The following is a 576,716-nucleotide window of genomic DNA, read 5'->3' as shown; positions in this document are numbered from 1 at the left end:
GAAGTTTCCCAAAGGGGAGCACTGGTTCGATGGTGCATAAAATTTTAATAAAAAATAGATGTCATCTTCAGTGGCATCACCACCTCAGAATGATGATATTGTCCATTGAATTTAAATTTGAAAGATTAGTTTTGATTAGCCTTCTAGGTAATTTGCCCTTTTTTACTTTGAATTAAAGATCTTTCTTGTAGTTTTAAGAGAATTTTTTTCACTTGATTGAACATATTTAAAGGAAATACTTGGTCATTATCTTTCCTCATATTGGGTTTAATGATTTGAACACAAAAGGTCTTACCTCAGTCGACTCACTGATAATTTCCTGCCAAGAAAAGATGCCAATGTGAAATATAGTGAGGATAATATATTTTAAATTTTATAAATTCTGAGCAGCATTTAATCTCTCAGTAGAAGTTTATAAACCATTAAACAATACATTTATATTTTTCTATAAAGTACCTTTGATAAAGCGGTCCTTCACCCCTGGGAATAAGCACAATCAACTGGAACAACATTGTGTCTATTTATATACTTTTCCATTCATTTACTCTATCACCTGCTTCATCACAGCTACACACCAGTTGTCTTAGAATACTCTGCACAATTCACTAGCCATATTGAATACGTGACTGAGAAATTCAGGGCAAGAATAAGTACCCTAAAATTAATTTTTTTCCAAATAAAAACATGCTTTTCTACTACAAGAATATGTACTTTTATAATATCAATTTAAGAAAAACTTTAGTACCTTGATTTTCTCACTCTGTTTTCTCTGAAGCTCTTTCTGCTAAAATTAAGAAAGTGCAACTTGTAAACTATGTTTTTAGAAGAAAGAACTTTTAGAATACTTTAAATTTCATTGATGTTTCTTATCTTATTCAGTTGATTGATGTGTTGTTTAGGGATAGAAAAAATAAACATTAGTTTAGAAGGACACACGTGAATGAAAAACTAAAACAATGTGTACTTCAAGTTGTACTTCTGTATTTTTATGAATGCTTAATATTTCTTGCTGTATTATTTCTAAGCTTTGTTGTTTGTAATGCTTTTCTGCAGAGGTCTTAGTGTATAAATGTACACATAAACTTTTTAAAAATTTGTTTAACTCAGGTTTGATTTCTCTGCTTTTCAGTTTGATTTATGCACAGTTCTGAGTTCTTTTTTTATCTTAACACTTGTTCCTTTGTTTTAATTCTAGAGTAAATCTTGTGAAGTCATTCTTACCTTTCTAACTTCTACTGATGTAGGCTACACACACCAAAAAAAATGATTATGTTAAAATTCATTCAGATAAATTAATATGTATTAAATCTTTTAAAGAATGGCCTTAAAAGTAAATTGATATTCTTTTACTCAACAATTAAGTCACAAAATCATAGTCATATGTAACATGTATGTTATTATTTATAGATAAGTAATGTTCCAGTGTAATAAATACAGAAATTACAAAATTCTAACTTGGGCACACAGAGGAAAGTTGACATATTTTGAAAATAGGGGAATATTTAAGTACAAATTAAAGTTTAAAGCAGCTCTTTAATTAAAGAAAGGCATGGGCAATTCAAGGAAAATTATTTGTATTTAAAATCAACTTCTTTTTTCTAGATAAATGTTTGTGTGTGTGTGTGGGTTTTTTTTGAGTTTGTGTTTTAAGAGTAAATGCTTAGTACTTACTTGATCAAATTTGAAAATATTTTCTTCTTTAAGCCTTTCCTGTTGAAATCAAATTGTGAGTTACAAAAATGATAAAAACCACACAATATATGCACATACCAAAGCATTTCATGTTATCTCATTAAAATGTGAAAAAAAGGCAAACACACTAAACCAGAACAAGTCTTTTACATTTCAACAAGTGTTTCGCTTCTTTTGATAAACGAGTAGAACTCTCAAATGAAAGGAAAAACATAGTGGTTCAAATTATACAAATTTTAAAATCTAAAGAAGACAATTTAGTTCTTTCTTCACCCAATTTAGAGTCTAGTCTACCATTAGCAAGGTGTCTGAAGACATTAAATAAGGATTTCATAAATAGAGAACTGACAGTAATTCAATAGAATGAAAAAGCGTTGGATATTCTCGGTGACTGGGGGCGGGGCAGCGGGGAAGGGGCTGCAGGTGTGCGAGCAGGTGCGCCAGCAGGTGCGCCAGCAGATGCTCACCTCGCTGCTGCTGCTGCTGCTGCTGCCGCCGCGCTGAGTCTGCAGAATGAAAAGCATGTTATCAGCGCGGTCACTGGGCAGAATGGGTTACTAATGCCTTTGTAGCAGGATAGGAAAAAGCTGATTCAAGACTCAATATAAAAGTGACAAAACTATAAATCACACATTCGAGAGCATGTAAAACAGAAGGAAAGAAGCAGAGACACCTTAAACTGTCAGTATGTTCTGCTTCATTAACCATTTCCCCTTTTTATCAGTATAACGAGGTGTACCGGAACCTACGTAAACTCCCCTAGTGAGAAAAGTTTAGTGTTCTAGTGAGTCAGCGACCGTCTGCAGCGTGGAGAGCAGGAAAGGAGTCAGCAGGGCGCAGAGGTAGCTTGGCAAAGGGCACTGCCAGTCCGCGGAGAAGAGAGCTGCACACTGGAGGCTCTGCGGTCACAGTCAGAACCACAGGGGACGTCTGGAGGGCAGGGCACAGTACTCACCTGAAACAGCTCCGTGTGCCTGAAGGGAAATTTCTGTGAAAATAATCCAAGAATTACACAACAGGAAGAACCAGAAAGCAAGCCCGTGGCAGTAACAATACAACACTGCACACAGAATGCAATTAATTCTAGCACTGCATTAAAAAAATGTATAATATAATATTTGCCAGAGACTAATTTTCCCTGGGACCAAAAGAACAACTAACCCTAATTAGTTTATTGACAAATACAGAAGTAAAACTGTTTAATTACTTTCTTTAAAGTATGTCAGATAATTATAAAAAGTGTATAAAAAGCCTGGAGTTACTTTAATTAACTCAGAAAGAAAAAATTTATTTAGATTTTTGAGCTATTTTCTGTTACATGATAATCCCTAAAATGATTTTAAATCATTATAAAAATTTGAGGGTAACATGTACTTTCTTAATTAAATCTTTGTCTGGACTTTATTTTTATTATCAACTGAGTTACATAAAAAGTAATCACAATTTGCATTTTGACTGTGAAACTCTGCCTTAAGGATAAGCCAGGCATAGTGGTGCATAAAAGTAATCCCAACGCTCTAGGAAGCTGAGGCAAGAGGATTGCAAATTCTGGATTCAGTCTAGGCAGCTTAGCAATTTAATGAGACCCTGTTTCAAAATAATAAATAAAATATGAAAGACAGAGTAAGCTAAAACTATAAAGCTTGCTGGGAAGGTGCTGTGTTCAGTGTCTAGTACCAAAAGAAAAAGAGCCAAGAAAGGTAGAGAAAATGAAAAGAAAACAAAAAGATGAGAAACAGAGGTAAGGACAGTTAAGCAGGGTGGCATAAACAAATGTATTATTTTCGTCAGGAGAAAGTTTGGGCAGGGTGAAGTTTGACTTTGGTTCCTGAAGCAGAATTCAGTGCAGCCTGTGGCTTTATGTTATATTGGTAGGTAGAGAAATACCAGATACCTATAAAGGTTTTAGAAATATGCTAATTCCACAGTGGACCTAAGAAACAAACCTAACTGTACTATGTGGTGTTATTTGTCATGTTATGCAATATCTTGTTTCCTTTCCTACTTTTAACTATTTACTGTGGGGCATTCATATTTAATTCAGACGTTTTATTTGGTGCCTACACCTTTGGAGGACTCTACAGTGATTACTGTCATCACAGTTCTAGTGTCAGGACTTGGACAGCTGAGGAGAGATCAGCTAATGCATCAAGTCATCATTCTCTGTGTCTCACGTCAAGGCCACGTTAAATGGCCTGTAGATTTTTGGGGTCCTCTCCTGTACTTACCGGCATGGCCACAGCAGCAGCCACCAGGCAGGTGAGGATGAGAAGCTTCATGGTTGCTGAGTTCTACGTGAGAGAATGAAGAGAAAAAAGTTGGCCTCATAAAATTGCTTTCATAAAGAAATTCCTGGCCAGGTGTGGTGGTGTACACGTGTAATCCCAGCACTCAAGACGCTGAGGCAGGAGGATTGCTGCAAGTTTGAGGAAAGCCTGAACTGCATGGTGAAATTCTGTTTCAAAAAGACCAATAATAATAATAATAATAATAATAATAATAATAAAAATAAATTTAAAAATTAAAAAAATCCTAATTTTTCAAGAAAGGAGCAAATCATAAAATTGGCTCACTTGAAAAGTAGTTTTAAATTTTGCTATTCAAAGTAAACATTTAATATTTTTATCTTTTTCTAGTTTTTATATTACTTTGAAATACAAATTTGTTAGTAATATTTTTATTTATTAATACTCTAAAATAAGACATTTGATAAATTTGGTAAAATAGCTTCCTTATGGGAATATAAAAACATCAATATTTAAATACAATTAAGAAACAAAAATTTTCCTTGAAATCACTGGATTTGTTAAAGTGGGCAAAAAAGTAAAATTTGTAAGAGTTGACATTTTCCTTTATCTGAAAATTTTTGAAAAAGTGTTTTGTTTATAAATATACTTTAAGTAGTTCATTCTTTGTAAAAAAAAAAAAAAAAAGAAAAGTACCTTCAGTTCATTGTGCAGATGCTAATAACTGCCGTCAGTTAGTCTTTGAAAGGATCTAGTTTTCACTTCATGGTGTGCTGCTTTGGAATACCCATAACATGACTACATGTGGATGGTTGAATTGGTTCAGATTCAGGTGCCTCACATTTGACTGTTATAGTTCCATCAAATTTTAAGAATTCAAAAATACTGATATTTGCAAGTCTTGAAAAAATAAGTTTCAAGCTATGCAAGCGTTTGGTTGACCGATTAGCCAACAAATGAATACTTGCACATCTATGTCTACAAAGTACAGCATCTAAATACATTAGGAAAGAAGGTGTATTTTAAAACTTCCAATTAATTCACTAGATTTTCCTTTCTTAGCCTTCCATACATCTAATCACCTTTACAAAAGTAGCCATTATCTAACTTCTTTTCATTAATCTACACACATTACAGAATTGGTTAATTATGTAAATAATATAGAATAAAAATGGCTTTGGATATTCTGCCAAAACTAGCTCAAATTTCTTTAACTCAAGACTATTGAAATTATTTGTCTGCTTTTTTTCAAATATGGTTTTTTGTTTCAAAATTATAGAAAAAATACTTGGACTTTACAAACCTCTATTTTCACCCAATGCTTTTAGTTGATATCAAAATTTGCAAGTGTGTATTTAAGCTACCAGTGCATCATAAGAATGCATCAATATTTTCTAAACATATAGAAAGAGTATAAAGACATCTTGCAAAGAGTTGGAAATTAGGTGCACGAAGTCACAGCGACTTTACCACCTATGAAAACCATACCTTGAACCCGAGCCTCGGAAGCAGCGAGCTGTGATGGTGGTGAAGGTGATACCCAATGCCCTGTTTCACTGCTATTTAAACCCAGTGATTAGTCATATGCTAATTTTGTGGTTTTGTTTCAACCAAGAGGCTTAGTTAAATTCTAAGAATTATGTCAAATAGGAAATTAATTTTCTGCCTAATTCCTTTCCAAGGAAACTGTGAGGAAAGCTTTCAACAAAAGACAGATTCATGCCATAATGACAGGTTATATATGAAGTAGAGTGACATTACAAAAAAAAGAAAAAATTTACAAATTTATAGCAGTATTAAAAACTTGATTTTATGTTTAATTAACCACTAGAAAAATTTGTATAAAGGAAATTCTTGGGACATAATACAATCTTAAAGACTTCAAATTTTAACAATACACCATAAACTACCAAAGGAATGTGTCATTTGTTTTACCTCTTAAGGTATTATTTTTGATTTATTAATTTATTTATTTTGATTCTTCACATTGTATGTGATCCATTCTTTGTAAAAAGAAAATGGAATTACTCTATGAATTTTGGCAGTATTTCGGCTATCCTAAAACTTCTGTTTGCTTTGTTTTAGGTCTTCTGGTTTTGTCAGTATTCATATTTTTAGCAATTATACTGCTTAATTAAAATTAATGGTTATTCACAAGTTACAATTTAAAAAGTTTTAGTAAAAACAGACGTACTTCTAATTTTTTATCTTTTAAACTTGATCTTAGTCAAAAGGTTGAGAAGAGATTAGTTTTCTATCTTTTAAAGTAAAGATTAGGAGAAAAACAAAAGCTCCTCTTGCTAACCCCAAATTCTGCTCTTAGAATTAAATAACTTCATATCTTAGAAAAAAAGTTTTATGTTGAAAAAATAATCTTATATATACACAACATTAAAATAAATATTACTGAGATTGTGATTTTGCTGTTTTACAAAAGACAATCATATATTTTAACATAAAACCTAATAATATGTATGTCATACTCATATGTGACTGGAATTTTTCTAAATTAAAAATTTTGAAGTGATTTGGGGTGTCTACCCTGAGGCTTGCAAGAGATGATGATTTTCTACAGTAATGTTCTCTGTGGACATCATACCGATGACTGGTTCACATCAATTTAGACAACTTACTGAACTATATTCGGGGGCTTTCGGCTGAGCAATGTCTGCTGAACTGTAATACTATGATTCATCTCATCTCAGATGGTTGATTTTACCTTACTGCTCACTGAGAGTCATACTACATGAAAATCTACTTTAACTTCAAGTGCGCATTTATTATTTATTCATTTATTTATTCAGAGAGGTGGAAAACTGGAGAAGGTTCTATGACAAAAAAGTCAGACATAGTAGATCGGCAACTAACACATGAAAAATAAGTTTTTCTGAGTCACAGTCGTCTGAGAACAGAGATCTGAACAGGGTCTCTGGAGCATTATGGACAGCTGAGACAGAGGCTTGCTCAAACAGGAGAAGCTCACATGGTTAGAAGTGAGACAGTAACAGAAACAATCAGACTGATGGGGAGGATAAGCCACCTCTGGTGCATTCATCTCTCTGTGTGGGGAATTCTTATGTACTCCAAATGCAGTCTTCCCTGTCTATAATCTGTATCTATGTACTCTATCTGTAATTCCTTAGTGGTAGAGATCATTCTAATGGACATACATTGGATTTGCTTGATTTTGTCATTGCATAATATAACTATGCACTATAATCTATGAACAAAACATGGTTTTGTATATCCATTGTAAGTCTACAAGATTTTCATCTTAACTATTTTTTAATCAATTAAAGTTTGCTAATTCCAAACAGTAGCAAAGCTCAATTATTAGGTATATATGTAGGATATTCATATTCTAGGAGTAAAGAAGTAAAGGAGTAAAGAAAATATGAAATTATCACCCAAATGTCAATATCAACTACCTAGTATATGCTGAACGTACAATTGGTCACCCAGTAGTGAATGCTTCTGATAAGAACGGGTCTTCTCTAACCATTAGGGCAGAACAGCAGACCTAAACCAGGACTTCTCCAACATACAAGGGCGTGGTTATCTGTGATCGCATCACATGGCTGCTTTTAGAAAACCAACAGAATCCCCAAACAAGAGTGGAAATAGATTTGATAACAAATATCTAAATAGAAAGCTTCTTTATTTTCCCACTATGAGAGAATTGAAAAATATGTCATTTTCTAGATTTATACTCATTAGAAAATTCATTTGTGCAAAAATGAAAGGAAATTCCTTGAACAGTATGTGAGGTAAATTTTACTATCCAAAAATTATGCATTTACTATTTTATTTTTCACTCTGTGCTTAAGCCTGCTTTGAAGGACTTATTTGGTGTGAAGAAGAACAAAAACTTTCAGAGATAATTCTTCAGGGTTCCCCAGGGACATTAGCTTAAAGACTGAGAGTAGTCTCCCAGAAAAATATTCTTTCATTGTACAATAAGTAATGGAAATTTTTCAACTAATGCTGAAAAAGGTGAATTTGAAATATATTTTTGTTTTTTTTGTAGATATTCATACATTCCTTGGAACTTTTGAGTGGGTTTATAATGGATGCCTAGTAACTCATCTTGAGGATCGTGTGAATAGAAGTTTGGTATTCAGAAATGCATAGAAGCTACAATAGAGCTATTTGCAGGAAGTTTTTGCCTAGTATGAATTTATAATAACACTGACATATAGAATTTGTAATTCATTTCATGTTGCACTGGAATTTTGCTAATAGGTGTCTGGAGAGCTGAAATAAAACACAAAGTCTAAACAATGCAGTCTACAGGAGTGGTGGTAATGTGAGGCCCTGCAGTATGGTTGTCAGTTTAAATTGAGTGCAAGAGGTTTGGGATGGGACATAAGAGGTTATTGGAAAGGAGAGGTTTGAAGAAATCCTGTAGTATTTTATATTTTCACTTAATAGCGACTAAAATATTCCGTAGTAAAATTTCATGTATTTATGGTTGAAATTCAGGTTCAGATTTCACTGTGGTACATCCTAAGATTCTGCATTTGAACAAATTTCCAGTGAGAAGAGCTGGTGGGCTATGAGACTTTGAAGTAGCAGGAGAGCTGGGAGCAGGAGAAAGTGTAATGCGTAGTCTTACCCAAGAGTAAGAGTTCTTATATAAAATACCATTAAAACACTTAAATATTCATGGTAACTATAGAAACATCAATCATGTATAGAAAACATAGAGAAGTGAAAGATTCTGAATCACATCCCCACTAGCTCATTTACCTTCACAATAATGTCTAAAAGAAAACATTTCTACCCAATGTTGAAATGTCTCTGTAGATGCAATATTCCTACAAATATTGTCTCAACAACACTTATAACACCACTCGGTTGTTCTACCATCCAGTCTTGCCACTTAGGCCAACCCCAGACATCCCTGAAAAGTGATAGGATTTAACTGACAGTCTACGGCCATACCACCCTGAACGCGCCCGATCTCGTCTGATTTAACTGACAACTAAATTCTACCCATTTTATCACATTGAATTCTTTATGAAAGTCTATGTTTTCATGGATAAAGACATTTGTATCAATCAGAATATAATAACTGATTTCTTTTCCTAGACCTAATAACTATGTGTCCTTATTTAACAATCATATGATAGGGTAATGGCTCATTCAGCAAACACTACTATTGGAAACATACCAATCATTCATCAGCAGAAGGGAACATACTCATCTATTAATTAATATAGTTCTTTACAATGTTTACAATTTTAAAATTATTCTGTGTGGTACATGCAAGAATCATAGAATATAGAGAAAACAAGAATTAATTCGTCTTTCATACATAAGGAAAAAAACCTCTCATTATGTAAGTAAATTAATGTCTCTAATGGCCATGTATCAGCTAACAAGTAAACACAGACTTGAGTCTCCCAATATCAGAATTTATTCCATTTAAAATATACCATGTTATATTACTGCTCCATTCAATGAGAGCCTATGCTTTATGCAAAGTATTGAACTATTGAATAGTTTCTACAAAAAGTGGATATTACAGAATGTAAGTAAATGACAGGGAAAGTAAATTTTAGAAACCTAAAAGGCGTAAGGTAAACTTATGTAAGATACCAAGGGAAGAGATGAGAGAAAGAAAAATCTAGTAGAATAAAAAATACCAAAATATTTTTAGATTTAATAACTTCAATGCTATTGGACTGCAATTTTTAATTCATTCTTCTTTCTAGCTACTACCATAGCAATGATAAGAAACTTTCACTTCTTACAGAAACTTTAACAGTGTTAAGATATCTGGAAATCATAAGAAAATACAGCTGTACCTACAAGTAAGTATTTGAGCAGAAAGGGGATTTTAGGTTTGAGTAATTTCAAAGGTAAGGTGGCCCATGATGATGACAATAAGAGGCATCCAGTGACCTGAGGTTGTTTTGCAATGAAGGTTAGAGGTTTGAAGGATCTTTGTGTGGACTTTGATGTAGCCTAGGTTCCTGACAGGTCTGAAGATAGGATGGAGAAGAAACTTTGACCAGGACAGCACTGGAGACTCTGAAGAACAACAGACAGGAGTAGCAAAACTGAGAAAGACAATTATGGAGGCACTTGGGTAAAGCTGATGCTAAGGACTGTCAGGATGTGCATGTGGAAGACTGTTCTGTCCCCTCCGTTAGCTTCCGAATAGAAGTACCAATGAGAAGGATACTTTCCCCAAGCAGAGATAGTTATAACATGAGGTGGATTTGCCAGGGATAGTTAGGTCCAAATTTTGGTCTTTCTTGGACGTAAAACAGATGCAAAAAGTTTCTAGTAATACAACTAAACTTTATGGAGACCGTGAAAGAGCTATAATGAGGCTGTGGAGACAGAATTCCAAAGAGAAGCTCACAGAACATGGATGGTGGTTAAGTGTTACACAAATGAATACATAATTACAGGAGAGAGGATTCCACAGAGGCATTAAAACCTTTATGTGCATTTAACAAGTAACCAGCATGGTGACACTTGCCTGTAATTCTAGCCCTCAGGAGACTGAGTCAGGAGCATCATCATGATCATTCATGAACTCAGAAGTATTCTAAACTGTATAGCAAGACCCATCTCAAAACAAGGACACAACTAAATTTGAAGTAGAGATTACTCTAGAATGTAACTTTTAAATGGCTGATGCAAGTGACATGTAGAAGTCCAGTATTCAGACAGAACAGGATTCACTGAAGTGGCCAGGAGTTTGAAATGACCCAAAACTGGATAAAATGTGGAAATACTGATAATGAGACAAGAAAGTAAGTCATGAAATGAAAACTGTACAATAATTTTGGGAAAGCAAAGCAACAAGCTAATCAATTTTATATTTTGGAAGTTAGTATGGTTTTGAGAAACAAGAGCATTTGGAAGGTCTAGAAACATGAAGTGCTGCCGTCACCATGAGAAGACGGCAGAGGAGCCCGGCCTGGGAAGCAGGAGGGTGGGATGGAGAAGTGCAAGGAGGCAGGAGGTCGCACAGAGCACCTGAGCGTGACTGGAGTGACTGTCATAGCTGTAGTAAGGGAGTGACGAGCAAGGTGGCAGGAAAGGAAGAAACAATGCAGAACACGGAAGACCACCAAGTACAGAAAGAAATCTGGGCTTGACTGAGAACTGGAAGCCCTCCGTCCCCATGCAGAAGGCTGAAAGGTTGGCACCTTCTCTCTGTGGGGTGTGGTGCAGCTCTGCAGGGCCTGTTTCTCTGCCTCACTTCTGACCTCATTTCTCCAGGACGTCCTAACTTCCTCTTGCACTGGACCAAAATGTGCTTCATCGTGCCAGTACTTTCTGGTTTTCCTCTTCCTCTGTCCGGGTGATCTCCAAGCAGGATGTTGGAGTTAAATCTTTCCGTGCTTCAACAATCCATTTGCCATCATTCCGACCCCGTTTTTCCTGTTTCCAAGCACTCAGCTGAGCAGAGGAGGAAGAAGTTTCTCAGTAATGTTCTGCTGACTACAAGGCCAGCACTGTAATACAACTAGATTTTTCCAACAATGGTTAGCACTGGCACTGAAAATGAATCAGACTATCAGGTGTGGAACTAGTCCTTTACGCCTTTTCTGATTATACAGATATTCTCAAAGAACTAAATGTTATTGTAATTTGAGTTTTAGAGATGAAGAAACAGATTTAGAATAGTTAAAAATATCCTCTCTAGATCACTGCATAGATAGTTAAACTGTAACTTGTATCAGACTTTTATCCTAAAGTCACTAGTTTAAAGATTGTAGTTTATTTTTTAACTTATACCTCAAAAGGCTTTCTGGATCCTTGACAAAAGACTTTTTGCAATATTTTTGTATTGTATTATAATTTAAAGTTAAATTTAATAATCAAATGGATGTCATTGAAGTCAGTTTTAGAGGTCATTAACATGTAAAATATAAGATGTGATATTTGTGTTTTATGCTTTTATTTATTGCAGAACAATTACAGATTTGAATTTAGTTATTAAATACATTTTTAAAAAGAAAGAAGGTAAAAATGTAAAAAAATTTTAAAAAAGCATTAACTCACCACGCCCCCCCCCAAAAAAAACTAATCGTTGATAGAATATAGAGTATATGAACTGGATGTGGTGGCACAGGGCAGTACTTGGGAGAATGAGGCAGGAGGATGGCTGCAAGTTCGAAGCCAGCCTAGATAAACAGTGAATTCAAGGCTAGCCTGAACTACATAGCAAGACTTTATCTCAAAAAAGAAAAGAATATAGGATATATTTTCTGTTTTCTAGCTTATGCATGTGATACTTTATGTATCATACATTACATGTAATTAAAAAAACTGCCCTTCCCCACTTTTTGTTATAATAATTTCTGTAGTTATTTTTTAGATTAGTGATTTTCAAAAAATTTTACCAGGAATTGGTTTGTCATTCAAAGTTGAAAATATAAAAAGTGATAAATGTGGACCTCTGCCCAATGAAATATTGATCTTTTCATTCTCTAGGTACAGAAGAAAAGCAGTGGACCACAAATAGAGAATATAGTTCATATAATCTTATGAATCATTTCACAACAATTTTTCTTAATAATATATCTGTGTATATCCACCATAAAATGGCATTTGTATTTTTCAAAGTTTCTTTTTTGATTGCTTATTTTCTAGTGGTATGCATAATGAGGTCATATACCCATATGTACACTCATTTTACTGTGTACCCCATGATATATCTTGTGAGTACATTACAGAAAAGACATTGGGAATTACTGCTAGATGTAAACCTCCCTAAGATTTAAGATTTCTAAATAACCATCAGAAACATTATTTTCTACTTATAAACACTGGATTACAGTTTGGCCAATGATTATTTTCATCTAGTTTAAGATGCTACTTGTTTTCTTTATATTTAATAATCAGTTAGAAACCAGAACTAGTAATAGATTATATTTTTCTTATTGTTGAAAGCAATATTGAACATTTTTTCAAATATCTTGTCAAAGCCTACTTTTTTCAATTATTTCCTATTATCTGTGTTGTACATTAAGAAATGCTTTTGCATTTTTGTTTAATGGTAAATATACAAGTATAGTACTTGTTTTTTTCAGTCACTAAACTTGTAAGCACAATTTCACAAATGACATTTTTCTTTTAATATGATAGATTTAATATTTAGAAATTTTCAGTGATTACATGAAAATAGTTATGTTTTTCTGTATTTATTTTCTTTGAAATTTAACAAATTACTTATTTACTATGATATTTTATTTGCTGAGCATATATAATACATGGAGATTATAATGAGGTAAAAATTCATTTCTCTTCAATAAAATTATTTTTTCATACTTAAGAAATAAAATCATCAGACATCTAAACCTTCAGGAAGACTGTCTTTTGATTTCACAATTATGATCCTAGCCTTTTAAAACTTTTTCTACTGTAGAGTCTCTTTTTTCTTCCTAGTTTTAATCTTTACATTTAATTCTTAGTTACTAATTTTGAGATAAAACAGAGAATCAATCTGGTAACTTTACCTGTGGTTAAGGAAGCATTTAAAATGGAAGTTGAAGACACTTTTTTTTAATCTTAAAAATTTTACATTACCTTGGCTATAATGGGTCCCTCAGGACACATGGTGTCATTTGCTATCCCTGTTATATGACATGGCCTGCAAGCCATGAATTGTTTATCCCAGTCATGACTGTGACATAACTTACCAAAGTCTTTCAAATCAGTGTCGTCGCTAAAAACCATTTAAACTGATGATTTCTGCTTAAAAGGTAAAATGTAAAATTAGATTTTGAGTTTTTAACTCAGAGAAGTAACTAAACATTGTGTTACATTTTAGTATTTAAATTTGATAAAAATATCAGTTAACTTTGGAGTCTTTTAACAAAGCATTCATATATAACCTAAGTTTTAAAACTGTGGCTGAATTTATCATTTTAATCCATCTATCATTAACCACTTTTATGCAATAGCTGCTGAGAAAGGTTTATGTTAGCAACATGCTCACCTTTGTGGAAGAACATAATTTCAGTTATAATTCTTAATTTGTATTAAATAAAAACAATACATTTTTCATGTTTGCATATTCTCTTTCACAAAGCAAACACAAACCACATACTACTCCTTCGTACTGTCTTCTTTTAGCCTTCTTCAAAATATGCAAAGTTTCAAAATATGCAAAGGTGTGTTATGCAGCTAACAACTGCTACCAAATAATCTCTCACTTATGAGTATTAAAATTTAGACTTCACTTTGGCAGAGATTACATAAAGTTAAAATAAACAACTAATATTTTAAAAGGAAGGAAAATCAGAAATGTTTTCTTTAGAGCTGGTCTTCACAGAAGTGTTTGAACTCTCTAGCATTGCACCGAGTACTGGGAGACAGTGTTCCACGAATTCCTCACACCGTTTGCCCCGCAAGCTGGGGACCTGACTGCATGAGTCCTACATTGTATCTTCAAATGTGTTATTACAACACACATCCTGGGGAGGACAGACATAGCATATCCCTTCAGAACACAGGACAAGTTTAGGTCTCCCCAGAGCAAAAAGCTCAGGAGACTCATGCTTGTCATGAACAATTACAGTCTCCTACATTTGGAGTTTCTGCCTTGGTGCCCACCCACTGCAGGTGTGTCTGCCTTCTACTCTGCTGTTAGGACCCAGAGAACCAGTATCAGTGCTGATAACTCTGTCCATGACAGTTGCCACAAATAACAAAATCTGTTGCTCGTGCTCAGGAGCCTTGGATGTTCCTGCCAGTTCTTTGTGATTGAGGCTGTTTCTCTCATGAATCTGCAAATCAGTCACTTAATACTTTCCAATTTGAGGTCCTGGGACAAGGAAGGTATTTCAGAATCCATTCAGTAAGTGTTATATTTTAGGCAAACTGTTTGCTGGTTTGCTTTTATTTCTTGATTTTGGGATAAAAGGAAATATAAAAAGAGATGAATGCTGAAGAAACTACAGAAGTGAAGTCCAATTTCACTGATGAAAGAAAGAAGAAAAATGAGAAGAGGAAAATAATAGGAGAAAAAGCAGAACACAAGACTGAAGGCGTCATCCAAAAGAATCCAAAAGGAGAGAAAGATTCGAGATTAACGGAGATTTTAAGATTAAGTAATAAAGGTAGTACTTTCTAGTACTTTCAGTGGCCTGTGGTGCTTCCTGCCAAATCTACGTACTCACTGTTCTGAAAACAATGAGGGATCTCAGATGGGGCACAGGAATCAACTAAGGGTTAAAACACGGATGTTCTCTGGTCATGATATAACACAAATATGAGAGAAAACCCCAAGCAAGACATTTTAGAACCTTTTATGTTTCCAGCATCTGATATGCACTCTAGGCTGTGTTATCTCAGAGCAACAAGAATTTTAGTTCTGATGATAATAAAGTTAAATCAATAATTGTTCTGTAGATATGATTGTCAAGCAGATAGATTTGTTGAAAACATTATCATTGGATGAATAAACAAACAGGTGGATAAAAGACCAGTAAAAAATATTGAGATGAGTCCTTATAAATAAAAGATTATGAAAAATATTTATAATAAACTTGAGTGCTTATGCAGATTGTGTTCCAGTACTTACACTAGATTATATGAGTTGACTGGGCAGAAAAATATTCTAAATCTATTATAACAATAATAGAAATTTGTATGATCCCATTGCAATAGAATTTTATCATGGTCATTTAAAATAATGAGCTCATACTATGAAAAAATACATTAATGACTATCACTGTACTTTAGTATTCTGATTCAAATATTAAAAGCATTTTTTGACAAATATTCCAGAAATGGTTCTGGCTCTCTTTAGAGGAATAGTATTTACAAATGGACACAATAGCAAACATTGTGTGTTAGTCATATGCTACCTACCAGATCATCCAGGCAGTGGATTCAAGATTTCAAGATTACTGAATTAGGAAATTCTGACTCTCTTCAATTAAAATACTTATTTTCTTAGTTAAAGATGTGTAACTTGGTTAATAAAATTCACCATTACTTTAAACACACACAATATTCACTGTCACTTTACATGCACACACACACACACACACACACACACACACACACACACACACGTGTACACACCCAAAACCACACCTTAGATGTTGAAAACCAGTGGGGGAAAGACATGGTTGGTAGATTCTGCCAGGCTGAGGCTCAGCTATCTCTAACATGACATCTGCCCAACTTGATGCTGGGCCCAGGGAAGCAACTTCTGTGTTGTTCTAGTTCTGAAAATAAACCTCCCACTCCCTTTGTGTGTGTCTACAGAGTCCTCTCCAATCCCAAGATCCCACAACGCATCCACCCTCAACCTCCAGTAAATCTTTCTGTTTCCTGTTTTGAGCACACAGATGTTCCTTCAGATCAGATGTTGATATGTCATTGTGCCCACTTCCCAAACACCTCCCCCAGCCAGGCCTGATAAAAGGATTTCCATTTCTTTGCTCTCACCCAAGGGTGCCTGTGTCTCTTCTGCAGCCCTCCTGTACCAGCCAAAAGGCCTCTTTCTCCTCTCTTTGTCTCTCTGTAACATCAAAATCTTATCAATGGTCATGGATAATATTAACTAAGCATTTAAACACGGTGATTTAATATAACTTTCCTGAAATTAAAGCATGTTTTTTATTATTTATCTAAGTTTTTTATTGAGGTAACTGTGGCATTTAGTCTTGGGAAGCAAGAGGAAGTCTAAATCCTTCTTTGGAAAAGACAAATAGGTTTTATGTTCAAAAGGAGAACATTATAGTATTTCCTGACACTGTATAAATATTATTTTCAAAAGTTAAAACTAATGTAAAGGAGTGCATACAACTTATTTATTGGATGCTATGAATGCTAAAAAATGTTCTAAGTTGGTGATTTGGATACCTAGACGCAATTTCAAACTCCAAAATAGGCACTGGAAATTCTGTGTTTTTAAAAATTAATTAAGCTTACTGTCTTAATTAATTTTGGATACATTTTAGGTAGACACAATGATTACATTTATCATTGGGAATTTGCACCTATAGATGGTATATCTTGGTTCTTTTTTCCCGTTCCCTAACCCTTCCTCAAACCATCTTCTCCTCGTTATCTACAAAAGCTTCTTCCCATTTTCCCTTCCTTCCTTGTTTTGTTTTCTTTTCTCTTCTTCCTTTTCCCTTTCCACTCTCCCTAATTCCACTTCCCATTTTAACATTTTCTTCCTATTTCACAGTGTCTTTTATACATACTGGCCTTCATTTACACTTTCAGTTTTTCACATCAGAGATATTCACACATTTCCAATTTATTTCATGAAACAGCATGGTCTCCTTTGCATGTATTTAAACATGTTCTGTTCATAAGAAAGAACAGTTTGTGCTTTCATTGTTTGATCATTTTTTCATACCTATATCTTGTAATCTGAACAACTGCTTTGAAAATAACAATATGCAATATATTAACTAGTGTTACTCTCCTATTATTTGTTTTAAATCCTGTATTTTTGTTTTTATTTCTTTTTAAATAAAATTCTTAAAAAGACTATACTATCAAGGTACATCCACTGCCTAAAATGTCTTGTTTATTCTTTTTTATAGCTGAGTAGTACTCCATTGTATTTTTAATCTCTCATCTTTATTTATTTATCAGTTGTTGGGCATTTGTGCTTTTTCCAAGTTTAGGGATAACAAACTGTGCTTCTATAAATATGGATGTGCATATACCACTGTGGTATTATGTTTTTAATTGTTTTGTGAAGATACCAAGAAGTAGAATAGCTGGGTCAAATAGAACTTTAGTTTTAGTTTTTTGAGGAATTTCCACACTGATTTCCAAAGTGGTTGCAAAGGCTACACTCCTATCAATGGTAGAGATAGTTCCTTTTTCTCCACAGCTCCACCAGCATTTGTTTTGGTTGATTTATTGATATTAGTCATCCTTTATGAAGTCAAATGAAATCTCAGTGCTGTTTTAATTCACATCTCCTGAATGACTAATGATGTGGAACATTTTTTCTTTATTTGCTATTTATATGTTTTCATCTGACAAGTTTTCACTCATTTAGGATACCAAATTCTGGACAGGGTCTTTAAATGTGAGGGGCCTGATTCTTTTAGTTCTTTATATGTTTTAGTTATTAGTCCTTTATGTGAAGAAGAGTTAGCAAAATTTTTATCCCTACTCTGTAGGTTGTCTCTACTCTGTTCATCCCTTTTGTAGCACAAAAAGTTTTTATCAAAATGATATCCCAGTTGTCAACGCTTTGCAATATTGTCAGTGCAATCAGTTTTATTTGTAAAGTCTTGGTCTATACTGTGTCTTCAATTTGCTTTCTTCCATCAGATTTAGTGTTTTTGTTTTAGTATTTAGATTTTTTGATCCATTTTTATTTTAATTTAGTGGTGAGAGACATGGATATAGTTTTATTCTTCAGCATATATAGAGACAGTTTTTCTAACACTATTTATTAAGGAGCCCATATTTCTTTCACTGGAGGTGTTTGGCCCCTTTGTTGAAGATAGGGCGGCTGAGTGTGTTTGCAATCATTTTTGCATGTCCTAATCTTTTCCACTGATCCTCCAATCTGTGTTTTTTTTTTTTTTAAAAACACCATGCTGTTTTTATCACAGTAGTTTTGTAGTACATTTTAAGTCAGGGATTGTGATGTATTCTGCTTTGCTTTTGTTTCCCAGAATTTTTTTTTGCTCTTCTACATATCTTATAGTTACAAATAAATTTTAAGATTGTTTTCTTTGATTTTGTGAGGTATTTGACTGGTATTTTGATTGAGAGTGTATTAAATCTGAATAACAATATTAAGAGTATGGCTATTTTCACTAAGTTGGTTCTTCCTACCCAAGAGCAAGGGAAATCTTTCCATTTTTGAATATACTCTTTGGTCTTTTTTTATAGTACTGTAATTTTCATTGTAAAGGTCTTTCACTTCCTCTAGATTGATTTGTATATATTTCATTATTTTTTGGCTACTGTGAAAGGTATAGTTTCCCTAATTTCTCTGAGTGAGTTTATCGCTAGTGTGCAGTAATACTATTGATTTTTGAGAGCTGTCTTTGTCTCTAACTGTATTATTGAATTTAGTTATTAAATCTAGAAATCTTCTGATAGACTTCTTAGGATCTTCTATCTAGAGCATCATGCCATCTGCAAATAATGATAATTTACATTTTTCCTTTTCTGTCTTTATTTTTTTTGTTTCTTTCTCTTGTTTAATTGCTATGGCTAGTATTTCCAGAAGAATATTGAATAGGAATGTTGATAGTAAACATCCTTGTCTTGTTTCTGATTTTAGAATGAACACTTTCAATTTTTGACCATTTAGTATGATGCTGACTGTTGGTTAGCCATAGATGGATTTTATCAGATTGAGATAAAGATCACATATTCCAATATTTTATAGAGTTTTTAAATCATGAAAGGATGTCAGAATTTGTCAAATACATTTTCTACATCTATTGAGATGTTCATGTGATTTTTTTTCCCTTGGCTCTGTGGACATGGCATATAACATTTATTTATTTGCATATGTTGAACCATTTCTGTATCCCCGGGATGAATTCTGCTTGTCGTGATGTATAATCTTGATTTGTTGCATTCTGTTCATCGCATCTTGTGGAGGACTTTTACATTTGTGTTCATTATGGAGACTGGCCATAGTGGCTCTCTTTTTTGATTTGATCCTTTTCTGGCTTTGTTATCTGGGTAATACTTGCTTCCAGAATAACTTGGGAGCATTGTTTCCTCTTCAATTTCATTAGCGAGTTAGAGAAGTAGTGGCATTAGATCATCTCTGAATTTCTTGTAGAATTCCACTGTGAATCCATTAGAATCTGGATTTTTCTTTGTTGGTAGGTTAATTACACCTTCAATTTTATTAACATATTGGGTTGTATAGAGTCTTTATTTCTACTTGATTCAGCTTTGGTAATTCATATGTACTCAAACCAGGAACCCATTCATTTCTTCTGTGTTTTTCATCTTATTACAATACAGATTCTCAAGTAGGTATTAATCTTTTACATTTCTTCAGGATTCGTTATAATTTCACCCTTTTCATTCCTAAATTCATGAGCTTGTCTTTTCTTTCTTTTTTTATATAAGGATGGCTAAGGGTTTATCAATTTTATTTGATCTTTCTGAGAGCCAACTCTCCTATTTTTTAATTCTTTGATTATTTTATTAGTCTCCACTGCATTAATTTCTGCGCTGATCTTAATGATTTCTTTCCTTGTATGAGATTTGGATTTGACTTGCTTTTCTTTTTCTAGAAGTTTGAGGTTCAATGTTAGGTTGTTTATTTGAGTTGGCTCTGTTTTCCTAATTTGAGTGTTCACTGCTATAAATTTTTCTGTATGACTGCTTTCATTGTGTCCCATAATTTCTGGTATGTTGGTATGTATCAGCATTATCATTTAATTGTAGAAACTGTCTCATTTTTTCTTTAATTTCATCTGTGTCCCACTGGCTTTTCAGGAGGATGTTACTTAATCCATGTGCTTACATGTTTTGTGTGTTTATATATGTTTTTTGCCATTGATTTCCAGTTTCATTGCACTATGATCTGATAATATGCTTAGGGATAATTTTAATTCTTTTGCTTTTATTTAAACATGTTCTTATGAGCCAGTATGTGTTCTACTTTGGAGAACATCTTATGTGCGGCCAAGAAGAATGTGTATTCTGATGTTGTGGGGTGAAACACTTCATAGACATCTGCTAAGTCCATTTGTTCATGGGTTTGGTCTAGTTTTATTTCTTTGTGAATTTTTGTCTACTTGACCTATCTATTTGTGATAGTGGGATATTGAAATCCCCATTACAATGTGTTAGTGCTTATTTTATTTTACTGTTCATTAATATTTGTTTTTACATTGTTGAGTATGCAAATATTTGTGTGTCAATATACATACATTACTGTTATATCTTCCTCTTGAACTGTTTCATTAACAAGTATCTATTGACCCCCTTCCCTCCTTGATCACTTTGATCAGTCTTGGCTTGAAGTTCACTTTATCTGTAAATAAAATAGTGATCACTGGTTTTTCCAGGGTTCTTTTCACATGCAGTATTGTTTTCTCTCTTTTGACATTCAGTATATGAGTTTCTTTTTGAATTGAATGTGTTTCTTGCATCCAGCAATACGGATCTTGCTTCTTGATCCATCCTGCCTGTTTAGATTTTTGTCTCATGAACTGAGACCATCCACAGTGATCACTATAACTGGTATGTATTGATCTATCTTGTTAAATAAGCACTGTTGTTGATTCTGTCTTTCCACTCTGCTTAATTGCTTGCCTGGCCTGGTAGAATCTTTCTCTCAGAATTCTTGGTATTGTAGACTTCATTATCTCTTTCTAAAATATCCTTCAGAACATTTTTGGTAGCTAGTATTTTTTGTCTTGAATTTCTTCAGCTATTATTTCTCATGAAAGTATCTTATTTTCCATAAATTTTGAAAGATAATTTCACAAAGTGCAATCAATCTAGGTTGAAGTTCGGAATTTTCAGGACTTGAAATTCTTCATTCCAAGCTCTCTTTGATTTAGGAGTTAGTGTACTGAGAAGTTTGCTGTGATTCTGATGCACTTTCCTTAATGGGTGATTTGTTTCTTTTCTCTAACAGGTTTTAATATGATACTCTTGTGCTGAATTTCTGGAATCTTTACTATTAAATCCCTTGCTGTAAGTTTTTTCCATGGTAAATTGCTCTGTTTTATGCCTCATTTATCTGTGTGTCAAATTCTTTTTCCATACTTGAAAAGTTTTCTGTCATTATTTCTGTGAACAGGTTTTTTATGTTGCTTGCATCGTCTCAGGCTTTTTCTTGACTGCAATCATAGGTCAATTTTATGTTTTTCTTTGTATCAACTTCAAGTTTTTTGTATTGATTTCTCAAGGTCTGCTGCTATTTTTAAGAAACCCTTATTTTTGGATTGGCTAGCCAAAATCCTGTCTTCTAGATCATCTATGTTCTATATCTTCTATGTCTCTAGGAGGATATTCTTCCCTGCCCTTGATTCTATCAGCTGTGATTACTTTCAGTGGAATTTTTAATCTTCTGGATATCTGTTGGAAACTGTTTCATGGATTCAATTTCTTTCCTGTGTTGAGAATTTTCCTAAGCTCCTCTACTTTTTAAAATCTGTGTCTACTCCCGGTTCACTGAGAAAATCCTTTATTTTGATCTTCATCCCTTTCTTTTTTAACTTGAGAGATTATTTTCAATCTGACTTCTTCTACAGCTTCGTTCATCTGCTTTTTCCCCTACTACTGTTATCATTTTGGAAAATTCAGATGAGTGGCTTATGATTTCCTCTATCTCGTTGTCCCCTGGACTTGTCCTGGTTGGGCTAGAAATCTGGAATTACATTTTCCTTCTACATCTTGTCATTTTTTTTCTTTTTTAAAAATTAATTTTGTCCACAGCAGCTGCAGCTATAGCTGTAGCAGTAGTACTGGAGCTCAAGATAAAGTACAGGCCAGAGGAAAAAAATCTAAAGACCTAAGCCCTTCCCCTTCAAGTGTGGCAGAAAAACAACACTGAAAATAAGTCTGCCCTGACCTGTAGCCAGGACTGGAAACTGGTCCTATCTGCAACCAAGAGGGTCACTGGAAGTGTAACTGCCTTGCCCGCCAGAGAGGGGGATAACACACTGCCAACTCAGACTCATCACTGGGTGTTTTGCTCAGCAACACCACTAAAGAGGATCAACATGACTTAGGGCCTACAGACCCACCAACATATCTCTCTCAGAACCCCAACTGTCACTGGACATCTCAGGCAGCCTTAGGCCTCCATGTGACACTGCCTTTCAAGGGAAAAAAGTGGGGAGAAATGAAACCTCTGCATCTCTAGTCGCTCCAGAAGCACACCCTCTCAGATATGTAAAACCGAACAGATATGCTTAGTTTTATGAGCTACTCTTATCCCAAAATTGGCCAAACTGTGGCCACATCCACTATGAACTAGGGAATAGCTACATTGGCTTCCAATCGTTCTTATGGGGAAGGAGGAAGCCCACCTTCTAGGAGATACCAGGCTTCCATTCCTACCACAGGAGACCTTCAGGAAAGTGAGTTACACTTCTCATGTGAAGTCTTCTGAGTGAATTCACAAGAAATGACAGGGGCAGATAACAGCAGGTTTCAGAGACTCCCTGAGATAGTCAATTTGAATTCCAAAATAGTATAGCATGAGAAGTCCTGAACAGAGGGAGATGGATCGTCTCAACCCAGGAAGAAATTAAGGTGAGAAGAACCAATCAACATACAATCCTAGTGCTACTATTAGAACAGCTAAAGATTTCGTGCTCCCGCTGCAGTGCCCAAACTCACGTGGCCACGACTTACTGAGCTGCCAGAACTCCTGCCATCACAACTCACTGGAAACAGTCACACTGAGTTCAGGGATTGGAGAGCTGAGCTGTCAGAGAACCCGCATTGACCTATGGTGAGTTCTGGGAATAAAACCAATCCACAGAAAAAAAGGGCACCAATGAATGACATTCTGGGGCCAGGCAGACTGGCAAGAACAAGGAGCTGTGGTGACTTCAATCAGCTGCACCATGCCCAGATAAGATTGGTGGGGTGTGCTTGGCGTGGGCCACACCCCTAGCTGATACCCAATAAGCTATCCCAAACCAATTCCCTATGCCCAGTGGTGCACAATAACACAGTGAAGGCCTCAGCAAGTTGACCAACCTGGAGGAGAGGGACCAGCATGCACCGACCCTGTTTACATATCAATAGCACACTACAATTGGCAGGATCACCTAGACAGTGTGCTTCAAAAGAACTGTAACCAACAAAGAAAGAAACTGGGGCCTAGTCTATATGCCTGTATCAGAGAAACAAAAAATATGAGACAAGGAAGCAACAAGAAAAAGTCCCCAGCCCCCAACCCTGGTTGATCCAGGAAAGGTAAATACAAGGTGATTGAGGACAGAAAACATGCAATATCAGACACAGCACCAGTGGACATAAAGAGATATCTTTAGGACCTCATAGATGAGATCAAAAGTGAAATATTTAACCAAGTAAAGCAAGATATAAATAGATTAATTAAAGAAATGCTAAGCACCTCTCAAGAAGAAACAGATGGAGAAGCCCGTTCCTTTGTCTGAAGGACTGAATACTTCTGCAAGCAGAGAGGCATCGCAGCTTCCTGAGGCACCTCAGCCTGTGGTGAGTGCCCAGCACAGTCTGCCCAAATCTCAGACTGTTCCGGACCCCCCAGGCTTCTGGGTGCAGAGAAGTGGAACAGTGGGTTAGAGGCCACTACAGCTGCCTCCCCATCCCCCCCCCCCCCCGCTACACTTGGAAGTCTGCTGAGCTCCTGACGGATGGGCGGGCCTACACTAACCCCCGAGCCCAGCCGCGCCTAGCCATCTGCCTGCAGAGGAGGAGCTGGGCGGATCTGGAGTGCCTGCAGAAGTCCCTTCCTTTGCCTAGAGGACTGTGGATATCTCTGCAAGCAGGGAGGGATCACAGGCTCCTGAGGCACTGTGGCCTGTGGAGAGCACCCTAACCCGGCTGCAATTGAAGAGCTGTGGATCTTCCAAGGGGCAGGTGGGCGCACAGTGTCCCTGAGGCCCAGCTTGTCTGGAACTGCGGAGTTCTGAGCAGGCAGAGGAGGGACACTGGTTCTGCAGGCCCAATGGCTTGGGGTAGTGCGGTGTCAGAGGCTCAGTAGCTCCAAGCATAGAAGGGGATTTTCAACAGATCCTGAGGAAGCTTTCAAATAACACTTGAAACACAGAAATATACAAAATGACAAAACGAAAGACCAAATTACAACCTCAAACCTCCAGCCCATCTCAGGAAACCCTAGGAGCAATGTATATAGAAGAAAATATATCCCATCCACCTCATATATCGGACATAATAGCTACTGAAGTTGACAAACAACTCCAGGAAGCTTTAAAGAAATTCAAACTCGAAATAATCTCCCAGATAAAAGAAGAAATGATAAAAGAAATGAAAGAGATTCTAAATATATCTAAAGAAAACACAGATAAAAAATTGGAGGAACTAAACAAAAAGATAGAATCCCTAGACGAGCAATATAAGAAACAAACAGAATACATAATGCAGATGCACAGAGATATACAGGAAATAAAAAACTCCACTGAAAGTTGTAAAAACCGCCTTAATGAAAGTGAAGATAGAATTTCAGACCTTGAAGACATGATTGCAGCTAGTGAACAGGAAAGGAAAGATCTTTTGAAAATAACAAGGAATCAGGAAACAACAATTCAACAACTGCAAGACGATGCAAAGAAGAATAACATAAGAATGATAGGGATTAAAGAAAGAGAGGGAGACAACATAAAGGATGTCAAGCAGATATTTAGAGAAGTAATAGCTGAAAATTTCCCAAGCATGATATCAGAAACTGACATCAAGATCAGTGAAGCATATAGAACTCCAAACACTCATAACCAAAATAAAACTACACCCAGACATATAATAATCACCATCCCAGAAATCCAACACAAGAATAGATTACTAAAAGCTGTCAGAGAGAAAAGACAGATCACTTATAAAGGAAAACCTATCAGAATCACAGCAGACTTCTCAGCACAAACGATAAAGTCAAGAAGAGCATGGAGTGAAATATTCCAGATCCTAAAGTAAAATGATTTCCAACCAAGACTGATATATCCTGCAAAACTATCATTCAAAATAGATGGTGCAATATGATACTTCCATGACAAAGAACAGCTGAAGAACTTCATGAACACCAAACCGACCCTGCAAAAAATATTGAAAGACAGTTTAGATACACAAAGGAAAAAACCACTAAGCAAAGCAAATAATTAAACAGAACAGAAAGATAAAGATGCAACAGCAGAGAGATAACATTCCTACAATTAACCAGCATTTAACAGTAATAACCATTAATGTAAATGGTCTCAATGCACCAATCAAAAGAAACAGACTAGCAGAATGGATCAAGAAACAAAATCCAACCATATGCTGTTTACAGGAAACCCATCTAACCCAGAAGGATACTCACAGACTGAAAGTCAAAGGATGGAAAACAATTCTTCATGCAGCAGGAATCCAGAAAAAGGCAGGAGTAGCCATTCTGTTTGCAGACAACGTGAACTTTAAACCAACAATGACCATAAAGGACAAAGAAAGTCACTACATACTTGTAAGGGGAAAACTCCAAGAGGAAGAGATAACTATCTTAAATATATACGCACCAAACTCCAGAGCACCAAGTTATATAAAACAATTATTAACAGAAATGAAAACTCAAATTATCAGTAACACAATTGTAACAGGAGACCTTAATACGCCATTGACACCAAGGGACAGATCAACCAGACAGAAAATGAGCAAAGAAATAACAGAACTGAATCATACCTGTGAACAAATGGGTTTGATAGACATATACAGGATGTTCCACCCAACAACATCAGAATACACATTCTTCTCAGCAGTACATGGATCATTTTCTAAAATAGACCATATATTAGCTCACAGAACATATTTAAACAAGTGCAAAAGAGCTGAAATCATCCCTTGCATGTTATCGGATCATAGCGCTCTGAAATTAGAAATTAATGATAAAAGATACTGCAAAAATCCCACAAACACATGGAAACTGAATAACACACTCTTGAGTAATCAGTGGGTCACAGAGGAAATTAAAGAAGAAATCAAACAATACCTAAAAGAAAATGAAAATACAGATACAACTTACCGGAACCTGTGGGATGCAATGAAAGCCGTCCTGAGAGGAAAATTTATTGCACTGAGTTCCCACATCAGGAAAACAGAACGAATACAAATAAATAACTTGATGCTACACCTCAAACAGCTAGAAAAAGAAGAGCAAGTCAAGCCCAAAGCCAAAAGAAGAGAGGAAATTATAAAAATCAGAGCAGAAATCAATGCAATAGAGACTAAGAAAACAATCCAAAGAATCAACAAATCAAAGAGTTGGTTCTTTGAAAGAATAAATAAAATCGATAAGCCCCTAGCCAACCTTATTAAAAAAAGGGAAGAAAAAGCTCAAATTCATGCAATAAGAAATGAAAAAGGAGAAATCACTACAGACCCAATAGAAATACAGAAGATCATCAACACCTACTTCGAAAACCTCTACTCTCAAAAGTTTGATAACACAGAAGAAATAGACAGATTCTTAGAAGCATATGAAGTGCCAAAGCTAGATCAAGAGGATGTAAAACTGTTGAATAACCCAATCTCTGTTACTGAAATTGAAAATGTAATTAAGTCCTTACCCACCAAGAAGAGCCCAGGCCCAGATGGATTCACTGCAGAATTCTACAAGAAATACAAAGAAGACCTAATGCCGACACTCTTCAAACTGTTCAATGAAATTGAAAGGGAAGCAATCCTTCCTAAGTCGTTCCTGGAAGCAAATATTACTCTAGTACCAAAACCTGAGAAAGACCCAACTAAAAAAGAGAACTATAGACCGATCTCCCTAATGAACACAGATGCAAAAATCCTCAATAAAATATTGGCAAATAGGATCCAGCAAATCATCAAGAAGATTATACACCATGACCAAGTGGGATTCATCCCAGGAATGCAAGGATGGTTCAACATACGCAAATCAATAAATGTAATCCACCATATCAATAAAGCCAAAAATAAGAATCACATGATCATTTCTATAGATGCAGAAAAAGCCTTCGATAAGGTCCAACATTTATTCATGATAAAAACTCTACAGAAAATTGGAATAGATGGTCTTTACCTCAATATAATAAAGGCCATTTATGACAAACCAACAGCCAGCATCATTCTAAATGGCCAAAAATTGAAAGCCTTTACTTTAAAATCAGGCACAAGACAAGGATGTCCTTTATCACCACTCCTATTTAATATAGTACTGGAAGTACTAGCCAGAGCAATTAGGCAAGAAAGAGAAATAAAAGGGGTAAAGATAGGAAAAGAAGAAGTTAAGTTATCATTGTTTGCAGATGACATGATACTCTACATAGAAGACCCCCTAAACTCCATTGAAATACTCTTAGATACAATAAATAAATTCAGTAATGTGGCTGGATACAAAATCAATACTCAGAAATCAATAGCATTCCTATACACGAACAACAAAATTACAGAGAGGGAAATAAGAGAAACTGGACTATTCACATTAGCAAGCAAAAAAATGAAATATTTAGGAATTACTCTTACGAAAGAAGTGAAAGACTTATACAGTGAAAACTATAATACACTGAAAAAGGAAATTGAAGATGATCTCAGAAAATGGAAAGACATCCCTTGCTCATGGATAGGAAGAACAAACATTGTGAAGATGGCCATTCTCCCAAAACTCTTATACAGATTCAATGCAATCCCAATAGAAATACCATCAACATACCTTATAGATCTAGAGAAATCACTCCTAAATTTCATCTGGAACCAGAAGAGACCTAGAATCGCAAAGGCAATTCTAAGCAGCAAAGGCAAAGCAGGAGGCATCACAATCCCTGACTTGAAATTATACTACAAAGCAACAGTAGTAAAATCAACATGGTATTGGAATCAAAATAGAGGCGAAGATCAATGGAATAGATTAGAAGATACAACCACAACTACAAACACACTCAACCACCTTATCTTTGATAAAGGAGCCAAGCAGGTTCACTGGAAGAACGATAGTCTCTTTAATAAATGGTGCTGGAAAAACTGGCTCTCCATTTGCCGAAAACTAAAGCTAGACCCATGTCTATCACCATGTACTAAATTAAAATCTAAATGGGTCAAAGATCTGAATATTAAAACAGAAACACTAAATCTATTGGAAGACAAAGTGGGTAGAAACCTTGGAGACATAGGAGTAGGTAGAGAATTCATGAACATGACTCAAACCGCACGGGAAACACTTCCCAGAATCAATAACTGGGACCACATCTTATTAAAAAGTTTCTGCATGTCAAAAGAAATCTCCAGCATAGTGAAAAGAAAACCCACAAACTGGGAAAAGATTTTAGTGAACTCTCTCTCAGACAAGGGACTCTTGTCTAAAACATATAAAGAATTAAAAAAACTCAGACCTCCAAAATTCAAAGATCCAATCCAAAAATGGGCATCTGAGATGAATACGCAATTCTCAGATGAAGAAATGCAAATGGCAAATAAATATATGAAAACATGCTCATCATCATTGGTCATCAGAGAAATGCAAATTAAAATCACACTGAGATTCCATCTCACTCCTGAAAGAATGGCCAGGATCAAGAAAACCAACAACAACAAATGCTGGAGAGGATGTGGGGAAAAAGGAACTCTCCTGCACTGTTGGTGGGAGTGTAGACTGGTACAGCCTTTGTGGAGGTCTGTCTGGAGGTTTCTCAAAAAGTTGGGATTGGAAATCCCATTTATTCCAGCTATTCCACTTCTAGGCATATTCCCAGAAGAACTGAAAGCATCATACCACAGTGATTTATGTGCACCTATGTTTATAGCAGCACAATTTGTAATCGCCAGATCTTGGAAACAACCCAAGTGTCCATCAACTGAGGAATGGATAAAAAAGTTGTGGTATTTCTATACAATGGAATATTATTCAGCTATAAAGAAGGATCACATTGAGATATTTATCAATAAATGGGCGCAGCTTGAGACCATACTCATAAGTGAAATAAATCAATCTCGCATGTATGAATACCGAATAGTTTCCCTAATGTAAGTAATGATTCAAATATATGAAAATATGTGGCAATCATGATTCCCCATTATGTGGCCTTGAAGCCTTATAAAATTTTCACTTATTAATTAGAAAGGCTTTATTCCGGGCTTCTTGATATGGAAATATTTGAAGCTATAGTATATGAAGTTTTATCCAAATATCTCAAGGAAAAAGACAGACACTATGGTAACTATTATTCTTTAAAAAAATTATTTAGTTATTTCTTATGTTTATTTTAATTAAGGGAAAAATTTAAAAAATTAGGATATATAATAGTAACTCTTTTCGATTTCCTATTAACTTGTTTTGAAGTCCTGTAATGCTCCCACGATCTTGTTTTGACTGATTAGACTCTGTTCCATTCTGTGGGATAGTATCAGGTCCGAGGGTATAGGCAACTACTTTGAAGGCAGTAAGATTCACTAAGATGCCCATTCTGGTTTGACTATTGTCTCCTTTGGAAGTCCTGTAATGTTTACAATGTCTAAGTTTTATTGGTCTTGTTCTCTACTGTTTTGTCCAACTTTATAATATCTAATGAGATAGACAAATCTTTTTAAGGAAACAAGAGACAACGTTGATAACTATTGTTAATAACCGTATACTCTGTTCTACATCATGTGCTAAGTCTATCCTTGGTTTTCACTGACAGCTTTGTTCTGCCATATTTGACTTTATTCTCCCCCCCCAAAAAGTAATAAGAACTAAGGAGTAATAAAATCTAAAATGTGTAAATTTTGTTGTAAAAAGAGAGGAAGGGGAAAAAAGAGCTCTAACGGATATAACAGCAAGTGTGTATAGGGATGTTGAATAGCTGACTATATTAATGTTTTTGGATCATTGAACACAGCTGTTTGTAGTCTCTCTGTTTGAATGTCTACTTTGTATTCTTTGATACTGTGATTTGAGCAACTATTTCCAAGATGATAATATGTAATCTATTAACAGGTGATTTCTTACTGTTATGCTTTTTTTTGTAGTTCTGTATTATATGTAACCTTACACTGCTTTGTTTTGTTTTGTGTTTTTCTCTTTTTCCTCTTAAATTAAAAAAAAAAAAAGAAAAAAAAAAGAAGAAACAGATGGAAGCATGGAGGAACTCATTTGATGAAGAATATAAAGAAAACATAAAATACATGAAGCAGATTCAAAGAGACTACCAGGAAATTAAAAATTCCATTGAAAGCTGGCAAAACTGCTTGAAAGAAACTAAGGACAGATTATCCAAACTGGAGGACAGGTTTGCAATGTGGACACATGAAAGAAAAATTTCTTAAAATATCAAAGAAACAAGCAGAAACAATACAAAGGTTAGAAAATGACAAGAGGATCTATAACTTGAGAATAAAGAATGTGAATGAAGAAGCAGGGGTATAAACAAAGGAACTACAAAGGCTATTCACAGAAATAATTAAGGAAAACTTCCCAAACACAGGAAAAGGAAATGATATTCAGATGTATGAGGCATAAAAGAACTCCAGCCACCTACAACCAAAACAGAGCTACACCCACGCATACAATAATCAAGATCCCAGAAATTCAATATAAGAACAGAATATTAAAAGCTGTCAGAGACAAGAAATAGATTACTTATAAGGGAAAGTCCATCAGAATTATGGCAGATTTCTTGTCACAAACCATCAGATCAAGAAGAGCTTGGAGCGATGTATTTCAAGCCCTGAAAGAAAATAACCTCCAGCCCAGATTGACGTACCCTGAAAAACTTGGAAACAAGATGGTTCCAAGACAAAGAGGAACTAGGGGAATTTGTGACCAGTAATCCAACTCTGCAGAGAATACTGCAAGACATCCTAAAGAGAGAGAAAAGTACCAGTATTCCAGGAACAGTGGCAGAGAGGCCTCAACATAAAGTCTCTAGGGGCAGTATTTTATTTTAGCCATAGCTGCACTTATAATTGTGGAAAAAGAATAAACTACTTCTAATATATAGGTTAACTATATTTTAATCTATAAGTAGACCATAATTTCTTCACATGTTCTGTCTAAATTTCAAATATGAGAACATTGCAAAGTTTGGGATAATTATATATTTAAATTATATTGTCTAATCATGTGTTATTATATTTCTAACCTGATAGTATTAATATACTAGAGACACATTGGTAAAATACAATTTGGCAAATTTATCAATAATATTTGTCTTAGTATTTGAGCATGAATTAAGTTCACAAAAATTTTAACATTTGATGTTTTGATTTAAAAAAAGAGAAACCAAAAAATGATGAAATGATAATTAATAATTCTATTATCACAATGTATAAGTGTGGAAATGAATCAGTTATTTCAGATAATGGAAAAAGAGACACTTCCATTTTGAAAAAGTAGCCATAATTCATCAAGTTAATAACTTTGTTAAATATGGTTGAAATTTCCAAGCAGGACCTTTAGATTATAAACAAGCAATGATGTCTCTTCAGGATCAGTGTACCCTCTTGATGGCCCGGGAAATCTCTACAGGAGCTGTTTATACCAAATTGTTGCTTTTGGACTTGGTGCTTCTATTTTGCCCTGCATTTTTTTTTGGTATCTCACCTCGTGGGCCATGGGATTCAGATCTATCCCTTCCCTCTATGAATGAGGCAATATTATGTATTGTGTACCAAGTTAGCCACTGAAAAAACAATCTTCCTTCATCCTTGAGCAGAAGAGCATAGAGAAGTTTTGAAGACAAAGGGACTGAGGGGTTGGGGGAAAAGACTCACTAAGGGGGAAAGAGAACAGAGAGCAGGGATCAATCTCTCTGCTCGGCACTTTGGATGGTACCAGATGTCCATGTGGTACTTCAAAATCTGAATATTTTATTATGGAAGAATCGTGTGCTTGCTTCATTAAATATTTCACATATAACTTGAAAGTTCTCTCTTTTATAAACCTAATGAGGAAAACTGTAGAAATCTGTCCATAGCAGTGTTGTTACTATCTGCTCTAGACAGAGTCTGTGCTTTGCATGCTACACAGTTCCACACCTTGCTAAATTATATCGAGGCTGCTTCATTGGTCTAATTTTTTCTGTTGCTGTCAATGGATTTGTCCTATAGGAGTGAGAAGCTACAGAAAATGCTAGCATTAATGTGTGCTTTATTCGTCTACTGAATAGTAATGTAAGGTATACAGAATGCTCTATTAGCTGATGCAGATTATGTAGAGATACTTTAAATTATGGGCCTTGTCTTTAAAGAGCTCTAATAATAGAAAGGAGAATAAGTGACACAAAAATAATGATAATCAAGGTAGCAAAGGATTAGTATCCCAAGAAAATATCAATATATAGAGGAGTATATTTCCAATTAGAATATCAGTAAAAACTGGATGTGGACAGAATCATAGTAAGCACTTGGTGTAATGTTTAAGGGTACATAGATATGTATTTTTAAAGTTGTGCACAGGAGTTAAAAGTCATTACATCCAAAAAATTATTCGTATTAAGCACTAGAATAAACATACTTAGTTATATATTATATATGTATGCACATATGTATATGTGTGTTATATTTATATGAGGTACTTATGTTGTCTATACACAGAAAATATATTACTATCAATCACTTGCTCCTTTGTATGTTTACACAACATTGCTAATACCTGGTCCTTTTTCATATATAGAAATTTCATTGGAAAAATTTTAAAGAAATTTTGAAGGTTTTAATTAGCTTGAACCATTTCCATACACTTAAAATCATACTAGTTTTTAAATATAGCATTAATTAGTGTTTAAAAAATATATCAAATTACGCTATGTTCTCCATACATAGTTTTTTAATCTCTATAAGCATCCTATGAGTTATCACCAACTTACTGATGTGAACTCTGGATCTGAGAGATGTTAAACAGCTTATCCACAGTAAAAGAGTAAGTGGTGAGGCCAGGCTGTGAGTCCAGTCACACAGCCTCAGACATAACACTACTGTGATGCATAACGATTGAGTCTGCAATAAGGACTTGTTTTTTAAGAAGGAAAACACATTCAAACACAACCCCAACACAAGTGGAATAGTGAAAAACAAATACTTTGCTCACAAGTTTTGTTAATTTCTCTTGAGCTTCCTCCTTAGAGATGAGAAGCAGCTCTCCAAACACTCAGAACAAGTTTGCTAGAAGATATACAGCAGTGCTGGAAATGTACAGAAGCCTACTGGGTGTAGCATTAGATTATTACTTAAATAGCAAGAACTTTCATCTTAATACCAAATAATAGTTATGCTAAATGAAGGGTCAATCTAGGAAGATAATAACGTGGACCATTAATCCATTAGATTAGCCAAACCAAATCCTTTGTGACATACTTCTTACAATGAAGATCACGTAGAGTGGTGAACAGTGCTGTGGACACACGTGCAGAGGCCCGTGACCTGGAGAGAACAGGACAGGCTTCTTCTGGGGGCAGTGGAACTGCAGCTGATGTTGACAGATGACAGAGAACTGAAATATTTCTTGCAAAACTATCACATCATGCACATGGGCTTGGTGAAGGAGGATTGAGATGTTACAGCAATGCTGTAGTCAGGGTATACAAATGAAAAGGATTTAACACAGGACATAAGGTTTACAGGATTTTATAATATTCACCTGAAGAGTGTGGGAGATCTGTTCATACAATAAGGGCCCAAAGAATCCAGCTAATGGCCTGACTCCCACGGCATTGTCCTGCATGAATTCAGGTGAAGACTTAGAGCCTATGGCAATGTCCCCCATGAGTGGAACTGGAGGCTTAGAGCCCATGACAAAGACTTACGCAAGTCTGTTTTATGGATCTCCACTGGAAAGGCCCAAAGGTCAGTGGTGGAAGTTAGAAAGTCTGCACCAGTGGAATGAAGGATCTGTGCCAGAAGCCTGAGGATCTGCAATGGAACCAGGAAGCGACACTCACCAGTGCTCCCCGAAGAGAACTGCAGCCATCCTCGGAGACAAAGAGTTCTGAGCTCCTCTGATGATGAGAACAACCAAGTATAGGAAAGCCAGCAGGACACTCTTCTCTGGGAGAACCAACTGCTCTCCTCTTTTTCTCCAGTTCTCTTTTCTATGCTGTTGACAACCTTCAAGTGGGCCCTCTGCACCCAGCACCACGCTGATTCAGTTCAGATGGGTGTCACAAGTTGACCACCAGTTTCCATACAGCACAAGCAGTATGAGAGAACCCAGTGTTTCTGGAGTGAGGAGAATGAGGAGGGAAAGCAGCCTCTGAATGGGGAAGGTAAGACCTCGGGCATCTAGGGATTTCTAGATCAACAGAATGGTTTAGGTTTAATCCAGAGTCAGGGGAGCTATTGCATTTTGTTATGTAAGAATATGATGGGAGACAATAATACTAGATATATACTGAAAATAGTACTTGGGATCAAGAGTGATTGATCCAGATTGGGGCAGAGAAAAAGTGAACTTGGTTCACCAGCTCTCAAGGCATCCATATAAAAGCCGTTAGCATTTAGAGTACTGGTAGGAATGGGAAGACCTGGAAGGATTACCAAACTGTCAGAAAGGAATGGTATGGAATTTTGGATACAGAAGGTAAGGGAAATAAGACATGTGGATATCACTTGTGTTATTAAGAATCTTGTAAAATAAGTAAAATAAGAACCTTGATGGGAAGATGATGGAGGTCTCAGATTCTTAAATTCTCTTTGCCTAAAATGGGGTTTTTCACTTTCCGTTTTGTCTTCCTCCATCTTTGGTTGTTCAGATCAGGCACCTGCTCACCATTCTTGACTTCTCTCAGTCCTCAATAGATCTGCTAGCATTAAATCATTTGGGGTCCATCTGGAAAAACGTCCTATATCCAATGAAATCATGTCTTACTGAGTCCTTCACAGGCCTCACCATCCCTGACACTATTAACTCAGGCTGCACAATTCTGTTCGAGCTGTTTCTCAAACATGGAAAACTCCTTACTCCCTTTCTTTCTTGGTGGCTCCTGACTGCTTATAGGATAGTAGTCAAGGCCCCAAGCCCACCTGCAGATCCTGCAGGATACGAGCCTTGCTTCCTTCTGTCTTCACTTGTTATTCTCTGCAGCATTTGTTTATTAAAGACACAACCTCAGATAACTTCTTTTGCCTTCAAGAATGCATGAGACCCTCACTTTTCCGTTCTGTTCACAGAAGGCTCACTTCCTGTGCAGTGTTCTCACCTTGTATTTCTCCATCCAGTCCTCACTTCTGCCTCACTGGTACCTGCTTCATCACAACTTCCTTTCTGGGGTTTGTGAATTTTGCCTGTGTGTAAGATACTATTCAACTTTTGCAAGTATAAGAATTATATTCTTGCCAATACATTAATTTAACTATTCAAATTATTGTCTTTCTCTAGAGTAAATTGAGGGCATGATGAGGTGTAACTGTATCCATATTGAGAATGACTTGTAATATTTGAAATATACTTGTCCACAAATTGATAATTTATAATTGAATTGAAACTGATTGAATGCTCATAGCTGATCCGTTAGCCTTAACATAAACTCAAGCTTAATGCATGCTGGTGTGGAGACAGAGGTCTGTAGATGAGAAAATAAAACAGGGACCTGCTTAGGTCTTTTAGGTAATCCTGACTAAAAGGAGTTGAAAATAAACTTTATTAAACAGATTCCCCTAAAAAACAAGTCAAAGACAGCAGTGAAAAAAAAAAAAGAAAGAAAAAGAAAAAGAGCCGATAAGGAAAAGCGTTAAGTGGCCTTGGGACTAGCACTGAGACCAAAAAAACAGCTGACAGACATGACACAGAGAGAAAGACAGTGCATGGATGATAAGCAGCCCCCACCTCTAGTAGAATATAGGGGTAGCAAAGAGAGGGGCTGACTAACTTGAGGACAGTGTGTACGTACTCACACCTGTACATGGCTGTGTACACTTATATTCATGTGCGTTCTCTCTAGAGGCACCATGTTATGCACTGTAGGGTATCGTAGAGTACAATACATAGCCAGGCCCCATTTACTAACTCTGCGCTAACCATGAATGAGGCACCCTCTTGGAAACCAACCTCCACCCCAAAGGCCAAAGATAAGGCCATGAAATGTCCATCAAGGACAAGAAAGCAGGCAAAAATAAAACAAAACAAAAAATGCTGGAAAAAATGACAATAGACAGAGGTGCCTGGAGCCAATCCGGTTATGACAAGATCTGGGTTGGGGGAGAAACCTTTCATCACCCATGAAAACAGCTGACCAAGCGCCTGGTCCCCCACTTTCCTGGAGCCCCTACCCCGATGACTTCTCATCAGGGGACCTGTCCATCTCCTCCTTTTGTTCTTTAGAAGTAAAGTGTCTTCCTTCCATTAAACTTTGTCCCTCTAATTTATTATTGGGTTGTTTGGACAACAGAGCAGTGGCTTTCCTTCCCCAGAGCCAACATCAGTAACATATTTCTTTGTGCACTGCAATGGCTAGTACCTGATGAGTTTAACATTAAGGACCTGGTTAATTGACAACAAAATTATCTAGACAAGTGTAATTATTAATGCTTACTTTATATATTTTTTTCATTTTTATGTTCTGTTAGTATATGTTTGCATGCATAATGACTACATTCCTTTCAGGGAGTTGGTACCTGCAAGAACATTTTAATTCTCTTTTCAACCCCTCACCTTTCCCTCTCCCATACCTTCCCTCCCTATTTTGCACTACCTATCTATTTTTATTGCTTTTTATAGTTTAGGTTTGTCATATAAGAGAAACAATGTGCTATTTCAGCTTGTGTGTCTGATGTAATTCATTTATGATCTTGGTATGCATCTGTTTTCCTACAAATGACTGAAATGTATCCTTTAAATCAGAGTAGTATTCCACCATGTATAAATACCACACTTTTTATGCATTCATCTGTTGATCTACAAATTGGCTGCTGCCAGATTTGGCTGTTATGAATTATGCTGCTATGGACCCACAAGTCTCACAGTAGCGTGATGTCTTTAACACTTTTGGGAAGACACTTAGCAGGGGGATAGCTGGGGTCTGTAGAATTTCTACTATTAGTTTTTTGAGAAATCTCAACTTTGCTTTTCTTGATAGCTGTACTGGTTTACATTCTCACCAACAATGAAGAAAGATTCCTTTTAACCAGTGTCTTCAGCATTTGGTGTTATTTGATTTCCTTATGATTGCCATTTTTTTCTGGCGTGAGGTAGAATCACAGTGTTGTTTTAGTTTTCATTTTTCCTAATTCTAGTGAAAAATGATGTTGAACATTTTTCATGCAAGTAGTGCTTTTTTCAAAAAGTTATAATAATTCATATAATGAATTTGTTATGATTTTTAATTATAGATTATGTGGGTCAGAAATTTCAAAATAATATTTAATATGATTTAGTCCAGATACAGAGTCATGACGTTTCTAAAGCAAGCTGAGTACTGAGAGAGCTACTTTGCTTTCTGTTTTGCTGTTACTTCCCACTTACTCATCGAGACATACAGAGTTATGGTTTGATGTCATCTCATGATCAAAGGTTATACCTTCTTCATTAGAAAAGGGCGAGGGAAGGGTGAGATGCGTAGTTCTATTGCCCACAAAAACATCTCAGAACCATGGAGTATGGAAGGGATTATTAATTCCTCCACACTGCATGTGTTTGGGGAGAGGGGATGGGAAAGGAGAGGGAGAGAGGAGGAAAGATGCAGTGTGCTGAGTTTTTCTCATTCTATTAATTTACATTTTTTTGGCCACTAAACCCCCTAACTGCAATTTCAAGTGCTAAGTCCTTGAGTTACAAACACTGAAGATGTAACTTTTCAAAATGTGCTGCAAAAGACCCACTTTGTCAGAGTTCGGTCCAGATTTGCTTAATAACGTTTTTAGAAGAGGTTCCTACATCAGGGACTTACTGCATTTGTACTTCCATTAAAAATGCTCAGAAAGCAGCCACACTCAAAAGTCAAGCTCTGGGTTCTTAGAGTCTTGGAGTAAATCTAACAAGTGTTTGAAATTATTCCAAGTCTGGGTTTCAGTTTTGTGGTCAGCTTTTTTTAAAAATTCTTTAGGTTTTACCTCCTCCTACTGGAATGAAAGAGAATAGCTCTTTCAATTCAATCAAAAATTTTGAAAAACTTTCAGAAATCTTTTTTTCAATATTCAATAACCATTTTCTGCCAAAATATTTTGATAAAATGTTTGTTAGCTACTAAGCTACTTATTAAATTTTGTTTGTTTGTTTTGAGACAAGGTCTCACTGTGTAGTTCAGGCTGGCCTCGAACTCACAGTGATCCTCCTGTGTCAGCCTCAGTGCTGGCAAATGCCACCACGCCCAGCTACTTATTAAATTTTTGAAGGCCATACCATAAATTTCTTACTTATACAACACTACTCAATAATTAGACATATAATCAAAATGTTGCATGATGTATTTCAACGTTTTCTTATTTTTGTAGTACAGAATTGTCTATTATCCTTTTATTTAGACAGACATCTTAGTATTTACACACAAATCATGAAATGTAGGGAACAGTCTTCAAAGTCTTGTAGATTTCTTTTGGTTATGACAGTTTTCCTTTGATGATTTTTTTGTTTTGTTTTGTTTTAATCGGTACCAGGGATTGAACTCACGACTGCCTGCTTGCATGGCAGGCGCTTATGCTGCTGAGCTAAATCTCCAGCCCCCACCTTTGATGATTTTTATAATTTGTGTACCTGCCTGGCAATATGTAGACCGTGTCTCATCTGGAAGGTGTCTGATGTTTTTCTCATCATTGAGCTGGAGTTATGAATTTTTGAAAGGAAGATGTCGTTTTAATCTTGGCGCCCTAAAACCACATAATAGTAACTGTTATGAACCTCCACCAGCTGGCTGGGAGCATGCTTCTCAGTTTTCTCCATTGTGCATTATTCTCTCCTACTCTATTTCCTGCAAGGAAGTCACTATATTCTCCCATGCTTCATGGAGGAGAAATATGCTTTATCTTCTTAAAAGCAAAAACATGTGCACAAACTATTGAGAACTCTAAATTGGAGATTCATCTATTCTTCATTTATTTATCTGATGTTCTGTTGACATCGGTATGGACTGGTTTACATTTTTGAAGCACTTATACATCTTTTTACTTTTATATGAATATATGTAATATGCCCAATTTTATATTTATAATCTTATATTTTCTATTGATGTCTTTATTTCATTAGATGTAATGTTTCTGGAGCTTTGTACCCTTTTAATTTAGCATCATTTTATCATTTAAAAGTTATCTTGAGCTTCATTTTATTTGAAAGATTTTATCTCACTGATAAAGACTAATAAAGAATGACTTTAAAATTAATAAGTGATAAAGTGAATGAGTAAAACAGCTGAAATGTGGGAAATAAGATGGAATTTTTACAAGCTCAAATTTTTTATGCAATCATTGATAGCTTGTGAATAGTACCACATCTATATACTCCTAGCTGCTTCTAAGGCAAGAGTATAGCTACACAATATTATGTAAGATTTCTTTAAAAAGCCCAAAGTTAATTATAAAATTTACGAAGAAAACTACACAAGAAAAGATAAATGTTAATTGAATGGCTATAAAATAGTATCATATTTGGTAAGTTAATTACCTTTAAAGCAAATATGTTGTTTAAAAATATCTAATTGGATTTAAAAATTAGTTTTGTTGGGTGCGAGACATACGGCTATAAAACTTAATGCTTCTGCTGCTGGGTTTTGGTATCACTTTATTTCATCCCTTTATTTAAATACAATTATTTCTTCCTTTTGGAATGAAAATGTTTATGCCATTCCTGGCCCAAAATTGCATGCTAGAAATATGTAATTTTTAAATTTTAATTTATAGAGGCTTACAGCTAAGTGCTGCAACACATAAGTCACAAGGAGACTTTGAGATTTGACTTATAAGCAATACTGAGAATATCACAGTTTTGGTGACTCTTGGAGATGCACCGGATGCATTTTAGATTGTGAAGTAAACATAAATATGTAGGGGCCAGGAGCCCAGTGTCATCACTTAGGTGTGTTAAAGGCTTTTGGCTGATTGTACTATCAGGAGCTGATGAAACATTTAAGAATTGAAGAATGATTTTCTTGCCATTTCTCAATATATTTTGGCCCTTAACTACACTTCCAGCTTCTCACAGCAGAGAAAGGATGTGGCATTTGAACACGTGTGTCAGATTTATTTCACTTAAGAATATGGCCTTTAGGTGCATCCAGTTAGATAGAAATGTCTCAGGCATATCTTTCTTTATGGCAGAGTAGTACTCCACTTTATAAAAAACTCATATCTTCTTCATCCGTTCATTGATTTGTGGGCATTTTGAGAAGGGGAATAAGGGAGAATGGAAGGAGAAAGGAATGAAGGGATAAGAAATAATAGGAGGAAAAATGGATATAAAGCTTTTGAAAAAATGGGGAGGAAGAGAATAGTTTAAAGCAAAGTGAGTGGAATGGGAGAAAAAGAACAAACTCCCTATGATGAATATAATGATTCTGGATATTTATATCAATAAAATAAAAAGTTTTTAACAAAAAATTGGGGAACAGTAGAAGAAAGTGGTTTCACTATGAAGGTGTCAGTGAAGGATAATTTTTGTCCTTGTCATTCTCCTTCCTGATCAATATTGTACTCCCCCAATTTATACTGGGGATTCACAATCAGTACTGGAGATGGTGGTGTTGATCTCTGATGACTCAAGTCACATAAAGAAAGAAGACCCAAAGGGAAGGCTGATTACCATTCTGTTTGTTAAAGGGGCTTGCTGTCTTAAAAACCTAATGAAGACAAAGGTGTTCTTTACTAAATGAGAACAAAAGGAACTCTATGATCCTATCTCCACCAGGCATGCTTTCCGTGCACCCTCCGCCGCACACAGACCACTGACCTCAGACTGCCTGCCCTTGGGGAACCACCCTCCTCCTGGACCTAGTACTGCTATTGATCTTTGGCTCGCACTCCTCCTTCCATAACTTTGGACTGCAGTGGATTAACTGTGCTGGGTTGATGGGAGACTCAGTAACCCATCACCCAAACAGAAGACCTCAGCATGCTCGTGTGGTGAGTTTTCCTTAAAATAGAGGTCTTCAGTGGGTAAATAAGAGCAGTAGTGAGGCTTGCTCAAACTGTAAAACCTTAGTGAGCTTGGCAAGAGAGTGAGTGATTCCCTCCTCAACACAGAGAACATCAGGCAGGTTGAGGAATATGCCAATAAGGGCTCCCCCAACTTGGAGAAAATTATAAGGGCTTATGAGACATCCAAGGACACAGTAGTGCCTCAGCCAACACAAACTTATAGACAGGGAGATCTGGTGACCTATAACAACCTGAAAACATAGTAATAGTGGGAACTAAGGGTTGACCTTCATCAATACTCCTGGGTTAGTCAGCCTAGGAAGAATATAGGATTCACGCAACAGACCCTGCAGGAGAAATACAGGTGACTGACCCTCCTCTGTATTGTGGTACCCAGCAATCAGACAAACATCAACCACACAGTAGGACCCTAAGACACACACTACCAACAGTTGAGACTAGTGGGATTGAAAGACCAAATATTAGTTCAAAAGGTGAAAATGACAAAACAAAAAAGCAAAATGCAATTTCAAACATCTAGTCCACCAGGATCAAGTACAGGTGACATTGAAATAAAGGACTTTAAAAGTCATACACCAGAAATCTCTGAAAAGATAGCAAATAAATAAAGAAACAAATCCATGAGGCCACAGAGGAAATCAAATTAGAAATAGTTTCCCATATAAAGACAGAACAACAACTTTAGTAAAGAAGCTGCTCATCATAGCCAGAGAAGAAATAGATTTAAAAAATGGGAACATGGGAAATTGATTTAAACCTTGAATGACAATATAGAAGGCAAGTAGAATCCACAAAACAAATTCAAAGAGATATCCAAGAAAAAAAATTCTATTGAAAGCTGCCAAAACCATTTAAATGAAGCTGAGGATAGAATTTCAGACCTTGAGGGCATGATCACAGTTAGCAATTATGAAAGGGTAGCACTCTTAAAAGTAACAAAGCAGCATGAAACGGCAATCTGGCAGCTTCAAGATGATCCCAAGAGAAATAATATAAGACTAATAGGCATCAATGAAGATGTGGTAGTCACTGTGGATGACATAAATAAACTATTCACAGAAGTAATAGCAGAAAATTTCCCAAACATGGGGAAAAATCTGATATACAAATAAATGAGGCATATAGAATGCCAAACAGTCCCAATCAACATAAATCTATACCCATACATATAATAATTAGGATCCCAGACATACAACATAAAAACCAAATACTAAAAGCTGTTAGAGAAAAGACACAGCTCAAGTATCAAGAAAAACCCATCAGAATCATGGCAGACTTTTCAGCACAAGCCCTCAGGTTAAGACAACTTTGGAGTGAAGTATTTCAAGCCCTAGAGAAAACAACTTTCAACCCAGATTGATGTACCCAGAAAAATTGTCCTTCAAATTTAATGGAGAAACAAGACGCTTCCATGATGCCAGCCATGGTGGCTCATGCCTGTAATCCCAGCACTCAGGAAGCTGAGGCAGGATGATCATTGTGAGTTCAAGGCCAATCTAGGTTACAAAGTGAGCTCAAGGCCTGCCTGAACTGCACAGCAAGACCCTGTCTCAAAAAGACAGAAAAAAAAAAAAAAAAGGAAAGGAAAGAAAAGAAAAGAAAAGATACTTCCATGATGAAGAACAACTGAAGAAATTCATGTCCACGAAACCAACTCCAGAAAGAGTAATGAAAAATATACTAGATAGAGATAAAAATAACCATAATTTACAGAACAACAGCAGAAAGAAATCACCATGCAGGGCAAGCAATTACACAAGGGGAAGAAAAGAAAACAAACAACTGGAACATAACATGGCAAAGCTGAGCCAGTATATATCAGTTATATCCATAAATATAAATGGCCTCAATTCACTATCAAAAGAAATATGTTAACAGAATGGATCAAGAATCATGATCCCACAATATTCTGTCTATAAGATACACGTATGACTCAAAAGGAACTCATCGATTAAAAGTCAAAGGATGGAAAACAATATTCCATGCAACAGGAACCCACATAAAAGCAGGGCTAATCATTCTGTTTGCAGACAATGTGAACTTCAAATCCAAAATGATTAAAAGAGATAAAGAAGATCATTACATACTTGTTAGTGGAAAACTTCAAGAACAACTAACAATTATGAACATATATGCACCGAATACAGGAGCACTCAACTATATAAGACAAATACTAATGGACATGAAAAAGCAAATACACAGGAACCCAATTGTAATAGAGGACCTTAATATCTCACTGTCACAGAGAGATAGATCAACTAGACAAAAAATCAACAAAGAAATAATAGAACTGAATCATACCTATGAGCAAATGTAATTAGTGGATGTTTGCAGAATGTTTCACCCAACCACATCAGAATACACATTCTTCTCAGCTGCACATGGGACATTCTCCAAACTAGACCATATACTAACCCATAATACACTCTTAAGTAAATGCAAAGGGACTGAAATGATCCCATTCATAATATCTGACCACAGTGCACTGAAATTGGAAATGAATGACAAAAGGAATTGCAAAACCTGCTTACATACATGGAAATTAAATAACAATCTTCTCAACAACCAGTGGGTTACAGATGAAATTAAAGAAGAAATAAATAATACTTCCAATTCAATGAACATGCAGATACAACATACTGTAACCTGTGGAGTGCAGTGTAAGTGGTCCTAAGAGTGAAATATATAGCAATAAATAGTCACATGAAGAAGACAGAATGAGTACAAATGAACAACCTAATGCTACATCTCAAGCCTCTAGGAAAGGAAGAGCAAATCAAACCCAAAGCCCATAGAAGAATGGAAATTATAAAGATCAGAAGAGTAAAAAATGCAATTGAAACTAAAAAACTGCAAAAATTAATGAATTAAAGACTAGTTTTTTGAGAGAATAAACAAAATTGATCAACTTCTAGCCAACCTTATCAAGCAAAAGCAAGAAAAAAATCTCAAATTCTCAAAATAAGGATTGAAAAGAGAGAAATTACCACAGATCCCTTGGAAATTCAAAAGATCATGAATATCTACTTTGAAAATCTCTACTCACGACTTCTGGGAGAACATGGCGGACAGATAGCAGCAGCTACGGAGGCTCTCTGAGAGACCCAGTTTAGAATCCAGGAATGGTGTGGAAAGAGGAATCTTAAGCAAGAGGAGATACATGCCGCTGACCCAAGAACGAACTGGGCTGAGAGAAACCAACTGGGAATGCAGTCCTGGTGCTATAATAGGAACAGATAAAGCCTCAGCGTGGAAGCTGGAGCCTGCACCGTTGGAAGCTGCGATTTGGGCTTCCTGCTGCCACTGCTGCATCTGAATCGGCTCGGCAGGGAGTGAGACGCATGAAAGCTCTGAGAACGGGAATCGGTGAACGGAGTTGAGAGCAGGATGGGCAGGGAGCCGTGCATCGACCTGCGGTGAGTGAGGGAAACTGGGACTCTTCCACAGTCTAGGAGATTCCAATAGAGGACATTCTGGGACCGGGCAGACTTGCCGGAACAGGGCAATGTAGTGACTTCAGTCACTTTGACTGACTTCAGTCACTTCAGTCACATATCCCCCTCTCAAGTGGGATTGGTGAGCAGTGCCTAGCCTATGTGACGCTGCTGGCTGAGTCCCTGTAGGCTAGCACAACCCAGGTCCCAGCGCCTGGAGGTACACCCTAACGGTGAAGCCTTTGGTAGGTTGACATGGAGGGGTGGGCCCCGCATAGGCTGCCTGGTCAGTAACTCCCTGGGATGCTGCAGTGGGTGGGAACACCTAGTGGGCGGGAACACCTAGTGGGTGCAATTCAATCAGACTGTGCCCAAAAGGGAAGGAAGCTGGGCCTCCTATATAGGCTTGCATATATAAGGAACAAAGAATATGGGAAGAGGGAGCAACAAGAAAGGCTCCTCAGCCCCCAATCCTGAGAAAGAGGCAATAGTAGACACGGCACCAATAGACATAAAGCGCTATCTCCAGAGCCTCATAGACAAGTTCAGGAATGAAGTTTAATGACCTGAAGCTAGACATAAGCAGAATAGTTAGAGAAATGCTAAGCACCACCCAAGAAAAAACAGATGGTGGAATGGAAGAACAGAAAAAGAGGGGAGAATTGTTTGATGGAAAAACTAGAGAAAGCATAGAATACGTGAAGCAGGTTCAAAGAGATTACCAGGAAACTAAAAACTCTATCGAAAACTGGCATAACAGCTTGAAAGAAACTAAGGACAGATTATCTGAACTGGAGGGCAGATTTGTAATATGGGAGCATAAAATGAAAAACTTCTTAAGAATAACAAAGAAACAAACAGCAATAATATGAAGACTAGAAGATGATAAGAGATCTATAACTTAAGAATTAAGAACATAAAAGAAGAGGTAGGGACACAAACAAATGAACTACAAAAGCTACTCACAGAAATAATCCAGGAGAATTTTCCTAATTTAGCAAAAGGTAAAGATACTCAGATGTATGAAGAATACAGGACCCTAGCCACCTACAACCCAAACAGAACTATACCCAGGCATATAATAATCAACATACCAGAAATCCAATATAAGAACAGAATATTAAAAACCATCAGAGACAAGAAACAGATCACTTACATGGGAACACCCATCAGAATTACAGCAGATTTCTTGGCACAAACCATCAAATCACGAAGAGCATGGGGGGAAATAATTCAAGCTTTGAAAGATAATAACCTTCAGCCAAGATTGATATATCCTGCACAACTATCTCTGGAAATTGATGGAAAAACAGGGTGCTTCCTGAGGATCAATGGAATATATTAGAAGATGGAAACACTACTACAAAGACACTCAGTCACCTTATATTTGACCAAGGGGCTTAACATGTTCACTGGAAGAAGGATAGCCTGTTTAATAAATGGTGTTGAAAAAATTGGCTTTCCACATGCCAAAGATTGAAACTAAACCCATGCCTATCACCATGCACTAAACTAAAATCAAAATGGATTAAAGATCTAAATATTAAAACATAAACACTAAATCTACTGGAAGTCAATGCAAGTAGAAATCTTGGAGACACAGGGGTAGGCAGAGAATTCATGCACAAAATGCAAACTACATGGGAAATACTTCAAAGAATCAACAACTGGGATCACATCTTATTAAAAAGTTTTTGCACTTCAAAAGAAATCACTAACAATGTGAAAAGAAAACCCACAGAATGGGAAAGAATTTTAGCCAGCAACCCCTCAGACAAAGAACTTGTATCCAGAATATATAAAGAATTGAAAAACATCAAGCCCCCCAAATTCAAAGACCCTTTTCAAAATTGGGCAACTGAGATGAACACATGTTTCATAGATAAAGATATACAAATGGAAAATAAATACATGAAGAAATGTTCACCATCACTGGTTCATTTGAGAAATGCAAATTAAAAGCATTGAGATTTTTATTTCACCTGAAAAAGGTCATCAAGAAATCAACTGATAACGAACGTCTGTGAGGCTTTGTGGAAAAAGGAACACTTCTCCACTGCTGATGGGAGCATAGATGTGTGCAGCCAGTATGAAATTAGATTTCTCAACAAAGTAGGATTAGAAGTTCCACTCAACCCAGCTATTCTCCTCCTGGGTATTTTCCCAGAAAACCTGAAAATGTCATGTCACAGTAATATATGTGTACCCAAGTTTATAGTAGCACAATTTGTAATAGCTAAATCCTGGAAACAACCAAATTGCCTATCAACTACTAATTGGATGAAAAAGATGTGATATTTTTGTACAATGGAATATTACTGAGCTATTAAAAAGGATGATCCAGAGGCCTGCACAAGTAAATGGAGGCAACTTGAGACCATCCTCATAAGTGAAAAAAATAAGACTCACATTTGTAAATATTCTACTATCTCTCTAGTGAAAAAATCATAAAAACTGAAAGAGTAATAAGATCCAAAATGTGTAATAGATATTGTAAAAATGAAAGGGAAGGAAAGCGCTCTAAAGGATATAACTGTATGTAAGTTTAAATGTGTAAGATAGATGATCATATTAGTAAGTTATCATTGGATCACTGAACAGAATGCTTTGCAATGTGTGTTTGAATGCCCATCCAGTTTTTATGCTTTGATTTTATAACTTGAACAACTATTTCTAAGAGCACAATATGTAATTTATCAACTAGGGAGTTGTTAGTGTTAATATTTTTTTAAATTCTATATTATTTCTTTTTTCTGTTTTGTCTTGTCTTTTTTCTTAAAAAAATTTTTAGCAGGCATTCTATGAAAAAGGGGCTCAGAAGTCAGTTCAAGGAAAACACGTGTCCCATTTGCATCAATAGCATTGAGAACATCCAAGCTGGTGGTACTGGAGACAGCGTGGGAAAGAGCACAGCACATGTCTCCTGCATCCTGAAGCTGTGAAGCCATGGCCTCCTCCTGGCCATGCTGTGCTCCCTCCCCAGAATCTTCCAGCCAACCCTTCAGGACTGACTGCATCACAGCTCTGGAAGGAGAGTGCTTCAGATGCACAGCTCTGAAGCAAGCAACTTTCTTCTGTTATGCTCTTTGCTGGTATGAACTGTTCCACTCTGAACCCCAAAACCTCATATCATAGAACCATGGACTGAAACCATGAGCCAAATAACTACATCTTCTTGTAAAGCATACATCTCAGGATCTTTGTCACAGTGACAGCAAGCTAACACACTGATGCTATTCAATGTAGATCCACTCTGAACCCCCAAACCTCATATCATAGAACCATGGACTGAAACCGTGAGCCAAATAACTACATCTTCCTGTAAAGCGTATGTCTCAGGATCTTTGTCACAGTGACAGCAAGCTAACACACTGATGCTATTCAATGTAGATCCACTCTGAACCCCCAAACCTCATATCATAGAACCATGGACTGAAACCGTGAGCCAAATAACTACATCTTCCTGTAAAGCGTACATCTCAGGATCTTTGTCACAGTGACAGCAAGCTAACATACTGATGCTATTCAATGTAGAATTAATTGAAAAAAATGTTAAAAGTCTCTAATACCTCTTAGTTCCAAGAGTACAAACTGACAGCTTAATCGTACTTTATACTATTTTGTAGAAATTGTTTCATTAGCATATTATACTCCAGGAAATTTTACAGTGCATCCAGTCCCATGATTTATTTTTAAATTCTATTTTACAGTTTGTTCTGTGTACTTGAATTAGAATCTTATCCCTATGCAGTATGCATGTTGCTATATCAACAATTTGCCGTAGAACAATGCTTTTAGAATATTTCTTGACTTTTACCTTCTATGAATAAATAAATAAATAAATAAATAAATAAATGATAAATCTGTTGTTCTTTGTTTTATAGTCTATTTGTTTATACAACAAAGTTAAAAATCTTAATTTTACACAATGACTGAAATTTCCTAAGAAAGAAGGAAAAGGTAGAATTCATGCACAGGTCACAAGACTGAATTTTGATAAGAGAAGACTTTCTTTCTCCTTTATCAGAAAGAAATGATCAAATATCCAGGTGTGTTGATGCACATAAGTAATTCCAGCACTCAGGAGGCTGAGGCAGGAGGAATGCTGCAAGTTCAAGATCAGCCCAGGCTACAAAATGAGCTGAAGTTCAGCCTGAACTGCATAGCAAGACCCTGTGTGAACAAAACAAAACAAAACAAAAAAAAAAGAAAAAAGAAAGAAAGAGAGGAATAGTCAGATTCATACAAGTACAAGGAATTTTGTAGGCATGTTAGAAGCTAGGAAATGAAGGAGAGCTGACACTGATCTCTTTTGTCCTACCAAATATTTTTCTAAATTTTTCTTTTATTGTTGTAAACGAGGTTTTGAATTTTAAAGAAAATAATGAAGGTAGAATGGAAAAAGATGGTATCTTATCAAGTAAACCTATGTTTTTAATAAATTTATAAATATTTCAAGACTGCTAAATACAAATGTTAGTAATCTGTATTCAGAAAAAGACATAAATCACACTATCACTGGAGTTCTGCAATTTATACTGTATACACTTCCAGAATTATCTTGTTACCTGTAGAAGTATGACCACCAGACAAATATGTTTTGTTTTTCTTCCCAACTAAACACATACAGAATGGTTAAACATGGATTATAATCTCAATTGCAATCTATAAAACCAAAGATCTAATAACTAATTCACTAAGGCTCAGCTTCTTCACCCTGAACATGCAATTAATAATAGTACCTATCTCTAAGTCATAGCAATTACCATGTGTTTTAACATATTATGCAAATGTACTAAAGGAATTTAGTGTGACATTTCAACACACATACATATACTGTGTTGTTCATACTCTTATGCCCTCTTCTAACCTGGCTTCCTTGCCCCCTTCCAAATTTTTTTTAATGTAATAAGTATGCAATTCTCAAGTTGATCTGTTTTTGTTTTTGCTTATTTTTTCCCAAGTATTAGAAAGAATATACCATACTTCTCTCTGTGTCTGGACTGTTACACTTAAAATATCATGCTCCTTTTTCATCCATTATGCAACAATTGACAAGTCTTAATTTTCAGGCCACACCCACCCAGTGACTCCAGCACATGGACAGCTGCCTGCATTCAGTCTCCAGCGTGAGATGATTTCCATGCATAGGGAAGCTTTGGAATATTGCTCTAAGCCAGTACGACCCTGCCTCACCTCCCAAATCACTAGAGGCCACACTGAAAGTCCCTGTGGGCCTAACTGGGCCACACAGAGTGATCCCCCGGTGGTGGACAGCTGCCTGCATTCAGTCTCCTGTGAGAGGTAATTTCCAGCACACAGGGAAGCTTTGGGACCTTGCTCCTTGCCAGTAAGACCCTGCCCTACCTCCCAAATCACTAGAGGTCACACTGGAAGTCCCTGTGTGCCTAACTGGGCCATGCCCAGCAACCTCTGGACTGTGGACAGCTGCCTGCATCCTGCCTCATTAGCTGAAAGTGCAGGAGGTGATTTCTAGTGCATGGGGAAGTCTTGAAACATCACTCAGAGCCTGGAAACACAGGAAAATGACAAAGTGAAAGAACAAAATGCAATCTCAAACCTCCAGCCCATCCCAAGCAAGCCTTCAAGACATGAACATAGAAGAAAATGTAAGCCATATACCTGAAATACCTGAAATGATAGCAACTGAAGTAAAGAAACAACTCTGGGAAGGTATAAAAGAACTTAGATCAGAAATAATCTCCCAGGTAAAAGAAGAAATGATAAATGCAATGAAAGAAATGTTGAACACATCTAAAGAAAATATAGTTAAAAAATTAGAGGAACAATGCAAAAAGATAGAAACCTTGAATGAACAATGTGAGAAACAAACAGAATGCATGAAGCAGATTCAAAGATATATACAGGAAATCAATAATTCCATTGAAAGTTGGCAAACCCAGCTCAATGAAAGTGAAGATAGAATGTCAGACCACAAAGACAAGATTTCAGCTAGTGAACAGGAGAGGAATGATCTTTTAAAAGTAACAAGGAATCAGGAAATAACAACTCAACAGCTGCAAGGTGATGCAAAGAAGAATAACATAAGATGGATAGTTATAAATGAAAAAGGAGGTGACAACACAAATGATATCAAGAGGCTATTTACAGAAGTAATAGCTGGAAATTTCTTAAACATGAGAATTGAAACTGACATACAGATCAGTGAAGCATATAGAACTTCAAATAGCCATAACCAAAATACAACTACACCCAGACACATAATAATCAGTGTCCCCAAAATCCAACATAAAAAATTATTAAAAACTGTTAGTGAGAAGAGACAGATCACCTGTAAAGGAAAGCCTATCAGAATCACAATAGACTTCTCAACACAAACAATGACATCAAGAAGAGCATGAAGTGAATGAAGTATTTCAGACCCTAAAGGAAAATGACTTCCAACCCAGACTGATGTAACCTGTCCTTCAACATGGATGGATAAATAAGATACTTCCATGACAAAGAACAGCTGAAGAATCTCATGACCACCAAACAAACCCTGCAAAGAATACTGAAAGACATTCTAGATAGAAATAGGAAAAAAAAAACAGTAAGCAAGGCAAACAATTAAACAGACTGGAAAGGTAAAGAATCAACAACAGAAAGATAACATGTCAAAAATAAACCAATATATATGTTATAACCATTAATGTAAATGGCTTCAATTCAACAATTAAAAGAAACAGACTGGCAGAATGGATCAAGAAACAACATCCAACCATATGCTGTCTACAAGAAACCCATCTAACCCAAAAGGAAACCCATAGACTGAAAGTCAAAGGATGGAAAATAATACTTCAAGCAACAAGAACCAAAAAAAGGCAGAGGTATCTATTCTGTTTGCAGACAATGTGAACTTCAAACCAAGAATGTTTGAAAGAGATAAAGAAGGGCACTACATACTAGTTAGAGGAAAACACCAAGACGAAGAGATAACAAGGTTAAATATATATGCACCAAATTCGAGAGTACCCAGCTAGACAAAACAAATATTAACAGAAATGAAACATCAAAGAAGCAATAACATAATTATAACAGAGACTTTAATGTGTCATTGACACAAAGGGACAGATCAACTAGACAGAAAATCAGCAAAGAAATACAGAACTGAATCACACTTGTGAACAAATGGACTTGGTGAATGTATACAGAGTGTTCCACCCAGCAGCATCAGAATGCACATTTTCTCAGCAGCACATAGCACATTCTCTAAAGCAGACTATATTCTAGCCCACAGAACGTGCTTAAGTAAATACAAAAGAATTGAAATTATCCTATGCATGTTATCAGATCATAGCTCCATGAAACTAGTAATTAATGACAAAAGAAACTGAAAAACCCCCACAAACACATGGAAATTGGATAATACACTCCTGAGCAATCAGTAGGTCACACAGGAAATTAAAGAAGAAATTAAACAATCCCTGCAAGCAAATGAAAATACAAATACAACTTATTGGAACCTGTGGGATGCAATGAAAGCAGTCCTCAGATGAAAATTTATTGTGGTGAATTCCTACATCAGGAAAACAGAATGAACACAAATAAACAACCTGATGCAGACTGGTGCAACCACTGTGTGGAGGTCAGTCTGAAGTTCTTCAAAAAGCTGGGATTGGAAGTCCCATTTGGCTCAGCTATTCTATTTCTGGGCATAATTCCTGAAGAACTGAAAACATATCATAGTGATATATGTGCATCCATGTTTATAGCAGCACAATTTGTAATAGTCAGATCTTGGAAACAACCTAAATGCCCATCAACTGAGGAATGAATAAAAAATATGTGGTGTTTTTATACAATGGAGTACTACTCTGCTATAAAGAATGATCACATTGAGATATTTATAAATAGATACAACTTGAGACCATACTCACAAGTGAAACAAATCAAACTCACATGTGTAAATAGTCTCCCTCTCACATGTGTAAATAGTCTCCCTAGTGTAAGAAATAGTAAGAGTGGCTGTGGCTCCTCCAGGGGGAGAACCATCAGTGTCTCCTGAGATCTGCACCATGTTAGAACTTAGGGTGCTGGGAAACCAAGCAAGCAGCTCACCTCCCTGGTAAATGGCTGTGGTGTGGCAGGCTGTGGCCACCCTGGGGAAGAACCATCAGTGTCTCCTGAGATCTGCACCATGTTAGAACTTAGGGTGCTGGGAAACGAAGCAAGCAGCTCACCTCCCTAGTAAGTAGCTGTGGTATGGCAGGCTGCGGCCCCTCCAGGGGAAGAACTACCAGCATCTCCTGAGATCCATGTGATATTGGAACTTAGGACCCTGGGAAACCAAGCAAGCAGCTCACCTACCTGGTAAATTGCTGTGGTGTGGCAGGCTGTGGCCACCCCTGAGGAAGAACCACCACTGTCTCCTGAGATCTGCCCCATGTTGGATCTTAGGACACTGGGAAACCAAGCAACTATTCTGCCTCCCTGCAAAGCAATAGTGAGCCTACTGGTGCACAGGCTGAGAGTCAAACATCCCACTTCCTCTGCCCCCCATTGGCAAATGGGAACCAGAGATCTGAGCATCCCTTAGGAGGTTGACCACAGAAAATAAGGGAGATTTCCTTCTACCATCTCTTTGAAGGCAAATATTTTTATTAGTGTTTTGTTTTATTCTGATTAATGGTACTGTTCTATTCAATATTCTGTTTGGGTATGTTCTATAATGTTCTATATTTCATTTTATTTTGATATACGTAATTGAAACAACAACTATTATGAAGATAACGAGATATACTGTGATGCCTATTACTGTTATCCTGGTAACCTGCTGTGAAATTCTGTACCAATTTCACGACACTGTCTCAATTGGCTTTATTCTGTCTTGTTCTGTTGTATTTTACTACCTTCAAGGTAAAAGTTAAAAAAGAAATAGTAAGAATACATTAAGATACAAAATATTTAATGCACACAGTGAAAGGATAAGAATCTGCTCAAAAGGAAAATAGTAATATCTCAGGGAAAATGAGGAAAAAAAAGGATGGGAAGAGAAAAAATATCTAAAATTGTATAATCCCACTTAGTATAGATAATTGTGCAACAAATTCTATAAGTGCTTGGAACAAAACAGGTAACATTCAAAGGACTGGAACAATTTTGTATGTAGTATCTGGTGATCTGAGGAACCCTTGAAGAATGTTATGTAAAATAACAACCCTAGCTGTGCTCCTGCTACCTTGTTTTGAAGGTCTATATCATCATTGTTTACTACTGTTATTTATTTGTGTTTTTTGTTTCGTATTTTTCTAGTAATTTGTTTTGTTTTTCCCTCTAGTACAGAAAGGATAGGTGTACATGTAGAGGCTTATATATGCCTAGAACTTCCCCTAAACAGTTTATGAGAATTGATTATATTATGTGTGATGAAATAAACAGCTACTTTGAAGAAAAAGAGACAATATGGTATCCATTGCTGATACTGTATTGTCATGCTGTGAAATCCAGTAATGCTATTTTTCTTTGTTCAGAGTGGTTTTAGTCTGTTTTGCAATGTTTAATTTCAACATATATGAAGATATGGACAGCTAATTTGAACAAGAACGAGAGACATTATGGCAGCCACTGTTAATTTTCCTATTGTCTGGTTTTGAAGGCCTATAATGCTTTCATCACTCTGTTCTGATCAGTTTAATACTATTTTGTTTTGTGTGAACTCATTGTGTGTGAAGATATGGACAATTATTTGGAAGGAAAAAAGACATTATGGTAGCCATGGTAGATATCCTGTTATCTTGCTTTGGAATCTGTGTCACATTGTTTCTTCTGATCTACTTTGTTCTGCTTGTTATATTTAATTTTACCCTCTTTAAATTAAAAAGATTTAAGTTTCATTTATAGCTAATATTCCTTTGTGTGTGTGTGCATATATGTATATATATGTAGATATATATAATTTTTTATCCATTCATCTATTTGGAGGAATCTACGCTGATATCATATTTTAACTTTGGAAAATATTGTTGCAATGCACATGGACATATAGTTGTCTCTTTTGTATGCTGACTTCATTTCCTTTGGATATATACTCCACAAATCAAAAGGCTGGATTATATACTATTTTTATATTTAATTTTTTAAGGAAATTGTTATGGTTCGTGCTTAAATGTCCCCTCAAAGCCTCATGCATCATGGGTGGCAGGCCTTTTTTGAGTCCAGTGTTTGTGATGGTTTGTTGTTGGGCACTAGGATTGCTGTGTTAGTTCTGCATCCACCCAGAGGCAGGTGGCAGGCATTCAATATGAACGAGAGAAGGAGGCATGCATTTCCCTTTTGCCCTTTCTGCCACTGTGGCTTGTGGCAGTCTTGATGGCTGCCTCTTAGCTATGCCACCCTGCCTTGGAGCCACGGAGTATGGACTGAAACTTTCAAAGCTTTTGGGATAAATAAATCTTTTGTCTCAATAATGAGAGAAAAGTAATCAAGACAAAATTGTTACACTACTTTCCATAGTGACTACACAAATTTATAATACCACCAAAAGTGTATAAGAGATTCTCTCCCTCCAAATACTCATCAGCAATATTTTGTATAACTGCTACTTTTACTGAGGTAAGATATATTTATTGTAATTTTGATTTGCATTTCCCAAATGACTGAAGTTTTGAGTGTTTTCTTATTGTCTATTCATAATTCTTTGGGAAGTCTATTCAATTCATTTGCTCATTTTAAATTGCATTCCTTCTTGTTTTTATGTTGTAGTTTTGTTCTTTTATATATTCTGAATATTAACCCTCTGTCAGATGAATAGGTGGGAATTTTTTTTTTGCATTTCAAAGGTTGTCACTTGACTCTTGATTACTTTTTGGTGTGCAGATGCTTTTTAATGTTATATTATCCCATTTGTCATTTTCACATGTTTTGAAATCCTATCCAGGAAACCACTTCCTGCAATAATAGCTAGAAGTATTTCCCTTATTTTTTTCTACTCTTTCAATACTTTTGGTCTTACATTAAGAATTATGATGCAGTTCAAATTTTTAAACATGGTAAAAGATAAGATACAGCTTTCATTTTCTGCTAGTGAGTATCCCACTTTTCAAGCACCGGCTGTTTAAGACACAGCCATTTCCTCAATGTGTGTTTTTGCACCTTTCTCAACAATCAGTTGACTGTAGATACATGGTTGTATCCATGGATTGTTTTAATCTTGTTCCAACAGTCTGTCTACAGTCTTGCTGTCTTGCCACATAGTGCCTTGCCAGTTTTGCTCATTTTCCTCAAAATTGGCTATTCAAGGTCTTTTATGCTTTTTTAATAATTTCAAGATTGTTGCTTATAGTTCTGTGAAGCATATTATTGGTATTTTAATGAAGATTACAGATAATTTGAGGATGGGTTTGGCTACCATGAACGCTTAAAAATATGAATTATTCTAATTAAAAATACCATCATTGATAAAATCTAAGAACAGAAAAAAAGTAAACACACAGTGAAGTCAAGCTACATTATAATTAAATGAGATTAACAGAGATTTAGAGAATCTTTATACGGCATTTTTATCCATTTCAGTTTGACTAGAGTCATGATCTTTTGGAAGTGCCACATTACTTTGTCTTTTCATATTTGTTTTCTCTTACATTGGGATGCATACATCTGTAGCTCTAAAATAGCTCTACTATTTTAATGAGATGTTCTTCTTAGTAAACAACTAACCCAGAAGTTCCATCTTAAAGTATCAGTTTGTTAAGCAGTGTTGACATTATTTCTAGCAAGACACTGTAGTTTCTCTGTAGCTTATTTGGATATTGGTAGTGAGTTTAAGCACTGTGTGTAGCATGTCAGGTTTGGAGAGGCATACTATATGGATGATGCAAGTGTTGGAACCTTTAACAGATTTGGTGAGTGTGCTATAGATGGTACAGTATGGAGGGTGCACAGTGTATGAATGTGGCTCCTACAGGTGATGGGAGATTCCCCCTGCACTGTTAATATTGGCTGTGTTACTTATGATTATCTCTGGCTGATGGCACCAATATAGTGATGGGTGTGAAGTACTTGTCTTTGACCAGGCAGTGAGTGAAGACCTATTGGTTCATCACAGAGTTGGTGGTAGGAGCCACAATGATTCATTCTTGCTCATACTAATGATCCAGCAGTACATAACCAGACAAATATCAAGGAAGTCAGCTTGAGGACTGTGTAGGTGTGGTGGTCACAAGGAGTCATGTTCTTGCTTGTTACTAGTATGGAAGTTGTCACTCGGGGGTAGGACATCAGACCACCTATCTCTGCACACCTTGTAAGGTAATTTCTGACCTCCCTACCTTTATTCTTTCAGCTATAGTGGCTGCCAGGGATGGAGTGGGAATGGTTCATGGCTGTGTGGGCAAAATTCTTCTCAGTTGAAGTCCTGTGGTACTGAGAAAGTACCAAGTGTGACTCATGCTGCTCATGGATTCTCTTCAGACTTTCATGGGACATGTATCCTGATAAAGGGCAATGGCTGGACCCCAGGGCATACTCACAGTCATCCCACCACAAACTTGTAGGCTAGCAAGCAGCAAAACATGGAATTCTTTCCCTGTCTTGTTAGAGACAAATACAAGTGAAGTTCTGGAATGAAGCGGAGGCAAAGTTGACTTCAGTCTTGGCATCAGCATGACTGTATACTCCAAAGATCTCACTCTGGTCTCATAGAGATTTCCCATATTGTCCTCCCAGGTCTTGACCCTGTCTTCTACTCCATGTTATGCACTTGTATACTACACTGCAGAACACTTAGTGGGTTTGAGTCAGTCACTCCATTGAACCCAGTTTGGCTTGTGAGGCAGCTACTTGCTCAGCCATTACAGTGAAAGATCTGTGGAATCTCTCTGATAGAAATCCAGGTCTTTCTGATGCCCGAATTCAGACATTTTCCTCCTCAAGTTGGCTTTTGGCCACCACAACTGAGGGCTCAAAGCAAATCTTTGTAGACTTCAGGGCTACTTTTCCTGTTAGGCTTTAAGCCTGTAAGGGCTACAAAACTTTCCAAATAACTGGCATTACCAATATCTGCACTGATACAGTTTTTCAGGACGTTCTTTTTCATGTTTACTATTGGAGATGGAAGATGTACCTCCCCTGGATGTGGAACAAGAGAAGGTATTGGAATATTTTGTTTCTCTTACTATGCTTTTTTCCAAGTGTCTGAAGTTATGAGCTGTCCAGGTTTTTTTTTTTTTTTGATGACTTCCACTGTGCCCCCATAATTGATCATCTCACAGTGTAGCTACATATCTGTTGCTTTGGTTCTTCTCTGTGAAGAAGCAGCTGAGAAATGTGTGTCTTTATTTTTCTATCTTGAAAGTTCAATATATTTTGAGCAAAGCGCTATGTGGTTCATAATAAGAGCTCAATAAAAATGAAGGAGGAGAAGAAATAAAACAAAAAAGAAGAAGAGGAAGAAGAGAAAGAAGAGAAGAAGAAGAAGAAGAAGAAGAAGAAGAAGAAGAAGAAGAAGAAGAAGAAAAAGAAGAAGAAGAAGAAGAAAAAGAAGAAGAAGAAGAAGAAGAAGAAGAAGAAGAAGAAGAAGAAGAAGAAGAAGAAAGAAGAAGAAGAAGAAGAAGAAGAAGAAGAAGAAGAAGAAGAAGAAGAAGAAGAAGAAGAAGAAAAGTTGGAGTGAGAGTCCCAGTGACATCTGACTCCAACATAACTGAAACCATAGCATAAAAATATCAGAGTAGCCAGATTTGTATACATTTCTTTTGTTTGAACTCTTTTCATACATATGCTTATCTTTTTGTTCTGTAAAGATACAATACAGTATTTAGATGTATTTTATTCTCTAAGTGTTACCCTGAATTTGAATATTCTTATTTGAAGGAATTTTATCAATGAACATTTTCAGTGAGTAGTGTGGTGTCTAGATACATAAGAGGTTGTGGCTCTTTCCTTGAAACTTTCCAGTTTGGTGCGGGTTACAGTGTTTTATGTGAGCTCTGCATGCAAGTCTTGGTGCTCTAAGGAGCACATACTGACAGAGATAGTGCTTCTTGGTAATTGCCTTCAGTCTGGAATCCACAATATTTTTCTTGCCTCTCTCTCTGTCATGCTAAGGCAAGGCTGAATTTGGAGTTTCCCTCTCCAAAACAGGAATAGTGATCACTTCTTTGATGAAAACAATACATAGCCAATTTTTTAAGGACTACTAAATGATTATCATCCAGATTAACAGTTGGAAACTTGGTTAGTTGCAAGAAAAATACATGAAACACTGAATTTGCACATAGAATTCACTAGCATTATTCTTACTCGGTTCTGAATTTGAATCTCAGGTCTAGTTGAAGACATTTGCAGTTCCCATTAGTTGGAAGCAAAGAAATTTAATTAGCATTCAAAAGTCATGAATACTTGTTATAGTCTAGCTTCTACGGTAGGCATTGAAAGTAGTGTGCCCTTTGGGGTTGCCTTGCTGGGATTAGTGAATCTGGGAGTGGCAATTGGATCAGGAGATACTATCTTCATCAGTGGATGAATTCATCAAGGTTCACAGCTGAATGTGCTGTTGGGAGATAGTGTCCCTTGGAGCAAGGCAGTGAGGTGTGCCTTTGGAGAGTCTCTTTCTTACTGGAGGTCTTCTCCTGTTCTCTGTTTTCTATCAAGTGAGCAACTTTACTCCACCAGACCCTTCTGCAATGATGTTCTTGTTTGAGGCCAACCAACAATGAGCTAGATGCTCTGAAATCATGATCTAGATTAAACCATTCCTTTAATTTGCAAGTGCTCTGTACCAGTGATGGGAATGCTGACCAGTACAAATACTGTCTCATAAAATGCCTATAAGCATGTAAAGAAAAAGTATATACATGACAATCAATGGATCCCACCTTCTTAAGAGCAGCGATAGCCAAAAGCAGTGCCTGTCTTCTTCCATTTATAAAATGAATTAATTTTATTATTTCATTTGACCTTACAATATCATCTCCAGTTATTGCACAAACAGTGACAGGTAGGAACTTTCATGATGCTGTGTACACAGTAAAGTTTCACATGGATAACTTATTTCTAAATATATTTATAGAGTTTATTACTTAGAAATATGTAGGTAAATATGGAATATTTGTTTTCCCCATTTAAAACTTGTTACTGTAGTAAAATTTTCAAAAAGAAACATATATTATTATTCATTTACTATTTTATTTGTATTGCTCTTTCTCTTACCTAAATTCCTGGTGCACTTACAAAATGAGTTTTGTAATAACTAGATACATTCTGAGTTTAGAATTTTTATTATACTTTGTAGCTTCTTTTTTTATTTAAAGAGAAAGAAAAAAAGAGAAAGGAAATAAAATAAAAAACAAAGCAGTAAAAGGGTACAAATAATACAGAATTTCAAGGAAAAATACAGTAAGATACCACTAGTTAATAGGTTACATATTGTCATCTTTGAAATACTTGTCCAAATTACAAAATTAAAGCATGTAAAGTGAACATTCATACAATGAGATTGCAGACAGTGCCAATCAATGATCCAACAAAAGTTCAGTAATATGGATTTCCATCCTACACACTCAAACATACATGCAGTTATATCCCTTAGACCACCTTCCTTTCCTCTCTTTTTAATAACAATTACACTTTTGGGGTATTTTTTCTCCCACAATTCTTATTATTTTTTTCGAGAGAATAAAACCTAACGTGGCTAAACAAAACAGAGTCGGTTAGAACAAAAGGATGGGCATAGTACATGATGTAAAAATAGAATATCAGGTGATCTAAAATGGTTACCATTGTGCCTCCTGCTATTTTTTTAAAAAGTTGCGTATATCATCAGGTATAATAGAATTGATCAAAACAGTGCAGAACAAGACCAATAAAACCTACACTAGAGATCTTACATGACTTCAAAAGAAGATAATAGTCAAACCGTAATAGGCACCTTAGTGAATCTTACTGTCTTCAAAGTGGTTGCCTATACCCTCAAACTTGATTCTATCAAACAAAATAGAATATAGTAAATTCTGACAGAACAAGATGGGGAGAGCAATACTGGCGATCATAATCAGGTTAGTAGGAAAACAAAAAAAGTTACTATAATATATCCCACTATTTTTAAATTTAGTTTTCCCTTAATTGAAAAAAAATGTAAGAAAAAATAGATTAATTTTTTAAAAAGTTGGGATTGAGGTAAAAGAGGACATTGTATTAGAACAACACAGGTCAGAACTGAACAATTTAAGCATCATTGTATTTCACCCCCAGATAATCTAACATAATAGTAGTCACCATAGTGTCTCCTTCCTTGAATTATTTGAGTATAACTTCCTATACTATGGCATCAAGCATATCAAGTCAGTCTGAAGCTATTCAAGAGAATGAAGAAATTACACGGTATTTAGAACCAGTTAACAGAAAAAAAAACAAAGGTTTCTATATTATCTCTTTGCCTATAAAATATTTTGTTTATACTATCGCATATAGTAAAATATAGTAAGATACCACATGTTAAAACCAGTGGAAACAGGTGTACAACCGTTTGAAGGGACTTCAAAACAAGATGATATTGAATCAGCACTAGCTTTTATGATGTGTTGTTTTCTTCAGAATAGCTATTCGTACAATCACCAATACTAAAATCGAACAACCCAGGTTAAAACCATTGCAATTAACAAGTGATAACATTATATAGATTCAAACCAATATGATTGGGAATCATGATTACCACATAATTTTATGTATTCTTAACATTTCTTACACTAGGGAAACTATTCGGTATTCATACTTGTGAGTATGATTTATTTCACTGAGTATGGTCTCAAGCTGCATCCATTTATTTATAAATATCTCAATGTGATCATTCTTTATAGCTGATTAGTACTCCATTGTATAAAAATACCACAACTTTTTTTTATCCATTCCTTAGTTGATGGACACTTAGGTTGTTTCTAAGATCTGGCGATTACAAATTGTGCTGCTATAAACATAGGTGCACATATATCACTGTGGTATGATGCTTTCAGTTCTTCTGCGAATATGCCTAGAAGTGGAATAGCTGGGTCAAATGGGGCTTCCAGTCCCAGATTTTTGAGAAATCTCCAGGCTGACCTCCACAATTGTTGTACTAGTCTACACTCCCACCAACAGTGTAGGAGAGTTCCTTTTTCCCTACAACCTCTCCAGCATTTGTTGGTGGTGGTTTTCTTATCTTGGCCATTCTCTCAGGAGTGAGATGAAATCTCAGTGTGGTTTTAATTTGCATTTCTCTAATGACCAGTGATGGTGAACATTTTTTCATGTATTTATTTGCCATTTGAATTTCGTTATCTGAAAATTGTTGATTCATCTCAGATGCCCACTTTTAGTTTGGGTCTTTGAATTTTGGGGTCTGATTTTTATTAAATTCTTTATATGTTTTAGACAGAAGTCCTTTGTCTGAGGGGCAGTTCACTAAGATTTTTTCCCAGTTTATGGGTTTTCTTTTCACTGTGCTGGATATTTCTTTTGACGTGTAGAAACTTTTTAATAAGCGGTGATCCCAGTTATTGACTCTGGGAAGTATTTCCCGTGTGGTTTGAGTCCTGTTCATGAATTCTCTACCTACTCCTATTTCTGCAAGGTTTTTACCCAATTTGTCTTCCAATAGATTTACTGTTTCTGTTTTAATATTAAGATCCATTTATATTAATATATAAATATATTATATAATAAATAATATATAATATATATATAATATATAATAAATATATATTAATATTAAGATCCATTTAGATTTTATTTTAGTACATGATAATAGGCATGGGTCTACTTTTAGTTTTCGGCATATGGAGAGCCAGTTTTTCCAACACCATTTATTGAAGAGATTGTCATTCTTCCAGTGAACATGTTTGGCCCCTTTATCAAAGATAAGGTGGTTGAGTGTGTTTGTAGTTGTGGTTGTATCTTCTAATCTATTCCACTGATCTTCAGCTTTGTTTTGGTGCCAGTACCATGTTGATTTTACTACAGTTACCTTGTAGTATAACTTCAAGTCAGGGATTGTTATGCCTCCTGCCTTGCCTTTGCTACTTAGAACTGTCCTTGCTATTCTAGGTCTCTTCTCATTCCAGATGAATTTTAGGAGTGATTTCTTGAGTTCTATGAGTTATGTTGATGGTATTTTTATCGGGATTGCATTGAATCTGTATAAAAGTTTTGGGAGAATGGCCATTTTCACAATGTTTATTCTTCCTGTCCATGAGCAAGGGATCTCTTTCCATTTTCTGAGATCATCTTCAATTTCATTTTTCAGTGTATTATAATTTTCCCTGTATAGGTCTTTCATTTCTTTCATGAGAGTAATTCCTATATATTTCATTTGTTTGGTTGCTAGTGTGAAAGGTGTTGCCTTTCTTATTTCTCTCTCTGTGACTTTGTTGTTAGTGTATAGGAATGCTATTGATTTTTGAGCATTGATTCTATATCCAGCTACATTACTGAATTTATTTATTATATCTAGGAGTCTTTCAATGGAGTTTTAGGGATCTTCTATATAGAGTATCATGTCATCTGCAAATAGTGATAATTTAACTTCCTCTTTTCCTATCTTTACAACTTTTATTTCTCTCTCTTACCTAATTGCTCTGGCTAGTACTTCCAGTACTATATTAAATAGGAGTGGTGATAAGGGACATCCTTCTCTTGTGCCTGATTTTAAAGTAAAGGCCTTCAATTTTTGGCCATTAAGTATGATATTGGCTGTTGGTTTGTCATAGATGGCCTTTATTATATTGAGGTAAAGGTCATCTATTTCAATTTTCTTTAAGGTTCTTATCATGAATGAATGTTGGACCTTATCAAAGGCTTTTTCTGCATCTATAGAAATGATCATGTGATTCTTACTTTTGGCTTTATTGATATGGTGCATTACATTTATTGATTTACATATGTTGAACCATCTCTGGGATGGTTCCCACTTGGTCGGGGTGTATAATCTTCTGGATGATTTGCTTCATCCTATTTGCCAAAATTTTATTGAGGATTTTTGCATCTGTGTTCATTAGGGAAATTGGTCTGTAGTTCTCTTTTTTCAGTTGGGTCCTTCTCTGGTTTTGGCACTAAAGTAATATTTGCTTCTAGGAATAATTTGGGAAGAATTGCTTCCCTTTCAATTTCATTGAAGAGTTTGAGGAGTGTTGGCATTAGGTCATCTTTGTACATTTTGTAGAATTCTACAGTGAATCTGTCTGGGCCTGGACTCTTCTTTGTAGGTAAAGATTTAATTACGTTTTCAATTACATTAACAGAAATTGGGTTATACAGTAGTTTTACATCTTCATGACCTAGCTTTGGTACTTCGTATCCTTCTAAAAATCTATTTCCTCTGTGTTACCGAACCTTTGACAGTAGAGGTTTTTGAAATAGGTGTTGATGATCTTCTGTATTTCTATAGGGTCTGTAGTAATTTTGCCTCTTTCACTCCCTATTGCATGAATTTGAGCTTTCTCTTCCCTTTTTAAAAATAAGGTTGGCTAGGGACTTGTCAATTTTATTTACTTATTCAAAGAACCAGCTCTTTGAATCATTGATTTTTTTTTTTTGGTCTCTATTGCATTGATTTCTGCTCTGATTTTTATAATATCTTCTCTTCTTTTGGCTTTGGGCTTGACTTGCTCTTCTTTTTCTATATGTTTGAGTTGTAACATCAGGTTATTTATTTGTATTCATTCTGTTTTCCTAATGTGGGAACTCGGTGCAATAAATTTTCCTCTAAGGACAGCTTTCATTGCATCCCACAGGTTCCGATAAATTGTATTTGTGTTTTCATTTGTTTGTAGGTATTGTTTAATTTCTTAAACCTCTGTGACCCTCTGATTATTCAAGAGTGCGTTATTCAGTTTCCATGTGTTTGTGGGATTTTTGCAGTATCTTTTATCATTAATTTCTAATTTCATAGCACTATGGTCCGATAGCATGCAAGGGATAATTTTGACCCTTTTGCATTTATTTAAATATGTTCTGTGAATTAACATATGGTCTATTTTAGAGAATGACCCATGTACTACTGAGAAGAATGTTGTTCTGTTGTTGTTGGGTGATATACTCTGTATATGTATGTTAAGTCCATTTGTTCACAGGTGCGATTCAGTTCTCTTATTTCTTTGTTGATTTTCTCTCTGGTTGATCTGTCCATTGGTGTCAATGGTGTGTTAAGATCTCCTGTTAGAATTGTGTTACTGCTAATTTGGTTTTTCATTTTGTTAGTACTTGTTTTATATAACAGGGTGCTCTGGAGTTTGGTGAATATATATTTAAGGTAGTTATCTCTTCCTCTTGAAGTTTTCCCCTAACCAGTATGGAGTGTCCTTCTTTATCCCTTCTGGTCAATTTTGGTTTGAACTTCAGATTATCTGCAAACAGAATAGCTACCCCAGCTTTTTTTGGGGTTCCTGTTTCTTGAAGTATTGTTTCCCATCCTTTGACTTTTAGTCTGTGAGTATCCTTTTGGGTTAGATGGATTTCTTGTAGACAGCATATGGTTGGATTCTGTTTCTTGATCCATTCTGCCAGTCTGTTTCTTTTAATTGGTGCATTGAGACCATTTACATTAATGGTTAGAACTGTTATATATTGGTTTGTTGTTGACATGTTGTCTTTTTGCTGTTGCATCTTTATCTTTCCACTCTGTTTAATTGTCTGCTTTGTTTAGTTGTTTTTTCCTAAATGTATCTAGGCTGTCTTTCAGTATTCTTTGCAGGGTTGGCTTGGTGATCATGAAGTTTTTCAGCTGTTCTTTGTCATGGAAGTATCTTATTTCTCCATCGATTTTGAAGGACAGTTTTGCAGGGTACATCAGCCTAGGTTGGAAATCATTTTCCTTTAGGATCTGAAATACTTCACTCTATGCTCTTCTTGACTTTATTGTTTGTGCTGAGAAGTCTGCTGTGATTCTGATAGATTTTCCTTTATAGGTGATCTGTCTTTTCTCTCTAACAGCTTTTAATATTCTATTCTTTTGTTTGATTTCTGGGATGTTCATTATTATATGTCTGGGTGTAGATTTATTTTGGTTATGACTATTTGGAGTTCTATATGTTTCATTGATTTTTTTTGTCTTTTTCTATTTCTTTCTTTTTTTTTTTTTTTTTTTTTTTTTTTTGTTTTCATTTTTATCGGTACCGGAGATTGAACTCATGACTGCCTGCTTGCAAGGCAGGCGCTTATGCCGTTGAGCTAAATCCCCAGCCCCCTGTTTCATTGATCTTGATATCAGTTTCTAATCTCGTATTTGGGAAATTTTCAGCTATTACTTCTCTAAATATCCTCTTGACATCCTTTATGTTGTCCCCTTCTTTTTCATTTATCCCTATCAACCTTATGTTGTTCCACTTTGCATCATCTTGCAGGTATTGAGTTGTTATTTCCTGATTTCTTGTTATTTTCAAAAGATCTTTCCTTTCCTGTTCGCTAGCTGCAATCTTGTCTTTGAGGTCTGAGATTCTATCTTCACATTCATTGAGGTAGTTTTTACAACTTTCAATGGAGTTTTTGATTTCCTGTATATCTCTTTGCATCTGCTTTATGTATTCTGTTTGTTTCTTATATTGTTCATCCAGGGATTCTATCTTTTTGTTTAGGTCCTCCAATTTTTTAACTGTGTCTTCTTTAGATATGTTCAGAATCTCCTTCATTTCTTTTATCATTTCTTCTTTTACCTGAAAGATGATTTCTAGTTTGAATTCCTTTAAGGTTTCCCAGAGTTGCTTCTTTATTTGAGTTACTATTATTTCAGGTATTTCAGGTATGTGGAATGTGTTTTCTTCTATGTACCTGGTTCCTAGGCTTTCTTGGGGTGGGCTGATATGTTTGATGTTGCATTTTGGTCTTTTGTTTTGTCATTTTCCTACATTTTCGAGCTTCAAGTGTTGTTCCAAGTGAGGGAGAGAGTTCCCCCTGACCGTGTCTAGGCCTGACTGGCTGGGCCCCCTGGGAACTGTGGCCTGGCCCCTCAGGTGAGGAAGATTGTTCCCGAGACTGGGACAGGATTCCTTGCCTAGGCCCCACTTGCTGGTCCTGGCAGGAAACCACACACTGGTCCCCAGGCGACAAAGGGAGTTCCCCTAGACTGGGGCTTGATTCTGTGCCTACCCAACTCGCTGGTCCTGGCAGGAAACCGTGTGCTCACTTTATAGCTTCTTGACCTTTGAGCTGAACTAAGAAAACTGTGCTGTATCTGTATCTCATCTCTTAATTGGATCTTTTGTTATTTGATTAGTCTATAGAATATATTTTATTTCATTATTCACATAATTTCTAAAAATAGTGATATTTTTCATCTGAAAGTACACTCTTTTAAAATACATGTACATCGAAGTGAAAACACATAGGGATACACTTACCCACATTTTTGTATTTATTTTCCATATAACTATTTTTCAGATTAAAATGCATCTTAGAATTTTGATTAATTTCACTGAATATTTCTGGCACTGTTAGTCCCTAACATACTTTTAACAGTATTATTGCAACATACTGCAGACTATGGGTGGAGTATTGACATGAATTGGGTGTGCTGTCGAGAGTGAGCCTTCTCCTATTGGGCAGCCACCCCATTTCCCTTACTGCCATCCTCACTTACCCAGATTGAACTATTCTAGCTATATTCATGATAGAAGTCACTGTTGTAAAACTTTCAGTTTTAGATGGCGTCATTCTTGGATTTTGCCTAAGGGAAACCTCCAGAGTTAGAAGCAGAGCTTATCATACCCATGTATTATTCTAGAATTTACTAATTAAATATGTAACTGCACCCAAAGATGTTTCTGCTACCTGTAACCTGGAGACTACTCTGTATTTCTGCTGAGATAACAGCTCAAAAAAGTCTTTGAAAACACACTTTTGTTTTTATAAGGTTGTAATCCTATAAACAATCTAATCTCATCTGTTTTACTTATTTATTTTTTAAGAGCTGGTAATATTTATTGAGAGATAAAAAGCTCCTGCCCGAGACACAGGTGGAGACAAGTAGAAAGCGGATTGACCAGGACCCCAGGTTTTAGAGAAAGTTTTACAGAGCACAATCACTCAGGTACAATGTGGGTTATAGCTATGATCAACCAATAAAATTATAAATATAGCTGCTTAGGTAATATCGGTCCATTTGGAAAGGAAGTCACTAGCAAGTGGATATGGAAAGAACAAAGAACTTTTCATGTTGGTGATGGATCTAGGGGGTTTTGGTTGCCCCCTAAGGTGACTGATGGTCATACAGACTTTATTAGAGCAGGTGTGATTGCTTATCTCATCCTTTGGAGATATGTAGGCCAGGTCCTTTTATTGTTACCTGTCGGTGTCGCTCCCGGCCGGCAGGAAAGACACACGACAAAGTCTGGCGGTGTGCAACCTTGTCTTTATTTGTCTCCGCATGGGCCCCGCGAGGCCTCCGCTCTGCCACCAGCCCTTTCTCGCCGGTGGACTTTCTCTATCTCTCTCTGTGCTTCTCTCTCGTGGCGGGAGAGGCATTCACTTTTATAGGGTAACAGTGGCCAATCAGTTCAAAGCGCATGATGCGGGCTGACTGGCTAACATCAGTTGTTGCTAGGCAGACTATCTTACAGAGCGGGTTGTTTAAGTCACCAGGGCAATCAGGGGGCAGGAAGCAGGCACCAACTTGGCTCACTCGATGGGAGGGGTAACTTAGCTCAGGCTTTGCTCTTTTCTACAGGCCTCACGTCCGCCAAGTAAAGCGACCGGTGTCGGCCGCGGCTCCCAACATCTCCCCCTATTTTATTTACTTTGAATGAATGTATGCATCGCAGCCCGCCCTGGATCGAGTGCAGAGGCTTATGCCCTGTGTTGAGGCCCACCGTAGGCCCTTGGCTTGGACCCTGGTCGGCCGTCCCCGGGTCCACCAAGGCCTTGAGACCCTCGTCCTTTTTCCAGGGCCAGGAGTGAACTGGACGGAACCTGGATGCACATAGGCATGCACTCATGCCCCTCCGTGTGATCCCCTCGGAGAGACATCTAGATCTGGGCAGATTCTAGTAATCCAGCGGCTTTCGTGCAGTATGGGGTAGGGCCTGGCTTAGGTCGAGTCGTGCTGGGGAGGCACGCTCTTACCCGTCATTGACTCACCTACTCTGCTGTGTGGTGTCAATAGGGAAGGAGTGCGGAAGACCCGCCACATCTAGACCCGGTCGTAGGCCAGTCGAGCGAGCCATGCGTAAGCCTGGGGGTCATTGTGCCCATCACGGGCTGCTGCCAGGGCCGCATGGGCAACCAGGCGTACTTGACGCCGGGCCGCCGCAAGGCGCCCATTAATAAATGATGTGACCCATCGGAGCAAGCATGGTCCTATAAGTAAGAGCAGAAGCAAGGAGCACAGGGGACCTAACAATGGTAAAACATAGGGGAGCAAACCATTCCAGGCCCCCAAAAAGGGATTGTTTTGCAGTTCTTTTAGGGCTCATCTTGTTGTTGGGTCTGCGGTTGGCCTCTGGTGGAACAGGCCTGATCTTCAGTCGAGGGACTTGTCGCATGTCAACCTCTCTGGGACCCACAGTGGTTCTCGTCCCGGTTCCTGCGGAAAAACACAAACCGCGCCTCGGTTCCAGCTAACCACCGGATCCGGGCCCATCCATTGTCATGCCATAGATAACCACGCCTTTGGAGGCAGGCCTTGGCTTACTCCCCCTTTTTGTTTTTTATTTTTTATTTTTTATTTTTTTTTTATTATTTTTTTTTTTATCGGTACCAGGGATCGAACTCGCGATTGCCTGCTTACAAGGCAGGCGCTTATGCCGCTAAGCTAAATCCCCAGCCCCTGTTTCCTCGACCGGCATTTCTCTTAGCCTGTTCGGCAGAGAACTCTGCGTACCATGCTCGCCAGTCTAAGTAGCTGCCTGAGGGTAGACATGCTTTTGCCAACTGGGTCCAGTCCGCTGGGGTGAGCGGCCCAGAAGACAAGTTTTTAGCATAGCTATGGTATAGGGTGCTGTGGGCCCGAAGGTCGTGACAGCGCTTTTTAATTCTCTAATCTGTTTTATTTCAAACGGTTCCCAAACATTGCGCCCTTTGCCTGGGGCCATTTGCACAGGGTATACTCCATAAGGACCGTAATCTAGTCCTTGCATCGGTGGATCCCCTCCGAACCATCGTTCACCCTTCCATAACCGCCCATGAAAATACCGTCCGCCCCGCGGCACGACGTCATAGGACGGCGGTCGCGACAGAGTGGAACGGGGCGTCACTTCCTGTGCCGGCTGAGAGAAGGGAGGGTTCCCTGTAGCGGCCTCTCGGCGGGGAGCCGCTTTTGGAAAAGAGCTCCAGGGCGGAGCGGATGGCTCTCTATCTCCTCCCCGCCAGAGAGCGCTCGGGGGTCCTTCCTCCTCTCTCTGCTTTTCTCGGGCGGCGCACGCACACAATTCGCGGCGCAACTCGGCATAGGGGTTTTTGGCCTCTCGGCTTTCTGCCCCACCTTTTGGTTCCTCCTCGCTATCTAAGTCCGAGGACTCCAGAGCTTGGGTGTCCTCTATCTTTCCCTGGATTTTTTCCCCCTGGACAGATCCCTCCCGAGAGCATTCCGACTTTGCCTGCTCAAAAGCCTTGCGTGCGTCTATGATTTCCGCGTCTCTAACTGCCGATGGGAACCCCTTCCCCTCCCCTTCAAGGCACGCATGTATCATTTCCCACAGGGGGCGAATAGCCGGCGAAATATCACCTTCCAATTCCGCCGAGGCGAGGTCCCCGCCTAACTTCTCCCATGACGGCAGGTTTAAATGCCCTGTGGGTAAAAACCAGGGAGCCACCCTATCTACCTCCGCTATGAATAGTTCCAGTGTTTTTTAACCTACCCTGAGGTCCCTAGATTTTAAAAGCTTCCTAAGGGCCTTTACCAAGGGCCGTGCCTCCGTGCTCGGTAAATTACCCATCTTTAACCTCTAAGGGCTGTAACTCACCGCGTGTGACTTAGAGAACCCGTCACCTACGCGTGAGCCTGAGGGGAGTCTAAAAGCCCTGTAGGTGCGCGCCACCCAGAGCCCAGGCTTATCCCCCACTCACCTGTCCGGCAGCACCACGCTGGAGCGTTGCACACCACCGCCGCGTCTCGGGGTTGATCAGTCCCCGTACGGGCCACCAGATGTCGGTGTCGCTCCCAGCCGGCAGGAAAGACACACGACAAAGTCTGGCGGTGTGCAAACTTGTCTTTATTTGTCTCCGCGTGGGCCCCGCGAGGCCTCCGCTCTGCCACCAGCCCTTTCTCGCCGGTGGACTTTCTCTATCTCTCTCTGTGCTTCTCTCTCGTGGCGGGAGAGGCATTCACTTTTATAGGGTAACAGTGGCCAATCAGTTCAAAGCGCGCGATGCGGGCTGACTGGCTAACATCAGTTGTTGCTAGGCAGACTATCTTACAGAGCGGGTTGTTTAAGTCGCCAGCGCAATCAGGGGGCAGGAAGCAGGCGCCAACTTGGCTCACTCGATGGGAGGGGTAACTTAGCTCAGGCTTTGCTCTTTTCTACAGGTCTCACGTCCGCCAAGTAAAGCGACCGGTGTCGGCCGCGGCTCCCAACAGTTACCTTGAGTTCTGGCCTCCAATTGATGTGTCTCTAGCCGTGATCATGGTGTGTTTTCACCTTTGTCTTGATTTTCTGAAGACTTCAGCCCTACCTGACTGGCTATGGTATTTCTCCCTGTCTATAATACAAAGGCACTGAAGTTTTACCAGGTTTTGGATCGGTCTCATTCCCACACAGAGGCAAACAATCCCCAAGTGCTAGGTCAAATGTCAGTTTGATTTTGAATTTTTCTCAGAGTTTGTGAGTTTGCGTGTGTGTATGTGCACATGTGAGCATGTTCATACATGTACACTGAGCTGGAGATTGAGTTTAGGGTATCACATATACTAAGCACGTGCTCTGCTATTGAACTACATCTACAGCCCAGTTAAAGTTATTTGTAAAAAGTCACAAAATTTACCTTAGAAGACATATTGTAGTGTGAAAAAAGTCAGAAGAAAAAAGGCAAAGAAAAGAAAACTAAAACAGAAAATGGAAAATGGGAAGAGATGAGAAGAACAAGTTTTCAGCCAAAATGGCTCTTAGTATTGCAAACTAACTAAAACCAACTCAGAATATCCGAGAGGTCATGTGTGAAGTGATCATTCCTACACTGCCAGTGGGGTAAACCCCTTCTCTCTCTCTCTCTTACCCTGGCACCCAGCCATGGCATGAGGCCTTCCTTCACATGAACCTGAGCATAGTGAGCCCATAGTGAGACCTCATGTGAGGTCTGGGGCATTTACTGAATAAATTGTGATTCCCATGGGAACCATGTCATAAGGCACATGAATGTCACCATTTGAGTACCCATTTTGGAGAGTGGTCAACTGACTTCAGAATTCAAAACAGCTTTGCCCTCCATCTAGTAGCCCCCAGTGACAGGGTCAGGCTACCCAGTTCATGTAAGCAGGAGGTCAGGACCCAAGGTCAAGCTCTCAGGAGACACATGGACTGTGACAGGCTTAAAAATCTAACCTCACAACCAGAGAGCAGCCTGATATTCAGCAGAACTAAGCTTCAGGCTTGCTGGGGTTGTCCACTACTCTACTATGAAGCTACAGCTGGCTTGCTGGGATTAATAAACTAGGATCTGGACTCCACTGTCCCATGCTGTCTAGCAGTGACATCAGAGACATGCCACCTTCTTGTTCTTCTTGTTGTTGTTCTTCTTCTTCTTTTTCTCCTCCTTCTCCTTCTCTTCTTCTCTCTATTCCCTTTCTACTCCTTCTCCTCCTCCTTTTTGTCTCTTGTTGTTTTTTGTTTGTTTCTTTGCTTTGATTTTTTTGAGACTGCACATCTAGATGGATCATGCTCTGTAGGCCGTCAGCTAGTGCCATGTGGTGCACTGAAGCTTCCCAGCTGCTTGGGATGGTTGGGGGAGGGCTATAAGGTTCAGAGTGATGTACAAAGTCTCTATGGCTAGGTGAAATTTGCTGAGCAGGACTTTCTCATCTATTTTATGTATTACTGATAGGCATCATTGTTTTGGTCATTTAATTTCTGTCAGAGTTTTTTGGGGGTGGATGTTTATGGTTTCCCCATTTCAAAATTTGGGGGAGAGAGTGAATAGGTAAAAATATATTTTCAGTAAGTCTTCTTGAACCAACAAACGTTTATCATGTTACTATTTAACATCTTAATCACAATATATATAAAGTTATGGGACTAAATTTTCATTCTATGTAATTGTTAGTCAAAGGCTTTAATTCATGTCTGTCTCTTACCAACCAATTCCTATAAAAGTTTGGGCTGTAATGATAATTACTCACTATTCATGTTAAAGGGCCGTGCCTTCCAGGGAATCTATGGGGAATGTAATTTAAAAGTTAGTTCTGTGGTGACTCTGTTATGGAAACCAGGTCCAAAGGCAGCTTAGCTTGTCCACTTGGGTAGCAGTGTTCTGAGAGCACCCTAAAACATTTGATTATAATAAAAACCACATTGCCGTTAATCTTCTCAAAATACTTCCCTTTACTTTGAAGACACTTTCTTATAATTCCTCTGACTTTTGAAGCAGTTCTGGGAGTCCTCTCTCCTGAGTGTCTTCAAGGGGCATGATCAAAAAAATACAGTGGACAGTGCTGACAGGTGCCCCCCAGTGGAAAGGTGGCCATCAGGTGTTATGCATCCTCAGCCACCATGTCTGCCATGTCTAGAACCACATGACTTGGGCTCTTCTTCAAAGTCAAAGTGACTGTGGCAGGTAAAAGCTTTAAATAGCTCAGGACATCTAGGACAGCCCAACTAAAGACATAAATGGCTTCCAGAACTACTTCAGAAAGTGGAAAGAATGTTTGGCATAGGAGTGTTCTAAGTAAAGGTGAGTACTTTCAGAAAATGTAGTAGCATTGTGTATTTTACTATAATACAATTGTAAAAAATTAAATATTGACTGAAATTTTTTATCATACCTCTTACTTCATGTTCACTGAGGCCCTGGTTTATAACAATAAATTTAACAGTGAAAATATTTGTATCAGTGCAGTGTACTGGACAGTAGGAGGTTGTTCTTTTTCATAAATGTCGTATATTCTGCATCCAGTGGTTTGCACTGAGCAATTCTGTCTTGGCCTATGCACTCAAGGCACAGTGAACTGTTCCTGTTAAAAATGGAGTTACTTGGCCAGGTGCAGTGTGAATATCAACTGCTACATACGAATGGAGCCACTCACAATAGGAGAAAATCTATTCTACACATCACGCAAGAATGTCTTAAAAATTATTGTTAACAGGCATAATAAAATTATTTTGACTGTTAGTAGAAGTCTTCATCCTCTTTTCTCCTTTTTTCTTCCTTCTTTCTCCTTTTAATAACCCTATGATTTTTCTTATGTCTTTTGTTAGTTATTCGTTGCCATCAAGGCTAAGAAGGTTTTGGTCCTAGTGGTCTGGGAGGCTGGGGACAAAGGTGGACTGAAGACAAAATGAAACAGCTGTGGATTCTCTGTGGGATCTGTCCCTGGACGACTGCTTGTGATTCAGAAAGACAAAGTCCAGGGACGAACTGGAGAGTGACTGCAGGTGGCTTTTACATCCATTGGAGGAGAAGATTCTAAGTGGGAGTCTCGACAGTGGTGATATTGAGGCAAGCAGTGGGCAGAAGAGGGAGAATTCTGCACTGTGCTTTTAGATTGCTTCCTCTTCTGAAATGGGATCTCCTTGGTTGCCACAGTGACCATGGAAAGTATCAGAACCTAAAGGAGATAGAACTGGGGTAAACATCACATTGTCTACCAGTTAGTCCGAAAGGCAGCATGGAATTCCAGCCCAAAACAGAGATAATGTTCATAAACTGCATATAAATTAGTAATGGCATCTTGTTTTGTGTATACAATAGTGTTAAGTAAGCCACTTTTGAGGTTATTGGGAAGGACTACAGCACAGTTTATATGGAGACTTTTCAGAAAACAAATCTTGAAATGGTAAGACTAATTTCAAACTCTTCTCCACAGTAGGCACTCTCCAGTTTATTGCAAGCGCTTGAGGGACCCAGTTATATCACTGGAGAGGAAAACCTTGACCTGAAATTCATCAGGATGGAAAAAGAGTGAAGACATTACTCTCTGTTGCAGAATTTAATTTGTATGGTGACATTATGTGTAATGTGACAAACAGTGCTTTGAATATCAAGTCTGCTGTCTGATGAACTGTTTGTGTTTAGGAACTAATGCTTGGCAGTGAACTGCTGCCATGAAAAGCTTTCTTGATTTAATTTTTAAACAATCTGAAATAGTAAATATTCACTTGAGTAGAATAAAAGAAACTTGGAATCGCTCACTCACATGAGGTGTAAATAAAGACCTTAAGTTAATGGAATTAAGACTATCTCTAAGATTGCTCATTATAACTGAATTCTGTTGTGTTCCAAGTCAGCAATCTTAACCTGGTCAACCTAGCTGCAGCATTGATATGTACCACTAGAGGGCAGAGTCTTCCTTTGCTGCCTGTACTTAAAAAAAAATCTAAAATCTCAAAAATCTCAAAAAAAATCTAAAAATCTCAAAAAAAATCTGGGATTTTTTAGGTGACTGGATCATCTGAAATTATCTCACTTGTTTTGGTAAAAATGTGTTACACTGATACTAAAAGAACTTAAATAATATACATACAATTTTCCTTAGGATCCGACTTGTTTTTTCAACATGTAAATGCAATTTATATTTAGAGAAGATAGGAAGAAAAGAAGAGTAAAGAAAAGAGCAAGAAGAGACACGTGCTGCTGCAGAAATGGCAGCAGTGGCAGCTTGGGGAAGGAAATGCCACTGCTTCTCCTCCTCTTCCAGATCCAGCCTGTCACCTGATGTTTTATAGTTAGTGTTTTGCTTTTTCAGCAATGTAGGATCTTTGTCCAAATCTTTCTCAAAAAGTAAGACTTTTTACAAAAGCCTAAATGTTCAATGGTTGAAATGTTTTATGTTGAGTTATTCCTGTGTCCTCTTTTTACACAATGCACCTGAAGCTATTTTTATATGAATCTTTCTTTCTTTCTTTCTTTCTTTCTTTCTTTCTTTCTTTCTTTCTTTCTTTCTTTCTCTTTCTTTTTGAGACAGGGTCTCACTATGCAGTTCAGACTGACTTTGAGCTCACTTTGTAGCCCAGGCTGGTCTCACACTCACAATGATCCTCCTGCCTCAGTCTCCTGAATGCTGAGATTATAGGCATAAGCCAGTATGCCTGGCTGTGAAGCTAGTTTTTAAAATACACGGGCTTGAAAGAATTAAAAATTAAATGTGTAATATTCCAGGAAGTAATGGATGTATACTTTTAATTGTATACATTAGACTAGTATTTTTTGGTAGCATATACGTGCATTCTTTGTATATTAAAATGTGAACATGGAGGAAATATTGTAAACATTTTGGTGTGGCTCTGAAGGCTTTCACTGAGATTGTGCAAATCTGAGGCAGGGAAGAAATTAGGAGGAACAGGAAGATGGAATTGTTGTGAGTTCTTGGTAGCATTTATTCTCAGTGGAGAGACCCACCTTGAAATGCAACTTCCAGAACAATCAATGGCATTCAATCAATGATCAAACTGTTCTGTTAGAACAGATGATGGAGAGAAACAACTATCTATGCAAGACTACAAAAATAATAACAAAAATCAAACATCTTCCCCCGCTTGGCTGAACTTACAAGCAAAACATTAGGAACCTTAAGTAAGGATGAAACCTAAGATTCGAGCAATTGAATGATTACAGTTTTTCATAGGAAGATGTAAATTCAAAGAGATAATTCTTCCTAAGACAGTTGATAAAGCAATAAACTATAAGTTCTGATTTATATTTTGGTTAGGTACCCTTACTCTGAGGTCTGACTGCTAGTCAAGAAGCAGAGCCATGCTTTTTAATTCTCATGGGTGTTAGCACTACAATTCTTCTTCCCCTCTGAATAACACTTCAATGTTTTCCTATGAGCCCAATTCTTGGGCACCTCTGTTTTTCATCTCGTCTCTTAATCGTGCTTTAACTTCTAAATAATAACTTCATTAAATGATTTTGAAGCCAACTCTGTTGAGGAGAATAATAGTCTTTCTTAGCTATCACTCATTTATTTTTGCTATTGGTAAACTTTCAGTGATATTGGAAAAATGTAACTCCCATCCTGATGAGATGCCAAATATGGCAAGATTGTTGGCCCCACATCAAAGAATGAGGCTGAAAACCAAAGGAAGAAGGTAAGAGAGTTTTATTGGAAATAAAGACAAAAGAATAGCTGCTGCGGATAGCTCAGGGATAACTTATACAGCAGAATCACTAATGGCTACTGTCATGGTTTATGTCAGTGGCCCTCAAGCCTCATGCAATTATGCATTTGTGCTTGGTTCACTGTCTAATGCTTGGATTGGTGATGTGCGTGCTACACCCACATAGGTGTGGAGCCAGGATATGATATAAAGGCAAGAAGGATGTGTGTGTCTCTCTTTCTTGTCAGTTGCTTGCAGCCACTATGCCACCTTGCCTTAGAGCCAACTGAGTATGGACTGAAACCTCCAAGAACTGTAAGAAATAAAGCTTTCCTTCCCCAACTTTTTTAAGTGATTGTTAAGATTTTGGTTTGATCCTGATTGACTGCTGATTTTGTTCCTTTGGCTCTAGCTTGGGCTGTCCCTCACTCCTTGGATGCCCAATATTGTGGTATTTGCCCATGGATCTTCTTATATTTTTTATTTATATTCTTAAAAGCCAATTGTAGCATGATAATTGTAGAATTTTGTCTGTGGCTGCCTCTTGTGTTCTTAGAATTTTAAATACATGTTATCATGCCCATACAGGTGGGTCACTGGCCACCAGTGCTGTTGCCATTTAATGATGAAAGAGTGGTAGCCTGTACACACATACAACAGTGGATGCTGGGGCACCCAGTGCAGTTAGAGGCACAGCTGGGTGGAAAAGGATTCTGATCAATTCTCATTAGTCAAGGCTACTCTCAAGAAAAGGGGGCTGAGCTATTTGACCTCTGAGTTCCTGCTAGATGATAGTATGAAGAAGTGGGCCAGACAGCCTAAACAATAGGCTTCTCTGTCTGTGCACCAAGACTGCAAAACACTGGCCATGGGGGCTAAATTCACAACAAATGAGAAATTTCCTCCTGAGACATTTTCAGCTTTGCTTTAGATTCATTTAATACTGTTACTCCTAGTGCTTCTGTTTCAGAATGGAAATAGGAAAAAAAAGCCAGCCACCATATGCTACTCAGAGCCTGAGCCACATGAGTCTTTTGATATTCCTGCGCCAGCTCACCTCTGCCCTGGACCTGTGCCATGAGAAATATGACAACAATGGGGCCAACTGGAGTGAGACTTGTGCCAGCAAACATAGCTTCTCCCTCTTAGGTTCCTTTGGCACAGTAGGACATGATGGTGCATGCCCATGTCCCAGCTATGAGAAAGACTGATTTTAAAAAAAAAGCATTCAGTTTTACAATGCTCACTAGTGATAACAAACTAAATATAGCCCAATAAAAAGCACTGTTCTAGTATGAGTTAATCTAAGGCTCCTAGATAATAAAAAAATTACAAGCATTAAAATCATTGATATCAAAAGTACAATATTAGGTTTACCAACTTCAGTCCCCTAAATGCTTACAAAACACATATTTTAGGGGGATGAAATACCTATTTTAATTTCAACAGATGTATGTGGGCCACCATCCACCATCTCCTAAAACGGTATGATTTTTTTTTTTTTTGTCTTTTTCCTTTCTATCGGTACCAGGGATTGAATTCACGACTGCCTACTTGCAAGGCAGGTGCTTACGCCACCGAGCTAAATCCCCAGCCCAAAGATATGATTATTAATTGGGAAATTCCATCTAGTGCCTGAAAATTAACACAATTAGAACACTTCCATTTTCTCACACTCTCTTCCAAAAGATTAAAAATAACCATTCAAATTCTTTGGTTATTGGTTTCATTTTCTGTGTGTCAGTACAGCTGGAGTCAATCATAAGTGTCCCTTCTCCACTGCCCTGCTCCTGAAAAATAACACAGCTTGCAACAGTTTTTGGTCCTAAGCAACTCTCTTCTCCACAGTCACTAAATTTCAGGACCAAGTTTCCGGAATGGCAAGTTTCCACCTCCTGGGACATTTCCAGAGTAAAATTCATCTTCACTCATCTCTGAATTATATTCAAAACTTACTGTAGATTTAATCTTGTATCACTAATAATGAATATATAGGTTTTAGTCCAAGTTTATCTGCCTTTTAGTCCTTAGGCAAAACTAAAGATTAACACCCCTCTCCCCTTAAAATGATGCTGACTGGCTTTTTATATCACAGGACAATCTGACTGATCTTTTTATAACACACATATGTACACTGATTTTAAAATCTGCTAAAAAATCTTTTAAGTTTAATAACAATTTTAACTAAAACAGTTAGTAAAAAACAAACTCAGTTCCCATTCTAGTTCCCAGAGGACCACCACTTCATGATGTTTCTCTGGAACATTTTGCAGGCTGGCCAGTATTCTCAGGGATAATCTTTTCTACACTGAAGCCTGGCCTGCTTAACCCTCCCCCCAGATAATAAAAGCTACCTTCAGCAGACTGTCCAATCAAAAAACCAGTAACATATGGCTATCAAAACAACAACTTGGATATTCTAGTTAGATAAACTGTCTTTCACAAAAGTAAGGGGTTTTTTAAAATTTCAAATTCTTCTTGTGAGAGATCTCTAATAATTGATCTACAAATAATTCTGGCTAGTCTATTTATAATTACAAACCTCTAAAATTGTAAAAGAGCTATTAAAATTCAATTTGGCCAAAATATATTTGAATACACTCTGATTTTTTAAGTAAACTTGTCTTATATTTTTTGTTTGTGCCTAATCTGTAAATAGCTGTTTTATTTGAGCTCAACAGTTTTCTTCTTTTTATATTTTTAGATCTTTAAACTATTTGTAATTTTATTTAGCTTGTGAATAAATGTCATCTAAATTAAAGATATGCTTGCACTTGTAAGCTTGTCAAAATCATGTTAAAATTGGTTTTACAAATGTAATACACATTGCTATTTATATATTATGAATTGAGAGTCTCCCATTGTTCAAAAATATTGTGTTTGTTCTTATGATCTGGCTTTCATAAGTCATAAAAATTTGTTAAATTTGTTAAATTAAATAAAAATTATTTAGTGTTGGAAAGGACTCAAATTGAGAATCAAAGATTTTTATATGGCTATGACAATTCTCTGTGAATACTTTCACAATGTATTAAATGTATTTATGTCTTCGGATGTACAGGTTTTCTAAAATTGGTATTGTTTATAGTGATAAACATTTTCTTTCAGATTCAGACATCTGCCTTTCTCTTGTGCTCCAGCTACTTGTAATAAGAGGTTCACGCTAAGCCAAACTAAGACCACTGATCAATAATAATATTTTCATCAAAGGCTTATGTAACATATGAATATGCTATGTATGTGCCACAATTCTTAGAGCTGCCTAAATGTAAATAGTCCAGACAAGGTCACACACTTCAGGGATAACAAATTAGGTGAGAGCATCTTATGTAATAAATAGAGATGATTGATTAAAAAGGCTATTCTGTCAAAATAGAGATTTAAGTGTGTTACAAAAACATCATCATGATTGTCATGCTAAAATATTATGTATAGCTTTTAATCTCAATTTTCTCTGTAAAACTATATAACTATTGTCCGTTAACATTCTATACATGTTCAACTAGTAGAAATTGTGTGGTTGATAGGTGATAGAATTTTCAGCACAGCTAAAAAAGATAAGAAGTATGAAATAAAAGTGACCTTTAAGAATGTGGAAAGAGACTCCATGACCTCCAGGGTCTGGCATTCTCTCTGCCTGACACATAGTATGGGGGCATACATACAGCTTAGGTTTGGAGTGGAGCCTAAGGGGCATTACTGGTGCACAGGTAATCCATTGGAATTCATTTTGTGCCACAGGTAAATTGCTTAGGGGCGGGAAAGGTGACCTCAAGATAGAGTCTCTTGGTTCCGTGTCCCAGTCTCCCACCGGCTACAGTGTCCCATCTGGGGCAAAATCCTTTCATTCCCATCTTTTGATTATTAGGAAAAAGAGTGAAGTTTTTCTTTCTTTTACTGATTCCTGCTGAAAGGGGGCACTGTACTGGGGTTTAGGAGTGTGGACAGGATGGTGGTTGATACTCATGTAGAAGCTGGTGCCAGATGTTTTAACCAGGACAACTTTATCACTGGTGAATGCACGCACATTAGACTGGAAAAACAAAGAGACAAGGTGCTATGAGGAGGCATGGCACTATCATATTTAAGGACCCAGGTGAGGTAGAAGGAAAGGTGCCTTTAATTTAGATACGTCATTTTATCAGGACCATGTTGAGGTAGAATCATTGCCACAGTAAAGTAAAATTCTGAAAAATAAATGTGGGGTTATGAGAGGTGATTATTCCCCCATCTGAAAGGCTAAAAGCTAAGAGGGTAGGTAGGTAAGACTTGTGGCTGGTATGCATGATGTGGGAGTCTTTAGGAAATACTGTTGAGAGCCCTGCTATAAAAAGGATAAGAAATTAGGAACCAAATTGGATAACAAAACATGGGCAGCCCAGTGCTGTCCGTGAGTACCTCCCCCAACACTGTCTGGGTGCACTTCCCCCATCCCAGTGGGAAAGGCATGTTGGTGAGGGGCACAGGAAGGGATTGAGAAATGGGTGAAGTGGGGAGGAAAGGAGGATACTGAGAAAGCTTTGAAAGGCTGTAAAGAAAGAAGTTATCTCCTAAGTGTGGGGAGGGAGAGGGATCTTGGAGGAGCAGAGGGAGAGAAGGACACATTCCTAAAATAAAGGCCCAAAGATGGAGAGTTTTTGAAAACTTATCATCAGTATGATCTTGGCAATAAAAGATTAATTAGTTTTTATGGTTATTTTTAATCCAAGAGTGCTCAGATTACAAACCAAGCACCCCAAAGGTGTGTTTTATTGGGAAGGGGAAAAGATATTTCCCATGATCAAATCACAGTCAGGTGAGTCAGTGGACCGTGATCTAACCAGGTCAGGTCATCATCTTAACCTCTTAACCCAAATGGTAATCAGTAATTGGTTCCAAAGCTCCTATTTTTGCTTGTCACCAAAGACACGAGTGGATTTCCCATGGATTACAGTAATAGCTCTGCCTGTGAGAGCTTATAGTAAAGGCTTTGCCTCAGGGCTCTAAGGGACGTGAGAGTTTACAGTAAAGGTTCTGCTTCAGGGCTCTAAGGGACGTGAGAGCTTACAGTAAAGGTTCTGCCTCAGGGCCCTAAAGGACATGAGAGCTTAAAGGCTCTGCTGCAGGGCTGTCTAAGGACGTAAGAGCACCACTGGAGGGAATGGGAAGAAAATCCGTGTGAGGCCCGGCCCAGTGCCAAGTAATCTCTGCAGTTTGCTCACCTGTGGTAAATGAATTAGATCAATGTTGTTTGCAAAACAGCGGGGACAAGTTTAGCAGCTCCTGAGTGTTGAGAAGTGAGGAATTAATCCAGTATACAGTCCAGTCTGTAAATGGCAGAGGACTCAGATTGGGAGGTCTCAGTCTTGTAATCCACAAATGAGCCCCCAAATTCAAGTTTAAAAAATGGGGCAAAAACATATTTTAAAAAGGCAGTGCTGATTTATTTTATCCTGGGCCCAGTGACACAGTGCAGTTGGAGTTTACAAAAGCTGTGTGTCTTCCTCTAAGCTTGCAGCCTTTATGTACATATCACAGTTTACAAAGTAAGGGGTTATGGGTGTGGATCAGCAAATCTGCTAATGAGGAAGACCTTTTTTCCCTTAGCAGAAAACAGAGAAATTTAGCAGTAATTAACAATTTTTGGTCAGCTTATTTTAGCACCACATCTGTTATTTGTAGAGGGCAACAATGGTTAACATAATCAATTAGGTTAGGTTTTTAGGGATTTATAATTCTTTGTAGAGGGGAACATTGGTTAACATATCAATTAGGTCACGGGGGGGGGGGATGCATACAGAACAGTACGGCAGCCTTTACAGGTACTTTGGTCATACAAACATAACGAAACTCTTTGCTAGTGTACAGAATTTCCCACTGATTTTAATCCAGTGAACCAAATCATTGGCTCAGGGGAGTTTCAGACATAGTTATCTGTTCATAACATTGTGTCTTTAAAATCATAAGCTTTATAGTTTGAACCAGATCTTTGACATAGTTTATCAATTTGTGTATAATACAAGGCCCAATAGGACGATTAACAAAGGTCTTACAGCTGTGGTTATTAAAGCTGTTAACCAAAAGGAGAAAGACAACCAATATTTAAATTTACTCTGTTCTGTCATACAAGTAACAATTTTGTTTTAAAAGCCAGACAGAGGCCTCTTTGGGGTCTCCATAAGGGAGAACACAAGATTATCAGTTACATTTGACAATCTAAAGCTTTAAAGAGTCTTTGGAGGAAACAACAGTCCACTTATCTGTGGTTGATCACCTTTGGAAGCTGGGACATGCTGGAAGTGGGAATGATGAATCCAGGCAGGCTTTTGGCTTACTCTGATAGCGGTTAGAATGCTGAGGACTACAATGTAGGGACCATTTTAATTGTGGCTCAAGAGATTCACGGTGATGCTGTTTGATAAGGACCAGTGTCCCAGGCTCCACAGCAGGGCGTTTGTCCTCACAATGGACAGCAGTTGGAGGATATGGTTGTGGAAATAACTGGTGGATGGAAGTCAGAACTGGCTGAAAAGTCTGGGGGACTTAATAAGATCTTGATTAGCTAAATTAGCTAATTTTTAAAAAAGAAATCTTAGGGATAAGAGGAGGAGTCTCCCATAAAAAGCCTCAAAAAGGGAAATACCTGCAACACAAGGGGTACATCGCGCATGCAAAAGAGCAAAAGGAAAGAGACTCACCCAGTTCTCATCAGTTTTTAAGGGCATTAGTAATTATCGTCTTTAAAGTCTGGTTTATCTTTTTTATTTGTCTTGAACTTTGAGGCTGGTAAGCACAACAGGGTTTCCAATTGATCTGCAAAGCTTAGGTTAGTTTTTAAGTTATCTGGGCTATAAAAGCTGGGCCACTGTAAGACCCCATGGATAAAGGGAAGCCAAATTGGGGAAGCTGCTATCAGGGCTGACTCAGAGTTAGTAGGCAAAGCTTTAACCCATCTAGTGAAAAATATCTAGCATTATTAATAAGTACTTATTTCCTTGAAGTCCAGGCTTCCCCATTTTTGTAAAGTCTATTTTTTAATGTTCTCTAGGCATAGTCCCACATAGCAAGTGGTTGCTTTGGGTTCATCAATTGGCACTGAGGGCATCTGAAGCTCACAGACTGGGCAAGCTTTGATATTAGCCCCTAGATGTAAGTCTTTTCAAATGCAAATAGGCTCTGACAAAGTAGGTGGGATCACCAGTAATGTCAGGGCTATCTCAATCTCCACTGATTCTGTGGCTGCCTTTTGAGTGGTGGCGTTTGCCAAATTATTTTCTTGTATCACAAGGTCATCTGCCCAGTGGGTTCTACAGTGTATAACAGCCACTCTCCTTGGCATCCAGATGCTAGCCAACAAGTCCAAAATTTGGGGAGCAGTTTTAATCTTTTGATCCCAGAAGTCAATAAGCACCATTTTTGACCAATAGCCCCATGAACATGGGCAGTAACAAATGCATACTTTGACAACTTGAGGCCTCTGTGAGGGCAATGAGTTCATCCCGTTGGGCCAATGTTTTAATCTCTAAGGTTGGTTTTCATAGAATCTGAGAGTCTGTGGTAACGGCAGCTCCCTGTCAAGTCTGGTACCCAATAGAGTCATGGAGGGGCAAGGAGGGGCATCATCAGACAACAGAGTAGCAGGGTTTGAAGCTGCTGTCCCCTTGAAATTGATGGTAGTCAGATCTTGAAGTAATGTCTTGAAACTGATGGTAGTCAGATCTAGAAATAATGCCTGATAATGCATGACTTGGGAGTTGAGCAGCCATTGGTCTGGCGGAGCCTTGATGAGAGTCTTCAGCAAATAGGAGGGAATAATTAAGAGTTTCTATCCAAAAGTCAATTTTTAAGCCTCCTTTATCAGGAGGGCCACCAAGGAAATCATCTGCAGAGAAGGTGGCTGTCCAGCTGCCACATAATCAAGTCTCTTGGAAAGATAGGCAATAGGCCTCTGCCAGGGTCCCAAACTCTGGGTCAGTCCTATGGCTCATAGAAATTCCTGCATTTTCTTTTTAGCCACAGGGACTGGAATCTATTGGATGGCTTGCATCTACTGGGAGGAAAGAGTCTTATTTTTTTTATGGAGAGTCTAACAACCAATGTAGTTTTTCTGCCCAGCAGAAACCTCTTAAGCCTAGTCTTTAGGGTCCTCTAGGTTGTCAAATCTCTTTTAAGCAACCTCTAATAACTGACTAAAGGGCATTTTCTCGAATCTCTCAAACTTTTGCAATTTTTGCCTAATTTCTGGGCCAACTGAGTTACAAAGGCAATATTAATGGATTTTGAGGTGCTACCAGTGTATAAATGTCATAGGCCTTTTGCAATCTTTTTAGAAAACCCCAAGGGAGACTTATTAGTTCTCTCACCTCTGCTACCTTGGGCAAATTGGTGGTTTTTTGGGGTGCCCTAATGGCTACCGAAAACAACTGGCAATATTGATTGGGAACTCCTTACCTCTGGTTGTCCAATTGGGGTGGGATAAACAAAAAACATGGTTCTGGCATTCTGGATCAGAGGGCAGGCTTCTTCTGGATGGCACACGACTTTTTTTGTCCCAGGGTGCTGGGCAGGCCATTGTTTTACTAAAATTATATGCTTAACAAAAAGGCTTTTTTATAGGTAATAAAAGTAATTGTGCTGCATAATCTCTCAGATGTCCATGGCACAGGCAAGAACTTGTATTTTATCTCTATAATCACCAATCATATTAGGCACAATAGTTATTTCTTTTAAATTTAAATCATCTTTTTCCAGTGCAAGACGAATTTTTTTTTTCCTCTCTGTTTTTTTTTAGCAATCAAAATCTCAATTCTGTCTTTATAGTCTATAGCATTCCTGGAAATTCCCCTCCCCCAAACTCACAGTATTGTAAATTATCCTGTTGGGCTTTTTGCCTTTGTTAGCTATGCCACAGAAAGCATTTTCTCTTTTACATTTTTACTTTAAGACAAAATCAATTTTTTTTTACTTATTACCAGTCAATTACTTTTTTTTTATTTTTAGACATTAAAACCCTTAACAAAATCTTTGAAGTGACCTTTTTTAGTAGTCTAAAACATATTTAATCATTTTATGTCTTTTTACCACATTAAAATGCTACATTTTAAAAAACTAACTTTTTTTAACTGGCTCAATTATAGTGTGACCTACTTTTTACTTGGTAAAGTTAATATGATTTTTAAAACCCATAAATATACATATATATGTGCACATATATTTACCTTTTAACCAGAAATAAAAATACTTTTTAAAAGGCATGCTGAGATTGTAAGTAATCAATTGAGGACTAAAACATTAAACAAGGTGCCACAAAAGACAAAACCAACATTAAAGACACAATGAAGGTTTTTTTGTCCCCAATTTGGAAAGCTAAAGGAACACAAATGGGCCCAACGCTCCATAAGGGCCTAGGTCCCCCACACGGGCCTAGGCCACACACATGGGCCTAAGCCCTACACAGAGGCCTAGGCCACATACATAGCCTAAGCACTACATACAGGCCTAAGCCCTCACAGGGGCCTAGGCCACACACACAGGCCTAAGCCCTATACACGGGCCTAGGTCCCCCACATTACAAACAGGCAAAAACCCCTGGAGTCCAGTGCAGAAGGAGTGCTAGCTCGTCTGCAGTCACTGCATGCATTCAATTATAAACGGGCAAAAACCCCAACACAGGCCAAAGTCCAAAGTTACGAATGGGCCCCAAAAGCCCTAAAATATAAAAGGGGAAAAAGGCCCCCAGAAGTTGTCTCATTTTATCTGCAGTTACAAATGTGTGCACTCAGATTACAAATAGGCAAAAAAAAAAAAAAAAAAAAAAAACCAAAAAACCAAATACTTACAGATGTTTAGCCAATAGATTGGTGAAAAAATAATTTTGGGGGTGGTCCTCCAGTAATCCAGAGTAAGCACCCAAATCTTTTAATCCACAAATGAGCTTCCAAACTCAAATTTAAAAAATGGGGCAAAAACATTTTAAAAAGGCAGTGCTGATTTATTTTATCCTGGGCCTAGTGATACAGTGCAGTTGGAGTTTGCAAAAGCTGTGTGTCTTCCTCTAAGCTTGTAGCCTTTATGCACATATCACAGTTTACAAAGTAAGGGGTTATGGTCATGGATCAGGAAATCTGCTAATGAGGAAGAACTTTGTTTCCCTTGGCAGAGAACAGAGAAATCTAGCAGTAATTAGCAATCTTTTGTCAGCTTATTTTAGTACCACATCTGTTGTTTGTAGAGGGCAACAATGGTTAACATATCAATTAGGTTAGGTTTTTAGGGGTTTATAATTCTTTATAGAGGGGAGCATTGATTAACATATCAATTAGGTCACCCAGAGGGAGAAAAAAATCACATACAGAACAGTACGGAAGCCTTACAGGTTCTTTGGTCATATAAACATAACGAAGCTCTTTTTTGCTAGTGTACAGAACTCAGCAGTCTTTCGTCTGCTGTTCCCAGTCAGGGAACCATCTAATAGAATTTTCAGTGCAGCTAAAAAGATAAGAAGTATGAAATAAAAGTGGTTTTTATTCTGAGAATGCGGAGAGAGACCCCCTACCACCACCACTGAAGTCTGGCTTTTTCTCTGCCCCACACCTGGTGTGGGGGCATACATGTAGCTTAGGTTTGGGGTGGAGCCTAACGGGCATTACTGATGCACAGGTAGCCCTTTGGGATTCATTTCACACCATAGGTAAATTGCTTAGGGGCAGGAAATGTGACCTCAAGATAGAGCCTCTTGGTTCTACCACACAGGCTCCCACTGGCTACAGTGTCCCATCTGGGGCAAAATCCTTTCAATAAGAAATAGCAGTTCTCTAGCTATACTTCATATTTCAAGGTGCTGGATATTTAGATAAAATTTTAATAATTAAAATCATTGCCCCCATTACAATATAATGTTATTAACTTTCCCATCTGGATATTCAACTAAAGTTTAGAGGCCAAAACTAAAAGGGTATATGGGCTAAGACAACAGCTAATATTTTGGCTCCAGCCCTCTGAGGTCAGTGAGGACATAATATATGAGGGAATATTTCAGTGACAGGAGAGGTCAAGAGTGAATAGTACAACTAAGGACAGTGATCAGGAGAAAAAGTCTCCCAAGCTTTCATATAAAGCAACCTGGTTAATCAATGACCAGGACTCATCCAGATGGCTAACAATGAAAGAAAAACAGAGGTGCTATGCGCAGTTCCAAAGTAAATTCTGGAAAGGCTTAACAGACTTTGATTGATAGATAATAAGAGGTTAATGTTTACTAGTACAGGTTTCAATTTAACTTGAACACCCAGCAGGAAAGTATTACCTAGAGATATTCAAAGCAAGCCCATAGTAATAAGCTACATAAAATAAAACAATGGGTTGTAATCACTACTCCATACCCCCTATAAAAGGAGTTTCTGAACTCTTCCTCAAACCTGTTTTTCCCTTTCTAGTGTTCATGATTTGATTATACATGCTTTAATTTCTCAAAATTTGCTTATTCTTGCCTAGAGGCTGTCAAACTCTAAGTGACCATACAGATAAAACCAAAAGCAAACATGACAGATTCCTTCTCCTGGGATCCACTAAATCAATCTTGGAAAAAGTTCGTACCCAGGAAACTGCAGCACTTTTCACTGAAGCCCACTAGACTGGCTCTCTAGGCGATTCCTGATTGTGGTCACCCTCTGCATCTGCTCTTCTCACCCTTGGTGTTTCTTTTTGCCTTAGCAAAAGAGGGTAAATTCGCTCCCTTCAAACAACTCTCCATAAATATGGAGTATGGTAACTAGATTTTTCCTCAAGTCATTTCCTACATGGGGAAGATGGGGAGAGAAGCACAAGGCAGAGGAAGCTGTGCATTTTAACTACAGGGCACAGTAAGAGCCAGGAGTCACCCTGTCTCCTCAGCCTTTGGCAGTCTTAGCTAATATGCTTTTTACGTCCAAAAACAGCGTGTGGTTCTTAGAAGTTTACAGAGCAGACTTAAAACTAACTTACTATTTGGTCTACTCCAATTAATGAGAGGATCTAAGTGCTATCTCTTAAGTCAACAAATAATAAAGAATTACCCTGTGTTGCTCATCTCATGGTGTTGCAGGTAGGCTGTCAACTGAGTATGCTCTCCTTTACACCCTTGTGCCATTCAGCATGCTTTAAAACTGGCAACCTAGTTCAAGGGGAAGAGTTGAAAAATATTTGCTCCCTCCCCTTGGTTTATAATTTTGTACATTAGTGACAGTGTTGAATTCTGCCTGATTTGAATGCTCCTAAAAAGCAGCAAACATTTAAAAAATTTCTGCACATGAGCAAAGCAAACTATGTGATCAAGTGTGAGAAGGCTGAAGTAGGGAATTATTCTCCACTTGTGTGTAGTAAGGCCAATGTAGAAGTGATCTAGGGCCACCTGAACGAAGCACCACACATCGAAAGCCTTAAAGTGACAGAAATTTATTCGTACACTTCTGGAGCCTACAAGCCCCAGTTCAGTTGTCAGCTAACCTAGAATCTCTCTGTGGCTCTTCCTTGTGGCTGACAGGGCCCATCAGTTCTCAGCACTGTTTGGTTTGCGATGCTGTAGCCTCTTTATTCCCTCAGTCTTGGCCTCCATATTTTTATTATGTTTTTATGATTCTTCACTCATCATCGATGATGCTATTTCTAAATAAGTTCATATTCAAGGTACAGTACTAGGGTTAAAACTTCAATGGACTTTTGAAAGGGAATACAGTTCAACCTACAAAAGCAGAGAGAGAGAGAGAGAGAGAGAGAAAGAGAGAGAGAGAGAGAGAGAGAAAGAGACAGAGAGAGAGAGAGAGAGCGCGAGAGAGCGCATTCTTATCAACATATCATAAATCTACCATTTTTCTTGCTAGGTCCTTAATTTTCTAAGACTCTAGACTTTAAAATTTATCTCTGAAATAGGGAAATACATTAAAACTCAAGACAATTATTTTCTAGCAGATGGCTAAAAATAATAGAAAATTAGGTGACCAGAGCAGACTGGGATGCATATGTGAGCTCTTTCCACTCCCCTGTATGTCAACTCCTAGACCCAGTCGGTGCTGAGAAGATTCCTATGAACAATCAGAGTGTGAGAACTGTATCTGAGTCTCAATGTAGGGACACTAAAGGCTTGAGTAGATTAGAGTCTTTCTGCTGACTTGTCTATCTTCCTTCAGAACTGTCAGAAGATTAGCTGTGTGATCTTACTAGAGACAGAAGTGTGAGGAGGCAGTAAGGCCAAGAAGAATGTTTCCTCTCTGCCAATATCAATTATGTGGTGCAATAAGCTAGACAAACTGAAAAGTAAGACCAAACATGTATTACTAAAATATTAGATTATAGTGATTTATACTTAAGCACTTCTGCATACATTTATGTGAGCACCACAGCAAAACGAAATCAGATAGAAAGCACTTTACAGGGTTACTTCTCAAGTAGGGTAACTGAGTTCTAGACTAATTCAGGAACTTGTCCAAGCACTACAATACTGTAAAGTAGGATGAGAGCTACTATGCAGGTGTCTAACATGATTTTCTGATTCTCAGTGAAGTCCTTTTCTTAACTGCTTATCAGAGCAACCTCCTCAAAGTAGAGGTACGGCCCACTACTCCGTGTATTCCCCTAGTCGCAGCCTCACTGTCTGATGGGTTTCTTCATAATGCAATACAGAAAAATATTCTCAATATCCAGTCTCGCGATAACTGAATAATTCACTTCTGTATCCCACTGATGTTACTCTCTAAAAATCATAAAAGCATTGTGTTATATGTTTTATACATCGATCCTTTGAGTACTTTGAAATGATTACAACTTTTAACCTTAACTTACTTCTGAGGCATAAAGGAGACTACACAATGCACAGCAACAAATTTAATAAATATTAGTGCTAAAATTAAAATCGTGAATATTTTCCAACTAATTCCATGCTCTTAACAATTATATTCAGCTGAAATACACATCTGAGAGACTTCATAAGTTTGTATATTCTAGTCAGTATTTTTTCTTTCCTAAAATTCTGCTTGCCTCAATTTCTGAGTCATTTGTAATATGTACTATAATTTCTGCAATGTTGATGGTTCATTATCTTTGTGCCAGTTTTCACTTTTACTATTCTGACATGAGAATGACAAAGTTAGAATTCTGTGGGAATGTAACTGGAGACTACACTATATCCCAACAATACTAAGATTTTGAGACAACCTAAAAGTGGTTCCTTTGGGTGTCATAAGTAGATAAAATCCTTTTTCTGTATGTGATTATTCATGTGAAGAAAATGAACTTGTATATTGGTATTATGTTTGCAGAGTAGATTCTCTGAGAAATGTATTAGTCTGGTTCTTCAGAGAAAGAACAATGGCACATGTGCATTATAACACACACACGTGTGTGCATGTGCACACACAGATGCACACTCATTGCTATTATATATAACTTGAATTGACTCCTGAGATTATGGAAGCCAAGAAGTCTCATCATCTTCTGTATTGACAGTGAGAGAATAAAGAAAGTGGTAATGCAATTCAGTTTGATTCTGGAAGTTTAAGAACTGGAAAGTTAATTGTGACTCCAAAGTCAAGCCCATGTGACGTGGAGGAAATGGTCTGTGGTCTGCTCATCCATATCCTGGACCCTGAACACCTGAAAAGCAAAAACTAATGTTTAAGGCAGAAGGTGATGAATGTCTTGAGTTATAAAGAGAGGGAGAAGGAAAGAGAGTTCACCTTTTTTTCCATCTTTTGTTTCTATTTATGCCCTAAACACATTGGATAACGCTTGCCCACTCTGATGATTGATAAGGGAATATCTTTTTTCCTTACTCTACTAAGCTAATTGCTAATCTCTTCAAAAAATGTCCTCATAGATATGCCTCACAAATTACTTTGCTAACTATTTGGATATCCTTTATTTAGCCTACTCAAATTAGCATTTAAAATTAACCATCATAAACCATATTCACATGTATCTTCTAAAGTTATACATAATTTCCAAATGAATTGCACACACACAGAAATGCACTGTCTTCTACAATCTGGAAACAGGTCCAGTATGACAGTAGATAAAGAAAGAAAAACCAGATTTTAAAAAGAAGCATCAGATGACCTTGGGACTTGCACCAAGAGACCACAAAGGGAAAGAGCTGGAGAGAAGCTGGAGTACATAACCAATGAGCCCCTACCTTCAATAGAATACAGCGGGGTAGAAGGGAGGCATGTGCTAATTTTGGGAAGTCTATTATTCAGTTTTCACAAGTGTATGCTCACACCCAGACACTAATGCATACGTAAAGCATTTTCCCTCTAGAGTCACTGCATGACATTCACTCCAGGGTCATTTTAAATTTCAATAGATTTCCTCATGTTCCCTTCCTAACTCTAAGATAACCATGAATGAGGTGTTCCCTGGCCAACCTACCATCCACTCAAAAACAGAAGGCCTTGAAAAGTAGGTCAAGGACTAATCAACACACAGAAAGAGACTATACACAGAAACAAAAGATAATGTTAAGCAGAGATACCCAGAAACCAATCCAGTTATGGCAAGTTCCAGGTTTAGGGGCCTCTCTGATGCCCCTCCCCATAAAAGCATCCAGGAACAAAGGCCCAGGGCTCCTCCATCTCCCAGAGCACCTACTGTGTTTCTTATCAGGGTAGCTATCTTTTCCTCCCCCCTCCTTTTTCACTTTACAAATAAAGTGTGTTCCTTTCAGAAACTTTGCTCCTCTAATTTTTTATTGGTGCTGAGTTTATAATCACAATGGGCTGCTTGGAGCAGCAGTTCTTACCTGCTAGATAAGACAGAACACATCATGAGGCCATGTGCGCAGGCCAAAGAGACAAAGAGGGCAGCGGATTGAGAGTGAGGACCGTGGGCACTTGGCCCACTGCTGCCTGCGAAGATGCTCATATCTCCTCACACATATGCAAGTTCTACTTGATGATGGAGTGTCATTGTGCAAGCTTAAAACATAGCTTGCTGTGGCAGCTCGCACTCAGTCCATGATGGAAGCTTAGACTGTGTGCTGACTGGATGGAAAGGCCCAGCAGAAGGCTATGATCTTTCTCTCAAAAGGAGAATATTTATTAAAAAACAACAAAAACAACTCAAACCTTAAAAAAAAAGGATTATTCATATGAAGATAAAGGTGAAACTTCTATCCAAAATCTTAAATTCCTGCTCTGATTCACAGGGGCGATTCCTTGGAAAGTTCCAAGTAGCCTCCTCATCTCTATGCAGGTGCAATTCTAGCATCACAAATATATGTCTCAGGAGGTAAAGTAGCTCTCACAGCAGCCTGGACATGCTGCAGAACCTTCTCTTCTACTATTCTCACTTATGACCAGCATCTTTCTGAGTTTATGATTTTGTTCACTTGGCTTGGGATTTTTTTTTTTTGTAAAATAAGAATTTAGGAGAATTCCTAACCCATTTCACTTCTAGGAACACCATGGAAAGGTTCTTCAAGGATGTTGGGCTACATTTTTATAATTTCTGGGAACCAAACTCATGGCCTTACATAAGCTAGGTAAGTGGTCTGTCACTGAGCTACATCCCCAGCTCACGAGTTCAGATGACTGTCATGCTGCAATTTTATTATTTCCCTGCTTGACATAAATTGTCACAACTGGCCTGAGAGTGACCTGAGAGAGACTTGCTCTGCCCTCTACAAACAATTGACTCTCCATTACTGGCAATATCTTACCCCTGTTAAACAAGACTTAGCCAAGGCAATAAAAAGTTTAATGTGGGGCTAAGGTCACCTTACAGACACCTGATGCTATCTCTGTGTGCTGTCCATACAGCCTTAAACTCAGACATTTTACCCAGATTCTTTAAAAGCCTTTAAAATTTCTCCCCCCACCCTTAAAATCTATGTATCCTCAGTCCCTCCTTTAGATATTTGCTGATATTCACTCAGATTTCAGCCTGCCTGTAAGTAGAGGAACAAAATCGAATCTTGCCCATAGCTTTAGTCTCCAGGTGGTTCTTGTGTCATTATTACAGTAATTTCTCCAATTTTTCCAGTTTATAGAGTTTTATTTCTGAAGATACCAGTGAAAGATATGAATCTGGGCCTTCTCAGGGTGGCAAAGTACACTTTAACCATCAAATCCACAGTATCACTCTATGCTCTCTAAACCTAAGAATCCCTTTCTCTGCCTTAACCTAGAGGAGAGTGGACATTTCTTATTCAGGTCAATAAGGTCACCTTTTGATTCATATCTGCAAACAAAGTAAACTTCTCAAGTTGCAAGATTAAGTAAAAAATCTCTGCTTAGTGAACTGTACTGTTACAGGCAGTTGACTTAGATATTATAGGCAGTCAGACAGGGTTGGGCCCTTTAAGGAGCCAGTGCAGAAGACCAGATACCTTTGGGTTAAGGACATACACCTGCTGTGGGCCAGATCTCAAGATAAAAGATCAAACAAATATACCCCCACCCAAAGAATAAACACCAGGGATTGGTATCCTAAAAAGATCTGTATCACCCAGAGGAAACCAAGAGTCACGATTCCAACCCCTTACAAGAATAGTCTGTAAGCACAGCCACTTGCTATGTGATTTGCTTTTCCATTTTTCTCCTATTTAATCAATTTTATCTGAGCAATTAATCTTATTGGTTGGCCATAGTTGTGTCCCACCTCATGCCCACCTTGCAAGTTCCCGTGTTTTCTCACTTTAGACCTACCTCACTTTAGTTTTACCCTATAAAATCCCTAGAAAAGACAGAACCTTTGGCAACCCCCTTCAGACCTCTTCTGTCTCTTTCTCAGACAAAAGCTTTCTTTTTCTCATTATATATATTCTGCTCTTAACCTCCATTGTTCTTAAAATTCATTCTTTGATTTTAGAGAACATGAACTCGTAACAGACATGTAGTAGGTTGGGAGCTTCATTTCCCTATAATTTAGCTTTTGGAATTTGGTCTTCAACCACACCAAGTTTTCATTCTTTGAAGATGAACTAAATTTTATATTACCATTTATCTCAGTTTCCCACTTGACTTTTCAGCCTCCTTAAACTTGTGACTAAATCCTACAAATCTTCTCTTCCTTTCTCTTTCTTGTCAATGAGTGATTTCATTTCTCTGATGAACCTTGACTAAAATAATATTTGGTAGTGGGAATTATTCTAGAGGATAATTTTAAGATAATTTTAAGAAAACAGTTTCTGACTTTGTTTTGAGTGTTTCTGGAGTTGTGTCTCATATGCAATTAGATTAAAATATAGTAAGAATTCTATTTGGGGATGGAGGACTGACAGTGCATCCATGGTCTGTATATAGTGCTATTCAAAATAGCTACACTGGATATTCCTTATCAAACACTTAGAGGAAACAAGATGCTAAGAGGCTCTTTGTGATACTTTCGAACATTTGTGGAATATTAAGGATTATAATGACATTGACTGCTTGTTCCTAATGTTCTGCATGAGTTGGAAAACAAGATGAGCTCAGGGATTGAATTTCCAAGAAGAACTTTATGTGCCCTTGAGCAAATCCTTATCTCCTGTGGTTCCAGGCTGTAAATGCTGAATTCATTTACAGAATTCATTTTACAGAATTCATTTTACAGATGCGTCACCAGGTTGTCACAGTGAGAAACCAGCTGAATTCCTTTCTTTAAGGAAAAGGAAGAATCACTTTGAAACAAACCCTTAACAAAAGCTTACAAAGGAAAGATACTATACTACAAGTCTGTCTGACTTGGGGGAAAGAAGTTGCTGAAGTGCTGGTCTCCTAAGCCTTCTTGTGTCATATTAGAGGGTAACAAAGCTGCCTTGGGCTGAGAAGTGACTTGAAAATTGATAGCCCGAGAATACTAGGAAGAATACATGAAAAGAAGACTCACTCAAGGATTCTAGAACTTCCCTCAAACCTAGTATCTTGTTAATAAATTAAAAAGACTCTCATATATGATAGCACTTATAGCACAGCTAAAATAATTATAAGGATTCTACTTAAGAATTTATAAAAAACATCAAAAATAACAGAAAACAAACAAGAACACTAAAGAAACTTGAATCTGGTAGCATTACTTCAGCTATGACAAACAGTAAACATAAACTGACACATCAAATAATACACAAAAATCAGATAAAAGAAAGTGCTAGAGCTACAGGTCATCCAACCACAGAAGCTCTACGGGAGGTTAGAACTGAAAATCCTACAACTACTTTGGAAAATGGTTTAGCAGTTTCTTACAAACTTAAATAATTAATTGTTTAAGGTACTATCCAATAAATGCATACTTGTGTTTACCCAAATATAATAAATGGATATTCATAAGAGCCTGCAGGTGAATGTTTATAAATGTTTTTTATTCTACTTCCCAAAGAAGTATTTTAATAGTTGAATGGAAAAAAAACTATGGCACATCCATGCAATTCAATATTACTCAGCAATAAATGGGAATGTGTTGTCAAGTTGATATGGAGAAATGTTAGATGTGCTGAGTTTGTGTTCCCCAAAGTTGAAGAATGAATTTTAAGGAATAAAGGAGGATGAGTAGGAAAATTTATTGGGAAAATGAAGGGGCAATAGGAATAACTCCTGAGAGACAGAAAGAGTCTTAAATGACTCACCAATGAGCCCAATTATCAAATGACATTTTTATAGGGCAAAATCATGAGGCAGGTACAACATGGGTTAATAATTATGATCAACCAATAGGATTGCAAGCATAGCCACTTAGGAAATATTGACCCATTGGTAGCAAGGCCATATAGGTGACATTAACCTTGGTAAATCCTCTATAGTCTTATTCTTAGTGGTTTTAGTTTTAGTCTTAGTGGCTGGGAGAGGATGGCCCACCCCTAATGAGATAATGAGAACTCTCAGAAGGGTGATACTAACAATCCCAAGATTCTCTTACCATTGTGTCCTTAATCTTTAGATATGCCTGCAGTCCGATGTGCTTGCTCTCATCTTCTACACTGACTCCTTCACGAACCCCACCCTGTCCGATTGCCTATAGTATTACTGTATCAGTATTGACTCCTCAGTTGTAGCAAACGTATTAAACTAACATAAGGTACAATGATAGGAGAAACTACGCAAGGGAAAAGCGATACATGAGACAACTTTACATTATCTGATCCATTTTTGTTAAATACTGCTCAAAAAGTCAAATTTGTTAGCAATTTTAAAAACTAAGTTACAATTCCATTTATTTATACACTGTCAATAGCCTCAATATTAAACCCTTGTGAAACAGACTCTAGAAGACTTAAAATTGGCCCACAGGAAGTACATTTATGATAAACATAAGGAAAAGAAGCAACTCAATAACCACAAATAAGGAATGTCCACTGTTTGGGGAACATTTTGTCACACAGATACACCAGTGCTGCATTCCGTAAAGTGCGCCACAGTGTGTTGTATGACACCCTCTCTCCACCCTGTACTAGGGATTGAATTCAGGGTTTTCAGACTGCATCATATTCCAGGTCCGTCTTAAGGCTTTAATTTTTTACTTTGATACAGATTCTTGCTACATCCCTGTGCTTCCTAGGCTAGAACTGATCATGAGTTCCTTCTCCGCCTTCCAGAATGCTAGGATTACAGGCATAGGTCATGTTGTTCAACTGATCTCAGTCTGAATACTAAGAATCAAGGCAAATATTTACTAAACAAATCAGGCAAAGTCCTCTCAAAGGAAGTGCAGCCTAATCATAGATAAGAGACAAATGGGATCTAACAGAGCTACAACTAAGTGGCTGGGGGTATTGACGGGAGTAAAAGGATGGAGACAAAGAGCATATTCTTCAGCAGCCAGAGTGTGTGCACAGCTATGAAAAGAAGAAAGGTGAAGGACTACAGATTCCACAGATTCTTGGTTATTCATTTTCTCATTTTATTGTCTAAATTGCAACAGCATAATCCATACATTTATCTGGAAATGTCACACTATACAATTATGTGATTGGAAACAAGAGTAGTTGGTTTCTAAAACAGTAGACCAATCCTGACTGATGTGTATATTCTTTTCTTAGTAGTCAACTTTTATTTTCATACCTGTTTAAGAGTTAGATGCAAACATTTTAAGAATGTGCTTCCTGTTGGCTTGTTAGGACACAGTCAAACCATATGCAGCCACTGTTCTTAGCGGGTTTCCTGATCCGGGAGCATCCCCATTCTTTCCTGTTATTTTCTTGTCTCAGTCTTCCAAGTTTTTTTTTACTCCTAAACATGAATCTCACAGAAGTTACTGTTCATCAGCACATATGGGCTCGTCCATCCCGCTCACTCTGGAGTTCTGCTTAAGACTTTTTCTTACTCATCTTCCCTTTTTTCCTGTCATTTCCTCTACAACCCCTGCAAACTTTGGAAAATTTCTGAATTTGGAAAAGAGGCAAAGAAATTTTTAAACATATATACAGTAGCAGTGTATATATGTTTCTGCTTCTATTATGTGTGAAAGGATCCAACCATTTTCAGGTATGTTTCTAGAGCTATGTTAGTACATTGCATGACAAAGCCACACCCCCAAACTAATCTCCACCTCCTCTCTGGCATTTAGGATAAAAACTCACCAGAAACATTCCAAATGTACAAATAGTTCTCATCTCTTCTTTGCAGCTTAAGATCTGCGTTGATATTTGAAGAGAACTAAGCTTGATCATTCCATTTATTTCCAGGATCATCTGGACAGGTATTTTTTATTATTATTGATGCTTATATTTTAGATAAACTATGAAATACATACCATATTTTACAAAGTTATTAAAAATATAGAAAAAGTAAAGCCTTTATCGATACTAAAGTTACTGCTGTGAAATATTTAAGGAATTTTAAAATCAGTAATTTCTCATTAAAAATAATCTCTGAGATTGCTACTTGAAGTGCTGTAACATAAAATTGCAGTACTGTGACTATCTTGGAGGTGCTGCATACTGGGTATGTTTCCTATTTTATTAATGAAAAAAAGAGCTAACAAGGTACTAACAGCATGGAAACAGATTTTTAGCTCACTTTTATTCACGTGAAAAGTGTCACATATAGTCTACTATTGTCAGAGGCCTTGAAAATGCTGTTATTATTTCTGAGTGACAAACTTTCAGTAAATACAGTTAAGTCCAGGTCCTAGCAAATGACAGCTGTGTTGTTAACAGGCTATTACCTATAATCTAAAAATTTCTTGGTATGGACAGAGACAGAGAGACTTTAATAATTAAATGTAATGAATAATTCTGAACACCTATCTTTAATCACAGTTCTTAGGTCTGCACAGAAAGATCTATAATAGGATAGCTTCTGTTTTCACTTTCCCCCTGTGCAGGTAAATCTAAAAGGATGAGGACTGTAAGAATTCATTTGAATGTCTCAGCATTTACCATGGTCCCTAGAAAATAACAGAGAGGACATGCACATATAAAATACTTATTGGACACAAGACAGATTGAGAGATCAAAAAGAAAAACATGAAGAAGAAAAAAAAAGATTGGAAAAAAAAGAAGAAAGAGAAAAGATACAGAAAATCTTTCTAAAATTAATTAATTTTATGAGTCACATATTTAGCATTGCTTTCTTGGTGTTCCAGAATAATCATGACTTATATGCTCATTTATTTAAAGAAATTGGCAACTGCTAGGTAAAGTATGTACTTTAAGAAAAAAAAGCAGTTAGAAAACAAATGCATACATTGTATGGTGAGTCAGTTTATCAAAAGAAATGACAGAAGGTAAGAGATCTTACTGCATGTCACAAGGTTTTATCTCTGAGACCAAAATTGTGCATAAGGGGACAGCCAGAAGTCAGCCCACCACTTAGTGTTAGATGAAGCACTCTCAGATGAGTACAAGACAATTCTTACAAACTGGGTTGAAACTTCAAAAAGTAATTCATATTAACAAAGAAATTAATAGACAAGGTAGGGGATGGCTTTCATATTCATTTTTTCCTGCCAAAAATAATTTTCTGAAAGCAAGAAGGTTTAAGAAATAAGATGATTTACTGACAAAACTAATTTCTATTTTAAGAAGACATAATTTTTGTGAGATTACACTGATATGCTTAACGGAGGTTTTTAAAAGAATTGATATTGCTCCTACGGACTGGAATTCCTTTCTTTTTGGGAAGATTACCTATGACTAATCCTGCTTTGGTGATTTCCAAAGCATGTGTTAAACCATTCTTTAAATAAAAACAAATGAAGGGAAACATCTCACACAGTGTCTCTCTTGTGTTGTGCAATTTGGAGATGAATTGAAATGATGGTCATGCGGAGCTGTCTCAGGGTCATACTCAGTATCTACAAGGTGAAAACAGATAATGACCATTAGTTTTTCCAAAAAATTATATTCATGAGATCCTTGGAAATTGGTGAAATCACATGTCTCCTCTACTGGAATACAGATACCATCTTTTATTATGTGCTGTTAATATCTGAGTAAGTTCAGCTGATAGATTTCTGATATGGTCTTGCTGACTGGATGTGTGAGTTTGTATTAACTATTGATAATTTTTAGTAACTGTGACAAATAAGTGTTACAATTATTATTATCTTCAATTTATAGTTGAGAAAATAGAACATACTTATGAGTCCTGATGTAGGTCCCCAATCTCCCAAATGAGTGTACAGCAAAGGCTTAAGTAAAATGAGACAAGTGATGTGATTTTAGGGCTCCAGGAGGGTCCAAATCCTTTAGCTGAGCTCAAGACTCTGAGGGAGAAGACAAAGACTTCTCTGCCCATATTTATTAGGTCCAAAACAAAGGGTAGGGAAACTGAGTTAAGTGTGAGAAATTAGCAAGATCTTGAGAGTCGCTTCAAAGACTTTTCCAAATAGTAAATTATGTCAGTTTTGGAGAACCAGCGTGAGATTTATGGTAGAGTGTGACTTCAGGAGTGAGATTCCTTCAGCTGCAGTCTCTATTTACTTAATTAGTGATGGAGCCAAGGTATCTTCAGCTGTGGCCTTATCTTGCCCTTTAAGGTATCTCTGGCTCACAGGCCACTGCAGACGTCAGGAAGGACCAGTGATTCATAGAGATTCACTTACTATGAATCAGCTCCTGTCACCAGACGAGGGGCTGAGACCTAGGACAGATTCATAGATAAACACAGAAAGCCAATTAGTTTATTTTAAATCCTGTTCAGAACTGCTTCATAGTGGTCTCCAACACATACTAAAACTAAAATATTTTGTAAATGTCATAAAATTTCAAATAGAAGGATCAGGATTTAAATCAAGATGTTCTATTTTAGAACCCAAGCTCTCCAATTATATTCTGTATTGTTTGTACATTAATCTTGTGAATACAAATATATATATACATTTTAACATGTTTATTTTATGTGTCCAGTTAAATATTTAGGCTGGATATGGTGGTACACACCTGTAATCCCAGTACTTGGAAGGCTGAGGAAGAAGAACTGCTGTGATTTTGAGGGACCCTGGCTACATAATGTGTTCAAGACCAGCCTCAATTGTATAATGAGATCCAGCTCAAAAAACAAAACAAAACAAAACAAAAAAACACCAACTCACCAAAAAAACTCAAACACCCAAACAAACAAATATTAAGAAAATCTCCTATACATCACCAGTAAAAAGGCAAGAGGAATTTGTGATACAAGATAGAAAAAATTTTCTTAACATAGAGAACAATAATCAATTATTATTACTTGACAATCAATTACTATAAATTATTGAAAGGCAACATTGAAGATAGATAAAATATATCAACATGATTAAAACCTCTAATAAACTTAAGGATTATGAAAACAAAAATTACGAGGAATTTATGAAAGACAAATTTCAAAAAAAGTAAATTAAAAGTTTATTTTCTAATTGTAAAAATTACAATATATAATTTTCAGTATTAATAAGATGTGATAAAAAAAGCCTGTGCAAAGAAAGACAGTCTCCTAGTAATGCATTAAATGTTTTTCAGTATTTTACTTGTGTAGTTTTAATTCCAACAGTTTCACAGGCAAATGTGCAAATACATATGCTCAAAAATATGCATGATTTTCCAACAATGAACAACTATGAAATTATGGTAACATCATATTGTAACCTATGTTTCACTTACAACAACAAAAAGATCATCTTCATGTAGCAATGCTAAAATAACTTCACATTAATATTTCAGTGACAAAATAGATTATAAAATTAATGTAAAACATAATTCCAATTAAGTTAAATATGTTTATACTTAAACTTCTAGATACTTTTATGTACTTAATATCTAGAAGTTTAAACACAATTTTATGAGTGATTAGCTCTTACAGGAAGAATAAAAAGAATAACTTTATTTTGTTTATATCATTTAACTTTTCCAATGTTACCATATTAAACATAAATGTATCTATATGACATGCGTTTATCACAAATGCATAAATGTGTACATATTTACCCTTTTTTAGTAAGATAGATATGGTTATGAAATTCAATGAACACAATAGAAGACAGACTTTGCTTGATTAATAAGTGTATCTGCACTCTCATAGAGTTTTGTGACATACAAAATGAAACTTTCAAAATTGAGCAGTACTCTATTAGTAACATGCATTTTCTTTCTTCTGATGGTTACAGAAAGAGGATTGGTAGACTGTCTTTAAAACTAGTTGGGAGGCTATTTTCATATCCAAACAACGTATTAAAGATTTTGAACCAGAGCATGGAGTATAGCGGTAGTGAGGAGAGGGCAGAAGTGTGTGGGATCCAGTCCAAGTGTGGCTGAGGACCATGCAGGGTCTGCAGTGCAGAGCTGAGATGTAGTGAGAAAATGCTCCTGGGAGAAACCTTCAGTGTAAGTCCCTAGTTTAATTATTTAGCTTGATATGTAGAATATTTATTTATATAAAAGTGTTAAGTAGGATATTTCTTTTTCTATGTATTACAGCATGTACTACTTTCACTGTTTCTTAAAAAAGGCATGTGTCGAGGATTGAAATTCTCCTTACTAAAGAAAATATATTTGGTAGCTGAAAGAATTGGCTGAAGGAGACTTTTGTCATGTAAACTCACTAAAAAGAAGAGCAGAAGCCACGGCAGTCATGAATTTACAAATGGGAACCAGCTTACTGAGCATTTTAGGAATGAGAGGAGGATCCGGAAAAGTCAGGCAGGGAGGCGCTAAGTCTGCTGAGATGCGCTACCATAAACTTACAATGGAATAGATTTGAAAAAACGAGCACCAAAGGAAGTTGAAAACTAGTGAAGGAGAATCCTGAATACGAAATGGATCCTTAGGGAATGAGAGGTGAATTAGAACCGCCTTGTTCAACCTTATACAGTAATTTAGGACAAGGCAGTAATTGGGAGCATCTACTATTTATTGATCAAGTGAGAGAGAAAAGTAATATCAGAGATCACAAAAAATCTTCTATATTACAAGATCTCCTCTCCTAGATGCAACCATTGTAGTGTCATTGATTTTAATTTTTTTGTTGTTGTACTGGAAATGGAACCCAGGGCTTTACACTAAGCTGCATCCCATCTTTTTGTAAGTATTTTTATTTTAAATCTGGGTCTCATTAAGTCACAGTGTTCTCCAAGCTGAGTTCAAACTTCTGATCCTCCTTTCTCACCTTCTCAGAGTCCCAGGACTGCTATTGTGTATCGATGATAGGTACTCAGCCACTAAAGAAGAGTTAAAAGTCCACGTATAACTACCAAATGCGATCACTGATCTTATTTATTTAATATTCACATAGGTAAACTCCACTAAATTTAATATTCACATAGGTAAATTTAATATTCACATAGGTAAACTCCACTAAATTATTGTTGAATTTCAAAACTCTTTAGGTTTTTCATAAGATCCTTTAATTTTGACAAGAATTGAAGGCCTCGTTAGTTTTATGTATTATAACCTGTTTTATGCATACCCCACAATTTTACTTAGTTCTAAGAATTAAATTTTGTAGTGTCTTGTGTTTTCTTACTAGACATTCATTAATAACAGGATTAGAAAATTATATTCCAAATACCGATTTTGTACATTAGACCTATATTTATACAATATGACAAACTCTTCAGCGTGAAGACTGTGTTATGCTCATCTTTAGTTTGTGTTCACTGTACCTGTATGAGAAGCCTTACATACTGGAGAAGGCCTCGACACATTGTTATCGCTAATATTTGAAACATTATAAAGTACATACAAAGTATAAAACACTTTATTTTTTCAGTATACCACTTTATGATGGATTCTTCTGAACATGACTATTATGAATACTTTGATGAATTCCGTGGAATTCTGTTGTATAAACAGTTCATCAAATACTGGGATAATGTGGAAGCATTCCAAGCCAGACCAGATGATCTTGTCATTGCTGCCTACCCTAAATCTGGTAGGTCTTCTTGATAAGAATTATAAACTCACTTGAATGGTGAATATTGAGCTGATCACTTCCTGAATATTAATTTTCTTTATCAAATGAGGGATCTGTAGTACTTTTGATACAGATGATTAAATTAGCATCTTTAACTGTATTCTATGATGTCAGTCCATAATTTGAAAAGCACATTGATAAATAGCTATTGTTGATCATATTTGAAGATTATGTAATATATGTTACATGAACTTTTACAAAGCGTTCAGACTTTACCACAGGCATTTTGTGCCTGCTGTCTGTGTGATTCTGTAGTCTTGCCCCACGTATCTCTTCAGGTAAGTTATTTGATGTAGGCTCTGTAGTGTCTTTACAGTTCTTTTCTTGTGTAGTCTTAAGTATCCCCTCATTATTTAAGGAAAAGGAGAAAATGCTTGTCTGGTAGGACCTTCCCTTACACACATAAGCTGTAAATTTATGCGAATGTTTTTCAGGCCTGAGCTTAATCATAAAGGCATTTCTTGTCAAAATGTTTTAGAGCATCAGCAACACATTCTATACTACTCCTTCACAATCCTCTCTGTATCATAGCATCATAAGAAAAGTGAAACCTTGCTATCATTGAACACTTACCCTGGCTGTTCTGAAGGCCTTGACCTGACAAAGAACAGGTATATATTTTTCTGCATTCTCTGAAATAAGATCAAACCTAATGGACTAAAGCTGTCAATGACCCTGTGCTTCAAAGTGTGTGTGTGTGCACGCAGCACCAGTCAGTCAAATCTCCTCACTCTTTAGCTGTAAAGATGAAAATCCAAAATGGTGTCAGCTTTCACAGTCACACTTCATATGGGCAAATGTGAAAAGTGTTTTACTATACTATTTATCCTTAATGTTAAGACTATTTTGTGGTCCTATAAAATTAACTGTTGGAGAAAAGATTTCTTTGAGTTCTGTGTCTAACTACTCTTCAAATAATATCACATTGATATCTGTGGATTTTATCCATCTATAAATCCAGCAGACAGTAACCAGTCCGGCTTAGTCAATGAAACTAACACTTAATTTTTACAGGCACAACCTGGATTAGTGAAGTCGTGTGTATGATCTATGCAGAGGGAGATGTGAAAAAATGCAGACAAGATGCAATTTTTAACCGAGTACCTTTCCTGGAATGCAGAAATGATAAGATGATGAATGGTAATGTTCAACTTGATCTTAAAAGCTCTGTGCAAATGATTTAAGATGTGAATAAAGATAATGCAAGCCAAGATTGTAAAGAAGAGTGGTAATAAGTATTATATCTGCTATATAAGAGACCTTATAAATTTAAATATAAATGTTGAGACCATTCGTAATAGCATGTATCTAGAATAGATTGAAAAATTAGATTTTAGGGGCTGGGGATTTAGTTCAGCGGCATAAGTGTCTGCCTTGCAAGCAGGCAGTTGTGAGTTCGATCCCTGGTACCGATAAAAATGAAAAACAAAAAAAAGAAAAATTAGATTTTATTAGCATTCAGTCGTGTCTAGTAACATGTGGACTTTTTTTCTGAACTATATTTTAAATACTGGTAAATATTCATACATCTTCAGGGAGATATTGAAAAGTTTACTCATCACAGTTTCTTTTGATAGTGTGGAAAATTATAAACAACCTAACTCTAATCAATAAAAGAATAGACAAGAGTACCACTATGAATTCATTAAAAATCCACTGAGGTTTCTTGACACTGACTGCAGTTTGAGTATAGTATATTGAGAATAAAAAAGCAATGAGAAGATATAAAAATCCCCTTTTTATAATTTGGAACAGCTGTGAATCAAGGCATGTTGATATATTTGTGCAAGCAATCTTACTGTAATGTTAATAATTTACTTCAGGCCATGAAACTTTGATTTTATTTTCTCTATAATTTTCTGTGTATTGTTCACAGTATGTTTGTGGTTAACACCATATAAAGTTACCACTGTTTTTAAAAAGCATATATAAGTATTTAAAGTTTTTAATATCATCTAACTTTTAATGTTTAAAATTCAGGTGTAAAACAATTAGAGGAAATGAATTCTCCAAGAATCATAAAGACTCACCTGCCACCTCGACTTCTTCCAGCCTCATTTTGGGAAAAGAGATGTAAGGTAATCAGTGCCAAATATTCTCAGAAGCTTGTCAAACTCAAAGGCATTTAGAAAGATCAAGTTAGATGGCCCCTAAGTATGCTTATGCACACTTGTTTGTCTGCCATAGAATCTATAGGTTTATAACAAATATGAGTTACAGCCAATGTACTCAAAGAATCTATGCTGTCATTTTAACGCTGTCATTTGCCCGAGGTAAATATGTAAAGACCTAGTTAAATTTCCTAAGTCTCAGTTTGTCAGAAGAAATAGAGGAAAAGCATCTTCCATATGGGTATGATTTACATTTGGCCAGCCTTCCAGCCTCTTCTTTTTGAAGTAGTGACTTGAGGAGGGTGACTGGATCATGGGTAGTCTGCAGCTAGGGTGGTCTTGGCTGCAAGATGCTGCTCCTCAAGGGCGACCTGTAGGGTGCATCTCCCTTCCAGGTTCCTCCTTTCTCTCTCTGCTTCCTGGCTGCCATGAAGCCACCAGATTTTCTCACACTGTTCCTTTCTACCTTACCTTCCTGCCTTGGGAGTAGCCAACAACTATGGGAAAAAAAAGTGAGCCAAAATAAACTTCTCCTTCCTTTAAGTTGTAGACATCAAGTATTGTTCATTTGAGAAATGCAAATTAAAACAATGCTGAAATTTCGTCTTTCTCCAGAAGCAATAGCTAGTATCAAGAAAGCAATTAATAATGCTGTTGGAGTTGTGAGGAAAAAGGAACACTTGTCCACTGATGGTAGGAGTGTAGCTTTGTGGAAATCAGTGTGGAGATTCCTTAAAAAACTAGGGTTAGAGGTTCCATTTGACAGCTTTTCCCCTTGTGGGTATCTTCCTGGCAGAGTCGAGGCAGCATCATGTATCATCTGGCAAGAGACAGAGGGCATGCGTGCTTGTGTTCTGTTTCCTTCCCTCTTCTTGCACAGTTGTGAGTATTTTGTCTTCGAGGGTAACATACTAGTCAGCTTATTTAATTAAAAGTAGCCCCCAAAGATTCTTCCTGTGAACTAGTCAGCTTAAAATTTCATTTTAATACCTCAAAACAAATTTGTATTATATTTGTAGCTGAAAGCACGAGTCTTTAAGTCTTGGTAAGAGGATGGCTGAAGAATTATTAAGTGATGTCATATACGATTCCATTCTTTTTAGATGATATGCATTTGCCGGAATGCCAAGGATGTGGCTGTTTCTTATTATTATTTCTTTTTAATGGTTGCGAATCATCCAGATCCTGGGTCCTTTCCAGAATTTGTGGAGAAATTCATGCAAGGTCAAGGTAGGATCAGTTTCTTTTCTCTGAACTTTTCCAGGTAAGGGATATAGCACAAATAATATCTCCAAACAAATTTTTGTTTTGTCTGTTCTTGTGTATTAACTTTCCCCTTGATCAAAACAGACATTCTGAAAGCCTTGCTGGCTAGTTCGGGTATAAGTTTTGGTGTATGGAAAGTTGCAGAATCTTGATATTCCAGTTCCACACCTAAAAATAGATGCCTTCAAGTATGCCTGAGGGCTTTTAAGTTTTCTTCTCTAGAATTCAGACAATGTCAAATCTCTGTCTTGTCTCTTTTTTTATCAGAATGTTGCTTCACAGCTTGTGATTGGCTGGGGGAGGAAACAGTGGGGGAATACCTATTTGCTTCCAAGGAGAGTGTCAAACGTTACAGGGCCATGAGTGCTTGACCAATTTTATCTACAAATTCCTTGCTCGTTCTACCCAGAATTCACTGAATAACTTAACCAGATATTCCAGAAAAGGAAGGAGTTACTTGACCATACACCATGAGAAGTTGCAACTCATTTAAACACTTAGAATCAAGCAACTAAATGTTTAGATTGGAAGATGAAGGGGAACAGGATACTCTAGGATTAAAGAAAGAGATTCTGATTATGTAATAATACTCCAAAGGCAAAATAATAATGACATTTTAACATTCATAATAGATAATATTGATTCAATGTAAGGTATACTTGGTTCACTGAAAAAATTATGCTGAGTATCATGAGTAAAATACAGATCTCAAGATTGTCTGGGTTCTGATTGCAAGACAGAAAAAAATTGCACCTCTACTAAAAGAATGAATAAGGTCACCACTCAGCTATAAAGGATAATCTTGAGACTTTTATAGGTAAATGGAGGTAACTTGAGACCATATTCATAACTGAAATAAATCAAACTCACATGTGTAAATATCATATTGCCTCCCTAGTGTTAAGGAAAAAAACCTGAAAGAGTAATAAGATCCAAAATGTACAACAGATATTGTGATAACAAAAGGGAAAGAAAGTGCTTAGAAGGAAAGAACAACTTGAGTAAATTAAGGAGAGAAGGAAGAAGGGAAAAGATTATGTACATATAAGCATACACACATGTATAGGTATGTAGATATATACATGTACATATGTACATATGTATGTATGCATGTATGTATATACACATGAGAGCTATACTACTAATCTGTGTTAATTCATCCAAAAGAACAGTTTGTCATTCATTGTCTGTTTGATCATCGTTTGTGCCTAAATCTTGTAAGCTGAACAATTACTTCTAAGATAACAATATGCAATATATTAATTAGCGTTCAGTTCCTAATTTTTTGAAATTCTGTATCATTTCTATCCTTTTTTTCTGTTTTGCTTTTTTAAAATAAAAAATAAATATCGTAGAGCATTTTATATAAGGAGAAAATTCCCTCATGAGTGAAAACATAGAGAAGCTATCCAGTGGGCGGAAGCCCGGCTCATACAGTGACACTGCTTTGTGAGTTTGCAACTGGTGAAACACTCCTGCGTAGGTGAGAGGAGGAAAGCGAGGAAACGGAAAGGGGCCGCGCTCTCTCCGTCTCCCCGCTTTCCGGCGCCAGGGGGCGCTCTGCACGCTCGCGGGCGCGCCGCTCGCCGTCTGCAGCTCCTGTCAGCCTGGGGGCGCCAGGCCGGGTCCCGGCGCGGCTCTGCCGGCGGAGCGGGGTGGCCGCCTCTCTGCAGCGGTGTCCGCCTGCGCCTGTCACTCAGCCCCGCGGCTCCCTTTGGAGCAGCGCTGCCCCGCCCGCTCGGGCCCAGCCGGGAGCTGGACGTGCAGCTGCCCACTCCGGCCTGCAGCCCTTCCTGCGGCTCGCGGAGCTGCAAACTGCTGTGCGGAGTAGTTAGTGCTCGCCAGCGCCCGAGGCTGAAACCGCTTTGTAAGACAGTAAATGTCACCCTGGGACTGGACTCGGTGGACTTGGGCACCGAAGAGCCTTCTTACTCAGCTCGCTTCCTTAACAGCCTGATGAGGTAGACACAGCCAGGCGCACAACCCGCCTTCAGAATGCCCTCCTAACTTTGAGCCAGCGAGCAGAGCGCAGCGCCCTGGCTGGCGCTGTTTCATAAGGGGCCTGGAGGCCACCACGCTGGCCCTGTGCTCTGGGTCTTAACCACTCCACGCGTTTTGCTGGTCTCCCCACAGTGCACGTTGCGTGGCGTGTGTGATTCATCTAGCTCTTCTCTGTGCTCTTGGACTTCTAGTTTTTGTTGTTGTGGCTGTTATTTGTCAAGTTGCACAGTAATGGCAGTATGCCTTTTTTTGGTCTCTAATTGTAGTTCCTTATGGCTCCTGGTATGATCATGTGAAGTCATGGTGGGAAAAGAGTACGGATCCACGCATCTTATTTATTTTCTATGAAGATATGAAAGAGGTGAGACTGAAAACACATAAGTTGTTTAAGGTGCCAGCATGTGACAACACTGTGGATACAATAACTCAACTCTGAATAAGTGATAGTGACCATTTCCAAAATTTTGAGAATTCCACAATAATCCAGAATTGTTAGGCGAGAACTGAAATTTGTAGACACGAGTATTCTGTGAATGAATATATTTTAAGACTGTATCTCAAAACATTTCCTAAAGATAAAAATGGAAAAGTTGAGTCCTTAAAACCACATACATTCACACACATGAAAAACAACAGGCAAGAAGTTAATAAATCTTCCAAAGCTATAAATGTTAGAATTATCAAACACAGACTATAAAATAACTATATTTGAAAACCATGAAGCTGAAAATGTACTCCCCATTTGTACATACCCAGTCCCTTTTGATCAATAATTACCACGTTCAGTTTTTTTTCTCATATTTGAATCAAAAGACACCTAAGAATGAATGAGCTAATTTGTTTTTGTTTTTATAGTGTATCACGTGGAAAGAGACAGGTATGTTAAGATTGTGTTCATAAACATGGCCTTGGGAAAGTCCTCATGTGAGACGATAGATCTGAGAATTTATAGGAACAAAAATTGGGTCATGTAACTAACACTCAGATGTTGAGTATATCATTTTAAGAAAGTGTCAGAAATGTTCACATTTGAAAGGTAACATTCGATGTAACCAGGCACCAAATTTGGAGGCAGCAGTCCTCACAGGGAGAATTGTACATTAAAAGAAAAGAGGCAGCCGCCAAGGTAAACAGTGGCATCGCATGACTAAGTGGGGGAGGAACAGAGCAGATTGCAGGCGTGGCCTGGATACATGAGGGCCCATGTCTGGGGCCTGGGCATCTGATTCATCTGAAGATTTCTGGTTGATTTTTTCTCACAAATTATCCCAATGAATCAGAAAAATGAAAGGTTTCAGCAAGTTCTCACCTGCCAACCTTAAGTTTCCACAGAGCATTGTAATCATTGAGAATATATGTATTCACATTCTTTGATAAGCATAAGTATACATCAAAGACAAAGAAACACTACACAAACATCATCTTATTTAATTCTTCTATTTTGTCATATCTTTTATGCCAGTTTTATCCATGAGAATAATTTTGAGAGTAGTTTTTTAGAAAGCAATTTCCCAGGAATTGCTTTTTCATGTGAATTTTAATTTCAATATACTTCAGAAAAAGAGAAACTTTCTGTCAGTTTAGTCAGAGATGGATTTATTCATTTCAGCAATATAGTACTCAAAGCATTTTTTTTTTCTTTCTACAGGACATCAGAAAGGAGGTGTTGAAACTGATACACTTCCTTGGAAGAAAACCATCGGAAGAGCTTGTGGACAAGATTATAAAACACACATCATTCCAGGAGATGAAGAACAATCCATCTACCAATTACACGATGTTGCCAGAAGAAATAATGAACCAGAAGGTGTCACCCTTCATGAGAAAAGGTAAAAAAGAATCATTCCATTAGCCTCTATTGCTATAAGAAACATTATAAATCATCATAGCTGTTGGAAAAAACATAAAAAACCTTCTGAGAATCTAATCCATCCTGTCTACCTACAACGTTTTCTTTAGGACTTTTTCATTTTTGAATACTCTATTGAGTTATTAGTTCAGCAGAGGCACACTATGAAACTGCAATTACTGGCTAATTATTTAGTTTTGTAACATGTAATATTAAGAATAACTGGAAGACACTTGAACTTCAGCACCAGGAATCATCCCATGCTGTACTAGCTATCTTTAACCAGACCTATGTGTTTCCAGACTGCATCACATACTTTATGTACATTGTCTACTTGTGCTCTAACTGAAAACTCTGAGAAAAATGGTTTGATTCCTCTTATTCTGAGATGAAGAAATCATTTTAGAACAGTTAGAGTTTTCATAAACAAGTGACAGAAAATTTCAAGACTAGAGTGATCCCTTTCCCATTCTCAAGTTAATATTTGTAGTCCCAAGGAAAAGTTATTTGAATTCTAGTGAGTGAATCCCAATTTACCACTTCAAGTGCAACTCACAGCAAGAATAAAGACACTAAAGAGTATTTATAATTATGGGGCAGGCAGGCAAGGGGTCCTAAATTCTGCCAAGATGAAGGTTTATCCAAACAAAGGCTTTGACCCAAGGCCTAACCCGGATTTTATTAATTCAAAAGAAGGGTGTGACTTGAGGATGAGTGATGGTGAGAATGATGGGTGATCCATGAGTACACTGAGCTGGGTTAGGTAGAAGACCTGAAAGCACTTCTGCAATCTGCAGAGAGAAGAATATGCAGGAAGACCAAACCGCATAACACAACTGAGATAGCATTTAACTTTTAGGTAGTAAAGTTACAGCTCTGACGTGCAAACTTTTTCTGCCCTGGGAAGTTACAGCCTCTTATCTAATGCTCAGACCTAGTTGACAGCCCTGAAGCAGTGGGTGGCTCGGCATCCTTCCTGGCTCAAGCATGTCTAGGGAGCCACAGAGCATGGAAACAGCAACTGTCACTGTCATCAGCTTAAAGATTACGCATGAGCACTCTGCCAGCCCTGCTTATATTGCTTAGAGCCAATTGAAGGGAAAAGGAAATAGCTTAACTGACACTGTACATAATTGCTCTTTACTCAAGGAGAGTCTTCCAGGTGGTTTCCCACCCAAGACAAAAAATAAATAAATAACCAAGAACTAATATCATAAACCTTTTCATCATCTTTTTGGGAAAAGTAGGAATTTTAATATAGCCCTATAATGAGATAAAATTCTGTTTAGAAGAAGTCACAGTTCGGTGATGCATACATAGTTTATAAGTTCAAAGGTAAGTAAGATATACAGAGTACCGAGACATTTTCATACAGATATGAGAGGAACCAATAGAAAATGTCTTGCTTCTGAAATGAAATTGTCAGTGAGATGAATTAAAAAAACCCCGTAATGATGAATGTGTTATTGAGCAAAAACAGTCACTTTTAGATTATATTTCATCTACTCCTTGAATTTGCTGTCTTTTCTTTCAAAATGTCTACATGTGTATTAGACAAGAAGGGAAAATAATTAAAATAAGAAACGAAGGAAAAGAAAACAAAGCTTTTGTAAATAAGGAGGAGAAGAGGGATTAAGGAAGGATAAAAGAATGGAAAAAGAAAAAAGGGAATGAACAAGTCATGTTCAGATACAAAGTCCCTGTGTTGAATGCGATCATTATGCATATTTTAAAAGTACCAATAAAGGTAATTAAAACAAGAAGAGTAGAAGAATAAAATTTGACCTCCATTTTAAAATCAATCAACATAAATTCATCTTGTAAACTCAAGTAATATAATATTTATGGTATACATTTTATTGCTAAAATAGAAGATTATAAGAAAAATTTGACTAATCATTAAAGAAAGTGATTAACATTAGGAAATGTCACAGTTTTGGCTAGGAAATGTAATGCTATTTTTTCTCTTTCGTTATAGGAATTTCAGGAGACTGGAAGAATCACTTTACAGTAGCCCTGAATGAAAGCTTTGACAAGCACTACCAGCAGCAAATGAAGGGCTCCACACTGCAGCTGCGGACGGAGATCTAACCCTGGTCCCCATTCTTACTGTAGCTGAGGTTAAACATTTCTCATCATTAGTTTCTTATTTCAGATTGATGAGAACAAGAACAAGTCTTCTGAAGAATCAGGCTCACATTTAGGGAACTCCTTGTGTAAAGAAGAAATAAAGATTGTTATTCTTTGCATTTCTTTCCTTTATTCTGCTTAGAATAGTCATGGGAATGATGCAGAAATATACAGCTCATTTTGTTAGTTTGATGAAAAATACTCCGAGCTATTTTGTGTTTTCTTTGATTTAGAATGACATTTAGCATATACTGTAATATCTCATTTCATGAACCCTTCTGTTGGCGAACAGTTTAGCTTTCAAAAAGAAGTACTCAGAAACGTTTACTTCTATTTGTGAGCTCCACATCAGGTGACCGGCATGACTTGGCTATCTTCCTGCACGACCTGGCTCATGGCCATCTTCCCCAGCATCGCAGAACAAATTAAGATTTTGAACCCTAGGACCCCTGAACTTACATTTGTACAAATAAATCACTGTACTTGTGAAGTGGAGTAATAAATGAATAAAATACTGGATTATAACCCACAGCATAAAATAAATATACATGATTTTACACTGATAAAAATACCTAAGTTGTAAATGACCCGCTGAACACTGATAATTATGCAGTCCAGATTTCCAACTAAGGATGTGTAGTTCCACATTCCATTCATTAGGTGTGTGGTTCACCTCCTGCTTCCCTTGTGAAGAGTATGTTTATGCTGTATAGCCCACAGAGGGAAGGCTGACTCAGAGTGCAATGGCCTGGAGACTCCTCCCTCAGGCAGGTGACGGCTTGACTTGAAGAGAAGTGAGATGCACAGATAACAGGTTATACTTAATATATAATAAAAATGGCACTGTGCTCTGTGGTTTTCTCCTTTTTAAACCCATAGCCATTGTGTAACCAAGAGGAAAAGATCACACATACACAAAATAGAAAGGTACTCTACAAAATACTATTATACTCACTTTATTCTTGATCTAGCCAGTGGGAATCCCTTTATACTAGTTGTGTCTTTTTGACATCTTTGTCATATTTGGGGCGGGGAGTGGTTTGAGACAGGATCTTTCTATGCAGTTCACAGTATCCATGAGCTCACTCTGTAGCCCAAGCTGACCTCGAATGCGTGGTAACCCTCCTGCCTCAGCCTCCCAAGTACTGGAGTTACAGGCAAGTGATATAACCCTTGGCACTGGGAGTTTAGTTTCTAGTTGTCATGTGTTTTCATGTCCTAGTTGTAGAACTTGATGTTTTTCTAGGGAATTAGAGCTCCTTTTAGTAGAAGATCAAGACGTGTGTACATATCCATTACTAAGCTGTCATTACATGTAGATCATCTTTTGGATCTCATAGCTACTCTTTTCTCTCTGTGTGTCTCTATGCACACACATATAATTTCTGATTCTTTCTGTACACACTTTAAAAATAGAGGCATATTTCAGTACATATAATAATTCTACTCCGATTCAAAACTTCAATGGTTTTATTTTGCCTTCTCATTTTTATAATTTGCATGTTTGGTTCTTATTGTTTGTAAGATATTTGCTGGTTTAATACCTGCCTTGCATGAACTACTTTCCTGACCATGCTGCTCTGTTTTGCTGCCTGTCTGATTTCTGGACTCACAGCCACTCTCAGGTCTGCCAGGAGCATGTGGACTGCTTCCCCAGAGATCAGCCCTTTGGCAGACTTTCATCTCTCCGGGAAAGATCAGGAAAGGCAGAGAAAGCACGTAAGGAAGAAAGGAAGGAAGACAATGAGTTTGCACTTAGACTTCTGAGGTCTGATATAATTAAGATGAAGTAAAACACAAAGATTACTGGAGAGACCCTCACACTTCAACTTTATCCTGTGCCGTCATCTAGAGATGTCTTACTTTCCTTATTGCTGAGACAAAATACCTGACACTGACAAGTTAAATGAGGGAAGATCGAATTTGGCTGATAGTTTGCAAAATTTCAGTACATTACCAGCTTACTCCCAGGCAGGGCAGCAAGGCAGAGGGATACTGCAGAGCAGGCAGGAGACAGCACAGCAGTGGCAGCAGCAAGCCTGCCTTTTCCGTGTCCCTCTGCATGCTTCTCCAGGTTACAAGCCTTTTGATTGGTTCCATTCGCACCTAGGCTGGGCCTTGGCATTATGCATGCCCAGAACTATGCTAATTTAAATCAGTGGACTAATTCAGTACCATGCACCCTTAATCCCAGTATCTCCTGCCCATCCTAGATCCACACAGCTCCAAAAAGTTCCATCTATGATGTAGTGAGGCTTTGGGGAACATAAACGTACAAACCATAACAGGATCCCTACTTACCTTTTTAAACTGAAGTTTTTATAGGTTCGTATTTGCAGTACACAATGATTACATTTTTCATGAGGAGTTGGTACCTATAAATAATGTGTCTTAATTCATTTTTTTGTCCCATAACCCTTTCGTGCCTCCCTGCTCCCCCAATTCTATCTCTTCACCATTTGAAAAATATCTTTCTTTCTTATTATCTGTATTTCATTTTGTTCTTTATATTTTGGGTTGGTCATGTGAGAGAAAACGTACAACATTTAAATGTGTATGTCAGCTTTATTTCAGTTCTTCAAAATCTCAAAATACAAACTACATTTGACCCAGATATTCTTTTTTTTTTTAATTGGTACCAGGGATTGAACTCGTGACTGCGCGCTTGCAAGGCAGGCGCTTATGCCGCTGCTACGTTCCCAAACGCGGTAAAGTCATCAGATTATAGAGATGTGCGCATACTCACTCATGTTTATAGCAGCACAATGTGTAGTAGTTAAAGCTTGGAAATGGTGTAAATGCCCACCAGTGGATGAAGGGGCAAAGAAAACATGGTGTTTATAAACAATGGGATACTACTCTACTATGGAAACCAAAACTTTTATCCTTCTAAAACTACACAATTTTTAAAAGCCTGCTTTATACCTCAGACAACTTTTAAGAAATAAATGTCCTGTAAATTTCTGTTTCTTCTATATTTTGACCCATTTAAAAAATTTTCCCATTAGTCACCAATGTGAAATGAAAGTCAAATAAGCATAAGGAAAGCTGCAACATACGTAAAAAATAGGACCAAATAAAATGATACAGAAATACAAGAGAAAAAACAACCAAAAGCACACTCTCAAAAATCTTAGTTAACACATAAAGAATTTATATAAATAAAAAGATAAAAAAGAAAGAACATAAATCATAAAAGTTAGAAAGGAAATCGAGGAATGTCACATAGACTCTGAACACAATGAAAAGAAAATGAGGAAAACCACAATTTCATGCTCAAAAATTAGAAGACAAGTTAGAAAAAAAAATTGACCAGTTTTTCCAAACTCACATACTGTCAGACTCACACAGGTTATGGAGGCCTTGGCCGAGTGTAACCACTGTCCTGCTCAGGGGTACTAGGACAGGATAATACACAGACAAGAAGCACCAGGTGGTCAAAGCTAGGACTGTAATGACTGACTAGGACGATGAGGCACAGTGTTCTTGGCCTTTAGTCAGTGCACAGTATGATACAGGTACAGCACAGTGTGTGCTGCTGGGATGTAAGAAGCAGTGGAGATGACCTGCTGAGGATCAAGGTTCAAGGATTGAGAGGCAATGCATTTTTGGAAAGGAGCAAATAATAGTTAAGTAGCAGTCTAATTATGCGCTAACTACCCTGTTGAGCCAACAGGATTCTGGATGATTCAAAGTCTTTGGATGTCTGATTACATCCTAGAGGGCAGGGCCAGCTGGAAGACAATGATTTTGTAATCAGGACTCCTACATTGCATTCTAAAGAGCAGGCCATCCCCCAAAACCTGGGTAACAGCCCAGCACACAGACACTCGCACACTTCTGGAGGGCAAGACCAGTAATGTGGTAGCATCCGAAGCAGCAGCAAGGAGATAGCAGTTGCACTCTGGAGAACTCCATGAACAGACCAGTACAGGCCCCCACAGCCAGAGGCAAAAATGGGCTCCATACCCAGCACATCTCTGGGATGTAACATGGACATTAGCACAGAAATTTAAACACCAGAAAAAGGTAAATTCTCCAGATAGCTATAAAGAACCAACTACATCTGGAGGATACCTCTGAGGAAAGAACATCTCCTTTCTCCTTGAAAGAAGTCTTAATGCTAGTGATAGAGAGCTGTATATCATGGGAGGTTGGTGGGCATTAAAAAAGAAGACAAAATAAAATAAAAAACGGTAGGTAGAGAATGACACGACAGAGGTGGTGTGCAGCCCCAGACTCGCAAGCTACTCATGACAGGCCTGGAACTTAATGAGGCAGATGAAGTTGGAAGTCAAATCCTGAAACTTTATGAAATGATAACAACAGAATTGACAAAAAAATTAAAAAGGCTATAGAGGGAAAATGATCTCTCAGGTACAAAAAGAAATGATGCTTCAATCAAAGATATTAGAGAAGACACAAATAAAAGAATAGATAAGCTTAGGTAAAAGATGGAAGCAAAAAAATGTACAACAGAGGAGAACAGTGGAATCCATGAAACAAATTGAAACAGGGACCCAGGAGATTAAAGCCTCTATTAAAATTACACACAATTACTGAATGAACAAGAGGACAGAACATGAGATCTTAAAGAGAGTTTCAGCTAGTGATCATGAAAGGAAAGATATCTTAAAAATAGCAAGATACTATGAGAAATCACTCTACTACAAAATGAAGCAAAGAAGAACACAAAGTTGATTGGGGTCAATGAGAAAGCTGGAGACAGCACAAATGTCATAACAATCATAAATATATATGCACCTAATACAGGTGCATCCAACTATTTAAGCCATTTAGTAGTAGACATGGAAAATCAAATAAGCAATAATACAATAGTAATGGGAGCCCTCAATATTCCATGTCATAGAGATACAGATCAACTAGACAGAAAATCAGCAAAGAAGTAGTAGAGGTCAGCCAAACCTGTGAACAAATGAACTTGATAGGGAGAAGCCACACCCTAAGGCAATGCGTCAGTGGCCAAGAAAGACCCAGTGAGCCCTGCACAGGCTCAGAGAAGAAGCCATGTCCCGAGGCCCTGCCACCATCCGGGAAGCCTCTGTGAACCACCACCCTGTGCCTCTCCACCACTCTAGTAATTCTGAATCAGAGGAACCCAGGTTGCTAATTGAATCCCTTGCACCAAGGGACTGGCAGCAAATGCAGGAAGCATCAGGGATGCAGCAGTGGGCTGATTCAGAGAAACAGGAAAATAGATGAAGGAGCTAAATATAATCTCAGGCCTCCAACCCACACAGAACAAGTTCAGAAGACACAAATATAGTGGAAATTAGAAGTCACACCTGAAATTTCTGAAAAGATAACAGCAACAGTAAAGAAGTAGCATAGTTCTTGTACTGACTGGTTAATTTTACATGCCTGTGTCTGATGGTCTGGACAGCTATTTTGAAGATAAACAAGAGGCATTATGATAGCCATTGTTAATTTCCTATTATCTTGTTTGAAGTGCTATGTTGCTTTTCACTGTTTTGTTTTCTTTGATTTTATTCAGTTTTGTTTGATTTTGTTATGTGTGATGACATGAGTAGCCATTTTGAAGACAAGAAGATATATTGTGGTGGCCATTGATGCTTTCCTATTATCTTATTTTGAAGTCCTGTATCACTTTTATTGTTTTGTTTTTATTGGTTTTATTCTGCTTTGTTTTGGTTGATTTTATTATGTGTAATGGGATGGACAGCTATTTTGAAGATAATAATAAGCATTATGGTACCCATTGTTGATTTCCTATTATTTTGTTTTGAAGTTCTGTATCACTTTCATTGTTTTGTTTTAATTGACTTTGTTCTGTTTTTATTTTGTTTGGTTTAATTCTCTTTAAAATAAAAAAAAATTAAAAACAAAAGTCTTTGACTGCTTTATCTTGCTTTGAGGTGTCAGAACTTCACAGATTATTTTCTATGCCAGCTCTGGCCATTGGCTTAAAGATTAACCTAATGTAAGCCAGCTGAAGGTATCACCACAAGCCATGTAGGTCTACCACAGTTGCTTGACTTATCATTGTTCCAATTTATTAATATAAGTTATTGTCTGCTTTACACTGCTGTATCAAGCTGGTCCTCAGCATAACACAAAATAGTAACTCTAGTACTCTTATATTCATTAAATAAATTTATTCAGTAATGAAAATATTCTTCAAAAATCTCTAGGACTAGATGAATTTATTGAATAATTTCAGGAAATATTTAAGAAAAATGAAAACTAGCTTTAGAATTTCGAACAGAAAAGATTTGTCTAATTTATATTATACGTTGAGTATCTTGCAATTGCTTTGTTGCTAAAGCAGACAAAAATAGAGATGTGAAGAATGAAATCCACAGATAACTGTATCATTAATATAGACACAAAAATCCTCAAAAATAGCGAAGTGAACTTAATACTATATAAAAAGAATTATACATTCTAATCAGTTAAAATTTACTTCAAAAATGTGAAGTTGAGCATTAGAAAACTGATCATAGAAATCTACCCTACCAATAGGCAAACGGTAATCTAAAACAGTTTTAGTTGACTTAGAAAACAGACTTCCTAAAACCCAGTGGCCACTGATACCAACACCTTGAAACAAGAGCTACATCATCCTAATACCAAGTATCTAAAAACTTATGACTCTCATCATACTTAGTTATGAAAGACTGAATCCTTTTTCATTAAAATCGGGAACAAGGCAAGAATATCTGCTTTCCTCACTCTTATTCAACCCAATTCTAGAAATTATAATTACCGAAATAGAAGAAAAAGAAATAAAAGGTGCATATCTTCAAGAATTTAGTTGCTGTGTTGTACAGACACTCAGCACCTGTGGGGAGAGGCACCTGCAGGCAGGAGACAGAATCATCTTGCACATAATCATGTCACTCTCCAGCCCTGGTCAAGTCTTCTGGTAACTGGAGCACTGTGAGCACTTTGACTGCAATTTCATGAAAGTCTTGATTCAGAATTGTTGTAGTCACACATTTCAAGACTCTCAATCCTCAGAAACTGTGTGATATCATGTCTGTTGCTTTAAGTGACGATTTTAGGATGTCACTAAACTTCAACATGTAGTGAATCCAGTGTAGAATAGTATATTTGACAGATTTAAGTGTAGATCACTAGGAAATATTGGTCAACTGGAAATGGTGGATGGTGACATTAAGGTGTAAAAGTTTATCAGATCATGAGTCAAACAGGAACAAATGAATGATAATATGTTTATTTTCTGCTGCGTAAGCCTGTGAAGGCAAAGAATTTATTCTTATTCATTAACATAAACTAAGTACAGAAAATAGCAACGGACATGCTACAGTAGATTTTCATGAATGTTTGATGAGAACGTGAATGGATCAATGATTTAAGTGCTGATATGCGTATGTATATCTCTATTACTGGCAATTATTAGAAACTCCTGCCTCGGGTATCCAAGAAAATGTTATTTTTTTAAACATTTACTTTAACTCTTAAGCAAACAGAACTTTAACTGACTCAGTACTTTTTTTCATATTGCTGAATCTGAAGCCCAAAATTTTCTGAAAAGAGGAAGATTTATTGCACAAATTTTAGAACAGTACTTATAAATGAAGCATTAAACTTCAGCTTGGCAATTGGTTTAAGAAAGCCCTGGGAAAAGTGATTTTATCAACTTTTCCAGAGATAGAAAACAATCTCAGACATCTCAGTAACTTGAAAAAGCAAAGGGTTATTACTTGTGCCAATCATTTGTGGCTGCTGTGTGTCCCAGCTTTAGATAGGCTATGGCTCTGAGATGTGCTTTCCACTGTGGCATCCAGGGAGAAGGAGCAGCTCCCGTGTGAGTTACACTAAGGCTCAAGGCAGAGTAAAGAACAAGAACCCTGCACTCTCCCAGAACATCACTGCATGTTCTTGCACTGTTCAGTTGTTGGCTGAAGATATGTCCAAATCTAAAGTTACTAGGGTCAGAATGAATACTCCTCTTATGGGCCAAGCAAAAGGAAATGTTTTTTATTGTTAATATAATCAACTTTCTGGGTGTTTTCCTACAGGCTTAAATCTGATAATCAGAGCTAGTTGTCCCTAGTCAATATTTATTTTACAAATATTTCACTCTGCAAAACAAATATGTTTTCAACAACCCAACTGGCACTGTTTTTAGGATCACCATAATAATTAGTGTTCAGGAGAGTAGAGAAATCTTCTGAAAAATCCTTTATGTCTTCTGGATATAACATAGTTTACCTCCTCCAAGCTGCACTTCCTTTCACCTTGTTCTCTACTTTGAGTGGCTGAGTTGTACTGAGTACATTATCAGAATCATGGGCCTCTCATTTCTGTTTGGCAGGAGATCTAAGGAAGAGAGGAGAGGGAAGTCAAGGTGACTGTGGCCTTGTCTCCTTCCTATCAGATCAAATCAAGAGGGCTGCTTCTCTGAGTCAAACTAACTGGAAGGGTCTTCTTTCTTAAGTCCCTGGCTTTCATAATCTCACATCTGCTTCAGCCATGTCTAGCCCCTGCATAGCTGAGTCCCTCCTTGCAATTTTTCTAGAACATAAATCTCCAGTCTCTTTCAAGAGATTATATGTGGGGGCCATCTGGAGATCATTTTCTGACTATAAGGCATATGGGAGGCAATGTAGGAATCTTATTCCTTGTTTATTCAACTAATCTTTTAAAATACTTTGTTACCTCAAGCTTCTTTGTCTTCTTACAGTTCAACAGCAGCATGGAATTCAGGTTGTTTGTTTACCTCTTCTCTGAAGCAGATAAGGAAATATCTAAATCAAGATCTTCCCACTGGAGTACAATGAAAATGTTTGCTTGGGATAGTCACAGCCGATAATAAAAATAATTATTATGGGTATATTTTACTAAATTGGAAACTTCAACCTCAAATTTCATTATTTTATAGATAGATAAACATTGAAATATATAAACTTGCCTCTTGTCCATAATAAACTTTGAAATCTAGAGACAAAAATGAATCACAATGAATTATATGCAGTATATTTCATATATAATATTTTCTATATATAGAAAACTAAAGGATTCTCAAATCAATTCTTTTTGTCCCAATAGCTTCTATTACCATGACAGGTGGCTAAGAAGACAGACAAATCTACCATGTCGTGGGTGATCCAGGCATCACTTATGGAGTATGAAGTGCTCGAGCTCTTCTTGGATGCCCCTCCTTTACCCTTCATAAGGAACATGGACTTGCCTGTTGAAGTGGTCCATGCACTTCTGCAGGTACAAATAAATCACTTTAATTAGAGATTTCTACTTGGATCATTGAAACTATGAAATAACATCTGTTTCCAGTTTACTTTTACAGTTGAAATCAAAAGCAAATAAAGTATAATAAAGGGTCTTCATTCCCTAAACAAAATTGTATGATAGCAATAACTGTACATGCTGAATTTAATATATTCTATGGATACTTGGTCTCATCCTATTTAGTACTAACCAATAACAATCAGAAAGCCTTCCTTTAAGTCTTGTAAACTTAAAACTTCACAGGATCTCGTAAACTCAGTTTTAACCAGCTCAACAGACAGCTTCTTTTGCCTTCCACATTATGTAAGAAGGTTTTACCACAGTTAACTGAAGCAACATTGATGCTCTAGAAACATAATCAGGTTGTTCAATTCCTCAAGGAAGGTATTTAGCAATTTAAAAGACATGCCTATATTTTAAATAATACTAAATTTAACAATGAAAATATTAGAGAATTTAAAAATGAAAACTTCTAGAATGCATATTTTAATATAAGAAATGTTTTGGAATTTTTAACTCCAGATTTTCTATTATAAAGACATGAAATTACTTTTCATACTGGTGTGCTTTTCACATATTCTAGTCTGTTCCATTGTCCTCGCTTCTGTTCCGTTTTCCAGCAGCATCTTTTTTCTTTTCATGGTAGCTTTGTGGGGGGTTGTGATACTCCTTGCCTTGCGTTTTGTGTTGCCTAGAATTTCTTTTGCTATTCTAGGTCTGTTCTGGTTTCAAATAAGTTTTAGAATTGTTTTCTCCATTCTGTGAAGTATACTCTTGGTATTTTGATCAGAATTGCATTAAACATGTAAAAGAAAGTTGGAAATATTATGTAATGTTTTACTTGTTCTTCCTACCCAAGAACAAAAGATGCCTTCCCGTCTTTTGATCTCCTCTTCAGTTTTCTTTTTCAGAGTATTGTAGCCTTCAATGTAAAGATCTTTTACTCCCTTCACTATGTTTATTTCTAAATAGTTAATTTATTTTTTGGTTGCATTGTGAACTATGTTGTTCTCCTAATTTCTCTCAGTGAAATTGTCATTTTTGTACTGGAATGCTACTGATTTTTTTGAATGCTGGCTTTTTATCCAGCTATACTACTGAATTTGGTAATTAAATCTGGAAGATTTTTGGTGGAGTTTTTGGTGTAGTCTCTGAAGAGTGTCTTCTGAAAATGATAATTTAAATTCTTTTGATTGTTTTTATTTCTTTCTGTTGTCTAATTACTCTGGATAATGTTTCCAGAACTATATTGAACAGGAGTATGATAGTTGACATCCTTATCATGTTCCTGATTTTTAAAACAAAGCTTTCTGTTTTGATTATTTAGTAGATCTTTTTTGGGGGTAATTTTTATTTTAAAGTTAAAAAAAGCCAAGTGATATAAAACAGAACAAAGCCAATCAAAATAAAACAGTGTAATTGATACAGGATTTCAAAACAAGACAACAGAAAGTCCACAATGGTTACCATGATGACTTGTTAAAAATAGCTGCCCATACCTTTGGATATAGTACAAATCAAACAGAATGGAATAGAACTAATAAAAACAAAACAATGAATGCAGTATAGAACTTTGAAACAAGGTAATAGTAAATCCAAAATGGCTAACATAATGTACCTTGTTATCTTTGAAATGGCTGCCCATCCCATCAGATATAATAAAATCAAATAAGACAAAACAGAATAAAACCCAACCAAAAAAACCAGAATGATACAGGATTTCAAAACAAGATAGTAGGGAATTAACAATGGCTACCACCTTCAGAAGGAGGTCTTCCATAGATGTTACATTGTATATTGTTATCCTCTAAATAGACCATCATACTACTGGCTTTAGGTCTGGAAAGTCAGTGAAATACTTAAACTGTATTTTACCTCAATAGTTATCATTGCAGCCTATGTTTTTCCAGATCAGCCAGCCACTTATGGAGGTGAGGTGGAGGGGACGTTGGCTCTTCTTGTCTCCCAGCCCGCATGCTGGAAGGGGCTGGCATCTGGTTCTCCCCACAGCGGCCTGTGCAGGGCACCAACTTGCTAGGGGCAGGCTTGGGTTTTTGTTTCCTTCCTTAGAGTCCACAAGTGATACTGACCCACAGGAAAGCACCAGTGTCTGGTTCTCCCCGCAGTGGCCCATGATCATAGTGAAGGCTTGGAATCTCGTTGGTTTCTTGTTCTTCTCTCCCACAATTCACGAATGGCACTGACCCATGGGTAAGGGCTGGGTCTGCTTCTTCCCCAAACAGCTCGTGCATGGTGTTAACTCATAGGGCAGCTGTTGGTTTCTTGTTCTCCTGCCCTAGAATGTGCAAATGGCACCAATGCACAGGAAAGGGCTGGCATCCAGTTCTCCTCCCGTGGCTCACACATGTCACTGACTCACGGGGAGGGCTTGGCTTCTCGTTGGCTTCTTATTCTTCTCCCCCACAGTCCACGAATGGCACTGACTATGGAAAAGGGCTGGTGTCTGGTTCTCCCCCTCCGTGGCCAGCATATAGTGCTGACTCACAGTGAGGGCTTGGCTTCTTGATACTGGAAAATCATTAAGAAGATTGCATACTATGACTAAGTAGAATTCATCTTAGTGATACACAGATAGTTCACCATATGTAAATTGATAACTGTAATACACCATATTAACAGAGCCAAGTACAAAAAACATGATTGTCTCAATAGTTGCTGAAAAAGCATTTAAGGAAGTCTAACATCCATTATTGATAAAAACAAAATGTTACAGAAAATTGGAATAGAAGTTCTTTATTTTTTCAACTTCCTACTTAGAATTTTCGGATAGTGTACTAACATGATAGTATCACGTTGCCACCACTCATGTGGCTCTTCTGGTTTTTTGGGTGAGGTACTGTGAACCGTAAGAAAATAACAGATGAAAGCTGGGGTTAAACGGAGCCTTACTCTCCTGGTGGGGGGAAGGAACACCCTCCTCACTGCAGGGGCATTTATTTGTACATTTTAGCAACTTAATGTCCTATGACACCCTGTTGTCCTAACAACCCACTGTTTGGATTGTCTTGGGGCTAAGTGTTCTCTGGGCTGGAGAAGCTTTTTCATGTGACTTCTCCTGGGCACTCTTTGTTCTTGGGAAGGCCATGCTCCAGCCTTGCACATCTGGTCAATTTCTAGCTTCAATGGCTCCCATGATGATGGGAAACTCATATTTTTAAAGAAACAAAAGGCTAAATAAAATGCATATGTATACCCACATGCACAAACATACATATGTACCATACATGTTTAGTGAGGATACTTTTATCTTATTTGCAACTCATATTTCTTTTTTTTTTTTTTTTTTTTGTCTTTTTCCTTTTTATCGGTACCGGGGATCGAGCAACCCATATTTCAATAAAACTTAAAGAACATGCAAGAGTTAACATAACACATTTGTTTATGCTTTTGGAAACTGATGTAACTAAGGATCTAAACAAGCTCTTCCATTGCTATGACACTGAGAGTGCCGTTCTCCAGGCACTAAAATCCTCCAGAGATTCTAATTGGAAAGATATAATTAACTCTTTACAATCGACATCTGCTTTAGAAGAATATAGCCTGGTATTAAGTGACACCCACTTTCTGCACTTTGTACAATTAATTGCCTGAAGGAATATCCAAGAACAAATTATGCTTAAACTTCACAAACCTTTATGAAATGTGAATTGTGTTTACAATTCACAAGTTAAAGTTCTCAAATACTTTGCTCGTGATTAATTAGAAGGAAGGGATTCAATATAAAAGTTAAACTGTCTTTTGTTTTGTTTTGCTGCAGGTCTTGAACTCACTACATAGCGCGGATTGGCTTCAAATTTGTGATGATCTTCCTGCCTCAGGCTTCTGAGCGCCAAGATTACAGATATGCAACACCACACCCTTTTTTTGCAATGAACTGACTTAAATGCAGGTAATATTTCACTGGGTGGTAGACAACGCATTTTCTTCTTTTTAAATTTTAATTTGTGACTGTTTTCAAGTGATAGCCAAAAAAGCACGAATTTAAGATTAAAATGTTATGTATGATGAAAAGACAATAACTTTAGAAATACTTAAGCTATTTATGTTGGGCAAATTTGATGCATCAGGATACTGCATCTTTAAGACATAAAATTATTTTATTAGTGAAGTTATAATATGATACAGTGGCAATGACTTTATGAAGAAGTAGCCCAAATGAAGAAATCTTTCTTCAGTCACAAATATCATTAGCCTAAAGCTACATACCTGGTAACTGTGAGAAGTGTGCCAATAGTCATGTCAACCCAAAGCACTCTACAAAAGCAGCATCCAAATAAGCTGATGGGTTCCACCCAAGAGCAGATAGCCTGATTGCCACAGCTATAGTAACACATGAGCAAGATGGACGTGATCTCAGAAATCACTCCAGAGGAAGCACAACTGAGCTGCACATCAGATGCTGTCTCCAACAAACACCTGAGCTTTGCTCACAAGCCACATACTTGCCACATACTAGCCTCAAGGGACATATATTCTGCAGGTCCTCCACTGAAACAATGTACTTTCTCAACTTGCCCCAACATGGACCTAATCTCTGCTCAGTGAGTGTTGTGGACTCATGATTTGGTCTCATATCCATGTGACTGACTGGGACTAAACCTTACACTGGTTTGTGTGTGCCTTATAGAGTAAGGGTTTGGTGTGTGAATGGATGTGTAATAAACTACACACTCAAAAGCCAGTATCAGCCAGGAATTTAGCTCAGGAGGCATAAGCGCCTGCCTGGCAAGTGCAAGTATCCGATCCCTGGTACAAACCAAAAAAAAAAAAAAAAAAAAAAAAAAAAAAAAAAAAAAGTAGCCAGTATCAGTTGTTGCCTGATCTCTTCCCATCTATTACTCTATTGTTAGTGTTCACAATAGAAACTCTGAAAATTTCTAATGATAATATGTATTCCAAAGCTATTATCATTCAGCATAAATGCAAATAATATATGAAAATAATACCTGTAATTTTCCAAATACTGATCACCTCCTTTTTTTTTTTGGTACCAGGGATCAAACTCATGACCTCATGTTTGCCAAGCAGGCACGTAAGCCGCTGAGCTAACCTCCTGGCCCGATCATCTCCCTTTTTAAAAATTCCACATTAGACACCATTTATGTTTGTTAATATATCTTTGTCTGCCTTATATTTCCAGCCATAGCCTTTTTATATCCTTTCATTTTAGAGTAAGCTTGTGTCTTTCTGTTATGAGTAAATATGATCCCTATATTTCTTTGTTTGTTCTTTTTTTAATTAATTAAATTTATTGGTACATTTTAGGTTTACCTAATGATCACATTTATTACAGGGAATCTGCATCAGTGCACTATTAAGTTAATTCTATTTTTCCGCTTCCCTATTCTCCCTTCAGTCCCTCTTCTCCTTACTTACAAAAGCTTTGTTTTCATTTCCCGTCTTTTCTCATGTTTTTTTGTCTTCTCTTCCTTCCTTTCCCCAACCCTTCTCTCTAGTTCTCCTTCTCCTTTGAAAATTTTCTCCCTATTTCCACAATATCTATTGTGTATTTTGGTTCTTGTTTACACTTTTGGTTTCTAACACTAGAGAAATTATATGATATTTATACATGTGTCCTGTTTATTTCACTTAAGAGTATGGTCTCAATGCCTATGCATTTAGCTAAAAATGTCTCAATCTTATTATTCTTTATGGATGAGTAATACTGTGCTGTATTAAATACACACACACACACACACACACACACACACACACACACACACCCCTTTTATCTTCATCAGTTGATAGGCATTTGGGCTGTTTCCAAGATTTAAATATTACAAACTGCTGCTATTAACATGGGTCTGAATATATTACTGTGGCATGATGTTTTTAATTCTTTTAGGAAGATACGAAGAAAAGAAATGGCTCGGTTAAATGAAATTTCCAGATTTAGTTTTTGAGGAAATAGAACACTGATTTCCACAGTGGTTATACCTTTCTACACTGTGACCACAAATGATAAAGAGTTTCTTTTTAACCACATCCCTGCCAGAATTTGTTATTGGTTGATTTCTTGATAATAGCTATGCTTTCTGGGGTGAGATGGAAACGTAGTGTTGTTTTAATTTGAAATTTCCTGTATAATCAGTGGTGTAGAACATTTTTTCATATATTTATTTTCCATTTCCACTTCATCTGAGAAGTGTCTATTCATTTCAAATTCCATTTTTTGCACTGTATCTTTAAACCTGAGGTTGTAATTGATTTGAGTTCTTCATGTACTCTAGATATTCATCATTTATGTGAAGAGTAGCTGGAAAAATTTTTATTTATTCAGTAGGTTGTCTCTTTGCTCTATGCAGGTTTTCTGTTACTGTGAAAAAGCTTTTTAAAATGTGAGATCCCTATTGTTGATTTTTTGTGATAGTTCCTGTGCAATTGGAATTATGTTCATAAAGTCTTTGCCTAAATCTATGTCTTTGAGGTAGAAGACCTACTCTATCTTTCATAGGAAGTAGTATTTCTGCTTTAATATTTAGATGTTTGATCCATTTCAATTTTAGTTTAGTGCATCATGAATGATATGGATTTAATTTAAATCTTCAGCATATGGAAAGCTAGTTTTTCCAGCATCATCATTAAAGAGCTATCTTTCTTCCAGTGAAGATGTTTGACACTTTTGTCAGAAACAAGGTGGCTGAGTATATCTGTAATTGTTTCTGTAATGACTAATTTGTTCCATTAATCCTTGGGTCTTTTTTTCCCTCCAGTACCATGCTGTTTTATTACACTAGCTTTGAAGTATAATTTAAAGTCAGGAATTATAATGTCCCCTGTTTTGTCTTTGTTATACATGATTACCTTTACTATCCAAAGTGTTGTCTGGTTCCAAGTGAGTTTTAGGATTGTTTTCTCTAATTCTGTGAGATATGCTGTTGGAGTTTTGATGGGAGTTATATTAAATCTGTATTGTAATTTTGGAGATATGACCATTTTCATGATATTTAATCTTTGTAGCCAAAAGCAAAGAATTTCTTTCTATTTTATGATATCCTCAAAAATCTCATTATTTTGTTACTTTTCTTTCATTTCTAAGACAAAATACCTGACACCCAAAGATAAGGAAGGAAAGGTTTATTTAGCTTGTAGTTTCGGTTTGTAATCTGCTGGCTCCCAGGCAGAGTGGCACATGGCAGAGGGCAAAAGTTCATGCTGATGGAAAACAGCACAAACAACAAAGCATAAGGGGAAGAGTATAGAGAGGAGACTCTGTCCCTACGCTGTATGTAGGCCATGCCCATTTGAGTGTAGCACTCACTCCGGTAGTCCCATCACTGGACCATGAGTCATTCACAAACTATATGACCCATGACTGTGTGAGTCTTGGGAGGGACATCTAGACATAAACCATAATACTTGTTTTTCAGAGTAATGTAGTTTTCAATGTAGAGGTCATTTACTTCTTAGATTGATTCCTAGGTATTTTACTTTTCTAGGTGCTATTGTGAAATGTGTTGTTTCTCTAATTTGTCTCTCAGTGAGTTTGTCATTAATGTACAGGAATCATATTTATTTTTGAGTATTGACTTTTTGTCCAGTTGTATGATTGAATTTGGTTATTAAATCAAGAAGTCTTTTTGTGGAGTTATTGTGGTCCTCTAAATAGAGTACCATATAGTCTGCAAATAATGATAATTCAACTTCCTCATTTACTATCTTTATTGCCGTTAATTCTTACTCTTGTCTAATTGTTCTGGCTAATATTTCCAGAACTATATTGAATAGGGGTGGTGATAGTGGACATCCTTGTCTTGTTTTTTATTTTAGAAGGAAAGCTTTAAGTTTTTGTCTACTTAGTATAATGTTGACTTTTGATTTGTCGTAGATGGCTTTTATCAAATTGAGATAAAGATATTCTGTGGTGTATTAAATAATTGTCAGCTTGTAACACAGCTGAACTGAATCAGTGTGGCGCTGGGTGTGGATCACCTGCCCGACAATTGGAATGGAGAACTGGAAGGAAAGATGGTGTGCTGTTGATTCTCCTGAGAAGAATATCATGCTGGTTTTCCTAATATGAATTTGGTCGTTCTCATCATCCAGGGAGATCAGGTCCTCACTGCCACTGAGGGTGGCTGTGGTTCTTTTTAGGGGAGCTCTGGTCCTTATTCAAGCATCACCTTTTGGATCCAGCGCCGATCTCTCAGCCTCTTGGCACAGATCCGTCACCCTGCTGGGGCAGACTTTCAATTTCTGGAATCTTAACTATTATATAAGTTACTATAAATTTAATTTTGATCATGGCTAGTTGGAGTTCTGTATGCTTGTTATGGATTAAAAACAGGCGGTCAATTTAACGCCAGCTGAATTAAATCAGTATGGTGCTGAGCGTAGATATTCCACCTGAGAAAAAATTGCCAGCATAAATAGAGCCATGGAGAAGATGAGTGAGGCATTGTGGGTTCTCCTGCATGTTGCTATTTAAGCTGTTGGTTCTCCTGGAGGAGCTTGTCATGACTGGCTTCTCCAGTGTGAGTTCAACCATTGTCAGAGGAGCTGGGGACCTTTTTGGTGAGTGTGGCTGTGGTGCTCTGGGGGAGCTCTGGCCCTTACATTGAGCATTGCTTCCTGGCTCCAGAGGGGAAGACATGTGCCATTTAATCTCCAGGACAAAATCATCCTGTTGGCTTTCTGGCATGTACTTGACTGTTCTTATAGTCAGAAGAGTTTGGGGTCCTCCATGTGGCTGAGGATGGCTGTGGTGCTTTTCAGAAAAACCCTGGTCTTTGTTTTGAGTGTGACTTCTCAGTTTCAGTGTAGAACGCTCAACCTATCAGCACAGCTCCTTCACCGTGCTGGCATAGAATTCCTAGCTTCCATTACTGACCTTTGGACCTTCCCAGCACAGACTAGTGTGAGTCCTTCTTGGGGGCTCTAGACCTCCAGTTGGACTGGGAGGCATTATCATGGGCTCTAGGTCCTCATCCGGACTCATGCAGGACATTGTGGTGGGATTCAGGCCATTGGCTGAATATTCTGTGTCTTTAGTGTTGTGGACAGATTTCCTGCAGATTCTTGTGTTAATTCTGAGTGACCATCATAAAATAATCTTACAAATTCTGTGCTTTGATTCTAATTCTTCTCCTCATAACCTGTGATTACAACAATGCATCACTTATTTGTATATCAAATTCTTTTTCCATGCTAAGGAATTTTTCTTCCATGATGTCTGCAAACAGTTTTCTAAAATGTCATTTGTGCTACATTGTACTTTCTCTTGGACTCTGATTAATCTTATGTTATTCTTCTCTGAATCATTTGGCAGCAACTGGATTGTTTTCTTGTCATCCCTTCCTATATCTAAGAAGTCTTTCATTTCATGCTCACTACCACAATCCTGTCTTCTATATCCAAGGTTCTATCCTCACATTGACTCATTCTGCTGCTTTCCATGGAATTTTTCATCTCCTGGGTTTCTGTTTGAATAAGTTTTATGCATTTCATTTTTTCTTATGTTGGGCATTCATGGTTTGCATCATTTTCCTAAACTCTTCTATTTTTTAAAAATCTCTGTCTGCTCTTGAGTCACTAAGCATGCCTTTCATTATGGTCTGCATCTCTGTAGTTATCCAAGAAATTATTTCTGATTTGACTTTTCCTAAATTTTATTCTTTTGTTTTGTTACTTCCAGTGTTACTACTTCAGGGAGTTCATGTAGGTGACTCTTGGATTGTTTCATTTCATTGGATTCTGAGTTTGTCTTTAATGAGCTCAACATCTGGAGTTGCATTTGTTTAAGTATCTTCTAATTTTGTATTTTTAAAAGTTTAATTCCTAGATACTTATAAATTGCCTGTAGTGAGTAGTTTTAATGTTAGTATTTAGAATCTTTAGGAATTGACTATTTCTCAGAAGTGTCTTCACCAAACATCTGGCATTTAGGTTTTGAGTCTATTGCAAGATACTGCCTCTTCAAGTTATTGGGGATGAGAAATTACTGCCTACTTGGCCCAGCCCCTGGTTCTTTGGTACTGGCCTATAGAATTTTATATGACCCTTATACAATCTCAGTCATGTCATATAAGGAAGATCAACTGTTTAGAACAATTATGTCACTTTTTTTCAATTATGTCACTTTGGGTAAGGTAGTAAAATCAGCAATAAAAATAGCATCAAATATAGTCTAGAAAATGACAAACAGACGTAACTGTCAATTTTTCCACCTTCAACCATTTGAACTGTATTTGTGGTTGTATAACAAAATCTAAAATAAGCCAGAAAACTGTACGCAAGAATAAGCCCACAAATATGACAATCTTATCATCAAGAGAGAAAATTTAAAAGGGGTGAGAAAAAAATAAAGAAATAGAAGAAAAATAAGAGATTGGAAGGAAGCCTGAAGGACAAAGAAAATACATGCAAATTTTGAACAAGTGGTACGTAAGTCAGAAGAAAAAGAGGGAAGGGAGAAATGAAAACAAGAGCAGAACAGAACAACCACAACAATAGCAAAAAAAGAAAACTAGAAGCCATATTCACACTCATATGAAAACAAAAACAAATAGCGACAAAATAAACAAACAACCCCAAACAAACAAAAATTAAAAATAATAGTGAAAGAAAATAAAGAAAAGATTAACAATAGGAAAAGAAAAAAAAATGAAATGTCCACCTCAGGGTGTGTCTCTGCTGCCAGTGGTAGACAACATGGGCAGAAAGAGTCTAGGTTCATGGTGATCAATCCCAGCAAGACAGCCATTCCACAGCAGGTTAGAGGATGATCCCAGGAGCCTGTGCCCATATACCCACTGAAGCTCAGGTTGGCTTCTGTCTTTGAAGGTGGAACCAGACCCACCCAGCCCAGGGTAGTTCATGGTTTCCTTGTAGACTTGAACTCAGCTGGGAGCCGCTAGGTGACTCCTGGCTGACTGTCCTCTCTTAGATCAAATGCAACAATTGAGCCACTGCAGTTCGTTGCATCCGCTGCTGTGTGCTACTGGTGCACTTCCCTATGGAGGCCTCTTGGGTCACCAGCAGTCCCTGTGTGTCTGCAGTTTCAAGCTGTCCTCCCACACAGAGTCTGGGCTCAGGTATAGAGTGCCATTGGTTGATATTCATTGACACTCTCTCTGCTCTCCCAGGGGGCTTCAATGCTCACTTCAGTTCCTTCTTGGGTCTCAGACACCCATTTCCTTCCATCTCTTCCTCCCGTTGCTAAATTCAAGTATTTGAACAGGAAACCTCAGGGATTCTCTTTCTCTGCTGCTCACTTTTCCTTCACCTTCCTGAAAGCTTTTCTTCCTTTGTTTTTAACACTTTAATGGGTTTTCAAATTGATTTTCCTGCTCCAAATGCAATGGTACTCAAGTCTCAAGTGCTGCGCATTTAAAAGTAATAAAACAAGCAACAATTCCACTTTTTAAAAACAATTTTACAAATTGTGAAATACTTCATAAATTAAACAGGCAACTCTCACAGTAAATATAATTAGGTATAGATTATTTTGGAAACATCCAGTGATATACACCAAATCATGGAAGTCTTAGACTAAGCAACAATCTAAGTAACAATTAGAAGTTAATTAGGCAGTGCAAGTAAGATGTGCGAGTTTAGAGTGAGTAATTCAGAATATGTGAGGCAGGAAATAAGAGGTTAATGACCTAAATGCCTAATGATAAGGAACCCTGAGAACATTAATATGGACTATGGATTATTTTATGTTAGATTTAGTAACAATGACACCATTCTGTGATTTTCTAAATAGCAGATTCAATGAATCATTGTATCATAGACAGATAAATTACATAAAAGTATTATAGGCACTCAGACAGGCTTTCAAGAAAGTCAGTACAAAGGATGAAGACACATTACAACTATAGCTGGAAGCATATCTGTTGGAAGTCAGACTTCAATATAAAAATGGATTGACCAGGTCTGTATGTCTCTCCAAGGGATAAGTTTAATACCTGGTATAGTAAAGTCTAGACAGGCATCAGTCATCTTGGTAAGTGCCCAAGTGGCACAGTCCATCCCTTCCTGAAAAGTCCTTTGTTATTTCTGTGCACACTTGTGACAATACCTGCTTCCCCACTGGATCTGTATTACTTAAGTGGCTACAATTCAACCTGATTGTTTGATTATAGTTTAGTCCTCCTTTGTACCCACCTCAGTATTTTATACCTTAGGATTTTGCTCTGTGGTAATAGTTATTATACAAAAGAGAGGAAAAGAAAGTGCTCTAAACTATATAACTGCATGTATATTTAAGTGTATAAGATAGGAAATGATATCACAGAGTTTTATTGGATCATTGAACAGAACTGTTTGCAGTATCATTGTTGGAATGTCCACTCTACAAGCTTTAATTTTGTGACTTGAACAATTATTTCTAAGATGGCAATATGTAATCCATTAACTAGTGATTTCCTACTGTTCATTTTTTTTCTGTAAATCTGTATAACTTGTACCCTTTCACTGTTTTTTTCTTTTCTCCTTAAATAAAATTAAAAAAAAAAAAAAGCAAATGACAAACCCAGAAAAAAAAAAGAAACTTCCTCTAAGAAGCGTGCTTGTTGGCACCCACTTGGAGCCCCTCCCATACTTCACAGGAGCTGGCTCTCGCTCTCTCTCTCTCTCTCTCTCTCTCTCTCTCAATGCAATTTTCTACTTTTAACTTCTGTTGTTCCTCAGATTTCACTCTGTAATTTTGGGGTGCAAGAGCTCAGCATATCAGAGATCTAGCAGGTTTAGATCACTTGAAAGTCCTGTATCATTTGGAGGTCCAATGAAGGTCCGGTATGAACTGAGTATGTATAGAGGGACAGTCCATGTTGTCAAGGACTAAGGAGCATAGTAGAAATGAGAAAATAGAAATAAAGATTTTTTTCTTGTTACTAAAAGATATTAAGGTAAAGAATGATGAGAATTTTATGTTGTACTAGATCAGATTTATACTAGGAGCTAACAGCATGTTTACCTTTCTTTTTCTTCTAAACTTTTCATTCCTCTTGATGTTACCATTCCGACCACAACTCCACTAATCTCTCTTCAAATGAATTATCTCACAGGTACTTATAAACTGATTAGTGATTCACCATGATCTTTCTGTCTTAAGACTGGACCACTGAAATAAACAGCAAGTATGAGAATTGTGAAAATGTAGAGAGGATTTCAATAGGTAAAGTGGACAGAGTCTAACCACTGAGGGAGTTGAAGAAAGTGAGAGAAATTAAGATTCCAATTCATGAGGTAACTGGCTATTAAAAAATAGTAAAATATAAGACCCCTGCCCTCTTTAAAAGCAGGGTATAGAAAAAATAATGACTTCAATTCTGAGCATGTCAGATTTGAAAAGTTATGTGATATCCAGGGAGGATTACCTGTAAGCAGTTTAGCTTAAACTTTAACTTCCTGGCTCAGGAGGTTAGCCCCTTCTTAAATAGCGATTTGGATGTAGGAGATTTTCTAGGACAAAACTTGCAAATCATCAAAAAGAAGGTCTGGAGTTCGGAAGAGTGAAATTCAGATGCATGCTGACATTTAGGGGAGAGGCATGTAAAAAAAGACAGTCACCAATACCGCTTCCCAAGCACCAGCATTAAAGAGTTTCAAGATATAAATGAAGAAAACCAGAAGAAAATAGGGTAACTGAAGCTAAGCTACAAAGTAGTTTTAGAACGAAAGAGTGTTCAAATGGTCTAGTGCACTAAAGAAGGCAAATTTTTAAAATAAGAAAGAAAGAAAAAAAAGCACTGTCCTTCAAATTAAACAACAATGTGATAACCCTTTGATGGAATCTGAGGGTGGCTTAAAGGTAGAAAGATCTGTAAATCCTCCATCATGACTGTAAGGAGCACTAACTGGCACGTGGCAGGAGCATACTGAGAAAGTGAATGAAGTTTCCACGTTTCCATGGGTTCCAGGGACGGAAGAGGAAGTGCAGTGCGTACAGTCTTAGACTCCTAAGACTCCTGTACGGTGGAGACAGCTAGTACTTTTGTAAGATTAACATAGAATGAGACCAGTAAACCAAGAAGAAAATCTTTGTCCTACTTACACTTTTAATATGTTTCGATTTCCTTCACTGTTACTTTTGCTTTGCTAAAAAGTATCTCAATTTACCTCTTGTCAGTATGTAATTATATGATAAACTTCTCAGAATTTCAGATTAAATCTTTTTTTTAGTTTTTGGGGGCAATAAGTTCCTTAGCATTTTAGGCATTTCTATGATTTCTACCTGAATTATCCATGAATATGTCTGTTATGGGGAAATGATACAGTATTCTAATCATACATCTTTTCTACCTACTCTGTTTTGATAATGGTGACCTTGTCTAGGCCAGGAAACAATTTTTATAGTAAACGGTTGAGATTATATGGTGAAGCAACAGGTAGATAACAGCATATTTCACAGTTTTAGAAAAGGAGACCAACTATCATGAATAGGGAATTACAAATTTTAGAATTATAATTTATAAATAAACACCTTTAGCACGAAACCCACTATTCCATTTCCTCACATTAATGTTGTAATTCTATAAGGAATTGCAGGTTGTTAATTAGTATTGTCTCCAGTGAAACTTTGTTTTCAAAATGTCAAGTAAACTTTTTCCTCTCTTTGAATGAGCTGTCTTTTCACTGCTTCCTTTGTTTTGCAATGTATATTCTTCGGACTAACTCCTAGGTACTGCAGATCTTTGTAGTAAAATTTGATTGTGAGTAAAAGTGAACCAGAAATTGATTTTATTCTCAAATAAGTTGGAGACAAAAAATGACAAATCATGCAATTAAATAACTATAAAACAAGGTAAAGATACATAAACATAGATATCGTAATACAGTAGCTCAAAGCCTACAGTAAGAGCTAAAGCACATTTTTACTCCTTTATTGTTCTTGCAAACCAGGCAAATAAATTAACTGCTTCAATCTTCAGTATCTTATTTGTGGAAAATCTTGTGGTGAATTTCATAGAATCAGTTACCACAATATTTTTCTACCTATCAACAGCAAAGTAGTCAAAGAAATTAATTTTATGGCAGTAATTAGGAAAACATAATGATAAGAGTTTAATGAAAAGTATTATATAGCTGTTTCTTCTTTTCCATTGTTATGGACAGATTAACATAGATCTACAGAAGAGACTAGTTAGTTTGTCATTTCTAGATGATTTAATGTGGGTAGTTCACAATAGCAAGTTTAAGGTGAGTTAAAAATGGCAAAACTATGAAGTTAAAATCTTTCTTTCTTTCCTATAGAAAATAACAGTTTTGTGAGATGTAGGGTGGAAATTAATAACAGTCTTATTTCTAAGTATACAGAGAACAAGCGTCATAACTCACATAATTGTGTCATTTTATTACAGTGATGAACTGTAAAGGTTTTAAAACACAAGACAACCTTTGTATTGCTGTGTTTTTAAGATTGTCCTTTAAAAACATGGACTATAAATCTTTATAAAATGCAGTTGCATTTTAATTGCCACCCTGATGGAATTTTGTAGCAATAGAGTGTTCTGTTCAAGTTTAAGCAATTGTGACTTATTAAAGCATACATTTGTTAACTGAAGAATATTACTTTTACTTAGAATTGTGTAAGATTAGAAATAAAACAAATTAGAGTGATCATTTTGTATATTTTCTTGCTTTGTTTTAGATAAGTAAAGTATGGTTCAAAAATATGAATTAATTACCCAACGGTCATCCTGGTGAATTATGGAAGAGCTGGACTCAAAACCATCTTTAATCTCCCAGTGTTACACTCAAAAGAGCCCCACAGATACTGCATCTCTGTTATGAAAGTATGTTAGCTTTTATATGTAAAGTAAAGGCTTAAAAGCATCCAATATTAGAAATCAATTGAAGACAATACTGTGCTGATTACCAGTTTAATATTCAGTGTTTTATTTTTAAGGAATATAACATTCTTAGTTACAAAATTTGTTTATGTTAACTTGATAATGGTTACAAAAACCATTAATTCTATTGAAATTAACCTGGGCTAGTTACTTGACTATTCTCAACATGTAGAATATTAAATTGTTTCCAGTGTCTTACATTCATCCTCCAGAGGAAGTTATACCTCAAGGGACATTTTTGGAGACACAAACAGAGAAGAGACCTAAGGGAATCAGTCATCTTTGTTCAACATTTCCTGAGCAATCAACAATTGGATTTCTTCCACATATTAACGTATACATTACTCAAGAGCACCAAACTTCAATGCCTTTTTGGCTCTGGATTCTTCACTTGAGGATATTCACTTAAAATTCTCAGTAGTTTGAAGGTAAGTTACACTTGATTGCATTTGTTCCATGGACATGTTGGTTGTGGGTTTCAAGAAAAAATAACCCAAATATAGTTGGATGCATGCAAAATTTAAATCTGATTCATAAAAATTTTAAAGACACTGATATGTTTTCACCTTGAGTGTAAAATCAGTGATTAGATATTGATGAAAGCATATACAGTCTAGAAGGTACTGAGGTCTGTATATAAATCAAATTTAAAATACTTCATTAAATCTTTTCCCCACATGATAAAAGGCTTAAAAATAAGCAATTTCTCTCTCAGAGCTAAATCTAGATAAACTTTTCAGTATTACATAATCTTGTAAAATATGTGAGTTTTAGAAAGACAAATATTGCTAAAACAAATAATTTGTGTTATTAGGTTTTTCTAAAAGTCCCTTTGTGTGATCTTTAGTAAATTACATCCCCATGTAATTATAAAGTGTTTTAACACAAGTTTCTGAGTCTAGCATAGTAAAGTTTTTCTAATTTTTAAATTTTATACTTCTCTTATGTTACTTTGTATTATGATTTTATCTTTTCAGTGCTTACGTATCTTTTCAGTGCTTACAATATTTATATAGTGTTCAGATCTCCCACAGTCAAACTATCCTGGTTCTAAAAATCATGCCATTTATTGTCAGCATGGCTTGGGGAAACTTACGTGATTTTTTTCTGGTCCTTTCCTCCTTGGAAAAAAATAGGACAGCAGGGTTTGTTTGGGACAGTAGATTTTGTTTTTTGAGAATGAAATAATGCAGGAATAAATAAAAGCAGTTTCTGTTGGGTGTATAGATTTTGAATAATCATTTAGAATAGAAACTTCTTTGTGAATAGGGTCATGAACTACTTTCCCTCCCAATCTGGCCTTCAGTCTTTCTCAGATCAATGGTACAGAAAACCAGCACAGTAACAATGTCAGCGGGGAGTGAGGCTGACAAATTAAACTTGTCATGAATGTGGTATGCTTGGGGCGAAATATCTGGGAAAAATGTGCAAAAATAGTTGGCTACTTAGTTCTGGAGTGTAGAATATAAAATTAATGTCCATAAAATTAATATACTAGAGTTATCAAGTCACAGATGGTTGTAAAAAACATGGACAATGGTTTAAAATAAGACCTGAAAGCTCAGAATGAGAATCCAAAGATAAAGAATGTGTTGGATGCTTTTGGGATAGGAATGTATTTTGGAAAACTGAGAATTAACAGGCAGAAGATCTCTGAGGTGGCAACATGGTAATAAAGACAGGAGCATTTCAAGAACATATAGTCAAAAGCACTAAATATCATATATAAATTAAGCTAAATTAGGATCTAATCATTTATAGTATGTTTGGATATTGCAAAGGTACTTTTGAGAATTCAAATGTATATCTTTCCTCAGATTTTTCATATAAGTTCAATGTCATTCCTGTGTTCAAAATCTTAATGGTCTTTCATTTTCTCATTACTTGAGCACAAACTTTGTTGTCCAGTATTTGCAGCATTTCACACCACTTGTTATATCTTTTATAAATCTCTACAAAGTAAATTTTATGTAGGCAAAGGCATTTGTCTGTTATTTAGGGTCAAATATTGATACACACTAGTCAATGGATATTACTAAACAAATCAGTAAATAAGTGTGCTAACTCCCTAACATGTCAGCAAGAGCTGCTTTCTTTCTTCTGAATGTATTTCACACTTTTCTTCTTCATCTTTCCTCATGAATTGCACAACCTAATGAATAATCCTGTCTGTCCTGGTTAAAATTCTACTGTTGATGTCAAAATCTATTATGCTGGTCACATTTGGCTGCCCATCAAATTGGATTAACAAACCTGTGGGGAGGGGATTGGACTGGGATAGACTGTTGATGAGTTCATAACAGCATGGCCTATTCAGAGGAGGGGCCTTTAGGAGTGAGTGGGACATGGCTCATGACTTTGGAGACTGTATCTGTTCCCTGGCATCTTCCCCTCTGGCTGTTCCCTCTGTGGATGCTTGCTACACACTATGATTTGAGCAGTGCTTCTTTACCATGCCCCTGTGCCATTGACATCTGACACCACGAACAGAAACATCTGAAACTGAGCCAATAAATTCCTCAACGTGTTTAGGATTGGCTGTTTTAATAGAGCAACAGGAAACTTAATACAGAAAATTGGTGCTAGAGAAACAGCCTCACTGCTGAGACTTGTGAGGTTCAGAATGCTGTTGAAGTGGTTTGTGGGAGAAGTTTGGAAAGTCTAGAGATACAGGCTAGAGAAACCCTTAATGATGCAAACAGAGCTTGATGGGTGATTCTAATGAGAGCTCAGAAGACTGGGATGATGATAGAAGTGTGGAGACTAAATGCCAGTCTTGCAAGATTTCAGATTAAAATGAGGAATCTACTTGGGAATTTAAGTAGAAACTATGCCTGTTTTATTTTGGCGTATTACTTTACATTTTGCCCATGCTTTAAAAATTTGTGTTAGACTGAATTTAAAGGAAGTGGACTAATTGACGTGCTAGAGGAAATTTCATGGCAATCTCATGTTCCAGCTGTTGCATGGGCACTGGTGGTTATTGCATCCACGGTATGAGAAGGCCTGCAACAGGCCTCCATGTTACCCACATGATGCTGGTTATTCAAGAAGTCAGTATACAAGGGTTATGGTGTCACAAAAGCTTTCACCCAGACTTTAGGATGGTATTGGAGGCCACACAAGTGTTATAAACAGTGTTGTAAGTTCCCTGCTGGGAGCCCCTGAGAATGTAATGTGTGACTGCATTGAGGCTGAAGCTTAGCAGAAACTCTAGATAGCTGAAGATGCCAGGCGGGTGGATTATCCAGCAAAGAGAGCCACAGACAGCAAGAAGAGCCAACCCAAGACAGAGCCCATGTGGAGTGCAGTGAGTAATGCCACAGGTATGAAGCTGTACAAGCACTTGGAATTCACAGCTTATTACCATGTGCTCAGTGGCTGGGCATAGAGGTTCAGGAGTTAGTGTTTCCCCTACTGACTTCTGTTCATGCTTTTGTCTGGTATTTTCTTTTTCCCTATTCTTTGCTATACTCTTACTCCATTTCCCTATTCTTTTATCCATACTGCTGTATCTTGGGAACATGTAATTTGCTTTTGGAATTTTATAGGGGTTTTCAGCTAAAAGTTTGTCTTCAGTATCAAAGGAGGCTTTGGACTTGGATTTTTGAACAGTAATAGAACTGTTGAAACTTTAGGGGAAACCAGATGTGCAGGTAAGTAATTCTAGCACCCAAGAGGAATGCTGCAAGTTCAAGGCCAGTCTTGGCTACATAGCGAATTCAAAGCCAGATTGAACTGTAAAGAGATCCTGTCACAAACAAACAAATAAACAAACAAATAAAACTAACTAATTAACTGCAGGTGAGAAATCAAAGCACTTTTCAGTTGTCAAAAGGATAGTTGTACCATTTTACATTGAAACATGCCCTTTTTTTTCAGAGATTAAGTAAAATAGAAATGTGACTGAATGTTAATGAATTTGTGCTAGTTAATCTAAATTATCACCCTGCCTATATTGGCAAACTCCTGAAGAGTTTATTGAATCGTGAAAGGATTAACTTTACCAATGGGTTAATTCACTGATGAGATAATTGATTGATAAGTTTCTCACAGAAAGCAGGTCCTAGTTAGAGCAGATGGGTCATCAGGGTGAACTTGAGGAAAATTTGACACCTGGCCTCTTCTCTCTGGTGTTTCCCTAGGTCTCTCTCTCCCAGATATCACAATTTGAGCAGCTCCTTTCTGCCAAACCCTTGCATCCTGATGACTGGCACGTCTGAATCTGTGTACCAGTGATAAACCTCTGTTCCTTTAAGTTGTAGTGTCCAGAAACAAGGAAACTGTCCCCTCTGGTTGCCATCATTCTCTAGTGTCTTTGCATCTTTATTAGCATATTGTACATTTGAATTGCACATTTGTTGAGAGAAGAATTTATACAAATTAACATGGTGTTACTGTCTTAGGTGGTACTAAACCTTGCCTTTGGCTCACACATACATTTTCTTTTCACTCTTATGGTTTATGGTACGTAATTTACACAGCATAATTTACCAGTCAGCTCTGTCATTCAGAAGAAGGACTTCTTTTAGTCTATGTCTCATTTTCAATGTCAGATTTCCACCGCAATGAATTAGCAGCACTGTGGTCAGGACATTTTCCACGTGATCCCCAAGGTCCAGTAACCTTATCACAAATCCCGGAAATCTTTGTTCTAGGAAATGAAATTAATACACAAATGAAATCTACTGTTATGTGATGTTTGAATAACAAATTATGAACATAATTGCACAGGGACTTCTGAGTTTCTAGCCTTTCTCTTTCTATCGATTCAGACACACAGTACTGGAATCTGATGCTGCTGAATCGAGAGTAACGATCATGGTATCAAAATGGTATGATATCTTAAATTTGAAAAATGCATCATTGTGTTTAAAATTTAGAGTCTGGATAATGGATAACAAGCCCGATGTGTTCAGGAGAGAGTTAGTGGACGTTCAGGGTATCCCCCTCTTCTGGAGTATCGCTGAACACTGGGCTCAGGTGGCGTCATTTGAGGCCCAGCCAGACGACCTTCTAATCTCCACATACCCCAAGTCCGGTAAGCCCTTTCCACAGTTATCCTAACTGATTAGACAATGATCTACATGTGGGAACCAACTGCTGTGCACATTACTAGGAACGTCTTAGCTCAGCTGATCAGTTTTCAAAAGGAACACAGTGTGTAGTTTGCTGAATATTTTTTTCTTGTATTAGGCAAATTCACTTCCTATTCTGAAATGCCAGCCATTGAATGAAGAATGTACTGGAGAGAAAATTAATCTTGTTTCATTTTTCTTTTAAATTCCAACAAAACCTATTAACATTGTGTATAATTTTGGTATATAGTCTAAAATATATTCTAATATATAGGCTATATTAGAGTATACACATTGCTTTACTCTAAGTTAACACATAATAAAATATTTACATATAACTTTTAGTGTTTAAATGTTTTATTTATAAAATAACCTGCTGACCTAGTTTATGTCAATAAGAATTTAAAATGAGTTACATAGAGTAAGCAATGATTTATTTCTTTAGATTTACTCATAAGAATCTTCTGATTCAGCCAGTGATGTATGTACATGAAAATAACAGAAAGATAAGACTCTCTTCCAGGTAATTATCCAATTAATTTTAGTCCTTATCCAATTGTTCTAATTAATAAACATTCTATAATGAACTTCTCTTAAATTCCCAATTTATTCTTTAGAAGAAGAAATCTTTAATAATTATATCAGTTATTAGTCCTTTAAAATCACAGATATCAAAATTATTTCAAAGTATTAAACAATTCTGGGAGGTAACACTGAATTTTGAATATTCTATGCTAACCTTATAAGTTCACAGTCTCCAAGGTGACTCTTTATTTGAAATAAATTTTCTGTCTTTTTTTCAAATATCATGGTAAACAAACTTTACATTACAAAGTATAAAACACAGTCAAATTAGTATTTCTTTGAAACATATTTTGTGGGCCACAATTTGCTAGTAAATGCAATAGCATTTACTAATGGGATGTGAAATGTGCCATATTTAGGTCTCTTTGGAGTATCTATCTATCTAATCTCTTAAAGAAATTTCTTATGTCTAAAATAAAGCAAGAAACAAAACCTTTAAGGAAGTATTACTTACTTCTTCTTATGATTAATAGGATAGAAACTACTAAATTTTAGATCCTTTTTTTTCACCTCTTCACAAAATGTTGAATATTTTCACCTGAAGTTCTCTTGAATGCTAAGACTCAATAATATTTTTTAATAATAAGAAGAAATATATGAGTTAATAATACCTTTGAAATTGGCTGCTTCCCTTTCCCCTTAGGAGAGTACATAGTTAGTCATGATCGATCATCTCTCTAGTTCTGCTTTTAAAATCTTACTTATGTGTATAATTTAATCAAATTTTACAAACACATGTGCACACATGGTACATACATCTTTGTTCAAGATAGATAAAGATATCTTCTAGAAAAGAGGAAGGGGAAAATGAAAATAAAAGACATATTTTTGTTTATATATTATACAATTTCTTTGCCTCTAGACCCTCTCAAGTTTTACAGGAAAGTTTAGAATTTCTATTTTTTCCCTCAGGGACAACCTGGATCAGTGAAATACTGGATTTGATCTATAACAATGGGGATGCAGAAAAATGTCAAAGGGATGCAATATACAAACGCGTGCCTTTCATGGAACTTATCATCCCTGGATTTTCAAACGGTATTTTCTCCTAATGTCCCTTTCCCTGCAGTAGTAAATGTACTTATCCTTGTGTGATAGGCAGAACGGTCAAATAGGAAAATGACACAAGTGTGTATAAACGTCTTTCATAGAAGAATTGGAATTTTGCTATGTTGGTAACTTACTACCATCCATAATTATTCTTTCTCTATCCAGGTAAAGTATGCTTAAAAGATTTTGATGAAGCATAGTTTACCTAATTCTGGAAGTCTTAAAGTTTTAAATAGTGTGTCATCATTATATGTTGCAATTCAGTATTTGAGCCAACATACATGGTATGTATTGCTAATTAGCTGAAAGAGATTATGTGAATACATGGCCTATTTCTGTCCCATCAGTGTTACATATGAAATTTACATAGACATTTATGAAAGTAATTATCCCTTTGTACTCACAGGCAAAAAAAAAAAGCTTCCCAGTGAACCAAGATTTTAAAATATTTTATTTCATTAGAGATTTCATAAATTATGAAGTCAAAGAGCTATATATTAACCCACTAAACAGGATTAATGCTTATAGTTTGTTGATTTTTATATTTGTAGGTGTTGAACAGTTGAAAAACATGCCGTCTCCTCGATTAATGAAAACACACCTACCTGTTCAACTCCTCCCTTCTTCGTTTTGGAAGTACAATTGTAAGGTAGAAAATTACAAAAAAAAAAAAAAATAAATTCTTACTTGGGTGGGTTGTACTTTATTCTCATCATTTAAGGAAAATAAAAGATGAAGAATTGCAGCCCTTGGGTAAATCATTGCAAAGGAGAAAATATTAATTTAACCCATAAATCCCTGGAATCAGAACAGGGCCCCATAACAGTGGGCCTTGGAAGACAGACAGGGATTAGATCCCACTCCAAGATCCTGAGATCACCATTCTAATGCCTTTCTATCGCCATCTTCATTGCCACCAAGATGGAGGCATAGAGGGTGGCCCTTCCTGTTGTCATCTTCACCATGGGTAAACCAAGCCAGAAGTCCCAGAGAATGGTGTCTCCCCTCGCTGCTGCCGTAAGTGAGGTGAATCACTTGGGGAGGTGCAGGGACCAGAGGGAATGCCAGTGACACAATACGGCCCCAACCGGGTTGCCCAGGATGGAAGGATGGGACCAGTGGCATAAATAGTCTGAAGCAGCAATATCAGTAGAGTCAACAGGTGGTGAGTTAGGTGACCCACCACTGTGCCTGGGGACAAAGATGCATGGGATAGAAGCAGATGGACAGGGAATCCGTTGTCTCTTTCTCTCTGTCCCTGTCTTTCTTTCTCTCCTTTTGTTTTGTTCTGTTTTGGTTTTTTCTTTTCTTTCGTTTCCTTTTCTCTCTTTTCTTTCATCTTTTTCCTCTTTTCTAAATTGCTGGCGAGAACTCTAATCACCGACAACTAACCCTATCATCTAATCCCAGAGTCAAGTTCAGACAGTTCCTTGCTTGCTTCCTCCCTGGTTCCTTCTCTTCTGCCTTTCCCTCAGTCTCTCAGAGTTTGCACCGTCATCCGCTGTCCTCCAGCCTTGCTGCTGCTTTCTTTTCAGTTACCTTTGTTTTATCCACCTTCTGAACTCCTGCCACCACACAGTAACGCTGCTCTACCAATGGGAAACATTTTGAACACAAGCTCCCAATTTAGAATCAGTTCTTACATAATTCTAGATTCTGCTCCTATGGTTCAAGGTCCAAAACTAATACCTGGCACAGTTTGTCATCTTCTAAACTGTGCTTGATGCTATCATTATTGCTAATTATACTACTTTAGCTAAGATTCACATCTTCTTTAATCAGTTATTTTCCCTTCTATAACAATACTGGGAAACACTGTGTTAATAACCTTACCATGGCCTACACCAAAGAACTGGGGACTGAACTAAAGAGTTACCGACATCTAACTATTAATTAACTGGGAAGGTAAGATCTTCAAATAGACAAAAGCCAAGAATCTCCTACACACACAAAGTATCTCTGAGGAACAGACTTTTCCTAGAGAGGACTTGGTACTAGTGACATAACTATGCACAAACTTACAAGGATTTACCCAGAAAAGAAAAGAAAAAAATTGAAATAGAAAATAAAAAGATATGGAAGCAAGATGCAATCTCAGATCTCCAGCCCACACAGAACAAGTCTAAGAGACAATGAGATAGAGAAAAATGGAAGAGACATGTACCAGAAATTTCTAAAGTCATAGGAACCAAAGCAAAGAAACAAATCCACAAGTCTATAGAGGAAATCAGATCAGAAATAATCTCTCATGTAAAGAAAAAGAAATGTCAGCCTTTTTAAAGGAATTGTTCAGCAAATCTAGAATAAAAATACATAAAAAATGGATGATGATATAAAGAGGATAAAAACCATGATTGGTCAACAGAGGAAAGAATAAAATGCATGAAATGAATTCAGATAGATATCCAGAAAATTAAAAATTCCATTGAACGTTGGGAAACTTGGTTGTACCTAAAATGTACGAATAAACTTAAAAATATATACATTTGTGAATATATGTCAGAATATTAAATGTACATGTCAAGATCAGGAAATACAGAAGAGCAAACTGATTCTGATAATGTTAGGCAGAAATTTAACAACTACTCATGAATTTTTAAAATGTTAGTTTTTCTTATTTCCCTACAGATGATCTACATGGCACGGAACGCCAAAGATGTGGCTGTGTCTTACTATTATTTCCACCAGATGGCAAAAATGCACCCAGAGCCCGGCACTTGGGAGGAGTTTCTAGATAAATTTGTGGCTGGGAAGGGTAGGTCCAACTTTTCCTTTAACCATGGCACTCGAGACTGAGACATCTTTTTTTAAAAAGAGATACCAAGTTTAAAGATAAATCTTGTGCTCATTATAACTGAATTTACCCAGCACTGTACTAGTGTACTAGGACAGTGAAGCAAGTGGAATGTATGCAGTGTCTCTGCCCCCAAGGATCTTTGGAGAATTTGTGACACACATTTCTTAGTTTCTAGTTCCATTGTTCCACTAATGGCTAGAAATTACTGTGAATGAATACAAATGCTTTTATCTCTTGCTGCCTGCACTATTATACCACTTTAACTTTATAAACATATTCCTTGGACATTTTTTCTTTAGCATTCCTTCATTTTTAATCATACACACTATGAATACTCCTAAGTAAAAAAAACTGTCCTTACCATTCTGTTTTTCTACGGATGTATTCTCTTTTTTTCGGAGATTCAATCATTGTCATGACTGTAACTCAACTAATAATGTCTTAGTTACTTCTCTATTGTTGCTGAGACAAAAATTTGGCACTCAAAGTTAAAGAGAGGAGGTTTATTTAACTCACAGTTAGTATAGATTTCAGACCATAATTGCCTGGCTCCAAGGCAGGGTGGCTTAAAGAGGGGGCATCACAGAGGAGAAACAGTTCATGGTGCCCACAGGTAGCAAAATCAACAAAGAACCTTAACAGTGTCTTTCTTTCCCTTTTATACTCTATCTAGGTGACTGAGATTAGAGTGGTGCAAAACCAATCAGTGGACTAGTATAGTAACCATATATCCTTAATCACACCACAGAATCACACAGTCTAGATCAAGCCATCTCTGCTACAGTTCCATCTATGACCACATGAGGTTTCGGAAGGGCATCCAGATACAACCATAACAACTAACAATTCTCCTAACAATCTTTCTCTATATGAATTCTGTATTTGTGGCAAAGACAACTCAGTGCTATCTTGCATAGACTCATTTCTGCCATTGCCTGGCCTATGCCTTACGAATAGCTTGTGACTATCATTATTAAACTCGGGTTCTTCTTAGATCCAAATATCACTTCCTCCATAGGCTTTTCCTACCTGCTCCATTCAGATGACTCTCTCTTCCTTTCCTCTCTGTAAATTTCCACATCTCTTGTGACCTGTATTACTAAATATCTGCCCCCCCCTCATAGTTTCAGGTTCATTTATTAGAAATTACATTAATTTGCTGGCATTGCCATAGCAAAGAGTATAGGTGAGTGGGTTCAACACCAAGTATTTATATTTTCATACTTTTGGTTGTTGTAAGCCGAAGCACAAAGTATCATCTGGGCTGTTCCTTCTAAAGGATGTTGCTTGGCTTGTGCCTACCTCAGGACCTAATTTTAAACTCTTTACTTCAAAGATCACATCCCAGGACAGACACAGTCTGAGATACTAGGGGTAAATTCAGAGAGAGCTACCTCATGTATTTCTTTTATTCTTATCACTACTTTTCCTTGAGTTAATAAGTAATCAATATATATATACAATGATAATTACGAGTTTAAATGACACTTAAAATTTTTTTTCTTCATATAAATAGTAATTTTGCAAATATTCTGTCTTTACTCTCAGTAAGTTTTGGGTCCTGGTATGACCACGTGAAGGGCTGGTGGGAGAAAAGGAAAGATTATCGCATCCTTTACCTATTTTATGAAGACATGAAAGAGGTGAGACATAGCTGCAGCTTCTTTAGCATCATCTTTTTGGATATTACTTTCCTTCCCTCTGGGTCGAAATATATGAAAATCTTCTTTCCTGTCAATTCTGTCTTAAAGTCATATTTTACTCAACTGTTCTTTCTCTTACTGCATCATCTCTGTCTAGGCATCTGATTTGATTTGTGTTCCACTTTGCTGGTATCACCCACTGTTGGAGAAAGACTTTTTAGGAACAGGAAATCAGAGTGTTTCCATCTCCTTTTACAAGTGTCTCAGTGTATAATACATCTCTACATGGAATTTAAATTAGTGTTATAGGTTAGAGAGATTGGCATTTTTAATGTTTTAATGTTTAGCTCTCCATCATCCTATGCCACCTTTCCCTTTTCCATGAGTCAACATAAATGTGATGGTGACCTTTTGCATCAGTAAAGTAATTGCCATCTGAATTCAGTGAGCCACCATGGGACCAAAAAGAGAAAAAAGCCTGTAGCAAGTCAAGTGGTAACTCTGGCTAATTTGTGTCCATTTTCTCAGGGTCCAGAAGCCCAAAGAGTCTCATCTTGCTGCTGTAAATCTCTATTAATTCCTTTACAATGTCTAAGACTCAGTTCGTAAATTTGGGAAACCAGTTCCATATCTGCAAGGAAACCTTTGGGATTCTTTGACTAAGCTTGCAGCTTCTTGTATGTTTTATTAAAACCACTTTGCAGTGGTCATTGAATGATACAGAGGCAGTGAACAATTTATTGCCCTGTAAGAACCAAAGAGAAGCTGAATGAGGGTCTTTAAGAAGATTTTCATTCCTGTGTCCTACAAGAAAATTTTAGTACATTAAGTCATAAGGTCTTCAAATAAGGGAAGATTACGTTCCTTAGGTGTGGGAAGCAAATCTACCTCTGCTGAAAAAGGAACCTACAAGTTACTTGAGGATGCAAAGATACAATTAGATGCCGCTCAAATATTTTCATTCTAAGTTTGGGTATTCTGCTCTTTCCCATCTTTCTACCTTTTTCCATCCTTTCTAACTTGCAAATTGACTTGGCACAACTGTGAGTCAACTCTTGTAAGTTTCCCCACCTGCATAATTAGAGGCTAATTTTCAATATATCGTTATCAGCTCCTTTGGAACAAGAAACAGATTATGTTAGGGTCCTCATGAAAATGCTCTGCTCTGTTTCCATGAACTGAGGCAGCTTATTCAGGAAAGCTAAATCTCAGATTGTCCTTTTGACTGATATCACCATGTCACAAAGATTATGACTTTCTAATACAGTTTGGTTTGGACCACTAAGAAGAACAATTCCCTAGCGAGTACAGGGCACAAACTCTTCGGGCTCACTGCTGCCATTTCTGCGTAGCTGATGTATCTCCTTATGCCCATTTTGGAATTGAAAGAAGGGAATCATAAGAATACACTAAACGGACTTCTCTTCTCCACTGCTGCCTCCTTTTCCCACCATTCCTTAGGTTGGGAAATCAAAAGGATTTTAATTTTCTTTTCTTCCTCAAATATCCATACTACTAAAAAATATTTATAGGTGCTAGAAATGGAATATTTTCCACTATAAATATTTTGAGATAGATAAACCATCAGTAATTCTAGATATGTTTAAAGATCAAGAGAATTTGCAAATCATGCCTACTTATAGCAGTAGCTTGCTTTTTTATAATATTAATCCTCACATTAATCTCGTGTTTGAATGTAACACAGTGACTACTCCCCTAATCATCTTCCTTTCACTTTTTGAAAAACAGTTTTAATCTTCCACTTTGCGGTTGGTTGCCTGACATAACCAAGGAAAGGACATGTAATTGAAAAGTTAAATGAAAAATGTTATGAAAGTCCAAAAGTATCACCTCTATTATTATGACATATGTGGAAAATTTTACATGCTTTCCTTTACTTGTAATCAAATCTTTCTGAAATGATTCTTTCTACCTTTTTATTTTAGGATCCAAAGAGTGAAATTCAAAAGTTATTGCAGTTTCTAGAAAAAGACCTGTCAGAAGAAGCTGTGAATAAAATCCTCTATCACAGCTCTTTTAATGTAATGAAACAAAATCCACATGCAAATTATACCACTTTGACGAAAGAAGAGATGGACCACTCAGTATCTCCCTTCATGAGAAAAGGTGAGATTATTATCCACTTGTTTCTGTAGTTTGCTGATTACATGATGAAGAATATAGATAATCATATATACTTGATGATGTAGGAAATTGGAAGAAATTGAGTATGCGGAAGAGGGAAAAATTGAGAAGAAAAGAAAGCAAAAAACTTTAGGGGAGATAGTCTGTGGCAAAATTGTATCTTTGTTGCAAATCTAACATGTTGGGTAATCCTTCCAAAAATAAATGTTTATTACATAACCTGTATAGTAATAAGCATGAGTTTTGGCACTTTATCAGAAGTAGAAATTTCATTAATCTAAATTATCCAGGTATATTAATATTTCTTAAGCACATTGGCAGATTCTTGTTGCTTATGACTGCTACAGTTATATGTGGCTTTCCAAGGGTTAGATCCTAGTGGAGTATCTTTTGGAAACTCCAGTGGAGAGAAGTCCCTGTATGTGTGATATGATGGTTGAGAGCACTGGTTGAAGCTTGAACATCTTTTAAAGTTTCTGTCAGAGGTAATTCATAGAACACACGTTCAAATGTTGCTTGCCAAAAACAAATAAAAATCTAAGCCAATAAAGCAAACATATCATATAGTACATGACAAGCAAAAATATAAAGTATACCAAGTATACCAAGAACAATTATTACCTACAATTAAAGATAACAGTTTGGAGAGAGAGATGCTTTGGTAAGAGATAATCAACAAGGTGAAGAGATAGTCCATCAAATAGGAATAAATCTTCATTAGCTACTCTTCTAACAAGGAATTATTCTGCATAGCTAATATAAAATAAGGAAATTTAAAATCTAATAGGCTAGTTTGATTAATAATTGAATATCAATTATTTTGTAGGTATGGGAAATTTTTCGTAATTTAAGAAATATTCCATGGATAACTCTTGCTGGGAATATTTGTATCTCAATGAAACGAATATCTGGAGATTTTTCTTATTGTTATAACTAAGAGAAAACTACTGACATCTAATGCTTTGAGGCTAACAAAATTGCTAAGTGTCCCACAGTATACAATACGTGCCTCCTTTTCTTCAAGGAATTGTCTGACTAAATGTCAATAATGGATCTATATATAAATAAAATAGGAAAACTGGAAAAATCTAGCCCAGACTGACAATGAATCAGCTCTTAGTATCAGTACGGGACTGACCCCAGGACCCTTGCTGGGTACAGAAATTCACAATGCTCATACTCTTCCTGTGGAATGGCATTGCACAGAGCTTATACACACCCTGCTGTGCCCTTTAAATCACTGCTGCTTGACTTAGAGTAGCTAATACAATATAAGTGATATGTAAATAGCTTGTATATGATATTGTTTAGATAGCTATAGTAATAAAAGGTTCTATACATTTTTAGCACTTTTTACAAATTTTTGAACTGTGGCTTGTTGAACACATAGATATGGAACCTGGGAGCAGAAAGAGCTGATCGTAGCTAGTTTGCTGTGCTTTCTTCTGAGTTTCTAAGTGATGCCCTGTTTGTTATCCTTGGGATATTCCATGCCATAATTGTTTCTCAGGGACATCTCTTCAAACAAGTAAGGAGATCATAGTTTTAGACAGGATATTCAGAAAGCCTATGTGATTTTCAGGAGAATAGGTGGGCAGAAGAGTGAGGGTGATGTGTAAGAGGAAGTAAATTTCATGGTTCCTGCACAAAATCAAATGTTAAAAGCTTAAAAATATAAGTGCAGTTAATTTTATACTTTCTTTTCAGGTATTTCAGGAGACTGGAAAAACCAGTTCACTGTGGCTCAGTATGAGAGATTTGAAAAAGATTATGAAGAGAAGATGAAAAACTCCACACTGAAGTTTAGATCAGAGATTTAAAGAGTACCTGCTTTCTTTAGCTAATACCAAAATTAGAAGGGAAAAAAAGAATCTCTTCAAAGTTTAGTGAAAAAAGAATCTGTATATGATGTTTCTTTATTTACTTAGAATAGCTGTTCATCATAGAATAGTTCTAGAATTTTAGTGTGAGGTAAGTGGAACCAATACGGTTTCTATCATTTTAATCATTTTTTAGAAGATTTTTTCTAAAAGAAAGTTGTGAGACAAAGTGGGTTTTTGTTGTTGCTGTTTTCTTTTTTCAGTTTGTTTGTTTGGTTTTTTAATTTAGACAGGGTCTTACTGTGTGGTTCAGAATGGCCTTGAACTCACGGTGATCCTCTTCCCTCAGCCTGCCCAGTGGCAGGATGAGGTGTGAGCCACCACGACCTGGCCAATGAAGTTTTAAATCTATAATTACTTTATTTTAAATTTAAATGTGGATCATTGATTTTGTGAAAAAGCTATTTAGGAATGTTTTCAAGATACCTGAATATGGATTAAAACTAAAAAATTTTTTTCTAATAAAACCTTTGATTTTTGTTTGTTAAATGCTTAGAATAATACCAATAAAGATCAAAGGTGTTGTTTTGTAAGGAAGTCACTAAAATTTATTGATTTAAACTGAGTTTCCATAGGTAAAATCCTGAATAATTTATTTAACATAGTAGTTTATTATTGTTTATAAAAATGGTATAAAATAACAGAATAATTATAAAAAGCTTTTCTGGACCTCTTTGTGGTTCAGAAAAGTCCACACTTGTAATTGCATGGAAAAGTTATTGGAATTCTAATAAATTAATTCCAATCTACCAGTTCTGGTGTAATGCTTGGTAAGAATAACAACGCTAAGGCATTTTTGTAATTGTGGGGAGCCAAAGGGATCCTAAGTCCAGTTAGAATGATGGTTAGCTGGAACAAAGGCCTCTACCCAGGGCAGACTCCAAGTTTTATTAATTTGTGAAGAGGCGAGTGGCTCAGGGATGAGTGACTGAGAGTGGCAGGAGGCATGTAAGTGGTGTGAGCTACTGCTAGACTGGACGCCTGAAATCATCACTGCAATATGCAGAGAAAGTAATATCCATAACACTCATTGGGGCACTATCTAGTGTTTGGGGGCTGGTGCTTCAGTTTTGATGTGTAATCCATGCCCTGAGAAGTCACAGCCTCTTTTCTTGAGGCTTACTCTCAGCTAACAGCGTGCCTTCACTCAGCCCAGCTCACATGTTACTTGGGAGTTACAGGCGGGTATCACCTGTTGTACAGCTTCAGGCTGATGCCTACACATCAGCCCCTGGGCTACACCTATTTGAATTATTGAAAGCCACTTGAGGGGATAAGGAAATGTACCAGCCAACTCTGAACACATCCATACATGGAGGTAAGGCCAAATGCCCTTCTCTCAAGGAGAGCTGTCCAAGTAAGGCTCCGCAAACAATCAATAAATTCATGTTTCTGCAACATTGATTTTATTGTGATGTATTAGCTACTGTTGAAGAGAAAAATCAGCAGTTTTTAGTCATGCATTGAAACTAATCTAAGTGTAATACTTCCTGTAAACAATTTTTTCTTAGGGAAACAAAATGAAACATGGCTCCTAAATCCTAGAAACTTCAGGAAAGGTTAATGTATAAACTCAGTTTTCCTGTCCCTGGGATAAATGCCTAACAGGTACCACATAAAGGAGGAAATGGTTCATTTGGCTCATGATTTAGAGGTTTCAGTCCCTGAATGGCTGGCTTCACTGCAGCAGTGTCTGGCAGAAGAGTTGGGGCCATGCTGCTTACTGCAAGGCTGCTGGGACACAGACACAAGGAAGAGGGTCAGAGTGGAGAGTCTGGAGCAGACGCGGGGCCTGTGTCACCTCTTCATGATCTTCCCCGCACACCCAGGAGTGGGCACTACTCCTCCCACTGTCCGTGCAGTCACAGAAGCTGGCAGAGCTGGAAAGAATAGAAAATTCAGGGAACCTATAACATCTGTTCACTTTTGCTGTAAACCAAACTGTACTGCAAAAAATAAAGTCTCTTAAAGAGCCTTTTTAAAAATTAAGTATACTGGTAGATTTTATATATACATAATGATCACATTCATCTTGGGGAACTTGTACCTTAACATGTTTTATCTTAGTTCAAGATATATCCATTTAGTCATAAAAGTTTATACTTGTTTGAGTAGTACTCCATCATATAAAAATATCTTTTTATTCATTTATTAGTTGAAGGACTTTTGGGTTCTGTTCAAGATTTACTTTAATAGAGAAATAATTGTAACAGGAACATTAAGAAACATTCACAATAATAGTAGCTGACACTGAAGTTTACGTGCACCATGAACTTGCTATACATCTTACGTGACTATACCTTAACTGACTATGGGATTTCTTATGATGTCTGTCCTACTTTGCCCCAAATTGCTTTTACTTTAGGACTTACTTGCTGTGGTTATAAAGGTGAACAGTTACTAAGATGTGTAAGAAATGTAAATTATTTTGTGCTTATTAAATCATATTCTCAGTTTTCAACATTACCATAGAAGAAAAGCTTTTTGCTATAATTTAGTATAAATTTTTATATTTACTTTATCCTTATGAAATGTAATATATATTATTCATATTAATTTTTATGTTTCTTACAAAGAGATTTGAAATCTACATAAACTTTATATAAATTAAAAATTGTTTTCCAATTTTTAAGAAATGATCCATGTACTTTAGCCAACCAAATCTGACAAACAAAACTATTTCTGAAATGTTCAAAATGCTTTCTTTCCATTTTACTTTCTCCTGTGTTTCAGAAACCTCTGAGGTGCTCACTGATTGTTAAAATCAAATTTCTCTGAAATCATGCAATGAACAGGTATTTTTTTTCAAAGAGAATCAGTAGTTTGAAAGGATATCTACAAAGAAAAATAATAACAGTTTTTAAAAAATTTTACAACTCTTCTAAATACTTTTCCATGAAATAATGAGGAAACTTCTGTGTTTAGAGATATAATTAATCTTTATCTCCTTAAAAAAGTAAAATGTCTTCACATACTAGGGCCTCATCTTTGTAAAGTTAGTTAGAGCTACAGCAGTGTATTATCTGAAGAGCGTAATATTTTGAAAGACATTGCAAATAAAGCCAGTGAGATGGCCACTGTCAGCTTTCCTGCCTTCCTAGACCTGACCTCCCCAGACCCGTGGGCACGGATCTTCTGTGGACAGGCCCAAGACACCCGGAGTGAGGAGAAGGGAGAGGAAAAGAGGAAGAAACAGGCCAGTAGAAAATACCCGCGGGGAATGTCAATGTTGTATGTCATAAACGTGAACTAAAAATAAAACTAATGGTAATAATGCACACCGGGAAGGGGGTTAGAGAGGAGACAAGGCAGAAGGCCCTGAGCAGACGGGGAGTGCAGGAACCTGGATGTGTCACGTCCGTGCGGCTGCTCTCCAAGAAGAATGTCAACCTCATGAACTTCTAAACAGGGACTTACAAAGTGAAATACATAAAAAGGCACTTGAGAACCTTTGTATAATTTCTTGCAGTTTAATGTGACATGCCTTAAAGGTTTTTTTTTTTTTTTTTTTCTTTTTGACCTTGTGCTTGGCAGGCAGGCACTTGTGCCACTGAGCTAAATCTCCAGCCCCAAATTTCTTAATATTTACACATGCCTTAACTTTCTCAGGTTTAATTATTGTAGAATTTCTCAAATTTAATTCACAAAAGAATAATTTTCAGAGAATAATAGCAATTTCAGTCTGAAAATTCCTGTCAGTGAAACTCAGTGGTCGGGGATCTGACAGATGCTGAGTTCCATGAAGCACCAGAAGGAAGGCCCTGGAGTCACGGGGTAGCTGCTGAGCTGTGCTGCAGGCTCCTGTCACTTGACTCCGAGCCCTAGCGATATAGAAAGGCCTGGGCTCACTTGTGAAAATACTGATAATCCTTCGATATCTACAGAGAAGTCTGAAAGACAAACAGGAATTTGTTCCATTTCCAGGGGATGTTGGCAGAACACGTGGTGTGGCCGAGGGCAACAGTGCAGTGATTTGAAATTACTCACAGGTGGGTAACATTTACTTTACAATAGCAGAAAGAGGACACTTGCTTAATAGCAAGGACAGTGACACTGATGCATGCCAGGGAAAGACATTACAGAAACAAGGACGTGAACAAAAGAAATACATGAGCTTGGAATGTGGCTGGACATCAGTGTGGCATTAAAGGAAGTATGGAGTATCATGGCAGAGGGTACTGAGCCAACTCGGTAAAGTGCCCCAAACAGTGAACATAGATGTAGGGAAGATTCAGGACCACTGATCATTTTTTAGAAAAATAAGTACAAATGTGACATACGGTGAGAACACTTTAAAATCTGTCTTTTAGTCATTCTGAAATATGCAATTCCTTACTGTTAATGATGGTCACCTTATCATAAAATCCGACACTATAATTCATGCTTCCCGTCTGATTCTAACTTTTTCTTTTGTACAAGTTTGTAGTGCATAATGATTGTATTTATTGTGTGGAGTTTTCACATGCACATAATACATCGTGTACTGTTGATCAGTGTGCTCTGCCCCTCCCCTCCACATACATAGAATTCTTAAGGAATCACAAGAGACACTTGTTGAGGTCATGTTTTCTTGTACTTGGTTATCATTTGTTTTTCTTCAGCCAGTTAATGGAGATGTGCTTCCATGTTTGTCTCACTCTAATAGTAAATGTTAAAAAAAATCTGCAAAATGTAGATCACACAACTTTTGGGTTTTACAAGTGAAAAGCTGGAGGAAAAATGGAGCTACTTATTAAGTATTTGATGATCTTATGTAGATATTACATACGTAAGGAATTCAGACATGTTATTTAGCTCAGCTGGAGGAGACCAAGCACATACTATCTATCTGCCCACATCACATTGTGGTTTAAAGGAGAAAGAGAGGGGAGTTCTTAAAAGTTTATAAATTATAGCTCTCTAAGCATAATCTCTTTGCTCTTTGATGAATACCAAAAGACAGGGGCAGAGAAGGTGGGATAAGAATTATTAAAACAAAGGCAACAATTAGGTAAAGAACAGAATTTACATAGTAAATGTTAAATTCAAAAGGAGAAATATTTTTATAATAATTTCCAACAGTTGTTTAGAGAGAGACGCAAAGATGCAGGGCTATTTCACTTGTACATGCTTCTTTTCACCAAGGGCTACTGCATCTTTATCTTTCTTTGCTCTCATGTTTAAAAATCTTCCGTAGTGAGATGGAATTTGTCAAAGTAGAAATCCACATTTAACAAGTATAGAGTTCTTTGGTTTTGTCTCATTTTGTTTTTTTGAGACAGGGTCTCACCGTGTAGTTGAGATCACTGTGTCATGTAGGCTGGCCTGAAATTCACAGCAATCCTTCTGCGTCATCCTCTTGGATGCTGGGATTACAGGCATGGGCAATTATGCCTTGTGAAAGTATATTTTATGTGTGATTTCTTAAGCAATCTGAACCAAAAATATACTAACTTTATGTTATGGATTAGTATGATCTATGCCTCTATTTTTTGAAGTGGAAGAAAAACACTTAAGATAGCATGCTGATGAATACAAAAGTCATTTTACATTTTAAAATTTCAAACAAAGACTAACAAATACTCTATTGATGTAAATTTAACTTCTGAGATCAGACGAGATCAGGCACGTTCAGGGTGGTATGGCCATAGACTTGATGTAAATTTAAGATTTTAAAATTTCAACCAAAAGTTGAACACTTGAGACCACCAGTTCTGCTTCTGTTTCACTGTCCAAATAGAAACTTCATATTTATTGTAAGTGTGGTATGTCTGTTGGATACTCGTGTTTCTTGCAGATAAAAACTGCACACAACAAAATTGCTTCCCATTCTGGTCTCAGTTATTAGAAAACATTCTCATAAAAAGTAGAGAAGGAACATATTTTCTCCTTTCCCTCTGCATTTCTGTCAAACACTAGGAAATTGTGGGAGAACTTCAGATTTTTGCCACCTTAGCCCATTCTGATTTCTGGTCACCACCTTCAGTATTTCCTGGCCACCTCTGCTGTTGAGCTAGTGCAGTTCTTATACACAAGCGTGAAAAAGAGAGGAGAGAGAGAGAGAGAGAGAGAGAGAGAGAGAGAGAGAGACAGAGACAGAGACAGAGAGACAGAGAGAAAGACAGAGAGAGAGAGAGAGAGAGACAGTAGCTCAGACTCTACATCTTGACTTCCTAGGAAGTCTGAGTGTTATGCTCAGCTGTCCCGGAACTCAGGGTTTTCTGGAGACAGGAAAAGTGACCCTTCCCTCCTGGCATAACCAGCAGCTCCCAGCTTTTCAGCAGCAGCTCCACTTACACCGTGTCTTAAAATTTGCATTTAAATCTCTTTTCTTGAAGTTGTTCAATAACCATGGAGCAATATACTCTTTAGAACAATTTTTATTTGAGATAATTTTTTTATTTCTATTGATATAAAAGATTTATTTTAATATGATGTGATGGACATGCTTCTGGACATTCGCTCATGAACAAAACAAGTTGCCTCCCTGTTCTGGTGGCAAGCTCTTTCCAGTGTGTATACTTGGGGGTGCCATGCAGTAGTCTTGGAAACAGAGAATAAAGAAATAAGCAGCTCTACTACTAAGCACTATCAGTACTGCAACATTAGGGGAGAAGGTTATAACAGAATTCTTAGCATTTATAACATTGAGTTTGCTTGTTTAGAACAAGTAAATCAGATAAGTAATTTGTGCAGTAAACCTCCCTATGCAGAAGGTGGCAAGATTATGTAGGATTAACAGGTAATTCAATGATTGAATATAATTAATGGTGTGAAAAATGAATGTAAAAACACATATATGACTTTAAGACGTATTTGATCAGAGACCCGAAGGAGTCCAAATTAATAAACAAGGATTATTAGCTTTCATTTTGGATACTGGAAAAGCACAAAGATTCTGAGATATTTGAAAAGTAGCGATCATGAGTAAATTATGATCAGGATTTGAACCAAGTAAGGTTACCTTAAAACATATACCCTTACCTGTTGTATGACACTGTCTCCTGGAATCCAGAGAAATGGCTGTGTTTGGTTCAAAGTTTAGGTTCATTATCTATATACAGCTCAGATGTGTTTGCAAAATTGGTTGGGAAGAGGAGGAAATGCTGGTTGTAATATTTCGTTATACCACATTAAATTTCCCAGCTTTGGAACAGTTAGGGAGCAGCCCTCACCTCGGCTTGTGGAGACACATCTACTAACTAATCTTCTTCCTAAGTCTTTCTGGGAGAACAAGTGCAGGGTGCACTCTCGACAGCAAGCTAAATTTCCATGTGGCTCTGTGCTTTACCCGTTCATACAGTAAAGAATGGTCAAATGTTTCACTGATCTGTGAGCATGAGAACTAGCTTCAATTTGCACAAGAAAGTGCTCCAACTAAAAAAAAAAAAAGTTTTAACCTAAATTTCCATACTTACTTTTCTAAGCATGAGTACCTATCAGATCCTCCTGTCAGCACAGTACTTGCAATCTTATTTCTCCACTGTCTAGGAATTGTGGCTTCTACAGAAGCTCAGCATAAGGGTGGTAGCTCTTTGTTGAATGACTGATGAAATTCGTAGATGAAACATTTGCATCTGCATGTTTTCCTTTGGGCACATTTGAGCTTCAGCATTAATTTTTTCAATACCTATATGGGAAAAAATTTTTAAAATAATTATACTGATACTCAGATTATTTTATTTGATGATTTATTTTTTTGTTGATTTATTCTACGTAATTTTCCAGTTGGTGAATCTATATATGAACTGTGCATTTTATGCCCTTCTTGTTCTTGTAATGAAATTGCATTTCTTAAGATATTCCTTGTTTTAACCAGGGATTTAGTTCACTGGTTTAAGTGTCTGCCTGGCAAGCATGAAGTCATGAGTTGAATCCCTGGTATTTAAAAAAAAAAAAAAAAAAAAAAAAAAAGATATTCCTTGTTTTTCTTGATCTTGGGTATTTGCATGTTTTTGGTTGATCTTTGTAGTATTTTAACATTCTTTTTAAGAGCCTGGCTATGGTTTCTGTTTTGTTTTTTTTTTTTTTTTTGTCTTGATTTCATAGATTTTTGTTCTTGTGTTTAGTATTGTTTGTTGGTACTTGATTTTTGGTTTTATTTTTCTCTTTTTAATTTGTTTAGGTAAATACTTAGATTGTGAAGTTGACTACTCCTGTCTAATATAAATATGATATGCTTTAAATTACTTTGTTACAACTGCTTTGAGTGCCACAAAATTTAAGATACTGTGCTTTCAATCTGATTTTGTGTGTTACTCTTTTTACTATGGGATTTTTTTTGTCTTTTTGAGACTGGGTCTCACCATGCAGTTGAGGCTGGCTTGAGCTCACTTTATGGCCCAGGCTGATTTTGAACTGGCAAGGATCCTCCTGCCTCAGCTTCCCGAGTGGTGGCATTACAGGTGTGTGCTACCATGCCTGGCCTACATAGGACTATTTTAAAGACTGCTGCTATTCCAGATACAGTACTTGAGAAGGATGAATAATTTTGTAGGTTGCAGTGTTCTATAATTGCCATTACACTCTTTGTCTGGATTTAAATTACTCTGTATTGTTTCACAATTTCTAATAGTTCAATCAATTGCTGATGGTAGAGTCTGAATATCCTCAACTATAATGTTTGATTTCTCTTTTGCTATTTTAAGTTTTACCAGTTTTGGTGTCATATGTTTTGAAACTATATTGTATTGTGTTTGAGATGTAGGATTGTACTTAGTGGATTAATTCTTTATCATAAGTTATCTATATTTCAGTCTATCACTGTTATTTTGTTTGAAGTGAGTATCTTATAAATAAGGGAAATTCTGACTCTTTTTCCATGTCGGCAATTTTTCTTTAAATGCATGTTTTTATATGTACATTTCAAGCGACTATTGACATTTCATAACTTTTATCCACCTTTTTTTGGTGTTTCTGTCCTTTGTTTCTCAGTTCTTTGTTTTTTGTTTTTTCCACTTGTTTTGTATACTTAAGTTTTCTGAGGTTCCTTTTGACTTAGTTATATGTTTTGGGGTACTTTTGTGTAGTTTTTATACAACTTATCACAGATTATTGGTGCCAGCATTTTACTTCAAATTTAGTATAGAAATCGTACTTCAGTTTAGATCTCTTAACTGTTCCCATACTTTATCACAAACCTAAATTCCTTTTCATGAATGACTCTAAATAAAAAATTCATTTTCCTTTAAATTGATCCTAAATATATAACATGTTGTATCTCTCTGGTTGATTGTCATTTGTCTTGGTTTTGAGAGGTTAATTTAAAATGTCTTGCTGTGACTTTGTTTCGATTTTTTTTTCCTGTTGGCGTTCCCTTGTGTTCTTGGATGTATAATTTTTGATGTATATCAGAAGCTCTTAGCCATTAATTGTACAAATGCTTTTCCCCCCTGTTATTCTGGGACACTAAGTGAAAGCTTGTCACAGGTAGTGTGGAAGATGAGTAGATTGCTTAGAGACAAAACTTACTTCAATCTGCAGAGAGGACCAGCGGGGCTGATTCTCCACTGAGAGCACCCAGCCCCTGGGGAAACTCTGGGCGAGGAAAAAAGCCATTATTTAGCCCATCAGCATGAGAGGAGAAACAACAAGACGGTCTCAAGGCCGGGCAGCTTTTCTTGGCAGAGGGGAAGGGCGGACCCAGACACAACACACTTCACTATCTAAACTTGTTTGACCATTTGAATCTCACATAGCTATGTACTTTTGCCCGTGATTTAATTATTTACTCCCCCAAAGCCTGCATGTCTTCTGCCTTGCAGTTTAATTATTTGTGTGCAGTCACTTCTCATGAAGCCTATGCATTTTTGTCCTCAGTTTGGTCATTCAGTTTAATAATTTAATCCTGGCAACCCCCCACCACAACTAGATTCCCCCCCCCCCTTCCTTCCCTCCTTTTTTTCTGGCCCATATGGCCTTAACCCTGTTGATTCTTCCTTCCTCAGTCTATTTTCCCTCTGGTGCTTTTATTAAGTACAGGGAGATCTGTTTTCCAGGTTCACGAATTTGGACTTCTATTACTGACAACTGTATTTTGACTCAATATTACATTGTAGAACTAGAATTCATTCACATGCACACAACTTTCCAAAGGTATTTATGTTTTCACATTTGTTTCAAGAGAATTTTTGAATGGCTACTGAAACTTCTTTGTAACAGTTGCTTTAGTATTCCTGTCCGAGAATGCAGTGTTTAATTCCTGTCGGTGCTGGTGTCTGTTGATTGGTTTTTCACATGCCAATTACGGTTTTTCTGGGTTTTACTGGGACAGATATTTTGGTTGCAAACCTTGGGACTCTCAGTCTGTATACATTGCTGCCTTAGCCACCCTTTTGGCACTGGAAGCCCACGCCTGCCACTTGAGGAGGAGGAAGCTTTGCCTCAGAGCCTCAGTAGGTTCATTTTGCAGCAGGCTGGCGACAAGGCAGGAGGGCGATCTGGAAGAAAGACACCTACCTCAGGGCAACCAGCAAGCAGAGCGGTAGGGGAGGAGCGGGGCTAGAACTCGCTTCTCCAGGTCACAGCCTCCGGAATCCACCGCCACGGGGCCCTCGGCCTAGCAGGATGACGCGCCCCTGAGCGCAGGGCGAGGCTGCTGGGAACATCTTCTCACAGAAGTAGGCCCCCCACCCATCATCACGGCTTTGTACTTTTCCATTTGTTTGGTATTCTCTATAGTCTATCATCTTCTTAATAATATACTGATTCTTCTTCATAATATATTGTGTTCTTCTTAATATTACGTTGCATTCTAGTTCTTTCTGAAGTTGTGCATTTTCCCCCTCAAACCTTTGTTGCTACTATCACAAAGCCACTAAATGTCTAAGTCTCTGTGAGACATTCGTAATCCACAATTTTTAAATGAAAATGTACTCTATTACGTTATTTATCTCTATGTCTCTATGAATTTGCTTTTCTGTGATGAAACTGTTTGTACTGATTTTCTTTCTCTTCTCTCCTTCAGATGATTTATATGGCTCGAAATGCCAAGGATGTTGCTATTTCCTTTTACCACTTTGACTTAATTTACATTAAGTCAAATTGACTTAATTTGACAAATTGACTAATTTACATCCTGATCCTGGCACCTGGGAAGAATGTTTGGAGAAATTGCAATGGGAAATGGTAGGTAGTCTTCACTGTAAAATTAATTAGTCAAATTTTATATTTAATAATGTTACTAACCATTACTAACATGACTCAACACACTTGTCTTTAAAGTCAGTACATTCAAGAATGGTACAAGTCAATTCAAATGTCATTTTTTAAAAAAAAAAATCGAGTAAATACATACAACATTTTACCAAACTTCAGTTTACAAGCCTGATACTAACTTTTGGCATAATGCATGCATACTGGAATCCTTTCTCTGTTATTAGAATTTCATTTTCAGTTTCTGTCTCCTCACATTGCTTAACTTGCCCAAACTATTAGTTAGCTGTATTACAAACACACTCTGTTGGTAGTACTTAAATATGTAATTGATACGCTTACTTTGTCAGAGAATACTTTTCTGTGTGAGGCTGTGTAGGACTTATGGGTAGTCAGTGCATTTTTATCTAAAATGCTATGATTAGTTTTACATTTAAAAAATTCATCTTGTAGTCTGTGTTACCATTATTACCCAGTCCTACATAAGGTTTTTTACAGTTTGACTTATTGTTTAGAAATAAATCTTTAATTTGCAAACTTCTTATGGCAATAACTTTTTTTCTCTAGTTGTGGTGCTTTGTGGTTCGTGGTTTAATCATGTCAAAAGCTGGTGGAAGAACAGCCAAACGATGGACATTTACCCTACATACTGCCCTTACTATGTCCTTGGATAAAAGGATTAACATTTTTCTCTCAGTCATCTGCAGAACCTAGAATGACATAACTGTTCCCTTATCTCCTCTGGCTGCTTACCTACATTAGATAAGATCATTCTAATTGTGAAATGTTTGATGATTTTTTGTTCCTCTTATCCTTGTTCACAGTGTTACATCTCTTATTCACATGTTCTTTAAATCATCTCCTGATTAGTCAGGATTTTGTACTTGTATGTTCTGTTGGGTATCTGTTGACCCACTCATATTTTGAATGACTAGGTATATTTGGGCTATCACGTCCATGTCCACTGTTTACACAAATATTTATATAACAATGATTATCTTTATTTTTACCCCTACCCAGAATTTCGGATCTACTCATACATACCTTTTAAGTTCATTCAGCTTATTCAAACCAAAAACTTTATTTCTCCCTTTTCAAAATGTAATTCTTTTCTCCTTCCATTCTCTTGTTTTGGGGAATTATTTTATTATTCTTTTCAATTTTTAAAGTTTGAAAGTAGGATGGTCTTCTTTGCTTTCTTTCCTGTTCCTGGACTTCCTGACCTGCATATTCTGCTTCCAAAATGGGGTCCATTCTTTACTTCTCCGTAGCTCTGTCCTGGTTTAGGGACTAATAATCATCCATCTTGTCTTTTGTAGGAAATAGTGTTAGTTCAGTGCTGCTGAAAAGTTCCAGCACCCAGCAGTGTTGTGGGACTGTACTATTTATAGTCTTGGAAAATATGCACAAACTATTTCTTTTAGGTGTAAAAAACATGTGCATACAAATATACTTTTTATATGTACAAACTATTTCTTTCAGTTATAAAAAACATGTGCATACAAATACACTTTTTATACTTTCAGATTCACATAAGGAAGTATCAATTTTCTTCTTTGTAATTGTGTAGCTAGTACCCTATATATATATATGCTTACCATAAAGAGAACAGTCATCACTCAATGCATGAATCATTTATTGCTTGGATGAATGAGTTGTAATAATCAAAATTTCAATAGCACCAATCCCACTTTTCATAACACAGAAATTGCATTCCACATGTAAAACTTCTTGCTCTAAGCATGTCTGAAACTCCCTATATCTTATCATAGAGAATTCTTGAGTTTTCATTGCTCTACGAGGTACAGTTTGTAGCTAAGGGCAGTCTGACAGCTGGACCTCATGACTGCCTCTCTACTCGGAACTTGAGGTAATCAGTATCAATTTGCTGGTTCTTCACATCTGCAAGATGTAACATGGTTTTATAGAATCACTCTCCTTGAGTGTTTGGTCAGTCAGATTTAAGTTGTTCCTAATGTACAGAATTGTCCCTCTTCTCTGTCAACTGTCTCTCTTTTGAATGCCAGAACAGCATTTATAAACCTTATAAAAGAAGAACACATTAAGTTTATGACTATGCATTATTCCTTTTCCCTATGAGGGATAAACATTTCCCAGGCTGGCCTCCAGTCCACATTGTGTCAGGCATCACGATAAGCCCTACATATCCTTCTGCTGTGTAGGCCACACCTGATAGTCATTGTTTATTTCTCCTGTCATACAGATATTTTTAGACACTGCTGTATAAAAAGATCAAATACAATAACAGAAAACTTATAGTATACATCAAGAGTATAATTCAGAAAATATCTAATAATTTAAAATACACATAAATTCTCAATAAATGAGGTAAAAAGGAAAAACAGAAGAAACTTCAATGAGAACCAGCCCTCTATGATTTAACTTCTGTTTGTGTCTATGTTAACATTATAATCCTAACAGTGGCCAGATTATTGTCCATGCTTTGCACTAGTAACACTTTTTTCTGTTTGTCTATGCATGTGTTTTCCTAGTATCACTATTAATTTTTCTTTGGAGTTTTCTCTTTACTCATTCTAACCACCAGCACCATGTCACACCATCTTATTCTGTATCCCACAGGGCTGATGAGAAACTCTCCTTGGAGAGAATCCCTCCCAAGCACACATATGTGCGTACATACACACCTGCACATATGCTCATTTTTGCATGTCCTATTCCTTTAGTCCCCAAAAGATATTCTCAGTTTTCATCTTTCTATTTTTAAATTGTGTTTTGAACAATCCACCATTAACTTCAAATATTTTTTGAATGCACTATGACATCTTACATGTCCAAAAATTTATTTGAACTATTTTCTGTACTGAAAATTTATTCTTGAACATCTCAGGAAACATTGTATTTTGTCAAATCCTAAATTATGTTTTCTCACATCAGTTTAGCTGTCCCTTCTTTAAAATCTTTATAGATATTTCTGTGGAAAATTAGTTGCTTCTGCAGAATTTAGAGATATTGAATCTATATTACAAATGGAATAATAATTTTTTGTATTTGATTAATTTTATTTTCAGTTGTTAATGACTAGTTCAGGCCTTCATATATTATATGTTTGCATCTTATATAGAATTTTTCTTTCCTGGGGGATACTAAGGTTTGAACACAAAACCTTGTACATACTAAGCCAATACTCTTATTGAGTTGTACCCCTAATCCTAATTTGTCAACAGTTTGTGTCTAAGTGAATGCTAATTAGTCTCCAAGCATACTTGAAGCTTTCTATGAGATTATTATTTTACTTTTGAAAATTTTTATCAAAACAAGAAATTTTTAAGTTAAGGATAAAAAATAAATCAAGGAAAAATGAAAATATCTTAGGTCCATAAAATATTTTCAGATATGATTCCAAATTAACCTTAAAATGGCTGTGATAATTTTGTTTCTCCAAACATTGTTAGTATTTAGCCCAGGGTTCATTCTTATATTTTGAATGAGAACTAAAAATGTAAGAATTAGAATAAATATTTCTATTTTAATTTTTAAAGTAGTATTATTGGTTTTAAAAGTTCTATGATTAAAATTACTTTTAAAATTACAGAAAATGGGCCTGGACAAATATGAACTTTTTCTATGTTCAAAATCATCCATAAGAAAACAGATTATAAATGCTGTGTAACTTTTTGCCCAATGTAAGTGATTTATATGTTTACCATATTCTTGGATGTATCTTATAATCCATTAATAGAATCCAAAGGAAGAGATCAGGAAGATTGCTAGATTTTTAGACAAGAATTTGAATGAAAATATGATTAATAACATGGTTTATTAACACCTCTTTTAAAACGAAGGACAACCCTTTGGTGAATTACACAATTACCAAGTGTAATTTTGGATCATGGCAAATCTCCTTTCATGTGCAAAGGTAAATATTAGCTGTAAATTGATTCCACATTATGGTTTTGTGAAATATTACCTCTGTGAGCCCTACTGTATTACTTAGCTTTTATAGAGTTCAAGTTTTCATGAGTAAAAAGTAAATGCTAAAAGATAAACTACTACAAAAACTTATGAGTCAGATTTGACATTATTGAATGAAATTATGCTTATGACATTATAATATCTTAAATATTTGATAAACATTTCTTTTGTTTATCAAATATTTTAACAATTATGATGTAGTTCCAAGTTCATCATTATTACTCCCTTAAAATTGTGTGGGTTGATATAGAACACATTTCCCCCATCAGAAATACATTAACATTACTCAGTGTAGTACTCAATTATTTCTAGTCCCACGTCATTGAGAAAATAGAGATCATTTTACAAAGACAATTCTCCAAAAGAAAGAACTTTATCTTTATTATCCTAAAACGAGGTTGCTCCCTTCAGATACTGTTTGAATTCCAGGAAACAGAGCCAGTCCAAATTTAATTTAGAATATGGAAATCACTAGTGAATACAATTTTACCCCCAGGTAAGAAAATCTTGTATATTATGGCTTATTATATATGATACATGTCATATTGTTACTCATAAAGAGAGTACATTTGACAAATTATTAATTGAAACAAATTTGAGGATATACCTATTGTAAATCATATGTCACCCTCTATTTTCAATACTCTTTTTAAAATTTAACTCAAAATAATTTCAGTTATTATACTGGAAAAATGAGCATAACCATAAGGATGTGCTATGCACCTGAACATGTGGATCAAAATCATTAATTTTTAAGAGTTTTATGAGGGAATTTTTTCAAAAAGATATTTTAAAAGTAACATTAAAATAAAAATGTTTTCATATTTTAATTTTATTGAAAACATCTACAGTTAACTTTTAAAAAATGACTTTTATTTGAGAGTAGGTAAATTTTTATTTTAAATATTACATCATAAATAGGAGCAAAGTTTCTTCAACTTATACGCACATATAATGTGTGGGCAGATAAATTTATATACAAACATATATACATGTTTTTGGTGCAATATTTTTAAAAATTTTTATTCAACAAGGGAATATTTTCATTGTGCTAGATAACTGACTATAATTTCCAGGAGTTTCTTTTTCTAACCTCTAATGATATGAAAATTGACTCAATCCCATGATACTTCATTGAGGTAGATCCATAAAGGAGATTAGCTCAGAATTTGGATTAATGGCTTCTGCAGAATTAGCAGGAAAGGATACAGTCTAGTTTGGTATTGGGGGCTATCTCCCACCCTCACTGGAAGGGTAGATGAGCATGCCTTTGTGGGTAGGTTGAGGTTTATTAAAGTTATTCCAGTGTCCAAAGTGATGACATTTAATACATTAACTTCTTAAAGCTATGCATTTCCCTGACAAAATGAAAAAGATAGTATCAATTATAGGTCAAGTATTTTGACAGGGGGAATTATAGTAAATGATGTATAACATTTAGAATGCTTTTTGGCCACAATATGTACTGGATTAATGCATTTTATTCCACATACATACATAGTTCAAGATTTATCAGTTTACTCATTCATATGTTCATATTTTTGATAAATATTTAAAGAATGCACATTCAGCCAGCTATAGTGGCTTATGCCTATATTTCCAGCACTCAGGAAATTGAATCAGGAGGACACCTCTGAGTTCAAGGCCAGCCTGGGCTATCGAGTGACTTCAATGCTCGCCTGAGCTGCATAGTGAGACCCTATCTCAAAAAGAGAAAAAAAAAATATAAATATATAAAGAGTGCACATTAATTCAATAATTCACATATAGAAAAAGCTGTGTATGAATACTTACTGTAGAGAAAGATTGTAGACAGGACAAAGAATAAAACTGGGTCTCATTAAACTTTTTAAAAAAGAATTTAATAGAGATCACCAGAAGATGGCAGCTTGCTAGGTAGCTGGATATAGAGCCTCTCTGGGAAAAACAACCCAGACGCTGGAATCTGACAACATGGAGAGGGCCAGTCAAGTGGAGAGGGATTCTCACGACCCCAGGAGGAAACTGTGAGAAAAAGAAAAATAGAAAGAGGAAGGAAAAACGCGAGTGGAGGGCCAGAGTCGGACACATTCACTGAGCCCCGTCCCATGCTGTGCTGGGAGTGCCGCTGAGTCCCACAACCCATGGTGATGCTGAAGCTGCGGCTGCCAATAATGGGAGTTTATGAGTCTTGGGCCCTTGGTGGGAGGATGCAGCACAGTGTGAAGTGGAACCAAGGTGGAGAACTGCATTAATTCTCAGTGAGTGCTGGAAATTGGGTTCCATAATGGGTGTGGCTGGCTGGAAGACAACTTGGAGTAGGGCAGAACCCTGCACTGCGGTGGTGTCAGTCAGCTGCCCCTGGCCCAGAGAGGACTGGTGGGATCTGCTTGGGTTGAGCCACACCCCTGGTCAGGACCCAATAGACAGGGGCAAAACTGTCTCAACCCTTGACATCTGCCACAGCACAGCCTAAGTTGCTGAAGGCACTTGCTGGTTGACTGGCTCAGAGAAGAGCAGTTAGCCCACAGTCCCTACATGTACCTCACATAACAGCAAACAGGAGAAGGTAACAAGCCCCAGCCAGCATGCTTCAGAAAAACCATAGGCAATACGGAAAGGGCCTGAGACCTGCACCAAACACCTGACTGAAAGAAACCAGAAACATGACAAGAGAAAAAAATAAGAGAAAACCTCCAGCCACTGACCCTGGGAAAATAAGCCCAAGAGAGGTAAATACAGAGGAGATCCAGTGCAGCAATCATGCAATATTGGCCACAACATCAGTGGACAAAAAAAAAAATACCTTTGTGGCCTCATAGATGAATTTAAAACTGAAATTCTAACCCAAGTGAAGCAAGATATAAAAAGACTAATTAAAGAAATGCTAAGCCCCTCTCAAGGAAACACAGATGGAAGAATGGAGGAACCCAGAAAAAGAAGAGGAACCTTTGGTAAAGAATATAAACAAAATCTACAATACATGAAATAGATCCAAAAAGATTACCAGGAAATTAAAAACTCCATTAAAAGCTGGCAAAATGTCTTGTCAGAAACTAAAGCTAGCCTTTCAAAACTTGAAGAGAGATTTACAAAGTGTGATCGTGAAAGAAAAGACCCATTAAAAATAACAAGGAACCAGGAAGTAATGATTCAAAGGCTAGAAGATGAAGACGACAAGAGGAGCTATAACTCAAGAATAAAAAATGTGAGCGAAGAAGCAGGAGTAACCACAAATGAATTACAAAGACTATTCACAGAAATAATTAAGGAAAAATTCCCAAGCATAGGAAAAAGAAATGATATCCAGATAAACGAGGCATACAGAACTCCAGCCACCTACAACTAAAACAGATCTACACCCAGACATATAATAATCAAGATCCCAGAAATCCACCACAAGAACAGAATATTAAAAGTGGTCAGAGAGGTGCTGAGGATTTGGCTCAGTGGCATAAAAGCCTGCGTTGCAAGCAGGCAGTCATGAGTTCGATCCCTGGTACCAATAAAAGGAAAAAGTAAAAAAAAAAAAAAAAAAAAAAGTGGTCAGAGAAAAGAAGTAGATCACCTACAAAGGAAAAATCATCAAAATAATGACAGACTTATCAACACGAACTCTCAAATCAAGAAGAGCCTGGGGGGAAATAGTTTGAGCCCTGAAAGAAAATAACCTCCAACCCAAATTGATGCACCCTGAAAAACTCTCTCAAAATTAATTGAGAAATAAGATGTTTCCCAGAAAAGGAGGAATGATGGGGGTTCATGGCCACCAATCCAACCCTACAAAAAATACTGATGAGAGAGAGAAAAAAATACCAAGATTCCAACAACAATGCCAGAGAGGCCTCAATGAATGGGGCAGACAGTGGAATGAAGGAGAAAAGTGGACAAATAATAACAGAAAAATAGAATAGCAGAGATGAAACAGAGAAGTATCAAGTCTAAGAGCAGAGGCAACTACTCTGAAGATCACAAGAAGTAATAAGATACCCATTTTGGTTCGATTATTAACTGCTTTTGAAGTCCTACAGTGTCTCTAAAGTTGTGTTTTTATTAAAATAGCTATGTAATGCTATGTTCAATTATAGTATATCTGATGATGTAGAGAATTCTATTGAAAATAACAAGAGAAAGCATAGTAACTACTCTAGGTCACCTAATATTGTGGTTTTATATGTCTTTTTCATTTCATGTTTTTCTAGGAATTTGTTTTGTTGTCTTATGATCTGTTTTTCTCTATAATACAGAAAGGATAGATATACAGGTAGAGATTCACACATGGGAGAATTTCTAAACAGTTTATGGGAACAGATTATATAATGCACAATGTAATGAACAGACACTCTGAGGAAAATGAGACACTAAGAAACCCAGTGCTAATTCTGTAGCACTATAATATAAAATCTAGCAATACTATTATTCACTGTTCAGAGTGATATTATCTAAACTCTTACGTTCAATTTCAACATACGTAAAGATAAGGACAGCTACTACGAAGAGAATGAGAGACATTATGGCAGTCATTATTGACTTCCCCAATGTCAGGTCTTGAATACCTAAAAAGCTTTCATCATCCTGTTATGATTAGATTAGTTCTATAATGTTCAGTATGTATTCAATGTGTGTGAAGATGGGACAACCATTTGGAAGAAAACTAGAGACAATAAGACAGACAGTGAAGATACCTAGTGGACTTGCTTTGAAATCTGTGTTTCTTAAAATTGTTTCCTTATGATCTGTTTTGTTAAGTTTAATCTTACCCTCTTTATAGTAAAAAAATAAGTGTATAGGATTGGTAACCGTTTTACTAAGTTTTTACACCAATTTTTTTTTTTTTTGTCTTTTTCCTTTTTATCGGTAGCGGGGGTCGAACTCACGACTGCCTGCTTTAAGGCAGGCACTTATGCCGCTGAGCTAAATCCCCAGCCCCAGTTTTACTAAGTTTTTGTTGAACAGAACTGGTTGAATTCTCACTGTCTGAAACCCCACTTTATATGCTGCACCTTTGTATCTTGAATAACTATTTGTAAGAGGACGATATGTATAATCAGCTAGTGATTTCTTACTGTTTATTCTTTCTTTGAAAGTATGTATTATTTTCTGTTTTGTTTAGTCTTTCTTTAAATAAATTTTTTTAAAAAAAAGAGCAAAGGAAGGGATTGAAACTACTGTCAATTTCTTACTGTCTTATCTTGAACTCTTATATTGTTTTCACAATTTTATTAGGTTTGGCTTGTTCTGTCTTTTGTTAGATTTTATGCTTTCAGTGGTAAGGGCAGCTATTTTGAATATAATGGGAAATATTATGGCAATCATGGTTTCCTATTACATTGTTTTGAAATCTTATAATGCTTTCATTCATCGGTCTGATTTTATTTTATTTTGTTTGATTTTATTATGTGAGAAGGTGTGAACACTATTTTGAAGAAAACAAGACATTATGGTAGTTACTGCTGATTTACTACCATCTTGTTTTGAAGTCCTACCATGCTTTTGTTCTTCTGACTTGATTGATTCTATCCTGTGTTTTATTTGATTTCATTATGTGTGATGTTATGGACAAATTTTTTGAGGAAAATGAGGTATTATAGCAGCCATTGTTCATTTCCCTGTTATTTGGTTTTGAAGTCCTGTGATGCTTTCATTCTTCTGAATGTTTTTTACTATATTGTTATGTTTGATATTACTGTGTGTGAAGGTACGCTCAACTATGTCAAAGAAAAGAGACATTATGCTAGCTACTGTTGATGTCCAGGTGTTTTGTAGTTAAGTGCTGTGTTGCTTTGCATTTTCCTGTTCTGACTTGCTTTGTTTCATTCTGTTTTCTTTTGTTCTCTATAAATAAAAAATTAAAAAAAATTAATAGGAATTTTTACTAAAGGCAACTTTTTCTCTGAAATTAGACTCGAGCAAATAGGCACATGTAAGGAAAGAGAAACCAGACCCTGGAAGGCACTGGGCAGCACAATTAGCATGAGAATTTAGCAGGAAGAGTTGACAGGTGAAACAGCAATGTAGCCAAGAGCCTGAAAGGCCAAGACAATTAGCCCCCTTCATCTGACAAAATGCGAAGGAGACAAGAAACAACCACTATTAACACTTATTTAATATGTAAAACATGCACCTAACTTTTATAAATATAGAAATATGGTTAATGTACTACTGCACCAGGTGCACACTTTACTTGTTTTCTATGAGGACACTCCCACACACACACACACACACACACTTATCCATAACAAAAGGGCAAGAAGGAATCAAAGAACCAAAAAGAAGGTAGGCAAATGTTCCCAGGCTGGGGTCCAAGATACCCAGAGAGCCAAGCAGGCTGTTACAAGTTCCAGGTGCCCAATGTGCAGCAACAGGTATTGTTTAGGGTGAAGACAGGACATATACTCTTGAGAATACAATATAGTGTGGCACACATATATGCAAGTCAATGCTGAAAAGCACTGAATGTAAATAACAAAGTTGCCACTCACCTAAAAGACTGAAAGATGCCATGCTGATTAAATCAGTGTCATCACTTCTTGTGGCACTGAGCTGGTCTGAGTGTCTCAGGAACCCATGCTACCTTTGCAGAATAAATTTGCAGGTTCACTGACTTTCATCATGACAAATGAATTTTTAGGATGGGTCGGTAAGAAGCAGAACAAATGTTTATTAGACAGATTTCAGCATTCATTCAATAGTGAAGTTTGAGCACTCAGGTGTGAGACACCTTCTGAGCTAAAGCAGGTTGTATTTAAGGGGTATCCTCAAGATGGGTGATTGGGATATGTATTCCTACTGTCTGTCGGGTTACCTATCCGAGTGGTCATGTCTAAATACAAGCTAGTTAGAGGTGTCTAAAATTGAGATATGCTGCCCACCAAAGAAGTACAATTTATAGATAAAAAGACAGGTCCAGAGCCTAATTTACAGGATTTTGTGTCTTGAAGACTTCTGGAATTTTTGTTTTTCGTGAACTCTCTGAAAGAGAAAAGGCTTGAGTAATTTTTGAGTCTGGAAGCTGCATGAAGTAAGGTACACTTTTAAAACCTCAATTTCCTTGTCTTCTTTTTATCTAGCTTTTACTTTTTCTATACTGCCTCAGTCCCACAAAAGTAATCAAAAAGAGAAAGAATAAATGATGGCCAATGTTTAAACAGTACCTCTGTTTCTAATTGCTACAAAACTGAAAAATCTAGACTAATTTGCATTCATTTTATAAAAAAAATCTCTTGTGAAGCAAATGTGCTTGTAAATACTGTATAATTTATTCACAGATAGGAAGGTGATTAGAATGTTGTTACATAAGTTTTTCTTGTTTAAATGTGTGTTCTTTTGTTTTAAGTACTATTCTTACAGATACAGTACTACAAATATATTTTTGCTGATTTTCACATAAATTCAAAAGAATTATTTTTATTTGGTAAATATGGAACCAATTATAATAAACAAACAGACATGCCTGCATATGAAAATGCTTTTTACTCAAAGGATTTAGGAACTTTATCAAACCATCATAACTTTGTATAGTTCATAATATAAGATGTATTCATATTTTGTATAGTAATAAGTTGACGTATCTTCCAAGATCATTGACAGTTTTTATTTTTAAGATAAATTTTAAAACAACTCAAGTGCAAGACGTTAATATATTCAAATTTTGATTTTAAAAGCTGACTTGGGAATGTTTAATGTTTTGTTTTAATGTTACCTTTCTTACCTGGGCTGCAAATAAAGCACAAATTTCATGAGTCCAAGTAATATAGGGGAATAAAACTCCCAACCTACTATTCCCGGTACCAGTTCGTGTTCTTTAAGATCGAAGAATGAATTTTAGGAGGTTAAGAACAGGATATACTTATTGAGAGAAAGAAAGCTTCTGTCTGAGAGAGATAGAGGGGTCCTGAGTGGGTTACCAGGGACTCTGTCTTTTCCAGGGACTTTTCTAGAGTAAAATCATGGAGTGAGACAGGTTTAAGGTGGGGAAAACTGGGAACTCACAAGGCAGACGGGCGTAAGGTGGGACAGAACTCTGGCTAGCCAATGAGATTAATAGTTCAGGTAAAACTGACTGAATTGGGGACAAATATGGAAGCGAGTCACACGGAAAGCAGGCATTTTTAGAGAGCAGTGACTCTTCCTTAGGGAGTTGGAATGGTGACTCCTGGCTTCCTCAGGGTGATAGGGAACTTTTTAGAATATCAGTCCTTAGGATGTAGATGCATTTGTTTGATCTTTTGTCTTAACACTTGGCCCACAGCAGGAGCTGTCTGTCTCCCCTGTAGTTGCAAGGTATCTGGGATTCTGCACAGGACCTAACCCTGTCTCACTGCATATAGGCACATAGGCTGCCTATAACACAAGGTAAACAAATATCCTCCTAGCCTTGTGGAACTGATCTATAGATTTTGGTGACCACAGTGGTTCTTAGCTCCTCTGGATGGGGATCAGTTCTCCAGTTTCTGATGGAGCTCAGGAAGCAAAAGGCATCCTGATATTTCTTGAGTTTCAGTGATGTACCAGCTACTTAGTTCTCTCAGGAACTGTTTTGATCTCTATGATACCAGGCTAGAAATTTAGCTCTTCTCAGAGTACCTCTTTACAAGTTAGACTGTGTTTAGCTTAAGCTGCATTACAGATACAACCACTGTGGATGTTCCTCAAAAAACTAGGATTGGAGGTTCCATTTAATCCAGCTATTCCTTGATTGTGTATTTTCCCAGAATAATTAAAAAATCATTCCACAGTGAAATATGTGTACTCACATTTGTAGCAGTACATTTTGTAATAGATACATCTTGGAAACAACCCACATGCCCCTCAACCATTAAATGCATAGAAAGGAAGTGGCATTTTTATACAATGGAGTAGTACTCAGTTATGAAGAAGGATATGCTTGAGGCTTTTATATGTAAATGGGTGCAACTTGCGACCATACTTCTAAGTGAAATGAATTAGACTCTCATGTGTAAATGTTGTAGTGTCTCCTTAGTGAAAGAGTAAGTAAGATTCAAAATGTACAATAGATACTGTGAAAAGGAAAGGGAAAGAAAGTGCTCAGGAGGAAAAAAAAAACTGGGATAGGGGAAAGGAAAAAAGAAAGAAGGAAAAAGATTATATGTGTGTATATGTATAATTATACTACTAATATCTTGCAGCTCATTGTTTGATTGATCAGTCTTTTCGTGCTTACGTCTTATAATCTTAGCAGTGACTTTGAAGATAACAATATGCAATATATTAACCAGTGTTAATCTCTGATTATTTTGTTTTGAAATTTTGTAAAATCACTTTAAAATAAAACAAAGAAAAGAAAAAATTAAAAAGTAATAATAAAATAAAACTGAAGCTTTAATGTACTCAGATACAAACAGTCTTTCCTTAGATCTCCTTATCTTTCAATTGCTACATTTTTTCATAATGCTTATGTTTTATTCTTTCATATATTTTCTTATTTTTTAAAGGGATTATTGGTGACTGGAAAAATTACTTCACAGTGGCCCTAAATGAGCAATTTGATGCATTTATAAAAAGGAAATGTCTGAAACCACACTTCAATTCTGCACAGAGATTTAAAGTTGAAGAATAGATAACTGCATTTTATTGAAACACAATAGTTATGAGCTGACTGAGAAATAGTTGAGTAGATTTACAAAGCAGAAAAATGCACTTGAAAATTTTGATTTTGCAGTGTCATTATTAAGGTCTGAGTTTTTTCCTTCTTGATCTGAAAATCCAAATTCCTAAAGACTAAGGCTCACTTTTGCTCTTTCTTAGTCTACTTTTCCCTCTACTAGAGTAGGGCTGCCAGAGGAACTGCAGCTCTTTGGTCTGTAATTTGAAGCTGTGGTCCTTCCTGTTAACAACAGTGAGAAGTGCTGTTTCCACACTGTCACCATTTGCCAACTCTGCTCAGCTTTCCTGAGCTGAATACTTGACCCAGAACACTGAGATCCTCGCTGTCTGCTGGGTTTCAGGCTGTTCCCTGAGTTACAGCTCATCTTTCCCCTGAAGCTTGTGTTTGGACAGCACAGTTTAAGTCCCGGATCTTGTGGCTGAGATTTTGGAATGCTATTCTATTCCTACCTAACATCTAATTTTTCAGGCCACCCAGACCTGTGTTATCATGTGTAGAGTTCTGGGGAGGGGAGCTCATCTCTGAGCACCTGAAGATCATTTGCTTCTGGGCTCTCATCACTTTCTTCTTATTTCTGAAGGATCAGATCTCTTTCTGGCATCTCCACTGCAAAGTAAGATTGCAATACTGATAAAAATGTAAAGGAATCCTGCCGTGAGCAGGCGGCCATCAGACAATAAACCTTGTGATACAAGGCCATTCATGTGTTTCAGTTTCAACCTATCTTCTCTGAGAGTTATCTTTAGCCCTATAACCTTCTAACTGAAGCTGAAAGCCTTCTGTGGCCAAAGAGTAATACTGTTGGAATTGCAACTTTGTGACCTTAAACGTGTAAGCTGAAACACAATACGGGTGCTTCATGACTATCTACTCAGTGCTAACTGTTGCAGGAAAAAGACGTTCTTTATATGGCCACCTTGGCAGTACAGGCCCTTTTCCACATCCTCACCTCTCATAAAAGCCCCGTCTCTCACCACGACTGTTGGATTCCTCCAATTTCTCTCTTAGGCACTCCCTTTGGCAGCATATCCTGTTCTAAATAAATTTTTATCTTCTCTACATTCCTTGTTTATTGGTAAATTTCTTTTTACTGCCTGTGTCACCAGCCTTTCATAAGCTGGCTCATTTGGTGAAATTTTTTATTGTAAGATAAATATGCCAGCAGCCTGACTTGCTCACTCCTCAGCATCCTCTTCACATCATGCAGAGTCCTACTGTCATTGTACTGGGTTCCAGGAGGATCCCCAAAGAGATGGGGACCATAACTCATTCCACTCTCAGAATAAGTTGTAAATTTATGAATACAGAAAAGTAAGTTTTAAAACTATCAGTGAAAGGTGTGTAGAGTTTCATTAGGTGGAATTTTAAAACTACAGACTCACGGTGTACATCATCAAAGGCAAAACACATGACGCTGTGGGGTTGAGGTTTTATGTGGTCCTGTTCGCAGTCACCTCGATTCACATGTACAGATTCATTTGTTTGCCTCTGACCAGTCAAAGGAGGTCATAAATTTGGACAAGAGGAAATTATTTATTTGAAGCTGTCTCGAGGTAGAGGGAGACATTTGCCTCAAATCTCCTATGTAGTGGTGGCAAAGTTCTTCTAAGTATGGGACACAGACAAGAGGAGCATGGGGAAGCCGTGCAGATCCCTGTATTTGCTTTTTTCTCTTCCATAAGTCTTTACTTCCTTTTCTTGTGGAAAAGAAACTGGGCTCCAGCCTCTGTAAGGGGCTAAAGAAAGGAGGGAGTGTAGGTTATATGCTCAGCAGGAGGAAGTTTGGATAAGTTGCTTTTTTTCTAAAAGAAAAAAAAAATCTAACTTTAAGACCAGAGGTTTAGCTCAGCAGGCACAAGGGCCTGCCCAGCAAGTGTGAGGTTATGAATTTGATCCCGGTAACCCTCCCATTCCACCCCATAAAAAACTGCCTAATGTTTAAAGTTCCATATTTCAGTGCTGATTTCAGCACCAAGGGCATCCTTGGGAAACAGTGCAAGATGCTTGAAGTAAGATGTGCATTTTTATCATCTCTCAGGTTAAAATTTAAAATAATCTCATCGTAATTTTTTTCTTACTGAAATACCATTATTGTAGAACAAAGTGTATTTAATTAGCTTATCATGAGACTGGCTTGAGCTAGATGTGGGTAATCAGATGATGCTAATGGACATTTATGCATATAAAAGGAGCTAAATCACTAGAGGGCTGGAGGACAGAGCAACCAGCCAGCACTGGGAAGGTCAGGGAGGAGTACAGACTTGAAAAGGGAGTCCTTCAGAATTTGGTCTCTACCACTGCTTTACCAAGTATTTTAACCTTGGGAAAGTAAGGACTTTTCTCTGCCACATTTTATTTTTATCTGTAAAGTGAAGGTATCACAATGTTTTTTCAGGGATGGAATGATATATAATACACTACATAAAATAATTGGAATGTTTTCTAGCATGCATCTGTAATGGCTGCCATGAAGGAAATCTCTGTTAAAAAGGGAGCTATTTCTCACTGTGCACTGTTGCTGTGGTGCTTAGGTGCTTCATGGAGACGGGCTGTGTGCATGCCATGAAGCTGGTCTGAACTGCACGGCAGAGCTTTATAGAATGGACCCACATGTGGGTGAGGAGGGAGCCTGTTCCTTTCAAGTGTGTGAGGCTCACCAACTGCATCCTCAAATTCCCACACAGTGCCTGTCAGAGGTGTGTCCCACAACCCTGCATAAGGTAGATACTAATACAAAATGAGCAACCACAAGATGGTCCAAGAGGACAAACAGATGTTGTTCATTACATTACTGAAAGGGGTTTGGCCCAGACAGGACACTGTAGCCAGTAAAGCCAGGGAGCTCCTATTTCCTCCACCTTTAGGAATATACCTATGGCGCCAAACAAAGACCAATGGGCTACCTGTGCATCCTTAATGCCCCCTTAGGTTCCACCCCAAACTAAAGCTACTTATGTGCCTCACTCCATGTGTTCCACGGAGAGATAGCCAACCCCAGGGTGGAGATGTCGCACCCTGGAGGATCGGGGGTGTCTCTCCCTGCATTCTCAAAATTAAAGTCATTTATATTTCATACTTCTTATCTTTTCAGCCACCACTGGTCCCCCACAGTTCTATCATATGGTTCCCAGACCGGGAACGGCAGATGAGAGACTCCTGGGGCTGGTTCCCAGTTTGAGTCCCCTGCCATTCAGGACCAGGACTGGACTGCATCCTGCATTAATTCCTCACTTCTACACTCAGGAGCTGTAAGCTTGTCACTGCCGGTTTGCAAATAACACCAACCCAATTTACCACAGGTGAGCAACCCCCGGAGATTGCCACTGGGCCAGGCTCCAGGTGGTTTTCTCCCCCTCTCCGTGGGTTCACGTAAAGCTCTCATGTCCTCACCCCAAGGCAGGGTCTTTCTGGGCAACCTGTGTCCACCCTGGACCAGCCCACACTGAGAGACCCTCATGTCTTTTAGAGCTTTTTAAGTTCTCATGGGCAGACCTGTTACTAGACCCACATGGAAGTCCACTCATAATATTGGTGACAGCCAATTATCAGGAGTTTTGTAGCCATATAACCAATTGGTCTGAAGTGCAAAGTGCCAACTTTGAACTTGGCAGACCACAGTTCGTTGCCTCATCTGGCTGTAACCTCGTGTGCTAGACCCCACACCAGATTTTATCTTGGGGACCACTTCCTGTGTCCCCCCAAAACCATACCTATCTATGGCTTATCACACTGCCTACAAGTTTACAAAACTCTCTATCTTTAAGCCTTTGTTTTGAGAATGTGTCCTTTCCCGCCAGCGTCCCTCGCCAAGCCACTTCCCCTCTCCCCTGCTGTGTGCACCAAACCACTCCTCGCTGAGATGGGAAATGAGACCAAAGAAGTGTTGAGAGATACGTGCGGGACTACTGTAAGCTGCTTCAGGCTTTTGGCAGTTTGGGGCTCTCGCGCTGCCCCCAACTCTGCGCAATGTCTCGGCTCTCTTACCATGCTCGAGGTCCACATGTGGGTTTGGCACATTTTGTCTTCTTACTTTATTTATACTTTTTCAGGATACATAAAAGCCTTTCCCACAACCAGGGAGACTGCTGATAAAGTTACTAAAGTCCTGTTACAGCAAATCATTCCAAGGAAGTGGCTAGACTGCCATACTGGTTTCACATCACTCAGGCCCTAGATCTGACCATCGTTTTCCTACTCATCTCTGCCTTACCAAGGCCTCACGGCCACGACTCTCAGGCTAAGTCATGTTTTGTTACCCACTTTGGTTCCTAATTTGTTACGTTCTATTAATGATCATTTTTACAGCAGGCCTCTTCACAGTATTTCCTACAGACTCCACCATCATGCATACAGAGACAAGCCTTACCTACCTACCCTTTTACCTTTTACTCTTTCAGATGGGGGAGTAATCACCTCTCATAACTCCACTCCTCCTAACCCCACATTTAATTTTCAGAATTCTACCTCACAGTGACAATGATCCTACCTCAATGTTCTGATATAATGACATGTCTAAATCAAAAAGCACCTTTTCTTCTACCTCACCTGGGTAGAGGGAGAGAGAGAGAGAGAGAGAGAGAGAGAGAGAGAGAGAGAGAGAGAGAGAGAAGGAACAGCCAAGGACAAGCATTAACCTTTCTAGATCATACCCTCAGTGGCCTACTTTCAACCAGGCCTGACCTCATATTACGTGTTCAGATGCACATATCAACAGATTAATTCTCGGATGAGTGTAACATCCCATGTGATCTAATTACCTTTGCAAAGGGCTGCCTCTGAACATACGAGACTTTTGGAGACTCTATAAGATCTAAACCATAGCACTATGTGAGGTGTTTCTGTACAGTACTAAATATTTTCAGTGGAAAGCATTGATCATTATTCAAATAAAAACACAGGAGATTTGTATAGATTCTTATAATTATGCAAAGTAGCAAACAAGAAATAAAAAACTTAACTTTGAAAAACTATAAAGAAAATTTAGGGATAGCCATGGTTGTTCCAAATAGGTACACTGAAATTTCTCAATGTGAATTTGATTATGTAATGAGGTTCATATTTTTAAATCTAACATTAAAGTATTATGTATTTCTATTTTTAGTCTAATAATAGTACTTTGTAATAATATCTTGGCTTTACTTGTGAAATACTGTATCTGCATTTTTCAGAAAATTCCAGTGAATACAAAGAAAAGCACTTTTAAAAGAAAATGAAAATATTATATAATAATTTCTGGGCCATAAGGTAATCATGAGTTTATTGGTCAGAATTTGGAAAATGATTAATCCACAAATGGACATGATCTTTTATTTTATCATCTTTGTTAAGAGATATGGTTATACTTAACCACTGCCTTTTAGGACACAAGAAATATGATTTTTGTAATAATAGAACAGGTTAATAAAACCAATACGTGTTCATTGTGTCATTTAAAATTAAACAATATGTCATTGAAATAACACACAATTATATTTGTCATTTTATTAATAATTTATTAGATACTGGAAAAATCTTGGAGCTAATAGCACTACCCATTTGAACTGAGCAGAGATTTGGAAGTGGAATTCAAACCTAAGTTTGTTTAAATTGTTACTTTTCACTATTATATGATAGTATATAAAGTTACATATAAATGATCTTAGGTAGCAGGTTATCTACCCAAACATTGTCATTGCAACAAATAACTAATGTTGCCCAAAGATTGTAAGAGACCCTCACTAGTCTGTGCTGCAGCAGACAGTGCCTTATGACCTGTGATCAGATTTATGAATGCTTTCTCCTCCATCACTACAAATCTGTCATAATTGGTCCATGTTTGTAGATTTCCACTGTATATTACTTATCGATGCATATATATTTTACAAAATATTTGGTTACACTGTGGCATTTTTACACATGTAACATAGCTTGATTGCATGCATTCTCTAATTATCATTCCTCACATTTCCATTCACTTTCTCCTGGATCACCTTCCTTTTATCTAATAATCTCTACTTTCCTGTCTTTTTTTCCCCCTAGATTCTGTATATGAGAGAAAACATGTTATGTTTGTCTTTTTGACTATGGAATATGTTCTTATATATGATCTCCAGATCCATCCATTTTATTGTAAGATTTCATCTTCCTTATAGCTGTATAATGTTTTCCATTGGATACAAAAACCATATTTGATAGTTTTAAATAAGAATGCTATCATCTTTTAAACTCATGTAGGTTAATTTGAATTTCCAGGGTTGATAGTTTACTAATTAGAAAATGTGTCTCATAAAATGCACACTGTCTTAGCAAATGATTAATAATATAATTGTTATAATGCAACTTATTTATAATGTGGGCACTGACAGTACACTGTCTTGTTTCCTCCCTGCTCAGGAAGACAGAGATCAAGCTGTCATATACTTCAGGGAAAACTTCCCATTCAAGTTATGGTAGGGGAGAAAAAGAAGAAATAGAATCAAGTATTTGCTCACACCTTGTTTTCTTGGTATTCCCTCCTCTTTAGTCCTATTAGGAGGAGATAAAAATGCAGATGAGAAGCATTTGTAAATGAAGTAAGAATCCATGACTCAGATTAAAAAATTCTCTAATGAGGTTTGAGATTACACATTTTATATAAGCATAACAATGACTCAGTGATTGTATTAGTTATTGCTATTTCCAAGTGATACATACAAATTACTGTTGTTTGAGTAACTTGCAAAAGAAGTGGATAGATAAATGAGAGATGGTCAGACAGGCAGATGACAGATTGATATATTTATATAGATGGGTAGGTAGATAAAAATAACTAAGAAAATATTTTTTTTACTGATTGGATTTCTATATATAAATACAAAAAAGGAAAATAAAATGAGCCAATAATTAAAATGAATGGCTTAATATAATTTGAAAAAAGAGAAGGCTCAGTGAATGATACAGAGCAACACTGGGCTTTTAGCCAAATGTGGCTGTTTCAAAATAAAAGAAATGGACCTGTTCCCAGTAATGTTTGTTCAGTGCGTGAACTCTTTGTTAGTTTTAAACAATTAGTAGAGACTAGTTTTCATGAAGAATATTTTTTGTTTATTTCACGGGATATTGTTCCTTTCACTCTGTACCACCTTAGATATTCAGTAAATTAATGCCTATGAAACTGCCCCCTCTGATTGTTTTCCCTGAATTGTTATTTCTGTCCTATTTTAGGATCTCAGACTTGAAGCATTCTGGATCTTCTACAATAAAACCAGGATACAAGAAAAGTAAAACAGTAGAAGGCATAAGTATAGAATAAAATAAATAGATATAAAATGAAATCTATTCAAACTAGCTCACTGGTCAGTACATATGGAGAAGTATAAAATCCTACTCCAATCCCTAAATTTTCCATGATCAGTACAATTTTAGATTTCTCTGGATATACAATGTGCACCTAAAAATAATGCATAAATATCAAGTATCCTAAGGTAGAATAAAAGAAATTAAAGATGACTAAAATTTTTTATTTAAAGATGTAAAGCTTCTAAGTCTCAGTTGAAGCCCCCCAAGAGGATCCATATCAGCACTCCCTTGGTTAAATGTATGCTTCTTTCTTGCCAAGATGTATGATACCCAAACTTACCTGGAATGCTGTAAGTCCTTAAGCTGGCTCAGCTGAGAAAGCAGAAACCTTATAATAGTGAGATTTAAGAACAGGTTGAGAGAATTCAAAAAATATTTAAATTATCCATTAAAAAAGAAAGAAAGAACCCACGGCCTACACCTGTAATGTGGCCCGCACTCTTCGGAGGAGCGGACTCCTTTTTCTTAGGCTTTGGACCTATCAAAGGGAAGAAATTTTAGGAAAAATATTTCCATGTCAATGACTCACAATCTATTTCTTTGAGTTGTATGTGTTTTAATTTCTACCCAGTGAAAACCTTGTATCTCTTACTAAGTAATCCTGAAAATTCTTTGTCTGCAACAGGGGACAGCAAATCTCCAAACGGATTTTATAAAATCTTTTTAGGCTTCTTACTTGAGTTTAGTGCTTCCTTGGACACTGTCCAAATGACATTTCCTCTTGGTGAGACAAGGGGGGGGGGGAAGAGGCATCTGGATCCCAAATAATATAAATGCAGCCAAGACTTTTGCTTTTCTTCCCCTAACTCCTTGCCCTCTACAATATATCTTACTTTTTTATTTTTCTCCCCTTTTCTCTGGGCATCTCCATAAACTTTTGCAGCCTTAAATTTTTACTTTTCTAGCAGTTAAAGGCATCCAAGTTCCTAGAGAATGGGTGCATATTTTAAATATAAAAAGCATCAAAGGCAGTAAGTACTGGCTCCCCTAACAAGAAATAGGAAGAGATATTAGATGGTGCTCTATGTATAGTGGTCACCCTAGATACTCCCTCAGGCCAATAGACACTGTTTCTGGGTCAGGTGGGACTAACATTTGCTCACCAGTAAGATGCAGATGAGGACAGATCCACACAGGGTCTTGAACAATGTTTCTCATGCAACTGGCATGGAAAACTTAGTCCTGAGACACTGTAAAGAGGCCTTTCTTTGGGGTGACATTCAAGGAAGTGGTCTCCTTAAAACCTACACATCTTTGACTCATAAAAAAATATTTTATACAAAAGGTGATGCTCTAAACTGCTCTTATAATTTTCTCTTTCTCAAAACTGAAATGCACATATTCAATGCTCCACTTTTCTGAGAGACTTGGAACATTTCCCACATTATATAGATTCCAGCAGTCATTCTGGTGATAACTGATGTTAACTTCAGGGCCTGGTCAGGTCTGAACTGAAGGTCAAACTGAAAAAGAGGCCACTGGTTTCCTTTACGTTCTCTTTCTGCCTGCCTGCCTTCCTTTCCTCCCTCCCAGTCTTTTTTTTTTTCTCTTCTCTCCCTTAAAATTATTTCTCTTGCTGACCCTTCTCTTTCCCACTCTGAGGCTTTTCACCTGTCAGAAGACTCAAAGCTGGATCTGCTAATGTTTTCTGACTTTAGTTACTGGAACTGCAGGGAGCTGGAGCATGGGCAAGGGGAAGGTGGGCCTGGTGGAGCTCAGGAAGTCTTCTCCTGGTTCTGGGGATAAATATATCACCAACCAAGAGACTTTCTGACCCTACCTACCCACCATGTGAGATGGAGAGGGGCAGTGCACAACCTTTGTGCTTTCTCACCACCAAAATGCATTCACAGATCCTCAGGAAGGCGGCATTTCTGCCAGCCTGTTGTCTGTATGACCTTCTTGGGTCCTTGAGTGGCCTGTCCAGCCTTGCCTTACAGACATTTTTCCCCCTTGGGGCCTTGTGAGACCACTTCTCTAATAATAGCTTGCTTCTTCCCATCAGATTAAGGGGTTCTGGTATTCCTATGATAATTTTGGGCTGATGTCTGTGTCTATCTAAAATGGTGTGTGATTTGTACCCACAATGTGACATTTCCAGACTTTTTAAACCCTCCAAGAGTTCCTTGTATATGTTACATATCCCTAGATATAAAGATCTTTGGGATGAATTTTGCAGCAAAGTTCAGCTATGGTTTTCAACTCCTTTTGTGGCTTTCTTAATTTATTCATGAAGACTTTAGTAATTGTAGTTACATAGTCATGCACTTACATAGAGCAAGATTATTTGTTATGGGCATGAGCAACAAGCTTCTGCAAGCCTAGCAGGGTCCCATGGCCTAAGCATCACTGAAGGTAAGGCAGAGTGGCAGTGCAGGAGGCTGCCCTCCTGAGGTACCCGCATAGCCTTCTCCCTGGGCAGGCTGACGCTGTGGTAATGGGGAGGGCTTCCATTAGGGAAATCTTTTTTTCTCTCTGTGCTCTTTCAAGAGCAAATAATGAAGATCTTAAAGGCGTGCAGTGTATCTTAAGTGATTATGGGTAACAATATCTGTCCCTAAAATGTCAATGTTAGGATATATTTTATGAACTTGGGAATAATTTAAGATGGAGGGTTTTGGGGCTGGGGATTCAGCTCAGCAGGGTAAGTGCCTGCCTTACCTGAGTTCCATCCCTGGTACCCAAAAAAAAAAAAAAAAAAGATGTAGGATTTTATAAGGTGATTTTTCTCCAAATGTAAGGAGAAAAGAAAGGGACAAGGCCTCAAAGTTATTTTATATAAGCAGGGGTGCTGACCTAATGTTCCATCTAGCAATCTACAGCCTTTCTCTCCTTCTCTCTTCGGACCTTTGATGGTTATAACTCGAAATTGTGAAGTAGAGAAAAATACTCAGAGTAGCTTAGAGTATCAAATAAAATACTGTTATGACTTACAGAAAGAAAACATAACACCTAGGGAAATTCTAACTAGCCTATTTGTAGCTATAAACCTAAAACTGTGAAAAAATATTACTATACTGAAATAGCCAACACATCTAAAACGGCACCTTGATTTAGTGTAATTGTTTTATTTGTTCTGTGTTTGCTTATCTGTTTCTCTGCCTGTTGTAATAACTGATTTAAGTAACTGCAATTGCTTCATTACATTTTTTTGAGCTCATATCAATTTCACTTTGAATTTTTGTTTTTTGACCTTGTAGACTTCTGACTCTGTCAAGGATTTCAATTAAAAAAAATGGTTATACAAATATGTAAGGCCAATCAAACTCAAAGCACTGGAGGGGAGAAACTGCTAGTCAAACTTACAAATAAGGACCTTAAATTTTAATAACACAAAGAATGTGTGATTTAGGTTAATATATATGCTTATGTGTCTTAAATTTTATGTAAAACTTATCATCTAAAAGCTCTGTTTAAATTCATTTAGAGAAACGGACACTCATGACGTTAACTCAAATGCTTTCTTTTCACATGGTTAAATAGCAAGTTAATTTAATCTGGTGTTTAAGAATAAAGATTATGCCAAAGCATATGATGTGTTTTCATCTAGACTGTTAGCAAAATGATGATATTTATCTTAAAAATTTGATTTTGTAAGTGCAACATCCCTTGTTTTTTGTGTACAACAAATTTTTTCTTTAAAAACAGAATAAAAACTGATATAAAACTTCAAAAAAAAGAAGACTAATATTGGTAATTGTGTATTGCTATCGTCAAAGTAATTGCTCAGGTTACAAGGAATAGGCATGAAAAACTGATCAAACAGTGAAAGTACAAATTGTTCTTTTGATGAACTAACAGGAATTAGTAATATAGTTATCTACCACATATAAAAATACATATATATTATGTATATATAATCTTTTCCCTTCTTTCCATTCTTCTTTCCCTTATCCCAGTTGTTCTTTCCTTCTGAGCAGTTTCTTTTCTTTTCCCTTAAACAATCTTTATTGTACATTTTGGATCTTATTTATTCTTTCAGTTCCTTATATTTGGGAAACAGTACAGTATTTACACATGAGAGTCTGATTTATTTTTTTATGAGTATGGTCTCAAATTGCATCCATTTATATATAAATGCCTTGAGTTTATCCTTCTTTATAACTGAGTAGTACTCCACTGTATAAAAATACCACATCTTTTTTATCCATTCAATGATTGATGAGCATTTGGGCAGTCTCCAAGATTTAGGTATTACAAATTGTGCTGCTCTAAACACGGATGCACATATAGTGGTACGGTATGATGTTTTCAATTCTTCTGGGAAAATACACAGGGGGAATACTGGATCAAATGGGTTCTCCAATCCTACCCTTTTAAGGAAACTCCATACTGATTTCCACAGTGATTATATAAGTGTACACTTCCACAAACAGTGGAGAAGGATTCCTTTTTCCCCACAGCCCTACCAGAATTTTTTTTATTTAAGGAGAAAAAGGAAAAAAAAGTAGAAAAAGGGTACAAGTTATACAGAATTTCAGAAAAAAAATAAACAGTAGGAAATCACTAGTTAATGGATTACATATTGTCATCTTAGAAATATTTGTTCAAGTTACAAGATTAAAGCATATAAAGTGGACATTCAAACAGAGAGACTGCAAACAGTTCTGTTCAGTGATTCAACAAAACTCAGTAATATCATTGTCTATCTTATACACTTAAATTTACATGCATTTATACCATTCAGAGCACTTACTTTGCATCTCTTTTGTACAATGACTATTACACATTTTGGGTTTTATTGCTCCCACAGTTCTTATTGCTTTTTTTGGAAGAGAGTAAAACCAAATGTGACTTAACAGAACAGAATCAGTTAAATAAAAAGGGTGGACATAATAGATAATGTAAAAACATAATACAAGGTGATCAACAATGGTTACCATAATGCCTCCCGCTATCTCAAATAGAATTGCCCATATCATCAGTTATAATAAAATTGAACAAAACAGTAAAGAACAAAACCAACAAAACCAAAACATTGGAGACATTACAGGTCTTCAAAAGTAGATAATAGTCAACCAGTATGGGCGTCATAATGAATCCCCCTATCTTCACAGCTGTTGCTTAAACTTTTGAACCTCCTACCAGAATTTGTTATTGGTTAATTTCTTGAGGACAGCCATTCTTTCTGGAGTGAGATGGAGTCTCTGTGTAGCTATAATTTACATTTCTTGAATGAGCAGTGATGTTGAGTGGTTTTTCATATATCTATTTGCTATCTGTATTTCTTTATTTGAGAAGCATGTGTTCATCTCAGCCGCACATTTTTGGATTGAGTCTTTGAATTTGGGGGACCTGACCTTTTCAGTTCTTTATGTGTTACAGATAGAAGTCCTTTGTCCTTGTCAGTTGGCTCAGCTTTTTTTCCCATCATGTGAGTTTTCTTTTCACTCTGTTGGTGATTTCTTTTGATGTGCAAAAATTTTTTAATGAGATCCCTGTTATTGAATCTTTGCAGTACTTCCCATGCAGTTTGTATTTTGTTAATGAATTCTCTGCCTATCCCTATGTTTTCAAGATTTCTACCTAACTTGTCTTCCAGTGTTTTTTTATACTTCTGTTTTAGTATTTAGATCTTTGACCCATTTTGACTTTAATTTAGTGCATGGAGACAGACATGAGTCTAGTTTTAGTCTTCAGCATGTGGAAAGCCAGTCTTTTCAACACTAATTAATAAAGAGGTTATCTGGGGATTTAGCTTAGTGGCATAAGCGCCTCCCTGGAAAGTGCAAGTTCCTGACTTGGATTCCCTGTACCAAAAAACAAAACAAAACAAAAACCAAACAACAACAATAACAACAAAACCCAGGAGTTAGGCCCCTTTGTCAAAGGTAAGGGGGCTGAGTTTTCTTGTAGTTCTGTTTCTTCTAATTTGTTTCACTCAACTTCAGGTCTGTTTTTTGATAATTATCATGCTGATTTTATTAAAGTAGTTGTATAATATAATTTCAAATCTTGGATTGTGATGCTTCCTGCCTTACTTTTATTGCCCGGCATTGCCTTGCTATTACAAGTCTCTTCTGTTTCCAAATGAATTTTAAGAATGTTTTCTCTAGATCTGAGAAATAAGCTAATTATATTTTGATCAGAATTGCATTAAATCTGTGTAACTGTTTAGGGAATATGGCCATTTTGCCAGTGTTGGTTCTTCCTACCCATGAGCAAGGGACAACTTTCCATTTTCTGGAATCCTATTCAATCTCTTTTTTCAGAGTACTGTAATGTCAATACATAGCTCTTTTACATCTTTTGCTGATTTGTAAATATTTCATTTCTTTGGATGTTATTATGAAAGTTGTTGTTTCCCTAATTTTTCTCTCGGTGAATATGTTGTTTTACGTATACGAATGCTATTGATTTTTGAGTGTTGATTTTGTTTCCACCTATGCTGATGAATCTGCTTATTAACTCTAGTTTCATTGTAGCTCCAAAGTTGTCATTTAATTCTTGCCAGTGTGTTTACACCATGTAAACCTGCCACAGAAATCTAAACTTTACCTCAATAGTAAAAGCTAAGAGAATATACGTAAGGATTTCTATATTGTTCTATGCTAAATATTGATAACCTTACAGTATATTGAATACATTTGTATTTCCTTAGTATACAGGCTTTCTATGATGTTGAAATTAGGAAAACACCTTACCATATTGATGGCTTTGAAACTAAAGTTGTTTACAATGAAGGACTTTTTCAGGTTAATAATTATGCAGTTGTTATGTGAATGTATAATGGTAGTTGTGCTGAAATAACATATTCCATGTAACATTCCAAAAATTAAATATTGGATAGTAGTTACCTATGAAATACATCTGCAAAGAGTATGTTATACTTAGCCACATTATTAACAAGAGGTAGCAAATACAGGTGATAATTTACATCGTATTTTATAATTAAATAAAGTAACCTACTGATAGAATATTTTATATTACAAGCAGAATTTAAATGTGCTTTAGAACTTGAAAAGCTAATAATTCTAGTATAATAATAATTGTTATGATATTATGTTATTTGTCCTTGGCTTTAAATTTGTACAATTTTATAATTGTTACTTGATATTATACAATAGAAAGATGACTTCAAAAAACAACTTATTTATATGTTAAGGTACCTGTAGACCATTATGGATAATACTGACTTAATATGATGCTGATTTCTAATACTAATGATAAACACAATTAGTAGAAGAGACAGCAAATTTAGATAAGAATTTGTGTCATATTTTATAATTGGAATGTATAAGCTTAGTCATGTTTTGTATTTTAAAAGTACCCTATACTCAAAAAATGAATGTGTTAATTAGGATTAAACCTATTCTTCCCACCTTCAAGACGGCTGTAACTGACTTTCTGTGTGTTCAACAACTGAGGCTTAGAAACCAAGGGTGGGAAAGGTAACCAGGCTAAAGAGGCAGCCAGTATTTTAGCTTTTGCCCTTGAAGGTCAGCTAAGACTTGGGACATGACAGAATGCTAAAAGGTCCTCATAACTACAGGAAACAGAACCTCCCAGGCAGGGAGGGTGTTTGATCCCAGAAGACAGAAATCAACCAGTATACACTGTTCTAAAAGGAGGGACACTAAAAACAAGAATGCTCCCATGCTTTCAAGGGAGCCCTGTGGTCAAGCCAGGATAGTGACCTGCCAAATATATATATATATATATTTCAAACACTACACCAGCCCCTACTACCAGTCTCCAGTTGTATCTATAGCTTGTAGTCATAAGATTCTTTTTTCTTTTTATAAGATTTTTAAAATTTCTGGTTCCACTAGTCCTTCCAAACTGTGTCATTCAGCTTTTCTTTGTAAATTTCTATTATGTTGTTTAAGGGCACACTCAAGTGCCCTCCAGGTAAACGTTTAGCTTCTTACATAGGTATATCTACAGAATAAAAATAGCAATATAAATATCCTAGCTAGTAAGATTTGTTACCTTTGTGGTATAAGTTAACTTCCTATTGTCTACTTCAGATTTTATGCCTATATATATGGAACCAGTAATTATAAAAGTCTTCATGGCTAATGTATATATATATATATATATATATATATATATATATATATTATATTAGGCTATTCATCATTGTTATAATTAAAATAATAAAAATACAGATTTCTTATTGACAAAATGAAAAATCTATATGCTCTTAAATTCCACCAATTACATTTAGGCCAATTCCTAAAAATAAATCAATGTTAATATTAATTTTAAAAGGCTTATGGCAAGTATGAATTCTACCAGTTCTGAAGTCAATATTCATCTATATTCTATTAATTTCTTCCCTTGCTGTGTTTTACAAGGTTAGGTAATGAAGCCTGAACATCAGTGACTTACTATTGTCTCTGTTCTCTTTTCCAGACTAACAAAATAACAGGAATCATCTTCCTTTGTTTTCTTTAGATCAATCAGGGTGAGACTTTTGATCTTAGTATGGGCAGGATTAACACCTTTCATCCACTTAAAGCTGTTACAAAAAGATAGAACATTAGGCATTCTAATGAGATCATATCTCAGGGAGTAAATGAGACAGCACCAGACAAATAAAATGTAGAAAGGAGACAAGGATGTAATAACCAAAAAATTACACTTCTAAATCGATTCCAATTTCTGGGTCTTAAAGTTAGGCAAGATGGCCCACATCAGCTTAGTTAAATTTAGGTTTCTCTCAGATCTATCAGACCTAGAATCCATGGGAATACTAAACGTCATAAAGTCACTACATGGAAAAAGTAAAATGCAGAAACCTAACCATAAGATAAAGGGACTGGTTGAAAGAGTTCATGAATGCTTAACTCTATCTTGAAAAGAAAAATGTGGGCTCATATCTGTAATAGAGGTCAGTACCTCTAGGTATGTGGACCATCTTTCTGCAGTATTTCCAGCCCTTCAAGAAAAGCATAAATGTTCCTTATTCCATGAAAGAATGCATCTCTCTCTTTCATCTGCATTCTGTTTCTTTGTGTGCATATATTCTAATTTCTGCCTAAGGAGGCCTTCTGTGGCTTTCAGTGATTAACACTGAAAATTCTCTTCTACAACAGTAGAAAATGATTCAAAAAATTATTCTCTGAAAAGATCAGTTATGTTTTTATCTCAACTAGAAGAACCTCCTTGAAAATTTTCCATAACTATATTAAAATTTTTTCTTAATAAATACCTCTGGGTTACCAGATACATATTTAAGAAATTGACTTTTACCAAAATAAGAGCTTCTTTGTTTTTATTCTCCTGGCTAATATTCTGCATAATGTAAACTACATTGTTGGTTTCTGACACCTTCAGAAAACATATTAATGGAATGATATAGATAGAATATTGGCTTTCTGGATTTATTCACTCAACATCTATTTGGGAGATACATCCATAGTATTGCAGTTATTTCATTTTCATGATTACATAGTATTTGTTTAATTATTAATTCATTTAAATAGGACTGCAATGAAGATTTTTGTGAGTACTTTTGCTGTGTTTTTCTTGCACTTAACCTAGTGGTTTAATTACTAGTGACATGATCTACATACATTTTTGGTATACAATCAAAGAATTTTCCAAAATGGTTATACTGACTTACAATTGCATTAGCAGTACATGAAGCATCAGCCTCAGATTTTCCTCATCACTGATTTATTTTTGTATTTTTTACAGTTAAGTCATTAATTTTTTCTTTTGGTAACTGTGCATTATATCCTAGTTTAAACTTGTACTTTATTGCTGTGTAGTAACGTTTGAGCAGCTTTCCATGTCCTGAGTCATTTTTGTATTCTCTTCTGGGAAATGCTTATATTTAAGTCTTTTGTATACTCCTCCATTTGCTTCCATTTGCTTTCCTTACATACATTTCAAATTTTTCCTAATTCCATGATTTGAGTTTTTAGTTACATAGCCCTGTTTTTGATATTTTAAATATTGTTCAGTTGCACTTTTTTACCTTTATGGTAAGCATTTTTTTTTATTTAAGGAGAAAAAGGAAAAAAACAGAAAAAGGGTACAAGTAATACAAAATTTAAAAAATAAACAGTAAGAAATCACTAGTTAATAGATTACGTATTCTCATCTTAGAAAGAGTTGTTCAAGTTACAAAATTAAAGCATATAAAATGGACTTTCAAACAGTGAGAGTGCAAACAGTTTTGTTCAATGATCCAAAAAACACTCAGTAATATGGTTATCGATCTTATACACTTAAACATATATGCAGTTATAACCTTTAGAGCACTTTCTTTTCTTTTCTTTTGTACAATGACAACTACCCATTTGGGGTTTTATTACTCCCACAGTTCTTATTACTTTTTTTGAAGAGAGTAAAACCAAATATGACATATCAGAACAGAGTCAGTCAAATCAAAAGGATGGATATAATAGATAATGTAAAAACAAAATACAAGGTGATCAACAATGGTTACCATACTGCCTCTTGCTATTTTAAGAAGAATTGCCAGTTATAACAAAATTGAACTAAACAATAAAGAATAAAACCAAAGCATTAGAGACATTACAGGACTTTAAAAGAAAATAATAGTCAACCTGAGTGGGCGTCATAATAATTCTTATTGTCTTCACAGTTATGCCTATACTTTCGAATTTGGTACTATCAAGCAAAGCAGAATAGAGGAAAATCAGTCAAAACAAGATGGTGAGGGCAATACAGGATTTCAAATCAAGTTAATAGGAAATCAAAGTAGGTTACTATAATGTATCCTGCTATTTTTAATTTATTTTTCCCTTAATTAAAAAGATAAAGAGAAAAAAGTAAATAATTTTTTAAAAAGGGGGATTGAGATAAAAGAGGGCATAACAACAGAACAGCGCAGGTCAAAACATAGCCATTTAAGCAAAATAGTGTTTCACCACAAGATATACTGACACAAAAATAGTTACCATAGTGTCTCTTTCCTTGAAATCTTTGAGTATAACTTCGTATACTGTAGCAGCAAACATATCAAGACACTATAAAACCATTCAAGAGAATGACATTATGACAGGGTATTTAGAATGGTAAGCATTTTTGAACATTGTATAAGAAGTATTTTCTTGCTGCAAAGGCTATGAGCCCCAAAAATGTGAAATCTGATTAGTAAATTTTGGAGAAAGACTGATATTTTCTGCTAATCACTACTCACTCTTTTCTTCAGGGAGAGAGCCTGAGTTTTTATGAAGAATAAAGTTCTGCCTAGTCAGAGACCAAATATCTTTGGCTAAGACTGAAGTAATATTTTTCAATTTGGTCTCTGTTGGTAATAACAGTGATATTTTGCCTTCATCTTTAATTATGTGTTTTATTTCTCAAGACTGCATAGGCACTGGAACAAGAAGATTATTCTCAGGAGTTCCTGATGTGACTACTAATCATTCTATGTCAACTTGACTGGATTAAGAAAAACACCCGCGGAATTTGTAAAGCAACACTCTTGGGTGTGCCTGGGTGAGTCATGAATGCGTGATCTGAGGTACTATGCTTGGCCCCTGAGGCCTTCTCTTTTGGCGCTGTGCCTCTGTGTTATTCATAATGTCACCCAAGGAGTCAAATATAAAGAAAGTACAGAAAATCTGCCAACACACTAAAGACCTAGAGAATCTTGTTGAGGTCCTGGATCCCACAACAATGTCCTACATGCGTCTAGCTGAAGACCTAGAGTGTATGACAATGCCCCCAGTGAGTCTAACTAGAGCCCATGACAGTGACTCATGCAAGTCTTTCATGAATGTGCACTGAGAAGGCCCAAAGGTCAGTGGTGGAATCTAAAAAGTCTCTGCCTGAAGGCTAAAGGATCCATGCCAGCAGGCTGAGGGATCTACACTGGAACAATGAAATGATGCTCAAAGTAAAGACCAGAGCTGCCCCCCAAAGTACCATATCCATCTGCAGTGACAGGTACTAAGCTCCTCTGATGATGATAACAGCTGAGTTCATATCAGAAATTCAGCATAATTTTCTCCTGGAGATTATGCAGCACACCATCTTTCCCTCTGGAGCCAGGAAGCGATGTTCAACATAAGGAACGCAGCTTCCCCAAAGTGAGTCACAGCCATTCTTAGCAACAACAAGGTCCTGAGCCCTTTGATGATAAGAACAGCCAAGTTCATACAAGGAAAGAAGCTTAACAAGCTCTCCTCCAGGAGAATCCATTGCACAGGAGAACCAACAGCACCAAATCATAGCACTAAACTCTTCCTCTCCAATTCTCCTTTTTATCTTGACAGCAGTCCTCAGGTAGGTCATTATGGTTCAGCACCATGCTGATTAAGTTCAGCAGATATCACAAGTTGACCACTGGTTACCAGTCTATCACACTTAGTGACTTAGTGGATCCCTTACACCCCCAAAATACAAAAGGACTGAGAATGTAGTTCAGTGTGGTGGCCCTGTGTTTAATCCCTGGTACCTGAAAAAAAATGTGACAGATACAGAGCAGATATTCATATTATAAGGGGAAAAATGTAGACAAAAATGAAATGACCAATAGTCTGAATTAATTCCAAAACCCAACAGGGAAATATCAATTCATACTGGCTTAAGAATAATCATCTTTGATTTCTGGTTTTACTTTTTGGACACAGGGGTGGAGATTGGATTCCTAAAGCTCATTGGGCTTGCAGCCCAAAACCAGAAGTATGATGGGTCAGAGTTTCAAGTGCACAGCTTTCTAAGTATGAAGTCACAATTTATACAATCATCGCACAACTAAATATTTCCCTAGGACGGACTTTCTGAAGTGTTTCTGGATTCATGGCCCCACTGCACACTGAGGTAAAGGGTTTTCTGTGCTGTGGGTCTATACCTATGGCAGATTAATCCACAGCCTGTGTACTCCCTAGATAAACCTTCAATATATAGATTCAATAGTCAACAAACAGCTTATGAGTTCTCAATAGCTGGAGAATACAAATACTTCCTGCCTGCCTTGTCAGGCTGACTGGAAGGATGGGCACTCTGAATTGCACTGGTGTAGTCTGAGCCGTGGGTAGTGTGCACTGGAATTTTGTGGAAGCAGAGTCTTGCAATGATCCTGTGCATTTAATTCACAAGTTCCGTGTGTGACCTGAGATTCTCATTTGAAATCATTTTGCCCTGAAGGCCCTGTTGATCTGGGATGGTAATGGAAGGAGTATCCTCAAAGATCTCCAAGGTTGCATCTTTATTATTCTTCCATTATCTTGACAAGGAGCATCCAGCTTTCTTCTATTTATACTAATCTTTTATCAAATGTTAGCCTGGCTATGTTCTGAAATCCTCTCTGAAGCACATATTCTTATTCTTTGTGGTGCAAATAGAATAAACATTTCCCACATTTTTACATTCTGCTTCCCTTTTCATTAATTCAGATCTTTAGTTAATTCTTGTCTTCTCACATTTTACTACTAACAGTATCAAGAAGACATGCAGTTCCTTCAAAAGATTGCTTAGAGATTTGCTCCACAAAATTCTAGCTCATTGCTCATAAATTTGCCTCCCAAAGTTACAGAGATTTGAACAAATTGATCTAAGTTCTTTGCTCTTTCTAACAAGGATGGTTATTCTTCAAATTTTCATTGCGATATCCTTTGCAATCTCATATCTGGGCTAAATATCTTTTACTGTTCATATTTCTGTTGCCATGTAATGAACATGTATAGTCCAGTTCTTTTGCATGGCAAGCAAAGAATACTCAAGTGTATACATGGTGTTATTACAGACAGCTAAGCTATGTAGAACTACTTTAAGCAGTCAGACAGGGGTAGGCTCTCCAAAGAGTCATATAAAAGATAAAAACACAATACACCTATGGCCAGAGGTACATTTGTTGGACACCAAGCCTTAAGATAAAGATGGAGTGACCATGCCCACATGTCTTCCCAGGGCATAAGTGGCAACACCTGGTCCACTAAAGTCTAGATAGACCTCTGTCACCTATGTTGGTGGCCAAGACCCTTATACTGATCCTTTCCTGAAAAATTCTTTGTTCTTTCCACATACACTTGCTGTATGACTTGTTTTCCCATTGGATCAACGTTATCTAAATGGCTGTACCTGTAACCTTATTGGTTGATGATTTTGTTACATGTTGTACCCACTTCATGATTTTTCTCTGTAACACTTTCTCTGCAAAGTAGGGTCTTCAGTAACTGAGTCAAGTCCTCTGCTGCCTCTCAGGAGTTGCCTTTCTCAATAAAATTTCATACCCTTAGCCTCTGTAGTTCTTTAGAATTCATTATTCAGGTTTGGGGAATGTGATCTTGGCTTATGTAGCATCTAAATTGGGAGTTAATATTTTCCATACATAATCTAAAAGTTCTGTATAATTTGTAGCCCCACTAAGATAACTGGAAAGATATGAGTTTGCTTTTGCTTCATGGGTTGTGGATTGTGACTTATTTAGGAAAACAAAAATTGTTATCCTTGTTTGTCAATTGCTTATGCCTTGAGTTTTATGCCTTGTCTTATTATGGATTTTTAAAAAATGATGATAAATTTAAATTGAAACATGGGAAGTTTATGATACTTCTTTGATGGGACATTTTGCTTTTACCTGTAAAGTCTTGCATTCCTGTTTTGTATATGCTGCATTTGAACTCACTAGTTGTTGGATTTACTGGTGTTCTTTATTGGACCTGTTTGTTGTTTGTTACCTTCGCAACACTAGGAAAAGGTAGTGTGAGAACTTCCCCTATAAAAATGTGAATTTATGAAATGCTTTAAAATGACTCTTTTTTTTTGATACTAGTTTGCATTTAGGAAATATGTATGCCTATTAATAAATCATAGGATTTCTTTTGCCAGTTAAAAGACAGTGTACGAACAACCATTCTTGAAACTTGGAGGACAGGTTTCACTAGGACAGTCTCGCCTGAATGCCCTTTCCTTTCTAGTCCAATATTTCACTGGTGAAGAGGCATCTTAGCTCTTGAGATTCCCCACTTTTGCCTTTTTGGGCTGATAATTATGACTCAATAACTCACTGTGAAAATAAAAAGAAATGACTTCCTTTTACTGATGTCATTTCTGATCTTTTCCTGTTTTTTGGACTTTCCTTTTTTAGAGGAATTTAGAGAGGAAGGAAATATAGGGAACCATTAAAGCTGGAAAATGATCATACCTGCAGGAGTTGGCCAGCTAGGTTTCAGAACAAAGAGCGCCTGGGGCAAGCCATGTGAAAAAACTGCTTCAGCCCAGAGAATACTTAGCCCCAAGACAATGTGAACAGTGGGCTGCCAGGATAAGGGGGCTTGTGACCTTAATTTGCTAAATGTATAAATAATCACTCCTACAGTGAGGGAACAATTCCTTTCCTCCTATCTGGAGAGTAAGGACTCTCCATCTGACCCCTGATTTTTGTCTTTATTTTTCTCATTTTCTCATGGTCCTTCATCCCAGGAACCACAAGATTATGTACGTCATGGCAGGGAACCCTAAACTATCTTTCCTTTCCCTTCCATTGAAAAATTAAAAAGTTTTAAAATGAGCCCATACAAAATTAACATTTCTTAAAGTTGAATTCAGAGAAGCAATTTTAGGCAAGGAATACACACTGCCTCTGGGTCAGACGACACATTGGAATTTTGCCTTTCCAGGAGAACACACATAAAAGCATGTCTTGGCTTAGTGCTCCAGACAGAGTTCCCCACATGTGGGAAACTGAACCTCAGCCCCCCAAAGAAAGAACTGAGTTCTGGATGAGACAAGAAGGAACTATTTCCCTGCACATAATACTTAAGGGATCAAAACATATATAAGGGAGAATTCCAAAGTCTTGGCTCGCTCTCTCTCCTAGGTTGGCATTATCATCATTATATTTGTGGGGAAGGGAAACCGTTTTGTTAACAAATTGAGGTTTTTGGATGATGGGTAAAAGTTTAACCTGTGAGATTAGAATAAGTGTGTTGCAGATATAGAGACAGAAATTTTAGAGTGGATTCTGAGTAAAGTTCAGCCTTGTCTTGCTGTTAAGGAAGATTGCTCAGGTGATTAGGTAGACAGCTCAAATGTCTTGGAGACTTCTTTGCTCTAGGTCCAGAGCAAAATTTTTCCAAACCATTACTTGACTCTATTTATCCCTGTAGGTTGTCACTTTATCAGGATGGTAAGTGTTCCAACCATTTCTGATTTTGTTTGATCTTTTTACCCCGCTCCCTTCCAAAAAAATGGAAAGCAGTTGATCACGTCTTTTGATTATTAGTTTAATTTTGCAAGCAATGGGGCTGGGGATTTAGCTCAGCGGCATAAGCACCTGCCTTGCAAGCAGGTGATCATGAGTTTGATCCCTGGTACCGATAAAAAGTTAAAAAAAAAAAGAATTTTGCTAGCAATCTTCCTTCTTTAAACATGACTACCATAACTGGAATCAGTTGTAGTTTATGCTTTTGGAAACACGTGCTGGAGTTAGGAATGTGAGTTCCCAGGGAAGTTAGGAGTAGGATGGGAAAATGTGGCTAGTCCAATCCAAGATATCTTGTCATCACTCTACAGGTACCAGTCACCTGCTCTAGAGAAGTTCACCTTGAGGGGTACCTTGGGAGGATATAGAAATCAAGTAGAGTTTAAAAGGGATGCCTATTTTCCTCTTGTATTTCAGGTGTGGAACTCAATGCCAAATCCTCTTACTCTTTTTGAATATATTCTTAAGCACTGGAAATTGTTCAAGCCTCATATATTGAGAAAGAGTGGCTTACCACTTAGAGGTAAAAGGGAGTGCAAAGGGAAGTACCGATTAAGATAACTATTTCACAACTAGAACTGTGCTGTAAGAGAAAGGGAACATTGCCAGAATAACTTGCTTTGCGTTAAGAGATAAACCTTGCTTGTATTCAAAATGTAAATTTAAGTCCTAGGGAAACCAAATGCCTCTGGCCCTTAAGGCACACACAGATATATCCACTATCCCTGAGCCTCAGGCTCCCATCCCTTGCTCTTTGGACACTGAGGGTGGGACTTCTAAAGCAACCTTAATCAAAGCCTCATATGCTATTACCAAATTAGAGGGTGAGATTCCCAAGGCAAGACTGATGAAAGTGCATCCAGTACTACTGAGCCTGAGGGTTTTTCCAATTGCCCTTTGGATATGGAGGTTTTCCCTGCCTGTCCCTTACCTTTTGAACCCTAAGAGTGAGGCTTCTAAGTCAGCCATAATTAAGGCTCTACTTGGCTATGTCTATCTTTGGCTGATTTTGTTCAAGCACAGTGTGATGTTCAGAGAGTAAAGGGTAAATTCAGACCTACCTGTCTTCATGTAACCTTTTTCTCTCAGTGAGCTACAATAGATCAAAGAAGATCTAAGAACATTTTTAGATGACCCTTACCAATACATTGAAGTCTTTAGAGGACTTATACCCATGAACTAGACTGGAAAGGTATAATATTGATCTTAAATCAAACACTGACTTCTAATGACAGACAATATTACAAGCTGCTATTATATTTGGAGGTGGATATCATATTAATTTTAGAAAGCCAGAAGACAGGTAGCCAGGGGAAGAGTCAATTATTACTGGAGTCCAAGTAGTCCCTATACAAGATCCCTAAGAACCCACCAACCAGATAGGAGATTGAAATAGGAGACATTTTCAGAATTATAGACTTGAAAGTCTAAGAAGTATGAGAACTAAGCTCTTCAATTATTTTAAATTGTGAACTATTCACCATGAGAAGGATTAGAACCTCTCTGCCTTCTTAGATCATTTAGAAGGGGCATTGATGAAGCACACATCCTTGCCTCCTGATTTGATAGAAGGACATATTACTAAAGACAAGCTTATTACCCAGTCAGCCTCACATATTAAGAAAAAGCTGCTAAAAATGATCTAGATAGCTCACTTCATACTTTAGTGAGAATTTCATCCTCAGTATTTTATAATTGAGATCAAGAGGAAGCCAAGGGGAGAAAACAAAGAGACCAAAAGACAGTGGTTGACTTCATTGTTGTGGCCTTACAAGGAATGGAGTCTAAATCTGATTCCAAGGTCTCAAAAAAAGGCTCAGTGACTAAACTCATGACTAAACTCACCTGAAACTGCTGCAGAAAGACAAATCACATTAGGACGGACTGTTATAAGAATTATCATAAAAAGAGGCCTCCTGAACAATGCTCTAGTTTCAAAGGTGACTCCCCTTTGACATATAGACCCCAGGAATCAAACTTATATTACCAATTTGTCCAGAAGCACTGAAGGGTCCTGGGCTAAGCACTGCCTTTTTCTCTGGTCAGACTGTCATCTTCATAAATGACATGACTACATTGGAAAAGAACCTTGGCTATTACTGGATGCTAGCATGTGTCTCTGGATTCTTCTCTTCAACACTGGCTTTTCTTCCAACTACCAAATTTCAATGAAAAGAGTCATTAGAGAGAAGGCAATATGCCATTTTTCACAACTATTAGGCTATAACTATTATGGCTTTCTTGTTACTCAGTATTTTAAAATCACGCCTGAAAGTCCAATTCACATTCTGGGGAGAGATGTGTGTGTGTGTGTGTGTGTGTGTGTGTGTGTGTGTGTGTGTGGTGCTGGGTATTGAATACATGGGCTTATGCATGAAAGGTCAGAGCCCTACTGCTGAGTCAGAAGCACAACTCTTGGGGATCTCTTGGGGATAGATATCTTATCTTGCTTGAATACTGTAATATACATGCACTCAAATCAAGCATGTTGACTCCCCACTGTGGATTCAGAAATAAACCTTGAAATATAGGCAACTGTTATGGTTTATATCTAGATAGCCTGACAAATCCTCAGGCACTTTTAGATGGGAGTTTCTCAGAGGCAGCTAAATCTAGAGTTTGTGGTTGAGTTACGGTTCAGTGTTAGTATTGAGGGTTCTGGGATTAAGGATAATTGATGGATCAGTTTACTGATTGAATTGGCACCTCCCTAATTCCAAAAGTCTGAATAAAATCAAAAGGGGCAGAAAGAGGCTTCCTTCTCCATCTCTCTCTCTCATTATTTCACTGTCTCCTGCTGCCATGAACTGTTGCCTTCTGAGATGTGTCACTCTTCCTTGGAGCAGCTGATTAGGGCTGAAACCTCTACAAACTGTTAGCTAAATAAACTTTTCTTGTCTTGGCAACTAGCGGAATCTAAGACAGCAACTGAAGGTAGAAGAGGTGGAGCAATAAGAGCTGCCCCAGTGCAAAAATATTTAAAAGATCCTACTCTTTTCCCTAGAGACACTATCTTCCAAAACCTGAAATTAAAAGCTGAATTTTCTTTTTTTTTTTTTTTTTTGTCTTTTTCATTTTTTTATCGGTTCTAGGAATCGAACTCACGACTGCCTGCTTCCAAGGCAGGTGCTTATGCCGCTGAGCTAAATCCCCAGCCCCTTAAAAGCTGAATTTTCAAGCATACAGAGGTAACAATATTTTCAGGTCTAAGTCACAACTCTGTAGGATTCAGGTAAAATATTTGAATCTATTATATAAAAGGGAACCCGGAGCCTGGGAGTAAACAGAATTAATCTGATACTTTTATTCTTATAGTTCCAAATCCTAAAATAACTAAAGAGATTACTGAGAATTACAAGATTTTGCCATTTTTAATACTTGGACATGGTGAGATTGCATGAGTCCATTACCAGTGCATAAAAGAAATTCAAAAATCAGATACTCATATTTTAACCTGGAAACCTGATTCCCAAACTGTATTACAGAACTTTAAATAGCACTTCTTAAAGCCTCAGCACTGAGCCTACTGATAATACACCATTTAAATCTGTATGCTGATAAAATGTGAGGCTTGGCTATGGGTTTTCTTCACATGCTAAAGAGTAAGGGACTTCATACTTACTGGTCTGAGTAGAAACTGTCACAAACTGGGTTGAGGCCTTTCCTAGTAGAACAGGAAAAGCACAAGAGGTAATCAAAGTCCGAGTCTCATAAATCTTCACCAAATTTGGACTTCCTAAGAGCTTGCAGAGGAAATGAGCCTTCCTTCCAAGCCACAGTCACATGGGGGTGTTTCTCAGGCACTGAACATTCTCTATCACCTTCATTGTGAATGAGAGCCACAATCATTGAGAAAGGTGGGAAAAATGGATGAGACCCCACCTATCACCTACAGTGGTCTCACTTATTACCTTTAGCTCTTAGGAGAGTATAAATATTCCTTGAATTCTAGATCTTAGTCCTTTTGAAATGCTATTTGAATGCTCTTTTCTTACTATTGATTTTCTGTCCAATAAGAAAACCAATGCCTTACTGAAAATGTTACCTTGCTGGCTAAATTCCAATGGGGTCTTTCACAAATAAGGGAAGCTCATCCTACAGAAAAGGGAAATGCTATATTCCAACCCAAATAATTAGTACTGATAATGTTTCTTCCCTCATTATCCCCTTCCCTAGGACCACCTTGGGAGGGACAATGCACTGTGATCCTGCTAACTCTATCAACTGTTAATGTTGCAAGCTTGGCCTCCTGGATACACCACTCAGTGCAAGCCCTGGAACAGGGAAACTGCCACTAAATCTGAGCAGCTATTTGATTACTTCTGTGAACCCACAAAGAATTTAAAATTTTTGCTCTAAAAGAAAGTAAACTCTCCAGATAAGTAATCCGTGAAAGTGCTCTTAGCCTTTTTATTAGTCATATTACTATTTAAAGGAGACTGCCACTCCTTTCTAGTATGGGCCCAGAAACATACAGAATTGTTGCAACAAACCGTTTGCTGTACATGTGTCCTGCCTTCTAGTCAAGCACATAAGCATTTCCTTGATAGGTATCCCCACTTCCAGGAGATGATTGGGTTAAGTTACAAGACTACAATGATGAAGCAAAAAAGTTCAATAGTTCATAGTTTACCCCACTATTACAAAGTAACAAAGTGGCCTAGAAACTCCAACCTTAGTGATCCTAGACATAATCAAAGCTTTTCTAAGAATGCCACTGATGTCTTCTTATAGGTACTAGTAGAACTACCATTAAGTAAGAGTAAGTGTCCTTTCATGACAGCCAAAACTTATAGATAAAACATTGCTACTTTCAGATAAGGGACAAGTACATGTGGTTAACTCCTAGTATAGAACAATTTAGTAGAAAGCTCCTTTATGTTGGGAACGAAAAATCACTCTCATTCTCATTGGCTTAACTCTATTAAATACTTGGGTTCACACACACCATAACTTTAAAGGTCAAAGGCAGGCTTGGAACAAATTGTTTTAATCACCCTGGAATTGTATGAACACCCCCAATGACATTCACTGATCCTGTGTAAATAATCTGCAGTCTGGGCTACCCCTTAATGGATAAGGAGATGCATGCTGGGATTTGTGTCCAAGGCAGGAGTACCAGGAAAAACCAAGAGCTGAAAACTTATCTCATTATGACATAAGTGATCTAAAAATGTGTTTCACTTGTTTGATCATTTGACTTCTGTCATTGTCTCTTGCCTAGGATTAGACGTCATAGAACTTATCAGTGCCTTGGCTAATTCTAACGAATTGGCCTTAAATGATAGCTCAGTGGGTCTCTCTCACTTGAACAAAGAAGTCAAATTAATGCAGCAAACTGTCCTCCAAAATTGTATGGCATTAGACATCTTGTCTGTAGAACAAGGGGATACTTGTGCAAATATAAAAGCTGAATGTTGTATATATTCCTGACCTTTCTACTAATACTTCAGTGGATATTCAAGATATTAAATGATAAGTACATGTTAGATTCTGAAATTCCCTGAACCTTCTCCTTGCTCTTTTTGTGGGAAGCTATTACTTGTTCATCCTGGTGGAAACATTCATTGCTTGCATTCATAATAGTCTTGTTAATCTTATTATTTGGCTCATACATACTTAACTATTTCTTTGGCCTTGTCTCTTCTAGACTTAATGCTGTAGATCTACTTAAGATGAAAACACCTGAAATCTATTGAGGTCTTCAGATAACCTCTCTGTGGGGTATCTCTGACTGCCAGTCGCAACTGCAATCCTCTTGAACCAGAAATAGTCAGAAGTGTCTTTTCCCCTACCTTCTCAGCAGGTAGGATTATCTATTCAGAAGGGGGAATATTATAGACAGCTAAATTAGGTAGAATTATTATAGGTGGTCAGACAGAGCTAGGTCTTGAGAGAGTCAATATAAAAGATGAAAACACATTGCAATTGTGACTAAAGCCAAATTTCTTTTTTTTTTTTTTTTTTTTTTTGGCTTTTTCCTTTTTTATCAGTACCAGGGATCGAACTCACGACTGCCTGCTTGCAAGGCAGGCGCTTATGCCGCTGAGCTAAATCCCCAGCCCCCTAAAGCCAGATTTCAAGAGACAGACAGAATGAGCAGGCCAATGTGCCTCCTCAAGAGATGAGACAAATGTTAATACCCGGTCCAATAAAGTCCATATAGGCATTAGTCATCTTAGTGAGTGATGAAGACCCCAGGGCTCATTCATTCCTAAGAAATTTTTTTTCTTTCCATATACACTTGCTACATGACCTGTTTCCTCATTGAATCAACATTACCTAAGTGGCTGTACTTACAACCTTATTGGCTGATCATCGTTTTGTCTTGCACTATACCCACTTCGTGACTTTGTACTCACTTTATAATTTTGCTTTATAAAACTTCCTTTAGAATTGGGGTTCATAATAACTCATTCAAGGGCCATCCATTTCTCTTAGGAGCTGTCTCTTTCAACAAAATTTCCTACTCTTAACCTCAGTTATTCTGCAGGATTCATTCTTCAGTTTAGGGAACATGAACTCAATGTATCTGATATCGAGCAGATTGGGAATTATAATATTTGCCTTACATAATTTGAAGATCCTATATCAGTATCAAGTGCTAAGTTACATTTATTGAAGAAAATGGGAAAATGTGCTTAAGGCAAATCCATGGCAACTTAAGATATGGCATAGAAAGCAAAATGGTGCCAGGGTGATAGAAAAACAAAAGCCTTGCACACAGGACGTAGCACACTGAGGCTGCAACAGCAGCTGTTGATAAATCAGGTTTTTTAAACTTGGTGAATGTGCACTTCAGCCCAGCTGTCTCCTCCTGATCTCTAGCTGAGACTGACAGGAGAGTCTGACATGTTATCTCGTGGACTCTCCAACCCATTTGATTGTCCCAGAATGCACTCTGATCTTCATTATATGCATGATATGTGGTGCACATTTGTGAACCCTTAATGAAGCAGGGGTGGGATAAAGATGACTAAAAGTTAGGCTAAGAAATCTAACATCCATGTGCTCTGGTCTTGAGAATCAAAGATGTCCTGGGTTTTTAAAATTTTATTTTCTGCCTCTGTTAGGACATTGGAAGTAGGAATGGGGTGCTATTTAGAAATAAATGGTAGAAGGAAGTGACTTCCTCAGTGCCATTGTCTTGAACTATTCTTTTTTTTTAAATAAATATTCTAATCACAAACTTTCAGATGCTCTCTAAGAAGTCCAAGTCCCCCCATGCAGATTTTCTCTGAGGGCTCAATATAGTCAACTTTAATTCTTTAATGGAAATTTAGATGTTTTTAGTCTATACCTCAAAACTTTTCTCATCTGTACCAATTATTCAGTTGCAAAATCACACATTTTCAGGGAATTATTATAGTGACAATTTCTCAGCCAAATTTTCTATTTTTGTTAGTGTTGCTAAAAGGAGACACTTAAAACTATGTAATTTATTCTTAATGTAAAATTTGTGCTCAATATAAAATTTTTCCTAATAGTTCTAGTGACTAGAAATTCCATGATCAATGTCACAATTGCTGTGCCTGGCAAGGGTTGTATATCTCTATTTCCATGAAGGTAGTTTATATGCACTGCACAAAAAAATGTGAGTAAAAAGTTTAATCCCATTATCAACATCAGAGTCTTCATGACCCAACCATATTTTTAGAGCTGTGTGTCTTAGTGCTGTCACACCAGCAATTAAATTTCATCAATTTTGAGGAAAAAAATCAAGCTGTAGAATCCTATAATTATAGCTCCTGGATGATTTTGCCTCAGTTGAGTGATTTTGAGCAACATCCTATGCAGATATGTCTGTTAAAATGACCTTGGTAAATTTTGTTTTTAAAATTGGGAATCGAACTTAATACCTCACACGTCTTGGTAGAAGTCATGAGATGACTCAAGACAAAAAGTCTACCAGATGAGCAACTATAGAGAATGCAAGTGTCTACAACAGAGAGCTTGCAGATTTCAAAAGATCTTCAGTGTTATATTTGCAGACTTGATTCTATTGCAGGTACTGACACAATGATAGCATCAAACATATGTCAGCAGCCCTGGGTACTTTAGCACGAGCTCTACTTAACCTTAAATGGAAGGAAGAGGTGAACATTCTACACTGGAAAATACCCAGAAGGGCATTAAAAACACAAGGGTTGGTGAAACAATTTCGACTAGTTATAAACTGCAAAGAACTTGATTTTTCAGTGTCTTACAGAAATTAGTTCATTGGAATATTTAAAGAGTAGTAGATAGAACTACTGCCCTAAATTTTATTCTGAGCTCAGGACCTTTGAAAGAGTTGCCAAAAGACTAACTTAATCAATAAGGTTCTACATACGAACTCCCAAGAAATTTTCTTCTCCCTGATGTTACACTGGTTATTCATTTGCTTAATTAGGGAAAGCTCAGGTGGATTCCTCTATACACAATTTGAATCAAAAGCTAAAATCCCGTTGAGAGGTTGTGCACAATTGAAGTTTACAAGTCATGATTGTTTAATTTTGTCAGTTTTGTTAGGCTATGGGCCAATTATTTATCAAACAATAGTTAAATGCTATTGTGAAGCTATTTTGTAGTTGTCACTAACATTTGAAATCAATTTAGAGTAGATCAAACACCAAAATACAATCAGTTGAAGGTCTTGTTAATTAAGACAAACAAACAACAATCCCTGAAAATGCCTAATTTTTTCCCCAAGAAAATTGGTCCTGAAGACCATGGAATTAATTCTTTCTGTGTTTCCAGCCTGGTACCCTGGATCCAAGATCACAGCATTAATGCTTGCCGACATGTCTAATCTGCAAAACAGCTCTATGGATTTCAGACTCACCAGCTTCTGTAAACATAGGAACAAATTTCTTCAAATAAATGCCTTTATACACATACCATGTATACATATACATATAGTGAATGTGCGTATGCATCTATATAATATATACATTTTGGTATGTATTACAAAAACACACATACATACATACTTGCATGCAGTTGCATACACATGTATCTTATTGGTTCCACTTCTATGTAAAATGCTAACAGGCTATCTTGTCCAGTCAATAAAAACTAGTTGACATCCAAGTAAATCTAAAACTGGAAATAATTTTTGGTTCTCACAGATAACATCGAGTGTCTGTAGCATTCTTAAGGAGCACCAATTACTGAGTGCTAGAAGTCCAAGTACTCTTCTAATGGTGACTTTAGAAGATAGTTTTGTTTTCTAAGTTTCATATGGGTGGTAAAATGGTTGTGCCTCTTATAATATGCCTTACTAGCTGTGGTGATTAAAGGGTTAAAGTTTTCAGTACCCAAATTTCTCTGCTGACACAATTCTGCTGAGCAGTCATGAGGCACTGCAAACATAAGATACCCATAAATGTAACAATTGTTCATTCCTCCCACTGAGTTAATGACTCATCTTTTCTAAGAAAAAGCATGCAGATGTTGTTATCTATGTCTGAAGAGATGTTTGGGAGGCCTCAGTAGAAGGCCTGGACAGTATGCACTTTGGTGTGCAACTTTTGTTACAATATGGGTGCTGATGGATAGTTAACAAGAGATAGGAAATCTTGCAAAATGCATTTCTAAGATATTTATATTTGCGCTGTAAATATTTCCTTATAAAACCTCCAATTTCATTTTTTAAAACATTTTATTTAAAGAAAGACTAAACAAAACAGAAAATGGGTAGAAATAATACATATGTTCAGAGAAAAAATAAACAGTAAGAAATCACTAGTTAATGTTTACCTACTGTCCTTTTCCAAATAGTTGTTTAAGATACAAAAGTGGAGCATAAAAAGTGGAAATTCAAACAATGAGAATGCAAACAGTTCTGTTCAACTAGCCAACAAAAACTTAGTAATATGGTTGTCAACACTATACACTTAAGCATACATGCAGTTATCCATATCTTCATTTATGTTGAGATTAAACAAACTAAAGCAAGCTAAAGTCACTCTGAACAAAGAATAATAGTATTGCTGGATTTCATATCATGACACTCTGGGATCAGCACTGGGTACTGTAGTATCTTTTTAAAAAATTTTATTGAAAGAAAGATTAAACAAAACAGGAAATGGTAGTAATAATACATACTTTCAAAGAAAAAAATAAACAGTAATAAATCACTAGTTGATTACAGATTGTCCTCTTACAAATAGTTATTCAAGATACTAAAGCGGAGCATATAAAGTGGGGATTCAAACAGTGAGACTGCAACCAGTTCTGTTCAATTATCCAACAAAAACTTATAAATATGGTCATCAATCCTATACACTTAAACATACATGCAGTTATCCATATCTTAAATTATATTGAGATTGAACAAACCCAAGCAGGCTAATATCACTCTGAAAAAACAATAATACTATTGCTGGGTTTCACATTATGACACTCCAGGACCAGCAATTGGTACTTTAGTGTCTCTTTTTTTTCAAAGTATCTGTTCATTTCATCATGTGTCATAAGATCAGTTCTCATAAACTGTTTATAGATTCTACACATGCATGAATCTTAACATGTATTTCTATCCTTTCTATATAAGAGGGAGAAACAACACAAAGCAAGACAAAACAAAACATATTCCTAAAAACACATGAAATGACAAAGCATATAAGACCATTGTGCAAGGAGTTCTACCATAGTTCCTGTGTTGTCTCTTGTTATCTTCAATAGAATTGGCTATATCATCAGACATAATATAATTGAATATATCAGTACATAACAGTATTAATAAAAACAAACTTTGTGTATAGTATAAAACTTCAAAAACCATCAGTTATCAAACCAGAATTTATTATAGTGTATTGTCATCTTCAGTGTAGTTGCCTGTACTCTCAGACTTGATACTATCAATCATATAAGTTTTGAATAAAATCTGTTGATACCAAACAGCAATCAAACAAACCACATTTAACTAAGATCAGTCACGATAAAACAGTGTAAGTCATACAGGGCTCCAGATTAAGTTAATAGGAAATTAAAAGATGATTACTATGCTATATCCTGATGTTTTTGGGATAGCTATCTGTTCCCTCAAATCTAATGCAAGTAGACAAACTGGGACAGAATAAAATCTATCAAAAAAAAGAATAAAATCTATCTAAGCAGAGTAGTGAGAGTAATGTGGATTTTAAATCTTGATACACTATTAACAATATCTTCTGACATCTTTTTAAAAACTCTCCCTCCTCTTTCACATCCCCAGGGTACACTGTGCATTTCTGGGTCTGACCAAGACCCTTGGTTTTCAATTTGTGTGTGTGTGGGCAACCTGCTATTTGCCTAAGTGACTCTGAACCTTCTCCCTCCAGGACTTGATCTCTAATTGTATTCCTTTACCTATTAAATCCTGTCTTTCCAACCTACCCACAAATACTGGCTTAGTTGCCTCTATTACTCTCTGGTTCTCTGGCACACAGAGCATTATTTTCTCGCATTTGATTTTCAGTTCATGTACCCTTTTTCATGCTAATTATATTTCCTATAAATAACATCTTGTTGGATCCTGGCTCTTGATCTACTCCACATGTGGTTCTTTTTTAAAATTTAGTTTATCAAGGCCATCTATATTAGGGATTATAACCAGTCTTCTCTGTCTCATTTCTGTTATGCTCTTTTTTTGCCATCAGTTGTCTGTATTATCTTCTTCATTCTTTTTTCTGCTCCATTCATTGAGGCCTCTCTGCCACTGTTCCTGGAATCCTAGTACTTTTTTCTGTCTCTTGAATGCTCTGCAGTATTCTCTGTAGAGCTGGATTGGTGGTTGTGAATTTCCCAAGTTATTCTTTGTCTTGGAAGCATCTTGTTTCTCCATTAATTTCTAGAGACAGTTTAGCAGGGTATAGGAATCTAAATTGGAGGTTATTTTCTTTCAGGGCTTGGAATATTTCACTCCAGGCTCTTCTTGACTTGATGGTTTGTGTCGAGAAGTCTGCCATTATTGTGATGGGCCTTCCTTTATAGGTTATCTGTTTCTTATCTCTAACAGCTTTTAATACTCTGTTTTAATATTGAATTTCTGGGATCTTGATTATTATATGCCTGGGTGTAGCTCTGTTTTGGTTGTAGGTGGCTGGAGTTCTGTATGCCTCATACATCAGAATATCATTTCCTTTTCCTATGTTTGGGAGGTTTCCTTAATTATTTCTGTGAATAGCCTTTGCAGTTCCTTTGTTTGTACCCCTGCTTCTTTATTCTCAAGTTATAGATCCTCTTGTCATCTTCTAGCCTTTGTATTGTTACTACTTGTTTCCTCGTCATTTTTATAAAGTTTTTCCTTTCGTAATCCTACAGTGCAAACCTGTCCTCCAGTTTGGATAATCTATCCTTAATTTCTTTCAAGCAGTTTTACCATCTTTCCACAGAGTTTTAAATTTCCTGGTAATCTCTTTGAATCTGCTTCATATATTCTATATTTTCTTTATATTCTTCATCAAGTGGTTCTCTCCTTTGTTTGACTTCCTCCCTTTTTCTGTCTGTGTCTGCTTGAGGGGTGCTTAGCATCTCTTTTATGAATCTTCTTATATCTTGCTTTACTTGGCTAAATATTTCACTTTTGAACTTGTCTATGAGATGCCGAAGATATCTCTTTATGTCCACTGGTGCTGTGTCTGATATTGCATGTTTGCTGTTCTCATTCTCCTTTGTATTTACCTGTCCTAGGTCAATTTTCTCAGCATTGAGACCTGGAGACTATTTGTTGTTGCTTCCTCTTCCCATCTTTTTTGTTTCTTCCAGGAGTCCCCAGTTTCTTTCTTTGTTGGTAACAATTCTTCTCAAGCATGCTGGCTAGGTGATCCTTCCCACTGCGGTGTGGTAGTGAGTTGTAAACAAGGGCAGTGTATGCTGGCCCCTCTGTTCTGGATCAGTCAAGTGTTGAGACCTGCACTATATTACTGTGCACTGCCTTCCCTCTGGGGTCAGCCACACTTCTGAGGCTTCACTGTGTTAGTGTGCACTGCTGTAGGGAATTGATTTCAGATAATGTATTGGGTCTCAGCCAGGTCATGTGAACCAGGCCTACTTCACTCCACCAATACCTTTCAGGAAGGGAACAACTGACTGAAGTCACTGCTGCCCCTTGTGCTTGCCAGTCCTTCCCGGTCCTAGAATGTCGTCCACCAGAGTCCCCCTTTCTGTGGAATGGCTCCACTCCCGTCACTCACCACAGGGCGATGCAGGCTTCCCACCAGCTCAGCTCTCCATTTGGCTGGCCGACCCCCAGCCTCAGTGTGACTGCACTACCAGTGAGTCAAAGCAGCAGGACCTCTGACAGCTCGGCAATTCACCTGCTGTGGTGGGAGTACTGAACTTTTAGCTGTTCCAATAGTAGCACTGGGACTGTATATTCAATTGGTTCTCCTCACCTTAGTTTCTTCTTGGGATGAGAGAATTCATCTCCCTCTGTTTGGAGCTCCCCTTAATGTTATTATGTTGAATTCTAAGTTGATTATCTCAGGGAGCCTCTGTAGCCAGCTGTTATCTACTCACCATCTTTTAAATCTCCAATTTCTCACTATCTCTTGATGGTATACTCTGACATGAATAAATCTATTTTTCTTATATTCTTGACTGTTTTCATATTATTTCACTGCCTGTATCATTGGCTCTCCATACACTGTCTGGCGTGGTGCCAGTTCTTTGATGCTTTTAACGTGTGGCATGTCACAAACTTTGTTTACATCTCCTGAGACCTTGAAGGAATTGGATTAACTCAAGTGATTATTTCAGTTTCTTTATAGTTGCTAACACAGAAAAGTCACAAATTATATATTCAGTAAATGGTACATTTGTTGGTACATTCATGAAAGATGGTAAAACTATATGAAAATAAAAATTGGTGACATGATTGTCTTAGTCATGTTCCCCATTACTGAGACACAATACCTGACCTCTGTAACTTAAATAAGGAGAGATTTATTTTTTGGTTGTGTTTCAGTCCACGGTTAGCTTGTTCTAGAGAAGCAACAGCATGTCACTGGGTTTGGGAGAGGAAAAACTGCTTACCTCATGGCAGCCAAGCTGTAGTTAGGGAAAGGAGAAACCAGGAAGAAAGGTAACACTTCTGACCAAATCCTGCCTTCTGTCATCAAGTAGCTATAAATTCCCCAGAATTCAGCCAACTTCGAAACACATGAATCTTGGGGCACCATTGTAAATATAATCCATAATAATGAATCTTAATGAATCACTATGACTCTTATTCTTATAACAGTGATTTGAAATGTGAAACAAATTTTATATTTCTTTTGTAAATTTAGTCTTACAATTATAAACAATAGCAGCACTGGAGATAATACCTCTGTGAGCTGGAGCAGTTAACAGGAAACAGAAATCTAGCATGAAAGCCTAGAATGAGATACACCTGAAACTTCTAATCTTTCCCAAAAAGTTCTGAAAGAGTTTGGAGGTAAATGAAACTCTTGCTTGGTCGGTTAAATGAAAATGTTAAAAATAATGTTTTTATAATGTGTGTCTGCTTTTGTCTTTACTGCTTCGTTACTGTGGCTTAAAATGGGTTTAATGCATTTAAATGGACTTCACTGCATTTATTTTCTTTTGATAATTGATTCATTAATGTATGGAGTTCTACTAAACAAATTGATGCTCCTCTATCTACTCTGAGGTCTTTATATGCTAGACATATCTGTAAAGACTTTGAATTAATAACATAGTGATTGAATATGAAGCGTTATCTAAAATGAAGTAGCAAATTAATATTAACTACCGGGAATTTGATTTTTGAAGTATTTTGCCTCAGCCGCAGAGATTTTAGTGCTGTTATTGGTGCTTTAATTTTCAGCTATTTTGTCAATAATTTTTTAAGTAAAGAACTTTTTAAAAAGAATATCTTTAGCTGGGGACATATGGTCTCTGTTTTAACATAAGTCCCACTACTCTCATTTGTTGCTTTATGTTATTTCCCTAGATGCATAACAGTATGTTAGTTTTTTATTTGCTCAGTAAATGCCTACTTAGCTTTTTCTTTAAGATATATATTCTCCATCAAAGTAATGTGTTCTAGTCACATACTTTGGTATTAAATTCATTCATTTATTTGAAGTCAAGGTCTATTATTTGCTAAACCACTTGAAGTTTTCCCTGCTATCAATCACATACATGCAAAAACAATTTGAAAAAATAGTAAAGTACAAAAATATAATGAATTTAAGCTTTCAGTACAAGAAAGCAAGTTTGTGAACTGGAACTTTCCAATTACTAGCTGTGTGACTTTGGCCACATGGTTAGCATGTTTGATTCTATTCCCACATTGATGAAAAGTATTATGCAACATTGAAAGAGAATAAAGTAAATATATTAACAATATATAAAAGCACAAGTACTGAGCATAAAAATACATAAAAATATCATTGTCACTAATAGCAGTATTTTGACATTATGTTGAAAGTAGCATAAAAAGTCATTATTGTTGTGGGCTTTTGATTTACAGTGACTGTGTTCAAATAACAGCCTCGTTAGCTCTGGTGGGGTAATGCTGGTCAGGTAACTTAACCTGTCTTTTTCAGTTTCTTTTCTAAAAATGAGTGTGACTATGATACCTGTTTATCAGATTGTAATGAGAATGAAATTAGTAAATTTGTGTTAACCTCTTATAACTGTGATTTATAAACGGTAGTTTCCAAAAAATGTTAAACATTTTTTACATTCACGAATATCACTTCAGAGAATGACTGTGCTTTCTGTGGATTTAAACTAGCCAAAAACAGATTTTAACATTGAAAACAACACAGTCCCTTCTAAAAGCAAGCAGGAGATATTTGTGTGAAAACAAGCATGGCACAGTGTAAAACACACATATCTACACAGCAACTGAATTTTGAATAAAAGTGATAGACTTTGAGCATCAGTCTGCAGCTGTGTAAGAGTCAGTGCAGAAAGAAACACGTTTAAAGATAATCTGTTATCAGTGTCTTACTGTAGTGCCTGTATCAGAAACGTCCCACTGGGTTTTGACGGGCAATGTCTTAGTTACGTGTGGCAGAAGATACCAAAAGCATCAAGAGTGAAGGGAGTGAGAACCCCACCGTGGGGCAGATGTAGCACTCAGACCTTTAATTTCAGGACCCTTGATTTCAACATTGCACTATGAATCCATCACACACTCTGGATTCAACCACCCCTGAAAAAGCCTCATCTAAAAGCACAGGAGGCCCTGAGAGGTGGAGGGGGGTGAACCTAGAAACAAATCACAACAGATATAAATATATCTTTCATTTTAATATGCAATAGAAAATTCCAAAGTCATTACCAAGAAAATATGTCCAGATATTCCATTTTGAAAAAAATTGGGGGAAAAAAGAATCTAAAGATAAATACATGTGGAGAATAGTACACAAGGTAAACACATATAGACTCATACTTGTTTGTACAAATACACCTATGATGTGATAGGATTTATCAACTTCAAAGTTACTTTAAAAATTCAATGGCAAGACAGAGAGTGGAGGTGGTGGGAGAAAGAGAGTGAGAGACAGACAGACAGACAGACAGACGGACAGACAGACACAGAGACAGACTCTGGCCTCTCTGGAGTTGAGAGGTGATTACAAAGTTCGCCTGCCTTAGGTGGCACCTTGCTGAGCTGCCCGTTCCACCAGCTGAGGTGGTCCCAGTTTCCAGCTTTGTACACTGACTTTTCTCAGAGAGTGAGAATGTTCTGACATGAGTGATCTTGAAATGCTTTGATTCCCGAAACACAATTCTACATAAGACAGGTTGAAGACTGTCATGCACACCGTGCAAAGAGTAGGAGAAACCCATGGAAGGAAACATAAGTCTAATTTTATGGGATATTAAACACAAAAGGACTCCTTGATCCCGAAGGCCAAGAAGATAATTTGATTCTTCTTTTCCTGAAGTGAAAATCATGTTAATACAATGCCACTAAAGAGGTGTAAATAATTTTGACACTGACTGCAAGTGTGTTTTCTCATTCTATCCTGATCTCCTAAGAACACATAAAGTTATTTATACTGAATATGAATCAAAATGTTTTATCTTATACATTCCACAATGAAAACAGTTTCCTCTCTCCCTCCCAGTTTTTTTTTTTTTTTTTATGTTCTTCTTCTTTCTGTCTCACTAAGGGTACATTTTTGAAGTTCCAAAAGTTTTATCATATTTTTTTTAATTTGAGATGACATTGAAAGCTTTATCATATTTTCCCAGTAAGTTTAAATGTAAGTTCATTATGTAAAAATATAAAAAAATTATTTATTTTGGTTTTTTGAGACAGTCTTGTTATGCAGTTCAGGCTGGCCTGCAGCTCACTTTGTAGCCCAGACTGGTCTTGAACTCACCATGATCCTTCTTCTTCAGCCTCCCCAGTGCTGGGATTACAGCACTGAGCCACCATGCCTGGCTCTAAGAAAAAGTTTTTAAATCACTTTTTTTCCTGAGAGAAATAAGTGCCTCCTTCAATTTTTAGAGGCATTTTTCATGAGTTAACTTTGGAAAAACCTGCATGAAAACATTGAGATAAAATACAAAAAAAAGTCTTTATTGGTTGGCATTAAAAGTGTACTGACATATAGTCAGGTAAGAAAATCTAACAGATTAAGATAAACAGCATGAATTGAACAGAAATGTTTAGAAGGGGAGTTGCTTTCTAATGTTGCTGAAATATCTGTGTGAACATTTGAAATTCCTTTCCTTGTTCTGTTTAGCTTTTTTTTTTTCCACAGTGCAGATAATATTTAGTCTGAGTCTGATTCTGTACAGTCACCAAGTCACTCCACCACAAGGAAGAATATGAACAATTGCCTATGCAATTCTTGCAAATGTCAGGGTCCCTTCTGGGAGAAAGTGATTTTGTTGAGGTAGGAGATCGTAGAGTCTAGCAGCTGGTTTGGTTGGTTTTCTTGACTTAATCAGACCTCGTGCAGGATTTGTACAAAAAACAATCTAACTAAAACCAAGAGAAAAGTGAGCAGTGTTGGCATAGTGTGTTTGCTTCACATGAGCTATTGTCTACCAAGAAAATTTATTGTCAGTGATAGTAAGAAATGGGAAGTGAAAGAAAACAATGAGAATAAAAAGTAAAGGAAAAATATTGAGGAGCACCCCGAGGTGGAAAGATGTAAATCAGATGCTGTAAAGTTGAAGATTTAAAATCTTGAAATGTCTTTTAATGATGGGGGCTAGTTCAGCAATTTCTGTGCAAGATAATAGTTGTTTTAAATTTGATTAGAACTTTGAAAGGAACATTTGTTGTAAAGATGCTCTATTCCAGTTTTTCAAACTACCTGTGTTTGAAGAGTTTGTTCTTTTTTTTTACCAAATGTCTGAAAATAAGATGGCCATTCTTGTTGCTTTCCTGCTGTGAAATACATTGGGATGCATTTACCAAATATATATATTATATGACATAGTAATGCTATTAAAAGTGCCACAAGATAGTTTTTAATTATTTTTTCAAAGTGTAACAAAATCTACACAGGAGAAATAAATAATAATTTTAACATATCTTCACTACTGAATATCTGATGATAGATCTTGAGAGTCAAAAAGTCAGAAAAAGTCTCTGAGTGAGTTTTACTGATAAATTCCAGCAAAATTGTCAGTATTTCAATTAAGATTATGTTACAAGTAACTTTCAGATATTGTAAAATTTCAATATTTTTCATCTGAATATATTCATCTAGGTACAGAACAAACTATAAAAATATAATTGTTAAATAGAGTTCTAGGTTGTCTGATTGTAATAAACTATTTGAAAATACAGTGGTATAAGTCAAAATCATATGATTATCCATCAAGATGTTTTGGATCTAGAATCCAGATAAGATAAAAAATGATATATTTCTACTTTATGATGATGCAAGACTTAAGTGAATAATCTCAAAAAACTGGGTGTTGAAATATTCTGGAGGCTTTTCCATGGATTCAGAGGCTTGACTCTGATGACTTGAAGGTTATATTCTTCAGTGGAAACCAGGAGGCTTTATGTGTTGCTATGGTGTGAGGTTCCTAACAGTATGGTGACTGCTGGTAAAAAGTTTGAAGCTTTAAGTAATACAAGTGTCCTGGCAAACAAGGCAATACTTGCAGAGCATTTTGTGACCTACCCTTGAAAAGAAGTCACCTGATGGATTTTTGAGTCACAAGACTACACATACTCAAGAGGAAGTGTCAAGGACTTGTCCTATTGAGATCTTAAAACTTTCATGAGCACTTTTGAAAGTCATTGCAAAATATTAATGGTAGCTATTAAAATATTATTTCCTTATTAAACTCAAAATATTTATTACCCTTTACTCTCTGGAATAACAATATCATTAAGTTTTTATTATAATGATTTTTCCTGTTGTTTTAATTCTAAATAATATAAAACAGTGGGGTCCATAGGAAGGGATATAGATTATTTCTATTTTTAAAAATCTAGTATTGAAATAAAAAATAAGACACAAGTTTTAACCTACTATACAATGGAGCTTAAAGTCAGCTTATTTTTTTCTTGTAGGTAAAAGAAAAGTAAACATTTTTGAAAGCATTATGCCCCAGGATAAAAATCGGACCAAGAGTCTATAGTTATACCACTTTGAATGTCTCTGATCTAATCTGACCTTGAAAAAATAGGAGAAGATGAAATAAACTGTGGAATCCATATAGGAAAAAAAAGAAAGAACAGAGGATAGCACAAGTTAAAACAAACTTTCACTAGTTCACTCTCCTCATTTCAAATGAGACTGGAAAGTTTTGGTGATACCACTAATATTTCTCATGTTTTCAGTTCCAATAGTATATGTCTAGAATTCATACTCATTGTCTGTACAGTAATTGGTATTATATACTGGTATTATATATATATACCTATCTGTTATTGTTGATACATCGTGTCACCTTGAGAAGTTTAAACTTGTCCATTCAGACTTATAAGCTCCCCTTTTACAACTGCTTTCATTGTGTCCCAGACTTGATGTGTTATGCTTTCATTATTATTTGATATAGGAAATTTTTTTCTATTACTTTTTCTGTGATTCATTGGTTATTGAACAATGTATTCTTTAATCTCCTTGTGTCTATAATTTCTGGAATTAGTTTTGCTGGATTTCTAGCTTCGTATTGCTATGATCTGATAGTGTGCAAGGGATAACTTTAATTCTTTTGTATTTATTTAAGTATCCTTTATGACCTAAGATACGTTCTACTTTAGAAAAGATTGTATGTACTCTTGAGCAAAATAAATTTTCTGTTGTTACAAAATTCTGTAAGTCTATTTTTGAACTGTGTAGTTTAATGGTTCTTTGTTGGTGATTTCATCTGTTCCACCTAATGGTGAGTTTCCCATTGGTGAAACAGTGCGCTCCAGGGCCCTGGGAGGAGTGTATTAAAAGGCACAGTCCAAGCACTCCTGCAGATTTTTACTAAGATAGCACAGAGCAGAAAGACACCTGCATACGTTTCTAAAAGCTGCAGCAACCACAGAGACCAACGGTGTTCCTGTGATGCACAGCTCCACCCTTAGATGTACCCTGATGCCTTCCTGAGCGGCTGTTCTGGCCCAAGCACCCTTCCCTCCTGCCCTCAGGGCGGTTTGCAGGCATAGAGGCCCCTGACTCCCTCCCCTTGGGGTCACCCTCCATCTCCTCCAAAAAACTTCTTCATGGCAGAGTTTCTCCATCATCCTTGCGCAGGGTATGGTCTCTCTAACCTTTCACTGATGCTAAAGCCCAGGAGGGACGCCAGGGCTTCCAGCCGGTCCCTGCCCTCTGGGGCTGAGGCCTTCCAGGTCTGTGGATCACCAACCCCGCGCGGACCACGAGGGCTTCCAGATCCCTTCCCGTTGCTGGCTGCATCACACTAAAAGATGCATAATCACTGAGTATTTTCACTTATATCTCAATTTCAAACTTATTATTAGAGGCACGATAAGTACAATAATATTCGAAGGGAGTAATGTAAGACTAATTAGTCGCCCATATGTTCCTATCTGCCCCGCCAATATCCGCAGTGTCTGGAAGGCCCCTCCACGACTTTCCTTTGCCCTCTCCCTTTGGGGGACTTCCTACACTAACTCACCTGCAAATTTTTCTAGGGAACTTACTCTAATTTTTCTTCGGATGACCTCACTTTCTGTTCCTTCATCTTTTCTTCTTCTTCTTTCTCCTGACAGCAGTCAACAACCTCCTGCGTCTGGCAGGCTGGTTCTGGTCGTGACCTTTAGGGTCACGCTGGTCTGGAAGTCGTGCCAACACACCGACTCGGACTTAGGTCATATGTTCCTTGGGGCTCCTGGAGTGTCCTCCCCACCCTGGACTACTGTGGGCCCAGACCAGGTCGGGAGGCACAGGCTTCATATCCCTGTTGTTGACTGCACCAGGTGACTCTTCTTCAAATAACTCCCTCTCTGCTTCTAACCGTGTTCCCGCTGGCCTACATCATACACCGCCTCTCCTTTTCACTGGTCTGGGACACCTCGCTTTCCCCCAGGGGCTTGACAGTTCCTGTCCCCGGTACTCCCCTTGCCCAGACTTGCAGCTAGTCTCTCCCAGCCCTCTCTCTCCTGTTGTGTCTCTTCTCCTTCATTTCTCTGCCTCCTGTCATTAGTAACACCCAGTGCTCCCAACAACTTGAGGGGGGGTCTCAGTCCTACACTGCCTTAAGGCTGTCCTCTAACAGCCTCTTGGACTTACTGAACTAAATTCCAAATGCTTGACCTTCCTCTGCCAAACCACATGGCTCCAGTTCTGCCTAAATAATGGCTCTATTTGGCCACCAGGGCACACACTAGATTTTAATACTTTAAGAGATTTAGGAAAATTGCTGACAAAATGGGAAATGGTCTGAAGTTCTCTATATTCAAGCTTTCTTTGCTCTACACAACCAATTGCAACTTTGCTTTATTAACCTGTCAACATCAAACATCAGAAAACAATCTAAGCATCTGAAACAGTGCCCAAATAATCCCCAGAGTGATCCTACTACCCTGGCCCATAAAGTTTTCAGTGAGAGAGACAAACAGGAGCAAAGGGATAAACTTGCCCATGCTAAACAAAAATATCAAATTCTAACAGCTTCCCTGAGGCCTCCTGCTCCCCCCGTCCCAATAAGACCACCCACAAGACCTGTTGGGGCCCTGCTTTAAATGTGGAAATATGAGACATTGGACCCCAAGCTGCCCTAACCCCCATCTGCCACCAGGCCCATGCCCCAATTGCAATAAAAAGGGCCACTGGGGGGTGGAATGCTCCTCCTCAAAGAGGGATAAGCTTTCCACCCCCAAAACTCACTCACCACAAGCTGTTCTAGCCCATCACCTCGCCCATCTCCACCTGCTGGTCAGAAAAGCTCTTCAACATCAGCCTCTAAACCCCAATCGCTCTATTCCCTCTCCTACATGATCTGCCATCATTTTTGGTCTTAGCAATTTCTCCTTGAGGTTACCAGAGCCAAAGTGATTGTCCAGGTCCATGCTCCTTTCTCTGTTATAGATCTCTCTCAAATCAATTGTCACTTGGTTCCTTCCTTTCAGACTCTTGCACTCATAATCTAAAAGTTCCAACACCCAGCCCAGACCTATGACCTCACTTTAGATGATATTACTGTCATCCTCACCTTCACTCTCTCTCGTAGGGAGTAAAAACAGAGCTCAAAAAATTAAAATGGGCCGTCAAAACCCACAACAGGAATTAATTTCTCAGGCCTCTAAGGTGTACAACAATTGAGATGAGACTGCCCACCTATAATATATCTCTGATTTATAGTTACTTGCCTCCCCCATTAAGAATGCAAATAGATCCAAAAGAACAAAAAGGAGAACTGTCCCCCCAGGACTCTGCTTCAGGTATCAACATTCAGGCCACTGGGCCGAGTGCCCTAACCCCTGACGACCCTCAAAGCCATATCTCACATGTAGGGGTCCTCACTGAAGGCAGACTGTCCCTTGGCAGCCAGGTTTGCCACAGGAGTCCTTTCCCAGGGTGCCCCACCAGACATTCCTGTCCCCTCCAATATGACTGACATCCCCTGACAGCCTTGAATGCCCCTTGGATCATCACAGCTGCCAGACTTTGGGTAAGTCTCCTGGTGGAAGGTAAGACTGCTTTATTTCTAATTGACATGTAGGCACCCAATTCCATTCTCCCCTCTTTCTCAGGACAGTTGTTTTTTAGTGAACATCTCTGTTGTGGGAATTGACAGTACCACATCCAGGTTCCAAAAGACACCTCCCCCTCCTTTCTCTTTTAAGAAGTCTCCTGCAAGTCCACACAGACCATTACTGCCCCACCAACGACTCCCCAGTCTCCCTGCAGATCCAACCAGGAGACCAAATGTGGGTCCAAGACCTCACCCCATTGTCATTAAAGCCCAAATAGACCAAGCCACACACTGGTGTTGAGCACCCCTACAGCACAAGCTTTTAGAAAAATCTCCCCAGATACATCTCTCCGGCCTAAAAAGGCCCCTCCCAGGAATAAGTAACCTCCAGATAGGTCTCTCTGCCCCTCCACCTGGCTGTCCCCAATCCAGCTTCACCTCACCCACATCCCTGAGGAATAAATTCCCTGCTTTACCTGTCACTTCACCAGTGCACTAAGACAGGCCAAGGGCTACCTCCCTCAATCTCATCCTCTAAGACCGCACCCAAACAAAAAAAATCCTTTTCCCTAACCCCTTAGTAGAGAGCCCTAAACCTATATTCCCCTGAGTAAAAGTCTTGTTACCCAGAAACTCTCCCTCTTTCAGCCCTTAGGCCAAGTCCACCTCTTAATTCTAGTCCTTTGTCTGGCGAAGCCTCTGGCCTCTCGCCTATCTCCTGGCCCTTAGTCTTCAGTCCCTCTCTCTCCTCCAACCCCTGCCAAATCCAGTATCTTAGATAGTTCCCTGTATCACCACCTCCCCTCTTCCTTGCCTATATACCCCTGACCCTTCTGTTAACAGCTGCGCTAATAGAGTCACCCCGACTGACTGAGCCTTATGAAAAGGAGCCTTTTGGTCATCATCTTTACTCTTTGTGATAGCAATCTGCATTCCTCTGTGTGCTCACAGACATTTCAGATTCTGAGATGGCTCCTGGCTATATCAACCTCCTATTTCTTGTCTCTGGCCTCATCCTACCTAAATTTCCCTCTCTGATAGCCTCATCTGAGGCGCCCTCCTCACTCACACAAGAGATTCCTAAATACCTTTTTAGGACCCTACAACTGGCCCATTCTCTGCTAAATCAATCCAGTCCTTACCTGGCAAAGGCTGTTGGCTTTGTGTCTCCATGTCCACTTCTGCCTATGAGGCCATCCCCTCCCACTCACAACTTGAACTCTTGCCAAGTTCTTCTGGCACCCTACCTATGATAAAAAACAGTCCGGAAGACAAAAGCTACAAACAAAAACCACAGGCACACTGACATAGCTTCTGCCTACAGTTTCTCCACGCCATTCTATTCTAAGACCATAATCTCTAATTTCAACTTTTCTTTAAAGCCATACTATACATCTTCCATGGAGGCCTCCAGGAGTCCCCCTGTGACCCCCCCAACTGTAACTTCCCCGTTACCCTCATTTGCCTCAGGACCAAGGTACTGTTAACACTCTACTTCTTCTCTCCAATGGAGATGGCTCCTACCTCCCCCTTGGGTTTCAAGCCCTCCCCTAATGGAACAAGACTCCCTACCATAGACACCTTCCAGCACCTTGATAAACAGTCACATCTCTATAATTAAATAGTTCAAGACTAGCTTGGCTCTACAGAGCCTCTGCCTATCTCGGTCTCCCTGCCAGCTGGACTGAGACCTGTAAGCTGATATTCTTAACTCCCAAAATAGATATAGTCAACAAGAGGAGACTCCCAGCCATAATCCACACCAGACAGCTCCCTCAGGCCCCAATCCTCATTCCCTTGTGATTAGGTTTAGGAGTTTCTACAAGTGTGGAAGCCAGAGTTACAAGGGTAGCCCTGTCTGCCACAGCCCATCAACAGCTCTCAAAAGAGATACCAGGAAAAATCAACAAAAGCTCAGACTCTGCCACAGATCTACAAAGATCAGGCTTCATTCACCAGGCAGTCCAAAGTCTTCAAGACCAGATTACCAGGCTCAAAAGAAAAATAACAAACAAACAAGCAAAAAAGCAGGCAGGGAGTGGTGGTTCCCTGGGGAGGGGAGGTAGTCATGGCTTCTCCCCATCCTTTGCCCTTTGGCCCCTGTCCTGCTTCTGCTGCTGATCAGCTTCTGCTTCATAGGATGCCTAACAGATTTCATCCAAGGACAGGTTCCCTCCACCTCAAACAGACAATGCCTCTTGCTAACCCAGTGCACCTCAGCTGCACAGGAACAACCTGATGATACAATATGCAATGGCTAGAACCATCAACATTGAGCCACCAACATTGTTGCTGGTCCTAGCCAAATTTCTACAACCCAGTTTGATTACCTTAGGTTTCCCACACAGCTCTCACTGTCATGCTCAAAAAAGGCTTTAAAAACAATGACCTGTTCCCCTTTCTCCCTTATATAGGCCTCCAACCCCTTCCCCCTCATCTGAGGTATCCAGGTGCCTACTCTGCCTGCCGATAATGACTAGTCTCTCTTTCCATCCTTTATAACAAAAGGCTAAAATGATGAAACAGTGAGCTCCAGGGTTCAAGGAGGAGAAAGTTAAGGGGTACAGTCCAACTATCCCTGAAGATTTTTACTAAAATGGCACTGGCCACAAAGACACCTGTGTACTTTCCTAAAAACTGTAGCCACCACGGAGACCCATGGTGTTCCTATGATTAACAGCTCCTCCCTAAATGTACCCTTCTGCCTTCCCAAGTTGCTGTTCTGGCTCCTGCACCAAATAAACTTCTTTCTGGCAGTGTCTGCATCCTCCTTACATGGGTTAAAGTCTTTCTAACCTTTCACCCACTATGATTGTCCTGTTACCTATCTGTCCCTTTAAATTGAATAATTTTTGTTTCATGAAGTACATAGATGTTTATAGCTGTTATGTCTTGCTGTTGAATTGCTTCCTTAATCAATCTAGCCATCTTTTTCTTCTGGTAAATTTTGAGTTGATGTCTTAAAATAAGATAGCTACTGTTGTTTTTCTGTTGTGATTGTAGGGGGTAAAAGTTTCCATCCTTTCATTTTCAGTCTATGTACTTCCTTTTTGGATGCATGAGGTGATTTCTGCAGGAAATACACGGGAACATTTTTAAATCCAATTTGCCAGTAAAGTTCTTTCAGTTGTGGAATTGATACCATAAACGTGAAGAGTACTTATGGAAAGGTGTTACTGAATCTTTTCAGTGCATTATTTTCCCAGTTCTGATTCTTTTGTTTTCCCTTGTGTCAAAACCTTCCAAACTGCTCAAAGGGAAATTATATTGCTCTGTCAATCTTGCATGCCTGTATCTGGAAGCCTGAACAATTACTTTGAGGTTAACCATATGCAATATAACAACCATTGTTAAATTTCTATCATCTGAATTTTTATATCATGTATTTCTGTTTGATTTCTTTTCATACATTGCAATGCTATGGTGATGTGGTCATTCATTAATAGCTTATCTTACTTAATTCAATTAGTAACTTGTTTCTTTTTAAGCTCTTCATTTATTGGCAAAATTCTTTATATGTTTAATTAAATTCTCTTTATTCTCATTAAATATCTTGAGATCAGATTTGGGGAGCTAAGGATTTTTGGAGATTTCTTGTCTTGTTTTCTGATGTTTTTTATTGTTTTTGTACTGTGAGTTAAGGATCAATTAGGATATATTTTGTAATTATTGTAAAGATCCTTTTATTTATGTTCAGTCTCCCTGGGATGTGTTGTTGGATTTTGATATGTTTTTATGCTGTATCCCATTTTAATCTATTCAGCATAATATTTGGGGATCTTCTTAGTGTCTAAACTTCTGGGCTTGATCCCAAGCTTGTGCTACAGTTATTTACCTCTTTCTTTTCCATATATTCATCTTTCTAAAATCCTATACCTCTGAAAAACTGGAAAACTGTATCCCTGGGGAGCCAGAAGCTTCAGAGAGTCATATTCTGGCCTTTCTCTTATTTACTGCTCACATTGAGACAGGAATGTTGCCCTGGGAGTCAGTTTTCAGGTGTCCTAAACTCTCGCATCCATTCCCCACAAAGCCCAGCTCATTATCTGACTATGAAACTTTCTCCCCTGATCCTTCCTCCCAAGGAGTAACCCTGGGTTTAGGTTCACATCTTCCTAAGCTTAAAGGACAAGCAAACAGTGACTTTGGGAAGGAAGGTATGTAGAAGGGCTTCAACTTTTAGCTTGATTTTTTCAAGTATGTTTATTTGAGATACTTTGGTTGATGAATCAAGTTTGCTGATACAGAAGGTCATGATTTCTATTTATATATGTTCTTGATAATAATCGTGTTAGTCTATTTCTCATTGGGTAAAAATAAAAAATAATAAATTATAAAATTATTATTGTCTCCTCTTATCCCAAATATTATACACAGTTAAGTTAGTTAGAAATATTATAGGCAATCAGACAGTGCTGGACCCTCAAGAGTCAATATAAAAGATGAAAACATATTACAACTGTGGTAAGAGTCACAGCTGTTAGACTTTAAACCTAAGCTAAAGACAGAACGACCAGGTCTTCATGCCTCACTAAGAGATAAAATAAGTAGTAGCACCTGGTGCAATAAAGTCTAGCTAGACATCAGTCACCTCATTGGGTGACCAAGATCCTAGGATCTGACTTTTCCTGAAAAGGTTTTTATTCTTTCCACGTACACTTGCTACATGACCTGCTTCCCCAATGGATCATTACCTAAGTGATTATACTTGTAACCTTATTGATTGATCATAATTCTGTGCCACCTTGTAATTTTGCACTACTTCATCATTTTATGCTACAAAACCTCCTTTGAGAAGTACACTCCTTGTCAACCCAATCAGGCCCCTTGCTGTCTCTCAGGAGCTGTCTCTTCTTCAATAAAACCTACTCTTAACCTCTGTTGTGCCATAGAATTTATTCTTTGATTTTTAGGCAATAAGAACTTAGAATATCTAATATCTAGCAATTTGGAAGTTATAACATTTCTCCTATGTTATTTTGAGGTCCTATAACACAAGAAAATATGAATTTATTTTCTTGACATAGGAGTCAGTAGAGATGAAAAAGTTAACTTTGTTGGTTTTTGCATGAAAATGTTTTTGAATAAAAAGTACAAAGTGTACAGTCACCAGTAGGAGCCACTTACCATTCTTGGAACACCAGATTGGAACTCTGAGCACACATTCCAGAGCGATATTGTTGCATGTTGACTATGGTGAGAGAATAATTCAAGTAAGACACTACGGAGTTAATAATTTGTAGGGAAAAATGCTTTTTATTTTTGGAGACTGTTGACTGGAGCAAGATAAAATCAGAAAATATATAGCAAAATTTGTGAAATACAAGTGAAGTTCTTGATTATTATGAATTAATTGGTCAATTACCCTCAAATAGAAAGTTAAGCAAGTTTACCATTGATAACTATCTTGATTACAATTATATTTTTAATTTGAATTTATCTATATACAGATACTTTTCAAGAGAACAAAAATGAAGGCAGAAACAGTGAGATTTGCCTTAACCCACTGAATTTAGGTTGACTTAAAAGACAGTTTTAATGACTGAATAATCAGTGCTTCCAAAATTTTTACTGTCTCCACTTAAATCTTGAAAAATCATTTAAAGTCTTATCTTTATATATAAAACATACTTCAAGAAACATACTAAACATAAATTTGAACACATTTATATTTAAAAGGAAAAATAAAAGTTTACTAGCAAAATACCATTCTTCTTTGATAAGAGGTGAATAAAGGAAGAGAGTATAAATATGCCTGAAATGTTGCACATTTGTTGATTTAGTTAATTTTCAGGACAATGTTAAGTTGAAAATGAAAGCCTTCCTCCTGTTCTTTACTGAAAATGATGGAGAGAAATTCAGACAGACACCATGATTATAGACCACCGTAGGAAACAGGAAATCATCCTTTATTTTGCTTCAGAGGCTATGCTAGTGGTGTTTTTCTTTCACATTGGGGGTTTATTCTATTAGGGCATATTAGTTATGCAGAATGAAGCATTTTGTTCCTGCATATTTGTATGTGCATATGACACACCTAGATTGTTTAAACATTTTACTACCTTTCCTCTTCTCTACCTCTCAATCTAATTTTCTTCTCTAATGTCCCTATAGTGAGAGTATTTTTTGAAGAGAATAAAATCAAATGAGACAAAACAAAATAGATTCAATCAAAAGGATGAACATGATACATGAGTTAAAATTAAAAAACAAGGAAATCAATAATGGCTACCATAATGCCTCTTGTTATCTTCAAAAGAATTGCCCATATCATCAGGCATAATAAAATCAAACAAAACAGTACAGAACAAAGCCAGTAAAAACAGAACAGTGGAGACATTATAGGACTTCAAAAGAAGATAATATTCAAATCAAAATGTGTATCATAGAGCATCTTATTGTCTTCAAAGTAGTTGTTTATGCCATCAGACTTGATACTATCAAACAAAACAAATAAAATTAGTCCAAAAACCCCAACGAAAGCAATACAAGACTTTAAATCAAGCTAATAATAGGAAATAAAAAATGGTTACCATATAAATCCTGTTATCTTTGGAATAGCTGTCCATGCCATGAAATCTAATACAAATAGACAAACTAAAACAGAATAAAACCAAACTAAATAGAACAATGAAGACAATATGGGTTTTAAAACATGATACTTAGTTAACAATGGCCACTGTCTTCCTTTTTTAGACAATTCCTCCCCTTTCACTTTCACAGGATGTATTGCACATTTTGGATCCCACTAGCTCCTTTAGTTTTTATATTAGGGAGGGAATCTACTATTCATCTAAGTGATTCTGAACATTTTTTACCCCTGAGATGATCTCAAGTTGTATCCATTTACCTACAAGAGCCTCAAGGTTATCTTTCTTTATAGCTGAGTAGTTTTCAGTTATATAAAAGTGTCATGGCTTTCTAGCCAATCTGTAACTGATGGGCAAGCTACCCCCAGTTTTTTCTGGTTCCCTGTCACATAGAGCATTGTTTTCTCATCTTTGAATTTCAGTCTATAAATTACCTTTTGGGTTAAAATATATTTCTTATATAAGGTATATTGATGGACCTTATCTCCTGATCCACTCTGCCTATGCTTCTTTTATTGGTCACTTGAGGCCATCTATATTAATAATTGTGGCCAACCTTCTCTGCCTTTTCTATGCCATGCTATTTTTCTGTCTTTGGTTGTCTACTTTTCTCCATCATTCCACTGTCTACCCTGTTCAGTGAGGCCCATCTGCCACTGTTCCTGCAACATGGTCTTTTTCTCTCTCTCTAGAATGTCCTTCAGTATTTTTATAAGGTTGGTTTGGCGGTCATGAATTCCTTCAGTTGTTTTTGGCATGGAAGTATCTTGTTTCTCCATTAATTTTGAAAGATGGATTTTCAGGGTACATCAATTTGGATTTGAGGTTATTTTCTTTCAGAACTTGGACTATTTCACTCCAAATTCATCTTGATTTGATGAGTTTGTGTCAAGAAATCTGTTGTGATTCTGATGGGTTTTACTTTATAGGTGATCTGTTTCTTTTCTCTGACAGCTTTAAATATTCTGTTGTTGTGATGAATTTCTGGGATCTTGATTATTATATGTCTGGGTATAGATTTATTTTGGCTATATCTGGCTGGAGTTCTGTATGTCTCAATTATCTGAATATCATTTCCTTTTCCTATGTTTGAGAAGTTTTCTTTAATTATTTCTGTGAATAGCCTTTGTATTTCATTTGTGTTTAGTCCTGTTTTTTTCACTCACATTTTTATTCTTAAATTATAGATCCTCTTGTCATCTTCTAGCCTTTGTATTGTTACTTCCTGATTCCTTGTTATTTTTAAGAGATCTTTCCTTTTGTGATCACAAATCGCAAACCTGTCTTCAAGGTTTGATAGTCTATCTTTAGTTTCTTTCAAGCAGTGTTGCCAGCTTTCAATGAAATTTTTAATTTCCTGGTAATGTCTTTGAATATATTTCATGTAATCTAAGTCTTTTTTTATATTCTTCATTGAAGGCTTTCCTCATTTTTCTCTGCTTCTCTATTCTTCCATCTGTGTCTTCTCTAGGATTGCTTAGCAATTCTTTTATTATCTTTCTCATTTCTTCTATCGGAGATAGTATTTCTGTTCTAAGTTCTTTTATAGCAATTTGAAGTTGTTTCTTTATTTTAGTTACTTTTGCTTCAGAAACTGCAGGTGTGCAACTCCTGATCTCTTCTATGTTTACATCTCCTGGACAGGTACTGCTTGGGTTGGAGGCCAGAGACTGTCTTTTGCTTCTTTCCCTTGTCATGTTCCTGTTTTTTTCCAGACAAATGGGTAGTGGGGTCCCCAGCACTTCCTGTGTTGGCTATAATTTCTCTGAAGTGAGACGGTTTGCTTTTTCTAGCCCACGCTGGCTAGGAATATCTGATGGTGACCATTGGGTGCACTGGTGTAGGGCTACTGGTGGCTGCTGGAGTGCAAGCAGGGGCAGGGCAGGCTGCTGCCTCCCTTCTGGACTGGTTAACAACAGGGAGCCCTCACCATGTGTAGTATGTGCAGGGTTCAGAGTTGGTTGGGGGTAGCTATAGGGAAACCTTGGCAATGGCTATTGGAATGCATACAGCGGGGACTCGGTCCAAGCAATTTCTACCAGTCTACTCCAAGACAGGAATGGTTGAATGAACCCTGCTGCAGTTTTGGCTCCAGGCTTATCCTGTCTGACTCCAAAATGGCCCTTGGCCAATCACCCACTCTCACAGGAGGACTGAGTCCCCGACACTCACAGTCAGCCAGTGCAGTTCTCCAGTCTCCTGCTCCCCTCTGCTACTGTGTCTCCCTGCAGAGGCCTTCAGGTTTGCCAGCTACCACCTTCACTGTGACCATGTGTCCCCAGATTTCAACAGCTTTTCTCGCATGGTGGTTCTGGCTCCAGGTGAAAGTGCCACCAGCTACCACCTTCATCTGTTTAAGTTCTGCTTTCTTTCTTTCTTTCTTTTTTTTTTTTCTCTCTGTGGGCTTCAATTCTCACTTCAGGTTCTTCCTGGTTCGAGGGAACCTACTTCCTTCCTTTCTGTCTTCCCCATGATGCTATATTCCAGCATCTGGATTGTTTCAGCATCTGAGAGGCTGTTTACTTTGCTGCCTATTGTTCCACCATCTTCCCAGACTCTATAGTATTTTTCTTAAACTAATTCTCTATACCAGTTTGGATTCTGTTCAAAGAGATGGAGTGTAATGTCTATGTTTTGCAACAAATTTCTCTGGCCATTCTGAGAACTTTTGTGTATCTTAACCTGATACCAGGAAAAGTTGTCACTATCTATAATTTAGTCTCCTGTATAGAAAATATTGCTTTATCTGATGATAATGACAAGGTCTGATGAATAAATCTTTCAGAAAATCACAACAATGACCTATCATGTAAGTAGTCACTTTGCATTATCACAGAGTTCTCACAAAATTGAACCTGGCTACTGCTTCCTGTACAATTCTTACAAACATGTATCATATAACACTTACCTGAGCTCATTATATGAATAACCATTGGGATCACAAAAAAAGAAGGGAAAAATGGACCAAGATCTACAAACCTTTTCTTGAGAAGACTGGGTAAATTATATTTACCCAGGAAATGCTTGGTGTCAGAGTCATACCACCAAGGTAAAACACTTTAGTCATATTTGGACAAAAAAATAGGTAGAATGTGGAGTTCAAACAAATTTGGATTTTTGCAAGAGTTCTATAAAAGGGTTGAGAGATGTAACAAAGTTGAGTGAAGGTATAAGCAAGTGAATGAAATGATATGTCCTCAACTGTTATCAAATAAATTATAGCATATAAGGTCCTTAAAATCATAATGATAATAATCAAAACTAACTGATTGATTTCTAGTTTAGAAGCACTGAACTGACCTTGTGCCATTTTATTGCATCTGAAAACCTCTTTTAGAAGCAGGTAGCATTATTACCTCTTTTTTATAAGTGGGGAGACTGAAAAATGAAATACTCTAAAGCAGAGACCTCATTCACTTAATTACAAACTATAACATATAAAACTTACAGAATCTAGAACTCAGTGAAATCATTACTATGAAATGTATGACAATAAACAAGCACAAAATTTATGAGATATAAGCACAGATATTGTTATATAGGCAAAGGTATAAAATAATACACAACTTTTACTTTAAGTACAAAGCTAAAATGTGACAAAGAAATTGTACAAGTTAACCAATTTTAGCAATGGAAGATAGCTGGAAAAATCTACCCAACTATGCTGAATGATTTCACTTATGTTCAAGACAGAGATTATTGAGTTGACCCTTTACAATATTCTGGTTGTATTCACTTCCTTCCGCTTTTAGAATATTTTGTACCTTTTCCTACTATCCATAGACCCATAAAATTACTTCCCATTTCATGGTAAAACACTCAGAAATGAATTTGGACACATTAACACATTACCATCATCAAATCCATATGCAAACCATGGCTTACATGCAAGATTCTCAACAAAGGTATAAACTTTCCATAGTGTCTTACAGGGCCAACCTCTCCAAGTAGACCCTAGGCCCACTTGATATTTTGCTTCTTCAAGAATTACATTCCTGCAATGTGTCTCTTTCATCTTGTACCCCAATTTCCTCAGTCCATAGATATATGTGACTTTGTGGTTCTGACAAAATGCAAAAATTTCTTTAATCCCTAGCACCTACTCCATTTCTATAGTTTCTTCATCAAATGGGTAGGTAATTTTGGCTATGCTGTATTTTTCCTCCTTGAATCCATTCTAATAGGACTTTAATCATCAGATCATAAACCTATTGTTCATAGCCTCACTAAAAGCCTTCAGTTTGCCATAAATTGCACAACAAACCATAATCAGCTAATTATCAGCATCAGGCACAGTTAATTACTATTTTTAAGAGATGAAGACAAAAGAGGACAGTACAAAGCAGACCAGAACAGAACAATGTAAGCAACATAGCCTTACAACAAGACAACTGAATATTAACAGTAGCTACAATAATGTCTCTTTCTTTGAAATAGTTGAGCATACCTTCATATACAATAGTATCAAACGTAACAAAATAGTATAAAGCCATTCAAGAGAATAAAAGTATTACAGGGCATTCAGAGCCAAATAATAGAAAATGAACAATGGCTACTACATTATCTCATTTTCCATAGAAAATTTGTTGATACTCTCACACATATTAATATCCAATAAGACACAACATGATAGAACCAATGGAAACAGAAGCACAAAAGCACAGTAGAACTTCAAGGAAAGATGTTATTAAATCAGCAATGGCTGCCATAATGTCTTGTTTTCTTCATAATAGCTGTACATATCATTACACATAATAAAATCAAACAAAACAGAATAAAACCATTCCAACTAATGAATGAAAACATTATAAGGCTTTAAATATAACGGGGGATCATGATTACCATCAAATCTTATGTACTCTTACCATTTCTTACACTAGGGAGACTATATAGTATTTATACATGTGAGTTTGATTTATTTTGCTTATGAGTATGGTCTCAAGTTGCATCCATTAATTTATAAATATTTCAATATGATCATTCTTTATAGCTCCATTGTATAAAAATACCACAACTTTTTTATCCATTCCTCAGTTGATGGACACTTAGGTTGTTTCCAAGATCTGGCTATTACAAATTGTGCTGCTATAAACATGGGTACACATATATCACTGTGGTATGATGTTTTCAGTTTTTCTGGGAATATTCCTAGAAGTGGAATAGCTAGATCAAATGGCACTTCCAATCGCAGCTTTTTGAGGAATCTCCAGAATAAACTCCACAGTGGTTGTACCAGTCTATACTCCCAGCAACAGTACAAAAGAGTTCCTTTTACCCCAGAGCCTCTCCAGCATTTCTTGTTGGTAGTTTTGTTGATCCTGGCTATTCTTTCTGGAGTGAGATGGAATCTTGGTGAGATGGAATCTCATTTTAATTTGCATTTCTCTGATGACTAATAATGGTGAACATTTTTTCATGTATTTATTTTCCATTTGTATTTCTTCATCTGAGAACTGTGTATTCATCTCAGATGCCCATTGATAATTACATTTTATTGAAAAGTTCTTTCTCATGTCATTAAATACATATTGCATCTCACTAACTGTTCAAAGAAAAAACAAAACAAAACACGGAAACAAGCCCCCAAAATTTTAGCATCATTCTCAATTACTTTTTCTCAGACTTGCAACCATATTTTCAAAATATATTCAACATAATTTATCCAAACTTCTATGCTTTGATTGTTGCAAAACTCTCGATAACAATTCACTATATTTTCTCACTTGTTATCAACATTCTACTTTCAGTTATCAGAAAACTCAGAGATTATCATGGCTGAAGAAAAGTAGAGTCACTTTGGAGATACTCAGAGAAAATAAACTAAAAACACAGGTAGTTGGAGCAAAGATAGGGGCACACATCCTGATGCCATAATCAAATAAGATTATAAGATTAATCAAATAAGATTAAATCAGAATATTGTTATCTGAAATAAGAAACTTGTAAATCAAACAAAACAGGTATAGGAGTTTATAAAAATGTGAAGTATCCACAAGTATACCTGTAGGACCTCTGCCTGCATGCATCACAGAAACTGCCATCTGAGGAAGGTCCAAAAAAGCTGATGGAACCCTAAGAGCATAACAGAATCAAAACATGTAGAAAAGACATGGAGGATATGGCCCCTCATCTTTTTTGCCCTCCTTAAAACAGATGAATTTGCATTCTTGCAGCATGTTTCACTGGCACATTCAGGATAACCAGGAAATTGATCCCTCCCTGATTGTTAACACTTTGTTCTCAGACTATGAGAGGATAAAAAGCAACTTCTGACTGAGTTGGGAACCATCAATATAGTACTCAAATGCCCAACTTAACATGGTACAGGAGTATGGAACCTATGGGATCATACTGAGAGTGAATGAGCTCAGAGAACTCCAGGGAGAAGCACACCAGTGGAGCAGAGGAGTAAATGCTGCACTCCAAAGTGACTGAAACTTCCAGAAACAGAGCAGAAAGACTATGGAAACGGTGAAGACAGTGCATATGACTGGAAAAAAACTCCTTTTCCATGCTCCTAGTGACATGAAGAGGATAGAGATATGCCACTTAAGAGCGTACAGAGGAGGCTTTAGATGAAAGAGACCAACTGAACATGTGACTCAGAGTAGCCATGGACTGTCTGTACCTCAGGGCTCTCAGTGCAAAGCCCAAAGCAACTGTCATGGAGACACACAGTGTAAGGAAATGAAGGTAGCATGTTGAGGGGCATCTGGAGAGTTACTGGCTCAGGACTTGGATGTTAGCACTCACAACTGGAAGCCAAGATCAACCTGCAAATCTGTACAGCTGACACAACAGAGTTGGGGCAGCACAGATTTGAGCTCTGATTTAGACACTACTACAGTATTGTAGTTACTAGAGAATAGCTGCAGGCTTGTGGTCAGACAAATTTTGTTTTATCTATTTCTTTTAGTTGTTTGTATTTATTTTTGCTGTTTAGTTTTACTTTTCTTTTTAAAATTCTTCTTGACTTTATTTCTGGTTTTCTTATTTTTTTAATGTGAGTGACCATTGTCTCTAAGTTTCTCTGGTCGAACTTTATCTTCTTTTACTTTCTCCATTACTTTCCAGTCTTCTCCAGTTTCCAAAGCTTGGGTAAGCTTCCTTTGTCCTACAGCCTTGCTTCTATTATCATTCTCTTCATTTATTTCTCTATCTTCCTCCTTATCCCTTTTAAATTTCTTTCCCATGGGATAAAATCACTTTACCAACTGAAAATTTACTGCATGTGAGTTCCTGGTTTGTACTGGATTTTGTTATGTAACTATAGGTATTACTCTTATGATTAATGGTAGCAAATTAATAATTACCTTACTTTGTCAGTATCTAGATTGTGTGTCATGGTTCATGTCAGTGCCCTCCCCCCCCCGCCTCATGCATTTGCATTGTGCATTTGTGATTGGTTCATTGTATAGTGCTTGGATTGGTGGTGTCACTGCTACACCCACATAAGGGTGGAGCCAGGATATAATGTAATGGCAGGAAGAAAGTGTGTCTTGCTCTTTTGTGGTTTTTGCCTTGCTGTTTGCAGCCCCCATAAACTGTGGCCCCGCCATGCCAGCCTGCCTTGCAGCCAACTGAATATGCACTGAAACCTCCAAAAACTGTAAGAAATAAACCTTTCCTTTCCCAACTTTGGGCTTCAGGCATTTTGTCTTAGCGATGAGTAAAAATATAACTAAGACATTGTGCTTAATGTTATTATTATTGTTCAGGGCTGGGAGTTTCTCTTAGCAGTGCAAGCACTTACCTAGCATGAAACCAAAACAAAACACCTATTCACAGAAATAATGGCAAAAAAAAAGAATTTGACATACAATGTGGGGCATATAGAACTTCAATTAGCCATGAAAAACAACATGCAAAAACTACACCAAGTATATAATAGTTAAGATTATAGAAGTTTAGCATAAGGACATAATATTAAAAGTATTTGAGAAAACAGACTAATCACCTATAAGAAGGAATCCATCGGAATCACAGTATACTTGTCAATACAAACCCCTAAAATATGGAGGGCTTGAAGTATGTCAAGTCCAAATAGAAAACAACCACAAAAGCAGACTGATGCACCCATAAAACTGTCTTTCAAAGTTGATGGAGAAATAATACACTTCCATGACAAAGAATGCCTGAAGAAACTCATAAACTCCAAAACAGCATTCAATAATGTTCTGAAGGATATTGTAGAAAAATATAAGGAAGACTACAATTCTATGAACACTGAGCAATAGAATCTTCCAGGCAAGCCTATCAATTAAACAAAGAGGAAATAAAGAAGAAGAACAACAGGAACATAATATCACAAAGATAAGTCAATACATATAAATTGTAACATCAGTATAAGTTTCTCAATTCACCAATCAAAAGAAAGAGACTGGTGGGGGCATAAAGAAACAAGATCCAGGCCAGAGCTGCACCTCATGTGCTGAAAGCCCACACAGTGAACTCCATCCAGCTAGACAGCCCTGGCAGGTTGCTTGGAGCCTGGTAGGGCCCCATCCAGTATCCCTCATTGAAGGAGGACCATTACAAATGTCCCTCCAGGCTTAGTTAGGTCCCACCCAGTGACTCTGAATGCCCTGGAACTCCCTGCATTCCACCTCACAAGCCAAAAGCCCACATAGTGATCTCCATCCAGTTGTGCAACCTCTTCAGGTCACTTGGTAGGGTCACATCCAGCATCCTGCATTACTGGATGATCCTCAGGAAGGTCCTTCTGGGCCTAGTTGCGTCCCACCCAAAGAACCCAGGTAGTTGGCAGGAAGCCACCTGGAAAAGCCTGACTGATGACCTCCACTCAACTGTGGAATATGGACAGATATTCCAAACCCAAGCAACAACCGAGACCTTGCCTTAAGGTTCCCTAGAGGAATATAGGAAAATGACAAAATGAAAGAGGAAAATGCCATATCAAACTTCCAGCCAATCCCAAACAAGCCTAGGAGACATGGACAGGGAACAAAATGTAAGCCACACATCTGAAATTCCTGAAATGATAGCAACTGAACTAAAGAAAAAAAATCCAGAAAGCTGTCAAGAAACTCAGATCAGAAATAATCTCCCAGGCAAAAGAAGAAATGATAAATGTAGTAAAAGAAATACTGAACACATCTAAAGAGGACATAATTTGAAAAATTGAGGAACACTGCAAAAAGATGGAAACCTTCAATGAACAATATAAGAAACAACAGAATGCATGAAACAGATTCAAAGAGATATCCAGGAAATAAAAACATTCCATCAAAAGATGGTAAAAGTGCCTCAATGAAAGTGAAGATAGAATTTCAGACCTTGAAGATAAGACTGTTGCTAGTAAACAGGAAAGAAAAGATGTTTTAAAAATAACAAGGAATATGGAAATAACAATTCAACAGCTGCAAGATGATGCAAAGGAAAACAACATAAAATTGATATGTATAAACAGAAAAGGTGACAATACAAATGATACCAAAATACTATTTACAGAAGTAAAGGCTGAAAATTTCACCAGCAAGGGAATGGAAGCTGACATACAAATACGTGAAGCATATAGGATTCCAAATAGCCGTAACCAAAATAAAACTATGTACAGATATATAATAATCAGCATCTTAGAAATCCAACTTAAGATCATAATATTAAAAGCTGTTAAAGAGACAGATCATTTATAAAGAAAAGCCCATCAGAACCAGAGCAGACTTCTAAACACAAACAATGAAGTCAAGAAGAGCATGAAGTGAAGTATTTCAGATCCTAAAGGAAAACGACTTCCAATCCAGATTGATGTATCCTCAAAAATTGTCCTTCAAAATTGATCAAGAAATAATAAACTTTCAACACAAAGAAGCTGAAGAACTTCATGACCACCAAGCAAACAGTGCAAAGAATACTGAAAGATATTCTAGATAGACATAAAAGTAATTATGACTTCAAGAACACCGATAGGAATAGACCACTAAACAAGGCAAACAATTAAACAGGCAGGAAAGGTAAAGAACCAACATCAGAAAGATAACAAAACAAAAATAAACCAATATATACCAGTTATAACTATTAATGTAAATAGCCTCAATTCATCAATTAAAGGAAATAGACTGGCAGAATGAATCAAAAAATAACATCCAACCGTATGACGCATACGAGAAACCCATACAATCCAAAAAGAAACTCATAGGCTGAAAGTCAAAGGGTGGGAAACAATACTTCATGCAACAAGGACTCCCCCTCCCCCATAAATCAGAGGTAGCTATTCTATTTGCAGAAAACGTGAACTTCAAAGAATAATCCAAAGCGATAAACGAGGTTTCTACATACTAGGGGAAAACTTCAAGAGGAAGTGGTAACAATCTTAAATATATATGCACCAAGTTCAAGAGCACCCAGCAATACAAAACAAATATTAACATAAAGGGAAAATCAAATAAATAATAATACAATAATAACAGGAAACCATAACACCCCATTGACACACAGAGACAGATCAACTAGATGGAAAATCAGCAAAGAAATAACAGAAGAGAATCAGACCTGTGAACAGATGGATTTAATTGACATGTACAGAGTGTTCCACCCAACAGCATCAAAATATATATTCTTCTCAGCAACACATGGGTTTATTTGCCATTTTTGTTTCTTGTTTTTCTAGTAATTTGTTTTGCTTTGTTTTCTCTTCCAATGCAGAAAGGATAGGTGTACATATAGAGGCTTATGCATGCCTAGAACTTCTCCTAAGCTGTTTACCAGAATTGATTGTATTATGTGTGATAATATAAACAGGTATTTTGAAGAAAAAGAGACATTATGGTATCCATTACTGATTTCTTATCATCATGCTATGAAATCCAGTAATGCTTTTATTCTTTGTTTAGAGTGGTTTAGTCTGTTTTGTATTATTTAATTTTAACATATTTGAAGGTATGGACAACTAATTTGAAGAGAACAATAGTCATTATGGTAATCATTGTTGATTTTCCTACTATCTGCTTTTGAAGACCTGTAATGATTTCATTTTTCTGTTTTGAATAGTTTCATACTATTTTGTTTTATTTGAATCCATTGTGTGTTGAGATATAAACAACTATTTCAAAGAAAACAAGAGACATTATGGTAGCCATGGTTGATCTCCTGTTATCTTGCTTTGAAATCTCTGTCACTTACATTTTTCTTCTGCTTTGCTTTGCGTTGTTTTGTTATGCTTTGTTTTACCCTCTCTAAAATAAAAATGAAATATCAGAGACTAGATCCAAAAATATGCAGCATATACAGGCTAAAAAATCCTTACACTGAAAATCAAAGGATTAAAAACAATACTTTGTGTGACAGCAATCCAGAAAAAAAGCAGAGGTACTTAATCTATTTGTAGCCAAGTCAAATTTCAAGGTAAGACTCATCAAGAGAGACAAACATCACTTCATACATGCTAAGGGAACACTCCAAGAGGAAAAGTTATCAAACATAAATATATACACCAGATACCAGCATATCTAAATATATAAAGCAAATATTAATAGACATGACAAGCACATAAGTGCTAACACAATTGTGATGGAGAAACTTAATATTTCACTGTAAAAAATAGGTAGATCAACTAGGCAGATAATCAACAAAGAAATTTCACAACTAATACAAATCTATGAAAAAATGTTTTTAGTGGATGTCTATAATGTGTTGTATCTTATAAAATGAGAATACACATTCTTCTTAGCTGGACATGGGATGCTTTCCAAAATAGATCACATACTTAGTTCATGGAACATGATTAAGTGAAAACAAAGGAATTGAAATCTCATGCATATTATCAGACAATAGTGCAATAAAATTAGAAATCAGTGGCAAAAGAAACCATGAAAACTTCATAAACCCATAGAAATTAAATAAAACTCTCATAAATAAAAAATGAGTGACAGATGAAAATATAGAAGAAATTAGATGGTTTCTACAGTTAAATGATAATGTCAGTACAGCACACCAGAACTTATGGGATGCAATGAATGCAGTCCTACCAGGGAAATTTATAGTAGTGAATTATACATCATGAAATCAAAGCCAGTCCAAATAAACAATCTAATGTTGAATCTCAAGTTTCTAAAAACAAAAGAACAAATCAAGGCCAATGCTTATGTGAGGAAGGAAATTATAATGAACATAGTGGAAATTAATACAATTGAGAAAGCAATATAAAGACCAATGAATTGGGGCTGGGGATTTAGCTCAGCAGCATAAGCGCCTGCCTTGCAAGCAGGCAGTCATGAGTTCAATCCCTGATACCGATAAAAAAGAAAAAGACAAAAAAAAAAATCAATTAATTGAAGAGTTAGTTCTTTGAAAGATTAAATGAAAGTAATAAGCCCTTAAGCAACCTTATCATAAAAGGAAAGAAAATACTCAAATACATGCAACTAATAATGAGAGAGGTAAAACACAAAAAATCCTACAGAAATCCAGAAGATCATTAATAATTTCTTCAAGAACCAGTAGTCACATATGATGGAGAAACAGAAAATATGGACAGATTCGTAGATATATATGAATTGAAAAAGCTGAATCCAGAAGATGTAAAAATTCTAAATAACTCTGTATTAATCAGTGAAATTGAAGAAACAATTAAAAACTTACCACAAAGAAAATTTCAGGTCCAGGTTCCACTGCTGAATTCTACAGGAAATTTATAGAACTAATGCTACTACTTCACAAACTTTTTACTAAAATTGAAATTTGAATTTGTACCCCCAAACTCATTCCTAGAAGGAATATGATCCAATGCCAAAACCAGAGAAGGTCCAACCAAAAAGTAAGTAACAGAGAGGCAAAAATCCTCAATAAGATACTGGAAAGCAGAAAGGAGCAAATAATCTATAAGATTATACACCATGATCAAGTATGATTCATCCCAAAGGTTCAGTGATGCTTCAACATACTCAAATCAATAAATGTAATAAACCAAACACAGATCCAAGGACAAAAAAAATCATCTCAATAGACACAGAAAAATTGTTTGATAATGTTCAGCACCCATCCTTGACAGAAACCCTATAGGATATTGGAATAGATGGTCTCTGTCTCAGTCTGAGAAAAAACCATGTATGAAAAGCAAATAGCCAACATAATACTAAATTGTCAAAAATTGAAAACTTTCACTGTAAAATCAAGGAGAAGGCAAGTTTGCCCACTATTACCAATCCTAGACAATATTATTTCTGAGAACATTAGCCAGAGCAATTAGACAAGAGAAAGAAATAAAAGTAATAGGGATAGGAAAGGAAGAAGTAAAATTATTGTTTGTAGATGACATGATAGTCTACAAAGAAGACCTCAAAACTCTACCAAAAGACTTCTAAATGTAATAAACAAATTCAGTAGCATAGCAGGGTATAGTCAGCACTCAAAAATCAATGGCATTCCTGTACATAAATAACAAACTGAATAAGAGAGAAATTAAGAAAACAGCATCTTTCACAATAGCATCCAAAAATGAAATAGTTAGGAATCATTAAAATATAAAGATATTCCTTGTTTTTCTGTAGAAAGAATCCATGTCATAAAAATTTCCATACTTCCACAATTATTATACAGATTTAATGGAATCCTAATTGAAGTACCAAGAACATACCTAATAGAATTAGAGGAAACAATCCTAGAATTCATTTGAAACCAGAAGAGATCTAGAATTACTAGGGCCACTGGATTCAGGATGTTGTCCTATTTAGAAATATCAATTTCCTCTTTTTTGTCTTCTTTTTTTTTTACAAGAAAATAAATAATATTTTGGTGACCAAAAATATAATACTTTCTACTCAGGTCAGCAGGAACCCAATCACATCCTAAGAGTGGTACTGGAACCAGGAGAGGTCATGAATTTCAACCTGCAGGTGCTTGGCCCCTTTGTGATGAATGACAAGCTCAACCCAGAAGACTGCTCAGTCCAGGGGCTTCACTGGCTGGTCATGGTGAATTCTTGATGACCTCATGGCATTCTCTTTATAACTAGAAAGGAAAAACAGAAAAAAAGTAGTTCTTGCTTTTGTTTTTACTTCAGGCAAGTATGTGATACATGTTATACGTTACAAAAGCCAAAGTCCATAACTATGATGAAAGCAACTTTAATACTTTTATGAGCTTTGGTAAATGCACAATGTATTAAGGGTGTGAAGGAAAAGATCTGAAAAATGCATTCTTAACACAATGTGGTCAAAAGGAAAAGGACAACAGGTATGGAGATGACTCCAGTGACTCCCTTTGAACCCAAAACAATTGCTGTGACTTTGATTATTTGGAAACTCATTTCCTTATACTGATATGTAAAAGGCTGGCTAGGATATTTCCTTCTTTCTTCAATTGGCTCTGAGCATCACAACTAAGGCTAGTTGAGGTGCTAATGTACAAAGTCTATAGCCATCAAACAGTCCTGTTTCCTCACATGGTGCTCTCCACAATACAGGATTGAGCTCTGGAGATGTTAGAGCAAATAGCTCCAGGAATGTCAACTGGGTAGAGCCTCAAGATATGAGGCTATGACTCCCCAGGGCACAAGAGTTTGCATATCAGAAACCTAAACGATAGCCCCCCAAAACATTTTCACTGCTGCCTTAATTGGGTTATGTAAATTGATCCTTCGGCATATCTTTATCTCTGCAAATTACAGAGAGTCCATTCTTGCACCTGTCCAGCCAGCTCAAGTTACTCAGTAATCCCCAGCATCAGTTCTAATTCTGATGAGCTTTCCTTTCTAGGTGATTTATTCCTTTTCCCTAACAGCTTTTAAGATTCTATTCCTGTGTTGAATTTCTGGAATCTTGACTATGATATGCTTGGATATACATTTTTTTTTGATCATTGCTAACTGGAGTTTTATATGCCTCACGTATTTGTATGTCAAGTTCTTTTTCTCTACCAGGAAAGTTTTCTGTTTTGATGTCTGTGAACATGTTTTTAATGTCATTTGTGGTACCTCTTGCTTCCTCATTGACTCCCATTAATTTTTTTTTTTTAATTGGTACCGGGGATTGAACTCATGACTGGGGACTTCCAAGGGAGATGCTTATGCCACTGAGCTAAATCGCCAGCCTCGACTCCCATTAATCTTAATTTAATCTTCTTTGTCTCATCCAGCAGCTACTGGATTGATTTCTCATAGTCTTTTGCTAGTTTTGAGAAATCTTTCTTTTCCTGGTCACTAACTTCAATCTTTTCTTCAATATCTGAGATCCTGTCCTCACATCAGCCTAATCTGCTTTGAATACTTTCAATAGAGTTTTTATTCTCCTGGATATCACCTTGAATCTGCTTTATGGATTCCACTTGTTTCCTATGCTGTGCTTCCGTAATTTGCTTAAGCTCACCAATTTTTTTTGTCTGTGTCTGCTTTAACATTGCTAAGCATGTTATGTATTTTCATAATCTATGTAGTTATTTGGGAAATTATTTTTATTTCATTTTTTCTATAGCCTCATTCAATTGCTTTGTTGTTTTCACCTTAGAAAGACCTTGTGAGAAGGCTTTCAGATTGTCCCTACTCGTTATCTCCTGGGTTTGCCTTTGGTGAACTGGCTGTCTGGGATTGCATCTTGCTTAAGTGTCTTCTTGACTTTTTTCTATTTTAGTTTAATTCCTGGGGTGATGTTTGTAAGTTGCCTATGGCATGTTGCTTTATAGTGGCATTTAGGACACTTAGGTGATGATTACTTCTCTGAGCTATCTTCTAGATGTAGCTGACTTTTGGGTATTGAGTCCGTTGGAAAATGTTACCTCTTCAGTTTGTTAGAGATGAGAAGTTGTTGCTTGTTTGGCCTAGTCCCTCATTTTTTGGCACTGTGCCACATATTTTCCATGTCCCTTAGCTAATCTCAATCATGGATTATCAGAGCCAACAACTTCTTGGAACAATTGTGTCAATTTTGACAGTGGCTTCAAACATAGCCTATAAAACAACAAACTGAGCTAACCCTTCATTTGCAATTTTTAACTATATGAACTAGATTTGTGGTTATATAACAAAATGTAAAATGAACCAGATAATTATAGGCAATATGTAAGTATATAATGCATCAATTTTGCCCATGGGATTAAAATTTAAAATGGGTTAAAGCAAAAATAGAGAAATGGAAAAAGAGAAAGAGATTACAAGTAAGGTTGGTGGACAAAGATGGATCCCTCCAATTTGGCCAAACTAGTGCAGAAGACTGAAGGAAAAGAGAAGGAGAAGATATAAAAGGTAGAACAAAACAAAACCACACCCACAAAGAGGTTAGGAACCACTCTTACATTCACAAAAAAAAGTAAAAGGAAAGGTAAATAAAAACAAACTGAATAAAACAAAAGCAAACAAACAAGAAAAGAAAAATATAGTCCACTTCCAAGATTCTGTGTTCACTAGTAGCCTGTTGAAACAGAGTCCCAAACTGTGCCACTGTAGCCCAGCAAGCCATGCATTGCTTTATGGCAGAGTAGTACATAACTTAGCAGGCCTGCCCCCAGGCTGGACTCATGGGGCTTGCATAGTCCAAGCAATTCCCATGGGTCTGTGCCCAGCTAGGCGCTGCTGGAGGAAGCCAGCAACAGTTCTCCTAGGCTTATCCAGCCAGACTCCAAAATGGCTCCCAGCTAATGGCTCTCTCCAGTGGCAGGACTGAGTTTGCTACACTCACCACCAACCGGTGCAGTTCTCCACATCTACCACACCTCTCCACTGCAAGGTCTCTTCACAGAGGCCTCTGGGGTAACCAGCTACCATTGTCATTGTTATACTAAGATGCTGAAAAATTAAAATAATTTATTAAAAGACAATTAGCAAAAACAGTTAAAAGGATAGTTATTGGCAGTATTGTCATTGTGTACTGAGCTCGTTACCCTAGTAACCATGCATCAATCACATAGTTATAAATTAACTGACCGCATCATTATGCTGTTCTGTATGCGTCATTTCCCCAAGTAACCTGTGTGCTATGTCAACCTTTGTTCCCCCTTGTAAGAGCAAATGATGTTGTGTCAACCATTGTTCCCATTATGAGAGACAAATGTTCCAAGAATTGACGGACCAAGTGCTATGAATTGGCTAACCATCCACTGTGAAATGCCTCTGACCTCAAGCAAAGGGGAACAAAGGCCTACCTTGTTTCTTTTTCTCATCACTATGTACTTAATGATCAATGAGCTAATCATAAATGATAAAAGTATAAAATATAAAATATATTAATATATATTTTATATATTTATAAAATATAAAAATCAGTCAAAACTCTAACACAGTTGCACAGCTTTGTAAATTCCATCTGCACTGTGTTGCTGAGCCAGCTAAAATAAAAGCGCTTGTTTTAAAAAAGATGTCTTGCCCCATTTATCATCTCAGGGACCTTGCCCCATTTTTCATCATGGGGCCTTCTTTTTGGGTGGGTTACAACATTTGGGGGCTTGTCCAGGATTACACAGGGACCCCCTCCCCACATTTTTTTCATCGATCAATCAGCTTGAACCATCTGTATGTATTTGGATCTTTTGTTCTTTGTAATTTGAGTGCACATGTTTGAAGATGCAGAGGAGCTTGGTGGTTCCTTCTGCACTGGAGTGGGACGCCCTCCTGGAAAAGGCATCTAGCCCATTTGTGACTTGGGATTTTTTATCCATTTGGTTTTATCCATTTGGTTTTGTGCTATATTTTTATTGTGGAGCCAGTTGTTCATTTGAATCTGTTACCTAAGTACTAACATTCAGATTTCTTTTTTCTCTTAAACTACTGTTGCAGGTCCCATGCGGCTTATTGGACTTAAGGGTCATAATAAAAATTTATTTCCTTTTAGGTTGCCGAACCACAGACAAAAAAACTTTGTTTGTGCCTTTAATGTTGGTCTTGTCTTTTGTGGCACCTTGTTCAATGTTTTAGTCCTCAACTGATTATGTACAACCTTGGCATGCCTTTAAAAGTATTTTTCTTTCTGGTTAAAATGTAAAAAAAATATATGCACATGTATATTTACACATATATATGTTTATGGTTTGAAAAGTCATATTGACTTTACCAAGTAAAGCCAGGTCATACTGTTATTGAGCCAATTTAAAAAGTTACAGTTTTTAAACTGTAACATTTTAAGGTGATAAAAGACATAAAATGATTTAATATATTTTAGACTACTAAGAAAGTCACTTCAAGGATTTTGTTAAAAGTTTTAATGTTGTCTAAAAAGCTAGAGAAAAGATAATTGACTGGTAATAAGTAAACAGAAAAACCAATGTGTTCAGAATTTGACAGAGTTGGATCAGTAAACCTTTACTGCAAAATGTTTCCATTAAAATAAGATTATATTCTAAAAAGGGAGAGAATCTGTCTTCTCCATTCATCACCCCACTTGGGACAACTGCCAGCAGATTTTGTTTTATTTACAGTAGAAGAGAGAAAAAACATTCATGTGCAGGATAAAAAGCAGTGTGCATTCCAAATAAAAACCTGTCCTCTGATCCTTAATGCCAGAACCGTGTTTTTCCTGCCCCAATTGAACAACCAGAGGTAAAAAGGCTCTTGTTCAGTATCGCCAGTTGTTCTCAGAAGCCTTTAAGGGCTACTGGAAAAACCCACCAATTTGTCCAAGGTACCAGAGGTGAGACAATTGGATGGTGAGTCCCCCTCAGGGGTTTCTGGAGAGATTACTAGAGGCCTATTATATTTATACCTATAGATCTGGTGGCATCTGAAAATTCAAGGGCCATTAATAATATCTTTGTAACTGTTGGCCCCTAATATTAAGCAAAAATTGCAAAGGCTTGAGAGATTTGAGAAAATGCCCCTCAGTTAGTTATTAGAGTTTGCTTAGAACTGACACTTTCCTCCCAGGTGGTGCAAGCCATTCAACAGATTCCAGACCCTATGAGTAGAAGGAAATGTGAAAATTTCTAGGAGCCACAGGATATTGCCTGCTTTAGATTATAGACTCAGGAGACCAGGCTTTTAAGCAACTAAAATCAGCCTTAACAGAAGCTCCAGTTCTGGCTCTGCCAAAGTTGCAAAAACCTTTTTCCCTCTATGTTGATAAAAAGCAAGGGATAGCAAAAGGAGTACTGACTCAGAGTTTAGGACCATGGCAAAGGCCTGTTGCCTTAGACTTGATAATGTGACAGCCTGATGGCTGCCTTGCCTGCAGATGATTGCCTTGGTGGCCCTACTGATAAAAATGGCCCAAAAGGTGACATTTGGACAAAAACTTTTAATTATCTCCTCTCATTCACTGGAGACTCTCATCAAAGCTTCCCCAGACTGATGGCTGCCTAACTCCCGAGTCATGTGCTAATCAGCCATTACTTCTGGATCCAACTATCATCAGTTTCAAGGGGACAGTGGCTTTGAACCCAGATACTCTGCTGCCTGATGATGACCCCTCCTTGCCCTTCTTATCATCTCATGGGGCTTCGACCAGACTTGACAGATGAGCCACTGTCCGGAGTTCCATCATATTTCTCTGATGGAAGCAGTCCCATCTATCAAGGTAAGCCGGTTGTGGGAGCTGCCATCACAGACTCTCAGATTCTATGGGAACAAACTTTGGAGCCAGAAATATCAGCCCAGTGGGCTGAACTCATTGCCCTCATTGAGGCCCTCAAGTTGTCAGACTGATAGCAGATATGCATTTGCTACTGCCCATCTTCATGGGGCCATTTATCAGGAATGAGGTTTATTGCCTTAAGGGGGCCAAAAGGTCAAAAATGCTGCCCAAATTTTGGATTTGTTAGCTGCCATTGGATGCCAAGGAAGGTGGCTATTAAATAATCTAGCGGACGCCACTGCCCGAAAAGCAGCCACAAAATCAGTGGGGATTGAGACAGCCCTGGCATTGCTACTGATTCCACCTATTTTGTCAGAGCCCCTTTGCACTCAAAAAGACTTGCATTTGGCAGCTCAACTCCAAACAAAGTCTGATATCCCTGGGGGCTGGTACCAACTGCCTGATAATTGAGTCCTCTTCCCTGAGGCCTTGAGATGAAAACTCATGCAACAAGCTCATCAGTCCACTCATATGGGAAGATCAATATTCGCTGCTCTTTTTGAGATCGTTTCTTTATCCCTCAGTTATTGAAGGTTACTCAGTCTGTGAGCCTTAGATGCCCTCAATGTCAGTTGGTAAACACTAAGCAACCACAATAAATGGAAACCACTTGTTATCGTGGGACTATGCCTGGAAAACATTGGGAAGTAGATTTTACAAAAATGGGAAAGCCTGGACTTTAAGGAAATGAGTACTTATTAGTAATGGTAGATAGCTTTTCCTACTAAGTCCTGAGTCAGCCCTGATAGCAGTTTCCCCGATTTGGTCTCCCTTTATCCATGGGGTCTGATAATGGCCAGCTTTTGTAACCCAGATAACTTAACTAAAAACTAACCCAAGCTTTGCAGATTGATTGGAACTTCCATTGTGCTTACCGGCTTTAAAGTTCAGGACAAGTGAAAAGGATAAATCAGGCATTAAAAACGGTAATAACAAGATAGCATTGGAAACTGGTGAGAATTGTGTGAGTCTCCTTCCTTTTGCCCTCTTGTGTGCACGATGTACCCCCTATGTTGCAGTTGTTTCCCCTTTGAAGTTCTATATGGGAGACCTCTTCCTCTTATTCCTAAGATTTCTGAGAAAAAAAACTAGCTGACCCAGCTAATCAAGATCTTGTTAAGTTCCTCTAGACCCTTCAGCTAGCCCTGACTTCCATCCACCAGTTATTCTGAGAACAACAACCTCTCCCTGCAGCCCATCCCAAGGACGAACATCCTGCAGTGAAACCTAGGACACTAGTCATCAAGAGACATCACTGTGAGTCTCTCAAACCATGATGAGAAGACCTCTACATTGTGGTCCTCAGCACTGCAACTGCTGACAGAGTTACTAAAAAGCCTGCCTCCATTCATCATTGCCACTTCAAGCCAGTTCTTGCCCCTGACAGCAATCAACCTACAGATAAGAGGACTGTTGTTCCCTCCAAGGATTCTTTAAAGCCTGAAATTGTCAAATGTATCTCATAATCTTGTTTTTAGGTGTTCTTCCTTATGGAGACTCCAAAGAGATACCTTGTAACCCACTGTTTAAAACTTAAAAAATTACTGAATATTTCACTGGTAAATTATTGGTAGCCAATGCTACTGTCTATGAGATAATTAAAGTAGATTTATGTGCCCTATTAGATAATACCCCATCAAAAATTAGACAAAAAATGTTGTTGGATTTGCATACCATGCTGCCTAATTTGTTGCTAATAGAGACTTGCAGAGACCTATGTAGTCAAAAGAAATTACAGTCCACTGCCTGGTATCTTCGCCCCCAAAAGCACAGCCAGCCTCTGATCATAGGTGTTCACAGTCCATAGAGACAAAATATTTTTGTAGACATTGGGGCTTTAAATCTGTATCCCCTTGACAGGGAAATAAAGGGGGTCATTACCTTTTCCTCACTCAGGAGACCTCATCTTCTGTTCTACTCCACTAGACTTTCTGCTCCTGAGACCTTTTTGCCCTCTGTGATTTCTGGGCCATCTCTAGACCCCTTATGCCTCTTTTCATTGCTTATGGCAAATCACCTTTTAAATTCCTGTGCAGATGACACCTCTTGTTGGTGGGATGCTAGGCCCCTGCTCACAATGGACAATGTACAGGGTACCCCAGGATCTGTGTTTACTCTGCCTTCTACTCCTTGTGCACTTCCCCTAATGCTGTGCTCTGTAATCTTATCTCTTCAGCTTTAATTCATAATTTTTCCTATCCTGCTTGTTGCTCCCAATGGAGCCTGGTTTGCTTATACTTCTGGTATAACGTCTTGTTCCATGCATCACCTGTTCACCCAGCGCCCTGAGCTTTGCATATTAGTCCATATCTTTCCCCAAGTGTATTGGTACTCTGGAGATAATGGTAGGAGTCACTTGTTCTGTGCCTTTTACTTAAAAAGTCCAATCTGATTGAAGAGAAATCCTGTATTCTGACCTGTATTACTAAAAATTGAGATAACAAGGTCGGTAGGTTTAGGAGTGTCCAGCTTAATAATTGGAGACCAAAATTATAGACACTTGAGTACACTCATTGACCAAGATTTAGCAGCCCTTAGTGACTCTGTCTCCAAATTAGATGATTCTTTAAGTTTACTGGCTGAGATGGTTTTACAAGATCAGTGGGGTCTAGATCTCTTGTTCCTAAAGAAAAGAGGCCTCTGTCTGACATTAAGAAAAAATTGTTGCTTGTATGCCAATTATTTAGGGGTTATCTGACAAAGTATGGCCAGATTTAAACAGGAATAAAAACAAGACAGACAAGCTGAATAAAATTGATATAAATGATGGTTTTCTCTATCTCCCTGGTTGACAGCATTAATCACAGCAGCCTCTGAACCTCTGTTAAACTTACTTACTTGTTTAACAATTGAACCTTGCATCATAAACAGATTAGTAAATTATGTTAAAGACTGGGTTCAAACAATACAACTCATGGTTTTAAGGACACAAGTTTATAAACAAATACCACTGCTTGAAAATTCCATGAGCCAATGATTTGGAAGGTCTCTTCACAGAGGCCTCTGGGGTAACCAGCTACCACTGTCGTTGTTATACTAAGATGCTGAAAAATTAAAATAATTTATTAAAAGGTAATTAGCAAAAACAGTTAAAAGGATAGTTATTGGCAGTATTGTCATTGTGTACTGAGCTCATTACCCTAGTAACCATGCATCAATCACATAGTTATAAATTAACTGACCGCATCATTATGCTGTTCTGTACACGTTACCCCCCCCCAGTAACATGTGTGCTATGTCAACCTTTGTTCCCCCTTGTAAGAGCAAATGATGTTGTGTCAACCATTGTTACCTTTATGAGAGAAAATGTTCCTAGAATTGACAGACCAAGGGCTATGAATTGGCTAACCATCCACTGTGAAATGCCTCTGACCTAAAGCAAAGGGGAACAAAGGCCCACTTTGTTTCTGTTTCTCATCACTATGTACTTAATGATCAATGAGCTAATCATAAATGAACTATAAAAATCAGTCAAAACTCTAACTCGCACAGCTTTGTAAATTCCATCTGCACTGTGTTGCTGGGCCAGCTAAAATAAAAGCGCTTGTTTTAAAAAAGACATCTTGCCCCATTTGTCATCTTGGGGATCTTTCCCCATTTTTCTTCATTGGGCCTTCTTTTTTGGTGGGTTACAACAGTCATCATGACCACGTGTTCCCAAATTCCAACAGCTCCTCTCACACAGTGAGTCTGGCTAAGTGTGACGGCTCCATGAGCTCCCACCTTCTTCTTTGATGAAGCTTTTCTTTTTACTTTTTATTTTTTCTGTGTGCTTCAATCACATTTTAGATTCTTCCTGGACCAAGGGGACTCACTTCTTTCCTGCTTATGTTCCTCATGATGCTATATTCCTGCATCTGCATGGTGACTCTCAGAGAAGCTGTTTCTCTGCTGCTCTGCCATCTTCTGCTCACCCTTACTGAATGTTTTATTGTTTAACCATTTATTTATGAAATTAAAGAGTACAGAAAAAAATAACTTAAGAATTATACAATCATATTGTAGTTTGAAAAATATTAGTAGAATATTTGAAATGTGTACTTTTCCCCAGTTTCAGGAAATAAGCTCAGGAAATGACATGAATGATTCTATGTTGTTTAGATTTAGTTATCTGACCATGAATTACAAAAGTATGAAACCAAATATTTTCTAGTACTGTGGATAACATAACATAAAACAAGTCAGCCTTCATAAGCAGCAATTGTTATGAAAGGTCATTTATAACTGACCTCAAGGCACTCAGGAGGTCTGCACTTGTCACTGTGTTCATGTTCACCTTCACAGCTGCTCCTTTGTCCTTTATGTGAGTGATATTGTCAGGCTGATAAACATGGGGACCCCATGATAAATGGCTTCATGAACCCATTAGTTCCACCATGAGTGATGAGAATTTTGGTCTGGGGATGACCTGGTTTAGGAAAAGAGAATGGATATGGGTTTTAGACTAACAAAATAGCAGAATGTTGTAACCTAGTTCTAACCAATGTACCACCTTCCTGTTCTGTATGTGCTGTTTCAACAGAGATTAAAATTCCATCTCCAGTAAAGACTTAATTTTCGGCTCCTTGTAAATCCCCCTCCCCTCCCCATTCTTAGGTTAAGTCTCCATTTCCCATAAAAGCTTTAAGTTTCAGTTTCTTGTAATCCCCCCACCCCCTTCAGCCTATCTGCAATACAATGTGCTGTTCTTAAGAAACGTTTAACTACAAGGAAGTTATCAAACTGGGTCAAAGTTTGCAACATTCCTGTGGTTTTTGGCTTTAAAACCCAACCTTTCTAGCTGTAAGGCACGCAGTCTCCAAATTGACTCCCAGAGATTGCATCGCCAGGCCTGGCCTAAAATAAATCATTTGCTTCCCAAATTTTAATTTGTTGCTTCCTTGGTTTTATTCTGGGGTCCGAGCTATCACATTTGGGGGCTCATCCAGGATGGAAGCAAGACCCCCAACTCAATTCTGAACATCTAAAAGTAAGTACTCTGGAGGGATTAATTAGACCATAGTCAGTTCACACTTTGGGAGGGGATACCCTCAATTTGGGGAGTGGGCAACTGCTCCATTGGGAGGGGATGCCCTCAATCTGGGGAGTGAGGACCTTCTGGGGACAGAGTCAGGTGGGTTTATTTTTTTGGGGGACAAATCTCGTCCATTTGTGACTCTGCCCCATGAGGAGATCCACTCCGTTTGTTAATTTGTTAATTCCTCCACATCCCAAAATTTGGCCAATTCTAAAATTTGGCCAATTTTTGAGCAAAGGCCAGTTTTGCTGCAGCTTGTCTTGTCTTGTATGTCTGTCTGTGTGTCCATTTATTCTAATTGTTCTCCTTTTGTTTACCCCAAATCTAACAGAACATTCTCTCCTAGGAACCCCTTCTATGAGGCCAAAATGGATAAAGGGATTTAGATATTTATGTTCAGTGTTTTTGTACTGTAGAATTCTCTGCCTGTTTGAATTTCTTACTAACTTAGGGATTTGCTGCCCATTTCTGTTGCAGGATCCATATGGCTTATTAGACTCAAGGTTCATAATAATAAATTATTTCCTTTAGCTTACCAAACTGTGCATGAAACAACCTTTGTTTGTGTCTTTTATGTTGTGGCGCCTTGTTTAATGTTTTAGTTCTCAACTGATTACTTGCAACCTTGGCATGCCTTTTTAAAAAGTATTTTTCTTTCTGGTTAAAATGTATACATATGTGCACATATATATATATATATATTTATAGTTTTTAAGAATCATATCAACTTTACCAAGTAAAAACCAGGTCATACTGTAATTGAGCCAGTTAAAAGGTTACAGTTTTTAAAAATGTAGCATTTTAATGTGGTAAAAAGACAAAATAATTAAATATTTTTTAGACTACTAAAAGGTCACTTCAAGGATTTTGTTAAAGGTTTTAATGTTGTCTAAAAAGCAAGAGAAAAAGGTAATAATAAGTTAAAAAAAGGAGATCTAAATTTAAAAGAAATAACTATTGTGCCTAATGTGATTATAGAGATTATAGGTAATTATAGAGATAAGATACAAGTTCTTGCATGTGCTGTGAACATCTGGGAGATTATGTGGCACAATTTTGTTACCTATGAAAAAGCCCTTTTTTGTTAAGAATGTAATTTCAGTAAAATGATGGCCTGCTACATGGCACCCTGGGACAAAAAGCAGTGTGCCATCCAGATGAAGCCTGCTCTCTGATCCAGAATGCCAAAACCATGTTTTCCTTTTGTCCCACCCTGATTGGACATCCAGAGGTAAGGAGGTTTCCCCAGTATCAACAGTTGTTCTCTTTGCAACTCAGTCAGCCCCACATGTTAGACAAAAAAATTGCAAAGGTTTGAGAGATTTGAGAAAATGTCCCTCAGCCAGTTAATAGAGATAGCACAAAAGGTCTTTGAGAACTGAGAGAATTTACAAGAGGCTATGAACAAGAAGATAACCAAGGTGTTAGAATTGCTCTATGACAAACAAAACAAAACAAAAAACAAAACAAGTACAAGAGTTTCTGGGGATGGTTGGATACTGTAGGCTATAGATTCTAAATTTTACTGAAAAGCTTGCCCCTTATATGACTCCCATAAAGGAGAAACTCAAAATTTACTGAACTGGACTGATAAATGTGAACAGGCCTTCCAGCAGCTCAAGTGGGCCTCGACAGAGGCCCCAGCCCTGGAACTCCCTGATGTTACCAAGCTATTCACCTTGTTCATAGATAAACTCAGGGGCATTGCCAAAGGAGTCCTAACCCAGGACATTGGCCCTTGGAAAAGACCTATAGCCTACCTCTCCAAAAGACTTGATACAGTGACAGGAGGATGCCCCCACCCCGGCCTGAGAATCCTAGCTGCTGTGGCAATGTTACTTAAAGAAGCAAAAAACTTACTTATGGACAGAAGATTTCTGTAGTGATCTCCCACAGTTTAGAGACTCTTATCAAAAGCCCTCTTGAAAAATGGCTCTCAAACACTAGAATTTTACACTATCAGGCCCTGCTTCTAGACCCAGAGTTGGTAGTTTTCAAGACTTCTTCAGCTTTAAACCCAGCCACCCTTATGCCTGATGATGACCCAGAGGAGCAAAGAACACCTCTCAATGAGTATGCTGACATCCTTGAACTGCGGCAGAACCTATGGGCTGATCTAACTGACCAGCCTTTGGGAAATTCTGACAACTATTTCATCAATGGAAGCAGCTTCATCCAGAACGGCAAACAATTGGACAGGGCAGCAGTGACCACCAAAAAGGAGGTATTCTGGGTTAAGTGGTTAGAGCCTGGCACCTCTGCCCAAAAGGCAGAGCTCATTGCTTTGACTGAGGGGCTAAAACTAGCCACGGGAAGGAGGGTAAACATCTATACTGACAATAGATATGCTTTTGCTACTGTACATGTATATAGAGCCATCTATCAAGAATGAGGTCTCTTAACCTCAGCCAGGACTAAGATAAAAGATGCCCCACAGATCCTAGACTTGCTGGCAGCAGTCTGGCTGCCTCAGTGGGTTGCTGTTAGGAAACAATTTGGCAGATCAGGCTGCTCGAAAAATAGCCACTATATCAGAGGGGCCAACCAAGGAGGTAACCACTCTGATGTTGGTTCCTCTCACTTTATCAGAACCAGTCTACATAGAGAAGGACCTGCAGTTAGCATCTCAACTTGGAGTGAAGTCCCCCACCCCAGGGGGCTGGTACCAGTTACCTGATTAAACAAGTACTGTTACCAGAGGCATTAGGATGGGAGCTGTTACACCAGGCTCACCAAACTACCCATTTAGGGGGAACTAAACTTGCTGAATTGTTCAGAACTCGGTTTTTTATTCCAAAACTGCAAACTGACTGCCTCTTTGAGCTCCAGATTCCCACAGTGCTTGTTAGTCAACTCAGCATAGAGCTCTACACTGGAGACCACCTGACATCGAGGAATTGTTCCAGGAGAACATTGGGAAGTAGACTTCATGGACATGACACTCCAGCCACGATCCACCAGCTGTTTAGACAAAAACACCCAGACCTACCTTCAGAGATGCCACTCAAACACCCATTGAGCCAGGAACTTCTGTCCTGGTGCAACATCACCATGGAGACTCCCTCAAACCCTGTTGGAAAGGACCCTTCACTGTGGTGCTCAGTACCCCCCACTGCCATCAAGGTAGCAGGAAAAACTGTGTGGATTCACCATACTCATTAAAGCCACTGGAAACAGCGGACAATGAGGGACACACTCAGTGGACTATACAGCAGCCTGGTAACCCCTTGAAGTTAAAATTGACTAAACATAGTTAAATTATACCAGTCATGAACTGCGTTAGCTTGCTTGCTTTTGTTCTATCCCACTGCTGGGGATTTTAATAACATTGATGCTGACTTTGCACGGTGGCTTTGGTCCCCCTGTAAGCAAAGAACAATTGTTGAGATCTTTGTATGGGAGCCCCTGTGATTGCAGAGGAGGCTATACTAAAGGTGAAGACACTGGCTGGGGGGGAATTATACATACAATAGGAAAAAAGGATCATGATCCTTCCCACATAAATGACAAATTATATACATACAGTCTTCAGACAGATTGTGGGAACAAGTTAGCATTCCTTGTGGCTATACCCTCAGTTACAGGGGTTTTGACTCAAATGTGGATGTGTAAGTTAAAGCCCCATGTGATACCTAACAAAGGCAGCCAGCCAGGGCCATGTCCTCAGAATTGTTCTTATTAAAAATGTTTCCCCAGATACATTGCCACTCCTTGATGCTGCCTAAATCGCGGGGAGTTGATCTGGATGCTCAAACTTCTGATATTCTAAAAGTCACTCATACAGCCTTAAATGCTTCCAACCCAATTTTGGCTGACGCATGGCACAGGGCTCCGCCATGCCCCTTGCGATCCCCACCAATGTTTCTTTGACCACGCCGGAGGACCAAGATTACTTAAATTGTAGTGCTGCCTCCCCCTTTAAAGTACAACCAATAGGCTTCAAGGACTCTCTCTGTCTCCAAGGGGGTTTTCATAATGATACCTCCCACATTGATGTGGGATTTGTTGCCTTTACTAATTGTAGTTCCATAGTTAACCAGACTACCTCCTTTTATCTCACCAAAGGACAAGTATTTATTTGTGGAGGAAATATGGCCTATACTTTCCTCCCAACTAACTAGACAGGGGTATGTGTAACAGCTATCCTGTTGCCTGATATAGAGATCCTACCCAGGGATGAGCCTGTCCCCATTCCTAGGTTAGATTACATTACATGCTGCTCAAAGAGGGCAGTTCAATTTATTCCTTTATTGGTAGGCCTAGAAATATCAGAGCCTTAGGTATGGGGGCAGCAGGAGTAGGGGTTTCTGTCCAACTTTCCAACCAGATTGTTAGTGATGTGCAGGCATTATCTAGGGCCATTCAGGTCATTCAAGACCAAATAGACTCGTTGACTAAAGTAGTTCTTCTGCAAAACAAAAGAGGACTAGACCTCCTAATGGCAGAACAATGAGGGATCTGTGGGGCATGGCAGGAATGATGCTGTTTTTATAATGGAATCCTGTCCTATCTCCTGCCATTGCTTGAACCATTGTTAGGAGTACTGCTTTTGGTCACAGTAGGCCCTTATGTACTCAATAGAATAACTGCATATGCCAGATAACAAATGCAAGGCATAAAGCTCGTTCCCCAAACTGGCCAAGGATTTGGCCTCAGTCACAACATCAGAGGGGATGTTGTAACCTAGTTCTAACCAATGCTCCCCCTTCCTGTTCTGTATGCACCATTTCAATAGAGATTAAAATTCCATCTCCAGTAAAGACTTAAGTTTCAGCTCCTTGTAAATCCCCTCCCCTCCCCATTCTTAGGTTAAGTCTCCATTTCCCATAAAAGCTTTAAGTTTCAGTTTCTTGTAATCTCCCTCACCCCTTCAGCCTATCTGCAATACAATGTGCTGTCCTTAAGAAATGTTTAACTTCAAGGAAGTTATTAAACTGGGTCCAAGTTCACAACATTCCCGTGGTTTTTGGCTTTAAAACCCAACCTTTCTAGCTGTAAGGCATGCAGTCTCCAAATTGGCTCCTGGAAATTGCATCCCCAGACCTGGCCTAAAATAAATCCTTTGCTCCCCAAATTTTAATTTGTTGCTTCCTTGGTTTTATTCCGGGGTCTGAACTATCACAAATGTGAGAGAAAAAAGTAATATCAGTACATGACAGAGATTACAAAAATGAGCATAATTTCTATAAAAGCAGAGCACAGGTCATTGTTACTTCAGAAAACTGTGATCCAAGAAAGAGTAGAATTATTCTTTCTTCACTGTTTGTAAGAGCATTACTGAGATGCTTATCTATAAAATTAATTATTATTTTACATTAAACAATTACTTTAAAAAGTGGGAGTCAAATGTGAAAAGTGTAAATTACTAAATTTTAAAAATATACTTGCCTTTCATCTTTTATCAGTTTTTTGGGTGAGATCAAGAATATTTGCTGGTAAACACTGACAGAACTTGTCCCACTTTACAGCTCTTGCCCACCTTCCATGATCTTATCAAGAAAGTTGTGCTGGAGAATCTGATCAAAGAGCAGTGAGTAGGGTTTCAAGGAATCCTACCCTTGGTGCTACCACAACATGTGGAAGACAGTGGGTTAGATTTGCAAATAAAGTCATATGATGAAGTGATGCTCTGTTAAGCAGTAGAATTAGCTAGAAATCATATACCTCTCACATCCCTGGTGATAACATAGAAGACGATCTAAATATAAGTTGCAGTTTGAAAACACTGAGATATTGAGGACCTGCACGAGATACCTAATCTCCCAAATGTCTGTACAGCAAAGACTTAAATAAATGAGGCAAGTGGTATGATTTTAGGGCTGCAGGTGGATCAAAGTCCTGTAATGTCTCTGGGTTGCTGATATTTATTTAGTTTTCAAACAAGGAAGACATTAGAGTGGAAAATGCAGGAGATTGGGCAGGACCTTGGGAGTAGTTCAAAGACTTTTTCAAGTAACAGACTATGTTAATTTATAAGAATTATCTTATGTTAGTTTAGGAGAACTAGCCTAGGAAAAAGTCTCTAGGTTGACTTTGACTACAGGACTGAAATGTTTGCAGCTACAGTCTCTGTCTTGTTAATTGTGATTGGAACTAGATGTCATCAGCTGTGGCCTTATCTTTTCCCTTGAGGCATCTCTTTGTTTTTGGGTTGGCTCCCAACACTGAAATAAAGGATAGGACTCCTCACATCCTGATTACAAAGGTGGTACTAACATTCTATAAAGCTCAATATTATTATTTTGATACTTTTCACTTAAAAATTATCAGGAATGACACTATAAAGTGAAGAAAAAAAATTGGAATAATTTAATAAACTAGAACATAGAGATTACAAATCATTTAGTAAAATATAAATACTGTATGCATTTGTTTAGTACAAGTCATTTAGTCATGCTGTCATGTAACAAATGTAATGCTTTTTGGTAATTAATTTTAGATTTTTTGATGATTGTATTTTCTCTTCCTACCACTTTTGTGCCCTTCTTTCCATTTCTTTCTCCACATTCCCTCCTTATTACATCCTTTCTTCCCTCTTTTCCTCTTTCTCATCCTTTCTCTCTTTTTTTTTAGTTTCTTCTCTCATCCTGTTTACTTTATTTTTTTCAGGATAATTAGATAAGGGATTTACACATATTTCAATTTATTATTTTCAGGAGAATTAGATAAAGGATTTACTTATATTTCATTTTTCAATGAAGGGTTTTGCTAATATTTTGATAAGTTTTACATACTCTTTTCTTTTGGAGAGATAAGGCAATTTTCAGATTAAACGCCAAAAGACAAGTACACAAACAAAACTGCAAATTATTAACATTCCTAAGTAGCATTCTTAGCTTTATGTAATTCATTCAATTTAAATAGTAAATGGTTAGAAAGAACATCAGAATATTTCATGAGGAGTACACAGAGTACAGAAATTGAAAATCACATTGATAACATAAAGATTAAATTAATATTATAAATTGGAAAATTTATTGTTTGGAAAATATATTAGAATTTTTCTATGGATTTTTCAAAAGAAAAATACCTGAATCTAGGCATCTACTCTAAAATCAACTATATTTTGATGTGATCCTTAGTAAATGTCAGAAATTTCAAGTATATTCATGAACATGGTTGCTTTTACTCTATATAATTTATCTCTTTTTCTAGATGATAGAAGTATCTTAGTTTCAGAATTTTTAAGAATAATCATCTTATACCCAAAATAATTCAAGTGGCCTAACATTTTCTTTCATCTGTCTTCTATTAAAAATAAATGACAACAAAATATGTATTCCTATAGTCAAGATTTGGCAGACAAATGACCAAATGTTCTTAAATACATTATTTGAATGTAGTAAAATGATGCTTCTAGTTGGCATAAGTTATTGTCTGTGCATGAGTTTCAACATCATTAAGAAAGAGTGCTGTTGGCCAAACTCTCTCCAGTTAGTACAGTGCTGTTGACTGAGATCCCAGGTTGTACTGTTCTTCTGTACAATCTGGCCCAGAGCTGATGCAAGGAGATTGACCTTTGTTGTGAGGTTTTCAACAACCGACCTAAGGGAGAGTATGACAACTTCACCTGGTTCATGGACAAATTCTTTCATTTCCTGTAGAGAATATCTTTTCCAATTCATGTTGCCCATAATAGTGGTTCAGGGATGTTCATGAGTAATCTAAGGAGGAAATTGAAAAGGGTTGATGGGATTGTTTGAATGGTTCTGTCTTCTGACACAGAACCATCTAGATTAAGAGAAAAAGTGATTTTGAAAATTTTGTGTAAGGTATGCAATCAGTGATTAAGAATGCAAATGTGGAACAAAATTTCAGTTGTACATAACAGGAAGTACAAGGCAGCTTTGCTTAGGATGAATGGAATTCTTACTCTGAATATTTAATATTATTAAATATTATTAAATAATTATTAAATATTATTAATTTAATATAATATTTCCAACTGAGAGAGTTGTTTGCAACTAGTAAAAGAATTTCATACAACAAAGCACAGAAAGGGGCCTGTATTCAGGCTATTAAAATTACTAGCATGCCAGTAATATAAAAATTATGAAATTAATTTACCTTTATGTTAGAAACACATTCCAGACTAATGTCTTCATGTCTGTCTTCTCTGATTAACAAGACTAACAAGAAATTTATTACAAAATGTGTTCTGAAAATATTTTTATAAGAAAACACATCTAATCACCTGCTCTAATAACAATGGCACATTATTAAACAGCACTTCTTGTCCTCCTAGTATGTAAATTCCCACATCTGTAGGGTAGTTAACTAATTTTACAAGTTTGAGTCTTACAGCAAAAGTAAAATAAAAATGTGCAAATAAAATTTGCTCAATCATAATTCTACAAATTGGCCTCTGCAAAATGTGGAACTTGGGATATTCATGTAGTAACGTAGATGAATACGCCTTCCGAAGATATGTCCTGCATCCTCTGTGCAGTTTCATGACGTCACTCTGGAACCACTGAATGTCTCAGTTTGTAGATAATGTGATTTTTAAGAGAGCATGATATCACAAGTAGAAGCTGCTTTTAGCTTTCTTAATGTCAGGAGAATAATTTTGAAGTCCTAATAGTTAATATTTCATCATTTTGACTTATCTCCCAAACAGATATTTATTGACTAACACACACACACACACACACACACACATACACACAGGTTTCTCATATAAGAGAGAGAAATTAGACTATGCATCTGAGGGTAACTAGTTGTGATAAATGAAAATTCTTCAAGCAAACTAACCCAATCGTAGCTCCTCTTTATCTCTTCCCTTTATTTCTCTCCCCACCCTTTCCCTGCTACTCTCTTACACAGTTGTGTTATTGTTCCTCTGTCTTGCTTACTGTCTTTCTCCAAAGCTATATGTAGCTTAAAGGTTTTCCTTATTAGCAGTTAGAGTCTACTACATTCCTAGAAAATGAACGCTTATATATAAACACCAGAGATATGAAGTACTTACTTTATTTAAATAGCAATGGGAAAAGATATAGAGTTATATACTAGTGAGTAGTGGCCTCATTACGTATTATCTCAGGTCAACATCCCCAGTTTTGGATCAGCTAGAATCAAAATTTACTCACAAAGGAGACATAGATAATAATGGACCTGTCCAGGGCCTCAAACAAAGTTTCTTATGACTAGGATGGAAACCGAGTCCTGAGACACAGTGGACAGAGTCAGGCTCAGAGTGACACGTAGGGAAGTTACCCCTGTGTCTCACATATGTCTGTGTGCTAAACACTTCACAGTGGTGCCTCAGTTCATGAGCTTGATTCATTCCATAATTCCAGCTGAGAACAAAATTGGTGGTGAACCAAATCAAATTTTCCCTTATGGTTCAGTGTAACTAAGGCTAGCCCATCATGATTCCTACTAACACTGTCATGAACTAATTTGATTCACATACCAAATCAAAGTTTTCCATAAGGTTCAATGTAAACAAGGTTAATCCATTCTGAACCATATGTACCTTTTTAACCACAAAAATGTGAAACAAAGTACAATGCGGTATAAAGGGAGAGAAGAGTAACTTTGCTTGAGGTGGCTTCTGGTGTGGAGGACAAGAAGGTGGGTGGGAGAAGGTTATTGTTTGGAGGGAGAGTCCCTCCAAACAGTGGAATTGAATTGAAGAAGACAATTATAGAAATCATGAGCGTGGTATTCATGTGACTGATCTTGCCTCAAAGCACAAGATGACAAAGTTGATAATCTCAACTACTTTCATAAGGACAGTGGAGAGATTTCCTTCAGATTTTTTTTTTCTCTTCTGTCTCTTAGTTGCAGGGTCAATTTTGATGAAAAAATCAGTCTACACTTGTTTTTTGCTATGCTACATAACCCATGAAAATGAGAGACCATGTTATTGTTCTTTAGTCTCAACACTCTGTTGTGTTGGGGTGGTGCTTCCCAAAGAAGTCCTATCACCCATTCCATTTTTCCATCGTGGCTATTATCAATCACTGATAAACTCTTACCTATCTTCCTCTCCCTCAGTGAGGCTCCTCAGTAAGCACAGTCACACAAATACCATGCTCAGCAAGTTCTTCTGGTGTCAACTCCTCCTTAGGGTCCTCAAAAAGCTCCTCGGGCATTCAGACTCACACTATTGCCCACAGACACCATCTCCTCCACTACCTGTGTCTCAAACCCTTTGAAATTATGTTCAGTGGTACACTGTAGCCACATTTATTCCCAGGCTGTTTAAGGTCCAGTATGTGACATGTTCCCAAGCTTTTTCAGCAAGACTGAGATAGGGGAGGACATTGGAATATTTACTCAAGAATTCTTTCAGAGGTAAGGACAGATCTTCAGTGAAATTAGAACTCCTACTGAAGAACACCTTTGTGTAGAACTTTTTGAAGTTTCAGTTCACTTGCTAATCTGTAGGCTGCAGGGGAGGTGTCGGGCTGGGGGAGGAACTTGCCTCATCTGCTTGACAACATCATTTCTCTTTCAGCTCCTCTGATAGCATCTTTATTTTTCAAAGTAGTTGAGATTATCAGCTTTGTCATCTTGTGCTCTGAGGCAAGATCAGTCACACGAATACCATGCTCATGATTTCTACAATTTTCTTCTTCAATTCAATTATTACTCTCTCAGAAGTCTTCTTATCAGAGTTGCCCTCCCTTTCTTATTATCACTTTCTTTGGATCCTGTTGCATTGAATAACAGCATACAGCATTCTATGTGCTAAAAAACACACCATAATGCTTCACAGCAATTATGCACAGGTTTGTCTGTAACTGCAATCTTAACTAGAGGAAACTTCAGAGCATGAAGAGAGCCACACTCGTGTTTGGCTGTTGTTTGTCACTAGTGGAGTTCTCAAAAGGAAACAAAATTTCATGAAACACTGTTGTTCACAAATTGAATTGTTCATGAACTGAAGCATTTGTGATCTGAGGGATTATTGCAGATAACAGGACAACTTCTAATCTGTTCCTTTAATCTTTTTTTCTCTCTTTTCCTCACCTTTCTTACTCTAAAAATTGAGGTGCATGACCTTGTTCTGCCTCATGCCATGGATGCCATCGACAAGTGGATAGAAATGTATCCTAGGTTCTCAGTGGCTCACAATGGAGTCAGCTAAAATTTAAAACATAAATTCCCTGATGGAAAAATTTAATAATTATAACAAATATAAGTTAGATACCTGCAAAACATGCTGAGGTCTGTACAGTATTTTTTTAAATAAATAAATTTTTTTATGAATAAGGGGGAGACTGAGATAAAAGAGAACATAACAACATAACAATACAGGTCAAAGCATGACAATTTCAGCAACCTAGTGCTTCACCACAAGATAACCTGACTTAATAGTAGTTACCATAGTGTCTCTTTCCTTGAAATATTAGAATATAACTTCATATACTATAGCATCAAACATATCAAGACAGTGTGATACCATTCAAGTGGATGAAAGTATTACAGGGTATTTAGAACCAGCTAACAGAAGAAGAACAATGGTTTCTATGTTATCTTTTTGTCTATAAAAAATTTTGTTTATATATCACATATAATAAAATCCAGTAAGATACAACATGATAAAACCAGTGGAGACAGAAGGGCAACAGTTCAGTGGGACTTCAAAACAAGATGATATTAAATCAACACTAGTTATTATGATGTCTAGTTTTCTTCGAAACAGCTGTTCATTTCATCACAGGCAATAATATCAAACAGCCCAGAATAAAGACATTCCAATTAATGAGTGAAAACTTTACAAGGCTTGAAAGCCACATAATTGGGAATCAGGATTACCACATACTTTTATATATTTGAATCATTTCTTACAACAGGGAAACTATTCAGTATTCATACATGTGAGTTTGATTTATTTCACTTATGAATATGGTCTCAAGCATAAATATCTCAATGTGATCATTCTTTATATCTGAGTAGTACTCCATTGTCTAAAAGTACCACAACTTTTTTATTCATTCCTAAGTTGATGGACACTTGGGTTGTTTCCAAGATCTGGCGATTAAAAATTGTGCTGCTATAAACATAGGTGCACATATATCACTGTGGTATGATGCTTTCAGTTCTTCTGGGAATGTGCCTAGAAGTTGAATAGCTGGAACAAATGGGACTTCCAATCCCAGCTTTTGAGAAATCTCCAGACTGACCTCCACAATGGTTGCACCAGTCTACATTCCCACCAACAGTGCAGGAGAGTTCCTTTATCCCCACAGCCTCTCCAGTATTTGCTGTTGTTGGTTTTCTTGATCCTGGCCATTCTTTCAGGAATGAAATGGAATCTCAGTGTGGTTTTAATTTGCATTTCTATAATGAGTAATGATGATGAATCTTTTTTCATGTATTTACTTGTCATATTTGTATTTCTTCATCTGAGAAGTGTGTATTCATCTCAGATGCCCATTTTTGGATTGGATGTTTGAATTTTGGAGGTCTGATTTTTAAAAATTCTTTATATGTTTTAGACAGAAGTCCTTTGTCTGAAGGACAGTTCACTAAGATTTTTTTCCCAGTGTGTGGGTTTTCTTTTCACTGTGCTGGAGATTTCTTTTGACATGCAGAAACTTTTTAATAAGAGGTGATCCCAGTTATTGATTCTGGGAAGTATTTCCTGTGCAGTTTGAGTCCTGTTCATCAAATCTCTACCTACCCCTATGTCTTCAAGGTTTCTATCCACTTTGTCTTCCAATAGATTTAATGTTTCTGTTTTAATATTCAGACCTTTGATCCATTTAGATTTTAATTTAGTACATGGTGATAAGCAGGGGTCTAGTTTTAAGAGTGATTTCTCGATTTCATTAATAGAAATTGGGTTGTTCAGCAATTTTACATTCTCTTGACCTAGCTTTGGTATTTCACATGTTTCTAGGAATCTGTCTATTTCTTCTGTGTTATCAAACCTTTGAGAGTAGAGGTTTTCAAAATAGGTGTTGATGATCTTCTGTATTTCTACAGAGACTGTAGTCATTTCACCTTTTTAATTTCTTATTGCATGAATTTGAGCTTTTTCTTCCCCTTTTAAAATAAGGTTGTCTAGGGGCTTATCAATTTTATTTATTCTTTCAAAGAACCAACTCTTTGATTCATTGATTCTTTGGATTGTTTTCTTAGTCTCTGTTGTATTGATTTCTGCTCTGATTTTTATAATTTCCTCTCTTCTTTTGGCTTTGGTCTTGACTTGCTCTTCTTTTTCTAGCTGTTTGAGGTGTAGCATCAGGTTATATATTTGTATTTGTTCTGTTTTCCTGATGTGGGAACTCAATGCGATAAATTTTCCTCCGAGGACAGCTTTCATTGCATCCCACAGATTCTGGTAAGTCATATCTGAATTTTCATTTTCTTGTAGGTATTGTTTAATTTCTTCTTTAATTTCCCCTGTGACCCACTGATTACACAAGAATGTGTTATTCAGTTTCCATGTGTTTGTGGGATTTTTGCAGTAACTTTTAGCATTAATTTCTAATTTCAAAGTGCTATGATCCAATAACATGCAAAGGATAATTTCAACTCTTTTGCATTTATTTAAATATGTTCTGTGAGCTAATATATGATCTATTTTAGAGAATGACTCATGTACTGTGGAGACAATATGTATTCTGATGTTGTTGGATGGAATACTCTGTATATGTCTATCAAGTCCATTTGTTCACAGTTGTGATTCAGTTCTGTTATTTCTTTGCTGATTTTCTGTCTAGTTGATCTGTCCCTTGTTGTCAATGGTGTGTTAAGGTCTCCTGTTACAATTGTGTTACTGATAATTTGATTTTTCATTTCTGTTAATACTTGTTTTATATAACTGGGTGCTCTGGAATTTGGTGCATATATATTTAAGATAGCTATCTCTTCCTCTTGAAGTTTTCCCCTAATGAGTATGTAGTGACCTTCTTTGTCTCTTCTGATAATTATTGGTTGTAGTTCACATTGTCTGCAAACAGAATGGCTACTCCTGCTTTTTTGGGGGTTCCTGTTGCATGAAGTATTGTTTTCCATGCTTTGACTTTCAGTCTGTGAGTATCCTTCTGAGTTAATGGGTTTCTTGTAGACACCATATGGTTGAATTTTGTTTCTTGATCCATTCTACCAATCTTTGTCTTTTAATTGGTGCACTGAGACCATTTACATTAATGGTTATAACTGTTATATGTTGATTTATTGTTGACATGTTATCTTACTGCTGTTGCATCTTTATCTTTCTGTTCTGTTTAATTATCTGCTTTGTTTAGTGGTTTTCTCAAAGTGTGTCTAAACTGTCTTTCAATATGTTTTGTAGGGTTGGCTTGGTGATCATGAAGTTCTTCAGCTGTTCTTTGTCATGGAAGTATCTTATTTCTCTATAGATTTTGAAGGATAGTTTTGCAGGGAACATCAGTCTAGATTGGAAATCCTTTTCCTTTAGGATCTGGAATACTTCACTCCATGCTTTTCTTGACATTATTGTTTGTGCTGAGAAGTCTGCTGTGATTCTGATAGGTTTTCCTTATAAGTGATCTGTCTTTTCTCTTTGACAGCTTTTAATAATCTATTCTTGTGTTGGATTTCTGGGAAGGTGATTATTATATATCTGGGTGTAATTTTATTTTGGTTATTACTATTTGGAGTTCTATATGCTTCACTGAACCTGATGTCAGTTTTCGATCTCATTCTTGGGAAATTTTCAGCTATTACTTCTCTAAATATTCTCTTGATGTCCTTTATGTCATCCCCTTCTTTTTCATTAATCTCTATCAGTCTTATGTTGTTTTTCTTTGTGTCATCTTGCAGTTGTTGAATTATTATTTCCTGATTCTTTGTTAGTTTTAAAAGATCTTTCCTTTCCTGTTCACTAGCTCAAACTTGTCTTCAAAGTCTAAAATTCTATCTTCACTTTCATTGAGGCAGTTTTTACAGCTTTCAGTGGATTTTTTTTTACTTCCTGTATATCTCTGTGCATCTGCTTTATGTATTCTGTTTCTTATATTGCTCATCTAGGGATTCTATCTTTTTTTTAGTTCCTCCAATTTTTAAACTGTGTTTTCTTTAGATATGTCCAGCATCTCTTTCATTTCTTTTATCATTTCTTCTTTTACCTGGGAGATTATTTCTAGTTTGAATTCCTTTAAAGCTTCCTGGAGTTGCTTGCTTATTTCAGTAGCTATTATGTCCAATATTTGAGGTGTATGGCATATATTTTCTTCTATATACATTGCTCCTATGTTTTCTTGGGATGGGCTGGAGGTTTGAGATTGTAATTTGGTCTTTTGTTTTGTCATTTTCATATATTTCTGTGTTTCAAGTGTTATTTGAAAGCTTTCTCATGGTCTGTTGGAAATCCACTTCTATGCCTGCAGCTCCTGGGACTCTGGCACCCAGTTCCGCCAGGCAGCCGGGCCTCTGGTACCGGTGGTGCTCACCTGCTTGCTTAGAACTCCACAGTCCCAAACAAGCTGGGCTCCAGGGAAAGTGGGCACCCGCCTCGTTGCTTAGAACTCCACAGTTCTCCAAGCACAGCTGGAAAAGTGAGGCAGATTGGTCTCTACAGTATTAATCTAAGAGTAAGTACACAAATGTAGCAAATTCAAGTAAAACATTGTTAAAATATAAATATAAAATAAATCATACTATAAAAATACAGTGAAGGAATAAATTATAATCTTAAAATAACATCATTTTAGTCAATGGTTATTAAAATTTGGTACAATACATTCAGACATATGTTTTATTACTAAAATAATTCCACAATTATTTGTGTAATAGATCTCTACTAAGACAGATGTGACAACATTGACTTCAGTGGAGAAATACAAAGCTGGAAAAGTCATTTCTTCTACTTCAGTGGCCTCCATTGGTGTGGAAGAGTGATCCCCTGACATTCGGGTCCCCATTGTTTGAAGTGGTGGAGAGTGTGTTGCACATATTACATGAAGGAGAAGTATTATGGGATAATCTTTACTGTAAGTTTAACATTTGACTTTTCATTAAAAGACCAGAGAGATGTTCAGTGTGTGAAACTTTCTAAGAAAGACACTAACGTCCTTCTTATAATTGCATGTTTTATTTATTCTGCTTATTGGAATTATGAAAATAAAATATTATGTAATAACATGAAATGCTATTTCCAAACTATTCTCCATAACATTTGATGAAAATAACAGCAAAGTAATTAGACTTCAAATAAAAAGACTGTCTTTATAGTTTGAACCAAAATGATAATGCAGTTTCACTAGATAGGCAATATAATCTGACAGTGTGCTACAGCAACAGAGTTTAGTTAATTATTTAAAATTATTTCAAGCAGCTTGATAATGAATTTTATATATTGCTAATGAAATCTGCTTAAAATTATAGTCCTCACATAATTATTTTAACTTATAAGTAGTTTAACCTGGAAAAGTTTTTCATACTAAATAGTAATAAACTATTGATCACAGCAGAGTTGTAAATTTTCTCACTGAATAGGTTGCTAGAGCTCATCTAAATTTTATTTTGTAGCTGCATTTGCAAGCGCAGATTTTATTCTAGAACTATGTGCATGTTTTATATTTGCGTAAAAATAAGCCATCTAATATTTACAAGTATATTAGATTAATTTTACCAGTGAAATTATGAAAATCTGAATAAAATGGATTTGTCGTGTCTGGTAAACACTTGCAGGAATCATCCAGAGGAGGGCAGCACAGCCTAAACTGAGAAAACTACTTAGATGAAAAAGGCATCTTTGGTGAGATTCAGTCTTAATCTAAGGGCCGGTAATCACTGCTGTCAAAGGTTGTAATAGGTAGGTAATGGTTTTTAAAGTGCTTTTTTTCTCTAAAATCCTTGCTAAATTTCAGTGAGGTCAATTTAGTCTATAAATTAAGGAATCAAAATCACAGAAATCAAGATTTTCCTGGCAATTGAAAAATATAATTTGCTCCCTTTGTATCAGTTTCACATTTCTCATTTTACTGTATTTGCATATAAACTGATAGGGACAAAAGTATGAGAATTCTATAGTTTTCTCAATTGCACTGTCAATTATTTACAGAGGCTGCCTATGCAGAAGGAAATTCATCTACCAAAAAGCAATTTCCAGTGGAAAAGGAGTAAAAAACTGCTTAAAAAGAAAAAACATGAGTATGTGGTGAAGCATTCCAAGATGTCACTAGCAATTGATTTCTGTAAGAGAAATTTTCCACCCCAAGCACTTACACTGGCACCCTCCATTCTTATTCCTTGTCAAAAAAGTGTTGAATACCTTAGTCAGAAGACAAAAAGATACATTTTCTGGCTGTACCTCTCTCCTAAACTCAATGAAAGGAACATACTAGTGAATTCCAAGAGAGATTATGGTGGGTGTGCCAAGTTTTGGAGATGTTTCTCCTCCTGATTTTTATCTTTGGGCAAAAGGATAGTATCACGTAGGAAAACAGTCCTCCTAGTCAATTCTTCCTCTATAACATCACTGTGTATTTTAGGCCTTGTAAAGATCAGAATAAAATAAAGAATCCTTAATATATTCAAATTAATTATCCTATGCAGGCATTATTGGCATACAAATATTTTTTTCACAAGTTTTTAAAGACCTTAGTAAGTCATTTAAGGGAAACTTCTGTCTCTTCATTTCTGTTGTACATAGTAGGTCCTTGTCTTCTTAAAATTTATATTTTAACATAGTTGTAATCATGATTGTAGTTTTTATCAACTATGAATCCATTTCTCATATAACACAAAAGATGCCTATCTTCATTTGGACGTGAAATCTAGGGAAATATTTGTAAAATATAATGGCATTCTAAAATTATTACTATGAGATTTGCATATCGTAGCAGCAGATATTAGATGGCAGACATTTTTTATTTAATTTCCAAAGGACAGTAATTTTGATTTTGTTTTTGTTTTTAAATAACTCACTTCTAGTATAATTCCAAATGATTCAAAACCTATAGTCTGTATTATTTCTCTCTCTGTCTTTCTTTCTTTCATATTATTTCTTAACTTAATTGCATTACATTTCATTTTACTTGGTGTTATTGAGTGGGAAGTTTAGTAAACAGCCCATGGATGAAATAAAGGGCTCTGCATTCCCCATAAAAATGTTTTCTGTCATTCAATTGTGTCAGATATGTTAATAAGATTTCTGAGATCTTTGGTGTCTTTGTTTCCATTTTTATATATTTCATCCTATGGATTCACATTAAAATTCCATATTATTCATCTTCTTTCCCTACCTTTCTCCTTTTTCTCTTTTCTTAAATATCTGAAACAAATCTTCAAATATTTAGCTTTTGCAACTTACTCTTTATTGTTTCAGTTTATCTTGCCTAGGTAATTGTACTTTCTGTGGCTTCATATTTCAGTTTTACATGTCCATATTATTCCAAGGTTATTTTCAACATCATCAGAGATATGTGATAAACATTTATAAATTTATCTATAGTTTTCACCCTTACTTTACATAACATAAGAATTTTAATGGGGTTTTTAATTTCATGTTTTCCTTCATTTTAAGTGCTGAGTTTTATTGGAAAACTTGATTTCTGGTCACAGGCTATCATTAAGCCATTCCTAGTCTTACATGTGATTCTTTTCCTTTTGTCTTCAAATTGTATTAACATTCTTTTTCTCGTGACTTTTACACAGAGAAGAATACAGTAATCAGTGAAGGGTTTCAAAGTTATTTAATGAAAAGTTTGATAATTTTTCTTGTCTTCTTCTTAAACTTTTTCCATTCTACTCCTAGCTTCTTGGCTATGCTTTATTGCAGGAGCATGTTTGGAAGTTGGATTCATTTATAAGTCCAAGACAGTGAGCCTTACACTCTTTGACACAAACATATAATGTAAAGAAACAAAAACAAAAAACAAACACAAAAATGCTGTAAATAAACTACTTTTCTCCCCTCCCCCAAATAAACTATTTTTTTTTTTTTTGTCTTTTTCATTTTTTATCGGTACCGGGGATCAAACTCATGACCACCTGCTTGCAAGGCAGGTGCTTATGCCGCTGAGCTAAATCCCCAGCCCCAACTATTTTTACTTTTAAATTTATTTTAAAATGGTCAAACAGTAGTACAACTATAAATAAATGATTTTTACTTTTATAGTTACCTTAAAATAGTGGCACAGTATAACACAGCTGTAATTATTATTATTATTATTATTTTGCTATTACCTTAAAATGCTGGTGCTAGGCAGTACAACTGTAGTATAGGGGATGCACAGATTGACCTGACAGGAGACCTACTAACTGGAGGAGGAGGGTGGGCAGGATTTGGTGGAACAATGTCCACCATCTTTTTACCTCAGTCCAATCTTTAATTTTTTTTCGTTTTTTGCTTTGTGCTCCCCAGCAGACTCCTTTACGTCACCACTGCTTTTCCTCTTGCTTCCGGACATCCTGGGCTCTGACTAAATCCCATACCACTGTACACTTCACACTGTACAGTGAGCACACAGCAATGCAGCTGTGACAACCTCCAGCAGACACATGTGTAAGTCGCGATTTGTTGGCTTCTGTGAATGTTCATAAGAAGAGGTTCGTAGGCATATGCAAAAGTTTGTGACTCAATTGTTTTTGTAAGTCAAGGACTTACTGAAACATTGTGTATTTTATTATTTCCACTTTTTACACTTCTGAAGATATATATTTATATGTCTTCTATGTGTGTATTTATGTACATGAACATAGGCACCCACATGTTTAGCTAATGTTGCTTCTACCCATATGATTTCATTAAAGTGATAATATTCTATACAATTAATATTGAGAAAATGGAAGAAACCCTGAATCCTAACAGATTTTAGTGAATAGCTGGCCTTATTGTGTCTTGGCTATTTTTCTATTTAACATTAATTTGCAGAATGCCAATATCAGATGAGGTCACTGTGACTCAGTAAGTGGGGCAAAAAAAAAAAAAAATCATTCTACTGTGACTAACATGAGACAAAAATCAGCGAAGGATCCCGTCTTTCAGCCAACATTAGTAATATTTCCTCAGCAGAATTAGCACATCTACCTGCCTCTCTCAATTTTCTATGTAAAATAGTAAGATTTTCATCACAGAAGATGAATACTGAGTTAAACGTTCAGTGTGTTAGATGAAGACAAGCATTATGGAGAACACAAAGGGTAAGGGAAAATGGTTTTGGGCATTAAATGTCACATAACGTAGGATTGATAAGACTGTTCTAAGATAATAGCTTTTGAAATGACTGAGGAAATGAGACATCTTGATATCTAAGGGAAGAACATCTCAAATACAGAGCAAAGATATAAAGTAGATAAGGCTCTAGATATAAAGTAGTAAAGGCTTTTAACTAAGAAGGGAGACAGGACTAGTGGTGGTAAGCAAAGAGACAGGAGAGACAACAGAAAACAAGAGCACAGAGTGCAGGACACACTCAGAATGCTAGCTTTGCTTTTGACTGGACAGAATGTCACAGAACGAAACAGGAAGTGACTGAGTCTGAGAGTCTCTGAACTGAGAGCAGAATGCTGAGAACAAGGCTGGAAGCATGGTGTAGGGTGGCAACAGGTTTGCAACAACTGAAGCATGAAGTAACAGTAGTTTTCAAATGGTACTTGAGGGTATGAGAATAGATTGAATATTGAATATACTTTGAAGATCTTGCTATAAATTCAGAGAAAGGAATTGGGAAAGGCAGTAGGGTTCTTGTTCTTGTTTTGTTTTGCTTTTTATTCCATGAACAACTGGAATGATTCAGTAGGCATTTCCTGAACTGAAGATGAAGCATTCAAGAAGAAAATAGTATTTAAATACATCTGAAGTATACAACTAGCTGGTTAAGATTTTTCACACAATTTATGAGAAACTTAAGACTTTTGGTGAGGTTGGCAACAGTAGTCTGATAAGGTAGTAGCTTAAATCTCCCTGGAATGGATTTGAGAATGCCAGAAAAATCTAGAAACATAAATATGGTCAACATTTTCTAAGTTTGATGCAAAGAGAACAGAGAAATGAAATAGTTTGCTCATGCTGACATAGGACAAAGAAAATCATTAGTCCAGTGATATTATGGAGGAAACAAGAAAGCTCATGGTCATGGAGTCTAGCTTTGTCCTAAAGGATCTGACACTGGATAAGTGTGGAGATCCAGCCACAGATAAAGGGGGCAACCCTTTGTGAGATTAAGTGCACACAGGTTGATTGACAGGAGCTGTGTAAATTCACTTCCTAAGTTCTTTGTCATGAACCTGCAGGTGGCTTAAGAGGGCTGAGGACAACAGAAAAAAGACAAAGTCGTCCAGAAGTTCCTGTAAGCACGATGTTGCAGTGTGTCAGCACCATGATCATGTCTACAAACATAAATGGTAATATTTAGCATCACGTTGTGTGTTTCTTCAACTATCTTTCATTTCCAGGATAAATGAACTGGTTCAAAAAAATTTGCTCATTTTAACTGTGTTCAACCTAAAAGCTGGGCATCTTCTATTTCTACACTTTGAACAAAATAAATCTTTCCAGATTCTAAATGTTTGGTTTTATTTTTGCACTTTATACAACCTTGACTTTATTTTAGTTGCAGTTGTAAATTTTCCTTTCCTTTCCTTTTCTTTTGGTACCAGAAATTGAACTCAGGAATTTGGGCTTGCCAGGCAGGTGCTGTGCCACTGAGCTATATCCCTGAGCCTCTTGTTAAGTTTTCTGATTCTACTTTAATTAGTCATGAAGAGCATTAATTCTGTTTAAGGGATTAATTTTCTCACTCCTCTGTTTCTAAGACAATACTAATAATGCTATTTAAGAAGGATGCTGTCAGAGTAAATAAAAAGACAAAATCAGTTTAGCATTTCTTATATACAAATTGATTAATGTGGATTTTTATAGTTATGATTTAATGACCTCATCAGGAGACAGTTTGGCAAGCATTCGAGGCTAGGTCCTTCTAACCACATGCTGTATCCTCCTTCAGACTTGCTGTATCTCACAGCCCTGATCATGCATTTTCAAAATCCTCATCAAAATCAGCATTCCATTTATTTCTTAATGAAGCATGGCTAAATAACTTGCACTATCACGCTGACATGACCCTGGATCTTTCTGGGTTTCCTTCTAGTTCTCCCACTCCCCTCAAAAACAGTTTTTCAATCTCATCTTCTATTTTTTCTTGGCCATTTTTTTCTGTGTTTATGTAGGCCCTATTTATCACCTTTTTGTTAAATGTTTTCAACTAGTGATTTTGAGAGTGGTAAAGTATAGCAAACCATATATGTAATCAACTCAGGTATGAAATAAATACGTTTATGATTTCAGTGAGAAGGTGTTTACGATGATACAAGATAAGGATTTGAATTATTTCTCAAAACCAGGAAGGAACAGTATTCTATTTCACAAAGACCGCTCTCCTAGAGCTCAGAGGCCCTTGAAACCTGAGCCAGACTGCCTGGCTCAGCCTGAGTCTCACTATTTCCTTCTCCAATTCTCAGGATTCTATTCCCAGAAGAAATAGAAATAGGAGATCAGGGGTGTGAGACTAACAAAGCTGAGGGAGAAAAGAGCATGTGATTAGGATGACCTAACCTTGGATGCTCACCAAATAATGTCTCCAGGATAATGCCAGTAAAATCATAACTACAACAATAGAAATTCACATTGATCAATTTATATATAAGCTCTGAACTGATCTTGTAGTTTATGCTATTTTCTAAAAATCTTCTGTTCATAGATAAATCCAAATTAAGTAATATTAATTTAACCAGCACAGTTTTCAGCAGTGAATTTCTGCTGCTATGAATTTGAGTGTAATTGACTATTTGTAAGTTAATGTTAAGAAATTCCTTCATATATCCCATATGTTGGAATACAGTATTTAATTTTACTTGTAGTGTTGTCCTAAGTCCAGCCCAAACAAGATACTCAGTACAAATGCTGAATTCCATAAAGTGTTGTATGTGAAATATTCCTTAGATCTTAATTGTTATTCAACAATATTTTAAAAGAACGTGTACTCCGGGTTCCAATCTGGTGTTCCAAAGGTGGAAAGTATTCTTATCAGTGATTGTGTACCTGTGCTCTATTCAAACAAGTACTAAGGCATATAAGCTGAAATAAGTAGCCTTGCCATTTCTGTGTGCATATGAAAAGAAAATAAATTCTTAGTGATGATGAGTCATTGTACAATGTGCTATTTTATTTAAGAAACCACCAATAACTGGTCTGCCCTAACATTTCTAAGGTCAGAACAAGAGTATAAAATGGAAATCTTGGGTCAGAAGTCCTCACAGCACTATGAACTTTTCAAAAGGACCAAATGTACATGTGTTGGGAAAACAAAGCCATGAGTCAAACCCCTGAGCAAACTGTGATGGAAGAAGCTCCAGAGTATTTCTCCACCCACCTCTCTGAATCTTTCCAGGTGAATCACCCACATAATGAAGAAACAGCACAAACACACTACTTCTCCTCACTTGGTTTGGAGACCACCTTCACACACTTTTGAGGATTATAATGAGGCTTTGATTTTCACCACAATGATTTTGGTAGGTTACTTCAAACAAGCAGATGACTTGAAAAATTGTTTGAGAATTTCTAGTAGGGTATGCATGTCTGTTTTGTACATGTATGAGTATATCTCAGATGAAAAATGTTCAGCGATTAAAAATAAGTTAAAAGCTCTGTGTAATTTGAATGTACAGTACAATGTGAGTTCAGTCTTATCTGAATGAGACTACTATATTGAATAACTAAAATACAGTCATGAAACTTCCTTGATTTTTCCAGTATGTTTATTATTGTGAGTTCATTTCGGCAGATGTGCTAAAGTTATTGCTGCATGCATGATATTGTTCTTTGGGAATATATTTTAAAACAATTTCTGTGACAATTGTAATAGTATTTATTGCACAGTATATACATTTAAGGAAAAAGAAACTGATTCTTCCAGCAGAAGCAACCTGAAAAGATCTGGCACTGAGAATCTTCACAATAAATCTTTACAAATGTGTAATGAAAGATAAAAACAATTATTTGTCTTTACAGAAATTACTTAGCTGATCTTCATCCTTACAGGGACTTTAAATCCTCAACAGGGACTTACAGGGACTTTAAATCCTCAACACATTAGCATCTGATTTTGATCTTTATGTCTTCATGGACTCCTCACTATTCACATTTGCTATTAATCACTGACAATAATAGTTCTTGGACTATTAAAAACATATATATATATATATATAGACATATATAAAGACATATATAAAGACAAATATATATGTCTGTAGAAAGACATATTGGGGACATAAAAGAATCCAACACACTACCACAGTATGGCTGGTCTCTTGCTTTGTAGTTAGATTTTTTTTTTTCTGTAATGGATCCTCCATGAGGTTTCTTTAACTCAAGACACCCAGGCTGCTATTCACCTTCATGCAAATCATCTGCTAAACATGTGCTGTGTCCTTCCACTGTAGACCAGTGACCTCCCCAGAGGCACCTGATTCATAGAAGAATCAAAGCGGTGATTTTTCACATTCTTCACAGTGATTAGGGGTGACATGTTGGGTGGAAAATATCACTGTGACAAAATGTTGTTATGCCTTCTGCGAAGAGAAGAAACTAGGCACAGAACAGAGAAGGAAACTGCTAGTTTTCACACAATTGCCTCAGCTGAAGTAGAAATGGTGTGTTATTAACAATGGTCACAATATATACATTTAAGGAAAAAGAAACTGATTCATCAAATGGAAGCAAACTGAAGAGAACTGGCACTGAGAATCTTCACAACAAAGCTTGCTTACAAATGTGTAATGAAAGATAAAAACAATTATTTGTCTTTGCAGAAGTTATTTAGAAATAAAATATTAACAATGTTCAATATTTCTGTTAAATTCATATCACTCAGCTATGAATTAATCCCGTAGACTTTCTTGAGTGTGCACCGCAATATAACTTTTAATTCATCAAAATGCAACCTTTACTAGCATTTTATCTCAAGTTATCATACTCAGGTTAAAAATTTGGGAACTAAACTAATAAAAATGCTTTGTAAACAAGATGTCTTTTTTAAATTAGAAAATGAGACAGTTTCCAACATATTGCCTGATGTTTTTATGCATGGATTTTAAATTCAAAATTATCTGGAAGATGTGATAAAGTTATCTAGATTATTTTTAACATCTATAGAGGAAAATGAATGGCCAAAAAAAAAAAAATACTGTAGTGGAGCAAAGAAAACTAGAAGAAAAACATTTTAATCTTAGAATGTTTACAAAACATTTTTGAGCTATATTCTGATGTCAGAGATAATTTTGCATGGTCTTTGATAGCAGGACAAAATGAGAAAGTTGTGTAAATTTGATTTGAGAATTATTCTCTGTCCTGTAGTGGCACTGTGTTTCTTGTGATTGTTTTTACTTCAGAAAAAGAATAACCAAACTGTCTCTTTGAGGATCCAGGAGTTCTTTTGTGTCTGATTAGCAATAGAAAATAAAAATAGAATGTTTATTTCCTTGTTCTCTTGAGAATCTGCCTGAAAGTCTTAGACCTGGCTAGTATAGCGTTGTTTTTGAACAACTGAGTCACAAGGAGTTTCATGACTCCTGTGTTGGAATGTTTCCCCTCTCTGGAAAACTTCACCTAAGAAAGCTTTGAATTAGGTGCACCTGTGATGCTGATGGGCAGGTTCAGCCAGGAGCTACCTGAGGCAGGAGAACTCTGCAGTTACCTCGCAATCCTGACAGGGCAGAATTGGTTCCCATTCCCTTTTCCATTCTTCCTTTATATTTTTACAGAGTGTGTTTGTTAAGTGCAAATAATAAATCATATTCAATTTCACATTTCATGTCATGCATGTCACAACATTTGACAGAAAAGTTACCAATCAGTACGCTGCGTGGTTTTGCATTAGTCTTTTTTATGATTATTTTTCAAAATAAATGATTTACTTATGCAAGATACATTAAATGTTGAAGACACATTTCTATCTATTAAGATCTGATAAAAAATTACAGAAAGAAACACTGTAATAAAATTTTGAAATGTTTTTATCAAATGCACTTCCAAAGATAAGAAGTTTGGAGATTTGTAACTGTAACTCATTTTCTTTATGCAAAATCCACTTATTACATACTTATTAAGTGTATATGTGCATGTGTTTGTCATTCTGCCTTCCTTATTTATAGACAACTTTTTCATGTGTGTTCTGACCCAAGATTATGTTGCTTTCAGTGTCAAAATTTGCTTTTAGCAGGTCAATGTCTACAAAAACATATTTATTTTCTGATGTGATATTCATGATTAAAAAGAGTGTCTGACAATGTGCAAACTATAGTGCTAGAAGATTGCAAAAGTTTACTAATTTCACTAACATTACAAGTTGGTAAATAGCTACTACAGATATGCTCATTTTCATAAAGAATGAAGCCAAGAAATGGAGATGAAGTTACCCTACAAAATCACCCTGCTAGATTCTGACAAGGACATGATTTGTGCAGTAAACCTAGAACTCAAAATATTACTGACAACTCTTGCTACTACTTCATGAAACAAAATTAAAAATATTACTAATAACAACAAATATTGTTTCTTACAAATTATATGGGATCTTATATTCACATTTTAATGTATTCTTTTCTGATGCTAAGACATATTTTAAGTAACTGTGAATAGAAGCAGATACCCTCAATAATTGATCATGGTCAGGTAGCTGGTAATTGGGAGTATCAAGCTGAGAACCTGAAATTTTTGTTTTGAAGGACTGAGCTCTTTGTGCTTTTGTACACTGCTGTTTTTTAATTTGCTACATGTTTCATGTGTGTTTGTTAAGTAAGAGAGAAAACTTCAAATATGTTGACAAAGTAATGATCTCTACTTCAAATTAAAAAATACAAATCTAAGGGTCCAGATACTTAACTCAATGGCCTAAGTGCTTGCTTAGCATGCATGAGGTTGTGAATTTGATACTCAATACAAAAAAAAATCTAATACCAAATTGTATACATAGAAATTGCTGTTCTGAGGATGGCTATATGTTTTAGAATTTTTACTGGACTAATAAAATAAAATGGTTTTATTGGCTTAGATAAAATATATAAATGTGTGAAACAACAAGAGAAAATAGTGGGGCTTATCCTGAATTGAAGTTTATAAACTGATTAGAACAGGGTAATGAAGTCATTACCGGCCTTCAAAACCAGACAATATGAAATTTAAAAATAGCTGTCATGGTGTCTCTTGTTCTCTTCCAAATAGCTGTCCATACCTTCAGGTATGTTGAAATTAAACAATACAAAAGACAGTAAAACCACTCTGAACAAATAATAGAAGCATTATTGGATTTCACAGCATGATGATACCAAATCAGCAATGCATACCATCATGTCTGTTTTTCTTCAAAATAGCTGTTCATTTCATCACATATAATATAATCAATTCTCATAAACTGTTTAGAGAAGTTCTAGGCATGTGTAAGCCTCTACACGTATACCTATCCTTTCTGAATTAGAGTGAAAAACAAAACAAAATGGATTACTAGAAAAACAAGAAACAAAAAACACAAATAAATAACAATAGCAAAGAGCCCAAAACAATAATGATACAGGCCTTCAAAACACAGTGGTAGGAATAGAACTAAGGTTGGTATTTTACATAGTGATCTTCAAGAGTTCTTCAGGCCACCTGACACAAACATGCAAAGTTGTTCCAATCCTATGGATCTTACTGCTTTGTTCTATAAACTTACAGAAGTTGTAGCACAATCATCTTATCCTGTGTGTTTATACAAATTTAGATATTTTCCCCTCCTTTTTCTTCTTCCTGCTTTTCCTTGAGATATTATTTTTCCCCCTTTGAGAAGATTCTTACCCTTTCACTGTATTTATTGAGAATTTTGTATCTTATGTACTCTTCCCATTTCTTATACTAAGTAGACAATAAGGTATTTACTCATGTGAGTTTGATTTATTTCACTTATGAGTATGCTCTCAATTTGCATACACTTATAAATATCTCAATGTGATCATTATTTATAGCTGAGTAGTACTCCATCATATAAAGGTACCACATCTTTTTTATCCATTCCTCAGGCGTTTAGGTTGTTTCCAAGATCTGGCTATTACAAATTGTGCCGCTATAAACTTGAGTGCACATATATCACTGTGATATGATGTTTTCAGTTCTTCTGGGAATATGCCCAGCAGCTGGGTCAAATGGGACTTCCAATCCCAGCGTTTTGAGGGACTTCCACGCTGACCTCCACAGTGGTTGCACCAGTCTACACTCCCACCAACAGTGCAGGATAGTTCCTTTTTCCCAACAGCCTCTCCCGCATTTGTTGTTATAATTTTCTTTATTCTAGTCATTCTTTCTGGAGTATGAGATGGAATCTCAGTGTGGTTTTAATTTTCATTCTCTAATGACCAAAGATGCTAAACATTTTTTCATGTATTTATTTGTCATTTGTATTTCTTTATCTGTGAACTGTGTAATTATCTCAGATGCCCGATTTTGGATTGGGAATTTACAGAGTCTGATTTTTAAAAATTCTTTATATGTTCTACACAAAAGTCCTTTGTGTGAGGGATGGTTGACTAAGATTTTTACAAAATTCATGGCTTTCCTGTTTACTCTGTTGGAGATTTATTTTAACATGCAAAAACTTTTTAATAAGATGAGAATCCAGTTATTCTATTATCTATCTCTCTATCTTTCTACCTATCAACTAACTACATGCAGACAACCCTATAGACATGTGCATATATTTATTCTGGTAGCAGATTTTTAAAAATCTTTTAAAAATAACAAATTCTCATTACTTGACACACAATGTGTTTAAAGTACATGACCATCATGACACAACTGCTATCTAAGTGATGAGAACCCAGTGGACCCCGTGTGACAAAATTCTAAGGTAAGTGGAGTATTTCAAGCCCTCTGCCAAGACCTCAAGTGGTGAATCTGACAGCACATTGTCCACTATCCTTGCAGCAGACCATTTGTGAGGCTTGCCACCTATTTACCAGCCAGGGTTTTATTCAACCACCTGATAGTCTTTTTTTGCAGTGCTTGCTCTCCTAGCATCTACAGTAGGCATTCATATGGTTGAGGAAGAAAAGTATTGGGTCTATATACCTACTCCACCCTTGCTTAGATCCCTTATGTGGATGAACAAGCTCCAAGACATTTTCCATTCTATTGAGTGCAATAACCCTACATGTACTATTCTGCCCAGTCCTCCTATTTTTATACATTTACACGAACAGGCTAAACTTAACATTACCTCTCATTTTGTATAATCTTCTTTTTATATAGCTCATCTACAGCAAGATTTTAGCCCCTATTATGTCAGCTGTAGATCAAGTTTGGAAAGTACAGCTATCTAAAGGACAGTTCACCTTACTAACCTTAATTTCTGTTTCCTCGGATGGTATTGGGAATTTGAACCTAACATTCCTATCTGCAATTCCAGAAGCCCATGCCCTTTATTTTGAGGAAGGCGATTTGGGCCCATGGCAATCTTGCAGGGATCCATACCATGTGTGAGCTGTACACAAATTTAATTAGTCCTTTATAGATTGATTTCCTGGAGTATTCCTTATTAAAAAAAGATTGAGATTGGTAATACCATTACTTCTACTGGGCATCTGCATCCTGTAGATGTAAGAAAAGTCAAAGTAGTATTACCAAGTCATAGGTATATAAAAATAAATGTTGGGGCTGGGGATTTAGCTCAGCGGCATAAGCACCTGCCTTGCAAGCAGGTGGTCTTGAGTTTGATCCCCAGTACTGGAAGAAAAAAAAAAGAAAAAAAAACCAAAACAAACAACAACAACCACAACAACAACAAAATAAATGTATGTGTTTATAATCCTCACATACTATTGGTAGGATAGAGTGGCATATCCAAACATCTTTCTGAGGACTCCCCATGAGCAGGATGCCTGGAATTTGGCTTCCAGTTAAACTAATGGAGCTGCAGTACTATTCACCTACTTCTCTTTTGGTAGAGACCTTAATTAAAAGATTTAGCAATTGGAACAAGAGGATTGATTATTGCAGGAATTACTTCCTTAATACTTTTAATGACCAGCACAGTTATTGGCTCCATAGGATTAGCTCATTCAATATAAACTGCTCACTTTGTAAACAACCGGACAAGAACTGCCAATGAAAACTGGAAAATTCAGTGAGAAATTGATACAAAGTTGCAAACCAAATGAGCATTCTGGAAACTTCCATCCTTTGGATGGGAGATCAAATTGAAATTTTGCAGTTGCAACAGAGTTTAAAGTGTCATTATAGTATGACTCAACTTTGTATTACTGTATGACCATATAACAAAAGCCTGCATCCTGGGGAAATGATCAGAAAACATTCACAAGGAGAAGTTCATAACAACATAGCTATGTCACAATAGACAGCTACATTTGAAACCAAAATAAAGATTAGGATAAGTTTGCTGATGTCATAGAACATATGAATCCATTTGCATATCTCAAGGCTCACTTTTGGCTTTATATCAGAATAAGTGTGCTCATTCTCTTGTTTACAATTCTTCTCATTAAAGTCTGTCATAGAGGATTCAAAACCTGGAGATGATTAGAGGCCATGTAGCCACAACTGACTGTACCCCAGCTTCTCCAAAAAAAAAAAAAAAAAAAAAAAAAAAAAAAAAAAAACAAGGAAGGGAGAACTGTGGAAGACCACCTGATGACTCTCCTTGAATACTGAACAGTTACTTCCACTTTGGCTAAATCTGGCCTATCTGTATACACACAGCTGGCTAAGCTATTTCTTTTCCCCTTCAGTTGGTTCTAAGCAATGTAAGTAGGGTTAGCTGAAGTTCTGATGTGCAATCTTTGAAGCCAGATGCCAGTCATTGTTTCCGCACCTCAGTGTCTTTCTAAAAGATCGATCCCAGCAGAAAGCTGAACCAGCACTCCAAGGCTGTCAAATGGGTTTGAGTCTTAAGATAAGAGGCCATGACTTTCTAGGCCTCTGTTTTTGGTTCTGGGGATCAAACTCATGACCTTGCATTTGCCAAGCAGACACTTACACCACTGAGCTAAACCCCCAGCCCCTTTTCTGGGCCTCTTATGAGAACCGAAGCACCAGCCTCCTAAACATTTAAAAGGTCCCTTAATTATAGTATGCAGATTGGTCTTTTTGAATAATCTCTGCACATTGCAGAGGTGCTTTCTGACCTCCTAGCTAGCCCAGCCCACAGTACTCACGTAATCTCTACTTTTCTCATAATCATTCATCCTCTAGCTACTCCCTTCTTTATGAACTAACAAATCCCAGGCTAGTCCCTGAGTCAAGTCCTTTGTTCTGATAAACCTTCATCCAAGTTGAACTCAGGATCCCTTGGTCCTGAGTCTTAGTGCCTTTATTCTTACTATGAGTTGCACTGGAAATGGTAGATTGGAGTTAACTCACTGGAAGTCCAAAAACATTTTCATGGGATTAAAAATGGAAACTTCCTGGACCATGTTGAGGACTAGAAAAGGGGCAATGTTCACTTTCCCACCGTAGGTGGTAAAAAATATGCCTAAATTGACATGAGGTCTATCCACACTGACCTACTCTACAAGTGCATGATAGTGAGGACATAAATTAACCTGCCACAGACAGCAGAGTTCTATTTATATTACTGACAGGAGAAAAATAAAGTACAACCGTAACACAAATGTTTGGGGAAGGATTATAGCAAATGATATCTAAGTATCCATGATATTTTTTATCTATGGTACATACTGATGTGATGAACATTGTTGACCTATATAATTTAGTATTATTTCTTTATTTGTTTCACTCATTTATGTACTAAGTAAACATTTAAAGGCTATATAGTCATCCATTTACATATAAAAATGTTTATGAATATATACATATATATTTTAGAAAAAAGACACATCATAGATACGTTGGTTCAAAAACTCACAGTGCAAATCAAAAGTATACACTGATACAAAGAGAATTTTGAAAAAGATTGAATATAAAGTAGGGCAAAATCCTAAGCCAGATAAAAGTGAAGTAGACTATGTTCAGTGAATCAGCATCATCACTTAGTCCTACAGTATTCAGTAAAATGGGGGAGGGATAGAGGTGTCCTATACTTATATCTGTGTCGCAGATGTAATAAAACTGAGAGATCTAGATTATCATTTATTTTATTGAAAAATTTTGTGAAGCTATAGTACCACATGAATTGAATATATGTCATTTGCACCGAGCTACTTTTTTTTTAAATTTTGAGAAATGTGTAAATTGTGTAAGATTTTGTTATAGGCAGCTGAGTTAGTTAGAAATATTATAGGCAGTGAAACAGGGCTAGGTCCTCAAAGAAGCCAGAGCAGAAACCCAGATCTTTTACAAGTGTAAAGCACACAAACACCTCCTCCTGTGGGAAACCCTCAAGACAAAAGATCAAACACATGCATCCATATCCTAAGAATGGATATTCTAAAAAGTTGTATATCATCCTGAGGAATTTAGGAGTTACCATTTCAGTGCCCTAAGGAAAGAGTCACTGCTCCCTAAGAATGCCCACTTTCTATGTGACTCACTTCCCTATTTGTCCCCAATTTAATCAATTTTACCTGAAAAATTAATCTTATTGGTTGACCATAGCTCTGTCCCACATCACGCATTTCTGCCTTGTGAGTTTCCAGTTTTCCCTGCCTTGAACCCATGTCACCCCATGATTTTACTCTAAATGAAAACTCCTGAAAAGACAGAGTCCTTGACAACCTGCTTGTCTCTCTCAGACAGAAGCTTTCTTTCTCTCAATAAACATATTCTGCTCTTAACCTCCATTGTTCCTAAAATTTGTTCTTCAGTTTTAGAGAACACAAACTCATATTGGACATGTAGTAGGTCTGGAGTTTTATTCCCCTGTATCAATTTAATTCATCAAATGATTCTTAGGTTGTTCTGTATAGGAATAGAAATCATTAAACTTAAATCTGCATTTTCCAATTTTTCGTGCCATTCTTACTGATGCACCAACAAAAGGGTATTTGTGATCTTCACATGCATCCCAAAGAGCCATTGTAATCTGGTGAATGAGAAATCACTTATGATGAGGAAAACAACTTTGTTTTCCAGTGTTTGCCACTTGAAGAACTTGGAAGATTAATTAATGTGCTTGTAATTCAATTGGATATATTTAAAATTTCATAAAGTACTAAAAGTGTTTTCCTCCAGAAACATTGGCAGTACATTTTTAAAATTTTGTTATGTGTTTCATTTTTAAGACAAATATTTAAATTGGGCAAAGATGAGGGATGAAATGTAACTTTTAACCAGCAAATAGTACTTGTAAAGTGATGTGTAAGTGATGTTTGCAGGTTACTCTTTTTTCACGTGAGCTGCAAATAAAATACAAATAGTGAGTTGAAGAAACAGTGTCTGACCCCAGGATGCAGAACAGGGAGTAAAGCAAGAGTGTCTAGCTTAGATAACACTTCCAGTCCTTCTCAAACAGCCTCTTTCAGAAACAGGTTTTGTGAGTATTTAAAGCCAGATGAAAGAAAAAATGTTGAATGTATTGAGATGCAAGCTAATTCTCACCCTAACTGTTCAGAAATTTACTTTTACATTTATTAGCTTTTCCTTCAGAGTGTGCATATTGTACTCCTCCATATATTTTCTTGCTTTTTATTTTTGGACCTTGCTTGTTACCAGAAAAATCACCTCACGGTGCCCTCAAATGAGAACTCAATGTCATTTATAAAAAGAAAATGTCTGAAACACTTGAATTCTACATAGAGATTTAAAGTGCTGAACTAGAACTTTTAAAAAAAAGAAGAGTATACCTGGAGTTTATTGAAACAAGAGAACTATGGCTTGACTGAATCAAGGCGACTTATAATAGAGAAAAATTAGGTCTTAAAATGTGGTTTTGTGATATTACTAACCAGGTTCTGCATTTGTTCCTCTTACACTGAGAGTTCGCAAAGTGAAAATCTTGTCACTATCCTGCAGGACCTCCCAGCCCTGGTGTCCTTGCTGAACACTGACAGCAGGGAGCAATCACCTAGTCATGCTCCCACATACTGACTTGGTTAAGTCCACAGCCTTGGGAGCATCACCTAACACTGCTCACACCTTGTCATTCTGCCCATTTTCTCTGTGCTGAAAACTTGATCCAGAACATTGGGCTCCTTGCTGTCTGCTGGGCTGCAAGCTGTTCCCTGAGTCATCATAGCTCATCTTTCTCCAGTGTCTGTCTTTGGATAACACAATCACACAACTGTGTTTCAGAGGCTAGAAATATTTTTTATGCGTTATCACATTGGTAAGTTTCCAAAAGGCAAAGTCCTACATTATTTTCTCTCGTCCTCAATGGACAGCAGCTTATCTCTGAGTATCACCCCTTGTTTACTACAGAAAGAACTTCTCCTCCCACAGACCTTGTTTTTTTGTTTTAAAGAGAATAAAGCTTAACAAAACAAAACAGAATCAAGCCAATTGAAACAAACAACAAAAGTGGTTACAGAACTTCAAAAAAGGATAATAGGAAATCAATAATGGCTATCATAGTATATCTTATCTTCACAATAGTTGTCTATATCATCAGACATAGTAAAATCAAATAAAACAAAACAGAATAAAACCAACCAAAATAGAACATTAAATAAAACAAAACAACAAATCATAATAAAACTAAACAAAACAGAAAGAAAATCCCCCATATTTGCTATACTGCATAGTGTTATCCTCCTAATAGATGCTTGAACTACCAGACTTAGCCTGCAAAGTCAATCAAACAATAAAAGCAGTTAGTGATTTTTTTGTTCCTCCATTGCTATCAACTCAGTCTGTCTTCCACACCAGCTGATTGCTTACTGGGGAGGGGACTTTTTATTCTCAGCTCATAGGAGGGGAAAACTGGCTTTTCTTTTCCTGAACCCCACATGGTTTGCACAGCATACAGAAAGGGCAAATAGGCTTTTTCTTGTACTCCTCTTACCCATTGCTGTTCTCTAGTCACCTTCTTCCTGCATCTGAATGGATTTTGACACCTTAACAACAATTTCAATCCCAGAATAATGGCTTCTGAAAATTTTCCATTCTGGTGCCAAAAGTCAGTCTTCTGGCCTGTGTCAGTCTTGCTTTCTGCTCTCTTGAACCAGAGCATCTCTTTTCTATTTCTGTCTGCTTGGACCATTGGCTAGATGTTTCCTTGGAAGATTTGTTTTTCATCTGCAACTTTATTTTTGGACATAGTTATGCAAATCTCCATGTGCAATTGTCCATTTACCTGAAGGTTATATCAGGATGTTCCACAATGTATCCAAAGCTAAAGTACAGAAAACAAAGCTGGTTAGCATGCCCTGATCTAGGCTATGACTTGCTCTGGATGGAGAATACAAGTGAAGGAATGGGATGTGGGAGGGTATGCAACATTGTGAACCTACAAAATATAGTGATGATCATTGGTTGCAAAATATTGTCTTAATTGTTGACTCTCTGCTGACAGTTGGTAATAGCTGGAGTAAATTTTAAACCTGTAACTTTTTATCTTCATCAGAGAATGAGCCAGTGCCAGCACCCTAGAATTGATATAGCTCTGATTTCCATAGAAAAACTTATATAGTTTCATTGTAAGAGTATTATAAATTTTTTCAGGATGTAAAACTGATTTTCATGGTTCCTAAAAACATATTTTATAATGGTAACTTTTGAACACCTAGGGATATTTTGAGCTATATTTGCAGAATATTCTTGTCATTGCTATTGAGGAACATCACGGACTTTGGGTTATCATGAATAAAGTTCCTATGAACTTTCTCCTAGAAAATTTTGGTTGACATGTTTTCTTCTTTTTTTATTATAAAAAAAGCAAAACAGAAAAAGGGTAGAAATGATACAGAATTTAAAAAAATAACAAAGAAATGATCACTAGTTGATATATTACATATTGTTATCTTAGAAATAGTTGTTCAAGTTTCAAAATCAGAGCATAAAAAATGAACAGACAATCAAATAATGACAGCACAAACTATTCTGATTCATGTATTAACAAAAACTTAATATGGCTATCTTGTACACTTAAACATACATACAGTTATATGTATATATCTACAAGTTGTTCTTTCCTTTCAAGCATCTTCTTTCCATATCATTATTACAATACCTGTTATACATTTTGGACCTTTCTTTCAGTTTTTTATTATTTTTATTTATTTTTTACACTAGCGAGATAATATGACATTTATAAATGTGAGTCCGATTTATTTCACTTACGAGGATAGTCTCAAATTGCCTCTATTTACCAATAAAAGCCTCAAGACAATCTTTTTTTATAGCTCGGTAGAATTCTATTGTATAAAAATACCACATGTTGCTAGGTGTGGTGGTGCATGTCTGTAATCCCAGAACTTTGGATGCTGTGGCAGGAGGATCACTGTGAATTCAAAGCCAGCCTGAACTTCATAGTGGAAACCTGTCTCAAAAAGAAAAAAGAAATCACATCTTTTCTGTCCATTCTGCAGATGATGGGCATTTTGATTGCTTCCAAGATTTGGCTATTACAAATTGTGCTGTTGTAGACATGAGTGCATATACATTCCTGTGACATGACATTTTCAATTTTTCTGGGAAAATGGCCCACAGGGGAATAGCTGGCTTGAATGGAACTTCCAATCCTAGTTTTTTCAGAAATCTTCATACAATTTTCCAAAGTGGCTGCACCAGTCTACAATTCTACCAACTGTGGAGAATTGTTCCTTTTTCTCTGCAGCCTGACCAACAGTTGTTATCAGTTGATTTCTTGATGGCAGCCATTCTTTCTGGAGTGAGATGAAATCTCAGTGCTGTTTTGATTCGCACATCTTGAATGACCAGGGATGGTGAACATTTCTTCATGTATTTATTTTCCATTTGTATTTCTTTATCTGCGAAATGTACATTTATCTCAGAAGCCCATTTTGGAGAGGGTCTTTGAATTTGGGGGACTTGATGCTTTTAAATTCTTTTTATGTTATGGATATAAGTCCTTTGTCTGAGGATTTTTCTGGCTAAAATTCTTTCCCATTCTGTGGGCTTTCTTTTCATTTTGTTGATGATTTCTCTTGAAGTACAAAAAATTTTTAATAAGATGAAATTCCAGTGGTTGATTCTTTGAAGTACTTCCTGTGCAGTTTGCATTTTGTTCATGAACTGTTTGCCTACCCCATGTCTCCAAGATTTCTACTTACTTTATCTTTTAATTAGATTTAGTGTTTCTGTTTTTATATTTAGATCTTTGATGCATTTGACTTTAGTGTATGGTGATAGACATGGGTCAAGTTTCAATCTTTAACATGTGGAAAGCTGATTTTTCCAACATCATATATTAAAGACGCTATCCTTCTTCCAGTGAACATGGTTATCTCCTTTGTCAAATATAAGGTGGTTGAAGTCTTTGTAGTTGTGTTTGCACCTTCTAATGTGTTCCATTGATCCTCAGGCCTATTTCTTTTCCAGTACCATGCTGATTTTGTCACTGTAGCTTTGCAGTATAATTTTAAGTCAGGAATTGAGGTGCTTCTTGTCTTGCTTTTGTTGCCCAGAATCACCTTTGCTATTCTAGGCTTCTTTTGATGCCAAATGAATTTTAGGGATGTTTTCTCTAGATCTGTTAAGTTATGTCAATAGTATTTTGATTGGGATTGAACTAAATTTGTATAACAGTTTGGGGAATATAGCCATTTTCACAATATTTGTTTTTTTCAAATCAAGAGCATGGGATATCTTTTTCTAATATTGTCTTTGTTTTTTTTTTTAGAGTAGTATAATTTTCAGCATAAAAGTCTTTTACATTCTTCATTAGATAGATCCTTAAGTGTTTCACTTTTTTAGATGCTATTGTGAAAGGCATTATTTCCATAATTTCTCTCTTGGTGAGTTTGTTGTTTGTGGACAGGAATGCTTTTGATTTTTGAGTGTTGATTTTGTATCTAGCTATACTGCTTAATTTGTTTATTACCTCTAGTAGTCTTTTGAGAGAATTTTTGGGGTATTCTATGTAGAGTATCACTCACCTGCAAATAGTGATAATTTAATTTCTTCCTTTTCTATCCTTATTTCTTTTATTTCTCTCTCTTGTCTGAGTGCTCTGGCCAATGTTTGCAGCACTATATTGAATAGAAGTGGTGATAGTGGACATCTTTGTCTTGTTTCTGATTTTAGAGAGAAAGCTTCAGTTCTTGTCCATTTAGTATGGAGTTGGTTGTTGGTTTGTCATAGATGGTCTTTATCAGATTGAGATAGATGCCATCTATTCTGAGTTTCTGTAGGGTTTTTATCATGAACCAGTGTTGGGCTTCATCAATAGCTGTTTCGGCCTCTATAGAAATGATCAAGTGATTCTTATTTTTGGCTCTATTGATATGGTGAATTACATTTACTGATTTGTGCATGTTGAACCATTCCTATATTCCTGGAATAAATCCCACTGGGTCATGATGTGTAATCTTCTTGAAGATTTGCTGCAGTCTCTTTGCCAGTGTTTTATTGAGGATTTTTCCAACAGAAAAACAGAAAAACAGTCAATTACAGAGATTGGTCTATTGTTCTCCTTTTTGCTTGGGACTTTCTTTGGTTTTGGTGTCAGAGTAATACTTTTCTCCCAGGAATAAGTGTGGAAGAATTTTTTCCTTCGAATTTCATTGAGAAGTTTGAGGAGTATTGGCCTTAAATCTTCTCTAAATTTCTTATAAAATTCAGCCATGAATGCATCAGGACATGGGCTTTTCTTTGTTGGTAAAATATTAATCATGTTTTCACTTTCAGTAGCTGATAGTGGGTTAGTCAAAATTGTTTTATCTTAATGGTTGAGCTTTAGTAGTTCATACATTTTTAGAAATCTGTTCATTTCCTCTGTATTTTCCACCCTATGTGAATAAAGGTTTTCAAAGTAGGTATTCATGATTTTTGGAATTTCCGTGGGATCTGTAGTAATTTCTCTCTTTTCGGTCCTTGTTGCATGAATTTGAGATTTTTTTCCTTTTTCTTGATAAGTTTGGCTAGGAGTTTATCAATTTTGTTTATTCTCCCAAAGAATCAGCTCTTTGATTCATTAATTTTTTGTATTGTTTTCTTAGTCTCAATTGTATTAATTTCGGCTCTGATCTTTACAATTTCCTCTCTTCTATGAGTTTTGGGTTTTCCTTGCTCTTCTTTAAAAAGAAAGTTGAAGTCTGAGGTATAACATTAGGTTATTTATTTGTTCTTGTTCTGTTTTCTTGCTGTGACAATTCATTGCTATATATTTCCTTCTTAGGACTGCTTTCATTGCATCCTATAGGTTTTGGCGTGTTGTATCTACATTTTCATTGAATTATAAACATTGCTTAATTAATTAATTAATTAATTTATTTTTTTTTTTGTCTTTTTCCTTTTTATCGATACTGGGGATCGAACTCACGGCTGCCTGCTTGCAAAGCAGGCCCTTATGCCTGAGCTAAATCCCCAGCCCTCTTATTTATTCTTTAATTTACTTGTCATCCATTGACCATTCAGGAGGTTGTTATTTAATTTTCATATATTTATGCAGGTTTTGCAATTTCTTTTGCTATTAATTTCCAATTTCAGTCCATTATGGTCAGATAATATGCATGTGATAAATTCAGTCCCTTTACATTTATTTACAAATAGTCTATGGTTAGTATATGGTGTATTTTGCAGAATGTCCCACGCACAGCTAATAAAAATGTGTATTCTGATGAGGTTGGTTGGAACACTCTATAAACATGTACTAAGTCCATATGCTCGCAAGTTTGATACAATTCTGTTATTTCTTTGCTGTCTTTTTGTATAGTTGGTCTATCTTTTTGTGACAATTGTATATTAAGGTCCTCTATTACAATTGTGTGGTTGCTTATTTGGTTTTTAATATCTATTAGTGTTTGTCTTATATAGTTGAGTGCTCCAGAATTTGGTGCATATATCTTTATGACTTTTAGCTCTTCTTCATGAATTTTTAACAAGTATGTGGTGACCTTCTTTATCTCTTTTGATCATTTTTGGTTTACAGTTCACATTGTCTGCAAATAGAATAGCTACTCCTGTTTTTTTTTTTTTAATCAGTTCCTGTCACATGGAAAATTGTTTTCCATCATTTGACTTTCAATCTATGAGTTTCTTTTTGATTCAGATGTGTTTCTTGTATACAACATATTTTTGATCCTGTTTCTTGACCCATTCTGTCAAGCGATTTCTTTTCATAGGTTAATTGAGGTCATTTTCATTGATGGATACAATTGATATCCACCTGGCTCAACTTTGTCATGTTGTTTTCCTGATGTCAGTTTTCTGCTTTTGCTCCTTGCTTAACTGCTTGCCCTGTCTGGTGGTTTCTTTCTGTTACTATTTTGGAAATTGTGGTCATTTTTATCTCTATCTAGTATGTACTTCAGTACACTCTCTAAGATTGGTTTGGTAGATATGAATTTCTTCTGTTGTTCTTTGCAATGGAAGTATCTTATTTCTCTATTAAATTTGGAAGAAAGCTTTGCAGGGGAGATCAGTCTGGGTTGAAAGTTGTTTTCTTTCAGGACTTGAAAAACTTTAATCCAAGCTGATTTTAACTTGAGGGTTTGTACTGAAAAGTCTACCATGTTCTAATGAGCTTTCCTTGATAGGTGAGTTGTGTCTTTTCTCTAACTAATTTTAATATTCTGTTTTTATGCTGTATGTCTGGGATCTTAATTATTATATGTCTGGATATAGGTTTATTTTGGTTATGATTATGGGATATGCCATATGCCTCACTTATCTGCATATCAGATTCTTTCCCCATGTTTGGAAATTTTCTGATATTCTGTGAATACTTTATGGATGCCACTTGTGTTGACTCCTGCATCTTCATTGATTCCTATGAGTCCTATATTGCTTCTCTATGCATCATTTTAAAGCTGTTGGACTGCCATTTCATGATGTCTTGTTATTTTTAAAAGTTCTATCCCTCCATGATTGTTAGCTGCAATCCTGTCATCAAGGATTCTATCCTCAGCTTCATTTAAATGGTTTTGCCAGTTTTTAATAGAATTTTTATTTCTTGGATATCTCTTTAAATTTGTTTCATGCATTCTACTTCTTTTCTATATTGTTCATTCAAGGTTTCCATCATTTTCCCATGCTCCTGTACTTATTTTTAATCTATGTCTTCTCTAGCTATGCTGAGCAACTTCCTTATTGAGGTGTGATTTTGTCTTTATGTGAGAGATTATTTCTAATCTGATTTCCTCTACAGCCTCATGGACTTGTTTCTTTCACTTGCTGTCTTTTCAGAAATTTTATGTGTATGACTGTTAATGTCCTCTATTTCAATGTTCCTGATGGACTGCATAGCGTGTATCTTAGGGTACTACTATGCAATTGATCTTTGTTCAGTTGCTGGGTACCACAATGAAGAGGAGGGCCAGTCACCTGAATTCCTCCTGCAAAGCCTGTTGGGTGAGTCCTATATTCTTCCTAGGCAGACTAGCCTAGGAGTATTGATGTAAGTCAATACTCCTTAGTTCCTGCTGTTACTGTCTTCAGGTTGTTCTAGGCTACCAACCCTACTTGTCTATAGTATTTGCCTCAGCTGGCACCTACTTTGTCATTGGGTGTCTCATAAGCCCTTTTGATTTCTTCCGGGTTGGAAGAGACATTATTGACACTCTCCTCAACCTATCTGATGTTCTCTGTATGGAGAAAGGACTCACCCACACTCTTTCCAGGCTTTCCAAGGCCCTACAGCTGGAGGGGATTTCACTACTGCTCCTGTTTATCCACTGAAGTCTTTTATTTTAGGGGAAAACTCACCACACTGATGCAAGCCTGCTGAGGTTCTCTGGATGAAGGGTTACTGAGTGTCCCATTAGCGCAGTGAGTTTAATCCACTGCAGTAAAAGGTCTTGAGAGGAGGACGGGCAGACAAAGATCCACAGCAGTAGTGGGTGCAGATAGTTGAGAGGGGGAGGAGTAGCAGAAGATCTGCCACCCTCCAGGTCCAAGGACTAGGGGGGCAGACCAAGGTCTGCTGCCCTCCAAGGTCCTTTTGATTCATTTTTATCTTAAGACTCAAATGTCAGTACCCTGATTCACTCAGTGTTTGGAGTATTCAGTACCATGTAGTGGAGTGGGACTCCTACTGCAATTGAGCTTCATAATTAGGTATATTCCTTGAAATCATTCAAAAAGCTGCAATTAGTTTTGTAAAACAATGATTTTGTTACAATTTAAGGACTATGTAATAATTTCCAAACAAAATATACTTAATGTAATTCCATTCTAATGCACTTTTTTTTCCTAACTGAATCAATATGCTGGAAGATAGTAACAACAAATGTCTTTCAGAGATGGGATCCTTCCAGCATCATGGCAACCATCATTCATCAATTCAAAATTTGCTTTTACAGAAGCAAAACTATGGTTTAAAAATCATTTCACCAAAATTACAAATGCGTTCAGATTTTCACAGTTCTAGGGAGTGTCATCTACTTCTTTCATTCTCATGAGTTCCTAACTTGACCTTGTTCTACTTCTTAACTTAACCCTGTCCCAGTTTCTCTCATTGGTCACTGACTTTGTATTTTATAATTTGGGAACTTTGAGGGTTGCATATGTCTTGGTTTCTTTTCTTTTGTTGCTGAGACGAAACACCTGACACCCAAAATTAGGGAAAAAAAGTTTATTTAGTTTGCAATTTGTTGAAGTTTCAGTCCATATTCAGCTGGCTCCAGGGCTCGGTGGCATGACACAGGGCAGCACTTCAAGGCAGCAGCCACCAAAAGCAGCCAGAGCAAAAAGGGAGAAGAGCAACTCTTTGCCTCCCTTATGTTGTACACAGATCACCCTCCCTCCTCCCCTCAGGGTGGGTGTAGCACAAATAGAATCTCCTTGCCCTCCTCTTGTACAGGATGAAGATATTTACAAAGTAAGAACCCTGGTTCCCTGCTGCCCCTTATAAACTTATATTTTCCTAGATTTCTTCATGTAACTAAGAGAAAGCAGAAGAAAAATGGGTCCCATTTATGAGTTGCTTCTAGTACCTGCACAAATGTGTCATTTATCTTATATGGTTTTTGGGATCTTTTTCATAATTAAAATTTTTTCATTGTTAAAGCATTGTTGGCAGTTGTATAACCTTTTATGCTGCCACCTACTGAATGCAGTATAGTTTACTGTAATTTTCTATAGCAAATTGATTGAAGATTATTGTGTAATTTGTTATGTGACTGAAATTATACCTGACTTGAATTTTGCTATTGTAGGGTGGTTACTGAGTCTATTTTAATTTTCCATCTTGAAAACATAGGACTTGAATAATTTAGTAGGAACTAAAATATTAAAACTTATGTATTCTACTGCATTAGTTAGCAAAGGCATAGTTATTTTTGTGGGTGGAAAAGAGGTTAAGAAATTTTGGAAGTAACACAGTCACAAGAAATAAGAAGTAGAAGAAAACATAGACTGGACAATAGAGCTTTCCTGGAATCTGACCCCTACCATTGTTCAACCAATAGCTTGGAAACTTGAGAAGGACTGGACTTTTCTGTGCTTCTATTCCTTATCTCAAAACATAGAAGGTGGTAAGTTCTCTATGAATGAAATGAAGTAATACATGTGTGTGGAGATGGAGCCTTGTGGGGGTAGCTTTCTCTCTGTCTGTCTTCCTTTCTCTCTTTCTGTCTCTATCTTTCTATCTCACCTTTTTCTCTCTTTACCTCTCTGTGTTTTCTGCCTGTCATAAATTGTGTAACCTTCTTCCATCATGTCATTGTACCATGTTTTTTTTTTTTTTTTTTTTTTTTTTTTTTTTTTTTTGTCTTTTTCCTTTTTATTGGTACCAGGGATCGAACTCACAACTGCCTGCTTGCAAGGCAGGTACTTATGCCGCTGAGCTAGCTGAGCTAAATCCCCAGCCCCACCATGTTTTTTTTTTTTTTTTTTTAAGAAAAAAAGGTAAAACAAAATTTCATAACAAAATAATACACTAACAATAATTAATACATAGCATGTTATCTTTAAAGTAATTGCTCATAGTACAAGATATGGACACAAAAATTTCTTCAATTGATATTAGCACAAATGTTTCTTTTTAAGAAATTTAGAGACACTAATATTATAACTGATTTGTATTTTTCCCCTTTCCCATATTGTCTTTTCCCCTTTCCCCCATCCCAGCTCCTTTTTCCTTTTGAACAATTTCTTCCCATTTCACAGTATCTATTGTACATTTTATACCTTCTGTACTCTAAATTCTTCACAATCAATACCATGTTTTTTTTAATCTTGGAGCCAACCAATCATGGAATTTAAAACTCTGTGAGCCAAAATAAACATCTCTTTTAACTTAGGGGTATCAAACATTTTGTCTCAGTAACTAACAAGGGAAAACTGGTACCAGAAGTGAGATCTTTATGGTGATTCTATGTGACCTTGTAATTATAAAAAGCCTTTGGATGCAGTTTGTAGGGAAATGTGAAGTCCCAAAATGTTTTTAACAAGGCTTGATGTTTCATATAAGACATTGATTTTAGAAGATCTGAATTTTGATAGAAATGCAAGCAGTAAAAGCTAAGCTCAGAAAACTTTCAGTTGGGAAAAATAACTACGCTAGCCCACTAACTTTGTCATTATCTTGTCTATGGCTTTCAACTTTGTGGGAGACTGAGATTGAATTGACTAATCTCAGGAAGGAAATTTCAAGGCACCTATATATTCAGGATGCAGCACGGGTACAGCTAGATTCTTTTAGCCAGATTTGTACTGAGAATTAGTATAGAAAGCAGTTGATGATTCAGAAAATTTCTGTCTTGCCTGGAAAATCTGAAAATTTGAGCTAAACAGAGAATGGACCTGGGTATGGTGGCGCATGCTTGTAATCTCAGTACCCAGGAGGCTGAGGCAAGAAAAGTGCTGTGAGTTTGAAGCCAGCTGGGGCTACATGGTGAGTTCAAGGGTAATCTGAACTATACAGTGAGACTCTATCTCAAAAACCAAAATACACACACACAAGAGAAAATAGTTGCTAAAAGGATTGGCATTAGTAAAATTAAACATCAGTAATATTAAATCAAGACAATAGGAAAGCTAGCTTGTAGACATCTTAGGAATTGGCCAAAGTTCACCATTTACAGGATCCAGGATGTAAAAGTATAAATTCCTTTGAATGACATTCTTGCAAACAACATCTCAGGGTACCCACTCCTTCAGTGCCACAGTGTTTCCCTGAGTTCAGCCTTCCAGGCACTCAGCAGCCAATTGCAGACATGATCCAAGGTGCTACGTTACTATTAAAGTTGGCAGTATATCTTAGCATTAACCAGATTGTACCATTATTTTAAGTGTGAAGAATGCAGGAGTTGGGGGGTTAAAGAAGCTTCATCCAGGATTCCAAAAAGACCTGGGAGGTCAGGCAGTTTGCCCAGGAGACAGTAATATATGCAGCTACTTGAGGGAGGCCAGAGATTCAGCAGAACCAGCAGGAGTTTGGAGATGCTTAAAGTATAAAAAATCTTCTCTGGAAAACTCACTGTCAGTAGGATGAACCAGCCCAAGGACAAGCCAAGGGGCCTGCAACCAACAAGGCCACGCATGGGGTGGGGCTACGCAAGTCAAAGAACTAAGAATTTAATACTTTTCCTGGTGAATTTTCTTTTTGATTTGCTTCCATTCCTTCATATCATCCTATGTCTCACTTTAGGAGTGGAAATATTTACTCTATTCCAATCTATATTGGAGTTTTTTAACTTTCTTATTTTTATAGAGGCTCACAGTTAGTAGTTTGTCTTGAGTTTAAGAGAAGGCTTTGGATTTATGCTTTACAGTAATGCTCAAGCTGTTCACTTTGACAGTTCTTAGAGATGTACTAAATATATTTTGTGAGATGAGGCTTTCAAAGTTCAGAAGTGAAATACTGTGATTCAGATCTAAAGTGTCTCTTAAAAATTGCATGTTTGGAAGTGGGCCTTGATTTTCTGCAGTGGGCTATTGGGGTTATGGATTGGGAAAATGTATTCTCTTTGACTTCTCCCTCCTATCTTTCTGTTTCCTGGAACCCATGAGATGAGAAGCTTTTCCTTATGATACCCTGTTCGAATGCCATTTCTGCTTTGGAGCCAATAGACTCTAGATCTAATCCCTGAAATGTGAGCCAAGATAAACTTTATTTAATTTATGGGTGTTTTACCCCCCAAATTATTATACTAGATCTGCTTGATACAACACATGAAATAATTAGGTATTGCCTACCATTTTTCACTTAGTTGTACCTGCCATTAAGGAATTTGGCATTAAAAATGTTGAAATTTCATTTTTCTAAATGAGCACGTGCATCTGATTTTCTGTTCCACACTGTCATTGGGCTTATGCACAAGACTTTCATTGTTTCTTTATTAAAAATCTTAATTTTTCTTATTTTTTGATTCTTCCTGTGTAAAGCATTGTAGTACATTATTGAATATTTCCAATGGAAGGCAATGATATCATTCAAAATAAAAGCACACGAAAGTTGCATATGTTGCATTAACCCTACAAATGATTTATTAACTATATCATGTAATAATTCAGATTTTCAAAAAATATAAAACAAAGTTAAATATTAGGTTGTTATATGTGGTATAATTGTGAACTATATGCATTAATTTGAGTAACATATGATATCCATTCATTAATCAAACACTAGTCTAAATGTTTCTATAAAGATGTTTTATAGATATTACTAACATATAATCATTTTATTGTAAGCTACAAAGATACAGTTTAGAAGTCCCTCAGCAATAATAATATAAAAGTTACAACAAAAGTAAAAAGGAAGGGCCAAGGATGTAGCTCAGCAGCTCAAGCGCTTGCCTGGTAAGCAAGAGGTCATGAATTCAATCCTTGTACAAAAAAAAAAAAAAAAAAGAAAAAAGAAAAACAAAAGACAGATATAAGCACACCTGGGTTTAGGAAGTAATAAACTCCTCTTGTCTTAGGATATCTGATTTTTCTCCATTCAGCCACCACAGGTGCAGTAATTCAGAGCTTTACAGGATAAAATTTCCCAGAGGGTGAGAACATTCTGACATCAATAATAATGAAATACCATGTGATTCAGTTTCTAGAAACAAAACCAGAGAAAGGAATGCTATACAAGCCAGGTTTCAGGCTTTCACTAAGATATTCAAAGTGTTAGTGAAATCCAAGGGAATAAGCAAGCATTTAATTTTATGATTGAGGATTTATCAGAGTTAGAACATTTTCTGGGTCCAAAAAGCCAATGAGACAGTTTGGTTAATTGTTTGCTGAAGTAAAATAATTTAAAAGCACAATACCACTAAAGAAATGTGAATAACTTCCACACTGGATTTGTACAGAGTTTTTCATTTTTTCCTGAGAGACAAATTACATTAAATATTATTTACAGCTTTAGAATATAGTCCAAAGACTTTCTTTAAACATTAGAACATGAGGTACATTCCTTTCCTCTTTATTGTATTTATTCTATACTAATATGTTTTTGATACTCCATATTCCTCTAGAGATATGCTATAAATAATGCCAATAACTTTATTATATTTTTCAGGTAATTTTAAATTTAAAAATCAATGCATGACAGTATTATAGGAAATAACTTTCAAAATCATTTTTTTTCCCTTACAAGATATTTACTTGTTTGGAAAGCATTTTTTTTCATTAATTAACTTCTGAGATTTTAAACTGAACGTAGTAAAGGATATCTGAGTGACAAAAACAGCATCAGAAATTGAAAATAAGTATGTAGAATTAGAAATGAACTTCTAATTGGGAAATCTCTTGGTTGTTCCATGGTTTGTTTCTTCTGCCTCACAGTAGAGGTAATGGTATCTCACCACAGCATGGTTCTACACAATAAACAAGTCACTGCCAACACTCGGAAGGACGTTAAAAACCGCTAACAAGATTCCCCGGAAGTCAGGGAAGAAGATTGAAATGTATGCAAAGGAAGAGGAAACTACACCTGATCTAGCAGAGGTTTTGCATGGAGGTAAAAAGGTGCATGTATGTCTTTACTTAATTAGACCTCAGACAGAATTTTTGAGGAAAAAATTTCTAACTATAAATGCAGGGCTAACATAGTACTATGGTAATGGATTTGAGTCACTTAGATTCTTTTCTTCCTTTGTTCTTTAGAACATTTGTTCTTTTGTTCAGCAGCAAATGTGGAAACAAAAAAATGGAGATAAAAAATTTAAAAAATGTAACAAGGAATAACCCAGGATATAAAGATGGAGATCAGAAGCTTACTGATTGAACAGTTAATTTTTTTTTTTTTTTTTTTTTTTTTTTTTTTTTTTTTTGTCTTTTTGAGACAGAGTCTCACTGTGAAGTTCAGGCTGGCCTCGAGCTCATTTTGAAGCCCAGGCTGGTCTCAAATTTGCAACAATTCTCCTGCTTCAGCCTTTCATGAAGAGTTAAATTCTTTATGTGCCTTGCAGTGATGAGAGGTACCTAAGTAACTTCTGTACTAACCAATATAGTTTCATCTTTTATGGCTTTGAAAGGAAGCTTTGTGGTAATGATTCTCTGTGCTAGTGTTTTTTAAACTGTTCAAAGTTGAAGAATCTGTTTCTTCTTTTATCATCTATGTATAGATTTTATAATAAACGGTAAGAAAAATGCCACAAAATGGTCTTGAATTATTTTCTCAAAGGCTAATAAGATGTAAGTAGGAATATATGTAGTAATTTTAATACAGCTGATGAACCCATTACTCTGCAATTTCGCATGGAAAAGTTAAGAATGCTTATGATTAATTTTAGTGATCCATTGCAGCAAACTTTTCAATAATTCGGTAAGAGTGAACAGACATTTGAATTCACATTCAAATCTCAGTCTTTTAACTTCTTTTAATAAATGATTATTTGTAATATGTTACATATTCCATGTACAGAACATACAAATAACACAGACAATTCTTAAAGAATTTTGGGTGGTTTGATTTTATATAAGAAACAGCTCAAAATATTGTGGTGAAAAGAGATTCGTGTTACTATTCTCAAACACGCCATCGATCTGGAGTGCAAACAAAGAAAGCTGATATGTTTTTCCTTCATGATGTTTTGACTCAACATCAAATGTTGGGAGACTCAAAATTATGGGTACTGAAATTCTCTGGAGCCTCTTCCATTACAGCTTTGCACAAGGTCTCAGTTTGAGTCTGGAAAGTGGATGGAGTTGAGTGAGACTGAAGCACTGGGTTCCATTTTTATGTGTCCCAGTGTTACAAATGAACATTTGTAAGTCATTTGGAACATTTCTAAGTCATTTCTCATTTGGTAAAAAGAATCAAAAGCAATAAATTGTAAAATTACTCTTTTGTTGTATTTTTCCAGTGATAATGAATTTATTGTCTCGACATATGAGTCAGTAGGGATGAGAATGTTATTTATCAGTTTATGTGTGGAAATGACTTTTGAATAAAAAGGACAGTGTGCACATCACTAATAAGAACACTTTCCATCCTTGGCACACTGATTTGGATAATTCAGAGAAATATTGTTGCATGTTGACAAAATTATATAGAGTAGGTCAATATGACACATTATTTTGTTATCTGTGAATAAAGTGTTTGTATAGGCTGACTGTGAACTCTGAAACAGATACAAAACATGTAATAAACGAACAAATTTTTTTTTGTCTAATGTTAATTAAGTGGTCACTGACACTGAAATGGAAATAAAAGAATATACAGAATGAAAACTGTTTTGTTTAAATGAGGGGTATGATTTAGATTTAAAATGTAGTCCAAAGTCTTGTGTGTTTGGTGATGGAGTCTGGTGGAAGAGATGAGTTACCGGGAGCATGTTCTGAAGGGTGCATCCTTCTTTCCTTGTACTTTTACCATTTTCTGGCCACCATGAATGAGCAGATGTTCATTCATGTCTCAGTCATGCCATCTCTGCCTTATAGGGACCAATAATGAACTAAATCCTCTCAAGTCACAGGGTAGAATAAAACCTTCGAGTTACAGGTGATGAGAGTCGTGTGTCACTGAGGGAAACTTCTGTCTTGAAAGTGCATCAGTAGCAAGAGTGGAACTGGACATGATCACATGGTTTAGAAGCTTTTGGAACTGGTTTGCAGGTGGAGTTCAGGAAATTTTGGCAAAACAAGCTAGAGAAGCCCTAGATTGCTGTAAGGAGAATTTTCTGGGCGATTCTGCCCAGAATTCCAAAAGTTAGACTGCTAAAAGAAATGTGACCAGGCCTGTAAAGTTTCATAAAGGAATAAAGAGTGTACCAAAAACTCGGTTAGATGCCCTGTATGCTTCATTTAAGCAAGGGATTTCTCTACATTTTGTCACTTGCTAAGACTGTGTAAGGAAAATTTAAAAGGAGAGAATTAATTCACCAGGAAAGGAAATTTTAAGGCAGCCTAATGTTCAGTGTATGTCTTGCAAAATCCTGGCTCCTGTTAGCCTAACTTACAATTGAAATTAGTAGTAAGTACTAGAGTGAAAAGTTCTGTTTTCTGCTTCATCTCAAAGAAAACACATGCAAAACTGAGGCCATGGAATTTGTATTTTCTGATAACATTAGTATCAAAAAGAAGTCAAATATTTTGCATCAGAAAAAAAAAAAAACAGCTTGAAGACCTCTCAGAAACTGACCAGATCCTACTTTCAGGGCCAAATGTATAGAAGAATGCATTGATTTGAAAAGATTTTTGCTTTGAGAAGAGAGCTCTAGGACACCTGCTCATTTAAATGCCATGACCAAAAGGTTTCCTTGAGTTCATGCATCAAGGCACTCAGACATGGTACAGGCCTGATCCAGAAAGACGCTGCTGAAGAAGACAGTAGATCTTCATGTCTAGGGGATGTTAGCTTTTCAGGCATACTGAACAAAACAGTGGTGGCTTCTATCCAGGTTTTAGAAAAAAGGCCTGGAAAGCTAGAAAACATGTGTAACAGGACCACAGGCCCCAGACAGGAGCCTCTGAAGTCATGGTGCAAATCTGTGAAGGTGAAGGCACAGGTTGTGGTGGGGACCACAGGACTCTGGAGACTGATGGAATATGGATTCTGGAGGAAAACGGAAAACACAGAACAGATCTTGCCAAAAAGAATGGGCAAATGGCCTGCAACAAACAAGGCCATAGGGTTGTGACTCCCTAAACTTACCCCGACTGACCACAATCTGCCCCTCCTGCTGGATACATGAATTATAGTATTTAATGTTTGGTCTGCCACGTTATGATCTTGCTTTGAATCAGTTCCATTCTATCTCCCATTCTTCCAAATGATCCTTTCAAATTATTTTTTTCCTCTTCAAAATGACTACAGCCTTCCTCCTTAATTCTATTAACATGTAAACTACATAATCTGTTTCTTAATAATGGATACTACTTAGTTATTTTATTGTGACAATATTTTATAATATATTGATATCATTTTATCCAAACTCATGTTTTGTGTTTTCCATAGGAGAAAAAAAAAAAGGTGAAAGAAATATATTACCACCAGTTGGGAAAATGGAAAGGATATTTATAGATAATCAGAGTAGTTTGTATTGCTACATTTAGAATTCAAAGGGAAAAATTGATACTATGAAAAATCAAGTTTAATTACATTACGGTTGAGTGTAGAGCATATACACAGCCTATGTGCAAATCCTGGCTGTGTCATTAGGTTTCCAAGAGATACTAGGCAAGCATGTGCTTTCTATGATTTAGATATTTTTCATTAAAAGTGGATAAAACAGTATTGTGTACCTCAAAAGGTTGTGGAAACATTTATAAACAACTAATGGGCTTATACAACACGTTGATACTGCTACAAACAATGTTACAAGTGCTCCAAAATGTCAAATCAGAAAAAACTTAAAAATGCATTGAATTGTAATTCATATTGAAAAAAGTAAAATTCACCATGGGAACAGTGTTACTCATGAGACCTTTAAAGAGGAGGTCCCTTGAGAACGCATTGTGAGATGAGTTTTTGGAAACAGCTGTCACAATCCCCTTTGCATTTGACTTAGTACAATGTACACAAATATAAGGCAACATGGCTGAAGAAGTACTGCAGATGCTGCCTGCAATATCTTAGTACAGGGCAAGGACCAGCTCGATGGAGGTTCTTCACATGACAGTTTCAGAACTCCGTGTCAAGGAGTGAGGGCAGCACCAGTGACCAGCATGAAGCCATTTCACATAATCTATGCACACAGAGCTTATTAGTCAGATTGTCCAGAGAAACAGAAGCGATAGGATGTGCATTTGCTTGTGTGTGAATCTCTGTAAAGAGAAAGGACAGAGAGGGCGACTCAAGGAAAGGACTCAACTCATTTCAGAGAAATACGAACTTCAGAGTCTGCAGGACACGTCAGCGGGCTGAAGAAAAGGGTTTCACTTTGAGTTTGAAAGCAGTCTGCTAGAAAAATTTCTTACCTAAGTGAGATTAGTCTTTGTTCCTTAAAGGCCTTCAACTAAGTAGATTTGGTGCATTTACATTGTAGAAAGTAATGCGATAACATATTAATCTCATTCAAAAAATACCTCCTCAGAAATATCTAGAATAGTGCTTGAAATGTTATCTGGGCATTATGTCAATCGAGCTGACATATACAATTAACCTTCATATGGAGACATGGTGATGACTTTAAACCTCACGTGTTACATCTGGGACATCAGAAATGAGGTCTCGGGCTAAAATACTAGTCACTCAGCAAATGATCCTAACAATAAAAATATGAGAAAAAAATCCTTAAAATATTCTGTCAAATGTGCATCATTATTTTTCTACATTGAATTTGCACTCTATGAAGGGACAAATAATGTTTGTAGTCAAGTATGTTCCTGATCAGCTTTTCTTTTTTGTTGCTAGATGTTTGTAGTACATAAGGATCATCTTACCTGTGAGGAGGAGTTAGTCTGTGTCTAACATGGCCTGTGTCTCTGGGGAGACTGCTACCTAACACAGTTTGTAAAAAATTTTTTTTTATCACATTTGTTTGTCTGTTACCATAAAGAATGGTGATGCTCTCTCTCACTGTTTAGGTATGGCAGTAAATACAGTGTATTTGGGTGCACCAGGGAGAGAACAAGTCAATGTCTCTGGAGATCCATCCGTGTTGGAACTGGGGGAATGAGTATGAGAGCATCGAGCCATCCTTCCTGGTAAGCAGCAGCAGCATGAGCGATCAGTGAGCGTGCCAGGGAAAGAGCAAGTCACCGTGGCCCATGAGCCGAAGGTGCACAGGCTGAGAATCAAACTTCCCATCCACCCACCCCCCACCTTGTTACCAGCTGGATGGTGTGGGGGCAGCCCGAGTTGATAGCAACTAAGGCACATAAAGCAACTAAAAGCTTGTATTGTTGGGTTGATTATGCTGACTTAGGGATAGATGTCTGAGCATCTTTTGGGAGGATGACTGTGTGCAGTATAGCAAGTATGAAGGATTTCCTTCTATTTTCTCTTGGAAGGCAAATATTGTTTTCACTGTTTTGCTTGGTACTGATGAATTGTTTTGCTCTATTCAATATTCTGTTTTGATAGGTTTTATAATGTTCTGTTTTTGATTAGATTTTGCTATACCTGATTGAATGGATAACTATTGTGAAGATAACAAGACATACTATGGTACCTATTACTGTTATCCTGGTAGCCTATTCTGAAGTTCTGTATCACTTTCACTGCATTGTCTTGATTGGTTTTGTTCTGTACTGTTTTGTTGTATTTTACTACCTTCAAAAAATATATAGTGTATTTGGGATGCTAAATCAAAACGTATACTAAAATAATTTAGTCAGGAAAAAGAAACATAATGGTAATTTTTGTCCTTAAGGATATGACTTTAAAATATTTATTTATTAAAGGTAAGTTCTTACCTTTTCTAATAAATGGTAAGCATCAACAAAATCACCCATCGTCACCATTGTTCAGCATTGGGATTGTTAATCTTTAGAGTCAGCTTGAGAAACATCTTGGAAATTAGCAAACACAGTCCTGGATGTGTCTGTGGGGGTTTCCAGAGGGCCCAGGCACCGGCCCCACAGGCTGAGGGAGTCTCCAGCCCCTGAATGTGGCTGACCTCGTCCAGGAGGCTGTGGGCCTAGTGGGAACAAGAGGAAGGAAGAGCAAGCCTGGCAGTGCCAGTCCTCTCTCTCCCTTCTTGGCTGTCCTGAGGGGAGCAGATTCACTCTGCCATTCCTTTCAGCTGGGACTTTTCTGCTTTGCCTCTGGCTTACCACAGTGGAGCCTGCTGGCCACCAAAGAAAATCTCTGAAATGATGAGCCCAGACTAGGAGCCATCCTGTGTTTAAGATTTCATTTTCAAGTACTTTATGACATTATTGGAAAACTAACATGAGAAGCCAGTTGGCCTAAAATAAAATATTTATTTTAATTAAATTATTTAGTAATTAACAATAATTTGATGTATTAACTTTAGAAATATTAGTAATATTTTTTCTTAGCAATAATTCCAAGATTAGAATCATTGTCAGGCATTGTTCCACATACATTCCTTGTAGATAACAAAGGCAATGTTCAATGCAGATAATTATGAGAGTACCCATGGGAGAATATAGCTTTAACTGAAGGTTAATCAGGTTCATAATGTAGTGGGTGTTCTTACTAAGTGGAAACAAATCTATTTAATCTTTTCTTTATTTAAGATCACATTGTTTATCATACCACTTTAAGCCAGTTGGGATTTATTTAAGCTCAATTTCTTCACGATGGTAAATGCGTGCCACTAAAGTTTCTCCCAGAAATTTCAGGTAAGTTATTTAGAACCTATATAATAACCCAGCATATAAAGTAAATCTGAGCTTTTATATTTTCTTTTAAAAGAACTGGCACTGAAATTTTGTGGTTTAACTTGAAGTTTATATCATTGCTTGACCTTGACAAAGTTTTCAGTTCTATTCTGTAATAATCAGAGAGGTTTTTTAAACCAGATTTTATACTTTAGGACAATTTTATGCAAAACCAAGGATGTGTATTATATAGCCGTACATGCAGACTTTTCTTTAAGTGTGAACCCATTACCCTTTTTGAAGGCTTAGCCTGTAAACCTAGTTCCTTCCACTGGCAAGTTAGTTAGTGCTTCATTGGGTAACACATTATAGATAAACGAGGTTTAGTCTATTACACGGAAAAGACAAGGATGAGTCTCACAATGGACTCCTCTGGTCTTTAATGCAGCTTGTATGTAAGAGGAAAAAGATTCACCCTTTGGTGATACTTTATTTTACTAGTATTGGACAATGAATTTTAAAATATTCAGACACTTTCAAATTTATATATTTTAATAGAGTTCATAAGTTTTATATGAAGTCAAATTTGTTTATTTAAAAAGAGAAAGAAGATGATGTTTCTCTATAGAAAGTTCTCCAATTAAGCAGTATCCAACTTTATTAATATAACTGTTAAGGCAATGTCCAATTTTAGTAACACAGATTGCTTATTTCTTCTCTTTGTGTGTAAGTAGGCAAACTACATAAGTTATTATGATTGATAATTATACAGTATTTGATTATGCTAGTTTCTGTGTAAATATATTAGTAGTCTCTGAATTCATTAGCTTTTACATGCATCTTAATCATATTTTTAGCTATAATTTTCTTCAGAAATTTTCTAAGAACAGCAAATAGCTTCTCAATTGTCTTAAAGTCAAAACAATTAAAATTAAATGTTCAAACCTCATTGTGGCATATTTTGTTCATCCTCTATAGGTGTTTTTTGTCAGTATTACTTTTTATTTAGTTTTCTATTTAATTAAAAAATACAACACAACCTAAAATTTGATTTTCATAGTTTGAGAACTTTCTTAATATCAGACATGTATCTCTAAAGTTTAATGAAACATTAAGCTTTTTTATGGAACAATATTCATTTCTTTTGTGAACATTGCTGAGTACAGACATCTGGGTTATTTACATTTGAAAATATGTATCAAAATCACATCACTCATGAAGACAGCTGTTGTCTGTCCATCAATTACTATCCCCCCACAATGGAAGCAATTCCTACTTTATATAATGTTCAAAACATCTTGCCTGTGTTATTTCATGTAAGACACTTGTCTGTTTTTTTGAGTAGGGCGTGGAGAAGAGAGTCCATTGATTTTAAACAGTGTTCACCCCAAGCACATACTTTTTTGTAAATGAAAACAATTTTAATTATTTAAATATACATTATAGGTTGCAGGATTATTATATTATAATTTCTGGTCTGTATTATGTAGTAAAATGTGTGCTATATATTTTGTTTTGTTACTATATACTCGATAGATTCATGGTTTCATTAAATGTTGAATTTTATATATGAAAATAAATGTAATTATGTAATTATGTGTGGAGAAGCATAATAAAGTATGATTATACGGTTGCATTGATTCTGAAATCTAAGTGCTGATGTTTTGTAGTCCTTTGTATAGTATTCTTATGCCTCATTTACAGACTACAATCAGTGTGAAAAAGATTTTTTGGATTCATCTTTCCCCTAGCAGGAAGTGTTGTGCCCAGTAGAGAAACATTTTAATTAAAAAAATAAAAAATAAATCTCTTCATTTGGTTGTCTGAAACTTGATCTTAGTTCATGCTAGCAAATAAAATAGAAAAATGATACCAATGAATCACAAACATTTTCTATTCTCGTGAATGACTTGACAGGTATTTCGGAGCCTGCCGCCACCCAATCCTGGGCATAACTGACATTAACATGCATCTGTTTGGTGCACATGGCTGAATTGTTTGGAGAAAGTCTTGAATTCAAATGTAGCCAAAGGAATTTTATAATAACTTTGCTAAACTTTAAAACATACATTTTAAAGTTAGCTGTTCCAATAAAATGGTGTTTCATTAGCAATTTTCTTTGGTGATAGGAGAGCTCAGCAGTGATAATTTTAAAGGATCACTAAGGTCCAGAATTTCTACAAAATTAGTTCTATAAAATTTCTATAAAATTATTCTATCAAATTATAAAAATTAAAAACAATAATGACATCTCTGGTTATTGACAGAGACATGCATGATTTTCTGTCTATTGACAGAGACATGCATGATTTTCATAAAGAACATGTGGCTGTTTGCATTTGCCTTATATTATCCATTGTGTTTCAAATTATTATTGTGGTGCTGTGTTTCAGGTTACTTTTAACTCAGATCACTTAGAATTAGTAAAGACACATGGCATATTCTGGTAAGAGAGTCTACCTTCCTGGGTAACACACGGGCTCTAAGAGACTGTAAAAATTGTCACAGTAAGGATGAATTCTTTCTTTATGTTGTTTTGGAACTTCGCATGTGATATGGTGCCTCTGAATGGCGGTTCCCTCTCTGATACAGGGATAATTGCAGAATTTGCTTAATTGAATCTCACAAAATGAGAGGTTAATGAGATTAACATATGTAAAACATTTATAACAATGTCATATAGCAATGGCTTAATGAATGCTAGCACTTTGAAAAGACAGTCTTGATGTAATATTATTAATCCAGGATACCTAGCTCTTGAAGAGTATTTTTGATAAAAAATGTGCTGTAATCAGCCTTTCTCTTCAATAGACCCTATTGTCCATATTATCCATATGTATTGCACATATTACTTGCATATCATTTATTCATGTAATAATAATATTTTTCTCAGAGATTACTACACAAAATTTCTTTAATTGCTGCTATGTCAACAACATATATGAACCATATTTTTATAAATATCTTTTACAAAAGTTTTATCAGTTATTGTTATTATAATGGTGTTTAACTATTGGAATTATTTGAATTTACTACATATCAAAATACCTTACAGAATTCACATCTCTGCATGTCTGAGTAAATTTAGTTCCAATTTGAGGTTGCAGTATGGAGCACTAAGTATGAATCTGAGATATAAAAAAGCTTTAATAAATTTATTGGAAAAATGTTCGCAAATCTTAGATATAATGATAGGCCGAAGGATCAAGTTTAAGAGAAAAATTGTAGAGTAGGAATCTAAATCTCTGATCTTAAATCTGTGATCTTAAACCCGCAATTGCCATCAACCCATTAGCTACCTTGACTTACATCATTTGGTAGAGAGATGTCAAATATTTGTACCAATATTGAGGTTACTTTTTGAACTTTCCTTTTGTCTTCTTGTTTGATAGGCAGAGGCACTCATTTGCTTCATCTCCTCACATCTTCTGCATCAAGGCATCATGTTAAGAAACATTCTGCTGTTGTCTCTTCAGATAAGCCTCCTAGGAACCACTCTTGCTGGGAATATTCTGATTTGGCCAATGGAAGGCAGTCACTGGCTCAATGTTAAGATCATTATTGATGAGCTCATTAAAAGAGAGCATAATGTGACTGTCCTGGTAGCCTCGGGTGCACTTTTTATCACACCATCATCTCAGTCATCTCTGACATTTGAAATATATAAAGTGTCTTTTGGCAAAGAAAGAATGGAAGGATTGATCAAGGACTTTGTTTTAACATGGCTTGAAAATAGGCCATCTCCTTCAACCATTTGGAGATTCTATCAGGAGATGGCTAAAGTCATCAAGGACTTCCACACTGTGTCTAGAGAGATTTGTGATGGTGTTCTTAGAAATGAAAAGCTGATGGACAAACTGAAGAAAAGCAAGTTTGAAGTCCTAGTGTCGGATCCAGTATTCCCTTGTGGTGATATAGTAGCTTTAAAGTTGGGAATTCCATTTATCTATTCCTTGAGGTTTTCTCCTGCCTCAAATGTCGAAAAGCACTGTGGGAAGGTACCATACCCTCCTTCCTATGTTCCTGCTATTCTATCAGAACTCACTGACCAGATGACTTTTGCTGACAGAGTCAGGAATTTCATCTCTTACCATCTACAAGACTACATGTTTGAAACTCTTTGGAAACCATGGGATGCCTACTACACTAAAGAGCTAGGTATGTAGCAATTTTTGTTTTATTATTTGAATGTGAATAATAGAGCTTTATATCATTTCTCTTCCACTTACCCATGTCTGTTTTTATTTTTTATACATCTGGGTTCTCTATTCGTATAATTTAATGTCAATGATAGAAGATACTATACTGCAATAATATATTTAAAGGTTTTCTACTTTTATGCACAGAAAGAATCAACTAAGTTATGTTAAGAAACAAAATAACATATTTTGTTTGAACAAAAGATGTTAAGAAATACTTTAGCTTGGAAATAAGTTTGGGCCTTATTTATATATTATTTTGAAAATAGAAATTGTCTAGAAATACCAGTGCTGATTGGAGGCATCTGAAAGAAACTTCACTTTCTATACCAACTTATCATTTTTATAAACACATGCTCATATCTAAGAATACAAATGCCTATAAAAATCTGAGTCATAAATTTAAATGATAAAAATACTCAAGGCTTGGTGAAGTTTGCTTTGAAGGTATGAATTTATGATAAAACATAACCCTTTCATGAAATGATTCATGTTAATTTTCACTAACTGATACTCAGCAAGTATAGTGTTTATATGAAGAAAAATAATCAAATTTTTATACAATTTAGTGTCAAAAGTTCTATGTTGATCATGAAAATGAACCTAGCAATTCTTCTAAAAATCAAATGGTTTTACAACTTCTTACATTTCTACATTTATTCTTATATTTCATATATTTATTCTTTAATAATAGGTTTTTCCTTTGGACATTTGCTTAGATAGGTAGATTATCACAAAGACATATATAAAATCCCAGGCTTTAGAGTGTTCCCAGCCAAGCAGAGAACTCATGTTAAAAAGCATTTGCAGTTGAATTATCTAATTAATACATGTGCAAATCACGGGGTGTGTAGAAGAGCTGGCTACTGTACAACAGGGAAAGCATGATCCGAGATGCTGCAGAGATGAACCAGTGAATAAGGAAAGTGTTACACAGTGAATATTAATTATCCTTCCAGGCAAGCAAGAATGGGAAGAAAAATGAACCCAGTATTGGGAACTTGAAATATGACAAAGTGGAAATGATACTACTGATGACTTATTTTTCCCAAGTCTGTAAAATATGAAGTGGAAAGAAATGAAGGAAATGCTAGGGAAATCAAGATTCCAACTACAGTGTGTACTTTCAAAGTCTCTATAATGTTAAAGTCCTCAGTATTTATTGAGGCAACAATTAAAAAACATTTAAGAGAATGCAGGATAACTAGATTTACATGGTAATTATTTTCCCAGGAAGGATGCAATGACAATGCAGAGTCCTGAGATTGGGTTACTGTCTCACTCTAGGGGGATGATGTTAGAACTTGTACCTGGAAACAGCTAACAGTAGATAAAAATCATATATCATGAGATTATCTAGTCACAAAATAGGAAACCTGGTACTGTGTCCACACTACAGCTCACTTGTCAAGAGCACAGAAAAGTAACTCAGTCTCCTTCTACCCACCCTTCCTCTATTTCATCTCTAATAGTTCTGTTAAAAGCAATGAATTAGTTAATGTTTGAAAGGGTGTTAGATCCACATATGAGAAGTGAAAAGAAGCAGTAGCTGTTTACCAAGTTTTCCTCATTAATGGTGAAATTCGACCGGCGAGGACTGTTAAAAAAATGAAGAAGATATTGAAACGATTTTGATATTTCTAACTGCAGTAAATGGCGCACGGTTAATCAGGCTACAGAATGTAGCAGAATATGGCAGAAAAGTTTTGGGAGTAGGAATAATCCATTTGATTTTGTAGATGTTGTATTTGTGTTGATTTTGTAAATCTAGTAGTAGTTGGTTCCATGGAAAGATATCCCCAAGATAATAGCTTCCAAAAAAAAGATTTAAGATGTGTACACTGTTTTGCCACTTTCACTGTAATTTTGGTTCTGTGTTTTCTGCTATGCTGTTAAGGTAAGCACTTGATATATTTCTGTTTTTATAAGCAACATATTTTTGAATGTCAGTAATAAATGACTTAAACTCAACCAATAAACTTATAGTTAGTTGTAAATAAGATTATCATCACAATCAGTTAAAATTAAATCATGATATGTAGTTATAGCTCATACTGTATATAGTCTCTTCAGTGACACATATTAGCATTTTATTTTTGCTTCAAGTTAAACCCCAAAAGTACAGGCCTAATGCCAATGGTAACAAGTTAAAATACTGTGTTCTCTTTCTATTAACCAACAATTCTGGTATTGTTATGTTGTCAATCTTTAAATTTACATTATACCATCAAAATTTGATTTTGTAATTTCACTTATTTTTTAAAATGTAGTAAGGCCAAGATTTAAAGAATATTCTAGGAATTAAAAGTTCTGTATACACTGCTGAAATTACACCATTGTCTGGTAAGAAGACATTGTAAGACCTAGAAATGTTTACTAACTAATGAGTGAAAATATTAAACATCATTGAAAATCCTTAAAGATGACACAATGAAATGTGAAAACTAATGATTTACATGAAAGATAGGAGAAAAATTGAGGTTTCTGTTTAGTAATAGTTGATGTATTGTATTTTTGTGTTTTCTATTTTAATAACAAAAGATAGAAATGATACAGCACTTCAAAAAAGTAGGAAATTAGCACTAGTTAATATATTTCATATTGTTATTTTAGAAGTAGTTGTTTAGGTTACAAGATTTAGGCATAAAAATATGATTAAACAATCAAAGAGAGCATAAACTGTTCTTTTGGAAGCAGTTACGGAGATTAGTAGTATAGCAATCTGTCCTGTATATATATATATACATATATTTATATTACACACATATATATGCATACCTTTATACATGTAGCCTTTTCCCTTTTTCTTTTCTCCTTTCCCCATCCCAGTTGTTCTTTCCTTTTGAGCACTTTCTTTCCCTTTAATTTTCACAATATCTATTGTATATTTTGCATCTTATGACTCTTTGAGTTTTTTTCACTAGGGATATGATATTTACCCATGTGAGTTTATTTCACTTATGAATATTGTCTCAAGTTGCATTCATTTACCCATAAAAGCCTCAGGTTTTTATTCTACAAACTTATTCTAAAATAATTGTGAATTTGAAGTAGAGGGAGCAAAATACATTCACACTAGTTGGTGTGTGGATGTGAATGTAACACAGTCTAGTGAATGGATATGATCAAAAGTATTTGAACCATCTATAACTAATAGGCCAAGGCATAACACTAAAGCCATCTGCTTCTTCTACAATAACTAATGATCCACAAATTTTAAAACATGATTATCTCCCACATGTTCAGAAGAGCTAGACCTTCTTTCATTTGAGGAAAATAAGCATAGACACAGTGATTATTTACATGAATTGGCACATGTCTGGTGGTAATATATGGGGATGGACTACATCGTAGAGCTAAATCTAGATTTTATTAAACATGAGGATAGTGTAGAATAAATGAAAAACTTTTATAAGGCAATGAAATTACAGTGCTTGCAACTTTATATCTCCATGCAAGCAAACATTAACAGATATATCTAACTATGTGCACCATCCCAGTTAATGATGGGATGAATTTGGAATATTCTGCTGTTATGTTTAAATTCCTAACAAAAGCTCACTGTTCTATCGGTATTAAAACATGAGACTAATCTTTCTTAAAATTTTAGAGAACATAATGAAGAGTCCTATCTTCTTTACCTCTTATCTTTGCATTTGATTTCACATCTGATTTTGATATTTGGTGTCATCTTTCCAACTACATTACATTCTTCCTACTTAAAAAGACTGTTTTAAGTTTTTCCTACTAATATTCTTAGGAATGCCAGAAAATAAATGCCCTTATTGAAAGGACCAGGAAAGAGCTAAAAATTCTGATGGAATTGATTAATTTTTCTGCAAAATATTATGGATACACAAAAAACGAGAATGATGTAAGAACTGAATTTGAAAAAAACTTTCTTTCCCAGTGTAATTTGAATTTGTAGTTTCTTAAATTCTCTAATAAACATGTTTGAAATGAATCCCATTGCCATTTAAATTTCAAATTATTACAGTTGAATAAATAAACGGATTAAGTTGCTTTTTTTTTTTTTTTTTTTTTTTTTTTTTTTGGTACCAGGGATAGAACTTGACCTCACACTTGCCAGGCAGGTGCTGTGCCATTGAGCTAAATCCCCAGCCTCAGATTAACTTTCTTAAAGATTTCTTTTCTGTGGTAAAATGTAATAAGAGCTTTTGACTAGGTCCTTAATATCTGCTAATTGTTAGGAACTGGATATTATAATACCCAGATTTCTTATTTTGTTGAAGTTATGGGACTTGGCTCAAACTCATATATATTCCAATGATGTTATCCCTTAATACATGTTGAATTGTTTCAATTCACTGTGCACCATAATACATGATATAAACATATATAAACATATGGTATGTTTATATCACTTATTATGTATATGTATATATCACTTATGATATATTATATATATGTATATATCACTTATTATGATATAATAATATCATATATATACATATATATATATATTCCTTTTATTCTACTTGTGATGAGTTTGTTGTATTTCAATACAAGAAAATCTCATCATCACTGGGGAGAATGTTGAGGTCTCAAAATATCAAGTGTGCTAAGATGAAATCACACAATCAAGAGTTTGAAGCATTATTTAAACTAAAATCTTATACCAAAGTTTCTTTGATCTTTTACTCTAGATCTTTTATTCTCTCCAATTTAAGTTTCAGTTGAAAATGTAACAATTATTCAATATTTTTTTGTTAAATTTTCCAGGATACATTTTTTCTTTTTAATGCATTGAACTTTGAAATACTTCATACTGTTTCATGCCTATATTTAATTTGCTGGATGGAGCATAATCATTGTATGGTTTTAGATAACAATATTTAGTCCTTAAAGGATAATTTCAATGTGACTCTTTTGTATTAAGCATATTGTCTGAGGTTATTCTTTCTGGCTTCATGAGGAGTACATAAGGAATACCTTATTGAAAGTATAAAATATTTGTAGAATTAAAAATATTCGCTGATAATTGTACAGTGTACATTTTATTATTGTTTTCATGCTATGAAGACAAATGCCAACAAAGATATGTACACACTGAAGAGAATAATGTAAAAAACTTATAAAACAAAATATTTATAATCCATAAGTTTTATGTACTGTTACCAGCAGTTTTCTGCAATGATCAGTTTGAAAACAAGCAGGCCACTACTTGAATAACTTCATTTTTGTGCTACTAAAGATTGAACATAGGGTCTATGCACTAGACTACAATGTCAGATCACTCATTCATTCATTCCCTCATTCATTTAAAGATAAGATTTTCCTGTCTTGAAATTCCAGTCTTATGCTCCCCCAGAGTCCTGATTTAAAGGAGTACTCGATCACACCTGATTTCCAGAACATTTTTAACATATCATGTTTGTTTCTATGTGTGTTATATAACAATACTTCTGCAATAACCTATTGCATATCTTTAATATAGCTTTACTTACAAAAATATGCGATTAATTTTTAAGAAGTAATATAATCCATAAAAACAGTATGCTTACTTCAAAAAGAATGACCATAATATTCAAATATTTGCATCAACAAGCTGCTCGCTGAGCACCAGTAATTAATGTAAAATAAAGTGTGAGAGAAATAAACATATCATTTTAAGCTATAGAAATTATGAGAAGCTGGGAAAATGGTGGATCAATAAGCAGCAAGTAAAAAGCCTTTCTGAGGAATACAGCTGAGGAATGCTGGAATATAACACTCTGGAAAAGACCAGAAAGAAAGAGTTGGATCCTCTTCACCAGGAAGACACTAAATTGAAAAGAAAGAATGAAAGAATGAAAGAATGAAGGAAAGAAACAAAGAAAGAAAGAAAGAGAGAAAGAAAGAAAGAAAGAAAGAAAGAAAGAAAGAAAGAAAGAAAGAAAAAGAAAAAAAGAAAAGAAAAACTTGGACAAAGGTGGTAGCCAGACACGCTCTCAACAGAGCCGGTCCCACTGTGTGCAAAATGCCACTGGAATTCGAAGATGCATGGTCATGGTGAAGTTGGGGTTGGCAAGCCTAGGGGCCTTGGCAGGAGAACACAGTTATGGAGGGGAGCAGCAGACGGGAGAACTGCACCAGCTCATGGTGAATGAGGGGAACTCAGTCCTCCTGTGGGAGCCGGCAATTTGCTGGGTGCCATTTTGGAGTTGGGCAAGATAAACCCAGAACCAGAACTGCAGCCAGCTTCATTCAGCCACTCCTAGTGCAGAGCAAATTGCTGAGAATTGCTTGCACTGAGTCCCACCCCTGTCACCTACCCAATAGCCAAGGCCAAGGTTTTTTCCCCAAAGCTATCCCTAACTGGCCTTGACCACACAGCATACACTAACATGGTGAAGACTCCCAGTGGTTGACCAGTTCAGAAAGAAAGAGCCAACCTGCCCTGCTTGTACTCCAGTGGCCACCAGCAGATTGGGGATGGCAGCATTCCCTAGCCAGCATGCTTCAGAATAATTATCACCAATATAGGAAATACCAGGACCTCACTTTTCTGGAAGAAATCAGAAACATGACAAGAGGAAGAAATAAAAGGCAGCCTCAAGCCTCCAACCCAAGCAGTACTGGCCCAGGAGAGGTAAACGCAGAAGAGATCAGGAGTTGCACACCTGCAGTTTCTGAAGCAATAGCATCTGACATAAAGAAATCTCTTCATGTAATTATAACAGAGTTCAGAACAGAAATACTAATACAGGTAAGGGAAGACATAAGAAAAATAAAAGAAATGCTAAGCACCTCTCAAGAAGACACAGATGGAGTTGTAGAGAAGTATAGAAAAAGGAGGGAAACCTTTGAGAAGAATATAAAAAAATCAGAATACATGAAATAGATTCATATATTCATGAAAGACATTACCAGGAAATTAAAAACTCTATTGAAAGCTGGCAAAACTGATTGAAAGAATCTAAAAATAGACTATCAAACCTTGAAGACAGGTTTGCAATTTATGATCACAAAAGGAAAGATCTCTTAAAAATAACAAGGAACCGGGAACTAATAAAACAAAGGCTAGAAGATGACAAGAAGATCTATAACATAAGAAGTGAAGAAGCAGGGTAAACACAAATGAAATATAAAGGCTATTCACAGAAGTAATTAAAGAAAACTTCCCAAGCATAGGAATAGGAAATGATATTCAGATATATGAGGAATACAAAACTCCAGCCAGCTATAAGCAAAATAGATGTATACCCAGGAATATGATAAGCAAGATCCCATAAATTCAGCACAAGAACAGAATATTAAAAGCTGTCAGAGGAAAGAAACAGACCACCTATAGAGGAAAACCCACCAGAATGATGACAGACTTCTTAATACAAACCATCAAATCAAGAAGAGATTGGAGCAAAGTATTTGAAGCCCTGAAAGAAAATAGCCTCCAACCCAGACTGGTGTACCCTGAAAAACTATCTCTCAGAATTAATGGGGAAACAAGATACTTCCATGACAAAGAGGAACTGGGGGAGTTCGTGACCATCAGTTCAATACTACAAAAAATACTGAAGGACATTCTAGAGGGAGAGAAAAAAGACCATGATTTCAGGAACAGCCTCAAAGGGGGCTCACAGAACAGGGAAAACATTGTAATGAAGGGGGAAAGTAGACAACAAACAACAGAAAAATAGCATGGCAGAGATCAAACAGAGAAGGTTGGCCATAATTTGCTAACATGGATGGCCCTGAAACAGTAATAAAAAGAAACATAGGCAAGCAGATCAGGAGATAGGGTCCATCAAGATGTTCTATATAAGAAATATAATCAACCTGACTGGGTTTATGGACTGGAAGTCAAAGATGAGAAAATAATGCTCTATGTGACAGGGAACCAGAAAAAAGTTGGGGTAGTTCACCCTTCAGCTGCAGATTGGTTGGAAAGACGTAACACTTTTATACAACGGAGAACTACTCAGCTATAAGGAAGGAAAACCTTGAGGCTCTTGTAGGTAAAGAGATACAACATGAGATCATGCTCAGAGTTAAAAAGGTTCAGAACAACTTAGTAAATAGTGGGTTGCTTCCCTATTGTAAAAACTAAAGGAGTTAGTGGGACGCAAATTGCACAATGCACCCTGTGAAAGTGAAAGGGGAGGAATTGTCTAAAAAGGGAAGGCAGAGTACGTTTCTAATCTTGTATCATGATGTGAAACCCATATTGTTTTCATTGCTCTGTTTAGTTTGGTTACATTCTGTTCCAATTTGTCTACATGAGCTAGATTTGAAGGCATGGACAGCTATTCCAAAGATAGCAGGAAATACTATGGTAACCATTTTTGATTTCCTATTAACTTAATTTGAAGCCTTGTGTTGCTTTCACTGTCTTGTTTTGACTGAATTTATTTGAATTGCTATGTTTGATAGAATCCAGTCTGAGGGTACAGGAAACTGCTCTGAAGACAATAAGATTCACTATGATACTCATTCTGCTTTGACTATTATCTTCTTTTGAGATCCTATAATGTCACCAATGTTTTGTTTTTATTCATTTTATTCTTTACTGCAATGTTCATTTTTATTATGCCTGATGATATGGGCACTTTTATTGAAGATAACAAGAGGCATTATGGTAACCATTTTTGATCACCTTGTATTTTGGTCTTAAGTCATGTACTATGTCCATCCTTTTGTTTTGACTGACCCTACTTTGTTTTCTCTTATTTGGTTTTATTCTCTTCAAAAAAAGTTAAAAAAATAAACTACAGAACTTCATTTTAGTCATGAAATCAGACATTTATACATGCGTTATTTCTTTTTCCATTAATGAAAATTTGACTCTCTAAGTTAGTACCTGAACATAATTTCTGTTTAAAAAGTTTTAACTTTTGAATTTGCAATTTTGAACTGTTTCAAGAATTAGAGAAATAAGACAAAATAACAGGCCTCCTTGTTAACAAAAAAGAGTTACAAACTATAATATCCAAGTATAATTTCAAAGAAAGAGAACACATCTATTAACTGATTACACTACCTTTTATTCTTCACCTCAATAAAATTAACTTTTAATGTTTTACAGGGATGACCTAATATTAACTGTAACTTTATAACCTTCCATTTGTTTTAATTTGTTGTAATTTAAAGATTTCTACAATGCATTTGTTCTTCTTGAACACATTTTCTAATCTTTTAAGGCCTATGCTGTCCATCGTCAATTATTAAGTTTTAAGTAACTACATTTACTTACTTAAATCTCAATGACTGGTAAATTTAATCATCTTGTAAAACTACTTTTCTTCTTTTTATGTGATATTATACTTTGTCTACATTTTCCTTAATTGTCATGGCAGCAATATGTATCATTTTGAAGATATTATTGATATTATTTAAAACTAGATCCATTTAAATGGTCATTAATATTAACATATCCATACTGTTGTCTGGCTGTATAGTTCTACATCTTACTAAATATAGAAGCATAGTAAAAATCTACAAATTTGCACTGACTATTCAGAAGAGAAAATACAGTAATTCTGAAAGCATTATTTTTATTTCTCCATTTTTTCTTTCTTGTACTTTTGTCACTGAAACAGCTTAAAATTTAAAAGCAAAAAAGTGTGCAAAGAAAGCTTACCATTAAATTTTCATTATTAATTTCTATCTTTTATGATTATAAACAATAATAAGGTAATTATTTTATTTCTTTAAATGGCAGGTACAAAAGTTTTTTTTTGACAACTTGAATCTTGAGAATTTTATCTGCATAATTTAGGTATACATAATGATCCTATCCATTACTTGGAATTTGTATTTTTACCTGGTATGTGTTAATTTCTATTTTTTCTCTCCATCCCTATGACCTCCATTCAAACCCTCCTCTCCTCCCCATTCATGAAACTCTGCTTTTATTTTGTCCTTCTCTTCTAATTTTCCCCTTCCTTCCCTCTTCTCTAGCCCCCTTTTACTTTTGCATATTTTCTTCTTTTTTTCACAATAGCTACTGTATAGTTTTGTTCTTATTTAACAATTTCAGTTTGTCACACCATAGAGATAAATGCTATATTTATATATGTGTGTCTGATTTATTTCACTTATGAGTGTGGTCTCAAATTCCATCATTTTAGCTACACATCTCAGGTTTATTCTCCTTTATGGCTAACACTACATTATATTAAAAAATGATTCCCATATTTTTTGTCCATTCGATGGTTGATGGGCATTTTGGTAACTTCAGATTTACCTATTACCAACTGTACCAACTATAAAATGGGTGCACCTATATCTCTGTGGTAGGATGCTTTCAGTTCCTCTGGGAAGATACAAAGAAGGGAAAAAATTGGGTCCAACTGGAAATCTAATCCTTGTTTCTTTGAGGAATCTTAACACTGATTTCCACAGTGGTTTGCATTAGCCTACACTAACGTTAACAGTGGAGAAATATTCCTGTATCATCACAGCCCTGGCAGAATTTTGTTATCAATTGTTTTTTTCACAATAGACAAGCATTGATTTAATTTGCATTTCTCAAGTAACAAGTGGTTTGGGCATGTTTTCATATATTTATCTGCTGTTTGTATTTTTCTGAGAAATGTCTCTTCATCTTAGATGCCTACTTTTGGACTGAATCTTTGAATCGGCAGATTTTTTTTTTTTTTCAGTTCGGTATATAGTCTAGATATAAGTCCTTTGTCTAAAGCACAGGAGGTAAAATTTTTTCCCTGCTCTGTTGATTGTCTTTCCACTCTGTTGATGATTTCTTTTGCTGTGTAAAAGCTGATAAATACATTGAAAATCCAGTTGTTGATTCTTTGTGATAATTCCTGTGTGACTGAGGTTTCATTCAGTAAGTCTTTGCCCACTATTATATTTTCCAGAGTCTTATACATTCTATCTTCTAACAGCTTTAGTGTTTCTGTTTTAATATTTAGATCTTTGATCCATTTTGTTTTTAGTTTGGTGGAGTTTCAGACATAGATCTAGTCTTAATCTTCAGCATGTGAAAAACCAGTTTTTCCAGCACTATTTACTAATGAGACTACTATTCTTACATGTTTGGTCCCTGTGTCAAAAATCAGATGAACGAGTGTCTTTGGAGGTATTTCTGCATCTTCTAGACTGTCTCATTCATCCTTAGGTCTTTTATTTTATTTTATTCTTTTCTAGTACCATGTTTTTCTCACAGTAGCTCTGAAGTAGAATTTAAATCAGAGATCGTGACAATCTCTAATTTGTCATTGTTGGCCAGAATTTCCTGTCCTGTTCTAGGACTCTTTGGGCTCCAAGTAAATTATAGAAATGTTTACTCTAATTCTATGAGGTATGATAATGGTATTCTGATTGGCATTGTTTAAATCTTTACAGAAGTTTTGGGAATATGACCATTTTCACAATGTCTGTTCTTCCTACCAAGAGCAAGGGATATCTTTCCCTTTTCTAACACCCTCTTCAATTGCCTCATTCAGAGCAGTATAGTTTTCAATGTAAAGATTTTTTATTCCTTTTGGTAGATTGATTACTAAGTATTTAATTTTTATATGCTATTGTAAAGGACTTTGTCCCTCTAATTTTTTTCTCAGTGAGTTTGTTATTTGTATACAGAAAGCTTTGTAATTTAGAGTATTTAGTTTGTATTCAGTTGAATGAATTTGGTAATTAAATTAGGAAGTCTTCTGGTGGATTTTCTGGTGTCTTCTATGTAAAATATCATGCCATATGCTAATAATCATAATTCAAGTTCTTTCTTACCTTTATATCTTTCATTTTTTCTCAATTCTACTTGTTCTGGTCAGTGTTACCTGAACTGTATTGCATAGAAGTGGTGAGAGTGGAAATTCTTGTGTTGTTCCTTATCTCAGAATTAAAATCTTCACTTCTTGACCATTTAGTATGATATTGCCTCTTGGCTTCTTATAGATGGATTTTTAAAAGATTGTTAGTTATTACAATATTCTGTAGGGTTTTTAAAAATCTTGACTAGGTGATGTCTTTGGCACATGCTCTTTCTGCATCTACTGAGTGGTTCCTTTGATTTTCAAGCTTGGCTCTGTGACGTGGTGCATTATTTTTATTGATTTGCATATGACAGATCATCCCTGCATCCATAGGATGAACCTTACTTGTTCCAGGACTATAATCTTCTTGTTAACTTACTACTTTCTGCTTCCCAGCATCTTACTGAGAACTTTTGCATCTATTTTCAGTAGAAAGATTTACCTGTAGTTCTCTCTCTCTCTGTCTCTCTCTGTCTCTGTCTCTCTCTCTCTCTTTTTGGTTTGATCCTTGTCTGGTTTTGGTATGAGGGTAATACTTGCTAGCAGGAATGATTTTGAAATTATTACTTCCCTTTCAATTTTATTAAAGAACTTGAGGAGTCACAGGATTATATCCTCTCAATTTCTTGTAGAAATCAGCTGTGTATCTACCAGAACCTGTGTTTTTCTTTTTTGGTAGGTTTAAATTATATTTTCATTCATTAATATTCCAGTTTGATAATTTTTATATTTTTTGTTCAGCTTTTGTAGTTAATATATATGTATGAATCTGTCCATTTTATTTGTGTTTTCCACTTTATTTAAGATTCTTGAAGTAGTTATTGATGATCTTATGGAGTTCTGAAATATCTGTTATGATTTCACTCTTTTCATTCCTAATTAAATGTTTGTGTGTTTTTGTTATTTTTTTAGGTTTGATAAGGGTCAATGAACATCCTTTAATCTTTCAATGAACCAACTCTTCGTTTCATTGATTTTTTGTGTTGTTTTCTTAGTCTCACTTGCATAAATTTCTGCTCTGATGTTCACGCTCCTCTGTCTCTCTGACATGGTTTTGACAGCTACATTTCCCTTTTCAAGCTTCTGGATATCAATAATTATTTTTCCCTTTTAGGACTGCTTTCTTCATGTCCCAAATGCATGTTCTACTGGTATTATCATTTAGTTTTAGAAACTGTTTAATTTCTTCATTAATTTTATCTGTTACATATTTGTTGTTTATGGCATTATTTAATGTCTGTATATTTACAGAATTTTTGTGGTTTCTTTTTCTGTTGATTTCCAGATTCATTGCACTATGGTCAGGTAGTATGCATTGGATAATTCAATCCTTTTTGCATTTACTTAAGAATGTTTTATGAGGTAATATTTGGTCTATTGTGGAGAACACACCATGTACAGCTGAGAAAAACATGTATTCTGATGGGTATGGACCACTCCATAGTCATCTACTAAGTTGATTTCTTCACAGTTTTGATGCAGTTCTGATAATTTATGTGTCCACATGATCTACCAATTTGTGACAGTGAGGTGTTAATATCTGCCATTACAGTTGTTTTAGCCTTTATTTAATTTGCCATTTCATTAGTATTTGTTTTGTGTGATTTGATGCTCTTTCATTTGATACATGTATATGTATCATTTTTATCTCTTCTTTTTGAAGTTTTCCTTTAGCAAAACTGTAGAGACATTATCTCCTTTGATCAGTTTTGGTTTTGAAGCTTATATTGTCTAATAGCTGCCTCTGATATTTTCTAGGTTCCTGTCTTATAAATTTTTTTTTTTATGATTTGACTTTTAGACTATGAAATTCTTTTTGAGGTGAAAGTGTTTCTGGTACAAGCATACTGTTGGATCTCGCTTCCTGATTGATCTTGCAAGTTTATTTCCTTTGATTCATGAATTAGACAATTTACACTGATGATTATTACTGATGTATATTGGCTTATCCATGTATTGTTTGCTCCTGTTGGTTCTTGGTCTTTCTGCTTTTTTTAAAAAATTGATTGCCCTTCATGGTAGAATCTTTCTCTTGGTGTTCTTGGATTTGTGCACAGTGTTATCTGTCCCTAGAATATTTTAGAACATATTATAGAGCTGGTTTGGTGGTCATGAAGTTCTTCAGCTGTTCTTGATCATAGAAGTATCTTATTTGTCCATGGGTTCTGAAAGACAGTTTTTCAGGGTACATCAATTTGAGTTAAAAATTATTTTATTTTGATATTTGAAATACTTCAAGTTCTCCTTGACTTAGGCATTCATGCTGAAAAGTCTACTGTAATTCTGATGTACTATCCTTTATACATGATTAGTTTCTTTTTTTTCTAGTAACTCAGTCATGTTGAGTTTTGGAATCTTGATTTTATATGTTTTGGTGTAGATTTTTAAATCATGGCTAACTGGTTTTCTAGATGCCTCAGATATCTGTGTGTCCAGTTTTTTTCCAAACGTGGCAAGGTTTTGGCCTTTATTATTGTGTTAGTTTCATAAGTCATTTGCACTGGTTCCTGCTGTCTTATCAGCTTCAATGGATATTGTGTTATTATTCTGTGCATTATATTCCAGGTTTTGGATTGTTTTTTCAGGCCCCTGTTTATTTTTAAGAGATTTTATATTTCTTGATACCTAGCTGAAATCTCATCTTCTAGGTTGGAAATTGTCTTCAACTTCATTCATGCTGTTTTACAAACTTTCATTGGAATTTTTAACTTCTTTGAATTTCTGTTTGAGTCTGTTTCACGGATTCCATTTTTTTCATATGTTAGTTATCCATAGTATCCATCATTTTTCTATGCTTTTCTATTTTTCATCTATGTCTACTCTAAGATTGCTGAATAAGTCCCTTCTTATGATCATCATCTCTTCTTTATGTGACTTGATTTTCTTTTTTAAAAATTTTATTTAAAGAGAAAAAAAACCCAAACAAAAAAAGGGTAGAAATAATACATAATTTCAAAAAAAATAAACAGTAAGAAATTGCTAGTTGATAAATTAAATATTATCTTCTTAGAAATAGTTGTTCAAGTTTCGAATTAAAGCATACAAAGTGGCCATTCAAACAGTGAGACTGCAGACATTTCGGTTCAGTGACCTACCGAAAGCTTAGTAGTATGGTTATCAATCTGATACACTTAAACATACATGTAGTTACATCTGTTAGAGCACTTTTTTTCTCTCCTTTTTACAATAGCAATTACACATTTTGGATTTTGTTACTCCTCCAGTTCTTCTTTCTTTTTACACTAGAGACACAATGTGATATTTATCAATATGATTCTTATTTATTTCACTTATGAGGATAGTCTCAAGTTGTCTCCATTTATCTATGAAGGCCTCAAGGCCATCCTTTTTATAGTCAAGTAATATTCCATTGTATAAAAATACCATATCTTTCTCATCCACTCTGCTATTGATGGGCATCTTGGTTGTTTCCAAGATTTAGCTATCACAAATTGTGTTGCTATTAACATGGGTGCACATGTATTACTGTGATATGACCTTTTCAGTTTTTCTGGGAAAATACCCAGGAAGAGAATAGCTAGATTGAATGAAACTTCCAATCCTAGTCTTCGAGATATCCCCATACCAATTTCCATAGTGGCTGCACCAGTCTACACTCCCACTCACAGTGAAACAATGTTCCTTTTCCCCCATAACCTCATCAACATTTGTTATCAGTTGATTTCTTGATGGCAGCCATTCTTTCTGGAGTGAGATGAAATCTCAGTGCTGTTTTAATTTGCATTTCTTGAATGACCAGTGATGGTGAACATTTCTTCATGTATTTATTTGCCATTTGTATGTCTTCATTTGAGAATTGCGTGTTTATCTCAGATGCCCATTTTTGGAGAGGGTCTTTGGATTTGGGGGTCCTAACATTTTTTAATTCTTTATATGTCTTAGATATAAGTCCTTTGTCTGAGGGGTTGCTGGCTAAAGTTCTTTCCCATTCCATGGGTTGTCTTTTCACTCTGTTGGTGATTTCTTTTGAAGTGCAAAAACTTTTCAATAATTTGAGGTCCTAGTTGGTGATTCTTTGAAATGTTTCCCGTGTAGTTTGCATTTCGTTCATGAATTCTGTACCTATTACTGTGTCTTCAAGACTGCTACCTACCTTGTATTCCAGTAGATTTAGTGTTTGTGTTTTAACATTTAGATCTTTGATCTATTTAGACTTTAGTTTTGTGCGTGGTGATAGGCATAGATCTAGTTTCAGTCTTTGGCATGTGGGGAGCCAATTTTTCCAACACCATTTTTTAAGAGGCTATTTCTCTTCCACTGAACATGTTTAGCCCCTTTGACACATATCAGGTGGCTGACTGTCTTTGTAGTTGTGTTTGAATCTTCTAATCTGTTGCACTGATTCTCAGGTCTATTTTTTTTTTTTTTTTTGCTGATTTTATCACTGTGGCTTTGTAGCATAGTTTCAAATCAGGAATTGAGATGCCTCCTGCTTTGCCTTTGTTGCCCAGAATCATCTTTGCTATTCCAGGTTTCTTCTGTTTCCAAGTGAATTTTAGGAGTGCTTTCTTTAGATCTGTGAGGTATATTAGTGGAATTTTGATTGGGATTGCATTAAATCTGTATAACAGTTTTGGGAGTATGACCATTTTCACAATGTTCATTCCTTCTAGCCCAGAGCAAAGGATATCCTTGCATTTTCTAATATCCTCTTCAATCTCCTTTTGTAGTCTAGCATAATGTTCAACATAAAGGTCTTTTACATTCTTAGGTGGATTCCTAAGTATTTATTTTTTTAGATGCTATTGTGCAATATTTTTATAATTTCTCTCTCATTGAGTTTTTTGTTTGTGTACAGGAATGCTATTGATTTTTGAGCATTGACTTTGTATCCAGCTACACTGCTAGTAGCCTTTTAATAGTTTTTGGGTCTTCTATGTAGAGTATCATGTCATCTGCAAATAGTGATAATTTAACTTCTTCCTTTCCTACCTTTACTCCTTTTATTTCTCTCTCTGATTGCCCTCGCTAGTATTTCCAGAACTATATTGAATACGAATAGTGATAGTGGATATCCTTGTCTTGTTTCTGATTTTAGAGTGAAAGCTTTGAGTTTTTGTCCATTTAGTTTAATGTTGGCTTTTGGTTTGTCATAGATGGCCTTTATAAGATTGAAATAGAATATAAATTTTGAGACAGTGTAATACACAGCCTCACACTGATGGCAAGACTTCAGAAAGTTGACTTTGATTGGTTGGTGGCAGGACCATTAACTGATCACTCTGAAACTAGGAATTCCATTTATGAACACACTGGGGTACTCTCCTGCCTCCACAGGAGAGAGAAACTGTGGGAAGATCCCAGTACCAGTTTCCTACATAGCTGCAGCTTTATCAGAGCTCACTGACCAGATGGCTTTTAGTGAAAGGGTTAAAATGTTATATCTTGTTTTCTGCAAGACTACATATTTCAGTCCTACTGGGAAGAATGGAATTCCTACTAGAACAATACTCTAGATAAGTCTCTAAAGTGTTTCCTTTAATAACAGTAAAAATATTTATTATTATTGTTCATAGAAAAAAGTTTTCTATCCCATTGCAAATGCAATACCAAATTAAAATAACTTATTATATTCCTTGATTATTCTTTTGATAAATTCTTAGAAATATTAAGGATTGTTAATTGTGGCTATTTTCTATTAACTCATAAAATTAGGGCTATTTCTATAATAATGTTTCAATTTGTAAATAAAAATCAATACCTGTAACACTTCTAAAATCTACTAAGAAGCAAATTTTATTTTGGCTGTGCACCTCTACATTTCCTATTTCTTTTGATTGGATTAATGATATAACTTGATTCTTTTTTTCCCCATTTCTAGAAAGTATTTTGAAGTGAAACATTATTTATAAATTTTTGTTTTGTTCTTCATCCTTCACTTATCTGAACACAACTTTATAAAACATAACTTGGAATGTTAGAATGCCAGAGTTTACTTGTTGTCTGACATTTGTCCATCTACTCTAAGGTTTCTGGGGTGGCTGGGCAAGGATTCCTTGCACAAAGTTTCTGAATCCTTCAACAAGTCTCAAGTTTCTAAACTCAAACATGTCTTATGAGGAAAAAAAATAATAAAGTTAATAATAATAATTAAAAAAAATAAAGTTTCAAGGACCATCCTGGTTGGTTGTTTATGCTGCTTCTCCTTCTCATGTTCATCTGCCTTCCTCATTCATTTTTAAACTAATTCTGTTCCAAATGATTTTTCACTCAGATATGTCAGTTGTACTGAGGGGTATGTGTAGTGGCAGGAAATAAAATATTGATATTTTCTGTGTTAAGTTGTTAAAAAATTAGTGGGCCAATATTTTCTTGTAGCTACTTTCTACTGTTTTCTTTCATTCATTCTTGATTTCTTGGTTTAAAAATATTTTTCCAACATCATTGAGTGCTTGTTACTTTTCGAGGAAGTGACACAAGAATATACAAACTACCTTTTTTTTTTTTTTTACTTTGCTTCCATCTTAGAGCTTACAATAATATAACAGGAATAATGTTTTAAGTAAAGTAAATGTGGTCCATGAGACTATCATATATGCTCTGACATCAAACACCTATAAAGTAGATTCAAAGGGTAAACAGAGTAAGAAGATCTTAAGTAACATGGAAACAACTGAGCTAAGGTCTGAGGGGACTGAAAATGAGATCGAAAAAGATTCTTAAAAGAAAATCACTTCACGTTTAGAAAATAACAAATGCATTCATGTGTTATCTGCCTGTTTGTGTTATATTGTTCCAGAAGTAACAAGCAAAAATTGAACCATGAGTTCCTTTTTCTACATTGAAATATCATCAATCATTTTTCATCACTAAAAGTTTTGTAATTCTTCTGAGAATTTGGTAGAGGGAAGATACTGTTTAATTATATGTACAAAAATATACAGAAGAGGATTGAAATTTACATGTAATCTGAAAGCATGGTGATTGGAAGTTTATAAGCCAAATTGTTTTTTCCTGTTCTTTGTAGTGCAGTTTTTAATTTTGCAGTAATTTCAAAATACGTATGCCTCAAAACACACTTGATTTAAATGTATGTGTTATTTTCATGGTTGTACTTCAAGACTTATAAATGTAATTCTATAACAATTATCATTGTTGCTATGTGTATCACACTGATTATTAAGTGCCAAAAGTGAACTGTCTTTGAAAGCAATTTAGATTCTGCGTATAGCTACACTTGCTTACTCTGAACTCAGCCAAGTTATGGTGCTTTCTCTTTAAGATGGGGTTAATTTCACTGTGCATCTTAAGGGGATCCTGTGACATGTCAACTGTTAAGTTATACTATTTTGAGCATTATTCATATCAGATTACATGGGGGCATATCAAAGATAAAATCCTAATTATAATATCATAGGTCTCTGTACACAGAAATTTGTCAGTAAGTATCTGAAAATATAAACAGCCTTTTTGTGTATACTAAATCTTTTTTTCAAAGGACACCCTGAAAAATTATATAATACATTAAAAAGATTTGTAAAATAACATTCTCAGCTTCTCATCTTGCAGGATAATCTGCTTTTAGAAATTCTACCTTTTGAGAAATTGCATACTTATTTAAATCCTGAATGCTTCTCATGTTACTAAGAATATCTGCATAAAACATAACTACCCAGAATATTTTAATTTGAAATATACTGCAAAAAGACCTGGTAAAATCCTCATTGTCATTTGTTTGTAATATATTCATAAAGTTTCAGCAATGTCCAGATCCTTTACACTGACACTACACTAGGGTAGGTAGCTTACCCTTTATGGTATATGCGAACACAGCAGATTTAATATGGGAGAAGTACACAGAAAAATGGTATGTTGAACTGTGGTGTAGAAAATCTCAAAGGCTTAATAGAGATAGATGTAGCAAGAATTGATCTAACTGCATTCACGCAAACTCTTGTTTTTTACTTTATTGACTTATGGGGAAAGGAATAAAATTAACATCATTTGTAAAACACTTATAGTAGCTGACAGCACAGTTATTTTGGGAAGATGGAGTATCAAGGAGTAAAACTATTCAAAAACCTTGACCAGAGTGGTCATTCTATGCGACACTTTCAAATTTCATTAACCCTGAATGGGGAAGAATTAAAATTTGTTTCTCTAGATGAAAGTGTGTGTGTGTTTCTAAATGTTTCTAATGGAGTTATAAGCAAGTAATATCCCTATTGTATATTGTGTTTCCTTACTTATGTGAGGATGATTTTGGTGGAAATAGAGTTAGTGACCAAGATATTAATCAGTGTTCTCAGCCTGAATCATAATTTTGGATAAATATCATTGGTGGATAACCTCATAATAAAAAAAATTGAAAATATTATTTTTCCACAAATGAAAGTTCACAATAACAACTGCAGCTCTGTAACCTAGAATCTCATTTGCCTGCCATATTCTGGATATGCATGGAGTGTGTAGCCCAGATATTCACAAGTGAGGTTGGCCCCCAGCTTGTTGAAGGTATAGCGGTGGCAGGTTTAATTAAGAAGTACAGTTATTAGGCATTAGAGTTCCACCCTTGCAAGATGTTTTTGTAGTTCTCCAGGAGTCCTGATTATTTCCTGTGAAACCAAGTTGTTATAGGAAGAACAAGTTCTTTCTGCTCATCTCTTCTACTTCCAATCTCCCTGACACATGACATTCTCTCCATCCTGCATGTACCTCTGCCACGTTCTCATCAGCATGTAGGGAGCAGAGACAAAGGCCCTGTGTGGCTGCCTGATCTCAGACTTCAGGCTCAAACACTAATCTTAATCAATCACTAAGTAGACTAAGCCATCGCTTTTGCAAAGACCAATTTCTACTTTTGCTAAGAAAAATTTTTTCTGAATTTTATTTTCAGTTACTTATCTAGTCTTTTAGGTCAAGTGGACTAAAAATTTTTATGTTTATTATATGTTGTTTTTGCATTTTCAGACAGTGACAATCTGTTCTGAATGGATCTTGTGAATTCACCACATGATGCTTGTTAACTCTTTTAGTCTGAGAAAAGAAGACAAAAGTTTAGTTAAATAGCATGTAGTTCTACAAATGAAAAGAACAACTGTATGAATGATACAGACTGAGGAGCTGTATAGCTGAAGAATCTTATAATACACTTGTGGAATTCCACTTTGTATAAACAATTCAGCAACTATATTTTGCAGGTCTGCAAACTCTCTTTTAAGAATGTTGTGCCACATGTAACTCAAGGGGTGTAGATCAATTTTTCTCAATTTGAACAGAAACTATTTATGTGTGCTCCTTATTACACATTAAGGCAAATATTGGCACTATTCTTCCTGATGAAATACCTATAGGGGATAATATTTACTCAATTTTGATATTTTAATTCACTAAACTATTACTCACAATATGATTTTATTCTAGTGAATCAAATCTATATTGTATTTGTTTAGCATAGGAAAGAACAGAGTTGGAAATATTGGTCCAAGCTTTGTTTCTTAGTTATATTTCTGTTATAGCATTAAGTAGAACTTATTTGTAATTTACTTTTTGTGTTGTTAAAAGGAGGTTTCTCCTAATCTTTAGATTTATTAGGATATAATTGCTAAGTTAACTTCTATATATTTATAATCTACAATTTGATATTGTAGAATGCTTACACACTATAAAATGATTAAATCATTGTAATTAACACATCTATCAACTTGCTTGTTTTTTACTAATGCCCATTTATAATATAGCACAATGAGATTCATTTCAGTACACTGGCACACACATGTTGCATATTTTGATTAATTTTATCACTTTTACCCCTTTACCCATTCCTGCACCCTTCCCTGATCTGTTTTATCCTCTCTAAAAGCTTATCATTTAGTTTCCTGTCTTATTTATATATTTATTGGTAGGTTGGTCATATAAAATGAAACATGATATTTAACTTCTTGGTTTCTGGTTACATTTTTCCTGAAAATGACATAAATTTTTCTTCCAGTGGCTAATACTATTTCCTTGTTGATATGAAAACAATATCTGGACTATTATAGCCCAGATATATAGCACTTACACTGCTATATAAACATGAATATGAATTTATATTTTTATTGTATAATGTCTTTATTTATTTCAAAAATACACCAAAGATGGTTAGAGACAGATCATCCTAATATGATTTTATAATCATTTACATATATTTATTTGATATGCGCCTGTATTGTTCAGTTTTATGATCACTGAGACAATAATAAAAATGAAAAATTAAGCTGTAAAGTTGTATTGGTGTAAGTTTAAGAAGATTTAGTGCAGGGTCGGCTGTTTCCATTGCTGTAGGTCTGAGGTAATTGGCTCATTCAGCTGTGCAATTAAGCCATTGATGGTTACAGCTTCCTAATGATCCTATCAACTCTTTCCCCCTTAATCCAATTTGATTGAAAATTAATATTGATTAGCATAAATTTTTAAAATTTGGTATATTTTGATTTCCCAAATTATACAGATGTAAAGGATATAAAATATATACTTTTCTTATTATTGAGACCATTCTGTCTACTGACTTACTTTAAGTTTTAAAGAAGAAATAAGTTAGGAAGTAGCCAACTTTCTCCAAAATATAGCACCTACTACCTCATAATAATGCTTAAATAAATGCAAAATAATTGAAATTCTACTATGCATTCGGTCAGATCAGAGCACATAGAAATCCAGTGGCAAAGACATATTAGAAACTATGCAAACACAGGGAGAGTAATCAATGAGTCTCATAAAAAGTATAATAAGAAATTGAAGTTTCTGGAAATAGCCATAGTACTAGTACAACTTTCTAGAACATGTGGAATACAGTGAAGTGGTGATAAAACAGAAGTTTATAGATGTGAATGTTCCAGAAAAGCATAGTGTACCCAAGTGAGTAACCTCAAGGCCCTAGACAAACAAGACCATTTCAAGTACTAAGCTACTGCTGTACTTAGCTGGATTTAGCTCAGCAGTGTAAGCGCCTGCCCGGCAAGTGTGAGGTCATGAGTTTGATCCCTGGTACCAAAAACAAATACAAAAAAAACCCCAAATACGAAGCTACTCAGAGAAAGGATATTATAAAGATCAGAGGAGCATTGAGTGAGATTGAAACAAAACATACAAAACATTCATGAATTGAAGAGCTGGTTGTTTCAAAGAGGGAACAAAATAGATAAATTTTTAGTCATTCTTATGAAAAAAAGGAAAGAAGTTGTTCATAAATGTAATTAGAAATAAAAAGACTGAATATCGCAATGAGCACCACTGAAAGCCAAAAGATCATTAAGAACTGCTTAAAAAATGTGTACTCCCAAGAACTGTAGAATTCTGAAGACATTATTAAATTTATAAATACATATGAATTACCAAAACTGAACCAAGAAAATATAAAAACACCGAATAATTCAAAAATAGACAATGAATTTGAGGCAGTAATAAACAAATCTACTAACAAAAACTCAGGATTCAATGAATTTACAACTGAATTCTACAAGAATTTTAGGGAATGTCTAAGCCAATACTTATCAAACTCAGCAATAATATTGGTACTACTAAACCTATTTCTGAAAGCTATTATTACCTTCACTTTAAAATCAGACAATAACTACTAAAAAATGTATTGGTCAAACTCTTTAATGAACATTATGCTTTGTAATTTTATTCCTTTCATTTTAGAACAGTTTCTTTTACCTCCAAAATGAGACATTTCTATAAATTTACTCCTAAATATATTTAAAAACTAAAATTTTGACAATTATGCCCATAACAGCTTTACACTCCTTTTTTTTGAAGAAGGGATCCATTGTTCTTAGTTTTCATATATTCAAAAACAAATTTGATTGCTTACTGAACTCTTTCTCTAATAACAAATGTTTCATACAAATGAGATTTTTTTAATGTTTTCTATTCTATTCTGCTTAATGATGTTTCTTATTCTGCATTATCACATTATATTTGTTATTATTGCTTGAAAAATATAATCAACACATGTTACCAAACTAGCTGTTTATCCAGTCAATTATTAAATAAATTTTATTTCAGGGTATTCTCATATATCATCTATGAAAATATCTTCAACCATTTTCTTCATTTTTTAATATACTTTGGTATTACTAGAGAAGTCCACTTAAGCACTATTTCTATCTTGGATAAATGTCACTGACAATTATAAATTGGGAATAATTTTATTTTATGATATACTTTGTTAGACATAAATATAAGCAAAAATTATTTAGTACCTTCCATATAGCTTCAGAATTTCTTTTAAGCTGTTATTATATATTTTGGACATTTTTGTGATTAAATTTTGTAATGATAAAGACTCTAACCTTTGTAGAATACCACATTGAGGCAATATGATTCACTAGAAGTACTCACAAAATTTAGAAGTTCTTATAGTTGTGCTGTATTTGTCAGCCTTCCCATCAGTGAAGAAAAATAACTGACACTCAATATTTCAGAAAGAATAGATATTTGCTTCAGGGATTCAGAGGTTTTTCATCTATGGTCAGCTGGTTCCAAGGCTAAAGCAGCATAATGAAAGGACATGGCACAGGAAAGCTTCTCAACCCATGACTGCCAGAAAACAGAGAGGAAAGAGCCAGCATCAAGAATTTGTATATCCTATAAGGGTCAAACAGCAGTCACCCATCTTCTCCAGAAACTCCCACTGCCTAATCTCAGAGGATCTCAGAGACTCTGTGAACTATCAATGGACTAATACAAAGATGACTGTAGCACCCCTGTACCCAGTTATATTTCAATAACCCGGCTTTTGAACACATGAGACCTTTGGTTGATAGCTGATATATGAACAATGATACGTGATTACAGTTCATTATACCAAAGAGATAAAACACAGGCAAAGGGCTTTTGGAGGGATGTTTGGAACAGAACTTGTGAAAGAAAGTAAAAGAAGTAAACAGTAACAAGGTCATATTAAAAAGACACAGAGGTTAATGTAAAAAAGTTTTTTAAAAAATTCTCAGAAACTTTAATCAGCAAAATAAAACATGAAAATATATAAACTATTAAAATTAATTAAATTATACTCTATAGTATAAAAGTAAATATTTAATTAAGCATTCTTTAAATTCCACTAATATACATAGATACGACATTGAAAGTTTAAAATTGACTTATGTAATATTAGTATGTTATGCAACTATTATAAATTCATCAAATTAGGAAGTGTCATTAATATTTTATGAGTCATGCTGCTAATGTCTACTATTTCCTAACCATTATACAGTCTAGTCTCCCCTATTGCTATTAGTACTGTCTTCCAACTTATGACAATTCCCATTGCTTACATTTGTCTTTCACTTATGAAGAGCACTGGTCAGTTATATTTTTTAGAACATCACTTCATTTCTTTCTCATAGTATCTCATGATTAGAGTGACATTATGCATTTTTGGTAGAAATACTACAGATGTGAACTTTTGTCTTTCTCTAGACAACACATCAGGAAATACATGTAGATAGGTTACTGCTACAGACATTAATTTTTGTCACTTAGTAAAAAGGAAATAAAGACTATCAATTTTTCTTTACTTTCACCTTCTTAATTAATAAGTATCTTTACAGAAGAATACCTTGACCGTACAAGTCACGTTATCTGTGTGTGTGTGTGTGTGTCTATACTTTGCAATCTCTCCAGGTAGACTCTATGTAATATAGGAAGAATGACAGTAGCAGGAGGTTGCCACATTAACAAACACTGTAGGGTACAAGAAAACATCCCTATGATTTATTTGGAGCTTTATATGAGTCTCAAATTATTTATTAAAAATGAAAATTGGCATTCTGAGTGAAAATATTATAAGTATTGAGCTTAATTATGATTTTATGAAAAAGAGTAAGTCAGTGGCTGTGAAAAAAGTTAATGAAGAAGAATCCAATCCAATAAGCATATATGGAAACCAGTAAACCTGTACGCCACGTCATTTATCCCCTCACATTTCCTATTCTGATTTTTTCCACAAACCCTAATTATGAATAATAGCTTTAAATCTTTTGCAGAACACTTTTTATAGCACTGTTTAACACACTTTCTATTGATTTTTAAAAAATTTATCTGTTCAGGTTTTCATTTATAGAATCTTATTTGGTTCTCAGTAAATTTTTATGATTATTTTAGTTGCTTTTTTCTTGTTTACAGTTTCCTGTTTTGTTTTCATAATTTTAAAGAAATTATGAGAAGTTATCTCATATTTCATTTCAAGCAATGTGAATGTTTTAAGTCATTGTGTTAGTATTTCTGTATTCTCGCACTTGTTGATGTTCAGATGGGATGTTTTGCTTCATGCTGAATAAAAGTTGCTCATTTAATTTTCAATTTAATCTACAGAAAGTCTTAGAAGTTAGGGCCAAAGTTTCTCCTTCTCTTCTCTAGCTTGAATTAAAACTGAAAATTCATGTGAGGGCTGCTTGTGCTACTCATTTCTGGAGTATTGTTTTTTCACACTGCTAAGTCATCTCAGGCAGCTTCCCTAACAGTAAAATCTGTGCAGTGGAAGCATTTGGAGGAGTGAGGAGAGCTCTGGGGAGGTCAGTGTTCCGGGGAAGGATGTGTGGAGCAGAAAGGAGCATGACAAGCCTTCTCACATTCCCGCTGCACTCTCGCACACACTGTCTGTCCTTCAAAGGATCAGCCCAGGAATGGAATTTGCAACCAAGAATCTGCTTTATGCTTTGTTTTGGGAGTCTGATTTTTATTTTCATGCCAAAGCAAAAATTTATTTTAAAAGAGCAATTGTAATCTATTTTCCTTTTTAATTTAATTAGTATATGTTGCTGTACATGAAGTTTATATTCATTTATGGCATAATACATTTACCTACTACATCTTGATACCAAATATTATAACCCCTTTTCCCATCCACCTTGAAGTCTGAGAAGTTTGTATTTGTAATCCCATTGAAATGTTATTGGAATAACAGTAAATTAATTTCACTCTAACATCTCCCATGTAAGCCAAAGCAAGAATGAAGACACTCAGACATATTCAGAGTTACTGAAAGACAAGGGGTCCTAAGTTTGATCTGGGTGAGGATTCATGTGACAAAGAGCCCCTCACCCAGAATTTATTAACTCATGAAGAAAGGAGTGACTTGAGGATGACAGATGTTGAGAATGGCTAGAGTTATGTAAGTCGATGAGCTAGGCTTAGGTAGGAGGCCAAAAACACCTTTGCAATATGCAGAGAGAAGAGTATGCAGGAAGACCAGTCTGCATGACTCAATTGGAATAGCATTTAAATGTTTAGGAAGCTATTGCTTCAGATTGTAATATACAAACTTTTGTGCACTAGGAAGTGCACAAAATAACTTCTTATTTTGAGGCTCAGACCCAGTTGACATCCCTGGAGCTCTGCCATTTCACTGGGCTCAACCATTTGAGCAGAGTGATGGGGGGGGCAGGAAATTGTTGGCTGGTTTCAAAGATTACACATCAGTGCCTCATATAGCCCTATTTATATAACTTGGGTTCAGTTGAAGGGAGAAGGAAATAGCTTGCCAGCTCTGTACATATCAGTACATGCAGATAGAGCCCAGTTTACCTAATGTGGAGATAACTGTTCAGCACTCAAGGGGAGCCCTGCAAATCGTCTTCTATAGATTCTTTTCAATTCCCCTCCTAGCTGCATCCAATTCCCTCCCTTCTTCTCTAAATCCCTTGTGCCTGTTTTTATTATTGTTGGTATTATTTTAATTCTAGCTCATGTTTACTAGATTTAGTATTTACATTCATTGTGGATATTTGGAATCTGTGACTCACACATCTTAAATCCTTTTAAATCTATATCCTTCCCACCCACTCCTCATCTTCATTCCCCTGAACAACTTTTCTTTTGAAAATATTCATTTGCATTTTTTTTCTATCACTCCTTTATTTTGGACTTTATTCATACCTTGACCTCCTTAAATGGGAGATGAAGTAAGGAATTTAAACTTATAAACCTGATACGTTTTGCTCAACATGTATACTTTCCATGTATATTCATTTTCCTACAAACATCTCAAATTCCTTGTAGCCTAAACATCCACTGACATAAGGCTGATTCAAGGATTTAGCTAAGATGAGTTGTGTTGCTATAAACCTGCATATGCATATATGACTGTATTATGTTTCTGTAGCTGTTTTGGGGAGACACCTAGAAAGAAAACAGCTGGGTTAAATGGAAGTCTCAGAAGAAGAAATATATCTATATTATAAAATTTAAGTGACTCCACTTAGATAACCAAAGTTAGATCTCATTTCTGTCAGGCTATAAAATAATTTATAATTTTTTTTAAAAGAACCCATATTTGAGATGTCAATTTTGACATCATCCTCCTGCCTCAGCATTTTGAGTGTTGGGATTGTAGGTGTGTGCTTGGCATTTTTTTCTGCACTTTTTACAAGTGTAGAGACTTGAGGCCACTTGTCTATGTTTGTCTATCTCTTTCCCCTGAGAATTGGATCAGGGCTCTGGTGGCCCTCTTAGTGCCCCTAGTAATTATGATTGCTTTATATCTAAAAAGCAGAGAGCTCCCTAGAAGGCCCTTTCTCTGGTAAATGGGATTTGTTTTAAAGGCAGATGTTAATAGTGACTCTAGATTTTTTGGCGATGTGTTGGAGGCCAATGGTCCACACTGAAAAGTGTGGCCACTCACCAGTTGAACTACACACAGAAATAAGTACTTTTTGACTGGTTTTCTTATAGCCCATACACCTTTATGGAGTCAGCCTAGGGGATTTGTCTCAGCCAACCTATGGCCAAAGCTTCCAGGACTGGACACTTATTATATTTTAGTCAGGAAACCTAATGTTGTGATAGTGTGTGATTTATGCACTGTTCCTCATCTCAAACAAATAATTGCCCAGGCAATAAACACGTAGCTTTACTTAATGAAATAAAGGTATAGAGTTCAACATAAAAGAAGATGGTTTATTTGGTAAAATATGGAACAGAAAAAGGAAAAATAGCTATCCTGAGAGAGTAGGGATATCAGAAGTGAAAACCCCTAGACTGTTTTCCTCGACTTCTTTCTATGAGTGCTGATTTCTCCCATCTCCAGTGTGGGCATTTGGAATACATTGCCACCTGTTTGACTCTCTGGCTGTCTTTGATTTAAACTTTAGCACCTTTATCTAGGTATATGCTTCCTGGCCTTTGCGTTTATCCTTCACCTTTGTGATGGATAAGTGTATGGTGGGGGAGTATAGAAAGATAACTTACTGTTAATGATTAAGTTAAAGGGGTGCATGTGTGTTTTGTAAATAAGAGCTCTTAGGTGGCTTCTCTTTATGTCTTTTGCATTTTGCCAGAGTTGTGTAAGGGGGATGTTTACCCTGGACTTTCATATTCTTGACTATATCTTATAAAGAACAAAGCAAGGCAGAGAGCTCTCATTAAGCTTCTGTGAGAACAACAATGCTATATTTAATACCTGAGTGCAGTCAGGCAGAGGTCTATAAGACCATTTTTAGAGAATGAAGAGAAGTGGGACTTTTTGTAAGGGCTGAAAGAAGATGAGGGAATTAAGTGTGAAGATGCTAATAAATATCAGTGGTTGTCTTGGTTGCTTTTATCTTGTTAGTGGGACAAAACATTTGACACTCAAAAGAAGGAGGGAAGGGATTATTGAGCTCATAATTTGTGGAGTTTTCAATCTATAATCATCTGACTCCAAGGCAGAGTGGCACGTGGTAGAGGACAACAGTTCATGGTGGTGGAAGACAGCACAAACAACAAGAGCAAAAGGGGAGGAGCACAGAGAGAGGACTCTTATGTCCCTCATATTGAATATAGCCCTCACTCAGTTTGGCAGAAGAGCTGCCTGGAAAAGAGCATCTTTAAAGTTTGTGACATTAGTGTTGAGGATCCACGAGAGGTGAGAAATTCTCTTCCTGCCCATATGGCAGTGTAGGTGTGAAGTATGTCAAATGCACATTAGAATGTGTATTAGATGTTAACCTACAAACCTTTGGCCAGTGTGAGAGAGTGATTCAGAGCATCAATCTGTCTCTTTTCTGACTATCTAGAGAAGATTGGATAATAAAATACATCTTTAAAATCAGTTGGGCTTCTGAGTCCAGGGCCTTATAAAACCCGAAGCTAGCAGCAAGGCTAGGGATAAACTGAACCAGAGTTTCACATTTTGTCCAGGTGGTTTCCATCCAACTATCATAATTGACTGCCCTGTGTGCTGCTTTGTAGAGCCCTTCAACCAAGCAAGTTACCATACAGTTATGCCTCTTAGCAGGGCATTGCCTATACTCATCTAGCTAATTAATATTCCAGTTTGGATTAGTGTAGAGATGTCCGAAATTCTCTACCAAAGATTAGGTCCAAGGCACCTGTGGTCATCCGTGGTGTCCTGAATTGAAGCTCAGACATGTTCCATCCTTCATGTGACAGAGTAGAAGGAAAGTGGACATTTAGGTCATCTCAGGCGAGATTGTAAAGGTAGTGAAATTTCTGGGTATATTTGTTGGGGTCAGTAAGAAAGGAATCCAGATGCTGACTAATTTGAGGCTCATCAGAGAAGGAGAAGGGAACATGAACCTGAACAATTACCTTGGCTGCCAAAACCATCCAAAGTGGAGACTGAGGAAAAAGTGTGGGGAAGAGGGACCAGATGGAGTCCAGATGGAGTATGGGGCAGAGATGACATGTAAGGAGGAGGATTTGATTCAGGGAAGCACGGGCTAGATAGATAGATGGCACAGGATTGGGATGGACAAGAGAAGAGGCTCTTCCAGAGGAAGTGGTTCAGTAGTACAGAGTATGGCAGGGAGGCTCACGGAGTGCTAGCAGTTGTTCAGCTGTGGAGAGCAGGAGAACACCAAGAAGAGCCAGGGTCAGCCAGAGCAGCACAGAGGAATCAATCCTGGGAGAAAGTAGAGGGGTCATGGATGGAAAGAAAATGAAGGGAATTTGGGAGAGATCCCATAAAGAGCACAGAGTAGGAATACTTTGGAGTGTAAGGAAGGTGCAGACATAAGCCACTTCCAACCACTTCATTAGTTTATGGCTATAATTATCCAGAACTCACAAAATGGAAATATCAAACTTACCATGGAAAGGCCACAAAGATTTATTGTATTAAAGAATAATATAAATCATTTGGATTTCATGTTAGGAGAAAGACAGAGTTTTAAAATTCCAAGGGAGGCAAGCCATGAGGGAGGAGTGGAGGATGAAGGATGGACAATGCCTCACTGGAGTACAGAGAGAGATGTGCAGCAGTGGCTGTGTCTCCTGCTGGGACCCAAAGAAGTGAGATGTGAGCCACCGAGCCAGGCAAACATCTCTGCAACTGTCAGAGGCGAGAAGGAAGCAGCCCTTCCTGGAGTGATTTTCAAGACTAGTGCTGGAGTTTAAAAAGCGCAAAAAACAGGGAACTCCTCTCTGTGTGACATTATTGGGGAAAATAAAAGGCAGGAAACAGGGCAGAAAGTGGAGGAGAGAGACCATGGTGGGAAGTTTATGACTACTGAAACACCCAGTAAGATCTGGCACGGCAGAAGCATCACAAACCAGAGCTGAGGTCAGAGGGACGGATGTCGCCCACCAAGTGGTCTCAGTTGAGGGGAAGGAGGTTCAAAAGAGGGTTTGAGATCCCCACAGAGAAGAATCTTTTGGTCTCTTTGTTTCGTGGGTTTTGGTGCCAGTTGTGAAAGAAGAAGCAAGGCAGAGACCTCTCAACAGTGTAAAAGCAACAAGACCACAGTGTAACACCTGGATACAGGCAGACGGAAGGCAAAAAGGCTATCTGTAAGGAATGAGAAGAGGTCCTCTTTTTAGGAACTGAAAGAAGACAGAGGCATTATGCCAGGAGGTGCTAATAAACTCTGTGGTCAAAGTTCTGTGGATGTCCTGCACCTCAGTAGGCAGAGTCCTGGAGACAGCCAGTGTAAATTTTTGTGTCTCCAAATGTCTGGGGACTGGCAAGATTTCTCACCCTATCTTACCTCTTTTATTACAATTATATCCTATGTTTGCCAAGACCAGTGCCAAGAGCTGAGTCTCTGGAGAACAGAGGCAGGTTGGGTGCTGGAGAGTCATGTCTGAGTGGAGTCCTGTGCGTCCCTGTTTTGCCTGTTGATTCTTCCTGGTAAATTCTTACGTTAATTATTTTGATAACAGGCAACTTTTAGTCTGATTTCTCTGTCTCTTTACATTTGTCTTTCTAATTCCTAGAGTCTAAATACAGTCTAAAATGCTGCCCTTTTAAAGATTTCCTATTAATTTCTTTAATAAATCTTAATGAAAGCATATTTTATCATTTGTACTGCCATGATCCCCTGTTCTTCCAGAACATTTTAAAAAAGTTATTATATCTTTTCTTTCACTGTATAATGTGCCTGTCATCTAAAGGAAAATATAATCAATTCAAGAGCAACTCTATTTTTGCCCAAATGGACCCAACATTGTCTTTACTATTTAAGTATGATAGTTCTACTTTTATATTTAGAAAGTGTTCATTTAAATATCACTTTTTGCCTATTATAATATTTAAAATTGTACTATGAAAATCCCTTCTCAGATCTTGTGATCCAGGAAGCTTATATTTATAGTCCCATGGGAAAGGTATTGGAACACTAGTGAGTTAATTCCAATCTACCACTTCCAGTGGAACCAATGGTGAGAATAAGGAACTAAGGCATATTTATAGTTATGAGGAGCTGGGGGGGGGGTTCTAAATCGAGCTGGGACAAAGGCCTCAACACAGAGTCGAACCTGGATTTTATCAGTTTGTGAAGCAGGGAGTGTCTCCAGGACAAGGGATTGTGAGAATGTGGGAAGCAGGTACGTGCTGTGAGCTGGGCTAGGTTGGAGGCTTGAAATCATCTCTGCAATATGCAGAGTGAAGGGTATGCAGAAAAAATAACCTGCATCACACAATGTGAGGGAGTATCTGATGTTTTTGGGTGGGTGCTTTAGCTCTCATATGTAATCTTTTATGCCCTGGGAAGTCTTAGCCTCTTATCTCAAGACTAGATCCCAACTGACAGGGTGTAGCTTGGTTCTCCCACCTGATGGCTCATAAATGTTCTTTGGAATCTAGAGGGTGGGGAAACACTTCCCTGTCACCTTGCTTGAAAGTCTACACCTCAGCACCACATCCAGACTGATTTACATTGCTTAAGGCCAATTAAGGAGATAAGGAGCAATCATTCCCAGCTCTGTATATGTCAATACATGGAACTAGGGCAATGGTCAGCCCATATGGAGACAATAGCTGTTCTTTTAAAGAGAGTTGGCCATGTGGTCCTTTGCATTGTAGTATAACTGTACTAAATCCATTTTTTGCATCTGTTTAAGTAGTTTTCACCCCCTAAACAAGAGACAGATAGGAACACTCCCAATCAATAATGTTGACAAAGTTCCCTTCACATTCATCCTTTCCTATCTCAAGAAGTTAATATTTGATTTTTTTGGCATCTCATTGCCCGTTCACCCTCGCACTCACTGGACCTCTTCAGAGCATGGGTTGGGAGAGGCCAGCATGGCTCCTGGGAAGTTGGCTTCTGCAGTCCTGCTGCTGCTGCTCTGCTGTGCCGGCTCTGCATTCTGTGGGAAGGTGCTGGTGTGGCCCTGTGAAATGAGCCACTGGCTCAATTTAAAGACTCTTCTTGAGGAGCTTGCGAAAAGAGGACATGAGGTGACAGTTCTGAGTACTTCAAACAATTTGTTTATTGACTACAACAGACATTCTGCATTTAATTTTGAAGTGATCCCTGTACCAACTGATAAAAACCTGGCTGAGAACAGACTAAATGAGTTTGTAGAACTAGCAGTGAATGTAATGCCTACAGTATCTCTCTGGGAATCGGGAAGACTACTGCAGCAATTCTTTATTGATGTAACTAAAGACATGGGACTTGCCTGCAGAAGTACAGTCTACAACCAGTCGCTCATGAAGAAGCTCCAGGAATCCAAGTATGATGTGTTGATTACAGACCCCGTGTTACCCTGTGGGGAGCTGGTGGCTGAGATGCTTGGCATTCCTTTTGTGAATACTCTAAGATTCTTCACAGGCTACACCGTAGAGAAATACTGTGGGCAGCTTCCAGCTCCACCTTCCTACGTGCCTGTTCCCCTGGGGGGACTCACAACCAGAATGACATTTATGGAAAGGGTGAAAAATATGATGTTTTCAATTTTGTTTGACTTCTGGATACAGCAGTATGATTATAAGTTTTGGGATCAGTTTTACAGTGAAGCATTAGGTAAGAGACTGAATTTTACTCTAGGCTACTTTTCAACGTCATTTAGGAAGATAAGAAAAAGCCTAGAGAAATGGAAGAAAAATGTATTCAAAACTTTTACTTTCTCATTAAACTATAAATGATAGTGATGTTTGTTCATTAACATGATTAAGAAGAGAATTCAAGAATTCTTTTGCTGTATGTGTAGTTTTATTAAATAATCAAATGCTTTTGTAAGAGTCCTTGACACTTCACACAGATTTTTTTTTAAAGGCAAACAAAAATCACGCAAACACACAGGTGAATCCAATAAAAGACAAAACATGTCCTTTTTGTCACATAAAAGGCACAAAACCTTTCTTGTGCAATGAAATGTTTTTCCCAGGAAATGTAATTTCTCATTTGATAAAAAGTTTTAATGTTAGTTGTCAGAATAAGAAAAGCTTCCAGTAATAAACTGACATGAACTATTTGGAGGATGGAATTATGTTCATGATTTAAATTCTTCTCTGAAAATACTTTTCTCCTCATTAACTGTAGTGGTTTTAATACACATTTGAACTAACATGTCTTTAATTTGTATCTTTGACTTTTCTCCTGCTGATATTTTTCACAATATTTCAAAATGAAAGTTTGAGTTTTAAATTCTTTATTTTGTTGCCTCATTACTAGTGCTGGAGAACTCTGATTTGTGATTTACTGTAAGCAGCTAACATTATTCATAAATATTGAATATCATTACAGCTCAGAATAATCATAAGTTTTTTCTCTTCTTTTACTAAAGTATATATCATTTAATTTTTTAAAAAATTTAATGATTTTAATCTTACAAGATATCTACTTTGACATTAACTTTTATAAAATATTATAATACTTAAATATTTAAATTTATCACTTCAGGATGCATTTAGTCATTATCTGAATTCACTCATGGGTGCTTAGTAATTTATAAGTGAACTTCTTTTTTGGGACATTTTTAGTGTTACTTTCATTTATTTATTTATTTAAGACCAGGTGTGTCTATGTAGTTTAGGCTGGCCTTGAACTTACTTTCTAGCCCACGCTAGCCTCAAACTTATGGCAATCCCCATGCCTCTGCCTTCTGATTGCTAGGATGTGCTAGCACACCTGGCAGAACCTTTATGTTCTTCGTGTTTACCCAGGCTTTGTCTATCTCAAAAAATGACCCCAAATGTACTTTTGTATGGTCTGTCTCCCATATTTAACTCACTTAGAAAGTACTTCATATTACTATTAGAATATTTAAAATTTAGTTGTATTTAAAATTTTCTTACTGATCCCAAACATGTTCGGGAAGTATTTCACATTTTTTGAATGGAACTCAGTTTTTGAAGTAACTAAGGTGTGACGTAACCAGAGTCAGTGTTTACTCAACTATTTTTCTCTCAGTGCACAAAAAATCTGATGGAAAATTCAGTCAGTTCTACATTCAATTATTTGTAGAATTTGCCGAGTTCATTAACATCATCCATTGCTGTTATTGTGACTGAGGCTACGTTGACTTGCTACTCACATGGAATTTATATGTGACATCATAAACTGAAGTAAATAGTAAGCAAGAAAGCACTATTTCTCTGAAATATTGTGAAGTGAATTCTGCCAATTATCCTTTCCGGTATCAAGGTATCTCCTGTTTTCCTTTGCTCTTGGGCTTCTTAAGAGTCATTTTTGCTCATGTAATTGGACAAGGTTATCTGTAATGGGCCCTCAGAGAAGGTGTACATGAAATGAAGAATTTATATTTTACTGTTTAAAATTGGAGATTTTATATATTAACTTACTCACGTGACATTTGAAAGAACTTAATACTTAGGTAGGAATGGATAGCTGTCTATGTGTATCAACTTCGCAAACATGACCTATGCAGTAAGATTCATAACTATAAAGCACTAAATTTTACATTTATTTGGCCATAAATAAGAATGGAATCTGTTTTCAATTTTTATGTAAAGAAATGGTTTCCATTGTTATTTACAAACACATTCTTCACAGAACTATGGAACTAAAAGCTAGAAATGTCACTTTCAAAAAAAAATCTTTTAACAATAACTTTTAAGTTTGTCATATTGGTGTGATCTATGTATACATCTCATGTCTCCAAGGAGGTGTTTATATTCTGTCTGCATTAGTGAAAGGATTCTCATTTTCACTTAACAAAGAATGACAAATGAGTTTAGGAGATGAGAGTTGACTCAAGAGGAAATGATGGAGTGCATTTTGTTGGATCTTTCAGTGATATGTATGACCACAGACTACAAAAACCTGCAAAAACATGCATACGCCTAATGGAAATTGAAGAGTAAGTGAAGGTGATTTCAGGCCTATGTGAAGGAACTAATATGTTTTCTGCCATTTATTAGGAAGGAAAATGGGGGCTAAGCTTATCAGTAATTGTATATGTATTTAAGTTTTGGATCATTTATTGTTATTCAGTGACACATTTCCTTTCTTTCCCTACCCTTCATCCTCTCATCTTCCTCTAGTCACATCCTGTCCTTCCTCTCCCCTCCCTTCTGCCCCAGATTTTCCATTTTAACATATAATTATTCTAGAAGCCCTAATTTTTCTCCATAATGGCTTGGAAGGAAATTATTGATAATTTTTTCCCTTAGAAACTAAATACACTGATTTCCTTTACTGAAATTTGTTTTTTCAGGAAGACCCACTACCTTGTGTGAGATTATGGGTAAAGCTGAAATTTGGCTAATTCGGACATACTGGGACTTTGAATTTCCTCGTCCATATTTGCCTAATTTTGAATTTGTTGGAGGACTGCACTGCAAACCTGCCAAACCTTTACCTAAGGTAGGTCTATGATGATGAATATTTTAGGTACATTAACATACTTGATTTTTCTTCAAAGTTAACAGCTTCAGTAAGAGAGATGTTTTGCTGAATATGTTAAATATGTCACTCCAAATTTATTTCTCCCAGCATGGTCTAGTGATACTGACTCTTTAGTCTATCTGGGGTAAAAGATTAAATGATTAAAGTGGCATGTTAAAGCTATCTGTATTGGCCCTCTTGGTAAGCACCCTGGCACCGCCAGGAAGAGGACCAGTGGCTACCGAAACCTGTCATGGTGGGACTTAGGCGGCTGCACAAGAAGGCAATTTGCTGCTCTCTTGGTAAGCACCCCTGGCGTCAGCAGGAGGAGAATCAGGCAACCGTGAGCCTACCAGGGAGTGCAATATAGTAATATAGCAATATAGCAATATATGCAACATAGCAATTATGGGGGATTTCCTTCTATGTTCTGTTTGAAGGCAAAAGTTATTTTCACTGTTATGTTTTGTAATGATTGTTTTGCTCTAGTCAATAGTCTCCTTCAATTGATGTTACAATGGTCTGTTATTGGCTTGATTTCGCTACATCTAATTGACTGGACTACTGTTGTGAAGATAATGAGATATACTTTAGTACCTATTACTACCATCCCCGTATCATGCTTTGAAGTTCTGTACCAGTGTCACTACATTGTCTCGATTGGCTTTGTTCTTTCTTGCTCTGTCATACTTTTACTACATTCAAAATAAAACTAAAAAAAAAATAAATTAAAAAAGGCTATTTGTATCTATAGTGTGGATTTTGAAGAGAGAGATGAGAAGCCAGTCATGCAGACCACTGAGGTGACTGTTACAGTTTTTCTTAAACTCGATAGAGTCACAAGAAGGAATAATGACTGAAGAATTTCATAGAGAAGATGCTCTCATGAGAATCCTGGTAAACTGTGTAGATTTGGAGAAGTAAGAGGGAAGCAGTGCTGACAGAAAACACTGAATCTCCCAGTGCTCTGATATTTTAGTTTTAGGACATTATTTGCAGAGTGTTGACCTTTGCTATCTTGGGAAACATTTAGTTGAAACAATACCTGGAATTAAGAGTGGTAAGTGTAGATTTTGATCCATTTATTTGTAGGAGCCAAAGATATTGTTAGTTGATTTCTGGGAATAGTTTGGTTGGCAAATGACTTCGGTGTTGACATAAAACACTAGAAATAACATGGAGTCATCCAACTGGGAGAATCAATTGCATGGGTTATTATGATGTCAGAATTTATTAGAGTGAAAATGAAAGGTGGATACAATATTTCTAAGCATTTCATTCATAATAGTGAGTCAGAAATGTTGGACAGCACAGTATTCAGAAGCAAAAGAAAGTAATAGAGTAAAATATGTTAAGAGCATTGCATTAATTATTAATATCGAGGAGGCAAACACTCATTTATTTCAAGTCCATGTGTTCAATCTCTTTAAAATTTGAAGGTTAAATGTACTGCACAGGAGAATTTTTGATTTCTATTCAGGATACGGAAGGCATACATAAGTTTAAAGTTTCATTTCAGGATTATGGTTAAATTTTACTTGCCAGTCAAGATCTGGATACAACTTTATTGAACATAGTTGAATGGCACTTAATGAAGCAGCAGTTGAAAATATATAGCAAAAGACAAGACTGCTGCCTAAGTCACTAGACAGTACTGAATGATCACATTGTATCCATCCTCCCATCCTTGCTTTATATACACACACACACACACACACACACACACACAACTTCACAAAGCAACTCAAATGTGTATTACAGGAGGAATCGTTTCCATTCCAAAGTTGACTTTTCTGTTGGCATAGACTGAAAAATCTCAGTGACAGTAATGGCTTGTATCCAAGTGATACAAGAATAAAGGAAAATTGAGAGATTGAAAGGAACATAGGGGAATGGAAAAAAAGTCAACTTTTGTATGCACAAATTCCCTATGGTTAATGTGATCACTGTGCATACTTAGAATGTACCAGTAAACTAAATTAATTGAAAAAAATAATGAAGAACTTCAAGAAAAATACCTAAAATAACATGGAGCGTGTGTGTTTCTGTGTTTCTGTTCTCTAACACATTACTCTGTCCATGTGTCTGAAATCAGGTGCTTGCAGGAGCACGTTTGTTTCCACGCTTGCTCCTCTTCCCCTGCTCCATGCTACTCTTGTCAGGGCCTTTCAGTGTAGCATGCCAGCTGCTTTGGTGATGAACTCAGGATTACTTTTTGTACTCAGGATTGTTGTGGCTCTCCTGTGCCTTTTTTGAAGCCATATGAATTTTAAGATTTTATTTGTATTTCTGTGAAGAATGCTGTTGGTATTTCATAGGAGTTTCATTAAGTTTGTAGATAGATATGAACAATATGAATATTTTCAATATATTATTTTTAATTCAGGAACAAGGAATGTTTCCATTTTCTAATATGTTTTTTATTTTGTTTTTCTAAGTATTCTGTCATTTTAATTATAGAACAATTTTGCTTCCTTGATAAATTTGATTTTCAGGCATTTAGTTTTTTTGACATTATTATAAATGGAATAGATTTCCCAATTTCTTTCTCAGTGGGCTCATTCTTACCACATAGGAATGTAATTTTTGTATGGGTCGAATTTATTTCCTACCATTTTCCTGAATTGTTCATCAAATACAAAAATAGTTTACTGGAATTTCTTGTGTGTTCTAGGCAATGAGTCATATTACTTGCAAATAGGGATAATAAAATTCTTTGTTTTTATGCTTGTCACGTTGTTATGGCTAAATTTCCAAGTAATCAATTTCACTGAGCAGTCATGTTGAAAGTGTACACTCTGCCTTCTTCTAATTTTAAGCAATAAGTTTTCAGTTTTTGCCATTTAATTTTATATTGCTTTTGAGTTTGTCATGTATTGATTGTACCAACAAGGTGAGATCTTTTGATATTTATTTATTTTTTATTTTTATTTTTTTATTTAAAAGGAAAAAACAAAAAACAAAACAAAACAGTGTAAGGCAACAAGTAATACAGAATTAAAAAAAAAACGGCAAGAAATCCTTGTTAATAGATTACATACTGTCATCTTAGAAATAGTTGTTCAAGTTACACGATTAAAGCATACAAAGTGGACAGTGAGACTGCAAACAGTTGTATTCAATGACCCAAAAACTCAGTAATATGGGCATCTATCTTGACACACATAAACACACTTGCAGTTGTTTAGTGCTCCTTTAGAGCACTTATTTTCCTCTCTTTTTTACAACAAAATTTATACATTTTGGGTTTTATTACTCCTATAGTTCTTATTACTATTTTTTGGAAGAGAATAAAACCAAATATGACAAAACAAAGCTGTCAGTCAAAACCAAGGATAGACATAGCACATGATATAAAAACAGAGTATAAGGTTATCAACAATGGTTACCATAATGTCTCTTGTTTCTGTAAAAAGAATTGCCTATATCATTAGGTATAATAAAGTTGAACAAAACAGTACAGAACAAGACCAATAAAACCTAAACACTGAAACATTACAGGACCTCAAAAGAAGATAATAGTCAAACCAGAATGGGCATCATAGTGAATCTTACTGCCTTCAAAAAAGTTCCTATACCCTCAAACTTGATACTATCAAACAGAACGGAACAGTCTATTCAGTCAAAACAAGATAGTGGGAGTAATACAGGGCTTCAAATCAAGTTAATAGGAAATCAAAAAAGTTATTATAATATATCCTGTTAATTTTTTTGATTTTCCCCCTTAATTAAAAAAATAAAAAAAATTTTAATGAATAAGGGGGAGATTAGGATAACAGAGAATATAACAACATAACAACAGGTCAAAGCATGGCAATTTCAGCAACCTAGTGCTTCACCACCAAATAACCCAACTTAACAGTAATTACCATAGTGTCTTTTTCCTTGAAATATTTGAATATAACTTCGTGTATGATAGCATCAAACATATCATGACAGCGTGAAACCATTGAAGTGGATGAAAGTATTACAGGGCATTTAGAACCAGCTAACAGAAAACGAACAATGGTTTCTATATTATCTCTTTGCCTATAAAATTTTTTGTTTGTACTATCACACATAATTAAATCCAGTAAGGTACAACATGATAAAACCAGTGGAGACAGAAGAGCAGCAGTTTGGTGGGGCTTCAAAACAAGATGATATTAAATCAGCACTAGCTATTATGATGTCTTGTTTTCTTCAAAATAGCTGTTCATTTCATCACAGGCAGTAATATCAAGCAGGCCAGAATAAAGCCATTTCAATTAATGAGTGAAAACTTTATAAGGCTTGAAAGCCACATAATGGGGAATCATGATTATCACATACTTTTACATATTTGAATCATTTCTTACACTAGGGAAACTATTCAGTATTCACACATGTGCATTTGATTTATTTCACTTATGGGTATGGTCTCAAGCTGCGCCCATTTATTTATAAATATCTCGATGTGATCCTTCTTTATAGCTGAGTAGTACTCCATTGTATAAAACTACTACAACATTTTATCCATTCATCAATTGATGGACACTTAGGTTGTTTCCAAGATCTGGTGATTACAAATTGTGCTGCTATAAACATAGCTGCACATATATCACTGTGGTATGATGTTTTCAGTTCTTCTGGGGATATGCCTAGAAGTGGAATAGCTGGAACAAATAGGACTTCCAGTCCCAGCTTTTTGAGAAATCTCCAGACTGATCTCCACAAATGTTGTACCAGTCTACACTCCCACCAACAGTGTAGGAGAGTTCCTTTTTCCCCACAGCCTCTCCAGGATTTGTTGGTTTTCTTGATCCTGGCCACTCTTTCAGGAGTGAGATGGAATCTCAGTTTGGTTTTAATTTTCGTTTCTCTAATGATTAATGATGTTGAACATTTTTTCATGTATTTATTGCCATTTGTATTTCTTCATCTGAGAAGTGTGTATTCATCTCAGATGCCCATTTTTGGATTAGATCTTTGAATTTTGTGGGTCTGAGTTTTTTTTTTTTTAATTCTTTGTATGTTTTAGAAAAAAGACCCTTGTCTGAGGGAGAGTTCACTAAGATTTTGTCCCAGGTTGTGGTTTTTCTTGTCACTATGCTGGAGATTTTTTTTTGACATGCAGAAACTTTTTAATAAGAGGTGGTCCCAGGTATTATATCTGGGAAGTATTTCCAGCATGGTTTGAGTCTTGTTCATGAGTTCTCTACCTACCTCTATGTCTTCAAGATTTTACCTAATTTGTCTTCCAACAGATTTACTGTTTCTGTTTTAATATTGAGATCTTTGATCCATTTAGATTTTAATTCAGTACATGGTGATAGGCATGGGTGTAGTTTTAGTTTTTGGCAAATGGAGAGCCAGTTCTTCCAATATCATTTATTAAAGAGACTGTCGTTCTTCCAGCGAACCTCTTTGGCTCCTTTATCAAAGATAAGGTGATTGAGTGTGTTTGTAGTTGTGGTTGTAATCTATTCCATTGATCTTCTAATCTATTCCATTGATCTTCAGCTCTATTTTGATTCTAGTACCATGTTGATTTTACTAGGGTTGCTTTGTAGTATAACTTCAAGTTAGGGATTGTGATGCCGCCTGCCTTGCCTTTGCTGCTTAGAACTGTCTTTGCTATTCTAGGTCTCTTCTCACTCCAGATGAATTTTAGGAGTGACTTATCGAGATTTATGAGGTATGGTGATGGTATTATCGGGATTGCATTGAATCTGTATAAGAGTTTTGGGAGAATGGCCATTTTCACCATGTTTATTCTTCCTGTCCATGAGCAAGGGATGTCTTTCCATTTTCTGAGATCATCTTCAGTTTCGTTTTTCAGTGTATTATAATTTGTCCTGTATAAGTCTTTCACTTCTTTCATAACAGTAATTCCTAAATATTTCATTTTTTTGGTTGCTAGTATGAAGAGTGTGGCTTCACTTAATTCTCTCTCTGTGATTTTGGTGTTATTGTATAGGAATGCTATTGATTTTTGAGTATTGATTTTGTATCCAGATACATTACTGAATTTAGTTTTTATATCTAAGAGTCTTTCAGTGGAGTTTAGGGGGTCTTCTATGTAGAGTACTACGTCATCTGCAAACAATGATAATTTAACTTCTGGTTTTCCTGTCTTTACCCCTTTCATTTCTCTCTCTTATCTAATGCTCTGGCTTGTGTTTCCAGTACTATATTAAATAGGAGTGGTGTGATAAAGGACATCCTTGCCTTGTGCCTGATTTTAAGGTAAAGGTCTTCAATTTTTGGCCATTTAGTATGATACTGGCTGTTGGTTTGTCTGAGATGGCCTTTATTATACTGAGCTAAAGACCATCTATTACAATTTTCTGTAAAGTTCTTATCATGAATGAATGTTGGACCTTATCGAAAGCTTTTTTTTGCATCTAAAGAAATGATCATGTTATGTTTTTTTTTATAGTTCTGTATTACGTGTACCCTTACACCACTTTGTTTTGTTTTGTGTTTTTCTCTTTTTCCTCTTTAAAAAAAAAAAAGAAATGATCATGTGATTCTTACTTTTGGCTTTATTGATACAGTGGATTACATTTACTGATTTACATTTGTTGAACCATCCCTGTATGCCTGGGATGAAACCCATTTGGTGATGGTGTATAATCTTCTTGATGATTTGCTACATCCTATTTGCCAAAATTTTATTGAGGATTTTTGCTTCTGTGTTCGTTAGGGAGTTGGTCTATAGTTCTCTTTTTTAGTTGGATCTTTCTCAGGTTTTGGTACTAGAGTAATATTTGCTTCCAGGAATGACTTAGGCAGGACTGCTTCCCTTTCAGTTTCATTGAATAGTTTGAGGAGTGTCGGCATTTGATCTTCTTTGTATTTTTTGTAGAATTCTGCAGTGAATCTGTCTGGGCCTGGGCTTTTCTTTGTAGGTAAGGACTTAATTACATTTTCAATTTCATTAATAGAGATTGGGTTATTCAGCAGTTTTACATCCTCTTGATCTAGCTTTGGTACTTCATATGTTTCTAGGAATCTGTCTATTTCTTTTGTGTTATCAAACCTTTGAGAGTAGAGGTTTTCAAAATAGGTGTTGCTGATCCTCTGTATTTCTACAGAGTCTATAGTGATTTCACCCTTTTCATTTCTTATTGGATGAATTTGAGCTTTTTTCCCCCCTTTTTTTAGTAAAGTTGGCTTGGGGCTTATCAATTTTATTTATTCTTTCAAAGAACCAACTCTTTAATTTGTTGATTCTTTGGATTGTTTCTTAGTCTCTGCATTGATTTCTGCTCTGACTTTTGTAATTTCCTCTCTTCTTTTGGATTTGTGCTTGACTTGCTCTTCTTTTTCTAGCTGTTTGAGGTGTAGCATCAGGCTATTTATTTGTATTCGTTCTGTTTTCCTGATGTGGGAACTCAGTGTGATAAATTTTCCTTTGAGGACGGCTTTCATTTCATCCCACTGATTCTGGTAATTTGTATCTGTATTTTCATTTTCTTGTAGGTATTGTTTAATTTCTTCTTCAATTTCCCATTACCCACTGATTACTCAATCGTGTGTTATTCAGTTTCATGTGTTTGTGGGATTTTTGAAGGATCTTTTATCATTAATTTCTAATTCCAAGGCGCTATGATACAATAACATGCAAGGGATAATTTCAACTCTTTTGCGTTTATTTAAATACATTCTGTGAGCTAATATATGGTCTATTTTAGAGAATGACCCATGTACTTCTGAGAAGAATGCGTCCATTTGTTCACAGGTGTGACCGAGTTCTATTATTTCTTTGCTGATTTTCTGTCTGGTTGATCTGTCCCTTGGTTCCAATGGTATGTTAAGGTCTCCTGTTACAACTGTGTTACTGATAATTTAATTTTTCATTTCTGTTAATACTTGTTTTATATAACTGGGTGCTCTGGAATTTGGTGCATATAACTTAAGGTAGTTATCTTGTCCTCTTGAAGTTTTCCCCTAATTTTTCTCCTATTCTGTTTAAGATAGTTATCTTTTCCCTTGTAGTTTTTCCCCTACACGAGTATGTGGTGACCTTCTTTGTCTTTTTTGATTATTTTCGGCTTGAAGTTCACATTGTCTGCAAACAGAAGGGCTACTCCTGCTGTTTTTTGGATTCCTGTTACGTGAAGTATCGTTTTCCATGCTTTGACTTTCAGTCTGTGAGTATCCTTCAGGGTTAAATGGGTTTCCTGTAAACAGCATATGGTTAGATTTTTTCTTGATCCATTCTGCCAGTGTGCTTCTTTTAATTGGTGCATTGAGACCATTTACATTAATGGTTATAACTGTTATATGTTGGTTTATTGTTGACATGTTATCTTTCTGTTGTTGCATTTTTATCTTTCTGTTCTGTTTAATTATCTGCTTTGCTTGGTGTTTTTTTCCCTTCTGTATCTAAACTGTCTTTCAATATTTTTTGCAGGGTTGGTTTGGTGATCATGAAGTTCTTCAGCTGTTCTTTGTCATGGAAGTATCTTATTTCACCATCAATTTTGAAGGATAGTTTTTCAGGGTACATCAGTCTAGGTTGGAAATCATTTTGCTTTAGGATCTGGAATACTTCACTCCATGCTCTTCTTGACTTTATTCTTTGTCTGAGTAGTCTCCTGTGATTTTGATAGGTTTTCCTTTATAAGTGATCTGTCTTTTCTCTCTGACAGCTTTTAATAATCTATTCTTGTGTTAGATTTCTGGAATAGTGATTATTATATATCTGGGTGTAGTTTTATCTTGGTTTTGACTATTTGGAGTTCTATATGCTTCACTGAACCTGATGTTGGTTTCTGATCTCATGCTTGGGAAATTTTCAGCTATTACTTCTCTAAATATCCTCTTGAAGTTCTTTATATTATCCCCTTCTTTTTTATTAATCGCTGTCAATCTTATGTTGTTTTTCTTTGCATCATCTTGTAATTGTTGAATTGTTATTTCCTGATTCTTTGTTAGTTTAAAAAGATCTTTCCTTTCCTGTTCACTGGCTGCAATCCTGTCTTCAAGGTCTGAAATTCTATCTTCACTTACATTGAGGTGGTTTTTACAGCTTTCAGTGGAGTGTTTGATTTTCTGTATATCTCTGTGCATCTGCTTTATGTATTCTCTTTGTTTCTCATATTGCTCATCTAGGGATTCTATCTTTTTGTTTAGATCCTCCAATTTTTTAACTGTGTTTTCTTTAGATATGTTCAGCATCTCTTTCATTTCTTTTATCATTTCTTTTTTTACCTGGGAGATTATTTCGAGTTTGAATTCCTTTAAAGCTTCTTGGAGTTGCTTGCTTATTGCTATTATGTCCAATATTTGAGGTGTATGGCATGTATTTTCTTCTATATACATCCCTCCCAGGATTTCCTGAGATGGGCTGGAGGTTTGAGGTTGTAATTTGGTCTTTCGTTTTGTCATTTTCCTATATTTCTGTGTTTCAAGTGGTATTCGAATTCTTCCTCAGGGTCTGTTGGAAATCCATGTCTATGCCTGCAGCTCCTGGGACTCTGGCACCCAGTTGCCCCAGGCTGCAGGCCCCCTGGATCCCATAGTACTCACCTGCTTGCTTAGAACTCCACAGTCCCAAACAAGCTGGGCTCAGGGGACAGAGGGCACCTGCCTGCCTGCTTAGAACTCCACAGTTCTCTGAGCTGGAAAAGGGGGATGGATGTAGGCACCTCAGATCTGCCTAGCCATTTCACTGCACCTGGAAGTCTCCAGGGGCCTGAACAAGCTGGGCTCAGGGGAGAGTGCATGGGGCACTTACCCTAGGACGCTGGGCCTCTGGAACTGGTGATGCTTGCCTGGTTGCTTAGATACCCACAGTCCTCCAGACACATGGGAGGCAGATGCAGGCGCCCCAGACCTGCCTAGTTCCACTGCACCCCGATGGTGCGAGAGTCCCAAACAGGCTTGGCTCTGGGGAGAGTGGGTGCCTGCCTGGTTGCTTAGAACTCCACTGTTCTCTGAATGCAGCCAGAAAGGGGAGACCGATGTAGGTGCCTCAGACCCGCCTAGTTGTTTCAGTGCATCAGGAAGGCTCCAGGGTCCCGAACAGGCTGGGCTCAGGGGAGAGTGCACAGGCACTTACCCCAGGATGCCAGGCCTCTGGAACTGGTGATACTCTCCTGTTTGCTTAGAAATCCACAGTCCTTCCTTGATATTTATTTTTAATAATCATTTTTATCAAGAAGAGATATTGTATTTCTCAAAGACTTTCTGTATGTCTAGATATGCTGATGTAACTTTTATCTTTCATTCTATTCAGGCATTGTTTTATAATTATTGAATTATGTATTTGAAAATATAGTAGCTTACACAGGACAAAATTTATGTGACTTTTCCTTTAGTGCTTGCTAACATGCTTGAGTTTTTACTTGATTTGGTATCAGAGTAATAATGGCACTGTAAGGTTAATTTAGAAGCCTTTCTTCTCTTGTTATTACCCAGTTAATTTGGAAGAATACTGATGTTAGCTTCTCTGTAAAGGTCTGGTAGAAAAAAATAGTTAATTCTATCAGTTTTTGTTAGGTGGTAGAGTTTTTATTATTGTATCAATTTCATCAGTTGCTGTTGTTCTCTTTGGATTGTTTTTAATATGCTTGCTTCAAATTTTTTATGTCTTATGTGGCTACAAATCTAACCATAGTTTTCAGATTTTCTGATTTAATGGAGTAACAATTTTCAAATACTTTCAAATAACTCTTTAGATTTCAATTGTGTCTTTTGACAATTTTTTTTTTTAGTTTTAACTTTATTATTCTGTGCCATTTCTTTCTTTTTGTAGATTTGACTAAGGGTTTTTAACATTGTTTACCTGTTCAAATATGAACTTAAAAGTGGTATAAACACTTACATCTTACTCTTTTAATTTCATGTCTGATACCTATTATTTCATTTTATGTACTGATTTTCAGTTTGATGGTTCTCATTTTACCGAGATATTATAGCTTTCATGGTTTTGTATCTTTAAGATCATTCATTTTCTCAAGTAGGCACTCATAGCTATAAACTTCAGCCTTACAAGTGCCTTCATTGTTCCCAACACATTGGGGTATATTTTCTTTCCACTGTAGTTTTATTCAAGGAATTTAAAAAAAAATCCTCTAATTTTCTCAGTGAACCATTGGAAGTTCAAGTATGTGACTCAGTCTCCTTCTTGGTATATAGTTTATACAATTTAATTTGCTGTTGTTTTCTAATATTATTGAACTGTGATCAATTTCTTTTATATTTCATAAAAGTGACTTTTTGGATTTAAATTTGGTCAATTTTATGAAAAGCTTCATGGAGTTCTGAAAATTGAGCATATTCTGCTATTGGATAAAACACACTGTAGGTATCTGTTCAATCAGTTTGATCCATAGTATAATTTAACTCTTACATTTATTTTATTTTATTTTATTTTATTTTATTTTATTTTATTTTATTTTATTTCATCTCGTTCACCTCAGTGATGAGATGGGGCATTCACTTGCACCCACCAGGACTGTATTGGTGTCTCTTTTTATGTGGAGTAGTGTTTGTTTTAGGAACCGGGTTGTGAGGGCCTTTGTTGTTTATGTTTATAAGTGTGATCTCTTCTTGGTGAACCGTTTCCTAATAATGCCTTATAACAATTATAGTTGTCAGAAATAAGTATAAGTGTTGTTTCTTCTTGGTGAATTGTTTCCTTATATAAACTGAGTTCATTTGTCTTTTCTGACCAGTTTTGTTTTGATATCAACTTTGCTACTTACAAATGTAGCTGTCCCTGTTCATTTTCAAGCTGCAGTAGCATGGAGTATTATTATTATTATTATTATTATTATTATTATTTTACTTTAGCCCACTTATCTATGCAGGTGAAGTTTCTCTCTTGAAAGCCATATATAGATAGAGCTTGTTTTTAACTCCATCTGTCAATCTATGCCTTTTATTGGAGAACTAATTTGATATACACTATGAGCAATTATTAATTGTGTAAACTCACTCTTGTTGTGTTTTTAGTGCTGGAGCTATCTCTGTTTGTTGATAAGCAGTTTCTGAGTGAGATTTTTCTTTCACTGGGCCGGTGGTGCTTGTTCTTCCCATTCTCTTTAGACACTCTGCGATGCTGGTTTTGTGGTTCTGAAGAAAATCTCTGCAGGGTGCAATAATACTTATCAAAAATTATTTTCATTCAGGTTTTGAAAATTTTCATTCCAAGTTCTCCTAATCTTTAAGTTTTCCATTGAGAAATTTGCTATTATTCTGATGGATTTGTCCTCACACAAGATTTGGCATTTTATCACCTTTCAGTATTTTTTTTTTTTTTTTTGGCTTGGTATTTCTAGCATCTTCCCTACAATGTGTTGTGCAGTGGTTCCTTTTTTCTCATTTCTCTTTGGTATTTCATATGCCATCTTTACTTGGGCATCCACATCATTCTTAGTTTGGAGGAATTTCCTGCAGTAATTTTAGTGAGTAAACTTTTTAATATCATTAGCCTGTATTTCAATGCCATCTTCAAGACATATCATCCTTAAATTTGTTCTTTAAGACTGTCTGAGATTTCTGAAACAAGCTTTACATGATTTCTTGTTTTATTTTTTCTCATCATTACTAACTGAATTTTTGGAACATGCACCTTGTCCTCATGTGTCCTTTCCTCTGAATCATCTTGACTATTGCTGATGTGTCATTGAATATCTATTTGACTTATCCGTTTTTATTTCTGAAATTTCTGCTGCACTCTTTTTGCTAACCATTCTAATCAATAAAGTGGTCTTTTGTATCCCAGGAGGACTGTGCTTGCCATGAAGATCACAGATATCCTGACTCTGGGGCACATCTAGTCTCAGATCAGCTTGCACCAATTACCGACCTGGCTGATCACCATGTCATCCACTGTGTTCAAACTTCAACATTTTTGCCCTGACCCAGTGCCCACCAAGATTTTTCCAAGCTCAGAGTTTGTTCTCTCAGAATGCATGGACTGTGATCTTTCTGTCAATCTAGTGGCAGTAATATTTTCCATGTTGTAGTCATATTTTTTCTGGACCCTAAATATTGTAGGTGTCCCTGTTCATTTTCAAGCTCCAGTAGCATAAATCTTGAGAAATACGTTAGTTAGTGCAAAAACAGTTAACAGCTTGAAATTATAGAAAAGGGAGGAATTTCTGAGCCCTAAGTAGGAGTTACACAAGCTATCTTTGCACACTAGTTCTGCCAATGTTCATTTCCTCCTTGCTGTATAGAAGCTGCTCATGGCAGGGGTGGTCTGAAGATGGCGTGCCTTAAATTGCAGAGGACACACATGATAATCTCTTGTGTTCACTGGATTACACTCCCATCTGTTGTCTGTTTAGACTGTCTTCATAGCAGCAGAGTCAGCACTCACAGGAATATGTTCATATTTTTTTTTTACCACTGAACAAAAGTCAAAATGACTATCCCATGATGAACCATACTTCATTCAGTGCCAGGATATCTTATTTCAATTCATTTATGTGTGTTTGTAAATACCAAGACCTCTGGATTTCTAATACTCTAGTATTGCACTCATACAATGTTCTGTCTCCTAACAACTCTTCATTTCTGTTAAGAAAAATGTTACTGCTGTTGATAACCAATAATTAAAATTGAAGAGTGATGAGCAGGTGAATTGAACATGCCCTTGTGTGAATAAAAGAAAGCATGTTTCTACAATATCAGTGGTCAGTTTTCTGTTTCAATCTGTTGCTAAACTGGAACTTAGTATTCTGGGTGACTGCTACGTACAGGTTGCCTAAAGTCTACCATTTGCCAACCACTTTTAGCAATTTGTCAATCTCACATCTAGAATCTTTCCAGTACTTTCTTTCATGACTACTTTCATAAGCTTACAAACAATTTTGTCAGTTAGGAAAATTAAATCCTGTGGATAGTGATTTCAGTCCCACCAAAGCAAAGTTGCCCCTTACTGCCTGCTCATTTCTGTAATGATTTGATTCTGTGCTTGTACTTGTAATCACTAATTGCATAATTGAATATTTTTAATAAATATTTTTTCTCTTGAACTACATGATTTCACATTTCAGACAGCAGAGCTTGTTTGTTTTATTTATGTTATGGTGGTTTACACAAAATACTCAATACTGACAAGTTAAAGTAGGAAAGAATTATTTAGTTCACAGTTTGTAGTGGTTTCTGTCCCTAATTGTTTGTCTCTAAGGTAGGGTGGGATGGCAGAGGAGCATCACAGAAGAGAAAGAGTCCTTGTCATGGTGGGGCATGCAGAAGGCAAAAAGGAGAAAGTGAAAGCAGCAGAAGAAACAGCAAAATAACAGAAACTGCAACAGCAGCAACAGTCCTCTTTATATCTCTTTGTATTTCATTCAGGATTCCTGCCTTTCTGGTACAGTTAGACTGGGGCATCCTCATTCTCAGCCTCACATACTTAATGCCAGCACCACAAACCTCTGATCCAGGCAACTCCAAAAAACCAAACCCAAGAGTGCATGAAGGAACTTGTGATACAGCTCAGTGGCAGAGTGCCTGCCTAGCAAGTGTAAGACCTGGAGTTTAATTCCTGGTGACAGACAAACAACAACAATTGTATGAGGCTTTGGAGAACAGCTAGACAAAAGCTACAACACTGTGTAACAATTTCTTTCATACTTATTGTCTCTTTATCCCACCAAATATTGTGCCTTTTTAACGGAGAGAATTGATGTCTGCAGGAAATGGAAGAATTTGTCCAAAGTTCAGGTGAAGATGGTGTGGTGGTGTTTTCTCTGGGGTCCATGGTGAAAAATCTCACAGAGGAAAAAGCCAATCTCATTGCTTCAGCCCTCGCCCAGATTCCACAGAAGGTCAGTATACCGGCTGGTCCTGCTAAACAGCTTTGCATTAACCACAGAGAGACTAGAGAAAATCATACTCTTTGCTGGGAGCAGTTAAATTCACTGTACATGGAGCATAACTGACACAAGCCTTAGGTAGGAATCTGTATAACAGACAGTTTAGTCACATGTCATCATCTGCTACATTGATCATTGTCATGCTGGAATTACTATGGAAACATACTTTTCTGATCACATATTTAATGGAATACAGATGGAAATATTAGGTCATTCTAAATATTTTGACTGGCACTAACTAATGCAAAATATTTTTAAAAATGATACTGCTGTGGTCTAGGATAAGAAAAATAATACACTCAGGAGAAATGCTAAAAAATAAACTCTAAATTTCTGAGTTTTATATTCTATAAAAGATGAGATTAATTTTAATGCAGAAATCTGGATTAACTTATTCTTTTAAATGGAATATTCTAAGGTTAAAATGAGTTGAAATTCTAATGTATTTGCCCAATAATGTCATTTTTCTTTTTTGTGCTGTTTAATAAAACTGAATTTATATTCTAAAACTCATTTTATTCATATATTTGTTAAATTACACATATTATATATATAGATAAGTATTCTACATGTGTTAAAATTTAGGAGACTTATTTGTATGCTTGTTATTTTAAAGCTTTCTGCTGAATTGAAAGGTTGTCTTACTTCTCTAAGCAAAAAGACTATGTAAAAATTTATTAGAATTTCAGCAAATATCTTTTTAAAATGGAATATAAACAAGCGCCTTAATTTTGCCCTAATAAGGAAAAAGAAAGAAGGAAAGAAAGAAAGAAGGAAAAAGAAATACAAAAGAAGAGAAAAAAATACAGGAGCAGATAGGAATAAAGAATAAAAGAGAGTAAAACAGAGATATAATGGAGAGAAGAAAGGAAAGAGTCAAGAAGGCAACAAGATAGACAGAAATCGATTCAGAATAAAGGAAGGAGGGAAGAATAGTTATGAAAAGAAAATTTCAGCATAAAAATCTCACAGATGCCATCTTGGTTACTTTTCTTTTTGCTGAGACAAAATACCCAATGCCAATAATGAACAAAGGAAAGGTTTGTATAGCTTATGGTTTGTGGAGATTTCAGGCCATACAGAGCTGGTTCCAAGGCTGGGGTCATGGCTAATAGGTAGCTTGTCATGGTGCCCATAGCAAAAAGGCAAAAGGGCAACATCCCTTATACTGTATGTTGGTACACAACCATCCTCACCCTGTGGGTGCAACACTCATCACCAATCCCAAATGCTAGACTGGACAATGAACCAATCACAAATGCTAGACTCCATCAACTTTGAAAGGCCCACCTTCATGATTGTATGAGGCTTTCGTGGGACATCTATAGACAAACCATAACATTATGCTCTGGTTCCCCAAAGACTTATGCACATTCCTTTATGGGAAAGGCATTTAGTCCATATCCAAGAATTGCCAAAATCTTAAGAGTTTCAACATTGCTGAAAAGATCAAATCCCAAATCCCCTTCAAGTTCTATGGCAAATTCTTAGCTGTAAGTCCCTATACAAATGAAAACAAAGTTAAACACATCAAATATTCAATGGAACAATATAAACATTTACAGGACCATATGAAAGAATGGGACCAACGTGAGTCTAAAATCTAGTAGGGCAGTACTGAGGTCTGCTACCAGGTGGAGCACTACCCAGATTTTACTCACTGTTGGCTGTAGGGATCTAGCTTCTTGGTTACTAAGCACTCTGAACCTTATTGTGAGGAACAGATTCTCTATTCAGTCCCTGTTTTGGAACCTAGTGCAGCCACCATGATTTTGGGACCTTCTGTGGCCACCACTGCCATTCTAGAACATGACTCTCTATGGATTTCTACTCAAAACAAAGTCTTTCACTTCTGAACTTTTGAGGCTGTAAAGGGTGGAGACCTGTGATGCTCCCAGGTCATCTTTTCTATTCTGTTCCTTCCCAGCAATCAAGATCTCAACTCTATCTTTATAGACCTCAGCTTTACTGTAGGTTTCTTTCAGGCCAAACCACAATGTTTTAAATCATCCAGTTGGGCTCTTTGCTCTTGAATCACATCATCAATTTGGCCAAAAGCCTCCAGTGATAGCCATGCCAATGCCACAGCATTCAACTGCCTTGAAATTTCTTTTGCCAGATAAATTAATCCAATGCCCTTCATCTCAGTCTCAGGCAAAATCCCTGGACATGAGCAAAACTCACGCACATTTTCTACCAAGCCATAACATACATTGTGTGGAGTCCAACAACCAGTGTTGTCCTTCTCCCAAGCAGAAACCTCCTGAACCTGGTCTTTACTGGTCATCTGAGCTCTGACCAGAATCTCCCATATAGAACAAACTAAGATGTTTGGGACTACTCTTTCAGGTGATATCTTTGAGCCTTTCCAAACTCTTCTTACAAGCCATTTCCAAAGGTTCTTGAACCATGTGGTCAGACATAATTAGGGCAAACTACCTGTCTCCACTGGTACCAAATTCATAAATGTGAAATTCAGGTGCCTCTCTATACCTGCATGAGGCTTTGAGGGACCATCAAAACACAAAGCATAACATTCCATCACTTGACCCCCAAAGACTAATGAATGTTTAATATAAGGGACAGAAAGAGTCTTCGCTCTGTGCTCTTCTGCTTTGTGTCCCTTTCACTCTTGTCACTCGCAGCCACCATCACCATGTGCCTCTTAGCTATACCACTCTGCCTTGGAACCAGCTGAGTACGGAGTGAGACCTGCACAAAGTGTAAGCTAAATAAATCTTTCCTTGCTTCATTTTTTGCATTGGTTATTTTGTCTCAAAAATGAGAGAAAAGTAGCCAAAACAGAATCTAAAGATAAAAATTTTTAGGCAAACATTACATTTGTGAACAAAAATGATTAAGTATCATTTAATAAGTAAGTTACAGATTATACGTGTGTGTCTTCATGTTTTAAATCCCCATTGAATACATGAAGACATGTTTTGCTCATTTTTTTCTACTTTTCAATTATTATCTCACTCCTAACAGCTTTCCAGTGATTAGTATCAAAATAATAACTGTACACTCACTAATGATAAGTACCAAAATAATAGTATTGTTCATAATAGGACATTAGTACAAACTTTTCCAAAAAGTAGATGTGGACAGTCCAACTATGCATCTTAATGTTTGCAAATTACTATTAAAATAGCCTCCCTCAATTATCACCTGAGGTGTGATCAAGTGATTCCTAAATAATTCTGAAGCTTTAGCACACATGCAGGTTTTCTGTTTTGACATGCACATCACTGTCTCCCACAGGTTTTATGGAGATACAAGGGAAAGGAACCAGCCACTTTAGGACCCAATACTCGGCTGTTTGACTGGATACCTCAGAATGACCTTCTTGGTAAGACCCTGAGAGGAGAAGAGCTGTTCAGTTGGACAGCAGATGAGTTCAGCAACATTTTAAGAGCAAAGGCATTAAAAACATTTAACGTCTTCAACATTTCACCTTTGACATCCAGTTTTAAGGAAGACATGATTAAAAAATTGGTCATTTATTGGTGTATGCTTTCTTTGGTTCCCACAAGAGAATCTTCATTTAATCTTCATTCCCACAAGAGAAGCTCATCAGCCTAGGAGTTTCAATGGTATGTAATCACCCTTAGTGAGGCCTCCCTTACAGTGAGGAGGAAGTTAGGTCCTGCTAGGGCTATATGTTCAGCTTCTGTGGAAACTACCTTTTTCATTGACTTATGGAATTCCTTTTGTCTTTTCTGTCTTTGGATTTCTAATGTGTTATGTGTCTATCCACATCATTTCCTACACCAGGTCACCCCAAAACCAAAGCTTTCATCACTCATGGTGGAACTAATGGAATCTATGAAGCTATTTATCATGGGGTTCCTATGGTGGGAGTCCCTATGTTTGCTGATCAGCCTGACAACATTGCTCACATGAAGGCCAAAGGAGCAGCTGTGGAGGTGAACATGAACACAATGACAAGTGCAGACCTGCTGGGTGCCTTGAGGACAGTCATCAATGATCCTTCGTAAGTACTGCTGCTTGTGAAAGCTGGCCTTCAATGTACCATGATTTTTGTTCTGCTGGAAATTTGGAATGTTTCATATCTTTTTAATTGAGTTACTTGCAAATAGTACAATAGTAGTATAGTATGCCTGCTATAGAATCATTTATTTAGCATCAACTGCTGACAGGTTTTTGTATTACGGGGAGACAAAGAAAAAAAAACTAAACCAACTAAAAATTACCTAAAAATACTCTTTTGATTATATGCAATTTTATACCATTTTGTGAGCAATCTGTTGAATTTTGTGAATAGACAGTTAAGTGTTGCAAACAACAGTAAATACAGTATGAAAGTGACAATGTGCCCAATGTTCATCATTTCAAAATAACTATTATTATTCACTGTTAGGTGTTATTATTATGTACTGTTTTAAAATAAGAGCTGTTTCTGAAAAATTATCATATATTTCAGAATACTGTATAAATCATTATTTTGCAAAGGACTAGAAAATCAAGAGTTTCATTAATTTTATTATGATATTTTTGCTATTCAAAAATATTGACTTCAGTGTTCAATCAATTGTTTAAATTATGAGGTTTCATTTTCTGGATATGCAAGTATGTAAATTCCATGATACTTTTAACTCTCACGCACAAAATATTCCTTAGTTTTTATTACCGATTTTAAAACTATTGATGTCAGGATGCAATAGTAAACACGTAAAATTTATATGGAAATACCAAAAATTATTTCAAAAAGCTTTCAATTGACCCTACACATAATACTAACTTTGATAATATTTGGGAACACAAAGTTATAGTGCATGGTACATATATGAACCACTATTCTCCTTTAAAAGAATATTTTATCTTTGTTTGAATTTACGTGTAAAAATTTGTCAAACATAGTGTATTTCAGCTTTAAATAAAGAAATGAGATCTAGGGATTTAGCTCAGTTGCATAAACATTAGCCTGGTAAGTGCGAGGTCAAGAATTCAGAAATGAATATAAATTGAGTATATGTATTCTCTTGAAATAGAGAATATCTCCAGCAAAAATTCAATTTTGTGGAAACTTCTTTCATTGCCAAATTAGGTTGCATGATATGATAAGAATAATTAAGTGACTTGAATCTTATTTATGTTTCGGTACAGTTAAGAGATTGAGCATTTATTTTTTTCACTATGCTAAAGGAATAATGCAAAAAAATCATCCCTGGCTTTCCATCTATTGCTCCATATAAATCTCCAAATGCTGACCATATTTCTTTCTCTCATTCCTAATGTATTTCCAACACCAGGAACTCTTTTCCAGAACCACTTATCTTCTCTTGTCTTGATGAGTCCAATAGGTATCATTTAGTGAAGCCTCAAGGAAAAGTGAAACCTACTAATTTTAGCGAACTTTGGAGGAAACTTGAAGTGAAAACATATCATGCTGTTAATCACAATGAATTCTCCCGAGTGTTGCTTGTGAAATACAGATCTTGACTCTATCACTACTGCAATAGTGACTTGTACTTGTCAGGGACCATAAACTGGAAAGATATTATTTACTTTACCAACTTAAAGTTCATGTATTTGCATATTCCACTTTGTAAATTATTTCATTCAGTGCTGATCTAGCTGATAGATATTGTTTTTTATTATAAATATAAAATGTATGAAAAGGAATAATTATCACAGTGGAAAGATATCAGAGTTGTAAAATGACTCATTAATATTTACTATCTGTAAGCTTTTTCTGTAAAAAAAGCTTTTTCATCTGAGATGTTAGTGCAAAGAAATGAATGTTTTAAATAAAATTATCCCATAACTCTGAGTCATTCACCACTGTGGTCTTGGAACAGTTCTGGATAGTAGAGTTAAAGTGATACCAATTTTTTAATAGAACAATGAAGCCACACATGCACAACTGAGTATTTTTTATTTTCCTGTGTGTGCACTTGACCACACTGTGTTAATATTTCTTCCACATATTTCTCTTTTGAATGTTAAAATTTTAAGCAGTTAACAAACTTACTGCAATGAACGATTTTAGAATCTATATTTGACCTTTGACTCCTTTAATAACATATGTCACATACTGTCACATATTCAGTGAAAACAATCCACTTTTTCTGGTTTTCCCTCTAGTTATAAAGAGAATGCCATGAGGCTGTCAAGAATTCACCATGACCAGCCAGTGAAGCCCCTGGACCGAGCAGTCTTCTGGATCGAGTTTGTGATGCGCCACAAAGGGGCCAAGCACCTGCGGGTTGCAGCCCATGACCTCTCCTGGTTCCAGTACCACTCTTTGGATGTGATTGGGTTCCTGCTGGTCTGTGTAGCAAGTGCTATATTGTTGGTCACAAAGGGTTGCTTATTTTTCTATCAGAAGTTTATTAATACAGGAAAGAAGATAAAGAGAGAATAGATCTAGATTTGCCAAAGTGCTGAATTGGGCAATCCTGTTAATTCTAGCCCTAAGGAGCTCACTGAGAACTCATCTTCGTCTGATTTTAAATATCCTCCTTTACTTCAGTGAACATTGGATATATGTTTGACAAATGTTCATCTTTTTGAAAAGTGGCTTATATTTATGTAGATTGAGTTGTTCTCTTTAGGTTTCAACATTTTTAAGAAGCTTTTAATTCTTAATATTTTCTCATCATAGTATCATTTAAAATTTAACTTTGGTATATATAGTAATTTTATTTGGAATCCTTGGGAAGCTTCACTTTGTACTTGGAATTTGTTGAATAAATGGAACACACAAGAGTCAAATTTCCACTTCTCTATAGACCATGCAATCAGGAATTACCACCACAGGAGATCAGTTTATTAAGTAAGAGTAGTGGTTTTCTTTTGTAATAAAAATCATCTCTTTAGCTTACCCAATGTGATAGTTTTTTAGTATGAAATACACAGAAATAGTACATCATGGCATGAAATATCCAGCTCCATAATTTTTATTGAGCCCATTTAGATATTTATGATCTGCTTTTTCTTTTACTCTTGTGTGTCCCATATTAAGCCACTGATTTTAGTTCATTAAATTTCAAAAAAATATATCAATAGAGTGATCCTTTTCTTTTAAACAAAATGTTAAGTTTGATCAGAATATTTGTAAAGGAAACAACAAAAAGAAACAAAAGGATATGTAATTTGTGAAACTTTTAAGTTAGAAAAATATTGATCTTTGTTTTAATTCACTGTATTAATAATCAGTAAAGTATAATGTATAATCAATAATTAAAAATTAATTTTTGCCCAAAATAAAAATTTAGAATTTGAGATTGTGTTATGATTTTTCCAATCTGCCTTGTATAAATTCAATCAGTTAATTTTTATGTTAAGAATGCACTAGCCTAATATTTTGACTTAGAATAAACTAAGAAATGAATTTGAATATTTATCACTTTAAAACAATAATTTAAGGCAAATACTCATTTGAATCCATTTTTCATTAGTTTAACAAATAAACTATTGAGCTTGTTTTATGCTTACAATGTTAATTACATATCTAATTACAATTTGCATTTTAGTATTTGATCTATAATTGAGGCGATAAAAGGTATTCATTAGATTTAATAAAATTTTGAATTATACATTTTTGTATAATGTTGCAAACTTCCATTTTAAAAGTAACTATATAGCAAGATCTTGTGTTTCTTCTTGAGTATATGCAGACTTAAAAATTCAAATAAGTCTTTACAAAATGTTTGTGAACACTGAAAATGGATTTAGCTACTGTTTCTGAATTTTAAAAAGTGGTTCATATCAATGTGCTTTCAGTTTCGCAATTTTGCCATATTTTGGGGCGCCTGTTCCTATTTACTTTCTGGCCAGATTGTTTTCCTATGTTGGATGTGAGCAAAGGGCTAAGGTTCAGCCCAGGAGGATCGGTCACACATGGATTCAAAACTATGTCGCTTCTTTCTCATGCAAAAGCTTTTCCTGTGCCATGTGTTCTATAAAAAACTTGGCAATCCCAAATCCAACAACTCTAGTCAGTGTGGTCACAGGTAAAAGTCTTGATGGCTTCTCAGAACTATTCACTGACCTTTTAAATTGAGTATGAGAATGAAGAATAATCCAAGTAATCTGCTAGGTAGACACGGTTCTCTCTCTCTCTTTTTTTGTTTTTTTTTTTTTTTTTTTTTTTTTTTTGATACCGGGGATGGAAGACATGACCTTGCGCTTGTGAAGCAGGCGCTTACACCCCTGAGCTAAATCCCTGGCCCCCATAATTTTCGTATAGCTCACATATTTCAACAATCAAGTTGAGTTGGTAGTTAAACAGAGAATAATGCCACCTTATCTGAATTCAGAGCAAGGAAGAAGAAAAATACAAAGAGTACACTCAACTTCTGGTCCCAGGAAGTCATTGTGATGTGTGTGGGTGGAATCACTTCTTTCTGAAGAGCTACATCTCCAAACTGTCTGACTCCAAATCGCAATATTGAAAAACACATGTTGCTCAAGGAAAACAGCAGTGCATTTATTAGAGTTCTCGTTTTGAGTTTTAGCCACGTGTACTAGGCTCATACTCAAAGAAACTTTTAAAAAGCATCAGCCTATATCAGGTTGCAATTTGATACACTACATCCTTTAAAATACCTCCTCAAGTACCAAATGTACAACCTTGAAAGCAAAATCTTAAGTAGGCGGTGGTAGCTAGTGAGAACTGGTAAAATCAGTAAACTTCATGGACATCCGATTTCATTGCCTTTCTTTTGCTGCATAAATATGATTTCTAGATTCTCAGCTGTGCAGGATTCATATCATCATTATTTTCTTTCAATTGTCATACCAAATCACTCAGTGGCTAATACTAATAGTATTTAATCAATGTTCTTTTCATTCATAACATCAAAATCTGAAATATATTAGGGTTTTCTTCAAAAGTATCCTTTTAGCTCATCGTGAACTTGAAGTGGACCTCTGCAGTATTTCCAAATGCTACTTCCTAAGTGTGTATCAGTTCTAGTCTTCTATAATCATTTTCACAGTTAGGAAGTAGAGTAATATTTTATACCTTAAATTACATTTATCACTGCTTCCAAATCTTCTGTTACAAAATCTCCCTCAGTATCATCTCCAGGAGAAGACTTTTGCATGATGAATCTTTTGTTCACCTGCTTCACCTTACGCACCATTCTTTTTCTGGTTTACTGAAGAGTCCTGCCCTATGAGACAGAAAATATTCATTCTGGGGTTCTTTTTTGGTCAAGTGTGTACTCTGGGATACTTTTCCATCTAAATCTAGCTCTTCTGCTTTCAGATTGAATTTCATCTTACCTGTAGCAATGTTTTCTCACTCCATATCATTCCCTCCCAAAATTAAATACTTTGTTTATCTTGTTTGTTTACCTTAGGTCACTGTCAAGTAATCAAAATCAGTGATGGGAAGCACTGACTCCTTTGCCTGAGCACAAATAATGCTATCTGATGATTACTAACAGATCATAAAGTAAAAGAACACTATTCACACTTTCTAGAGATTCACACTTCCATAACTAACAGAAAGACACAGAAAGCAAATAGAATATAGATAACAACCTTTGAAATATGCCATATTAGAAGTAAGCACTTAAGTACATGAAGTGAATTACACTGACCTGCATATTACTAACCCTGTACCTGCAAATGTTTTGCTTCTGTTACAAAGGCTTCTTTTGCTGATCCCCGTGTGGGCTGAAAAGAAACAGAAAAGGAAGTTTAAGATAGGTAAAATGCCACAACATTGTTCAATGGAAAATATTAGCTCCAATGCTTTCTTACAACATTAAAGATAGAAAACATTACTCTAGAGATATTTTACAGATAATGGTACTGAAGCACAAACAGTTATTCAAAGTCATTTTGTTGCTTAATATTAGGACTACTGTAAAGAGATATAGAACAGAATCAATAATGTTAAATATTATATTAGATATTGTTGACTTATAAACATGTATATGATTTTAAATGAGGAGACATTGTAGAGGACAGAAAAAATACACAAGACAGTACAAGTTATCTATATAAAGTAAGGATTAGTGGAAAACAGGCTTTAAACCTGGAATTTTGATAGAAACTCATTCAATAAACAAGGCAAATGCAAAGGAAAACATGATTATCCTTGGTTTTAAGTTTGTAGCACTTAGGAAACAAACTTTAATTCCATGTACATATAAGACAGAGCATAGATGTTTCACATATTTTTTCAAGTTTAATGCAATCATACGTGTTTTAGTTTAGCTGCAAACTCCTTAATTTATTGCTTACTCCCTAAGATCCAAAAGACTGCATCCTTCTCTGCCATCACACTCCACACAGCAACACTTCTAAATTTGCATGTTAGCCTGTGAGCTTCATGCCCCTGCCATGTTCTCTGCAAGGGTCTGTTTCCTACTTTATGATGTGTGCATCTATGTTTATAATTGATTCCAAATTACATCTTCAGCAGCAGTCTCTACTCATAGTAAAATGAAGGAACTCTAAGAAGCAAAAGGCATTTTCCTTCTACATGTAGATATAAGGTGAATATGTGTTTCAAAGAAAAAGAATACTTTCCCTGTATATAATCTTACCCACTTCTGTCACTTTGCTAAAATTCCTGTGGTATACCATACCACATTGTGATAATGCACATAGACTGGAATTGGAGAGACGACAAAATGTAATGCATATATTTCCCCAAGAAGATAAAAACTGGCTATATTTATATGACAGGAAATAGAGTTTAAATCAAAATTATTACAAGAAAAAAGGAAGACAAATATATAATGAAGAAAGTCAATGAAAGTGGACATGGCATATTTAAATATATGGGCAAAAGTAATTTTAGTTGGGACTTTTATATAATGAATGCCTACATTGAAAAGATTTATGAGCACAGGTAAGTTTTCCCTTGAAAGAACTACGAGTAGTAGTTCGAATGATGCTTATATTTGGAAGAAAGTAATGATAAATTTCAGAGCAGAAATAAAGAGATTATCATAATACGAGAAATCAACAAATCTATGAATGAGCACTTCTTAAAAATTTCAAAAAAATTGACAAATATTCAAAAAGATTAATAAAAAGAATTCAGTATTTATAGTTGATAAGAGAATTTACAATTGATGTCAGAAAAATTAAAAATGGACCTGTAGAGGCCCTTTTCTCTCATGTCTACCTCTGCCTATGAATCTATTTGCACATATATTTGCATATATACAAATAAATAAGCTGATAAGATTGAAGAAATACGCAAATTCTAGGAGCATGCTACTTACCAAGCCTTAATAATGAAGAAGCAGAGTATTTGAATGAACAAATAACTACTGGAGCAATTCTGTCAGTAATAAAAATATTACCAATAAAGTCCAAGGCCACATGAATTCAATGTTGAGTTTTATCAGACTTTAAAGAGCTAAGGTCAGTTTTGCCAACCTCTTCCAAAGAGTCTTTTAGCATCACTTTACTTATTTTATAATTTGAGAGTTATTCTGATAACAAATTTAGATGAGAACACTAAAAGAGAAAAAAGTGTAGGTCTGTGTTCTTTATAAAAGTGATGTAAAAATATCCAGCATGATTCAACATCATAGTAAAAGGATTATGCACCATGTAGGACTTATCAGTACATGCCAGCATTTCAAATATGAAAATGAATTTCGGTAGCAATGCACATAAAGAGAAGAATTTGAAAGTCATGTGATGATTTCAACAGATGCAAAAATTCTAACAAAATGAAACCTCCTGTAAGGATGAAATCCTCTGCCCATTAGGTATGAGAGGAATGTATAACCACATAGGTCTTATATGACAAGATTTGAGTTATCTTTTCCCAAAGACCAGAAGACAAGAATTCCACTCAGTCCTTCAAATCAGCATGGTGCTGGAAATATTAGAGCATGTGGGCAAGAATAAAAAATACATGACATCCAAACTGGAATAGAAAGCATAAAATTGATCTTTATGTACAGAAAACCATAGTGATTCTTCAACTAATGTTAAAACTAATAAAAAATATTCAATTTACAATATATAAAATGGACATAAAATTCAATAGAATATTTTAAATTAATATACAAATAAGAAATCAAGAAAAACATCTCCATTTATATTAACATTAGAATAAATACAATAGTTAGGAATAAGTTTAACTTATAATGTAAAAGACCTTTTTTCAGGAAAGTATAAAATATTGAGAAAAGAATTAGACCAATGAGGGAAAATGTGACCTTTGTCTATATTAAAAGCTAAGTATTGCTGAAATTCCCATAGTATTTTCAGTGATATACAGATTCTATAAATTCAGTGATATGTATTTCAACACCTGAATATCATTTTCATAAAATTGTTCACTTTCTATGCTTTAATTTTGTGACTTGAATAACTATTTCTAAGATGACAATATGTAATTTATCTATTAGTTATTTATTAGCATTAATTTTTAAAAATTCTGTATTATTTCTGTCCTTTTTCTGGTTTACTTTTTTCTTTAAATAAAAAGTAGAAATAATTCTAAAATAGAATATCATAAATAAATCCCAAACGTCCAAGCAGACATAAGCAAGATAAAACTGGGGTCACCAAAATGTCGGATGTCAAATAATGTTCCAAAGCATGCTGCGGTAAGGAAAACTGCATGTTACCAACATAAAAGTAGACATACAAGTTAGTGGAACATAAACAAATCAATGTATTTACATTTAATTGGTCCCAAAGAATGTTTCCTAGAGTATACCACTGGTTCAGAAGAGTCTCTTTAGCAAAATACTGCTAGAAAAAAAATGTATGTCCACCTATGGAATAAGGAAATTTAAACACTGATGCACAAAAATATATAAAAGTAAGTTTAAATGAATTAAAAATTTAGTATAAAATATGAGATGTAAAACTACTAGAAGAAAATATCGCTAAAAATAAATCTTGACACTGGCCTGGACAATGACCATTCCTTGAATTCAACTTTAGAAACAAAGACAACAAAAGGAAAACAAAATATTTTGAGTCAAATTAAAAAGCTTATACACTGCAAGAGCAATAATCAGCAATGAATAAGGTTTAAGAACTGGTGGTCAATTTAACACCAGCTGGATTACATCAGCATTGCATTGAGCAAAGATGCTGCACCTAAGGAAAGTTTCCAGGATAAATAGGTGGAGAAGGGAGATGAGGGTTGAAGCATTAAGGAGGCATTGTGGGTTCTCCTATGAGTTGCTGTCTGAGCTGCTGGTTCTTCCAGAGAAGCCTTGGTCCTCACGTTGACATTGCTTCCTGGCTCCAGAGGGGAAGACGTGTGCTGTTTGATCTCCAGGATGAGGTTCTCAGGCTGCTTCCTGGCTTGTACCCGACTGTGCTTGTCATTGGAGGAGCTCAGGGCCTCCGTGTAACTGAGGACAGCTGTGATGCCTTCAGGACAGCCCTGGTCTTTGTTGTGAGTGTGACTTCTCGACTCCAGCGTAGGACCCTCAACCTACCAGCACAGCTCCTTCACCCTGCTGGCATAGACTTCCTACCTTGCACCGCTGACCTTTGGTCCTTCCCAGCACGGATCTTTAAAAGATACTGGCGTTAGTCCTTCTTGTGGGCTCTGGACCTCCAGTTGAACTCGTGGGAGGCATTGTCCTGAGCTCTGGGTTTTTATCTGGACTCATGTGGGACATGTGCTGTGGGGTTTAGGCTCTTGACTAAATAATCTATGTCTTTGGTGTTGTGGATAGATTTCCTGCATTTTCCTGTGTTAACTCCCGGATAAAAATATTATAAACTCCACGTCTTGTTCCTAATTATTCTCTGAACAACCCCTGACTACAACAATAACCAATCTATGGAATTTGATATAGTGTTTAATAAGCATATATATGATAAAAAGTTAATATCTAAAATATGTGAGCAATTTAAACAATTCAATTGTAAGTAAACAAAGAATCAGATGGAAAATACTGAAGTATCCAAGAGTCATATCTCAAAAGAAAACATACAAATGAACAACAGACACCATCAATAGAAATCAAGTAAATGTAAACTAACCTTATAAAACAATATCTTCTCCACATGCAGCAATGACAATTATCAGAAAGACTAATGCATCATGTTGGCTTGGGTGTGGGAAATATAAAAAACTATAAACCCTATTGATGAGAATACAAATTAATGTGGATGGAGATATAAATTAGAACTACTATGCAAAACTGTAGAAAGTCTCCTCAAAATATTTAAACAAAGATGTTTTAATTATGGTTAAATATCCAAAGGAATTAAAATCAGTATATCCAAAAAGAAATTGTTCTTTCATGTGCATGACAGTGTGATTCAAACTTCCCACATACAAAATCAAACCAATCTAAGAAAATGCTTGTGTGTGTGTGTGTGTGTGTGTGTGTGTGTGTGTGTGTGCATAATGGGATATACTTCAAATAAAAAAACAGGAAATCTGTCATTAGAGAAAGAGATAAGTGTGTAATATATTATTTAAGCTAAATAAATAAGGAACAGAAAAAGAGTTACTACATCACTGAATTAATATGTGAAAACTAAAATAGTCACATGTCAAAGAAACAGAATAGTGTTTTCAGGAGCTGGCAAAGTAAGAAATGCAGAAGATCTTGTTCAAATGATATAATTTTAGTCTTTAAAGATAACTAAGTTCTAGAAATTTATTGCATAGTATAGGGTTATACTTGGAAATTGCAAGCATTTTCTGTTTTCTTCGCAAGAAAGTGATATGTATGTAAGGTGATGGGTGTGTTAATTAGCTTGATTTATACATAATACATAGGTACATCCTAAGACAATCTTGCTCACCATAAATATATAGTCTTTACTTTTACATTTTATCTATGTAGATCATGTGTAGAAGCATATTTAAGGCGTTGTAAAGGCAAAATAGAGTACATAAATCGAAGCACTTAGTGGACATCAATACGGGCTAGCAGTTGTGGGTTTCTTAACAGTCTTTCAGATTTGAAGGTGAATATCCTCACGTAAAGCCTTTCTGTTATCAGAGCACAGCTGTGAAATACATTACTTCACATATGAGAATGAAATGCTTCCAAAATATACCTTTGAACATTGGATCGTGTATTGTCCCCAAAACAGACTAGAATCAAAGGAGAATGGTTAATATTTAAGTGATAAGCACACTCTTTCCACATATTAATGGGTGATTTGATAATCTGCACATAGTTGCACTTCCATACACAGATTCCAACATTATTATGTAGTATGTATTCCTACAAAATGTATGGAACAAAGGCTGTGTTTTTTTTGTTTCACTTTCTTGCTTGGTGTAATTTCTAAGTACTTTGTCTTTTTGCTGTTTTTTTTATGGCTTTTGTTGTTTGTTTGTTTTTTGGATGCTATTGTGAAGGACATTGCTTTCCTATTTCCTCTTCCTTGTGTTTGCTATTGGAGTACAGGAATGCTGCTGACTTTTGAGTGTTAACTTTACATCATGGTACAATACCGAATTTGGAAATTATTTCTATGAGATTTTAGGTGGAGTTTTTAGGGTGTGCCTTGTAGAAGTTCATGTCATCTGTGAGAGAACTATTTTCAATAAAATCGTTGGTGATAATGGAAAACCTTGTCTTATCCTGATTTTAAAGGAAAACGTTTTTATTTCTCTTCATTAAGTATAATGTGGGCCATTGGTTTGTCATGGACCATATTTATCAGATTAAGATAGAGACCCTGGATTCTTTTCTTATTGAGGGTTTTTATAGCCAATAGATGCCAGATTTTGTCAAATGCTTTTTCTGCATCTATTGAAATGAACACAGGGTTTTTTTCTTGTTTCTGCTACATTTGAGAAATTATGTTTATTGACTTGTGTGTGTCAAACCCACTCTACATCTTTGAAATTAATTATATTTGGTCATGTTATGTGAGCTCTTTGTTGATTTACTGCATTCTGCATGTCAGTATCATATTGACTTCTGCAACTATGTTCATTAAAGAGATTGATCTGTAGTTCTCTGTCTTAGCTGGTGATCTTTCTGGTTTTGGAGTCACAGTTATGCTTACTTTCCCTCTTGTTTCATTAAAGAATTTGAAGAGTATTGGTGTTAGATCTTTTCTAACATTCTTGTAAAATTTGACAATGTAACTGATGAAAACAGGATTTTCTTCATTGTAAGCTTGTTTTTATTACTTTTTCAATTTTCTGAATGATATTGGACTGCTTAAACTTTTGTGTCAGCCTTTCAAAGAATCAACTTTTCAATTCATTGATTTTTTTGTATTGTTTTTGGTCTCAATTTCATTAATTTCTGCCCTTATCATTATAATTTCCTTCCTTGTACTAGGTTTGTATTTTGGTTGTTGTGCTTTGGGTGCATCATTTTGTCATTTATTTTAGTTCATTCTGTTTTTCTAATGTAGGAACTCACTCATGTAAACTGTCCTATTAGAACTGTTTTCATTGGGCCAATAGCTTACAGTATATCATACAGGCATTGGTACTTGAATTTAGAAACTAATTTCTTTTTGAATTTCATCCATGATCCATTAATTGTTATTCTCAAAGTAGTTTCTGAAATTACAGGACACAGGCGATGCAAATCAAATAATACAAGCACAAATTGCTCTGTTTAATGGACTAAGAGAAATCAGTAGTAAAAATATCTTAGCTACGTTTTGTATACATATATATTTTTTTCCTTTTCTCTTCCCTTCATCCTTTCTCCCAGTTTTTCTTTATTTTTAAGCTATTATTAATTGCTATTTAACTTGATTGGCCAGTTTTTGTTGAGAACATTTACATTTATGTTCATGGATATTTGTCTATACTTTTATTTATTTTGTTTTTCTTGTGACTTGTCTGTATGTGACAACAGAGTAATAGTAGCCTCGTGGATGGAGGTTCGAAAGATACCAGTCTTATATTTCTATGAAATAGTTGCAGAAGTAATGACTTTAGTACTTCTTTAAAGATTGATAATAGTAATGAAGAAATTTGCCTTGCTCTGATTCAAACACATTTATCTGTGATAAAGTCACATTGCTTGTTTTGATCTATTTGCATTTTTTCATCTCAAAGTTCAAATTTGTTAGATTTGTATGTCCAGAAATTTGTCAGTGGTGTCTAGATTTTTTCCAATCTGTTGGCATATAGTTTCTCATATTTGCTTGTTTTTTATATCTGCTATCTCCTTTAACATCTCTTATTTTATTTGGGTACACATTCTGGTTTTGGAGACTAGTTAGGCTAGCTAAATTTGTGGCAATTTTGTTCAGTTTTAAAACAGTTTTTTTTCACTGATCATATGTATTTTAGCTTCTATTTTGTTTATCTCTTCTTTGACATTTGTTATATCTTTCTTTCTTTTGGGTGTGATTTTTTTCATAACTGTTCAAGGTGTTCAAAATACATCCATAAATTGTTTATTTGAAATTTGTCTATTCTTTTCACAAATATGCATTTTAGTGTTGTTTTTGCTTTATCTAACAAATCTTGGCATGATGTGTTTCATTTTCTTTTGTTTTGAGAAACTTTTAATATCCATTTTCATTTTCTCTGGCTGATTTTTCTTTCAAGGGCTGAAATTCTATCTTCACTTTCATTAAGGCGGTTTTTACAACTTTCAGTGGAGTTTTTTATTTCCTGTATATCTCTGTGCATCTGCATTATGTATTCTGTTTGTTTCTTATATTGCTCATCTAGGGATTCTATCTTTTTGTTTAGTTCCTCCAATTTTTTATCTGTGTTTTCTTTAGATATATTCAGAATCTCTTTCATTTCTTTTATCATTTCTTCTTTTATCTGGGAGAGTATTTCGAGTTTGAATTTCTTTAAAGCTTCCTGGAGTTGCTTGTCAATTTCAGTAGCTATTGTGTCCGATATATGAGGTGGATGGGATATATTTTCTTCTATATACATTGCTCCTAGGGTTTCTTGAGATGGGCTGGAGGTTTGAGGTTGTAATTTGGTCTTTCATTTTGTCATTTTCCTATATTTCTGTGTTTCAAGTGTTATTTGAAAGCTTCCTCAGGATCTGTTGAAAATCCCCTTCTATGTTTGCAGCTCCTGAGACTCTGGCACCACGCTACCCCAAGCCATTGGGCCTGCAGAACCAATGGCCCTCTTCTGCCTGCTCAGAACTCCGCAGTTCCAGACAAGCTGGGCCTCAGGGACACTGTGCGCCCACCTGCCTCTTGGAAGCTCCACAGCTCTTCAATCGCAGCCGGGTTAGGGTACTCAGCACAGGCCACGGTGCCTCAGGAACCTGTGATCCCTCCCTGCTTGCAGAGATATACACAGTCCTCCCGACACACGGAGAGGCTGATGCAGGCACCCCAGATCCGTCCAGCTCCTCCTCTGCACACTGATGGCTAGGTGCGGCAGCGAAACAGGCTGGGCTCGGGGGATAGTGTGGGCCCGCCCACCCGTCGGGAGCTCAGCAGTTCTCCAAGTGCAACCGGGGTGGGGAGGCGGATGTAGAGGCCTCAAACCCACCTCTCCCCTTCTCTGCACCTGGAAGCCTGGAGGGACCCAAACAGTCTGGGCCGAGATATCCACAGTGCTCCAGACACACAGAGAGGCCAAGGCAGGCACCCCAGATCTGCCCAGCTCCTCCTCTGCACCTGATTTTTCTTTCAATATTTTGTTTTTAGTTTGAATGTAGTTTTGTAATTCATAAAATTTCTTGTGATATGATTTCAAGTTTTTTGAATTTATGAAGATTTGTTTTGCTGATTAGTATATTGTGCTTTCTAGAACTCTGGCCCTAAAAAAAGACATAGACTGGCAGAAAATGAGTACATAGTGCAAACTGATAAAAGACTTTTTACTTCTAACATACAAAGAGTACTTGAACTATGATAATGTGAAAACAACTCAAAAATAGGATTTAGGGTCAAGGTTTAGATCAGTAGTGTAAGCACCTGCCTAGCAGGCTCAAGGTCGTGAGTTCAACCACTGGTACGAAAAAAAATAGGGCCTAAAACTTTAGTAAATGCCTGACTTAGTTACTTTTCTCATTTCTGAGACAAAATACTTGATACCCAAATTTACGAGATGAAATAGTCATTTAGCTCATGGTTTCTGGACATGTCAGGCCCTAATCTATTGGCTCCAGGGCAGAGTGGCACAAGACAGAGAGGCAACAGTTCATGGCACTGTAAGACAGCAAAAACAAGGAGAGGAAAAGAACCTCTTTTCCTCCCTTACGTTGTATGCAGGCTACCTGCACTAACCTGAGCACCAGACAATGAACCAATCACAAACTCTAGATTCAATTGCTTCCAAAAATCCTGCCCCCTGCACAATGACATGAGTCTTTAGAAGATACCCAGATACAATGACACCTCATGAAAAAAGATATAGGATTGGGAAATAAGCACTGAAAATACACAGCAAATATGGTAAGTCCTCAGTGAGGAGTGCTCACATATGCATGAAAGTATTCAGAATGTGATTTACCAACAACACCAAATGTAGGCGTAAATGTGGGGCTGCAGGAACTTTCACTGCAGCTGGGAATGCAAGTACTGTGGCCACTTCAGAAGGCAGTCAGGTAGCTTCAGAGAAAACTGAACTCATTCTTACTCTGTGACCTGGCACCCAGGCTCTTTGGTGTTTAATCAAAAGAGTGAAAATTAAAGCTGGCAACAGTGGCTCCACTTTTACACCTAGGACTTGTGAGGCTGAGTTGGGAAGATCATCATGAGTTCAAGACCAGCTTGTGCTACACAGTGAGTTCCAGACTCATCTGAACTACACAGTGAAATCTGTCTCAAAAAACAAAACAAAGTCAAAATCTGTGCCCCCACAAAAGCTTGCACGTGATTTTTTTCTTTTACTATCCTCATCTTTCATTGTACTTGTTTGTAGTCCAAGATCACATGGGATCTGGGGAGTTGGTATAAGTACAAGACACATCCTAATTCATTATTTATCCCCTTTATTTCACTCCTCTCCCTTCTTGCATTTCTTGAAATATAGATATCAATATAGATGTGTATGTATATATATATATATGTAAATATTTGCAAGATTCTTCTTAGGGACTTGCTACATGTACATAACCAATCACACTTCCATGTTTTAGAAATAATCCTCCCACTTGTCTCTTGGTTCCTTTCATATATACTAAAGATCTATCTGGAATTTTTTTTTTTTACTGCTGATCTTTTATTTTGCTTTCTTTTTGTTTAAAATGTTTATAACAGTTTTATTCATAATTTCAAACATTTGGAAATAGCCACAGTGTCTGCCCTTCAGCAGGTGAATGGATAAGTAAACCATGATACAGCTAAACAATAGCAGGTACTCAGTAATAAAATGCATAATCTTTCAAGCTATGAAAATACAGCAAGAAACTTGCATATGTATTAGTTAAGTCAGAAAATCAGTTTGTAAAATGCTTCATGACTTATGATTTCAAGTACTGATGTAATGGAATAGACAAACTCTTGGAGGCAGTAAAAAAAATCAGTGGTTACTAGGAATTGAGGAAAGGGAAGAGTTTTAGCAGATCACAAGACTTTTAGGGCCATAAATATTCCTTATGGTACCCTAGAAAGGAGAGCATTTAATTTTGTTTTGGTCCAGTCTCATGGAATGTGCAGTATAAAAAAGTTGAGCTTTGTTATAAACTCTGGAATATGAGTGATTATGATGCATGGGTGTAATTTAGTTTATACATTATAAGAAGCATCCTGCTCTTGTAGAGGATTTCAAAATAGGAAAGGCTGGTCATTGCATTATGTTTGGGCATTTAAAATATAGCCTATAAGCAAATCCTGACAATGCAGTAGGTCTCTGAGAGACACTGAGCAACTTGCATGACCTTTGCATGCCTTGAATATTTTTTTCATTAAAAATGGAGATAGTGTATTGTATACCTCAAATGGTTGTAAAAATTAAATTTATTAATGTACTTAATATATATTTATTATATTTATAAACACCAAAGAGAGTATAGGAGTGCTCCCAAATATCAAATAAAAATTAAAATTCAATGTAATAATAATTTATGTTGAAACAAATAAAATTCAACACAGCAAAGCACAGGTGCTTACAGTGTCTTAAGGCAAGGTGAGGTTCAGCTCAATGGAGGTTCTTCATTTGAGTTTCAAAACACTGTGCCAAGGAGTGAGGGCAACACTGGTGACCACTGTGAAGCCATCTCAGGTAATCTGTCTACACAGAATTTATTCATCAGGTTCTCCAAAGAAACACAAGCCACAGGATGTACATTTGCTTGTGTGTGTACCTCTGTAAAGAGACAGGGACAGTCCAGAGGCCCCGTGGCCTGCAGTAAGTGCTCAGTGCACTCTGCCCAAAGCCCAGACTGTTCGGGACCCTCCAGGCTTCTGGGTGCTGTGAAGTGGTAAGTGAGTTTGAGGCATCTACATCTGCCTCCCCATTCTGGCTGTGCTTGGAGAACTGTGGAGTTTCCAGCAAGTAGCGGGCACACTATCCCTAGAGCCCAGCCTATTTGGGACTCCTGCAACTCACCATGTGGGTGCAGAGGAAGGGCTGGGCGGATCTGGGGCACCTGCATCCACCTCCCCGTGTGGCTGGAGGACTGTGGATATTTCAGCAAGCAGGCGAGCATCACAGGTTCCAGAGGCCCTGCAGCCTGCAGTAAGTGCTCAGTGCACTCTGCCCCAAGTCCAAACTGTTCGGGACCCTCCAGGATTCCAGGTGCAGGGAAGTGCATAAGTGGGTTTGAGGCATCTACATTGGCCTCCCCATTCTGGCTGCACTTGGAGAACTGTGGAGCTTCCAACAAGTAGGTGAGTGCACAGTGTCCCTGAAGCCCAGCTTATCTGGAACTACGGAGTTCTAAACAGGCAGAAGAGGGCCATTGGATCTACAGGCCCCGTGGCTTGGGGTAACTGGGTGCCAGAGTCCAAGGAACTGCAAACATAGAAGTGGATTTCCAACAGACCCTGAGGAAGCTTTCAAATAACACTTGAAACACAGAAATATAGGAAAATGACAAAACAAAAAAACCAAATTACGACCTCAAACCTCCAGCCCATCTCAAGAAACCCTAGGAGCAATGTATATAGAAGAAAATATATGCCATTCACCTCAAATATCGTACATAATAGCTACTGAAATTAACAAGCAACTCCAGGAAGCTTTAAAGGAATTCAAACTCAAAATAATCTCCCAGGTAAAAGAAGAAATGATAAAAGAAATGAAAGAGATTCTGAATATATCTAAAGAAAAAACAGTTAAAAAAATTGGAGGAACTAAACAAAAAGATAGAATCCCTAGATGAGCAATATAAGAAACAAACAGAATACATAATGCAGATGCACAGGGTTATACAGGAAATAAAAAAACTCCACTGAAAGTTGTAAAAACCACCTCAATGAAAGTGAAGATAGAATTTCAGACTTTGAAGACAGGATTGCAGCTAGTGAACAGGAAAGGAAAGATCTTTTAAAAATAACAAGGAATCAGGAAACAACAATACAACAACTGTAACATGATGCAAAGAAAAATAACATAAGATTGATAGGGATTAATGAAAAAGAAGGAGACAACATAAAGGATGTCAAGAGGATATTTAGAGAAGTAATAGCTGAAAATTTCCCAAGCATGAGATCAGAAACTGACATCAGGATCAGTGAAGCATATAGAACTCCAAATAGTCATAACCAAAATAAAACTACACCCAGACATATAATAATCACCATCCCAGAAATCCAACACAAGAATAGATTATTAAAAGCTGTCAGAGAGAATAGACATATCACTTATAAAGGAAAATCTATCAGAATCACAGCAGACTTCTCAGCACAAACAATAAAGTTAAGAAGAGCATGGAGTGAAGTATTCCAGATCCTAAAGCAAAATGATTTCCAACCTAGACTGATGTACCCTGTAAGACTATCATTCAAAATTGATGGTGAAATACAATACTTCCATGACAAAGAACAGCTGAAGAACTTCATGAACACCAAGCCAACCCTGAAAAAAATATTGAAAGACAGTTTAGATACACAAAGGAAAAAAAACCACTAAGCAAAGCAGATAATTAAACAGAATAGAAAGATAAAGATCCAACAGCAGAGAGATACCATGACAACAATAAATCAGCATTTAACAGTAATAACCATTAATGTAAATGGTCTCAATGCACCAATCAAAAGAAACAGACTAGCAGAATGGATCAAGAAACAAAATCCAACAATATGCTGTTTACAGGAAACACATCTAACCCAGAAGGATACCCACAGACTGAAAGTCAAAGGCTGGAAAAAAATACTTCATGCAGCAGGAATCCAAAAAAAAAAAAAAAAAAAAAAAAAGCAGGAGTAGCCATTCAGTTTGCAGACAATGTGAATTTTAAACCAACAATGACCATAAAGGACAAAGAAGTTCACTACATACTCACTAGGGGAAAACTCCAAGAGGAAGAGATAACTATCTTAAATATATATGCACCAAACTCCAGAGCACAGAGTTATATAAAACAAGTATTAACAAAAGTAAAAAATCAAATTATCAGTAACAGAATTGTAACAGGAGACCCTAATATGCCATTGACACGAAGGGAGAGATCAACCAGACAGAAAATGAGCAAAGAAATAACAGAACTGAATCACAACTGTGAACAAAGGTATTTGATAGACATACACAGAATGTTCCATCCAACAACATCAGAATACATATTCTTCTCAGCAGTCCATGGATCATTCTCTAAAATAGACAATATATTAGCTCACGGAACATATTTAAACAAATGCAAAATAGTTGAAATCATCCTTGCATGTTATCAGATCATAGCGCTCTGAAATTAGAAATTAATGATATAAGATACTGCAAAACTCCCACAAACACATGGAAACTGAATAACACACTCTTGAGTAAACAGTGGGTCACAGAAGAAATTAAACAATACCTAAAAGAAAATGAAAATGCAGATACAACTTACCGGAATCTCTGGGATGAAATGAAAGCCATTATCAGAGGAAAATTTATTGCACTGAGTTCCCACATCAGGAAAACAGAACAAATACAAATAAATAACTTGATGCTACACCTCAAACAGCTAGAAAAAGAAGAGCAAGTCAAGCCCAAAGCCAAAAAAAGAGAGGACATTATAAAAATCAGAGCATAAATGAATGCAATAGAGACTAAGAAAACAATCCAAAGATTCAATGAATCAAAGAGTTGGTTCTTTGAAAGAATAAATAAAATCGATAAGCCCCTAGACAACCTTATTTGAAAAGGGAAGAAAAAGCTCAAATTCATGCAATAAGAAATGAAAAATGTGAAATCACTACAGACTCTACAGAAATACAGAAGATCAACACCTATTTCAAAAATCTCTACTCTCAAAGATTTGATAACAGAAGAAATAGACAGATTCTTAGAAACATATGAAGTACCAAAGCTAGATCAAGAGGATGTAAAACTGCTGAATAACCTAATCTCTGTTAATGAAATTGAAAATGTAATTAAGTCCTTACCTACAAAGAAGAGCCCAGGCCCAGATGGATTCACTTCAGAATTCTACAAGAAATATAAAGAAGACCTAATGCCGACACTCCTCAAGTTATTCAATGAAATTCAAAGGGAAGCAATCCTTCCTAAGTCATTCCTAGAAGCAAATATTACTCTAGTACCAAAAACTGAGAAAGACCCAACTGAAAAAGAGAACTACAGACCGATCTCCCTAATGAACACAGATGCAAAAATCCTCAATAAAATTTTGGCAAATAGGATGTAGCAAATCATCAAGAAGATTATACACCATGACCAAGTCGGATTCATCCCAGGAATACAAGCATGGTTCAACATACATAAATCAATAAATGTAATCCACTATATCAACAAAGCCAAAAGTTAAGAATCACATGATCATTTCTATAGATGCAGAAAAAGCCTTCAATAAGGTCCAACATTCATTCATGATAAGAACTTTACAGAAAATTGGAATAGATGGTCTTTACCTCAATATAATAAAGGCCATTTATAACAAACCAACAGCCAGCATCATACTAAATGGCCAAAAATTGAAAACCTTTACTTTAAAATCAGGCACAAGACAAAGATATCCTTTATCACCACTCCTATTTAATATAGTACTGAGAGTACTAGCCAGGGCAATTAGACAAGAGAGAGAAATAAAAGGGGTAAAGATAGGAAAAGAAGAAGTTAAATTATCACTGTTTGCAGATGCCATGATACTCTACATAGAAGACCCCATAAACTCCATTGAAAGACTCTTAGACATAATAAATAAATTCAGTAATGCAGCTGGATACAAAATCAATACTCAGGAATCAATAGCATTCCTATACACTAACAACAAAATCACAGAGAGGGAAATAAGAAAAACCACACTCTTCACATTAGCAAGCAAAAAAAAAAAAAAAAAAAAAGAAATATTTAGGAATTACTCTTACAAAAGAAGTGAAAGACCTATACAGAGAAAATTATAATACACTGAAAAAAGAAATTGAAGATAATCTCAGAATATGGAAACACATCCCTTGTTCATGGATAGGAAGAACAAACATTGTGAAAATGGCCATTCTCCCAAAACTGTTATACAGGTTCAATGCAATCCAAATAAAAATACCATCAAAATACTTTATAAATCTAGAGAAATCACTCCTAAAATTCATCTAGATCCAGAAGAGACCTAGAATAGCAAAGGCAATTCTAAGCTGCAAAGGCAAGGCAGGAGGCATCACAATCCCTGACTTGATGTTATACTACAAAGCAACAGTAGTAAAATCAACATGGTACTGGAATCAAAATACAGCCGAAGATCAATGGAATAGATTAGAAGATACAACCACAACTACAAACACAGTCAACCACCTTATCTTTGATAAAGGAGCCAAGCAGGTTCACTAGAAGAATGACAGCCTCTTTAATAAATGGTGCTGGAAAAACTGGCTCTCCATTTGCCAAAAACTAAAGCTAGACTCATGTCTAAAACTAAAGCTAGACTCATTTTGACAACAGAATTTTGTAAATAAGATGTGATTCAAGTTATTGATTTGGGCAAGTATTTCCTGTGTGGTTTTATTCCTGTTCATGAATTCTGTACTTGTCCCTATGTCTTCAAGATTTTTACCTAATTTGTCTTCCAACAGGTTAGTGTTTCTGTTTTAAAATTCAGATCTTGATCCATTTAGATTTTAGTTTAGTATATGGTGATAGGCACGATCTAATTTTAAATTTGGCATATGGAGCTCCAGTTTTTCCAGCACCATTTATTAAAGAGACTATCATTCTTCTAATGAACATATTTGGCACCTTTATCAAAGATAAGGTTGTTGAGTGTGTTTGTAGTCGTGGTTGTATCTTCTAATCTGTTCCACTGATCTTCAGCTCTGTTTTTATTCCAGTACCATGTTGATTTGATTACAGTAGCTTCGTGGTATAACTTCAAGTCAGGGACTGTGAAGCCTCCTGCCTTGCCTTTGATGCTTAGAGTTGTTTTTGCTATTCTAGATATTTTCTGGTTCCAGATGAATTTTAGGAGTGATTTGTCTTGATCTATGAGGTATCTTAATGGTATTTTCATTGGGATTGCATTGAATCTGTATAACAGTTTTGGGAGAATGTCCATTTCCATAATATTTATTGTTCCTGTTCACAAACAATGGATGTCTTTCCATTTTCTGAGATCATCTTTGATTTCTTTTTGCAGGATATTACAGTTTTTCCTGTATAGATATGCTACTTCTTTTGTGAGATTAATTCCTATGTATTTCATTTTTTTTTGGATGCTAGTGTGAAGGATGTGGCTTCTCTTATTTCTCTCTCAGTGATTGTGTTGTTTAGTATATAGGAATGCTATTGATTTCTGAGTATTGATTTTGTATTCAGTTACATTGCTGCATTTATTTATTATATCTAGCAGTCTTTCAATGGAGTTTTGGGGGTCTTCCATGTAGAGTATCATGTCATCTGCAAATAATGATAATTTAACTTCCTCTTTTCCTATCTTTACTCCTTTTATTTCTCTCTCTTGTGTAATTGCTCTGGCTAGTATTTTCATTATTATGTGGAATAGGAGCAGTGATAAGGGACATCTTTGTGCCTGATTTTAAGGTCAAGGCTTTAAGTTTTTGGCCATTTAATATGATGCTGGTTATTGGTTTGTCATAGATGGCCTTTATCATATTGAGGTTAAGACCATCTATTTCAATTTTCCCTATGGTTGTTATCATGAATGAGTGTTGGACCTTATCAAAAGCTTTTCCTGCATCTATAGAAATGATCATGTGATTCTTATTCTATTGATACAGTGGATTACATTTATTGATTTACATATGTTGGACCATCCCTGCATGCCTGGGATGAATGCCACTTGGTTGTTGTGTATAATCTTCTTGCTGATTTGCTGCATCCTATTTGCCAATGTTTTTTTTGAGAATTTTTGCATCTATTTTAATTAGGGATTTTGGTCTGTAGTTCTCTTTTTTAGTTAGTTATGTCTCAGATTTTTCTACAAGAGTAATATTTGCTTTCAGGAAAGGCTTAGGAAGAATTGCTTCCCTTTTGATTTCATGGAGGAGTTTGAGGAGTGTCGGCATTAAGTCTTCTTTGTATTTCTTGTAGAATTCTGCAGTGGATCCATCTGGGCTTGGGCTCTTCCTTATAGGTGAGGACTCAATTACATTTTCAATTTCATTCATAGAAATTGGGTTATTTAGCAGTTTTACATCTTCTTGACCCACTTTGGAGGTTCACATAATTCTAGGAATCTATCCATTTCTTCTTGGATATCGAACCTATGATAGTTAGTCTCTATTGTGTTAATTTCTGCTCTGATTTTTATAATTTCCTCCCTTCTTTTGGCTTTAGGCTTGACTTGTTCTTTTTTTTCTAGAAGAATATACATTCTTCTCTGTTTGAAGTATAGCATCAGGTTGTTTATTTGTTTTTGTTCTGTTTTCCTGATGTGGGAACTCACTGCAACAAATTTTCCTCTGAGGACCACCTTCATTGATTACCACACATTCTGGTAAGTTGTATTTGTATTTTCATTTGTTTGTAGGTATTATTTAATTTCCTCTGTCAGTCACTGGCTGCTCAAGGGTGTGTTATTCAATTTCCATGTGTTTGTGGGGTTTTTCCAGTTTCTTTTATCAATAATTTCTAGTTTCAGGATGCTATGATTTGATAACATGCATGGAATAATTTCACATGTTTTACATTTATTAAATATGTTCTGTTGGCTAGTATATGGCCTATTTTAGAGAATTCCCATGTACTGGCTGAGGAGAATGTATATTCTGATGTTATTGATAGCAACACTCTGTATATGTCTATCAAGTCCATTTGTTCACAGATATGATTCAGTTCTGCTATTTCTTTGCTGATTTTCTGTCTGTTTTATCTGTCCCTTGGTGTCAATGGTGTATTAAGGTCTCCTGTTAGGATTGTGTTATTGCTCATGTGATTTTTCTTTTCTGTTAATACTTGCTTTGTATACCTGGGTGCTGTGGAATTTGGTGCATATATATTAAAGATTGCTATCTCTTGCTCTTGAAGTTTTCCACTAACTGGTATGTAGTGACCTTCTTCATCTCTTTGGATCATTCTTGGTTTGAAATTCACATTGTCTGCAAACAGAATAACTATCTCCATTTTTTTTTCTGGGTTCCTGTTACATGAAGTATTGTTTTCCATTCTTTGACTTTCAGTCTATGAATTTCCTTGTTTGTTAGATGGGCTTCTTGTAGACAGCATATGGTTGGATGTTGTTTCTTGATCCATTCTGCCAGTCTATTTCTTTTAATTGGTGAATGGAGACCATTTACATTAATGGCTATAACTTTTATATATTGGTTTATTCCTGACATGGTATCTTTCTGCTATATCTTTATCTTTCCATTCTGTTTAATTGCCTGCCTTGTTTAGTGGTTTATTTCCTATGTGTAGCTAGAATGTCTTTCAGTATTCTTTGCAGGGTTGGTTTGGTGATCATGAAGTTCTTCAGCTGTTCTTTGTCATGGAAGTATCTTATTTCTCTATCCATTTTGAAGGACAGTTTTTCAGGGTACATCAGTCTAGGTTGGAAGTCTTTTTCCTTTAGGATCTGAAATACTTCACTTCATGTTGTTCTTGACTTCATTGTTTGTGTTGAGAAACCTGCTATGATTCTTAATGGTTTTCATTATAGGGGAACTGTCTTTTCTAACAACTTTTAATATTCTTTATAGGGGAACTGTCATTTCTAACAACTTTTAATATTCTATTCTTATATTGGAATTCTGGGATGGTGATTACTCCGTATCTGGGAGAAGTTTTATTTTGGTTATGGCTATTTGGATTTCTATATGCTTTACTAATCTGTATGTCAGTTTCCACCCTCATGTTTGGGAGATTTTCAGCTATTACTTGTGTAAATAGCCTCTCGATTTTGTTTGTGTTGTCCCCTTCTTTTTCTTTTATGTATATCAATCTTATGTTATTTTTCTTTGCATCATCTTGCAGCTGTTGAATTGTTATTTCCTGATTCCTTGTTATTTTTTAAAAGATCTTTCCTTTCATGTTCACTAGCTGCAATCTTGTCTTTGAGGTCTCAAGTTCTAGCTTCACTTTCGTTTAAGTGGTTTTGACAGCTTTCAATGGAATTTTTGATTCTCTGCATATCTTTTTTAATCCGCTTCATATATTCTGTTTGTTTCTTGTATTGTTCATCCAGGTTTGTGCATTGTTCTTCTAATTTTTTAACTGTGTTTTCTTTAGATGTGTTCAACATTTCTTTCAGTACCTTTATCATTTCTACTTTTTACTGGTAGATTATTTCCAATTTGAATTCCTTTAAAGCTTCCCAAAGCTGCTTCTTTATTTCAGTTGCTATTATTTCAGGTATTTCAGGTGTATGGCATATATTTTCTTCTATTTACATGGCTCCTAGGCTTTCTTGGGAATGGGTTGGAGGTTTGAGCTTGCATTTTGGTCTTTCATCTTGTCATTTTCCTATATTTCCATGTTTCAAGTGATGTTGCAAAGCTTCCCCTGAGCATGTTGGAAATCCCCTCCTATGCCCTGGGCTCCTGAGACTGAATGGAGGTTGCTGAGCATCATCCCATCAGACTCACAGACCCTCCTGTGCCACCTCTGGTGTTCCAGGAAGCTGTGGGGGCTCCTACCCACTGGGAGTGATGGTCCAATGCTCTCCCTGGGCTAGCACAGATGTGCTGGAATTCATCTCACGTACCCTCCACTCCCCTGATTAAAGAAAGCCACTGGGCATGGTCTACTCAAACCCGTGATACCTCTGGAGCCTAGTCCAGTGTGTCTGGAAGGTGATCAGGCACTTAACTCCTGGAAGCGATGATCTTAGACTCTCTCTGGGCCTGCACCAATTGCACTGGAACTCACTTCTTGTGGCCTCAGCTTCAGGGCTGAAAAAAGTTCGCTGAGCATGACCCAGGTAGGCCTGTGAAATCTGCAGAGCCCAGTCTACTGTGACTGGAAGCTGGGTGGACACTAAAGCACCAGGAGTAATGATCTTAAAATCTCCCTGGGCCTGTACTGGTACTCACCTCCAGCAGTCCCCTTCAAATATATGACTTTAAAGTGATTAGTAACTTGGTTTGGTGGTATATTCCTGTACTCTCATCATCCAGGAGGCTGAGGCAGATGCATTATTGCAAGGTTGAGACCAGTCTGGGCTACAAAGTGAGCCCAAGGTCAGCCTGAATCACACAGTGAGACTTTGTCTCGAAAAGACAACAACAACAACAACAACAATAAAACCAAACCAAGAGCAAAATAAAAAACAAACAAAAAAACCTTTATTTAGTAGAGACAATTATTACCTTTTCTAATATATGATAAATATTAACAAAATCACCCCTTGTCACCATTGTTCAGCATTGTGATTGTTAGCCTTTATGGCCAACTCGGCTGGACTCGGGAATGTCTAGAAAATTAGTAAACACAGTCCTTGATGTGTTTTGGGGGATTTCCAGAGGGCACAGGCACTGGCCCCATAGGCTGAAGGAGTCTCCAGCCCCTGAATGTGGCCGACCTCGTCCAGGAGCTGTGGGCCTAGCAGGAACAAAGAGGAAGGAAGAGTAAGCCTGGCAGTGCCAGTCCTCTCTCTCTCTCTTCTTGCTTGTCCTGAAGTGAGCTGCTGGCCTACTATGGCGGATCCTGCTTGCTACCAAAGAAAATCTCTGAAGTGATGAGCCCAAACTCAAAGCCTTTCTGAGTTTAAGATTTTCTTCTGAAGTATTTTATAATACTATTGGAAATCTAAGACGAGAAGCCAGTTGACCTAAAATAAAACATTTATTTTAATTAAATTATTTAGTAATTAATAATTTGATGTTCTGTTAACTTTAGAAATATTAGTCTTATATTTCTTAGCAATAATGCCAAGATTACAGTCACAGTTAGGTATTGTTTGAGAAATACTCCTGACAGATAGCAAAGGCAACACTTATTGTAAATAGTTATGAGTGTCCATGGGAAAATGAACTTTTAACTGAAGGTTAATTATGTTCATAATGTAGTGAATGTCCTTACTCAGTGAAACCAAATCTATTTATTCTTTTCTTTATTTAATATCAGGTAGTTTGGTATACCATTTTAAGCCAACCAGATTTTTTTTAAGGTTGAATTCTTTTTGATGGCAAATGAGAGCCACTAAATTTTCTCCCACAAATATATGGTAAGTTATTTGGTCCTACATAATAATCCAGTGTTCAAAGTGAATTTGAAAACACACACACACACACACACACACACACACACACATACACACATATATATATATTGTTCTCCTTGAAAACGTTTGCAGTTCTCTTCTATAATAATCAGAAAGGTTTTCTAATCGAGATTTTACATTTTGGATATGTTTATCCAAGTCCAGTGATGTGTATTATATGGCTGTACATGGAGAGTTTTTCTTTTTAATTGTGAATTCCTTTCCCTTTTTCATGGCTTAGATCAGAAACCTGTTTCCTTCCACTGGAGAGTTAACCATTCCTTCATTGTGGGGGCTGATGTTAGAACTTGTACCAGGAAACTAGCTCACAGGGAAGAAAAATAATATATCGTGAGATTCTCTGGTAACAAGATCAGAAACCAAGTTCTTTACACCAGAGTTCCCTTGTTAGAAACCATGGAAAATAATTCAGTTTCCTCTGTCCACATTTAATATATTTCATCTCTAACAGCTTTGTTGAAAGGAATAAATCACTTAATGTCTGAAAGGATTTTAGAAAAACATCTGAGAAATGAAAACCAGCAGTAGCTGTTTATCAAATTTTCTTTGTTAAGGCTGAAGAATGATTGGTAAGGACTGTTAAAAGAGATGAAGAAGAAATTGAAATGATCTTGATGTTTCTGAGTGCACTAAATGGTATATGACATGGTTATTCAGGCTAAAGAATATGGCAGACAAAAAATTTGTAAGTAGAAATAAACTATTTGATTTTGTAGATATTGTGAATTATAATGTGGTGATTTTGTAAATCCAGTAGTAGTTGTCTCCATAGAAAGACATCTCAGAGGTAATGGCTTGCATTAGAGATTTGAGTATCATTTACAGAGGAATGGAATATACACAACTTTTTTCATTGTTCTTACTGAAACACAACATTTTTACTGATGCTAGGAAATGAACACTCTTATGAAAGGACTAACTGAGAAGCAGACATTTAGATGGAACTGAGTAATTAAACTTTTATGAAAGACAAAAAAGTTAATGATAAATAGGAACGATATGAGAAAGTAATTTGGAAAAATTTTCTGCTATACTGTAAGTTGAATTTATAGTTGTTTTAATCCTCTATTTAATGTCTTTGAAATGAATTTATTATCACTTAAATTTCAAATTATCACAAGTGAGTAAATAAACAGATTAACTTTCTAAAAGATTACATCTCTGTGTTAGAATGTATTACAAACTACCAACTGGGTCCTTAATATCTACTAATTGTTAGGAGGTGGATATTATAGAGGCCAAATTCTCCATTTTTTGAAATTATGAGGACTTGGCTTAAATTCATGTATGTTTTGATAATGGTATCACTTAACATATATTGAACTGTTCCAATTCATTATGAGTCATGGTAAGTTTTATATATATATATAACTTATATATATATAAGTTTTATATATATATGATTCCCTTTTCTTCACCTTGTAATGAATTTTTTGCGTTTCATTAGAAGAAAATAGTATCACAGAAGATAATATTGAGGCTTTGAAATATCAATCATGTTAAAATAAAATCACAAATCCAGGAGTTTGAAGTGTTATTCAAACTAAAATCTTAATTATCTCAAAGCTTCTGTGAACTTTCACTCTAGATCTTTTATTCTTTCCAATCTAACTTTCAGTTGAAAATTTATCAATTACAGAGTATTTTTAGTTAAAATTTCTTGTATACTTTTTTCTTTTTAACACACTTAGTTTTGAAATGCACCTCACTGTGTCTCACATATTTTTATACTGCTGGATGAAGCATCACTGTCCTATGGTTTCATTAGATAAATTTAAGGAAGATTTCAATGTGACTGTTGTCTTGCACATGTTGCCTGAAATTATTCTTTCCAGCTTTTTGAGAACTAAGTAAAGACCACCTCACTCAAAGTGTGAAAAAGCTGAAGAATTTAAAAAAAATGTTGTTAATTGAACGTAAATTTTATTATTGTTTTCATACTATGAAGAAAAATGCCAAGAAAGCTACGTACACTTTTAAGAGGATAATATGACAAATTTATAAAATGAAATATTTATAATGCCTAAATATTATGCATTGTTGCCAGCAGTTTTCCCATTGATCACAAAGAAAACTAGCAGGACTTTACTTGAATAATTTAGTGTTTGTTCTACTAAAGATTGAACACAGAATCTATGCACTGGACTACAATGTCAGACCGTTCATTCATTCCTTATTCATTGATGCATTCATTTATAGCTAAAATTTTCCCAGGCTCATCATGGACTTGGAATCCTCTGCTTCCCAGAGTCCTGGTTTAAAAGAGTACTCCTCTACAGCTGATTTTCAGAATTTTTTTTTGTGTATCAAATTTATTTGTACATATGATATATAAGATTAATTCTATAATGTATCGTTATATATCTTTAGTATAGCATTACATATAAAATATATGGTTAAGAAATAATGTAATTTGTAATAACAGTATATTTCTTTCAAAAAGAATGACCATAATATTCAGATGTTTGCATCAACTAGCTAGATATTGTGCATCAATAATTAATATAAAATAATGTGTGGGAGAAGCATAATTTTAAACTAGAGAACTTAATTTTAGTTATGAAAGCAGACATCTTTTACATGAGTTATTAAGATTTTTCCATGAGTGGAATTTTAACTCTATAGTTTAGTACCTAAACAGAATTTATCTTTAAAAGGTTTTAAATTTTCAATTTACAATTTTGAAACATTTTGAAAATATAGGAAGTTAAACAATAAGCTACCATATTAACAAAAATAAGATTAAAAAGTGTAATATCTGAGTAGAATTACAAAGAAAAGTGAATATGTATATCTTCCATTAACTGATTACCCTTCAAATAAATGTAGATTTTATTATACTCCAAGGATTACCTGAACTAGCTGTCTCTTCATACCCTTTCACTTATATTAATCCAATGTAACAATGATTTCTACAATGTGTTTGTTCTTCTGGGATATACAATCCAATCTTTTAAATCATATCATGTGTACTGTTAATGAGCATTTTAAAAATAATTATATTTTACTTAAATTTCAATGGGTGATAAATTTAATCATCTTGAAATCACTTTTGTTTCTGTCTTTCATAATATTGCACTTTGCCTTTTATTGGAATACCATGATATCAATATAGATTTTTTGTAAATATTATTCAAAATTATCTTTTTCCATTTAAATGGTCATTAATAGTAACATACCCATACTATAGTTCTAAATTTTACTAAATCTAAAGGTATAGCCAGTACCTACAAATTTACACTGAACAGAAGAGAAAAATACAATTCCAAAAGAATTATATTTCTTTCTCTCTTTACCCTTTCTCTTTCTTTTTTATCTTTTGTTAATGAATCAGTTTAAAATTTTAGAACAAAAAGTGTGAAAACAAAGCTTACCACTAAATTTCCATCATTAATTTCTGTCATTTATGATTTTAATCACCAACAAAGTAATTCTATTTGTTTTAATGGTAAGTACACAAGATTTTTCTTTTTAACAACTTGAATCTTGAGAAATTTATTGGTACAATTTAGGTGCACATAATGATCCCATGCATTACACAGTATTTGTGTTTTTACATATGTTTTGATTCCTTTTTTTCCCCTCCATCCCCTTCCTTTCAAACTGTTTTCCTCTCCATTCACAAAGTTCTGTTTTCGTTTTATCCTTCTTTTCTATTTTTTTCCTTCCCTTTTTTTTCTTTCACTCTCCTTCATCCATAGTTATCATTTCCTTTTGAACAGTTTCTCCTTATTTCACAGTATCTATTATATATTTTCATTTTTATTTACAATTTCAGTTTCAAACACTACAGAGAGAGACCGAAGTTTTGTTCATAAAATCTTAGCCTTCTACCACGTTGTCCAGAGTCCTACCTATTCAGTTTTCCAGCAGATTTAGTATTCCTGTTTCAATATTCAGATCTTTGATTCATTTTGTTTTTAGTTTAGTGGAAGGTGCTAGACAGGGATTTAGTCTTAATCTTAAGTATGTGGAAATCCAGTTTTTCCAGCATCATATACTAATGAGGCTTCCATTCTAGTGACATGATTTGCGTATTTGTCAAAAATCAACTGATTGAGTGTGTTTGTAAGTGTGTTTGTCTGTTTTTTTTTTTTTTTTGTTGTTGTTGTTGTTGTTGCTGTTTTCCTTCAGTACCACAGTTTTTTTTAACATAGTAGCACTGAAATGTAATTTAAAGACAGGGACTGTGATGACTTCTGATTTGCTTTAGTTTGTAACAGTTGATTTTCCTATTATGTTTCTTTTAGGTCCAAATAAATTATAGGATTGTTTTTTCTAATCCTGTGAGGTATGGTAGTGGTGTTTTTTTCATTGATTTAAATATTTAGAGAATATGAACGTTTTCACAATTTTGGTTCTTCCTATCCAAGAACAAGTGATATCTCCTCTTTTTCTGATACCCTCTTCAATGTCGTTTTTCAGAGTAGTGTAATTTTCAACATAGAAATCTTTTATTTCCTTTGTTAGATTGATTCTTAAGTTTATAATTCTTTTATGTTATTGTAAATGGCAGTTTTCTGATTTTTTCTCTCAGTGCATTTGTTATTTGTTTACAGAAATGCTATATATTTTTGTGCTGACTTTGTATTCAGCTATATTACTGAACTTAGAAATTAAAACTAGAAGTTTTCCTTTATTTGATGTTTGGATCAGGTCTTATGATGGCAGAAAATAAAAGCAATAAAAAATGACAAAGCAATATTAAAAGTGGAGGCAGTAAGCACTGTGGATTTAGCTCAGCAGCATAAGCGCCTGCCTTGCAAGCGCGTGGTCGTGAGTTCGATCCCTAGTACCGGTACAAAAAAAAAAAAAAAAAAAAAAAAAAAAAAGTGGAATCAGCACCACTTGTAGATCATGAGGTTAGGGAACCAAGCCCCACCAGAAAGTGACCCTTCCTGGGCACCAGTGCTATGCGCAGGCCCCTGCTGGAGTGGAGACCTATAGACCTAATAGACCTAAGCCTCTCAGTGAGAGTCAGAGCCATTGATGGACTGCAGCGGGAAAGAACAAGGCCTCATCAGGAAGCAGGCCCACCTGGAAATCATATCATTTTCATTGTTTGTTGGGCTGAGATTTATTGTTTTTTGTTTTGTTTGATTATGTTAAATCTGATGGCATGAGCAGCTGTTTAAAAAACGATAGCAAGACAAAATAAAGCAGAGGAGACAATGTGGAAAAAGTTTCTTTAAAAATTTCAGATAATTTGATCTGAAAATTACAAAATAAAAATATAGAAACAATATGTAGTGCTACATAAATTGTATGAATTTATAATGAAAAGTAAATATTGAATTAAAAAGTATTCCCTAAATTTCAATTAATAAATGCAGTTATGACAATGAAAAATTTTAAATTGACTCAGGGGATATTGGTATTTTATATAAGAATAATAAGCCTATCAAATTAGGAAATCTCATTAGCATTTTGATAATCACCCTGTGGTGCCTTTTATACTACCCCTCTAGTCACCCCCTGTATTATTATTATTATTGTTGGCCTTTTTCCTTTTTATCGGCACCAGGGATTTAACTCACGACTGCCTGCTTACAAGGCAGGCATTTATGCCGCTGAGCTAAATCCCCAGCCCCCACCCCTCTGCTATTATTAGCACCTTTTCTTACCTCCTTCCAACTTGTGACAGTTCCCACTGTCTGCATTTGTCTTTCGCTTTATGAAGAGCATAGGTCTTATGATTTTTAGAAAATCAATTAAATTTTTTTCTCATAGTATCTCATGATTAGAGTGAGGTTATGCATTTTTGGTAAAAAATACTTACAGATGTGAACTTTTTCTTTCTCCAGAAAATACATCAGGAAACACATGTAGATAGATTGTTATTGGAAACATTAATTTTGGTCACTTAAAATATAAAGACAATGGAAAGTTCTCTATTTCACCTTTGTAATCAATAACTATCTTCTTGGAAAAATACCAAGATTCTATAAGTTATATTAATTCTATGTTTGTTTATGCTTTTGCAGTCTCTCAGCATAGAATCTAGTTAACATAGAGAGATGAGAAGAATAGGAGGTTGTTGCATTAGTAAAAATTTCAGGTACATAAAACAGTTCTATAATTAACTTGGAATTTTACATGAGTTACAAATTATTAATAATGAAAAATAATTGGTACTCTGGGTGAAAAGAATATAAAATTGAGCTTAATTATGATTTTATGAAAAGGGGTAAGTCAGTAGCTGTGGAAAAATTGAATGAAAAGTCAAACCCAGAAGGATATGCAGAATTAATTAGAGCTATACTCCATCTCATTTATCTATCCCATCACATTTCCTAAAGATTTTTCTAGAAAAACTAAGTTGTAAACAATGTCAGATTTTTTCTAGAGCCCATTTTATAACAGAGTTTAACATACTCTCTATTGAGTTTTTCAATTTGTTGTATTTTTCACTTATACAGTCTTATTTAGTTCTTAGTGACTTTTCATGTTCTTTTGATTTTTAATAATTTGTAGAGTTTTTATATCTTTAAACAAATTATTAAAAATAATTTTGTATTTCGTTTCAAATTATGTGAATGTTTTAAATCATTATATTAATGTTTGTGTTCTCTTGCTGTTGCTCATACTGTAAGGGAAGATGGGAAGAATAAAAGTTATTCATTTAATTTGAAATTTAATCTATGGAAACCTTAGAAATTATGTGGTTTCTTCCAGTTTTGTATCTTGATTTCAAACTAAAAATTTACACAAGGACTGCTTATGTTACTCATTCTTACGATATTACGATATCCATGTAGTTATATGTAACACAGGAAGGAGACACACAAGAGCTCTTTATCTCAGTGTTGTAAGAGAAGGAGGGTCTGGATGATTTATAAGTGTGCCTACGGAGGAGGTGGCCATCTACATATGGTATGAGGTGAAAACTGAACAAGTGGGAGAAGGACAAATCATAGACTAGACACTGGTCAGAAGAATGAAGGCTGTTTCACTTCTTGAGGGTAGAAAGCCCAGGTCAGCTCTCAGGATGTGTCCAGGTAAAAGTGAAGACAGGCTGTGGCAATGGATATAGTGAAGGAAGCATCCTTCAAATCTGGGACTGACTAGTAGAAGGGGAAATAGAAGATAAAAGCGTGTGTGTGTTGGGCACTACAGAATGAATAGGAGGGGACGTTTGCTTGACAGCGCAGAGATTCTGGGCCAATCAGCATGGACTATCTGTCTTTTGAGCTAGAAGAATGGGAGTGTTGTATGGAGAGTTGATAGGGACCAACAAATCGTGTTGTAGCAGGTGAGAAATAATTTGTTTTAGTCCCTTCAGAGCATGCTAGTGGATGTGTGCTGAGAGGAAAAGGGTTGATGTGGTTTTAGTGGACTGGTGAGAGATATTTGAATGAGATCCAGGGCTGAGGAAGAGCTAGCCCAAACCTGGATTGGGATCTGGGTAAGCAGGGAAACGCTTTGAGCAAGATTTGGAGCAGGAGAGAAGAGAGCGTTGTGGAAAGCAGAACAGGCACTGGTGATGGTGAGAGTGGCAGATAATTTGGCTGGACTATTTCCTCCATGAGGAGAGGACGGAGCAGGGAAGAACAATTGGAAAGAGTGGGAGAAATTCATTGACCTACCTTGCACCAAACTAGGGGAGATTTAGAATGTCTGGAGACTTTGCTGTCAATAGGCACAATACAAAATGAGGCCTTGAGAAAAGGTAAGGCGGAATGGATTGCCTTGCTCTCTAACACAAAACAAGCAAAAATCAAACAGAAATGTAAGGTAATCCAATAAAACATATTACTTTTGCCAGGTAAAAAATCAAAAATCCTTCTAGTATATGTCTTTCCTATGACATACAGTTTCTTATTTAGATAAGAAATTGTAATGTCAAGAATAAGAGGAAGAAAGCCTTTTGACCTAGTCCAGTAACAAACTGCCATAAACTATAATGAGCGTGGTTTTATGTTTATGATATAATTTGCTTGGTTATAAAAGGGAATTAAAATTTTAGACAAAGACCTGCTAAGGAAGCCCGCCACGAACCCCATCCAAATCCAGTGGTCAGGTCCAGGCAAGCCAGATTTCAGCACACTCCTCCCTTTGTGTAAACCTTGTTTTTATTGCCTTTGTGTAACTGTTAGCCTATAAGGAGATGTTCAGACTCCTTCAGCATCCCATGATGCCACCAACCCTCTGATCAAATGTGCCAAATCTTCTATGATCGGTCTATGTACCTCTCCTCTTCCTTTTCCTTCGAAAGCCCTAAAACTCAGACAAAGTGGGCACTAGGTCTTTGGGAGAGATTTTAGTCAGAGTCCACTGGTGTAAAAAACAGACTCCTAAACCTTCTCAGTGCCATTTCTTCCCATGTTTGGTCTGCTTTCCGTAGCAGTGTGAACTTTGTTCTACATATTTAAACAAATCATACATCATTGTTATGCAATAGAGTCGATTTTACTCTCAGTTAGACTCTACCTGCCCATTCTTTTCTATTTGCTACATTCCAAAGCATCATTAGTTGCATAGAAAGATTGATAACTGATAACCTACCTCTCCCTAGCTCTTCTTTGTTTGGATACGTTTTTTCTTATTAAACTGCAGTAGTTTAAAGTACATTTGAAATAACATGTTTTTAAATCATAATTTGGATTGTTCTCATGATAATGAGACTTTTCACAATAAATCAAAATGAAAGTTTTGACTTTTCATTTTTAAAAGGTTATTATCCCTTTGTTAGTGTGAGAGAGTTCTAACCTATCTGTAATTTACTAAAAGCAGTTAATGTTATTCACAAATATTGAATATTGTTATTGCTTAAATGACCATAACATTTTTCTCTTTTTTTTTAGATTTTTTTTTACTTTAAAGAGAATAAAACTAAGCAAAATAAAATAGGATAAAGCCAATCAAAACAAATAGTGGAAGTGACACAGGACTTCAAAACAATAGGAAATCAATAATGGTTACAATAATGACTCCTGTTGTCTTCAGAATAGTTGCCCATACCTTCAGACATAGGAAAAACAAACAAAACAGTACAGAGTAGAACCAATAAAGCAAAACAATGAATGCTACAAAGGACTTCATAACAAGACAATATTAAAACTAAGTCCAAAATGCTATCATAATATATTTTGCTAGCTTAGAAATAGTTGCCCATGCCATCAGATGTAATAAAATCAAACAAAGCAAAACCAAATAAAGCTTAAAACAAGAAAACAATGAAAATTATACAGCACTTCAAAACAAGATGATAGGGAATGAACAATGGCCACTACCCTCAGAAGGAGATCCCACCAGATACCACACTGCATATGGTTATCCTCCAAATAGATGGTCACACCACCAGCCCTAGATATGTAAAGTCAGTGAAACACCAAACACCACAAGCATCAGATTGCATTACACCTCAATACTCATGGTCATCACAGCCTGTGTTTCTCCAGATCACCAGTCTCTCGATGGGACAGAGAAGGGTTGGCTCTTCTTGTTGCCCAGCCTGCTCATGGAGAGGTGCTGCGGTCTGGCTGTTGCCCTAGTTTGCTTCTTGGTGACTTCTTGTTCTCTTCCCCTGAACAGTTTTTTTTTTTTTTAATAGAAAAAAAAAAGTAAAACAGAAAACAGGGTAGAAATAATACAGAATTAAAGAAAAAAGTAAGAAATCGACCCCAAACAGTAATTTTTTTACTTATTAATAAGGAAGAAATCATTTAATTATTTTAAAATTTCAATTATTTTTTTCTTACCTTGTAACCAATCTACAGACATTATGTTTCATGCTGCATTACTATATTTATAGGATTACTTTTTGAGTGATAGCATTTTTTGTAGTAGACTTTATTTTTAATATTCGTCTATTTTAATAATAGCATTTACAAAATTACATCTTTTTTTTGCTTAGTTTTTTTCCTGTTTTCTTTTTGCTAAGACTGTTAACCATTTAAATGCATCATTTCAGAATGTACTGCATAATTACCTCAATTGAACCATAAATTCTTTTTAAGTTATATGTGAACCACTTGGTTATTTTCTTTGTATTTTTCTAGTTCTTAATGTTTGCCCAGTTTTTGTCTGTCTCAAAAAATGTAATGACATTTATTACTCTTTGTACTTTGATGATCTCAGATGTTGTAATTTGCATGGTCTGACTCCCATATTCAACCCACTTATAAATTCATGTGCGTTTTTAAATATCACTTGAGTATTTAAAATTTAGTTGTATTTCAGATTTTCTTATTAGACCCTAAGCAACTTCTGAAAGGATTTTTTATTTTATTTAATGGAACTCAGTTTTTGTAGTAACTAAGATGTGAAGTAACCAGGAACAACGTTTATCCATCCAGCTATTTTTCTCACATTACAAAAACAATCTGATGAGAAATTCAGTCAATTTCATGTTCAATTATTTATGAAATTTGAAAAATTCATTAAAATCCTCCATTGTTGTTATTCTGTGCTTGGTTACTGTGATTTTTTACTTTACATAATTGACACTACGTCATGAACTTCAGTAAATAGTAAGCAATAAAGCACTGTGCAATAAACACACAGACATTATTTCTCTGAAGTGTTATAAAGTAGATTCTGCTGCCACCTCCTGTTGTCTTACTGTTCTTATACTTAAGAGTCATTTTTGCTCATGTATTTGGACAAGGTTATTTTTATTGTGTCCTCAGAAAATGTGAAAATGAAATGAAAAATGTACATTTTACTTTTTAAAACTGGAGTCTGCATATTAACTTTCTCACATATTATTTGAAAGAACTTAATACTTAGCTTGAATAGGTAGCTGTCTATGTGTCTCAACCTAGCTAACATGACTTATATAGGAAGATTAGTAACTGTAAACCACTAAATTTTACTCTTACCTTTGTCAGTAACAGTAAGACATGTTTCTATAAATTGAAGTTACCTCTATGGTCTTTAATTAAAAATCATCTTATTGTATTAATCATATAGACTTAAAGTAACAGATCCCATCAATACTCAATAGCTCGTTTAATTTTTAAATTAGAAATATATCAAATGTATATCTTTGTATAAAGCATCATTATATAACTATAAATAGAATTACACATAAATACTCTATTTTCTGTGAATAATACAATTACAATAAATACAACTAATAAGTGAATTGGAATAATCAATTTATTAATTGTACATTACTATACAAATGCTATCAATATAGATCTATGAAATATAAAAATATGAAGTTGTATAGTTTACAGCTATATAATATAAAAATATACATAGTGATAAGTTTTAATTTAATATTTTTCTTTGTGGATAAATACAACGTTTAAAATATCTCTTAAGTTTATTTGCCAAAGTATTTTTATATTTTTGTTGAAATTTCTTTTCTTAAGATTTTATTGACATAAAGTTTGCATTGGTGAACCAATGCTTTAAATATGAATTTTAATACATTCTTTAAAAATGGATTTTTCAAATGTTATATAAAATTTATGAATATAAAAAGTACATAGGGTATTAATGATCCAGTAGGATGTAGCACACTTGTAATAAGGCATCTAGGTGGCATAAATGAATTGTTGTGGAAATATAAAATAGAATTTTCATCCAACCTTTGGTAATTCTAAGATTAGTATTCTGAGGAATGCTTCTTCTTTATCAAATCAGACTCACTGGGCTATACAAATTGAGATTTATACATAAATTCAAGAATTATGACATGATGAATGTAAAAACAAGTCATCTGATTTATCTGCGAAAAATCAACACTTTTCCTAATCAGCTCATAAACAGGGAAGATTCTTCTTTAAAATTAACAATTTTAGTTTGAGAACATGATTTTTATGTATAAACGTAGTTCCTATTATTATTTACAAACATTCTTCACAAAGCTGTAAAACTAATATGTAGAAGCATCCCTTTCATAAAACATCATTTAAGAGTAACATTAAGTATGTATTATTGGTGATCTCTATGTATGTTTTACACATATCCAGGGATTCCTATTGAGTCTTACTTAGTGAAAGAATTGTTATTTTCACAAAGAAAAGAAGAACAAATCAATTTAGGAAATGAGATTTGACTCCAGAAAATGGTTTTGTTGGTTCTTTGAGTGGAACATGTGACCACCAACTACAAAAACCTGTAAAACTAATGAATGGAAATTGAAAATTAATTAAGGGTGACTAGAGGCTTATGTGCTAGAGCCAAAGTATTTTCTGCCATTTAATTAGGAAGAAAAAGTGTTAAACTTGCCAGTAGTTGCATACATAATTAATTTTGGATAGTTTATTGTTTTTAAACAATGCTTTAAAATTTCCTTTTTCCCACTAACCCTTTCCTCCCTCATTTCCATATCCTGTCCTTCCTCTTCCACTTTCTCTTCCCTCTCCATTCTACATATTAACATATAATTATTTTAGAAGACTTACTCTGTAATGTCACGCAAGGAGATTATCAATAATTTTTTCCCTCAGTGAGTAAATGTGCTAATTTCCTGCACCAAAATTTCATTTTCTTCATGAAGACCCACTGCCTTATGCGAGATTGTGGGTAAAGCTGAAATTTGGCTAATTCGGACATATTGGGATTTTGAATTTCCTCATCCATATTTGCCTAATTTTGAATTTGTTGGATGACTGCACTGCAAACCTGCCAAAACTTTACCTAATGTAAGTCTACGATGAATATTTTATGGACCTTAAAATACTTGGGTTTTTTTCAGTGTTAGCAGCTTCAATAAGAGAGGTGTTTTGTTGGATATCTTAAGCATGTCACTCCGTGAAATACTTCCCTCATAATGTTGATCGAGTGACACTGACTCTTTTGTCTACTTTGGGTAAAAAATGAAATGATTCAAGTGGTGCCCTAAAACTCTGTATATAGTGGAGAGATGGGAAGCCAGCCACAGAGATCACTAAAGACACTGTTACTGTCTTTCTTAAAAGCTTAGAGTTAAAAATAGGAATAATGACCAAAGCATTTAATAGAGAAAGATGCTTTCATGATAAATTTTGGTGAATTGCACTGATTTTGAGAAGTAAGATTAAAGTAGTGTGAATAGCAAACACTGAATCTGACAATGTCCTGAGATTTAATTTTTGGACATTATTTGCATAGTGTTGACTTACTATTTTAGGAAATAGTGAAAAAAATCTGTAGTTGAGGGTGATGGGTGTAGATTATTATCCATTTACTTCTGGGAGTCAAAGACATTGTCAGGTGATTTCTAGAAATAATTTGTGAAGTAAGTATTTCATTAATAACAGGATGTCAGAAATGTTGAACAGAGTAGTATTGAAAACTAACTGAAAGTAATAAAAAATACGGTAAGAGTATTGCATTAATTATTAGTAGGGATTGAAGCGGCAAACATTCATTATACCTACAATTTCTTTAAGGGTTAAAGTTCAAAGATAGTTCTTAGTAGAATTTTTGATTTGTATTCTGGATAGGGAAGGCACATGTAAATTTAAAGTTTCATTTCAGAATGCTGGTTATATTGCACTTGCCATCTGAATTCTGGATGCAACTTGATTGAATACAATTGAATAGAATTTTTAATGAAGCAACAGTTAAAAATATATAGAAAGATGACTCTTGCATTAAATTCACTAGATTATACTCCATGACACAGTATTATATTCATCGTCTTACCCATGTTTCATACACATGCACACACACACACACACACACACACACACACACACACATACACGCACACACAAACATACTTTCACAAAACATCTCATATTTGTATTACAAAAAAAATAATTCCATTCCAAACTTGGCTTTCTTACTGATACAGCTTGTACAGTCTCAGTTAGTACAACGGCTATGTCTGGGATGGGAGACTTGATACACAGAATAAAGAAATAATGAGATGTTGGAGGGAGGATAGGGAAATGGATAAAACTGAGTCAAATTACTTCATGTATAAGGACAAATATCCTATGATGTATGTTGTCATTATGTATATCTAAAATGTACTAAAATCTTAATTGATAAAAGAATAGTGGGAAATAGTGAAGAAAAATTCCTAAAACTTAATCTAGGCATAAGACCTCCAATCTCCAAATGAGAGGTATGTCAAAAGAATAAAACAGAAAAATAAGTATTTTAATTACCATGGGCACCATGATCTTTAAAGCCCAGAGACGGGCTAGACCACGTAACATGGAGTCCTTGGCTTTTATTATTAGGTATTTATTATTAGGTATAATAATTGAGATGTACTTGATTGGGGTGTGCTAAGAGGCTGCAAAAGCAGCGAAGTAAACTATGGACGCGGCTAAGGTTCAAGAATTGAAGAACAGTGCGGTTTGGAAAGTCACAAAGGAACAGTTCAGGATTAACTAAGAGTGATTTTCTGCTAACTGTAGTTACTGAGTATCTTAGCCCCTTTTCTCTCATTGCTGAGACAAAATAGCTGGCATCCAACATTAAGGAAGAAAAGGTTTAATTTGCTCCCAATCTGTGGAGGTTTCACTCTATAATTCACTGGATCCAAGGCAGGGTGGGATGGCAGAGGGGCAATAGTTCCAGGAGGCAGAAGATAGCAAAAGAAGCAAGAGCAGAAGCAGACAAAAAGGGGAGAGGAAAACTTTTTTGTTGCATTATATTCTATGTAGCTTATCTGTCCCGGGGTGGGGGTGGGGGGCACTCTCACCATCAGTTCCAGCACTAGAAATGAACCAATCACAAACTCTAGATTCAGTTACCTTCAAAAACACCTCCACATGACCCAGTGAGATTTTGGGGAACATCCTGACACAAATTATAAAACCGAGCGAGACGGAATTTGCAGGAGTCAACTGCAGTGATATTTTGCTTTGAGGTGGCAGAACTTTACAGACTATTTGCTAGCCTCAGCTCTAGCCATTGGCTTAAAGATTAGCTGGAAGTCCTGCTACAAGTCATGGAGGACTAGGAGAGATTCTCAACTACTTTTGTGCCAAACAACTTCAAGCTGGTCCTCAGGGGTTCCCTTTTTTGCTTTTGAAGCTGAATCAGATTCACCAGTATAAGTCAAGGTCTTATGGCATCTAGACTTTGGTTAGTTGCAACTTCTCTATGGCATATTAAGAATATAAACAGAAAGAAGACAGCTAGACGTTTGAGCCTCCAGGCACTCATAATGATAACTGAATGAGAAGTCAACAATCAGACAGAATGGATGCAATGTGTGAGACCACAATTAAAACATGAAAAGGAAGTCTTAGCCCAAATCACATCCCTGTGAAGGAGTACATGATGATTGTATGTACAAATATCAGTTTATATTTAATTAGGATCAATTAACTTTTTGACCATTGGTGGCCTCACTTTTTCCCTAATGAATATAACCTTGTTCAATGGATAATGCTAATTTTCAAAGAGAATCTAAATAGGGTCAGCATTGTTATATGATCAGATGGGGTAGAGGGAATATAATTCCTACCTAAGCAGAGTGATACTTTTTATGGGGAGGGAATGGACTGTATAATATGGAGACCCACTGAAGAACAGTCCTCCCTAACTTTCACCTTTTCCCATGAACATTCCATGTTATTTATAAAGGTAAATCTGAAATTATCTACCTATTATCCTCATTTGTCTTTGTGCGTGTTTCCCGTTGGACCATATGTCATTCATAAAAATGAGGAAGGAATACTTTGAGTATGCAAACAGGAAAATAAGGTTTAAAATCATAAGTAAAATCTCCATAAAAGCATGTTAAGTCTACAGTAAAAACTACCATTTAACCTTTTATATTTGCCTCCCAAGACTAAAAGAATGCTGTTCAGCACCAGTGTTAGATGAACAAAATAGAAAGTAAGGTTTATTAAGATTTGGTTCTTCATAAAGGTAATAACTTAAGATCTGGGAAAACTCATTTTTGGAAAGATACTATCGAGCAAATGAAAATTCTCTGGGGTTGAATTCATTCAGGTAATGGGTCTGAGTACACAGCAAACATGTTTAGCCAAACGATACAAATTAAAAGAAACAAACAGGTAAGTCTAATATTCTCTAAAAGAGACAAATTATATATGGACTTTGGGGCCTATTATTTACAATTCTTTGTTTTATATTTTTAAATTTTTTAATTGAAAAAGAACATGAATATTAATATTAGCAATCGTGTTATCGGGATCCCTAGTTTTTCCTAGGAGGAAACACAAGTGTGCCAAACCTTTCTCCTTGGGCTGCTTCATTTTGTGAAACTGTTTGATAATGACTAGCGATCAGTTCAGGCAGCAACAGGATGCCTCAGGTGGAGGAAATGGTAAGGCCTCTGGGGAAGGAAGAGGTGGGAGTTCATCCTGTTCCTCCATGAAATTGCTAATGCTGCATTGGCCTGGAGGTTTCTTAACAGATGGGAAAGTAGCTTTCAGAAATAGGGGTTGCAATTTAGGAAGCGATTTGGTTAGTTTTTCTTTCATTTGAGAAGCTACATCTTTTTGACTTTTCAGAGAAAGATGAGCTTCACATTTAGCCTTAAAAGAGCCTGAGAGCGGAGTATACCAGGCCTTAGGAAATAAATGTCTCAGGAGTGATGAACTGACCACACTGTTGAGTGTGCCTTAGTGAGTTTCTTGTGTGATCCCAAATTTTAAGTCAAGTATCCTTCATGAGGAGACCAACAATTAACTTTACACTACCTTTTAACTACTACTTGGATTTCTAATCTTAGCTTGCTTTATCAATGCATTAAACAACTGGACATATTCTTACCTCTCAGCTGGTACGTCTTGTCACATTCTTAATCCCAGTTGAAAACCTTTTCACATCAAGTAATCAGCTACCTCACACTTTAGGTGGTCCTATTATTCATCATATGAAGTCCTGTCCTCTTCTCTGGTCTCCAGTGGTGTCTCAGGTGGTCATCTGCAATCAGGCTATAGTGCCACACATATGGCGCCATTTATTGGCACCCATGCCTAGAACCACTGGTCGCCTGCTCAGAGGTATGATGACAGAATAAAATACAGACAAAATATATACATTGCAGTAACCAAGCCCTCCAGGGTGCAAGAAGATCTGTGACAGACTAAGGCCATAAAGTATGAGGTGAATTGCTGATGCAGGCAAGATTCAAGAATTGAGGAACAGGAAGTTTTGGAAAATCACACAGGAACCCATCAGGGGTAACTGGCAACCTCATTTTCTGCTGAGTATAATTACTGAGCTAGACAGAATTTGCAGGAGTTAAAGTCCTCAACTGCTGTTTTATCTTACTTTGGATTTGCACCAGAATTCACTGTCTGTTTGCCAGCCTCAGCTCAAAGATTAATCTCTCCTAAACCAATGACAGCTCTCACCAGAAGTCTCATAGACCTAGAACACTCTCAATGTGTTTTTATGCCAAATTGTTAATGCTAATTATTATCGTCTTATATTGCATTAAATTGGTCCTCAGCAATAAAGACAGGGACTATTTATCATTACAAAACAATAATTAAAGCCAAACACTCATATTTCAATCAGTTTTTCTTTGCTTCAGAAAATATATCATTGAACTTGTTTTCTCCTTATAAAATTAGGTACATTTCTACCCACAATTTTCATTTCAGTATTTGATGTGTAACTGAGGAGATAAAATATATCAATTAGTATGAAGATAATTTGAAATTCATGTATGTATCTGTATGATACGGAAAATGACTATATGAAAAGAATGTTTATCTCTTCTTGAACATACATATTGTTGAAAACACAAATCTTTCCAATGTATTTGTTAACACTGAAAATGGATTTACCTACTGAGTTTAAAAGGTGATCATATCAATTGGCTTTCAGTGTTATAATTTTACCATGTTTTGAAAGCAACTGTTTAATATTTGCTTTCTGATGAGTTTGTTGTGCTTTGTTGGATTGGAGTAAGGGGCAAAAGTCCAGCTTATGAGAACTGGACATCCAGCTATCTGAAAACTAAGCCTGTTCCTTAATCTTTGAAGCTTCTCTGGTCCACTGGGTTTGTAAGAGCCTGGGTGAGCACAAATCCATCAACTGTAAATCAGTATGGTCACAGGTCAATGTCTGATGGCTTCTCACTTTTCACTGACCTTTGTCACTGAACATGAGATTAAGAGTAATACAAGTAATGTGCTACACATTAGACATAGTTTTCTTGTATCTCTCATATTTCAACAAACAAATTGAATCAGTCATTAAAGAGACAGAAAGCCTTCATTAACTGAATTCAGAGCAAGGAAGCTGAAAAATACAAACAGCACATTCAGCTTCTAGTCATAGTAAGTTATTTTGATGTGTGTGGGTACGATAATTTCTTTCTTAAGAACTACATCTCCAAACTGCCTGATTCCAAAGTACAATAAAGACAAACACTATTTTTACAGAAAAGAGTATTGCACATACTTTTGAGATCTCATTTTGGGTTTTTCTGCTTGAGTGCTAGGCTTATAATCAAGCAATTATTTTAAAGCATTAAGCTACAATTTGAATGATAGGCTGTCATAGTAAAGATGTCTCTTCAAATACTGAAGTTGTGGACACTTTAGCAAAATCTTAAATAGATGGAGTTAGCTAATGATAGGCTGGTAAAATCAGCAAACTTTAAAGCCATTAGAGTTCCTTGTATTCTCTTTGTTGCATGAATATCATTTCTAGATTCTCAGTTGTGCAGCATTCGTGTCATCCTATTTCCTGCCTTTGTAATTTTCATACCAAATTGCAGTGATCTCTACTCAGGGATTAATGACAATGCTCTTCAAACAGTCTCCTTTCTACTCAGCATCAAATTTTCAAAGTCCTCAAATATTTTTAGGATTTTCTTCAAAAATATTGTTTTAGTTATTCATGATCTTTGACATCAACCTTTGCAGTATTTCCAACATCTACTTCATCATTGTTCATTAACTTTACTTTTGTACAGTGATTTTACATTAGAAAGTAGAGTACTATTTTAAACTTTCAATTACCTTTATCAATGGTTCTAAAACCTATAATTGTACCTCAGTATCATCTCCTTAAGAAGACTGACAAATGATGAAACTGTAGCTCACCTGTACACCTGATCCACTGCTCTTCATGCTAGAGTACAGAACTATCCTGACCTACCAAGCAGAAAATATTCACTTGGACATTTTATTTTAATGAAGCCATATTTTCTGGGATAACTCTCTCATCTAGTATCTAATACTTCTGCTTTTGGACTCTATGCTATCTTACCTATAGAAGTTTTTTCTCATCCCATATAATACAGTTGCAAAATTAAACACTGTTTATCTTGCTTATTTTCTGTAGGTAAGTGTCAAATAATCAACAGTCATTGACAAGAACCAAGGAAAGTCATGTGCCTTTCTTGTAACTGATTGCTTTACCTAATGGTCACCTAGGTGCACACACGTGTGCGTGCACACACACACACACACACTCAAAAGCTCCCTGATGACTGTTAAAAGAACACAATATCTAGAAAAACAGTCTTCTATAACTAAATGGGAGAAATAGACAAATGAAAAGATAAATGAAGATCATTTGAATATTTACATTAGAAGAAAGCACTTAAATATATGAAGTTAATTATCATGCAACTGCATATTGTCAACATAGTGCCTGATAAAGTTTTAATTTTTATTTTAAAAGTAATAAAAAGTAGTATACCAGATATAGACCAATTTCTAGCACCATGCTTTTAACTAAAGTAAAAATGGATCAAAGATATAAATATTAAAACAGGATTGCTAAATCTACTGGAAGACAAAGTAGATATAAATCTTGAAGTAATATTGGTATACAGACACTCATGAACAAAAATCAAATTACCCGGGAAAAACTTCAAAGGATCAACAACTGAGATCTCATCATACTAAAAGTTTTTGCATCTCAATTACCAACAGTGTGAAAGAAAACCCACTAATTAGGAAAAAAAATTCACTAACTGTCCTTCAGATAAAGGACTTCTTTATAGAATATATAAAGAATTTTTAAAAATTGGGCCCTCAAAATTCAAAGATTCAATCCAAAAATGACTTCTCAGATTAAGAAATACAAATGGAAAACACCTATATGAAAAAATGTTCAACATCATTCATCACTAGAGAAATGCAAAGTAAAACAATGAGATTCCATTTTACCCCCCAAAAGATGTCTCTCATCAACAAATCAACTAATAACAAATGCTGATAAGGTTTTATGTCTGTGATGAAGGCCTATTTTTCTGATAATATCTTGAACTACATAGAAAACATAAAGTTTAAGATAGATAACACTCCATAAGACTGTTTAATTTGTTAGTTTCAGTAATGTTTCACATTACTGAAAAAAAGATGATTCTAGACATGCTTTACAGATAATAAAACTGAGACACAAACTATTAAAATTAGCATTACTGCTAAGAGTTTGGCTTATCATAAACAGAAATAGGTCAGAATCAATCAGATTTAAGTGATTTCTAAATAGGTATAGTAATTTAAATCAAAGAAAGCATTTAGAGGACAGGGAAAATACTAGGAGAAGTAGAGGTAAAATATTTAAAGAATTGATTAGTGAAGTGCAAGACAAACAAATGGAATTTTGGTAGAAATTCATTCACTACAAAAGGCAAATGCAAAAGAAAACATGATTATCCTTGCATATGAGGGTGTGGTGCTTAAGTTATGAAACAAACTATTTAATTCCATGTATATATGACAGAGCACAGATGTTTCACCTTTTTTTTTCAAGTTCAATGTAATCGTACGTGATTTGGTCCAGCTGCAAATTCCCTAAGATATTGCATGACCTGAAACGCTGCATCCTTCTTTGCCATCACACTCTACACGGCAGCACTTCTGGATTTGCCAATCAGCCTGTGAGCTCCATGCCCCTGCCATGGTTCTCTGCAAGGCTTCGCTTCCTACATTCACCATATGCCCACCTATGCTTATGCATCATCTTAAATTACATCTTCAGCAGCAGTCTCTGCTCATAGCATTGAAGAGGAACTCTAAGAAAAAGAAGCTGTTTTCCTTCCAGATCTAGATGTAAAGTGAATGTCTGTATCAGAAGAAAAATAAATCCCTTACCTATAATCTTACCCATCACTTTTACAGAATATCAGTGGCATTCTATGCATCGTTTGTAATAATACACATTGAATGAAAGTGGAGAGATTGAAAAATAAATGTAACGTAAATATCATTCAAAAAGGAGAAAAATGTGTCTGTATTTAAATAGAAGAACACAGAGTGAAAGTCGAGATCACTTCAGGAAAAGAAAAAAAAAAAAAAGCCAAGAAGCTAAAAGCATCATATTAAAACATATACAGCAAATGTAGTTTCATTAGGATCATTTATATGATGAATTCCCACATGAAAAATATAAAGAGCTCAGGTAAATTTTCCATTAAAGAACTTGCAATAGCTTCTCAAATTGTGCTCAAATTTGGAAGGAAGGAATAATCAAGTTCAATGGTGCAATAAAGAGACCAGAACAATATGAGGAATCAACAATGAAATAAAATTTCTTTAAAATTTCAATGAAACTGACAATTATTCCAAGGTAAAACTAATTAATGGAGTCAAAACTTAGTCAAAAAGAAAAATTATGAACAACATCAGAAATCTTTTAAAAAGTATCTGTAGAGGCCTATATCTTGAGCTCTCTCAATGTACAAGAGAGATAAGCTTGAAGAAATATTTAAATTCTAAAAACATTCTGTTTACCAACCCTAAATAAAGAAGAAGCAGAATATCTGAATGGACAAAAAACTACTGAAAACATTTTATCAGTTATAAAAATATTCATCAAACATTAAAGCTCAGGACCCAAAGATTTTAATGTTACCAAAGATTAAAGAAGAACTAAAATCAGCATTCTCAGCCCCCTCAAAAGAATTGAGGACTTCAACCATCACTTTACATATTTTACAATTGTAGAGTTACTACGGTGACAAATTCAGATGATAATACTGAAAGAAAGAAGAGATTGTTGTTCCTTATGGAAACAGATAGAAAACTTTTCAGAATAATTCAACATCAAAATGCTGTTGTCAGAGACTTAGCTCAGCAACAAAAATGCCTTCCTAGCAAGTGCAAGGTCTTGAGTTTGATCCCTGGTACCAAAAATAAATCAATAAATTAATAAATAAATTTTAAAAATTACTGCCATCGTATATCTCGTAGGATTTATCACTGCATGTGGGTATTTTAGCCATGTAAATCAATAAGATTAACAACATACACAAACAAAATAATTTAAAAATTATTTGACCATTATAGTAGTTGCAAAATTGTTTCAAACAAAATGAAACATCCTGTTAGGATGAAATGCTCTGGAAATTAGATATGAAAGGAAGGTATATCAACATAGGTCTTATACAATGAGCTTTAATTTAATTTTTTTCCACAATCCTTTCATTGCTTCAAATCAACATAATGCTTGCAATCTTAGAGCAAGCAGTTGAGAATAGAAAATGTAAGACACTGAAACTGGAAGAAAAGAGTAAAGTTATTTCCATTAGTAGATAAGTGATTTTTATAGTTTTATATACAGAAAATCACAATGATTCTTCCACATTCAATTAGAATGAATAAACATAATTATTGATGCAAAATTTAAAATTGACATAAAATACTCAATATCATTTATTATAATTTAAATTAATATTTAAAAATAAATCAAGAAAAACATTTCCATTTTTAATAGCCTTAGAAGAAATACAATACTAAGGAATAAGTTTAATAGAAGACTAAATACGTGTTAGAAAAGTACAAATTGCTGAAAAAAAAATGAAGCAGGCTCTAAAGGGAAATCAAAACCTAAAATGGCTAAAATATCCATACTACTTACAGAAGTGCACAGGTTATATATACATATATAGTGATATCTATTTCAATATATAAATATGTATTTCATAAAAATAGAAGAAATAATTCTAAAATGGGCCAACATACATAATTCCCAAATAGTCAAGCAATCATGAGCAAAAAATTATGAGAACTACCAAAATGCCTGACATCAAATCATATTACACAGCGTAGTATAGTAAGATAAACAACAAGTTACTGATACAAAACCAGAAATACAAGTTAATGGAACATAAACAAATTGACACACTATGGTCAATTTGTCCTAAAGAAGATCTCTTGAGAAAAATACTGCTGCAAAAAAAAATGTGTGTCCAAGAGTAGAATAAGGAAATTTGACCATTACTTCACACTATTTAAAATTAAGCTTCAATAAATTAAAGATTTAAAATAAAATTTGAGATGTAAAACTACTATAAACAAGCATTATAGTACCCCAGCTTAGGACCACTGATCTTGTGCTCATACATACAGAATAAAACTCAGACGTAATGCATCAACACTACAGTTACAGGAGGTACTGGGGTGGTCAAAGCTCACTGATGGTCTAGGACCATAAGGCATGGTGTCCCTTACTTTTATTAGGTGCACAGCTTGGTAGGGGGTCTGCTGTTGGGGTGCAGGAAGCAGTGGACTGAACTGCTGACGCGGTCAAAGTTCAAGAATTGAAGAACCGTGCATTCTGGAAAATCACACAGGAACATCAAAATTAACTAGTAACCTGATTTTCTGTAAACTGTGATTACTGAGATAGAAATAATTTGTAGGAGTCAAAGTCCTCAGTTGTCATGATATCTTGCTTTCGGGCACCAGAAATTCAGATGGTTTGCTACTCTTGGAACTGGCATTGGTTTAAAGATTATATACTGTGTCTTTAACCCAGCTGGGTCTCAACAACAAGTCATGCTGGCTTAGCACAGACTCTCAATTCATTTTTATGTCAGTTCATTTCACTGATTATTGCCTGCATCAGTAGCATCAAGCTGGGACTCAGGAGATTCTTCTTTTCTTTTGGAGCTGAAGCTTGATGCACCAGGGTAAGTCTGGGTGACTGGGCCTCTAGACATCAGCTGGTTGTGATTCCTCTCTGGCATATTAAGAATAAAAGCAGAAGGAAGACAGCATTGAGTCTTAGAATGGACAGCACTGAGTCCTACAATTTCCACATAAAACTGGAAATGAACTTTGAGTTATGAATACAGGGTGCATTGATCTAGCATACCAGTGAATTTGTAAAAATTTGAATTTTATCATTAAAACTTTGATTTTGTCCTATGTAACATGCAATCAAGCAAGATCACTGAGTAAAAGGGAGTTGGGTGAGTATTGCTAAGGATCTGCAAAATTAACAGGCAGCTGTACACCCAGCATTCATCCCATAATTATTACTGTTTTTGAATGGAGTTCTCCAAGCTTAATACAATGAGTTAGAATAGAATTAAAGCAAGAGAATCCAGTGGAACTCTGCAGGCATCATTTGTGAATCTGCAGCAGAATTTTAAAAATTTAAGACAAAGATTACAAAATCCAATTTAGTCTGAGGAGTGACCTGTGTATCTCCATTTTTTCTTGATTTTCTAATTGATGTTTAATTGTTAAATGGGCTCTTTCTATTATGGCGTGTCCTTGTGGGGATTGTAAGGGATAACAGCAACATGGGACAGGGTCATTACATTATAGTTGGAAATCTCCATATCAATAAAAGTTGAAAAACATTATTATACTTGGTGAGCCTTTTTTCTTGAGCATTAAATAGAATTTGTGAGAATATGTGTCTCTAAAGACATGAACATATTGCAACATATTAAATGAGGAAATGTGTGTAATATCCATTTGTCATACCACATTGGTTTTATGTTCCCTGGATTGCTGCTCTCTTGCAGCAATTGTGAAGGGATTTTGTCACAGGAAGCATGGGACAGTATAATTTATCTGGCTCACATTCTAGAAGATTGAAAATTTTTTCTTGATGGGCTTTAAATTTTAATGAAAATATTTATGAAATCACTCATTTTGATCAAAAGAAGAAACAAAAAATTAGGGCATCAACCTGTTGATTAACCAAAATTGAGGGTTCAGGTAATTTAGAATGTTATCTAATATGACCTATGAAAATGGGAGCAGGCCTAGTTAGCTAGCTCGAATGACCTTTTTAAAAATAATATACAGATTTAACAATAAAGCATCTAGGATTGATCACAAGTTGGCAATTTTTAGCCTCTGGATCAAGCACACCTTCCAGACTGAACCATTAATACTTTATATATATATAATAGAAAAAATTTTATTACCTACAGGATAGCAGCAAGTTTTGATCACTGAGCTGAAAGACCAGGAGTAGTTAAAACACGTTGAAAATCCTGCATCCAGATAGCTGCTTTGCATTTTGAGGATCCATCTGTAAAATAAACTGTGGCATTAGGTGTTAGTTTGAGAGGAGTTATTTTAGGAAATATGCAGGCATTTTTAAAATTTTTCTTTTAAAGAGAATAAAATCATACAAAATAAAACAGAATAGTGCCAATCAAAACATAACAGTGACCACAATACAGGACTTCAAAACAAGACAATAAAAAATCAATAATGGCTACCATTATACCTCTTTTTATCTTCCAAGTAGCTGCCTATGCCATAACACATAATAAAATCAAACAAATCAAAACAGTATAAAATCAATCCAAACAAAGCAGTGAAAGTGATACAGGGCCTCAAAATGAGATAATAGGAAATCAACAATGTCTACCATAATATATCATGTTATCTTTAAAATAGCTGCTCTCATCATCAGATATAATGAAATCCAACAAAACTAAATAAAATCAAACAAAACAAGTCAGAGTAAAACCAAACAAAACAGAACAATGAAAATACATGGCTTCAAATTAAGAAAATAATAAACTAACATTGGCTGCCACCTTCCCTTCTTAGAAGTTACTCTGCTTTCACTTTTACAATATCTATTACACATTTTGGATCCCACTAACTCCTGTAGTTTTGTATACTAGGGAGGAAACATGAAGTTTACCCATGTGGCTCTGAACCCTTTCACCCATGAGCATGATCTCAAGTTGCATCCATTTACTTGCAAGAGCCTCACAATTATCCTTCTGTATAGCTAAGTAGCTGTACACTGTATAAAAATACTATACCTTTCTTATTGATGGGCAAGGTACCCCTTCTTGTTTTGGTTCCCTGTCACATGTAGCATTGTTTTCTCTCCATTGACTTTCAGCCTATGAATTCTCTTTTGAGTTAAATGTTTCTTGTATACCACATATTGATGGATCTTGTTTCATGATCTGCTCAGCATCTATTTCTTTTTATTGGTGAATTGAGGCCATATAGATAATGATTATGGCCAATATGCACTAGCTTGTGTCTGCTTTCCTATTTTCCTGCCATTGGCTCCCTAATTTTCCCCTCCATTCAACTGCCTGCCCTGCTTATCAGTCTTCCTCTGCCACTGTTCCTGGAACAGTGGTCAGTTATATCTCCCTCTAGAATGCCCTTTGGTATTCTTTGTAGGGTTGGTTTGGTGGTCATGAGTTCCTACAGTTGTTCTTGTCAAAAAGTATTTCATTTCTCCATTAAAACTTAAAGGCAGATATGCAGCATACAACAGTCTGGGTTGCAAGTTATTTTATTTCAGGACTTGAAGTACTTCAAGCGTTTCTTGACTTGATGTATGATTCTGACAGGTTTTCCGTTATAGATGATCTATTTTTCTGTGTAATAGATTTTAATATTCTGTTCTTGTGCTGAATTTCTGAGATACTGGTTGTTATATGTGTGTGTAGATGTATTAATTATGGCTAGTAAGAGTTCTATATGTATATCTTATTTGTATATGGGTTCCCTTACCCATGATTAGGGAATTTTCTGCTATGACTTCTGCACATAGTTTTTGTATGCCATTTGTGTTGTCTCCTGCTTTTTCACTGACACTTATCAGATTTTATTTATTTTTCTTAGCATATTCCTGCAAAGGTTTAATTGTCATATCTTGGTTCCTTGTTATTTTTAAGAGATCCTTCCTTTTGCAGTCACTGTCTGCAATCCTGTCTTCAAAGTCTGAGAGTTTAGTTTCAGTTTCTTGCAAGGAGTTTTGACAATGTAATTTTAATTTTCTGAATGTCTCTTTGTATCTATTTCATGCATGTCAGTTCTCTCCTATATTGCTCACTGAAGGTTTCCTTCATTTTCCTATGCTTGCTATGAACCTTTCTTTTTATCTATATCTTCTTTAGATACATATGACCCTTTCATTATGTTTGCCATTTCTTCTTTTATGTGAGATATTATTTCTGACCTGATTTTTTTACAGCCTCATGAAATACTTTCTTTACCTCAGTTTATATCACCCCAAAGATTCCAGGAGTGCTACCACCAATTTCCTTATGTATATGTCTCCTGGGCTTGTTCTGCTTGGGTTGGAGGCCAGTGAATGCCTTTTGCTCCTCTTCTTTGAGATACCCCTGCTTTCCTATGAATGAGCCAACTGCAGGGTACCACCTCCATGTTAGCTACCTATGTTTGGTGTAAGGGAATGGGTCAGGCACCTGGGCCCCACCTACCCTAGGTTCCTAGGGAGGTACAGAGCAGGCCATTCCAGGCATGTGCAGCGCTTTTGATGTGTGGCTGGCTGTGTCTCCCAGCCCATACTATCTTCATGACCCTGATGGTGGCCATGGTGCTCACAAGTGTGGGAGTGGCTGCTTCTTTTTCAGGCCTCAGTAGGCTATCCCTGGGAGACTCCTGATGGTGGCCCATGGGCACCTATACAGGCATTTTGGAGGAAGACATGAAGCAAAAGATCATTAGGTTGATGAATATCTATTTTGCCTAAAAATTGCATAACCATCACCTGTGAATAAATAGTCCAATTTAACAAATTAGAATATTGTTTTCTATATAAGATTAATATAATTGTTTTAGGATTTCAAACAATGAATTTTCTATTTCATATTTGGTCTGTAAGAACAATTTTTTGTTATTTGTTTGATATAAATTTACAAACTCTTAATCAGTTGGTTAGGTAAAAGTAGCCTCTCAATGGAGAAATCTTGTTTATCATAATATTGTCCCACTGAACCTTTAAGCAATGAACGGTATATAAAACAAATAAACATAGTAACTGATTAAGATTAACACAGAGTGCCTGATGATTATGCATCTACTGTTCCACTAGTTGTATCTTTTATTTTTTGTCTCCATTCTCAAAATTCTAGAAGATTTAATATCAGGGTCACCACATTCTGCATTATACTGATTGATAGAACTTTGGGGGACCGGCGGCGGCTGAAAAGATAAGAAGTATGAAATATAAATGACCTATTTTGAGAATGTGGGGAGACACACCCCCAATCCCCTGGGGCATGGCATCTCCTCCCCCCCCCAGTGGTCAGCTATCTCTCCATGGAACATGTGGAGTGGAGACATACATGTAGCTTAGGTTAGGGGTGGTGCCTGAAGGGCATTCGGGATGCACAGGTAGCCCATTGGTATTCTTTTGGCACCATAGGTAAATTCCCAGGGGTGGGGAAGAGAGTCACAGGTAAATTCCTAGGGGTGGGAGAGATAGGAGCTCCTTGGTTCTGCCTGAGGCTTTTCAGCTACAGTGTCCGGCCTGGGCCAAAACTCTTTCATATCCAGTTTTATGATTACTATTATGAAAAAGGGCAAAGATTTCTCTCTTTAACTGCTTCCTGCTGGAAGAGGCACTGTACTGGGGTCTAGGGGAATCGACGGGATGACAGTTGATGCCCAGGTAGAAGCTGGTGCCAGGTGTTTTATCCAGGACAACTTCACTGGTCAATGCACATATGTTAGACTGGAAAAACAAAGAGATAAGATGCTATGAGGAGGTATGGCACTGTCATATTTAAGGACCCAGGTGAGGTAAAAGGGAAGGTGACTTTGATTTAGACATGCCATTATATCAGGACCATGTTGAGGTAGAAACATTTCCACGGTAAGGCAGAATTCTGAAAATTAAACATGGGGTTAGGAGGAGTGAAGTTATAAGAGATGACTACTCCCCCATGTGAAAGGGTAAAAGTTAAAAGGTAGGTAGGTAAGGCTTGTCTCTGGTATGCATGATGTTGGAGTCTTTAGGAAATACTGTTAAGAGTCCTGCTGTAAAAGAATAAGAAATTAGAAGCCAAATTGGATAACAAAACATGATAGCCTGAGAGTCATGACTGTGAGGCCTTCATAAGGCAGAGATGAATAGGAAAAGGATGGTTAGATCTAAGGCTGGAAGGGCACCACTTAGCCTGAGTGAAGTGAAACTAGGATGGCAGTCTAGCAACTTTGATCACTGTTGAGGTTGCCAAGAATATCAGATATGGGTCACTTTAACCTGTTTGTAGTCCTTGGAAAGATTTGCTGTAACAGGATTTTAGTAAGTATATCAGCAGTCTCCCTGGTTGTGTGAAAGGCTTTTATGTATCCTGAAAAAGTATAAACAAAGTGAGAAGGCAAAATGTATCTGTCAGTCTTGACCAGGGTTGTCTGAGAAATTGGTGAGTAAGAAAGGAAGGGGGTGGTCTTATATCACTGAGGAGAGGTTTACTAGCGATAACAGGTGTAAGCTGTTGAGGCCTCAGTGTCTGGGTCAGCCTGTATAAACACAAGGGAACAAAAAGCATTTTTAAGATTTAGGACTGTAGAGTGAGTGATGGAGGGAAGATTTGGCACCACTGGTTGGATTGGGAAGAAGCAGTCTGGAACCTGCACAAAATAGGCCCTGTTTGTAAATGGCATAGGTTGACCGTCAATACTCCTAGAGGCTGAGGATTTAATATAGCAGCCTAAAAACTCAGGAAGAACTCTGTATATATGGCCTATATGTCCACAAATATAGAGACTGTCTTACCTAAGACTTTTAGTGGGACTTGGACTCTGAGATGGACACCCAAAAAAGGGACTGCTGTTGGCCCTGAGCCCTGTCAGTCTTTAGCAGCAAGTTTAAGCAGATCTGTCATTGATGAATCTGGCAGTGTTGGCATTTCCTGTGAGAGCTAGAAGTTAGGATGGCTTACCCACTCTCTGGTGGCTAGGACAGTTCAGTAGCCCTGAGGTAAGGTCCCAAAGAACACCAGGATGGGGCACTCTCTTGTCCAATGTCTTCTGCTGCATTTCAGGCATGGTCCATGGGGCGGAGCAGGCAGCTTCACCTTGTGTCAGTTTACCTGTCTCAGAACTCCAAGTGTCACTGTTATCTCTGTTGTTGAAAATATGAAAAGCCATATTAAGGTCTCTATGAGGTTTGAAGGTCAAGTTTTGCCTTTTTGTTGTGGGATCTGGTCTACAGTAGAAGGTATCTGTAGAATTAAGTAAGTATGCAGGAGTCAGATATAATCAACAGGGTATTTATAATTTTACCAATGGCTTCTCATAAGGAGGACAGGTCCAGAGAATTTTAGGAACTGACATGTCATTTATATCATATATATATACAAGTATCTCTTTATGTTATTAAAACGTCCAGTGCCATCTGATTTTTAGAGGATGGCCTGTTGAATTAATTTTTACCTTTTTATTTAGGACAGAATCAGCTACAGTTTTATTTAATATTAGTTGAATATAGTTAATTATGGCTGGGTGGAGGGCTGAGCCAGGGGAGGCAGACAGGCTGGGAAAGGTTTAATTTTGGCTTCTGCTGCAGTGTCGGTTTTGCTGTTTTGCATATATCATACAACCCTTCTCCTGGAAAAGAGCTAGTGGTTCCCAGCAAAAGAAATTTATAATTTTTTTAAATATTAGTTATTAAACATCTAGATTGTACATTTTTAAGCCAATATCTGGATCTGAAAGAAAACATTTGTCATGGCTGGAACACAAAAAAAGGCAGCAGAAACAATCTGAATTTTACATCTGAAAACATGAATGCAGCATCAGATCAGCAATATAATGAGGTGTCTGCTGCACCTGTCTGTGCTGGCAGACAGAGACCTGTTTGAGCTTGGGGTGGGGACTGGTCTGGCGCATGCACAGAGCATGCCCAGCATGGGGGCAGTGCACTCAAAGTGAAGGCAGGGTGAGCACCAGGACAGAGGGCCTGGGGTGGGCTGGGACTACCCCTGGAAATGCGTGCAAGGCAGAGGCTGTGCTGGCAGCAGCAGTGGCAGCGCATGGTACATGCGAGGGCAGAGTTGGGAGGTGAAGTTGGGATGCGATGTGAAGCTGGGGCTGCTCCCGGAAGCGCAGCTGATAGCTGGGCCAAGGTGGAGCTGAACCGCCATGTGGAGGAACCACTCATGGATTGCTCGGGTTAGGGCGCAGCATTACAGCTGACCCCACGTGGACCTGGAGCACCACAGCACCACATGAGAGCCGAGATACCATGTGGAGTTGGGGCATGGCATGAAAGCTTAAAGCAGCTTAAAGCTTAAAGCAGCCCCATGTGAATCTCTCAACACTGTTTGGGCTTGTTTCTGCCATCTCTGTGGGGAATGGATCAGCACACGGTGTGGGGAGGGAAATCAGTGAGGAAACAAAGGGATGCTGGTGGGAAAGAACACACGTTCTCAAAACAAAGCCTTAAAGATTAGAGAGTTTTGTAAACTTGTCATCAGTGTGATAAGCCATAGATAGGTATGGTTTTTTTGAGGGGGACAGGAAGTGTTCCTCAAGATCAAATCTGGTGTGGGGTCTGGCCCATGGAGTTACAAAAGCCAGGTGAGGCAACAGACCAGGTTGTATTAAGTGCAAGTCGTCACTTTTTACTCTAGACCCATCGGTATTATATGGTTCCAAAGCTCATAATAATTGGCCGTCACCAATATATGAGTGGATTTCTCATGGGTTTATTAATAGCTCTGCTCATTGGAACTTATAAAGCTCTGAAGGACATGAGAGTCTCTCAGTGTGGACACAGACTGGCCCAGGAAAACTCTGCCTTGGGCTATCCGAGTCCAAAGGATGTGAGAGTCTCCCAGTGTGGACACAGGTTGGCCCAGAAAGACTCTGCCTTGGGTTGGAAAAGTTGCAAAGTGACACAGAGCTTTTTCAAACTCCAATTGCACTGTGTCACTGGGCCCAGGATAAAATAAATCAGCACTGCTTTTTAAAATATGTTTTTGCCCCATTTTTTGAACTTGAGTTTGGGGCTCATTTGAGGATTACAAGACCAAGTGGGTTGCCAAATACTATCTTTTCTAGGGACTTCTACAGAGTAAAACTGCAAGATGAGATCCAGGGTGAGGAAAATGTGGGGACTCACAAGATGGGATAGAACTACGGTTGACCAGTGAGATTAATTGCTCAGATAAAACTGATTAAATCAGGACAAATGGGGAAGTGAGCCACATAGCAAGTGGGCATGCTTTAAAGAGCAATGTCTCTTTCTGTAAGGCATTGGGATGGTGTCTCCTGGTTTTCTCAGGGTAATAGGGAACTATTTAGAATATCAATCCTTAGAATGGAGATGCATTTGTTTGATCCTTTGTCTTGAGGCCTGGCCCACACCAGGAGTTACCTGTCTCCTCCACAGTTGCAAGCTGTCTGGGCTTCTCTGGCTCCTTAGAGGACCTAGCCATGTCTGGCTGCCTATAATGTTTCTATCTAACTCAGTTGTTTGTAATGATATCTAATGTGAATTCAAGATTATCCACTCTACAGTTATCTTAGTCTGTTCAATAACCAAAGGTGTATTTGAACCTCAAAATATAGATAAGCTTTAGCTAAATGACATAGATCAAAAGGTACCAACATATAAGTCTGAAATACATTCTCTAATTGACCAATTGCATGTGGACTTTGGACCCTATTGTTCACAAAACTTTATTTAAGCTTTTTAAAATTTTAAATTGAAAGGTAAAATGTACATTAATATTTTGATCAGGGTTTTTGGGATCCCTAATATTGCCTTCAGGGAAACACACAAGTGTACCAAAATTTTCTCACTGGGTTGCTATATTTGTAAAATGCTTTGAGAATTGCTCAGAACCACTTTGGTGCCTCAGGCAGAGGAGGTGGCAAGGCTCTGGAGGAAGAGGAGGCAAAAACAAGTCCTTATAACTTCATGTAATTTTTTGACCCTGTGTTTTCCCTGTGATTTCTTAACAGCTAAGAAAGCTGCAAAGTATCTAAGACATGCTCCAATTTGGAAAGAAATTTGGTTAGTTTTGTTTTTTGCTTTATAAGTTACATTTTTTTGATCTTTTTTGAGCAGCATGAACTTGTGTTGTTGTACTCTAAGAAAATAGCTTCATTATTTTGTGCATTATAGCAAACCTGCAACATGGCTTACTAAATGTGTTTTTTTTTTAATCCGTTTTTCCCTAACTGATATGTTAAGTGACCTAATTGATATGTTGAGCAATACTCTCCTCTGTAAAGAATTGCAAGAATCTCACCTAATTGATATGTTAACCACAGCGGCCCTCTACAAACAAGAAGAGTGGTGCTAAAATAAGCTAACAAGGGTTGTTAATCATGGTTAGGCGTCTCTATTCTCTGCTAAAGAGCTAAAGAAAACTAGGATGGCCCACTAATTTACACTTGTTTGAAGTAACTTGCTTGTGTGCAGGGAGATTTGCATATGAGTTTAACCCTTTACCTGACCTTGATTCCCTTCCCAGCAAGATAGATAGACATACCCGCCGTTTTCCTGTTCTGTAGCGTGCCTTATTGCCTCCCCTCACCTATCTATCTAGGCCATAAAGAATTTGGGTTTCTGGTGACCTCTTCCCAACCTGGTGATGATCTGTCATAAAATGAGCCTGTTCCAATTTTAAGAACTGTTTAGCTTCAAAGAAATTACCAGGTAATACTATGGCCCAAACCCCAATCAGTGCTTTCCTTTTGTTCGGTATGCATCAAATGAGTTAGATATCAGATCTTTGTAAAACTTAAGTTTCAGCTTCTTGTAACTCTTGACCCCTTTGCACCCACTAGCGAAAGTGAGCTGTCCTGGGATAATTAACTCTCCACTTTCTTCTCCAAATATTGCTGCAGATGTGCCACTCCGAGATAATGTCAGTCTGCAGGATGGGAGTAATTTGAGAAACACCAGGAACTCCCAAGATTGTCAGAGCTAAGTGGACAGCAATACAGTTTCCAGATGCAGGTTAACAGGTTTAATGGCCTTGCAGGTTTTCCCCCCACTTTCCCTTACTTTTAAAAACCCTTTTCCCAGTCTTGGGGCATGCAGTCTTTGGGTCGATCTGGGAGAGACTGTGCCACCAGGACTGGCTCAATAAAGCCTTTGCTACCTAAATTTTTGGTCTCTTGCTTCCTTGGATTTTATACTGGGGCCTGAGTTATAACAGTGTAGGCTATAAGGGCCCAAGAACTGAGCAAATGATGTTCCAGAAAATAAACATCTTGAGGGAGATGAATTCACCATGTTATTGTGTGTGCTTTAGTATCTTATATGATCCCAGTTTTTTAAATCTTCATGTTTTAAGTTACCCATTGGGGAATCCAATATTTAAATTTAACTATATCAAGTAACATTTTAGTCAAAGTACTGGTTGAAACTCTTAGCTTGCTTTAGCCATTCAGGAAGCAATTCAGTTGCTCCTCAACTGATAAATTTGCCCTATTTGTAATCAGAATTGAAAACCTACTATCATAGTAACCATGTACTTCATGCTTTGTGTTACTTATAACTTGAGGTTCTCTCATCATTTCTGCCCTCCAGTGGTATTCACTCAGAATGCTTTACTCTGAGCAAACTGTAACAGCCCACATTGAGCACCAGTTATTGAAGCATAAACCTAGGGCCACCAGTCTCCTGCTCAAAGGTTTGATGACAGGATAAATTATAGATGAAACATACTCAATTTATTTAAAAGGGGCACCAGGACTGTCAAATCCAAGGACCTTCTTGGACCACAAGGCACAGTCTCTTGGCATTTTAGGTATACTGTTTGATTTGGGTGTATTGCTGGGCTGCACCTAGCAGTGGAGGTGAACTACTGATGCAGTTAATGTTCAAGAGTTGAGAAAAAATGGATTTTTGGAAAATAACGTGGGACAGATAAGAGTTAACTTATAACCTAATTTGATGCTAACTGTGATTCCTGAGCATAGCAGAATATGCAAGAGTCAAAGTCCTTAGCTGTCATGGTATCTTGCTTTGAGGCACCAGAACTTGATAGACTGTTGCTATCCTCAGCTCTGGCTGTTTGCTTAATGATTATTCTGTCCTTAAGCCAGTCAGTATTCTCATCACAAGTCATGTCAGCCGGAGAAAGACTGATGATTTATTTATATGCCAATTTATTATTAATTATCTCCTGCTCACATCACAACAAGCTGATCAGGTCAGCCAAAAAAGCTAAAAATAGTTGTTGGTTTTGGTCTAGGCATTGACCATTTTTGAATATGACACCTTAGAAGAGCAGATGACAGAAGAAAAAATAAAATGCTTTGAGTTACATTAATGAATCTCCTGAATGAAAAGGGTTATAGTAAGCAGTTGATAAAAAATAGAAGGAATTAGATAAAATACTTTAAAATCATATATATGTGATTATCATATATATAAAGAAGATATTATCTGGATTATGTAAGCAATCAGAACAATTCAGTCTTAAGTAAACTAATTATCAGACAGAAAGTACTGGAGAGGGATTTAAAAGCCATATCCCAAAAGAAAGCAATCAAATGACTAAGGGACATGATCTAAACAAATTCCTAGTGTCGGTAAAGATCTGGTAAATGAAAATTAATCTCACAACAAAATATCACCTTTAAATGCAGGAATAGCAACTATCAGAATGTTGAAAGCAAAGTATTTTGGCTTGTGAGTGTGTGTAATAGAAATAAACTATAACATCCATTGGTGTGAAATAAATCAGTATCGATGGAAATGTAAACTAGAACAGCTACTATGTAGAAGAGTAGGAAAGTTCCTCAGACATTTACAACACAGTTAATACATGGAAACTAAATTAGTCACACATCAAAGCTAATAGAATCATTTTTCCAGCAGCTGGCATAGGAATTAATGCAGGAGATAACATTTAAATAACGTAACTTTAGTCATTAGAGATGAACAAGTTTTAGAAATTTAATTTATAATTCATGGCTATGCTTGAATATTATGTCTTATTGCTTTCACCAATTGAAAATGATATGTATGTGAGGCAGTAGGCATGCTCATTATCATTATTCATAATATATAGATGTAGTCAAACATGATCTTCTATACAAAATTATACAGCCTTTATTTGAACAATTTATCTTCATAAATCATGTGTCAAAAAGTGCATCAGGCATTGTTAATCAAAACAAAATGTATAGTACATAAATGAAAAATTGTGATTAGTGAATAGAAACACATGGCCTATGAGATGTATATTTCTTACACCCCCGAAATTTAAAATTGAATACCTTCAAACAAAGTCTCTCCATTATAAGAGCAACACCATGAAATACGTTACTTCAAAAATGAGAACGAAATTTTTCTACAGTACAGCATTGCGCACTGGATTGCATATTGCCTCCAAATCTGATTTGAATCAAAGAAGAAATCATTAACATCTAAATGATAAGCATACTTTTTCCCAATACTAATAGGTGACTTGGTAAGTTGAAAAATAGTTGGTCTTCTGTACACAGAGTCCAAAATTTCTATTAAGTATGTTTTCATACAAAATGTATTGGTTAAAAGCAGTATTATTTTATATCATAGTTGTAACATGTGCATGTGTACTTCACCTTGCAAAAAAAGAGATCAGTAAGGATGTCAATTACTCTTGGGAATTTATTTAAATAACACAATTACTGAACTAAAACTTACATGCTTTGCAATATTAATTTGTGTATGATTCAGTAGATTTTATTATATTGACAGAATGGTGCAAATATGACCATAATCAAATTTAGACTGTTTTGTTATCCCAAAACCAAGCACTCAACGCACTGGTTTTCAACTAATAACTCTCCTACAAATCTAGGCAAGCACTTCATATCTTTCCATCTTCATACATTTTACTATCCTGGAAAATAATTTATTTTCATTGGAAGACTTACTATACTCATAGAAATAATTAAGAACTTAATATTTCTAAAGATATGGAGATATTACAAAGTGAACTCTTAAGTCATAGTGAAGTAAAACTAGAAACTGGCAAAAGAAACAACCTAGAATGCAGGAATTTTTTCCTAAATAATTTGTCCTATAATGTGCATCTTATTTCATGCATTATTTATATATTAATTTTTCTTATACAAGTTTCAGATTCTTCATGTGATTCAGTTGACTTAACATTGTGGTCTCAAGGTGCATCCATTTTTTACAAATGCCTCAAAATTACCTTTCTTTACTAAAGAGTAGTACTTCATAGTGCATAGAAATGGAAATATATTCTGTCATCATTTATCTGTTGATGGATATATAGGTTGTTCTCAAAATTTAATTATTATGAATTATGGTGCTATGGGCATAGGCATACATACATTCCTGTGCTGTGATGTTTATAACTATTTTGAGAAGTACCTTTGGTGAACAGCTGGGCCAAATGGAATTTCTATTTTTAGATTTTTGAGGAATGTCCACACTGATTTCACTGACTGTTGTATGAAAATTCCACTGCCATCAACAATGAAGGTTTTCTTCCTGCTCATAACATCATCAGCTTTTGTTTTTGGTTGAATTCTTAATAGAAGCTGTTTTTTTGTTGGGTGAGATGGAGTGTTAATTTTAGAAAAATTTGAGTTTCTTTTTTTTTTTTTTTTTTTTTTTTTTTTATTTAAGAGGAAAAAGAGAAAAACACAAAACAAACCAAAGCGGCGTAAGGGTACACGCAATACAGAACTACAAAACAAAACAAAACAAAACAAAACAAAACAAAACAAAACACCATAACAGTAAGAAATTACCTGCTAGTAGATTACACACTATTTCCTTGAAAATAGTTCCTCAAATCACAGTATCAAAGAACACAAGGTGGACATTCAAACAGGGAGACTGCAAACAGCTGTGTTCAATGTTCCAAAAACATTGATAAAGTCAGCTATTTAACACCCCCAAACACACTTGCTGTTATATCCGTTAGAGCTCTTTTTCTTTTTTTTTTTTCCCTCTCTTTTTTACAACAAAATTTACACATCTTGGATTTTATTACTCCTTAGTGCTTATTGCTTTCTTTGGGGGGGGAAGAATACAGTCAAATATGGCAAAACAAAGCTGTCAGTCAATACCAAGGATAGACATAGCACATGGTGTAGAACAGAGTACAAGTTTATCAACAATGGTTATCAACGTTGTCCCTTGTTTCCTTAAAAAGAATTGTCTATCTTATTAGATATTATAAAGTTGGACAAAACAGTAGAGAATAAGACCAATAAAACTTAGGCATTGTAAACATTACAGGACTTCCAAAGAAGACAATAGTCAAACCAGAATGGGTATCTTAGTGAATCTTATTGTCTTCAAAGTAGTTGCCTATGTCTTCAAACTTGATACTATCATATAGAATGGAACAGAGTCTAATCAGTCAAAACAAGATCGTGGGAGTACTACAGGACTTCAAAACAAGTTAATAGGAAATCGAAAAGAGTTACTATTTATATATCCTAATTTTTTTGAATTTTTTCTTTAATTAAGACAAACATAAGAAATGACTAAATAATTTTTTTTGAAACAATAAGGGGGAGATTGAGATAAAACAGGACATAACAATATAACAATAGAGGTCACAGCATGACTGTTTCAATAACCTAGTACTTCACCACCTTATAACCTGACTTAATAGTAGTTACCATAGTGTCTTTTTCCTTGAAATATTTGGGTAAAACTTCATATACTCTAGCTTCAAATATTTTCATATCAAGAAGCCCAGAATAAAGCCTTTCTAATTAATGAGTGAAAACTTTATAAGGCTTCAAGGCCACCTAATGGGGAATCATGATTACCACATATTTTTATATATTTGAATCATTACTTACATTAGGGAAACTATTCGGTATTCACACATGCGAGATTGATTTATTTCACTTATGAGTATGGTCTCAAGCTGCGCCCATTTATTGATAAATATCTCAATGTGATCCTTCTTTATAGCTGAATAATACTCCATTGTATAGAAATACCACAACTTTTTTATCCATTCCTCAGTTGATGGGCACTTGGGTTGTTTCCAAGATCTGGCGATTACAAATTGTGCTGCTATAAACATAGGTGCACATATATCACTGTGGTATGATGCTTTCAGTTCTTCTGGGAATATGCCTAGAAGTGGAATAGCTGGAATAAATGGGATTTCCAGTCCCAACTTTTTGAGAAATCTCCAGACAGATCTCCACAAAGGCTGTACCAGTCTACACTCCCACCAGCAGTGCAGGAGAGTTCCTTTTTCCCCAGAGCCTCTCCAGCATTTGTTGTCGGTTTTCTTGATCCTGGCCATTCTTTCAGGAGTGAGATGGTATCTCAGTGTGGTTTCTTTAATGGCCAGTGATGTTGAATATTTTCTTTTATATTTGTTGGTGATTTGTATTTCTTCACCTGAGAAATGTCTTACATTTCATATGTAGGTGTCTGATGTAGGTGTTTGATTACTTTGAGTTTTTCATATATTTGTTATGTTATTCCATTTTTGAGAAGTAGTTGTCAAAATATTTTGCTATATCATAGACTGTGTATTTATTGTGGGTTTCTTTTGCTGTGTGAAAGTTCTTTAATGAGCTTCCATTTGTTGAGTTTTGGTGTTATTTCTTGTATAAATGGGGTTTTATTCAGAACATCTTTACTTACACCTAAGTCTGCAAGAGTTTTTAACTATTTTGTCTTTAAGCAGATTAAATATTTGTGCTCTAAAATTGAGATCTTTGATTGATTTTGATATTATGGTTAAAGATACAAGTCTAACTTCAATCTTTGACATGGACATGGTCAATTTTAGTGGTACCATTTTTAAAAGAAACTGTCTTTATTACAGCATAGACATTTGGCCCAATTGTCAAAGATAGAGTAAATGAGTGTGTGTGGAGTTGTATCTCTATATTCTATTCTGTTCCATTGAACTACAAGTCTGTTTTATTTTCAGTATCATGATTTTATTTTTTTCACTGTAGAACTGTAGTCAAATTTGAGATCAAGTATTATGATGCCTCCTTCCTTAAGCTCAGGATTGCTTTTGCTACTCAAAGTTTCTTCTGATTCCATATGAATTTACTATTGTCCTCTGGAGTTATGTTAAAAATATTTTATTGTATTAAAACTATAGTAGAGTTTTGGAAGCATGCCCAGATTAATTATATTGATTTTGCCTATCAAGGAACAGAAGAGCTTTCCATTTCCTGTTATCATGTGCAGCATCCTTTTCAGTATACTGAAGTTTCCACTGTAGAGATATTTCACTTTCTTCATTAGGTTAATTACTAAGTGCATCAGTTTGCTTTGTGATTTTGTGAAGGGTATTATTTTCACATTTCCTGTTGCTGTGAGTTTGTTATTGCTCAATGTACATTGACTTAGCATCCTGCTACCCTACTCAACTTGGTAATTCTAAGGAATTTTGGTGTTTTTTTTTTTTTTTTTTGATATCTGGGAAATGTGAAGTCCTGAGTTTGATGCCATTGTGAAAGATTTGATTTCCTTAATTTCTCCCTCAGTGAGATTTTTTGTTTCTGTACAGGAGTGCTATTGATTTTGAGGGTTGATTTTGAATCCAGCTATGCTAATCAATTTGTGTATTAAGCACAAATATCTTTAGGTGAAACTTTTGTGACTTCTATGTAGATTAACTTGCCATGCAAATAATGATAATTTAATCTCTGCCTTTCCTATCCTTCTTCTCTTGATTTTTCTCTTGTCTACTTGCTGTGTGTAATGTTTCCAGAAATATATTGATGAGGACTGGGCAAAATGCACATGTTTTACTTTTTACTGATTTTAGAGTAAAAGATTTCAGTTTTTGATAATGTATTGTGCTGTTAGCTGTTGATTTTTCATAATATTTTGATAAAGTCTTTCTATTCCAGTATCCTGTAAGGTTTTATTTTCTTTTTATCATTAATTGGTGTTGGACTTTTTCAAATGATTTTTCTATATATATTGATATGATTACTTAATTTTTGTTTTTGATACTGTTAATAAAGTGTATTACTTTTGTTGATTTGTGTATGTTGAACTATCCCTGCATCACTGTGATGAATCTTAGTTGTTCATGATGTGTAATGTTCTTGATGATTTGCTGCATTCTGTTTGCTAGTATCTTATTAAGAATTTTACATCTATATTCAATAGGGAGATACTTTTCATTTCTGGCTGGGTTCTTCTCTGGTTTGGGTTTCAGAATAATACATGTTTTGTAGAATGATTTTTGCAATATTTCTTCTCTTTCACTGTCAGAGAGTTTTAGCATTATTGGCATCAGGACTTCATATTTTTAGGAAGATTCAACATTGACTTCATTTAATATTGAGTATTACTGCATTGATAGGGTTTAATTATGTTTCCAATTTAAACAACCATTATCTGGTTATCTAGAATATGTAAATCTTCCTTACTCAGTTTTGATAATTTGTATGTGTCCAAGAACCTGTCCAATTTTTCTGTGTTTTCCATTTAACTAACCTATGGAAATAGATATTAATGATCTTCTGAATTTCTCCTGGATTCTTTGTGATTTTATCCTTATAATTTGTAATTGATTGAATATGAGACCTTTGTCTCTTCCTTTTGATAAAGTTTGCTAGAGATTTATCAATTTTATTTAATCTTTCAAAGAATCAATTCTTCAGTTCATTAACTTTGGTATTACTTTTTTAGTCTCAGTTGAATTAATTTCTGCCCTGATCTTTACAATTTTTTAATCACATATGAGCTTATTTGTTCTTCCTTTTCTAGGAGGTTGAACTTTAGCATAAAGTGATTTATTTAAGCTCATTCTGTTTTCCTGATATGGTAGTTTTCTGCTATAAATTTCGCTCAGATGAATGTATTGTGTGCCATAAATTCCAACATTTTGGCTGGCATTTTTATTTAAAAGTAGATATTTAATTTCTATTTTAATTTCCTTTCTGACCCATTGATCTTTCAGCAGGGTGTTGTTTAATTTCCATAAATTTATGTAATTTGGGGCATTTCTTTTTCCACTGATCCTATTACATTTCTCAATAATCAGGTAATATGCATGGGGTAATTTTGATTCTTTGCATTTACTTAAGAATACTCTGTGGGGTAATATGTGCCTTATTTTGGAGAATGACCTATTTCCAGGTGAGAAGAATGTATGTTCTGACATTTTGAGGTGGAACGCCCTGTAGATTTCTATTAAGCTACTACTTGTTTGCAGGTTTGTTTTAAAACTGGTATTTCTCTATTGAATTTTTTTTGTCTCGTTGATCTACTTGTGAAAGTGGTGTATTAAGGTCCCCCACTACAACTGTGTTAGTGCTTATTTGATTTTTCATGTCCATTAATATTTGTTTTGTGTAACTGTATGTCCAGAGTTTGGTGCATGTATACTTCTGAATGCTATTTCTGCTTCTTAGCATCTTCCATTGACAAGCCTGTAGTCTCTCTCTCTGTCTTTTGATCAGTCCTAGTTTGCAGTTAGGATTGTGTGCAAACAGAACAGCTACCCATGAATTCTTTTGTAGGTTTCTGTCACGTGGAATATTTCATCCTTTGACTTTCAGTCTATGAATTTTTCAGTTAAATGTGTTTCATGGATTCAGCATATTATTAGATCTTGCTTCTTAATCCATTCTACCAGTGCGTTTTTTTTGTGTGTTTTTTTTTTCATTTGTGAGGAGAGCCCACTCTTGTTGAGGTTAGAATTGATATGTATTGGCTTATTTTTCCTTTGCTATTTTCTTGTTGGTGGTTCTGTTTCTTTCCCCTCTGTTTAATTGCTTGCTCTGCTTGGGGGCTTCTTTCTATTGGTATTCTTGTGATTATGAGCTTAAGTTTGTCTTTCTGTTATACATTTCAGAACATTCTGAAGAGCGAGTGTGGTTGTTAATTTTCTCAGTTGTTGTTTGTTATGGAAATATCTTACTTTCTATCAATTTTGAGAAATATTTTTGCGGAATACTTCCAGTTGCTTTGGAGTTTTTTCCTTTTAGGATTTGAAATACATTGCTCCAAGCTCTCTTTGATTTGATGATTTGTGTTGATAAATCTATGATTCTTATGAGTTTCTCTTTTCAGGCGATTTGTTTCTTTTGGGAGCCACTGAGCTAGTAATAGTTCACACATGTTTGGTCAAAAGCACAAGTACCTGAATGGGAAGACACAGAGCACCTGAGAATCACTCTGAAGTTTGGAGATGAATAGATGTTCTAGTCCTTAGACCATAGGAGAACAAGGGTGTGTGAAGCAAGCTAGTTAAACAAAGGAATGTTATATGACAAATGTATAAATAAATGTATTGTGGTGGTTGAGTAATTTCTTCCTCCCTTCCTGTGAAGTGTTCCACCTGACCCCAGCTTTCTGTCTCTATCTTTATTTTCCTCATCCTTTCATCATTTGCCCCGATAAAAACTTAGAGAGCTCTCAAGGACACAGACAAGTTTCTATTCCATTACTGTTTTTAATATTTTGTGGTTGTACTGAATTTCTGAAAATGTGATTATTATTTCCTATTGTAATTTATTTTGGTCATTTTTTATTTTGAAGTATCACCTTTCTTTTTTGTATGTTAAATTATTTGTCCATGCTTGGGAAGTGTTCTGTCATTATTTATGTAAGGAATATTGTTATGGCAATTGTGCTATCTCCAGTTTACTCAGTGTAACAAGATCCATCTTCTGTTATTATTCTTTATTTTATCTTGTAGCTGTTGGATTGATATTTCATGATCTCTTACACTTGTAGCATATTTTTGTTATTATGATCACTAGTTAAAATTCTGTATTCAAGATCTGATATTGTATATTATCCTTCATTCAATCTGCTGTGTATATTTTGCATGCAGATTTTATCCTCTTGAATTTTTTGGGTCAGTTTTGTGGATTTCATTTCTTTCTAATGTATTTTTAGTATACATAATTTTCCTAAGCTTATCAACTGTTGTAGTCAGGGGTTGTACACAGAGAACAATTAGGTTCAGGACATGGAGTTTATAATATTTTTATAATGGTCACAGGAAGTTAACACAGGAAAATGCAGGAAATCTATCCACAACACCAAAGACATAGATTATTTAGTCAAGAGCCTAAACCCCATGGCATATGTACCACGAGTCCAGATAAAAACCCAGAGCTCAGGACAATGCCTCCCATGAGTCCAACTAGAGGCCCAGAGCCCACAAGAAGGACTTACACCAGTCTCTTTTATGGATCTGTGCCGGGAAGACCCAAGGGTCAGTGGTGGAAGCCAGAAAGTCTATGCCAGCAGGATGAAGGAGCTGTGCTAGTGGGATGAGGGTTCTATGCTGGAGCCAAGAAGTCATACTCACAACAAAGACCAGGGCTATCCTCCAAGGCACCACAGCCATCCTCAGCGACGCGGAGCCCCAAGCTCCTCCGATGACAAGCACAGTCGGGTACATGCCAGGAAGCAGCATGATGAGCTCATCCTGGAGACCAAGCAGCATATGTCTTCCCCTCTGGAGCCAGGAAGCATTGCTTGATGTGAGGACCAAGGCTTCTCGAGGAGAACCAACAAACAGCTCAGACAGCAACTCGTAGGAGAACCCACAATGCCTCCTTAACGCCTCAACCCTTAACACCTCCTTTCTTGTCCACCTATTTATCCTGGCAACTTTCCTCAGGTGGAGCATTTTCACTCAAAGCCACGCTGATGTAATCGAACTGGTGTTAAGTTGACCACCAGCTCTTAATCCATAACATCAACTCATTTACCTGTGTTTATTCTCATATCTTTGATTTTTTTTTTTTTTTTTGTATTGAGAGTAGAACTCAGGACATCGCTTTTTCCAGAAAGGTCCTGCTCCCCTGAGCTAAATTCCAACACTCTAATATGTTTGATTTTAATGCATCAATATTTTTGAGACACGGTCTCACTGTGCAGTTCAGGCTGGCATTGAGCTCACTTTGTAACCCTAGGTTGATTTCAGACTCTCAATGATCCTCCTGCCTCACCTATCCAAGTAATGGGATTACAGGCATGTGCCACCACACCTAATTGAGGTTTTCTTTAGTGCCTTTCCCACTTTTTTTCACTTTTTTCACTATTATCCCAGAAAATTCCAATGTTTGACTTTTAATTTCCTCTATCTCTTTTTGCTTAGAGCTTGTGCTGCATGGCCTGGGAGTGTGTGACTGCACCTTGATTTTGTGCCCAGTCATTTTCTATTTTTTCTTTTATTATATTTTCTCTGTTGATGCTTGCCAATTTCTTATGGTAGCTAACTTTATCACTAGTATCAAGACTTTATTAGAGATTTCTGTTCTGCAGGGATGTCTTCTACATATAAGTGGTACTTAAAACTATCCCAAGAACCTACTTTCCAAATACATAAATGACGTGAAGTTACTATTTGGTTCAGCATTCAATTCTTTGGCATCAGACTATGTTTATGATTATGTCACCATATAATCTCAGTGTTATCATACAAGGAAGAAAATTGATAATAATGTATGAAATTCTGGCTAACTAGTACAGTAAGTAATATTTTCAAATATAGTTTAGGTAATGAAAACTATGGTAGCTATGAACCTGATAATTTTGATCACAGGAGCTAATTCTAAGATTATATAACAAAATCAAGCATGAACCATGTAGTTGTGCACAGTGATACTGCCCTTATTGGAGTGATTTTATCATACTGAGGGTACCAGAGTGTTACAATGTGTAAGGGACAAAATACTTTAAGGAATGAGTTTGTGTATTGTAGAATCAAGAATGGAGGTCTAAGGGTGATCACTCAAATTTTTGGAAACTGAAGAGAACAGGAGGGAGAGAATGAAAGGGAAAGTAAAGGAGTAATCAGAAAGGGAAAAGATAGACTTTACTTAACTGAAAATCTGATTTCAAGAAGTAGGTGAGGAAATAAAGATTATTAAAAAAAACAGAAAGGAAAGAAATCTAATAAGTGAAAAAACTGTGAAGAAAGAGAAGAAAGAAAAAGAAAAGAGAAAAAAGACCAGAAAAAATGGAGGAATAAAAAGACTATATAAACAACCAAGCCACAACATACAAAACAAAACATTACAAAATTCAACAAGATAGGAAAAGCCTAGCCAATAATAGAAACAAGAGAAAATAAAACTAGCAAATTATCTCAGGTATTCATAGTTCTGTGATTGTGCATGGATCAGATCGTTGAAGTGTGCTGTTAACTGCAGCCGAGATTGCTATGGAAATTGTGCTGGTTGTAACTGGTTTTGGCCTGTAAATGTTTGTACTGGGACTGTTCATCTGTTAGTGGAAATCTGCACAATCACACTTCTGGTTCCTTACTACTGCTAGAGACAATTGTACATTGCTGCTCTCGCTGCTTACTCTGTTCACCAAAGGTGTGTGCACCATTCCATGTGGGCCACCTAGCCTGGTGTTGGTATTATGATTTTTAATAATATTAACTCTAAATAAAAATGATACATATTTTCATGTATTTAATAATATTAATTTCATAAATATGAGACATATTTTCATGTATTTTTGTGTTTCCTCTAACTCTGTCATCAGTGCTCTACATTTTAGATGTTTTATTTTTGTAGCTACTATAAATGACATGGATTTCTTGAATTAGTTCTCAGGAAAGATTTTATTGGTATATAGAAAAGTACTGATTTTTTAAAGTTGATTTTGCATCGTTCTCCTGTACTGAATACATTTATCAGTTCTAATAATTTTTTGGTAGAGTGAGTTGTTTTGTATATATAATTATATAACCTATAAACAGATAATTTTAACTCTCCATCTGCTATACTTTTCAATCTTTCTTTTGCTAAAAGTCTCTGCTAAAATTTCTAGTGCTCTTGAGTAATATCAATGAGAATGGGCATCTTTGTCTTTTACTGGCTCTTAAGTAATTGCTTTCAGCTTTTCCATATTCAATAACAAATGGACTATGGTTTGTCCTTTTTTGCATAAAGATATAGTCTATGTATACCTGTTTTTTCAGTGCATGTGTCATAAAGAAATATTAAATTTTCTTTTTTAAAATTTTTTATTTTATTTCAAAGAGATTAAGACAAAAAGAACAGAACAAAGCAGATCAGAACAGAACAATGTAAGCAACACAGCACTTTACCACAAGACAACCGGATATTAACAGTAGCTACCATAATGTCTCTTTCTTTGATATAGTTGAGCATACCTTCACATACAATATTATCAAACCTAACAAAATAGAATAAAACCATTCAAGTGAATGAAAGTATTACAGGGCATTCAGAATCAAAATACAGAAAATGAATGTATTAGTGTTTTACTACAGAGAAGAGACATAACATGAGATATATAGAAACAACAAGATTGGCTTACAATGGTCAGCCACAGAGTCAGATGAGGAAGCATGAAGAGGGTGTCTATACACTGGAGGCCGAGGATTCAATCCCAGGTCTGGAGTTGACCCCAGTGTCTTGTGCAAGTTCATACCAGCAGGCTGATGGGTCTGCAATAGAAGGCCAAAGGCTTTATGATGAAAGGCTGAAGAGTGTATGCCAGAAATCTGGAGTCTACACTGATAGCCAGGAGACAATGCCCAAACCAAAGGCAAAGACTGGAGCTTCTCCCCCCCCCAAAAAAAAGAATGTATTCATCCTTCTTTCTTCCCTTTTATACCTCCAGTTGATGAGCCACCCTAGGGTGGATCTTCTTCTGCATCCTTGGATGTAGTGTTGCTAAGCCCATTTAGTTAAGCTTCTAAATGTCTCAAGTTGATACAATCAGTCAACTACTACAATGAAAAATAGCTACTGTATTATCTCATTTTTCATAAAAATTGTTCATACTATCACACATACTAAAATCCAATAAGACACAACATGATAGAACCAATGGAAACAGAAGAACAAAAAGCATGGTAGGACTTCAAAGCAAGATGATATTAAATCAGCAATAGCTGCCAAAATGTCTTGTTTTCTTTAAAATGGCTGTTCATACCATCACACATAATAAAATAAAAAATAGAATAAAATCATTCCAACTAATGCATGAAAACATTATAAGGCTTCAAAGCAATGTAATGGAGAATCATGATTACCATTAAACCTTATGTACTTACAATTTCTTACTAGGGAGACTATACAGTATATATATATATGTGAGTTTGATTTATCTTGCTTATGAGTATGGTCTCAAGTTGTGTTCATTTACTTATAAATATCTCAAAGTGATCATTCTTTATAGCTGGCTAATACTCTATTATATAAAAATACCACAACTTTTTTATCCATTCCTCAGTTGATGGACACTTAGGTTGTTTCCAAGATCTGGCCATTACAAATTGTGCTGCTATAAACATGGGTGCACATATATCACTGTGGTATAATGTTTTCAGTTCTTCTGTGAATATGCCTAGAAGTGGAATAGCTGGGTCAAATGGGACTTCCAATCCCAGATTTATGAGGAATTTCCAGACTGACCTCCACAATGGTTGCACCAGTCTACACTCCCAACTGTGCAGGAGAGTTCATTTTTCCCCACAGCCTCTCCAGTATTTATGGTTGGTAGTTTTCTTGATCCTGGTATTCTTTCTGGAGTGAGATGGAATCCCAGTGGTTTTTTTTTTAATTTTCATTTGTCTAATGAATAATGATGATGAACATTTTTTCATGTATATATTTGCAATTTATATTTCTTCAACTGAGAACTGTATATTTATCTCAGCTGTCCATTTTTGGATTGGGTCTTTGAATTTCAGGGGTCTGATATTTTTATTTGTTTATATGCTTTAGACAGAAGTTCTTTGAGGGACAGTTCACTAAGATTTTTTTCTCAGCTTGTGGATTTTCTTTTCACTGTGCAGGAAATTTTTTTCAACATCAGAAACTTTTCAATAAGACCTGATCCCAATTATTGATTTGAGGTATTTCCTATGCAGTTTGATTCCTGTTCATGAATTCTCTACCTACTCCTATGTCTTCAAGATTTTTACCTAACTTGTCTTTGAACAGATTTAGTGTTTCTGTTTTAATATATAGATCTTTGATCAATTTATATTTTAGTACATAGTGATAGGCATGGGTCTAGTTTTAGTTTTTGGCATATGGAGAGCCAGCTTTTCCAGCATCATTCATTTAAGAAACTATCATTCTTCCAGTTAACATATTTGGTCTCTTTATCAAAGATAAGGTGGTTGAGTGTATTTGTAGTTGTGGTTGTATCTTCTAATCTATTCCATTGATCTCCAAGCCTCTTTTTATTACTAAACCATGCTGATTTTATTACAGTAGCCCAGTAGTATAAATGCCAATAAGGATTGTGATGTCTCCTGCCTTGCCTTTGCTGCTTAAAATTGCCTTTGCTATTCTAGGTCTCTTCTGGCTCCAGATGAATTTTAGGAGTGATTTGTCTTGATCTATGAGGTATGGTGACGATATTTTCATTGGTATTGCATTGAATCTGTTTAAAAGTTTTGGTAGAAGGACCATTTTCACAATATTTATTCATCCTATCCATGAACAAGGGATGTCTTTCCATTTTCTGAGATCTCTTTGATTTCTTTTTTAAGGATATTATAATTTTCCCTGTGTAGATCTTTTACTTCTTTTGTGGTGTTATTTCATAAGTATTTCATTTTTTTTGGATGCTAGAGTGAAGGGTGTAGCTTCTCTTATTTCTCTCAGTGGTTTTATTGTTATTATATAGGAATGCTATTGATTTTTGAATATTGACTTTGTATTTAGCTACATTGCTGAGTTTATATACTACATCTAGGAGTTTTTCAATGGAGTTTTTGGGATCTTCTATGTAGAGCATTATGTCATCTACAAATAATGCTAATTTTACTTCTTTTCCTATCTTTACTCCTTTTATTTCTCTCTATTGTCTTATTGCTCTGGCTAGTATTTCCAGTACTATGTTAAATAGGATTGGTGACAAGGGACATGTTTGTCTTGTGCCTAATTTTATGGTAAATGATTTCAGTTTTTGGCCATTTAATATGATGCTGGCTGTTGGTTTGTCATATATGGCCTTTATCATATTGAGTTAAAGACCATCTATTCCCATTTTCAGTAATGTGCTTATCATAAATGAATATTGGACCTTATTAATAGCTTTTTCTGCATCTATAGAATTGATCATGTGATTATTACTTTTGACTCTGTTGATATGGTGGATTACATTTATTGATTTATATAGGTTGAACCATTCGTGCATGCCTGGGATGAATGCCAATTGTTTGTGGTGTATAATCTTCTTGATGATTTGCTGCATCCTGTTTGCCAATATTTTATTGAGAATTTTTGCATCTGTGTTCATTAGGGAGATTGGCTGGTAGTTTTCCTTTTTATTTGGGTCTTTCTCAGGTTTTGGTACTAGAGTAATATTTGCTTCCAGGAAAGACTCAGAAAGAATTGCTTCCTTTTTTATTTCACTGAAGAGTTTGAGTAGTGTTGGCATTAAGACTTCTTTGTATTTCTTGTAGAGTTCTGCAGTGAATCCACCTGGGCCTGGGCTCTTCTTTGTAGGTAAGGACTTAATTACACTTTCAATTTAATTAATAGGAATTGGGTCATTCAGCAGTTTTACATTTTCTTGACCCAGTTTGGTAGTTCATATATCTCTAGGAATCTGTCCATTTCAACTGTGTTATTGAACCTATAAGAGTAGAGGTTTTAAAAATAGGTGTTGATGATCTTTTGTATTTCCACAGAGTCTGTAGTGATTTCATCTTTTATATTCTTTATTGCATGAATTTAGCTTCTTCTTCCCTTTTGAAATAAGTTGGCTATGGGCTTATCAGTTTTATTTATTCTTTCGAAGAACCAACTCTGATTCATTGATTTGTTGGATTGTTTTCTCTGTTGCATTAATTTCTGCTCTGATTTTTATAATTTCCTCCCTTATTTTGGATTTGAGATTGACTTGCCCTTCTTTTTCTAGATGTTTAAGATTTAGCTTCAGGTTGTTTATTTGTGTTTGTTCTGTTTTCCTGATGTGAGAATTCTGTGCAATAAATTTTCCTCTGAGGATAGCTTTCTTTGCATCTCACAGATTCCAGTAACTTCTATCTGTATTTTTGATTGCTTGTAGATAATGTTTAATTTCTTCTTTAATTTCCTCTGTAACTCAATGATTACTCAGGCATGTATTATTCAATTTCAATGTGTTTCTTTGGTTTTTGCAATTTCTTTTGTCATTAATTTCTTGTTTCATGGTGCTATGATCTGATAATATGCATGGGATAATTTCAATTGTTTGCATTTACTTAAATATGTTCTGTGGTCTATTATATGGTCCATTTTAGAAAATGTTCTATGTATTGTTGAGGAGAATGTATGTTCTGATGTTGCTGAATGGAAACTTCTGTATACCTCTAGCAAGTTCATTTGTTCACAGGTGTGGTTCAGTTCTGTTATTTCTTTGTTGATTTTCTGTCTGGTTAATCTATCCCTTTATGCTAATAGTGTGCTAAGGTCTCCTGTTATAATTGTTTTATTTCTTACTTGATTTTTCATTTCTGTTAATACTTGCTTTGTATAGCTGGGTGATCTGGAATTTGGTACATACATATCTAAGGTTTCTTCCTTTCCTGTTCCTCTTGAAGTTTTCCCTTAACTAGTATGTAGTGACCTTCTTTATCTCTTTGGATCATGCTTGGTTTGAAGTTTGCATTGTCTGAAAACAGGATAGCTACTTCCACTTTTTTGTGCTTTCCTGTTGCATGAAGTATTGTTTTCCATCCTTTGACTTTCAGTCTATGAATTTCCTTTTGGTTTAGGTGAGTTTCTTGTAGACAGTATATGGTTGGATGTTGTTTCTTGATCCATTCTGCCAGTCTGTTTGTTTTAATTGGTGAATTGAGATAATTTACATTAAAGGTTATAACGGTTATATATTTGTTTATTGCTGACATGTTATCTTTCTGCTGTTGCATCTTTATCTTTCCATTTTGTTTAATTGTCTGCCTTGCTTTGTGATTTTTTCCTATGTGCATCTAGAATGTCTTTCAGTATTCTTTGCAGAGTTGGTTTGGTGATCATGAAGTTCTTCAACTGTTCTTTGTCATGGAAATATATTATTTCTCCATCCATTTTTAAAAAAAGTTTTTTAGGGTACATCAGTCTAAATTGGATGTCATTTTCCTTTAGGATCTGAAATACTTCACTCTTCTTGACTTTGTTGAGAAGTCTGCTGTGATTCTGATTGGTTTTTCTTTATAGGTGATCTGTTTTTTCTCTCTAACAGGTTTTAATATTGTATTCTTATGTTGCATTTCTGGGACAGTGATTATTATATATCTGGGTGTAGTTTTATTTTGGTTATGGCTATTTGGAGTTCTATATGCTTCACTAATCCATGTGTCAGTTTCCATTCTCATGTTTGGGAAATTTTCAGCTATTATTTCTGTAAATAGCCTCTTGATATCATTTTTGTTGTTCCCTTCTTTTTCATTTATCCCTATCAATCTTATGTCATTTTTCTTTGCATCATCTTGCAGCTGTTGAATTATTTCATGATTCCTTGTTAGTTTTAAAAGATCTTTCCTTTCCTGTTCACTAGCTGCAATCTTATCTTTGAGGTCTGAAATTCTATCTTCACTTTTGTTGAGGCAGTTTTGACAACTTTCAATGGAATTTTTGATTCCCTAGATATCTCTTTGAATCTGCTTCATATATTCTGTTTTCTTCTTATGTCATTCATTCAGTGATTCTATGTGTTTGCATTATTCTCTCTTTTTTTTTTTAACTGTGTCTTCTCTAGATGTGTTCAGCATTTCTTTCCTTACTTTTATCATTTCTTCTTTTACCTGGGAGACTATTTCTAATTTGAATTCCTTTTAACTTCTCAGAGTTGCTTCTTTATTTCTGTGGCTATTATTTCAGGTATTTCAAGTGTATGGCTTATATTTTCTTCTATGTACATGGCTCCTAGACTTTCTTGGCATGGGCTGGAGATTTGAGATTGCATTGTGGTCTTTTGTCTTGTCATTTTCCTATATTTATGTGTTTCAAGTGATATTCCAAAGGTTTTCCTGGCCATGTTCAAAATTGCGTCCTATGCCCTTGGCTATTGGGACTGATTGGAGGTTGCTAAGCATGCACCATTCAGGCCCACAGGACCTCCTGTGCTACCTTAGGTGTTCCAGGAAGCTGAACGGGCTCCTAACCACTGTGGGTGATGGTCCAAAGCTCTCCCCAGCTATGATTGATGTACTGGAAGTCACCTTACATACCCTCAACTCCTCTGATTGAATAACGGTCACCAGGCATGGTCTAGTCAGTCTCACGAAACCTCCAGAGCCTAGTCTAGTGTGGCTGGAAGCTGGATGGGCTGTTAGCTGCTGGGAGTGTTGATCTTAAACTCTTCCCTGAACCCCTGAGTGTATGTTGGAGCTCACCTTGCATGGCTGGCCTCAGCTCCCTGAATTGAGAGAAGGTCACTGGGCATGGCCCAGTCAGACCTGGGAAACTTGTGGAGCCTAGTCAAGTGTGGCTGGAAGCTGTGTGGGGACTGAATTTTCTTACATGCTTATTTATGAAACTATTGAGACTATAACATGACTGTTCATTGCTTTGTTAAGAAATAGTACACTTACTGAACAATTCTTACTTCACTGGGATAAAACCAATTGCTCTTAATGATTGTTGAATTTTATTTTCCAGTTTTTGTTAAGCATGTTTACATTGATGCTGATGGCTATTTGACAATATTTTGTTTATTTTGTTGTCATTGTTTGCCTTGTCCGTATGAGGCAATGCAGCAATTCTGTGCCTTGCTTGTATGTGGCAATACAATAGATGGAGGATTGAAAGGTATCTGTGTGTCACTTCTATGAAACAGTGGGAAAGGAACTGTATTTAGTATTTCTTTAAAGATTATTTATAATCAGCAGTAAAAAAATTCAGTACTTTTCTGATTCAAATATATTTTTCTCTGATAAGAATTCATCATTTGCTTTTGATCTACTCACATTTGGCATTTCAAAATTCAAATTTGTTAGTGTACATTTATAGAAATTTGTCCATTGCTACTATGTTTCCCAGTTTGTTGGTATATATTTTCACATAATATCTTGTAATTATACTTGATTCTTCTGTGTTAATATGCATGCTTCTATTTTTTATCTTAACAGTTCTTGTTTTGGACCTTTTGAGGCTATCTAAAATTGTGTGAATTTTTTAAAGCCTTCTTTTCATTGATCTTATGTATTTTTAGCTTCTATTTTATTTAACTCTTCTCTGATGTTTGTCATTTCTTTCCTTCTTTTGAATTTCAATTTTTATTGCTGTTCTAGGTCCTCAAAATATACAATTAAATGGTTTATAAATCAATTTTTTGTATAAAGATCCATTTTAGTGTGATTTTACTTTATGTCATACACATTGGCATGATGTGTTTCCATTTTCTTTTGTTTCGATAAAAGTTTTAATACTGACCAGCATTGTGTCCCTAAGACATTTTTGCTTTTAATACTATGTTTTAAATTTTAACATAATTTGGTAATTCATAAAACTTCTTATATTATGAGTTCAACTTTTTGACTTGATGAATATTTGTTCTGCTAATGAATATAATGCATTCTAGAATCTGTGTTCTGAAAAACACAAATGAAAGGAGGTATAAGAGCAAATATAGCCTGGGAAGAAATGAATCCAAAAGACAAGTTGATAAAAGAGTTTCTACATAACATAGAAAAAACAATTGAATGATGATAATAAGAAATCAACTCAGAAATAGGATAAAACACCTTAGTATACACCTCATGGGAAAAGATACAGAAGTGGAAACCAAGCATTGAGAAGACATTTCACAACATATATCATCAGAAAAATACATAGTAAACCATCAGTGAGACATCAGCACACACCTGTGAGACAAGCCAGTGTGTGATTCAACACCAACACCAAATACAGGCACAAATATGGAGCTGCAGGAACACTCATTGCAGGTAGGAATGCAAGTAATGCAATGGTTCAGAGAACAGTTTTGTGGTTCCAGAAAAAAAGTAATCCATAGTCAAACTACAGTAGCTGGCAACCAAGATTCTTGGAGTTAATCAAAATAGTCAAAACTCAAAATGGGAATAGAGGCATGTACTTGTAATCCCAGGACTTCTAAGCTTCAGATAGGAAGATCACTGCAAGTTCAAGGCCAGCGTGTCTTCACACTGAGTTCTAGGACAGGGATATAGGGAAAAATTGTCCCAGACAGAAAAAGAGTCAAAATCAGCATCACACAAAACCTGTACTTGAATATGATTTATTCTGCCATGATTCATGTAGCTCCTGAGGTTGGGGTTAAGGACCGAGAAAGGATAAGAAAATAAGAAGAGACAAAGCTGTGATCAGGTGTAGCCCTTATCCTCCTCATGGGAGGAAAGGTACTGGCTCCTCACTGCAGGGGCACTTATTATACCTTTTTAGCAATTTAATGTCACATGACACCCTGTTATCCTAGCAACCCAATGGTCAGATTGTCTTGAGGTTAGGTGTTTTCTGGCCTGAAGCAATTCTTTATGTGACTTGCCCCAGGCACTCTTTGTTTTAGGGATGGTCACAATCCAGTTTTGCACATGTGGTCAATTTCCAGCTTTAATGACTTCCAACATTACTCTCCATATATTTTACTGATGTTTGTTTGTACTGCATAATCAAACAAACTGTGCGAGTTGGTTAAACACACGTCACATTGTAATGCTTTATTTATTCACTTTTCTTTCCATTTCTCTCCTTTTCTGCATTTCTTGGACCCATTATATATAAACATATAATTACTTTTGTAAATGTGTCTAAGACATACTTGTGATATTCCTCTTAGGGAGCTGGTAGATGAATATTGTTATAACTTGAGCCCCGGTATAAAATCCAAGGAGGCAAGAGGCCGAAAATTTAGTGGCAAAGGCTTTATTTTCAGGCCTGGCGACCAGTCTCCGGGAGCCAATTTGGAGACTGTCCCCTAGAAGCTGCAGGGAGGACTTTAAAAAGGGGCTGGAGGAAAGGGCGGGGGGAGAGAAACAAAGAAACCTGTAGAGCCATCAAACTTGTTGACCCGAGTCTGGAAACTGTATTGCTGTCTATTTAGCTCTGACAATCTAGGGAGTTTCTGGTGTTTTTTAAAAATTATTTTCATCCTGCAGACTGACATTATCTCAGAGTGGCACGTCTGCAGCAATATTTGGAGAAGAAAGTGGACAGTTAATTATCTCAGGACAGCTTGTCTTCGCTAGTGAGTGCGAAGGGGTCACAAGTTATGAGACGCTGGAACTTAAGTTTTACGAAGACCTGATATCTAACTCATTTGATATATACAGAACAAAAGGAAAGCACCGATTGGGGTTTGGGCCATAGTATTACCCGGTAATTTGTTTTAAGCTAAGCAGTTCTTAAAATTGGGGCAGGCTCATTTTACAACAGATCATCACCGGGTCAGGGGGAGGTCACCAGAAACCCAAATTCTTTATGGCCTAGATAGATAGGTGAGGGGAGAGGGAGGCAATAAGGCGCCATACAGAACAGAAAACGGCGGTAATGTGTCAAGGTCAGGGTAAAGGGTTAAACTCACACGCAAATCTCTCTGCACACAAGCAGGTTACTTTAAACAAATGTAAATTAATTGCCATTCTAGTTTTCCTTAGCTCTTTAGCGGAGAATAGAGGCTCCTAGCAGTGATTAACAACCCTTGTTAGCTTGTTTTAGCACAGCTTCTGTAGTTTGTAGAGAGCAACAATGGTTAACATATCAATTAGGTGAGATTTTTGCAATTCTTTACAGAGGAGAGTGTTGCTCAACAGATCAATTAGGTCCCTTAACATATCAGTTAGGGAAAAAGGATAAAACAAACACATTTAGTAAGCCCCTATACAGGTTTGCTATAATACACATATAACAAAGCTATTTTCTTAGGGTACAACATTCCCCACTGATTTTAGTCAGTGTGTCAAATCATTGACTCTTTAGCATCTGTTTATAACCTTGTATGTGTCTTTAAAATTATAAGTTTTTAAGAACTTTGACATAGTTTATCAACTTGTTTACAACACAAGGCCCAGTAGGAGGATTAACAAAGGTCTTGTAGCTGTCATTAAAGCTGTTAACCAAAAGGAGAAAGAAAACCAACATTTAAATTTACTCTGTTTTATCATGCAAGTAACAATTTTTAAGTCAGACAGAGGCATCTTAGGGGTCTCTACAAAAGAGGAGAACACAAAATTATCAGTTATATTAGACAATCTTAAGCTTTAAAGTGTCCTTGGAAGAAATGACAGTTTATTTATCCGCAGGCTAATGGTCTTTTGAAGCTGGGACCTGTCTGCAGTGGGAACGTTGAATCCAGGCAGGCTTTCAGCTACTTTGACAGTCCATTGCAGCTCAAGTGATTTATGGTGAGGTCGCTTGTCCAGGTGCCTAGGCTCTTTAGCCCGCAGTGGGCAGCAGCGAAATAACCAGTGGAGATGAGGAAGTCAGAGCTGGCTAAAGAGTCTGGGGGAGACTTAATAAGATCTTGATTAGTTAAATCAGCTAATTTTTAGAAACCTTTAATGATAAGAGGAAGATCTCTTATATAAAACCTCAAAAGAGGAAATATCTGCAACATAGGGGATGCATCACGCACACAAAGGGGCAGAAGGAAAAGAGACTTACCCAGTTTTCGCCAGTTTTTAAGGCCATTAGTAATTATAGTCTTTAAAATCTAACTTATCTTTTTATCTCTCCTGAACTCTGAGGCTGGTAAGCCCAATCGAGCTTTTAATTGATCTGCAAAGCTTAGGTTAATTTGAGTTATTAGGCTATAAAAGCCAGGCCATTGTCAGACCCCATGGATAAAAAGGGAGACCAAATCAGGGAAACTGCTATCAGAGCTGACTCAGACTAAGTAGAAAACGCTTTTACTCATCTAATGAAAGTATCAACCATTATAACATTTATATCCTTGAAGTTTTAGGCTTTTTATTTTTGTAAAATCTATTTTTTAGTGTTTTTAGGCATAGTCTCACGATAACCAGTGGTTTTTATTTGTTGCAGTACTTTTAGATTTACCAATTGGCACTGAGGGCATCTGAAGCTCACAGACTGGGCTAGCTTGATATTAGCCCCCGGGAATCTCTTGGAAGTTGAGCTGCCAGATGCTGGTCTTTTTAAGTGTAAATGGGCTCTGACAAAGAAAATAGGTGGGATCAGCAGTAATGTCAAGCTTATCTCAATCCCCACTGATTTTGGGGCTTTCTGGCTATCTTTTGGAAGGTGGCATTTGTCAAATTATTTTTTTCTATAACAAGATCATCTTCTGCCCAATGGCTTATACAGCGGATAGTAGCCATTCTCTTTGGCATCTAAATGGCAGCCAACAAGTCCAAATTTGGGGAGCAATTTAATCCTTTGACTCCAGAAGACAATAAACCCCATTTTTGATAAAGACAACTTGAGGCCTCAGTGTGGGCAATGGGTTTAGCCCACTATGCTGATGTCTCTGGCTCTAAGATTTGTTCCCATAGAACCTAAGATTTTGTGTAACGGCAGCTCCCAAGACCCGCTTACCTTGATAGACGTAACTGCTTTCATCAGAGAAGTAGGATGGAACTCTAGATAATGGCTTATCCACTAGATAAGGTCGAAGTCCCGTGAGGTGATCAATGACCTCAGTACAATTGTAGTGAGGCAATGAGGGGTCATCCTCAGGCAGCAAAGTAGCCAGAGTTTGAAGCCGCTGTTTCCAGAAATAGTGCCTGATAATGTATGGCTCAGGAATTAGACATCCGCAGTCTGATGGGGCCTTGATGAGAGTCTCCAGGGAACAGGAAGAAACAAGAGTTTGTGTCCAAAAGTCAATTTTTAAGCTTCCTTTATGAGGGGGCCACTGAGGAAATCACCACAGACAGGGTGGTCATCTGGTTGTTACAGAATCAAGTGTCTTGGAAAGGTAGACAACAGACCTCTGCCAGGGTCCCAAACTCTGGATCAGTCCTGTGGCTCCTAGAAATTTTGCACTTGTCTTTTAGTCACAGGGACTGGAATCTGTTAGATGGCTCACAACAACCAGTGCAGTCTTTCTTTGTGTAGACTGGTTTTGACAAGGTCGGGGGGACTCGCATCAGAGCAGTTACTTTCTCGGCTGGCCCCTCTGATGTGATTGCTACTCTTTGAGAGGCCTGATCTGCCAAATTGTTTCCTCAGGTGAATAGCAGCAATCTGCCGACAGCCAGACTGTTGCCAGCAAATCTAGGATCTGTGGAGCCACCCCCCCTTTTTTTAAATCTTTGCCCTGGCCGAGGTTAAGAGACCTCGCTCTTAATAGATTGCTCCATGTACATGTATAGTAGCAAAAGCATATCTACTATCTGTATAGATGTTTACCCTCTTTTTCGTGGCTAGTTTTAGTACCTCAGTCAAAGCAATGAGCTCCACCTTTTGGACAGAGATGCCAGGCTCTAACCGCTTAACCCAGAGTACCTCTTTTGGTGGTCACTGCTGCCCCAGCCACTCATCTGCCTCTGCCGTTCTGGATGAAGCTGCTTCCATCTGTGAAATTTCTCAGGTCGTTGTCAGGCATAAGGGTGGCTGGGTTTAAAACTGAAGAAGTCTTGAAAACTATCAATTCTGGGTCTAGGAGCAGGGCCTAATAGTGTGAGATTTTAGCACTCACATTTTCAGGAGGGGTTTTGATAAGAGTCTCTAAACTGTGGGAGGTCACTACAGAAATCTTCTGTCCAAAAGTGAGGTTTTTTTTTTTTTTTTTTTTTTTTTTTTTTTTTTTTTTTGCCTCTTTTAAGTAGCATTGCCACAGCGGCCAGAATTTTAGGCATGGAGGCCACCCTCTTGATACTGGATTGAGCCTTTTGGAAAGATAGGCTATAGGCCTCTTTCAAGAGCCAATGTCCTGGGTTAGGACTCCTTTGGCAATGCCCCTGAGTTCATCTACGAACAAGGTGAATGGCTTGGTAACATCAGGGAGTCCCAGGGCTGGGGCCTTTGTCAAGGCCCACTTGAGCTGCCGCAAGGTCCAGTTTACATTTATCAGTCCAGTTTAGTGAGTTTTTTCCTTAAGGGAGCCCTACAGGGGGTGAGCTGTTTCAGTAAAATTTAGAATCTACAGCCTGGAGTATCTGACAGCTCCCAGAAATTCGTACACCTGTTTCTTAGTTTCTGGGAATGGGATCTGCAATATAGCCTGGACACTTTTTTTGGACAAAATCCTCCTTTTTTTTTTTTTTTTTTTTTTTTGCAATTTGTAGTCCAGATGAGTCACAGCCTGACAGCGCAATTGTGCCCTTTTAGTCGAGACTTTATAGCCTAATTGCCCCAAAGTCTTTAACAGTTTCTCAGTTGTCTCTTGACAAGCTTACAAGCTTCTGTGGGGGTCGAGGCTATTAACAAGTCATCTATGTGCTGGAGGAGCACTATCTCAGGGTGGTTTTTTTTTTTTAATTTTAAAAGATCTCTTGTTAATGTCTCATCAAAAAGAGTGGGAGAGTTCTTGTAACCCTGAGGTAAATGTGTCCGGGTCAGCTGTTTTTTTACCCCCGTATCTGGGTCAGTCCATTCAAAGGCAAAAAGGAGTTGACTCACCAGAGTAAGTGGCAAAGTGAAGAAAGCATCTTTCAGGTTCAGAACAGAGTACCAGGTGTTCTCAGGATTTGGCACTGTTGGGTATAGACTCAGAACTCATGTATTAACTCTCCGAGATCCTGTACAGAGCGATAGTTATTTGTCCCTGGCTTCAGTGACTAGAAGCAAGGGCATGTTCCAGGGAGAGACACAAGGAATGAGAATATCATTGTCTCTTAGCCTCTGCATGTGGACTTTAAATCCCTTTCCGGGCCTGCAGGCTTATCGGGCATTGTCACAAGCAGAAGGGGCATGCTTGGGGTAAGAGCTCCATCAGAAGGGGGACTTGGCTGACTGCTAGCCCTGGAGGATTGTCTTCTGCCCAGACTTCTGGAATCTCCTGATTCCATTTGCCCAACAGTTTTAACTCTAAGTCAGTTGTGAGGACTCAGGTACGCTGGACAAATTTCCCAGTAGACGGTAATTTTTTTAGTTTTAAAAGACCTTTTGTGCTATCTCTATCAACTGGCTGAGGGGCATTTTTTTTTTAAACTCTCAAACCTTTGTAATCTTTTTTCTAACATGTGGGGCCGACTGAGTTGCAAAGAGACCAACTGGCGATACTAGGGAAACCCCCTTACCTCTGGATGTCCAATCGGCTTGGGACAAAAGGACAACATGGTTTTGGCATTCCATATCAGAGAGCAGGCTTTATCTGGATGGCACACCACCTTTTGTCCCAGGGTGCCACCTGGCAGGCCATCATTTTACTGAAATTACATACTTAACAAAAAGAAGCTTTTTCATAGGTAACAAAATTGTGCCATATAATCTCCCAGAGGTCCACAGCACATGTGAAAACTTATATCTTATCTCTATTATCATCTATAATCTCATATTAATGGAAACACTTTGCAGCAAAGGTTTAGAATCTTATAAATAAATCTATCAAAACTGATCCAATACTGTCAAACTTTGAACACATTTACTTCTTGTCAAACCTGTTGTCTTCAGTACTATAAACCAAGACAAAATTTATATCATCTCAAGCTTTTTATAACTTATAATATACCTCTAAGTTTTATCTTTTTTTTTACATTTTGGCACAGCAGACATTTTACTTGAAGACAAACCACCTTTTTTGTCCCTCCTTTTTACTATCACCAGTCAATTATCTTTTTTTTTTCGCTTCTCAGACAACATTAAAACTCTCAACAAAACCCTTGAAGTTACCTTCTAGTAGTCTAAAACATATTTAATTAATTTTATGTCTTTTTACCACATTAAAATGCTGGGTTTTTTTAAAGCTATAACCTTTTAACTGGCTCAATTACAGTATGACCTGGTTTTTACTTGGTAAAGTTGATATGATTCTTAAAAACCATAAATATATACATATATGTGCACATATATTTACTTTTTAACCAGAAAGAAAAATACTCCTTTTAAAAGGCATGCCAAGGTTGCAAGCAATCAGTTGAAGACTTACATATTAAACAAGGCGCCACAACATTAAAGACACAAACAAAGGGTGCTTTTTTCACAGTTTGGTGAGCTAAAGGAAATAATTTTTCTTATTATGAAGCTTGAATCTAATAAGCCATATGGATCCTGCAACAGAAATGGGCAACAAGCCCCTAAGTTAGTAACAAATCCAAACAGGCAAACAATTTTAAAGAACAAAAACACTGCACATCAATATCTAAATCCCTTTGTCCATTCTGGGCTCATAGAAGGGGTTCCTAGGAGAGAATGTTCTGTTAGATTTAGGGTAACCAAAAGGAGAACAATTAGAACAAATGGACAAACAAACAGACATACAAGACGAGACAAGCTGCAGCAAAAATGGCCTTTGCCCAAAAATTAGTCAAATTTTGGGATCTGGAGGAATTAACAAATTAACCAACAGAGTGGTTCCTCACCCGGTGCAGAGTCACAAATGGCAAAAACCAATTGACTCTGTCCTCAGGAGGTTTCACTTCCCAAATTAAGGGCGTCCCCTTCCAAACGGAGCTGTTCCCCACCCAGGGCAGAGTCACAAATGGACAGAATTTGTCCTACAAACCAACTGACTCTGTCCTCGGGTGGTTCCCGCTCCCAAATTGAGGGCGTCCCCTCAAAATTACAAATTGACCGCGGCCCAAACAAATCCTCCAGAGCACTTACTTTCAAATGTTTAGAAATGAGTCTGGGGTCTTGCTTCCATCCAGGGCGAGCCCCCAAATGTTATAACTTGAGCCCCGGTATAAAATCCAAGGAGGCAAGAGGCCGAAAATTTAGTGGCAAAGGCTTTATTTTCAGGCCTGGCGACCAGTCTCCAGGAGCCAATTTGGAGACTGTCCCCTAGAAGCTGCAGGGAGGACTTTAAAAAGGGGCTGGAGGAAAGGGCGGGGGGAGAGAAACAAAGAAACCTGTAGAGCCATCAAACTTGTTGACCCGAGTCTGGAAACTGTATTGCTGTCTATTTAGCTCTGACAATCTAGGGAGTTTCTGGTGTTTTTTAAAAATTATTTTCATCCTGCAGACTGACATTATCTCAGAGTGGCACGTCTGCAGCAATATTTGGAGAAGAAAGTGGACAGTTAATTATCTCAGGACAGCTTGTCTTCGCTAGTGAGTGCGAAGGGGTCACAAGTTATGAGACGCTGGAACTTAAGTTTTACGAAGACCTGATATCTAACTCATTTGATATATACAGAACAAAAGGAAAGCACCGATTGGGGTTTGGGCCATAGTATTACCCGGTAATTTGTTTTAAGCTAAGCAGTTCTTAAAATTGGGGCAGGCTCATTTTACAACAGATCATCACCGGGTCAGGGGGAGGTCACCAGAAACCCAAATTCTTTATGGCCTAGATAGATAGGTGAGGGGAGAGGGAGGCAATAAGGCGCCATACAGAACAGAAAACGGCGGTAATGTGTCAAGGTCAGGGTAAAGGGTTAAACTCACACGCAAATCTCTCTGCACACAAGCAGGTTACTTTAAACAAATGTAAATTAATTGCCATTCTAGTTTTCCTTAGCTCTTTAGCGGAGAATAGAGGCTCCTAGCAGTGATTAACAACCCTTGTTAGCTTGTTTTAGCACAGCTTCTGTAGTTTGTAGAGAGCAACAATGGTTAACATATCAATTAGGTGAGATTTTTTGCAATTCTTTACAGAGGAGAGTGTTGCTCAACAGATCAATTAGGTCCCTTAACATATCAGTTAGGGAAAAAGGATAAAACAAACACATTTAGTAAGCCCCTATACAGGTTTGCTATAATACACATATAACAAAGCTATTTTCTTAGGGTACAACAAATATAACAAATAACAAATCACACGGTCATTATTTTTTAAATTTGATCTCCCAAATCACTTCCTTCCATTTGAATGCACTGAAGATCCATCTGGGATTTTTCTATTGTTGATCATTACTTTTTGCTTTATCCTTTAGATTTAAAATTTTCTTTTAGGAGCTTTACTTAAGATTTAAAAAATTTGGAAAAAGGCCAAGGTGTCCTTCACCAGGAGAATGGAGAACTATGCTCTGACAGAGATAGACAATGGCATATTACTCAATATTAAATTCATAATCTTTCAATCTATGAAAATAAATTGAGGGAAGTTAAAAATGTATTAATGTAAAATATCAACTTGCAAGTTGCTTCATGATTTTTAATTCCAAGTATATATCATATGGGAATAGCCAGACTTCTGAAGGCAATAAAAAGATCAGTGGTTATTAAGAGTTAAAGAGAGGAAGGAATAGGAATAGTTGAATCACAAGACTTTTAGGGCAGTGAATATGTCTAGTGACAAAAACATTTTACTATGTTTTGGTCCAAACTCATGGAATGTATGACATTAAAGTGATGGGCCTTATTGTGAATGTTAGAGTATGAGTATTTATGTTGCATAAGTATAAATTAATTTAATAATTACAAGAACCACTCTATATTTTTGAAGGGTGTTCATAAATGGGGAAATTATGAATTATTTATATTTTTTCATTAAAAATAGAAACAACAATATTGTGTATTTCAAATGGTTTTGGTACCAATTGAATTTCTTAATGCAGTTATACAATACATTTATAAGAACCACAAGGAACATTGCAAATGCTTCAAAAGATTAAATCTAAAATACACTTAAAAATCAATGAACCCATAATTCACATTGAAAGAAACAGAACTTACCACAGGAAAAGAGCTGTTTGTGAGGCTAAGAGGTGGCTTTCTTAAGAATGCACTGTGTGATAAACTATTGGCAACCAGCTGGCACAATTCCCTTTCTTTTTGACCTAGTGCATGCTACTTAAGTATAAGGCACCTTCAAAACACAGGCCTTAAGAAGTCTTGCAAGTAATGCACACAATGTCTTAGGGCAGGGTGAGGTCCAGCTTAATGGAGGTTCTTCACATGACAGTTTCAGAATCAGAGTAGTTTTCTACCTAGATTTTACATTTTAGGTCAATTTTATTCAAATTCAGAGATTTGCATTATACAAATGTACCTGGAGAGTTTTTTAAACATGTGGACCCATTGCCCCTTTCCAAGGCTTAGCTCTTAAATCTAGTTTATTCCATTGAAGTGTCAATCATTTCTTTTTTGCATAACACAGGAGAAAGAAACAGAGAATAGGCTAGTACATGAAAAAAGAGGGATGAGTCTCACAACAGACACCTGTGGTCTTCAGTGCAGCATTGTGTAAGATATAAGAGTTACCTTTTGTGATACTGTATTTTACTAATGTTGTACATTAAATGTTAAAATATTCAGGCATTTTCAAACATGGTTTCATTAGAGATTACATGAGTTTTATAAAAAATCAAATTGGTTGATATAAAAAGAGAAGCAAAACAATTTTTCTGTATGGAAAATTCCCTGATAGACAATATCCAACTCTGTTATTGTAACTCTTAAAGCAATGTTCAGTTTTAGGAAAACAAAAACTCTATTCCTCCCTTTTTGTGTAAGTAAGCCTACTCCATTCTCCCTCTGTGTTTAAGTAGGTAAACCCCATATTTTATTATGATTGCTGATGAAACAATATTTGAATATTTTACCTTATTTTTAAATAAGTTAACAGCCTCAAGATTCATTGAATTTAAAAATCATATTAATCAGTTTTTTTAATTTTAAAGAGAATGGACCAACAGCATTAACAAAAAACAGGATTTCCAAACAAGATGGTAGGAAATTAACAATGGTTATTATATTGTATATTGTTAATTTCAAAATACTTGCTCAGATTACCATATCTAGGTATGTAAAATTGATCAATGTAAGTACTAATTATTCCTTTATACAAACTATTAGAATAGTAATGCAGTTATCTTAGTCATATTCCTCTTTTTTCTCTCACCCTAATTGTTCTTATCTTTTAAGCAGCTCCCATGATTGCTATTGTACATTTTGGATCTTATTTACTCTTTCAGTTTCTTTCATTAGGGAGTCAATACAATGTTTACATAGGTGAGTCTGATTTATTTCACTTATGAGTGTGGTCCCAATTTGTATCCACTTATCTACAGAAGCCTCAAGTTTATCCTTCTCGATGGCTGAGTAGTACTCCCTTGTATCAAAATACATCTTTTTTTTACCCATTCCTTTGTTGATGGACATTTGAGTATTATCCAAAATTAAACTGTTACAAATTGTGCTGTTACAAACATGAGTGCCCTTATATCACTATGGTATAATTTTTTCAATTCTCATGGGAAAATTCTTCTGAAAACATACCCAGAAGGGGAATAGCTGGGTCAAATTGGATCTGCAATTTGAGGAATTTCCACACAGATTCCCAGAATGTTTGCACTCCTATCAACAATGGAGATGGGTTCCTGTTTCCCCACAGCCCTGCCAGCATATATTATTGGTTGATTTCTCAGTAATAGCTATTCCTTCTCAGTTAAGATGGAATCTCAGTGTTTTAATTTGCATTTCTTGAATGAGAAGTTATGTAGAACCTTCTTTCATGTATTTATTTGCCATTTATATATCTTCATCTGAGAAGTGTGTATACATCTTAGATGTTCATTTTTGATTTGGGTCTTTGAATCTGAGAAGTTTAATTTTTTAAACATTCTTTATACATTCTAGATAGAAGTCCTCTTTCTGAGGAAGAGTTGTTGAAAATTTTTAGGTGAAACACTCTTTAAATGTCAACTGAGTACACCTTTTCACATGTTTGGTTCAGCTCTATTGTTTCTTGGCTGATTTTTTTGTCTAAGTGATCTATCTCTGTGATAATGATGTGTTAAGGTTCCACTATTATAATCACGTTATTGCTTACTTAATTTTTTTGACAGTTAACATTTATCTTACATAGTTGGATGGCCCCATATTTGGTAGATACATAGTTATGATTGCTACCTCTTCCTCTTGAAGTTTTCCCTTAACAAGTATGTGGTGACCTTCTTCATGTCTTTTGATAATTCTATGTCTAGGGCTGGGGATTTAGCTCAGTGGCTTAACCACCTGCCTGACAAGCACAAGGTCATGAGTTCAATCCCAGGCACCAAAAAAAAAAAATAATAATAATAATGATAATTATATGTCTGAAGTTCACATTTTCTGAAAACAGAATATCTGTCCCTATTTTTTTCTGTGTTCCCATCACACAGAATATTGTTTTTCAACTTTGATGTTCAACATATGCAGTTGATTTTGAGTTAAATGTGTTTCTTGTGTACAGCATGTTGTTGGACTTTGTTTCTTGATGCATTCTGCCAGTCTGTTTCCTTTGATTGCTGAATTGATGCAACTTATATTAATGATTATAACTGTTAGGTATTGATTTATCTTTGTCATGTTATTTTCCTATTATTGGATGAGTACTTTTCTACCCTGATTAATTTCTTGGTGGTTTTTTTTTTACTGTTATTTTTGAAATTGTAATCATTTGTTTTCTCTTTTTAGAATGTGTTTCATTATTCTTTGTAGTGTTTCTTTGGGGGTCATGAATTTGTTCAGTTGTACTTTGTCATGCAAGTATATTATTTCCTCATTATTTTTGAAAGATAGTACATCAATTTGGGTTGGAAGTTGTTTTCTTTCAGGACTTGAAACATCAATACAAGCTCTTCTAGAATTCATGGTTTTTGTCAAGAAATCTGCTGTGATTTGTGTGGGCTTTCCTTTATAAGTGATTTATTTCTTTTCCCTAACAGCGTTCAGTTTTCTGTTCTTGTGCTGAATTTCTGGGGTCTCAATTGTTCAATATCTAGGTGAGATTTATTTTGGTTATGGCTAATTGGAATTCTACATGCCTTTCTTTGATAATTTTTTTTTCTATTACTTCTGCAGTTAGTCTTTGTATGTCATTTGTGTTGATGCTTGCTCTTTTTATTGACTCCTATCAGTCTTATATTGTTTTTCTTTGCATTGCATTGCATTTGTTGACTTGTAATTTCATTCTCTTTCCCATTCCAATGCCTCTGTTTTTCTTTACTTTGGAGAGGTGTCTTCCACTTTCACTTTCTCAATATCTGTTGTATATTTTGGAACTTATTTACTATTTCATTTTTATGTTAGGCAGACATTACTATGTTTATATTTGGAAGTCTATTAAGACTATGGTTTCAAGTTGTATCCATTTACCTATAAAAACATTGATTTTATTCATCTTTATAGCTGTGTAGTACCCCGTTGTATAAAAATATCACATCTTTTTTTATTCATTCCACAGTGAATGAGAATTTGAGTTGTTTCCAAGATATAGCTATTACAGATTTTAAGAGAATTCCCAACTGCAAAAAATTACAACACTTACATGACATTATTGCTTATTAGCAGACACAGGCATATACATACACACTTTTCATGAAGATCATGTGGACTATTTGAATTTGCACTACACTATACCGTGTATTACAAATTTTTATTGTGGAAGTGTTTCAGGCTGCTTGTCATTCAGTTAGGCCACAGAATTCCATAGGAGACATGGCATATTCTGATATGGACTCTAGTTTCCTGATTAATGCATAGGCTACAGGAGACAAACATTTTAAAATTACAATAGGAATAATTCCTTGTTTATGTTCTTTTATGAAGTTTGAAAGTGATTAAATGTCTCTAAATTGTTGTTCCTTCCCTGATTTAGGAACTATCACAGATTTTGATTCTTGTCAAAATCAGAGATTAGTACTAGATTAATCAATATAAAGCATTTGTAACAATATCATATAGCAAAGGCTTAATCAATACTAGCATTTTTATAAAACAGGGTCTTGATATTCATCCTGACCACCTAGTTCATAAAGTGTATTTTTGATAAAAATTATGCTTGAATTAGATATCCTCTTTAGGTAGGCACTACTCACTAGTAGTTCTGTATCTCTTGTACATATTATTTGTATATATTTTATCCATTTAATAGTGATATTTTTCTTAGTGATAGACACTTAACTTCTTTTAATGTTATTAGATTATCAATTCACATTATAATTACTATATTTTCATAAATGTGCTTTCCAATAATCTAGTCTGTTATTGCTATTATAATAGGATTTAACTATTGGAGTTATATGAATTTACTACATACCACAAAACTTTATAGATGCAGCATCCCTACATGTCTTAGTGAACTCTGTTTCAATTTGTGGTTCCAGTATGTAGCAATCAATACAAAGTGGAGATACAAAAAGCTTAAATAAATATAATGAGAAAATATTTACAAATCTTAGATACAACAAAAGGCTGATGGATTAGTTCAAGAGAAAAATTAAAAAGCAAGAATTATAGCACAAGTTCCTGTAAAAATGTATGTAAGACGTTACTCTTAAATCTTCAATCTTACTCCTGCAGTTTCCACCAACAGTGGAGCTTCCAAGAGTAACATAATGTGGTAGGGAGGATGCTTATTAGGGTATCAAATGTTTGCAGCAATACTGAGATTGCTTTTGTCTTTTAGCTTGAAAGTCAGAGGTGCTCATTTGGTTCATATCTCCTCATCTTCTGCATCAAGACACAACATGTTACTCAACATTCTGCTGTTGTCTCTTCAGATAAGCCTCCTAGGAACCACTCTTGCTGGGAATATTCTGATTTGGCCAGGAGAAGGTAGTCACTGGCTCAATGTTAAGGTCATTATTGATGAGCTTCTTAAGAGAGAGCATAATGTGACTGTCCTGGTAGCCTCAGGTGCACTTTTCGTCACGCCATCATCTCAAACATCTCTGACTTTTGAAACATATAAAGTGCCCTTTGGCAAAGAGAGAATAGAAGGACTGATCAAGGAGTTGGTTTTAATATGGCTGGAAAATAGGCCATCTCCGTCAACCATTTGGAGGTTCTACCAGGAGATGACTAAAATCAACACGGACCTACACATGGTAGTTAGAGAACAGTGTGACGGTGTTCTTAAAAATGGAAAGCTGATGGAAAAGCTGAAAAGTGGCAAGTTTGAAGTTCTATTATCAGACCCAACAACCCTTTGTGGTGAAATCATAGCTTTAAAGCTAGGAATTCCATTCATCTATTCCTTAAGATATTCTCCAGCCTCAAATATTGAAAGGCACTGTGGGAAGGTACCACACCCTCCTTCCTATGTTCCTGCTGTGTTATCAGAACTCACTGACCAGATGACTTTCGCTGACAGAGTAAGGAATTTAATCTCTTACCAACTACAGGACTACATGTTTGAAACACTTTGGAAAACATGGGATTCCTACGTTAGCAAAGAGTTGGGTATGTAAGAAATTTTATTATTTGTATATAGATAATAGAGCTTTAATCATTTCTCCTCTACTGCCTCATGTACTTTCTTTGTTTTTATATATCTCTATTCTCTATTATTATAATTTGACAGCTAAATGACAAAAGACATTATAGTGCAGTAATACAGTGAAAGGTTTTGTAATTTCATGGATTCAGGAATGCCAAATGAGTTATTTTATCTGTAAAATATATTGATGAATATTTTACTTTAAAAACAAGATTGAACATCATTTACATATTATTTTTAACATAGAAATTGTCTAATAAGTGCAGCCGATTGAAGATATGCAAAATAAAGTTAACTTTCTACTGAACTCTTATTGTAGCATATGTTTGTGTCCAATAATACGTATACATATAATACCTGATGAGTAAAGGTCAATTTCAAAAAATAAAATGTGCTCAAAGTTTTATCAACTTTGCTTTGAAGGTATGAATTTATGATAAAATGCAAGCATTGCTTAAAATAATTTGTTAGCTATGTTTTCATGTTTTTTTTTACAATGCTGCTAAGGTAAGAGCTTCATACTTTTCTGTTTCTATAAGCAACATATACTTGAATTTGTAAGTAATAAAATGCTTTAAATTCATCCAATTAAATTATAGTTGTTTTAAAATAAGATTATCATCACAGGCAGTTAAATTTAAATCAGATCACATATTTTCAGTTTATACTGTATGCAGTCTCTCAGATGATGCTTAATATTTTATTTTAATTACAAAATAAACCTCAAAAACACAGGCTTAATTCCAGTGGCAATAAGATAATTTTCAATTTTCTATTGTTAGCAATACTGAGATTATTGTTTTTAATCTTAAATTTTATATTTTTAGCATTAAAATTTGATTTTGAAATTTTCCTTATTTTTGAAACTGTAATAAACCAAAATTTAAAGAACATTCAAAGAGTTGAAAGTTGAACAGATACTGATGAAATTGCACCACTGTGTGATATGAGATGGTGTAGAGATGTTTATTATGTAATGAGTAAAGACGTCAAGTGACTTTTTTTTTGGAACCAGGGATCAAACTCATAACTTTGCATTTGCCAAGCATGCACTTATGCCACTGAGCTAAATCCCAGGCCTTTAAAATGACATTTAAAATCATTTAAAGTTGGCAAAATTCAGTGTTCAAATTAGTGAATAAATGATACAAGAAGAAAGATTGAGTTCTTTTGTAGAAATAGCTGATGTTATCTTGTGCAAATTTGTTCTAAAACAAGTGCAACCCTGGAGTAGAGAAATCAAAATAGGTACACACTGGTTAGTGTATGTAGTCAAATGTAACACAACAAAGTGAACAAGTATAATTAAAACTGGTTGAGCTATCTTTATCTAATAGGCCAATTCATAAGAGAAAAGGCATTGGCTATTTCTACATTACACAGTGACCCAAATTTGAAAGCATAGCTATCTCTTGCATATATAAAAAGCTATGCATTCTGTCATAGAGAAAATAGGTGCATATATAGTGACTATATTTGAAGGGGTTCATGTTTATTTATGATGTATGGATATGGGATATAGAACTAAAGCTAGATCAATTAAAGATGAAGAAAGGAATGAAGAAATTGAAAACTTTTATGAGGCAATGATACTGCCATGTTTGCAAAAACTACTTAATGTTCCCATGAATGTAAAATATTTACAGAGATATTTAAATATGTGCATGATCCTTGTTAATGTAAGAATGCAATGAACTTGATGTCTTCCTGAAATGATTGATGTTTATATTTTTATTCTTTATTTTCCTCAATTACTTGGCCTTAGCTGTATAACTCTCCTAATAATTATGCCATTTATTCATATGTGTCAAACTATTGCACATTTAATTTTAGCCAGACTAGAGGTTTAGAATTACATGATCCATTTTATTCTGCTGGTATCTTTAAATTCCTAACAAAAGTTAATTGTTCTCTCTATCTCAAATTATGAGATTAATCCTTCTCAAAATTTATAGGAATGGAATGAAAACTTATATTTTGTTTGCATCTGATTTTTCCATTTTTTAAATCTCATTTGTGATATAACATATTTCCAGTTGCATTACAGTCTTCCTACTTCCAAAGATTATTTAAGCTTATTCTTACTAAAACACAATATTTTTACTGAAATCTAAGATTGTGTATACATATATTTGATTTGTAAAGTTTCATCATAGAAAAGAAAAAATACTTAATACTTGATCATGTGTGGTTTGAACGTGTGAATATATGATAAAGTACATTCACTGCTCAAAATGGTCTATGTTAATTTTGTCAGATATTCAGAGTAGTGTAGTGTTTATATGATGGAAAACTTTAAACAAAGTTTTTCAGTGTCAAAAGTCTATGAAGATCATGCAAATGATTCTAAATATATATCTAGAAATCAAACAGGCTTTTACAATTTCTTAAATGTCTACATTATATTTATAGATTTCGTATCAGACATTCAGGTAGTGAGAGTATCATGAAGGCTGGGATAAAATCTCAGGTTTCACAGTTTTCACACTCAAACAGAGAATTCAGACATCTAAAAGAAAATTTAAAGTGTAAATTATCCAATTAAGATGTGTACAAATCACAAAGTAAGATGTAAAGCTAAACACTGCACAACAGGGAGAATGCTGTGACAGAATGTTTCAGAGATGCACTGCTGAGTGAGGGAACTGTTACACAATGAATAGTAAGTTTCCTGGCAAGTAAGTATGGGATGAAAACCAAGCCCAGAATTGGAGATTTCAAATATGAAAATATGTGAATGATACCACTGATGACTTATTACACTCGATCCTGCAAAATGTGAAGTGGAAAAAAATGAGGAAAAATACTAGGGATGTCAAGAGGGGAAGAATGAATGAATCACTACAATGAATAATTTAAAAGTCTCTATAATGTTCAACTTCTATCTAGGTCATAAATAGAAAATGCTTAAGAGATTGTAGAAGGCTAGATTTACATGTGATATACTCTACCAGGAAGGATGCAGAGCCAAAGACAATACAGAACCCTGAGATTAGATTACTGCATTGTTCCAGGGGGGATAGTGTAAGAGCTTGAACCTGGAAACCAGCTCAGAGTGGAGAAAAATAATGTACCATGAGATTACCTAGAAACAAAATAGGAAGTCAAGTCCTTTATCCAGATGACAGATCACTTTCAAGAACATAGAAAAGTAACCATCTCTTTCTATTCACTCTTCCTCTATTCCATCTCTAACACCATTGTTGAAAGAATTAAATTAGTTAATGTTTGAAAGGATTTTAGAAAAACACGTGAGAAATGAAAACCAGCAATAGCTGTTTTGTTCATTAAGGTGAAGGCTGATTGGTGAGGACTGTTAAAACTGATGAAGCAGTTGAAATGATTTTGATATTTCCAACCGCAGTAAATTGCACATGTCTTGGTTAATTAGGCTAGTTCTCTATGGCAGACAAAGTATACGGGAGTGGAAAAAATCATTTTATTTTGAAGAAGTTGCATGTGCGGTTATTTTGTAAATCTAGTAGTAGTTGTTTCCATAGAAAGACATCTCAGAAGTAATGGCTTGCATTAGAGATTTAAATAACAGTTACAGATTTAAGTATCATACAGGTGGTTTGTACACAAGTTTTGTTCACTTTTACTAAAATGCAATGTTCTTACTGATGCTAGGAAATGGACATTCATATTGAAAGGACTAGTTAAAAAGTAAAAATGCTGATGGAATAGAGTAATTAATATCTGTGTAAGCTATTACAGACACAAAGTGGTAGTTGAAAGTGATGTATGAAATTAATTTGAGAAAATATTTTTCCACATTGTGACTTGAGTTTCTAGTTGTTTTGATTCTCTAAATAGTGACTTAAAATGAGTCCATTAGCACTTAAATTTCAAATGATCACAGATGAGTACATAAAAAGATTAACTTTCTTAAAGTTTACTTTTCTAGTATAGAATGTAATAAGAACTTCCTACTGGATCCTTAATATCTCATGGTTTTTAGGAATTGGATATTAAGCATATTAAAATCAAACAATACAGCCTGTGGTTTGAAAAGTATTATTTAAACAAAAATCTTGCTCATATCAAAGCGTCTGTGATCTTTTATTCTAGGTCTCCTATTCTCTCCAATTTAAATTTCAGATAAGAGTGTATCAGTTATTCAGTATTTCTGTTATACTTTCCTGGATACTTTCTGTTTTTAATGTATACAGCTTTGAAAGACATCAGACTGTTCTCACCCACTTTTAACTTGCTGGATGGAGGACAACTGTATCAAGGTTTCACTAAATAACTTAGTACTTATTCCTTGAGGGATGATTTAAATGTGACTCTGTTTTTGGCATATTGTCTGAGATTATTTTTTCTGGATTCATGAGAATGCTGTAAGGAACACCTCACTGAAAGTGTGAAAAATCTACAGAATTAAACATGGTTTGTTGAAAATTGAACAACATAGGTTTATTATTGTTTCCATACTTTGATAATAAATGCCAGCAAAGTTATGTACGTATTTAAGGGAATGATGAAATAATTTTTAACAATAAAATATTTATAATTCATAAGTATTATATATTGTTACAAGCAATATTATCATTTGATCACTGTAAAAAGAATCAGGCATTTACTTGAAGTTTTTTGTTTGTTTGTTTGTTTTAAAGCAGGTAAAACAAAATATAACAAAACAGAACAAAGCAGGTCAGTATAAAACAATGTGATATAGTATTTCAAAGCAAGACAACAGGAGATTAACGCCTACCTAATGTCTCTTCTTTTCTTCTAAATAGTTGTCTATATCTTCACATGCAGTGAATTCATACAAAACAAAATAGTGCAAAACTGATCAAAACAGAAGAATGAAAGCAGGATAGGCCTTCAAAATCAGACAATAGGAAAATCAACAATGGCTACCATAATCTTTCTTGCTCTCTTCAAAATATCTGTCCATGCCTTCATATTCGTTGAAATTAAACAACACAAAATAAGCTAAAACCACTGTAAAAAAATAAAAGCATTGCTAGATTCCACAGCATGACAATACGAAATAAGCAATTGCTACCATAATGTCTCTTTTTCTTCAAGGTATCTATTTATATCATCACATATAATAAAATCAACTTTCATAAACTGTTTAGGAGACTTTCTAGGCATCAGTAAGCCTCTCTAGTTACACCTCTCATTTCTGAATTATAAGGAAAAACAAAACAAAACAAAACAAAACAAATTGCTAGAAAAAAGAAACAAAAAGACATAAATAACAATAGCAAAGAGCCCCAAACTGACAATATAGGCCTTAAAAGCAAGGTAGTAGGAACGCAAATATGGTTGTTATAGAACAGTCTTCAAAACAGTTCCTCAGATTACCAGACACACACATCTAAAACTTATCAGATCTTATCAATGTTAACTGTTTTGTTCTAAGAACTAATAGAATTAGTAGTATAACATCTTAGCTATTGTAGTGTGATATACAAATTTATATATTTTTCCTTATCCCTTTCTTTTTTTCTTTTCCCTGAGTTGCTTTATCTCCTTTAAACAGATTCTTACCCTTTCACAGTATTTATTAAAGATTTTGTACCTTATATACTCTTTCTCTCTTATTTATACTACAGAAAAATTATAATATTCACACATTATGGTATTTACTCATCTACACATGTGAGTTTCATTTATTCCACTTATGAGTATGGTCTCAAGTTGTATCTATTTACCTATGAAAGTCTCAGTGTGATTACTCTTTATACCTTTAATATCATTGCATAAAAGTATCACATCATTTTTATCCATTCTTTAGTTGAGGAGCATTTAGGTGGTTTCCAAGAACTGGCTATTAGAAATTGTGCTCCTGTAAAACTGAGTGTACGTATATCAGTGTGATATAATGTTTTCAATTCTTCTGGGAATATTCCAAGAAGTGGAATATCTGTGTCAAACGGGACTTCCGACCCTAGCTTTTTGAGGAAACTCCAGACTGGTTTCCACAGTGCTTACACCATCTACACTCCCACTAACAGTGCAGAAGTGTTCCTTTTTTACCCACAGCCACTACAGCATTTGCTGTTGTTGTTAGTTTTCTTTATCATGTCCAGTGTTTCTGGAGTAGATGGAATCTCAGTGTGGTTTTGCATTTCTCTAATGACCAATGATGCTGAACATTTTTTCATGTATTTATTTGCCATGCATATTTCTTCATCTGACAAGTGTGTATTCATCTCAGATGCCCATTTTTGGATTGGGTCTTTGAATATTGAGGGTCTGATTTTTTTCAAATTCTTTATATGTTCTAGACAGAAGTCCTTTGTCTGAGGGACAGTTGGCTAAGAGTTTTTCAAAATTCATGGGTTTGCTTTTTACTCTGTTGGAAATTCTTTTTTGGCAGGCAAAAACTTTTTAATAAGATGAGATCCCAGTTATTGATTCTGGGAAGTATTTCCCTTGTGGTTTGATTTTTGTTCATGAATTCTTTGCCTCTCCCTATGTCTTCAAGATTTCTATCTACTCTGTCTTCCAGCACAGTTACTGTTTTAATATGTAGATCTTTGATCTTTTTTGACTTTAGTTTAGTACATGGTGATAGGCATGGGTCCAGTTCTAGTTTTCAGCATGTAGAGATCCCATTTTTCCGGCACCACTTACTAAAGAGACTATCTTTCTTCCAGTGAACATGTTTGATCCCTTTGTTAAAGATAAGTGGCTCAGTGTGTTCGTAGTTGTAGTTTCATCTGTTAATCTATTCCATTTATCTTCAGGTCTGTTTTTATAGCAGTACCATGCCAATTTTATCTCATTATCCTTGTAGTATAACTTCAGTAAAGGATTCTGATGCCTCCTGCCTTGCCTTTATTGCTCAGAATGACCTTTGTATTCTAGGTCTTTTCTGGTTCCAGATAAATTTCAGGAGTGATTTCTCTAGATCTGTGATGTATGCTAGTGGTATTTTGATTTGAATTGCATTAAATCTGTGTATCAATTTTGGGAAAGCAGCTATTTTCACAATGTTTGTTTTTCCTATTCATGAACAGGGAATGTCTTTCCGTTCTCTGAGATTCTCTTCCATTTTTTCCAGGGTATTTTAATTTTCACTGAATAGATCTTTTATTTCTTTTGTTAGACTGATTCCTAAGTATTTCAGTGTTTTTGGATGCTAGTGGGGAAAGTGTGGCTTCTCTTGTTTCTCTCGCAGTTTGTTGTTTTGTGGAGGAATGCTATTGGTTTTTGAATACTGACTTTGTATCCAGGTACATTACTGAATTTAGTTATTATACCTAGGAGTCTTTCAATGGAGTTTTGGGGATCTTCTGTGTAGAGTATCATGTCATCTGCAAATAATAATGATTTAACTTCTTTTCCTGTCCTTATTACTTTTATTTCTCTCTCTTGTCAAATTGCTCTGACTAGTATTTCCAGTACTATATTGAATAGGGATGGTAAAAATGGACATCCTTGTCTTATTCCTGGTTTTACAGTAAAAGCACTCAGATTTGAACATTTAATATGATGCTGGCTGTTAGTTTGTCAGGGATGGCTTTTATCATACTAAGGTAAAGACTGTCTATTCTGTTTTTTTGTAGGGTTCTTATCATGAATGATAGTTGGACCTTATCAAAAGTATTTTCTGCTTTTATAGAAATGATCATGTGATGCTTATTTTGGGGTCTGTTGATTACATTTACTGACTTGTATATGTTAAACCATCCCTGCATTCCTCAGATCAATTCCGCTTGGTTACAGTGTATAATCTTCTTGATGATTTTCTGTGTTCTGTTTGGCAATGTTTTATTGAGAAGTTTTGCATCTATGTTCATTGGAGGAGATTGTAGTGGGTAAAATAGACTGTAGTTCTATTTTGGGGGAGTTTTCTCTGGTTTTTGTATTAAGATAATACTTGCTTCCAATAATGAGTTAGAGAGAATTGCTTCCCTTTCAATTTCATTGAATTTCAATTTCATTGAAAACTTTCAGGAGCGTTGTCAATAAGTCTTCAAATATCTTGTAGAATTCCACAGTAAACTCATCATGATCTGACTTTTTTCTTGTAAAGTTTTAATTACATTGTCATTTTTATTGATTAAAATTGGGTTATTCAGCAGTTTTACATCTTCTTGATCCAGCTTTGGCAATTCATAGGTTGCTAAGAATCTTTCCATTTTTTCTGTGTTATCAAGCCTGTGAGAGTAGAGGTTTTTGAAGTAGGTATTGATAACTTTCTGTATTTCTACGGGGTCTGTGGTGATTTCACCTTTTTTTATTTCTTATTACATGAATTTGAGTTTTTTGTTTCCTTTTTTAATAAGGTTGGCTAGGGACTTACCAATTTTATTTATTCTTTCAAAGAAAGAATTTGATTCATTAATTCTTTGTATTGATTTCTTAGTTTGTACTGTTTTAATTTCTGTTCTCATCTTTATGGTTTCCTCATTTCTTTTGAGTTTGGGCTTGACTTGCTCTTATTTTTCTAGATGTTTGAGTTGTAGCATCAGGTTGTTTATTTTTGTATGTTCTGTTTTCCTGATGTGGGAATTCACCACAATAAATTTCCCTCTGAGGACCACATTGCACCCCACATGTTCCAGTGAGTTGAATCTGTATTTTAATTTGCTTGTTGATGTTGTTTAATTTCTTCTTTAATTTCCTCTGTGACTTGTTGATTGTGCCTGAGTGTATTATTTAATTTACATATGTTTGTAGGGTTTTTGCACTTTCTTTTGTCATTAATTTCTTTTTCCATACCACCATGGTCAGATAACATGCATGGGATAATTTCAATCTTTTGCATTTACATAAACATGTTTTGTGGGCTAATGTAGGGTCTATTTTAGAGAATGTTTCATACAGCTGAGAAGAATGTATGTACCGAGGCAGTTGGGTGGAACAGTCTGTACACATCTACTAAGTCCATTTATTACATGTTTCTTTCAGTTGTTATTTCTTTGCTGATTTTCTGTCTAGTTGATTTGTCTCTTTGTGTTAATGGGTTGTTAAGATTTCCCATTATAATTCTGTTGTTGTTTATTTGATTTTTTATTTCTGTTAATATTTGTTTTGTATAGCTGGATGCTAGCAAATTTGGTGCATATATAAGATTGTTATCTGTTTCTCTTGAAGTTTCCCCCTAACTAGTATGTAATGTCCTTCTTTGTCTCTTTGGATCATTTGATTTGAAGTTCACACTGTCTGCAAACAGAATATCTACTTCTACAATTCTTGGGGTGTTCCTGTTGCACAAAGTTTTGTTTTCCATCTTTTAACTTTCAGTCTATGGGTTTCCTTTTGGGTTGTTTGAATTTGTTGTATGCAGCATGTGGTTGAATATTGTTTCTTGATCCATTCTGCAGTCTGTTTCTTTTAATTGGTGAATTTAAGTCATTTACATTAGTGGTAATAAGTGATAAATGGTTATTTCTGTCATGTTATATTTCTGCTGTTGGTTCTTTGCCTTTTTCCTTCGTTTAACTGTTTACCTTGCTTAGTGGCTTTTTCCTGTTAGCATTCTTGAAGATTTAATTATATTTATGTCTACCTAGAATATCTTTTAGTTTTCTTTTCAAGGTTAGTTTTGTGTTCATGAAATTCTCCAGCTGTTCTTTGTTGTGGAAGTTTCTTATTTCTCCATTATGTTTGAAGGACAGTTTTTCAGGGTACATTAATATGGGTTGGAAGTTTTTTAAATTTAGGATATGAAATACCTAACTCCATGCTCTTCTGATCTGCATTGTTTGTGTTGATAAGTCTGATGTGATTCTGATGGGCTTTCCTTTATAGGTGATCTGTCTTCTCTCTAACAGTGTTTGATATTCTGTTGTTATGTTCAAATTCTGGGTTACTGATTATTATATGTGTGGGTGTAGTTTTATTTTGGTTATGGCTATTTGGAGTTCTAATATGCTTCATTTATCCATATGACAGTTTCTCTTCCCATGTTTGTGAATTTTTTGGCTATTAATTCTGTAAATAGTCTTTTGATATCATTTGTGTCATCCTCTTCTTTTTTGTTTATGCCTATCAGTATTATTTTGTTTTTCTTTGCATCATCTTGCAACTGCTGAATTGTTATTTCCTGATTCCTTGTTATTTTTTAAAGCTCTTTCTTTTTCTGTTCACTAGCTGAAATCTTGCCTCTGAGGTCTGAAATTCTATCTTCACTTTCACTGAGGCAGTTTTGTCAACTTTGAATGGAATTTTTGGTTCCCTGGATATCTCTTTGAATCTGTTTCATGCATTGTTTCTTATGTTGTTCATTCAAAATTTGTGCAGTGTTCCTCTACTTTTAAAACTAGGTGTTCTTTAGATGTTTTCAGCATTTCTTTCAATATATTTATCATTTCTTCTTTTACCTGGGAGATTATTTCTCATTGTGTTCCCTTACAGCTTCCTGGAGTTGTTTCTTTCCTTCATTCACTATCATTTCAGGATTTTCAGGTGTATATCTTACATTTTCTTCTATGTTGATGTCTCCTGGGATTTCTTGAGATGGTCTGGAGGTTTGAGATTGCATTTTGCTCTCTTGTTTTGTCATTTTCCTATATTCCCTTAGGGAAGTTGAGGCAAGGTCTTAGGTGTTTCTTGGGTTGAGAATATCTATTTATACTGCAGAAAATTTTCCCAGTTGAGTGGAGGTCATTAGTCAAGCCTTATCAGGTGGTTCCCAGCCACTCAAGATCACTGAATAATGCTCAGCTAGGACCAGAGTGATCTTCCTGTGGGTTCTTTGGTGATGGAGGATGGGGTAGTGCCCTCCAAGTGAGGTTCTAAGGCTACATGGCTGGATGGAGATCACTGCATTAGCTTTTGGCTCATGTGGTAGAGCACAGGTGGCTCATGGTCACTTGGGGGGCCGAACTTGGGGGGTCCAACTTATCCCAGAAGGACCTTTCCAAGAGTCCTTCAGTGTTGGGGAATGTTGGGTAGTGGCCTATCAGGCTCCAAGCAACGCATTGAGGCTGTATGACTGGATGGAGATCACTGTGCAGGCTTTCAGCTTGCAAGGCAGTGCACAGGTAGATCTGGGCCACTCAAGGTCACTGGGCAGGGCCTAAGTAGGCCTAAAGGGACCTTCCTAGGGCCTCTGGTGATGGAGAATGCTGGGTGATTCCCCGCCATGTTCTGAGTGATGCATCTAGGCTGCATGGCTGGATGAAGTTCACTGTAGAGGCTTGCTCACAAGGCAGAGCACAGACAGTGCAAGGTCACTTGGGGTCTCTGGGAGAGGCCCAACTAGGCACAGAGTGATCTTCCTGAGGGTCACTGTTATGGAGGATAGTATACAGGGCCCTACCAGGCTCCAGGTGATACACCAAGGCTGTATGGCTGAATGGAATTCGCTGTGCAGTCTTTCAACTTATGAGGCAGAGCACAGGCAGCTCCAGGCCACTCAACGTTGCTTGGAAGGGCCCAACCAAATAGTTTTATTTTTGTGCAACTAGAGATTGAACACAGGATCTTTGCACTAAGCTACATTGTCAGACTTTTTTTTTTTGCAATAATTATTTCAGTGGCTACCACATTTTTAAGCTATGGAAACAAAACAATGAGCAAAACAGATTTTTTAAAAAATATCTCTACCTCTCTTCTGGAGTTTACATTAACATGAGATAAATTTTTAAATAAGATAAATATGGAATATTAGACTGTCTGATATGCTCTGAAATTAGACACAGTTGTGAGAGTAGGGTATTATATGCAACCAGAGTGAATAATATTTTAAATGGAATGATAATGTTTGAACTAAGATGTGAGAGGACTGACAATGGACTCCAGAAAGATTCTTGGAAGAAAGTAAAAAATGCACTAATGTGTGGCATGCCATGGATGTAAGAAATTCTTGCTTGCCATGTCATGCTTATCCAGCAGTCACAAGTAAACATTGTACAATAAGTTCCTCTTTTTTACACTGGAATATCATCAACTACTTTACGTCACTAAAATTCTTGATATTCTTCAGAGAATTTTGTAGTGAGCAAATATTGTATGCATTATGCATTAAATTGTATAGGTCATTGAAATATACATATAATCTTTTGAAAGTATGGTCATTAGAAATTTATAATACAAATTGTGTGTTTTCATATTCCTTATACTGCAGTTATTAGTTTTTGGATGTTTTCAAGATTTCTGTGTCTCAAAATACACTTGATTGAAATGTACATGTTATATTCATCATTGTATCTCAAAATCTGTAAATGAGTTTATATATATCAGTATGTGTATCACACTGATTATTGTAAGTACTGAATGGGATTACAGGACATATTCTTTAAAAAGAAGATTACAATGATGATTAGATGCTTTTAAAAGCACTTTAGATTCTGGAAATAAGTTCACAAGTTTACACTCTGAGCTTAGACATGTTACAGTATTTCTTCTTTCAAATGGGATAAATTTCACTGTGTACTTTAAGAGGATCATAAGACATGTCTACTATGAAATTATATTATTTACACCAGCCTACACAAGGACTCTTCAAAAGCAAAGTCTTAATTATAATATCACAAGTTTCTATACAGAGATATTTTTCAATAAATATCTGCAGGTGTAATCCCCTTTTGCATATACTAAATATTCTTTTCAAAGGATGTCTGGACAAATTACACAACATGTGAAAAAAGTATTTGTAAATCAGACATTCTCAGATTCTCATTTTACAAGATAATCTACTATTAGAAATTATATCTTTTTTGGACTAGGAATTTAGCTTGGCAGCATAAGCACCTGCCTTGTAAGTGCACGATGATGAGTTTGATCCCCGGCACCAAAAAAAAAAAAAAAAAATATCTTTTGAGAAATTTCTTTCAGATTTAAATCCCGTATGCTTCTCATGTTAGTAAGAGTATTTGTACAAAAGTACCAAGAATGTTTTCTTTTGAAACGTACTGTGGAAAGTCCTGTTAAAATCCAGTTTGCTATCTGCTTATCATATATGCATAAATTTTCTGTGCTCATATTCTTTACATTGACAATAAAATAGGGTAGATACATTACTTTTTACAGTATGTATGAACACAGTAGATTTAATGTGGGAGAAGCATACTAGAAAAATGATATGCTGAACTATGCTGTAAAAGACTCAAATGCCTTATTAGAGATACTTAGATGTAGCAAGAGTCTATCTAAATGCACTCATGATGAATTTTATTTTCTGTTTTAGTGAGTTTTCATCCCATGCAGATATGTATAAAATTAGCATCACTTATAACATTCCTGTAAGAGCTGACAGAACAGGAACTTTGGGGAAGATGGAATATCAAGGAGTGCAGCTGTTCACAAAGCTTGACCAGGATGGTGTTGTATGTGGCCTCTTCAAATTTCATTAACCCCTAATGAGGAAAAGTTAAAAATTTCTTCTCTACATGAAAGGAGAGAGAGAGAGAGAGAGAGAGAGAGAGAGAGAGAGAGAGAGAGAGTGCACGCACGCATGTGTTTCTAAATGTTGCTAATGGGAATATAAGCAACTGATATCAATATTGTGTGCTATCAGATTTCCTTACTCATATGAGCAAGAAAGACTGTTGGAAATAGAAATAGAAAACTATTACTCACTGTGAGAACTTAGATTAATCCAAGATTACTTGCTTTATTTCCACTAATTTTCACTGTCACTGGATCATAATTGTTTGGTCAAGAAGAAATAAACTTTGCCATTAAAAATGACTGAAAATGTGTAATAGGACAATTAATAAAAAATGCTTTGGGAGCATAGACTTACATGCAAAAAACAGATTATTAGAAAATACATTTTGGCCTCACACATATGACATGTTTAATGAAGCTTTTTGTATTCTAAAGATTAATATGGAGTGCATACACTGAAGTGTTATATCCCTTGCAGTCATATACTCTCTTAAAATAAATCCAAATTCAGTGTTAAGATCATTGACAGGTAACAACTCAAATTCTTTGATTAAAATTTCTAATCTAGAAATCCAAATTGATATAAAGGTTAGCATTGAATAATTATTATTAGTAACAACTATATTACATATTTGCATATAAATATTATTATAGAGTGAATCCATTCCACTTAGCTATTACAAAGCATAAGCTTTTATTTTGATAGTGTCATTTCATATAAATTTTATATTATATGGATTGACCTTTCAGTAGTCAATAAATAGGACTTCCATCTCCCAGAAATATGTTCAAAATAATAAAAACAATGATAGAGATAGAAACAGAGTAGTACAAACAAGATTCATTGTAAATCATTTATTTCTATAGAATAATATATATATATATATTTTTTTCAAAGTTATCCTTTACCAAAAAGATAAAGAATCTGCTTGAAACAAACTGATTTTGTCTTATAATGTAATCTCTGTTTCCTTGTTATAAGGTTGAGCTTGTTCAGAGATAAGCTAAATCCATCAAAATCTTAAAACCTGAACTAAACTCCACTGCTTTATCTTAGAACAGTGAGACATCAAGGAACAAATAGTTTCATTATGTCAGGTAAAATTCTTGATCACCAACAAAGAAAAGAGGAGCATGAACATTTCTGTTTCTATATTACCTTTGGATAACCTTATAATTAAAAAAATTGAAAAGTTAATTTTTCTATATAGGAAAATTCACAGTAACAAGAAAGAACTGTAACCTAGGATCCCGTTTCCTTGCTATGTTCTGGACATGTCTTGAGTCTGCCGTCCAAGTGGTCATGTAAATAAGCTTGATCCCCAGCTTGGCAGAGGTAAAGCACTGCCAGGTTTAATCAAGAATTGTGAAATTATTAGGCTATGGGGGGCTTCATACTTGGAAGACATTTTTATAGTTCTCAAGGATCCTTCATTAGTTCCTATGAAACCAAGTTGTCATAGAAAGAACAAGTCTGATCTTCTCACTGCTTCTGCTCTAAATCTCCTTGCCATGTGAATGTTCTCTCCACCCTGCATGCACCTCTGGCATGTTCTCATCAGCATGTTGGGAGGCAGGCAGAAGGTGCTATGTGACTGCCTGAACTAAGACTTCAGACTCCAAACTCCAAAACCATGCTAACTCAGTCACTAAGTATACTAAGATGCCACCTTGGTGAAGAAAAATTACCACTTTTTTCTGAATATAAAATTTAATTATTTACCTTGTACTTTAGGTCACAGTAGACTAAACTTTTTTACAATTATTATGTATTGTCTTTGCATTTTCATAATCTAGTAATTAGTTTTCTATGGAACTTGTGAATTCATCACAAAGTTTTTAACCCTTCTAGTCTGAAAAAGTGAAGACAAAAGTTTAAATTAAATTAATAAATTTTTCTACAAATGAAAAGAATAACTCTATACATGATAGAGACTTAAGAGCTGTATAGCTGCAAAATTTTATAATACGTTTATGGAATTCTACCTTCAATGATCAATATAGGAACTATATTTTACAGATGTTACAGGTAAGGAAAATTCTTTTTAAAAAATGTTTTGTCTTATGTAACCCAAGAGATATGAGCCAATTTATTTTAATTTAAGAACAAATCCTTTGTGTCTGTCCTCTTATTATTCATTAAGGTAAATATTGGCTGTAATTTATACATAAAGAGAGATACTACATGGACAGATTCATGGGCAGACTCTATCAAATTATCACACCATTGCTATTCCTAATTTTATGTTCATGCTTTGTTAGTTATTGTACTATTCTTTTCCCTCAAACTATAAACTGTGATTTTCCTTGGGTTTTATAATTTGGAAAATTTTTCACTTTTACAACCCCAAGGACGCTCATTTTTATGCTTTCTAATATCTATCCAAGGTAGTACTCTGTCTGACATTTTGTAGAGATGAATACTGAATCCAATGAATGTCATTTAATGCTCTCCAAGGTCTCTACTTTTTGCTGATATTTTTATTGTTCCCACTGTTTCTATCTCATTCTGTGCTCTATACATACTACATTAATATTCCTCAACTCAAGTTTCTGTAGTTTCCAAATATCATCCTTTAACTTGTGTTTTTCTGTTTATCTTGTCTACTTGTGTCTTGACAAATTTATTTCTGGAATCATCTGAGACGTCTGTACTCATTCCAGGGAATTTTTCAAACTATTTTGCATAACAAAGACAGCTTTATTCTGTGGATCCCTGGAACAGTTTAACTGTAGTGGCAGAGTAGGGTGTATGCAGCACCTCTACTCTGCAACATGCAACTGTGGGATCTTATAATTGCAGCATTAGTAATAATTTTAAGAGATAGAGAGTAACATATAAAAAGATGCTTTATTTGGAAAATGATGGAAAGGAGCATAGATAACTGCCCTGGGTGAGTAGGGCACATCAGAAGAGAAAAGGGATTTTCGACCTCAGCTTCTTTTACTTATGGCCATTGACTTCTCACGACTGCATGCGAGCATATGGAAGTTGTCATCTGATTGGATTTCTGGTTGTCTTTGATTTGAACCTTAACACCTCTTTCTAGGTGTATGCTCTCTGGCCTTTGAGTGTTTGCTGTACTTTTGTGATGGATAATTGTATGGTGTGGAGTAGAGAAAGTTAACTACAGTTCATAATTAAGTTAGAAGGATATGTGTGTTTTTATACATTAAATAAGAGCCCTTTGGTGTTTGCTTCTTATGTCTTCTGCATTTTATCAGAACTGGCTGACAGGAATATTTACCCTGGCCTTTCTGACTCTTGGCTACATACCGCAAAGAACAAGGCAGAGACCACTCAGTTGGCTTTCCCAAATGAAATGAGACATAAAGTTCAATACCTGAGTTAAGCAGCCAGAGAATAATAAAACCTTCTGTAGAGAACCAAAAGAAGTCAGCTATTTTATAGGAATCAAATAAGGCAAGGGACATTAGGTAGGAAGACACTGACAATCAACAAAGGTCGAAGTTCACTGGATGTCTTGTATGTCAATGAATAAATCCTTGAGGCTTCAGGTAAAAATTTTGGGGTGGCTTCAGTTATCTGAGACCTACAGTACTCTATGACTTCTCTTTTCTGTTTTATGACATCCTGCCGTCAGGACCTGCTCAGTGCTGAGCTGAGTCTCTGCAAAAACAATGCCTCTGCTGGCAAACAGTTTGAGTCCTGGGAGATTCATGTACGTTTTGAGCCTTATTTATCCTGTTTTAGTTACTATAAATAGAAAAGAAAATTAATAAGAAGAATAAGGGAAATGGATGCTGGTTCTCACCAGTGATTCCTGAGTGACACAAGGGCTGAGTGGGGAACCTAGTGGTAAGGAAATCCTTGGGCAAATGCTTCATAGAATACCATTAAGACAAAGGTTTAATCCAGAAGTAGAAAGCTTCAAGAGTGGAAACCTGAGTGTGGAACCAGGGCAAATTGGAGCAAACCAACATAATTAAATAGATGAACTCATAAGATACATAGGATATAAAATGGAGGAAGTGGAAATACCTTTAGGAGTTTTCTAGAATTTTGATCTGATTAGAAGATTGTGGGGAGATTACTTGTGCTTCTCATGAAGGGGAAAGATCAGGCAAATTGTCAGCTAGATACAGTTTCTTTCTATAACAGTGAATCCCCACAGATATTTTTGTAATCAGACAACCATTAGAATGCTACATGTGACTCAAGTGTTCCTTCCAATCTTCTTGCAGAATCAGAAGTTTAAATCTTTAATCAATCAGTATTTTAGTCATGGTGTGATCACAAAGTTGAGCATCAGGAAAAAGCGAAAAAAAAAAAAAAAAAAGCAATATGCTCTGTATCTTTTCAGACCTGTTGTAAAACCTGCTGATAATAACCAATAGGGCTTATCTCTGTGCTGAGGTTTGGCCCAAAAAGAAAGGTGTGTCTTTATAAAAGTTCAAAGATAGTATATCTGGCAGGTTCCCTGGGAATAGAATAAACTCTTAAAAGAGCAGTTGGGAGGAGAGAGACCTAGTCTTTGTGAAGCTGAACTGTAAGTTTAGTAAGATGGACTTGAAATAAACTGTTAGCTCTTCCTACTTTACCCACGGACTCTGGTTAATATGGAATGTGTAAAGTGCATTGTATCCCTAAGAGATTCAGATACCTCTTGGACAATTTGAGTGATGAAATCTGGTGCTTTATGTGACTGAATGGAGGTAGCGAGTTCAAATGCAGTGAGCATATCAGGAGAGAATTAGTAACTGCTGAGGTTGTGTCTGAACCAGTGGGAAAACCTTATACACAAACAGTGAAGGTGTTGACCCAGACTAGAAACATCTTAGCTTTCATATCCAAGGCTTGAAGCTGAAGTCAACCTGTAAGTCCTGAGTTGGGAAGAATCCTTCTGGGTGGTGTGGAAAAAAGAGAATGCTCAGGCAACCCTGAGGTGTAATTACCTGGCAGACAAGGTACCAACCTGTCATAAAATTAAGGAAGGTTTTCTAGGAAGAAAAGCAAATCAAAGGCTCAAAAATACAAGCTGTATGCTTGTAACCTACATGAAAATTATCATGAAGCAATGAAAGGAAAATATGGGCTTGCAAAGCAGGAGGAGGAATGTTCCTTGATCTAGGAACCACTTGTTTGTGAGATGCTTTTATACTGAGGAAGATCAGAGTGGGAGTAGGTGGGAGCAATGAAGAAAGGTCAAATTATAGGCCTTTTGTAGCATAGTGTGAGAAATTAGCTGCTTCTTTTGTGGTTTATCTATAAAAGTATTCCCAATAGATATGTGATGTGAGAGTCAAGGTTATTCCCTACAATGAAGTACTATTGTAAATCCAAATCCAAATATTGAGTTCAGTAATCCATGCATTGAAATCCTCTTTCTAGTTTTCCTCTCACTCCAAAAAAATTATATTTGTAATCCATTGAGATGTTATTGGAATTCCAGCTGGTCAATTCCAATCTACCACCACCAACACATCCCATGGTGAGAGTAAATATTCCAGATTAAGGGCAGACAAGGGGCCCCAAGTGCATTTCCTGTGAGAACATGTGGACAAAGTCCTGGATCCTAGGCCTCTCTCAGCATTTATTATCTTGTGTAGAAAGGGGAGGGGTGTCACTCAGGGATGAGTGATAGTCAGGTTGTCATTGGGGATTACTGAGTAACTTGAGCTGGCTGGCCAGGTGCAAGGATGGCATCTGTAATTTACAGAGATAAACACATGCAGAAGGATCAATTTGCATAACCTGATTAAGGTAGCAGGGGAGTTGCTTTGAGGGACTGTTGCTTTGGCTTTTGATATACAAACTCTTGTCCCCTGGGGAGTCATAGCCTCTTATCTTGAGGCTCCTCAGTTGACATTCCCAGAGCTATCTGCTCTGCCTGTCTCCAGCTCAATCCTGTAATGTGGAGAACACCATGTGAAGAGACAGGACTGTCTGATAGCCAGACTTTGCACATTAACACCCAAGCTAGCCTTATTTGCAATACTTAGAGCCAATTGAAGAGAGAAGGAAATACCCTAGCCAGCCTTTCACATATCAGTGTAAGGAAATGAGTCCCCAAGTAATGAAAGTCACAGCAATTGTTTTGGATCCAAAGGGAGTCACCACATCTCTCACATCTGTGATGGCTACACATTAGCACCTGGGCTAGGCTTGTTTGCCATGCTCAGAGTTAACTGAAGAGAAGGAAATATCCTAGCCACCTTTTTACATATCAGTGTAAGGAAATGAGTCTCCAAATATTCAAAGTCACAGTAATTGTTTTGGATTCAAAGGGAGACACTGGAGTTGTCTCCCACAAAGTACAGCCATCTTGTTTGGTTAAAGATCTGCTTGAAGAAGGACCTTAAAGTATTGGGCTTTAATGATTGAGGATCCCTGAGAGCTCTTTCTGCCCATATGTTATCATGGTTGTGAAATATGTGAAATGCATATTGTAATTTGTGTAAATGTTAACCTATAAACATTTTGCCAGTACAAGTGAGGGTTAGAGGAGTTAGTTCAGCTTGTTGAGTGGTAGAGTGATGGAATAGCTTTATCTTCTATAATAGAGTCAAGTGAAACATTTGTTTATCCTGCTTATTTAGCTGGTGATATATAGGACATCTTTCAGGAATGCCCATCATTAAGTCAAATGTGATCAAAGTAGTTAAGAAGAAAGCCAAGATGTGAGGAAAGGGCTCGATGGTAAAGTAGATGAGAGATATTCATTTGGATCTGGCATCTAAGGAGGAGACCAAAGGTGTATGGGATGAGAAGTAGTATGAAAACCTGGACTTTTTGTAGTTGATACACTGTGTCAACTTGAGAATTTTAGTTTAACTAAATGAGTCAGCAGGGGGTTAGGGGTCTCCTTTTGTAACTATCCTGAGCCTGTGTAAGAGAAAGCCATAGATATGGTAGGAGTGCTACACCCAATCAGAGGGTTGGTAGTCTGTTTACAATATAAGGGACAGTAGGAGGCTTGTTCTCCCCTTTATGCTTTTGCTGTTTTTGTCTGTTCTGCCACTTTGAACTTTTACCCACCTTGAACTTTTGCCATGCCCCCTTCCCTCAGAAACAGCTGATTATGGACTGAAACCTCCACAAATGTGGAGCTAAATAATCCTTTACTTCCTTAATTTGGATTTTTGGTTATTTTGTTTCAGAAGCAAGAAAAAATTAACCAAGACAGGACCCAAGGCAACAATTACTCTTTTATATAAGGAATGCATGAGGAACAGATAGAAGATGAGAGAAATGTGATGACAATGTAGAAGCCTGGTAGTTATGGCGATGTACAGCATGAGCAGCATATGTCTAGTAACTTTCAGAACTCTGTAAAAATGAAGACTGCAACAACAGCCAATCATATGCAGTCTGGCCAACCTAAAACAGTGAGATCTAGTTCTGTGGACAAGAAAACAACTGGGAATGGGCTTGTTCCCTGGTTGGAACAGTGACTGAACAAGCACTATGATCTATTGTATAGAGTTAAAAATGAGCTCTTTTAGAGCTGCGTTTAGAGTCACATTAAAAAGAGAGGAATTTTCTTATAATCTAAAGATTCAGTAGGTTCACCTTGGGCTTGGTAAGACAGGCAAAGTCAGGAACCCAGAGAATGAATTATCCCTCCACCTTGAGTGGCCACTTTGTGGAGCAGATTGTAATCTGAGAAGCTGAATTGGTCATTATCAAGAAGAAGGATGCAGTGTGTTTCCTGTATAATAATGCACAAACAGGGACAGATGGAAGAGGTTTGAGCTTTGGAATGTGAAACATAATAACCCTTTATCTCAGGGTTGTAAGAGTAGGAGAGTCTGGATGATTCTTAAGCAAGGCTGCTGAGGAGATAGTCATCTACATATTGTATAACCTGCAAATTGGAGAGGTCAAAGAAAAGCAAATCATAGGAAAGGCCCTGTCCAAAAAAGTGAGGGCTTTCTCTGAACCCTTGAAGGAGGACAGCTCTGGTCAGCTGTTGGGAAAGGTGAATGTCAGATCTGTTCCAGTAAGAGTGAACAAAGGCTGTGGGAATGGATACAATGAAATAGTGAAGAATGCACCCTTCAATCTGGGACTGATTATTGGTTATTAGAAGGGGGAACAGAAGATGTATGGGTTGGGCACTACAGAATGATTAGGAGGGGATCTCTGGTAGATAGTGCAGAGATTTCAGACCAATCATCATGTACTATCTGTCTTTTGATCTATGAGAATGAGAGTGTTATATGGAAAGTTGATAAGGGCCAAAAGATTGTAGCCGGTGGGAAATAATTGGTTATAGTCCCTTCAGGACATGCTAGTAGATGGGCTATTTGTGCTGAGAGGCAAAATGTTGATCTGATTTTAGAGGAATGTTGCAAAATGCTTGATTAAGAGGCAAAGCTGAATAAGAGCTAGCCCAAACCCCAGGTTGAGAGACGAATAGGCAATGGATTCTTTGAGCAAGGCTGAAAGAAAAGAAAGGCTGAAAAGCAGAACAAACGATGGGAATGATGAAAATGGCAGATAATTTAGCTAGGAATATTTCCTACATAAGGAGAAGACAGAGTAGGGAGGAACAATTGGAAAGACTGGGAGAAATTCATTGGCTGATCTTGCAGCAAACTAGAGGAGATTTAAAATGCCTGGAGACTTTACAATCAATATCCACAATACAAATTAAGGCATTGAAAAAAAGGCAAGGCAGAATGGATTTCCTTGCTAACACAAAACAAGCAAAAAACACACAGAAATGTAGGTTAATCCCATAAAATATATCATTTTTGTCAGGTAAAAGCTCAAAAGTCCTTCTAGTATATGTCTTTCCAAGGACATAGTTTCTTATTACTTAAAACATTTTAATGTTAGGTGTTAGAGGAAGAAAACCTTTTTGACCTAGTCCAGGATTAAACTGCTATACATCATAGTGAGCATTGTACTATGTTTATGATATAAATTACATGATTTTGAAAGGGAATTAAAATTTTAGACAAAGTTCTGCTATCTAGAAAGTCCGTCAGGAATGCCTGCCAAATCCAGTAATATGCCCACGCAAGCCTGATGACAGAATATCATCCTTTTGTGCATCCTCTGTTTTGACTGCCTCTGTGTAACTGTTAGCTTTACAGTGTAACTTGAGATGTTTGCACACCTTCAGCATCCCATGATGACACCCAACTCTCCAATAATTTTAACAAATCTGTCTATGCACCTCCCCATTAGCTTTCCATTTGAAAGTTCCAAAACCTCACCAGTGGGAACTTGGTCTGTTTGGGACAGATCTTAGTCAGAAGCCCACTGGTGTAATAAACTGCCTCCTAAAGCTCCTTGATGCCATTTCTTCTCATGTTTGTCTGATTTCTGTAACACTGCATTGTTTCCAGACCAGGAAGACTGTGTTGACAGCACAGGGCCTCTCTAGTTCCCTGATAGGAAGGCATGCCCCCAACACTTTTTGGGGTTCCTTTGAAAGGATGGATTGGAGACCCTGTTAAAAGCTATTAGCCTCATCAGACACCTAAAGGAGGCAAAGGACACAGTCAGGCCAAGTCATGGGATAAGTTAAGACACCCTGGGGAACTGCAGTTTGTTTGCCAGTTAATTGTGATCAGATTAAAGATAAGAGGGGAGACTGATTACATCTCACTAGTTTTGGTCACCCATGAGGGAAGAAGGTTAGATTGTTTTACCACTGATTGCCTTCGGAATGATTACCTGGGTGTTTATAATGGATTTTTTAAAAATTTTATTTAAGGAGAAAAGAAAAAAAAAGCAGGGAAAGGTTACAATTTATACAGATTTACAGAAAAAAATGAACAGTAGGAAATCACTAGTTAATGGATTACATATTGTCATCTTAGAAATAATTGTTCAAGTCACAAAATTAAAGCTTGTAAAGTGGACATTCCATCAATGATACTGCAAACAGTTCTGTTCATTGATCCAATAAAACTCTGTGATATCATTTTCTATCTTATACACTTAAATATACATGCAGTTATATAGTTTGGAGCACTTTCTTTTCCTCTCTTTTGTACCATGACTATTACAAATTTTGGGTTTCATTGCTCCCACGGTTCTTATTACTTTTTTGGAAGACAGTAAAACCAAATGTGACATAACAGAACAGAATCGGTCAAGTCAAAAGGGTGGACATAATAGATAATGTAAAAACATAATACAAGGTGATCAACAATGGTTACCATAATGCCTCCCGCTATCTCTAATAGAATTGCCTATATCGTTAGTTATAATACAATTGAACAAAACAGTAAAGAATAAAACCGACAAAACCAAAACACTGGAGACATTGTAGGTCTTCAAAAGTAGATAAAAGTCAACAAGAATGGGAGTCATAATGAATCTCATTATCTTCACAGCTGATGCCTAAACTTTTGAACCTGATACTATCCTGCAAAACAGAATAGGGGAACATCAGTTAAAAACCAGATGGTGAGAGTAATACAGGGCTTTAAATCAAGGTAATGAAAAGTCAAAGTGGGTTACTATAATATATCCTGCTATTTTTTTCTTTAATTAAAAGGATAAAGATAAAAAAGTAAATAATGGAGTGGAGATTGAGATAAAAGAGGGCATAACAATGAAACAGCGCAGATCAAAACATAACCATTTAAGCAAAATAGTGTTTCACCACCAGATAATCCTAACCTAAAAGTAGTATAATGGATTGCAAAAGCAGTAGGGTGTTCTTTCTGTTCTCCATGGTAAAAGATCTCAGAGCTATGGATCTTGATTTGGACCCAACCTGTGATTCTGTGGACACACCTAATAATGACAGAGTGAAATGGCAACTCAAGGTAGAGGGATAATACGATCTCTGGGTGCCTGACTTCTCAATACTATCACAGCATCATTGAAAGGCAAGTGTCTAGATGGACCCCTGAAAGGTCTCCTTCTGAGGGGCACCCACCCTTCGGCTGTTGCACTACCATTCAAAGGTACCCTACACACAGTGTAGGGAAATAGAATGGATGCAAGCTAGAATACACCCATGATCCTAGATTGATTGCTGAAAAACTTCAATAGGGGATCCACAGATGCCTGTGGAGTGAAAAATCAAACACCAGCAGCTCTGAAAATGCTGTTAGTTTTCCTGCCTGAACTTGTGCCCTGATTGGCCACCTAAAGTAAGTCTTGATGTTGAGATTATCTACCAAGTTTGGAATGGTGTAACAGACTCCAAATCAGGCCACCCTGTCCAATTCCCTTGTAACAATTTGTGATTTGACCTGTGTCAAAGCTTTTCACCTTGGCTCACTGACTGTGCTCTGCATAACAAAAGGAATAATATATTAGCAAAACAAAATGATTTTAAAACCACCTAAATCCCTCTCAACCATTCCCTAAGTTAGAGAAGCTTTTTCCTTGCCTACATAAAGTCCATGAGTTCAGTCTGTCATCTCCATACAATGGTGGGCACCAAGCTGCCCACCTGTCCTTGGCATCCCTGCCACTGACCCAAGTGTTGCCACAGCAGTTGCTAGGAATTGGGCAGGGCCTGCCTTTCCAGATTACACAGCATAACAGCCAGTGTTATTGCTAGGTCCACCATCATCACAAGTAGAACTGTCACTGCTGCCCCTCTTCTCAAAATCCACAGCAGCACTATGAAAACAACATAAAGTGCATCTTAGTTTGCACACCAGTGTTTACCTACTCCAGCTTTTCCCTCCAGTGCTCCCTTGGCTCCTTACATTATTCCTTACTCCACTGGACTCATGCAGCCAACCCAAGCTCATGCTCTGAAATTTCTCATGTCATTTGAAGATCTGCATCTGGCACCCTTCCATCTGCTGTCGAACTTATGCTGCTCCAAATCACCTGACGCATACACCACAATCCCTGACTTTGCAATTCTGATGCATTCCTATTTCCATGCATTACTACTGCAATTTCAGACTGATTCCTAATCAGGTGCTGACAGCATACAGAAGCAGTGATAAGCCTATTAAACAATGCCTCCACACTTGTTCTCAGCTGAAATCTCTGGTTCACTTCCATATGCTGTTTCATGTCTAACCTGGAGATCCAGGAGGCCCACCTTACCAACTGTCCTTGATATATCATATCATTTAGTTCAACTGACCTCCTGAATTGGAAACACCATAACTCGTCCTGCTCAGAGAAACCTCAAGCAATGGCTGAATTCCTAACATGAATCTTCCAGTTGACACAAGATGACTGTCACCAACTCATTTTGACCTGGTTTAACATTGAAGAACACCTCTGAGCTCTATAAGGGTCCAAAGCCTCACTGAAATCAAAAGTCCCTGCCACTTTGGTTGACGATGATGTTTGAGTGAACACAAATTTTCCCCAAGCATTTCCAAACTGGGACACAGAAGGCCTTAAGTCCTTGAGTCAGTACCACACTTCAAAAAGAGACAAAAAGCCAATAAACATGACTAATAACATCTAGTCAAATTTGATGAGACATTCCGTGAAGCCTACTGGATCTATACACTCTTTGACCCACAAGTGCCCCCAAATCAACACATGGTTAATGTGCCTTCATTGCCTGGTCTGTCTTGAACATTAGGAGAAAAATACAAGCAATTCATTCCAATGTCCAGTTTTTTCCTTGGTAGTGTGCCATAGACCGTGGAAAGTCCCAAAATAAGCTGCTAACTCAGATTCTATCTGATCCAAACTTCCTGCAGTGTGCCTGTAACCTCATTAAACATGCCATTAAGGAGTCCACCCATCAGGAATGGGTGTGTGGTCCCCAGATGAATGTTAAATAGATAGGAATGGATAAGACCAATACTATCTTGTAAAAGTCATAAAACTCTGGGTCCCTCCACACTACATCAGAATCTTTACCCCGAAGCTACCATTATACCCATTGGCACCTGTGCCTGCAACTAATTACACAGATCTCTAGTGTCCAAAATTTTATGCCTGGTCAACAGTATCTGACAGATCCTCAAAGCTTTACACCCCAAATTGTGAAATGATTACTGGCTCTGTGTACTCTTCCACTCTCTGCTATTATGCCATAGGCCTGACCTTAAATGACTGCAACTTTTACCCTACTTCTTTATGGTATCTTACTGCAGCTCCATGCAACAGAGGTATACAGAAATGCCACATGGGGCTGGGGATTTAGCTCAGCATCATAAGCACCTGCCTTGCAAGCAGGCAGTTGTGAGTTTGATCCCTGGTACCAATAAAAAGATTAAAAAAAAGAGTAAATAAATGCCACATGCCCCCTGGGTTTCACTGGAAAATCAAAAGTCTCAACTGGCTATATAGGTTTTCTGATTGCTATCTCAGACACACTGATGATCCCTCATAGAACTTTCTTTATTTGCTCTGAAGGGGCTTTTATGTGTTTTTGAGCACAAAAATAAGCCTCTGTGTACTTGCCTGTCTTGTGCCTGACCTTTGTGTATACTCACATCAGCAGGGTCCCACATATGCCCACCAACCTCATCAGAAACATACTGGTGGTGCTGTCAATTTTGGCTGGAATAGGAATTGCAGGGGATCTAATCCTCAGTGCCGATGCCTTGCCTGTGGACCAGTAAGAATACTTGCTGTAGTCTACACAAATAGAAGATGACTTTACAGCCATACATGGAGCACTCAACATAATCCAGGATCAGAAATACTCCTAGATTATAGTGTTCCTTCAAAATCACAGAGTTCTAGCCATTTTACTGACCAGCAGGTAGGAAACTGTGTATTTTTATAAGCAATTTGTTTATATAATGTTGATAAGTCTGTGGATGTTAAAGAGACAGCCATCAGTTACAAGAATGAATACACAAGTGAATGAAAGATGGGCAGACATATTCCTGTTCATGGAGCTTTCTGGAAAATTGACAGCCATGGCTAGAAGCCCTATTACAGGCCTTCTCCTCACACTCTTAATAGGACTCTGCTTATTAAATTGGCTCACTTCCTTTATGAAAAATCAGATAAATAATACTATGCTCCAAATGTACCTCATGTCTGGCATCTCCTATACAGCCTTATATACCAATGTCTTTGTAAATCATTTTCCTGATTAAGGAAAAGAGGGGGAAATAAAAATGAATTGACACTTTAGACAAAGGTCTGCTATGAAAGTCCACCAAGAGTGCCTACTAAACCCAGCAGACACGTCCAAGAAAGTCTGATAAAAGAACACTCCTCCCTTTGTATAACCCCTGTTTTTAGTGCCTGTGTGTAACTGTTAGCCTTACAATGTAGCTTGAGATGTTCAGACTCCTTCAGCCTCCCATGATATCACCCAACCTTCTGATCATAAGCACCAAATTTGCCTGCATACCTACTCCTTGCCTTCCCCTTCAAAGCCCAAAACCAAGCCAGGTGGGATTCTGTCTCTCTGGAAGAGGCCCTAGTCAGAAGCCACTGATGTAATAAGCTTCCTCCTAGACTTTCTCCATGTAAAATGACAAAGCTGAGGAAGTTATACACGGGATACTGAGAGTCAAGAAGCAAATGAGAATTATTTGGTTATTTGGATCTGTATGGCTAACAGAAGCTAATTCAGGTGGTTAAAACTACTGGCTCCAATCCTTTGATGTCCTGTCTTTTTATACCAATGTGTGGGTTCACAAGGTCCAAGGGTTGTGGTGGATAGCATTTCTTACTATGCCATCATTACTTTGTAATGTTAGAAGATTTTCTTACATATCTGTTTAATTGACACATAGAACATGGATATCAGAAAATTTGTCCAACTTGAGATAAAACTTTTTGATCCCCATTCTGTAGTTTTATATTCAGTTAGGAGGCCTTTTGGGAATTTAGGCAAAGTTCACTCACAGGTTCATGTCTAACCATTAACTATGTATCTAATGTATAGGCCATAAAATAAATGCACTGTTTGACTAGGATGGGGGTTTCAAAGAGAAATGTACAGAAAAAAATTAAGTAGTAGGGGTTATGAGTGTCCTCACAAGTGCCTTTTCTTACTGTGTTTGGACTGCTTTCTCTAGCAATGTAAAGTTTGTTCTATATATTTAAAAGAATTATTTATCACTAGAATATGATAAATACCATTTTCCCTCTGATATTCTACATTTCCTTTCTTTGTATTTGCTGCATATCAAATCAACATTTGATGCATAGAAATATAATTAAATTGATAATTTTAGCTCTATCTCATCTTTGTGTGGAATATTTTTTAATTTAACTGCTGTACTTTAAAATACATTTGAAGTAGCATGTCTTTCATTCATAACTTTTGCTTTTCTTATGTTGACAAGACTTTTCACAATATTTCAAGAGGAAAGTTTTGATTTTTAGTTTTCTTTTATAGTCCCTTAATACGCGAGAGTTCTATTTGCTAATTACCAATAGCAGTTAATATTTCCACAAGTATTGGATATTGTAATGACTTAAAATGACCATAAGAGTTTTATCTTTTATGTGTTAATAAGGGAGATACTATTTAATTATTATTCAAGTTCAAGAATTTTTTACTATCTTGTAACAAATATGTGTTGACATTACATTTTATACTGCATTACTATGTTCAGATAACCACATGGGGTTATAGCATCATTTTGTAGTAAAACTGAATTTAATGATAATTTTCATTTTTATAAAAGCACTTACAAAATTATACTACATATGGAATTGCTTAGATATTTTTTTCCTGTTGTTCTCCTTCTGCCAAGGCTGTTCAGTATTTAAATGTATCAGTTACAAATATATTGCAGTCTTACATCAATTCAAGCAGAGATGTTTATTAAGTTATATGTGAGCCACTTGTTTATTTCTTTACATTTTCCATGTTCTTTTTAAAAAATTTATCTTAAAGAGGATAAAACCAAGGAAAATAAAACAGAATAAAATCAATCAAGACAAACCTGTGTTAGTGACAAAAGACCTCAAAAAATATGGAATCAACAGTAGTCCTGTAACTCCTCTGGCTGTCCTCAAAATAGCTGAAGATACCCTCAATATAGTGAAGATCAAACAGAGCAGAGGAGAACAGAATAGAAGCAAACAAACAAACAAACAAACAAACAATCCAATAAAAATGACATGGGTTTGTGAACAACAACATAGAAATCCAAGCAGCCAAATTGATAAATTTGAAATTTAATTAACTGAGCTCAGGACCACTTGTATATAGGCTCTCCTGTTTCAGAGTCCAGAAAAGTGGCACCAAACTAGGAATTCACAGAGCTTTTAAAATAAAGAACCACAAAGACATCCTGTTGGAAACAATTTAGTTACAATCTTACATTAATTTTTGTCTGACATCTGTATCCTGCTTCTTTTGTTGAGCAGGTTAATTTTTCTCCTGCGGGTACAGCTCATTCTAGTTTTCTTATGGGCCTTATATCATGAGTAATTTTCCATTTTCCTGGGTCAAATACAGGGCACTAATTAAATGCAGGGCTCAAAATGGCATCAGTTATGTCAGGCTGCCTGTCAATAAAGGCCTTCCAAACAAGACAGTAGTAAATCCAAAATGGCTACTATAATATATCTTTCTTCTTTGGAATAGTTGCTCTTGCCATTGAGTATAACAAAATCACACAAAACAGAACCAAATCCAATCCAATAAAACAGTGAAAATGATACAGGCCCTCAAAACAAAACAAAAGGGAATTAACAGTGGCTACCACCCTCAGAAGGAGATCCCTCTTAGACGCCACATTCCATATCACCATCCTCTGAATAAATGATCTGACTACTGGCCCTACATGTGCAAGGTCAGTGAAACACTAAAACACCACAAGCTTTGTGGATAGCATCTCACCTCAATAGCTATCCCTGCAGCCCATGTTTATCCAGATCAGCTGGTTGTTTCTAAGAGTCAATCTTATCCCTATAAGACTGGTTCTTCTTATTAGCCATCCCACATGCTGGAGGGGGCTGCAATCAGGCTGTCCCCTCGCTGGTAGTGGCCCACAAGTTGACAAGGAAGGCTTGCTTCTTGGTGAGGCCTTGTTCTTTCCCTGCATTTTTCATGATCTTATTGCTAATCCAGTGTTTGTCTATATCAAAAAATTGAAACGGTTTTAATTATTATTTGTAACCCAATGATATCAAATGATCTATTCATTTGTACTCAAATATAACAATATGGATATTTAAAATTTAGTTGTGTTTAAAATTTTCTTACTGGGCTTTACACTACTTCTGGAAGTATGTCCCATTTTATTTCGTGGAACTCACTTTTTCAGTAACTAAGGTATGAAATAACATGTGTCATTATTCATCAACTGTTTTTCAGACAGTTTGGAGCTCAACAATTATAGATTTTGTCAACTTCACATTAAAATAATCCATTCTTGTTAGTCTAGTTTGAGCTACTGTGACTTCTTACTCACATGAAATTTTCACCACAACCTACACTGCAGTGATACTAAGGAAGAAAGCACTGAGAAATAAATACACAGACATTATTTCTCTGAAGTAAATTCTGCTGACTATTTTTTTCAGGTATCAAGATATGTACTGTTGTCTAATTATTCTGGTGCTTCTCAGGAGTCATTTTTGCTCATTTTTGGATAAGGTTATTATATTGGATCCTCAGAGAAAGTGAAGGTGAAATGAAGAATATACATTTTACTTTTTAGAATTGGAAATTTCACATATTAACTTTCTAACATGACTTACAAAAAAGTTTAATACTAAGACAGGAGTATGTAGCTGTCTATCTGTATCAACCTACTTAACATGACTTATGCAGCTAGATTAGTAACTAATTGCAGATTACTAAATTTTAATTATATCTGTATCAATAATAACATGTTTCTATAAATTCAAGTGATTATAATGATCTGATAGCTAAAATCTATCTCTTTAGATTAATCATGTAGATATAAAGTAATAGATTCTAACAATATTCAAAAGCTCAAATTTAAGTATAAATATATTAAATCCTTACCTTTATATGAAATATCATTATATAAGTAGAATTAGAAATATACATAAGTATTCATGCTATAAAAATATTCTCTGTGAGTAATGTAATTACTAGAAATTCAATAAATAAGTGTATAATTCAGATAATCAATTTCATATTTATATTATAAAAATAAGTTATAATTCTATAAAACATTAAATTGTGCACTGTTTATTACTGTAGAATGAAACAAAAAATTGTGCATTGTGTATAATCATAGAATATAAATAATGTATATGGAATAATGCATGATAAATTTAACTTACTATTTTTTCTTAATTTCTAAATATGATATTTAAGTTGCTTTACAGTTCATTAACTTTTTAATGTCTTTATTAAAATTTCTTTTCTTTAGGTTTTATTGGCTTAAGGTTTGCAACTGTGAGCCAGTGCCTTAACTAAGAAATTTTAATGCATACCTTAAAGCAGGATTTTCTTGAAATGTCATCTGAAGTTTCTGCACATAAAAAGCAAGTAGGGTTAACAATCCAGGCAGGATTAGCACACTTGAAATAAGGCATCTAGGTGGCATAAATGAATTGTGAAAATATAAAGTGGAATTTTCATCCAACTTTGGTAATTCCAAGATGACTATTCTGGGCAATGCTTCCTCTTTATCAAATTAAACCATTAAGGTATATAAATGTATGTATATATTCAAGAATTATAAAACAATGCATATAAAATCAAGCCTATTGCTAATTAAATCTTAAACAAGAAAGGACTCTTCTTTAAGTTAAACTTTTTCAGCTTGAGAACATGATTTTCATGTGTAGGAGTTGTTACGGATTTTTTTTTTTTGTCTTTTTCATTTTTATTGGTACTGGGGATTGAACTCACAACCGCCTGCTTGCAAGGCAGGTGCTTATGCCGCTGAGCTAAACTCCCAGCCCCAAGTTGTTATGAATTAAAACTGATGGTCAGTTTAATGCCAGCAGAATTAAATCAGCATGGTGCTGAGTGTAGATGTTTCACCTGAGCATAATTGCCAGCATAAATAGAGATGTGGAGAAGGACAAGGAAGGTGTTGTAGCATTGAGGCATTGTGGGTTTCATTAAGTGTTGCTGTTTGAGCCATTAGTTCTCCTGGAGGAGCTCTGGTCCTTACATTGAGTGTTGCTTCCTGGGTCTGGAAGGGAAAACATACGCCACTTAATCTTGAGGACAAACACATCATACTGACTTCCTGGCATGCACTTGACTGTGCTTATTGTTGGAACCTCTGTGTCACTGAGGATGGCTGTGGTGCTTTTCAGGACACCCCTGGTCTTTATTATGAGCATGGCTTTTCGACTCCAGTGTAGAACTCTCAACCTACCAACACAGCTCCTTCACCTCGCTGGCATAGACTTCCTAGCTTCCTGCTGGCCTTTGGGCCTTCCCAACATGGATCCAACAAAGATAGTAGCGTGAGTCCTTCCTGTGGGCCTTCAGTTGGACTTGTGGGAGGCACTGTCATGAGCTCTGGATCTTCATCTAGACTCATGTAGAACATTGCTGTGGGATTCAGGCCCTTGGCTGAATAATCCGTGTCTTTAGTGTTGTGGACAGATTTCCTGCATTTTCTTGTGTTAACTCTGGGTGACCATCATATAATAATATTATAAATTCCATGTCCTGATTTTAATTGTTCTCCTCACAACTGCTGACTACAACAGGAATAATTAATTTAATTTTATTTTTTTACAAACACATATTCCTCTTCACAACATTGGGAAACTAACATCTAGAAACATTCCTTTCAAAAAATTTCACTTAAGCATACCAATAAGCATGTAGTATGGTCATGTTTATGTATGTATCATGGATACCTAAGGGTTCATGTTGAATGTAACTTCATGAATGAATTCTTGTTTCCACCAAGAAAAGAATGACAAATCAGTTTAGGAAGTGAGATTTGACACAAGAGAAACGATGGGCTGCATTTGACTGAGTCATTCAATAGTATGTGTGACCTTGACTACAATAACCTATAAAAGACATGCATACTCCTGAATATAAGTTGAAAAGTAATTGAGGGTGACTTGAGACTTATGTACTGTAACAAATTTACTTCCTGTATTTAAATAGGGAGGAATTTTAATGTTCAATTTATCCGTGGTTATAAGTATAATTACTTTTTGGATCATTATTGTTATTAAATGATATTTACATATTTCTTTTTTTTTCACTATCCTGAATTCTTTCTTTCTCTTTTCCCTCAGTAACTAAATGTGCTAATTTCCTCCACGTGAATTTCATTCTCTTCAGGAAGACCCACTACGTTATGTGAGATTATGGCTAAAGCTGAAATTTGGCTAATCCGGACATACTGGGATTTTGAATTTCCTCGTCCATATTTGCCTAATTTTGAATTTGTCGGAGGACTGCACTGCAAACCTGCCAAACCTTTACCTAAGGTAAGTCTATGATGATGAATGTTTTAGATACATTAACATACTCGATTTTTCTTCAAAGCTCACAGCTTCGATAAAAGATCTTTTGCTGCCTATCTTAAACATGTCACTGCAAAATTCGTAGGATGTCACTCCAAATTTATTTACTCATCATGTTGGCCTAGTGATAATATGTTTTTTGTCTGCTTAATTAAAGTGTTGTGCAAAACTGTGTATATATTGTGGATATTGGAGTCGAGAGATACGAAGCCAGTCATGGAGATCACTAAGAACACTGCTAAAGTCATTCTTACAAAGTTATACAGTTAAAAGCAGGAATAATGACCAAAGATTTTAATAGAGACAGATGCTTTCATGATAATATGAGATCAACACAGATTTTGAGAAGAGGAAAAATAGTGCTGATGGAGAACAGTGAATCTGAGAGTGCTGTGAGACTTTAATTTCACAACATCATTCATATCGTATTGAGCTTTATTCTATTAGGAAACAGTGAGAAAAAACCTGGAATTGAGGATCATAGGGGTAGACTTTTACCAATTTGCTTCTAAGAGCCAAAGAGAGTGTTCTATGATTTCTAGAAATAGTTTGGGTGGTTAAAGAGTTCTGTGTCCACAGAAAACATTAAAAATACCATGAAGTGATCAAATTTAGGGAATCAATTATTGTATGGATTATTTCTGATTATGATGTCAGAAATTTTTGCAATGGAAAAGATGTATACAACACTTGAACATATCCCATTAATAAGAGGATGTTAGTAATGTTGGACATTACAGTATTGAGAAAAAAAAGAAGTAATGGAATAAAATAGGGTAAAATCATTGCATTAATTATTAATATGGATTGAGGAGGCAAATTCTCATTTATTTGATTTTAAATTCCATGAGTGAAATCTCTTGAGAAGACTGAATGAAGGTCAAATGTTGTACTCAGCAGCATTTCTGATATCTGTTCAGAACAGGGAAACTATATATAATTTTAAAGTTACATTACAAGATGCTGGTTATATCTTACTTGCCAACCAATTTCTGGAGGCAGCTTTATTGAGTATGGTTGAATTGGATTTAATGAAGCAATTGTTGAAAATATATAGAAAGAGATGACTCATGAATAGATAAGTAGACAGTGATTCTAAGACAAAGTATTAAATCTATCCTCCTATTTGCTCTGCCCCCACAACTTCACAAAATAGCTTATATGTATATTACCAGAGAAATAATTCATTCCATTCCAAATTCACCTTATCTGCTGATATAGGTTGAGCAATCTCCATGAAAGCAATGACACATGTCTGGGATGGAAGTTTTGAAACACAAAATAAAGAAATAATGAAAGGGTGGAGGCAAGGTAGGGAAATGGAAAAAAATCAAATATTTTTTGTATGGGTACAAATTCCCTATGATGAATGGTATCATTATATATAGCTAAAATGGACCAAAATCTTAATTAATTAAAAAGATAATGAGAAATAGTCAAGAAAAATGCCTGAAACATTGTGGGGTATATGTGTGTTTCTGTGTGTGTTATTTTCATCAATAAATAATTATTTGGATGTAAATTAATTGGTGAAAAATCAATTACTGGGACTCATAAATACTCTCTTGCCCTAATTAGGCTAAAAGTAACAGTTTATTTTCATTAAAGATAACATCCTCTTCTAGGAATTTTACTGGCTATAGTCAGAGATACATTATTCTCAAAGCAACCACAGTAGTTGCAGAAAAAGACAATTGGGGATGCATCTCTGAATGGGGTGTTTATATAGATTTCTCTGTGAGTAGTCTGCAACCCACAATTTGCAATGGCACATTTGGAAAATTTTAAACGGTACCTCAGTAAATTTATTTTTAAAATAATTTATTTTTAAAGCTGCTATTAAGTCTCAAACTAATAGAATAAAATTAGCATCATTCTAATTAGTAGTCTACATAGACTAGCACCTAGAATTGCTGTGTCATAAAAGTCATTATTATAGGAGCAGATTAGATGTGATGTCATAAAAATATGACTATACATAGTATTTCTAGTAAATTTCTTAGCCTTACTAATAATGGAAACCAGAAAATTGATAAAATTAATTTTATGGTGCCTAAAAAGAAAATAGATAAATTTATTAATAAAATTTAGATAAAAGTCAAATGCTAATAATTTTCACAGTTGTCTATTATTAGAAGATGTTACTAACTTGTGATAGAGAGATTCATTTTTAAAAATTAGAACATTCATGTATCAAATATTGCTCATTTCAATCCCAAAATCATTTTTCTCTGTTCTCCCCTTTCTAATTCATTTGCTTCCTGCTCCCCACAAGGCTATCTCTAACTTTCCATCATCTCTCATATGTCTTGTCTATTTTTCTGTCTGCTTGTCTATCATCTACCAATCATCTGTCTATGTATCTATGTATCTATGAATCTATCTATCATCTATCTACCAACTATCTATCTATAGGAAGCCCTTCTAGACCTCATCATGGTCCTGTAAATCCACCTTAGCAATCCCATGGAAAAGATATTGGAATTCTACTAAGTTAATACTGATCAACTGCTTCCAGTGCAATACATGACAAGAATAAAGATACGAAGATTTATTTGTATTTGTGGGGAGCCAAGGAGGTCATAAGTTTAGATAGAATGATGGCTGACGGAACAAATGCCTTGATCCAGGGTGGAAGCCAAGTTGTACTAATTCCTGGAGAGGAGAGTGTCTCAGAGTTCACTGAAGGTGTGAATGTGGGAAGTATGTGAGTTCTGTGAACTGGGTTAAGTGGGAGGCCTGAAATCACCTCTGCAATATGTAGAGAGATGCAGAAAAAATAAATTGCATAACACAATTTGAAGCAGTGTTTAATATTTTGGCATCTGTGCTTCAGTTTGATGTGTAATTTTTTTATGCCTTGAGAATTCATAGCCTCTAATCTCAAGACAGTTTAAGCTAACAGTTTGACTATACATGGTCTAGCTCATATGTATTATTTGGGAGCTGTAGATTGGGCTTTGCTGGCCTGATCCATTGTTTTAACAGCTATCCATCAGCAATTCACCTAGGCCCATTTGTACTGCTTACAGTCAATTGAGTTGATAAGGAAATAACCAATGCTGTATATATCAATACACAGAAATAGGGCTGGGTTTAGCCAAAATGGAGACAGTTGTCCTTTATTCAAGGAGAAGTATGCACATGGTCATCCATATCTATATCTATCCTTTTATCTACTTGTCTCATATAAGAGAAATTATTCAATATTAACTCAAAAGTGATAGAAAAATAGAAATCTTTTATTTTTAATTTCATTTTTAGTAATTTCAAGTCTGAAACCTATTGTTTCATTTTATGCACTGATTATTCAGTTTGATGATTCTCATTTTTCATTGTTTATTTTAAAGAGACTAAAACAAAAGAGAACAGAACAAAGCATATCAGAACAAAACAATGCAAGGAACATAGCACTTCACAACAAGACAACAGCACATCAACAATAGTTACCATAATTTCCCTTGTTTTCTTCAATATAGTTGAGCATACCTTCACATGTAATAATGTCAAACATAACAAAATAGTATTAAGCCTTTCAAAAGAATGAAAGTGTTACAGGACTTCAAAACAAGTTAATAGGAAATCAAAAAAAGTTACTTTTATACATCCTGCTAATTTTTAAAAATTTTTCCCCTCAATTAAAACAAACATAAGAAATAACTAAATAATTTTTTTTAAAGAATAAGGGAGAGATTGAGATAAAACAGGACATAATAATATAACAATACAGGTCAAAGCATGACTGTTTCAGCAACCTAGTGGTTCACCACCAAATAACCTGACTTAATAGTAGTTACCATAGTGTCTGTCTTTTTCTTTGAAATATTTGAATAAAACTTCATATACTATAGCTTCAAATATTTCCATATCAAGAAGCCATTCTGTATGTTCCATTCTGTATGATAGCATCAAGTTTGAGGGTATAGGCAACTGCTTTGAAGGCAATAAGATTCACTAAGATGCCCATTCTGGTTTGACTATTGTCTCCTTTGGAAGTCCTGTAATGTTTATAATGCCTAAGTTTTATTGGTCTTGTTCTCTACTGTTTTGTTCAACTTTATAATATCTAATGAGATAGACAATTCCTTTTAAGGAAACAAGAGACATCGTTGATAACCATTGTTGATAACCTTGTACTCTGTTTTACACCATGTGCGGTGTCTATCCTTGGTTTTGACTGACAGCTTTGTTTTGCCATATTTGACTTTATTCTCTCCCCCCCCCAAAAAGTAATAAGAACTAAGGAGTAATAAAACCCAAAATGTGTAAATTTTGTTGTAAAAAAGAGAGGGAAAAAAAGAGCTCTAAAGGATACAACAGCAAGTGTGTTTAGGGGTGTTAAATAGCTGACCATATTAATGTTTTTGGTTGGATCATTGAACACAACTGTTTGCAGTCTCACTGTTTGAATGTCCACTTTGTATGCTTTGATACTGTGATTTGAGCAACTATTTCTAAGATGATAATATGTAATCTATTAACTGGTGATTTCTTACTTTTTTTTTTTTTGTAGTTCTGTATTACGTGTACCCTTACACCGCTTTGTTTTGTTTTGTGTTTTTCTCTTTTTCCTTTTAAATAAAGATAAAAAAAAAAGAATGAAAGTGTTGCAGGATTTCAAAACCAAATAACAGGATATGAGCAATGGCTACTATAATGTCTCATTTTCCTCAAGAAAGTTGTCTATACCATCACACATAATAAAATCAAGTAAAACACAACAGGGTAGAACAAATAAAAGCAGAACAAAAGCATGGCAGGCCCTCAAAGCAAGATGATAGTAAATCAACAATGCCTACCATAATGTCTTTTGTCTTCAAAACAGCTGTTCATACTATCACACATAATAAAATCAAACAAAACAGAATAAAACCAAAGGAACAAATAAATGAAAGCATTATAAGATATCAAACAATATAATAGGAAACCATGATTGCCATAATATATCCCTTTATATTCAAAATAGCTACCCATACCATCTAACAGCATAAAATTGTTAGGTCTGAGAAGGGGGGGATGGGGAAGGAAGGAAGGAATGGAAGGAAGGAGTGGAGTGGAGTGGAGTGGCTGGCAGTGGCTGCAAAGATAAGAAGTATAAAATATAAGTAACCTTTATTTCGGGAATGTGGGGAGAGACCCCCTCCCACTGGCCCCTGGGGCGCAGCATCTCCACCCCGGGGCCGGCGGTCTCTCTCTGGAACACACACTCTCTCTTCTCCTGAACACGTGGAGTGAGGCACATAAGTATCCTCTGTCTGGGGTGGACCCCAAGGGGCATTAGGGATGCACAGGTAGCCCATTGGCACATGTTTGGCACCAGAGGCAGGTTACTAAGCGCAGGGGTATAGGGTTACAGGTAAATCTCTAAGGGGCGGGGGAGGCAGGAGCTCCTTAATTTGGCTCAGGCTTTTCCTGGTTAAAGTGTCCAGTCTGGGCCAGCAACCCTTTCAAAAATTTAACAAAATAAGACAGAACAAAACCAAGCCTAACAAAATTGTGTAAACAATGCAAGAGTTCAAGATCAGATAATAAGAAATTGACAGTAGTTTCCACCCTTCCCTCCCAGGTATTTCCTTCCCTCTGCTTTTACATTAACTATTTTGCTTTTGGATCCCATTAACCCCTTGTTTCTTATGCTAGGGTTCATGTGTATGAGTTCATGAACACGATCTCCAGTTGCTTCTATTTCCCTACAGGAGCCTTAAGATTGTATTTTATATCTGGGTAGCTTTCCACTGCATGAAAATACCATATCTTTCTTAAGTATTCTGCTATTGCTGGGCAAATTACTCTTGCTTTTTTTTTTTTGTTCTTCTGTCATGTGGAACAATTGTTTTCTCTCCTTTGATTTTCAGTCTATGAATTTCTTTTCCAGTTAAATATGTTTCTTGTATGCTGTAGATTCTGATTCACTCTCTTTGTGTTTCTGTTTATTGCTAGCCTGAGGTAATTTACATTAATGGTTACAATCAGCATACATTATTTTGTCTCTGCCCTGCTGTCCTCCTGTTGTTGGCCCTCCACTTCCCTCCTTCATTCAACTGCCTGTCTTGTCTGATAATCTCCTCTGCTGCTGCTCCTGGAACCGTGTTCATCTTTATATCTCTCTAGAATATCCTTTAACACTCTCTGTAGGGTTGATTTGGTAGTCATGAATTCCTTCAGTTGTTTTTTGTCATGAAAGTATCTCATTTTTTCATCAATTTTGAAAGATAACTTTGCTGGGTAGATCAATCTGGATTGGAAGTCATTTTCTTTTAGGCGTGAAACAATTTATTCCAAACTCTTCTTGGCTTGATTTGTTTTGATAAATCTGCTGTGATGCTGATGGGATTTGCTTTAAATGTGACCTGTCTCTCTTCTCTAACAACTTTTAATATTCTGTTGTTGTGCTGAATTTCTGGGATCTTGATTATTATATGTCTGGATTTAGATTTACTTTGGTTATGGCTAGTTGGAGTTCTATATGCCTCACTTATCTGCATGCCAGATCCATTTCCCATGTTTGGGAAGTCCTCTGCTACTACTTCTGTAAATATCCTTTTAATTTCATTTGTGTTGACCTCTGCTTCTTTACAGACACATATCACTTAAAATTATGCTTTTTTGCATCATCTTGCAGCCATTGAATTATTTCCTCATTCCATGTTATTTTTAAGAGATTTTTCCTTTCACAGTCACTAGCTGCAATCTTATCTTCAAGGTCTAAAAGTCTATCTTCAGTCTCTTTCAAGCAGTTTTGCCAGCTTTCAATAGAATTTTTAATTTCCTGGATTTCTCTTTGAATCTGTTTCATTCATTCCTTTCTATATTCATTCAAGGTTTCCACCATTTTCCTACGCTCTTCTTTTTTATATTTTTTAGAACTGCTGAACAATTCTTTCAGTATGTTTGTTATGTCTTCTTTTACTTGAGACATTCATTCTGATTTGACTGCTTTTATAATCTCATGAAGTTATTTCTTTATTTCAGTTGCTCTCCTCTCAGAGATTTCAGGTATGTAACTTCCATTTTCTTCCAAGACTGTATCTCCCAGACTTCTTCTGTGTAGACTAGAGGTCTGAGTTTGCCCTTTGCTCCTATGTCTTGACATTCTCCATGGTTCTTCCCAAAGAGCTGGTTGTGGGACCCCAGGCATTGTCCCACGTTGTTGCCCCTAGGGGTAGGGGGATGGGACAGGCACCTGGGTTCCTTTATTCCAGATTTACACAGAGCTAACAGGGCAGGGATTGGACTTCTCCAAATCAGTGCAGCTACACTGGGGCTTTGATGATGATCAGAGGTGCATGGAGGTGGAGGCTGCTTCTCTCAATCTGTGTGTTTATGCTTGGATTCCCATGATGGTGGCAGACACAGAGGTTTGTTTGTCTGATTCTGCTAGTGGGTGATGGCTGTCCAAGGCAACCTAAGGCTTCCAGTGGTGGCCTGCAGATGCACAGGAATTGCCTGGCGGTGTGTCACTTCTCCTGGCTGCCTGCAGGAAGAAGCCCTGTGGTGGTAGCGCCCTGAAGGTGAGGGCAGATCTTCTGGTTCTTTCTGTCCACACTAGCCATCTGCAGGGCATAGCCTTTTGGTGGTGGCACATGGCAGGCAGAGGTGGATCTGCCTGTCTTTCTCAACCCACGCTGGGCACACAGAAGAAAGGACCTTGTGATGACAAGTGTCTGGCAGGCAGAAGTTGGTCTTCTGGCTCTCTCTGTCAATGCTGGGTGTGCAAAGGAGAGCATCTTCTGGTGGTGGCACCTGGCAGGCAGAGGCAGTTCTTCAGACTTTCTCTGCCCACGCTAGGTGTGCAGAGCAAAGCCTATGGTTCCCATTTTATGAGACATTCAGGTGCATCCTATTGTTACTTCTTTTTAACCACTCTGTTTTTCTAAAGTGTAGATGCTCACAGCTATAAACTTATTTCTTAGAAGTATCTTCATTTTCTCCAAACATATTCAGATACATTTTCTTTCCACTATTGGGTCCTGTTCTAGATCCCCGATCTCCCAAATGAGTGTACAGTGGAGATTAAATAAAAAAAGACAAATTGTATAATTTTTAGGGCTCCAGTAGGGTCAAAACCCTTTAATTCAGCTCGAGGCTTTGAGTGAAAAGACAAAGGATTTTCTGGGTCAGTCCACTTACATTAGGAATAAGGACAAAGGGCAGAGAAACTGAGGAAAGTGCAGGCAATGAGCAGGACCTTGGGAGCCACTTTAAGGACATCTCCAAGCAATGAATCAAGTCAATTCAGTAGCACTGTCTTATCATGAAGACATGGTAGAAGTGAGACTGTAGGAGTAATCTTTGCAGCTGCAGTCTCTACCTTGTTAATTGGGGTTGGAGCCAGAGTGTCTGTAACTGTGGCCTTATCTTGCCCTTTGAGGTATCTCTGGCCTCACAGACCACCACAAGCCTCAGCCAGAACCAGTGATGTATAATAGAGGTTCACTTACTATGAATCAGCTTCCATCACCAGGCAAGGGGCCTAGGCCTAGGACAGACTCACAGACAAACATAGAAGCCCAATTAGTAAAATTTAAATCCTGCTCAGAGCCGCTGCATAGTGATCTCCAACATTCCACTATAATTTTATTAAAGGAATTGTGAAAAACTCACCCCTGATTTGTTCAGTGAACCACTACAATTTCAAGTATATTACTCAGTCTCCTTCTTGGCATGTAGTTTCTACAGCTTCATTTGTAGTTTTTTCTAATGTTATTGTGTGGTAAACAGTTTTTTATATTTAGTGAGACTGGCTTATGGGGCTAATATATGATTACTTTTTGAAAAATTTCGTGGAATTCTGAGAAGTGTACATATTCTGCTATGGGATGAAGCACACTGCAATTATCTGTTCAATCAGTTTGATCCATAGTATAATTAACTCTAGTACTCACTTGGTACTTTTCCATCTGGTTCATGTCCCTTGTGAGATGAGGCATTCAGATTCACCTGCCATGATTGCGTTGGTGTCTCCTTTTAGGTTCTGTAGTGTTTGTTTTAGGAAATGAATTGTGAGGATTTTTGCTGCTTTTTATCTTTACAACTGTTATTTCTTCCTGGTGAATTGTTTCCTTATCTATATACACTGAGTTCATTTATGTTTCTTACTAGTTTTGTTTTTAATTCAACATTATTAGGTATAAATACTCACCTTCAAGTTTCCGTTGCTTAAAATAATATGTTTTGCTCTTTTAACGTTTTCTATTTTACTCCACAGGTGAGGTTTATCTCCTAAAAATCACATATGGACAGATTTTGTTTTTTAATCAATCTGCCAGTCTGTGTCTTTTATTGAAGAATTAAGATTATATGCATTATGTGAAACTATTAATGGTATAAGCTCATTCTTGTTTTGCTGTTTTACCCTTACGTTGTTCCTGTTTGTTGATCATTTAAGCTCTCTCTAAGTGACATTTATTCTTTCACTGGGACTTGTGTTTGTTGTTCTACTCATCTTTTCTTAGGATACTCAATGATGATTTTGTGGTTATGAATTTGTTCATCTGTCTTTATTATGAGAAGATTTATTGCTTTTTTACCTTTGAAAATAATGATTATAGGTTGTAATAATATAGATTGTAATTTATTTTTATTTAGAGTTTGAAAAGTTTCATTCTTTTTTCCTAAATTTTAAGTTTTGTGTTAAGAAATATGCTCTTTTTAAAAAAATGCATTTGTTCTTATAATTTGACTGTTTTACCAGCTTCCAGTATTTTTTTTTCTGACTCTACATTTCTAGCATATTGACTATGACACACCATGCATAAGTTCCTTTGTTCTCAAGTCTCTTTGAGATTCTATATGCTTCCTTTACCTGGCTATCCAGCTCATTTCTGATTTGGATAAATTTTCTGCAGTAATTTAATGCAGTGAGTAAACCATCCTCAAGGCCTACTATCCTTAAATTTGTTCCTTTAAGGTTGTCTAGAATTTCTGATATAACATTTACATGATTTCTTCATTTTCTCTTATCATTGCTGACTGAATTTTTAGCATATTCACCTTGTCCTCAAGTGTGATACTTTTTCTTCTGAATTATTATGCCTATACTAAGACTTACCATTGGCTAAATAGTTGACTTACTTCACAGATTTCTGCCTGGCTTTTTCTCCCTAACCTCTCTATTCAATGAAGATGTCTTTTGTATCCCACAGTGACTGTGCTTGCCTTAGAGGACACAGATATTCAGTTTCCCAGGTAAATTCAGTCTCAGATCAGTATCTTAAAACCCCATCAGACCCATCACCTAGTCTTCCAGTATGTTCAGACTTCATCTGTTTTCACTGTGCACTATCAAGATTCTTCCCAGCCCACCATTTGCTCTCTCAGGATACAGGATCTTTCTCTCAGTCTATTGATTATAAGGTTTTCCAAGTCATAGTCATGTTCTTCCAGGACCCTAAATATTTGGACGTGTGCTGTTTAGTGTAACATCAGTAATGGCTCAAAGTTGTAGAAAACATATGAGTTCCTGAGATTTAGTAGTATTACAGAAGCTATCTTAGCACACAACTTCTGCCAATATTGGTTTCCTGCTTGCTCTATAGAGAATGTGGCAAGGAGGATGAGGTCTAAATGTGACTCATGTTAATTCACAGAGGAAATAGGTAATAATCATTCCTGTTAATGTTCATTGGACTACACTCCCACCAACTGTCTCCTTCTCTCTTTCTAGCAGCAGAGTCAGCAATGACAAAAATAATTGCAGCTTTTCCTTTTACCACTGAACATAAGTCAAAATGACCATCCCATGATGAACCTCAGTTAATTGAATGTGAGGATATCTTGGTTCAGTTCATTTACATATACTTATAAATAGCAAGACCTAGTACACTAGTGTTTCAATACGACAATGTTCTAACTCTTCCTATAAATGAAGATATTGCTGATAGTTATGACAGGTGAATGAAACTTGAAGGGTGCTGGGTGTGTAAACTGAAGATGCTTTTGTGTGAATGGAGGAAATCACAAATGCACAATATCAGTGTTTAATTTCTAATTTTTTCTGTTTTAAAACTGAAAGTTTATTGTTCTGGAATGACTTTTGTGCATTTGTTGCCTAGAACCCATCATTTTCCAGTCTCTTATAATAATGTGTAAAGTTTATGTCGGGGATCATTTCTCTACTTTCTTCCATGAATACTTCATGAGTATGCAAACAATTATGTCAGTTATAAAAGTTAAATGTGCTACATGACAATTATATTCCCCAGCTGCTTACTGCCTGTTCTTTTCTATAGTGATTTTATTCCATGCTTGTACTGGGATACTGTATTTTAGATATCTTTAAAAAATATGCTTTCTCTTAAACTGCATGGTTACCCATTTCAGAAAGCAGAACCTGCTTGTCTATTGTTTGTTTTTTGCTGCCAAGACAAAATACCCAATACTTATAAGTAAAGGTTCGTAGAGGTTTCAGTCCACAATGGGACTGATGTCAGGTGTCATTGCACCACACCACCACAGATGAGAAACTGTCCATGGTAGGGTACAGCACCCAGAAGGCAGCAAGGAGCAGCAAATTAGCAGCAATAGCAGCAGCAGTGGCAGCAGCAGCAGACACTCTTCTTTATATTCTATCCAGCCTGCCTAGTTTATTCCCAGCATGACACATCACAGAGACAGCGGGCTCTGAGAAGGCCCACCTATGAGTGTGAGACTTTGGAGGACCCTTAAACCCAAACCATAGCAATATCTAGTAGTTTCTGTCATCCATCTTTCCACTTTATCTCCTGAAATACTATACTTTTTAATGGAAAGAATTTATGTTTCAGGAAATGGAAGAATTTGTCCAGAGTTCAGGTGAAGATGGTGTGGTGGTGTTTTCTCTGGGGTCCATGGTGAAAAATCTCACAGAAGAGAAAGCCAATCTCATTGCTTCAGCTCTTGCCCAGATTCCACAGAAGGTCAGTACACTCTCTGTTCCTGCTAAGAAGCTTTGCACTAATTATGGAGAAATGGGACCAAATCACACTCTTTCCTGGGAAAATTTAAATTCACTACACAGAGAGTATAACTGATACAAGGCTTAGGTAGGAATGTGTGTAACATTGAAATGGACAGTTTACTCACATGTCACCATTTACCTAAACATAGATCATTGTCACACTGACATTACTATAGGACCATATTTTGCAATCACTTATGTTTAATGGAATATAGATGAAAATATTAGGCCAATCTAAATAGTTTGACTGGCACTAACTAACGCAAAATGTTTTTATACATGTTACTGTTCTGGTCCAGGATAAGAAAGCAATTTTACATTGAAGAGAAAATAAATGCTCAAAATATACTCTAAATTTCTGAGTTTTATAATCTATCAAATAAAAAGTTGATTTTATAGTAGAAACCTAGATTTACTTATTCTTTCAAAAATTAATACTCTGAGATTAAAAGGAGTTGAAATCCTAATACAACTGTCAAATAGTGGACATTTTGTCCTTTATGCTATTTCGTTTACCTGTATTTACATTCAGTGACTCATTTTAGTCATAGATTTGTTAAATTACATATATTACAATATATGTAATATATTACAGATAAGTATTATAAGTTAGTTAAAATTTAGATTTATTTGCATGCTTGTGATTTTGAAGTTTTCTTTCTTCTAGCACTGAATTAAAAAACTGTCTTGCCTCCCCAAGTTAAAAGACTATGTAAAAAATTATTAGCATTTGAGCAAATACTTTTTAAAATAAAATATCAACAAACTACCTGTTATGGATTAAAAATTGGTTGTCAACATAACACCAGCTGAATTAAATCAGCATATTTCTGAGTGTAAATGGCCCATCTGAGAAAGTTTGCCAGCATAAAAAGGATTCATGGAGAGGAAGAGTGTAGCATTCTAGGTTCTCCTAAGTGTTGTTGTTGTTTGGAGCTGTTGGTTCTTCTGGAGGTGCTTCTCACACTGGCTCCCCTGATATAAACACAGCGGTTATCATCCAAGGAGCTCAGGACCTTTTTGCTGAGAGTGGCTGTGGTTTTCTTTGGGGGAGCTCTGGTCCTCACTTTAAATATTGCTTCCTGGCTCTGGAGGAAAAAAATATGTGCTATTTACTCTTTAAGAAATGTCTTTCACATCAGCTGTTCGCATTGTTGGAGGAGCTTGGGACCTCATTGTCACTGAGGGTTGCTGTCGTAATTTTCAGTGGAGTACTAATCCTTATTTTGAGTGTCATTTCTTGGCTCATTTCAAAACTCTCAATGTGCTGGCACAAATCCTTCACCCTGCTGGCATAAACTTTCTAGCTTCCACCATTGATCTTTGGGTCTTCCCAGTGCTGATCCATAAAACAGCTTTCCGTGAGTCTTTGTTGTGGGCTCTAAACTTCCAGATAGCCTCATGGAAGGCATTGTCATGGGCTCTGGTTCTTCAGTTGGACTCATGCAGTACATTTCTGTGGAATCCAGCCCCTCAACTGGATAATGTAGGTCTTTAGTGTGTACATATTTCCTGCACTTTCTTGTATTTAACTTTAGGTTACCATCATGAAATAATAGTATGAATTATGTGTCCTGCCTGTAATTGTTCTTTTTGCAACCTATGACTACAACACTACCTAAATTTGCCCTACTAAAGAAAAGGAATGAAAGACATAGATACAAATAAAATGAGAAAGCCAGAAAGGAAGAAGATAGGAGGATATAATGAAAGAGAAAACTAGAGACAAATGCAGGCAAGATAACAGACAGGGAAGATGATAAACAGAAATGGAGAATGAAGAAAGGAAGAGAATAGATGTCAGAAGAAATTAAGAGTATGAAAACTCACAAAATCTAAAGATAAACATTTTTGACAAATACATTAGAGAAAAAATTATGACTAAATTACACGGTGTATATATATAACATATATAATTAGTAAACACATATGTCTTCATGTTTTAAATCTTGATATGCTGTTTTGTTCAATATTTTTTCAATTTTTAATTATAATCACAATTTCTAATGCTTTTAAATAATATCAAAGTAATAACAGTATACTTACTAAGTGATGAATACCAAAAGAGTACTGCATGTTGTATAATATTAACACAGGTTGTCTTCTCAAAGAAAAAAATATTTCGCCAAAACTCATTAGAATTTGAGCAAAATAACTAAAATGGAATATGAACAAACTGTCTGATTTTGGCCTAGTGATCATAAAGAAGAGATACGGGAGTAGAAGTGAAAATGAGAAAGCAAGAAAGAATGAAAGGAAGCAGAGAAGAAAGAAAGAAAGTTAAAAGAGAGAAAGTAGACAAGGAAGGAGGGAGGGAGGCAGAAAGACAGAGAAATGGAAAAAGAAGGAAGGAAACAGAAAAAAATATGGAGGGGAAAATCTATAAAAAATCACAGAATCTATAAGGAAAAAATTTTAGAAAAGTATTACATTTGAATGCAAAATGATTAAATTTCATTTAATAAATTGTATGACATACATGTTTTTGTTCATATCTCAAACCTCCATATGCTCTTTGACTATTCTTTATGTCCTATTTTTCACTTGTGATTTCACTAACGGCTTTTTTCTAATAGATTTTAAATAATTAATATCAACATAGCAGTGTACTTATTAAATCATAAGTCCCAAAATAATAGTACTGCCCATAGTAGAATATTAGTACAACGTTTTCCAACAAGCAGACTTGAACAGTCCAACTGTGTATTTTCACGTTTGCAAATTATTACTAAAATGTCCTCCCCTCAAATATCACCTGAAGCATAATGACTGTAATTCTGCAGCATTAGCACACTCGCAGGTTTTCTATTTTGACTTGCACAGTTACATCACTGTCTCCCCAGGTTTTATGGAGATACAAGGGAAAGAAGCCAGCTACTTTAGGACCCAATACTCGGCTGTTTGATTGGATTCCCCAGAATGATCTTCTTGGTAAGACCTTGAGAGGAGAAGAGCTGTGCAGTTGGACAGCAGACGAGTTCAGCAGCGATTTAAGATCAAGGGCATTAACAACATTTTACTACTTGAACATTTCACCTGTTTTTTTTTTTTTTTTTTTTTTTTTTGTCTTTTTCGTTTTTATTGGTACCAGGGATCGAACTCACGACTGCCTGCTTGCAAGGCAGGCGCTTATGCCGCTGAGCTAAATCCCCAGCCCCGAACATTTCACTTTTGACATCCAGTTTTAAAACTGACATGATTAAAGAATGAGCCATTAATTTTATTGATGTATGCTTTCTTTGGTTCCTACAAGAGCATCTTCAGTTAAGAAGCTCATTGGCCTGGGAATTTCAATCATATGTAACCACTCTGAGTGAGGCCTCCCTTATGGAGAGGAAGGAGCTAGACTCTGCTTCTTTTGGCATTACACCTTTATCGGGTAGCAATGTGTTTAGCGTCTGTAGAAAGTATCTCTTTCTTCATTGATTTAGGGAATTCCTTTTGTCTTTTCTGTCTCTGAAAATCTTCTGATTTTTTATGTGTTTATTCACATTTATTTCTAAACCTAAACCTATTCCTAAACCAGGCCATCCCAAAACCAAAGCTTTCATCACTCATGGTGGAGCTAATGGGATCTATGAAGCTATTTATCATGGGGTCCCCATGGTGGGAGTCCCTATGTTTTCTGATCAGCCTGACAACATTGCTCACATGAAGGCCAAAGGAGCAGCTGTGGAGGTCAACATAAACACAATGACAAGTGCAGACCTGCTGGGTGCCTTGAGGACAGTCATCAATGACCCTTTGTAAGTTGGGAAGGCTGACTATCTATCCACCATACCTTCCATCTTGTTGGGAAATTTGGAATGTTTGTTGCCTTTGTAAGTGGGTTACTTGCAAATAATGTAGTGGTAGTATAATATAGCTGTTATAGAATCACTTATTCAGCATCAACTGTTGAAGAATTTTTCTGACAGAGACAAAAAAAAAATGAAAAGAAAGAAACCAAAAAGGACTAAAGAAATATAATTCCTTAAAATACTATTTTGATTATGTGAAATCACATAGCATTTTCTGAAAAGTCTGTTACAATTTTTTATTAAAAAATCTGAAAAATTTTATAATATTTTAAATTTTAAAAAATAACCAGTGGGGCTGGGGATTTAACTCAGTTACATAAGTGTCTGGCTAGCAAGAGCAAAGTCATGAGTGTGATTACCAGCACAAAAAATCCAATATATATAATATGAAAGTGATTGGGCTGGGGATTTAGCTCAGTGGCATAAGCACCTGCCTTGCAAGCAGGCAGTCGTGAGTTCGATCCCTGGTACTGATAAAAATGAAAAAAACAAAACAAACAAACAAAAAAAAAGAAAGTGATAATATGCCCAATGTTCATCACTCTAATTTTACAGGCAATAGTATAAGCAAGAGATTTTTTTATTTATCTTTTTTTAGGCAAGGTATTGCTATGCAGTTCAGCCTGGACTTGAGCTCACTTTGCAACCCATGCTGGTCCTGAACTTGCAATGATTTTCCTGCTTCAGCCCCCTGAGTGTTGACATTATAGACATGTGCAACTATGGCTGGCAAAAAGTTACTCAACACTATTTTCAAATAATATCTACTTAAGAAAAATTACTATACATTTCAGAATACTATAGAATTTATTCAGCAGGAGACTAGTGAACTGAGCATATCATGAATTGCATAAATGTTTTTCAAAATATTGATCTTGGTGTTCTGTTGATTATACAGATTACCAGGTTTCTTTTGTTATATATGCAAGAAATTACTTTCCTTCATTTCTTTAACTCTCATACATGAAGTTTTCTTTAAGTATTATTTTTGATTTTAAAATTATTGATGCAGGAATACATCATCTTTTCTAAGTAATTAGTAAAAGTTATTTAAAATGGCTTTCTGTTAACCTTAAACATACTGCCTCTGAAATTATGTGAGTATAAAAAGTTATGCTGAATGGCATATATATGTTATTTTAAAAGCATACTTTATTTTAATTAACTTGTACAAATTTATTTATCAAATATATGTGTACTTCAAATATAAATAGAAAAATTATAAATGGAGGATATGTATACCTTTTTTACATACAGAAAATCTGGAATAAAAATCCATATTTAAAAGTAAAAGGCTTTTACTGACCAATTAAGTTGCTTAACATCAGTAAGGATAATGAGGCAATATTAATGTTGTACCTTAATTATCCTTCAGTATATTTGATAATTAAGACATCTATTTCTTTCATTATACCCAAGGAAGGGTGCATCGAGATAATCCCGACTTTAGATATGTTGCTCTAAACACATTTGCAAATGCTGACCATATTATTTTCTCTCATCCCTAACAATGTTCTGTTAACACAGAGCACCCCATGCAGAATCACTTCACTTCTCTAATACTTTGAAGAAACATCAGGAAAATTGAAATACAAACATACTTTGCAGTTAATCACCTAGATTTCTCCCTACTGTTGTTTGAGAAATAGAGATCTTAACTCCATCACTATTGCCATTATGTTCTGGAAAAATATTTTTATTTACAAACTCAAAGTCCATACACTGAGATATTCCATGTAGTAAATTACCCTTGTATTTTCATGCAGTGATGACCTGACTGAAAAAGATATGGTTTTTATAACAAATATAAAAATGATTGCAAATAAGATATTACGTTACAAAGTTTTCAGAATTGTAAAATGACTCCTTTAATATTTGCTAATGATTGGCTGTTTTTGTAAAGCTAACTAGCCATATTTAGAGTTCAGGAAATGAATTTTTTAAATGAAATTATTTCACAATTCTGAATCATTCATGATTCAGTTCTTAGAACAGTATTGGGTAGTATAGTCTAATTGATATCAATTTTTTAACAGCAAAATTAAGTCATGTATGCACAACTGAATATTCTTTATTTTCTTTTGTGTATTTTGACTATATTGTGTTAAGACCACATTTCTTTCACATATTCCTCCTCTCAACCTTTAAAAATCTGAGAAGTGAACGAAACTACTGTAATAATTAATTTTTTCTGAATGTGTGCTTCACTTTTGAAACATATAATGACATGTGTCACATACTGATACTCAATGAAAACAATCCAATTTTTCTGCTTTTCCCTCTAGTTATAAAGAGAATGCCATGAGGCTGTCAAGAATTCACCATGACCAGCCAGTGAAGCCCCTGGACCGAGCAGTCTTCTGGATCGAGTTTGTCATGCGTCACAAAGGGGCCAAGCACCTGCGGGTTGCAGCCCAAGACCTCTCCTGGTTCCAGTACCACTCTTTGGATGTGATTGGGTTCCTGCTGACCTGTGTAGCAAGTGCTATGTTGTTGGTCACAAAATGTTGCTTATTTTCCTATCAGAAGTTTATTAAGACAGGGACAAAGATAAAGAAGGGATAGATCTAAGTTTACCAAAGTGCTGAGTTGAGCAATCCTATTATTTCTGGCCCAAAGGAGCTTACTAAGAACCCATCTTCATCTGATTTTCAAATATCTTCCTTTGTTTCAGTGAAAATTGAATATGTGTTTGACAAATGTTAACAACATTTGAAAATCTACTCATATTCATTCGGTGTATGTTGTTATCTTTCCTAGAGGGAAAGTCTAAATTGCAACATGATTATTCTTCCTTTGCTTTTTACTCTGGTGCTTTACCAAGGAGTTATTAATTCTAAATACATTCTATTCAGGGTATCACTAAAAATTTAAGTTGGAATGATATGCTAAGAATATTTGAAATCCTTGTGAAGCCACACAATATACATGGAATTTAATGGATGGAAGAACTGACAACAGTGGAATTCTTCATAGACCATGCAAACAAGGGACAGGCTTCACAGATCAGTATATTAAGGGAAGAGTAGCAATTTTAATTTTGTAATAAAATTAGCCTTTTATCTTGCCAAATGTTATAGAAATTTCAATGTAAATTGGCACAATAAGAGTGCATCAGTATAAATTATGTATGTCCATATTTTTATTGCACACATTTAGATAATCAAAACTACTGTCTTACTATTTTCAACAAATAGTCTTTAGTGCCTCCTAGTGAGTGACAGATACAGGCTCAAAAAAGTTTGCAGAAATAGATCCATTCCATAATTATTTTTCCAATATAAAATGTTACATTTCAACAAAATATATGTAAACAACAAAAAGACATATCAAAGTATGTATACATTGGTCAAATTTTGAATTTAAAAAATTGATCACATTCATTTAACTCATATTTACAAGTCAGTTGAGGGTAATATATAATCAGTATTTACTATGGATTTTAATTTTATTCCCAGAATAAAACATTTGAATTTGAGTTCATGGTATGATTTTTCCGATATTCTTGGAATGAATTCAATCAGTTAATTTCTGTGCGATGAATACATTAACTTAATATTTTCAGCCAGAATATGGTTAGACAGGATGCATCAAAGTCCAGGTATAGGACCACTAATCTCCAGATCAGTGGTATGTCAACAGAATAAGACAAAAGCAAAACATGTATTTTAATTACTAAGAACACCAGGATCCCTAAAGCCTAGTCACAGATTAGGAACAAGTGGCAGGGAGTCTTTGGCTTTTATTAGGTACAATAATTGGGCTGTGCTTGATTGGGAGTGTGCAGGTGGGCTACAGAAATCAGTGGGGTAAACTATGGATGCTATTAAGGTTCAAGAATTGAGCAACAGTGCAGTTGGGGAAATCACACAGGAACTGGTTAATCTGATTTTTTGCTGGCTGTGATTACTGAGTGTCTTAGTTACTTCTCTCTCATTACTAAGACAAAATACCTGACATCCAAAGTTAAAAAAGGAAAGGTTTAATTTGCTCACAGTCTGTGGAGATTTCATTCTATAATCCACTGCTTCCAAGGCAGGGTGGAATGACGAGGGGCAACAATTCTGGGAGGCAGAAGACAGCAAAAGCAGTAAGAGCAGAAGTGGGCAAAAAGGAGAAGAGGACACTTCTGTCCTGCATTATATTCTATGTTTGTTACTGGTCTCAGGGTGGGTGCAGCACTCTTACTGCCCATTACAACACTAATCACAAATTATCTTCAGCAATCTCCAGAAGCCGAATCCCCATGACCTGGTGAAATTTTGGGGAACATTCAGACACAAAGTATAACACTGAGCTAGACAAAATCTGCAGGAGTCAAAGTTCTCAAATGTCATGATATCTTGCTTTGAGGCACCAGAAGTTAAAGACTATTTGCTAGCCTCAGCATTAGCCATTGGTTTAAAGATTAATGTGTCCTTAAATTAGCTGGGGGTCCTGCCACAAGTCATGGAGGACTATGAGGGGCTCTCAATCAATTCCTAGCCAATTTATGAATATTAATTATTTCTTGCTTGTACCACAACAATCTGGTCCTCAGATTGATCTTTTTCTTTTGAAGCTGAAGGAGAAACATCAATGGAAATGTGATTCTTGGGGCATCTAGACTTTGGTTGGTTGCAATTGCTGTGTGGCATATTAAGAATAGAAACCGAAAAAAGGCAGCAATATGTCTTAGACTGCAGGCACTCAAAATAGCTGACAATTGACCAGAATGGATATAATGTATGAGACAATAATTAAAACATGACAAGAAAGTGTCATTCCAAATTACATCCCTATGAAGGTGTATATGAGAATTGTACACGCAAATATCAGTACTTATAAGTTTGTATTCAGTTAGGGTAAATTTAAATTTTCCATCATCATTGGCTTCTCTTTTTCTCATCTGAATATAGCTCTATCCAATAGATAATGCTAATTTTAAAGAGAATTCTAAATATTGCCAGCATTATTGTATATAAACAAATATGGTTTAGGGAATGTAATACTTTAGTAAACCTTACTTCATGTCTGGTTCGTCCAACCCCATGTGTCTCTGTGCTAAATAACATTCCTAATCCTTGTTTTACAGTGACATCTCAGTCTTGGGAGGTCTACATAAAAGATCAAATAGTTCTTACTGTAGATTTGACACACTTTTAGGAAGATTATACTTATGATTTTAAGCCTTACTTTCTTGTTTGCTGACTCAGTATATTCCTTTCTCATTTTTACGAATGATATATAGTCCAATGGGAAACATGCACAAAGACAAATGAGGATAATAGGTAGATAATTTCAGATTTACCTATATATATAAAACAGTATGTTCATAGGAAAAGGTAAAAGTTGGGGAGGACTGTTCTACACTGGGTCTCCATATCATACAGTCCATCCCTCCCAATTAAAAGTATCACTTCCCTGCCACAGAGGTAATACATCCTGCAGCAGCCATGATGGCATACATAGCAACCACAGGGCTAGGGATCAAATCCAGATGGAAAGTCAGTTGATGAGTTTTGTTTATCATCAGCAGGACTTTCCAGGTAACTGTCTTGGGAAGGTCTTGTCTCTCTAGAATTTGACAAAAATTATCCATGTCTCCAAGTCTTTCTGACAGTGTCAAAATAGGAAGATTGGTGGCCTTCTGCCTCAATACTGGATATGCTCAATGTTGCACTCATTGGGAAGGCAGCTTTAGTGGTTTCCATAATTTATGGAAATACAAGCAAACTCTCTTCCCCAGGTGATCAGCATGGCTGGGTCATTCCATTGACCTGTACGACAGGACATGGGGACTATTGCTCTTGGGTCAAAACAAAGAAGAATGATGTTAACAAAACACCGTACGATAAGAAGAGTCTTTTCAACAAAATACTCATGGAAACACATATATGTTAACCTGTGCAATAAGGGAATTTGACCTTCATTCACACTATTTGCAGAAATAACTTTAAATAAATTAAATATGTAATATAAAATATAAGATGTAAAACTACTAGATGAAAACATTATTGGGCTCTGGTCCAGGACCACTGATCTCCTGCTCAGAAGTATGATGATGGAATAAAGCACATATCAGGAGGGCATCCATGCAGGATCTAAAATTTAAATTGCCAAATCTATTTTCATCTGTGGTCACACCAGAGAGGGGATTCCCTCTTTTTGTTTTGCTAATTGTTGTTTTAAGGTTTTAGGTCTTTTAATAATTACTTGTCCTTGGAGATTATATGGGATTTTGACTTTATGCTTAATTTCCCAGAGCTGAAAATATTTTTGAGTGGATGTGCTAACATAAGCAGGTCCATTATCTGTTCTTATGGTCATAGGCAAAGGTCACTAAACAATGCTGTTGTATATGATGGACATTCATGCCCTTTGAAACTTGAGAGCAATATTATAGTTGGAGTAATGAATTTATTATAATTTTATGGATATCATGTATTTTTCAAATATAAAACATAAAAGAATGTGATTTCTCACCACTTCTGGGTGTTTGGTCGAAGAGTTGCACAGTTTATAGAGAAAACTCAAGATCAAAAGCCACATATAAAATTTCAGCATATTTCTAATACACTTAACTGTTTACCTTCATTTGAACAGTGATAAGATACACACATGTGTTCTATATTTTATATTCTATATTTATATTCTTTTATATATCTTTATATCATATTTATATATATATTATATTATTTATTTTTATATTTTAAGTTTATATATTATATGTTAAATAGTGCACATTTTACAAATAGTGTACTAAGTGCTCCATAATATACATTTTCTAAAGACTATTATTCAACTGGTAATTTCATATTGATTCAAAATATACCTCTTATCATAAATAGCTATAGCACAAGAGAAAGACAGATACCTCAGTTTGTCATTAAAATAATTCCAGTTTTATATTTTGATGACCAGTCCATCTGGAAGACAAGAATACATTTAGTACACCTGCAATTAGGAATGATGACTTATAGTTGTCATATAAAAATTGTATTTCTTAACTTAGTTTTGTATTGACAGTATCTCTCAATTATAAATCATTCTTTCTTGGGATTAGTAAGATATAACTTTCACCAACAAAGTTGAATTGTAAGAAGGTGAACTCTGGTTTGACATACTTTAACACGTGTTCCAATATCATCTGCCAATGACTGGATGAATAGCTTGCTGGCCATTGTGGTTTGCATGCTCATATAAGCCAACTGTAGACCCAAGATATCTTAAGGTTGAGCAATAGAGACTTCTCTTTTTCCAGCCTCTTGTAACTGAGCCCCAAACTGAGTATATGTTCTAGTAGGACTCTGCAAGATTTCGGTAAAGATTGTATTGGAACTCCAACATCTGGGAGTATCACTCACACTCTGCAGAGTTTTAGCCTGTTGTGTATAAAGAACTGCATGAAAGCCAATCTGAGCATTTGGATTGGCAAAGTTACCCACACTGGAAAGAATATCTAATATAGTTTTAGGATTACTACCCTTATGGTTTTTCTAGCCTGTTCAATAACCAAAGACCATATCAGAGCCACAAAATATAGAAATTGAGTACACAACAAACATGTTTTAGCCAAATGACATGGATTAAAAGCAACCAACAGATAAGCCTGTAATATATTCTCTAATAGACCAATCTTATATGGACTTTGGACTTGTTGTATATGATGTTTTGTTTTAGATTTTATTTTTTTTAATTGAAAAGGAACGTTAATATTCTCAGTTATTAGGATGCCTGGTTTTTCCTAGGAGGAAACACAAGTGTGCCAAACCTTTTTCCTGGGCTTCTGAATTCTGTGAAACTCTTTGATAATGATTAGTAACCAGTTTGTGCAGCAACACAGTGCTTCAGCTGGAGAAACAGTAAGGCTTCAGGTGAGGGAAGAGGTGGGAGCACATCTTACTCCTCCATGTAATTTCTGATGCTGCACTGCCCTGGAGGTTTCTTAACAGATAAGGAAGCAGCTTTCACAAAGAGGCACTCCAATTTAGAAAGTGTTTTGGCTAGTTGTTTATTTCATTTGAGAAGCTGCATCCTTTTGGATTTTAGAGAAAGGTGTTCTTCATGTTTAGGCTGTACAGACTTGAGAATGGAGTGTATCAGGCTTTAGGAAATAAATATCTCATGAGTGATGAATTCACCATAGTGTTGGGTGTGCCTTAGTGAGTCTCCTATGAGATCCCAAATTTTAAGTCGTTTCCTTCATTGATACAACTAATAATTGAACTTCATGCTATCTTTTAATATTTTAGTCAAACTGCTATTTGGATCTCTAATCTTAGCTTGCCTTAGCCAGGCATGAAGCAACTGGACATACTGTTGCTCCCCCAATTGGTACATCTTATACCATTTTAATCCCACTTGAAAATCTTCTCATACCAGTAATCAGCTACCTCACACTTTGGGCAGCCCCATTATTCATCATGTGAAGTCCTGTCCTCTTTTCTGCTCTCTGTGATGTCTTGGGATGAATCATCTGAGAGCAGGTGGTCATCTGAGTGCTACACATAGGGTGCCATATATTGGCACCCATGCCTAGAACCACTGGTCTCCTGCTCAGAGGTATAATGACAGAATGAAATATAGATAAAATATATACACTGAAGTAACCAAGCCCTCCAGGGTGCTGAAAGACTTTTGATGGGGAAGGACCATGAGGCATGAGGTGATCTGCTGATACAGTAAAGATTCAAGAATTGAAGGACAGGAAGTTTTGAAAATCACACAGGAACCCATTGGAGGTAACTGGCAACCTTATTTTATGCTGAGTGTAATTACTGAGCTAGACAAAATTTTCAGGAGTCAAAGTCCTCAACTGCTATTTTATCTTGCTTTGAATTTGCACCAGAATTCACCGACTGTTTGCCAGCCTCAGCTCAAAGATTGATTTCTCCTTAAGCCAGTGACAGCTCTCAGGCCATCACATAGGCCTGGAATACACTCAATGTATTTTTATGCCAAATTATTAATATTAATTATTATCTTCTTATATTGTATCAAGTTAGTAATTAGTAATAAAGGTAGGGAATATTTATCATTTTAAAACAATAATTAAAGCCAAACACTCATATTTCAGTCAGTTTTTCTTTACTTTCAAAATATATTGGTGAAAGTATTTTCTCCTTACAAAATTAGGTACATTTTTACCCACAATTTTCATTTCAGTATTTGATGTATAATTGAGATAAAATATATCAATTAGTGTGAAAATAATTTGAAATTCATATACTTTTTCATATGATGTTGAAAATGATTATAAAACAAGAACTTTTTCATAATTTTATTTAAAGAGAAAAGAAGCAAAACAAAAGAAAGGGTAACAGCAATACAGAATTCCATAAATAAATAAATAAATAAATAAACACTAAGAAATCACTAGTTGACAAATTATATATTGTCATGTTACAAATAGTTGTTCAAGTTACAAAATTAAAGCTCACGAAGTGGACATTCAAACAGTGAGACTCCAAACAGTTTTGCTCCATGATTCAACAAAAACTTAGTAATATGGTCATCTGTCTTACACACTTAAACATACATGCAGTTATATCCTTTAGAACACTTTATTTTCAGCGCTCCTTTTATTTCTTCTTGAATATACACATTGTTGAAAACACAAATCTTTCCAAAACATTAGTTAATATTGAACATGGATTGACAAACTGTTTCCAACTCTTTTAAAAGGTAATTCATTTCAGTGGGCTTCCAATGTTATAATTGTACTATGTTTTGAGAGTACTTGTTTATATTTATTTTTAGCCAGTTTGTTTTTCTTTTTTGAATGAGAGGAAAGGACTAAAGTCCAGCATAGGAGGACTGGCCATCCACAGGTTTGAAAACCCTGTCCCTTCTTTGTTCTTCTGAAGCTCTTCTTGAACACTGGAATTGTAAGATCTTACATGTTCCAAATCCATCAATTCTAAATCAGTATAGCCATAGGTCAATGTCTGAATTGTTTCTCAAAACTTTTCACTGACTTTTGTCACTGAACATGAGAGCTAAGAGTAATTCAAGTGGTCTGCTAGATGTTAGGTATAACTTTCACAATTCTCACATATTTCAACAACCAGGTTAAATCAGTCACAAAAAGACAGTAATGCCTTTCTTAATTGAATTCAGATACAAGAAAGCTGAAAAACACAAAGAGCACACTCAACTTCTAGCCCCAATAAGTCATTTTTACATGTGTGGGTGGAGTCACTGTTTTTTAAAGTACATTTCCAAACTGCCTGCTGACTCCAAATTACAATAAGGACAACCACACATTGCTACAGAAAGGAGTACTGCATAATTTTTAGAGTTCTTATTTTGAGTTTCATCCCTTTAGTGCTAGGCTTATATTCAAGCAATTATTTTAAAACATAAGGCTACAATTTGAATAATAGAATACTTTGTTTAAGAAGATGTTTCATTAAACAATGAAGGTATGGCCTTTTCAGCAAAATCTTAAATAGATGATGTTAGCTAATAATAAGCTTATAAAATCAGAAAACTTCAAAGCCATTAGATTTCCTTGCCTTCTCTTTGTTACACAAATATGATTTCTAGATTCTCAGCCATGCAGCATTCATGTCATCAATATTTCCATTATTTGCAATTTTCATACCAAATTGCACGGCCTTATACTAAGTGATTAAGGGTCTAGGGATTTAGCTCAGCAGTGTAAATACCTGCCTGGTAAGCATGATATCCAGAATTGAATCCCTGGTACAAAAAAAATAGTTCTAATCAGTGGTTAATACCAGTACACTGTGAACAATCTTCTTTGCACTCATAGCCTCAAATTTTTACATGCATTTTCAAAGGTCTCAAATATTTTAAGATTTTCTTCAAAAATATCCTTTTAGTTCTTCATGAACTTTGAAGTGGAACTTTGCAATATTTCCAAACTACTTACTAACTGTACATTAGATTTATTTGTGAATAGTCATTTGTATTCTAGAAACCACAGGATGCTAAAATTTAAATTACCTTTATTCACTGGTTCTAAAACATTCTTTGTGAAATCTATGTCAGTATCATCACTTTAACATGACTAACGTGATGAAGCTCTAGCTCACCTTTGTAACTGATCCACCACTCCTCTCTGGCTGGTATTGTACAGTCTTGCCCCACCAAACAGAAAATATTCACTCGAGGGCTTTTTTTTTCTCAAGTGCCATGCTCTCTGTTATACTTCTGCCATCTACTATCTAATACCTGTGTTTTCACATTGAATTTTATCTTACCTATTGCAGTTTTTTGTCACTGCATATAGTTCCCTCACACAAACACTATTTATCTTGCTTATTTTCCTTAGGTAAGTATTAAATAATCAAAAGTCATTGATGAGAAGCAAGGTGGTCATATATGTTTCTTGTCACTGACTGCTTTACCCAGTGGTCACCTGGGTAAACACACATAAAAGCTGTCTGATGAATACTAACAGAATTACAAAATAAAACAACACTCACACTTGCTAGAAAGACAAACTTCAATATTTAAGTGAGAGAGCAGAGGGAAAATAGAAAATAAATAAAATACATTTGAATAGTTACATTAGAAGAAAACACTTAAATACATGAAGTACATTATTATATTTTATTAATAAAACTATTTTATTAATGTATGTAATAAAACTTTTTTAATTTTTTTATTTTAAGAGAATAAAAATACAATAAAAAGGATACAGAATTTCAAAACAAGATGATAGGAAATTAACAATTATTATTATATTGCATGTCGTTATCTTTTAAATAGTTGCTCAGATTATCAGATATAGACACATGTTTAGCACTGTGTATTAAAGTTAAAATGGATCAAAGATCTAAATATTAAAACAAGAATGGTAAATCAACTAGAACACAAAGTGTATAGAATGTTGAAGACATATGGATGAGCAGAGTTCATGAACAAAAATCAAATTGTGTGGGAAATACTTCAAAGAATCAACGACTGAGATCTCATTACTCTAAAATGTATTTACACATCAAAGGACATTACCAAAAGAGTGAAAGAAAACTCACCAATTGGGAAAAAAATTTTAGTCAACCGTGTTTCAGATAAAGGACATCTGTATAGAACACATAAAGAATTAAATGAATTAAGCCCCCAAAATTCAAAGACCCAATCCAAAAATGGGCATCCAAGATGAATACACACTTCTCGGATGAAGAAATACAAATGGAAAACAAATATATGAGAAAATGTTGAACATGATTGGTTATTTGAGAAATGCAAATTAAAACAACAATGAGATTCTATTTCACCACAAAAGGAAAGATTGTCACTAAGAAATCAACCAATAACAAATACTGATATGGTTTTGTATATGATATGAAGGCTTTTTTTCTGATACTGGCATGAAATACATAGAAAACATAAAGTGAAGTCTAAGATACATAAAACTACACAAGATTGCATAGTATAATTTGTTGGTTTCAGTAATATCTTACAATTTAAAGAAAGAAGATATGATTCTAGACACATTTTACAGATAACACAACTGAAACACAAATTATTATTAAAATTCATATTGCTGCTAAGAATTTGTTTTATCATGAAGGGAAATAGACCAGAATCCATTAGATGTAACTGATCTCTAAATAGATGTAGTATCTTAAATCTAAAGAAAGCATTATAGAGGACATGGAAAAAACCCAGAGAAGTAGAGATAAAATATATAAAGAATGGATTAGTGGAATGTAGGACTTAAACAAATAGAATTTTGGTAGAAATAATCAATTTAAAAGTCAAATGCAAAGGAAAAGATAATTATCCTTGCACACAAGTTTGTAGCACTTAAGTTAGGAAATAAACTGTTTAATTTCGTGCACAAATAAGAAAGCATAGATGTTTCACATAGCTTTTCAAGTTTAGGACAATCGTACGTGTTTTAGTCCAGCTGCAAAGTCCCTAAGATATTATATAACCCGAAACACTGCATCCTTCTCTGCCATCTCACTCCACATGGCCACACTTCTAGTTCTGCTTGTCAGCATGTGAGCTTCTTGCCCCTGCCATGTTCTCTGCAAGGCTTCTCTTCCTACTTGACTACGTGCACACCTATGCTTATGTATCACCTCAAATTACATCTTTAGCAGTAGTCACTGCTCATAGCAATGAGGAGGAACTCTAAGAAAAAGAAGTTATTTTCCTTCCATATATAGATATAAGTAGGTGTCTGTATCACAGAACAAATAAGTCCATTGTATATGATCTTACCTATTTTCCACTGCCATCCTAAAATATCAGTTGTAATCTGTGCCTTGTTTGTAATAATACATATAGGTTGAAAGTGGAGAGACAGAAAAGTAAATGCCATGCAAATATCTTTCAAAAAAGAGAAAAATAGACAGCTGGGGATTTAGCTCAGTGGCATGAGTGCCTGCCTTGCAAGCAGGCAGTTGTGAGTTCGAGCCCCGGTACTGATGAAAAGGAAAAAGACCAAAAAAAAAAAAAAAAAAAAAAAAAAAAAAGGAGAAAAATGTGTTTGTATTACATGAAAGAACACAGAGTGAAAATTGATATAATTACAGAAAAAAAGAACTTTAATATATACAGAGACAAATGTCAAAGAAGTTTGAAGCATCATATGAAAACATATGTGCTGTTGCAAAGGTAGTTCTGATAGGAACTTTCGTAAAATGAAAGTTTCTACCTTAAGAAAATAAATACCTCAGATAAAATTTTCATTGAGAACTGCAAATAGCTTATCAATATAGTATACTGAAATTTGAAAGGAAGATATAAGTTCAGAGGAACTATAAAGACACTGGGAAATATGAGAAATCCACAAATTAATGAATTAGAATTTCTTAAAAATTTCCATAAATTTAATAATTATGTCAAAGGTAAAACTAATAAAATAAAATCAAGACTTTGAGTCAAAAAGAAAAATTAAGGCTGGAGAATTAGCTCAGTGGTGAAAGGGCCTGCCTGGTAAATATGAGGTTATGAGCTTGATCTCTAGCACACACACACAAACAAATTGCAAGTGATGTCAAACAATTTTTTAAAAAGGATCTGTAGAGGTCAATATCTCAATCTTGCCATGTATGGGTATATATATATATATATATATATATATATATATATATATATATATTGCATATGTATTTGCAAATAAGAAATCCCTTATGTTTTAACAACTTTCAATGGAATTTTTGATTTCATTTATATCTCTTTGCTTCTGCTTTATGTATTGTTTGTTTCTTACATTGTTCATCCAGGGATTCTACCTTTTTGTTTAGTTCCTCCAATTTTTTAACTGTGTTTTCTTTAGATATGTTCAGCATCTCTTTCTTTTCTTTTATCATTTCTTCTTTCACCTGAGTATTTCTAGTTTGAAGTCCTTTAAAGCTTCCCAGAGTTGCTTCTTTATTTCAGTTGCTCTTATTTCAGGTATTTCAGGTGTATGGCATATGGCATATATTTTCTTCTATGTGCATAACTCCTAAGGTTTCTTGGGATGGACTGGAGGTTTGAGATTGTATTGTGTTCTTTTGTTTTGTCATTTTCCTATATTTCTGTGTTTCAAGTGTTTTTCCAAGGCTTTCCCAGGGCCTGTTGGAAATCCTCTTCTATGCCCTCAGCTCTTGGGACTCTGGCCACCCTGTTCTCTGGATTGAGAGAGGGTCACTGGGGATGGGGCAGGCAGGCCCAAGCCCTGCGGGGCAGGTTGAGTGTGGCAGGGAGCTGTGAAGTTCCTTGGCTTGTGGGGGCAGTGATCTCAAACTCTTGAGTTTGGGATGGTGCAGGGACACTCACCTGAGGCAGCCCAGTTTCCAGAATTGAGGGTGCAGGCAGGCCAAATCCCCAGAGTCTGCCAACCATGGTAGGAAGCTGGGAAGTTGGTGCAGGCAGGCTCAAGACCTGCTGAGCTGGTACAGGAGGAAGCCATGAAGTTCCTGGCGAAGGTGGGAGCAAGGATTTTAAACTCCTGAGACTTGGGGCTCAGGGGATAGTGTGGGGATACTCACCTCAGGCTGCCCAGTCTCTGGAATTGAGATTCCCTTATGTTTAAGAAACTATTTAAACTCTATAAACATCCTAACCCTATTAAATATCTTTTACTCAAGTCGCAAACAAAAGTGAAACTTGCTATCATTAGCAAGATTATCAGGAAACAAAATGATAACGTATTTTGCTATTAATCACATAGACTTCTTCCCAGTGTCATTTGAGATATAGTTTAACTCCACCAGTATTGCAATAGTGTTTTCTAATTGTTAGGGACTATAATCCTGGAAAGATATTTTTATTTATTTTACCAATTTAAAGTTCACATACATGGATATTCCGTTTTGTAAATTACTGTAACATTTTCATTCAGCGATGATCTGGCGGATAGACATGTAGTTTTTAATATAAATATAAAAATGTTTACAAAGGAGATAGCACAATTCAAAGCTTTCAAAACCATAAAATCAGTCCTTAATAATTACTCTCATTTGACTGTTTCTGTAAAGCAAGCCAGTCAGATGTTAGTGGCCATGAAATGAATGTTTTAAGTAAAATTATTTCATAATTTTGAATTATTTACCAGTGAGTTGTTAGAATAGTTCTGGATACTATACTTCAAATTATATCCATTCTTTAATAGGAAAATTAAGCCATACATGCAAAACTAAATATCCTTTATTTTCCTTTGTGTGCATTTGATAGCTCTGTGTGAAGAGCATAGTTTTTCCACACATTCCTCTTTTCAATCCTTAAAATTCTAAGCAGTTGACAAAACTACCACAATAATTAAACTCTTTCATAATCTATGTTTGACCTTTGAATCCTGTAATAACATATGTTTTACACTTACATTCAATGAAAACATTCAATTTTTTTCTATTTTTCCCTCTAGTATAAACAGAATGCCATCAAGTTATCAAGAATTCACCATGAAACCACGCATTTTGGAATTCCACACAGGAACAGATCAGGATTAACAATAACCTGGTTTTTCTGGTAACTCTGATTACTGAGATAAACAATTTTCATAAGTCAAAGCCCTCAGCTGTCATGGTATCTTGCTTTCAGGCACCAGAAATTCAGTTTGCTACCCTTGGAACTGGTAACTGGCTTAAATATTATATATTGTGTCCACAACACAAGTTATTTTAGGTCTAGGACAGACTCATAATTTATTTTTATACTAGTTGATTAGTATTTGTTGTTGGCTGCTTGCATAGCATCAAGCTGGGCCTCACCAGTTCCTCCTTTTCTTTGAAACCAAAAGCAGGTGCATCAGGGCAAGTCTGGGTAGCTTGGCCTCTAGATATCAGTTGGTTATGATTCTTCTATGGCATAGTAAGAATAAAAGCAGAAGAAAATAGTAAGTTCTAGGATGCCAACATATGCAACAAATGAACTTAAAAATATGTGTATGGGATGTGTTGATCTAGGACATCAGTGAATTTATACCAATCTTGAATTTGAATGTTAAAATTCTGAGTTTGTTAAGATATCAAAAGAGCTATTCGCTGGAGTACTTCAGTATCCAGCATAGTACTTTTGATAGAATGGAGTTCTCCTCTAATATATTTCTTGATGTGTTCCTGTGGATTCAAGGACTTATCACATGGAGAAGAAGTGAGAGAAGCATGTGAAATTGGAATTACACTGCAGCTTTTGATGTGATTATAAGCTTTAAATGAGGTCACCTAGTCATGGAACAGCAGTTTCTAGCACACATACCTGCATTTCTAGCTTAGTGTATACATATCACTGGATATTCCATACAAGATTGGCAATCTTGGTCTAATTCTTAGTGAAATTCACAGTCTGTATGTTATGTCCAAGAGCCACTGAGAAGAGAACTACACTAGAGACGAATAAAACTAGGGAGACAGTATCTCACTATGCTCTTGGTTCTGTGCACCAAAGGATCAAGCAAGAAAATTAAGTGAAATAGAGGTGGGTTAGTATTGTTATGGATTTGTAAGATTAACAGGCAGCTGTATGCTAAGAATTCAGACCATTATTATTACTGTTTTGGAATGGAGTTCTCCATGTTAAACCCAAAGAGTTAGAAAAGAGTTAAAACAAGTGAATTAGGGCTGAGGGTTTAGTTTAGTGGTGTAAGTGCCTGCCTGGCGATTGTGAGCTCCAGAGTTTGATTCCTGGTACTGAAAAAAAAAAAAAAACAAGTAAATTAATTGTTCTGTCATGACATTGTGCTGAACAAAAACATGTAAGCTATACATATATGTATTTATTTTCTTTTTGGTACCAAGGATCATACGCACTACCTTATGCTTACCAAGCAAGCACTTTGATTGCTAATGTAAATCCCCCATCTAATGTAAGCATTATACTTCTTTCTGTATTAATCACTTTGTAAAGACTGTACAATAGTATGTTCTTTATCTAAAACCAATTTATTACCTACTCTGACTTTATCATAAAACAAAGTAGCAGTTTCCTTAAAGAATGCTGCAGAGGTTGTTTTGGCCTCATAGAGAATATGGGACATTAAGGGCATTAAGCCCCAGATTAGATTTTATTAATTAGATCAATAAAATCCCTGGGATTAGAAGTTAAGGCATGTTCTTCTTGGCTCCTCATTTGTAGGAGGCACCCATATTCCTGATTATTTCTTCCCAGACAGTTCCTTTGAGATGCCCGATATATAAAGTCACCATCATACACCATCTTGTTCTGTCCTAGATTGGCTTGACATATATCCTAGGGAGATAAAACCCGCCTGAAAATGTGAGAAGAGGGTTTTAGCCACATAATGTGACAATTTAGGTTGATAAAAGTCTTTAGTCCACACAGATACATATAGATGCCCAGGTTACCATAGTTAAGTTAACATCTGTGGACCACCCCTAGGTTTGAGCCCTAGCCCTATGGCAAGGGGTTTTTTGGGTTTTCACATAGCTCCCACATAAAGCAGATAGATAATATAAGATGTGTAATTAACAAAGACCTGTTCATCTAATTTTATTGTTCTCTATAAGCCTGAAAATATATCTGGTCTAGGATGTATTTCACCATTAGCTTGATAAATCACACTAGGATGATCCATCCAGGTAACAGGGCACAAAAGAGGTGGATTTGGAACAAAGGTCCAAACTTCATTGACTGTAGCAAGCCTGATACATGCAGAAGCAGTAGCACAGTTAGCAAACTGAGTTAGATATTATCTAGTGTGTGTAGTAGCCCCTGACATGCGGTCACTGCCCTAGCCTCACTCTGCCAGTTTGATTGTCTTCCCATTGGATTTCATGGACAGGGTTCTCAGCATTCTGTTGTCTCAATGTCCAGTTCCTTGAGGGGTCAATGTGTCTCTATGGGTGTGGGCTGTTGGTCAGGTGCATACACTAGAAAACTGTAATTGAAAAAGCCTGTGCACGGTGTATAATTAGTGGACACTTCTGGATCTAATGTGGCTGCACATTCTTAGAATGCAGCAAGTGTGTCTCTCCATTTCCTGCCCAGACACATATACCCTCCCTCACATGTTGTTAATGATAGAGGGCCTTCCCAGGCACCAGTGCTGGTGTCCCATTGAGCCTGTGCATGAGGAGTGCATTCTTTTCAATTCAGTGTCCAGAGGAGCTCTGTAGGCATCATTTTTGAATCTGTGGCAAGATTTGGAAACTTTAAGACCAATGATATGAAATCTAGTATAATCTGAGTACCCATCAATGTGCCCACGTTTTTGTGTTGTTGTTCTACTTCATGTTTAATTGTTAATTGGGTTGTTTCTGTTATTGCTTGTCCTTTTGAGGATTATAAGGTATAGCAGCAACATGTTTAATATGTCACAATTGGAAAAATATTTGGAGAGGTTTACTTACATAGGTGGGGTCATTAACAATTTTTATAGTTTTGAGCCTCTCCACAGCAGTGAAAACTGTCAATCAATGCTATATATGAGATGCTCTTTTTCCTGAGTATCAAGTATTATAGGTCTCCAAAGACATGCACAAACTATAACATACTAAATTAGAAAATGTGTGCCAATTGGTTTTTATACTTCATGGATTGCAGCTCTCTTGAAGCAATGCTGGAGAATTTTCTGACAGGAAGGACAGACATCGATAATTTGTCTGGCTCAGTAATGTAATTTTTGATTAGGCTCTGAAATTTTGATCAAAATATTTATGAAATTATTTAGCTTGATTGAAAGAAGAAGCATAATCAATTAGGGTATCAGTTTGTTGATTACTCATAACTAAGGGTCACAGCAAGTTAGAATGTGATTTAATATGATCTATGAAAAAGGGAATGGTCCTAACTCAAAATGGCCTTTTGTAAAATAAGGAACAGATTTAGCAATACAAAATCTAGGGTTGACTACAGACTGTAATTTTTAGCATCTGGGTCTAACACACCCTGTAGACTGAATCACTAATAATGTGCATGTTCTACCATACTAAAAGACATTTAATTACACACAGGATATCAATAAGATTTGATCTCTGAGATGAAAAATGAAAAGTAGTTAAAACATGTTGTAAATCCTTAATCCAAATTGTTACTTTCAATTTTGATGATCCATCTATAAAATATATGATGGTATTAAGTCCTGGTATAACAGAAGTTATTTTGGTAACTAAAGGCATTTTGAAATAAGAAAAGAAACAAGGATATTTAGCATGATGATTATTTATTCTGTCTAGAAATTAAAAAATGTCACCTGCCAATATATAACCAGTTTTTTCAAATTTATTTTAAAGAGAGTAAAATTAAACATAATAAAACAGATCAGAAGAAAACAATGTAAAAGACACAGGTTTCAAAGCAAGATAACAGGAGATCCTCACTGTCTATCATATTGTCCCTTGTTTGCATCTAAATAGTTGTCTATATCTTCACACACAATGAATTTATGTGAAACAAAATAGTATTAAACTGATCAGAACAGGACGATGAAGGCATTTTAGGCCTTCAAAACCAGCAAATGGAAAAGTCAACAATGGCTGCTATAATGTCTCTCGCTATCTTCAAGATAGCTGTCCATACCTTCATGTATGTTGAAATTAAACAATACAAAACAGACTGAAATCATTCTGAACAAAGAATAATAGTATTTCTGGATTTCACAGCATGCTGTTACAGAATCAGCACTGGATACCATAGTGATACCATAGTGTCTCTTTTTCTTCAAAGCAGCTGTTCATTTCATCACGCATTATGTAATTGATTCTGATAAACTATTTAGGAGAAGTTATATGCATGTATGAGTTTCTACATGTATACTTATCCTTTCTATTTTAGGGGGAAAACAAAACAAAACAAAACAAAACAAATTCCTAGAAAGGCACAAAACAAAAAGACAAATAAATAACAATAGCAAGGAGCCCATAACATTGATAATATAGATCTTCAAAACAAAGTGATATGAACATAACTAGGGTTGTTATTTTACACAATGAGCTTCAAGAGTTCCTCAGATTAGCATACAATAATATGAGCAATTGTTCCAGTCCTATGAACATTAGATATTTTGTTCCAAGAACTTACAGAATTTTTAGTACAATCATCTTAGCTATCCTAAGTGTGTTTGTATAATTTTAGATATTTTTATTTTCCCTTCCTTTTTCTTTATCCTCATTTTCCTTGAGATATTATTTTCCCCCTTAAGCAGATTTTTATCCTTTCACTATATTTATAGAGTTTTTTGTATCTCATGTACTCTTATCATGTCTTATACTAGGGAGACTATATGGTATTTACACTTGTGAGTTCGATTTACTTCACTATGAGTATGGTCTTGAATTGTATCCATTTACTTATAAATATCTCAATGCGATCATTCTTCATAGCTGAGTAATACTTCAATGTAAAAAATCCACCTTTTTTTATCCACTCCTCAGTGATGGGCATTTAGATTGTTTCCAAATTCTGGCTATTACGAATTGTGCTGCTATAAACACAGGTGCACTGTGATGTGATGTTCATATCACTTTGTTTTGAAGACCTATATTATCAATGTTATGGGCTCCTTGATATAACCAGAAGTGGAATAGCTGGGTCAAATGTGACTTTTAATCCAAGCTTTTTGAGGAATCTCCAGACTGACCTCCACAGTGGCTGCATTGTTATGCACTCCCACCGGAGTGCAGAAGAGTTCCTTTTCCCCCAAAGCCTATCCAGCATTTGTTGTTGGTAGATTTCTTTATCCTGGCTACTCTTTCTGGAGTGACATGGAATCTCAGTGTGATTTTAATTTGCATTTCTGTAATGACCAATAATGTTGAACATTTTTCATGTGTTTATTTGCCATTTTTATTTCTTCATCTGAGAACTGTGTATTCACCTCAGATATCCATTTTTGGAATGGGTCTTTGAATTTTGGGGATCTGATTTTTTAAAATTTTTTATATGTTCCAGACAGAAGTTATTTGTCTGAGGGACTGTTCAATAAGATTTTTTCCCAATTTGTAGGTTTTCTTTTCACTATGCTAGAGATTTCTTTCAACATGCATAAACTCCTTAATAGGACATGATCTCAGTTATTGACTCTGGGGCGTTTCCCTTGTGGTTTGATTCTTGTTAATGAATTCTCTACCCACCCTTAAGTCTTCAAGATTTTTACCTATTTGTCTTCCAATAGATTTAGTGTTTCTATTTTAATATTCAGATCTTTGATCCTTTTAGACTTCAGTTTAGTAAATGGTGGTAGGTATGGGTCTAGTTTTAGTTTTTGGCGTATGGAGAACCAATTTTTCCAACACCATTTATTAAAAAGACTATCTTTCTTCCAGTGGATGTGTTTGGCTCATTTATCAAAGATAAAGTGGCTGAGTCTATTTGTAGTTGTAGTTGTATCTTCTAATGTATTCCATTGAACTTCAGATCTGTTTTTATTCTAGTACCATGTTGATTTTATTACATCAGCTTTGCAGCGTAATTTCAAGTCAGAGATTATGTTGCCTGCTGCATTGCCTTTGTTGCTTGTTGCTTGTTGCTTGGAATTGCCTTTGCTATTCTAGGGCTCTTCTGGTGAATTTTCAGATGAATTTTAGTAGTGATTTCTCTAGATCTGTGAGATATGGTAGTGGCATTTTGATTGGTATTGCATTAAATCTGTATAAGAGTTTTGGGACAATGGCGATTTTCACAATGTTTATTATTCCTACCCATGAACAAAGGATGTCTTTCCATTTTCTGAGGTCCTCTTTGATTTCTTTTTTCAGGATTTTTTTATTTGTTTGGTTTTTTAAATCTTTTTTATTTTAAAGAGATTAAGACAAAAGAGGACATAACAAAATAGATCAGAACAGAACAATATAAGCAATACAGTATTTCACCATAAGATAACCCATAATTAATAGTAACTACCATAGTGTCTCTTTTTTTGAACAGTTGAGCATAACTTCACATACAGTAGTATCAAACATAACAAAATAGTATAAAACTATTCAAGAGAATGAAAGTATTACAGGGACCTCAGAACCAAATAACAGAAAATGAACAATGACTGCTATATAATCTCATTTTCCATAGAAACATCTCTATGTCTTCAAGATTTTTACCTAATTTGTCTTCCAGCAGGTTTAGTGTTTCTGTTTTAATATCCAGATGTTTGATCCATTTAGATTTTATTTTAGTACATGGTGATAAGCATGGGTCTAGTTTTAATTTTTGGCATATGGAGAGCCAGTTTTTCCAGCACCATTTATTAAAGACATTTTTGTTCTTCCAGTGAACACGTTTGGCCCCTTTATCAAAGATAACGTGGTTGAGTGTGTTGGTAGTTGTGATTGTATCTTCTAATCTATTCCATTGATCTTTGGCTCTGTATTTGTTCCAGTAGCATGTTCATTTTGTCAAATAGCCTTGTAGTATAACTTCAAGTCAGGGATTGTGATGCTTCTGGCCTTGCCTTTGCTGCTTAGATGACTTTGCTATTCTAGGTCTCTTCTGGTTCCAGACGAATTTTAGGAATGATTTCTCTAAATCTATATGGTATGTTGGTGGTATTTTCACTGGGATTGCATTGAATCTGTATAACAGTTTTAGGAGAATTTCACAATATTTATTCTTCTTATCCATGAATGAGGGATGTTCCCATTTTCTGAGATCCTCTTCAATTTCTTTTTTCAGGATGTTATAATTTTCCCTGTATAGATATTTTACTTCCTTTGTGAGATTAATTCCAAAGTATTTCACTTTTTTTTGGATGCTAGTGTGAAGGGTGTGGCTTCCTTAATGCTCAGTGATTTTGTTGTTAGTGTATAGAAATGCTATTGATTTTTGAGTATTGATTTTGTGTTCACCTACATTGCTCAATTTATTTATCTAGGAGTCTTTCAATGGAGTTTTGGTGGTCTTGTAGGTAGAATATCATGTCATCTGCAAATAATCATAATTTAACTTCCTCTTTTCCTATCTTTACCCCTTTTATTTCTCTCTCTTGTCTAATTGCTCTGGGTAGTAGGTCCAGTACTGTGTTGAACAGGAGCAGTGATATGGGACATCCTTGTCTTGTGCCAGATTTTAAAGTAAAGGCTTTCAGTTTGTGGCTGATTGTTATGCTCCTGGCTGTTGGTTTGGCATAGATGGCCTTTATCATATTGAGGTAAAGACCATCTATTCCAATTTTCTGTAAGGTTCTTATCATGAATGAGTATTGGACCTTATCAAAAGCTTCTTCTGCATCTATAGAAATGATCATGTGATTCTTACATTTGGCTCTATTGATATGGTGGATTACATTTATTGATTTACGTAGGTTGAAACATACCTGCATGCCTGGGATGAATGTCACTTGGTTTGTGGTTTATAATCTTGATGATTTGCTGCATCCTGTTTGCCAATATTTTATTGAGGATTTTTGCATCTGTGTTCATTAGGTAGATTGGCCTGTAGCTCTGTTTTTTAGTTGGGTTTTTCTCAGGTTTTGGTACTAGAGTAATATTTGCTTCCAAGAATGAGTTAGTCAGAATTGCTTTCCTTTTGATTGCATTGAAGATTTTGAGGAGAGTTGCCATTAATTCTTCTTTGTATTTCTTGTAGAATTCTGCAGTGAATTCATATGGGCCTGGGCTCTTCTTTGTAGGTAAGGACTTAATTACATTTTCAATTTCATTAAGAGAAATTGGGTTATTCAGCAGTTTTACATCTTCTTGATCCAGTTTTGGTACTTCATATATTTCTAGGAATCTGTGCACTTATTCTGTGTTATCAAACCTATAAGAGTAGAGGTTTACAAAATAGGTATTGATGATCTTCTGTATTTCCACATTATCTGCAGTGATTTAACCTTTTTTCATTTCTTATTGCATGAATTTGAGCTTTTTCTTTCCTTTTTAGAATCATGTTGGCTGAGGGTTTAACAATTTTATTTATTCTTTCAAATAACCAACCATTTGATCCATTGATTCTTTGGATTGTTTTTGTAGTTTCTATTGCATTAATTTCTGCTCTGATTTTTATAATTTTCTGCCTTTTTTTTGGTTTGGGCTTGACTTGCTCTTCTTTTTCTATATGTTTTAGGTGTAACATCAGGTTGTTTATTTGTATTCATTCTGTTTTCCTGATGTAGGAACCTCAGTGCAATAAATTTTCCTCTGAGGACTGCTTTAATTGCATCCCACAGATTTTGGTGAATTGTATTTTTAGTTTTGTTTGCTTATAGGCATTGTTTAATTTCTTCTTTAATTTCCCCTGTGACATACTGATTGCTCAAGATTATATTATTCAGTTTCCATGTGTTTGTGCTGTTTTTGCAGTTTCTTTGATCATTAATATCTAGACCCATGGTGGTATGATCTGATAACATGCATGGCACAATTTCAATTCTTTTACATTTATTTAAATATGTTCTGTGGGCTATTATGTGGCCTATTTTAGAGAGTGTCCCATGTACTGCTGAGAAGAATGTATATTCTGATATTTTTACATGGATTGCTCTGTATTCATCAATTCCATTTGTTCAGAGGTGTGATTCAGTTCTGTTATTTCTTTGCTGACTTTCTGGTTGATCTGTCCTTTTGGGTCAATGGTGTATTAAGTTCTCCTGTTCTAATTGTGTTATTGCTAATTTGATTTCTTTTTTTGTCTTTTTCCTTTTTATCAGTACCGGGGATCAAACTCACAACTGCCTGCTTGCAAGGCAGGTGCTTATGCCGCTGAGCTAAATCCCCAGCCCCTGATTTTTGATTTTTATTAATACTTGCTCTGTATAACTGGGTGCTCTGGAATTTGGTGCATATATTTAAGATTGTTATCTCTTCCTCTTGAAATTTTCCCCTAACCAGTATGTAGTGACCTTCTTTATCTCTTATGATTATTCTTGATTTGAAGTTCACATTGTCTGAAAACAGGATAGCTACCCCTGAAGGGACAACATATAGTATTGGAAAAAAAAAATTTGCCAACTACTCTTCAGAAAAAGGAATAAATAAATAATATAGAAAGAACTCAAATAATTAGTCAACTAAATTTAAATAGACAATCCAAAAATGGGCATCTGAAATGTATAGGGATTTTTCAGGTGAAGAAATAAATATATAGGAAAATATTCAACATCACATTCAAGATATGAAAATTAAACCAATGGTAACATGGCATCTCACTCCCCCAAAAAAGGCTACAGTCAAGAAATTAACCAATAAAAAATGTTGATTATGCTGTGAGTAGAAAGGAATTGTTCATTTTGCTGGAAGTGGAAAATTGATACAACCATTATGGAAATCTGTATGCAGATTAATCCAGAACCTAAAATAGAAATTCAATTTGACTGAGTTATTTACCTTTTAGGTGTCCTCCTAAAATAGTTAGATGCACTAGACCACAGTGATGAATATGAACCTATGTTTTTAACATCACTGTTCATAATAGTTAAATATTCATTAAAGCTAAATATTCATAATAGCCTGTATAGCCATGAACAGATGAATGATAAAAGAAAGTGGTTTATTTTTACACACAATGGCATACTGCTCTTCAGAAAAGGAAGCTAATCCTGAGGTATTTTCAGAAAAATAGGTGCATGTTGAAACCATAATGTTAAGTAAACTAAATCAGATGAACAATCTGAAAAATACATGGTTTCATTTTTTTGAAAAAAATATACTTTATACATATATTTATAAATATATATACTTTTACATATTATGTATATGTAATGAAATAATACACAAATTTTAGGACAAATGAAACAGGAAAATTACTGCATTCTAGGAATATTTATTTTGACAGTTTCTAGATTCACTCCACTATGGTATGCAAGCCCACTTTGCAAAATTTCCATTTCTTTGAAATATTAATGCATTGATTATTGCTTTGAGGATGGTAAGACTTCATTAAAAATAAATTACTTTCCAGGACAGAAAAATATATATAAATATAGAAAGATTTGTAGAAGTTTCCTAGATTTACAGACAACTTGTTAGTTGAAAGTGTATAGAGTGTTTTGATTTGGAACAACAAAATGGTCTAAATTTGATTGTGTCGTGGTTGAAAAACTCTGTCAATATGGTCAAATCTACTTAATCATACACTGTTTTAAAATTGTGTAGTATGAGTATTTTATTTTAATAAATCTGTTATTTCAAAAAGTTTTCCAAAAGCATTTCATGCCCTTAGTGATCCCTTTTTTTGGCAAGATGAGGTACACAAGCACTTGTTAGAACTACCACACACAATAATGCTGCCTTTAATCAACTCATTTTGTATGAATATATATATTTCATAATAATTTTGGACTCTGTGTTCAGAAGGACAATTATTTTCAGTTTACCAAATCACCCAATATATGTGGAAAAAGCATGCTTGCCATTTAGATGTTAATCATTTCTTCTTTGAGTCAAGTCAGGTTGGGAGACAATATGCAATCCAATGTGCAATGCTAAAGCAAGCAAAGATTAGAGTTAAAAACAGTGTCCTTACTAAAACCTTAAAAATTGTTGTAAAATTAAAATATTGGTTCTCTAAATGAGGAACGGTTAACCTAAATTTTTATAATCATTTAGGATAATAACTAAAGCACACCCAACAACATGGTGCATTTGTCTCTTTCAAGATGTTTATTTTCTGAAACATTTTCTACTTAGGTCTTGGGCACTTAACCCTAAAAGTTCATGCTGCTCTAAAAATAAAAAAGATATAGCTTCTATGGAGAAAGCAAGACTAAGCAATTTGCCTTCCAAATTGGAACGCCTCAGTTCCATTGCAGCATCCTTATTTGTTAGAAATCACAGGAAAAAACATAGGATCAAAAATGACATGAAGGAGGAGAAGCTGAATTAACCTGCTCTTCCCTTAGAGGCCCTGCAGACTCCTCTGCCTGAGACACCATTGTTGTCAACCAAAGTGGTTGCTAGTAATTCTGAAAGCATTTTACAAAATTTAGCAGTCCAGGGACAAATTTCTGCCACATCTATATGTTTCACTGTATGTAATATTAGGGATCCTAAAAATCCTTATCAAAATATTAATGTTAATTTTTGCTTTGATCATACCATTTTTAAAAATCTAAAGAAAATTTTGTGAACAATAGGGTCTAATGTCCATATGCAATTGATCTATTTGAAAATGTATGGCAGACTTATATGTTGATTCCTTTTGATCTGCATTATTTAGCTATTACTTGTCTGTAGGCTGCTCAATTTCTGCATTTTGAGGTTTAAATCACTTCTTTTATTGATAAGGCTGAGAAAAATTGTATTGGGGATAATCCTAAATTTACATTTACTCTTCCCATCAATATGTGTCACTTTGAAAATACAGTTGCTCAGGCTCACTGTCCTGCAGTTCTTTATACTCACTTGGCTGAAATTTTCTGCTGAACTTGGGAACAATTCTAGGTGATGGAACAATTCTAGGTGATGGATAGACCAATTTTAAAAGGTCCTACTGCACCATATACTCAGTTTGGGGATCTGTGAATCAATATCTGGACAAATGTATCTGTCATATCTATAGAACAATGGCCTGCCATTGGCACAGCAGGCCTGCTCCTACCTCCTTAGTAGGATTGTGCTCTCCACAAAGAGTAACACTAAGTGCCTCCCTGCTTTTCTATGAAGGGCCTGATTTTGTCCTTACAATGCCCCTGTTTCAGTCAATATGTCAGATTGAGATTTATTACAAAAATGGAAATTAATTTTAACCAGTGTTCTTACTTCTCCAGAAAAAAAGATATTTAAAATGTGGGTATCAGAGAAAGAGGATTAGGAAGATTCATAGGATACTACTCTACACATAGAGGTCAAAAGATAATTTGTTCAGCAATAGGTTTTATCATTCACATTTTTTCAGGGCCATTGGAATTTCTCTATTAATGGATATACGTTTAATGTAAAAATAAGATTGATCAGTCTGGATAGACCACCAGCCCTTAAAACAGGAGAAGTTAGAACTGTTACAGGGTTTAGTTGTACAGAATTTATAAAAGGAACATTGTGATCTGTAAGCAAGTCTCTCAAAGACACCTGTTTTTGTTTTACTTAGTAAGTAAAAACAAAACAGAGTTTACTTTAGGATGTGCAAGTGGTAAATACATATTTGCAGCCCATGGGGCCTTTGTAGCCTGGACTTCCCTATGTGACTGGGATACATCAAGTTTGACTCTTAATAGTTGTAGTACTCAAGCACTGTATATTCAGTATCCCCTTATTTCCAAGTGACAAGTCACATTTACCCTTTTCCATGTATAGTTCAAATTTTAAAGAGTTTGTGAAAAGTATCAATGGATTGTGATTCCAGAAGGGATGTTCAATAGTTCAACTATTTGCCAGCTCTGTATGTCACAGGCATTTTCTCCTGCAAGACAGCTTTTTCAGTAGGCTTGCATAATTCATTATACACATGATATACTTATTGCTACTTCCTCCAAGGATGTAGTGGCCCAGATATTTGCTTATGTAAAAAAAGATGTAATGGACAATGGGGTTTGTGTAATTCCCACTGAGATCTAAATATCTAGTCTCTATAAAGTATTTAAGAACTGTAGCATCTGAGCGAAAGTTCCTTGAGGCTTCCCAAAATAAAAATAACAGATCATTTAAAAACCAGAATCAATTTCTAATGCTCATTAGGTGATGCAAATTAGATTCTGCCAAAGTTAGGGATCCCCACTTATCAATTACATCATTTGTATAATACATGATGAGGTGATCCTGACGTTAACTGTCTTACAGTTTGGAGTATGGAGACAAAAAAAGGAGTTACAACTAGTGGAACAATGAATAGCAAGCATTCTGTGTTAATCACAATCAATGGCTGTATTTCTTTGTTTTGGATACTGCTGATTCCCTGACTGGTTTGGTTGGACAATATTATGATGAACAAGTTTTCTGCATTGAGTATTTTTTCCTAACAAATTGAAGACCTTAAAACTTTATACTGAACAAAAACAGAAATTGTCCTTTCAGGTCAAACATGAACCAGATACTGAATTGGCAGGGATCCCAACAAAATCGTATTACCCTCTGATATGAATCAATATTCTAATTTGTTAAAATTGACTATTGGCAGGTGACATTTGTAGAATTTTTACACAAAATAGATTATAACCATCCCAAATATCCCTGTTTCTTTTCTTGTTTCAAAATGCCTCTGTTGCTTTACATTGAATAGTTTTGGAGTGAAAGTGGCTGAATTGGAGAAAGCCTTGTTATCATTTCAGCAGCAGCTGTGGATATAGCTAATGCTGTACCCCTAGCATGGTCCAAAGAAATAAATTGGGAAAAACTAAAGAATACAACTAGAGAAGACTAGAGAAAAAAGATTGAGTTAGAAGAAAAACAAAAATTGGGCAATGATCCTGCAGAATTTGATCAAGGATAAGACATTAATCTTCATATTAGCATATTTTCATAGAACCATGGCATATTGATCCATTAAAAAACCTGCTTTAAAGCAAGAGAGACCACAGCCAGAGAAACAAAAGTAATTTAGGTCATTTGGAGAATGGTACCAGTGAAGTGTAAAAGAAAATTCACAGGAAGTACATGGGAAGAGATAATCAAGAATACTAGTGCCACCTAAAAATGTGGAGCCAAGTAGAACACACTTTGGCTTCTAAGCCCAGTGATTTTAGTAATTTGGTTAGACTGGGACTTATTCTCTTAATGTCCCAAATTCTCTATGAGGCCAAAATGACCTCAGCAGCATTCTTTAAGGAATTGCTAGTTCTATTTTATGATGGTAAAGTCATAGTAGGTAATAAATTGGTTTCAGACAAAGAAGAACATATCCTATTGTATAATCTTTACAAAGTGGTTAATACAGAAATAAGCTTAATAGTAACATTGGTCTGGGGATTTAGCTTAGCAGTTCAAGGGCTTGCTTGGTAAGTGTAAGGGAGTATGATCCCCGGTACAAAAAAAACCCTGATATATATATATATATATATATATATATATATATATATATGTGTGTGTGTGTGTGTGTGTGTGTGTGTGTGTGTCATGGAAGAATAATTCATTCATTCACTTTTTAAAATTCTGTTCTAACTCATTGGATTTAGCTGGCAAATTCAGTTCCAAAATAGTAATAGTTATTGGGATGAATGCTGGTATATGGCTATGTGTTAATCTTACATATCCTGAGCAATACTCATCCACCTCCATTTTACTCAATGATCTTGCTTGATGCTATGGTATACAGAGCCAAGCACATGAGGAGACTTACAACTGCAGGTACTGTGTCCCTAGATTTGCTCATCTCTGGTGTAGTCCTCTCCTCAGTGGCTCTCGGATATAATATGCAGACTGTACATTTCATTAAGGACTGGCCTAAGATTACCAATATTGCATGGAATATGTGATATATATATATATATATATATATATATATATATATATATATATTATAGCTAGAGACACAGATACATGTGCTAGAAGCTTCAGTTTTTTGACTAAGGGACCAAGTAAAGCACTTATGGCATAATCTTAAGTGTCACTACATTTTCAAATGTTTCTCTGTCACCTCTTTTCCATACAAGTCTCTGAATCCATAGGAGCATGTTAAGAAACCCATTAGAGATGCACTCCATCAAAGTACAACTTTGGATATTGAAACACTGTAGAGAGACATTCTTTCAATGTCTCAAACTAAGAATTTAATGACCAAATTCAAAATTGAGATAATCTCATGTGCTAAATCAATTTACTCATTTGGATATCTCAAGGTTGATTTTTGGATTTATTTTGGGATTCTAAAACCTAATGTTGTATTGTTTCTGCTTTTATTCTTAGTATGCCATAGAGGAATCACAACCAACTAACTTCGAGGCACAGTCACCCAGCATCTACATCAACTTCAAAAGAAAAGAAGAAACTGCTGAAGACCTGCTTGGCATTGTACAAGCAGTCAATAAGCAATATTAATGAGTTGGTATAAGAATAAATATACAGTCTGTCCTGGGCCCAGATGACTTGTGCCAAGACCACTGGCTGGGTTAAGGACGTAGCTTATAATCTTTAAGCCAATGGTCAGATTCCAGGCTAGAAAACAATCTGAATTTCTTGTGTCCCAAACAAGATAACATGATCACTGAGGACTTTGATTCCTTCAAAATCTTTCTAGTTCAACAATTTCAATTTGCAGAAAATCAGATTACTAGTTAATACTGCTATTTCTGTGTGATTTTCCAAAATGCATGCTTTCTCAGTTCTTGCACCTTGACTGCTTCAGCAGTTCACCTCCACTGCTTCTTACAATCCAACAGTACATCTCGCAGTGGAGCTCTACACCTAACAAAAGCCAAAGACACCGTGCCTTATGGTCCAGACCATCACTGGGCTTTGACCACCCTGGTGCTCCTTGTAATTAAAGTGTATATTATATCTGAGTTTTATTCTGTCATCATACCTCTGAGTAGAAGATCAGTGGTCCTAGACCAGGGTCTCTACAATGTTTTCTTCTAGTTTTTTTTACATTTCAAATTTTATGTTGAATGTTTAATTTATTGAAGCTTATTTGTTAAACAGTGTGAATTAATTCTATTTCTTTATTTCACTGGTGGATGTACATCTTCTTTCATCAGAATTTTGTTGAGGACACTCTTCTTACTCTATGGTGTACACTTGGAAACATTGTTTACAACCAGTTGAGCAGAAATATATAAATTTTTTGTGTTCCACTAACTTGTGTTTCTGATTTTTGTTCAGTAACATGCTGTTTGTCTTACTTGGTATGCTGCATAATATAATTTATGTCAGATATTTGATAATTCCAGTAGTTTTTTGCTCATTGCTTGACTATTTGAGACTTATATGTCTTACCTTAGAATTGGTTCTTCTATTTTCATGAAAAAGATATTGAAATATTGAAATAGATTTTATTGAATTTACTTAATCTGTGTAGCACTGTAAGTAATATGGGCATTTCAACCATACTTAAGTTTTTATCTATGGACAAGGACATCTTTCCCCTTATTGGCCTGCTCAATTTCAGACCACACTTTACAGACAACACTTTATTGTAGATAGGAACTGCAAGGAAAACAAGACAATATATGACAAATAATTTATAAAATTATTTTATACTTGTCACCCAAAGAGATAGATACAAAGCAAGTGCAGGAAAACTGTCCACTCACTAAAGACTAGAGAATCCAGCTGAGGTCCTGAATCCCATGGTAATATCCTGTATGCATTCAGCTGAAAACCTAGTGCCTGCCCATGGCAGTGCCTTTCACAAGTTCAACTGGTGGCCTAAAATACCCCTAAAGTCTATTTCATGGATCTGTTCTAAAAAGGCCCAAAGGTCAGTGGTAGAAAGTCTGTGCCAGTCGGATGAAGGATCTATGCCAGCAGGCTGAGGGTTCCACATTGGAGTGGGAAATCAATGCTTAAAGTAAGAACTAGGGCTCCCCCAAAAACTAACACAGCCATCCTCAGAAACAATGAAGTCCTGAGCTCCTCCAATGAAGAGACCAGCCAAGTTTATATCAGGAAGCTAAGGTGACAAGCTTCTCCTGGAGTTTGAACAGCACGCCATCACCTTTGGAGCAAGGAAGTGGTGTTCAAAGTAAGAACCAGAGCTCCCTTAAAGTGAGCCACAGTCATTCTCGGGGACCACGTCCCAAGCTCCTCTGACCATGATAACAGTCAAGTTCATATCAAGAAAGAAGCTCGACTACCTCTTCCAGGAGAATCAACAGTAACAGGAACCAAGCACACTACTTCTTATTATCCAGTTCTCCTTTTAACGTTGGCAAGCATCCTCAGGTGAGACATCCACTTCAGCACCATGCTGATTCAGGTCAGCTGGACCTCAAAAGTTGACCACCAGTTACCAATCCACTGCACATGCCTTTTGTCTTCTTAGTTAAAGTTATTGTCTTTAAGCTAACCTTTTCATAAATGGAAATATTATCCTTTTTAAAAAATTTTATTTTGAAAGTATACAACAGAACAAGTCAGAATAAAGCCAACTAAGATCATGCAGTGAAACTGGTACAGAACTTCACAGCAGGTTACCGTGATAACAGTAATAGGTATCACAGTATATTTTGCTATCTTTATAATAGCTGTTCTTTCAATCACGTATATCAAAATGAGATGAAATATAGAACACTATAGAACTTATCAAAACAGAATATTGAATAGAGCAGTACCATTAATCAGAAAAGAGCAAAACAGTAATAAAAATATTTGCCTTCAAAGAAATGGTAGAAGGAAGTCCCCCTTATTTGCTATGGTCAACCTCCCAGGAGATGCTCAGATTTCTGGTTCCCATTTGCTAATAGGTAAGGGGGTGGGGAGGAGAAGGAGGATAGGGGAACTGGGATATTTGACTCTAGGCCATGTAGCAGTAGGTTCACTATTGTATAGCAGGGAGGCAGGATGGTCATTTGTTTTCACAGTGTCCTCAGTTCCAACATGGCGTGGATCTCAGGAGATACTGCTGGTTCTCCCCCTGGAAGGACTGCAGTCTGTCACCCCGCCTCCACTTACCAGGGAGGGGAGGTGCTTGCTTGGCTTCCCAGTGTCCTAAATTCCAACACTGTGTGGATCTCAGGAGATACTGCTGGTTTTCCCCCTGGAAGGGCTGCAGTCTGCCACACTGCCTCCACTTACCAGGGAGGGCAGGTGCTTGCTTGGCTTCCCAGTGTCCTAAGTTCCAACATGGCGTGGATCTCAGGAGACACTGCTGTTTCTCTCCTTGGAAGGGCTGCACTCTGCCACCCTGCCTCCACTTACCATGGAGGAGAGGTGCTCTGAAATATTATTCTTGATTTCTGTTTTGAACATTCTTTTAAACATAAGTATTATTGAATTTTACATGAATTGTATATATTGCAACTTTCCTTATTTTTTATCTGTTCTGTTTGTAGAAGAATTATTAGGGTTTTCTGTATATAAGATCACACATCTGGAAAGACAATAACTTCTGTTTCTTGGAACTCCTTCTCATTACTATAAATAGTGACTGCTGCTGAAGATGTAATATGAGATGACACACAAACTTAGGTGCCCTCATGGTAAAGTAGAAAAGGTAGCTTTGCAGAGAACACGACAGGGCATGGAGCTCACAGGGTGACAGGCAGATTTAGAAGTGCTGTCATATGGAGTGTGATGGCAGAGAAGGATGCAGTTTTGAGTCATGTAATACCTTAAGGAGTTTTCAGCTGGCCTAAAACATATATGATTGCATTGGACTTGAAAAAATATGTGAAGCATCTATGCTGGCTTTTATATGTGCATGGAATTAAGTTGCTTGTTTCCTAATTTAAAGGTTCAAAATTGTGTGCAAGGATAGACATCTTTTTCTCTGCATTTACCTTTTATATCGAATGTATTTCTAGAAAATTCCACTGCTTAAAGTCCTGCTTTCCACTAATTCTTACTTCACATATTTAACATCTACTCTCCTAGACATTTCCCTGTCCTCTATAATGTCTCTTTCTCATTTAAAACAGTATGCATATTTCTAAATTAGATGAATGTCAATAATGTCAAATATTACAGTAGATATTGTTGACTTAGAAATGTATTGATTTAGAAATATGTGCTGATTTAGAAATATGTCTCTTTATAATAATCCAAACATGAAGCAGCAATACCACTTCAGACAACTGTTTGTGCCTCAGTTTTATCACCTGTAAATTGTGGCTTGAATATTATCTTTGAATAATGTAAGAAATTATAGGAGATAATTGTTTTATTAAACAATCTTGTGAAGTTTTATATATTTTATATTTCCATTTCTGTTTCTTTGGAGTTTATGCCACATTCACCAGGACAATTCTTTTGAACAAATGTAAAACTTTGCCAGGTACTGTGCTTATAATTTGCATTTTAGTAGTAACTTACTTCATGTACTTAGTGCTTGCTTCTTATGTAATATATTCCAAAGGTTTTCATCTATCTTCTATTTGTTTTCTGTGTGTCTCTTTTTGATATGCAAGTGTGTTCATCTAGCAAATGTTAGTGTTAATGTCATTTGTGATTCTGTTAGTAGTGAACAGGTGCCAATCACATCCAAAGAGTGGCACTGGACCCAGGAGGAGTCATGGACTATAACTAGCAGGCGCTTGGCCCTTTTGTGGTGCATTATGAACTCGTTCCAGAAGACAGCTTGGTCCAGGGGTTTCACTGGCTAGTCATAACCACTTGATAACCTCATGGCATTCTGTTTAAAACTACAGCAAAAAGCAGAAAAATGGATTGTTTTCAATGAGTATAATATGGGTCATATGTTATTATTGAAGCCAAAGTCAAACATAGATTCTGAAAGAATTTAATTATTGTAGTAGCTTTGTTAACTGCTTATAATTTTAAGAGTTAGGTAGAGGAATGTATGAAAATATATGTTTTTAACACAATTGTCAAGTGCACACAATGAAAAATAAAAAGTTCAGTTGTATATGTATGGCTTAATTTTCCTGTTCAAAAAGAGAAATGAGTTGAGCAAAGGTATCCAGAACTGTTCTAAACTTCAGTAGTGATTGACTCAGAATTATGGAATAATTTCATTTAAACATCCTTTTCATGATCACTTGCTTTACAGAAATATCCAACAGATAGTATATGTTAAGGAGTCATTATATACTTCTGAAAACTTTGTATTGTGATATCTCCTTTGCAAACTTTTTTATATTTACACTTTTAAAAATGTGCCTATCAGTCAGAGCATCACTGAATGAAACTGCAAGAGCAATTTACAAAATGGAATAGCAAATATATAGAATTTAAATTGGTAAAATGAAAATATCTTTCCAGAATTATAGTCCCTAACAATTAGAAATCACTAGTGCAATAGTGATACATAATTCTATAGCAGTCATATGACACTACTATTAAATTCTTCATAAGTACAGTAGTTACAAAGGAATGAAACAGTCCAAATTTACCCAGCAAGATGGAAAGCATTGTGGATGGAAGGTCAGCCTTCATGAGCAGCAGGACTTATAAAGGATCACTGATAATTGCCCTCAATGGTCCAGCAGGTCTGCACTTGTCATTGTGTTTATGGTGACCTACACAGCTGCTACTTTGGCCTTAATGTGAGCAGTGTTGTCAACATGATAAGCAAACATGGAAATTCCCACCATTAGGACACTATGATAAATAGCCTAATAAGTTCCATTAGTTCTCCCATGAGTGATGAAAGCTTTTGATTGAGGATGGCCTGGTTTAGGAATAGGTGTAGGTTTAGGAATGTGTGTGGATCAACACATAACACATTAGAAGAATTCCTGACACAGAAAAGACAAGAGGAATTCCTTAAGTCAGTGAAAAAGATGGTCTCTTCTTCAAAAGCTGAACACATTGTTACCCCAGAAAAGTGTGACCCCAGCAGGAGCAGAACCTTGTTCCTTTCTCACTGTAACGAAGGCCTCATTAAGGGTGATTATATACAATTGAAACTCCCAGGTTGATGAGCTTCTTAAGTGTAGATGCTCTTATGGTAACCAAAGAAAGCATACATCAATAAGATTAATGGCCAGTCCATTAACGACATCTAATTTAAAACTAGATGTCAAAGGTAAAATGTTCAATACTTAAATGTTGTTAATGCACTTGCTCTAACAGTTGCTGAACTCATCTGCTGTCCAACTGCACAGTTCTTCTCCTCTCCAGGTCTTACCAAGAAGATCATTCTGGGGAATCCATTCAAACAGCTGAGTATTGGGTCCTAACATGGCTGGTTTCCCTGTACCTCCATAAAATTTGTGGAACACAGAGACCTGACTGTGCAAAAAAAAACTAGAAAATCTCTCTGTGTATTAATGCTGTAGAATTATTTAGTAATCACACAGCCATAATGCTTCAGGTGATAGTTGAGAGGAGGATATTTTAGAAGTAATTTGCAAACATTAAGATACATAGTTAGACTGTTCACATGTATTTGTTAGAAAATATTGTACTAATATTTTATTATGGACAGTACTATGTTTTGATTCTCAACACAGTGGGTACACAGTTATTATTTTAATATTAATCATTTAAATACTCTTAAGAGTGAGATCATAAGGGAAAATAGAAAAAGGAAGAGTAAAACAACATGTAGGGATTTAAAACACAAAGACATATATGTATGATAGATAACTAATTTATTTAACATAATTTAGTAATTTTTGCTCTCAAAAGTAATGTTTCTCCAAAAATTTTTACCTTTCGCCTGTGAGGTGTTATAGTTTTATTTACTCCCCAATATCTATTTCTCTTTTCTTTCTTCTTCATTCATTTCTATCCCTCTGTTTTCACGCCTCTTTCCTTTTTTCTATCCATAAAGTCTACTTTTTAACTTTTTGTTCTTCCCTCCTATCTTCCTTCCTTTCTTGCTTTCTCACTTTCTTTCTGACTATATTTCTTCTTCCTTTTTCTTAGAAGATCGGAATTCAGTAGGTTTTTTTGTATTCCATTTTAATAAGAGAGTTGTTCAAAGTCTAATAAATGTGTACACAGTCTTCTTTTGGGAGGAAGTAACATGACCTTTCAATTCAGTATTAAGAGGTACAAAGCTTTAAAATAATAAGCATGCAAATAAATGAATGGAATGCAGAATGAATGGAATTTAGCAAATCTATGAAAAATCAGCCACAAAATATAAATTGAGATGAAATAGATGGCATAAAAGTTAAACAGGACACAATTGACAATTATTTTAGAATCTCATCTCTTTTTAACCTTAGAATATTCAGTTTGGAAAGAATAATCAAATCTTGATTTCTACTCCTGAATCAATTTTGTTTTTGATAGAATATAAAAATTTGGAAATTTAGAGTACATTTTTGAGCACTTTTCCTCTATTCAATGTATAACTTTTTCTTACCCTGGACCACAAGAGCATCAACTTTCAAAATATTTTGCATTAGTTAATGCCAGTTAAAATACTTAGAACAGCTTAATATTTTCATCTCTATTCAATTAAACATGTGATCATAAAAGTATGTTTCCACAGTATGACAGTGATCAATGTGGCAGATGACATGTAAGTAAACTGTCCATTTCAATGTTGTACACATTCCCACTTACAGTTTGCACCAGTTATGCTCGGTGCACAATGAATTCAACTGGTCCCAAAAAGGAGTATGACTTGCTCTGTTCTCTCCGCTGTTAGAACAAAACTGCTCAGCAGGATAAGTGAGTATACTAATCTTCTGTGGAATCTGTGCAAGGGCTGAGGCAATGAAGCTGGCCTTTTCATCTTTGAGATTTTTGAACACTGACCCCTGAGAAAACAGCAGCACACCGTGCTTACCTGAACTCTGGATATAAACTCTTCCATTTCCTGTATACATCAATTCTTTCCATTAAAATGTGCACTAGTTGGAGGAATAAAGTGAAAAGAAAGGTTAGATGAATTGTTAGATGATGATTTGACTGGTGTCTAGATATCCTTCAAAATCTCATGCACTCATAGGTGGGGCTGATGGATCTTGTAAATGTGATGTTGAGATTAAGTTTGTGGTACTAGGAATAAGGGTGCCACATTTTGAGAGTATTTGGAACTGCTGAAAGGCACGAAGCTTACATGGAATATAAAGGGATAGAAAGAAGAATAACTGCTGCTTCTGCTTCTGCTATTATGCTATTTCTGCTGCTGGCTTTTCTTGTTTCTTGATGTTTTCTGCATGCCCAACCTGCCATGGCCTATTTCTCCTCTGTGATGCTATTCTGCAATGTTATTCTACCTTAGAACCAAACCATTATGGAATGAAACTGCCACAAACTGAGAGATAAATAAACCGTTTTTTCTTAACATTTTGGTATTGAGTATTTTGTTTTGGCAAGAGTGAAGTAATTAAGATGAAAAGGTTCTGCTGTTTGACATGCAGAACTATCTGGTTAAAATAAAACACATTTATTGAAGATATCTAAAATATGGGATTAGTCATTTTAAGCACAAATATAGAATCAAGTCATTACAGAGGGGAACAAGCAGTAAGGAGCACCTTTGCTTGGTCTAGGAGATGGAATTGTTATACACAGCATTTAATTTTCCTAACTAACAAAGTTGTTTGCACACTTATAAATGTATTCATGGAGGAAAGATACTAGATGAAGAATTTACACATTATGAGAAGAGACTAGAAAATGATGGGCTCTAGACAATCTTTATACCACAGTCACTTGGGAATATTAAACTTTCAATTTTAAAACAGAAAAACTTAAAAATTGGCCACTGATATGTAGATTTGTGATTTCTTCCATTCACACAAAAGCATCTTCAATTTTATACTTAGCACACTTCAATTTTTATTCATCTGTCATAACCATCAATAATATTTTCATTTACAGAAAGGGTTGTGAGGAGATAGAACATTGTAGGTCTGTAACACCAGACTACTAGAAATCTTGAGCTTTTGGTGTTTAAACAGGTATAAATGAAATGATATAAGATATCCTGACACTGAATGAACTGTGCCTAACCATGGAAGGATCGTTTTGATTTTTGTTCACTTGTAAAAGGAAAAACTGAACATATTTTGAGTTTGGGATCTGCTGCAGAGAAGAAAGACAAATTAAGCAGATAACATATGGGAGTAAACACTGACATGAATGATTATCATGTTTCTTCTGCAAAATTACACAAGCTATCTTTGAATCTCCCAAACCTTTCAGAGCCTCTACAGAGTAAGCAGGAAATGAACATCAGCAAAATTGTTGTGCAAAGATTACTTGAGTAACTCCTGCTTAGACTCAGAAAAATTCCTACATTTCCTATAATTTCAAGCTGTTACTGTTATTACATCATAAAACATTTGTCCTAATGCTTAGGGTCAAGGAAAAAATATGAGTCTGACTTGGAAAACATTATAGTCACTATATTGAGAGAAAAAGCTCAGTTCTTAGATCCTGAGAGACTAACGTGTGGACTGAGGAGAATCTTGGTGTTGTGATGTGGCAATGCAAAATATTTTAGGGCTGAACAAAGTGAAAGATAAGGTGTTCAGTCAGGAGGAGTAAGATTATCTGGGTCCATGTGTTCCCCAGAGTCTGGGAACCTATGGAATCTAAGGGAAAATTAGCCCTTGTGGTATATAAACGGCACCATTATTAGATAGAGAGGTTACATAAAAGAGATTAGCAGGAATCCCCGAACTAAAAATGGAAATAAGTAAAAAAATGTACTCAGTGGCAAGATTTAGTAGTAGGCAAGATGATTCAGAAGAAAGAGTATCATAAAGACAGGGTGGTTGTTCTAAAAATTCAGTGAGTAATGATAAGAGAATATAAAACATGAAATTTTGTAAAGATTATCTCAGATATACTAGACAGCCTTATAAGGACAAATTTAAGGATAATGGGCCATGATGATGGTGTTGAAATACAGGCTATTAGTTGCACTAAATTACTGCAGAAAAAAATTCCAAACTAGGAATGAGTTTGATATCCAGGGAAAAGAAGCATACGGGACCTCAAAGAGACACGGAACAAAGGAACCTCTGCATGATGACACAATGAAGATGCTAGATGTGCTGAGCAAACAGAAATACTGGAAGCTGATAAAATTGCCAAATTACTTTAAGGACAAATTCACCAGTAAAGAACAGTAGATTTCTCAAAAGAAAACTTAAAATTTAGGAAAACTTGGAATAAAATATTTTAAAGCCTGAAAATAAATTTCAATTTGTATTATTGCACACTGCAGAAATTTTCTTCAAAATCAAAGGAGAAATATGTCTTAGCACAATAAAGTTAAATGTCATAAATTCATAGCCACCAAACTACCATCACAGGTTGTCCTAAATAGAAATGATAAGAACAACAACTAGAAGGCCCAGTGAAAGATTAAATATCACTCAGAAAGCTCTTAAATGACCGTCAAACAGAAATATCTCAAGCAATATAAAGAAAACCAACAAAAATGATCTTATGTCATTAATAATTGCATATAATTTATATGATCTTAATTATCCAATAAGACACAGACTGCCAGATTGAGTAAAAACAAGATTTTTCTGTGTGTTTTTTTCAAGAGAGAAACCTCACATGCAGAAGTGGATTGGGAAAAGGGACAAAAATGATACTTCAAGCAGGTGAAACCTAAAGTTCAGCAGGGTTCATTAACTTTATACTTAACAATGTTGACTTCAAAACAAAACTGTTTCAAAAAGACAAGTTGTTTCACTATAATTAAGAAAACAATTCACCAGAAGAGGGAAGAATTTTAAGCGTATAAGCAACAAAGTTGCTCATAATCCATTTCCTAAAACAAACACTGCTGCACATAAAAAGAGACACCAATACACTCATAGTGGATGAATTATGAATGCCCCATCTCACAAATGAGATGAACCAGATAAAAAATACAAAACAAGTATCAGAGTTAAATTACACTACAGCTAAAACTAATTGAACATATATCTTCATTGTCTTACATCCAACAGCAGGATATCCACAAATTACAGAATTCCATGAAATTTTTCAAAAATTTTAGCCCCAAAATCAGTCTCACTTAATATAAATAACTTATCACAATACAATAAAATTAATAAAGACAGCAAGAGAAGTTATACAACTACATACAAAGAGGGAGACTGAGTAATATATTTGAACTTACAATGGCTCAAAAAACAAGAGAGAGATTTTTTTTTTATGGTACCGGACATTGAACTCACAACCTCGCACTTGCCATGCAGGCACTTATGGCACTGAGCTAAATCCTCATCCCCAAATAAGAGTCTTTAATAATTCCTTGAATACAGCTATAGTGGAAAGAAAATATATCTTAACATATTGGGCATAATAAGGCACTTCTAAGGTTGAAGTTTATAGCTATAAATGTCTAATCGAAATAACAGAGTGATCTCAAAGAAGTAATAATATCATGTACTTGAATATCTCATAAAATGAAAACAATCAAACTGAATATGAATATACTAAATAAAATAATACTATCAGATATGAAATTAACAAAAATGAGTTTAAAAATAAAAGATACCAGTTTAAAAATAAAAGTTATCAGCCTCAAAACCTGGATGGGTGGTGTAGAGTTCTGATTGTCTGCCCCCTCTCAGCCCCTGGACCTTGGAGGACAGTGGATCTTTGGCTGCCCAACTCCCATCTGTTCCCAGACCTCAGAGAGTGGTGGATCATTAGCTGCCTATTCCCTCTCAGACCCTCAGAGGGCAGCAGATTTTGAGCTGCTCCCCACCTCAGCCTTCAGAGGGTAGCAGATCTTTGGCTGCACCTTATCTCAACCTTCTAGATCTGGCACTACTGCCCCCTCCTCCTCACAGAACATTTTAATGTAGTGGATTAAACTTACTGGGCTGATGGGACACTTAGGAACCCCTCATCCAAACAGAGGACCTCAGCAGGCTTGCATGAGTGTGGTGATTTTCCCCTAAAATAAAGGACTTCAGTATGTAAACAGGAGCACTAGCAAAGTCCCCTCCAGCTGTGGGACCTTGGTGAGCCTGGCAACAGTGTGAGTGAATCCTTACTCCATACAGAGAACTTCATGTTGGTTGAAGAGGGTGCTGATAAAGCCTCTCCCAACCTTGAGAAAAATCAAAAGGGCTTAAGAGACACCCAGTGACAAAGTAGGGTCCCAGCTGAAGCAAACAGTACAGCCAGGTAGATCTGGTGGACTGGAACACCCTGAAGACAGTAATAGCAGGAAGTAAAGGTTGACTCACATCAATACTCCTGGGCTCTCCTTGAAATATTTGAGCATAACTTCATATACTGTAGCATCAAACATATCAAGGCAGTGTGAAACCATTCAAGAGGATGAACGTATTACAGGGTATTTAGAACCACCTAATGGAAAACAAACAATGGTTTCTATATTATCTCTTGGCCTATAAAAATTTTCATTTATACTATCACATATAATAAAATCCAATAAGATATAACATGATAAAAGCAATGCAGACAGAAGAACAACAGTTTGATGGGATTTCAAAACAAGATGATATTAAATCAGCACTAGCTATTATGATGTCTTGTTTTCTTCAAAATAGCTGTTCATATCATCATAGACAATAATATCAAACAGCCCAGAATAAAATCATTCCACTTAATGAGTGAAAACTTTATAAGGTTTCAAAGCCATATAATGGTGAATCATTATTACCACATACTTGTATGTATTTGCATCATTTCTTACACTAGGGAAACTATTCAGTATTCATACATGTGAGTTTGATTTATTTCACTTATGAATATGATCTCAAGCTGTGGTTTTATCTATAAATATCTCAGTGTGATCCTTCTTTATAGCTGAGTAGTATTCCATTGTATAAAAATGCCACAACTTTTTTATCCATTCCTCAGTTGATGGACACTTAGGTTGTTTCGAACATCTGGCTATTACAAATTGTGCTGCTATAAACATGGGTGCACATATATCACTGTGGTATAATGATGCCCATTCTGGTGTGACTATTATCTTCTTTTGAAGTCCTGTGATGTCTCCAATGTTTATATTTTATTGGTTTTGCTCTGTAGTGTTTTGTTCAATTTTATAATAACATGATATAGGCAATTCTTTTTAAGATAGCAAGAGGAATTATGGTAACTGTTGTTGATCACCTTGTATTCTGTTTTTACATCCTGTACTATGTCCATTCTTTTGATTTGACTGACTCTGCTTTGTTATGTCACACTTGGTTTTATTCTCTTCAAGAAAAAGTAATAAGAACTGTGGGATTAATAAAACCCCAAAATTTGTAAATGTTATTGTAAAAAAGAGAGGAAAAGAAAGTATTCTAAAGGACACAACTGCAAGTGTGTTTAGGTATGTAAAATAGATGACCATATTACTAAGTTTTTATTGGATCGTTGAACACAACTGTTTGTAGTCTCACTGTTTGAATGTACACTTTGTATGCTTTAATTTTATAACTTGAACAACTATTTCTTTTTCTTTTTCTTTTTTTTTTGTCTTTTTCCTTTTTATCGGTACCGGGGATTGAACTCACGACCGCCTGCTTGCAAGGCAGGTGCTTATGCCATTGAGCTGAATCCCCAGTCCCTTGAACAACTATTTCTAAGATGACAATATGTAATCTATTAACTAGGGATTTCTTACTGTATATTTATTTTTTTTTTTGAAATTCTGTATTACTTGTACCCTTTTACTGTTTTTTTTTCTTTAAATAAAATTAAAAAAAATACTCCTGGGCTTGTCAGCCAAGGAAAACTATAAATTCACCCAACAGGCCCTGTAGGAGGAATTCAGGTGGCTGGCATTCCTCTTCATTTAGTACCCAGCAATTGGACAGACATTAACCACACAGTAGGATCCTAAAATACACACTATCCAGTCCATCAGAAACAAGTACAGGAGACATCAAAATAGAGGACATTAAAACCCATACAAAGAAAATTTCTGAAAAGATAGCAAGTGAAATAAAGAAACAAATCCATGAGGCTATAAAGGAAATCATATTAGAAACAATCTCTCACATAAAGACAGAAATCAGATTTTAAAAAAGGAGCTCCTCAGAACAGCCAGAGAATATATATATATTAATATATATATTATATATATATATATATTAAAAGATCATGGAAAAATGATGCAAAGCTTGAATGAACAATATAAAAAAGAAGTAGAATGCATGCAACAAACTCAAAGATATATCCAAGAAACAAAAACTTCTATCGAACGCTGACAAAACCATTTACATGAATCTGTGGATAGAATTTCAAGCCTTGAGTACAGGATAGCAGCTAGTGATCATGAAAGGATAGAAGTTTTAAAAATAACAACATAGCATGTAATGACTATTCTACAGCTTTAATAAGATGCAAAGAAAAACAATACAAGTTTAATAGGCATCAATGAAGATGCAGGGGGCAATGTGAATAACATCAGTAACTATTCACAGAAGCGGTAGCAAAACATTCCCAAACGTGGGAAAGAATCTGATATACAGATAAGTGAGGCATATAGCATGCCAAAGAGGCATAACCAAAATAAGCCTATATGCTGATATATAATAATTAAGATCCCAGGTATATATCATAAAAATAGAGTACTAAAAGTTGTTAGAGAAAAGACACAACTCACCTATCAAGAAAAGCCATTAGAATCACTAACCCTCAAGTTAAGATGAGCTTAGAGTGAAGTATTTCAAGCTCTGAAAAAAACCAATTTTCAACCAAGATTGATGTGCTCTGCAAAACTTTTTTGAAATTTAATGAAAAATCTCTTGAATAATAAATGGATTAGAGATGAAACTAAAGTAGAAATTAAGCAATAACAACAATTCAAGGAAAATACGGATTCAACATATGGAAACTTGGGAAAAATGAATGTGGTTCTAAGAGGGAAATACATAAAAAATAAACTGTCACGTCAAGAAAACAGAACAAGCACAAGTAACAACCTAATGCTACATATCAAGCTTTTAGAAAAAGAAGAGCAACTAAAACCCAAATCTCATGGAAGAGAGGAAATTATAAAAATCAGAGCAGAAATTAATGTAACTGGGACTAAAAAGTTACAAACATTTAATAAATCAAAGAGTTGGCTTTTTGAGACAATAAACAAAAGTTAAACCTCTAGTCAATCTTATTGAGAAAAAGAAATAAAAATCACAAATTTATGCAACTAAGGACTGAAAAGAGAAATTGCTACAGATCTATGGAAAGTCAAAAGATCATAAATATCTGCTTTGAAAATCTCTATTTATATAGAGTGGGAAACACAGAGAAAATGGATGGATTTCTAGAAATGTATGAACTACCAGTGCTCAATGAAGAAGATATGGCAGTTTTGAAAGACCCAATATCAGCTGCTGAAATTTACTGAATGATTAAAACTTAGCAACAAAGGAAAGGCCCAGGTCCTGATGGATTCAGAGCTGAATTCCACAAAAAATTAGAAAAGATTTAATACTAATACTCCTCAAACTCTTCAATGAAATTGAAAGGGAAGAAACCAACCCTAACTCACTCCTGGAGGCAATTATTACTCTCATACCAAAACCAGAGAAAAAGTCAACCAAAAAGGAGAACTGCAGGCCAATGTCACTAATGAACATTAATGAAAATATTCTCAATAAAATACTGGCAAATAGAATGCAGCAAATCATCAAGAAGATTGTACATCATGACCAAGTGGAATTTATCCCAGGAATGCAAGGACAGTTTAACATACAAAATCAATAAATGCAATATACCACATCAACATAGCCAAAGACAAAAATCTTGTGATGATCTTAAAAGCAACATAACAAGCTTTTGATAAAGTCCAAAATATGTTGATGATAAAAACACTTCAGAAACTCAAAATACATAGTGTATACCTCAACTTATAAAGGCCATCTATGACAAACCAAAGGCAACATTATACTAAATAGACAAAAACTGAAAGCTTTCAATCTAAAGTCAGGGACAAGACAAAGATGTCCACTATCACCATTCCTATTCCATATAGTTCTAGAAATATTAGCCAGAGCAATCAGAAAAGAGAGAGAAACAAAAGGAATAAAGATAGGAAATGAAGAAATTAAATTATCACTACTTGAAAATGGGATGGTACTCTACAAAGCAGACCCCAAAAACTCCATCAAAAGAATCCTACAGTTAATAAACAAATTCAGCAGTATAGCTGGATGCAAAATCAATAGTCAAAAATCAATAGCATTTCTGTACATAAACAGCAAACTCAATGAAAAATAAATTATGGAAATAATGCCTTTCACAATAGCATAAACAAATGACATACTTAAGAATAAACCTAACCAAGAATGTAAAAGACTTCTCAGCTGAAATTATAGTACTCTAAAAAAGGAGATTGAAGATGATATTAGAAAATGGAAAGATAGAGGCAAAGGATTTAGTTCAGTGGCATGAGTGCCTGGCAAGTATAAGGTTGTGAGTTCAATACCTGGTATCAAAAAAAAAAAAAAAAAAAGGGGGAAAGAATGAAAGACAGGAAGATAGACAAGAATGGAGAAAGAAAGGAAATGGAAAGATATTACTTGCTTATTGTTAGGAAGAACCAAGATTGTGAAAATGGCCAGATTGCCAAAATTGTTACGCAAATTCAATGAAATCCCAATCAAAATACATTGAAAATACCTTAAAGATCTAGAGAAAAAAAGTCCAAAAACTCATTTGGAAACAGAAAATCTTAGAATAACAAAGGCGATTCTAGGTAACAAAGGCAAGGCTGGAGGCATCATAATTCCTGACTTGAAATTATACTGGAATGCTAAGGTGATAAAACCAGCACGGTATTGGCAAATAAATAGATCTGAGGATCATTGGAACAGATTAGAAGATGTAAACACAACTACAGAGACACTAAGCCACCTTATAGTTGACAAAGGCGCTAAACCTGCTGACTGGAAGAAGGATAGATTCTTTAATATATGATGTTGGAAAAATTGACTTTCCACATACCAAAGACTGAAACTTGATCCATGTCTATCACCATGCACTAACTAAAATCAAAATGTGTCAAAAATATAAATATTAAAACAGATACACTGAATCTACTGGAAGACAAGATAGGTAGAAATCTTGGAGACATAAGGATAGGCAAAGAGTTCATGAACAAAATGTAAACTGCATGGGAAGTACTTCAAAGTATCAGCAACTGGAATCTCTCCTTATTAAGGTTTTTGCACTTCAAAAGTAATCACAAACAAAATGGAAAAAAAAACTCACAGAATTGGAAAGAATATTATCCAGGAGTCCCCCAGACAAAGCACTGATATCCAGAACACACAAAGAATTGAAAAACATCAAGCACCCCCCAAATTCAATGACTCACTCCAAAAACAGGCATGTGAGATTAATGCACATTTCTCAGATGAAGGTATGCAAATAACATATAAATACATGAAGAAGTGTTCACCATCACTTGTCATTTGAGAAATGCAAACTAAAACAGCATTGAGATTTCATTTCACTCCAGAAAGGATGGCTGCTGTCAAGAAATCAACTGATCATAAATATTGGTGGGGTTATGGGGAAAAAGCAATGCTTTTCCACTGTTGGTCGGACACTTTTCCACTGTTGGTGGGAGTGTAGACTGGTGCAGCCACTTTGGAAATCAGTATGGATATTTCTCAGAAAACTAGAATTGAGGGAGCTGGGATTTAGCTCAGGTGTATAAGTGACTACCTGGAAAGCACTAGGCCATTAGTTTGATTTCCAGGACCAAAAAGAAAATAAAAAAGAAAACTAGGATTGGAAGTTCCATTTACTCCAGCTATTCACCTCCTGGGTATTTTCCCAGAAAAATAAAAAAGACATGTCACTACAATTTATATGCACACATGTTTATAGCAACACAATTTGTGATGGATAAATCTTAGAAACAACCAAAATGCCCATGAACCACACAATGGATGAAAAAGATGTTGTATTTTATACATTGGAATATTATTCAGCTACAAAAAGGATTATCTTCAGGCTTTAAAAAATTTATGGAAACAAAAAAGAGCAAAACTGAAAAAGGGTAGAAATAATACATAAGTTCAAAAAACAGTAAGAAATCACTAGTTGATGAATTACATATTGTCCTTTTAGAAATAGTTGTTCAAGTTACAGAATTAAGTCATACAAAGTGGACATTCAAACAGTGAGAGTGCAAACAGTTCTGTTAAATGATCCAACAAAAACTTAGTAATATGGTTATCAATCCTACACACTTAAACATACATGCAGTTATATCATTTATAGTACCTTATTTTGCTCTCTCTTTTACAATAGCAATACCCATGTTGGTTTTTATTATTCCTGTAGTTCTTATTTCTTTTTACACTAGAGACACATATTCATAAATATGGTTTGTATTTATTTCACTTATGAGGCTAGTCTCAAATTGTTTCCATTTACCTGTGAAGGCCTCAAGATCATCCTTTTTGTAATATTCCATTGTGTAAATATACCACATCTTTTTCATCCACTCTGTGGTTGATGGGCACCTTGATTGTTTATAAGATTTAACTATTACAAATTGTGGTGCTATGAACATGGGTGCACATATATCACTGTATATGATCTTTTCAGTTTTTCTGGGAAAATACCCAGGAGGGGAATAGCTGGATTGAATGGAACTTCCAATCCTAGTCTTCTGAGAATACTCCATACTGATTTCTATAGTGGTTGCACCAGTCTACACTCCCACCAACAGTGGAGCAGTGTTCCTTTTTCTCCAAAGCCTTGATAACATTTGTTGTCATTTAATTTCTTGATGGCAGGTATTCTTTCTGGAGTGGCATGAAAATTGCAATGCTGTTTTAATTTGCATTTCTCAAATAATGAGTGATCGTGAACATTTTTTTTCATGTATTTATTTGCCATTTGTATATCTTCATCTGAGAATTGTGTATTCATCTCAGATGCCCATTTTTGGGGAGGGTCTTTGAATTGGGGGGCTTTGTTTTTCAATTCTTTATATTTTCTGGATATACATTCTTTGTCTGAGGGGTTGCTGGCTAAAATTCTTCCCCATTTTGTGAGTTTTCTTTTCACTCTGTTGGTGATTTCTCTTGATGTGCAGAAACTTTTCAATAATATGAGATCCCAGTTTTTGATTCTTTGAAAAGTTTCTCATGCAGTTTGTGTTTTGTTCATGAATTGTCTGCTTACCCATATATCTCCAAGACTTCTGCCCACCTTGCCTTCCAGTAGATTTAATGATTCTCTTAATATTTAGCTCATTGATCCTTTTAGACTTTAGTTTTGTGCATGGTGATAAGCATGGATCTAGATTCAGTCTTTGGAATGTGGAGAGCCAATTTTTCCAATACTTTTTATTGAAGAGGCTATCCTTCTTCCAGTGAACATGTTTAGCCTCTTTATCAAATATCAGGTGGTTGAGTGTCATTGTAGTTGTGTTTGCATCTTCTAATCTGTTCCACTGATCCTTGAGTCTATTTCTTTGCCAGTACCATACTGATTTTATCACTGTTGCTTTGTAGTATAGCTTCAAGTCAGGAATTGAGATGCCTCCTGCATTGACTTTGTTGCCCAGAATCACCTTTGCTATTCTAGATTTCTTTTGTCTTCAAATGAAATTTAGGAATGTTTTCTCTAGATCTGTGAGGTATGTTAGTGGTATTTTGATTGGGATTGCATTAAATCTGTATAATAGTTTTGGAAGTTTGGCCATTTTCACAGTTTTGGTTCTTCCTAGCCAAGAGCAAGGAATACCTTTCCATTTTCTAATGTCCTCTTCAATTTCCCTTTTTAGCCTAGCATAATTTTGAGCATATAGATCTTTTACATTGTTAGGTTGATTCCTATTTAATTTTTTAGATGCTACTGTAAAGGGCGATATTTCCATAATTTCTATCTCAGTGAGTTTTTTGTTTATGTACAAGAATGCTCTTGATTTTTGAGCATTAATTTTTAATCCAGCTATACTGCTGAATTTTTTATTACCTCTAGTAGTCTTTTAATGGAATTTTTTGAGTATTTGATATAGAGTATCATGTCATATGCAAATAGTGATATTTTAACTTCTTCCTTTTTTTGTATCTTTATTGTTTTTACTTCTCTCTTGTCTGATTGCCCTGGCTAGTATTTCCAGAATTATATTGAATATGAGTGGTGATAGTTGACATCCTTGTCTTGTCCTTGATTTTAGATTGAGAGCTTTCTGTTTTTGTCCATTTAGTATAATGTTGGCTTTTGATTTGTCATAGATGGCCTTTATAATATTGAGGTAGACATTATGTGTTTTAAGTTTCTGAAGGGTTTTTATTATGAATGTGTGATGAACTTTATCAAAAGCTTTTCTGCATCTATTGAGATGACCAGGTGGGTTTTTTTTTTTAGCTCTGCTGATGTGGTGTATTACATTTATTGATTTTTGTATGTTAAACCATCTTTGCATTTATCAGATAAATTCTACTTGGTCATGATGTATACTCTTCTTGATGATGTGCTGCATTCTAATTGCTGGTATTTTATTGTGAGTATTTTCATTAACATTCATTAGTGAGACTGGCCTACAGTTCTCCTTTTTGGTTGGCTCTTTCTCTGGTTTTGGTATCAGAGTAATACTTGCCTCCAGGGATGATTCGGGGAGCATTACTTCTTACTCAATTTCATTGAAGATTTTAAGGAATATTGGCATCAAATTGTTTCTAAATTTCTGGTAGAATGCAGCAGTGAATCCATCAGGACCTAGACTTTTTTTTTTGGTAAGTTTTAATTATATTTTCAATTTCAATAGCTCATATTGGATTATTCAAAATTGCTATATACTCTTGATTGAGCTTTGGTAGTTCATATGTTTCTAGAAATCTGTCCATTTCTTTTGTGTTTTCCATTGTATATGAGTAGAGACTTTCAAAGTAGGTGTTCATTATCTTTTGAATTTCCGTGGATCTGTAGTAACTTCTTCTTTTTCTGTCCCCATTGGGTGGACTTGAGTTTTTTTCTTTCTTTCTTTTCTTTCTTTTTTTTTTTTTTAATTTAAGAGGAAAAAGAGAAAAACACAAAACAAACCAAAGCGGCGTAAGGGTACACGCAATACAGAACTACAAAACAAAACAAAACAAAACAAAAAAAAAAAAAAAAAAAACAAAAAACAAAAAACCATAACAGTAAGAAATTACCTGCTAGTAGATTACACACTATTTTCTTGAAAATAGTTCCTCAAATCACAGTATCAAAGAACACAAGGTGGACATTCAAACAGGGAGACTGCAAACAGCTGTGTTCAATGTTCCAAAAACATTGATAAAGTCAGCTATTTAACACCCCCAAACACACTTGCTGTTATATCCGTTAGAGCTCTTTTTCTTTTTCTTTTTTTCCCTCTCTTTTTTACAACAAAATTTACACATCTTGGATTTTATTACTCCTTAGTGCTTATTACTTTCTTTGGGGGGGGGGGAAGAATACAGTCAAATATGGCAAAACAATGTTTGGCAATTTTGTTTATTTTCTCAAAAACACTAAGCTTTTTGATTCATTAATCCTTTGTATTTTTTTTTGTTTCAATTACAATTATTTCTGCTCTGATCTTTACAATTTCCTCTCTTCTATGAGCTTTGGGTTTAATTTGCTCTTAGTTTTCTAGAAGCTTGAGATGAAGCATTATGTTGTTTATTAGTGCTCATTCTGTTTTCTTGGTATGATAATTTATTGCTGCATATTTCCTTGTTAAGACCACTTTCATTGCATCCCACAGATTGCAGTATGCTCTTTCCAAATTTTCATTGAATTTTATGTATTGCTTTATTTCTTCTTTAATTTCATCTGTGGGCCATTGGTTGTTCAGAAGGCTGTTATTTAATTTCTATATATTTATGCCAGTTTTGCAATTTTTTGCCATTAATTTCCACTATCAGTGTGTTATGGTCAAATATTACACATGGGTTTATTTCATTATGCTTGCATTTATTTACTTAAAATGTTTTTTTGGATAATATATGGTTTATTTTGGCAAGTGCCCCATGTGCAGCTGAGAAGAATGTGTATTCTGATGTGGTCAGGTGGAACACTCCATAAACATCTAAGTCCAGTTGCAGGTGTGATTCAGTTCTATTATTTCTTTGTTGACTTTTTGTCTAGTTGATCTACCTCTTTGTGACAATGGGCTATTAAGTTCCCCTGTTATAATTATGTTCTTGTGTATTTGGTTTTTCATGTCTATTAGTATTTGTCTTATATATAGTTGGATACTCCTGTATTTGGTGTTTATATATTTATAATTGTTAGTTCTTCCTCTTGAATTTTTCCACTGATGAGTATGTAGTGACCTTCTTTATGTCTTTTAATCATATTAGGTTTGAAGTTCACATTGTCTGCAAGTAGAATAGTCACCCCGGCTTTTTCTTTGGTTCCTGTTGCATGGAATACTGCTTTCTATCCTTTGACTTTTAATCCATGAGTTTCTGTTCAGCTCATATGAGTTTCTTGTATACAGCATATTGTAAGATCATGTTTCTTGATCCATTCTTTCAACCTATTGCTTTTGAAAGGTAAATTGAGGCCATTTATATTTATGGATATAAGTGATATGAACTGGCTTGACTTTGCCATGTTACACTTCAGTTGTTTGATTTCTGATTTTTCCCCTTGTTTAATTGCTTGTCTTACCTTGTGGTTTCTTCCTGTTGTTGTTCTGGAGATTGTGGTCATTTTTGCCCTACTAGTATGTCTTTCAGTACTCTTTCTAGGGTTGGTTTTGTGAGCCTGAATTTCTTCAGTTGTTCTTTGTCATGGAAGTTTCTTGTTTCTCCATTAAACCTGAATGAAAGTTTTCTGGGTATGTCAGTCTGGGTTGAAAGTTATTTTCTTTCAGGGCTTGAAATACCTCACTCCGAGCTTATCTTGACTTGAGAGTTTGTGCTGAAAAGTCTACTGTGATTCTAATGGGCTTTCCTTGATAGGTGAATTGTGTTTTTTCTCTAACAGCTTTTAGTATTCTGTTTTTATGCTGTATGTCTGAGATCTTAATTATTATATGTCTGGGTGTAGGTTTATGTTGGTTGTGACTGTTTGGCACTCTGTATGCCTCACTTATCTGCATATCAGATTTTTCCCATGTTTGGGAAATTTTCTGCTATTTCTTCTGTGAATATTTAGTTATGTCATTTGCACTGACTCTTACATCTTTACTTATACCTATTAATTTTATATTGTTGCTCTTGGTATCATCTTGAGGCTGCTGGATTATCATTTCATGCTGCTTTGTTATTTTTAAATGTTCTATCCTTTCATGATTGCTAATTGTGATCCTGTCCTCAAGGTCCAAAATCCTACCCCTAACTTCATTTAAACAGTTTTGCACACTCTGAATAAAAATTTTTGTTTCTTGGATATCTCTTTGCATTTGTTTCATGAATTCTGTTTGTTTTCCATGCTGTTCACTCAAGGTTTCAATCAGTTTCCCATGCTCTTGTACTTTTCTTTTAAATCTATTTCTTCTTTAGCTGTGCTGAGCAACTCCTTTACTAAGGTTATTTCTGTCTTTACATGGGAGTGTACTTATAATTTGATTTCCTTTATAGCCCCTTGGAGTTTTTTTTATTTCATTCACTATCTTTTCAGAGATTTCCAGTGTGTTACTTTGAAGTCCTCTATTTCAATGTCTTTTGTACTTGCTCCTGGTGGATTAGATGTTTGAAATTCCATTTTGCTTTTTCATTTTTCCATTTTCCCTGTTCAGGTTAATATTTGGTCTTTCAATCAAACTAGTTTCAACTATTGGTAGTGCATCTCTTGTGGTCCTACTGTAAGGTTGATGTTTGTCCAATTGCTGTGTCCCACAATGAAAAGGTAGGTCAGTCACTTGATTTCTCCCTGCAGGGCCAGTTGGGTGAGTCTTATATTTTTCCTGGGCTGACAAGCCTACTAGTATTGATGTAGGTTAACTATTGTTTCCTGCTGTTACTTTATCTGCATGTTATCTCAGGCCACCAAATCTCCCTTCCCATAGTGTTTGTATCAGTTGAGGCCTTACTGTGTCCCTATTGTGTGCCTGTGTGTTTCATAAGCCCTTGTGATTTTCTCCAAGTTGAGGGAGTCCTTACTGGCACACTACTCACCCTTCCTGATGTTCTCTGTGTGCAAGAAGGAGTTACCCACACTGTTGGCAGATTCACCAAGATCTTACAGTTAGTTGGAGAGAGCTTTACTATTGGCCTTACTCACTTTACATCTCTATTTTAGTGGCATACTAATCACATTGATTGGAGCTTGCTGAGATCCCCTGTTGGGTGAAGCACTTACATAATCTGTCTTCAAGCTAGCACAGTTAATCTGCTATAATCCAGTGTTCTGGGAGAAATAATGGGAGCTGAAGATCAACTACAGTATTAGCTCAAGGAGGTAGGGAGTGTCCCTGAGGGGCCAGGAAGTGTCCTGAATTTGGGCATCCACTGCATGCACGGGAAGTGCAGCATAGGAGCATATGTGGTCCTGGGATGAGGGGTGGGCTGGTGGTGTCAGTCTGAGTATCTGCAGGGCATGAAGGAAGCATGGCACAGTGTGATGTATGAAGTCCTGGGGATGGGCCAGTGGCATCAGTCCAGCCATTGATGGGGCATGTGGGAAGCACAGTGCAGTGGAGGTATAAGCCAAATTCCAAGGGCAGCGTGTGCTCCTCAGGGCTAGTGGGAGTCATGCAGGAAGTATCCAGTGGTGCAGGCCAGGGTCCAAGGGTGGCATCATGCTCCCCAGTGCTGGCAGGAGTCATGGAGGAATTTGTGGAGGCACAAGCCAAGTCCTGAGGGTGCGTGCATTCTCCAGAGCCCTTGGGTGTCACAGGAAGCACGCGGCAGCCCATGCTCCCCAGGGCCAGCAGGAGTCACACTCAGGCTTTTATAGGAAAATGGAAGCAACTTGAGACTATCCTTATAAGTGAAATATATCAGACTCACATTTGCAAATGTCTTTCTAGTATAAAAAATAAATAGTAACAAAAATAAAAAAATACTGAAAGAATAATAAGCTCCAAAATATTTAATAGATACTGTAATAAAGTGAAAGAAAATGTTTGAAAGGAAAGAACAACTTGTAGGTTTACATATAAAACTATATACATGTTTAAATGTGCAACATAGATATCCATACTACCAAGTTTTTGTTAGTTCATCAAACAGAATAGTTTGTGCTGTCATTGTTTGATTGTTCATTTTTTATGCTTTGATTTTGTATCTTGAATAGTTGCTTCTAAGATAACAATACGTAGTATATCAACTAGTGATGATTTCTTAATGTCTGTTTTTGAAAATTCTGTATTATTTCTACCATTTTTTGTTTTCCTTTTTTAAAATAACAAAATAAATAAATATGAACAGAAAAAACATAAAAATAAAAGATATCAAATTTTTTACTCTTAAGTAAAACTTATCCACAGAAAGAAAAAGAAGTCCCACAATAATAAAATATGAACTAAAGAAGTGTAACTAATAGAGACAAAACTGAAATCTGGACAATCATTTGAAAGTATTTGAAAATTTGTTCTCCAGTAAGTCAGGAAATCTAGAAAAAATGATCAGTTTGTAAATACATATGACCTAAAATTTGCATTCATAAGATTAAAAATAATCTAAAGAGACCAATAACAATCAATGAAATTGTTGCAGTAACAAAATGCTTCCAAATTAGAAAACCTGATTGAATTAACACTTGATTTCTCTTTATAACAGATCTGTTAGCTGTCTACCAAATTCAGTGTTCTTCCAGATTAACCAGATAATAATAAGTGAAGAAAGGCTGCAAAATTAATTTTATGATGCCAACATTACTAGGATTCCAAACAGATTAAGAACATAAGCAAGCAAGCAAGCATGAAAGGAAAAGTCACATAAGCTTTATCCTGTGGATGCTAGGATTTTTACAAATACATAATTCAATAATTATGAAACATTGGATGAATTGAATGAAAGATACAATCACATCATCTTTTATAGAGATACAGGAAGTCTTTTAAAAGATGTAACATCTCTTTAAGTTAAAAGTGTTGTTTTAAAGTAGATATCAAAGGATCTTACTTCAAGCTACTACAATCAATATATGACAAACTCAAAACCAATATATTATTAAAGTGTGAAAATGAAAACATTTTGTTAAGAAGAATATCAGAATGTCCACTTTCATCACTGCTTTTCAGTGAACTTCATTACTTGAAAATTTAGAAAGAACAACCTGATAAGCTTTAAAAAATTCAATTCAATTCAATATTTGCCAGTACAATGACTCGTTGCCTAGAAGGTTCAAGAGACATCAGTAGAAGAATTTTGTGTTTGAAGAACAATTCAGGATAATGACAGGAAACAAATTCAAGTCAGAAAAAAATTACACTCCTCTATATCAAGAATTAAACCATTGAGGATAAAATCAGGAAATCTATTCCATTTACAATAGCTTAAAAATTAAATGTTTAAGAATCAAATTAAACAAGGAGGGAAAATTCTTCTGTACTGAAAATGGCAGAACACTGAAAAAAGAAATTAAGGAACACACTGAAAAATGAGAACACATCCCTGGATCGTGAATAGGAGCTACATTTTCTAAATGCTTATATTATCCATATTAATCCACAGACTCAATGAAGTTCTGAGCAATCCTGAGTAGAAAAATTAATTCTGGGGGCACCACCAATGCAGATTTCATATTATACTACAATGCCATAAATGAATAACATGGAATTGGCACAAAGACAAGCAAGTAGAGCAAGGGGAAGAAGAGAATAGATGGAAAGAAACACACATCTTTGATCATCTGATTTCAAAGAAATAGAGAAAAAAACATATGTTGAAGAAAAGACAGATTCCCTGCAGACACTGCTGAGAAAACTGGTATTTCTCCATGCAGAAAATTGAAACTGGATCCCTATTTTTATTGTACACTAAAATCAAATTAAAATTGGTGAACGATCTCTAGAAAAACAAGAAACTTTGAAATTATTGGAAGATATAAAACAGAATTGTAGAATAACAATAGGAAAATTCTTTCTCAATAGGATTCATGTAGCAAAGGAAATAATATGAAAAATCAATAATCAGAGCTACACCAAAGTTAAAAATTTCTGCATAGTAAAATAAATAACAGAGCAAAGCCACAATCTATATAACTAAAGAAAATCTTTGCCAGCTCCTCTGTGTTAAAATATTTCTCTAAAATATATTGAAGAACTCAAGACAACTAATACTAGAAAACATACCCCAAGTTGTTAAATAAACTGAGTGGACACTACTCAAAAGAAAATATACAAGTAGAAAAATGTTCAAAATATTTAACTGTCAAAGAAATGCAATTGAAACTGTTTTCAGGTTTCATATGACCCCATCAAAATATCTGTCTTTGTTTTAAAGAGTGGAATATATTTATTAGAGAGAAAGAAAGTTTCTGTCTGAGAGAGAGAAGGGGTCCCAAGTAGATTGTCAAAGATTCTGTCTTTTCTAAGCACTTTTATAGAAGAAATCCAAAAAATCAGATAGGTACAAGGTGGGGAAAACCTGGAAACTTCCAAAGTGGTCATAAGGTGGGACAGAACTATGGTTAACCAATAATATTAAAGGGTCTGATAAAATTGATTAATTCAGGAATAAATGGAGAAACAAGTCACATAGTAAGTGCGTTGGAATGGTGAGTTCTGACATCTTCAGGGTAGTAGAAAACTATCTGGACTGTCAATTCTTAGGATGTGGTTGTACTTGCTTTGCCTTTTTTCTTGATATATGGCCCATATCAGGAGGTTTTTTTTTTTTTTTTTTTTTTTTTTTTTTTTTTTTTTTTGTCTCTTTCAAGGCTTCAAGGTATCTGAACTTCTGCTCTGGCTCTTTTGAGGGCTTAGTCCTGTCTGACTGCTTCTAATATTTCTAACTCAGCAGCCTGTAACATTCTTCCCTCTTAAAAAGTAATGTAAACTGCCATGATGGGGTAATGGGTGTTGATCCATTTGGCTTTTTAAGGCTGAATAGGGTTGTAGTTGTTGAATAGCAGTCAGGGATACTCTGCAATGGTTTTAACTAATGGCCTTAGTAGATACAAAATGTTTTCATCTTGGGTAGGCATACAGCTTTATGTCTAGAGGAAACAAAGGCAAATAAACAAGCATGTATGAGCCAAATAATACAATCATTAGGATAATTATGATTATAGTTAACAAAGATTTTTACCAAGAGGAGCTGGAATTGATGCCTATAAAGATAAAATGCATAGAGTTTTAGAATCTGACATGTCATTGATTTGTCATCTAATATCTTGAACAGTTATGGAGATATTAGCAAAAGGATCAGGAATTTACACACTTCTAGTTTTTATAATTGCATCAGT

At 35.9% G+C, this 576,716-nt stretch overlaps 4 protein-coding genes, 2 long non-coding RNA genes and 1 pseudogene across 19 annotated transcripts; 5 read left to right on the top strand and 2 right to left on the bottom strand.

Annotated features, from left to right (window-relative positions):
* Positions 1 to 98,722: 98,722 nt before the first annotated feature.
* Positions 98,723 to 113,991, top strand: Sult1e1 (sulfotransferase family 1E member 1). Its single transcript, NM_001173022.1, has 8 exons — positions 98,723 to 98,823; positions 104,313 to 104,474; positions 105,531 to 105,656; positions 106,497 to 106,594; positions 107,731 to 107,857; positions 110,161 to 110,255; positions 111,543 to 111,723; positions 113,722 to 113,991. Exons 2-8 carry the CDS (start codon positions 104,324 to 104,326, stop codon positions 113,832 to 113,834), a joined length of 891 nt encoding a protein of 296 aa, NP_001166493.1. The 5' UTR covers positions 98,723 to 98,823; positions 104,313 to 104,323; the 3' UTR covers positions 113,835 to 113,991.
* A 17,539-nt stretch (positions 113,992 to 131,530) lies between these two features.
* LOC100717261 (sulfotransferase 1 family member D1) lies at positions 131,531 to 154,829 on the top strand. The gene is made up of 10 exons (XM_003467558.2): positions 131,531 to 131,663; positions 138,745 to 138,889; positions 139,138 to 139,374; positions 143,830 to 143,987; positions 145,522 to 145,647; positions 146,211 to 146,308; positions 148,288 to 148,414; positions 150,005 to 150,099; positions 152,046 to 152,226; positions 153,952 to 154,829. Exons 4-10 carry the CDS (start codon positions 143,840 to 143,842, stop codon positions 154,062 to 154,064), a joined length of 888 nt encoding a protein of 295 aa, XP_003467606.1. The 5' UTR covers positions 131,531 to 131,663; positions 138,745 to 138,889; positions 139,138 to 139,374; positions 143,830 to 143,839; the 3' UTR covers positions 154,065 to 154,829.
* Positions 154,830 to 245,639: 90,810 nt separating this feature from the next.
* On the bottom strand, positions 245,640 to 554,692 carry LOC134474084 (UDP-glucuronosyltransferase 2A1-like; annotated as a pseudogene).
* Positions 314,494 to 374,152, top strand: LOC100717542 (UDP-glucuronosyltransferase 2A3). Of its 6 annotated transcripts, XM_063240400.1 has the most exons (8): positions 314,494 to 315,208; positions 346,682 to 346,688; positions 348,540 to 349,162; positions 351,819 to 351,967; positions 366,610 to 366,741; positions 370,051 to 370,138; positions 370,564 to 370,783; positions 372,898 to 374,152. In XM_063240400.1, exons 1-8 carry the CDS (start codon positions 314,494 to 314,496, stop codon positions 373,175 to 373,177), a joined length of 2,214 nt encoding a protein of 737 aa, XP_063096470.1. In that variant the 3' UTR covers positions 373,178 to 374,152. The 6 variants fall into 6 exon arrangements, with proteins under 6 accessions (XP_063096470.1, XP_005002736.1, XP_063096473.1 ...); XM_005002679.3 differs by lacking the exon at positions 366,610 to 366,741; XM_063240403.1 differs by lacking the exons at positions 346,682 to 346,688; positions 348,540 to 349,162.
* LOC134474053 (uncharacterized) lies at positions 401,790 to 421,660 on the bottom strand. The gene is made up of 2 exons (XR_010044635.1): positions 415,044 to 421,660; positions 401,790 to 407,925 (listed from the first exon to the last, which is right to left on the bottom strand). It is a non-coding gene; the product is annotated as an uncharacterized LOC134474053 (long non-coding RNA).
* Positions 421,889 to 531,125, top strand: LOC106026682 (UDP-glucuronosyltransferase 2A3-like). 8 transcript variants are annotated; one of them, XM_063240713.1, is made up of 9 exons: positions 421,889 to 422,157; positions 447,475 to 447,526; positions 448,591 to 448,633; positions 467,547 to 468,322; positions 501,755 to 501,903; positions 513,705 to 513,836; positions 516,721 to 516,808; positions 517,404 to 517,623; positions 519,963 to 521,155. In XM_063240713.1, exons 4-9 carry the CDS (start codon positions 467,608 to 467,610, stop codon positions 520,240 to 520,242), a joined length of 1,584 nt encoding a protein of 527 aa, XP_063096783.1. In that variant the 5' UTR covers positions 421,889 to 422,157; positions 447,475 to 447,526; positions 448,591 to 448,633; positions 467,547 to 467,607; the 3' UTR covers positions 520,243 to 521,155. The 8 variants fall into 8 exon arrangements, with proteins under 8 accessions (XP_063096783.1, XP_063096779.1, XP_063096780.1 ...); XM_063240709.1 differs by lacking the exon at positions 447,475 to 447,526 and having other exon boundaries at positions 519,963 to 531,125; XM_063240710.1 differs by lacking the exon at positions 448,591 to 448,633.
* Positions 531,804 to 549,686, top strand: LOC106026683 (uncharacterized). Of its 2 annotated transcripts, XR_010044717.1 has the most exons (3): positions 531,804 to 533,598; positions 541,606 to 541,648; positions 548,796 to 549,686. It is a non-coding gene; the product is annotated as an uncharacterized LOC106026683 (long non-coding RNA). The 2 variants fall into 2 exon arrangements; XR_001200265.2 differs by lacking the exon at positions 541,606 to 541,648.
* Positions 554,693 to 576,716: the final 22,024 nt, after the last annotated feature.

This window comes from Cavia porcellus, unplaced genomic scaffold, assembly GCF_034190915.1.
Source record: "Cavia porcellus strain 051 isolate PalLab524CR breed Dunkin Hartley unplaced genomic scaffold, mCavPor4.1 scaffold_30, whole genome shotgun sequence".
Classification (NCBI taxonomy): domain Eukaryota; kingdom Metazoa; phylum Chordata; class Mammalia; order Rodentia; family Caviidae; genus Cavia; species Cavia porcellus.
Note: the sequence above shows the minus strand (reverse complement) of the source record. Positions and strands in the feature narration are given on the sequence as shown.

Bases quoted from the DNA above. Each gene is read 5' to 3' on its own strand.
- LOC100717542 (XM_063240400.1), top strand. From the start codon at position 314,494: ATGTTAAGAAACATTCTGCTGTTGTCTCTTCAGATAAGCCTCCTAGGA. The intron at 370,139-370,563 runs GTAAGACCCTGA...TTCCTACACCAG, and splicing joins ACCTCAGAATGACCTTCTTG to GTCACCCCAAAACCAAAGCT. The intron at 370,784-372,897 runs GTAAGTACTGCT...TTTTCCCTCTAG, and splicing joins ACAGTCATCAATGATCCTTC to TTATAAAGAGAATGCCATGA.
- Sult1e1 (NM_001173022.1), top strand. From the start codon at position 104,324: ATGATGGATTCTTCTGAACATGACTATTATGAATACTTTGATGAATTC. The intron at 104,475-105,530 runs GTAGGTCTTCTT...TAATTTTTACAG, and splicing joins TGCTGCCTACCCTAAATCTG to GCACAACCTGGATTAGTGAA. The intron at 106,595-107,730 runs GTAATCAGTGCC...CATTCTTTTTAG, and splicing joins TTTGGGAAAAGAGATGTAAG to ATGATATGCATTTGCCGGAA.
- LOC100717261 (XM_003467558.2), top strand. From the start codon at position 143,840: ATGGATAACAAGCCCGATGTGTTCAGGAGAGAGTTAGTGGACGTTCAG. The intron at 145,648-146,210 runs GTATTTTCTCCT...TTATATTTGTAG, and splicing joins CATCCCTGGATTTTCAAACG to GTGTTGAACAGTTGAAAAAC. The intron at 152,227-153,951 runs GTGAGATTATTA...CTTTCTTTTCAG, and splicing joins ATCTCCCTTCATGAGAAAAG to GTATTTCAGGAGACTGGAAA.
- LOC106026682 (XM_063240709.1), top strand. The intron at 516,809-517,403 runs GTAAGACCTTGA...TTCCTAAACCAG, and splicing joins TCCCCAGAATGATCTTCTTG to GCCATCCCAAAACCAAAGCT. The intron at 517,624-519,962 runs GTAAGTTGGGAA...TTTTCCCTCTAG, and splicing joins ACAGTCATCAATGACCCTTT to TTATAAAGAGAATGCCATGA.